At 36.2% G+C, this 503,878-nt stretch overlaps 4 protein-coding genes and 1 non-coding gene across 7 annotated transcripts; 2 read left to right on the forward strand and 3 right to left on the reverse strand.

The window, feature by feature from the left end:
• Positions 1–2,066: 2,066 nt before the first annotated feature.
• Positions 2,067–138,550, reverse strand: sav (scaffold protein salvador). Its single transcript, XM_090399890.1, has 9 exons — positions 138,457–138,550; positions 133,932–134,021; positions 123,393–123,750; positions 106,213–107,045; positions 83,584–83,796; positions 49,164–49,611; positions 39,123–39,295; positions 12,464–12,525; positions 2,067–2,313 (listed from the first exon to the last, which is right to left on the reverse strand). Exons 1-9 carry the CDS (start codon positions 138,548–138,550, stop codon positions 2,164–2,166), a joined length of 2,421 nt encoding a protein of 806 aa, XP_090256016.1. The 3' UTR covers positions 2,067–2,163.
• Positions 138,551–153,897: 15,347 nt separating this feature from the next.
• On the forward strand, positions 153,898–395,595 carry Rsph4a (Radial spoke head protein 4a). 3 transcript variants are annotated; one of them, XM_090399837.1, is made up of 13 exons: positions 153,898–153,999; positions 182,130–182,288; positions 196,295–196,484; positions 202,436–202,984; positions 251,810–252,020; positions 252,139–252,261; positions 259,499–259,596; positions 278,205–278,358; positions 297,875–298,086; positions 328,518–328,806; positions 345,586–345,703; positions 380,220–380,386; positions 395,396–395,595. In XM_090399837.1, the coding sequence occupies exons 2-13, from the start codon at positions 182,149–182,151 to the stop codon at positions 395,476–395,478; spliced, it is 2,334 nt and encodes a 777-aa protein (XP_090255963.1). In that variant the 5' UTR covers positions 153,898–153,999; positions 182,130–182,148; the 3' UTR covers positions 395,479–395,595. The 3 variants fall into 3 exon arrangements, with proteins under 3 accessions (XP_090255963.1, XP_090255961.1, XP_090255964.1); XM_090399835.1 differs by lacking the exon at positions 153,898–153,999 and adding an exon at positions 155,118–155,209; XM_090399838.1 differs by lacking the exons at positions 153,898–153,999; positions 259,499–259,596; positions 278,205–278,358 and adding an exon at positions 155,118–155,209.
• On the reverse strand, positions 241,895–242,685 carry LOC150101684 (histone H2A-like). The gene has a single exon (XM_090399839.1). It carries the CDS (start codon positions 242,677–242,679, stop codon positions 242,152–242,154), a length of 528 nt encoding a protein of 175 aa, XP_090255965.1. The 5' UTR covers positions 242,680–242,685; the 3' UTR covers positions 241,895–242,151.
• A 54,128-nt stretch (positions 395,596–449,723) lies between the features above and the next one.
• On the reverse strand, positions 449,724–449,796 carry TRNAT-UGU (transfer RNA threonine (anticodon UGU)). Its single transcript has one exon. It is a non-coding gene; the product is annotated as a tRNA-Thr (tRNA).
• Positions 449,797–484,774: 34,978 nt separating this feature from the next.
• LOC150101686 (histone H2A-like) lies at positions 484,775–485,454 on the forward strand. The gene has a single exon (XM_090400347.1). It carries the CDS (start codon positions 484,792–484,794, stop codon positions 485,197–485,199), a length of 408 nt encoding a protein of 135 aa, XP_090256473.1. The 5' UTR covers positions 484,775–484,791; the 3' UTR covers positions 485,200–485,454.
• The last annotated feature ends 18,424 nt before the right edge of the window (positions 485,455–503,878 follow it).

Here is a 503,878-nt window from a genome sequence, read left to right on the forward strand (position 1 = left end):
ATATATAGATATTTTAATTTCCTTTCATATAAAGTAATGCTGAAGAAACTGTTTATAAAATAGGCACAAAAAAGAGCAAATCTGGAAAATGAAGTAATCAATTTATAGTGTGATGGTAAGTTTGTCTTTTTTCAAAAAAAAAATAATACTGTCCATCTCTTAAATTTGCCCTAGTGATTCAGTAAGATATTTCAGTATAGTTTGGAATGATTATTAGGGTTAACATTGAGTTAAAAATCTTTCCAATGGCAAGAGGTACTGGAAATGTATTTATGTTGACAAATGTCCAAATGTGAGACATTATGTATGCTGAATGCATATTTTGCATCCACATATTTATAGTTCTGAACTAATGTTTTAATGATGTACTTGTTTATTTTATAGATATTCATAACATGCAGCTTATTTTATTTAATGATCTCTTACCAGTGGTAAGTGCAGTTGGGAAAGATTCATGGTTGATCTGGATCCACATACCCTCAAAAAAAAAAAAAAGAAGTTGCAAAGCTCTATACAAAATCAGAATACCAAATAATTTATAGCTGTTGTTTGGAATATTTCAACATGCTGAATTTTAGTTATAAGTTGAAAGCATATAATATGATCTGAAAACAGCATGCCACCCATTCTTTAGGAAAATTACTGCCTTAAACATTTACAAGGTTTAATAATATATATATGTATATAATTATTCAGTTTGTGGCTTAATGGAGGAAATAGACATCTTAAAAATAATTAAATCTAATTTATCATCTTACAATATTTTACTATGTAACAAAAGCAAAATATTTTAATCTTAATTACAATTGTTTAGGCATCTGTTCCTTCCTTCCATAAGGTGATTGTTAATCAAATCTTAGCTTCCAAAAGAGAAAAGTTTAGTATATAACAAGAAATCTGGTAGGTCAGCTAAATGCCTTTCAAAAGGTAATAAAAGAAAGCAGAACTGACTTGAGTGCTAATCTCCACGCTGCAAAGTATATTGTCACTTGACACTGTTAACAGGATATTCTTTATGGCAGTTTCTGAATTATTTACATGATGTACAAAAATTTTTTATGAGTAAGAAAAGAATATCCAAATTTTCACATGCACACCATCATTCAAAGTCAATTCAGTATAATCACATGCTCATGTTTGGAGACCTTATATCAAACAAATAACTAAGGATTTCTCCTCCCTCATTCTGTTATCTTAAAGAAAATTATCTTCATGAAAAGTTCACTCATGACAACCCAACAAGTTTTCTACATAAAAAATTCAAAAGTGGATTTAAATTAATAGATGGATTCTGGAAAGCTTATTTCAAAGATAATATTAATATCTAAAGCAATTCATAATTCTCTACAGCAAAAAATTTTTCTTAGACCTGATCAATTTTTTTTTTTTACCTTGGTCTTATAATATGATATGGTAATAAAGTTATTTCTGAATTTCCCAAATGATAATATCATTTCAATATTATCAATATCATTTCTGATGTGAACTATGTCAGTTAAAGAGACTAGATTAAACCATAAAGAATGACCGCATATTTCAACTTTCAAAACAAACATCAGGTTTTTTTGAAAAATAATAAAGGCAAATATAAAAACCTGATTGTTCACAACATGAATTCTTAAAAAAAGTTGGCTTTTTATAAGAATTCATTTTCAAATATTATTCATTCATTATATCTGTATTTTTGCCTTCCTGGGAGGATTGTTAATGGAACGACAGTACACAATTACAAAGACATTTAAAATTTCTGAGCAGCTTCTCTTTCTCCCCCCCCCCCCTCTCACATGACCTCTCAATTATTCAAACCTTGAATAACCAAACCCTTAGCTAACCAATTCTTGAATGAGTTAGCATGTCAGCAAACTTCTGAGTCAGTAGCACATCATTATAAAATTAGTAATCTGTTCTCTCTCTCACAATTAAATGTCCAGCAAATCGATTTCCCAAGATGACTAAATAATAGAGAGATCACTGTGTGTGTGTGTGTGTGTGTGTGTGTGTGTGTGTGTGTGTGTGTGTGTGTGTGTGTGTGTGTGTGTGTAGCACATCTTATGAGGAATATGAAATATTGCTATTTAACTGTAATTCACAAATCTTATATGAAAATTAATTGCCAGCACTATCTAGTTATACATACAGCATTAAAGTTCTGTTATGCAATCTTCATTTTTCTGTTAGCCTTCTTTCCATTTCTCGCAATAAGGCTAAACGATATGCTTCATAACTCATAACTATTCCCTCTAGATCCTGTCTGTACAACCTATTTAGCATAGCCTGGAAGCAATCTAACTCTGCCAAACGAAATAGCTCCCACTGTAAAGAAATAGTTTATTTTTTTTTTCTCATATATACAAAAGGGAACTTGTTTAAATTAAAAAAATAAATAAAATCATATTTGAAACTCCCATAAACTGCATTACAGATGTGTTGACCATATGAAATTTATCTAATTTTTACTTTTTTTTCTCTCCCTTTTTGGAATTCACCCAGTGGACACCAAGATTTTATTTAATTTGTATACCTGAAGTATAAATAACAGAAATAAATTAAGATTCATGTTGTCAAGTTATAAACTCTGAAAAATGATAGAGCCTTAACTACTCAAATGACCATATGGATGAAATACGAGGGTGGTCTGAAAAGTTCTTGGCCTCGACCGTAGATAGCAACACTATTAGCAAGATTTTTTTTTTTTTCTAAGTTGGTACATCTGTCATAAGCAACCATATGAAATTGCAAGTCATTCTAACAGTTGTCTGAAGTAAAAGTGTTGTTTGTATCACTTGAAATGGATAAAACTGAGTATCATGAGGTTATAAAATTCTTCGTAAAAGAAGGTTTAACACCAAAAGAAATTCATTCGAAGGTCATAAAATTTTATGGGCACTCTTCTCCTTTGTTTTTGACAAACAATTAAGAAATGGGCTGCAAAGTTTAAATGTGGCCGTAGAAGCCTTGAAGATAATCCACGTGAAGGACGTCCAAAAAGTGTAACACCAACAGAAATCATTGATCAAGTGCACGATATGGTATTGAATGACTGGCGAGTGAAAGTGCGTGAAATTGCTGAGACTGTAGACATTTCAAAAGAACGTGTAGGATATATTTTGCACGAAGAATTGCATATGAAAAAGCTTTGCGTAAGACGGGTGCCATGCTTGCTCACAGCAGATCAAACATGCACTTGCATAAAAATCTCTGAACAGTGCTTGGCGCGTTTTAACAAGAATAAAACTGATTTTGTGCATCGATTTATTACTATGGGGTGAGGTTTCGATTCACCATTGCACACCAGAATCCAAACAGCAGTCTAAACAGTGGACAGAAGCCGGTTGTTCGGCACCAAAGAAGACAAAGTCAGTTCCATCAGCAGGAAAGGTCATGGCATTGGTGTTTTGGGATGTTAAAAGAATTTTGTTTATTAATTATTTTGAAAAGGGTAAAACAATAACCGGGGAATATTACGCCAATCTTTTAACCAGACTAGACGAAAAAATTTGTGAGAAAAGACCTGGTTTGCAGAAGAAAAAAAATCATCTTTCATCACGACAATGCACCTGTTTTGGCAATGGGAAAATTAAGGGATCTACACTATGAATTGTTGGAACATCTGCCCTATTCCCCAGATTTCGCTCCGACTTCTATCTCCTCCCAAAACTAAAACTCTTACTCAATGGCCAGCGTTTTTCTTCGAATCAAGAGGTGATTGCAGCTGTAGAGGGGTATTTTGCAGATCTTACTGAGAACCACTATAGGGACAGGATAATGGTGCTGGAGCATCGCTGGAATTATAAATTCATTTTTTCATTATTAGGCCGCTAACTTTTCAGACTACCCTCGTATATCAAATAATTTGATATGCGAGGGTTTATGCTTCATATTCATGTTAGTTCAATAATAAATTTAGTTAATCCTTTATCCAAGTGTGAGCAAACAAAGTTTGTGCCTCAAAATATCTTCAGGACTGAGGAAAGGTAGTGCAACACCAGGCAACTCAGAGCAAAGGTGGACCAAGCTATCATCACTCCTATCTCAGTATCTCCTATAATGCAAAACACATCTCCTTGCAGATATGTATTATGCTATCCATTAAGGGAAGGGCCACTATCCAGACCGGTTTCGACCTTTATTGAGGTCTCATCAGTGGGAGCCAGGCCTAGAGGCAATGGAGAGGTCATCTTTACCTATAGAAGTTGCCAAAAGGTGTGCCACCTTATGATTAAATTACTCTGGATTTAGAGAAAGATGTTGAAAGTTTATTTTGCACTTGGTTAGACTATAATAAATTTAGTTTAATTCTTTATCCAAGTGTGAGCAAACAAAGTTTGTGCCTGAAAATATCTTCAGGACTGAAGAAAGGTAATGCCTTGCATTCATATATTTACTGATGTGTAAACACATCATGCTGATACAGTGTTTACAAATTGAAACGTTAAAGGCTTCATTCTGGTGATTTAATAACATGCTGTTGTTTCAGCTCCTTGCACCCTAGTAGTGGGCAAAAGCTCTCCCAATTTTTTTCACCACTCTTTCCTCTTATAGGCCACTCATCCAGTCTTTTCCAGCTATTCACATAATCTAATCTCTCCACCTCATCCACTGTCCTCCTCTGAATATCTCTCGTTGGTAATCCAAACTGTGGTAAGGACTTGTCTGCCTGTTATCTTTCATCCTAGCCCAATTTCACTTTAATTGTTTGGCTTTGTGCATAACCATCAGCAATTTTTATGGTGTCTAATGGCTGCATTTATTATCATGTAAAAGAACACAGATTATCATCGTGTTCTTTTAATCTCTTTTAATACAAACAACTACGTGTGTTAGACATTCGATATTTTTTTGAATAATAGCTTCACATATGTAAGAGAAAAGTAAATATAATTTATTACTCCTATATATTTTGCTCAATATGTCATGAGCTCCTTTCACGAAGAAGACAGAAAAACTGGTAACAACGTTTAAATTCTAAATACAAGAACGAGTCATACAGCAAGCATACATGTATCAGTTGCAGATGTCCAGTAGGAGGAAACACAGTAGAGTTCAGAGAAGTGGGAAATTTAAAAATAATAAATAAATGAAAATATAAAAAATTAACAGCAACCGTTTCCCAAAACTTAGAATTAGGCATACAGTCTGTCCGAATTTAAAAACGATTTAGCATGATTTAAAAAAACAGACAAATATGAACCTATGTAGTATAACATCTTGGTATAGGTCTAGTGAATCCTATGTCTAGTGTCAAGAGCATGTTGATTTTTTCTTGTTTTTTTAATGTAATGAATGGATTTTCGCATTTGTTTATTTACCGAATGAAAAGTTTAAGCCTACATGTCACTTTCCATTATCCTCAGTTATTTGATTTCTTTTTATTTCAATGTAGTGAGACAAAATAACAGTAATAATACACAGCATGGCTAAGCTTACTACTCATTCTGAATCATTCCTACAGTTGCTATATTAGATGATCTGAGTGTGGAATACACAATCATGTATCTATGCTTTTCCTACCCATGGCAAATGCCCTAATGCCAAAGTATTTCTATCCCTAGGAATGCAGCTTAACGAAGCTTAAAATATTTGTGTCACAAATAACAAATGATGAAAAACATATCTGATTGCAAAATATTTGATTTTTTCTTCTTTTTAATTCAACACAGTGAGACAAAATCTCGTTCTTGATGTTTTGTGTTAAACAATGAAGAAATTCTCAGAAATTTTTCTTTCTAAACTAATTTGACTTAAAAGTAACCTAATCAAGAATAAAAATTATTTTCAAGAAAGCACAAACTAAAATACAGTTAAATGATTTGAATATATATGTTTAATTTAGGTAAATGGAAGTATTTAATTAAACAACTTTAAAGTTTGTTATAGTGGCATAGAGTGTACCACAATGACCTCACAAACAAATCACAGTATAATGCTACGGTTACCAGCATGGGAAACCTTTTTATCATCTCTTGGCAGTCTACAAAGCCAAGTGCGGTGGACATTGTGCACTGAATTAAAAAGAAAAAAAAAATCAAATATTTTGTTTATTTCCAAAAAGGGCAGTTATTGTTCAGAAATGAATTAGAAGAGTGGGTATTGACAAAAAGACTAAGTTGTTTATACAAGAAGATCCACAGGAGGTATTGGTGGCAGAGAAAATCCAGTGCATCAAACCAACCTTATATAATATATAAGTCACATGAATGAAGGAGTTAGAAGCTTTTTAAAATATTACTGTTCGATGAATGGATAGGGTTTTCTCCTAGAAGGCTGAATTTGAGATGAGCAAACTGTAACTAATATTGGCAGAGCTTGTAGGGAAATTGGATCCATTTGACACCAATACATTTTTGAAGCCCTTTATTCAAACTTATTAATTATTTCTGCCAAAACTAAGTGCTTGTGTTTGCATTTAAACAATATAGTATAACGAGATGTAAATCTGAGCCAGTTTCACAAAAAGCAACTGGTTTGTGTGAAATGTGGTTATTGATTGCCATATGTCAGCACCTAACTGGTTATTCAGAAGTGAAGAAAATGTAATTTTAAAATTGCTCATCTACAAAGTCATGATTTTTCTTCTATTACATTACGCATCATGTTTTATTTTACTTCAGCTTACTTCTATATAAGAAGTGATTAATAATTGGAAAAAAAAAATGGAAACGAATAATTAGTATTTGACTCCAGGGGGGGTCTTGTCAGGTGTTCTTTCCCCCCAGGAGCTTGACTACCTGTGTGTCTCCACCATGTCTTATTCTGTGCCTCTTTGCTGCATTCTTGTATGAAAGATAGGTCAATTTTTCTATATTTTTCATCCACTCCAGTCTTTGTCTTCCTCTTCTTCAACAGTTCCTTCAAGAAATGTTCCTTTGTAAGCAATTGTGTCTAAGAATATGTCCAAAATAGCTGATTTTTCTTTTTTTAATTTCTTTTATCAGGTTTTTGTTTTTCACCTTCCATTTCTAGTACCTCCATTTGTCTTTTTATGATATCCCCATAATCTTTGCAGAATCCACATTTTGAAGTGTCTTCCAGTTTTTTTACAACTCAGATTGGAAACTGTCCATGTCTTTACTTCATATAATAATGTGGACCATATGTAACATTTGGAGATTGTTAGTCTTGTTTTCAGATTTAATTCTCTAGATGTCAGTAGCCTTTTCATATTATTGAAAGCTGACCTTGCGATTTCAATCCTGCTAATTTCATCTTCTGTACCTCCATTCTCTGTGATCAAGTGTCTGAGTTTTCACACACACACACACACACACACACACACACACACACACACACACACACACACACACACACACGTGTGTGTGTTTGCACTTTTTCTAGTTTATTTCCTTTCATACTGATGTATATTTTTCTTATTTCTTTTTCTCTTGAAATCATCATGATTTTTGTCTTTATAAAGTTGAAATTGAGGCCATGCTATTCACTGTACTTGAGAGTTTCATCTGTAAGAATCTTAAGGTCATATTTGTTTTCAGCTAGAAGAACCATGTCATCTGCATATCTTAGGTTATCAATATTTCTGTCTCTTACAGTGACTCCTCATTGGTTACTAATTTTATTGAACATTTCTTCTGTGTGTAGGTTAAAGAGAATCAGAGACAAGACACGGCCTTGTCTCACACCATTCTGAACTAGGAATTCTTCTGAAGTCACTCCATTCTCATAGATGCAGTCTGTGCCTGGTAAAGATTAGTTATTAGTCAAATGTCTTTTCTATCCATGCCTATTTTTGAAAGAATTTATATTAATTGCTCATGTTGAACATTGTCAAATGCCCCTCTCCCTTTTTTTTTTTTTGTAATCTATGAAACACAGATACACATCTTTATGTTTTTCTAAATATGTTTCTATGATGGTTCTGATGTTGAAAATACCTTCTCTTGTGCCTACATTTTCCTTAAACCCATTTTCTGCATAATTTATTTCTATATTTATTTTCTTTTATTTCTTTCAAGAAGAACATATAAGAGAACTTTTGAAACTTACTGATGAAGCTAATTGTCTTGAACTCTTCACATCTTGTAGCTTTTGGTTTTTTGGGAACTGGAATCAAAATTTGGTGGTTAATATTTTTGGGTAGAAATCCAGTCTCATATCGTATTGCATAATTTTGTTAGGAATTTCAGTCTATCTAGAACCCTCAACCATTCTGCCAAGATATTATCAATTAGCAATTTTATGTGGTTTTGGTTTTCTGATGACATTTTCCAACTTTGCAAAGTAAAATGAATGGTGCTTATAAATCTATGTTCAGGAATATTATTTCCTTGTTGTCCATATAATTTCTTTATATATTCAAACCCATCTTTCCAAGATTTTTTTTATTTTATCAATTAGAACATGGTCTCAGCCTCTGTAGCTCAGTCTGTATAGACGAAGCCCTTTGATTGGAAAGACTGGGTTCGATTCTCAACCATGATGTGAGGAACCTTTATCTGGTCTCTTTTGATGAAAGGTAAGTTAATCTCATATGGAGGTAGATATGGGGGCAGCTCTTTGCTTTATGCAGACGATGTTATACTTCTGAATAAATCCATTGAATAACTGTTGTAATAGACTACATTCTGAAGCGTGGTCTATTATTAAGGTATGAAGGTCAGCATTAAAAAGACAAAGACAATAAAAATAGGTAGAATTGTTGAAAATGTCAACTGTGTTGTGAATGGGGAACTTGTGGAACAAGAAAAACATTTCAGCTACTTGGGTGAAGCAATTTTTAGTGAAGATGGTAAATTAAATATGGAAATAGACAACAGAGTCAACAAAGCTGGTATAGTAGGAAGTCAATTGAATAAATTCATATGGAATAGGAGAGAAATTAGTCGGAACACTAAATTAGCTGTATACAAGACAGTATTCAAACCAGTTTTAACTTATGGATCTGAGAGCTGGGTCAGAAGTAAAACACTTGACCAAAGACTAGAGACCGCAGATATGAGAGTCCTGAGAAAGATTATAGGCGTGAACAGATGGCATCAATGGCAATATCATATTAAAAACGAGGATATTAGGAAAGAACCTGACATTGTTGGCATCCAGGAACGCGTTAGCAGAGCTAATCTCAGGTGGTATGGTCACTTAAACAGAATGGGCGAGGAAAGATTAGCAAAACAAGTGTTCTCTGCCAGGTTGGCAGGAAAACGACCCAGAGGAAGACCAAGATATAGGTGGATTGATACGGTACAATGTGCTTTAGACGATAGAAATATAAGATCTGATAATGATAATACTGAAGTCTTGACCAGTAATAGACTGATTTGGAGGAAAATTGTAGATAGGAAATTAGTAATGATGTAATTTTTTTCATGTAGTACTATCATATCCTCTACACCCCTTGAGGGTACATGTCAGGAATTTGATGATGATGGAGGTAGGCGGTTTTTTCATTCCCCAAAACAGACAAACTGGTGAACACATGCATCTCAGAAAGAACACACCGGAAGGTAGGACTAACCACCTTATCATAGAGTTATGGTAGCGAAGTCCACAGCTAAGAACCTTAAGGGTTCATGAAAGCTTAAGAAGAAGAATGTGGTCTCTTGATCGCTAATGACACTTGCATGATTTACTTTGCCTTTTTGTCATTTCTCTATCTTTTCATGCATTTCTCTGTTTCTGTGCTTTTTATTAATGTTTTATATGTCTGTAAATTTATTCCTAATCCACTCCTCCTTGGCTTTCCTGCATTCATTTTTAATTTCTTTATTCATGCTTTTATATTCAGGTTTGTTCTTTAACTTTTTTCTTTGTTTCATCAACTTTAAGATGTTTTCATTTATCCAAGGTTTATTCTTTTCCCATTTTAATTGTGGAAGTGTATTTTTGGCTGCTTCGTTAATGCTATTTTTGAATATTTGCTAGTTCATGTTAATTTCATCAATTGGTCTTCTATTTTCTGTATGAGTTGTGGTGACAGACTAGTTAAGGGACTTTGCAAATTTTTTTTTATAAAGCAGTCTTTAACTTCTCTATTGTTAAGTGAGTCTGAATTACAAGTTTCTCTTATGAATGGTTGCTTTGGTATCTTAAGTTTTATTTTGATTTTTGCAATCGCTGGGTTATGACTGCATCCTATGTCTGCTCCAGGATATGTTTTTGTTTGTGTTATTGCATTTTGGAATCTTCTGCTTATTATTATATAGTCAATCTGGTTTCCAGAGATGTCTCAAGGGCTTTTCCATGTATATAGTCTGCTGGGAGGATGTTCAAATAAACCAATGACTTAATAAATTATCAAGTCATTGGTTTCACAGAACAATCTTTCAACTCTTTCATTTCTAATTCCAAGATTTTTTTCTGATTCAACTTTTGGATTTAGGTAGTGCCTATCATAATAATATCATCTGACTTAGCACTAGAGATTGCAGTTTGCATGTCTTCATAAAACTCCAGGAGGTATTTGTAAAATAATAAAGAAATTTATATGTTTGGTCAACTCTATTGCATGGAAGTTCACCTATACATGTGTGTACTTTGTGTATCAAACATTTTTTTCCAGCCAAATCTGTGGGATAATGTCCAAATTATGTTGTGCCTCCTGCAAAATAACCAAATACTTTTAAATACTTACTAAATACAGGCTTCTTCAAATTTGCATTCATACTAAATTTTGATGGAATATAACAAGGAGTTGTGCATTTTGTAGATCTGGAGAAGGAGCCAAGAAAAAAGCCATTCAAAACACTACAGGTATAAATGGGACATTCTATCAAGTAGTACTTAGTCTGTGTTCAAGTTTGTAGTTAGAATTAAAGGAGTTACAGGAAGAGGTTGATGCTAAATCAGGTGTGAAACAAGGGTATACACATTATCTCCACTGCTATTCATCATCAATATGGATTGCATTATGAGGAAAAGTGGTATTAAACCTATAAATAGATGTTAATTTCAGCTCTTTACTTTATGCAAATGATGTTAAACTTCTAAATAATCCAGTACAAGTCTGTGAGATATCCCAACACTAAATTGAATAACTCTGCTATAATAAATTTGGTATGAAAATCAACAATAAAAAGACAAAGAATGAAAACAGGAAGAAACATTGAAAACATCAACTGCATCCCAAAAGGAGAACCTAAGAGCAAGTAAAACATTTCAGCCATTTAGGCACAATTTTTAGTGAAGATGGCAAATCAAATATGGAAATGGACAACATAATAAGCAAAGCTGGTATGATGGGGGAGCCAGTTGAATAAATTTATATGAAATAAGAGAGAAATCAGTCAAAATATTAAACTAGGTGCATACAAGCATTCAAATCAGTTTTAATTTATAGATCTGAGAAGTGGGTTAGAAATAAAGCACTTGATCAAAGACTAGAGACATGAAGTTTCTGAGAGATTATGGGGAGGAGGTAGATGGCACCAATGGCAGAATTATTAAAAATGGAGATATTAGGAAAGAACTTCACACTGTTAGCATTCAGGAATGTGTTAGCAGAGCCAATAGGTGGTATGGTTACTTCAACAGAATGGGAAAGGAAAAGTTAGCAAAACAAGTGTTCTTTGCTAGCAAAAAAGTGTCTTAAAACAGAGGAATGAGATCCGACAATATTCAAATCTCCAGATAACAGATCTGGAGGAAAATTAATGATAGGAAGTTAGTAATGATGTAACTTTTTCATGCAGTACTATCATAATATCCTGTATATTCCCCCCCCCCACTGAGGTACATATCAGGAATTTGATGATGCCGACTAACTTTTGATGTGATTAAAGGAACAGATGTCTTTCTAATAGGTGTAGAGCCCTAAGGTATGATCAGAAAGGCTCAATTTACTATAATTGTTAAATCTGATATGTTGTGTTCTTTTTTTTTTTTGGACTGGAATTGTGCATCCCGATTCACCTATATATATAGCAACTTAACAACTTAAGGACACAAATTGAAAGAAGCCTATGACAATAATAATGACCTAAAAATCTCAACAATATGGATGTCATACACGTTCAACCCACATAATTTCTGTTTCAGTACTCCAGCAATCCCTTACTTCAGGACTCTAGAAATAATTTCAGCTATTGATAATTTCAATAATTTAAGCTCTTATTTCAGATATACTGATTTTTTTCACCACTAATTTTTTTTCTGATTTAATTAACTGTTATTGAACTCTGGCATATAAATAATAGGGCTCTAGTAGTCAAATTAATTCAGATGACTGAGTTAATGATATATTTTGGCATACTGTGTGGGGAGTAATGTAATTTGTCTCTTTGTATGTATATACATTTGTACTCTGCGATGGCCTTAATATGAAGGTTGAAATTGTAATATCTTGGTTTACATTAAATAAAGTTGTCACTCTAACCTGATAGTTGTCTTCATAACTTACTCCGTATTTAATTCTTGGAATATTGATTCAATGCTTATTCTTTGTGCTAAAAAAAAATAATAATAAAAATCCTTTTAATTGGATGTTTTAAAAGAGCAACATATTCTTTCTCACCTTCAGCTTGTGATCAAACTCTGGTAGCGCTCGAGAATACACACACAACCAATGAGGAATTTCTGAAATAAAAATATATCATTAACCATTGCTGCTAACCTTTAGTCAAATTATCAACTGCCTGTAAAGCAATATTAGCAGTAATATCAGCCACAAAAATCCATACTACTATTATATTAACTACTATTATCCATACTAACTACTATAAAATCCATACTAAAGATTGAAGTTACAACAGTAACTTCTATTAGCTGCAAAGCTAATAGAAACATGATTATATCAATCAAAATATGCCTTCAAGTTGTCAGATAAGGTGATTTACTGAAAAGTGGAAGGAAACTATTACAAATATGGTGAGTATGTATGCAATTCACTGTTGATACTACAAAGTGTATTAAAAGCAGAATATATATATATATCAAATACAAAATTGTTATTAAGGAAAAGGCTTTAATAGGTTAAAAAAAAAAAAAAATCACTCCTTTTAAAGTTATATTACCTTCTTAGAAGATGATTCCAAGCTGAACTCATTCTATGAAGTTACTGGTGAAAACATTACTGCAGACTTGAATTTTTGTTTTTGGAGCAAGAAGAATCAGCCTTTGGTTAAAACAGTCTATTAAATGAAGGCTGATTCTCCTTGTTTACATTTATGGATTACAGTATATATATATATATATATATATATATATATATATATGTGTGTGTGTGTGTGTGTTAAAGATACCAAGCTATTTTAAACCTGGTTTTACTCCATTTTCCAAGTAAGCAAACAGACAAGTCAAGTTTACGCCTGCAAGTATTGCAAGTCTAGGTGACCCCACACTTAGTGCAAGTCAAGGCAACTCGTGGTAAAGGTGGATAAGTTCTGATCACTATTCTTAATATTTACCCTTAATGCAAAGCACGTCTCCTGGAAGAGATGTATGATGCTATGTATTAAAGGCAAGGGGCCACTACCCAGACCGGTTTCGACCTTTATTGAGGTCTCATCTGTGGGAGCCAGGCTAGAAATACCAAGATTTTGGTAATACAGAGCTTAAAAGTATTTTACCAGAACAAGTTACCATAAGGTGTTTTTTTTCCCTTTAATACATAGCATCATACATCTCGTCTAGGAGATGTGCTTTGCATTAAGGGTAAATATTAAGAATAGTGATCAGAGCTTATCCACCTTTACCATGAGTTGCACTATGTGTGGGGGTCACCTAGACTTGCAATACTTGCAGGCGCAAACTTGACTTACTTGTCTGTTTACTTACTTGGGAAATGGAGTAAAACCAGGTTTAAAATAGCTTGGTATCTTTAACATTTATTATACCCAAGGTAAAATACTTTCTACACACACACACACACACACACACACACACACACACACACACACACACACACACACACACACACACACATTGTATTTACTTAGATCTGAGGTTTTTCTTTTTCCTTGTGATTTCATGATGCAAATAAGAGGTTATATTATATTGATTACACTAATGGCATTAATTCAGTGTTGATATTGCAAATGTATTAAAAGCAGAATAACACACATCAAATACAAAACTGTTATTAATGAAGAGGTTTAAAAAGAAGACAGTGAGGTGGTTTTGTTTGCCATCTTAAGAGATAATTCAAAGCTGAACTCATTCAAGTGTGCAAGTTATTGGTGAAAAAATAATACTGCAGATTGTTCTTGAATTCCTCATATCAGTCGAAACAGCGTATTATGAAGGCTGATTCTCCTTGTTTACATTGAGTGTATTATACTATTATATAGTGAATGTATACACACACAGAGTGGGCTAAAAGTCACAAAGGGGTCTGAAGTTTTAATAACTTTTTTAATTAAATTTTAAAAATTTTTCTTTACAAATTTTATAAAGAAGACCGTAGAGATTAACCATGGAAAAATTCACAACTGAGCAGCAAACAGAAATTGTAAAATTTTACTGTCAAAACAGAGGATCAATAATTCCGACTCAATGAGCATATCATCTTCATTACGTGAGAGATTTTCCACGTGAATGGTATTGTAAATGTAAAACAAAAAATAAAGGAGTTATTAAATACTGAAACTCCTTCATGACTTTTGGCCCACATTGTATGTGTGTGTACACACATACAGGGTGGTCATAATTAAAGAGGACGTGTTCAGAGTCCTGTAGCAAAAAATGCACTGGACAAAATTTAACCAAATTTGATGAAAGCATGCTCTAGGACATGTTGTTTTTATTTACAGAAGATAAAAAAAATAGTACAAATTCTGCCTGCAAGGGACATTTAGCACTATAAGTGCATGATTTGGGATTAATTCAACGGTGATGGCTAGAAGAGACAACAAATCAATTTCCATGTTCATATAACTTACAGATGTGGGACTAAGAACTGCATTCTGTGCATGACATTTTCTACAGCAGAATGTGACAGATCTACATTGATTTACCTCACATGCTGCATTATTCTGTCTTTCAAGATTGCTAAATCAGGAACATGTCTCTCATACAAAAGGGGGTTTCAGATGGCTCCACAACCAAAAGTCACAGGGATTGAGATCAGGTGAACAAGGTGGCCATGCTGTGTTCTGTGAAGTGTTTTCATAACATTCACTATACCTGCAATCCAATGTGAGGTTGTGCTCCATCCTGACTACCATATTCTTCACTGCTGTAGTTACAGAACAACAAAGTTGCACAGCATTTCTTGATACCTAACAGCAGAGATGGTACAAGTTCACCAGTCCTGTTGAGCAAAGTTGTTCGAAAAAATAGAGACTGATAACAAATGATGCAGTGAAACCACACTGCACTGTGATTTTCCGTGAGTGTGTAGGGATCTGATTGAACACAAGGGTTATTTGCAGCCCAAATGCAGTGATTGTGTGAGTTAACACTACCATTCAGATAAAAATGTGCCTTGTCACTCCACAAGATCTTCCATAGCCATGCATCATCCACCTCCATTTGAGCTAAGAATGTCAGGGCAAACTGAAGTCGAGTTTCTGCATCACCATGAAGCAAAGCTTGAGTATGGGAGATCTTGTAGGGCAAAAACCTCAGCATTTCATGCAGGATTTTCCACACAGTTGCCTTGATGTTGCCACGAGCACTGCTGGACCTTTGTGCATTATTCATTCCATGTTCTTCAATGGCAGTTGCAACTTCTTCAACTTGTTGAGGAATAATCCATTTGCACCCTCATCTTGGCCTCACTGCTAAAGATCTGCTATTTTAAATGGTAAAATGATTTCTCTAAATTTGTCACTGGACCTTTTCCCTAACCAAATGCCAGAATTCTCGAAGCACAGCATTAGTGTTACTGCATTGTTGATAGTAAAGCTTGACTAGCAATGTACATTCCGGTAAGACGAGATCCATAGCACTTCAGTCTTGTCAGAATTATGCGAATCCGTTTCAGCCTTCCCTATATATATGTACAGGGTGTTCGGGATAAATTTGACAGTTTCGTAAGGAAAAAGAAAATCTTCTTTGTATCTATTAAATTTAATGAATTGACAAAAAAACATTACAGGCAGAGTTAATTACAATACTATCAACAAGATTTACTCAAAATAACCACCATTAGCATCGATCACAGCTTCAATTCTGCTTCGGAACCTCGAACAAGCTGATGCTACAGTCTCCCTGGGAAGGGCCGCAAAAACTGTTTTAATTTTATCCATTAACTGGGCTTTTGTATTACTGGAAGTGCGATTGGTGTCTTTTTCAACTGCGCCCCATACAAAATAATCCATGGGGCTAAGGTCTGGGGAGTTTGGAGGCCAAACATTTGGACTGGTGAAGTCGTAGAAATTTTCAGACAACCATTTTTGACTTTTCCCAGAGGTGTGGCAAGGGGCCGAATCCTGCTGCCATACATACGGCCTACCATTGGCTACCCTTGTTATCCAGGGCTTGACTACAGTTAGCAACTCCACGAACAAAGCCCGAATTCCAATGCCAGGGTTCTTCAACACCTGCTCCTGCAGATTTGCGAGGAATTCTGCTGTACGAACGCAATCAGATCGTCTGCTAGGGATCTTTCTTCTTGCTACATCCTCGTAGTCACCATTGCAAGTCTCTAGTTCATGCCTGATTGTTTTTACTGTATTCAGGGAGCATTGGGCAGCAGTCGTAATATCCTTATTTTGATGGCGGGCACGAATCATCATGATACAAGTTATTCTCTTCCATGATTCAGGTGGGTTCCAGCTATCCATCCTTTCTGACATCTTGTATATGAATGAAGAAGGGTCCAAACTTTTAAATGAAGAGAAGTGTGTGTTAATACATGTAACTTACGGAAAAATATAATTAATTATAAATATGTCAAATTTATCCCGAACACCCTGTATATATATATATATATATATATATATATATATATATATATATATATATATATATATATATATATATACATATACACCAACTCGTCAATAGAAACAATGAGATTATGCAATGGATGACATTTGGTGCTATAAGCACCAAATCTCATCTGTTGGCAGAATTTTGTACTATTTTTTATCTTCTGTAAATTTAGCACCAAGAATACCTAATTTTGCTCCAATTTGCATTAACAATTTCTGTAGTCAAAATAGCAAATTTTAGGTCATTCAAAATAATTTTTAAATTTTTAAAATAAATCTTGACTGCTCTGCCCATTTTAAATTATGCGAATAAGGCAGGTGATTATTATAAACTAAGAAGGCAGCCTGATGCTGTGCATTGATGTCAAAGGATATCCATAGGAAGCATATTTGACTGTATCTGCAAAGTTAGGAGAAAACAGGAGAATAAATAGCAGGTTTAAATTCTACGGTAGTCATGGATGTTGTCTTTAGGTAGGAGATGAATTTCATCGATCAGCATGAGACCATCACCCCACTAGAAGCCAAAGTGTCTCAAAAAATTTCTGAATATATAAAAAATAAATAAAAAAGTAATAAAAATTAATAAAATAGGGCCTTCTCCTATGATGATATCTCCAACTTCATGTGGTCGGGTGAGCCTGCATATTCCTATGTGCTATATTGGTGGAAGCATTGCTATCGCTACCTTTGGCCTGCTGGGTTGTACACTGGGTGAGCTCCCTCACAATTAGGGAGATGTTTTTTGTTCTCATGATCTTTATTGCCACATCAGCAGAGATGGCAGATCTACAATAGGTAGTTTGAGAATGATCATATTTCTGACATTTAAAGCAGCACAAAGGGCTCAGGATGTAGAGCCTAACTTGGTCATCCTGCTTTCATTGATGGTGGTTTAAGTGTATGTGTTGAAAGTAAGGATATTCCTGGTGGGAACCAGGTGACCATCTCAACATATGAGTATTTTCCTCATGGCTGCCACATACTGATCTTTCATTTTGAACTGGGACATTGAGGAGATCCCACTATGATATACTCCTCAAGTATAATTCAAAGTTTTATGAGTGATAACTGTCTTCCAAGACATGTTGCACAAAGAAGGTGCACAAAAATAACCAAGAGCAGAGCTTCTTGGCTGATTTTGGAGATCCTGCTAATCCTTCTGGATGAAGAAGAGTGATGTGCTCCCAAGTAGACATTCTTTAGTTGCGTGTAATGTTAAAAAGTTTGGTATGTTTGTTGCTCCTCTGATGTTTTTCACTTTTTATTTTGTTTTCATTTAATGTTTCATCAATGGTTTCTGGACATGGTTTGGGATTGCCGAGGCCCTGATAAACAATATGATGGAAAATTATTCATTCTCAGAGGGAATTTGATTCAACACTGGAACTCCCCCACCCACCCACCATGAGTCACAAATGGATGTTCATTTTCCAGCAAACAATGGCTGCACTCAGGAGTGGAATGCCAAGGATATACTGGATGAGTGCAGTCAGTAAGCCTTTAAACCCCGTCCTGAACATTGGGAAAGGAGAATTGCTGCAATACTTGACCCTTGCAGGCAATCCCACTAGATGACTGATCCTGACCAAGCCATCTGGGACTGTCTGTCTTGCCAAATCAGATGCCAAAGTAGTGCCAGACTACCAGGATAACCTTTCTAGATGTCCACAGATTGTATTACATGGCAACAAGGCATTGGATTCCAGTGATGGTGGTTTGGAAGACAGGATAGTAATGAGGACTCAGGAGAAGTAGAGCAAAAAAATAGGGGAAGAAAAGCATGGAAAAAGAATAAGAAAAAAAAATCACTGGAAAGTTCCCTCCATCATGAACAGGTGCCTCATGTGGAGGGGTAAAAATACTGAAGGAGGACTGGAAGCCTGTTATAATATATCATTCTTAAGTGCAAAAACAAAGTATGTGCACAGCTGGGGAAACAGTTGTGATCCTATTATCAGCACAAGAAATCATAAGCTCTTTCATGAAAATCAATCCAGATGCAGTATTAAAAAAGCATTTCACTGAGCAACAATGCAGTTCAGTATTGTACTGATGAAATGGTTGAAGATATTCAAAAACTATGGTTTCTAAATTGTAGACAACTGGAACTTTAAGCATTCAGCCTACACATGGCATTTTTTTTTTTTTTTTATCTCATGTGAGGTATTGATATATAAAAAAAAAAATTTCTTTTTTTGCTGGACAATTATTGCCATACAAAACAGGAAAAATAATTTTTTTTGTGTGCTTAAAAAATTAAATTAATTAAATTAGTATTCCTAGCACTAATATTGAAGCAGCCACTTCTGATGAAACACCAACAATGATTGACCAAAGAGAATGTTTAGCATTTTTGAAGGAAAAAAAAAGAGTCCTTAAGTCGGAACTGCAAAATTTGGAAATATGAAAATGATATGAAATATCCATTTATTTACAAAAAACTTTATAATGTTCTGAAAGTGTGTGTTAATTCATTAAATGAAATGAAGGCCATATCTTTGAATGGGCATCTGTTAGGTCAATTATGAGATCAAAATGATGAAATAACTATTTACGTCTGGCCTTTTTGATTCTGTAACTAAATTTCTTCTCGAATAAAGAAACCGATAATAAAATTAATGGAATCAAACAAGCATGTGTTTTTAACATGGCCGATATGTATATTCAAATTATAATGATATCCAATTATAATGGCATCTGTTAGGTCAATTATGAGATCAAAATGATGAAATAACTATTTACGTCTGGCCTTTTTGATTCTGTAACTAAATTTCTTCTCGAATAAAGAAACCGATAATAAAATTAATGGAATCAAACAAGCATGTGTTTTTAACATGGCCGATATGTATATTCAAATTATAATGATATCCAAACAAGACTATAGGGCAGAAATGAATATAATTCAAGTATGAACAATTATTTTTTAGGTTCTGATCCAAAACAAACCTATTTATATCTACCTTAAATCAAAGAAATTTTCACTGCTTTGCTAACTTGTCAATTAAGGAAAAATTACACAATTTCAGATGACAATTTACTACTGTACAAATTTATTTAAAGATTTGAAGACTAACATTGAATTACAGGATCTTCATGATGTGATTGTAGCAGAATGGATTCTAAAACCACATAAGTGCAATGTGTCTTTAGTTGAATTTCGTTGAAATGTCATATGATTTGAAGGCCAAATCTGTATTCCAAACTAAAATATTCTAAGTTACAAACTATAGCATAACTATTTTTGTTTCAAGTTCCCCAGTTCTCTTACAGAGTTTGTGATTTAGTTTGTTTTATGTGACACCTATTCACAAAGCTAAAAGTAAATAATTACCAAAAATACAAATTTTTGGTAATAAGTCCAGTTAGGGTAGAAATACAAAATAACAATGATGGTGACAATGTACCATGTAGTGATGAGCTTGAGTCTATCTGGTGTGAAGAAAGAAAGGGACGAAGAAATGCATTGCCATTCATTTTAGAAAATATGGACTTTACAACCGTGTTATAAATAATTCTTTTAATTTCCCGATGTTCTGACATTCATATTAAGGCATTATCAGCAATACTTTTCCAAAAAATGGTTACAGCCAAAACACTATTAACAAAATTCTCTACAAGACCTTAATAAAAAAACAAAGATAAACCAGACTACAATAAAACTGTAACCATTCCTTACATTAAAGGGACATCAGATAAAATAAACAGAATACTACAAAAATACAACCTCAAAGCCACCTTTAAACCTTCTGCAAAATTAAAAAGCTTACTCAACTCATCCAAAGACCCACTCCCTCCGCTGGCCCACCCTGGAGTATACCGTATTTATTGTACCTGTAATATACCATATATACGGGAAAACAGGATGCACTATTCCTATCAGACAAAAGGAACATAAATGACACATTAAATATAATAACTATGTTGAAGCTGGCCTTCCTGATCATGCCCTGAACACTTTATATAGAACTGACTGGAAAAGCACCAGTTGTTTACATCACACCAAAACAAAGTATGAATGCAAATTTAAGGATGAGATCCCCACCAACCACCCCAATCTGAACAATAATGATGGTCTAAAAATTCCAAGTATATGGAAGGCACGTATTCTACCCCACAGACCCTTTTCTCTCTAAGAGTTAACTATAAACAAGACTGTGGATAATCCAGAATCCTAAATCTAAAATAACAATTGTAATGTTAAAAATAGGACATCATTGTTACTGTAAGAAAATTATCTATAAGAAAGAATGTTTTTCTCATGTTATCTTAAAGAATTTCTTTGAGGGCCATACAGGACACACTGATGGCATTGCCACCAGAGAATGACTACAATGATAACTAGAACAGGCATAGGGTAAAACACTTGTGAAGGCTTGGGCCTATATCAAGTCTGGACGTGATGTAAGGATAGTATGCCCATAACCAGTACAAAGATTAATAAAAAAAAAATAAATAACCACTGGTGTACCTCAGGGTTCAGTCCTTGGGCCATTATTGTTCAATCTATACTGTTAAATCTAGAATGAAGAGATTTCGTTGTGAAATATCTCATTCAGGATTTTACCAGCATCAAAACACTGAGAGAAATACCTGTATTATAAGTAGAGATGTTAACTGCTTGAAAAATTTTAAATAAACGCTTTTATATTGGACTATTCTATGTAAGAAAATATTACCTGTTCTTGTAAATGTAACAATGGAAGAAAATTTGATGAGAATTATGTTAGTATGTAAAAGTGAGTTCAAAGTTCGCAAACGAGACTTCGGATTAGTAACATGCCCCACGGCAGTCACGTACGCACGGAGTAAGCTGTGCACAGGAGTTTCCCGGGAGATGTGAGGAGAAGTACCGGAACCGCGAGCAAAGGAGTAGTGCCGAGAGGAAAAGTATGACGCTATAGGAGCGCCGCCCAAGGTACGATATAAAAAGCTTGGTGCCGCTAGCTTGCTCTCTCTGGTAGGCTTTTTTCTTCTCTCTCAACTTTGACGCAGGTCACTCGAGGGGCCAAGCTCGAGTAATTCCCAGAGATGAAATACTTGAGAGTGGTCAACAGAACGGTGTCTAGATGCAGTTACGCAGCCGAGTAGCGAGCCAAGTGCGGGCATTTCGTCAGTAAAGCGGGAGAATCAACGAAAGCTGATAGTCATGCTAGACCATGTGGACCAACTTAAGCAGAGCTGTTCTCATCTACATCGGAGAGGATAATTCATGATTGTGAGTTCCAGGCTGGCCCATCAAAAAAAAAAAAAAAAACAACAACTGTGAAGGAGGAGGAGGAATGATCTGTGGAAAGAATTGTAAGGATCGAGAGATAGACCCGATAAAGTCTGAAGGTCCCGGTAACGTACGAATCTTTTAGTTTCCTTTGTGTGTATAAAAGAACTTTGTGTGTAATAATGTGCAAAAGTATTCATTAGTGGGACCTATATAAGATACGAAACAGGACTTTAGAGCTTAGCTTGATACCAGAATGTTTTATCTTTGAGAGTGAATTCTGACATAGTGTGGTGTTAATTTGTATGTAGTATGTTATAGTTTAGTAATGCTTGAAGTTTGATGAGTTAAGCATTGAGAGAAATTGTAGATCTGATTGTTAGAGATCAATGAATTGATTCATAAATAATATTGTCTCATGGTAGAATTCAACTAGGAATACTGAAGTTATGCATAGTTAAGTTTGTTAACTTAGAAGAAAAATTTACTTTAGTTACATAACAAGTCTTGTCAATTTGTATTGTGAAAGTTTGATGAATAAACCCTTTTTCTTTCACCTAACAAATTGCCTGATGAACGAATCCGATGCACACTCATTAAGTAGAACCTGAGCGGAACTAACTAATTGGGGAAGACCATGACTGCAATGAGAATTTAAAATAAGGGATTTTGCTAACTTGGTAACTGTTATTATATAGATTGTATAACCGTGTGTCACTCTGAGAGTGCACTCCTTGATTAAGAAGCTTTTTCTAATCTAAGGGTTCTGGATGGCACTAACAAATAAATTTTCCAGAATCCAACGAGGAGACAGCTCCAGATTTTCAAATAAAGGAATTGGCTCTATCCAGGGGCAGTTTCTTTGTTTATCGAATTCGCACACATGAGCAATCTAAGTGACGGCCACAGAATTGATAGGTAGTTTGAATATCGATAGGGCACATAAAGGGGAATCAGAAAGTAATGTCCCCTACCTAAATAATGACATATTAGATCATAACAATAAAAAAGAACAGGAAACAACATTTATAACAATACATTAATGACATCAAGCAGGGTCTATCATCAGATGTGCAACTGTTTGCCGATGATACGAAGATAGGCAGGGCAATCCAAGGATGCTACTTCAGCAATTACAAAATGATTTGAATAGACTGGAAATCTGGGCAAATGAAAATGGCTATCAGTTTAATGTTAGTAAGTGTAAAGTTATGCACTGTGGCATGATTAGAGTTACAGTGGCATATTATACTAGCAGAATTTAAAGTTCAAAGGTCACATAGCAAAAGTTGCAAATACAACACTCAGAGGGAAATTGTGATGTTGAAGTGAACCTTTACATGTAAGGATAAGGAAGTCATTTTGCTTCTTTATAAGGCTTTGATAAGACCACACCTGGATTACTGTGCGCAGATTTGGTCTCCCGGGTTCCAAATGGATAAAGAAGCTGTGGAAAGAGTGCAAAGAAGAGTTACAAAGATTATATCCGGATTATGGGATTTAGATTAGGACAGATTGTGGTCAGAGTATGCTGTGATCTAATTACAAAAATTATCAATGTTGGAATGAGAACCTTTGTTCCTCACTCTATTCAGAATCCCCAATAATCAAGTCAGAATTCTCCAAGAAGAATCCAAGAAAACAGCCTTATAAGTGACCTGAGCAAAAACTGCATTAAGAGTTTGCATCTAACTGAAACGAGCAACACCTTGCAAAATTGTCATTAAGTGTTAAATCTAACTTTGAAAGAGTTAAATGCAGAACCTCACTGCTCGCGACAATGGCAGTCATACTTTCTAATCTTTCACAAAAGCCGTCGGGCACAACTTTTAATCCATCTGTTCTTCTGCCTCTCTCTCACACCCAAACTCCTTGTGTTGGTAACTTAACTATTAACTAGAACAAAGTATGTGCCATGATATACTGATGGTACCTACCTACCTTGAAATTTTGTCGAGACTAACACTCATTATCTACTTTTTTTTCTTTTATAAGCAATACAAATTAAAATTTTTATCCTGAAAATAGTAGTACATTTTCCTTGATAATTAGTTCAAACTATCATAAAATGGAGATGTAAAATGTTTGAATTTTAAAATTTTGGTTTCAGTGAAACTGTATGAAAGCTGATTAAAATAATTTCTAAATATCCTAGGGGAAAAATATAAAATACACACACACACACACACAAAAAAATAAATAAATACACACATGCACAAAAAAAAATAAATAAATACACACAAACCTAATCTTATTACTGTTTTCAATGTCAAATAAGGTGGTGGCTTTTTTTTTTTTTATTATTTTAAAAAACAGAAGAAAGATTGCAAAACTTCTAACACAGCAATGATATGTGGGGGCAAGTGGTAAGAGAAAAGATGGGATATACTGATATGTTTCTGAACTGGTTAGAGGTTGTTTAGCAGTTTCTTACACTAAAACGTTTTCTCTTGAGAAAACAGTGTGAGAAAGGCATTTCCTGTGGACATCAGCAGTTTCCAAAAAAAAAGTTGGCATTTTTTTTCACTCAAGACAGTACTTCTCTTCTGACCAGTTACTTACTCTATATTATCTATACACTATATTATGGACAGAATAAATCTCTGCACAGAATAATAACTCTGTATAAATTCTAAATTCAGCTACCCTTGGAATATTGTTCTGATCTTACTTTCTAAAGCAAAAACTAAAAGAAAGGACATCTTACAGACTTTCTTCAGTCACTTTCTCATAGAAGAAAAGTTTCTACATTGTTCCTCTCTTCTACAGATATTTTCATGGCCACTCTTCAGCAGAATTGGCATTCATTATACCTCCCATTTCTGCCAGATTTAGAGGAACCCGAGCAACTGTAAAGGGATATTGAGCAGCTGTTGCTCGGGATCCTGTAAATCTGGCAGAAATGGGAGGTATAATTTACAGGAACCTGAGCAACTGTAAAGGGATGTTCAGCAGCTGTTGCTCTAATCATAAGACATGCAATTAAAATTTGAATTTTAATGCTTTACTCCAAGTTTTATCTACCTTCCCCTTCATGCTCATTTTGATTTAATGAAATCATCTGTGATAAAAACACACTGGCAGTAGTGTGTTTTTATGTTACTCCCACTCATAATAGGTTGTAAATATGGTGTGAGTGGGCTATTATTTATTTTTTTTTTATTTTGTTATTTTCTTTATATTTTTTATTTATTTTCTACATAATCCAGAAACTTCACTCTAGAGACCAAACATGGAAGAACTTTTTAAAGCTACTACAAAGACTCCAAAAAGTAGGGCAGTGGTCTCACATTGAGTTAATTTCATAAAATTCATTTCAAATCTAAAGACATTCACAAAAAGCTATGTCAGTGACAGGATTAGGCCAGCAATCTGTTGGCTGGGATAAATACTGAAAACCTTGGCTCTCCACATATATTGCAGGAGGTGTGAAAGGTTTTTAAGGGCCTGATTTTCAAGGGTACACATTCATCAGATTTACCATCCTAATGATATGGAGCTAAGAGACAATGCAAATAATTGCTACTACTATTTAATAAACATTTCAGGCTTTTTTTTTTTAAAGTCAAAACATGTAATAAAAGTAGCCAAATTTGTCATCAGCCACGAGACTAGTATCTCATTATAGTGCAATACCATTAAGAACCCAAGATGAAGACAACTCTACTACTTGAAAGTGTAGCATAATGTTCTCATGAACCAGATCCAGATTTCCACGAGTTACCAGTTATGTGGACATGTCATTTGATAACCCAAGGAGGTGAATGTTTTTTGTGAGAGAGAGAGAGAGAGAGAGAGAGAGAGATGAAAGAGAAGATCATCTCATTCTGAGAGTATCAGCAAAAAGGAGATTCATTATATGCTAAAAGTAGTGATTGTGTTTTGCAATGATGGTAAATGGAAATGGTGGGAAGAAAACATGATCAAATGGATGGTATTCTCTCAGCTATCTTATAAAAATATGGCTCAACAGGGCATTGAGAAAGCTGTCCAAACAAGGAACACTGCTCCCCGTTAGCAGAGCTAATCTCAGGTGGTATGGTCACTTAAATAGAATGGGAGAGGAAAGATTAGCAAAACAAGTGTTCTCTGCCAGGTTGGCAGGAAAACGACCCAGAGGAAGAACAAGATATAGGTGGATTGATACGGTGCAACGTGCCCTAGACGATAGAAATATAAGATCTGATAATGTTGGAGTCTTGACAAGTAACAGACTGATTTGGAAGAAAATTGTAGATAGGAAGTTAGTAATGATGTAATTTTTTCATGTAGTACTGTCATATCCTGTACACCCCTTGAGGGTACATGGCAGGAATTTGATGATGATGATTTTTTATCTATTTACACTTTGGTAAAGGATTAAACAAAAATAAATTACTTATTAAGTATAATTTACTTTGAAACCAAGGAAACCAAGTGAAAAAAATGTTATACATAAAATCTGGATCATGATTAAAATCTGTGGTGGAATATATCATGCTACATGCTTTTTTCCTGATTGATGGTTGAGTGCATAGGCAGTGCTTGGAAATTTTTTTTTTTTTTTTTTTTTTTTAAATTTTATTTTTTACTCGAGTTGCTTCTTGTGGTATGAATTAGATTTAATGGACATAGTACACAGAATAATGCCTGCCAGATTCAATACTGTTGTACATTGACAAATGTGTATGCCCTTCATTATAGCAATTTTCTAGTATCAGTCTGTACACTTTCCAAACAACACTCTACATTAGAAATCAATGATTGTAAATATGTGGTTTGGGGATAATGGAATACTGCAGTGGACAACAGAGAATCCTACTTGAACCTAATGCAGTTGACTTCCAATACAGCAAACAGTTCTTAAGACACTCAATGACTTAAAAGTCCCAACCCAAAGCACTACAAGTAAAATGCTAAGCTAGAACAAATATACTACACAATAGCATTTTAATTGCCATTCTTTAGTGGACAAAAACACATAGCAAACTGTTTTTTTGTCCAAACAAAAAACATCTATAAAACCTGATCTATAAAATGATCAGGTTATAAGACATGACTAAGACTTCATTATTATAACTTATTTCAAAGAGAGAGTGATGCAAAATATCCCAATTTTGTACCAGAAATTATTAATTATTAAGGCCAAAGACAAAGCAAGACATCAATTTCTGATAATATGGACATTCTGTATTTGTACATGCCCAATGACTTCTGAAAGATTGTGTGCACGTGCGCACATGTGTGCTTGCATGAATGAATGTATATATAGACAGATATATATCCTTCAAGTTGAGAATGAATGTTGTCAAGAAAGGGATGAGGGCTGGATTTTTCTCTCATAGAGTGGTGCATGATTGAAATGGATTGCTGTTGGATGTTGTGTGTGCAACTAGCATGAATGAATTCAAGAACAGGTACGACAGCTGGTGTGAATAGTATGACTTCCTTCAATGAGTTTCTCACTCCCTGGCAGTCTCTCTTAATAATATATATCTTGTCAGGTGTCCTCTCCCTCCAGGAGATCAACTACCATGCGTCTCCACCATGTCCTATTCTGCACCTCTTTGCTGCATTCCTTGCATGACATAGGTCCATTCTTCTATAATTTTTCATCCACTCCAGTCTTTGTCTTCCTCACCTTCTCTTTCCCTCAATAGTTCCTTCAAGAGATGTCCTTTGTAGCAATTGTGTCAAAGAATATGTCCAAAATAGCTGACTTTTCTTTTTTAATTACTTTTATTAGGCTTATGTTTTCACCTACCATCTCTAGTACCTCTTTATTTGTCTTTTTTGTCTTTCGTTGATACCCTCATAATTCTTCGCAGCATCCACATTTTGAAGGCATCCAGTTTTTTCGCATTCAGATTCTTAGTCTTGTTTTCAGATTTAATTCTCTAGATGTCAGTAGACTTTTCATATTATTGAAGGTTGACCTTGCAATTTCAATACTACTTCTAATTTTCCAATCTTCTGTCTTTCCATTTTCTGTTATCAAGTGTCCAAGGTATATATATGTTTGCACTTTATCTAGTTTATTTATTTTCGAAATCATCCCATTTCAAATTGGGATGATTGAGGGTTTCATCTATAAGAATCCTGAAGTCATATTTGTTTTCAGCTAGAAGAATCATGTCATCTACATATCTTAGGTTATTAATATTTCTGCCTCTTACAATGATTCTTTTGAGGTTACTAATTTTATTAAATATTTCTTTTGTGTGCAGATTAAAGAGAATCGGAGACAAGACATAATGTGTCACAAATTTCCTAACTGGGAATTCTTCTGAGATCTCTCCTCCATCCATGCTTATTTTCGAAAGAATTTCAATTAATTGCTCATGTTGAACATTGTCGAATGCCTATTTTTTTTATAATCTATGAAACACAGATACACATTTTTTTGTTTTTCTAAATATCTTTCTATGATGGTTCTGACGTTGAAAATACCTTCTCTTGAACCTACATTTTCCTTAAAGCCACTCTGTGTATAATTTATTTCTCTTTTATTTCTTTCAAGAACAACATATAAAATATAAAAGAACTTTTGATACTTGACCAATGAGGCTAAATTGTCCTGAACTCTTTACATCTCGTAGCTTTTGTTTTTTTGAGAATGGGAACAAAAATGGTGGTTAACATCTTTGGTCAGAAATCCAGTCTCATGTATCTTATTGCATACTTTTGTTAAAAAGTTTAGTCTTTCTTCATCTAGAGCTTTCAACCATTCTGCCAAGATATTGTGCATTCCTGCAGCTTTATGTGTTTTTAATTTTCTGAAGGCATTTTCAACTGCGCAAAGTAAAATGGATGGTCCTAGATCTGTCTACTGGAATATTATTTCTTTGTTTTTCATATACTTTTCTTGTATATCCAACCCATCTTTTCATGATTTCTTTTTTATCTATTAGAATATGGTCTTTTGAATCTCTAATGATACTTGCATGATTTACTTTATTTGTTCCGTTTTCATTTTGCTGATCTTTACATGCAGTTCTTTGCTTTCTATCAAGGTTTTCTATGTCTGTACATTTATTCCTAATCCATTCCTCCTTGGCTTTCTTGCATTTTAAAAAAAATTTTTTATTTCTATCATTTTATATTTGGGTTTGTTCTTCAACTTTTTTCTCTGTTCCATCATCTTTAAGATTTTGTCATTTATCCAGGATTTATTCTTTTTTCTTTTTAATTGTGGAAGCGTATTTTTAGCTGCTTCATTAATGCTATTTTTGAATCTATGTCTGTTCTTGTTAATTTCATCAATTGGTCTTTATTTTCTGTGAGTTGTGGTGTCAGAGTAGTTAAGGGACTTTCTAAATTCTTTTATAAAGCAGTCTTCTTGGTTATTAAGTTAGTCTGAATTACAAGTTTCTCTAATGAATGGTTGTTTGGTATCTTAAGTTTTATTTTGATTTTTTTAATCACTGGGTTATGGTTCCATCCTATGTTTTACTACAGGATATGTTTTTTTTTTTTTTTTTTGTGTTATTGCATTTTGGAATCTTTTGTTCATTATTATATAGTCAATTTGGTTTCTATAGATGTCTCCAGGGCTTTTCCATGATTTTCCTTTTCGATGAAAAAACCAATGACTTAATAAATTATTAAGTCACTGGTTTCACAGAACTGGATCAATGTTTCAATTCTTTCATTTCTAATTCCAAGCCCTTGATTACCAATGCAGAATATATATATATAGGAAGCCTAACATATATAGATACAGTGTACACACACACACACACACACACACACACACACACACACACACACACACACACACACACAGTATCTATGTATGTTAGGCTTCCTAGACATCTAGTGACAAGTGGGCTAAAGGAGCAAGATCTGCAGAACTCAAAAGTAATTACCAGGAAAAACTGGAGCATGAATGAAAATTGACAAGTCAGAAATTTCATTCAAAAGGCTGATGCAGCAGTGCAGCTTCATTATCAAATGCAAGATATTTAGTGAACTTCAGCTTGAAGCACTGAAAGCTCAAGCTGTAAAAGGAGACTGTACTGACCAAGAATATGAATGGAGCAGAACCAGATTCAAATGTGCAGAATGCTGAAAATGTCGAAAATATATAAATAGTTGAAAGGAATCTATCAGAGAAGGAACAAGAAGTTGCTACGAAAATTTTCAAGCAAATGAACAACAACCTGGAACGAGTTAGGTTTCCAGTATTGAGGCAAGTACCTCAACAAAAAACTGAAGGAACTTCTATAAGAAGTCAATAAAGCTGCAAGGGCTATTCGTACTGGAACTATTGGACAAATGAATCAACCTTATGTACTCAACAGCCTATGCAGTAACATCTGAATTAGGCTATAAGATTAGTGAACCCAAAAGTAGTAAAGCTCAGGAACCAAAGTGGAAGCATCGACTGGAGAATAAAATTCTTAAACTCAGAGCAGACATGAGCAATTTGAAAAACCTTAAGGAAAAGAAGCTGAAAAAACCAAAACCCCAAAATACCCTCATAAAGAGGTATGATATTAGAACACGACCTACTGATGAAGTATTAGAGGAACTGAAGCAAAAAAATAAACTAAAATAAGTAGATACAGTGCATGCATTGAACAGTACAAATAAAATTCGATGTTCTGCACAAATCAGCACCAATTTTACAAGAAAACTGATGGCTGCAGGAATGATAATCTTAAAGAAAACAAATATAAATACTACAGACAAAGAAAATACACTTAAATTTTGGCAAAACCTATGGGACAACCCTAAGAGGCACAATAATAAGGCAAAGTGGATTGAAAAAATTACGAATGAATATCAAGAACAAAAAATAGACTAACTGAAAATAACAACTGAAATGGTTCAAAAGCAAGCTAAAAGGATAAAAATATTGGTCAACACCAGGGAAGAATGAATTACATGGGCTACTGATTGAAATATCTGACAGGCTTGCACGAAAGACTTGCTAACCAATTTAACGATGTTTTAGAAGGACAAAGCAAAGAAGAGTGGCTCACAGCAAGCAAACATTTTTGATCATAAAGGATAAAGAAAAAGGTCCAAAGTCAGAAAAATTCCAACCAATAACCTGCCTACAACAACTTTTAAGCTAATCACAGGCATACTAGCTGACAAAATATACAGCTATCTTAAAGCAAATTCTCTTTTTTCAAATGAACAAAAAGGTAGCAGCAAAAATTCAAGAGACACAAAAGGCTAATTGCTGATTGACAAAATGATTCTGAAAAATTGCAAATGTAGAAAAACCAGCCTTCATATGGCTTGGATAGATTATAAAAAAGTGTTTGATTCAGTGCCTCATGGTTGGATTTTAAAATGCACGGAACTATTTGGTATTAGCAAAAACATACAAAAATTTTTGCAAACCAGCATGAAAAATTGGAAAACAATGTTGGTTCTGATTGGAGAAGAAATTGGGGAGGTAAACATAAAAAGGAGCATCTTTCAAGGAGACTCATTATCTCCTTTAATATTTATCTTGTCATTGATCCCCTTAACTAGAATTTTAAATAAAACTGCTCATGGTTATCAAACTGCACAAAAAAGTGCAAAGATATCTCACCTTTTATACATGGACAATTTGAAACTGTACGCAAAATCAGAGAATGAACTCGGATCATTGCTTAATGCTGTGCACATATTCCGTCAAGATAAATCAATGCATTTTGGCTTAGACAAATGCGCAATTGCTGGAATAACAAGAGAAATGTTTGAAGATCTGAATGAAAATGAGCTGCTCAATGGCAAAAAAATCACGGCAATAAAATTTGAAGATAGCTACAAATATTTGGGAATTTTAGAAGCATCAGAAAGTCTTCACGATCAGATCAAAGAAAAAACTAGAGCAGAATACATAAGCCGACTAAGAAAACTCCTTAAGTCAATGCTTAATGCCGGAAATTTGATAAAGCAAATTTCCAGCATTTTAACACTTGGGCCATACCTGTTCTGAGATATTCAGCAGGCACTGTTGAATGGACCCAGCTAGAGGTGGAGAATTTAGACCGAAAAACATGAAAATTAATGACAATGCAACCATGTCCTCAATCTTCGCAGTGACATTGATAGGCTACGTATCATGCAAAAAAAGGAGGCAGAGGATTATTAGAATGTTGAAGAAGAAAAACGAAATCGGAATGATTATCTACAGCAAACAACAGAAAAACTAACTGAGGAAAGGAAAGAGGGTTTATTTAAACCCATGGAGACAAAATTGGAGTACAACACCAACCAAGTAAAAGTGAGAATTGAAAGATGGGAAAATAAGGCACTGCATAGAAAATACCTTCACAGCATAGAGGACAGCACTGACAGCAACTTGACCTGGCAATGGTTGAGAAATGGAGCACTAAAGAAAGAAACAGAGCCAGTAATTTTTTTAGCACAAACAGGCTATTAAAATCAATGTTAGAAAGGCAAAAATACAAAAAATTCAAGAAGACAGTAAATGCAGATTGTACGAAGAAAAGGAAGAAACGGTAGACCATATTATAAGTGGATGCAGCAAAATCGCACAAACTGAGTACTGTAAAAGGCATGATAATGTAGCTAAGAGACTACTGGAAACAAAGTTGACAAAAAATTGACTGAGAATGAAAAAGTTAAAATACTCTGGGATTTCAAAATCCAGACTGACAAAAGCTTGGAATGTAATACATCCGATATAACAGTGATTGATAAAAGTGAAAACAAGGGTTTCACAGTATATCAAAATATCAGTAACAGAAGATAGCCAAATTGACGAAAAAGAAACTGAAAAAATTACAAAGTATCATGAGTTGCAAGTCGAAGTTGAACGAATTTTGCAAAAGAAAACAAAAGTTGTTCCAGTAATAATAGGTGCTTTAGGTGCCACATTGAAACAACATCTAGAAGCACTCAAGTTCATCACCAATTTCCTGCCATGTACCCTCAAGGGGGTGTACAGGATATGATAGTACTACATGAAAAATTAACATCATTACTAACTTCCTATCTACAATTTTCCTCCAAATCAGTCTGATACTTGTCAAGACTCCAATATTATCAGATCTTATATTTCTATCATCTAAGGCACTTTGTACCGTATCAATCCACCTATATCTTGGTCTTCCTCTGTCGTTTTCCTGCCCACCTGGCAGAGAAGACTGGTTTTGCTAATCTTTCCTCGCCCATTCTATTTAAGTGACCATACCACCTGAGATTAGCTCTGATAACGCATTCCTGGATGTTGACAATGTCAAGTTCTTTCCTAATATCCTCATTTTTAATACGATATTGCCATTGATGCCATCTGTTCATGCTTCTAATCTTCCTCAGGACTCTCATATCTGCAGTCTCTAGTCTTTGGTCAAGTGTTTTACTTCTGATCCAGCTCTCAGATCCATAAGTTAAAACTGGTTTGAAAACCGTCTTGTATACAGCTAATTTAGTGTTCCGACTAATTTCTCTCTTATTCCATATGAATTTATTCAATTCACTTCCTACCATACCAGCTTTGTTGATTCTGTTGTCTATTTTCATATTTAATTTACCATCTTCACTAAAAATCGTGCCTAAGCAGTTGAAATGTTTTACTTGTTCCACAGGTTTTCCATTCACAACACAGTTGACATTTTCAACAATTCTACCTATTGTCTTTGTCTTTTTAATGTTGACCTTCATACCATATCTATTACAACAGTTATTCACTTTAGTCAGGGAATCTTGCAAACTTGTAGCGGATTTATTCAGAAGTTTAACATCATCCGCATAAAGCAAAGAGCTGACATTAACATCTCCAATTCTGATATCATGTTTAATACCACTTTCTTTTATAATGGGATCCATATAGATAATGAATAACAGAGGGGATAATGTACATCCTTGTCTCACACCAGATTTAACATTAAACCATCTTTCTGTACTTCCTTCAATTCTAATTGCTGACTTACAACTCAAATAAACACTAAGTATTGCTTGATATAATGTCCCATCGACACCATATCACTGTAGCGTATTGAATAGCTTCTCTCTTGGCACTTTGTCATATGCCTTTTCCAAATCGACAAAGCTTAAATACAGACCTGTGTTATATTCCCGTGATTTCTCCACTATTATGTCGTAAAGTGAAGATCTGATCCTGACATCCTCCATTTGACCTGAATCCAGCTTGTTCTTCACCAAGCTTTTCTTCCACAATTCTTCTCAACCGTTTCTCAAGTATACTTGCATATAACTTACCAGGAACACTCAGTAGGGATATACCTCAGTAATTCTCACATTCAGTTTTATTTCCCTTTTTATATATGGGTACTATGAGAGCTCTACTCCAATCATTGGAAAATCGTCCCTCTGTACAGGCATTCTGAACTGTGCAGTGCAGCCACTGTAAGACTTTTATACCATCATACTTCAGCATTTCTGGTCGAATATCATCTACTCCTGCCGTCTTTCCACATTTCAAGCCTTTGATAGCTTTTTCTACTTCAAGTATGGATATGTATTCCTGACTGCATGCCTGGTCAGCGTTTTTTTTTTTATATTTTTTTTTTTATTACTGTGCTGTCATCACTGCTTGTTTCATTTAGCAGTTTTTCTCCATAATTCAAGGATATCTTTTTCTCCCGTTTTCATTTCACCTTTATCATCTCTAACTCCTTTTACAGCACTCTTTCCTCCATTACTAAGCTTCTTCAACAACCTCCAGAATATTTTGCCACCGTCTTGATATTTATTTTCTATATTCTTTCCAAAGTCCACCAATGACTTTTGTTTAGCTAGTTTTACACACTGTTTAGCTTTCTTACATTTATCTCTGTATTCTCTAAGAGCACAAGCTGACTTATTTGCTAAGAACTTTTGATATGCTTTCTTCTTTTCCTTCACTGCCTCTTTAACTTCTGGTGTCCACCATGGAGTTTTAATTTTTCTATCCTTGCAGACAACTTCACCACATGCCTCTCTAGCTGAATCAATCAGGATTTTCTTCAAGGCTTGCCATGGAATCTCCAAGGTTTGGTTCCTGTTCTCAAACTCTTTCATTTTTCTTCAATAATCTTTGTGTATTTTAGTCTACAGTTCATATCTGAAAGATGTTCCACTTTTATTCGCTTTAAAACTTTCTTACATGTTATTCTTTTCAATATGAAATTCAATTTTATCCTGCTCAAGACATAAATGGTGATCACTTCCAATTTCAAATCCTCTGTACACTCTGGTATCCTGCACCAGGGAGAAAACATCACTATCAACAATAACATAGTCAATAAAACTTTTCTTATTCCTTGCCTCTTCTTTCCATGTGAATTTGTGCACATTTTTATGTTGGAACATGGGGGTAATAATAACCAATCCATGTCCTGAGCAGAAATCCAACAGATATTTGCCATTATTATTAGCTTTGCTCTTTTCTCCAAATTTTTCCAAATTCCTCCACTTCTACCTGAGTAAAACCTTCTGTGGTACCATAGGCACAAATAAGTCTCATTGTCCAGTTACCCATTCTCATATTTGCCCACATTTCTCTACTTGAGACTGCCTGCCATTCAAGAAGATTAGCCTCTTATTTTGTGTTGAATACTATAGCTACTCATTTTCCTTGATTGTCATTGTTTGAATATAACATTTTGTATTTATTGTTCAGAAAGATCTCACCGGTTTTTGTCTTTTTTGTTTCAGTCACTCCTATTATGTCGATCTGGTACTTATCTAAATCCTCGGCTAGCTCCATTTCTTTGCCATTCAGGCTTCTTATGTTGATAGTACCGATCTTTAACTCTGGTGATGTTGAGTTGGGGTGTGTTTTCAGATTTGTTCCAGTAGCTGACTTTTTGCTGTTTGCCCTGGTTTCCTGGCAAAAACAACGGGGGGCTTTGTTTAACTGGGCGACACCCAGCAGGCATGAAATTTTGTCATGTTGTATTTTGGTTTAACCAATAAGAATACAATTTGGTCCGCTAAAAACCCAAATTGTCAGCCCATCCTTGTTCGTTCAGTATCCAGGTAGATACCCAACAGAGTGCACCACGAGAAGGTGAGGATTGGACATTAGGTCAGAAGGCCTGGTTGGTTCTCCACTTACCTTTAAAGGCTATGTGGAGGTCTCCTCTCAGTTATAGAGCTTTGACCTTTAAGCACTCAAGTTAGAAGCACTAAAAACTGGGCAGCTGCAAAAGGCTGATTTGTTTGGCACAATATTCACATTCAGAAGTTATTTACACAACTCTCATATGCCCTTGGGTAGGAATTGAATTAGTGGAATATACATAGCCTTTTACTTAAGGCTGAGAAAACAAATCAAGCTTGGATGAATATTATCCAAGAATATTATATACAGTATATATATCATTCTTGGATGAATATTATCCAAGAATATTATATACAGTATATATATTATCCAATATATTAATTTCGTAAAGTCAGGTAGTTCTCACTTTATGAAATTTTTGGATCGGAATTTTTATTTTAAAGTGTGCGCAGAAAAGGTGATTAGGAGCGTGTACGAGTATGGCATAAACTTTGTACTAAGTTTAATGATAATTTTGAAGGCTTTGAAGACCCAACAAAGATCGTGGATTCTGAAACTCAAGCAATCTTAGGTATGACTATAACCAGTTGCAAACGGAAGTTTCGGAAGGTGATGTTAATGAGCTGGTTCAATTTCACAACATGGAACTCCCTCACCAATGACTCCTTGAATTAGAGGAAGAAGAAAGAATTGAAGAAAAAGACAAAGAAGATAACAAATATGATGCTCCAACTTGGTTTTTGGAAGAAGCATTTAAACTTCTCGAAAAAGCTCAAGTAATCTTTGAGTCGTAAGATTCAGACTTTGAACGATTTAGTGAATTTTCCTGCGAAATGAATAATGCTTTTACTTGCTATCGAGCTACTTTAAACGAAAAGAAGCGAAAGTCAATGAAGCAGATGACACTCGTGGCCTTCTTTGAAAAAAAAAAAAGATGCACCAAAACTTTCTAATATATCTCCTACTACCGCAATGACTGCCGATTCACCGGGTGATATAGAAATGAGCTAATTTTTTTTTCCAAAGAATCTTTTTAATTTAAAATATGTAAATCTTGGACAGTAAAGTCTTTTTTTTATCATTTAATATTTATTTTATATATTCTTTCTTAGGAATGTAACTCTCACTTATAGCATTTTTTCTAAGGCAAATAAGCTCCCGCTTAACGAACGGTCACCAGGGACCAATTAATTCATAAAGGCAGGAACTACCTGTGTGTGTACACACACACATATACACACATACTTGGAAATGAAGATTTAGTGCACGTGCATAGACAGTATATGCACACTGTTAGTAATTGGTGTAAGAAATATTGTATTTTTTTAAAAAAGAATTATGCAGTAGGAGCTCTAATGAGCATAGTTGATATTCATTTGGGACAACATAGCTCATTGCTTGTAATACGAGGTTGAAAAGTTCTCAGCCTAACAATGAAAAAATGAATTCATAATTTCAAAACTATTTTTACTTTTCAACATAATCTCTCTTAAGACTAATACATTTATTCCAGTGATGCTCCAGCACCATTATCCTGTCCCTGTAGTAGTTCTCAGTAAGATCTGCAAAATACCCCTCTACAGCTGCAATCACCTCTTGATTCGAAGAAAAACGCTGATCAGCGAGAAAGAGTTTTAGTTTTGGGAAGAGATGAAGTCAGAGGGAGCCAAATCTGGGGAATAGGGTGGATGTTCCAACAATTCATAGTGCAGATCCCTTAATTTTCCCATCGCCAAAACATCTTTTTGGAAAGGTGCATTGTCCTGATAAAAGATGATTTTTTTTTCTTCTGCAAACAGTGTCTTTTCTCACGAACATTTTCATCTAGTCTGGTTAAAAGATCAGAATAATATTCTCCAGTTATTGTTTTACCATTTTTGAGATAATTAATAAACAAAATGTGTTTAGCATCCCAAAACACTCTATGCCATGACTTTTCCTGCTGATGGAACCAACTTTGTCATCTTTGGCACTGAACGACTGGCTTCTGTCCACTGTTCTGACTGCTGTTTGGATTCTGGTGTGAAATGGTGAATCCAAGTCTCATCCATAGTAATAAACCACCGCACAAAATCAGTTTTATTCTTGCTAAAATGCTCCCAGCACTGTTCAGAGATTTTCGTGAGTGTGTTTTTGATCTGCTATGAGCAAGCATGACACCCATCTTGCGCAAAGCTTTTTCATTTGCAATTCTTCATGCAAAATATATTCTACACGTTCTTTTGAAATGTCTATAGTCTCAGCATGTTGAAAGTATATTTTTCACTTGGATAGACTATAATAAATTTAGTTTAATCCCATTTGGATAAAGGATTAAACTAAATTTATTATAGTCTCAGCAGTTTCATGCACTTTGACTTGCCAGTCATCCAATACCATATCGTGCACTTGATCAATGATTTCTGGTGTTGGTACACTTTTTGGAAGTTCTTCAAGTGGCTCATCTTCAAGGCTGGTACGGCCACGTTTAAACACGCCAGCCCATTTCTTAATTGTCAAAAATGAAGGAGAAGAGTGCCCATAAACTTGTATGAACTTTGAATGAATTAATTTTGGCATTAAACCATTTACAAAGAATTTTATAACTGCATGACACTCAATTTTATCCATTACAAGGAATACAGACAACACTTTTGCTTCAGACAGCTGTATAAAACAAACTACATGATAGAATGGTTTGCAATTTCACATAGATGCTTATGACAGATGTACCAACTTAGAAAAAAAAATCTTGCTGATAGTGTTGCCATCTATGGTCGAGGCCAAGAACTTTTCAGACCACCCTCATATATCCCAAAATAGAGAATAGGTGTTTGTGGGTTGGGAGCACCCAATGTTTATCAAGATTTTTTTCTAGTTTTATCACTGTTAATATTTCCAAGTGAGAAATATTGCATATCTAAGATATGCAATATTTTAGGGCTTATTTATATTTTAAGTCCTTTTAGGGCTTAAAATATAAATAATCATAACTAACTTAATGAAAAAAGTATCATCATAAATAAATAAAATTCAACTATTTTTAATATTAATCCTTAAAGCATACTAATGGTATATTATAATATTTTCTCTTTCATTTATTTAAAATATATAAAATAGACATAATATGCATATGAATTACCTTCTGTAAGATAAGGATTAGCTGGCACCAAAACACTATGCTGGTGGAAATTTGTATGTCTAGGTGGTGGCTGGCGAGGCTGAGTTAAAGGAAAGTTTTGATGAACAACTGTTCCGGTTTGTCCATACTGAGGAGCACATGGATGCTCATATTGGGCTTGTTTTGTGATGTGGCTATGAAAATAGTATCAACTAAATATTGGTATAATATAAATTATATTATATTAATAGAATATAATATAAAATAAAAACAATATTTCATATATATATATATATATATATATATATATATATATATATAAAATCTTAGCTCTTTCAAGCTGATTATTTATGAGAGGTGTTTGAAATTTTTTAATGAACGAAGATAAAATAATCAAAAATATTATTCTTGAAAGAAAATGGCTCTTGAAAACTAAAATGCTTCACGTCAATAAAAATTACTGTAGATAATGCAACATAACAAATCAAAGAAAATGATAGCTTGTTCGACAACCCCCTCCCCCGCCTTCCCCATTTCCACCAGCTAAAGGTTTCTAGAAAAACTGTAATCTAAGTCATTACTTTTGGTTAATTTTCACATATTACTTTTTAGTACAGTATAGAAATGATGATGATAGGGAAAACAAAAGTTTCTCAGTGCTTCAAGAGACCAGGCTTGGCTAATAAAATGTTATCAGTCAAAAATGGCATTGGGAACTAAAGGAGAAAGAAGTACAGTGACCTACAATTTATCCAATCCTCAAAACAACAACCCTTCAATTCAAGTGAGCAATCAAGTGTTGCAGCTGTAGACTAGAGACATCACAGACATCAAAAAATACCTTCCTTCCTTCTATGTGATTTCTGTCACCAACGGTTGCATGCTCAGTGCATAAAAATTGATGAATTGGCATACAAACTACTTGTAAACTTGAACTGCCATCACAAATGATGCAAATTGTTCCCATGCCCATCAGATAATCCCAACCACTCTCCAAACACTGGACCTCTTCCTCACTAGTGGATCCCTCCAAATATATTGTCAAGGTTGCATCTCTCTTAAATAATTCGGACAATCTTGTGCTTATTCTCCCCCCCCCCCCCAAGCAAAATCTACATAGCCATTCTCAACCAAAAGTTGTTCCCTTGGTTGGATTATTGTTGATGGCCTTCAAAACTCAAGCTTATGCACTGAGCACATCACTGAAATGATTCATTCCAGAATGCAAGCACACACACATTCCCCATTTCATGCTTAATTCCCATCCCTTAAGGGATGGGGAACATCATCATCATCATCCACAGAGAAAGACAGTCTCCTGGCATCATACTTTTCTTCAAAATGTGTGCATAGACAATTCTGGTAAATATCCCCCAATCATTCCAAACGCATACACTCAATACCTCCTCTGATCTTTCACCAGGAAGTGATCAGAAAAATCCTATCCAAATTATGGGAATTAAGGGATGGGAATTAAGCATGAAATGGGGAATGTGTGTGTGTGTGCTTGCATTCTGGAACGAACCAAAAGATTCTCTTGCCCTGATGGTATTCCTCCAATTGTTCTGATGATTTGCACTGGTCTTACTCCACTGGAATCTACACTACACCCTGGAAATTAGTCCAACCTATTCCCAAGGTTGGACTAATCCTTACCTTCAAACTACCACCTCAATCTCTCTCTCTCACCTCAGTCCTCTCCAAAGTAATGGATAGAACCATCAACAGACAACTCTTATGCCATCTTCCAAGTACTCAATGCACAACCACCAGTATGCCGTTAGATAGCAGATCTGCTCACCTATGTCACACACCTCTGGATAAGCACAATGAAAAAGTTTGGTGAATCCTAAGTGATTGCACTAGATATCTCCAAGGCTTTTAACTGGGTCTGGAACAAGGGGTCTATTAAGCAAGCTTTCATCATTCGGTCTATCCCATGATTTCTGCAACTGGGTCAACAGTTTTCTCACTGGATGATGGTTCCCTATCGTCTATGTACATATGCTGGAGTTCCACAAGGTTCTGTCCTCTCACCTACCCTGTTTTTTCTATAGATCAATGACCTGCTCCAGTTGACCACCAATCCTATACACAGTTTTGTTGACAATGGTATATACACTCCATTGCTCCCTCTCACTTGGCAAACCTTGCACCAAACAAACCACTACAATCCACAGAGCAACAAACCTCTACAAGCCTAAATTCTGATCTCCAAAGCATTCTTCGATGGGTTCTTGGATAACCTTGTCAATTTATACTTGCAAACAGTTCTGCCATATTTCCCACAAAAAAGAACCATATTATCCCAGTGTTACCTGTGACAACAGCCAAACCTATAAACAAGATCTCTCTCTCTCCCCTTGAGATTACCTTGACATCAATTGGGATTTAATGCTTTGACCATTTTGTAACCAAACATCCAGTGCAAGTTACTGGGTTCATCAAGATTAAAATCATTGATGTGATTTTTAATCATGTAAGTTTTTAATAGTAAGAAGATTATTCAACACAAACAAAAAAATTGCTGGGGAACATATACAGGGATATTCTTAACTATATACCTTAAATATAAGCAGCACAATCTATACCATGAAAGCACAAATGTTCATATTGATCATAATCACTTTGTTGCTGAGATATAGCAATAGGAAGGAAATTGGGCACATAATATAGTTGTAGATCAAAAGTTAACTAGCTGCAAGCAGAATGCAGCTGGTCAGTTACAGAAGGTTCCATAAAACGAACCTTATTACTAGTGATGAGTTCAGAAACTAAACAGAATTAATGCACTAGAAATACAAAAGTGCTGTGATACCAAGAAGGCAATTATTCAGTCTGAAGCTTGCACAATCTTAATATCTTCATTCTTCAAGGCTGATTGAATGTTTAGGAGCATAAAAGGGACTAAAGTTAACACCAAGTTAACGAGAACTAACTTGACATTAATTTCAGTGAAGTTAAGGGTCTAAAAGAAGGAAAAGAGAAATGGTTATCTACATATTAAGATGTCAGATCAGAAGACACTATATTTATTGTTGATGATCTGTTGTTAACCACACTATACAGCAGATACATCACATATTGAAGAATGGTGCATAATATGGATTATTTATGAGTTGAGAGATATGCTATATGGAGAAGTATATTATAATGGTGCGCTGGCAACCAAACTGCAGGATATTAAATTCTCTAGACTCTCATTCTTAAAGAAACAGGCTGTATGCAGTTCATTAGTACAAATGTTGCTATAGGCTATGAAGTAGCAGAGCCACTGATGTGGAAAGGAAAATGTTCTGCATGTTATTGAGAGATCCGATATAAGTACTGGAGCCTGGCTGCTCATCATTAGGGTTTTCCTGTCAATAATATGATGATCAGGAAAACTGAATTACATCGACTCCATGTTTTCAAGATTCTGCAACTGTTAACACCAGCTGTAAATAGGAGACCTTTGAAGATAAAAAAAAAAAAAAAAAGGGATTGACAAATAGTCCGGTCGAGGATCATAGCCATGACTGCATCTAATCAGTTGAGGTGGTAGTTCATAGGGACCTAGGAGAAGATCAGTAACTATTCTCACCCAAACATGTATTGCAAATGGCTGTTGAAAATCATGTCCTGGAATAAATGCCGATTTTTTTCAATGCTCTGGTTCTGACTATTCAGAATCCTAGTTCATGTATGGAATGCTTCATATATCATCACACTTAACTGAGAAAGGCTGAATATTCTGTACAGTCAAACACTACTGTACCTGCTACAGTAGTATTTGACTAGATCATTAATATTGTTATTTGAGTGGAACATTTATACTGATAGCAAAAAAACTAGAAGGACTTCCTCTCAATATTTTTTTTTTTAACTTCAGGAAAAACTAACAAGAGAACAGATATTAAAATTCCAACTAGATTTCATAATTGAAGAGTTGTAACACACTTTTTGTAATGACTATTCTGTTTTTGCCACTGTGCTACTTTGCAGTACCAGGCATAAGCATGCCTAAATGAAGTTTGCATATTTCTGAAGTGGAAGTAATGACCAACTATTTATGTAGAATAAAATACATTTCTAGAGAAAGAAAGAAATAGAAAGAGAGAAATTTCTTGACTGCAAGTTTTGACTCAGAGGGTTTACTAATGTTGTAACCTATTTTTAGCGCAATTTTTTGAAAAAAGAAAAAGAAGTAAGGCCAGATTGGTTTTGAGTAAAGTATAACTTTCTTAATGATATAAGTGCAGAGTTTATACTTCATATAACTGTGTTTTTATAAAAAAAAAAAAAAAAAAAAAAAAAAAAAAAATAGTTAAATCCATTATGAATTAGTTAGTATAAATTTTCTAGTAAAAAATAAAGGAAATTTGCTTCGTTTTGGAGTGAAACAAAAAGGATTCTGACAAGGAATTGTATGCGTTTGTTATGATGTAAAGATTAATTCTTTACATCATAACAATTATTATTACTTCTACATTAACTTTGAAAAGATTAACTGAATTTGTTATAACTATTTTTATCACTAGTGCAATCTACTAGTGATTATAAAAAAAGGCAACTGCCTTTACTAAGTGTTTAAGCATATGGCCTCTGTGTTTAATATTTTTTAATTGTGAAAGAGTGGACTGTGGGTCCAATTAGATAGTAACAGTTTTGTTATACTATGTAGTTTATGATTATACATAACATTTATGAAATACATACATTAAAAAAAGATTTTTTTATATACACTGCTACAATCATAGATATTACAAATACAGTCCTGATTTTTCTGCAAATATTGTTTTTATTTCCATTTTATTTTTTTATTTTTTTATTTCTGGCTCAATTTCTTCATTTCTATCCTTGTGCTATTATTATTATTATGCAATATTTAAGAACTCCATTAAAAAATAATTATTATTAAATCACCTGTATACAAACTTTCTGGCATTACTAAATAATAAATAAGAATATTAGTTACTATGACACAACAATACTAACATCTAATTATTCCAAGTAACCCTAGAACATGGGATCAGTAAACTGATTAATCAGCTATAAGACATCTGATTCAAGAACTAGGGATCACATGTTTTGTAACTTATTGTATATTGAACAAGAGAGAAATCAGCCAAAGTCCACCTAGCAGTATACAGGGTGTTCGGGATAAATTTGACAGTTTCGTAAGGAAAAAGAAAATCTTCTTTGTATCTATTAAATTTAATGAATTGACAAAAAAACATTACAGGCAGAGTTAATTACAATACTATCAACAAGATTTACTCAAAATAACCACCATTAGCATCGATCACAGCTTCAATTCTGCTTCGGAACCTCGAACAAGCTGATGCTACAGTCTCCCTGGGAAGGGCCGCAAAAACTGTTTTAATTTTATCCATTAACTGGGCTTTTGTATTACTGGAAGTGCGATTGGTGTCTTTTTCAACTGCGCCCCATACAAAATAATCCATGGGGTTAAGGTCTGGGGAGTTTGGAGGCCAAACATTTGGACTGGTGAAGTCGTAGAAATTTTCAGACAACCATTTTTGACTTTTCCCAGAGGTGTGGCAAGGGGCCGAATCCTGCTGCCATACATACGGCCTACCATTGGCTACCCTTGTTATCCAGGGCTTGACTACAGTTAGCAACTCCACGAACAAAGCCCGAATTCCAATGCCAGGGTTCTTCAACACCTGTTCCTGCAGATTTGCGAGGAATTCTGCTGTACGAACGCAATCAGATCGTCTGCTAGGGATCTTTCTTCTTGCTACATCCTCGTAGTCACCATTGCAAGTCTCTAGTTCATGCCTGATTGTTTTTACTGTATTCAGGGAGCATTGGGCAGCAGTCGTAATATCCTTATTTTGATGGCGGGCACGAATCATCATGATACAAGTTATTCTCTTCCATGATTCAGGTGGGTTCCAGCTATCCATCCTTTCTGACATCTTGTATATGAATGAAGAAGGGTCCAAACTTTTAAATGAAGAGAAGTGTGTGTTAATACATGTAACTTACGGAAAAATATAATTAATTATAAATATGTCAAATTTATCCCGAACACCCTGTATATAAGCATCAGTGTTAGTTACGCTATTTCAATGCATGAAGAATTGAGTGTTAGTTACGCTACGTTTAACCTAACTTTAACTGTGGCAATTCTTCGAGATTGGGAATTGAAAATAAAAATTGCTTGAGAGATATTTACAGCAATTAGTGCCTGTGTTGTTCTTTAAGCATATGGCATGGCTGAGAATTGCGTGAAAACTGATTAGATAGGAAGTTCTATTATATTTAATTAAGTGTAGGAACTTTGTGACTCAGAAACTGAGAAAGTGTATGTGAAGGTTTGGAAGATTGAACTAATATGATTGACTTGACCTAATGTTTAACTTGATTCTATTGTTTAAAATTTGAAGTAGAATTTATGTATGTGTTATATAGCTTATATTAAATATTTTGTTAATCTAATTATTGTGTTTGCCTGAATTCCTTTTTATTGCACCGTTCACAAAAATTCAAATCTTGCGGGAATCCCAAGTGGAAAACAAATACTTCGGCCAAAATGAATAAGGGGACTGCTAACTAACTATGAATTGATCCTGCTATTTTATATAGACTAATCTAAGAATAGAGTGGCGCAGTATAATAGAAATTTCTCTACCCTTGGATTGGTGATCAATTTACAATTAGTTGTTTTTTTTATATGAAAGTGACTTATAACAAGATGGCGAATTCGAACATGAAGGAAAGAACGTCACGACAAATTGGTAGCATATGTTAAACTGTGAATGAAACTATATTGTGTGTATTTTTTTATTTTTTTTTTATTTTTTTAGATTAACAAAATAATGGAGCCAATTTGTCGTGACGTTCTTTCCTTCATGTTCGAATTTGCCATCTTGTTATAAGTCACTTTCATATAAAAAAAACAACTAATTGTAAATTGATCACCAATCCAAGGGTAGAGAAATTTCTATTATACTGCGCCACTCTATTCTTAGATTAGTCTATATAAAATAGCAGGATCAATTCATAGTTAGTTAGCAGTCCCCTTATTCATTTTGGCCAAAATATTTGTTTTCCACTTGGGATTCCCGCAAGATTTGAATTTTTGTGAACGGTGCAATAAAAAGGAATTCAGGCAAACACAATAATTAGATTAACAAAATATTTAATATAACACATACATAAATTCTACTTCAAATTTTAAACAATAGAATCAAGTTAAACATTAGGTCAAGTCAATCATATTAGTTCAATCTTCCAAACCTTCACATACACTTTCTCAGTTTCTGAGTCACAAAGTTCCTACACTTAATTAAATATAATAGAACTTCCTATCTAATCAGTTTTCATGCAATTCTCAGCCATGCCATACGCTTAAAGAACAACACAGGCACTAATTGCTGTAAATATCTCTCAAGCAATTTTTATTTTCAATTCCCAATCTCGAAGAATTGCCACAGTTAAAGTTAGGTTAAACGTAGAGTAACTAACACTCAATTCTTCATGCATTGAAACAGATCAATATGACAGTCCTTACCAGAAACAGTTCCTAGTACATCAATCACGTTGTGAGTATACTTTCAAAATATATTTATTATTCTTAAAAACACATCTATAAGACTTCTCCACAGTTATAACTAAAACACTATTAATCACGCTTCACAATTCTAGATATCAACTGTATGGTACTTCAATTATCCTTGTTACCACTCATTAACTAATTAAACACTGTGCAGTTCTCCTTAGGGCAAATTAGAAATAAGTCGCAATTCTAGACTAACTGGGTTTATTCAGAATTCTTCACTGAACGACCAGTTTTTTATATTATTCGATTATGGCATTAATTTCTTGTTATTATTACTGCTGACTTCACTTTCAGCTGACTATAAGATTCGCTTCGTTCTTGCTCGCTTATAAATATTATCCCTTTTAACTTCTGCCCTTGAGAACCTTTCATTTACTTCAACCTCACTAGTTTATACCCTTGCTTCCTCTCGCTTCAAAATTTCCCTTCCTACTACTGTTACCTTTTATTTTTTTATTATCCTTCTCGAAGCTCACACTCTGTTCCACTCGCGCTCGTTTACTTCATGCGTTTCCATGACAACAAATAAACGTAAACATTTTTGTTAATGTTACATAAGGCTATACCACTACATTGAGTTAATAAAAACACAATAAATAGAATATTAGAGCTACTTAATCAACTCTTTCATTTCGCATACAGATAACTATAATAATATTCACGTTACAATATATATATATATAAGTTACAATAAATTATACACATATTGTTTAATTAATTAATTAATAGCTGATTAAATTCCGAATAAATACTTAAATAATAATTCTTAAATAAGGATTAATAAATAACTTTTATACAAGTCATGATTAATATATAATAAACAAAGTTAAATATGAATGAAAAAAAAACGAAACACACAATATAGTTTCATTCACAGTTTAACATTCAAAAACCAATCTAAAACACGTTAAAAAATTAAATTAAAAACAGTTGATCAAAGATCAGTGAAAGAATTCTGAGAAAAATTAAGGGGTGAACAGAATGACATCAACGGCAACCATATGAAAAACAAAGATAAAAGGAAAGGACATGACATTATTAAGACTGAAGAATGATAGTATGGTCAAATAATATAAATAAGAGATGAAAGATTAGAAAACAAATCAATCAAATGGCTAGAAAAAGAACTAGGAGAAAAAAAAGATACAGATGGGCTAATATGGTTAAGAACTTTAGTAGGTGAAATGACAGCAATCAAATCTGAACTGACAAATAACAAACCAATCTGGAAGAAACCTACTGGCTGGAAATAAGTCATGAAATCTGGAACATCCATTGAAGGTATGCACCAGAAGAGATGATGGTTTTTATGCAACACTTTAACTAAATATGAAAAGCAGCATACTGTTATATTTAATAATTACATAATAAATTTAGTTTAATCCTTTATCCAAGTGTGAGCAAACAAAGTTTGTGCCTGAAAGTATCTTCAGGACTGGGGTAAGGTGGTACAACACCGGGCAACTCGTTGCAAAGGTGGAGGCAAGCTAACATCACTCCTATCTCAGTATCTCCCATAATGCAAAACACATCTCCTTGCAGATATGCCTAATGTTATGCATTAAGGGAAGGGCCACTACCCAGACTAGTTTCGACCTTTATTGAGGTCTCTTCAGTGGAAGCCAGGCCCAAGTGGAGATACCAGGCAGAAGAATTAGCACGGTCATCTCTACCTGTAGGAGTTGTCAAACGGCGTGCCACCTTTTTAATAAATTACTCTGGATTCAGAGAAAGATGTTGAAAGTTTATTTTTCACTTGGTTAGACTATAATAAATTTAGTTTAATCCTTTATCCAAGTGTGAGCAAACAAAGTTTGCACCTGAAAGTATCTTCAGGACTGGGGTAAGGTGGTACAACACTGGCAACTCGTTGCACAGGTGGAGCAAGCTAACATCACTCCTATCCTTACCCCAGTCCTGAAGATATTTTCAGGTGCAAACTTTGTTTGCTCACACTGGATAAAGGATTAAACTAAATTTATTATACTCTAACCAAGTGAAAAATAAACTTTCAACATCTTTCTCTAAATCCAGAGTAATTTATTAAAAAGGTGGCACACCATTTGTCAACTCCTATAGATAGAGATGACCTTGGTAATGCTTCTGCCTGGTATCTCCACTTGGGTCTGGCTCCCACTGAAGAGACCTCAATAAAGATCGAAACTAGTCTGGGTAGTGGCCCTTCCCTTAATGCATAACATTAGACATATCCGCAAGGAGATGTGTTTTGCATTATGGGAGATACTGAGATAGGAGTGATGTTAGCTTGCTCCACCTTTGCAACAAGTTGCCTGGTGTTGTACCATCTTACCCCAGTCCTGAAGATACTTTCAGGCGCAAACTTTGTTTGCTCACACTTGGATAAAGGATTAAACTAAATTTATTATAGTCTAACCAAGTGAAAAATAAACTTTCAAAATAATAATTACATAGTAACATACTGCATCATGCTGACCATGCAAATGACAGAAAATAAAAATTTTAAAACTTACTTAACATAATAAACTCCATGATCAGGTGACTCGACTCTTTCCCAACCAGTAGGGAGTCCCTCCTTTTCCAAAGGATGACTCCAATGTGTAGTTTTTGTATTATGATCAATATAATACTTTCGGCCACGCATTGTATAATCTACTGACCAACCAGGTGGAAGTGGCAGCTCTTCCTGCTGTTGGTAATGCTGAGGATGATTAGCAGCTGTTGTAACTGGGACCGGAGAAGTACTTCTACCTTGAACAAGCTGTTGATTGCTGCTACTATCTAGCATAGGAGATGAGTGAAGTTGAGGAGCAGTAGTTAGAGGCTGGTGCTGAATGGTACTGCTACTAGCTACAGACTGCTGAACACGAGATGTAGTTAGCAATGCAGGAGAGAAGGGAAGATGGGTAGTGGTACTCTGAAGCACTGCTTGATATTGATGAGGACTATTATGAGCAATACCTAGAGAGAGAGAAAGAGAAACCTTAATAGAGAATAAGCACTCAAAACCACATAACAAAATTATTTTATAATTTTATAATGTAGTTTTTAAAACAGTGCTTATGTTTTGCAGGCATTTCTCTATTTCCATTTCGCAAAGAAACTTAAACTAAAATAAAATAAAATCTAGAGCAAACTGAAAAATTTCTCAGTAAGTAGATTCAAATAAAATGGCAAATTAAAAGTGTACCTTTTACTCGATGTCAATCTACAAATTTATAATTTTTATTTATTTATTTATTTCATGCGCAAACTACAGAAAATGCAAGATCACACATATAAATGATTAAAAGCATACATTTAAAGAAATAGACATTAAAAGAATATGGATTAAAAGCATACACAGACAAAAATGCCACTTGCAAAAAATATTACACAAAAACATAAAATGTCAAATTTCACTCATCCAATGTTTAATATACTTTAAAGCTGTTTCATTATGCTGGATTAAATCTTCTCGAGTACATATATTAATGCCTATTAGGCAGCATTACAAAAGGTGATCCAGGGCTTGTGTTTCACAACATGAGCAGCTGTCATTATCTGTATAGTAAATTCACAATGAAAAATCACCATTTTAATATAATCGCACTGGCTGATTGCCATTTAAATGACTTATTCCATTAAAATTTCGACATTTAGTTATATTTAGTACAATATATTTTTAAGGATCAGGGTCAGTATGTGATGTCATATGAGTAAAATACATTAAATATACTAGTTTTCTATATCTTAGTAATATAAGATTTTCTCAAATTTATCATTATAACTTTAATTATTTTCCAAGATATTTTTTCTATCCCAGTAGCCAGTCCAATTATGCTTGTTGGGGATGAGGCTTAATAAATATTTTCAAAATATCAACATCATCAAATTCCTGCCATGTACCCTCAAGGGGTGTACAGGATATGATAGTACTATATGAAAAAAATTACATCATTACTAACTTCTTATCTACAATTTTCCTCCAAATATGTCTGTTACTTGTCAAGACTCCAACTTTATCAGATCTTATATTTCTCTCGTCTAAAGCACTTTGTACCGTATCAATCCACCTATATCTTGGTCTTCCTCTGGGTCATTTTGCTGCCAACCTGGCAGAGAACACTTGTTTTGCTAATCTTTCTTCGCCCATTCTGTTTAAGTGACCATACCATCTAAGATTAGCTCTGCTAACGCATTCATGGATGTTGACAATGTCAAGTTCTTTCCTAATATCCTCTATTTTAATATGATATTGCCATTGATGCCATCTGTTCATGCCTTTAATCTTTCTCAGGACTCTCATATTTGCGGTCTCTAGTCTTTGGCCAAGTGTTTTACTTCTGACCCAGCTCTCAGATCCATAAGTTAAAACTGGTTTGAACACTGTCTTGTATGCAGCTAATTTAGTGTTCCGACTAATTTCTCTCTTATTCCATATGAATTTATTCAATTGACTTCCCACCATACAGCTTTGCTGATTCTGTTGTCTATTTCTATATTTAATTTACCATCTTCACTAAAAATCGTGCCTAAGTAGTTGAAATGTTTTACTTGTTCCACAGGTTCTCCATTCACAACACAGTTGACATTTTCAATGATTCTGCCTATTTTCCTTGTCTTTGTCTTTTTATTGCTGATCTTCATACCATATCTATTACAACAGCTATTCAATTTAGTCAGAGAATCTTGCAGACTTGTAGCGGATTTATTTAGAAGTATAACATCATCCGCATAAAGCAAAGAGCTGACATTAACATCTCCAATTTTGATATCAGGTTTAATACCACTTTCCTTCATAATGTGATCCATATAGATAATGAATAACAGAGGGGATAATGTACATCCTTGTCTCACACCAGATTTAACATTAAACCATCTTCCTGTACTTCCTTCAATTCTAACTGCTGACTTACAACTCGAATAAAGACTAAGTATTGCTTGATATAATGCCCCATTGACACCATATAACTGTAGCATTTTGAATAGCTTCTCTCTTGGCACCTTGTCATATGCCTTTTCCAAATCGACAAAACTTAAATACAAATCTTCGTTATATTCCCATGCTTTCTCGACTATTTGTCGTAAAGTGAAGATCTGATCCTGACGGCCTCTATTTGGCCTGAATCCAGCTTGTTCTTCACCAAGCTTTTCTTCCACAATTCTTCTCAACCGTTTCTCAAGTATACTTGCATAGATCTTGCCAGGAACACTCAGAAGGGAAATACCTCTGTAATTCTCACATTCAGTTTTATTTCCCTTTTTATATATGGGTACTATGAGAGCTCTACTCCAATCATCGTGAATTCATCCCTCTGTCCAGGCTTTCTGAACTATGCAGTGCAGCCACTGTAAGACTTTTATACCACCATACTTCAGCATTTCTGGTCGAATATCATCTACTCCTGCTGCCTTTCCACATTTCAGGCCTTTGATGGCTTTTTCTACTTCAAATATGGATATGTATTCCTGACTGCATGCCTGTTCAGTGTTTTTTTACCACTGTGCTGTCATCACTGTTTGTTTCATTTAGCAGTTTTTCAAAGTAATTACTCCATACTTCAAGGATATCTTTTTCTCCTGTTTTCATGTCACCTTTATCTCTAACTCCTTTTACAGCACTCTTTCCTCCATTCCTAAGCTTCTTCAACAACCTCCAGAATATTTTACCACCTTCTTGATATTTATTTTCTATATTCTTGCCAAAGTCCTCCCATGACTTTTGTTTAGCTAGTTTTACACAGTGTTTAGCATTCTTGCATTTGTCTCTGTATTCTCTAAGAGCACAAGCTGACTTATTTGCTAGGAACTTTTGATATGCTTTCTTCTTTTCCTTCACTGCCTCTTTAACTTCCTGTGTCCACCAGGGAGTTCTGATTTTTTTTTATCCTTGCAGACAACCTCACCACATGCCTCTCTGGCAAAATCAATCAATGTTTTCTTCAGAGTTTGCCACTAAATCTCCAAGGTTTGATTCCTGTTCTCAAACTCTTTCATTTTTCTTCAATAATCTTTGTGTATTTTAGTCTATAGTTCATATCTGAGAGATGCTCCACTTTTATTCGCTTTAAAATTTTCTTACATGTTATTCTTTTCAATATGAAATTCAATTTTATCCTGCTCAAGACATAAATGGTGATCACTTCCAATTTCAAATCCTCTGTACACTCTGGTGTCCTGCACCAAGGAGAAAAGATCACTATCAACAATAACATAGTCAATAAAACTTTTCTTATTCCTTGCCTCTTCTTTCCATGTGAATTTGTGCACATTTTTATGTTGGAACATGGTGTTAGTAATAACCAATCCATATCCTGAGCAGAAATCCAACAGATATTTGCCATTATTATTAGCTTTGCTCTTTTCTCCAAATTTTCCCAAAATATTTTTGTATGTCTCACAATCATTTCTTACTCTGCTATTTAGATCCCCAACAAGGACCAACTTTTCCTTTTTCATTGTGTCAGTTGCTTTTTCTAAAGCCACAAAAAATTCCTCCACTTCTACCTTAGTAGAACCTTTTGTGGGACCATAGTCACAAATAAGTCTCATCGTCCAGTTCCCCATTCTCATATTTGCCCACATTACTCTACTTGAGATTGACTGCCATTCAAGAAGATTAGCATCGTATTTTGTGTTGAATACTATGGCTACTCCTTCTTTTCCTTGATTGTCATTGCCTGAATATAACATTTTGTATTTATTGCTCAGAAAGATCTCACCAGTTTTTGTCTTTTTTGTTTCAGTCACCCCTATTATGTCGATCTGGTACTTATCTAATTCCTCAGCTAGCTATATTTCTTTGCCATTCAGGCTTCTTATGTTGATAGTACCGATCTTTAACTCTGGTGATGTTGAGTTGGGGTGTGTTTTCAGATTTTTCCAGTAGCTGACTTTTCGTTGATTGCCTTGGTCCCCTGGCGAGAACAACAGGGGCCTTGTTTAACTGGGCGACGCCCCAGCCAGCATGAAATTTTGTCATGCCGTACCATCATTTTTTATGTGGGTTTAACCAATAAGAATAAAATTTGGTCGGCTAAATCCCAAATTGCCAGCCCATCCTTGTTTGTTCAGTATCCAAGTAGATATCCAAAAGGGTGCACCACGAGAAGGTGAGGATTGGACATTAGGTCAGAAGTCCTGGTCGGTTCTCCACATTCCTTTAAAGGCTATGTGGTGGTCTCCTCTCAGTTATACAGCTTTGACCCTTAAGCATCCCTATCAGTTTCAAAATTTTTCAAGAAATTCAAATATGAGAATGAACTTAACAAAAAATAAAGATCTACAAATTTTAACAGAAAATTTCAAAATCTGAGCCAATAGAGTCATCATGATTCTACTGTTTGCTTTTATATTTTTTTATTTACTGCAGAATATTACCCATGAAATAGCCCAACAATTTTAATGAGCTTCAGTGTTGATATTGTGTCTACTTCCAACGATAATCTTGTTGAAGTTACCATACGATTCATCTTTTTGCATGCACTTGATAAACCAGAAATAGTGTATTTCAGTGACAATAATTTATCTGAAACTGCATCATTCTTCTAGATATTTGCAGAATCTGCAAAAATCTCTTTTCCATTCAGGCAAAATCTGTTAATCAGATTTCTGGATGAATGTTAAATGGTGCATTTCTTCTGGTTCTGGAATATAGGCTTCTTTTGTAACTGAGAGGAGACCTCCACATAGACTTTCAAGGAAAGTGGAGAACCGACCAGAGCTTCTGACCTAATCCTCACTTTCTTGAGGTCCATCCTGGTATGTATCTACCTGGATACCTAACGAACGAGGATGGGCTGGCATTTTGGGATTTAGCCAACCAAATTGTATTTTAATTGGCTTAAACTAGAATATAAAATGATGGCACAACTTGGTGGGATTTCATGCCGGTTGGGGCATCGCCTGGTTAAACAAGTCCAAAATTGTTTTCGCCAGAGAACCAAGGCAAACAGAAACAAAGTCAGCTACTGGAAGAAATCCTAAAACACACCCCAACTCAACATCACCAGAGTTTAAGCTCGGTACTATCAACATAAGAAGCCTGAATGGCAAAGAAATGAAGATAGCCGAAGAATTGGATAAGAACCAGATCGACATAATAGAGATGACTGAAACAAAAAAGACAAAAACTGGCAGGATCCTTCTGAGTAATAAATACAAAATGTTATATTCAGGCAATGACAATCAAGGAAAAGAAGGAGAGTGGCCATAGTATTCAACACTAAATATACAAGGTAATTTTCTTGAATGGAAGGCAATATCAAGTAGAGTGATGTGGGCAAATATCAGAATGGGGGGAACTGGACAATGAGACTTATTTCTGCCTATGGTCCCAAGAAGGTTCTACTAAGATAGAAGTAGAGGAATTTTTTGAGGCTTTAGAGCAGTGTTTCTCAACTTGGGGCATATGCCCCACAGGGGGGCAATTTGAATATTTTGGGGGACAATTAAAAAATGATGTTGCATTCATCACCCCATCATTGATATACTCAAAACACTCATCATTGTTGGTGAGGGGGGGGGGAAGGACATCAAAATCTTTGAGGCATTGAGGTGGGACAAGATCCAAAAAACGTCAGGAAATACTGCTTTAGAGAAAGCAAATGACCACAATGAAAATATACGAAATGATTGTCAGACTTTACAAATATATTTTGCAAAAATTTGGAGAAAAGAGCAAAGCTAATAATAATGGCAAATACCTGTTGGATTTCTGCTCGGGACATGGACTGGTTATTACTAACACAATGTTAGTTCTCTCCATGTGCACAAATTCACATGGAGAGAAGAGGCAAGGAATAAGAAAGTCTCATTGACTATGTTATTGTTGATAATGATGTTTTCCTCCCTGATGCAGAACACTAGTGTGTACAGATGATTTGAAATTGCAAGTGATCACCATTCAGTCTTGAGCAGGATAAAATTGAATTTCATATTGAAATGAATAACATCTAAGAAAGTTTTAAAAAGAATAAAAGTTGAGCAGCGCTCAGATATGAAGAGTAGACTAAAACACACAAACATTATTCAAGAAAAAACAAAAGAGTTTGAGAACAGGAAACAGTCCTTGGAGATTCAGTAGCAAGCCCTGAAGAAAACATTGATTCAGCCAAAAAGGCATGTGGTGAGGTTGTCTGCAAGGATAGAGAAATCAGAACTCCATGGTAGACACAGGAAGTTAAAGAGGCAGTGAAGGAAAAGAAGAAAGCATATCAAAAGTACCTGGCAAATAAGTCAGTTTGTGCTCTTAGAGAATACAGAGACAAATGCGAGACTGCTAAATACTGTGTACAACTAACTAAACAAGTCATGGGAAGACTGGTAAGAACATAGAAAATAAATATCAAGAAGGTGGCAAGATATTCTGAAGGCTGTTGAAGAAGCTCAGAAATAAAGGAAAGAGTGCTGTAAAAGGAATCAGAGATGATAAAGGTGACATAAAAACTGGAGAAAAAGATATCCTTGAAGTATGGAGTAATTACTTTGAAAAACTGCTAAATGAAACAAGCAGTGATGACAGCACAGTGATAAAAAACACTGACCAGGCATGCAGTCAGGAATACATATCCATACTAGAAGTAGAAAAAAAAAGCTATCAAAAGCCTGAAATGTGGAAAGGCAGCTGAAGTACATGATATTCTACAAAAAATGCTCAGGTATATGGAGGTATAAAACTCTTCCAGTGGCTGCACTGCATAGTTCAGAAGGCCTGGACAGAAGGACGAATTCCAGATGATTGCAGTAGAGCTCTTATAGTACCTATATACAAAAAGGGAAATAAAACTGAATGTGAGAATTATAAAGGTATTTCCCTACTGAGTGTTCCTGGTAAGATTTATGCAAGTATATACTAGAGAAACAGTCGAGAAGGATTGTGAACAAGAAGCTTGGTGAAAAACATGCTGGATTCAGACCAAATAGTGGCTGTCAGGATCAAATTTTCACTTTACGACAAATAGTTGAGAAATCATAGAAATATAACAAAGATCTGTATTTTAGTTTTTAGATCTGGGAAAGGCATATGACACGGTGCCAAGAGAGAAGCTATTCAAAATGCTACAGTTGTATTATGGTTTCAGAACATAATATAATTCATATAATTGCATTATATCAAGCAACGAAGTCTTTATTTGAGTTATAAGTCAGCAGTTAGAATTGAAGGCAGCGAGATGGTTGAATGTTAAATCTGGTGTCAGACAAGGTTGTACATTATCCTCCTCTTTATTCATCATCTATATGGATCACATTATGAAGTGGTATTAAACTTGATAACAAAATTGGAGATGTTAATCTCAGATGATTGCATCTGATTACATCATCTGCATAAAGCAAAGATGATGTTACACTTCTAAATAAATCTGCTACAAGTCTGCAAGATTCCCCGACTAAATTGAATAACTGTTGTAATAGATATGGTATGAAGATCAGGAATAACAAGTCAAAGACAATAAAATAGGCAGAAACATTGAAAATATCAACTGCATTGTGAATGGAGAAGCTATAGAACAAGTAAAACATTTCAGCTATTTAGGCAGATTTTTAATGAAGATCGTAAATTTAATATGGAACTAGACAACAGGATCAACAAAGCTGGTATGGTAGGAGGTCAAATGAATAAATATATATGGAATAAGAGAGAAATTAGTCAAAACACTAAATTTTCTGTATACAAGACAGTGTTCAAAACAATTTTAACTTATGGATCTAAGAACTGGGTTAGAAATAAAACACTTGACCAAAGACTAGAGACTGCAGATATGAGAAAGATTAGAAGCATGAACAGATGGCATCAGTGGCAATATCATATTAAAAATGAGGATATTAGGAAAGAACTTGACATTGTTAGTATACAGGAATATGCTAGCAAGTTAATTTCACATGGCTTGGTCATTTAAACAGAATAGGAGAGGAAAGATTAGTAAAACAAGTGTTCTCTGCCAGGTTGGCAGGAAAAAGACCCAGAGGAAGACCAAGATATATAGGTGGATATATACTGTAAAAAGTGCCTTAGAAGACTGAAATATAAGATCTGATAATGTTGGAGTCTTGACAGGTAACAGATTGATTTGGAGGAAAATTGTAGATATCAGGTTAGTAATGATCCAGTACACCCCTTGAGGTGTACTGGATCATTACTAACCTGATATCTACTCGAGGAGTCGACAGACTCCTCGAGGGAGGCCCTAACATCATGTCTGGAACAACAATTCAACATTCACACAGTATCTATCATATCTTGCCTTGAATTCATTCACGGTCGTAGCACCCACAACAGACTCTGGAAGCTTATTCCACTCATTCACCACTCTCCAAGTAAAAAACCTAGCTCTAACACCCTTGTCAACCACGCTCTTGCCCAGCTTCCATGCATGGCCCGTAGTCCTCCCATCACCAGTCATATTTTCAAAAATATCTTCTGGATCAATCTTATAAAAACCCTTCAGTAATTTGAATGTCTCAATCATATCACCCCTCCTTCGCCTATCGTCCAATTTCTGCAACTCACAAATCCTCAACCTATTCTCATAAGGTTCATTCCACAGTCCTACTATCATCTTGGTCACTCGTCTCTGGACCCTCTCCACTTCCTCCCCATCACGAAGAAACCCTGGTGCCCATAACTGGGCACAGAAGTCCAGATTGGGTCTTATCAAGGCTCGATACAGAGGAACAACAACTTGTTTGTCTCTGCATGTTAAAGTATTTTTCATAAGCCAAGTGATTTGGTGAGCTGTTTTAGTCACTTTTGCAATGTGCCCCCTAAACTTCAACTCCCTATCCACCAACACTCCCAAATCCCTTGCCTCATCAATCTCCTGGAGTACGGTTCCACCAATGCAATATACTGCTGCTGTTCTTTTCACCCCAAAGTGCATAACCTCACACTTTGCCACATTAAACTGACATCCATTTTTCCTAGTCCAGTCCTCCAAACTATCCAAATCATCCTGTAAAATTTTGACATCCTGTGCACTCACAATTGCTCTACCCAATTTTGCATCATCAGCAAACAAGTGAACAATTCCTCTCAAATCCTTTCCAATATCATTGATGAACAAATTGAAAAGCAGTGGTCCAAGAACAGAGACCTGCAGCACTCCACTAGTAACAAGACGTCTTTTTGACTCCACTCCTGAATAAACCACTCTCTGGTATCTCTCCTTCAACCACCCTCTTATCCATCTTACCAACCCTATATCTATCCCCATCTGCTCCAGTTTACTGATTAGGGTTCCATGTGGTATCCTGTCAAAGGCCTTGGCAAGGTCCAGTAGTATTACTTTAAACCCATTACCCCTATCCAGTTCAGCCGTCACTGTGTTATAAAACGTGAGCAAGTTACTGAGGCATGATCTACCCTTCACAAAACCATGTTGTCCCCCATACAATATCCCATTTTCATCTATCCAATCCTGTATTCTTTTCTTGACTAATTTCTCTAAGACCTTGACAATGATTCCTGATATGCTAATCGGTCGGTAATTTACAACAGCAGTCTTGGAACCACCTTTATGCAGTGAACTATTTTCCCCTCCTTCCACCCGCTCGGGACTAACCCAGACCCGAGACTCAAATTAAACAAAATGGTCAAGGGTACTGACAATTCTTTAGCTGCTTCTCGTACTACACGAGCTGGTATACCATCCAATCCCACAGATGTATTGACATTAAGGTTATGCAATAGACTACTCACCTCCACTTCATTCACCACAATTCCCGTATAATCTACTAGTTTATTCGTTTCTGCAATGTCACCACCTGGATGATATATTCTTGCAAAGTGCTCACTCAGTAACTCAGCTATCTCAACTGATTCAGTTACCTCCCTACCATCGGCAAAAATCATTCTGCCATCTACATTTTTCCTTTTACTTGCTACATATCTAAAAAACTGTTTAGGATTCTCTTTAGCCTGCATGGCCAATGTTCTTTCGTAATCCTTTTTTGCTTTTCTTACCACACTCGTCACTTTCTTACTCTTCTGGCTTGTGCTTTATACCGTTCATGTGCCTGCCAGTCACCTTTCTCCTTAAATTCCCTCCATAGTTATTTCTTTTTTTGCAGCTCAAGCTTAATGGTGTTATTCATCCATTTAATCCCTACTTGATTTATTATTCGGACTCTAGGTATACAGTCAGGCATTGCTTCATGCAAGCACTTCCTAACTACCTCCCATGCACTATCAACTTCCAGTCCTTGCAGTTGTACATGCCATGGCACTGAGCCAAGCAAACTCCTAAGCTTGTCATACTTTCCCGCCCGATAATTCCACATGTATCCTGTCTTAATTGAAAATTCTACACCTTTAGCCACCTCCCAAGTCAAGACCCTATGATCACTCTCACCAATTGGTGGCAATGTGGTCATATTTGTTACAGCCAAATCCTCAGATATAATTACTAGGTCAAGCACGCTCTGACCACTAGTATTTTCCATTACATGCTGTCGCAGATAGTTATCCCTTAATAACCGCATAAAATCCAATTCCTTCCTCCCGTGTGTCCTCTCCTCACTCCAATCAATGCGACCATAGTTGAAATCTCCCATAATAATCACCCTCCTTCCACTCATTTCTTCTATTTGCTTGTGCATACTGTCACCACCATCTTTTCCATCACCTTGTCTATAGCAGCACCCAATTGTATATTTAGTTCTGCTAGCCACAATCTCACACAAAATGGCCTCAAATGTGCTATTTTCTCTAACCTGCAATTCAACTTCTATTCTCCTTGGCTGTAGCTCATCAGCTATCATCAACAATACTCCTCCCCCCATTTTATTCTCTCTGTCATTCCTGAACACACTATACCCATCACATTCAATCCCACTAGCTATATCATCTACAGTCAGCCATGTTTCACTAATACCAATAACCTGTGGTCTGGAAGTGCCATCCATGGCCAAAAACTCTTCCTTCTTGTTCCTAATATTTGTAGTATTAGTGTACATGAATTTAAGACCCCCATTAGCCCCAACCCTACCTTGATGCCTTATATTAACTATGTTAATTCGACTGCCTCCCTAAGGACTGTATATCTACTCCTCCCCCCTTAACAAATCTAGTTTCTCTCAATTTGCACATCCACTACATTCAGCAACACTCTCTCAAGTCTTCTTACACCATAACCATTCAAATGCAGGCCATCCATCTTATATAGATACTTTCGTCCATCAAACTCACTCCACACGTCCACAAATTCCACACCACTCGTCATTCATAACCCACGCATAAAGTCATTCGCAATTATGGCCCTCCTTTTAAACATTTCACTGTCATACCGTGGCAAAAGACTAATCATTCTAACTCTCTCACTCTTTTCATTTGCTACCTCAAACAATTGATTCAGGTCTTCTATCATTTCCATTTTATCTCCTTTCAAATCATTCGTACCTGCCACAACAATCATTTCTTTCACCCTTTCCTTTTGCTCTCTAATAGACTCAGTTACATCCTTTACGGTCGCACCAGGTTGGTACGATTTTGTCAAATCCTCTACTAACACACCTCGTACTAACGAGTCTCCATACAGCACTCTATCCTTCATTTTGTTCATGTTCACATTCATACGCCTAATTTTCCTGTCATACCTTTTATTACTGGTTGGTTCATTCAGTCGACTTTTGTTCATGCACTCTAGCTGCTGTTTTGCCCTTTCTATCGCACCATTCAACAACGCGATCTCACTCAATGCATCTGTCTCATCTTTTTTATTCTCTGAGAAGCCATTAATACTATCATTCACACTCTCATAATTCTCATGTACAATCTTGCCGTTTCTTGTCATATCGCTATTTTCTTCATTCTGAAGTTTGACAAAATTATCATACTCACGATCCAAAATACACTTCAATTCCTCATTCTCCCTACATTTTCTACACACATTCAATCTTTATTATCATCTATCCACACTCCGACCACACTTCGTAAAGCGTACATTTCACAGCTAGTAACACTGACTCATTTCTTTTATACTACCGTTCTTTGATAAAGATGGCAAACCATCATTACTGGCCGCCATTTTCCTTCGTACAGGTGCCATAATTATTGCAACGTGTTTTATCAAATAATAAGTTATAACACACCAAAAACACACAAATAGATGCACTAAAATACGCAAGGCAAACAAAACCACGCAATATTAAGTAATTTTATCAACGATAACTGAAAATAATACTTATCTTATCAGGAACTTGCACAAACACTACACACTACGATATAACCTCGAACCCATGATGATAAATTGTCTTCTTCATTTTCAAGGAGTGAATTTTTTCTCTTTTCCTCCTCTGCAGATATCTTCAAGTTTTAATAAATTTTACATCTGAACTGCGGCATGTTTTTTTTTTCTTCTGTTTTTTTTAAATGGTCTGGGATTTCTCTCTCTCATTTCAAAAAAATTCTGCTAGATTTTTAATCTTAAAAATCTAGCTGAACTATTGGCCCTGTATAAATCCATGTCACAATCTTGCAAGTCTAGGCTTAATTCGAGAAGAAGTTATGAAATGTCTTAATGTAAGTCCAAATTAAAACAATTCTTGATGTGCTGGCATGAAATTACATCTATCCTAAATCTGATAGATGTAATTTCATCTATCAGATTTAGGATAGGAATATGCAAGATGCTAAACTGGGAGGAGCAATGATAAATGAAAATGATGCAGAGAGAGATCCTGCAGGAAGACTTAAACAGACTAGCAATAAGGACAAAGGTAAATGGCTATCAGTTTAAGTAGTGTGGGCAAGTGTACGGTGATGCACTTTGGAAAGAGATCAGAAGCTATGCACTATACTGATGGAAGTGAACTGTAGGAAACTGATTGTGGACAGGAAATTGAAGTTTAGAGGACATATTGTGAAGATAACCAATTACAGCACATCAGATTACATGGTTGTTGAAGAATACACTAACTTTAGCAGGGATAGAGAGGTTACAGTTCCCCTATATAAGGCTTTATATGGATTACAACATTACTTTGAGTATCTAGACTAAGAAATGAAGATGTAAGGAAATGACTAAAACAAGAAATAACAATAATAGATAAAATCCAAGAAAGAAGACTGTGATGGCTTGGCTATGTGACCCGAATGTGAACAGAGAGATTACCAACTAAAGCCCTGTATACAACGATGGAAGGTAAAAGATCCAAAGGAAGGCCCAGAATTAGATGGATAGACAAAATAAAAGGACCTGAAAACCAAATTCAGAATGAGCGATACCAAACTGGACAGAATTGGTTAACCTCTCCAGGAACAGACAGAAGTGGGAAGAGTTCATTCGGCCGAATCATCATCCACACAGATGATGGAAGAGAGAGAAGAAGATATTAGGCTTTAATAAGACATCTGGACTACCAAGTTGGGCTCAGAAGAACCAACACTGGTTCGCCTCCATCCTTATTGTCCTCTGAATCAATGAAAAATTCTTTTGGAGGTTCAGGAACGGGAAATCCTTCGTCATGCAGAACTGCTGGACAGAGAGCAGATGGTATACTTGGGTACCATGCAGAAGTAGCAGTTATTTTCATGATTGTTTGGCTCTCTCCAAACCATAGGAACAGAAAATGGCATCGACACTTTACTACCTTTCAGCCACTTAAGAAGATTTCAAGCACATGTACCACAGCATATGTGTGGGGGCCCATGCTTTGTCCTGGTCCCTGATCTTATATCTGAAATAAAGCTGCTATGCCTTTTCCTAGCTTGCAAATGTCACTTCCCTGCAAATGTAACGAAAGTTATTTGCAATATTAACACAAGTATGAGGCATCACTACTGCTGGATTTACGCTCCAGAACCACTTGAGTAGTACCTATGATGCAAGAGTAAATAGGAGTGTAGCCCAGAAAGTTGCAGAAACACTTGCTCACCCTACAAGGCTTCACTTTATACTAATTATTACATCATCTTACGACAGTGATCCTGGTGATGTCACAACTCAACTGCATACCATCAGTCAGTGATGCAATAGCTTCTGCGGGTGTTGTGCAGCTGATGCAATATGACGCAATGAAGAGAATGAAATACAGCATTGCCAAATGATACCTATGTATACAATGCAGATGAGTCTCACCTAAACAAGAGCCAAATGACAGATTTTGTCATTTTCGTGTTCAGCAAATGGAAATTAGTAGAGAATCACTATTTTCATTTCAGCAACAAATTGGGTGTTGTCCAGTGTTACCAGACATACAGAAATATTTTGAGATTGGAGAAAAGAGCAAAGTTAATAATAATGGTAAGTATACAGAGGTAAGTGATCACTATTTAATGTTCAGCATGATAAAACTGAATTTCATATTGAAAAGAAGAGTGTGTAAGAAAGTTTTAAAATGAATCAAAGTTGAGCACCATTCAGAGATGAATTGTAGACTCATATACAAAACATTATTCAAGAAAAAATGAAAGAGATTAAAAACAAGAAACAAACTTTGGAGATTCGGTGGCAAATTTTGAAGAAAATATTGATTCAGCCAGAGAGGCATGTCTTAGTGAGTTTGTCTGAAAGGACACAAAAATCAGAACTCCATGGTGGATTCAGGAAGTTAATTTAATGAGGCAGAAGAAGAAAAGAAGAAAGCATACTGAAAATTCCTGGCAAGTAAGTCAACATGTGATCACAGAGAATACAGAGAAAAATGTAAGAAAGAGAAACAATGTGTAAAACTAGAATATAGAAAATAAATATCAGGAAGGTGGTAGAGAATTCCAGAGGCTATTGAAAAAGCTTATAAATGGAGGAAAGAGTACTGTAAAAGGAATCCGATATGATAAAGGTGACATAAAAACTAAAGATATTTTGAATGTCTGGAGTGCTGATTTTGAAAGACTCCTAAATGAATCATACAAGCAGTGTCAACATGATGGTAGAAAATGCCATTAAAACCTGAAATATGGAAAGGCTGGAGTAGATGATCTTTAACAATGTTTAAATCTGGAGATATAAAAGATGGAATATTCAAAGCTACACTGCATAATTCAGAAGATCTGACAAGAGAGTTGAATTCCAGATGATTGGAGTAGAGCTCTCATAGTTACCCATCTACAAAAGGGGAAAAACTGAATGTGAGAATTACCAAGGAATTTCCCTACTGAATGATCCTGATAATAGTTATGCTAGTATACCTGAGAAACAGCTAAGAAAAATTGTAGAAGGGAAGCCTGGAGATGAACAAGATGAATTCAGGTCAAAAAGAAGTTGTCAGGATGTAATTTTCACTTTACAACAATAGTGAAAGGGTTTTTTTCACTTGGAAACTCAGTATTTTCGTTCCCTAGAACAGGAAAACTGGCCAATGGCCACTAGGCCTAATACGTATGGTAGAAAGTCAAGAGAAGTTATGGGAATAAAATAAGAATGTGTATTAAAGTTGTGTAGATCTGGAAAGGCATATGACAAGGTGCCAAGAAAAAAAGCTGTTCAAAACACTACAGGTATATGGTGTAAATGGGACATTATAACAAGCAATACTTCACCTATATTTCAATTGTAAGTCAGCAATTAAAACTGAAGAGGGTGCAGGAAGATGGTTTGATGTTAAATCAGGTATGAGATAAGGGGTGTACATTATCACCACTGTTATTCATCATCAATATGGATCACATTATAAAGGAAAGTGGTATTAAGCCTGATATCAAAATTGGAGATGTTGATCTCAGCTCATTACTTCATGTGATGTTATACTTTTAAATAAATCTAGTAAGGATGGCAGAATTCCTGGACTAAACAGAATAACTGCAGAGATAAATTTGGCATGAAAATCAGCAATAAAAAGAAAAAGATATATTGGCAGAAACATTGAAAACATTAACTACATCCCAGATGGAGAACCAGTAGAACACGTAACACTTCAGCTATTTAGGCACAACTTTTAGTGGAGATGACAAATTAAGCATGGAAATACGTTAAAGATATCACAAAATTATATACTTCATTTTAATTCTTTTTCCAAAGAAGCAAAACAATGTTTTGTGCATGAAATATATTCACGTCTGAGCTACTTGTATATAGAGACTAATAACCTCATATCACTTGTGTTAGTATGTATCCCATAATGCAAAGCACACTCCCTTTCGGGCATGTATAATGTTATGCATAATGGAAAGGGTCACTACCGAAATTGACCTTTATTGAGGTCTCATCAGTGGGAGTCAGATCCAGGAGAGATACCAGGATTGAAGTAATGCAGGAGTTGTGTATATCTCATATGCAAGTAACCAACAGAATTAGCAATGGTGTGCCACCCTTTTTTAATAAATTACTCTGAATTTAGAGAAAGATGTTGAAAGTTTATTTTTCACTTGGTTAGAGTATAATAAATTTAGTTTAATCCTTTATCCAAGTGTGAGCAAACAAAGTTTGTGCCTGAAAGTATCTTCAGGACTGGGGTAAGGTGGTACAACACCATGGCACTCCTTGCAAAGGTGGAGCAAGCTACCAACACTCCTATCTCAGTATCTCCCATAATGCAAAACACATCTCCTTGCAGATATGTCTAATGTTATGCATTAAGGAAAGGGCCACAACCCAGACTAGTTTTGACCTTTATTGAGGTCTCTTCAGTGGGAGCCAGGCCAAAGTGGAGATACCAGGCAGAAGCATTAGCAAGGTCATCTCTACCTATAGGAGTTGCCAAATGGTGTGCCACCTTTTTAATAAATTACTCTGGATTTAGAGAAAGATGTTGAAAGTTTATTTTTCACTTTCTTAGGCTATAATAAATTTAGTTTAATCCTTTATCCAAGTGTGAGCAAAAAAGTTTGCACCTGAAAGTATCTTCAGGACTGGGGTAAGGATAGGAGTGATGTTAGCTTGCTCCACCTGTGCAACGAGTTGCACAGTGTTGTACCACCTTACCCCAGTCCTGAAGATACTTTCAGGTGCAAACTTTGTTTGCTCACACTTGGATAAGGATTAAACTAAATTTATTATACTCTAACCAAGTGAAAAATAAACTTTCAACATCTTTCTCTAAATCCAGAGTAATTTATTAAAAAGGTGGCACACCATTTGTCAACTCCTATAGATAGAGATGACCTTGCTAATGCTTCTGCCTGGTATCTGCACTTGGATCTGGCTCCCACTGAAGAGACCTCAATAAAGGTCGAAACTAGTCTGGGTAGTGGCCCTTCCCTTAATGCATAACATTAGACATATCTGCAAGGAGATGTGTTTTGCATTATAAGAGATACTGAGATAGGAGTGTTGGTAGCTTGCTCCACCTTTGCAAGGAGTGCCATGGTGTTGTACCACCTTACCCCAGTCCTGAAGATACTTTCAGGTGCAAACTTTGTTTGCTCACACTTGGATAAAGGATTAAACTAAATTTATTATACTGGTATGGTAATAAGCACCTCCATAGCTCAGTCAGTATAGATGAAGCCCTTTGGTTGGAAAGCCCTGGATTCCATTCTCATCCAAGACGTGAGGAACCTTTATCAGGTCTCTTTGGAGTAAAGGTGAGTTAGCTGGTCTCATACGGAGGTAAGGGGTTTTCTTCACCTGGAAACTCAGTTTTTTCATTCCCTAGACCAGGAAAATCAGCCACGAGCCACTAGGCCTAAAACGTGAAAGGAAGGCATGGTAGAAAGTCAAATGAACAAATTTATATGGAATAATAGAGAAATTAGTCAAAACACTAGATGTATACAAGATTAAACCAATTTTAACTTATAGATCTGAGAGCACTTAAGGGTCAAAGCAGTATAACTGAGAGGAGACCTTCACACAGCCTTTAAAGGAATGTGGAGAACCGACTAGGGCTTCTGACCTAATGTCCAATCCTCACCTTCTCGTGGTGCACCCTGTTGGGTATCTACTTGGATACTGAACAAACGAGGATGGGCTGGCAATTTGGGATTTGGCCGACCAAATTGTATTCTTATTAGTTAAATCAAAATAAAAAATGATGGTACAACGTGACAAAATTTCATGCTGGCTGGGGCGTCGCCCGGTTCAACAAGGCCCCTGTTGTTTTCACCAGGGAACCAGGGCAAACAGCGAAAAGTCAGCTACTGGAACAAATCTGAAAACACACCCCAACTCAACATCACCAGAGTTAAAGATCGGTACTATCAACATAAGAAGCCTGAATGGCAAAGAAATGGAGCTAGCTGAGGAATTAGATAAGTACCAGATCAACATAATAGGGGTGACTAAACTAAAAAGACAAAAACTGGTGAGATCGCTCTGGGCAATAAATACAAAATGTTATATTCAGGCAATGACAATCAAGGAAATGAAGGAGTAGCCATAGTATTCAACACAAAATATGAGGCTAATCTTCTTGAATGGCAGTCAGTCTCAAGTAGAGTAATGTGGGCAAATATGAGAATGGGGAACTGGACAATGAGACTTATTTGTGCCTATGGTCCCACAGAAGGTTCTACTAAGGTAGAAGTGAACGAATTTTTCAAGGCTTTAGAAAAAACCTCAAAAGCATCTGCTATTTAGATCCCTTGTTGGGGATCTAAAGAGGCAAGGAATAAGAAAAGTCTTATCGAATATGTTATTGTTGATAGTGATGTTTCCTCCCTGCTGCAGGACACCAGAGTGTACAGAGGATTCGAAATTGGAAGTGATCACTATTTAGTCTTGAGCAGGATAAAATTGAATTTCATATTGAAAAGAATAACATGTAAGAAAGTTTCAAAGAGAATAAAAGTTGAGCAGCTCTCAGATGTGAACTGTAGACTAAAATACACAAAGATTATTGAAGAAAAAATGAAAGAGTTTGAGAACGGGAACCAAACCTTGGATATTCAGTGGCAAGCCTTGAAGAAAGCCCCGATTGATTCAGCTAGAGAGGCATGTGGTGAAGTTGTCTGCAAGGATAGAAAAATTAGAACTCCATGATGGATACAGATAGTTAAAGAGGCAGTGAAGGAAAAGAAGAAAGCATATCAAAAGTTCCTAGCAAATAAGTCAGCTTGTGCTCTTAGAGAGTACAGAGACAAATGCAAGAATGCTAAACACTGTGTAAAACTAGCTAAACAAAAGTCATGGAAGGACTTTGGCAAGAATATAGAAAATAAATACCAAGAGGGTGGCAAAATATTCTGGAGGTTGTTGAAGAAGCTTAGGAATGGAGGAAAGAGTGCTGTAAAAGGAGTTAGAGATAATAAAGGTGACATGAACACGGAAGAAAAAGATATCCTTGACGTATGGAGTAATTACTTTGAAAAACTGCTAAATGAAACAAGCGGTGATGACAGCACAGTAGAAAAAAAACAAACAGGCATTCAGTTCAGGAATACATATCCATACTTGAACAAGAAAAAGCCATCAAAGGTTGAAATGTGGAAAGGCAGCAGGAGTAGATGATATTCGACCAGAAATGCAAAAGTATGGTGGTATAAAAGTCTTACAGTGGCTGCACTGCATAGTTCAGAATGCCTGGACACAGGGACGAGTTCCTGATGATTAGAGTAGAGCTCTCATAGTACCCATATATAAAAAGGGAAATATAACTGAATGTGAGAATTACTGAGGTATTTCTCTACTGAGTGTTCCTGGCAAGATCTATGCAAGTATACTTGAGTAACAGTTGAGAAGAATTGTGGAAGAAAAGCTGGGTGAAGAACAAACTGGATTCAGGTTAAACAGAAGCTGTCAGGATCAGATCTTCACTTTATGACAAACAGTCGAGAAAGCATGGGAATATAACAAAGATCTGTATTTAAGTTTTGTCGATTTTGAAAAGGCATATGACAAGGTGCCAAGAGAGAAGCTATTCAATAAGCTACAGTTATATGGTGTCAATGGGGCATTATATCAAGCAATACTTATTTAAATAACGAAACCTGTGGTGTGATCATAATTAACTACAGTGAAAATTATTTAATTGTAAATATTTCATCCTAAGTATCTTAGGACATCATCAGTACAGTACAGCATGGTTACAATAGAATCTCATTAAACATGCGTAACATCTTACATAAAAAAAAATAAATAAATAAAAAATAATTATTTAACACAATTTTGTATGACAATTTCCCATGCTTTAGGAATAGTAAGATCATCATTGCGGTTTAAGTTTGGTCTGTGTAGTAGGGCTTCAGAACTTTCTTTGTATAAACGTTCATGTTTATATAAAGATCTATGTAAAAGTTTAGACTTTTCCCAATGGATCCTATGGTTTGGATTTTCAATTCTGTGTTCAGAGAGGCCAGATTTCTGCGGTTTAAAAAGAAGAATGTGGTCTTGATTCCAAGATGTGTTTCTGAACAGACCTACCTGTCTCCTCCAAAGTAAGACAATTTGCATAAACATGGAATTTCATAAATGCCAGGCAACATCAAAGGTGAGAGTTTGTCCTTAGGAGAAGGTAACAAGTTATTAATTTGGTTGATAGGCTTGTAAGAAGTGGCAAAATTGTATTTCTTCATAATTTTAGAAAGACATTCGGAGATGCCTTTGATGTAAGGTACGACTTCTTCCTGTCTGGTTTGATGTTTGGAGAAGTGACTGATGATTTTTTGAGTTGTTTTCAGATTATATCCATTTAGGATGGCTGTATTTTTGATTACTTCTAATTCCTGGTTTAAAGATTCTTCAGAGGAGCAGAATTTGTGTGCTCTGGAAACTAGTGATTTAATTATGCCAGATTTCTGAGATGGATTTCTGAGAAACGTCAATCATCTCTCCAGTACTGAAGCCAATAGACTTCGATTTGAAGTAGCTAAAGTGATCTACAATGCCAAGCCTTCAAAATTAAATGCTATTATTTCCTTAAATAATAGCTTTCAATAAAAACATAATCATTACCAGAGCTGATAAAGGAAATACCACTGTGGCTTTCGATACAAACTCATATGACTGAAAAATGAATTTACTTCTTCGAGATCGTAATACTTACGCCAAATTGGATTATGATCCTACAAAATGTCAATCAGAAAATTACATAAGCTACTTAATGAAACTTTCTCCTTAGATGAAGAAACAATAAAAAAACTTAAGACATACAATGCAAGACCACCTAGAATTTATGGCCAACCTAAGCTACACAAAACTAATGTTCCACTTAGACCTGTCGTAGACTGTATCAGCAGTCCAACTTACAAGTTATCAAGATTCTTATCTAACCTTCTCTGCCCTCACATGGTCCACTCAGTCTCTTCAATCAAAAATTCTACTGAGTTTCACACAAAAATTAAAGAAATTCAACTATCAAAAACTGACTTGTTAATCAGCTTCGACATTGTCTCCCTCTTCACAAACATTCCCCATAACGAAACAATAAAATTACTAACTCAAAAATTTCCGTCTGATATGGTTGAATTGTTCAAGTTTGTTATTGCATCAGGTTACTTCACCTGGAAAGATCAAATTTACAAGCAAGAAGAAGGAACAGCAATGGGATCTTCTTTATCACCAAGCCTAGCAAACTTGTTTCTAGAACACCTTGAGGAAAAAATATTCACTTTTGAACCCAAACCAAAAATTTGGTTAAGATATGTTGACGACGTATTTGCAGTCTGGGATAATCCCGAACATGAATTATAACTGTTACTAGATAAAATTAACCTTCTTCATCATCGCATCAACTTTACGTTAGAAAAAGAATCTCCACAGGGTATTTCCTTTTTGGATTTACACATCCAAAGAAAAGAAGACGGTTCCATCGCCACGTCTGTCTTTCGCAAGCTACATTCTCAGGTCACTACATTCACAATTCTTCCGCTCATCATTCATCTCAGAAATTTGGAATTATTAAATCACTAGTTTCCAGAACACACAAATCCTGCTCCTCTGAAGAATCTTTAAACCAGGAATTAGAAGTAATAAAAAATATAGCCATCCTGAATGGATATAATCCAAAAACAACTCAAAAAATCATCAGTCACTTCTCCATACATCAAACCAGACAGGAAGAAGTCCATAGGATTCCCATACCTTACGTCAAAGGCATCTTCGAACGCCTTTCTAAAATTATGAAGAAATACAATTTTGCCACTTCTTACAAACCTATCAACAAAATTTATAACTTGTTACCCTCTCCTAAGGACAAACTCTCACCTTTGACGTTGCCTGGCATTTATGAAATTCCATGCTCATGCAAATTGTCTTACTTTGGACAGACAGGTAGGTCTGTTCAGAAACGCATCTTGGAATCAAGACCACATTCTTCTTTTTAAACTACAGAAATCTGGCCTCTCTGAACACAGAATTGAAAATCCAAACCATAGGATCCATTGGGAAAAGTCTAAACTTTTACATAGATCTTTATATAAACATGAACGTTTATACAAAGAAAGTTCTGAAGCCCTACTACACAGACCAAACTTAAACTGCAACGTTCTTACTATTCCTAAAGCATGGGAAATTGTCATACAAAATTATGTTAAATAATTATTTTTTATTTATTTTTTTTTTTGTAAGATGTTACACACGTTTAATGAGATTCTATTATAACCATGCGCCCTAACTGTATGTTATTCCTATTATTGTTTTAAACTACTGTACTGATGATGTCCTAAGATACTTAGGATGAAATATTTACAATTAAATAATTTTCACTGTGGTTAATAAGTGTGTTTCTTTTAATTATAAAGCAAAACTTAGTCTTTATTTGAGTTGTAAGTCAGCAGTTAGAATTGAAGGAAGTACAGGAAGATGGTTTAATGTTAAATCTGTTGTGAGACAAGGATGTACATTATCCCCTCTGTTATTCATTATCTATATGGATCACATTATGAAGGAAAGTGGTATTAAACCTGATATCAAAATTGGAGATGTTAATGTCAGCTCTTTGCTTTATGCAGATGATGTTATACTTCTAAATAAATCCGCTGACTAAGGTAAGATTCCCTGACTAAACTGAATAACTGTTGTAATAGATATGGTATGAAGGTCAGCAATAAAAAGACAAAGACAACGAAAATAGGCAGAATCATTGAAAATGTCAACTATGTTGTGAATGGAGAATCTGTGGAACAAGTAAAACATTTCAACTACTTAGGCACGATTTTTAGTGAAGATGGTAAATTAAATATAGAAATAGACAACAGAATCAGCAAAGCTGTATGTGGGAAGTCAATTGAATAAATTCATATGGAATAAGAGAGAAATTAGTCGGAACACTAAATTAGCTGCATACAAGATAGTGTTCGAACCAGTTTTAACTTATGGATCTGAGAGCTGGATCAGAAGTAAAACACTTGACCAAAGACTAGAGACCGCAGATGTGAGAGTCCTGAGAAAGATTAGAGGCATGAACAGATGGCATCAATGGCAATATCATATTAAAATCGAGGATATTAGTTAAGAACTTGACATTGTCAGCATCCAGGAATGTGTTAGTAGAGCTAATCTCAGGTGGTATGGTCACTTAAACAGAATGGGCGAAAAGAAAGATTAGCAAAACAAGTGTTCTCTGCCAGGTTAGCAGCAAAATGACCCAAAGGAAGACCAAGATATAGGTGGATTGATACAGTACAAAGTGCCTTAGATGATAGAAATATAAGATCTGATAATGTTGGAGTCTTGACAAGTAACAGACTGATTTGGAGGAAAATTGTAGATAGGAAGTTAGTAATGATGTAATTTTTTTTCATGTAGTACTATCATATCCTGTACATCTCTTGAGGGTACATGAATGTGCAGGAATTTTATGATGAGATCTGAGAGCTAGGTTAGAAATAAAACACTTGATCAAAAACTGGAGACCATAGATATAAGTCACCTGTCCTGACCTATCCCAAACTGGGTAGGGATTTTTATCTCTCTCCGCTGATGCTTCCAAGGATACAATCGCCTCCATTGTAGAGCAGAAAGAGGAAAAGGGGTTTAGACCGATCGCCTTTATCAGTAGGAAACTTTCATCTTCCGAGATAAATTACTCTCTAATAGAAAAGGAAGCCCTTGCTATTGTTTATGCATTAAGAAAGTTCAGGTATATGTTATTAGGACAACATCTCATCTTGCGCTCTGATCACAAACCATTGTCGTTTATATCCTCAATGAAGGACAAAAATCAGAGAATCATTAGGTGGGCTCTGGAGATGCAAGAATTTGACTTGGAAATAAAATACATCCCTGGCTCAGCGAACGTGGTCACTGACTATCTATCCAGATCTCTGGATGTTGTACATGATAGTGATGTCAGTCCTAGTGAAGAGGTGATTTTCCCTATATACAGAGAAAAGGGGGGAGGAAAAAAGGGAATCAATTCTTTAGAACAACAAGTATGGGATAAGTCTCGCATAATCAAAGAGCAAAGCAGGGATCCAGTATGGGGGAAGATTTATGAGAAAGTTTTGAGAGGAGAGAAGTCCCATATTAAAGATTCCTTCAATCACACACTATACATTGATCCGAATGGTCTCTTATTGTCTAAGCAAAGCATCACAGGGAAATGGAAGGACAAAATCGTGGTTCCAGAAAAAATGATCCCATGGGTACTATTCACCTTTCATGACTCTGATCTGGCAGGTCACGAAGGAATACATAGAATGTGGAACAGAGTTCGTGATCGTTATATATGGAAGGGGATGAAGGGAGATGTAGAATCGTATGTGACTTCTTGTCATTTGTGTCAACAGAAGTCCAGCATTGCAGGTAAGGCTCCTCTTCAATCTTTCCCTAACCCCATGCGTCCTTTTCAGGCTGTAGCCATGGATATCGTGGGCCTATCAGCAAGAAGGGAAATAGGTACATTTTAGTGGTCATAGATATGTTCTCACGATATCCAGAGGCTGTAGCAATTAAGAATCAATCTGCCCAAACAGTAGCTTATAAATTTTTCAAGCTGATTATTTCTAGATATGGGACACCCCAGACACTTCTCTCTGACAAAGCCTCCAACTTCACAGCTGAAGTTATGTTACAATCATGTAAGTTGTTAAGAGTAAAGAAATTGTTCACTACTCCTTATCATCCTCAAGGCAATGGAATGGTGGAAAGATTGAACAGGACTTTAAAGCTTACCTTGTCAAAGATATCCGATGTCCAGATCTCAAATTGGGATACCTTTCTGCCTCACACGTTATTTGCGTGCAGAACTGCCCTACATACCGCCATCAGAGAAGCCCCCGCAGTTATCCTCTATGGTTTTGAGCCAACATTCCCAGCTGATTTCAGGAATTCCCATGTGGATTCGGGATTTCCAGACATCGATGATTATCTCAATAGCCTGATCACCGATAATAGAATTGCGTATGAGATGGTGTACGAATCCAGTGAAGCTTGCTCACAAAAGGCAAGAAATTATGCCAACAAATTGAGGAGATACAAGGATCTGAATCCCGGCGATCTGGTCTTGTTAGAACAGAATTCTGTTAATAAAAGGGGGGTGGGGGAGTTTGGAAGGAGCGTGGCCGAACCATATGAAATTCAAGAAAAATTGTCCCCAGTGACATTTAAAATAAGAAAGGAAAAAGAACAAGGGAAATCTTGGGTAGTACACTCTGATAGATTAAAACTTTATAAGACGAGGTCAAAAAGGCTGGTATGCCTAGGAGATTCAATGGAGAGTGTATGTAGAAAGAGAAGGACTACAAGAGGGGATAACAGTCCTCGTCAAGGAGGAAGCCGCGATGTGAATGCCCCCTCAAGAAGAGAAAAGGGTACTGATTGTCAAGGAGAGAGGGAAATTCCAGGCTCAGATTAGCAGTTCTCCAGGTTCAATCAGTTTGAGCAATGCATGGAGGAAAGCATAGCAAACAAACAAATGCTGACAAAAACGGAAAATGGGATCTATAGGGATCATAGTGAAGAAAGAATACTACAACAAACCCAGTATAACCTTAGGCCCCGACAAAATGGTAAAGTAGACCACAGGAAAGGAGTTTATCCTTTAAAGATGCATGCCTCTGATAAATGGACGTCTGACGAAAAGATCTCAACAAAGGGGGTAAGTATGAGAAGGAGATCAAAAGGAGAGGGATACAGTCAGGATAAAGCACGTAGCAGAGCTCGGTGCATACAATTCACAAGGTATTTTTTTTTTTTTTTTTTTTTTTTTTTTTTTAACAAGCAGCAAGTTCCTGTAGGGATGAGAGGAGAGAGAATGGAAGGTTCATCCCCCAAAAAAAACCGTATATGAGAGGAGGAACACTTCGTAAGAAAAATTTCTTTTAGAAAAATTTTTTGTTTAAAGGGGGACCTTTGTTACACCCTGATACCTTCACTATGTGGAATTTTCAGTTATCATGGTGTAACATGAAGAGAAAATTAAATAAAAACCCCGTATAAAAGCGAATACAGAAATTATTTAAAGAAAGAAAAATATTCTTCATCCAAGTAAAATATATGTCAAAAAAGTGTTTGTTGAACTAAATAATAAAAGAAGGAATGTATTACAGTTGTGATATGAAAAAATTAGCTAAGTAAAACAAAAAGGATTAGTAATAAGAAATTGTATATGAGAGGCTAGAGATTAAAATAATAAGTAAATTCTTAAAAATTTGGAAGGGGGGTTAATTTAGAGGCTAGAAAAAGAAAAACAATAGACTATCGCTCAGGGTCAATTCCCGGATTTAGACATCGTCACATGCTCGCCGACCTCAGGATGTTTGGCAGAAAAACGCCACCCTAATTGGTCGGTGAAGTCAAATCCAGTAAGGGGCAGAGAAAAGAAATTAAAGAAGGTGCCGGTAAGTGTCAAGTTATAAAAGGGTTAAACCCTCCACCCACGAGGCCTTTTTTTTCCCCCTGGATAGTTTCTTCACGAGCTCCTTCATATAGGTTTCACGTGGTTTTCCTGAGTGGTGGGATTGGAGTTATCTCTGTCGTCACAACAAGGAAACAAAAGTGAGTGGGATTTCCATTCCGTATTTCCTATGGTAAGAAATGAGGAATGCCATTTAGCTAAAGGAAAGAAGGTATTATCTATGTGTTTCATCATCCAGTGATAACTACGAGAAAAGAAAATCTGTAAAGAAGTCGGTGTCCACGTGGTGAGTTTCACAGCCATGTACAGATGATTCTAAAGTGTGTTCTTAATTCAAGTACGAAAAGTAAAGATCGCATAAGCACAGTTTAATGCCAAAAGAACTTAGGCGTGACCGATTAGGAGAGATCATACCAGGATAGTTCAATCAGAACAAGGTAGAGGCCAATATAGAAAACTCAAGAGAAAAAGGTACTGTAAAAATCTCGTGTTAACTGAAAATCGTCTGTAATTGTAATCATTATTCTATTACTGAACTGTTGAAGAGACTACAAAAATTTATACTAGGACTTTAGTACATGACTGATTATAATGAAAGTATGCTTGTTAATATTAATATATAAGTAATTCATGTGTCCTGAGAATTATGCATGTGTATTGTAACGTATAGGAAAGTTTTAAATGTCAAAGTTAAGTGTTAACACAGTGAAAGGATAATTTAATCTACATAGTTTTAGATAGTTAAATAGAGTGAGTTGATCACATATGTCCAGGTGCTACAGCATATTCAGACTAATATAGGGTTAACTAATGTGTTAATTAGATCTGGGATTATACATATGATTGTATGAGTTGAATTTGTGATGGCGGCTTGATCGCAATACCCATATAGGATCATAGCCAAATTACTTGTGATAAGCTAATGTTAATTTGTAAATGTTTTCTTAGTATTGAATTGAATTGTACCATACTAATGAGTTTAATAAACCTTTGTTCATTGATAAAACAGTTGTCTGAAATTGCTGCCCAATGCACCACTTGAAAACGTACGAACCTAATCACGCGGGAGGGAAAAAAATATAAATGAGTAACGAGATAAAGTGTCACGACTGCAATATTGTTTCACATTCAGACATATTTTAGTAATTGCTCATTGTTTTTGTATTTAATATCTCAAACTAAATTTCCTAAAAGGCACAGTATAATATAAATATTAGGGACACTAAGGGGAGAAATAGCTTAAATATTTGTAATTTGGGGTGATATCTCGTGCATAGATAATAGCTGAACATAGAACAGCAGAATTTCACTAGATAGAATAATAATCATAAATTGGGACACAACACTGTAACATTAAATTAATTCACTTAAATCTATATACAATACTATACTACTATACTACAAAATCCATCACTGCTTGCATGAGTTCAAGTGAATGTACTGTACAGAGGTATTTGTTTAGTGTCTACTTAAGTTGGAATGGGGACATTGGAGAGAAGTCCCCATTCAACTTAAGTAGACACTAAACAAATACCTCTGTACAGTATATTCATTGGAGTAATTTGGAGAAAATAAAATAAGTAACAGGCATGATTTATCATATAATTCATTTTTATGTCTGCATGGTTAGCCTAGTGGTTGTGTGCTTCACAACCATATGCCTGGGGATGGAGTGTCCTAGGTTAGATTCCCGTCAGAGACGTGAGGAGCTGAAGGATCTTCCTCAGCCATAGCCAAGTTAGCCGGTCTTGGGCATGGACAGTAGGGATTTTCCCCCCAGTTTATCCTGGGGTTTTTTCATCCCGTAAAGCAGCTTTACGAACTCAACACCACAGGACATAGGATACACTGGGGCGTAGGGCTGACCACCTTATCCTGTGAGCGGTTTGAGGTCCGATGATTAATAAACCCTCGACACTGCAAGGCAAAAGAGGGTAAATCGAAAATGATGATGATTAATTTTTATAGTACATTCAAAAATTACTGACTGTAAATTATAAATTCTTTAAGAAAAAATTTTGTGCAACTAATTACTAGGCAAGTGCACTTTCTTTTTTGACTACTGTATGCATAGATGGAACATTATGTAGAAGGAGATTGTTTAGGAGTACTAAGAAGGGGAAGAAAAAGAACAAGGACTGATTACTGAATGGGACCTGGAAAATTATGTTTGAAAATGCTAGTGCCAGACTAAAAAAAATTGATAAGCAAAATTATAAAGAGAAAGATAAGTTAGTTAAAAGATCAGCAAGAAAAGAGAAATTATGTGGACAGCATGGCAGAAGAAGCCCAGAAGGCCGTTGCAGAATAGGTAACATTGCTAGACTGTATCAGGCGATAAGAAAAACATGCTTTGAAAGAAGGGGAAACAAGAAAATATATGATAAGAGATGAAAAGGAATTGTTGCTAATTAATAATTGAAGAGGATAAAACAAATGAAAGATGGAGAAAGTCAATATAACTAATAAAATAAGTACATAATGGAAGAATCCCACCTTAAGTAGGAATTTAAATATTAAACATTATGAATTTAGATATTACATCTTTGTATAAAAAAATTATGGTACAACATGACAAAATTTCATGCTGGCTGGGGCGTCGCCCGGTTAAACAAGGCCCCCGTTGTGTTCGCCAGGGAACCAGTGCGAACAGCGAAAAGTCAGCTACTGGAACAAATCTGAAAACAAACCCCAACTCAACATCACCAGAGTTAAAGATCGGTACTATCAATGTAAGAAGCCTGAATGGCAAAGAAATGGAGCTAGCTGAGGAATTAGATAAGTACCAGATCGACATAATAGGGGTGACTGAAACAAAAAAGACCAAAACTGGTGAGATCTTTCTGAGCAATAAATACAAAATGTTATATTCAGGCAATGACAATCAAGGAAAAGAAGGAGTAGTCACAGTATTCAACACAAAATACGAGGCTAATCTTCTTGAATGGCAGTCAGTCTCAAGTAGAGTAATGTGGGCAAATATGAGAATGGGGAACTGGACAATGAGACTTATTTGTGCCTATGGTCCCACAGAAGGTTCTACTAAGGTAGAAGTGGAGGAATTTTTTGAGGCTTTAGAAAAAGCAACTGACACAATGAAAAAGGAAAAGTTGGTCCTTGTTGGGGATCTAAATAGTAGAGTAGGAAATGATTGTGAGACATACAAAAATATTTTGGGAAAATTTGGAGAAAAGAGCAAAGCTAATAATAATGGCAAATATCTGTTGGATTTCTGCTCAGGACATGGACTGGTTATTACTAACACCATGTTCCAACATAAAAATGTGCACAAATTCACATGGAGAGAAGAGGCTAGGAATAAGAAAAGTCTCATTGACTATGTTATTGTTGATAGTGATGTTTTCTCCCTGGTGCAGGACACCAGAGTGTACAGAGGATTTGAAATTGGAAGTGATCACTATTTAGTCTTGAGCAGGATAAAATTGAATTTCATATTGAAAAGAATAACATGCAAGAAAGTTTTAAAGCGAATAAAAGTTGAGCAGCTCTCAGATGTGAACTGTAGACTAAAATACACAAAGATTATTGAAAAGAAAATGAAAGAGTTTGAGAACAGGAATCAAACTTTGGAGATTCAGTGGCAAACTCTGAAGAAAACATTGATTGATTCTGCCAGAGAGGCATGTGGTGAGGTTGTGTGCAAGGATAAAAAAATCAGAACTCCCTGGTGGACACAGGAAGTTAAAGAGGCAGTGAAGGAAAAGAAGAAAGTATATCAAAAGTTCCTGGCAAATAAGTCAGCTTTTACTCTAATAGAATACAGAGACAAATGTAAGAAAGCTAAACAGTGTGCAAAACTAGCTAAACAAAAGTCATAGGAGGACTTTGGCAAGTATATAGAAAATAAATATCAAGAGGGTGGCAAAATATTCTGGAGGTTGTTGAAGAAGCTTAGGAATGGAGGAAAGAGTGCTGTAAAAGGAGTTAGAGATGATAAAGGTGACATGAAAACAGGAGAAAAAGAAATCCTTGAAGTATGGAGTAATTACTTTGAAAAACTGCTAAATGAAACAAGCAGTGATGAAAGCACAGTGATAAAACACACTGACCAGGCATGCAGTCAGGAATACATATCATTACTTGAAGTAGAAAAAGCCATCAAAGGATTGAAATGTGGAAAGGCAGCAGGAGTAGATGATATTTGACCAGAAATGCTGAAGTATGGTGGTATGAAAGTCTTACAGTGGCTGCACTGCATAGTTCAGAAAGCCTGGACAGAGGGACGAATTCCCGATGATTGGAGTAGAGCTCTCATAGTACCCATATATAAAAAGGGAAATAAAACTGAATGTGAGAATTACAGAGGTATTTCCCTTCTGAGTGTTCCTGGCAAGATCTATGCAAGTATACTTGAGAAACAGTTGAGAAGAATTGTGGAAGAAAAGCTTGGTGAAGAACAAGCTGGATTCAGGCCAAACAGAAGCTGTCAGGATCAGATCTTCACTTTACGACAAATAGTCGAGAAAGCATGGGAATATAACAAAGATCTGTATTTAAGTTTTGTCGATTTGGAAAAGGCATATGACAAGGTGCCAAGAGAGAAGCTATTCAAAATGCTGCAGTTATATGGTGTCAATGGGGCATTATATCAAGCAATACTTAGTCTTTATTTGAGTTGTAAGTCAGCAGTTAGAATTGAAGGAAGTACAGGAAGATGGTTTAATGTTAAATCTGGTGTGAGACAAGGATGTACATTATCCCCTCTGTTATTCATTATCTATATGGATCACATTATGAAGGAAAGTGGTATTAAACCTGATATCAAAATTGGAGATGTTAATGTCAGCTCTTTGCATTATGCGATGTTATACTTCTAAATAAATCCGCTACAAGTCTGCAAGATTCTCTGACTAAATTGAATAGCTGTTGTAATAGATATGGTATGAAGGTCAGCAATAAAAAGACAAAGACAATGAAAATAGGCAGAATCGTTGAAAATGTCAACTGTGTTGTGAATGGAGAACCTGTGGAACAAGTAAAACATTTCAGCTACTTAGGTACGATTTTTACTGAAGATGGTAAATTAAATATAGAAATAGACAACAGAATCAGCAAAGCTGGTATGGTAGGAAGTCAAATGAATAAATTCATATGGAATAAGAGAGAAATTAGTTGAAACACTAAATTAGCTGTATACAAGATAGTGTTCAAACCAGTTTTAACTTATGGATCTGAGAGCTGGGTCAGAAGTAAAACACTTGACCAAAGACTAGAGACCGCAGATATGAGAGTTCTGAGAAAGATTAGAGGCGTGAACAGATGGCATCAATGGCAATATCATATTAAAAATGAGGATATTAGGAAAGAACTTGACATTGTCAGCATCCAGGAATGTGTTAGCAGAGCTAATCTCAGGTGGTATGGTCACTTAAATAGAATGGGAGAGGAAAGATTAGCAAAACAAGTGTTCTCTGCCAGGTTGGCAGGAAAATGACCCAGAGGAAGACCAAGATATAGGTGGATCGATACGGTACAAAGTGCCTTAGACGATAGAAATATAAGATCTGATAATGTTGGAGTCTTGACGGGCAACAGACTGATTTGGAGGAAAATTGTGGATAGGAAGTTAGTAATGATGTAAATTTTTCATGTAGTACTGTCATATCCTGTACACCCCTTGAGGGTACATTGCAGGAATTTGATGATGATGATGATGATCTTTGTATGACCATGATAATGTAATAGCAGAAATGCTTAAGAAAACTAAAGAAATTTCTGGTGAGAAATTGATACTGATCTTTAATAAAGTGTTGATAACCGTAATTCCAAAGAAAGAGACTATCCCATTGAATGTGAAAATTAAGGAAATTAGCCAACTGTCAGTATCTTCAAAAATTTTATTTCTAAAATTTTGATAAATCGAATAAACAATGAAATAGAAAAGATATTAAACCATGAAGTTCATTTTAGAAAATTTAAGGAATATAAAGTGAAAAGGTGTAGAATTTAATATTTATAAAACAATATAAATACAGTACTTATAGCAACATTATAGTCAAAAGAGAAGAGCAATGTCTGGTTTACTGAATTGTGCATCATATCCAACAATCAAAACTTATTAAAAGTAAAGGGATTGCATGCTCTATATCATGTTACACGTTCTATGGAATAAGATTAAGATTTTGGAAGTTTTTTCTCACTTGGTTAGCTATAATAACTTTGGTTTAATCCTTTATCCAAGTGTAAGCAAACAAAGTTGATGAGAGCTTGGTCCACCTTTACCATGAGTTGCCTCAGTCCTGAAGATACTTCAGGCCCAAACTTTGTTTGCTTACACTTGGATAAAGGATTAAACTATAAATTTATTATAGTCTAACCAAGTGGGAAAAAACTTCCAAGAGCTTTCTCTAAATCCAGAGTAATTTAATAATAAGGTGAGACACCTTTTGGCAAGTTGTATAGGTAAATATGACTTCTCCATTGCTTCCACCTAAGTATCACCACTTCTGGGTCTGCCTCCCACTGATGAGACCTCAATAAAGGTCAAAACTGGTCTGGTAGTGACCCTTCCCTTAATGCATAGCATTATACATGTCTGCAAGGAGATGTGCTTTGCATTATGGGAGATACTAAGACAAGTAGTGATGAGAGCTTGGTCCACCTTTACCACGAGTTGCCTCAGTCTTCACTGAATATTCATATGCATGATAAGGTCAGAATCTAGAACAATTCATTTCTGTAGAGATGGATTGTTCTAGATTCTAACAATAAAGAGACAATAAAAGACTGAAATCTTGTTTTATGAATGACTACTGGAAATGATACACTGATTAATTTCAGATAGAGAGAGAGTCTCTACTATATTACTTACTGATTCATAATTTATCCTTTTTTTTTTTTTTTTTTTTTTTTAAATGTTGAGCCCATACACGAGAGGTTGGCTTATGAACCTATAGTACTTGAGTACTGTATATGGGTAAAAGAAATTCTTTATACTTACATATGACCAGAAATTACTTTTACCTCAAGTTCTGGTAGCTATATTTTGTATACTGATTATATTATTAATTACATTAATAAGAATAAATGAATGAATAATAGTATTATTCATTCATTTTAATGCTCTTCATTTTAACATATTTCTTCCAACTTGACATGCAGAAGAAATTTTTTCTAGATGGATATATACACTGGATAATGTCCTGTAATATGTCATTGATAGCTTGTGATGTAAATATGCCCTATAAACATATATCTTGTGGAAGACATCTTTCAGATATACACAGTGGTTTATTATAAATTTGAAAATCTTGGTTCTTTAATATAACCCTAAAAATACTATTACTATAAACAGAATTACGATTTAAAAACAGCTACCTGTGATCTGACTAACAGTTGTAATACCAGCTGCTGGATGTCCTGGCTCCAACAATCCATGCTGCTGTGCATAGTGTTGTCTAATCTGCTGATGATATGACTGAATTTGGAAATTTTCATCATATAGGTACTGTGTGTCTTGAACAGTCTCAACATCTGATTGATGAGAATAGGGTTGTTCTATTAAAGTTGTCAATGGCATTTGACTGTCCTCTAAATGATATAAAAAATAATAAACAAATAATAAAAAAATTACAAGTGCTATTAAAATAACAAATAATATTAAAACTGTGATTGCACAGCATTTATATAACAAAACATCCACTAAAAAAATAAAAATTTATACACACACACATAAGAGAGAGAGAGAGAGTAAAAGGTATTCAAAATGAATTTATGGAAAATGACCCTGGAATGTAAAAGATAAAATGAAAGTGGAAATGACAATATATCTACCCTATATATATATAAAATGATAAGCCTTTTTGTGTACCGTTTTTCTGTCACGTTTTTTTCAAGTTATTTGAAACGTTTTGAAACTCGGGGGAGAACCGGCCTACCGGTCCGGAACTTGGGGGGGGGGCTCCTTTCAAGTCATCAGAATTCAAGGAGAACCGGCCTACCAGTCCAGAACATGGGGGGGCACCGTAGGTGCCAGAGCCCCCCTAGTATATATATATATATATATATATATATATCTTTTGGGGGGAGCTTTCTAACCACTAAAAAGTGCTTCCTCTAGGCAGCAGATAGGGGAGCCCCACCAAATATGGTGGGATGGTCCAAAGATATTGAATAAGGACTCATGGACCAACAGGGCAATCATCTTGATTGTACAAGATGATTGCCCTGTTGGTCCATGAGTTCCATATCTATAGAGGAAGAAGAGGATCTGTCCTTTTCTTTCTCTACTTTGAAGAAGATCGACTACTTTAATCTTTCCTATAAGGCTCTATCAGCCAACTCTTCTATTTTATGACCCTCACTATTAGAGTACTCGAGGACTATAGGATCTTTCCATTTCTGGCTTATATTTATGACTCCCTCTAAAATCTACTCTTTCCTCTTCAGTATACCCTATTCTTCCTACAGGTTTAAATTTGGAAGTAGGCAAGTTCAAAAGCCTTAAGCAGCCTATCTGTAGCAGTAGCACTGGACTATCCATCACCAGACTAGTAACCTGATATGGAGAACACTGATTTACTTCTAAGCCAATACAAAAAGGTATTCAAAATGAATCTACGGAAAATGACCCTGGAATGTAAAAGGTAAAATGAAAGTGGAAATGACAAAATATATTATTACATGACACCTCCAGGGAGTCCAAAGACTCCAAGAGAGGGCACCCACTCCACAACTGTCTCCACCAACTACAACGAACCACAACTACCATCATCATCTACATCAATGCCATCTACTGCCCACTAGTATTTTCACAGACAATCACAAATATCCATGCCCATGGCAGGATTCAAACTTGCAGCCTTTTGGCTGGAGAGCAGATACACTAACTACTTAGCCAACCAGGCTGGAATGTTCACAAACTTTTTGAAACAATATTGTTTCTCACACATGCAGTAATCAAAAGTTCAAGATGATGATATTCAACCCGTTTTTCTACCCACTACAGAGTGAAGGCCTCTCCAATTGGGATAGGGTTGGGTCTACTACCCCCATGGTAACCCAGTCCATCTTGGGGTAGTGCTTATTCACTTGTATGAATGTATGTATAAAGATGAAAGACAATCACAAACATCCAAGCCTAAGCAAGATTTGAACCCGCAGCCTCTTGGCTGGAGAGTGGATATGCTAACCACTCGGCCAACCAGGCCAGCAAATATAACACATATAGCAAACTGGAATGTAAGAAGAATAGCATATAAAGAAATAGAATTAGATCAAATATCAAACGGAAGAACTTTTCAAACAGTAGTAATCACTAAAACAAACAAACAAAAAAAAAAAATTAAAAGAAAATATGAGAACTGAAAATTTTAATGTAATATATAGTGGAGTCAACAGAGACCAAAGAGCATAAGCAGGTGTTATGGTTTGGATTCATAATTTCCTTCCAAACAATTAAAATATTATAAATTATGGAATGAATGAATAATAGAAGCTAGAATAAAAATAGAATTATTTAACAATAATTGGTTGATATGCTCCAGAAGAAGAGAAGATGATATATTGAATTGAATATAATATTGAATTTCATAATCAATTACAAAATATATATAATAAAATAAATAAAAATTATTACTTAATATTAGCAGGAGACTTAAATGGAATTGGAATAATATTAAAGGAGACAAGAATTGGAAACATGAAAATTAATAACTTAGGAATATATATGGAGAACATACTCAAAACAGAAATGGTAAAAAACTTGATTGACTTTGTAGTTTATAATAATCTTAAAATAATGAATTCTTTCTACAAACAAAGACATAAATATACTTGGGCAGCAACAGGATGGAAATAAATATTAGATTACTTTATCTTAAATGAAAAGACACAGTTTTCTGTGGATGTTAGAGTCCACAGAGAATATGAAATAAGTAGTAACCACTTCCTCGTTAAAATAAAATTACGATTACCACATAAATGGCTTCGGACAAAAAGAACAGAAAGAAAATTACATTTTTTTTTTTTATAAAACTAGATTATTAAATGACATAAATATACAATGACTATATGAACAAAGAATTAACAAATATTTAGATAAAATAAAACGAAATGAAGAAACAAAAATAGAATGGTTTAATATAAAAATGATACTAAATACAGCAGCAAACGAAAGCTTAGGAAAGACCAAAAAATTCAATAAAAAGAAAAAAACTGAAGATATGTGATGATACAAGAAATAATCAAAATGAAAAAAGAAGCATATCATAAATGGTTAAGCAGTAAAAGATTAGAAGATGAAATAGAATATAAAAGAATAAGAGCCATAGCTAAAGAGAAGTCAGAAAAAGACAGAGAATCATGGAACAAATTTGTTTCTAATTTAGAACATGACTTATATAAAATAAGACTCAATGCATATAAGATTTTGAAACATTTAAGTACAGATAATAAAGAAAGCATAAAATTAAACACCAAATTGAAATTAGAGGAATTTCTAAATTTCTATACAGAATTTTGAACAGATAACATTTTAAAAAAGGTAACTAGCATACATTTAATGAAAATGAAATAACTAAAGAATTAGAAATTAGCTTGAAAGAAACAAGAAATAGAAAATCACCTGGAGGAGATAAATCAGGTTCAGAATTATATAAATATGGGAATAAGGTTTAATGAAAGACTTATTATTTTTAAATATAATCTATTCAACAAGTAACCAACCAATAGGATGGAAAAAAGCAATGATCCCTGTTTTTAAAAAAGGTAGTAGAGATGACCCTAAAAATTATAGTGGTTATAAGCATTATAAATTCCTGTTATAAAATATATAGCAGAATTTTAAATAACAAACTAATAAAATATTATGAAGGCTTTATTTTAGAAGTACAAAATGGATTTAGAAAAGGATGATCGTGTATAGACCTGGCCTTTTGTCTAAAATTAATAATAGAGAAAAGAAGAGAATACAATTTAGAAACACATTACATTTATTGACTTTCAAAAAGTGCTAAAGTTAAAAGAAGTATTTTATTTAACATATTAAAAGAAAGACAAATACCAAATAATATTCTACAAGCTATCATAAGTATATATGAAAGTAATCAAATACAAATAAGATTAAATTATGAACTATCATACTTGAGAGGTAAATCAAGGAGTCCAATAGGGATGGCCCCTTTCAGCAACTCTTTTCAATATTTATTTAAATGAAATAATAAATACAATAAAAATTTCCACCAAAGATTTAATGATTAAATAAAATTTAAATAAAGATTAAACTTTTTCTTACTGTGAACTTAAAACTCTCCCTTTTGCTGATGATCAAATAATAATTACCAATTCTGAAGATAACTTATAGAAAGATTATTTAAATTTAAATGAAATAGTCAAAGATTATTATGGAATGATATCAACAGAAAAATCAAAAACGATGGCCTTTAAAGGACAAGATCCAATAAGAACTAAACTAGTAATAGATAAGATTTTAAAACAAGTGAATTCATTTAACTACCTTGAATGTATGGTTACATATAAAAATGAAAAAGATATAAACCTAAAAATTGCAAAATATTTAAAAATACCAGGTGTAATCAACTCTATATTTAAACTTAACCTAGTTCAAAAACAAACAAGATTAAAAGTATACAACACATTAGCCCTACCAGTCCTATTTGTATGAAGTAAAATCTGGACAATAAAACAAAAAGACAAAGATTAATAACAATTGAAATGAAGTTTGAGAAAATCTGCAAAGTATTATTATATTTCATTTGACCACAAAAGAAATGAAGAAATTATGAAAGAATTAAACCAGGAATCAGTAATAGAAAAAAAAATTAAAAATATAAACATAAATGGATGGAAAACATTGAAAGAATGAAAACAGAAAGATTGCCAAAATAAGTATTAAATTACAAACCACTAAGAAAAAGAAAACCAGGATGTCCTCTACAGAGATTCAATGATGACATCTAAGGCTGGAACAGGCCACTCTAGATCCGAATCTTTGAAAGTGTGATGAAGATGATATATGTGTGTATATAAACACATATCTGACAACAGCAACTGTAATTAATTTCTTTTATAAAAATTATATACACAAAAGACAAACTATTCTGTAATATATAAAAATTCTGTAAAATATAAAAACTCTTTTCCTACTTTCTTTTCGGCTATATGCAGTAGCTGGAGGAGGAAGAATTGCAAGTTACAAATTAACTTTATGTGCTACTCAAATTCTATCAAGGTAACTGATGCTGGACCATGTGTTACTTTGTGTAATATATATCTGTAGATTGATCGCTATCCTTCTTTCTGTCTTTTTGCCTTGCTCATTCTCCCCAATGATATTAGAGTATTTGAGAGCTAAAGGTGAATCTTTCCTATTTTGCTATTTCATTTCATCTTATGCAGTGGGAGTCTGCCTTCTCTCTCTCTCCTCGATATTTGCCTCACCTAGTAGGTTAAAGTCCCAACTCAACTGCCCAATGTAGGAAAAACTGGGACCAAAACCTCCCAGATATGTGGAAAGGGCCTCTGTACCCCCTACCATTTTTTTTTTCTTGCTGACTTCACTCCAAAATGCTAATATGGTTGTGCCTTATAATACATCTTGTGATGCACTGGTTGTTGCGCAGAATAATCAGAGCCTAGGCAGAGGGTCCTGTTTGAAAGTATATTACAGTCTCCAATAAAAGTCAGTGATACTGTGATTGATGTTTACAGAAGATATAGGATAATAGAGGGGAATCTCACATAGGCACATAAATAAAATAAAGAGATAGAGAGGCATACAACTGACATCATGGAAATTAAGGTAACCAGATGGAATGGAGGAGATCACTTCAAAAGATAAGATGATAAGCTAATTGTTTACTCATGAAGTGACTCAAAGCATCATGGGGTGGCTGTGATACTGAAGGCAATTCAAGCAAGATCCTTTCTTTGTTATAATCCTGTGAATGACAGGATACCTTGCATTAACAGGATTAAGGCTCATCCTAAAATGTGTCAATCATGGTAGTCTGTGCACACTACACAGATAAGCCTGATGAAGAAAGTGAGGAATTACATGAAAGTCTACAGTTGAGAACTGCCTACCAAAGGAGAGATGTACTTTACATCTTAGGGAACTTCATTGCAAAAGTGGGAATCCAGAATTGATGTTAGGCCTGAGTATGGCATGTTTGGTCTGGATGAATGTAGCATCCGTGGTGAAAGACTGTTGGAATTTGCCCATGCTAACAGATTAGCTATTAGTCTGTCGTGGGTGTTTCTGGAAGAAACACCCACGACAGACCTATACTTGGACATCTAACATTGATAGGTCAAGGCACCAGACTGAATACATCCTGGCTCTCCTGTGGTGGAAGACAAGCATCTATGATGCACACACTTGTCCTGGAGCAGACTACGGTACAGACCAACTATTAAGAGCCAAAGTTAAGACTCCGAAATCTTCCAAGTCAGGCATGTCCACCAGACTGGATGTCAGAAGAATTCTTAGTGGGTTCACAGAAGAAACATCAATTCAGTTGGATGATCTTTTGGAGACTAGTGAGGAGAATTTACCAGAAATGCTTTGGGAAGGAGTCAAGGCATAGGATAAAGCCAAGTATCTTGGCCCAATTAGAAGACCAAGAGACCCACAGATATCAGATTCAACATGGGATCTAACTGAAAGAAGGTGGTTGGAGAAACAAAGAGAAACGAGGATAAGAATATAAGAGATTACATAGAGAAGTCAAAAGAGCCATCAGGCAGAACAAGGAAAATTTTTATACTAATAAATGTGAAGATATGGAATTCCAGATGAGGAGACTTATGGAAGTATGTTTCGTTTAGTTCAGGACCTAAAGCACATGTTTAAGCCCAAATCTTGTGCATCAAGGACAGGAATGAAGCAGCACTAACTGAAGAACTGGAAATCAAATACAGATGGAAAGAATACTGTGAGGAACTGTACAGAGAGGATAAGGAAAATTTAGAGGATCCCTTTCTCACCAGGAAAATTTCCATTTGGAACTTCCTCCACTTAGGCATGAGGTTGAAAAAGTAGTTAAACAGCTTAACAACAATAAGGCCAAGTATGTAGACTGAATCCCGGCAGAGTTAATTAAGGCCACAGGAGATGGAGGAATAAGAGTGTTTCATAGATTGATTACAAGAATATAAAAGACAGGATCATGGCCTGGAAACTGGAATAAGTCAGTTTTCATACCTACATAAGAAGAAAGATATGAAGGATTACAAGAACTATAAAACTTTTAGTTTAATCTCTCATTCAAGCAAGATTTTATTCCTTCTAAATAGAACTGAGGCCAAAGTTGAGGCAGAGATGCCCAAGAAACAAGAAGGTTTTAGGAAAGGTAAGAGTACCAGAGATCAGATCCTTTACTTTAGACCAGTGGTTCTCAAACTGGGTGCCGCAAGTATGCCACGAAATTTTGAATTGTTTATTTGAAAAAAGCAAAATATTCAATTGCCACAAATAACTAAATCAAAAACAAAAAAATTATATATTTTGATTTTAATGATGAAACGTATATAAAAATTATCATTTTTTGTATCACTCTTATATTATATCCTGGGATTTCATTAGATCACTGCGTGTCGTAGTAACTAGATATGTAATGGCACATAAATACTGGGGAAAATGAACTAATGAATGGTTAGTTGTCCTGCTGTCTGTTTTAGTATTTCTCTGTTCAGTGTGACAAGTATTATACATGATCATTTCCCCTAAACAAAACTCATGAGTCTTTTGTCATCGGTGAGAATAAACGAAGTACGATATTAAAGTCATTAAATTCAGTGAGTAGAGGTTTTTCTTCTTGTTATATATTCCAACTATAACGAGAGACATCGTAAACAAATGTTTTTCCTTTTTCCATCTGGAAAAAAAAATATTTACTTGAAATAAATTTTAAAATAAAAATATTCAAGTTACATATGCCCTTCAAAATCATGAATAATTTTTTCCTTAAAAAAAAAAGAAGTGAAGAATCTGACGATCAAGAAATATCTACTTGTAGCAAAGCTAACGAACCAATTCACACTAATAAATTATCAAAAACTGATATTTGCATTAATGAAGATCTGACTATTTTTAACGTTCAGCAACAAAAAAGCACTAATGAAACAACAGAAACAGAAAGAATAAGTTCATGTAAAAAGGGAACAATGAAAAAGAATGTAAAAACTCGTTTATATCAAGAGAGCTATCTAAAAAATGGGATTTACGTGGTGTGGTGATAAATTAATTCCCAGAACTAAGTGTATTTTGTGTGGTCTAGTTCTATCAAATGAGGCTATGGTTCCTAGCAAATTATTGCGACATTTCTCCACAAAACACGACAACTTGTCGAATAAAAATCCTGAATATTTCAAAGAGTTAATAAGATTACAAGAAAAACAAAGTAAAAGTTTTGTAAGAAATTTTACAATTTCCGACTGAGTTCAAGAAGCGAGTTATTTAGTCGCTGAAATAATTGCGAAGGAAATGAAACCTCATACTATCGGCGAAAAAACCTTGATTCGTCCAGCCTGTTCAGCAATTGTGAGAACAATTTTTGGTACTGAGGCAGAAGAAGAAATAAAGAAGATTCCATTATCAAATGATACTATGAGTAGACATATTAATGATCTGTCAGTCGATATTGAAAAGTCAGTTATAATCAAAATAATCGAATCAAAAATTTTCAGTTTGCAGTTAGATGAGTCAACTGATATCGGTGGTAAAGCACACTTACTTGTTTTTACTCGATTCATTGAAGATGATAAAATTATCGAAGAATTCTATGCTGCAAGGAATTTGAAAAAACTACGATGGGAAAAGATTTTTTGATATAATGAACACATATTTTAATACAAATGGTCTATCTTGGAAAACTTGTGTGGGTATATGTACAGATGGTGCACCTTCTATGGTTGGAATTACAAAAGGGTTTGTTTCCTTTGCTAGAAAAGAAAATGAGAACAATATAACGACTCATTGCTTCATTCATCGTGAATCATTGGTGGCAAAGACAATAGGCTTGGAATTAAAAAGTGTATTAGAAGAAATCATTCAGATGGTTAATTATATCAAGGCCAGACCATTAAAATCTAGAATATTTGCAGGACTATGTGAAGAGATGCAATCTCATTACAAGAATCTTCTTCTTCATACCGAAGTAAGATGGCTTTCAAAAGGTCACATATTGGATCTTTTTTTTGAACTTATATTAATGTTTTTCCAAAATGAAGACAAACCAGAATTCTATAAATTATTACAAGATGATTTTGGGTGTTCCAAACTAGCCTATTTAACAGACATATTCGATCATCTGAACAAGCTGAACTCCAACATGCAAGGAAGAAATGAGAATATTTTGACATCTACAGATAAAATTAAAGCTTTTAAAGATAAAATAAAAATGTGGAAGATAAATTAAGAACCAACAATGTAGAAATGTTCCTTAAAGTTGCCCCCAGAAAATGTAAGAATACTGATCTGCAAAAGCTTATTTACAGTCATTTAACATCGTTAGAAGAAAAAATTGACCATTATTTTCCAGACATTTCAGTCAATTTATACGATTGGATTCGAAATCCACTTCTAGAGTCAACATCAGAAATGAGCGAGTTAAGTCTTATAGAAGCCGAAGAATTAATTGATATAAGTAACGATCGTACGCTGAGATTGAAGCATTCAGAAATGTGTCTGAATTCATTTTGGATAACAACTATGAAGGAGTACCCCAATATAGGATTCAAAGCACTTAACATCTTATTGAAATTTTCTACATCTTATTTGTGTGAACTGGGTTTTTCTGCATTCGTAAATATTAAAACAAAGAGAGAAAGACTAAACGCCCTTGAAAATGAGATGAGAATATGTCTCTCAAAAAAAGGCCTAATATCAAAGAAATATGCAAACACCAGGCACATATTTCACATTAAGTTCATATTTTATTATCTGAACTTTTATAATAGCTTTTGTTTTGTATGTTTTTGGGTTGTTTGAAAATAACCCAATTTAGTTTAAATAAAATCTGTTTTCTTTTAAACACGCTTTCCTTTATATCTTTAGTATCTGTAATGTAATATCAATTTATTTATGGGTTATATATGCGAGTCTTTCAGAATCAATTAATCAGCACTTTTTATAATAAATTTAGTTTAATCCTTTATCCAAGTGTGAGCAAACAAAGTTTGCAACTGAAAGTATCTTCAGGACTGGGGTAAGGTGGTACAACACCATGGCACTCCTTGCAAAGGTGGAGCAAGCTACCAACACTCCTATCTCAGTATCTCCTATAATGCAAAACACATCTCCTTGCGGATATGTCTAATATTATGCATTAAGGGAAGGGCCACTACCCAGACTAGTTTTGACCTTTATTGAGGTCTCTTCAGTGGGAGCCAGGCCCAAGTGGAGATATCAGGCAGAAGCATTAGCAGGTCATCTCTACCTATAGGAATTGTCAATTGGTGTGCCACCCTTTTTTAATAATTTACTCTGGATTTAGAGAAAGATGTTGAAAGTTTATTTTTCACTTGGTTAGAGTATAATAAATTTAGTTTAATCCTTTATCCAAGTGTGAGCAAACAAAGTTTGCGCCTGAAAGTATCTTCAGGACTGAGTTAAGGTGGTACAACACCAGGACAACTCATTGCAAAGGTGGAGCAAGATACCAATACTCCTATCTCAGTATCTCCTATAATGCACAACACATCTCCTTGCGGATATGTCTAATGTTATGCATTAAGGGAAGGGCCACTACCCAGACTAGTTTCGACTTGGCAATTCCAATTGGTGGCACACCAATTGGCAATTCCTATAGGTAGAGATGACCTGCTAATGCTTCTGCCTGATATCTCCACTTGGGCCTGGCTCCCACTGAAGAGACCTCAATAAAGGTCGAAACTAGTCTGGGTAGTGGCCCTTCCCTTAATGCATAACATTAGACATGCGTAAGGAGATGTGTTTTGCATTACAGGAGATACTGAGATAGGAGTGTTGGTAGCTTGCTCCACCTTTGCAATGAGTTGCCCTGGTGTTGTACCACCTTAACCCAGTCCTGAAGATACTTTCAGGCACAAACTTTGTTTGCTCACACTTGGATAAAGGATTAAACTAAATTTAATCTACTCTAACCAAGTGAAAAATAAACTTTCATCATCAATAATCAGCACTTTACTCTCTATAAAAAGCAAATAATACTAGAGGTGCTGTGAAATTTATTTATTGATTTTAGTGTGCCACCAGACAAAAAAGTTCGAGAACCACTGCCTTAGACAGATCATAGAAAAGTATAAAGAATTTAGACTCCTTTTCATAATGTGTTTCATACACTTTTCCAAAGCTTTTGACTGTGTTCTGTGTATAAAATTGTAGGAGGTAACGAAAATAACAGGTTTTCCTCAACACAGTAATTACATGAAAAGTTCACATCACAACTAGATTCCTATACGAGGGTGGTCTGAAAAGTTCTTGGCCTCGACCATAGATGGCAAAACTATCAGCAAGATTTTTTTTTTCTAAGTTGGTACATTTGTCATAAGCGACCATGTGAAATTGCAAGTCATTCTATCAAGTAGTTTGTTTTATACAGCTGTCTGAAGCAAAAGTGTTGTCTGTATCCCTTGAAATGGATAAAATCGAGTATCGTGCGGTTATAAAATTCTTTGTAAAAGAAGGTTTAATGGCAAAAGAAATTCATTCAAAGTGCATAGAAGTTTATGGGCACTCTTCTTCTTCATTATCAACAATTAAGAAATGGGCTGCAGAAGGACATGAAGGACGTCCAAAAAGTGTAACACCAGAAATCATTGATCAAGTGCACGATATGGTACTGGATGACCAAGGGTGAAACTGCTGAGACTATAGGCATTTCCAAAGAATGTGTAGGATATTTTGCATGAAGAATTGCAAATGAAAAAGCATTTGCACAAGATGGGCGCCACGCTTGCTCACAGCAAATTAAAAAACGCACTTGCATGAAAATCTCCGAACAGTGCTTGGAGTGTGTTAACAAGAATAAAACTGATTTTGTACATCGATTTATTACTATGGATGAGACGTGGATTCACCATTACACACCAAAATCCAAACAGCAGTCAAAACAGTGGACAGAAGCTGGTTGTTCAGTGCCAAACAAGACAAATTCGGTTCTATCAGCAGTCATGGCATTGGTGTTTTGGGATGCTAAAGGCATTTTGCTTATTAATTATCTTGAAAAGGGTAAAACAATAACCGGGGAATATTATTCCGATCTTTTAACCAGACTAGACAAAAAAAATTTGTGAGAAAAGACCCGGTTTGCAGAAGAAAAAAAAAACTTCTTTCATCAGGACAATGAACCTGGCCCACAAAGGTGTTTTTTGGCAATGGGAAAATTAAGGGATCTGCACTATGAATTGCTAGAACATCCACCCTATTCCCCAGTTTTGACGTCCATCTCTTCCCAAAACTAAAAGTCTTCCTCGCTGGTCAGCATTTTTCTTCGAATCAAGAGGTGATTGCAGATGTAGATGGGTATTTTGCAGCTCTTACTGAGACCACTACAGGGATGGGATAATGGTGCTGGAGCAACACTAGAATAAATGTACTAGTCTTAAGGAAGATTATTTGAAAAATAAAAATAATTTTGAAATTATAAATTCATTTCTTTTCATTGTTAGGCTGAAAACTTTTCAGACCATCCTCATATACAATTTTTCTCCAAATTAATTTGCCATACGTCAAGAATCCAATACTGTTGTCAATTGCTAATTTTTGGTCTTCTAAGGCACTGTTTAGTGTATCAATTCACTTACATCTCGGTCTTCAAGTGGGTCTCTTTTATATCATCCTGGCAACAAACACTGGTTTGTTAATGGTTCCACTTCCATTCTGCTGAATTGATTCTACAATTTGAGATTAGCTCTGCTCACACACATTCATGAAAGCTAACGACATCAAATTCTTTCCTAACACCCTCATTTTTTTAAGGTGATTCTGTAACTGATGTCACCTGTTAACTCCCCTAACTTTAATTATTAATTTTTCTTTTAACCTTAATTTTCTCAGAACTCTTATCTGTGTGCTCTCTGATCAAATTATTATTTCTAACCCAATTCTCAAATCACACTAGATCAGAGATACCAAGTTAAAATTGTTTGAACAACATACATAAGCTAGTTTAGTATTTTCTGATTTCCTCTCACCATACAAATTTATTCAATTTTCATCCCACAATACTAGCTTTGCTTATTCTGTTGTCTATATTCATATTTAATTTGCCATATTTGCTAAAAATTAACTTATGCAGGTGAAATGTTTTACTTGTTCAATGATCCTGCCTATTTTCATAGTCTGTCCTTTTATTGCTGAATTTCGTACAAAATTTCTTACAGCAATTATTCAATTTAGTTTAAGGAATTCAGAAGACTTGTACTGGATTTATTCAGAACTATCTGCATAAAGTAAAGAGCTGAGATTAATATATCTAATTTTATATTAGCCTAACGCCGCTTTCATTTATAATGTGATCCATAATGATGATGAACAAATGGTGAAGATAGCAAATAGTCTGATCTCACTTGATTAAACATCAACTCATCTTCCTGTACTTCATTTCTAACTACAAATTTACAACTCAGATATGCACTACATATTGCTTTATGTAATACACCACATAACTGTAGAATTTTGAATAGCTTTTCTCTTAGTAACTTGACATATGCATATTCCATATCTATTTACAGATCCCTGGTATATTTCTATGATTTCTGAACTGTTTATCTGAAAACAAAAACCTAATCTGGACAGCCACTTATCTGGTTGAAACCAAGCTTGTTCTTGGGGTTTCCCCATGTACAATTTTTCTTAGCTTTTTCTCAAGTATGCTTGCATAAATCTTAACAGAAATAGTAGGGAAATTCTTCTGTAATCTTAACAGTTTAATTTCCTTTTTTATAGATGTGTCTATGAGAGTCTATAATTTTATCCTCTGCCCAGACTTCCTAAATTATGAAGTGCAGCTACTGTAAAACTTTTATATCTGCATATTTGAGTATTCCTGGTCAAATATCCTCTACTTCAGTTGCTTTCCCACACCTCAGGTTTTTGATATTTTTTTTTTACTTCATATTATACAGATTCCTTACCACATTCATCTTCTTCTTGAATACTTTCTACCAATATTCCATTACTTCTTATTTCATTTAGCATTCTTTTCAACTAATCATTATAGACATGTAAAATACCTTTATCTTCTCATCCCTTTACAGTAGTTTTCCCGCATTTCTGAATTTCATCAATAGCCTCCAGACCATTCTCCGTGTCTTCTGTTCAGCTACTTTTCCACACTGCTTTGCTTCCTTACATTTTTCTCTGTATTTTCTCTCAGAACACATGCTCACTTTCTTGCTAGGAACTTTCAATATGCTTTCTGCTTTTTCATGATTGCCTCATTCTTTTTAAAGCCTTTCTTACGTATTTTCTTTGAAATATGATATTCAATTTTATCCTGCTCAAAAATAAATGGTAATAACTTCCTATTTCAATCTCTCATATACTCATATTATGAACCAACATCAAGACATCACTACCATCCATCACAATAACACAGTTAAAGAGATTTTTCTTATTTCTGGTGTGTTCTTTACATGCCAATGCATGCACATCTTTATGCTGGAAGAATATGGGGTTTGCAATGATTATTCCATATTTTGTACAAAATTCACTAAGTATTTACCATTATTATCAGTCTCCATCTTTTCTGCAAATTTTCTCAAAACATTTCTTTATATCTGATATTCATTTCTTATTCAGCTGTTTAGATATCATCAACAAAGAAATTTTTTTTCTCCCTGTTTTGTCTTCATTAGCTGCCTTCTGGAATGACACAAAAAAAATTCCTCCATTTCCAGAAGATTATCTACAAGTTTAGCAATGAATATTCCAACTATTCCTTTCTTTCTCTGACCATTGCTCTCTAAATATAACATCTTATATTGATTATTTTGAAGAATCTCAACTGTTTATATTTTTTGTTTTGGTAACACCAATTATATGAACCTGATACTTCTCATTCTTCTGCCAGTTCCACTTCTTTTCCATTCATGCTTCTCATAATGATGGTGCCAATCTTGAATTCTGCTGATGGCAATTTGGAGTTTGTTCCAGGAGATGAACTTTCACAATTTGTCCCAGTTCCCCTGATGAAAATAGTATGGATCTATTTATATTTATTTATAATAGTATGGATCTGTATGGCAATGTCCCAGCTGGAATGAAATTCCGTCATGTCATACCATCATTTTGTTTTTGTTTAAACCAATAATAATACAATTTGGTCAGCTAAATCAAACTTATAAACACATCCTTATTCACTCAGCATTCTGTTTGATACCTACTAATGGGGTACACCACCAGAAGGTGAAGGATGGACATTAGATTAGAAGCCCTGATTGATTTTGCTTTCCTACATTTTCTCCACATCCCTTAAAACGCTATGTGGAGGCCTACTCCAATTTGATTGGAAAGCAATTCACACCCAGCACTCAACAAAAAAATTTCTCTGTAATTCTCACATTGTTTCATTTTCCTCTTTATAGGATATTATGTCAGCTATACCCTAATAATCCAGAATTCAATCTTCTGAATATGCTGTGCAGTCACTGTTACTTTCACATCTGATATTTGTAGTCAAATATCATTTGCTCCAGCTTTCTTTCCACACATCGGTTTTTGATGTTTCTTTACTGACTAAAGTAGTGATATGTACTCGGCATTCCACTTGAACATTTCTACCAACATTCTGTCATTTCCTGTTTCATTCAGCAATATTTCAAAGTATTTACTCTAGACATCTAGAATATCTTATATTTTCATGTCATCTTTATCATCTTTGATAACTTTTACAGTACTCCTTCCACCATTTCTATGCTTTTTCAGAATTTTTGTCACCTTCCTGATATTTCCTTTCTATATTCTTACCAAAGTCTTCACACGACTTTGTTAGCTACTTTTACACCTTGCTGACTTTGCATTCAGGAACTCTGCACATGTTCATGCAAAGTTCCTAAACTTTTGAAGACACGTTCTTCTTTTCTATGAGTGCCTCTAACTTCCAGAATGAAGTTCTAATTTTTCTATCTCTGCGGAAAACTTCACAATATACCTTTGATTGAATCAAAATATGTTTTATTAAGAGTGTGCCAATGACTCTCCAAATTTGATTCTTACTTTCAAACTTTCATTTTTCCTTGAATAATATTTGTATATTAGTTTGTAGTTCTCCTTTGAAAGCAGCTTAATGTTGATTCTCTTTTTAAATTTTATACAGTGAAGAAAAATATGTACAAAAACTTTTGTACGTATTTTCCTTTGCAGTGTGAATTTCATTTTTATCCTACTCAAAACTAAATTGCAATCATGTCTTGTAATGTGCAGTTATCACTAACACAGTCAATAAGACTTCTTAGTGAACTCTGTATAGAAATTCAGCAAGTAGAGGTAACTCTTGTATAACGCGGTTGTTAGGTTCCATAGAAATGCTGCGTTATATAAATCGTGTTATGTGAGACTCAGATCACATACAAAAAGTAGGGTTATGTTCCGAAATCGTTTTTTTTTTTTTTAAATTATATAAACAACAATGACATATCCAACAAAAAATATTTTTATTTAATTCGGGTAATTCATGTAAGTTGAGAAAACATAAACTATGACAAATACATAGTATAAAATTATAAAAATTACAAATTGTAATTAAGCTTCATTACACGTAATGCATAAATGCTTTAGGCAAAATAAAATAAAGTGCATATTTTAATCTTTAACAGCACGAGGATTTGGGGATCAGTTAATAAACATTTGTTTTGTCATGTAATCACCTGATGCATTACTACAAAACAGCAGAGTAATTCTATCTTTAGAAACTTTGAATCCAGGGGCTGATCTTTCATTTTTCGAAATATAGATGCATTTTGGCATATTTTTTCAATATAACCTGGATTCATCAGCATTGAACAGCTGGTCTGCATTATAAATGTTTATAAACTTTGAGAGTTTTTTGTTTAATAAGATTTCCATCCAAAGGAATTTTCTTTTGAGTGCATCTTCTTTCCAAATCATTAGAGATTTCTTCATTTTTCTCTTAGAAAATTGCGTACACGAGCAACGAACTTTGCACTTACCTTTGACCCATCAATAAACACTTTATCAGATTTTATGTTCATTGTGTTTGATTGTTTGAATTGTTGATTCATTTAAATTCAAAGTCCCTTATAACAACTGGTTTTTCTCTATTTTTCAACGATCCATGATTTTAATTTTTTTTCTTCGAGAGAAATTTTTTTAGATGAATTTTCTTTTCAATATTAATTTTTTCCCTTTCAATGCAATTTGTGGCCATTACTATAAAAATAATTTTTTTACATAAAAAAGCATTACATATTAATTATGTACGTAACTCACCAGAAAATAAAGTGCTCAGCTTGAGATAACACATTTATGATTTTTAATGCGCTTTCCTGGCAGAAAACGAAGACAATTTTCAACAATAAACACTTTATACAGTATACAATTGACGTACATGCGTGCTAAAGAGTGTTTCCCCTAATATAAATTCGCTACTTATAACTACCTGTGCGATACGGGCAGACACAATTTAATGAAGATAAAATTTGATTTTTAAGTCGTGCGGTGAAAAAAATATATGAAAAGATAAAGGGTTACTACAATTTCTAGACTGTTTTTGTCAAAACCGCGTTGTATAAGTACCGTGTTGAATAACGGTTACTACAATTTGTAGACCGTGTTATATCGAAACCATGTTCTACGAGGGTTACCTGCACTTACCATTATTATTAGCCTTAACCTTTTCCTCAAATTTTCCTAATAATTTCTGTCTGATGTTTTTCCTAATTTGCTGTTTAGATCCCCAATAAGGAGCAATGCTTCCTTTATGTCAGCTCTCTTCTTTAATGACTGAAAAAATTCTTATATTTCTTCACACATCAAAATGTAATTAGACTGGACTTATGTCTAAAGTCCTACAGAAAGTGTTAACAAATTTGTTTTCACCCCAACCAAGGAAACAGTGGAGATTTGCCCATATACTTGAAATTGCTTGCTATTCAAGATGACTATTCTTGGGTTTAGTGTTGAATACTATAGCCACTATTTCCTTTTCCTGATCATTGCTGCCTGAACAATATAGCAGCTTATATAAAATAAATCACTATAACTATAGTGAGCTTGTCTTTCCCTGCTTGAAAACTATTTGCAAGAAGCAGAAGACAAAGATTAACAGTTACCATAAATAAGTATATCACTTATTTTTTGTTTATTTATTCAAATTTAAAATGCACAAATAATCTAAAAAATCCTATGACCAGTGATTCCTAAATAAGACGGACGTCCAAAAAGTAAGTTCCGATGGGCTATCAGAGAAACAAAAATATACTTACAAAAAAAACTTTACTGGAAATTAAAGTAGACATCTTTCATTACTTTTCTACATAACTTTTGCCATTGTTCAGGCACTTATCATAACGGAGCACCAAGAGTTGTATACCTTTGTCATAGAAGGTTGCCGTCTGTAACGCAAACCACGTATTGACTGCTTCTTTGATCTAGTCGTCGTCTTGAAACCACCGACCACCAAGGAAAGATTTCAGATGTTTGAATAGGTGAAAGTCACTTGGTGGGAGGTCAGGACTATATGGGGGATGATGGAATTGTTCCCGAGAGTGATGTCATAGTGAATCCCCTATACTGTCGAATCTTCTCTTCAACTGAATGCACCAAATCGTCAGTCACTAAAGATGGTCACCCACTCCGTTCATCAACGTGCACACCTGTCCTTCCTTCATTAAAAAGTCTTGCCCATTTTCATACCACTGAATCACTCATTGCATGTTCTCCATAAACTTCAATAATTTGCCAATGATTTCAGCTGCTTTAACATTTCTCGCATTCAAGAAACGGATAACTGACCTAATTTCACATGCGGTGGGTGATTTGATTTTACATACAGCAGACGATTCAATTTTCTTAGACATTATAAAGCAGTGCGTACACCAAGAAGTGTACGCACTGCAAGAATGTCTGAAAATGGCACCAATGCCTTATTAATGAATCAACAAACTCAGCATGCATGCGATCACAGCGCTGCAGTGAAAATATTTAAAAATGAAACTTATTTTCTGGATGTCCCTCATAATAAAGTAAAGATACCTAAGCTGTACATGAATCCAGATCAAAAAAGTAGCAGGGGTGGATATGAATTGGAGCATATAACTGCTTAACATGTGGAAACTGTTCCCATTAAAGATAGACAAAAAAAAAGAAAACAAAGAAGATAATATAGTTGAACAGCCTACACTTTAACAATTAGCACTCTTTTCTTTTGAGATAATTACACATGCTCTAATTATTATTATTATTATTTGTCACCTCCAGGGAGTCTAAAGACTCATCGAGGTAGGGTATCTACTGTACAACTCTGCTTCCACCACTCACAATCCACCAACTGACCGCATCTACACCAACGCCATCTACTGCTGACCACCACCACCACGTATTTCCACAGATAATCACAAACATCCATGCCCCAGGCGGGATTCAAACCCGCAGCCTCTTGACTGCAGAGCGGACATGCTAACCACTCGTAAAGATTATCTGACTAATAATTAACAATTCTCTGACCGAATGAGTTTAAAGCCATTGTATACTATCAGTTAAAGTCATTAACTATATTAATATTACTTCCAAGTGTTCATGGGGTCTGAAGACTCATTGCAGGATGTTGAACATCCACAGACCACAATAACTATCATACCTTGTTCTAAAGAAAACTCACCACTCACTATGTGTATTCTACTCGTTAACCACCTTCCAAGTAAAAAAAAAAAAAACTCCTTTTTACTTCCTTACTCACATGACCTTTGCACAGTTTCTAGGGATGACCTTTCATTCTCACATCACCCATTATCCTATGTTATAATTCCTTTCAGTTCGTATCTATTTCATATGCTCTTCTCACCAACATATACATCTCAACATCACCCCTCCTCCATATCCTATCTTCCAATCACCAAATATCACTTTCCCTCAATCTATCTTCATACTCGATATTCCAGAAACAATCTTATTCGCTTCTTTTTTTTATGTTACCTCGCACTCTCTCCAATGTTTCCTAATCACCAATATAGCTGGGTGACAGATCTGTGCACAGAAATGCAAATGAGGACTAATTAGTACCTCATAGAGTGGAATTATAACCTCCTTATCTGTACATGTCAGTTTTCTTCACATTATAGCAACAATTTTCTGGGTAACCCTTGCAACTTACGGATTTTGTTCCCTGAACTTCAGTTCACAATCTACCAAGATCCCTTGTTTCCTTCAAATGATTAAGCCACTGCCTATCACCAATCTGTTTACTAATTCATCGTAGTCTCCTGTGGAACAAAAGAGACGTGTGGAATTACTCTAATTCCACACGTCTCTTTTGTTCTGTGAAGCATGAACCTGCTTAGCCACCCTCCTCCCCATCAAAACCACATGATCACCGTCTCCAAATGGCAGCATTATGGTAATCACTGTATGAGATATTAAGTCCAACACTCAAGTTCCGTGTTGCTTCAATTACATGCTGCATAAGACAGTTGCCACTAAGTTGCTCAAGGAATTTTAACTCTTTAACACACATGATATTTCCTGCTTCCAGTCAATGCTGCTAAATTTAAAGTCACCCATTATTATTACTCTCCTGTTGCTGACTAGTCTTCTGTCTGAAGATTTTCGAATTATCACTCCCTGCATTCCATGGCCTGTACCAACATCCAACAAAATATCTAAAATTTGTGCTTAACACAATCTCACACCAAATCTCCTTAAAGCCATTGTAAAATTCGATGCAGTTCCTGTAATTTAGCAGTGATTTTTACAGAGGTCATTCACATTGAAAATAACTCTAAACTACTCATTGCTGAAAATTTTGTAAACCCATGTTGTTCTGAAAATGCAACAATGCAAAATTTCTTCTAAATTGTAAGTTAAATTAGTTAAGATTGTGCACTTTATTTAATTCTCAAAGTGAAATTTTAGAGATGATATATTTTTGAAATGTTTATGTCCCAAGCAAAAGGAATTATAGAGGATTAAGTATGTGAAAGTGAACAATGGTTTGAAAGCCACGGCCGCTGACGTCAAAACATTCGCAGGATATTCGGGGGATTTCTGACTCTGAAAGAAGGAACTCTTGCTGCCCTGCGATGAAGGTCACGATAACTGATGTCAGCTTGCATGTGGGACTTTCCAATCCTAAAACAAGGACCTGAAGAAAAGAGTATATAGGGGGCTTTAGGAGGCTCTATCTCCCACTCATTCTTCTTGGGACAGTCGGCAGACCCGACTAGAGTTTGTCGGAATGCACCCATGGCTTCGGTAAGCGACAGAGGAATTTCTGTGATGAATTGCAGTTAGGAGTTCGCTCAGTGCATCAAACGTAGGGCACCTTCGACTCGATCCAGTACAGTCGGCAAATGGGAATAACTCTTCCTGCAAGTGAACCCACGAAAAGACGACCATTGAGCAGTATACAAAGAAGGCTTGCACAGAGGAACAAGTCGGACAGCCTGCAGAAACAGAGTAGGACTGCAAGAACTTGAATGAAAGTACATGGACTTGTGAGCACATTTTCCAGTATTATCAGTAAAGTGTGAAAGGAGAATTGTAATCTTCTGAATGTAACATTCCTAAAACATTAGTGTTGTAGCGGATAGAAACAAATTAGAACTGAAGGGTAGATATGAGAACTTTTAGGGAGATGATATAGCAAAATTGAGATATTGTAGAACATGAAGTTTTTCTCTCTCTCTCTATGTAAATGGTTGATTCTTTATTTGTTTAAGGTTATGAGTTCAGATTAGATTAAGATTAAGAGCGAGACTGTATAAAGTGTATGGAATAGTGTAATATTTGTTTCAAGTTGCATTAAATGTTTTGTTTGTTAAAAGGAGACTTTCTCCTGATCTTTTCTCAATGCACTCTCTTGAAAAAATATTGAACCTGTAAGTAAGGGGAACTAAGAAATAGCCACGACTGTAAAACTTAGGCCTTAGACCATTGATAGAATTATCCTATAAGTGTTACAGCTCATCTCCGATGCTTATTAATTAGGAACTTAGGTGGCCCAGTCACAAATCAAAATAAATTTTCCTAAGTTCCTTTCAGCTTAAGAGAGTGCTATCTGTACCTGAGAATTGTCTAGTACTTGGGTCAAGTCACTAACAGTATCACAAGTACGAGTACAAATAAATAGTAAAAGTCAAGAATTAATACAAATGGCACAAAAGACGCATAATTACAATGGCACAACCAACACATGTTTAACATCATTATCGCTATTGCTTCTTCACTTTCTTCAAGTTCCACATTGAGAGGACACAACTCTTCTGAACTCATCAGCAATACCTCACCTCCTCTTTATTGTCTCTTTGAAAAATGCTATAACCATCACATTCTATTCTGGTGAGTACAACATCCTCTGTTAACCACATCTCACTAACACCAATGATTTGTGGACTGACTAACTGTATCAAGACCAAAACTCTGCATCCTAATTTCTAATACTCCTTGCATTGGTATATAAGCAGCTTTCCCCAGACTCACCCTTTTCCTTCCCACAATTCTTTATTCCAAGTCTTTTGAAAGACTTGGAGTAAAGATCTGCTAATCAAACTAAGGCCATCCCTGTATTCCTATCTTGTCTTCCTTTGTCTATTATCTCACTATTCTGGTTTTCTATATTATCTATCTAATTCTGGTATCTTACCCTCACAGTCCCATTATTTAGTTTTTTTATCCCTGACTACACACTCCTTCTCATCAACAATATGCCCAGCTTCATACTACTCTCACTTAAATGCAGATCAAATGACAATTAAAAATATTAATGAGGATATTTATTAATTATTTTTTATTCCATTGTTAATTATGAAGTTACAAAAATTCCTTACCTTCTGCATATCTATCACACATTTGTCGTTCTCTTTCTGTGCTAGTTTGGGCTATAAAATGGTTAACATAAATATGAGACTGTTGTAACTGCTGTTGATTTAAAGGCGAGGATAAAGACTGTCTAGAGGAATTCTTATCTCCAATATGAGACTGTAGCTGTTGAAGTCCTAATGTTTGCTGTCTAGAAGAGTTTATATCAGCAATGTGACCAAGTCCAGACTGTGGTAACTGTTGTCTAGAAGAACCTGCTTCTACAACATGAGTGTGTAACTGTTGATGCATAAAATTAGTTTGTTTCGAAGGATCTATTTCAGTCTGAGATTGTAAATGATGTCCTAAAGTCTGCTGTCTATTAGATCCAGCTTCACTGACCTGTGAATTTAATTGCTGGTGTCCTAATTCAGATGTCACTGCCTGCTGTCTACACAGACTTGTTTCTGCAATATGAGCTTGGAAATGCTGGCCTATACATGTTGTTCTTGTAGAATTTGCCTCTGTGATGTGAGACTGTGCTTGTGGATGGCTAGAAGTAAGGCACGTTCTAGATGAACTAGCTTGCATTTTAGACGGCAACTGCTGATGAGTTACATTTGCTAACTGCTGCCTTGAAAGACCAGACTCCAAGTTTTGTGACTGTAACTGTTGGGATATATTTGTTAAATGCCTAGGACCAGTCTCAACATGTGTAAGCAGCTGATGTCCAAGTCCTTGAGCTTGAGATCTCATTTCAGCAAATGGACTGGAACGTAGTGAAGGACCAGCTTCCAGTGTTGTTAATTGTTGCATTGGACTTCCAATCCTCTGATAACTTTCTCCACTAGATGCATAGAGTCTATAAAAAAAGAGAGCAAATCACAATATGTATTAATCCAGTCATTTTTAACAAAACTTAAATATAACCCTGACATTTGAGAAAATGTCAATTATAGAAACCCATTAATCACTGCATGACAGTACTGAATGGAAAAAAAAGTATACGTGGTTAAAAAATAACTTTGAAATTAGTTGGTAATCACTTATGCAATTATCAACTAATTTCAAAATTCTTATATACTGCTTGGAAAGAAATCAACGGACACCCCCACTGGCAAGGTGCATGTAACGAATGCACCTTGCCATGTAACGAACCAAGTTTTGTAGCCTGTATAAATTGAAGGAATATGATGCTCCAAAGTCAGTGCAACCGTATATGGATGAAATGGCAGTGAGAAGAGAAATGACAGAGCTAGAGAGAAGCATTGTGATAGGATTCCATTTTGCTGGCAAATCTGGCCATTCCAGGTCAACAATCAGTGATACCATACAGTTATTGAAGCGAAGGGAGTCAACTGCAAGTACTACACGCAATGGATGACACACCACACTCCCCAAATGTGACTGTAGGGTACTATGAAAGATAATGTGTAAAAACTGCTATTCGTTGGCCAACACATTTGAATGCGGAGTTCTGGGGGCATTGACTGGAACATGACTCTGCATTAAAAACATTCAGAACTAAGGCTCACAACATGGGTTTCCATGGTAGGACTGCAATATGCAAGTCTCACATTACCCAAACCAATATGTAGAGTTGTCTTCGGTGATGCAAAGAGCTGTACATTGGGATGTGAAAGTTTGGAAAACTTGTTAGGAGTGACGAATCGCACTACACCCTCTACCAAGCAGATGGATGGGTGTGTCAGATGTCCAGTGTGACATCTGACACACCCAGATGTCACACTGGTGTGTACTAGACACAGAGTGTGTAGCCTCAACTATGAAATTTGGAGGTGGTGGTGCGATTGTTTTTTCTGGTTTGGCCTTATACTTCTGTTTGTGGTGCCACGAACATTGAACTCCAACAGGTATCTGAACATTCTGGACAATGCAATACTCCATACTTTGTGGCATTTTAGGGAACTGACCATTTCACTCTTTCAGTAAAACAATGCACCATGTCTTAAGGCTGCTATAACTGAATGGTTTTTGGATATGAACTTCACCACACTTTACTGGCCTCCACAGAGCCCTGATCTCAAACCTGTTGAAAATCTGTGGGACGAACTGGATAGTTGGGTGAGGTCAAGGTACGTCCACTCCACAGTAGTCCAGGACTTCATTACATGCCTGCAGGAAGAATGGTCCAAAATTCCCATTAATTGCTATCGTATGTTTGTGAAAAGTATATCCTGTAGAATTGCTACAATCATCGCAACAAAAAGAGGTCCTACACCTTATTAAAGTAGGCACCATGGCTGTTTGTTCATCACACTATGTGTCCTTTGACTTCTTTCCAAGCAGTGTGTGTGTGTGCATGTGTACGTGCCAGTGCATGTGTGTATATATTGCAAAAGATTCAAGATTTTATAAAGAAAAAAATATATATATATGCATGACAAACAATTCAAGGATATGTTGATATAAAAAAATTGATATTATCCACAAGTAAATATATAAGTGAACATTCTGTATCATATGCTTCTGTTTTGATGAAACAAAAGGCAAAGATGTTGAAAAAGACATCTGTGTTATAGATACAGACATGTTTTTCAGATGAGGAAAAAAAAAAAGAAGAAAAATGACATAACACAGCCATCTGGCTTGCTGTGTGGAAGTGCCATTTTATTAAAGAATCCATTATCTGAATTTCTTGTTATCTGAAACAATAAAATTTCTTGAGATTTTCAGATACCATTTTAATTACTGGATATATGTGAAATTAACTTTCTTCTATTAAATCATACCCATGAAAGGTTATAAACCTAGTGCACCTTAGTGTCATGCACACCAAATGAAGATTTTAAACCACTTCAGGCCTCAATAAGCAAAATGGCAGTGCCACTCATACAGATAGTTAATAAAATCTACTACCTAACAACATCCATGTCACAAAGTGGGATTCTAACCCACAGGCTGGAGAGCAAAAATGCTATTTTTTTAATTTTGTGAGTCCCACCCATGAAAAGCTTTTACAGACATATGGTACATCCATACATTGGTGAAATAGTGAATTTTATTTATTTTTTTTATTAATTTGATATGCTTATTTATTTTTTTACCTGGGTCCAGAAATCCCGTTTGAGAAAATCTACTTAACCAACCAAGCTGATGAAACAAATTTTAAGTGATGTAATTTTATTAGAACTTGCTTAGAAATACTGCCATAGCCAGACAGTGATCACTAAGAAGCAACTTCAGGAGGATCAAATGAAGTTTAGGAAGTGGTGGCAAAACTAAATGCTATTTGCAAGAGAATATAATGATTCCAGTATCCTAGTCTACCAGAGCTGATCAACATTTTGAGAGATGTGAACATCTGTAGCCAATTTACTAGACACACATATCATAATATGCTAGAACATTCAGTTTTTAAGTCTCTGGAACAGCATCAAAATAAGATAAATTATTGCCATTACATCAAATCTGCTGGAGGTGGATCTCTGTCACGAGTATTTTGACTGGTCCCTACTCTTCTTTCTTTCCTTCCTTCCACCCCCCCCCCCATATTTCCTATTTTACTTTTCTTCATCTCTTGCAGTGGGAGTCTGCCTTCTCTCCCAGGTATTTGCCTTACCTAGTAAGATAAACAAACACAGAAGAATGCAATGGCAAACCACTTCTGTATATATTTTGCCAAGAAAATCTTATAAACAGAGGCTTCAGTTATTGTGATATAGTGCTGGAAGATGGGACACCCAGGTCAGAAGGCATTGAAATGGCTACTGGGGAAGAGCAGAGAGGGACTTCCAATGAAGTTAACAAGAAGGATGAAGCTGGATCAAAGCCTTCTGGAAGTTCAACTTCTGATAGAGTTAATCTCGAAAGATGTCTCCACTTTACTGATTTACATAAAATAGGAACATGAAATGTAAGAAGCATGTATCAAGGAAAACTGGAACTGGTAAAGAAAGAAATGAGAAGAACTAGAGTTCAGATTTTAGGAATCAGTGAAGTGAAATGACAGGAATGGATTACTTTGATACTGATAATTCATGATTTATTACTCTGGAGATGAAAACCTTTGAAGAAATGAAGTAGCTTTCATAGTAGAAGAGAATACAGAAAATAAATTGTGGGTTACAACCCAGTCTGATAGAATAATAATTCTAATCAGAATAAAGGCATATCCAGTAATGTTACACTCATACAGGTGTATGCACCCACTACAGATTCAAGTGAAGATGAGGTTGAGGAATTTTACAGCAGAATGCAATAGTAGCATAAAGTATAGATAAAACAAATCTTCTCTTGATATTAGGCAACTGGAATGCAAAAGTGGGAGAAAAAGAATGAGGCATCACTGGAAAATTTGGTTTAGGACTAAGGAATGAAATAGAAAGGATGGAGTTTTATGTTGAGAACAATTGCTTTATTGTGAACACTTGTTTTCAACAACATAAAAGAAGATTGTATACATGGACTTCACCAAATGGAAAATATAAAGATCAGATTACATTGTTGCCAGAAGAAGATGGAGAAGTGCTATCCAATCATCAAAAACATTACCTGGTGCAGACTGTGGGATAGATCATGAATTATTAATAGTTGAAGTTAAATTGAAATTAAGGGCTAAGAAGAAACAAAAGGACAGCATCAGATTTGATTTAAATCATATAAACGAAGCATTTAAAGTTGAAGTCAGAAAGAAATTAAAAAGTTTGGAAAAGACATGAAGAGAATTAGAAGAACTATGGGAAAAACAAAATGTACAGTCATAGAAACAACAAAGAAGACTAAGTAAAGCAACAAGAAAGAAAGACTGTAAATGTTTGCTAAAAGAAGCTATTCAAATAACAGAGGAAAGAAGAAAAATGAAACTTCAGAGAAACAACGAAAGCGTTGGACAACTGAGTGCATATTTTCAGAGACAGGCTAGGAAATATATGGAAAAATATCTACACAAAAGGTGCAAGGAAATTGAAGAAAGTAATATTACAGGTAGGAATAAGAGATATGTTTAGAAAAATAAATGATGCTACATGGAAGTTTATCCCTAGATTAGGAGTTGTAAAAAGTAATTAGGGAAAACGCCTGATGGAAGAAGCAGTAGTGAACAAAAAAATGGAAAGGGTATGTAGAGGATTTGTACAAGAAATATAATAATATTGCAGGAGAATTTGAAAGGAGAGAATTTGTTGAGGAACCCATGATAATGAAAAGTGAAATAATATCAGCAATGGAACAGCTGGCAAAAGGAAAAGATCCTGGAGCTGATGATGTGCCAGTGGAATTATTGAGAGCAACTGGGGAGGATGAAGTAGTGAATATATTGACTGAAATTTGTCAACATGTTTGGAAGAAAATATACTGGCCTAGAGATTGGAAAACATCAGTATTCATCCCAATTCCAAAAAAACTGAGAATTATAAAACCATCACTTTAATTTCATACACAAGTAAAGTTATGCACTGAAAGTGATCCAACAAAGGCTGGAACTATTTGTGAATAGAGAAATGCCACAAGAACAGGCAGGCTCTAGGAAAGGTAGAGAAACTAGAGACCAAATAGCAAACACGAGATGGATTATGGAAAAAAGAAGGAGAATCATAAGAAAGATTCCGGTAATTGGACCACAAGTTTATTACGATAAATAACAATAAAAAACAACCCGACAAGTTTTGTAAGGGGTCAAAGGTAACTAAAAGTTAAAACACATGAAATAATTACTCAAAATAGTTCATTCTATGCAGTTGTCTAACTGTTCATTAAATTGAATATCCGACTGTAGATTCAGTGCAATGCTAAGTTTGAACAATGCTGGATGCTGTCACATGTTGTTCACGTTCACATTGTCCGAGGTCTGACTTGGGTATATTTTTTATCAATGCTGACCAAACTTGGTGTAGAATTAGGCCCTTTTTTTTGTTGCATTGCATTGGAATTCTAAGCATGTTTGTAGCTTCTTTAAATTTCCTTATGAACAATTTTTTTCAATGCAAAAAAGAAGAGAAAACAAATCAGGCTTAGCATACCATACAACTTCCACCAGCCATAATGTACTCTGACAAAATACAAACATGTCTTACATTGAAAAAAATTGTTTCATAAGGAAATTTAAAGAAGCTACAAACATGCTTAGAATACCAAACGCAATACAACAAAAACCGGGGCCAAATTCTACACCAAGTTGAGTTCGAGGTTATATCGTAGTGTGTAGTGTTCGTGCAAGCTCCTGATAAGATAAGTATTATTTTCAGTTATCGTTGATAAAATTAGTTAATATTGCGTAGTTTTGTTTGCCTTGCGTATTTTAGTGCGTCTGTTTGTGTGTTTTTGGTGTGTATAACTTATTATTTGATAAAACACGTTGCAATAATTATGGCACCTGTACGAAGGAAAATGGCGGCCAGTAATGATGGTTCGCCATCGTTATCAAAGAACAGTAGTATAAAAGAAATGAGTCAGTGTACTAGCTGTGAAATGTACGCTTTACGGAGTGCGGTCGGAGTGTGGATAGATGATAATAAAGGATTGAATGTGTGTAGAAAATGTAGGGAGAATGAGGAATTGAAGTGTATTTCGGATCGTGAGTGTGATATTTTTGTCAAACTTCAGAATGAAGAAAATAGCGATATGACAAGAAACGGCAAGATTGTACATGAGAATTATGAGAGTGTGAATGCAGAAAGTGTGAATGATAGTATTAATGGTTTCTCAGAGAATAAAAAAGATGAGATAGATGCATTGAATGAGATCGCGTTGTTGAATGGTGCGATAGAAAGGGCAAAACAGCAGCTAGAGTGCATGAAAAAAAGTCGACTGAATGAACCTGTATGGAGACTCGTTAGTATGAGGTGTGTTAGTAGAGGATTTGACAAAATCGTACCAACCTGTGCGACCATAAAGGATGTAACTGAGTCTATTAGAGAGCAAAAGGAAAGGGTGAAAGAAATGATTGTTGTGGCAGGTACGAATGATTTGAAAGGAGATAAAATGGAAATGATAGAAGACCTGAATGAATTGTTTGAGGTAGCAAAAGAAAAGAGTGAGAGAGTTAGAATGATTAGTCTTTTGCCACGGTATGACAGTGAAATGTTTAAAAGGAGGGCCATAATTGCGAATGACTTTATGCGTGGGTTATGTATGACGAGTGGTGTGGAATTTGTGGATGTGTGGAGTGAGTTTGATGGGCGAAAGGATCTATATAAGATGGATGGCTTGCATTTGAATGGTTATGGTGTAAGAAGACTTGAGAGAGTGTTGCTGAATGTAGTGGATGTGCAAATTCAGGGAAACTAGATTTGTTAAAGGGGGGGGGGAGTAGATATACAGTCCTTAGGGAGGCAGTCGAATGTAAGAATGAATATAATATGCTAGAGCAAATAAGGACAACAAACCAGAGTGGGATAGTTAATATAAGGCATCAAGGTAGGGTTGGGGCTAATGGGGGTCTTAAATTCATGTACACTAATACTACGAGTATTACGAACAAGAAGGAAGAGTTTTTGGCCATGGTTGGCACTTCCAGACCACAGGTTATTGGTATTAGTGAAACATGGCTGACTGTATATGATATAGCTGGTGGGATTGAATGTGATGGGTATAGTGTGTTCAGGAATGACAAAGAGAATAAAATGGGGGGAGGAGTATTGTTGATGATAGCTGATGAGCTACAGCCAAGGAGAATAGAAGTTGAATTGCAGGTTAGAGAAAATAGCACATTTGAGGCCATTTTGTGTGAGATTGTGGCTAGCAGAACTAAATATACAATTGGGTGCTGCTATAGACCAGGTGATGGAAAAGATGGTGGTGACAATATGCAAAAGCAAATAGAAGAAATGAGTGGAAGGAGGGTGATTATTATGGGAGATTTCAACTATGGTCGCATTGATTGGAGTGAGGAGAGGACACACGGGAGGAAGGAATTGGATTTTTTGCGGTTATTAAGGGATAACTATCTGCGATAGCATGTAATGGAAAATACTAGGGGTCAGAGAGTGCTTGACCTAGTAATTACATCTGAGGATTTGGCTGTAACAAATATGACCACATTGCCACCAATCGGTGAGAGTGATCATAGGGTCTTGACTTGGGAGGTGGCTAAAGGTGTAGAATTTTCAATTAAGAGAGGGTACATGTGGAATTATCGGGCTGGAAAGTATGACAAGCTTAGGAGTTTGATTGGCTCAGTGTCATGGCATGTACAACTGCAAGGACCAGAAGCTGATAGTGCATGGGAGGTAGTTAAGAAGTGCTTGCATGAAGCAATGGCTGACTTATACCTAGAGTCCGAATAATAAATCAAGTAGGGGGTTAAATGGATGAATAACACCATTAAGCTTGAACTGCAAAAAAAGAAACAACTATGGAGGGAATTTAAGGAGAAAGGTGACCGGCAGGCACATGAACGGTATAAAGCACAGGCCCGAAGGGTGACGAGTGTGGTAAGAAAAGCAAAAAAGGATTACAAAAGAGCATTCGCCATGCAGGCTAAAGAGAATCCTAAACAGTTTTTTAGATAAGTAGCAAGTAAAAGGAAAAATGTACATGGCAGAAAGATTTTTGCCGATGGTAGGGAGGTAACTGAATCAGTTGAGATAGCTGAGTTACTGAGCGAGCACTTTTCAAGAATATATCATCCAGGTGGTGACATTGCAGAAACGAAGAAACCAGTAGATTATACGGGAATTGTGATGAATGAAGTGGAGGTGAGTAGTCTATTGCATAACCTCAATGTCAATACATCTGTGGGATTGGATGGTATACCAGCTCGTGTAGTACGAGAAGCAGCTAAAGAATTGTCAGTACCCTTGACCATTTTGTTTAATTTGAGTCTCAGGTCTGGGTTAGTCCCGAGCGGGTGGAAGGAGGGGAAAATAGTTCCACTGCATAAAGGTGGTTCCAATACTGCTGTTGTAAATTACCGACCGATTAGCATATCAGGAATCACTGTCAAGGTCTTAGAGAAATTAGTCAAGAAAAGAATATAGGATTGGATAGATGAAAATGGGATATTGTATGGGGGACAACATGGTTTTGTGAAGGGTAGATCATGCCTCAGTAACTTGTTCACGTTTTATAACACAGTGACGGCTGAACTGGATAGGGGTAATGGGTTTACAGTGATACTACTGGACCTTGCCAAGGCCTTTGACAGGATACCACATGGAACCCTAATCAGTAAACTGGAGCAGATGGGGATAGATATAGGGTTGGTAAGATGGATAGGAGGGTGGTTCAAGGAGAGATACCAGAGAGTGGTTTATTCAGGAGTGGAGTCAAAAAGACGTCTTGTTGCTAGTGGAGTGCCGCAGGGCTCTGTTCTTGGACCACTGCTTTTCAATTTGTTGAAAAGCAGTGGTCCAAGAACAGATCCTTTCCAATATCAATGATATTGGTAAGGATTTGAGAGGAAGTGTTCACTTGTTTGCTGATGTTGCAAAGTTGGGTAGAGCAATTGTGAGTGCACAGGATGTCAAAATTTTACAGGATGATTTGGATAGTTTGGAGGACTGGGCTAGGAAAAATGGATGTCAGTTTAATGTGGCAAAGTGTAAGGTTATGCACTTTGGGGTGAAAAGAATAGCAGCAGTATATCGCATAGGTGGAACCGTACTCCAGGAGATTGATGAGGCCAGGGATTTGGGAGTGCTGGTGGATAGGGAGTTGAAGTTTAGGGGGCACATTGCAAAAGTAACTAAAACAGCTCACCAAATCACTTGGCTTATGAAAAATACTTTAACATGCAGAGAGAAGCAAGTTGTTGTTCCCCTGTATCGAGCCTTGATAAGACCCCATCTGGACTTCTGTGCCCAGTTATGGGCACCAGGGTTTCTTCGTGATGGGGAGGAAGTGGAGAGGGTCCAGAGACGAGTGACCAAGATGATAGCAGTTCTGTGGAATGAACCTTATGAGAATAGGTTGAGGATTTGTGGGTTGCAGAAATTGGACGATAGACGAAAGAGGGGTGATATGATTGAGACATTCAAATTACTGAAGGGTTTTTATAAGATTGATCCAGAAGATATTTTTGAAAATATGACTGGTGGTGGGAGGACTAGGGGCCATGCATGGAAGCTGGGCAAGAGCGTGGATGACAAGGGTGTTAGAGCTAGGTTTTTTACTTGGAGAGTGGTGAATGAGTGGAATAAGCTTCCAGAGTCTGTTGTGGGTGCTACGACCGTGAATGAGTTCAAGGCAAGATATGATAGATATTGTGTGAATGTTGAATAGTTGTTCCAGACATGATGTTAGGGCCTCCCTCGATGAGTCTCTCGACTCCTTGGAGTTTCCCGGAACAATAATAATAATAATAACAATAATAATAAGTTTGGTCAGCATTGATAAAAAATATACCCAAGTCAGTCCTCAGACAATGTGAACGTGAATAACACAACCTGACAGCATCCAGCATTGTTCAAACTTAGCATTGCACTGAATCTACATTCAGATATTCAATTTAAGGAATAGTTAGACAACTGAATAAAATTCAGTAAGTTATTTGAGTAATTTCTCATTTCATGTGTTTTAACTTTTAGTTACCTTTGACTCCTGAAGATGTAAGTCATATGACCTTACGAAACTTGTCGGGTTGTTTTTTATTGTTATTTATCGTAATAAACATGTGGGCCAATTACCGGAATCTTTCTGATGAACTGATAAACCACAGAAACCTTCACATACAAAAAGAAGGAGAATTTCAGAAGGAAGTATTTATCTGTTTTATTGATTATAAAAAAGCTTTTGATTGTGTGGATCACAACAGACTGTAGATTGTAATGAGATTAATGAAAATACCTGAGTAAATAATTCTCTTTATAAGAAAGCTGTATGACAACCAAGAAGCTTCAGTAAAAACAGTCTTTTGAGAAACAGTGTTCAAGTGGAAAAAGGGGTGCAGCAGGGTCATATACTGTCGCCCATATTTTTAATATTTATAGTGAATATATTATGAGAATGCTAACTTAGACAAAGATCCTGGAATTAAGATTGGTGGCAGAAAAATAAATAATTTAAGACATACAAACGATACAAACATCATAACAGAAACTAAGGAAGATCTGGTGCTATTGATTTTAGTGGTTAAGAGGGTTAATTTAAATAGCAACAAAACAAAAGTGATGGCTTCTAGCAATTTAAATGAATTTATAATACAGGGTAAAATAGAAATCATTGAAAGTTATGATTTACTGGGGTTCAGAATCAGAAATGATGGTAAATGTGAAGATGAAATTAAAAGAAGGATAGTCATGGTAAAAAAAAAAAAAAGTATGTTAAACCTGACAAAAATTATGAAAGATAGAGTTATGAGTAAGGCCATGAAAGTTAGAATTGTCAAACCAATGGTATTTCCAGTAGTGATGTATGGATGTGAAAGCTGGATTATTATGAAGAAAATGAACTGATTCATCTGAATTATGGGTGTGGAGGAGACGTAAGAATTCCATGGACTACAAGAATGACCAGTAAGATTTTAGAGAGTATACAGCAAGGGTGTTCAACCTGTTGATCGATCTCTAGTGTATTCCTCCTTACTTACAAATTTAATTAAAACTGAAAACATAATATTTTATTTATCATTATTTTGTATTATTTTTAATTCGCTTTAAGTGTATTGCTATTGTTTATTTATTTTTTGTTAAAATTGTCAAATCAGTAATTTTCTTGTAAGTCTGGGTAAATGAATTAATTTGGATCAGTGGAAGTCAAACAGCGAGCCTAGTGAATACGATTATAAGCAAAGTGTAAAAACTCAATTGTAGCTTAAATATTCCAAAGCACATTACATTGATTTTTTACTTAGGTTAAGTCCCATGTGAATATTGTAAAAAAATAAACTTTGTTTGTCTCGGTATAGTTTGTATTAGATGTTTTTGTAAATAACTTTTTTTGAAGCTAACTGTATATACTGCTTTAATATGTTAGAGTGTTAAAAACAAAGGCAATGTTTTTGTCGCTGAAGCTGTACATGGTGGCATTAGAAAGATTGCTATTGAAATGTATGTATGAGAAAGGCTTGCAGGCTCTAAGTGTAAACATCTCCGAAGTCAGTCAGAAAGAGTTCAAACAATTTTCCTATGGCCGGCAACTTACAATCAAAAGAAAGTGAAGAGAACAAAAAGGCATGCCGAACTTGAAACTTAAGACGAAAGACTCATACCGATTCTTTGGGGGTTGCCAAACTTCATGCGAGGTCTCAGAGGAGGCTTAATAAAAAGGGACTGAAGCAAGCAGAAGGGGTCCCAGTTCCAGAATTGCTGTCAGAGAGGAGGCCGCCCGGTCCAGAGTCACCGTCAGAGAGACTGCCTGGATCCACGTTGCTTGAGAGAGAGGAGTTCCCCGCTTCCAGAAAGAAGCTTCTCGGTTCGAGACGTCGCTAGAGAGAGACTACTTCTAGGCCGCAGACAAGATTTCAAATTGCTGAAAGGAAGAGTTCCAATTGCCGGAGAAAAGTTTCAGGCCAGGTTAATGTCAGACATTCACCAGTGTATGTTTTCATTACAATTTGATGAATCAAATTACTTCACTGATATTGCTCAGTTAATGGTATTTATTCGCATTGTATTTCAATATTATTCAAGTAAAGAAGAATTTTTGAAAATTATACCATTATTGGGAAGGACTAAGGGAGAAGACATTTTTTCGGCATTTGATGAATTTGTGAAACAACACAAACTTCTGCTTTTTAAACTTGTGTCTATTACTACTGATGGTGCTCCTGCAATGATAGGTAATAAATCAGGCTTCATTTCATTATGTAAAAACGATGACAAATATCCAGATTTTTTAATGTACCACTGTATTATTCACCAACAAGTACTGTGTAGTAAAAGATTAAACACAAAAGATGTTTTGGATATTACATTTAAAATTGTAAATTCTGTTCGAGGAAAAGCCCTGCAATGGTGGTTATTTAAATTACAGGCAGATGATGATAGGGAACTTCTGTTGTACAATAATGTTCGCTGGCTCAGTAGAAGTCAATTTTTAGAAAGATTTCTTGTATTAATTAACGATATAAAAAAATTTTCATGATGAAAAAGGAGATATTTATCCACAATTGAGTGATAAAAGATGGTTGTTACACTTATCATTTTTAGTAGATTTCTGTACGAAATTACGCAATTTAAATTTAGAGTTACAAGGTAGAGATAAAAATTTAATTGACATGTTAAGTTCAATAAAAACTTTCCAACAATACTTACTTTTATTAAAGAAGAATAGAAATGACAGTGAATTTAGACATCTCCCATATTTATTAAAATTTTTTGAACAAAATCAAGAAATGCTTCGCTATGATTTAAAAGAATTTATTCGTGAAATAGAATTAGTGGAGGAAGAAATAAATTCAAGATTTAAAGATTTTAATAAAACTGAAATGATTGTATCTTTTATATATATATATTTGATTTGATTTTTTATTTATATATATGATTGTATCTTTTATATATAATAATCCATTTCAAGAAAACTTGAATCACAGAAATTTCAAATAAAATTAGTGGGCTGTTTGATATAAACCAAGCTGAAGTAGAACTTGAGATAATAAACATTCAGAATAGTTTACATTTAAAATCAATAAACAATGAAGTCATTTGGAAGTATGCACATGACAAATTCCCAATATCAACTGATATTGCGTGAAAAATTCTGTCGTGTTTCAGATCAACATACTTGTCAGAATCTACTTTTTCAAATATGACTGTCATAAAAAATCAATTAAGAAAAACCAAATTACAAATGATCATTTGGATGATTGTCTGTGATTGGCCACTTCTTCATATCAACTCGACTATGAAAATATTGCGAGGTCCAAACAATGCCAAATTTCACATTCACTTTTTTTTTTTTTAATCAACCAGCATTTCCTGTAACTTGTGAGTTTGTAATCAATCTGTTGTTTTTTTCTAACTTCGGTTTTCCAAAATAGAGAAATAAATATTTTATTCCAATATATTTGTTTTTTTTTTGTTGTATTAAAATAATTAAAAATGATAAATAAATTTTTAAATACACAAATAAAGTTTTTAGTTGTGCATTTTTTTTTTTAGTTGTTTATTTGTGTGTGTTTTGGCGATCTACTCTCTTATATTCGGTGATCTACTCTCTTATATAGATCACTACGTGATCTATATAAGAGAGTAGATCGCCGAATAACTTATTATAGAAAAGTAGCTCACGTAGTAAAAAAGTTTGAACACTGCTGGTATACAGACAGAATGCTCCTTGGAGTTGAAGATTGTTAAACAGAAGTTGATGTACTTTGCACATATGAGCTGATGAATCATCACTGATAAAGACAGTTGTGTTGGAGAAGATTGAGGGAATGAGAAGAAGAGGAAGACCACAAAAGAGTTGGATGAACAACATAACAAACTTATCAACTTTAGCTTAAAATTGCTGAAGGAAAGGACAAGAAGCTAAGTGGGATGGAGAGCCTTCGTGCACAAGATCACCAAGTGTTGAACACGACTGGATGGCACATAGCAACAACAAAGATGTTCAAGTGAAATTGAGATTTAGAGATGGGGGGGATTCATGCAGGTGACGTCATTATCATGCTGCTGTAACTAATTAAAAAGTATATTAATTTTTTAAAGTTCAAATTAAACTACCTTGCTTCATCTAAATGATGATACTTTGGCCAGATGAAAAGAATCTACCTACACTAGAAACTAATGCAATGTCTTCTTTTTTTTTCCCTCCCACATCAGAAAATCCCAAATCACAAACTACCGAGTTTTATTCTACTAGATTATGAATCTCTAGGCATTCTTTGCTGCAGCTATCAACTTCTTCTACTCATTTTCTTGAGATCTTTACAGTCCTTTTTGGACATTATCTTTCAAATGTTTGTGGTCTTACTCTAGGTGGCTTTCCATTATGCCTCATCTTGAATGCTTGTTTAGCCATTCTGTCCTCATCCATTCTTTACATATGTCCAAACCATCTTAGTTTGCAAGCTCTGATTTCATCAGTTAGAAGAGATCTGTAGTGCTTGTACAGTCATCTCTTACAGGTCCAGAGACTTTTCTAAGAGATTTTATTTTCAAACAACTGCAAGGCTTTTTTTTTTTTTTTGCATCTTGATCTATAAAGAATTTATTTTATTTCTGCTTGAGAAAATTTTGGAAGATAATAAATGATGTAGTGAATGATAAGATCTATTGGAGGCATGTACTCTAGCTTGAATTTCTGTACTAATTGTATTATCTTGAGTAATCAATGTTCCAAGATATTTGAAGGACATGGCATTTTTTTGACCTGGTTATTATCAATTGTAAACTGATCATTGTCCGCTTAGTTGTTTTTATATACTTATATTTGGGTGTTATCCTGGTTGAATCCTAATTTTTCATCAGATATTTTGATTTTCTGCATGTTATTCAAATATTTTCAACATTTTCTTATATTGGACAGACATCATTTGTTTATCCCACTATTAATATTCTACACAATTTCTTTAATACAAGGGTTGTTTGAAAAGTTTGGTAAATTTCCAATAGACGGTGTTAGATTCTAAATGAAGGAATCTTGGAAAGAAATCATTCATTTAGAACCTAACATATAAAACTTGCTGGCAAAGAGAAATACCTGCACATCAGTTGTAATTAAAAGTGAAACTTTTTCACTTTATGTAAAATTTGTATTCTTTGTTTTAAGTACCTTATATTTAAGCTGTGATGATTATATTAAGATTTCATTGGTGATTATATTAAGTTATTGTGATAGACTATTTGGAAAAGGGTAAGACAATAACAGGAGTCGATTATGCGGCATTGTTTGACTGTTTAAAAGAAGAACCAAAAGAAAAACGACCAAGATTGGTGCACAAAAAAGCGCTCTTTTATCAAGACAATGCACTGTCCCACACATCAGCCATCGCAATGGCAAAATTACATGAATTGAGGTTCGAATTTTTTCCATATCCACCATATTCCCCGGACTTGGCCCTGTGTGACTTCTTGTTCCAAAACTTAAAAATTTGGCTCGGTGGGAAAAAATTTTCTTCGAAAAAGGATGTCAATGACTATTTTGCACAATTTGACAAATACTACTTTTTAGATGGGATGAAAAAATTGGAAGCTTGCTGGACCAAATGTGTAGACCTCGATGGAGACTATGTTGAGAAATAAAGGTGTGTTTTCCAAAAAAAAAAAATGTTTAACTTATTTTTTTACCCAACTTTTCAGACACAATTTTCTAAAGATAAATTAAATAGGAAGGTGAAAGGGCATCACCTTGCTTTAATTCTGACTTAACTACCAATGGTTCAGATCTAATTCCATTAGCTAATATTATGCTTCAGCTGTTCATGGTGCAAATTTTGATCAAATTTATTATCTTATGAGGTATTCCAAGTTCATTTAATACTCTGCAGCTACCATGTATACTGCTATAGCCTTTGCCGTCTTTGCACCAATAAACCAACCAAACAACTCTCCAGCCTTCTCTATGAATGCTATCATGCGCTTTTCTAAAATGCATAAATAAAATATGAACAGGCTGATTATATTCCCATTTTTTTTCTTTAATATCTGTCTTAGCATAAAAATCTAGTCAACTGTGAACCTATTTCTTTAGAATCCTGTTTGATATTTACCTATGTTTTCTTCAGTCTATAGTATAATTATTTTTAGTACACTATTAGATAAAATGTGATGGCTTGTGGACAGGAGCAACATCCCTTTGTACTTTTCACATTCATTTTTGTCCCCCCCCCCCTTTTTTTTAATTTTATATATTGGTATGATTACTGATTCCTTATCTCTTCATTTTCCATATTAAATTGACCTGTTTGTGTGTTTCTGTAGTTAATTCACTACCTCCACATTTGATGACTGGCTACTATTCTGTTAGTACTGAATGTACACAAAAGTCATTTTAATCAAAAAAATACTTTTTAAGGAGTCAGCTGAAGCATAATGGCCCTCAATCCCATCTGCAAGCACTTTTCATTCTTTCATTCCTCACACACTAATGAGCTTATATTCCTCTACATAATTTTGTTCTTTATTAATCCTGAGGATATCAAATCTCTGGTGTCAAGTAATAGCTTCTCTTAAAAAAAAAAAAATTAAGATTTTGCACTTATTTTTAATTAAACTTAATTATTAATTTAGTAATTCTAAATGTTAGTTTTTTTTGTTAACCAAAAAACTTCTCATAAGAATGCTCTTTGTTTATTTTACAAATAAACAAATATATTCTTCAATCAATAAAGTGAAATGACAACGAAGAGGGAAAATGTGCAACTTACCTTACATCATCATTTCTAGTTAAAGGTGATGTTAGTTTTGGAGATGAAGGATGTGAAACAGAACTTTGTACTGGAGCTGAAAGACCACGCTGAGCACCAATAGTGATAGCAACAGACCCTGATTGCTGAGTTGAACGTAGCAAAGGTCCAATATTTTGGTTAACCAGCTGATTTTGTGCATGAAACCTAGATTGATTTTGTGTTTGGCTTTGAGAAGCTTTGGCACATTTCTGGGCAAGGCTGGTTGGTTGTGAGGGCTGCCTTTCTTGGGGTGATGAAATATCTCCAGTTCCCCTCCACTGAAAAGCTGGATTCTTTTTATGTGGTTGGTGATGAATTGTAGTCCACACATTAACAACTACAAGAACAAAAAAAAATTCTTTCATAAATTATTTTAGTTTTAAGATCATTAAGATCAATAAAGGAATAGAGAAATGAATGAAGTCATGATAACTATCTGAAGCAACATATAACAGAAATCACAAAGGAAGACAGAAGTACTTAGAGATAACTACAGCTTGAATATTCAGGTACTAAAAACTGTTAAATTAGATGTACAAAAGATACATTAGAAACATGCAGTTTAAAAAAAAAAAAAAAAAAGCAACAAACAATTATTAAGTTTTATTCATAAAATTTAAAATTCAATTTTATCTATTGTTAGAGAAAAATATATCTATTAGAACCTACAATTGCTGACTGCACCTGAAAAAATAAGACATTTTTGTCAGATTTTCTATGCACAAATTCTACAAATTTCAAGGAAATGAAATAATTTTATTTCTGAACACATAGCTGATAACAGATTTACTTCAGTCTTCAATCGAATAATTCCACTTTAAACATTTCATCTTACCAATATTTTTTATTTTCTTCAACTCATAGCTGAAACATATACCTTATTTACATTTCTTAAGTATAAGATGGCCCCAACACCTATTATGAATTGCTTGAATTTCCTTCAAAGTATTATTAATCTAGACTGAATGCAGTCCTGTTTCTTTTTTCAAGTGCTGTTATCACTTTGTTCAAAATTAATGCAACAGATCATCACACGCATGCTCTTTACACAAAAGCTGCTTCCCAATTTGTACTGAGGAGTCATCTTAAGAAAGTCTAAGGATAATCTGAGATATCTTTTTGAAGTATAACAAAGTCTTCACTTTAGTATCAAGATATACTAAAGTGCAGATCATGTTCCTTTCTCACCTTGTCAAATCTCTATAAGTAGTGAGAAAGCTCAGGGAATTTTTTTGAATATTTCAATAGGAGATGGTGCTTTCAGGAAGTTAATGCCACCAAGTGCATGTTCTGCAGGGGGGAAAAAAATAGTATCTGTTTGAAAATAAAATTAAAAAAAAAAAACTGCAAGTCAAACAACTCTTGGATATGAACTGCAGACTCAAATATACAAACGTTATTGGAGAAAACATAAATGAATTTCAAAACAAACATCAAACCTTAAACTGACTGGAAAAATCTGAAGATAATGTAGAATGACTCAACTAGGAAAGCATGTAGAGTGAAGTTATGTGCAAAGATAGCAAAACAGGAATTCCATAATAGACATAAGTGAAAGAAGCAGACCTCATACAGGAAAACAGTTTATCCTAAACAAGAAATTATATTCTGCTTTAATCCTTTGCCAAGCATAAGCAGAGTGTTTGTGCATGAAGTACCTTGACAACTAGTTTACTTGTAGAGGCTGTTGACTTCACATTGATTGTCTCCCATGATGCAAAACACTTCCTTTTGGATATATTGCTATGCATCATGCATTATATACACTTGAAAGGAAGCATGCTTTGCATTATGGGAAACCAAGACAATAATGTAACGTCAACAGCCTCTATACAGAAGTAGACATGTTGTGAAAATACTTTGTGTACAAACTTTGGAATATAATTATAAGAATATAATTATATTCTTATATATACACTTGAAAGGAAGCATGCTTTGCATTATGGGAAACCAAGACAATAATGTAACGTCAACAGCCTCTATACAGAAGTAGACATGTTGTGAAAATACTTTGTGTACAAACTTTGGAATATAATTATAAGAATATAATTATATTCTTATAATTATATTATAATTATAAGAAGAATATAATTTCTTGTCTAGTATAATTTACTTTGCAATAAAGCATAAAAATTTTTGCAGGCAAATAGAAAAATGCTATGTATAAAAAGTAGATAAAAAAAATTATGGAATGATTTTGTATACAGTGATTTCTCTGAAAATTCTATCGAATTTTGCTAAAGCATTCGATAGAGTACAACATCATAAACTACTGTTGAAATTAAACAGGATGGGAATGGATTATCAACTGGTAGCTTGGTTACTGGGATGGTTGACAGATAAGAGTCAGCAAGCTGTGTTTCAAAAAGGAGGGTAGCAAGTGAGGTACCACAAGATTCTGATGGAATTTTTGTTTACATATAGTTCAATATGCAAATTCAGTGATGTAGTTGAAGGTTGGAGAGAAGATATTCAGTTGTTTGCTGATGATGCTAAAGTAGGAAGAGCAATGTCAGGAAGTTTTATGTGATGTTTTTGAAAGAGGACTTGAACAGGTTGGTGCTTTAGGCTGAAGAATGGAAATGTCTTTCAATGATGTTTAACATTAGGCACTTTGGCCAGAGAGGATGGAATATGGTTTATCATATTGAGGAATTTGACTTCATTAGATGAAGGATCTTGGTGGATAGGGAAAGTTGTAAAGGATTATCTAGAAAATTACTTTTATAATGCAAAGAATAGTGACGTGTGGATAAGGAGGTAATAGTTCCACTGTATAAGGCACTAATTAGGTCTCATTTGCATTTCTGTGTATAGATCTGGTCACCTAGCTATACTGATAAGGAAACATTGGAAACAGTGAAAAGGGGGGGATAATTAACACCTTCTCAGGACTGGAATATTGAGTATGAGGATAAACTGAGGAACTATGGTCATCAGAGCTTGGCAAATAGGAGGAGTGATATGATTGAGATGTATAAGTTTGTGAGAGGAGCCATGAAATAGATAGAAGGAAATTATTATACAGGATAATCAGTGATGTGAAAATGAGAGACCATCCCTGGAAAATGTGCATAGATCATATGAGTAAGAAAGTGAAAAGGAGATTTTTTGTATGGTGAATGAGTGGGTGCATGCTCCAACTTGAAATGTTTTAACATGTTCAGGTCGGGGTGATCATAGCTTGCCCACCATTAAACCAACCATCTGTAGAAGTGAGTGAATTTACTGGCGATTTCATTCCTGGGTGTTGTCCAACTTTTTGTAATAGTTTCTTCGATTGTAATTAATCCTGCATTGAGGAGAGGGGGGATAGGTGACAAGGAATGCTCTTTTCAGAATATATTAAAAATGATAATTAAAGAGAATGATATATTTCATTATTAGTTACTATAATTGATTTACTTAAAATTGTAAAGAATAGCAAATATAAGCAAGAGAAAGAATAGGCGTGAATAAAAATACTTTCAGTACTGTCAAATGGAGAATAAATAATTTACTTCCATGATATTATACGTGCGCTTGTGTTATGAGTATCTGGGGGGGGGGGGGGGTAATGAATATGTGATCCTAAAAACTCTAGACTTTCATGTTGCAATAGATTTCACGGTATGATATGAACACAGATGGATAAGAAAATAACTATTTATTAACTTAGAAGCTAATATTTCGCTGGTATTATATCCAGCATCTTCAGAGCACACAACACAAAATTTTTTACAAAAGCAAGACAACCACAATCTGGTGTAACAGCGGGGCTAGTATAAGTAATTGCAGCGTGCAACACAAGACTATAGTCTTAATATGGTGCCATCTAGGTTAAAAAAAGTTTTGAAATAGTAGTCCAAATGATAAATATTAGCTTCTAAGTTAATAAATAGTTATTTTCTTATCCATCTGTGTTCATATCATACCGTGAAATCTATTGCAATATGTCTGACGAACCCATAAGCGTATCCACTAGACTTTCATATTTTCATTTATGATGGCATAATTAAAAACCTTATGAATAGGTGGAAAGAGTTTGTTTGCAAAATACAAATCACTAACAGCCACTATACTGCAGACACAAGAAACAGTAGTTTTATCACATCACTGAATATGGTACAGAAACATTTGCAGTCTGTGTAATATATTTGTCAAAAAAAAATAGTGCAATTAGAGACAATTGGGGTAAAAATGGCACTACCTAATTAAACATATCTCCTCCCACAGAAACTATGTTACATAGACTAAAGAAAAATCATTTGTTGGTACTTCCAAATGCAGCATCTAACTAAAAACAATTGTCCTAACATTTGTCCAAATTTTCAATTAAATGAAATAAGAGCTTTTTTCAGTTGCATTTGAACTTTTTGATGTCATTAAGACAGATCACAAATAGCAGAGTTGTAACAAACATGCCTTTGTACTAGTAAGGCTGCCTGACATGGGACACACAAGAAAGTGTGCAATAAAATTCTACTGAAAGGGTTGTAACTAACACATCGTGAAAACTTTGTCAGATCAGCCAGCCCACATGACAGGGAAGTGGCACATAAATGGTAATGAGAAGTCCCATCAGACTTCTCATTACCGTTTGTGTCTTGTCAAACTTGAACGTGTTAAGGAACATATGTTAATTACTGTCATATGTGAGTGTTCAACTTCTCAAATGATTCTTTGGACTCTATGGATGCTTGGAAGTAATACTAAAAATATAATTTTTCTTGTTTAGTATAATTTACTTCATTGAATTCCATCAAACAAGGGTAAAATTCTTATCATCACTTTACTAATAAAAACAATCTAATTAAAATGGGGAAATATTTATTAGTTATCATTTTTAATTGTTTTTTAATAAAAATATAATTATAACAAGGAAAAAAAAAGCATTTATCAATCAGTCTTAATATAAAACTGGTTTAACAATGAAAATTACTACACTATGTACTTATATAATTAAAGCATACAATTCCAATGGTCCAAATGAAACAAAAATGCTTTCCTGTACCCTCCCTGTGCAGACTTGCTATTAGAGATACATAAGACAAAAATTACGGTAGCACATCGAGAAGTTTCTCAAAGCTGGCTACTGAATAATCCTACTGCTATTTTACTCTACTGGATTGTGCCTAGAGGAAGTCCAATACTGTAGTGGAATATGATACATGGTTGGGGGAAGGATGTCAGTCATGCAATGACCATGAAGCAAGATGACCTCAATGTGGAGTAATATGTATACAAGTCATTTACCAATTCTCCATTCTTTAATACTCTTTATCATTACAAATAAATGCAGTGTCTTTGCAGAAAAACAAAACAAAAAGAAAATGACAGCAATAAAAAAATAAATAAATAAATACATATATAATAAAAATCCACATTAAAAAAAAGGGCATATGTTACATGATTTCCAACAATCTTCCTTTAAGAATTGCTGAATGTCTCACTGAATAAATGAAATAATTTTTGCTAGAACAAAAACCTACATTCTATTCTTATTCAAAAACCATTGATTGCCATCTAAGCTTTTGCTCTTCAACAACTATGCTAAGAAAGAAAAAAACTCAGCATAGAAGAACTGGTTGAAAATTAAAAATCCAGCTTTGCACTCCAGCAAATCATAGTTTGAAAGAGCCAAATGTTGAAAATTTGTCTCATGTTCAAATGATAGTCATGCCTCCTGGTTCCTTACATAAGGCTAGTACTGAGCATAACTGTATCCATGCTTCTCTATTGCACATCTAGATGATACTAATGCAATATCACCCAAAGATAAAGCTGACCTACTAGCATCACTGTTCTCCTGTACAAATGACCAAATCATTTCTGACTATATCAAGCACATCTAATTACAAGCATCCCCCCCCCCATGGTCTTTTGCCACAATTAAGAAGAGAAACTATCTGGTCCAGAACTATCTTCACATTTGTGTTCCTTAACCATTATCATTCTGTGATTTTTTTAAGATTGTTAAAAAAAAAAAAAAAAAAAAAAATGATGAGCAGATGCTGATTAGCATCCACCAGCAGTCCAACTTCAAACTAACCAAATCAAATTCTCATCTTTAATACCATTTATTTGGAACAGAACATAACATTCTTCCTCACATCATTTTCCCCAAGGAGACTATAATTTCCATCTGTTGAAGAAAGAATTCTATACATTCTTTCCAACAGGTTCCCTCTACTTCAGTTAAAGTAACAATGGACATAAAAAAAAAGATGTCCCAAAAGAGTTAATAGCAATTAACATTTGATAATGATACAACAATCCTACCTACACTTGATAACACTGGAGTGTATGATAATACAATAAACAGCCTTTTAAAAATCAAAACATAAAAGGAAGAGCTCATCATAAAATATTACCAATCACGTTTAATTTAAATGTCTTTATTTGTAAAATTTTCGGCTAAGTTTCATAGCCAATGTCAATACAGTTATAATAAACTACAAAAAAAAAGAACAGTTCAATTGAAACCACATAATATTGTGTGTACTACTGGCTGCAAGAGAATAGTTCCATCTGCATTAATATATTTTAAAAATAAATTACAATAAAATAATTCAGTTAATAAATTATTTTTAAATATAAACAAAAAAAAATTAATTACAAATTAAAGAACACATGAATGGTGTGCAATGGTCAGTATAACTTCATAAAATTGAGAAAGTTTTAGGCAATTGTTTTTGCTCAGATTCAGGTTTTACTGAGTCTGTAATAATGATTATAACCTTACTCCATTATATATTTTTTCTAATAATTCTAGAGTCAAATGTTTTATCTTTTCAAAATAACATATTCACATTTATTACTATTTTGCATATTTTTCTTATACATCATTGGCTTTTTACTCCATTTACTTAAAACATTAATGGTATTTTAAAAACATAAATTAAGCATATGCTGCTCCATAAAAAGATAGCTTCAAGGATTCTGCAAAAGGTATGTAAAAAAATTTTTCCTTCCATATTTTTTTGTTTAAATTATGTCTTTAAAATGCCATTAATGTTTTAAGTAAATTGGAGTAAAAAGCCAATGACGTAATACAAAAGGTCTCCTTAAGAAAAATAGGCAAAATAACCATAAATATTAATATTAACTTGAGAAGAGTAACATGGAAAATTTCCAGAAATAATATTTCTAACATATTCAGTTTTGAAATACAGTGATTTTCTGCTAAAGCAACCAGTTTATTCCTTTCCAACTTCAGTCAGTTGTTTTGTAACTTGGCAAAATCATTTATTTCTTTAATGACATGATTAGTTGTTGAAAGTTTTTCACTTGGTTTTACTATAAATTAAAGTTACCAAGAAATTATATACTTGGATTAATATTTTATCCAAATGTAAGCAAACTAAGTTTGTGCCTGAAGTATTTTCAGGACTGGGGCAACTCGTGGTAAAGGTGGTGACTTCACATCACTTGCCTTAGTATCCCATAATGCAAAGCACATCTCCTTGCAGACATGTATAATGCTATGCATTATGAGAAAAAACTACCCAGACTGGTTTCGACCTTTATTGAAGTTTCTTCAGTGGGAGCCAGACCCAGAAGTGACACCAAGGTTGAAATAATGCAGAAGTCATATTTTTCTATATGAGTTGCCAAAAGGTGTCACACCTTATTATTGTAATCCTCTGGATTAGAGATAGATAGTTATTGAAAGTTTTTTACTTGGCTTTACTATAAATTAAAGATGCCAAGAAATTATATACTTGGATTAACCCTTTATCCAAGTGTAAGCAAACAAAGTTTGAGCCATGATTATCCCCCCCCCCCCTTACTCCTATTCACAATGCTTTGCAATTTACATTCAATCTGTCCTCATACTCCACATTCCAAAGACCACCTTTGTGAATCTTCTCTGGACTCTTTACAACATATCATATATTAAATTTAGTTTAATCCTTTATCCAAGTGTAAGCAAACAAAATTTGCACCTGAAAATATCTTCAGGACTGAGGTAAGGTGGTACATCCTTTGGCAATTTGCAGCAAAGGTGGATCAAGTTCTCATCACTCCTTGTCTCAGTATCTCCCATAATTCACAGCACATCTCCTTGCAGACATGTATACTGCTATGCATTAAGGGAAGGGCCACTACCCAGACTGGTTTCGACCTTTGCTGTGAGTTGCGAAGGGATGTACCACCTTACCTAAGTCCTGAAGATATTTTCAGGTGCAAACTTTGTTTGCTTACACCTGGATAAAGGATTAAACTAAATTTAATATAGTCTAACCAAGTGCAAAATAAACTTCCAACATCTTTCTCTAAATCCAGAGTAATTTAATAATAAGGTGGTACACTGGTTGGCAACTCATATAGGTAAATATGACCACTTCATTGCTTCTGGCTTAGTGTCACCACTCTGGGTCTGCCTCCCACTGATAAGACCTCAATAAAGGTCAAAACTGGTCTGGGTAGTGGCCCTTCCCTTAATGCATAGTAGTATACATGTCTGCAAGGAGATGTGCTTTGCATTATGGGAGATACTGAGACAAGGAGTGATGAGAGCTTGATCCACCTTTGCTGCAAGTTGCCAAGGGATGTACCACCTTACCTCAGTCCTGAAGATATTTTGAGGTGCAAACTTTGTTTGCTCACACTTGGATAAAGGATTAAACTAAATTTATTATAATTAAATACTATTTTTAATCTTTTCCTCATGCTGTTTCACTCTATTAAACTTCTAACATGGGAAGAAGAAACTAGTTGCATTGTTAGTAAATAACTAAAAGTTGTTTTGTGTTTACCTTTTTTCTGGTTTTAGTCACAAAGTTTGCATGTCAGGGTCCTCCGCATCATTGCCATTATCCAATGTGACATCTTCACAACTTGTGCAATGTGGCCCCTGAATTTCAGGTCCTTGTCCACCATCACTCCTAGATCTCTCATTTCCTCTACTTCCATTAAAGTTTCATCACCATGTGTATACTTTGCATCCCGTCATTGCTTACCAAGTCTCAAAACTTTGCAACATTGAACTGAGAGTTCCACTTACCTGCCCATTCATGCAATCTATTCAAGTCTTCCTCTAAAGCCATAACATCTGCTTGACTCTGCATTGCTTTCCCCAATTTTGTATCATCTGTAAAGAGCTGCATATCACTAGTTAAACCTATCTCAATATCATTAGCATACAAAAAGAACAACAATGGTCCCAAAACTGACCCCTTCACATCACTAGTGACCTTACTCTTTTGGGATACTGCATCTCCCATATACAATTTGGGTAATTAGAAACCAAAATAATTAAAAACAAGATTTAAGCATGAAAAAAAAAAACACATACTAAATGACAGTGGTTACATTCTTGCATCTTATGGGCAAGAGATTGCATTGTGCAAGATTAAAACCATTAGCACTTACAGATGACCATTTTTTATTATATTTTTGGTAAGTTGCTTGACTAATGAAAAACATTTATAGATTCAGCATTAAAAATTATTTCGACACAATCTATTATAAAAAAGAGAAATGCTGCTTTAGAACTGAACAATTTTACTTTTGTGATTTCATTAGAAACTATAATAATATTGCATTATAAAAGATTAACAAAGTACAAAATATGCAAAGAATGATTTTTTTAAAATTCTAAATTATAAGAAGTTTATCATGTTTTCTGTAAATTCTAATCACCATTATCAAATTCCTGATATGCCTCAAGAGGTGTATAAGATACTATGACGCTACCACACAAAGAGCATTTACATTATTAGTAACTTCCTATTGATTAGAGTCATGAGACATAACAGACGTTAGTCTGTTATGTCTCATGACTAATAGTCAGAATTTATATCATTCTAGAGAAGATCTTAATGCATCAATTTACCACTGATCTTCCTCTGAGTTTTTTTCCACCAAAATGCTACAAAACATATGTTTTGTAACCTTTCCTCTCCCATTCTGTTTAAGTGACCACATTATATTACATTACCTGTGTGTCTATGCTTCTCTCTTACACATTCAGATGAACACTAAGAATATTTCGAGTTGCTTTCTATCATTATTATTTTTAATATGGTTGGATTCTGCCAATGATGCCATTCACTCTCCTAATTTTTCCTCATAACTGTTATAACCATCTCCAGTCTTTGATTAAATTTTGTACACTGTCTTGCATATAGCTAGCTTAGTGTTCTGACAAATTTCATCATTAGTCAGAGACTAATCCAGTGTTTTGACTAATTTCTTCTCATATTCCATACAAATTTATTCAGATGCCTCCACACAATACCATATTTTCTTATTCTATTGTCTATTTCTACATTTAATTTGCCAGCTTCACTAAACTTTTTTTTGCTTCTGTAGCTGAAATGTTTTCGTTATTCTACTGTTAGCCTCTAATGGGTAAGTGATCCCAGAAAGGGAGGAATGTTAGAGGTACTGCTAAGGCCATGTTATTATTAAGACCTCTGGGGAGTCAGCGACTAATAGAATACTACCTGCACCAGCTGTCATACCTGTTCTTGAATTCATTCACACTACCTCCCCCACACAACATCCAATGGCAATCCAATCATGCAATACTCTGAGAAAAGAATCTAGCTCTTCCCCATCCTTCTTGATGGCATTCATTCTTAGCTTCCAAGGATGACCTCTTATCCTTTTTCCTCCATCCTACATAAAAGAAAAAATTACATACATTGAAATCCTGTATGACCATTTAGCAAATTTTTGTTTAGGAGTGCCCTTTTTTATGATGTCATTGGCTTTTTACTCAAATTTTAGGGCATTACTGATATTTTATACAGACAGATATATGAAGAATATATAGCAGGAATAATTCGGACATACCTTTGTAGGATGTTGCTGGCTGTCTTCTTATTCAGTGGCATCCTGGCATATGGCGATATACATTCATCTACTGTTAAAGGAAGGAAGTATGATTGAAAGGAAGGGGGGGTTGGAAATGAGAGAGAGAGAGAGAGATGTGGGAGAATTATTGGTGAGGCAAGAGGTATGTGACCTTTTTGAAAAACCCAGTTTGTTTTTTTATTATTAAAGGTGGCCAGAGAATACTTTGGGAGGGGAGATGATGAAAAATATAAATTTTTTGGGAAGGAGAAGAATATGATGGGATAAGATCAGGGATCATAATATTTACTTAGAGGAGTAACATGGGAATTTTCCCAGATATAATACCTGGGAAAATCCTGTATGACCTTTCAGAAGTTTATAAGTCTGAATCATTACTCTTTCTTCTATTTGCTAGTGTCTGCAATCTACAAATTCTCAATCTGTCTTTATAATCATTATTTCACAATCCTGATATCATTTTTTACACTCCACTGTATCAGAATCACTATGGAAATCAAGAGACCAGACCTACATATACAATAGTCCAAGTGAGGTCATATCAAGGCTTTATAAAGAGTCAAAATAACTTCCTTATTTTATCACGTCATGCATTGCAATTACAATTCATGCATTGCAATTACCCTCTGAAATTGAATTTGCAATCTTTGTTATGTGGTCCCCTTGAATTTCATTTTTCTATCTACTAAAACTCCAAGATCCCTTGTGTGATCAGTTTCTTCTAGCATAATTCCACCAAACATATTAGGACACTAGATATCTCATCACACTAAAGTGCATGAGATATCTAGTGTCCTATACATTTACTAACACTGAACTTGAACTGATAGCCACTTTCACATGCCCACAATTCCAACCTATTCAAATCATTCTGCAAGTACTGCATGCCACATTCCTAATTACTCTACCTATCTTTACATCATCAGCAAATAATTGTCTCCTGTCAAATCCTTTCCAATGTCATTAATGTATAATTGAATAACAATGGACCAAGAATTGATCCTTATACACCACTGGTTATAAATCTTGCAGACTAACATCCCCCATTTACCACTTTTTGATATCTGTGATTTAGTCAGCCATCCTCTTATATATGCTAATATTTTATAATCCAATCTCATATTCTCCAATTTATGAAAGTCTTCAATGCTGTATTCCTTCCATAAATTAAAGATGCCTAGAAATTATATTCTTGGTTTAATCCTTTATCCAAGTATAAGCAAACAAAGTTTACGCCTAAAGTAATTTCAGACTGGGAAACTCGTATATAGAAGTTAATGACTTCACACCTGCCTTAGTATCCCATAATGCAAAGCACATATCTTTACAGACATGTATAATGCTATGCATTATGGGAAGGGTCATTACTCAGACTGGTTTCAATTTTCATTGAGGTTTTTTCATATTTCTTGGTATCACTTCTGGGTCTGGAGCCAGACCCAGAAGTGATACCAAGGTTGAAATAAGGCAGAAGCAATTTTTTCATATATAAGTAGCCAAAAGGTGTCACACCTTATTAGTAAAATAAGGTGTGACACCTCTTACTCTGGATTAGAGATGCATGGTGGAAATTTTTCCACTTGGTTTTACTATAAATTAAAGATGCCAAGAAATTATATTTTTGGTTTAATCTTTTATCTATGTGTAAGCAAACAAAGTTTGCACCTGAAGCAAATTCAGGACTGGACAATATATATATCCATATAAGCACATATCCTTACGGACATGTATAATGCTATGCATTATGGGAAGGATCACTACCCAGACCGGTTTTGACCTTTAATGAGATCTTGTCAGTGGGAGCCAGACCCAGAAGAAATAGGAAGGTTGAAAGAGAAGTTCACAACTAAGCTAAAGATACTTCACATGCAAACTTGTTTGCTTACACTTGGATAAAGGATTAACCCCCCCCCCTCCAACCGGCCACGACGTCGAGCTAAATCTGGATACGAAGCTCTAAAACCCATTGAATAACATGGATAAGAAGTGCAATTTGGTGTCACTATTTCATCCACATTGGCCAGTAGGGAGGTTAAACAAGAACATAATTTCTTGTTAAATTTAACTCATAACCAAGCAAAAAAAATTTTAGCATCAGAATGTGAGGAAGTTGTGCAAACAGAATTTTCCTTTAGTAAATCCATGTTGAAAGTTTTTTCACTTGGTTATACTATAAATTAAAGATACCAAGAAATTATATTCTTGGTTTCATCCTTTATCCAAGTGTAAGCAAACAAAGTTTGCATGTGAACTCATTCCACGACTAGGCTACTTGTATACAGAGGTTAATGACTTCACATCAATTGCCTTACCATCCCATCACTGGGATACTAAGGCAATTGATATGAAGTCATTAGCCTTTATATAGATCTGTGTGTGTGTGTGTGTGCGCGCGCGCACACACACAATTAGAGCACGTGTGCGCGCGTGCACGTGCTCTAATTGCAGTACTACACTCTAGTTTCCTTGTTCTTTATTTCATTCCCTTCCTCACCCTTTCATGAATTTCATCAGTCTAACCTTACAATGATCACTGCCTCACTCTATCTACCTTCCACAAATTGCTCAATCTGTCTTTCCCAATCATTATCCACACTTGTCCAAAAAGAGAATGTCACAGAATCAGTGACATTCTCTTTCTGTCACCAAACAGCAACAGCTCTAAATTTCCAAACACCAAAACTATTAAAACTTCTCAAATTCATGCATATATTCACAAAAATTTCAATCTTCTATATCACACTGCTCATCCAGCAATGCCACTTATTATCTTTCCATACTCTTCTTTTCAATTCGCTGTTGTCATATCTGATGACAGTACTCCGTTCCTCCTGCGACATTACAGTATTTTTTAAGATTCAATGTAGTCCACAGCCAATCTTCCTCTTTTATGCTTAAGATGTCTAGCTGCTGACATTGAATACATCTCAAATTTGCTAGCTTTAATACACTGTCCTTATCTTTGAGATGATGTATTCCCTTCCTCTGTCCCAAGAAAAAATTCTTGATGGTTTCAGGAGGAGTACAATTCAAAAAATTGATAAACACACTCTGATATGTTAACTTCAGCTATTTCACAGAATTTTTATTTCTTTTTTTTTTTATTTTTATTTTTTTCTTTCTTCTAGGTGTAGATCTAGAAATATCAACTACAAAGCTACTGAACTAGCTTTTTTTCCATTCCATCTGCCAAATTTCTCTATAACAGACTTCTCACCTGATGTTACCAAGGCCAACACCTTCTAGTTCCTCAAAACGTGTTCTTTTCTCAACCTCTAGTCCATATTATATTATACATTATATATGGACCTAGAGGTTGAGAAAAGGACACGTGGATCTGGGTGGATCCTGCAACCTTTTATGTATAGAACTGATTAAAAAAAATTATAGGCATAATTATTTTGTTTTGACAGCTTGCAGCTGCCATTCATTGATTTATATTGTCATACAGCACTCCACTTGGTAGCTTGTTCTTTGCATAAAAGTCATCCATTAACTGAAAGAATACCAATAATACCAATAGATTAACAGAAATACAAGTTGAAAATTCTAGTCATTTTTGTCTCAATTGAAAAAATGGAAATCATTCCATTTCACAATATTTTATGATATTTACTTTTTAAAAATTTTCTTCTACAATCCTATCACTATCCTAATAACAGCAGCTTTGCAATTTATATGTAAAAAAAAAAAAAAAAAAAAAGAATCTAAAATAACTTATGGAGCCTCTATAGTTCAGTCAGTATAGACAAAGCCCTTTGGTCATAAAGACCTGGGCTCGATTCCTGTCCATGACATGAGGAACCTTTATCTGGTCTCTTTTGATGAAAGGTGAGTTAGCCGGTCTCATACGGAGGTGTGTGGGGGTTTCATCCCAAAGCTCGGGTTTTTCGTCCCCCCCCCCAGAACAGGCAAATCGGCTCCATATGTCCTATGTCTGTAGATGTGCGACATATCGGGAGGCATAGGGCTAACCATCTTATCCTTGAGTTACAGTTGCGAGGTCTAAGGACAGCTAAGAACCTTAAGAGTTTGCAAAACTTAAAGAAGAAAAGAAGTTATATTCACATATAAAAAAAGTAGAACCATTAGGTTTTTTTCCTTCTAAAAACACATACTATGCTATTAGAACTAGCAAAAGTAAGAAAAAAATTTTTTTTTAATTATTTGTACAAAACTTTTAGAAGAAACAAAAATTAAACATTTTGTAGAAGAAGAAAAAAAAATGAGTACATACTTGGTAAATCAGGGGGTGTATCTTTCTTAACATATTTTCCAGCCACTCCATCACTCAGATAATTTAAATCTTTCTTTTTAGAAGAAGACAACATTGATTTCTATATGATCTTCCTATTTAGACAAGACCACTATATAATCAAATACTTAAAATTCTTAACTTAATTGTTATGCAAAACAAAAGCAGTGAATTTAAGACTGTATAAAGCACAGAAATTCCATTTTAGAATGCTAACAATACAAATGTAAATGGAACAAAAAAAATTTCACTAAAGAAAGCAATATGTGCACTTTTTTCTTTCTATAAAATATATATTTTATAGAAAGTTTTTTGTGTAATGAAGATATAAATTACATGATATATTTTGAACTATTTGTTATTCATGGTTAAAAAAATAGGTAATGTCATTATTAAAGCAACAGCAATGACTCTTAAGCCAAATGCTGTAAACAGTGGCTAGTTTTTATTGCAAAAAATATGGGGACCAAATTTGATACTGCATGCAATTACAAGCTGAATTAGATATGCAAGATTAATTCTACTCAGAATTCATTATTAATGCTCTGACCTACATTAGTTATGAAGGTCTGACAGTTTGGTCAGAAGAAATCAGCCTCCTCTCATCTTAAAAACTGTGGGTTATCACCCACAGCTTTTAAGATGAGAGGAGGCTGTACACCTGAGGGTACAGCAGTAAAGTAATTCTGTGGACCACAGCTGCTAGACAGTACATGGGTCTAACAATGGTATCAGATGCTTTCCTCATCAGCTGACAAGTAATTCAGCTATCACCAACTTGACCAGATCATGCTGAGGTGATCTAAGTGCAGTGGCATGCAGGAGCACTTTGAGAACATACTATTGGCAGCAAACTAGACCAAAACATGGACGTGAAGTGCCTATAATTGCAGTACCACTGATATTATTTAAAAAATAATAAATCAAATAAAATAATTAAAAAAGACAAGCCTTATAAACTCAAGGAGCTATACAAGCTTGTCTAGAGCAGGCTTTTACAAACATCCATGTATATGGTGGGATTTGAACCCACAACCTGTTTGCTGATTGGAGTGGATGTACTATCCACTTGGCCAACCAGTCCAGACAATAGTTGATGCATTTGATCCACATGAAAATTTAGGTGAGTAATACAGATGTTGCTCAGGTGTTGCTATATTCTTCCAAACTTTCTCATATACATAAATAAATTTCTCTCACTGACCTCAAATTCATATACAATCAAGACCCTAAGTTCTGATCTCACATTATCATCCTTCAACAGGGTGATGAGAACCTAGTCATCCTAAATCTGGTGGAAAGGCTTAAACACTGATTATTCATAACCATAGTTTTTAAGGAAATTATAGCATAGACTAATATTATCTACAATAAATTTAATATTTCCCATATTTCAACAAAGTCAAATTGCCATCATCCATGAATATGATATGTGCATGCAGGCACTACACTGAGTAATGAGGCTGAAACATGGTAAACTAAAAGTAAGACTGAAGTCCCAAATAGTGCCTCCTTCACTGTTGGGCTGAAGTATGGGCGATGAGAGATGCTCAAATTTAGGCACTTGTGTGCAGCTAAATTTGTTGAGGTTAGGGTAGTTTCTTAAGGCAGAAGAGCAGATAAAAAAAACTTGGTGTGCTTTCTTTGCACAAGATACTACTTCACACCTTCACAGCTGCTAACTCTATACAAAGCCCACATCTACCCAGCCATAGAATACTGATCCCATATTTGGAGTGGTGCACCAAAATCTTCTCTAAGATTGCTCAATTCTATCCAGAAGAGAGCAATCTGGCTAATTAATGATTCCCCATCTCACAAATGTTTCTACCTTGTGCCTCTTGTACATATACTTTTATGGACAGTGCTCTGTTGAATTTGCCACTAATATTTCTCCACTCTCTTCAAAAATCATTAAAACAAGAGCCAATACTAACCAACACCCTTTTACAGTCCATCTTAAAACTTACCAAACCAACTTCACTGCCTCCTCTTTTATTCCATCTACTTCTGTTTTTTGGAACAGTCTCCCCCACTCTGCCTTCCCCAAAGATTACAACCCTGAGCTGTTCAAGCAAAATGTGAACAGACTCCTCCTTTCCTCTCTTGCCCACATAAGGCACTCGCATGTTATAGGTTTTGTGACCTTTCAGGTGTGGATAAGATATATATATATATATTAAAAAAAAAAAATCAGAAAAAGAAAAAAAAAAAGATTTAAGGAAGAATCTTTCATATTTATATTTGCTATGGTAGAGTAGAGTGGCCTTCTTCCAGCATATCTTGTGACAGGGTATCTAAAGCATAGTCCACAAGTCTTGAGTGGCTGTGATGGAAACGGATAGTCCTTATGTTCAGCAATTCTGAAGTTGGCTGTCGTGCCTGTTTGGCCACAGCAAGATAGTTTATAACTGAAAAGGACCTGGTAAACACCTGGCAGACTGTGGCTGGTCTTTGGTGGAGCAGATAAGGGATGCCAAATTCTTGGTCTGTAAGTGGTTGCAAGGAAATTTTTTTTAGGATTTTAGATAGTTGTTCATATGTGCCCCAGATATATAGAATGGTGATAGCTTTGGGGTAGTCTCTGGTCTGGAGATGGGGGGGGGGGCTATTTTGGGGTTTTAATATTTTCTGAATATGGTAGGAAATGTAGCCATTAGCTAAGACAGTTTTGTGAATGTGGTCAAGTTAAGTGAAGAGAGCAATGTCATCTGAACTAATTAATTTAGTTCAGATGACATTATTAAAACCAGATATAATAATCTCATACTGTTTGGAGAGGGAGGAATTCTGTAAACAGAGGATCTATCTTATGTATGCCCCTGATGATGGCAATCTGACTTTTCTGAAATACTGGAAATATTAAATTTACTATAGTTATTATTAGTTTACATTGTAATTTCCTTAAAAACTACAGTCACCTTAAATGCTTCCAAAACACAAATTCTTCTTCTCTTATATAAAGCTCAACTCAGGACCTGGAGTCACTTCTTGCACCAATGTACTTGATCTACAAGGATTTTGTCTAACCTCAGTTCAGTATTCTGGTGAATACCTGATAGCATCAAAAGAGAGTGAGAACTGGATATTGCATCATGTCCTTATTGGTTTCTGTGTTCCTTACAGACTTCGTTATTCTCCCAGTTATTGGACTTTGACCCTTAAAAACACTTGAATTTATATTAACCCAAAAGTTCTTTAGGTGCTTAGTAAACTTCTTAATACTCATTATGTATTAAAGAATTTAATATTTGATCTCAATATTAGCCCATCAGATAAGTAGTCCTATGCTAACAACATATAATGGCTGTGAAAATAGGTGAAGTTCACAGGTCAGTTTATCAGTTTAAAAGGGGAAACCTAGTTAACACAAACAAAAAAAAAAAAAAATCTTTTTGGTGGATGCAGTAATGCTTCACCCCGACAACAAGTTAATGAGACTACATGGAAGTACCAGGTAATATTGGTAATGGTAAGCAGGTTCTGTGGTTATCACATTTGCTTTACACGCAAAAGGTCAGTTTAATACCAGGTGGAACAATATTTTTGACGGACTAGTTGGCTGAGTGGTTAGCATATTTGCATTCCAGCCAAAAGGCTGAGGATTCAAATATGGATGTTTGCGATTGTTTGGTGAAAATACTAGTGGTGGTGATGGGCAGTAGATGGCATTGGTGTAGATGATAGTAGTTGTGGTTCACTATAGTTGGTGGATTGAGTGGTGGAGACAGAGTTGCAGAGTAGGTGCCCTCCCTCGATGAGACTTTGGACTCCTTGGAGGTGTCATGTAATGATAATAATAATCTTCATCTAAGAGTGCCTAATTTCACCTTGCCAGAACTAATATTTGCCCATCATAGATGGGATGTGATGCCAGCTCTCTTTCTTTGGCAGGTGACAAAACTGCTCAGGTATGGAGACAGACCACCATGAAGTATTACGTCAAATTGTTTATCATTATTAAAGAGAGAAAATTAATATAATTAACGAAATACAATCCTACAGTATCTTTAATTAGCAGCCAACAGGAACAGATTTATAATCTTTTTTTTTTTTTAATATCAACTCCATGCACAAGTTGCAAAGCCAACAGCACATTAGTGTGACGGGACAGTTGTTATGAATAGCTAGACTAGTTGGAATTACATCCAAAGCAACTACATATATGATTACTTTATTATATGGGCACCTACATGGAGTCCAAAGCCTCATTGCAGGATACCCAATCTATCCACACAATCTATCATGTCTCTCCTTGAACCCAATAACAGACAAAGAACTCCCAAATGACTCTGGCAACTCATTTACAACTCTCTCCAAGCAAAACATCTAGTCCTCTCACCCTAACCACACCTTTATTCAACTTCCAGGGATGACCCCCCCCCTTTGTTCTGGTCCCTCTAGCCAAATGCTGAAACACTTCCCCCTGCATCAATCCTATAAGCCCCTTTAAGCAACATTTCTATCATATCCCCTCTTTTTCTCCTATCAACCAACTTCTGCAATCCACACACACACACCTCAATCTATCCTCATAGGGAACTTTTCACAGGCCACTCACCATCTTTGTCACTTGCCTCTGAATCCTCTCCACTGCTTCCTCATCTCCAAGAAACCCAGATGTGGATGTATCAAGGCCTTATAAAGAGGAACAATAACTTCCTTATCTATACATGTTAATGTGTTCTTCCATGACCAAATAATCTTACAGGTTATCTTAGCAATATGTCCTCTAAACTTTCTGTCTCTACCACCACCATCCCCAAATCTTTAGCTTCATCTATTTCCGGGAGTACAGTGCCATCAATGATACACAGCTTGTACTCTATTTTTCCCAAAATGCATAACTTTACATTTCTCCACATTAAACTGAGACACCCATTATCTTTTGACCATACTGACAACCTATTTAAAATTGTTCTGCCAGGTCTCCACAATGCCTTGATTAACTATTACTCTACCTAATTTTACATCATCAGCAAACAACTGAATATTTCCTTTCAGGTTATTTCTTATATTATTTATGTACAGCTGTATTTACATTGAGATTCTGCAATATCCTAAGAACATCCAATTCATCCACCTCTGTACCTACATCACTGTCTGTTCACATATGTTAAAGCAGTAACATCTCTAGGATGATATATCCTTGCAAAGTGGTCAGTCAGTAACTTTACTATTTTATCTGCTTCCGTCTCCTCATGACCATAATCACTCATTAAAGTTAATCTTCCATAGTCATTCTTCCTCTTACTTGCCACATAAGAAAATAACTCTTTGGGAGATTTCTTTTAGCCTGCTTGGCTAGATTCTTCTCGTAATCTGATTTTGTCTTCCTTACCATGTTGGTCACCTTTCTCTTTATATAAACTCTTTACAGCATTTTCTTTTTCTGCAGCTCGTGCTTAATAATATTACTCATCCATCTGATCTAGAGGAAACAATTTAACATTGCTTCCTCTAGATCAGTGCTTCCCAAACTTTTGGATGTCAGGGCCCCCCCTTCAGAAAAATTAAAATATTTCGTGGCCCCCATCGGAAAAAAAAATCGTATTACAGACATATATTATTATAATATTTGTTGTATTTATATTCAATAAAAAACATACACAGTGAATATTCAAAAATCAAATGCAAATATTACATTTTTAGCATCTTACATACACATTTGACATGGCACACTTAGTCTTGAAACATCTTAAATTTATTAGATATATGAAGAGCCAAAGGCTTCAATTCAGTGACATATGACTTGTTTAAGTTAAGGGATATTACATCCGATATCGTTTCTTAGCCGAATAAGACACTCAAAGAGTTTCATGCCGAATATAGTAGAAACTATATAAAGTTTGGCGATTCCAAGCGTAAGCAAATACCTGGATATGCAGCAACTGACCCTAAAGGTAGTGCAAGCTGAGGCAACTCATGTCTAAGGTGGAGCAAGCTCCGATCACTATTCCGATCTTATTCGGCTAAGAAACGATATGGGATGTAATATCCCTTAACTTAAACAAGTCATATGTCGCCGAATTGAAGCCTTTGGCTCTTCATATATCTAATAATTTATTAGGACACCTCTCGGCAATACTCATAGAAGGGTTGTAAGTTCTGTTCGCTACAAACTTGATATTAACTAGGTCTACCTACTCACTGATGAGACCTCAAAGGTTGAAACCAGTCTGGGTAGTGACCTTCTCTCATAATGTTGAACAATAATATTACTGTTGAATATTATTGTTGGAGGAATAGGAGCTAAGTTCACATTATGGGTAAATATCAAGAATAGCGATCGGAGCTTATTCCACCTTAGCCATGAGTTGCCTCAGCTTGCACTATCTTTAGGGTCAGTTGCTGCATATCCAGGTATTTGCTTACACTTGGAATCGCCGAACTTTATATAGTTTCTACTATATTCGGCATGAAACTCTTTTGAGTTTCTTATTTGGCTAAGAAACGATATGGGATGTAATATCCCTTAACTTAAACAAATCTTAAATTTATTTTCATTATTTCATGGTCCCCAAGGGGGCCGTGGCCCACAGTTTGGGAAGCGCTGCTCTAGATGACACTTAACTATATCCCATGGCACAGATTTTAGTTTCTTCCTAAGCATGTCATAATCACCTGCCTTATAGATCCACATACACTGCTTCTCGATAGAATATTCCTCATATTTTACATTCTCCCAAGTCAAGACCACATGGTCAATCACCTTCACCAATTGGGGGGCAATGTGGTCACCTTGGTTATGGATAGCTCTTCTGATCCTATTATCAGGTCCAACACTCTCCCACCCCTAGTCCCCTCCATCATGTGCTGCGCTGAGTAATTATCGCTTAGTAGGTGTATAAATTCTATTTCCTTCCTGCCATGTGATCTTTTATCCTTCCAGTCTATATCTCCATAGTTGAAGTCACCCATAATAATCACTCGACCTGTACTCATTGCAATAATTTGGCAATACACGTATTCCAGATCATCCGTGGAACTCCCTGGCCTATAGCAACAACCAACTGTATATTTCGTCTTACTGGCCTTAATCTCCCATCAGACTGCTTCAAATGAACAGTCACCTTCTCACCTATCTTCTATTCTTTTTGGCTGCAATTGATCCACATCATCAGAGATATCCCCCCCCCCATCCTATCTTCTTTATCTTCCCTGAAAATACTAAGCCTTCTTTCCCATTCTATCCTTGTGAATACATCATCTGCTGTTAGCCAAGTCTCACTAATGCCTATAACTTTTGGTAAGGTTGCACTAACCAATGTGCAACCTTACCACTCCCATATCCACACAATTAGTCAATTCAAATCTTTTTGTAAGGCCACAACTTTGCATCATCTGCAAACAACTGTATATTGCCATTCAAGTCTTCCCTAATATCATTAACATACAGGTTAAATAGTAATGCCCTTAAAATAGACCCCCCCCTACAGCACAATAGTGATTTTTCTCTTCTAGAATATTGCTCCCCCATACACACCTCATTGATACCTATCAGACAGCCAATCTCCAATCTAATGCACTAGTCTAATATCCAACCCTATCTGTTCCAGTCTGACTATCAATTAATCATGCAGTAATCTATTAAAGTCATTGCAAAATCTAAGTATACTACTGTCTATCCATTTCCCTTGTCCGATGCTGCTGTCACCTTCTTGTAATAAGTAAATTACTAAAACATGAGGTTATTCTTTATTATATGTGTGTTGAGGCTTAAGTGCTGTGAAGAATTCATGTTGGAGGTTTAATGGAATATTATCAGCACTGAGAAAGGATTAAAAACAACTTTAATACTTCCAATATTTCGTTCCTTCACAGAGACATCTTCAGGGATCACAAAAAAACTTTTTGTAACAACACACACACAAATATAATACAATAGTGAGTGAAACTAAAGTCCTATCTAGGTGGTGCACCCTCTATGGGCATTTGCAGGTGGCCTAGGATGTAAAGAGGGATCTCTGATAATTAATATTTCCCAAATTTTGGGAAGTTTAATGCAACTGTATTTGTTTCAATTCAGTTGATTCCTGAGTGCAGATGCAAATTCAAAGAATAGTCTTTCTTTTTTGAATTTACTATGGTGGAGCATGGTGGTTATTTTCAGGAGATCCTGTGGGTTGTATCCAAAACATGGTCTTCAAGGCCAGATTGACCATAATCGTGATTGCAGATCCATAAGTTGTGTTCTTCTAACCAGATTGTTGCTGATCTGCCTGTCTGTCTGAAGTAAGCCAGTTTACAGGCACAAGGTACTCTATATACTCCAGGCATTGAGAAAGGAGGGTGTTGGTCTTTGGTGGAATGGATAATGGTAGCAAGTTTACGGTGGGGCTTAAAAGCTGTATGGAGGTTGTACTTTTTTTTTTTTTAATAATCTGGCTATTTTTTCTGATGTACCATGGATGTAAGGTATGGTGATGGCATTTCTGAAGTCCTTTTGAAAAGATGGTTGGGGAACGAGGAAGGACTTGATTTTTTTTTTAATTCTGTAGTACTGTAGCAATTGGAAAGGAAGATGTGTATATGTTTGAGTTCGGTTGAAAGGGCAGTTTCACTGGAACAAAGATTGTGGGCTTCAGGGCTGGCTCTACTGATGGTGCAACGCATGCATTTGCACGGGGAGGCAATTTTTTTTTTTGGGGGGGGGCAAAATGAAAGTGAATAAAATGAAGATGTGGAATAAATAATAATAATACTGTGCAAGATCGCAATTTTTATAATGAGTTGACTAGTGACTTATTATGTCCATGATGCTGTATCTATTTCCGACAATCCGTTGACCAATGATACTCGCGTAATGTTCTTCGGTAATCGAAGTATGCAAGTCATTCTTTGCTTACTCTCTTTCCCTTTCGCCTCTCCTCTCTATTCCTTGCATACGCAACAATGGAGTCTGCAATAAAACTGCATTTAAAAGTTCATTATGCGATATTATATTTCCATCTTGTGCTTGTTAACTTACTATGAATTGAATTTCCCACTGTTAGCTGGTGCTAAATTGTGAATGAGAAGAATTATAATATAATAGTATCTCATTCAGAGTTTAACATAATCTGCCATTCCCAAGGCCAATTTTGTTCATCAGAATAAATGTTAAAATATTACCTACTGTTGTGTGCCACTATTTTGTATAATATATTGTAATATACTGTATTTGTAAAAACTTGTAGTTGTATTAATCATGCTAATTCTTAGTATGTGTTGTATGCATACCATGTGAACTAAACACTAGAACCTAATCTGATTATATGAATTACTGCCTAAGGAAAGACATTTGTACTAGAAAACGAGTCATATACGAAGTAATTGAAATTTCCACTAGAGTCCTTCTCTTTGAGTACAGCTGTCGATACTGTAATCTACAGAACGTTTCAGTTGTTTTTGAGCATGTATTAAGGAAAGTTGATTTTGCTCAGTGTTAGTGACTGTTATAGTGATAAGTTCTTTTTTATAGTTTTATGTAAATTAGTAGTTAGTATAGTGTTTCAACTTCCATTAATTACTAAATAATACCATACTAATAATATTTTATTGTAGGGTTTAAAACAATTTTAATATTCAAATAGATTACAATGTCCGATAAAAGAAAAAACTATCAGGCGCAGAATATCGTGAATGGAAACTGGAAAAAGAATGTGATATTCAAAAACAAGACTTTACTTAAATATCTTAAAACTGAATCAGCTGATGTAGGGCAGGAGGAAATAAGTAAATGTACGGAAACCAATGATTCTGAGCTCATGGTTCTAACTCAGATCCCAGTAACATAGACATTGCAAGGAATCTCGAAAATGAGATTGATATGACAATTTCCGAATCTAGAGATTTAAGTGATGAACTTGATAGGTACACTGATCCAGCTAGATGGAATCCTTCTTTAAGCGATGCCGAAAGACTGAAAATCGTAAAAAAGGGCCTGCCAGAGAAACCAAACAGTGATTTCATTTTTCCGCGCAGCTCTAACGGTAGGAAATTTTCATTCAATTTTTACACCAGGGAACTAAGCAATGGAGAACATATTAATCGAGCATGGTTAGTGTATTCAAAAGAAAAAGATTCTGTATTTTGTTTCTGCTTTCCTGTAATATAATGTCATTCACTACTGATAGGTATAATGATTGGGGTCATTTGTATGTGTATCTTAATGAACATGAAAAATCTAAAAACCATTTGGAGTCCATAAAAGGTGGATTGAATTATCGTCCAGGCTTCAATTAGAACAGACAATTGATTCAATGCAACAAAATTTGTTAATTCAGAAATTCGGCACTGGAGGAGCATAATAGAACGCCTAATTGCTGTTGTCCAGTTCTTGGGCCAACAATGCTTACCATTTTGTGGAACATCTGATAAATTATATGACCCTAACAATGGAATTTTTTTTTACAGCTTGTTGAACTGATTGCCAGATTTGACAGTGCTATGTCTGAACATTTAATGAGAGTAGCTTGTGGTTCGGCTCAACATTATCTTGGGAAAAATATTCAAAATTAATTGATTACTCTCCTCTCTCTGGAATTAAAAAAAAAAACAACCATAAAAAAAGAAAATTTCTATGGTTGAGAAAAATATTACAGCATAGTTGCAGACCACCCGATGCAAGCCACATTGAACAATTAACACTAATTGTAAGATTTGTTAATATGGATCCAACTGATATCAACATTCATGAGCATTTTCTTGGTTTCATTCCTGTAGAAGCCACTACAGGCTCAGCGTTAACCGAATGTATCGTAAGAAACTTATCAGACACGAATATTCCAATTGCAAACATGCGTGGCCAGGGTTATGACAATGGATCGAACGTGAAAGGAAAGCATTCATTGAACCCAAGAGCTTTTTATATCCCTTGCTGTTCTCATTCTCTCAACTTAGTGGTCAATGATGCCACAATGAAATCTATAGAAGGGATTTCATTTTTTGAAATGGTTCAGAAATTGTATGTGTTTTTCTCAGCGTCAATGCTGCATTGGGGAATCCTTAAGACACATATTACGACCTTAACGCTCAAGCCATTAAGTACAACTCGCTGGGAATCTAGAATCGACGCTATTCGTCCTTTAAGATACTATATTGAGGAGTTTTATTATGCACTAATAGAAACTGCTGATGATGAGTCAATAGACACGAAGCTGAAACCCTTGCTCTAAAACTTAGAGACTATAAATTTTTATGTTGTCTGGTTAATGTTGTATGGTTATATGGCACTATGTTTTAAATGAAATTAACGTTGCAAGTAAACTGTTGCAAAGCATAAAGATGGAATTGTCTAGTGCCATAACAACATTGGGTAATGTTCTCAAAAGTCTTAAGAATCTCAGAAATGATAAATCATTTCAAAATTTTCTTGTCGATGCTACAACATTAGCTGAGGAAATCGAAGCTGATGTTGATTTGAAACCAACATTCGAAATTACCAGATTGCATCAGGCAGAAAAAGCAACATGATTATGAAGAAGCAAGAGATGAACCCTATTTTAGATCCCAAAACAAAATTCAAAGTCGAGTTTTTCTTTTTTTTATTATTGATGTTGCAACTAATTCTATTGAAGAAAGGGTCGAGCAATTGGAACATCACAGTTCGCATTTTTCATTTTTATATAACATCTCTAAATTAAAATCTGAGACGGCAAATGAGCTCTTAGACAGTTGTAAAAACCTAGAAGCCATTTTAACACATGAAGAAAATAGAGACATCGATGCAATTGAGCTATGTGATGAACTGAAAGTAGTGTCCAAATTAGTACCAGAAAATACGCCGCCAATTGAAGTTCTTCGTTTTATTGTTGAAAATAACTTTGCTCCGAATGTCGCTGTCGCACTAAGAATATTACTGACATTGCCTGTGATAGTTACAAGTGGTGAGCATAGTTTCTCAAAACTGATTCTTATTAAAACTTACTTACACTCAACAATGGCCAAAACTAGATTGGAAAGACTTGCCATGATTTCAATTGAACATGAAATCGGTCAGAAATTAGACTATGCAGACCTAATTTCCACTTTTGCAAATATGAAAGCAAGAAAAGTGTATTTTTAATCAGTAGATACTACAAACAATATAAATTCTAATTAAAATAATGTGAAAATAGTGCTAAAACTATAACGTGTACATTCTATAGTTAAGTGTAACTCAACAGTTCACCGTTGTACAAGCAAAGATCATTCCATATATGTAAGTAATAAATTATAACTACATTTCATTTAATTGTCAATTGATGAAGTCGAAGGTCTATTTTATGAATATGCAGTATTTTAATCACTTTATCAGTGCATTATTATTAATGGTAACATATCTAAAAATTAATGGTCGTGAAACTAATGTTGAACATAATGGTTTTCAAAATTCCAAAAGTTAATTTGAGGTTGGTGATGGGGCGGCAAGTAATGGATTGCATGGGGCGGCAAAAATTCTAGAGTCGGCCCTGGTGGGCTCTATTGGTAAGTTTTAATAATATATTGCTGAGAGGGATGGTGGTGGTGGGAGAGTTTGTGAATGTATCTGCCTATATGAGTAGGTTTTCTATATACAAAGAAAGAAAGGTCACCATTAGGAAGGCATGTCACTAAGGTATCTAGGAAGGATAAACAATTGTTATTTTCCTTTTCCATCATAAACTGGATTCTTGGATGTAGACCAGTGTTTCTCAAACTTTTTTTTAACTACGGAACACTTCACCAATCCTGAAATTTTCACGGAACACCTTGGCTATTTTGTAATGTATTAATTGGTAATTCAGCTGATTTTTATTATTAATCAATAATTGATAATTTATTAATTAATAATTAATTAAACACCAATTAAACCATCATTAAATTAATTTGTGCTGACAAATTAATTTAAAAATGACAAATTCCAGAACTTCTCGTGGAACACCTATTCACCTTCTGGGGAACACCGGTTAAAAACCACAGATGTAGACTATTGAGGTGACTGAGGAAGGAATCTAATGTGTCTGGGCCATGAGGCCAAATAGAGAACACATCATCTACATATCTTAGCCAGATAGAAGGTTTTAGAGGGGGAAGAGTCTATGGCTTGTTTTTCAAAATTTTCCATGTAAAAATTGGCAGGGGGGGAGGAACCCATGGCAGTTCCCTCTGTTTGTAAATTTTGTTCTTCCAAGAAAAATAACCAGAGTAGATGGCAAAGGAAAAGAGCTCTAAGATATCAGAAGGAAAAACGTTTTTTAAGAGTGTTAAGGTGTCAATTAGGGGAATATTGGTAAACAATGAGATGATGTCAAAACTGACCAATATGTTTGTATTATTTAAAGTAAGATTTTCAATTAAGTTTTTTACATGAGATGTGGTAAGACCAGTGGGGGTCAAAGAGTTAGCTAGCTGCTTTGACAATTTGTAGCAAGGAGTATAGGTGGCATCTACTATAGGTCTTAGGGGAGAATTAGGTTTGTGGATGAGAACCGAATGGTTTGAGTTTTTTTGTAATGTCAGGAGACCAACAGGACACTTTAAGTAGGTTTTTTTTAATTTTTTAACTCGAGTTTTTGTGGGATCATGTTCAAGTGGTATGTAGATAGCGTGATCACGGAGAATAATATTCATTTTCCAATTATATTCTGAGGCGTTAAGAACGACTGTGGCATTACCCATATCAGCTCTGGTGATGACAATACTTTTTTCTTTCCGTAATTTTCTGAGGGGAGAGAGTTATCTTGAAGATAAATTTTTGGAGGTGATGACTGGAAGAGGATATTAGCTACTTCAAGTCTGATGTTATTGGCTGTTTCTAGAGCTAAGTGACAAATTCCATGTTCGATGTTGTACAACATCAAACGTGGAATTTTCAAAAAAGCATGATGATAAGTACTTAAAAGCAAACAACTGATAATGAACACATACCAAATATTTTAAGAACAATTTATTTTAATTCTATTGTATAATTTCTGATGTATTTATAACAGTGAAATGACAATATGACTCACATATGCATTAAAAACAAACCCAAATAAATAATTATGCTCATTAACATATGATTAACTGTTAGGGCAATATCCTTAATTGCTCATAATAAGTTAAAAGCCAGACAAAATTATTACAAAAAAAAAAAAGCAAGGTTTACTTGAAGATAAAATATGAAAGAATACAATTTCTTGTTAAATATAATTATAATTATTATCATCAACAGGCCTCCATGAAGTCAAAAGATTCATCGTGGGAGGTCCCACTCTCACATGCACAGTTCATCATACTTCAACTTAAATGCATTCAGTGTCCCTGCACTTGCCATACTATCAGGCAATGCATTCCAATCACCCACCACTCTCTGTGCAAAAAAAAAAATCTACTCCTCGCCCCCACCTTATATAGCTTCTGGCAATGGCCTCTCATTCTCCCTCTATCTGCAGATATTCTATGAAAAATCTCATCCATGTTCTGATAATTACTCCTTACCAACTTATACCAACTTGATCATGTCATCACTCTTCCTTATATCCACCAGGCTCTGTAATTTGCACTCTTTCCATCTGTCCTCATATTCCACATTCCAATTACCAGATACTAAATTAATCAATCATCTTTGGACAATTGACCTTCTCCAACATCTCATCATCCTTTGCAAACCCGACCAAATCTGTGTGCACAGTAATCCACATGCGACCTGATCAAAATCTTGTACAATGGAATCAAAACATCCTTACTTCTGCATATCGGTGGTCTCTGTATCATTCCCATAATCTGCTGTGTCGTCCTCATAATTTTAGCAAAATGTCCACAAAATTTCAAGTCTCTATCTACCAAAACCCTCAAATCCTTCATCTCCTCCAAAATATCCCCGGCAATCCTATGCTCTGCATCCCATCTTTGCTTTCCAATTTTAAAACCTTATACTGATAACCCCCCCCCACACACACACTCGCCCATTCAGATGGTCTATTTAGATCCTCTTGCAAAGCTACATCTGCTCTACTTCTCATAACTTTCTCCAACTTTGCATCATCTGCAAACAATTGTATATCACCATTTAAGTCCCTTCCAATGTCATTTACATACAAATTAAATTAAACAATAATGGCCCCAAAACAGACCTTGGAGCATGCCCCTAGTACTTTCCTCTTCTGGAATATCACTCCCAATACACAACCTGTTGATACCTATCAGACAATCTCCAACCCAATGCACTAATCTATTATCTAATCCCATCTGTTCTGATTTAGCTACTAGCTTGTCATGTGGTAATCAATCAAAAGCCTTTGCAAAATCTAAATATACTACTGTATATGCATCCCTATTATCCAATGCATTTGTCATCTTGTTATAATAAGTTAGCACACTGCTAAACACGATTTTCCTTTAGCAAATCCATAAAAGAGAAGTCTACTGCTGTCCACCCAGTTCTGAATCCTTGTCCTCACTAGCTTCTCCAACACCTTGACCACAACTCCAGGCAAAGCAGAGCGGCCTATAATTCGAATGTAGCATGATATACCCTATGCTCCAACCAAAAACCTTACTCTAAGAAGAAATTATGAGGAATCAATAATTAACCCTGTGGTATGGTAATGAATTATATGTTGATTATGCACTGTTGTACCAAAATATATTCATTTTTAAACAAATTTCGATTTGGTCATGAAGTTAGCGAAAAAATACGATATAAAATGACAAATAGCGTAACAAATTAATATTAAACATGAATAAATCTGCATTTATATAACACACTTTTTGCACATTCTGATTAACTATGAATAACACATTATCAAACCATAACATTATTCATTTATAAATTGATTAAAGTTATAAGTCGAAATTTTACGATTCTAACACTTGTCATTCAAAAATAAACTCGCCACTTAAAAGCTTTTGCATCATATTCATTGAAGGGTTCTAATATATTTTTAATATCTTTGAATGAATTCTTAAATAGTGAATTTTTTTACATTGTTTTTCCCTTAACATTCAATCGAACTATGATGAGAGTTTATTAACGATAGGAAAATGTCAAATTCATTATACTATAATTATTACGTGACACCTCTCTCTCTCTCTCTATATATATATATATATACACACAAGCAGACATTTAAGATTGAGTAACTGTGTGGAATATACATCACACGTTTAGTGAATCATATTTTTGTCCACATTTGACAGGGGGGGGTGTAATTTCTCTACAAAAAAAAAGGCCTTTCTTAACACTAATTATCTTGCATTTATAGACACTAATTTAATACATCATGATTATTACCTGGGGATTCTAACATATACACAATATATTTCCTCTCAGATCTCATGCTTTTCCTTGAACTCTTTCATGCAGATTTTTATGCAATTAATCGGAATAATATAATTTCATTTAATTTAACCATTTAAAACAAGTTACTGGCTACCAGCTTTAGTATGCACTTTATTCTTTAATACTTTCACTATCATTGAAGGTTAATGTATAGCAATCGTATATAGTGGTTGTTTTAAAGAATATTTTTCACGCTTGCACATTATGTAAATCCATGGAGTACTATAATCAAATACTATATCATGCGAATTACACTCCTTTAAGTAACCGTTGGTTTACGACAAGATTTCACACACGGTACGACTAAAATACATGCGGACCAATCAACCAGTTATGGTTAACAACCGGAAACTTGTTCAACTTCCGCTATCTATATCTACATGGAAGTAGAAACTGAATTGATGCATCATAATAGAACTAATGTTTTTCTTGTTGTAATTTTGAATATCTGTTGAAATTACTAATTAGGTAAGAAAGTAGGATACACGCTTCTGAGAAAACGTAGATGTAGAATAATAAATATTTTTCCGTTTGCCATCGTAGTAATCTGCGTTGCCAAATAGGATTGGCAGTTAGTTTATAAGGAATAAGTGCGATGGACTGATGATTGCGTGCATATATTGTATATTCTTGAAAAATAACTGCATTTATTTATACGTAAAGAATACGAATGAATTTCAGTGGGAAGGTATATAAACACTATTTCGCATAATTAATAATATATTATTACGTGATAGTTACCTCCGTGGATACTATAGCTCATCACTTCATATTTATTCCACCAGCATCTAATTACAGACGGTAAAGATCGGAATCTTACAAGATCCGATTCATCCCCGTTACAACACATTTGAGTGGTCCGTTCATTAAATCAATTAGCATAGAAGTGTTTGTTGATCCCCCCCCCAGCCAAATTGACAGTAGTTGTCTATCATCATTCGAATGCAGAGTATAATTAAAATACAGTACTTGAAAGTTATGTTTCTTGTAGCTTTAACTACAGAACTTTTTTAATTAATAAAATTATTTATCACAGTTCATTTGATTATGGTTTTAAAACATTATTGTTATTACTATCATGTGACATCTCCTGGGAGTCCAAGGATTTGCCATCTCCCCACCACTTAATCCCTTGGCTACAACTACCATTGATACACAATTTGCTTAAATTATTTAATAAGTATGTTTGGTATTGCTCAGGTCTTGGCCAGAAGTAATTGATATAAGTGAGACATGGCTGACAGAAGAGGATATAGTATTTTCAGGAAGGACAGGGCAAAGAGATTGTGGGAAGGGTATTGCTGGTGACCTCAGATAAGCTACAGCCAAAAAAGGAAAAAGTCTACCATGAGGTCAGTGAAGACAGACTTGAAACCATCTAGTGTGAAAATAAGACTTCAACAGAACAAAATAGATACTCAGCTGCTGCTATAGGCCAGGAAATTGCAAAGGATGATGTGGATAGTATGCAGAAGTAGATCAAGTGGGTGTCTGACCTGGCAACCACCAGGGGCCCCCCAAGCAATGTGGAAAAATTGAAAGAAATCTATAAAAACGATACAGATATTATTATGCATTTTGATGATGAATTGGAACAGTTTATACTATTTTTAAAAGAAGATAAAAACAAGTTCAATACTGCCACACAAGTATATCAGGCTGCAAGAGAAATGTTGTCAACTTTTCCAAATGTTGAAAAAAAATTTAGAGCCCCTTTAATTTTACTATGAGGGTCCTCCAGCTGGCTTAATTCACCTCCTGATAGTATGCATTGGCAAATAAACCCAGTGAGTGGAGAGTGAGTAATTATAGGATTGTGATGACATAGATTAGAAGGAAGAGAGGCCATTTGGGCAGAAATAGAATTTGTTTAGCTGCTAAGAAAGAATTTATTGAGAGCAGCATGTGATGGAAGATACAATGGGATTGAGAGTGCTGTATCTTGTGATTACATCTCAGGATTTGTCTGCACCAATGTGATCATTTTGGCACCAGTTAGTGAGAGTGATCATGCAGTCTTTATCTGGGAGATGGCTAAATGATTGGGCTTCTCATTAAGAAGGGTTATGATAACGGTAAGGTAGTGAGTGGAGTTGACAGCGAACAAATGTCTGTAACTGGCGATAAAATAGAGAGAATGATAGGGAAAAATTGATGCAAGATTTGAAAGTTGACTTGGTGAAAATTAGGCAGATGTGGAGTGAAATGAAGTGAATTGTAGATATGTATGGAAGAATGAAGAAGATGAAAACAAATGATTTTGGTATGAAGAGGTAACAAAAGACTCACAAGGGGTCTTGTATAAGGATTCGATTATTACTGGCATGATAAATGAGAAGATGCACAATGTTTGCTTTCCTGGAGGTAAAATGAATAAAAGATTGAGGCAGTGGATATGAGGAGTAAACAAGTAAAAGAGTTGGTAGTGGTAGTAGGACAAATGACTTTACTCAGAACAAGAGAACATAAAATGGGATATCAGTTGGTTGTTGAGAGGGATAAAAGATAACAGTGTGATAGAAAAGGTAATCAGTGTCTTTCTAAGGTATGACAGTGATGAGATAAGGCACGGAGCAAGGGTTATAAATGATATGTTAGCAGAAATGAGTGAAATGTTTATTGATGTTTGAATTACAGTTTGTTGATGTGTGGAATGAGTTTGAAGGACAAATTGAACTGTATAAGAGTGATGGACTGCATTTGATGGTTTTGGTGTAAGTCATTTCAAGAGATTACTGCTGCTGTTATTGCTGCTGGAAGGGAGAGCAATGAGTACAGAGAATGAATCTGAGTAAGTGATGTGAAAGAACAGGAGAGATTGAAGTGGTGCTTATTAAACAAGAAGTCAGCAGCATGAGTGTAGGGCATGAGAGAACAATGGTGCAAGATGACAAGAAAATGGGGAGACTCAGTGTAGATGGAAACACAGTGGGAGAAAGGTTGATGTTCAGAGAGGATGGGAATGCATATGTAAACAAGAAGGGATTGAAATGGCCTGGGAGGTAGGGAAAACGGTTGGATTTGAAGGTTCTTCTGGGTTGAGTAATGAGAAACTGGCTTGAAGAAGGTATGGAGAAGTAGTGGAAATAGTGGTTTTGAGGCAGTATAATGTGAGATAGAGGTGAATAGAATAGATGTTGCTGTAGACTTAGTGTTATGGAAGGTAGTGACCATGAAATGTATAAGCAAATTAGCCAAGCAAACGTTGTTGAAAGTTTATTTTTCACTTGGTTAGAATATATTAAATTTAGTTTAATCCTTTATCCAAGTGTGAGCAAACAAAGTTTGCACCTGAAAGTATCTTCAGGACTGGGGTAAGGTAGTACAACACCAGGGCGCTCCTTGCAAAGGTGGAGCAAGGAGCGCTCTGGTGTTGTACTACCTTACCCCAGTCCTGAAGATACTTTCAGGTGCAAACTTTGTTTGCTCACACTTGGATAAAGGATTAAACTAAATTTAATATATTCTAACCAAGTGAAAAATAAACTTTCAACATCTTCCTCTAAATCCAGAGTAATTTATTAAAAAGGTGGCACACTAATTGGCAACTCCTATAGGTAGAGATGACCTTGCTAATGCTTCTGACTGGTATCTCCACTTGGGCCTGGCTCCTACTGAAGAGACCTCAATAAAGGTTGAAACTAGTCTGGGTAGTGGCCCTTCCCTTAATGCATAACATTAGACATATCTGCAAGGAGATGTGTTTTGCATTATAAGAGATACTGAGATAGGAGTGTTGGTAGCTTGCTCCACCTTTGCAAGGAGTGCCATGGTGTTGTACTACCTTACCCCAGTCCTGAAGATACTTTCAGGTGCAAACTTTGTTTGCTCACACTTGGATAAAGGATTAAACTAAATTTATTATAGCCAAGCAAACATGAAAAAGGTAATCATTACATGATTTTAATTATGGCAGTATAGATTGGGATGATGGGATGGTAACTGGAAGTAAAGAAAATGAGTTAATCAAGTTTTTAAGCTAACTCAGGCAGTATGTAACAGAGAGCACAAGAGGATTGAGGGTTGTGGATTTGATCATCTTATCAGAGGATATTATTGTAAATGAGATGTCAAATCTTCCTCCATTTGACCATGAAGTGATTACCTAGGTGGCTGCCAACTATGTGAGGACTTCTGTCGGGAACTGTGGAACTACAAGGCTGGTGATTATGAGAAGCTCAGGAGACAACTTGCAGCTGTAGCATTGAATGAGGAGTTGGGTGGAAAGGAAATCATTGCTGCTTGGGTGATGTTCAAAAACTATCTAGTAGAAGCAATATGTAAATGCATTCCAAGGGTTAGAGGATTAAATAAGGTAGGTGTGAAATAGATGAAGAGATTAAACATGCAGTACAGAGGAAGAAGGCATTATGAAGAAGCATAAGGTGAGTGGTAATAATCAATTCCATGAAGAGTACAAAGAGGAGGGTGACTCGGTTGGTAAGGATAGCGAAAGTGCAGTATTAGCAGCAGTTAGCTAATAAAGCCAAAAAAATCCTAGTAAGTTCTTTTGATGTGTAGTTGGAAAAAAAAGCAGGATTATGACAGAATGACATTCATTACAGAAAGTAACATAAGGATGACCAGGGCCGTCGCCAGATTAGATTGCACCCTGAGGCAAACAATTAAATATCACCCCTGATGGATTATAAGACAAAAATGTAAGAAAATCTCCAATCACTATTTTGTTTTTATTACAAGAGAAACATTAATGCAAAACAATTACATAATAATATTAATTAAATGTTTGCTCTAAGGCGATATCAATATCACACAATGAAACTGTTTATAAGCTCTTCTAAATTTAAATTATAAGCTATGTCTGCCTATATCGATATAGTTGCTACACCAACCAATCTTTCTTGGGTCATTGCTGTTCGCAAATAATTTTTAATGAGTTTAACCTTGGAAGAACTTCTTTCCGAACGTCTTTCTGTACGCTAACAGGAATTGTTAGCATAGTGATGGCACCTACCGCAATATGGCCGAACAAGCACCCTTAAGCCTCGTCGTGAGGCAGACTGCCTCTATGCTACATCCTTTTTAACGCTTGTAGAATGCTACCCAGTGATCCAAATGCTGTGAAACTTTGCAGGAATATATTGTGCATCATGCAAAAGTGATATCTGAAGAAAAAATTCACCACCAGGGGCGTTGTAAGTATTAAATGCATGGGATTTGCATATCACACAACTCGGCAGGTGTCAGGAGGAATTAAAAACATGGACACCTGATTTTTCCCTTTATCCTGGTTTGTTAATACCGTCCAAAAGGATGGAACTAACCTTGTTCCAACGTGCTTTGCTCGTGAGGCTGTACTTACTACCTAAACAACTGCAATGCTGTTGCTGTACTCCATGAATTTCATTGCTTCAACAAATTTTGATGAGTTCTCTGTATGTGCTCTTATGAAAAATGATTAATCGTTTTGAAGAGATGGGACCGTTGGGAGTTAGATCTGGATTAGGATCATTCTGATAACTTGCCAGTGCTGAAAGACAGCATAATGCAGCATGTGCACAACATCAGTCCTGACCAGTTGCATTTTGCCATTGAACACACTGTGCAAATGATGCAATTTGTGGCATATTGGAAACAACAACATATTGGGCTGTACAGCCTGTGAATGCATGATAGAAGTGAATAAAAATGTTTTATTTATGCTTGTGTCACTTTTCTCCTTCTTACACACACACACACACAAAAAATTACTACATTTATATTTAGTATGTCATGCAGCACTCCAGTGGTGAATTTTGGAACTACTTATTTTTTTCTAAGATATCGCTTCTGCATGATGCATAGTGTATTCCTACAAAATTTTATAGCATTTGAATCACTAGGTGGGCCTCCACAGGGCCTTAACCAGGGATACTTTAATTTTGATCACCCTGTATTTAATAAGCAGTTCATAAAGGGTCTTTCATCCTCGTGAATGTGACATCATGAAGAGTTTGAGAGAAGTGGATCACAAGGAGGAGAGACTGACTGTGAATGAGCATAAGGCATATGAGGAATTGAGCAAACCCCATATTAATAAAGCTGTGGGACTTGATAATATATCACCATGTATTATGAGGGAATTTGCCATAGAGTTGACATCTGCCTTGGCATATTTGTTTGATATGAGTCTTATATTGGTTCAAGTTCCAAATGAATGGAAGGCAGCAAGACTGTACCACTTCATAAGGGAGGTGAGAGAACTCAAGCATCAAATTATAAACCAATCTGTGTGTCAGGTATTGTGGCCAGTTGTTGGAGAGGCTGGTGAGAACCAGGATCCAGAATCGGATATACAACAGTGGTATTATCTTTGATGGAGAGCATGGATTTGCAAAAGGGAGGTCATGTTTTAGTAATCTACTTACTTATTACAATAAGATGACAGCTTGATTGGACAAGGAAGATGGATATACAGTAGTATACCTAGATTTTGCAAAGGCTTTTGATATATTACCAGATGATAAGTTGATAGTCAAGCTGGAGCAGATGGGGTTGGATATTAGACTAGTGCCTTGGATTGGAGATTGGCTGTCTGATAGATATCAATAAGTTGTGTATGGGGGAGCAATATCCTAGAAGAGGAAAATTGCTAGTGTGCATCAGGTTATCTTTTTTAAGGTCATGGTTGTTTAACCTGTATGTTAATGATATTTGGTAATTACCTTTTTCTCTGGTCATTGCTGTGTGATATGGTGGATTGATCCCTCTCCTCTAGCTCCATTTTCAGTAATTCAGTGCTTTGTTCTATCACCCAAACTAATTTTCCTGTACATAAATGACCTACTCTCAATCACTACTAATTTTGTTCACAGTTTTGCTGATAATAGTACTCTCCATTCTTTCTACTCATTTGACAAACTATGCAGTGCTCAGACATCCCAATCGTCAAGATCATCTTCGACCAGTGCTTAAACATTGATCTGCATACCATTCATCAATAGGGGACAGTCTGGTCACCTTCAGTACCACCAAAACAATTTCTTCTTTTGCAAAATGGATCTCAGCTCACCTATCCTTATCCCTAAGTAATACAAAAATCACCAGACAGGATCCGAACTCTCTGCTTGGACTAACTCTAGCCTTTCCTGGCATAAATACACCATATCAGTAGCTTCCTCTGCATCCTAAAAACTCATTCTCTTTCATTCAGGATGTTTTTCATACACCCAGCTACTAATGGCGTGCAAATCTCAAATTTGCCCATTCTTAGCATACTGCTCACATATTTGAGTGGTGCACCTAAAGCATCCCTAAAAATTGCTTTCCAGAGGAATGCAATTCAGCTCATAGATGATTTTTTCTTACAGACTCGTTTCAACCTTTTTCTCACAGACATAGTCCAGCACTGTGTCTATTCTACACATGTCTGTGATCACTGCTCCACTCAACTGACAACACTCATTCCTCCACATTTTTGGGCTTGTTAAAACAAGAGCAGCTGCTACCTGGCATCTTTCTTTAGTGTAACTGCAAACACACTGAACCCGCTTCTCCTCTTCCTCTTTTATTCCATCTATTCTTGTTCTCTGTAATAGCTTTTCTCATGAAGTATCTCCCAAACAACTACAATCTGTGACTCTTCAAGAATCAATACATTTTTTCTTTCTCAATCCTCACACATCACCGATATGCTTATTGGTCTCTAACCTCTCACGCATGGGATTGATATATAACAAAATAAAAATGCATCAGATAAGAGATGGATGATAATGGTATTAGTATCTTTGGTTTCAGTGGCAATGCATCAGGTAAGAGATGGATGATAATGGTATTAGCATCTTTGGTTTCAGTGGCAATGCATCAGAAACAAGTGAGTGCTGGTGGAGATGCATGTAGTGTGAATGAAGATGAGGAAGGCAAGCTTGACATTGAGATAAAGATAACATTAGGCAAGAGATATGGAAGAATGGTGTTGATTTGGTAGATGAATATTGTGCAAGGGTAAGATGCTTGGACAGAAAGAAAGATAGTGGTACTGAGAGAAGTGGGAAGTGCGAAAAATGGGTTGAGTAGCATGAAGGGAGAAATGAACAGACTTGGAAGTCTATTTGATATGAGGCAAACATGAATGGGGGGGGAGATAGTTATGGGAATGGTAGAAGGAAAGAGAGAGGGAGAGAATTGGAAAAGCAGGGAAAGAGAGAGGAAGTCAGGATAGGGTAGAAACGAGAGATGAGATAAGATCAGGTAAATGAGACAACAAGGAAGGAGAATGAGGGATTCAAGTGAGTAAGGAATGAACAGATCAGTGAGATTTGTGATGTATGGAGATTCAGTGAATCGTCCTGTGCAGAATAGAATGCTAGAGTTTGGAAGAACAATAGAGAGTGTGCCTATGTCAATTAAGTGAAATGAAAATGTAGATAAGAATGATAGATCTGAGAGGTAGCATGAATTGGAACCTGAGAAATCTGAGGTTCATATTAGAGATTGTGCATGAGTGTATTATATTATCCAGATACGATAATACAGAATTCAGGAGAAACAGAAATAATGAATGACATAATAGCGAGAGTGTGTCAAAAGATAGGCTCAAATTAAGTGGATGCTGTAGCGCATTTGATGATAGAATGCTTCTCTGCATTACAAATGCCAGGAGTATCAGGAATAAAGGGATTGAATTAATGGAAATGAATTCTCAATTAATGCCAGAATGTATTAATATAATTAATTAATATAAATATTAATTAACAGAGTGGAAGACTTAAAGGGAAATAGTACTAATGGTTTTGAGAGCATATGGTGTGAAGTGGAAGTTGGCATGATAGAATATTTAGTGGGATGGTGGTATAGGCCAGGTATAGGTTGCATCACCAAGGGCACAGAGAGTCAAGAACAAGAGATGTTTGAGCAGTTAAGTTTGGCCATTGCAAAATAAGGAATCATTTTGGGAGATTTTAACTATAGCAGTATAAACTGAAAAGAGGAGATAGTATATAGTAGCAAGGGAACAGAATTTCTGGAATTCTCGAGGGATAAATTCTTAGGCAACATATAGTGGATGGAATACAAGGTTCAAGTGTTTTGGATTTAGTCCTAGCATCAGAAGATCCGATTGTAACAGATGTCATTCTTGCTCCTGGTTTGTGAGAGTGACTACATGATCTTGACTTGGAGATGAACAGAAGTATCCTGAAGGAAGGAATTTTATGTGGAATTATAAAGCAGGTGATTATAATAATCTTAGAAATCAGTTTGGGGACATTTCCATGGAGGAGTAGAATTGGAAAGAAGAGCGATATCACCAGTGCCTATATGTTAAGGCTTAAGTGCTGGGAGGACACAATGTTGAACGTTTAATGAAGTATTGACAGCACTAAGAAATGATTAAAAACTAATTTTAATGCTTCCAGTATTTCATCTCAGTGACTGAGACAAAATATTGGAAGCATTAAAAATGCTCATAGAGAGCAGACTTAAAGGCAGTCTAGGATGTAAATTGGGATTTCTGACAATGTTTCCCAAATTTTTAGAAGATTTTTTCACCCATATTTGTTTAAATTTGGTTGATTTCTGTTTTTGCACCCATATAGATGAATACAAAACTTACATCTGCAACACAGCTATGGTTAATCTAGTTTTGCAGACCATGTATTGGATACTGCTCACATGATCTGGAAGAAAACCACCATGCTCCATCACAATAAATTTAAAAAAGAAACACTGTTTTTGAAATCTGCAGCAGCACTCAGAAATCAACCAAATTTAAACAAATACAGGTGCAAAAAACTTCCCAAAATTTGGGAAACATTAATTTGTCAAAGCTCCCAATTTACATCCTAGCCACCTTCAAATGCCTATAGAGGATACATCATCATATCATCATATCCATGTGTTTCATTGAATATTGTGTTGCCTTTGTGCGTGTGTGTGTGTTTTACAGGTGTTATTTGTACTCTCTGAAGATGTCTCAGTGATGGAGACAAAATATTTGGAAACATTAAAATTAGTCTTTGATCCCTTCTTAGTGCTGTCAGTATTCCACTAAACCTCCAATATGATTTTTGTCAAAATCAGTGCATAGGAACTAGTGAAGAAATATTTAATAGCAGTAATAACTCAAGTGAAAAAAAAAAAAAAAAGATAACACATTTTGATGTAAAGTAGATGAGTAGTAAAATCAAGCAGGAGCTACAGATGAAAAAAAGTGTAAAGAGAGGGGTGGACAGCAGTTACATGAGGAATATGACTCAGGCCAGGGATGACTAACCTAGTAAGGAAGAAAAAAAACTGGAATACTAGAGCAAATTAGTCCAATCCAAAGAAAATCCTAAGGACATCTTTCATTATATAGCCAGTAGGAGGAGAAATTATTGTGGTAGAATGGTATTGTTAGATGAAAATGAGTCTCATGTGACTAATATAGATGATATAGTACAGTTGTTTAATGATCATTTTATTGGGGTATTTCATCTTGTAAAAGGTTTTATTACTAGAGGGATGAGGAGGGTTCAGGGTTTAGAAGAGCATGAGGAGAATGTGTTTTGAAACTAGGTACTCTGGATGTAAATAAGGCAATGGGACTGGATGGGATTTCACCCCTTGTTTTAAGAGAATGTGCTAAAGTACTGCAGCTAGAAAATATGAAAAGCACACTCAAAGAGCAGAAGTAATAAGATAGTGCCATTGCATAAGGAGGGTGTGTTTGTGGGGGGGGGGATGGCAGTATCAGACTATAGACCAGTTTGTATTTCTTCTGCAGTTAAGATTGGAGAAATTACTATCATATATGGCATTGGGCAGAAGATGATAATGTTATCCGTGAGGACAGGCATAGATTTATTAAGGGGAAATCTTGTTTCAGTAATCTGATTGGCTTTTTTAATAACAAAACAAGAATGGTTGATGAGGAAAAGACATATACTGCTAATTTTTTTTTGGATTTTTAGAAATGCATTTGACGCTTGATAAGTGCTCATGGCTCATGATAAGCTGATAGCATATGGATTTAGATATGAGATTAGTGAATTGGATTGAAGATTGGGTAAACTGAATAGTCAACACCCGATATCCTAAACAAATAATAAAATATTGAAAGTTTATTTTTCACTTGGTTAGACTATAATAAATTTAGTTTAATCCTTTATCCAAGTGTGAGCAAACAAAGTTTGCGCCTGAAAATAACTTCAGGACTGAGGTAAGGTTAGTGCAACACCAGGCAACTCGAAGCAAAGGTGGACCAAGCTAACATCCCTCCTATCTCTGTATCTTCCATAATGCAAAACACATCTCCTTGCAGATATGTATAATGTTATGCATTAAGGGAAGGGCCACTACCCAGACCGGTTTCAACCTTTATTGAGGTCTTGTCAGTGGGAGATATACCCTTTCCACAGTTAATTTATCCTCTTCAAATCCTGGAGACCAAATTTGAGAACAATAGTCTAAGTGTGGTCTGATCAGAGTTTTATACAATGGAATGACAACTCTTTTATCTCTGCAGGGCAGCATCATTCTCAGTATTGCAGCAATCCTCTGGGTTACCTTCACCACCTTTGCAATATGCTCCCTGAATTTCAGTTTTCTATCAATCGTTATCCCCAGATCTCTTGTCCCCCCCCTACTTCCTCCAATAGTGTATGAAGTGTCCCAAACTTCAAGACCTTACATTTTGCTGCATCAAACCGAGGGTTACCTCATCTGCACTATTACTAATAACCTTTTCCAGCTTCACATCATCCACAAACAACTGAATATCCCCCCCCCCCCCCCCACTGCAATCCACTGACAATATCATTGATATAAAGGTTAAACAATATAGGCCCCAGTACTGAGCCCTGTGGGACTTCACTTGTAACCTTCTGCCTTATTGATATTGCCCCACCATACACAACTCTCCACTACCTGTCAGGCAGGCAATCCTGAATCCAGTTTGACTAACCCGATATCTAAACCCATGTGCTGCAACTTAAATATCAGCTTATCATGTGGCACCCTGTCAAATGCCTTTTTTTGTAAAATGCAAAAAAAATGGCAGCATATGCCTTTCCCTCATCAGCTGCTCTTGTCACTTTATTATAAAAAGCAATCATATTACTAAAGCAAGAGTGCCCCTTAACAAATCCATGTTGATTCTCACAGATAATGTTACCCTCATCTGCCCAATGCTGTATATAGTCCCTTTCTCCAAGACCTTAATAACTACTGATGACACACAAACTGGCCTATAATTAGACACTTCCCATCTGCTACCACCCTTATGCAATGGCACTATCTTACCTTCCTTCCATTCTCTGGGTACCTTTAGATCAACGGAGCTGTCAGTTCTTTAGCACATTCTCTCAAAACCTGTGGTGAAATACCATCGATTCCCACAGCTTTACTGACATCCAGAGTACTCAGTATTTGGAACACACTCTCCTCTTGCACCTCTAAACCTCGAACTTGCCTTATCCCTCTACTATTAAAACTAATTTCTCCAGGATGAAATACTCCAATAAAGTGTTCATTGAACAATTCCACTATGTCCTCTGCATCAGTCACTCCATTCCCATTTTTATCCCACAATATCATTCTTCCACAATCATTTCTCCACCTCCTGGCTACATAGCTAAAAAATTCCCTAGGATTTTCTTTGGATCTTAATGTCAATCTCTTCTCATATGGTGGTAATTCTGATAATGAGGAAGGTATTGCCATCCTCACCATACTGGTCACTCTCCTGGCCTGAGTCTTATATTCTTCATGCATCTGCTCTCCACTCCTCTCCTTATGTCTCTTCCATAATCTCTTTTTCACCTACAGTTCCTGTTTGATATTGTCTGTTATTCACTTTACACCAAATGGTGTTCTCTTCTTCATGCATGGGATACAGCTTACTATTGCTGCTAACAAATATTCCTTCACAATTTCCCAAGCACTAATGATATCTTTCTCTTCCAATTCCTACCTCCATGGAACTGACCCAAGTTAAGATCTAAGACTATTATAATCACCTGCCTTATAATTCCACATACATTCCTATTTCTTTGATACTCCTGCATGTCTATTCATCTTCCAAGTCAAAACCACATAGTCACTCTCTCCAAAGAAAAGGAACGTATGTGGGGGGGGGGGGAGATGTCACCTTAGTTATGAGCTCTTCTCATAAAGTGAGAGTATGTGGACTGCAGACATTGGCACATAGGAAAAAAGGGGATGTTGTGATAGAAGCTTATATAGAGGCTAATGATTAGCCTCTATATACGAGTTGCCCAGTCGTGAAATTACTTCACGTGCAAACTTTGTTTGCTTACACTTTGATAAAGGAATTATTTCTTGGCACCTTTAATTTATAGCATAACCAAATGGAAAAACTTTAAACATCCCATATAGCAATTAGTGTGAGGCTATCTGGTATGAAGTAGAGGCTAACAGGATGAAATATATGGTGAGGTATTGCTCCAGCCTTGGCAGTTGGTTCAGTTGCTGGGGATGATGAAATGTATTGCTAAGTGGTGCAAAAATCGATGTGTCTAACTACTGACATATCATCTCTGGAGTGATGGTGAAGATTTTAGAGAAGTTAGTAAGAACTCACATACAGAAATAGATGAGCTATACTCTGCAGAGAATAGCATGGGATACTAAGGGGAGACTATGTTTTAACAATTTGTTCATATTTTATTATTATTATTATTATTATTATTCAGGCCTCCAAGGAGTCAAAAGACTCATCGAGGGAGGTCCTTCCTAAGACATAAAGTCTGTCAAGACTCATCGAGGGGAGGTCCCCCCCCCCCTGAGAAACACAAAGTCTATCATACCACTCTTTAAACTCACTGACCGTTCTCGCTCCCACCACTCCATCAGGCAATGCATTCCACGGCTCAACCACCCTCCACACAAAGAAACCACTCCTTACCCTCTTGCTCACAGTTTCCTTTCGTAACTTCCAGGGATGGCCTCTTGTCATCACTCCTTCCCGCTGTTCAACCAAGCGAAAACACTCCCCAGTGTCAACCCTGTAACCACCTCTCAACAGTTTAAAAGTCTCAATCATATCACCTCTCCTTCTTCTATCCACCAAACTCTATCATAACAGTGTTACGGCTGAATTGGATAAAGGGAATGATCACACTGGGATACTGTTAGATTTTGCTAAGGCTTTTGATAAATTACCACATGAAAGGCTGTTGCATAAACTGGAGAATATAGGATTGAAATATAAACTCTTGACTTCAATAATTGGATGGTTGACAAACGGGTACCAAAACGTAGTATATATACAGTGAGTGTGAATCTGTCAGATTTAAGGTGGCCAATGGTGTACCGCAGAGATCAATTCTTGGATCATTGCTGTTCAATCTATACATTAATGATATTGGGAAGGATCTGACAGGAGATTCAATTGTTTGCTGATGATGTAAAGATATGCAGGGCATTCATGTTACTGATATCTAGCCCTTTCAGAATGATTTGAAGACTAACATCCCTGATTGCCTTGCATATCTTTGCATCATCACCAAACAATTGAATCTCCTGTCAGATCTTTTCCAATATCATTAATATTGGAATAACATTGAAATGACAGCCATTATCATTTGCCCACATTAGGAAGTGTAAAGTTATGCACGTTTGCATGATGAGATTTTCAGCAGCATATTATATTGGTGGGATTATGCTACAAGAAACACTGATGAGGTCTGGGATCTTCATGGATAGGAATTTGAAGTTCAAAGGTCATATAACAGATATTGCAAATACAACTCAGCCAATATGGGGAATTATTACGTGACATCTCCATTATTATAGAGGTATCACACAATAATAATAATAATATTTGTGATGTTGAAACAAACATTGACATATAATGATAAAGAAGTCATTTTGCTGCATCTGGACTACTGTGCACAATCTTCTTGGTTACATGGAGATAAAGAAGCATTGGAAAGGGTGCAATGAACAGTTACAAAGATGATATTGGGATTATAGAATGTTGATTACAAGTGAGAGTATGTGGACTGCACTCCCTGACAAACAAAAGAGGATGATAAGATAGAAGGATATTGTCTCATGAAATTTTTCATTATATAGAAAGTGGGGAGAGAATATGGGCCTTCCATGGAAGTTAAGTTTGTGCATGATTAAGAAAGAGATAGAGCTTGATTTTTCTTTGAAAGATCAGTAAGTGACTGAAATGGTTTGCCTGTTGAAGATGTAAGTTCATCTAGTGTGAATGAGTTTAAGAGAACATATGACAGCTGGTGTAGGTAAAGTATGGCCTCCCTCAATGAGACCTTGACTCCCTTGAGGGCTTTGTTAATAATAAAAGTAATCTATGTCCCTTATCTTATGGACATTCCATCAGCTGACCAGATCTGTACATAGTAATTCGTGTAACCTGATGAAGACCTTTTTATTCTTGACTGTCTACTTTCCAACAAGACTGCAGGTTTATATTGTGTTGTGGGCATGAATCTTTATGAATGTCTTGATAGAAAATGAATTCTGTTGTCCTGTATACAACTGCTGGCCTACTTAGGAGGCCTGAAATGACTTGAAAAAAGTTCATGTTTGGTCCAGCAGGATTTTCAGATTAAGTAAAAATTAAATGAAAAATAAAAATAACAAAAACAAAAAAGCTAACCACTATAGCACTAGTGCACTATAAGTTTATAAACTTTTTTTGAATGGGAGTAAAATAAAAAAAAAGTACAAATTATGAAGATTTGATTATTCGTAATACCTTTATAAGAATATTTTGGGATAATATTAAACGATTTAACATTTTATAGGTAATTCATAAAAATGCTTCATAATATAAACAACAAATTGGAGGAAAATAAATAATTAATTTTTTAAACATAACTAATATTTTTCTGAATTTCCAACAAGTCTCTTCAGAGCACAAATTACAAATATGATAAAACACAAAATTTAATTACATAATTGTAGAAATAGTTCAAATTGTAACCGATGTCCTAAAAAGTGCCCTCTAGGGATTGCATAAAGATGAAGTTAATTCAGAGAAGTCAGGCTAAATGTAGTCTTAGAATGATGGTCTTCCAGATCTTTGGAAAATCAATAGTTTGGCTATACTAAATACTCAGTCTTGACATAAATACTGTTACAACCTCCACACACCCTAAACTGCCCACAGAGAGCCTGGTTCCATTAGTATGGCACTGTGTGCAGCCAATATTCATGTGTTTATCAGTAGAGAGTTGTCTAGCTGTACATGTATAACATGCATTGGGGGAGAATATGATAACCTGTAGCTGTAATAGCACTTTATAAGGTTGGAATGCAGCCACCTGTTATTTTCAACATGCTAACAATACTTGCAATCAGTAGGATGATTATGTATCAGGCTATTAACCATTATAACAATACAGAAGACGTATCTGACCACCAAAGAACAGGTCAGCGACACTGTATTAGGATGTAACAGCTTGTGGGGGGGGGTCTGTGAAGGCATGCCTTCATAATCCTGAGAGAATGCAGAAAGTGATGTCGTGAGAGATGGATGTTTTGCAGAGAATGATGTCACCAGGGGCATATATTCAGTGTGTGCTAGGTGTGCATGCACCAGGCCATACTTAACTTTTTTGAGACTGGTGGGGTCTGAAGCACTAGAGTGCTCCAGGACCCTTAAATTTTCCCTAATTTTCAGGGGCCTCGAGTTTGAGCCTCATGTGCCTGTGGATAAGTACAGCCCTGTGCACACACCCACACAATAGCAATGCCACCGATATTATATTTTTGCATTTATTTCTGTTAAAGACTCCCCTAATTGTTCCTGGCTTTGCATGATTCCTAAAATGAAACACAATGTACTAATGCTTCATGAAGAGGACACTTTTCGACACATAAACATTGCATCACATTTGCATTAATACCACATTAAAGGTGTCCATATTTGTGGTCACAAATACGGACACCTTTGAGCAGACATACAGATTGCAGTGAGTCAAATTCTTAATGTGGTTTTAAACCACCTAGAAGATGAGGCAGGGAGTGTGCTGAGACAGCAGCACACAGAAATCAGTGACTATGATTGGTTATTTTGTCAACCAATCCAATTGAATGTTGTTATTTGTCACGAGTTGCTATTTTTGTTTTCTGAGTTTCATCTGTTTTGCATGCATGAAGTATGAACTGACATGTTTAGGACGCCAATGTAAACAAGTTTTTAATATATAATTTTCTATAATTTATAACTTTTTTTTTTGCTTATATTTACAATAGGAAACAATATTGGCAATCTATTGAATGTCCCATTTTCTTCCAGAGTTTTTACAGATTGTATGATTCTAGTCAAAGGAGGTAAGTCTTGTCCTCCTCTTCCAAATTTGCTGAGCAAGCACAAAGATGCACAAACTGGATACATGAAACACTTCTCTATTTCACAATATCTGTTACACTTTGCTCCCTGCTCTATGCAGATTTGTTTACAATTAATTGATAAATTAAAGTATTCAAAGTTATCCTACAATTAATTGCATTGGACCAATTGAGATGAGCACTGATGCACTTTGCACTCTTAAAAACTTTCATAGATTGATAAAAATACAATCATATGATCAAATTGACATGAATTTTGTAGACAGGTAGCATAAGCCACATGACATCACACTCAACCAAAATGGGCACGTGATGTCACTGGGTGTCACATGTACTAAGTGATGACCTGCAGTGAGAGGCTATCATTGTTCTACTGGATACTGCCTAACACCACATCTTATGTGGCAGAGGGTGATTAAATCAAAAGCACTTCTTTAGTGATATGTGAACAACAAACACAGAGATATCCTTCACAGATGAGAAGATTTTCATTGAAGAGTTGTTTAACTGCCAAAATAATTGGGTATATGCTCTAGATTGTTGCATAGCATGTGTCATAGCCAGGATTCAGAAAGGTCATCACTGCATGTCAGTGATGGTTGTGTGTGGGGTGGGGGGGGGTATCCAAGTTGCGTTTCTGTGAGAAAGGGATCAGAACCTCTGCCAAAGTTTATCAAGACACTGTGCTGTGGTATGGTTCCTGAACAATGCCTCGTTTCACAGTAAACAGACAGTGGATCTTACAAGAGGACTCAGCTCCTGCACACAAGACAAGGACCAAACAAACAGTGGTTGGAGGCAAATGTGCCCAACCACATATCACCATCTGATTGGCCATCTGGAAATCCCACTTTGAATCCATTGAACTTCAAATTGTGGTTGGAACTTCAGAGAGTAGCCTGCAAAAAATGACACCCCAGCATCGTCAGCCTGAATTTGGAGTTGGATTTGGAGCGAGCATTGGTAGCATTTCCACTGGATGTTATGAATGCTACCATTGATATGTGGCCTCACATACTTTCGGCATATGTGAAGGCAAAAGTTGGACACATATGGTTTGTAGGTGCTGAAAGCTGTAAATGCTTTACTGATAGATTAAAGGTTTATGCACCATTCAAGTTATAATCAGTATTTATGGCTAGACTATCACTAAAAAATACATGTACTAACCACAGTGATAAGTTTTAATACATAAATATTTCATCCCTAGTATCTTGGGACATCCTCAGTACAGTAATTCAAACAATACTAGGAATAACACACACAATTAGAGTGCATGATTACAATGCAATCTCTATATGCATGCAGAAGTAAATTAAAATATAACTGAACAAAAAAAAAAAAAAAAAAAAAACATGCAAAGAGACCATTTTACACAATTTTGTATGACAATTTCCCATACTTTAGGAATAGTAAGAACATCATTGTGGTTTAAATTTGGTCTATGTAGTAGGGCACTTTCTTTATATAAACGTTCATGTTTATATAAAGATCTATGTAAAAGTTTCGACTTTTCCCAATGGATCCTATGGTTTGGGTTTTCAACTCTGTGTTGAGAGAGACCAGATTTCTGTGGTTTGAAAAGACGAATGTGGTCATGATGTTCTGAGATGCATTTCTGAACAGATCTACCTGTCTGTCCAAAGTAAGACAATTTGCATGAGCATGGAATTTCATAAACGCCGGGCATCATCAAAGGTGAGAGTTTGTCCTTAGGAGAAGGTAACAAGTTATAAATTTGGTTGATAGGTTTGTAAGAAGTGGCAAAATTGTATTTCTTCATAATTTTAGAAAGACGTTTGAAGATGCCTTTGACATAAGGTATGGGAATCCTATGGGCTTCTTCTTGTCTAGGTTGATGTGTGGGGAAGTGACTGATGATTTTTTTGAGTTGTTTTAAGATTATATCCATTTAGTATGGCTGTATTTTTGATTATTTCTAGTTCTTGGTTTAGAGATTCTTCAGAGGAGCAGAATTTTTGTGCTCTGGTAACTAGTGATTTAATGATGTCAAATTTCTGAGATGAATGATGAGTGGAAGAATTGTGAATGTAGCGACCTGAATTGTGAATGTAGGCTTGCGATAGACAGACATGGCAATGGAACCATCTTCTTTTCTTTGAATGTGTAAATCCAGAATGGAGATACCCTGTGGAGATTCTTTTTCTAGTGTAAAGTTGATGCAAGGGTGAAGAAAGTTTAATTTATCTAGAAACAGTTGTAATTCATGTTTGGGATGATCCCAGACTGCAAAGATGTCATCGACATATCGTAGCCAAATTTTTGTTTTGGGTTCAAAAGTGAAAATGTTTTCTTCCAGGTGTTCTAGAAACAGGTTTGCTAAGTTTGGTGATAAAAGAGACTCCATTGCTATTCCTTCTTCTTGCTTGTAAATTTTACATTTCCAAGTGAAGTAACCGGATATAATAACAAGTTATAATAATTCAACTATATCAAACAGAAATATTTGAGTTAATAATTCTACTGTTTCTTTATGGGGAATGATAGTGAAGAGGGAGACAATGTCGAAGCTAATTAACAAGTCAGATTTTAACAGTTGAATGTCTTTTATTTTTGCATGAAACTCTGTGGAATTTTTGATTGAAGAGGCTGAGTGGCCTATCTTGATAACTTGTAAGTCGGGCTGCTAATAGAATCTATGATGGGTCTGAGTGGAACATTAAACTTGTGAAGCTTAGGTAAGCCACAAATTCTTGGAGGTCTAGCATGTCTTGAGTTTTTTAATTGTTTTTTCATCTAAGGAGGAGGTTTCATCAAGTAACTTATTTAATTTTCTGAGTTGATTTGATCCTTTCTGGATTTACACATTCAAAGAAAATAAGACGATTCCATCGCCACATCTGTATCGCAAGCCTACATTTTCAGGTCACTACATTCACAATTCTTCTGCTCATCATCCATCTCAGAAATTTGGCATCATTAAATCACTAGTTACCAGAGTAAACAAATTCTGCTCCTCTGAAGAATCTCTAAACCAAGAACTAGAAATAATCAAAAATACAGCCATACTAAATGGATATAATCTTAAAACAACTCAAAAAATCATCAGTCACTTCCCCACACATCAACCTAGACAACAAGAAGCCCATAGGATTTCACCTTATGTCAAAGGCATCTCCAAACATCTCTCAAAAATTATGAAGAAATACAATTCTGCCACTACTTACAAACCCATCAACCAGATCTATAACTTGTTACCTTCTCCTAAGAACAAACTCTCACCTCTGATGTTACCTGGCGTTTATGAGATTCCATGCTCCTGCAATTTGTCTTACTTTGGACAGACAGGTAGATCTGTTTAGAAACACATCTCGGAACATCAAGACCACATTCGTCTTTTCAAACCGCAGAAATCTGGTCTCTCTCAACATGGAGTTGAAAACCCAAACCATGGGATCCATTAGGAAAAGTCGAAACTTTTACATAGATCTTTATATAAACATGAACTTTTATACAAAGAAAGTGCTGAAGCCCTACTACACAGACCATAATTTAAAACACAACGACATTCTTACTGTTCCTAAAGTATTAAAAATTGCAGGAATGAATGAACCAATAGCTTATACGGAAATTATGGTGAATGAAGTGGAGGTGAATAGTCTATTACAAAACCTCAATGTCAATACATCTGTGGGATTGGATGGTATACCAGCTCGTGTCGTATGTGAAGTGGCTAAAGAATTGTCAGTGCCCCTTGTTCATTTTGTTTAATTTGAGTCTCGGATCTTGGTTTGTCCCGAGGAGGTGGAAGGAGGGTCAAAAAGTTCCACTGCATGAAGGAGGTTCCAAGACTACTGTTGTAAATTACTGACCAATCAGCATATCAGGAATCGTTGTCAAGGTCTTGGAGAAAATAGCCAAGAGGAAAATACAAGATTGGATAGATGAATATGGGATACTGTATGGGGGGACAGCATGGTTTTGTGAAGGGGTAGATCATGCCTCAGTAACTTGCTCATGTTTTATAACACAGTGATGGCTGAACTGGATTAGGGTAATGGGTTTACAGTGATTCTGTTGGACCTTGCTAAGGCCTTTGACAGGATACCACATGGAATTCTAATCAGTAAACTGCAGCATATGGGGATGTATATAGGGTTGGTGAGATGGATAGGAGGGTGGTTGATGGAGAGATATCAGAGAGTGGTTTATTCAGGAGTACAGTCCGAAAGATGGCCTGTGACTAGTGGTGTGCCGCAGGGTTCTGTTCTTGGACCACTACTGTTCAATTTGTTCATTAATGATATAGGAAAGGATCTGAGAGGAAGTGTTCATTTGTTTGCTGATGATGATGCAAAGTTGGGTAGAGCAATAGTGAGTGCACAGTATGTCAAAATTTTGCAAGATGATTTGGATAGTTTGGAGGACTGGGCTAAGGAGAATGGATGTCAATTTAATGTGGCAAAGTTATGCATTTTGAGGTGAAAAGATTAGCAGCAGTATATCACATTGGTGGAACCGTACTCCAGTAGATTGATGAGGCCAGGGATTTAGGAGTGTTGGTGGATAGGGAGTTGAAGTTTAGGGGGCACATCACAGAAGTGGCTAAATCAGCTCATCAAATCACATGGTTGTTGAAAAATACTTTAACAAGCAGAGTCAAACAGGTTATTGGTACTCTGTATTGAGCCTTGATAAGACCACATCTAGACTACTGTGCCCAGATATGGGCACCAGGGTTTCTTCTTGATGGGGAGGAGGTGGAGAGATCCAGAGACGAGTGACCAAGATGATAACAGGTCTATGGAATGAACCTTATGAGAACAGGTTGAAGATTTGTGGGTTGCAGAAATTGGTTGATAGGCAGAAAAGGGGTGATATGATTGAGACATTCAAATTGCTGAAGGGTTTCTATAAGATTAATTCAGAAGATATTTTTGAGAATAGGACTGGTGGTGGGAGGACTAGGGGCCATACATGGAAGCTGGGCAAGAGTGTGGTTAGCAAGGGTGTTAGAGCTAGGTTTTTTACTTGGAGAGTGGTGAATGAGTGGAATAAGCTGCCAGAGTCTGTTGTGGGTGCCATGACTGTGAATGAGTTCAAGGCGAGGTATGATAGATACCGTGTGAATGTCAAATAGTTGTTCTTGACATGATGTTAGGGCCTCCCTAGATGAGTATCGACTCCTTGGAGTTGCCCGTAATAATAATAATAAAAAAATAAAGTATGGGAAATTGTCATACAAAATTGTGTAAAATAGTCTCTTTATATGTTTGTTTGTTTTTTTTGTTCAGTTATATTTTATACTTCTGTAACACGTTACTGCACGCATATTGAGATTCCATTGTAATCATGCGTCCTACCTGTGTGTTATTCCTAGTATTGTTTGAATTACTGTACTGAGGATGTCCCAAGATACTTGGGATGAAATATTTATGTATTAAAACTTATCACTGTGGTTAGTACATGTGTTTTTTAGTGATGAATTCACCACAGGTTTCATTGTATAAAAATGGCTAGACTAGATAAAAATGGCTTCCTACTAAATTTAGGTACCTTTGTGACACTTTTTTAGCCAATGGATACAACCCTATAAAACAGACAACTGCATGTTCTCTCCCACACTCCTCCTGTAAATGCACACAGCTTACAGCAAAACTATTCCCATCCCTTATATTCAGGGTACATCAGAAAGCTAAAGTTCTCTGCAAAATCTCCATGCCTCTTTCTCTCCACACATCCAATTAGCAACCTTCTTCCATTTTCCTATGGATCAGTTTCATCTGCCTACGATTTAACATGCTTTAGATATACTGTAAATCATGGAATAAGATGGTGGAAGTAATGGAAATGATTGGTATAGATTGGAAAGACAGAAGGCTAATTATTTCACTACATATGGAACAAACTGCCATGGTGAGAGACATATATGGTACAACAGAACCAGGTATCATTGGATGAGGAATAAGACAAGGCTGTTCTCTCTCACCAATTTTGTTTAGCATGTATTCTGAAGGAATGTTTAAAGAAGCACTGGAGAATTCGGAAGAAGGAATGAAGATTGGATGTAGACAGATATTTGCAATAAGATACGCAGATGACAAGGCATTATTATATAGAGGACCTGAATGAATTGTTTGAGGTAGCAAAAGAAAAGAGTGAGAGAGTTAGGAGGATTAGTCTTTTGCCACGGTATGACATTGAAGTGTTTAAGAGGAGTGCCAAAATTGCAAATGACTTTATGCGTGGGTTATGTATGACGAGTGGTGTGGAATTTGTGGATGTGTGGAGTGAGTTCGATTGGCGAAAGGATCTATATAAGATGGATGGCTTGCATTTGAATGGATACGGTGTAAGGAGATGAAAAAGTGTTGCTGAATGTAGTGGATGTGCAAAATCAGGGAAACTAGCTTTATTAAGGGGGGGAGAGTAGATATATAGACTTTAGGCAGTTGAATGTATGAATGAGTATAATATGCCCGAGCGAATAAGGACAACAAATCACAATGGGATAGTTAATATAAGGCATCAAGGTGGGGATGGGGCTAATGGGGGTCTTAAATTCATGTACACTAATGCTAGGAGTATTAGGAACAAGAAGGAAGAGTTTTTGGCCATGGTTGGCACTTCCAGACCACAGGTTATTGGCATTAGTGAATCATGGCTGACTGTAGATGATATAGCTAGTGGGATTGATTGTGATGGGTATAGTGTGTTCAGGAATGACAGGGAGAATAAAATGGGGGAGGAGCATTGTTGATGATAGCTGATGAGCTGCAGCCAAGGAGAATAGAATTTGAATTGCAGGATAGAGAAAAGAGCACATTTGAGGCCATTTGGTGTGAGATTGTGGCTAGCAGAACAAAATATACAATTGGGTGCTGCTATAGACCAGGTGATGGAAAAGATGGCGGAGACAGTATACACAAGCAAATAGAAGAAATGAGTAGAAGGACGGTAATTATTATGGGGGATTTCAACTATGGTCGCATTGATTGGAGTGAGGAGAGGACACACGGCAGGAAGGAATTGGATTTTATGCGGTTATTAAGGGATAACTATCTGCGACAGCATGTAATGGAAAATACTAGGGATCAGAGAGTGCTTGACCTAGTAATTACATCTGAGGATTTGGCTGTAACAAATATGACCACATTGCCACCAATTGGTTAGAGTGATCATAGGGTCTTGACTTGGGAGGTGGCTAAAGGTGTGGAATTTACAATTAAGACAGGGTACATGTGGAATTATCGGGCTGGAAAGTATGACAAGCTTAGGAGTTTGATTGGTTCAGTGCCATGGCATGTACAACTGCAAGGACTAGAAGTTGATAGTGCATGAGAGGCAGTTAAGAAGTGTTTGGATGAAGCAGTGGCTGACTGTATACCTAGAGTCCGAATAATAAATCAAGTAGGGGTTAAATGGATGAATAACACCATTAAGCTTGAGCTGCAAAAAAAAGAAACAACTATGGAGGGAATTTAAGTAGAAAGGTGACCGGCAGGCACATGAACGGTATAAAGCGCAGGCCAGAAGGGTAACGAGTGTGGTAAGAAAAGCAAAAAAGATTACGAAAGAACATTGGCCATGCAGGCTAAAGAGAATCCTAAACAGTTTTTTAGATATGTTGCAAGTAAAAGGAAAAATGTATATAGTAGAATGATTTTAAAGAATGCCGATGGTAGGGAGGTAACTGAATCAGTTGATATAGTTGAGTTACTGAGTGAGCACTTTGCAAGAATATATCATCCAGATGGTGACATTGCAGAAATGAATGAACCAGTAGATTATACGTTAATTGTGGTGAATGAAGTGGAGGTGAGTAGACTATTGCATAACCTCAATGTCAATACATCTGTGGGATTGGATGGTATATCAGCTCGTGTCGTACGAGAAGCAGCTAAAGAATTGTCAGTACCCTTGACCATTTTGTTTAATTTGAGTCTCGGGTCTGGGTTAGTCCCGAGGGGGTGGAAAGAGGGGAAAATAGTTCCACTGCATAAAGGTGGTTCCAAGACTGCTGTTGTAAATTACCGACCGATTAGCATATCAGGAATCGTTGTCAAGGTCTTAGAGAAATTAGTCAAGAAAAGAATACAGGATTGGATAGATGAAAATGGGATATTGTATGGGGGACAACATGGTTTTGTGAAGGGTAGATCATGCCTCAGTAACTTGCTTACGTTTTATAACACAGTGACGGCTGAACTTGATAAGGGTAATGGGTTTACAGTGATTCTACTGGACCTTGCCAAGGCCTTTGAGGATACCACATGGAACCCTAATCAGTAAACTGGAGCATATGGGGATGTATATAGGGTTGGTGAGATGGATAGGAGGGTGGTTGATGGAGAGATACCAGAGAGTGGTTTATTCAGGAGTTGAGTCTAAAAGACGGCTTGTGACTAGTGGTGTGCTGCAGGGCTCTGTTCTTGCACCACTACTTTTCAATTTGTACATCAATGATATAGGAAAGGATCTGAGAGGAAGTGTTCACTTGTTTGCTGATGATGCAAAGTTGGGTAGAGCAATTGTGAGTGCACAGGATGTCAAAATTTTACAGGTTGATTTGGATAGTTTGGAGGATTGGGCTAGGAAAAATGAATGTCAATTTAATGTGGCAAAGTGTAAGGTTATGTATTTTGGGGTGAAAAGAATAGCAGCAGTATATCGCATTGGTGGAACCGTACTCCAGGAGATTGATGAGGCCAGGGATTTGGGAGTATTGGTGGATAGGGAATTGAAGTTTAGGGGGCACATTGCAAAAGTGGCTAAATCAGCTCATCAAATCACTTGGTTGCTGAAAAATACTTTAACATGCAGAGACAAACAAGTTATTGTTCCTCTGTATCGAGCATTGATAAGACCCCGTCTGGACTACTGTGCCCAGTTATGGGCGCCAGGGTTTCTTCGTGATGGGGAGGAAGTGTAGAGGATCGAGAGACGAGTGACCAAGATGATAGCAGGTCTATGGAATGAACCTTATGATAATAGGTTGAAGATTTGTGGGTTGCAAAAATTGGTCGATAGGCAGAAAAGGGGTGATATGATTGAGACATTCAAATTACTGAAGGGTTTCTATAAGATTAATCGAGAAGATATTTTTGAAAATAGGACTGGTGGTGGGAGGACTAGGGGCCATGCATGGAAGCTGGGTAAGAATGTGGTTAACAAGGGTGTTAGAACTAGGTTTTTTACTTGGAAAGTGGTGAATGAGTGGAATAAGCTGCCGGAGTCTGTTGTGGTTGCTACGACCGTGAATGAGTTCAAGGCAAGGTATGATAGATACTGTGTGAATGTCGAATAGTTGTTCTTGACATGATGTTAGGGCCTCCCTCAATGAGTCTGTCGACTCCTTGGAGTCGCCCGGGATAATAATAATAATAATAATTATCAATGGATACAACCTTTATATATTTTGCCCTCTATGCAGCTGAAACTTGGACATTGAAGAAAGAAGAAATTAATTTGGAAAGCTTTGAGATGCGGATTTGGAGAAGGATGGAAAAAATCAAATGGACAGATAAAATAACTAATGAAGAGGTCTTAAATAGAGTAGAAGAAGAAAGAAGTCTGTTAAGGAGGATAAAAAGAAACAAGGGAAACTGAATCGGACATATTCTGAGAGGGTATGGAATCATCAGAGATGCCATCGAAGGAAAAATAGACGGAAAAAGACCCAGAGGAAGAGTAAGGAAAACAATGCTAGATGACATGCTGAATGGAGAGGTACACAACCTTGAAGGAGAGGGCTCAGAACAGAAGAGAGTGGAAGGAAAGTTTCTGATACTAAAAGATGAACCTGCTCAATTGCCGAATACTCAAGAAGAGGAAGAAGAAGATATACTGAGAAATCTGTTAACATCTGCCTTGAACAACATAAAATCCACATCTGTGATCATCTGTATGGCAAATCAGGACTGGCAGACCATGCTCTAGACCATGAACATGTTCCTTCACAGTTACAATTTGAATTTTCTACAACTATCTAATTAAGTACTGTATATTTACCACATTTGTAATTTGTGTTCTGAAGATGCTAGTTGGAAATCCAGTGAAATATTAGTTCAATACATTATTTATTTTTCCCTGGTGTTGTTTAAAATCTGAAACACTGTTATTAATAACCACTAATACTTAAGCCTATCTATATGTGCAGGTGAATCTGAGACGTAATTATGATGAATACTAAATCTTATACTGTTGAAGAAGCTGAAAATCAAAACAACCACTTAAAAATGAAGCCTGTAAAGCTGGAGGAGATAATCAAGGCCAAATCTTTCTTAATGACAACTAGTTCATTTACAAATCTTAATCTGTAAGTATTTTTTTCATATAGAATTTTAATTTTATTAATGTAAAATAGCACGAGAAATTTTTTTGTCCTTACCCAAACATTTTTTTTTACTAGGCCTGCCCAAGAAAGATGGCAGAACCTACATCTCATACTACAATTCTGTTTATAAACTTGCCCAATAGTTAGCCAGGTCTATTGCCCCCCCCCCCCCCACTTTACTGGCAGCTTCTCTACTTTTGTAAAAAATTCACTCCATTTCAAATCATTAGTTAAAAATCATATCCTTAAAAATTCAGACATAATTGTAAGTTTTGACGTTACTTCCTTATTTACTAATGTACCACTAATAAACACTCTTGGTTTAATAAAATCTAAGATTCCTCCTGATATTTTTGAATTATTCAAATTTACAATGTATGCAGGTTAGTTTACATGGAGAAAAAAAAATCTACAAACAGATTAACGGTACTGTTATGGGGGTACCTCCCTTCTCCCCTCCCCTTTAGCAAACTTTTACATAGAACACTTTGAAAACAAAATACTTTCCACAGCTACATACATTCCCCTAGTGTGGCTACGCTTTGTTGATGATGGCCCTGTGGACAAGACACTTTGGATGCCTTTGTCACCTACCTAAACAGCCAACATCCCAGAATTCACTTCATATTTGAAAAAGAATCTAATAACTGTTTGCCTTTTCTTTACACATTAGTCACGTGCCTTTCAAATGGATCACTATCTTTTTACATTTACAGAAAGCCAACACACACACACACACACAGAAAGATATCTACATAAACAATCATATCATCCAGCCCAACAATATGGTATTTTAAAACACTTATACACAGAACCCAGAGCAGTTTGTTCCAATGATACAGCTCTTTCCACAGAATTAAATATATGTGCCATACTTTCTTGGCCAATGGCTACAATTCCTACAAAATAGATAAAATACTACATAGCCCCATTACTTCTCCCTCCTCTAATACACAGGAGCAAAATATTACTATTCCTATTCCCTACATCAGAGGTACATCAGAAAAGATAGCCAGAGTACTAATAAAACATGGCCTTTGCACCACATTCAAACCTCATGTTAAATTAGCAACTCTGATCCACTCTCCTAAGGAGATAAACTTCACCCTTCAGCATATCCTGGAGTATGTGAAGTCCCTTATGACTGTGACCTGGCCCACTATGATCAGACAGGAAGATCTGTTAACATCCACCTTAGAGAACATAAAAAATGCATTCACTACCATTATTATAGTAAGTCAGGATTGGCAGACCATGCTTTGGACACTAATTCACACAGGATTAGATGGAAGAAAACTAATGTGCTATTTAGAAATCGTTACAGGTTGGAAAGATTATTTTTAGAGTCAGCCATTGTTATGAATTCACCTAACACGAACAAATATGGTTGCATTAATTTGCCAAAAATTTGGAAGAATGTTATTTTAAAATCAACTTCTACAATACTTCTTGTAATACTGCTGTAATGCTGCTTTTTTTTTTACATTAGAGGGCACCAAATTAGGACTTTAGATCTTTTGTCCATTACAATTTGAATTGTTTCACTTACTCATTGTCACATATAAGCTTTAACATGCTGCTTTGTGCACTGAAGATGCAGATTTGAAATTCAGCAAAATATAAGCTAATTAATAAATATATTTTTTTATAAAATTGTTTGTTTGATGTTGTTAATACCATTAAAATAAGTTATGAATAACATTCAGCACCTAAGCTTGTCTGTTAGATTGATGACACTGACTAGCAGAAATAAGAGAGTTATCATTCTTCTCTATAAAGCCTTAATAGAACTCCAGGAATTCTGGGGTCAGAATGTCACCTCAATACCATCGGTATTGAGGTGACAAAATCAGATGTAATAGTCGAGTTACTGAGTGATCACTTTTCAAAAGTCTATCACCCAAGTGAGGATATCTCTATACCTACAGCAATACCTAATATGAGAATTGAAGCTAAAGAATCAGAGGTATTAAATATATTGCAAAACTTAAATGCAAACACTGCGGTAGGCTTAGATGGAATATCAGCTCGGGTGTTGCGTGAATGTGCAAATGAATTGTCAACCCCTCTCACCTGGATATTTAACTTAAGTTTGAACTCAGGTATGGTCCCTAGGGAGTGGAAGTTAGGCAAAGTGGTTCCTTTGCATAAGGGTGGCTCTAAAACTGCAGTATTGAATTACAGACCAATCACCATCTCAGGAGTAGTGGTAAAAGTATTGGAAAAGTTGGTTAAAGACAAAATTCAAGAATGGGTGGATCAGGATATGATACTCTATAGAGGCCAACATGGTTTTGTTAAAGGTAGATCCTGCCTTAGCAATCTATTAACTATTCATAATAGAATAACATCTGAGTTGGACAAAGGAACTGGCTACACAGTGGTACTTCTGGATTTTGCTAAGGCTTTTGACAGGATACCCCATAGAACACTGTTACGCAAATTGGAGCAGATGGGAATGGATATTAAATTGGTGATATGGATAGGAGAATGGCTCAGGGAGAGATACCATAAGGTGGTGTATGGAGGAGCCGAGTCCAGAATGAGGCAGGTGACCAGTGGTGTGCCTCAGGGCTCTGTGCTTGGGCCAATGTTGTTTAATTTGTATATAAATGATATAGGAAACGGCTTAAAGGGAGATATTCAGTTGTTTGCTGATGATGCAAAGTTGTGTAGTGCAATAAAAAATCAAGGTGATGTTGAAAGTTTGCAGGAGGATTTAAATAAGCTGGTAAAATGGGCAAAAGAAAATGGATGTCAGTTCAATGTGGAAAAGTGTAAAGTCATGCATTTTGGGATTAAAAGATTACCAGCTGTGTACTACATCGATGGAAAGGTACTCCAAGAGATTGATGAGGCTAGGGACTTAGGGGTATTGGTAGATAGGGAGATGAAGTTCAGAGGACACATTGCTAAGGTGTCCAAGATTGCACATAGGATTACTTGGTTGTTGAGGAACACACTGACATCCAGAGATAAAGAGGTTATTATTCCCCTTTATAAAGCATTGATACTTCCACATTTGGATTACTGTGCTCAGGTCTGGTCACCTGGATTCCTTGGAGATGAGGAGGCTGTGGAGAGGGTTCAGAGAAGAGTGACCAAGTTGGTGAGTGATATAAAAAATGCTCCCTACATTGATAGATTGAGAGCTTGTGGATTGCAGAGATTGGTTGATAGGCGAAGAAGAGGGGATATGATAGAAACATTCAAATTACTAAAAGGTTTTTATAGGATTGATGCAGGGGAAATGTTTCAGCTGTGTGAAAGTGATGGAAGAACAAGAGGTCATCTCTGGAAATTAAAGAAGAGTGTGGTCAACAAAGGTGTCAGAACAAGGTTTTTTGCCTGGAGGGTGGTGAATGAGTGGAATTCATTGCCTGACTTAGTTGTGAGCTCTTCGTCTGTAAATGAATTCAAGAAGAGATATGACAGATATTGTTTTGCTAGTTTGGGTCTCCCGCGATGAGTCTACTGACTCCATGGAGATACCCGTAATAATAATAGTAATAGTAATAATAGAATTCCTGGAGTGGATCTGGGATTTAAGGATTAAGCTCTGACTCCTGACTCTTAATTCTGATGTTTAATCATTTCAACGTATTGTACCTTGAAATCCACATCTGGATTACTGTCCTCAATTCTGCTCAGCTGGGTTTCTTAGGGATGAAGTGATGGAAAGGATCCAAAGGCAAGTGACCACGATTAGAACATGAGAAATACCTTAAGCGAATTAGCAGGCCAGTATTAGGCAGTTTCATACAATTCTGAAATTATGAGTGCTATGAGTTTGATTACCAAAGACTACATTCCTTCACCCCTCACCATAAATGATTCTCAGGAGAGGATAACAGGAAATATTAGGGACATGGAACACATCTGGTACAATTACTTCTCTAATATTTTTAAAGATAAAAGCTTTCATCCATATATACCAACCAGTGAGAAAGATACAGCACCCATAATCCTAGAGAAAGAAGTAATTCTCTTCACTTAATCAGATGAAATCACCAAAAGCACCTGGAATTGATGAAATACCCACAGAGCTCTATAACAGTGGTGGATCTAATCTAATTAAACAACTAACCAAACTTTTCAATAATATTCTTTTCACTTGGACTATCCCAGATGATTAGAAAATAGACAAAATCTTGCCTATACATAAAAATGGTGATGTTCAAAAACATAGCAATTATAGACTAATTACTCTTTTTTGCCACTCTTACAAAATCTTTTTAAAATAATACAGAATTGTCTAAAGAATATTTACAAACAGCTAATAGAAGAAGAACAAGCTGGCTTTAGAAAAAAACAAGTCAACAATTGACCATATTTTTACTCTTCATAGTCTTCCCAAAATTGCATGGGACAAGGGGAGAGACCTTTATTACTGTTTTGTGGATTTAAAAAAAGCATTTGATTCTGCCTATAAAGAAAAGCTTATTCAGATATTAACAAAGAAAAATACAGATTTTGAAACACTAAAATTTGTTTCTAACTACTATCAGAATACAAGTGTAGTAGTTCACTATAAAAATATCACTGCTGAAAAACTTGAAATTAAATGAAGAGCTATGCAAGGATGCCCACTCTCCCCACTCTCACCTTTTTAACATTTTCATCCAAGAACTCATTAAAGAAGCATTGTCCTCAACAAAAGGAGTAAACATTAATGGAAGACCAATCACACATATCATATATGCAGATGATGTAGTAATTATTATTATCATTGCACCCTCCATGGAGTTGGCAGACTCATCGTGAGAGGTTCATTCAACTGACAACATATTTATTGTATAGAATCTTAAAATCCTTAACACTCTTTGCATTAACAACACATTCTAGTAATCTATACTATTCACTGACAATTCTCCACGTAAAAAATCTACTCCTCATATCCCTCTTCACTGCACTCTTACATAACTTCCAGGGATAACCTCTTGTTTATTTACCTCTCTTGCCTTCTACTCTTATTATTATTATTATTATTATTATTATTATTCTAACAACCCCAATGGAGTCAAAGACTCATCTATGAGGAGGTCCTTTTGTCATACACACAGCTCATCATACCTCGCCTTAAACATATTCCAATTCTCTGCAGACACTACACTCTCAGGCAAGGCATTCCATCATTCACAACTCTGCATGCAAAAACCTGCTTCTCACCCCCTTGTTCTCCTCCTTATACAGCCTCCAGGGATGACCTCTTGTTCTCCGCTGATCTCCCACCATTTTATGAAAAACCTCTTCAACATTGATTTCATAACAACTTGTATATCACTATCATATCACTCCTCTTCTTCCTATCCACTAGACTCTGTAAATTGCATCTTCTCAACCTTTCTTCATATTCAACATTCCAAAGATCAGAAACTACCTTAGTGTCAATTGGCTCTGGACCCTTTCCAACATCTTTTCGTCCTTTTGAAAACCACGTGAACAAATCTGTGTATGGTAGTCCATATGTGGTCTAATCCAGGTCTTATACAATGGAACAAGAATTTCCTTACTTCTACAAGTCAGTGTCCTCTGCATCATTCCCAGAATTCATTGTGTTGTCCTCACAATTTTGGTAACGTGTCTTCTAAATTTTAGATCCCTGCCCAGCATCACCCCAAGATGTCTTATTTCCTCCACTCTCAATAACATATCCCCACCAAGTGTAAATTCTACACCTCATCTTTGTTTCTCAAATTTTAAAATCTTACATTTTGCAATGATGAATAGGCATCCACACTCCTGTGCCCATTTACTCATTTATCCAAAGAGTTCACAAATCTTTCACATTTTTTTGGTGCATACATATAGCAATTTTCACAACGCATCCACTGTGAAAAATCCAAGGCAGAGCTTGATCTTCATACCGAGGCTTTTCATGTTATCTACATGCGTTTCTTTATGGGTGCCATTTTCAGAAACAGAAACAATGAGAATAAACAAGTAGCAGAACACAATATAAACAACAAAAAATTCTAACAAGAACACTACTAACTGTAAATTCACACATATACAACAGTAATTAACTTTTTAATAATATGTAAATGTTTCATCTTATGTATCTTAAGACATTGTTCAGTACAGTTATTAAACAACAATAGGATTACATTAAAAAAAATCATCCCTCTGTGTATACAGTCATGTGTTAAAGATACCAAGAAACCAGGTTTATATTTAAAATAGCTTGGTATCTTTAACATATATTATACCCAAGGTAAAAACTTTTTACATACAGTCATGTGTTTAAGGATTAAAAACTATTGGCTATAATTAAATTAAATTAAAATATAAGTAATAAATGTATTTTATACAGTTGAAGATAGCAATTTCCCAGACGTTTGGGATAGTGAGACAGTCGCTACAGTAAAGATTGGGTTTTAGCTCTGAATTTATAGTTAATATTCACTAAATTTATAGTTAATATTCACTAACTTTTTTATTTTTTTCAGAACAGCTCAAATCTGCCAATGCATTCATTTACAACTCTGGAATCAGATAAAATATCAAATCTCTAATACCAGCTTCAAATTACAAGAAACCTGCAGAAATTATGATAACATTATAAATTCAAATAAAACAAAGATAATGAAAATTGGAAGACACCTGGAAGAAATACAGATAACACTTAATCAAGAAATCATACAACAAGTTATTGGTTTTAATTACCTAGGAACATACTTGACTTCAGATTTAAATGGCATAGTAACAGTAAAACACAGATGCTGCATGGTCAGTAATGAATAAACTTAATAAAATTTGGAAAAACAACAAAATTCCTACATCTCTAAAAATAAAATTATAGAAAGTATAATGCTATCAACAACAACTTGGACCTTAAAAAAAAAGCAGAAAGGAAACTGTTGGTTTTTGAAATTAAATTATTGTTATTTTTATTATTGTTGTTGCACTCTCCATGGGGTTGCTAGACTCATCATGGGAGGTTCATTCAACTGACAAATATATTTATCATACCGAATCTTAAAATCCTTAACACTCTTCGTATTAAAAAATGGAATGCATTCTGGTAATGCATTCCATTCACTGACAATTATCCATTTAAAAAAATCTACTCTTGTTCACCATATTCTTACATAACTTCCAGGGATGACCTCTAGTTTTTCCTCCTCTCGACTTTTACTCTTTTTTTATAATCTCATCTGGATTAATCTGATAAAATACTCTCACTAACTTAAATTTTTCTATCATATCACCTCTTTTCCTTCTATCCACCAAACTCTGCAATCCACATTTTTTCAACCTCTCTCCATAGCCAGCAGTCCAAAGTCCTGATATTGTCTGAGTCACTCACCTCTGGAGTAGAGTGCACCAGCGGCCACACCCCTGAGATCATGCCTCGACTGGCATGTAAAACTAAGTGAGGGTATCAGCATTTTATGCTGTAGTGAAGGAGAGTGTCTCCTCCTTGTTGCACTTGAAGACTGGAATGGCAGAGTTAACAGATGACCAAAATTTAATTTGCTAATGGTAACGAAAGCATAACAGCAAACTAGTGACATAGTTCCGGCCCACTCTGAGACAAAACAGAGATGTTGCAAGTCACCATGGAAGAGAAAGGAACCTCACTATGTAACCATCTATAGTAAACCATGAAACAGAAAACCATGTCAGATTTAAGCAGTAGAGACAAGGTTGGACCCTCTGCACTTTTTGTTGCCTGGATTGCAGAGAAGAAGAAAAGAAACTAGGGAATGTAAGACAGATACTATGAAAATAGCATATGGAGAAGGTACTTTAAACCCTCTGGGGAGAGTATCTTTTGATCTTTCTTGTCTGAAAACCAAGAATCTTCTATTAAGGCTTGCAACTTGAAATGCAGAACCTTATATGAAGCTGGGAAGTTAGATAACCTTATGTAAGGACTCGAAATAAATGAAAATTGACATTGCTGGTATCGGTGAAATCAGATGGACTAATAGTGGAAAAATTAACATAAAGAGTCATTAAATTATATATTCATATGGAGATAATCATAGGAATGGAGTGGTGTTTGTACTAAAAAATAAGATTGGCCAATCCTTACTTAGATTTTGGCCTATAAGTGACAGAGCAATTGCATTAAAAATTGCAGCCCAACCTTTTAATATTTTTATCATCCAGATATATGCACTTCTGATTACCCAGATGAAGATGTAGAACACTTCTATGAAGATATTCAATATGTACTTAACAATGCTAAATCAGATGACATAACTATCGTAATAGGCAATCTAAATGCTAAAGTAGGCTCAGACTTCCTGCATGGGAAATCAAGGCCTAGGACATAGAAATCCAAGAGGAATAAGATTAATACAGTTTTGTAAAGAAAATGATCTGATAATACTTTGTTCGATTTTTTTACTGACACTTGTGACATAATGATTAGAAATACATACACGTTTACACAAGAATAATGTTTAATTTGCCAAATATTTCGGTCTGAATATTACAGACCATCTTCAATGGCTGCATAGGAATAGTTTTAAAAAACAAGGTGGAATATGAACAATTGATCATTCACACATAGAACGAGCCGTGTGATGTCATATCGCTAAGTATTAGAAGAGTAAACATTTTTAAAGTCATTATTAAAGATATTAATTCAGAAATTCATATAATAATCTTAAATAACATTAGACTAATATAGGAAATTTACAACAAAAATAAATAATTAAATAAAATAAAAATTAATGTGTTATCCTGATTAAACTTTCCCAAATTTTTGATATAGATATACAGTCATTACGATTCAAGTTAGGACATTGAAGTAAGGCCTCCACACTTTCTTTAAATAAACATTCAAATTTGTAGCGACATCTGTGTAGGAGGATAGTCTTGGACCAAAGGATGTTGTGGCTTGTTTCTAATCCATGCTGAGCTAATCCAGATTTCTTGGGTTGGTTGTGTTGAATTGATGATTGATGCACTTGAATTCTTTTTTCTATAGAACATTCAGTTTGTCCAAAGTAGGAAAGATTACAATTACAAGGAACTTGATACACACCGGGTAGAGACAAGTTTGAGCGTTTATCTTTAGATGAAGGAAAATGGGTGGATAATTTGTTAATAGGTATATAACTGGCTGTTAAATCATATTTCTTCAGAATTCTTGAAATTGGTTCTGAAATCCCGGAAATGTAAGGAATTGGAACTCGAAGTATTGAATCTTTGCTGTTCTGTGTTGGATTGTAAGAATCGAAAATATGTTGTGTACTCTTTTTGGAGAAGCCATTTAGTTTCATGTGATGTTTGATAGTTGAAAGTTCTTTCTGTAATAAATGAGAAGTTGAACAGTTAGTTTTGGCTCGTCGGATTAAACATTTCATGATTCCTGTTTTTTGACAAGAATGATGAGCAGATTCTTTGAGAATATAACGACCTGTGAAAGTTGGTTTTCTGTAAACTGTTGTTAGAATACTTGAAGGTGAACGGATGAGAAGGACGTCTAAAAATGATAGAATAGATAAGTTTTCGCAAAAAAATTTGGAGGGACCTGGGAAGTAAGAAATGCCATTAGGAAACTGAAACCAGGAAAAGCTCCAGGAACATTTGGAATTATGGCAGAATGCTTAAAGGCTTTCAATGATAAGGTCATAAGATCACTGACGGACATATGTAATAAAATAAAATATACAAAAAACTGGACACCTGTCAAAAGATCTTAAGCACTCAACATTCCTATCAATACCTAAAAAAATCTAAGACAATCAATTGTGAAGAGTACAGAACCAGTCTGATCAGTCAGATAGCAAAAGTTATAATACTATATATCATCCTAGAAAGAAATAATAATAAAATGAAATTGGAAATTAATCAGACCCAAACCGGTTTTCAGTAAAATAAAGGGACTAGAGAAGGATTCTTCAGTGTTAGAACTGTGCCTTTGACAATGTAGAACATGAACAACTGATAGAATGCATCAAAAAAGTAGGTGTAGATGGCAAAGATATCAGATTATAGATAAATCTATATTGGGAGTAAACTGCCTCAATAAAAATTGTAGAAGAAACCTCGGAGGCAGTAAAGAAGGGTGTCTGACAAGACTCTGTTCTTTCTCCTATATTGTTTAACCCCTATACTGAAAATATAGAGTATTCTTCCAAGAATTAATAGAATTTATAGGAGTCAATATAGAAGATAGAAATATAAGCAACTTAAGATGATATTGTACTCCTGAATGAAACGAACAAGATCTTCAAAACCTACTAGAAGAGACAATAAAACTAAGTGAAAAATATGGACTTAATTTCAGCTTCAAAAAAAAACTATTCTGGTAACAAGAGAAAAAAGGGAAAATACCCAATATAAATATTAGGATCGGAAGAAATACCTGAGATCAAAGGAGAGAGTCATATATATTTGCGTCAACTAATTACATAGAATAGAAAGTATGAGGATGGTCTGAAAAGTTCTCGGCCTTGATCATAGATGGCAACATTATCAGCAAGATTTTTTTTTTCTAAGTTGGTACATCTGTCATAAACATCCATGTGAAATTGCAAATCATTCTATCGAGTAGTTTGTTTTATACAGCTGTGTGAGCAAAATTCATTGGGGGTATTTCAGAAAAAAATGATAGAACTCTACTTAAATGCAATATTGATACAACTTTCAAATCCCCAGCAAAATTAAGAAATTAACTTAGTTCTTCCAAAGATCCTCTTCCATACCTTGCCCACCCAGGGGTTTACAAAATTCAATATACCTATACCCTACCTTAGAGGAAACAGGACACACCATCCCAATTAGAAAAGATGAACACAAATGCCACATTAAATATGGTAAAACAGGTAAAACAGGCCTATCAGACCATGCACTCTGAACATCACAGAATTGACTGGAAAGGCACAAAGTCTCTACACCGCACCAAAACCTGGTTTGAAAGAAAATTCAAAGAAGCTTGTGAAATGCTGAAACATCATCCAAATCTGAACATGAATGGTGAATTAATTATTCCAAGAATTTGGAGGACTCACCTTCAACCTGTATAGCATCCAGAACAACCCCAAACAGAAGAAAATCTTATTATTATTATTTATTATTATTATTACATAACACCTCCAGGGAGTCCAAGGCCTCATCAAAGGAGGCATCTACTCTCCAGTTCTCCATCTCCCCCCCCCACCACCACCAACTGCAATTACCTTCATTATCTACACTAGTGCCATCTACTGCTGACCACCACCACTATTTTCACAGACACTCACAAGCATCCATGCCCATGGTAGGATTCGAACCCGCAGCCTTTTGGCTGGGGAGCAGATACGCTAACCACTCGGCCAACCAAGCTAATACGAGAGGACTTTAGAAATTGTCTAATGTAGTTCTGTTGTTGTTGTTTTTTCCACCAGAGGTCTAACTAGGGTAAATGATTAACAAACATTTCGATTCATCTTACATTTGTATAGTGCAGTGTCATGTAGCTTCTATCCTGTGCATATTTATCTTTTCCTGATGATGATGTCCTCAATGCAGAGGTTGAAACATTGAATGTTACTTTATTAATATTAAGTAAAGTTATTATTCTAACACGTGTGTTGTCTCCATAAATTCTTCACTATGAACAATACCTATCACACATCTCCTTAAATTTATTCGCTGTTGGGATTACTCTGGCAATCCATTCCACTTATTCACTACTCTCCAAGTAAAGAACCTAGTCCGCATACCCTTACTAACGACACTCTTATATAACTTCCGAGTGTGACACCTTGTTTTCCCCCTACTTCCCATATATTGAAAAATTTCTTTAGTGTTATCTTATAGAATCCATTTAGTAACTTATAAGTTTCTATCATATCCCCCTCTTTTCTGCTTGTCAGCTAAACTCTGCAACCCACAAACCTTCAGTCTATCCTCGTAGGAGAATTCCACAGACTTATCAAGAGCTTGGTCATCAGTCTCTGAATCCTTGCCACCACCACCTCCCGGTTCCCTATCTCAATTTCCTGTAATCTAGTAACACAAATATGACATGAAGAATATAATCCTTTCATCCCGAAGTGCATTACCTTACATTTTACAACATTAAATTGTCAACTATTGTTCTTTGCTCACACTGCAAATTTATGTAAATCATTTTGAAAGATATCTATATCACCTTTATCAACTATTGCCTTCTCCAGTTTTGCATCGTCAGAAAACAACCGAATTTCCCTCCCCTCAAATCTTCTGCCATATCATTAATGTACAAATGAAAGAGTGGTGGTCCTAGCACAGAGAGTGGTTGTGGTGGAGGAAAAGGATCTGAAATTCAGGGGCCCATATTGCACAAGTTATGAAGATGCCCCATCAGGTAATGGCAATGATGCAGAGGACCCTGACATGCAGAAATAAAGAGATTATGATGCTATTGCATAAGGCTTCGATCAGGCCTGATACAGATTATTGTGCACAGATTTGGTCACTGGTGACGAGGATATGTTGGAAAGGGTCCAGAAAAGATTCACAAAGGTGGTCAGTGGTCTTTGGAATGTAGAGTATGATGAGGACAGATCGAGACATTGTAGATTGCAGAACTTTATGAATAGGAGGAAGAGGGAGAGAGGAAATGATTGAGACATATAAGCTAGTTGGGGGTTGTTATCAGGTTGACATGGAAGAGATTTTTCATAGAATGGGGGGGTAGAACAAGAGACTATCACTGGAAACTGTATAAATAGGGTGTGAGCAGAGGAGTGAGAAGTAGGTTCTTTGCATGGAGAGTGGTTGGTGAGTGAAATGCATTGCTTGTGAGTGTGTGTGTGTTGTGAATGTAGCACATTGAATCCGTTTAAGGCATGGTTGGATGAGCATTGTGTGTGATAGTGTGCACCTCCCACGATGAGTCTCTCACTCCATGGAGGTCAGCTGTTAATAATAATAATATGTCATGACCAGAAGTATACATCTGTCAAATATTTTTCTTTTAAGGCTGATTGGGAATGAGTGCTTCGCAGTGTTTTCTGAAGGCTATCCAACCAAGTTGAATTCTATGTAAAATTTCTTCTTCACAGCCTCCCCCTCTACTGTAATATTTTGTAGGTAAATATAGGAGGATACTATATCAATTTCCTGGTGTTCCATTTGCACTGGATTTTTGGGGATGTATTTAGTAGTATGGCAATGGGCAGACCATATTGCAAGAAGTAAAACTCCAAATAACCCTTCAACACCAAAAAAATCCTCTCCTCCAAAAAAAAGTTTCCTCCATAGTTCACCCTCCTTATACAGCTTCTAGGAAGTCTCCTTCTCCAAAAAAAAAAAAAGTTTTCTCCTTTGTTCACCTTCCTTATACAGCTTTCAGGAAGAGCCTTTTATTCTATCTCTATCTCGCATTTCACTCAAAAAAAAAAAATTCTTCCACATTAATCTGGTAAACAACTTCTTTCTCCAGCTAGCTACTTAACTCACTTATTTCAAAATATTAGTGCTTAATAAAATTATGTTTAGGCAAATCTGTTTTTTACCAATTATATATTTGGTTTAATCCTTTATCCAAGTGTAAGCAAACACAGTTTGTGCCTGAAGTATTTTCAGGACTGGGACAACTCGCGGTAAAGGTGGGGTAAGTTCTGATCACTTTCCTTAGTATTTCCCATGATGCAAAGCACATCTCCTTGCAGACATGTATAATTAAGGGCATTAAGGTGATCAGAACTTACCCCACCGTTACCACAAGTTGCCCCACTCCTGAAAATACTTCAGGTGCAAACTGTGTTTGCTTTCACTTGGATAAAGGATTAAACCAAATATATAATTGGTAGCATAGCCAAGTGAAAAAACTTCCATCAACACATCTGTTTTTTGTCATTATTTACTATGTGGATATATATATATATATTCATATTATCATATTCATATTCATATTATTCATATCTATATATATATATATATAGAGAGAGAGAGAGAGAGGTAGATTGTGTGTGTGTGTGTGTACGTACATACATATCACATAGTTTTTATGTGACATATTTTGTACCTCTGTAAGTGAACGTATATTATTTTGTCAGATATGATCATCTTACCATGGTGCTGACAAAGATACTTAGACAACAGATAAGTAATGCTGTTGATCTTTTTGAAGATATTAGCAAAAGAGTGAAAGAGACAAAATTTGAAATGGAAGTTCCATTTATTGATAAAGCAGACAGAGATGATGATATTTTAGATATTGGTGCACGACTTCAGAAATTAATTCAGGTATGTTGTTTGATTACCTCATATTTTTTTTTAAATATTCAGCAATATTCACATATTGGAATCTTTTCTTTGTTACATAATGATCAGCATTATGGCAAAATTATAGACACCCGTCATGTTGAAGTAATTTTGAAGATGCAATATAAGGGTACAAGAGTAACCTTGTATTTTGTCTTCTTCTGATATAAGGGTACCATGTATTAGAAGTAGATACAACAGCTCAAATAATGAGTGCTTACTTCTCCAAGAAGTAAGCACTCTTACTTCTCCTATCAACATGGTGTTTATAACACAATGCACAGTGTTACTACAAAATTGGATGAAGAGATAGAGGTGCACAAGAAGGAGGTTTTAAAGCATTTGCATAACATGGATGAGAATTTGTCAATATGGACAGATGGGATATCAGAACGTGTGCAGCCGAACTGGCTAGATCCTTGACATATTTGTATAATTTGAGTCAGCTCAGTAAAGATTCCACTGGAATGGAAAGAATGTATGATAATCCCATTGTATATAAGCATGGTGCAAAGATTGACTTGTCTTACTATTGACACGTCAGTATCTATGGAGTGATTGTAAAGATGTTAGACAATTGGTAAGAACCTACATACAGAAATGGACAGAAAAGCAAGATATAATTTGCAAGGAACAGCATGGGCTTACAAAAGGGAGATCAATTTGCAGAGGATGAGCAATTTGCTCATATTTTATAATAATGTTACAGCTGAGTTGGATAAAGGGAATGGATATACTATGATACTGTTGGACTTTGCTAAGGTATTTGATAGGATGCCACATGAAAGGCTGTTGCATAAACTAGAGGATATGAGATTGGAACAATCTCATATCCTCTAGTTTATGCAATAGTCTTTATGGAACATAAATTATTGACTTGGATAAGTGGATGTCGGATGGACATGTATCAGAATGGTATGTAAGGGATATGAGTCTGTCAAATTTGAGATGTCTAGTGGTGTACCACAGGGATCTGTCCTTGGGCCATTATTCTTCAATTTATACATTAATGATATTGGAAAGGATCTGGAAGGAGATATTCAATTGTTTGCTGATGCTACAAAAATAGGCAGGGCAATCAGGGATGCTACTGATATCTAGCCCTCACAGAATGATATGAACTGGCTGGAAATGTGGACAAATGATAATGGCTGTCACTTCAATATTAGTAAGTGTAGAGTTATGCACTTTGGATGATGCGATATCCAACAGCTTATTATATTGGTGGGATTATGCTTGGACTGGCTGATAAGGCTAGAGATATTGGAGTTATGGTGTATAAGAAGTTAAAGTTCAAAGGTTCACATAACAAAAATTACAAATACAACTCAGATGATAATTGTGATGGTAAAACTAACATTGACATATACAGATATGGAAGTATATTGAATAATTTTGCCTCTTTACAGTCTTGATATGAACTGAAAATCCATGTGTGTTCGCAATGCAGGTTTGCATGTTCTGATAGACAAAAAACTCGAGCTTCTGGGTGAAAAAACCCTCTATCTCCATATGAGATCACATCGCCTAACTCACCCTCAGTCGAAGGAGACCAGTTAAAGTTCCTCACGTAATGGACAGGAATCGAACCCAGGTCTTTCCAACCAAAGGGCTTTGTCTACATTGACTGAGCTATGGATGCTCACATTGAAGATAATGTACATCCTTGTCTCACACCTGATTTCAAACCATCTTTCTATATCTCCTTCAATTCTAACAGCTGAATTACAATTAATACAGACTAACTATTGCTTGATATAATGGCCCTTTTACACCACATAAATGTAACATTTTGAAGAGCTTTTCTCTTGGCACCTTGTCATATGCCTTTTCCAGAATCTACAAAACTAACAAAACTACAGATCCTTGTTGTATTCCCATGATTTCTCAACTATATGTCTTGAAGTGAAAATGTCATCCTGACAACCTCTGTTTGGTTGGAATCCAGCTTATTCTTCTCTAAGCTTCCATTTCACAGTTTTTCTTAATCATTTCTCACAAAAACTTGCATAAATCTTACCAGAAATCCACAGTAGGCAAATTCCTCTATAATTCTCACATTCAGTTTTATTTCCCTTTCTATAGATGGGTACTATGAGAGCTCTGCTACAATCATTCAACCCTATGACCAGCCCTTTTGAATTATATCATGATGAGTCTTTTGACTCCAATTGGAGTACCCATAAAAAATAATAATGCAGCCACTGTAAAACTGTTATACTCTCATATTTGAGCATTTCTGGCAAATTTCATCCACTCCAGCAGCATTTCCACATTTCAGGATTTTGATGTTTTTTCTCCTTCAAGTATTGAATGTATTCCTGTCGGGTGTTTTCCACCACTATGCTGTCACTACTCGTTAGCAATCTTTCAAAGTAATTACTCCATTCATACGGAATATCTTTATCATCTCAGATTCCTTTCACAGTACTCTTTCTTCCACAGTTAGCTGGAAAAGAGATCAATGCAGCTTGGGGAATTTTCAGAAACTATCTAGTAGATGCAATGTCTAAATGTATTCCAAGGGTGAGAAGGTTAAATAAGGTAGGTGTGAAATGGATGAATAAAGAGATTAAGCATGCGATACAGAAAAAAAAGGGCATTATGGAGGCAGCATAAGAGAAGTGGAAATAACCAATTCCATGAGAACTACAAAGACCAGGCAGGGCGGGTTGACTTCGTTGGTGAGAATAGCTAAAGAGAGGTATGAACAGCAGTTAGCTAATGAAGCCAAAAAGAATCCTGAGGAGTTCTTTCAATATGTAGCCAGCAAAAGAAAGAATGATTATGGAAGGATGACATTGATTGGAGAAAATGGTATAAAGACAGCTGTTGCAGAAAGTGTGGTGGAGATACTCAATGAGCAGTTTATAAAGGTCTTTCAATCTTGTAAATGTGATTTCATGGAGAGATTAAGAGCAGTTGATGATGGGGAAGAGAGACTGACTGTAAGTGAGCAAGAGGTGTATGGGGGGGGTTGAGCAAACTAGATGTAAATAAGGCTGTGGAATTTGATAATATGTCACACATATATTTGGAAGAAATGTGTCAGGGAGTTTATGCTGGCCTTGACATATTTTTTTAATATGAGTCTTGAACTCGGTCAAGTTCCTAAGTAGTGGAAGGAGGGCAAGATTGTGCTACTTCATAAAGGAGGTGATAGAACTCAATCATCAAACTATAGGCCTATCTGTGTGTCAGGTGTTGTAGTTAAGTAGTTGGAGAAGCTTGTGAGAACTAGGATCTAGAATTGGGTTGACGACAATGGTATTATCTTTGATGGACAGCATAGATTTGCTAAAGGAGGTAATGTTTTAGTAATCTACTTACTTATTACAATAAGGTGACTGCTTCCATGGACAGGAAGCAGTCACGTTATTGGATACACAGAGAACGATACACAGTAATATACTTATACTTAGATTTTGCAAAGACTTTTGATATCCACGATAAGTTGATAGTCAAACTGGAGTGGATGGGGTTGGATATTAGATTGGTGGACTGGATTAGAGACTGGCTTTCTGATAGGTATCAACAAGTTGTATATGGGGGAACGATATCCAGGAAAAGGAAAGTTACTAGTGGTGTGCCTCAGGGGTTTGTTTTAGGGCCATTGCTGTTTAACTTGTATATTAATGATATTGGTGAAGATTTGGATGGAGATATTCAGTTGTTTGCAGATGGTGCAAAGTTGGGACGACCCATGAAGAGTAGAGAAGATGTTGTGGCCTTACAAGAAGACTTGAATAAATTGAGTGATTGGGCACAGGAATGGGCATGCGAGTTCAATGTTGCAAAATGTAAGGTTTTAAAATTTGGAAAACAAAAATGGGATGCAGAATTTATGCTTGGTGAGGATATATTGTCAGACGTGGAGGAAATAAGAGATCTATGGGTGATAGTGGATAAGGATCTGAAATTTAGGGGACACATAGCCAAAATTGTGAAGACAACACAAAGGCTTCTGGGAATGATGCAGAGGACACTGACTTGTAGAAGTAGGAAGATTCTTGTTCCATTGTATAAGGCTTTGATTAGACACACACATGGACTATTGTGCCCAGATTTGGTCACCTGGTTTTCAGAAGGATGAAGAGATGGAGAATGTCCAGAGGCGAATGACTAGGGTAGTTTCTGAGCTGTGGAATGTCGAGTATGAGGAAAGATTGAGAAGATGCAACTTGCAGAGTCTCGTGGACAGGAGGGGAGATATGATAAAGACCTACAAGTTATTAAGGGATTGTTATAGGATCAATGCTGGAGAGGTTCTACAGAAAATAGTGGGAGATCAGGGGAGAACTAGAGGTCATCCCTGGAAGCTGTATTTTTAGGGAGGGTGTGAGTAGGGGAGTGAGAAGCAGGTTTTTTTCATGCAGAGATGTAGATGATTGGAATGTCTTGCCTGAGAGTATGGTGTCTGCAGAGAATTTGAGTGTGTTTAAAGCATGGTATGATGAGCTGTGTGTTTAATAAAAGGACCTCCTAGATGAGTCTTTGACTCCATGGAGTCTTGGGTAATAATAAAGTTCCCTTGGATATTTGACCAAAAATTTTATGATTAAAATTCCTTTATTTATTGATACCTGTTCTTTAATTTTTTTAATTATGGCTGCTTACATTCTTCTTGTTCTAAATCAGCATATGGGGTACAGGCCGGGAAGGTGATGAGTGTAGGGAGGAAGGAGAAATTGGGATTCAAAAGGAGACCATGCAAAGCAAAATTCTATAGATTTCTACACCTATGTGGCTAGTAGAACAAATGATTATGGAATCCCTTTAGTTGCTAGAGATGGCACATTGGTCACATCCACAGAAGACAGAGTGAAAATGTTTAATGTGTGTGTGTTTCATGTTGGGGAATTGTAATCATGCTGAATAACAGTAAGAAGCATGCCCGAATACTTAGAGTTAAGGAATGTGAATTGCTTGGAATTAGAAGTGAGCATGATTGGCTGTGGGATTGGAATACGTATCACCACATATATTAAAGAAATGTTTAAAGGAGTGAGCAGTACCTTTACTTGGTTGTTTAACAAGAGTGAAAACAAGTGATGAGTTTGATGAGTTCAGTGATCCTTTCTGGTCACTCACTTAATGAGATTTAGAGTGTTCTTATAGATCACTCAGTTGTTGATAGGTGCACTCACACTTTAACATTTTAAGCACCTCTGTGGTGCCACTGGAAGTACAACAGTCAGAGAACACATCACAAGTCATAAAGGTTACCCAGAAAATTGCTGTTGTAATGGAAAAGGATCTGCTAAGTAAGAATAAGAGGCGATAGTTCCACTGTATAAGGCACTAATCAGACTACATCTAGATTTCTGGTTGCATGCTGATCACCTGCAGGTCGCCTTCAGATTTATGTGATAAGGAAATGTTATAGAAAGAGAGAGAGAGCAAAGATCAGTAACTAAAATTGTCTCAAGACCCTTCTATCTGCAGAGTTTGGCAGATAGGAGAATAAGAGGTGATACGATTGAGAGACATAAATTGGTGAGAGGAGCCTATCACATAAATATATACTGGAATTATTACATAGGATAACAAATAGTTGGAGAAGAGAGGTCATCTCTGCAAACTGTATAAAGGTCACATGAATAAAGAAGTGAAACGAAGTTTTTTGCATTGCCAGAGTGGCAATTGTGTAAATATTAATGTGATATTAACAAATTAAAAATTAAGTTAAAGATATGAAAATTAGCTCAAGTTATAAAGAAAATGGCATTTCCGTGTAGAATGTCTAAACGAATATTTCTGACATTCTGCAGTAATCATCCTTTTTTGAACATTCAGTTAAACAGATTTTGTTATTAAAGTTTTGACCTTTTTAATAAAAATGAACTCTCATTTTTAATTTTTATACTTTAAATTTACAGAGAAATATATTGAGACTTTATAATAATTTTCTGATTTTTTTTTTTTCTTTTCAGGGTGTGGAACTAGAACTTGATGCTGAAGAAACTGAGGAAGTGAAAGGAGAAAATGGAGATGACACTATTGTGCAAGAAGTAACTGCAGCTAGTGAATCTGAAGAAATTGCTGAAGCTAGTATGTCAACTGAACAAAAAAATGATGTAATGGATGATATTCCAAATCTTTCTCATCAGATGGTTCATTTTGAACAGGCAGGAATTAGTTTAAGTATTGAAGAATCTTTTCAGATTATGTTAGCACTGAAAGCTCTAGCTAAATGTTATAAATTGCATCAAGTATCTTTCTGGGGTAAAATATTTGGCATTCATCATGACTATATTGTAGCAGAAACTCCATATAAAGAGGGAATGATAATAAAAGAAAATTGGGAAGAATTAGTACAGGAAGAAAGTGAAGTTGATCTTGAGAAAGAAGAAACTGGAGTTGATCTTGAGAAAGAAGAAACTGAAATGAACACCAAAGATAATGTAGTTATAGAAGAACAAATAGTTTATACACAAGACGTGGAAATACAACCAGCCAAAGAAGTAGAACTGTTATCTGAGGTATGTGCTTGTGATTTGTCATTTTTTTTAAACTAAGATGAAGCTTTTGTAGTAGAAAGCCTTATAATCTAAATTTTGGAAAAAGAACACACACACAAAAAAAAAGTATATTGCATATGTTTTGATATATGCAGTTTGCTGCCCATGATTATTAATAATAATAATAATTTATAACTGAAGAAAGAACACTTGACTACAATTAAGAGGTAAAATATATAATTTACTTACAAATATATAAATGATAACATTTAATTACTTAGTGCTCCTTCACTTTTAATGCTTATTTGAATAATAAGTAAAAATTGCCAAATGTTTAAGTTTCTATTAAAATATTGTCCAGTAAATGCATGAACACTATTGTTTTCATCAGGGAACCAGGGCAAACAGCAAAAAGTCAGCTACTGGAACATATCCTGAAACATATCCCAACTTGACATCACCAAAGTTCAAGATTGGTACTATCAACATAAGAAGCCTGAATGGCAAAGAAATGAAACTAGCCGAGGAATTGGATAAGAACCAGATCAATGTAATATTGAACACTAAATACGAGGCTAATCACGCACAACATGGTGGAATTTCATGGCGAATGGGGGCCTCGCCTTGTTAAACAAGTCCAGAGTTGTGTTTGCTAGGGAACCAGGGCGAACATCAAAAAGTCAGCTACTGGAACAAATCCTAAAACACACCCCAACTCAACATCACCAGAGTTCAAGCCCGGTACTATCAATATAAGAAGCCCGAATGGCAAAGAAATGAAACTAACTGAGGAATTGGATAAGAACAAGATCAACATAATAGGGGTGACTGAAACAAAAAAGACAAAAAGTGGCAGGATCTTTCTGAGTAATAAATACAAAATGTTATATTCAGGCAATGATAATCAAGGAAAAGAAGTAGCCATAGTATTCAACACTAAATACGAGGAAAATCTTCTTGAATGGAAGGCAATATCAAGTAGAGTGATGTGTGGCAAATATCAGAAGGGGGGAACTGGACAATGAGACTTATTTTTGTGCCTATGGTCCCACAGAAGGTGTTATTAAGATAGGAGTGGAGGAATTTTTTGAGGCTTTAGAGAAAGCAACTGACACAATGAAAAATGAAAAGTTGATCCTTGTTGGGGATCTAAATAGCAGAGTAGGAAATGATTGTCAGACATACAAAATTATTTTGGGAAAATTTGGAGAAAAGAGCAAAGCCAATAATAAAAGCAAATACTTGTTGGATTTCTGCTCAGGTCATGGACTGATTATTACTAACACCATGTTCCAACATAAAAATGTGCACAAATTCACATGGAGAGAAGAGGCAAGGAATAAGAAAAGTCTCATTGACTGTGTTATTGTTGATAGTCATGTTTTCTCTCTAGTGCAAGACACTAGAGTGTACAGAGGATTTGAAATTGGAACTGATAACCATTTAGTCTTGAGCAGCATAAAATTAAATTTCATATTGAAAAGAAGAACATGTAAGAAAGTTTTAAAGTGAATAAAAGTTGAGCAGTTCTCAGATGTGAACTATAGACTAAAATATACAAACATTATTCAAGAAAAAACGAAAGAGTTTGAGAACAGGAACCAATCCTTGGAGATTCATCGGCAATCCCTGAAGAAAACATTGATTGATTCAGCCTGAAAGGCATGTGGTGAGGTTGTCTGCAAGGATAGAAAAATCAGAATTCCATAGTGGGCACAGGAAGTTAAAAAGGCAGTGAAGGAAAAGAAAAAAGCATATCAAAAGCTCCTGGCAAATAAGTCAGCTTGTGCTCTTAGCGAATGCAGAGACAAATGTAAGCACACTAAACACTGTATAAAACTAGCTAAACAAAAGTCATGGGCAGACTTTGGTAAGAACATAGAAAATAAATATCAGGAAGGTGGCAAGATATTCTGGAGGCTCTTGAAAAACTTCAGAAATGGAGGGAAAAGTGCTGTAAAAGTAATTAGAGATGATAAAGTTGACATGAAAACTCTATAAAAAGATATCCTTGATGTATGGAGTAATTACTTAGAAAAGTTGCTAAATGAAACTAGCAATAATAAAAAAACACTGACCAGGAATGCAATCAGGAATACATATCCATACTTGAAGTAGAAAAAGCCATCAAAAGCCTGAAATGTGGAAAGGCAGCTGGTGTAGATGATATTCAACCAAAAATGCTCAGGTATGGAGGTATAAACATCTTGCAGCAGCTGCACTGCATAGTTCAGAAGGCCTAGGTAGAGTGACGAATTCCAGATAATTGGAGTAGAGTTCTCTCATAATGCCCATATACAAAAAAGGGAAATAAAACTGAATGTGAGAATTACAGAGGCATTTCCCTACTGAGTGTTCCCTGGTAAGAGTTATGCAAGTATACTTGAGAAACGGTTGAGAAGGATTGTTGAAGAGAAGCTTGGTGAAGAACAAGCTTTATTCAGGCCAAATAGAGGCTCTTAGGATCAGATCTTCATTTTACAACAAATAGTTGAGAAATCATGGGAATATAACAAAGATCTGTATTTTAGTTTTGAAGAGCTTGAAAAGGCATATGACAAGGTGCCAAGAGAGAAGCTATTCAAAACGCTACAGTTATATGGAATTAATGGGCATTATATCAAGCAATACTTAGTCTTTATTTGAGTTGTAAGTCAGCAGTTAGAATTGAAGTACAGGAAGATGGTTTAATGTTAAATCTGGTGTCAGACAAGGATGTGCATTATCCCCTCTGTTATTTGTTATCTGTATGGATCAAATTATGAAGGAAAGGGATATTAAACCTGTTATCAAAATTGGAGATGTTAATGTCAGCTCTTTGCTTTATGCAGATGATGTTATACTTCTAAATAAATCTGCTACAAGTGTGCTAGATTCCCTGACTAAATGGAATAACTATTGTAATAGATATGGTAAAGTCAGCAATAACAAGATAAAGACGATGAATATAGGCAGAAACATTGAAAATGTCAACTGTATTGTACTTGTTCCATAGGTTCTCCATTCACAATGGAGAACCTATGGAACAAGTAAAACATTTCAGCTGCTATTTAGCATGATTTTTAATGAAGATGGTAAACGAAATATGGAAATAGACAACAGAATCAACAAAACTGGTATGGTAGGAAGTCAACTGAATAAATTTATATATAATAAGAGAGAAATTAGTCAAAACACTAAATTTTCTGTATACAAGACAGTGTTCAAACCAGTTTTAACTTATGGATCTCAGAGCTGGGTTAGAAATAAAACACTCGACCAAAGACTAAAGACTGCAGATATGAGAGTTCTGAGGAAGATTAGAGGTGTGATGAGATTGCATCAGTGGCAGTATCATATTAAAAACGAGGATACTAAGAAAGAACTTGACCTTGTTAGCATCTAGGGATGTGTTAGCAGAGCTAATCTCAGGTGGTATGGTCACTTAAACAGAATGTGAGAGGAAAGATTAGGAAAAGAAGTGTTCTCTGCCAGGTTGTTAAGAAAAAGACCTAGAGGAAGACCAAGATACAGGTTGATTGATACAATAAAAAGTGCCTTATAAAACAAAAATATAAGATCTGTTAATGTTGGAATCTTGACAAATAACAGATTAATTTGGAAGAAAATTGTAGACAGGAAGTTAGTAACGGTGTAAATTCTTCATGTAGTACTATGATATCCTGTACACCCCCTTGAGGGTACATGTCAGGAATTTGATGATGATGATGCACGAACACTTCTTATACAATGGTGTCCAAAAGCTAAGGATGAAAAAATTTTCATGACTACAACCAAATAATAATATTAATAATAATAAATGTGGACATAACTTTATTGCCAGCACTAACAAATTATATTACACAAAAAAGTGTTATAAATTTTGTACAAATTAAATTGCAATATGTTTTTGTCAAAAGTTACAAATTTCATAAGGAAGTTTTTTTAAGGAAATTCGTAAGTTAAGGAATTAATGTACAGTGTTTACAGAAAACTATACAGAGAGACATTTCAGTATGGAATATGTCCACCCTGAACTGCGATGCAGTTCTCACAACATCATACCATGCTTATCATCAAGTGATTCAGGACTTCTTGAGGCAAACTGGTCCACTCCTCCATCAGAGCAAGGATAGCCTTGTCTGTTTTCTGGAAGGGAATTTCGAGTAGTAATGCATCTCCTTATTGCTTCCAAACATATTCTATGGAGTTGAGATCTGAGCAGCATTCTGGCCAATCGAATCAGTTAACATCCTCAGTCTCCTGAAGTATCTCCACTGCTCGTGTATGATGTGTCTTTCATAAAGATGAATTCTTTGCCCACAACACCATGGAATAATTAAACATAACATTAAAGAACTTCATATTATGACCTTTTTTCTTGACCACTAGTATTAATAAATTAAAGACATAATATTGAATGGGATATGAGTCATATGCCCTACATAGAAGAGAACTACCATTCCAGAACATTCAAAGAAGCTGCTACAGTCGCCCATTCAACAGGTAACTTAAATAAGAATCAAGGCCTAATCCTACCAGATATATGGAAAACTCTAATTAGATCATTTAACCAAAACGAAATGAACTTTCATGAAAATTACAATAAATATCTCAACAAATAAAATGTTGTACTTGCGACACGCGTATTGTATCACGCACAGTGATAACTTTATATAATTTTTAGAATTGTCGGTTAGTTTCCTAGTTTTTGTTACTTTCCATTGCTTACCAGTGTATCCCTGAAAATGCTGACAGATATTAGTCAGTGAAACATGTCGGATATTAAACAATTATTTACTTGACTAACATACCGAATTGTCTTTAATTTATTAAAGAACTTCGTTGCAATATCATTTGCCAGTCATAATCCCTTTTTCCAGCACTTGGCTCAGAAAAGGGATTATGACTAGTCAGTTATAGCTCGGTGTGTCCATTAAGGAATAGTGCCTCCCTGCACCATGATCCCCAGATACTATCTATCCCTTACAAGAACGTTCTTGTGATGATAAGCAGTAGCACTTTCATGCCAGAGCAAGTGTTGTATAGAATCAGAGGAAAGACTTAAATGACTCGCATCTGTTAAACAGTACATTAGCCCATAGGTGCATTGTCCAGTTTTGGATACAACACCACTGAAAACATACTCTACGATGATGTGGATAAAGGAAAGCAGATTACAGGACTTTGAGCATATAGCCCCTACTTGTTGCAGGTGTCTTTTTCACGGGTTGTCGAAATATCTGCATACCTGTGCTTGAATGCAGCCAACTTGCATGCTTACCTGCTGTGATGAGTTGATTACATTTTGCTGTTATAACCAAAACTCTCTCTTTATGCATCATGGTAGCGCAAGGGCAACCATCTGGAACACATTCCATTGGTTTGAAATGCTGCCCAGAGCCTGGATACAATGCTATATGAGATTCCAAAGTCTCTGGCAATATCAGTAATTCTGCAGCCTTCTTCAAGCTTTCCAATAATTCTTCCCAACATGAAATCATCTAGATCACTGGTTCCCAAACTTATTTGGCTTACCGTCCCCTTTTCCAAAAAAAATTTATTCAGCAATCCCTTGGAAACTACTTTCTAAGACCTGACCAATTGTACCTGATACATATAAAAGAAAATCATATGAAAATCGGATTAGCAGTTCTCAATTTATTTTTAAGCGAACAAACAAATGGATACAGAAACAAATTTGTGTTTCATTGTGCATCTAGTAGAGCTTTTTGAAGTTTGGAAATAAGACACCTTGGAACTGAAATTTTAAAACTATTTATTGAAATCATCAAAAGAAACATAAATTGCATGTAAACATAGGACAAGTTGGAGCTGAAAATTTAATAACACTATTAAAATTAAGAAAACAAACATAAATTGCACATATGTAAAAATCACACATAAAATAGTAAATAACTATCAATAATATTAAAAACAATCCTAATGAGAAGGATGAGCCTGGTGTGCTGCTATCAATTCATTGATATTTGGCTCTATATTTGTCAGCAGCATTCTTAAATCACCGCGATCAGCTATTTGCAGTTGGTTTCTTTTTTTTTAGTTAAAAGATTTGTGACCACACTGAACCCAAGCTCCACTAAATGTGATGATGGAAATGTGATTAAAAACTTTTTTTACTACAGCCCGCAATCCAGGATAAAATATGAGCATCTGCTTTTGCAACCAGAACTGTTGGTACCCGTTTTTGAATTTTAAGTTCAATTCCTTATTTGTTGTTACTTCTATCAGTTCTTGTAATTGTAAAGATTCTTCTGTGATTGTACTTAAAAATGATTCCAAAACCCAATCAGGTATTTTCATTTCAAGAATATCTTTAAATCATTGCTTGAAATCACAATTGAGAGTCTCCAAGTGCTGACAATAGCTGAGCATGTCTTCATCACATTTTTCCACTGTTGATAGATTTGGAAACTGACTGAATTCTGCTCATCCTAAGTTTTGTTTGTACAGGACAAGTTTTGATACAAATGCTGAAATAACAGCTTTTGTTTTTATTAAATTCAGTTAATCTCCTTGGAGCTGTAGATTTGTTTCATTAAATTTGTTAAACAAGTCGGTGAAATAAACTATGCCACTTTTGAAATTAATCAAGTTTGTGCTTAAAGAATCATCTCTGTTTTCTAAAACTGTAGCACTGAGTCAAAGAGTTGATGAAATTGATTTATTGGAACAACAATAATTTGTTTGTGTGGTAATCTGTGTAAGGAAGATACTGACTAGGTATCGAATATGCACTAAAATTTTTATGCATCACATCAAATTGCTAACTGCTTGCCACACAGTTCAGAAACAATATAAAATGGAATACATCTCATATATTTATAGTATACAAGTGAACAAGTCATAACATGCACATGTTCCTGCCAATGCATACTGGATGTAAAATCCCGATCACTTGAAAGTGCGCACCCGCCAACACTTTGCTTGCTAAGACCTGTCGTCGGACTTCAACACTGATCACGTGTAAGGGGACCAGCCTGGTTGGCCAGGCGATTAACGTATCCACTTTCCAGCCAAAAGGCCGTGGGTTTGAATCCCACTGTGGGCATAGATGTTTGTGATTGTCTGTGAAAATACTAGTGGTGGTGGTGGACGGTAGATGATGATGATGGTGGTAGTTGCGGTTTGTTGTAGTTGATGGATTGGGTCGTGAAGACAGAGAGCTGTAGAGCAGGTCACCTCCCTCGATGAGTCTGGATTTCCTGGTGGGATCACATAATGATAATAATAATAATAAAACTTGCATTTTGTACATTTCCTTGGAAAATAAAGCAACTATTACGACCTTTACTTACGTTATACAACAGCTATATCATCAAAAGTTTTTATGATAAATTTTTTTTCATCACCTAATTTTTGTCCTTTATGCTTTCACCACTCCCTTACTTTAATTCAATGCTCCCTTTTGCTCTATTGGAGGAACCGCAGTGCAGTTCCTCCAATAGAGTATATGATGTATTCCTGTCGATGTATCCCAAACTTCAAGACTTTACATTTAGCTGAATTAAACTGATATCCCCATGCATTTGTCCAACTTTCCAGTTTATTCAAATCCTTTTGAAGGACTGTCATATCTGCATTATTACTAACACCCCTTCCCAGATTCACATCATCTGCAAACAACAGAATATCTCGCTTGCAATCCATTGACAATGTCATTGATATAAAGGTTAAACAATACAGGTCCCAGTACTGAGTTCTCTGTGACCCCCCACCCACTTGTGTAACCTTCTACTTTGTTGATACTGTTCCCTCATACACAACTCTCTGATACCTATCAGACAGACAATTACCAATCCAATTCAATGCCTGATTAATCTGATCAATGCCAGCTTATTATGTGGCACCTTGTCAAATGCCTTTGTAAAATCCCCCCACAATGGCAGAATATGCCTTTTCCTCATCAGCCGCTCTTGTTACTTTATTATAAAAGGCAATCAGACTATTTAAACAAGAGCTCCCCTTAACAAATCCATGCCGACTGTCACAGATCACAACCCTCATCTGCCCAACATCGTAAATGATCTCTCACTAATTTCTCCAAAATCTTCACAACTGCTGATGAAATACAAACTTGTCTATAGTTTGACACTTCTTTTCTACTACCACCCTTATACATTGGCACTATCTTACTCTCCTTCCTTTTTCCAGTGGCACCTTTCCATGACTCTCATTGAAAAGCCAACTCAACGGAGCTGTGTTCTTTAGACATGCTATTGAAACCTGCTTAAATCCCATCCATTCCCATTGATTTATTGACATCCAAAGTATTTAGTATTTGAAACATACTCTTTTCCTGATATCAAACTAATTAATCAAATTATCAAAATTAGAGATGTTAATCTCAGCTCTTTACTCTGTGCAGATGATGTCATACTTCTAAATAAATCTGCTACAAGTCTGCAAGATTCCCTGAGTAAATTGAATAACTCTTGTAATAGATTTGATATGAAGGACATCAATAACAATTAGAAGAAACACACGTATAAACCACAGTGAAAATTATTTAATTGTAAATATTTCATCCTAAGTATCTTAGGACATCATCAGTACAGTATTTAAACAAAAATTAGGAATAATATACAGTTAGGGCACATGCTTACAATAGAATCTCATGAAAACGTGCATAACATGCAAAAGTAGTAAAAAAAAAAAAAAAAAAAACGTTAATTATTTAACACAGTTTTGTATGATAATTTCCCATACTTTAGGAATAGTAAGAATGGCGTTGCGGTTTAGGTTTGGTCTGTGTAGTAGGGCTTCAGAACTTTCTTTGTATAAACGTTCATGTTTAAATAAAGATCTATGTAAAAGTTCAGCCTTTTCCCAATGGATCCTATGCTTTGGATTTTCAATTCCATGTTGAGAGAGGCCAGATTTCTGCGGTTTAAGAAGACGAATGTGGTCTTGATGTTCTGAGATGCGTTTCTGAACAGACCTTCCTGTCTGTCCAAAGTAAGATAATTTGCATGAGCATGGAATCTCATAAACACCAGGTAACATCAAGGTTGAGAATTTGTCCTTAAGAGAAGGTAATAAGTTGTAAATTTGGTTGATAGGTTTGTAAGTAGTGGCAAAATTGTATTTCTTCATAATTTTAGAAAGACGTTCTGAGATGCCTTTAACGTAAGGTATGGGAATCCTATGCACTTCTTCCTGTCTGGTTTGATGTATGCGGAAGTGACCGATGATTTTTTGAGTCGTTTTGGGATTATATCCATTTAGGATGGCTGTATTTTTGATAACTTCTAATTCCTGGTTTAAAGATTCTTCAGAGGAGCAGAATTTGTGTGCTCTGGAAACTAGTGATTTAATAATGCCAGATTTCTGAGATGGATGATGAGCAGAAGAATTGTGAATGTAGCGACCTGAGAATGTAGGCTTGCGAAAGACGGAAGTCGCGATGGAACCGTCTTCTTTTCTTTTGATGTGTAAATCCAAAAAAGAGATACCCTGTGGAGATTCTTTTTCTAACGTAAAGTTGATGCGATGATGAAGGTTAATTTTATCTAGAAACAGTTGTAATTCAGGTTCGGGATGATTCCATACTGCAAATACGTCATCGACATATCTTAGCCAAATTTTTGGTTTGGGTTCAAAATTGAATATTTTTTCCTCAAGGTGTTCTAGAAACAAATTTGCTAGGTTTGGTGATAAAGGAGATCCCATTGCTGTTCCTTCCTCTTGCTTGTAAATTTGACCTTTCCAGGTGAAGTAACCTGATGCAATAACAAACTTGAACAATTCAACTATATCAGATGGAAATTTTTGAGTTAGTAATCCTATTGTTTCTTTATGTGGAATGTTAGTGAAGAGGGAGACAATGTCGAAGCTGATTAACAAGTCAGTTTTTGATAGTTGAATGTCTTTAATTTTTGTGTGAAACTCAGTAGAATTTTTGATTGAAGAGACTGAGTGGCCTATGTGAGGGCGGAGAAGGTTAGATAAGAATCTTGTTAACTTGTACGTCGGACAGCCGATACAGTCTACGACAGGTCTAAGTGGAACATTAATTTTGTGTAGCTTAGGTAAGCCATAAATTCTAGGAGGTCTTGCATGGTATATCTTAAGTTTTTTGATTGTTTCTTCATCTAAGGAGGAAGAATTCGGCTAAGATATGTCGATGACGTATTTGCGGTATGGAATCATCCCGAACCTGAATTACAACTGTTTCTAGATAAAATTAACCTTCTTCATCATCGCATCAACTTTACGTTAGAAAAAGAATCTCCACAGGTATCTCTTTTTTGGATTTACACATCAAAAGAAAAGAAGACTGTTCCATCGCCACTTCCGTCTTTCACAAGCCTATATTCTCAGGTCGCTACATTCATAATTCTTCTGCTCATCATCCATCTCAGAAATCTGGCATTATTAAATCACTAGTTTCCAGAGCACACAAATTCTGCTCCTCTGAAGAATCTTTAAACCAGGAATTAGAAGTTATCAAAAATACAGCCATCCTAAATGGATATAATCCCAAAACAACTCAAAAAATCATCAGTCACTTCTGCATACATCAAACCAGACAGGAAGAAGTGCATAGGATTCCCATACCTTACGTTAAAGGCATCTCAGAACGTCTTTCTAAAATTATGAAGAAATACAATTTTGCCACTACTTACAAACCTATCAACCAAATTTACAACTTATTACCTTCTCCTAAGGACAAATTCTCACCCTTGATGTTACCTGATGTTTATGAGATTCCATGCTCATGCAAATTATCTTACTTTGGACAGACAGGAAGGTCTGTTCAGAAACGCATCTCGGAACATCAAGACCACATTCGTCTTCTTAAACCGCAGAAATCTGGCCTCTCTCAACATGGAATTGAAAATCCAAACCATAGGATCCATTGGGAAAAGGCTAAACTTTTACATAGATCTTTATTTAAACATGAACGTTTATACAAAGAAAGTTCTGAAGCCCTACTACACAGACCAAACCTAAACCGCAACGACGTTCTTACTATTCCTAAAGTATGGGAAATTATCATACAAAACTGTGTTAAATAATTAACGTTTTTTTTTTTTTTGTACTACTTTAGCATGTTATGCACATTTTCATGAGATTCTATTGTAATCATGCGCCCTAACTGTATGTTATTCCTAATTTTTGTTTAAATACTGTACTGATGATGTCCTAAGATACTTTGAATGAAATATTTACAATTAAATAATTTTCGCTGTGGTTTATACGTGTGTTTCTTCTAATTATGAACATACCACAGGTTTCATTATTTAAAAAAGCAATGACAAGACAAATACAATGAAAATAGGCAGAAGCAGAAAATATCAATTGCATTGTGAATGGAGAACCTATAGAACAAATAAAACATTTCAGCTACTTAGGTACAATTTTTAGTGAAGATGGTAAATAAATTAAATATGGAAATAGACAACTGAATGAATAAAGCTGGTATGGTAGGAAGTCAACTGAATAAATTTATATGGACTAAATAAAACATTTGACCAAAAACTAATGTTTTATTTCTAACCCAGCTCATATAACAGATAGTATCAATGGTAATATCATATTAAAAACAAGGATATTATGAAAGAACTTGACATTGTTAGCATCCAGGAATGTGTTATCAGAGCTAATCTCAGGTGGTATAGTCACTTAAACAGAATGGGAGAGGAAAGATTAGTAAAACAAGTGTTCTCTGCCAGGTTGGCAGGAAAAAGACCCAGAGGAAGACCAAGATATAGGTGGATTGATACAGTAAAAAGTGCCTTAGAATACAGAAATATAAGACTGATAATGTTGAAGTCTTGACAGAACAGATCGATTTGGAGGAAAATTGTAGATAGGAAGTTAGTATTGGTGTAAGTTTTTCATGCAGTACTATCATATCCTGTACACCTCTTGAGGGTACATATCAGGTAATTTAAAGATGATGATAATGATGACTCGACTCCAATTTTTATTCAGTAATGTTATTCTTCCACAATAATTTCTTCTCCTACTGTTATATAATGAAAGAATTCCTTAGGATTTTCTTTGAATCTCAGAACTAATCTTTTCTCATATTCCAGTTTTGCCTTCCTTACCACACTAGTCACTCTTCTGACCTGAGTTTTATATTCTTCATGCATCTCTTTTCCACTCTCTGCTTATATCCCTTTCATAACCTCTGTTTTTTTTACCTGCAGCTCCTCTTTGATATTGCTTTTCAACCACTTTATTGAAAGAGTTGTGATATACAACTTGCCATTTTCAGTTATGATATACAACTTGCCATTTCTTCTAATAAATATTACCTCAACAGTTCTCAAGCACTGATGATATCTCACTCTCCTAGTTCCTCCATCCATGGAATTGCTCCAAGCTGATTTCTAAGATTATTATAATCAGCTGCCTTATAATTCTGCATACATTCCTTTCTCTTTGGTACTTCTTGTCTATTCATCTTCGAACTCAAAACCACATACTCACTCTATCCAACTGGCGGCAGAGATGCCATCTCAGTTATAATCAGATTTTTTGATGCAATAACCAAATCAAAACTCTTGAACACCTCACGATCCTTCTACTACATGTTTCCTAAGACATTTGTCCCTCAAGAATTCCATAAATTCCAATCTCCTACTACATGCAGTTTCCTCTTCAGAATTTATACTGCTATAGTTAAAACCTCTCATAACAACCATTCTTTTTTGCATTAGAGAAAGATGGTAGAAGTTTTTTCACTTGGTTATACTATAAATTAAAGATACCAAGAAATTATACTTGGTTTAATCCTTTATCCAAGCGTAAGCAAACAAAGTTTGCTCCTGAAGTATTTTCAGGACTAGGGCAACTCGTATTAGAAAGCTAAGACTTTACATCACTTGCCTTAGTATCCCATAATGCCAAGCACATCTCCTTGTGAACATGTATAATGCTATGCATTATGGGAAGGGCCACTATCCAGACTGGTTTCGACCTTTATTGAGGTGCAACAGTCTCCCCATGCTGTATTCTATCAAAAGTCTTACAAAAACCAAAAGTATCATGGTGTATTCCTTCCATAAATTAAAGATGCAAAGAAATTATATTCTTGGTTTAATTCTTTATCTGAGTGTAAGCAAACAAAGTTTGCGCTTAAAGTAATTTCAGGACTGGGAAACTCATATATAGAAGCCAATGATTTCACACCACCTGCCTTAGTATTCCATAATGTAAAGCACATATTCTTACGGACATGTATATATAGAAGCTAATAACTTCACACCACTTGCCTTAGTATTCCATATTGCAAAGCACATATTCTTATGGACATGTATAATGCTATGCATTATGGGAAGAGTCACTGCCCAGACCTGTTTCGACCTTTATTGAGGTCTCTTCAGTGGGAACCAGACCCAGAGGTGATACAAAGGTTGAAGTAATGCAGAAGTCATATTTTCATATACGAGTTGTCAAAAGGTATCGCACCTTATTATTAAATTACTCTGGATTAGAGAAAGATGTTATAAGTTTTTTCACGTGGTTATATTATAAATTAAAGATATCAAGAAATTATATACTTGGTTTAATCCTTTATCCAAGTGTAAGCAAACAAAGTTTGCACCTGAAGTATTTTCTGGACTAGGGCACTACCTCAGGACTGGGTAGTGCCCCTTCCCATAATGCATACCATTATACCAAGGAGATGTGCTTTGCATTATGGGATACTAAGGCAACTGATGTGAAGTCTTAGCTTCCTTATATGAGTTGCCCTAGTTCTGAAAATACTTCAGGTGCAAACTTTGTTTGCTTACACTTGGATAAAGGATTAAACCAAGTATATAATTTCTTGGTATCTTTAATTTATTATTTGTTGCACTCGCCAAGCTTGACTGCCTAAACATCTTCCTTCATGCCCCCTGGCTTATATCAACACCTCACTAAATATTCTGTCATGTCCACCTCCACCTCACACCATATACTCTCAAAACGCTTAGCCATTCTCCTCCAATTGCTCCACTCTGAGAGGACCTAACTCACCACTTATCAAAACTCCACCACCACATTTTTCCTTCCTGTCCTGCTAGAAAAGTGCTATACCCTGCTATTTCTATTCCCATCAGTATAGTTTTGCCATAAATTCTGTGGACTGTGTGGAGATGTGCAGAAGTTGTAATTATGGCAAAACTATGTACTAATAGCAATAGACGTAGCATGGATGTTGTGTGTGTGTGTGTGTGTGTGTGTGTGTGTGTGTGTGTGTGTGTGTGTGTGTGTGTGTGTGTGTGCAGCCAACATTCACATGTTTATCAGTAAAGAGAGAGAGAGAGCTGATTTTTTTATGCTCATATTTGACCATTGACAGCACTACTCAATTGTATACAATAACTAGACTCAGCATCACTTTTTCCATAATGTACCCAACTTTCATATCTCCCCCACCCTCCGGAGTTATTACAGTTTTTCTCTTTGTTCCTTAATTTATGAAAACCTGTTTATTTCATTAGCTTTTGCTCCTTTTTTTTTTTGGTCTTTATTTTTAAGATTTCAAACTTTTCAAAATTTTCATTGTTCACTGGTCTTATTTATGCATCATTATCAGCACCATTCTCTTACAACATGTTCTTGGCTCAATCAAGTTTGGCCCCAAATATTTTGTTCTCCTTGGCTTCCAAAAATATACAGCCAGCTGTCTTTTAAATTTTCTTCAGTATTAATTAAAATTTTATATTAGTCTTTTGACTTAGCCTCTGTTTGGATATATAGGATGGCTCCATTATCTACTAAGCTCTGCTATTTTTATATTAAATGAAGTAACATTATACACAATCTTGCAATAAATACTATTACAACTTTCACCCTACCCCCTGCACTGCCCACAGAATTATGCGAGCCCAGTTCCATTAGCTGCACTGTGTGCAGCCAACATTTGTGTATTTATCAGAAAAAAAGAGAATTGTCTAGCTGTACAGATTAACATGCAGTGTGGAGATTATGATAACTATAGCAGTAATAGCACTTCAAAAGGTTAGAATGCAGCCAACTGTTATTTTCAACACACTAAAAACACTCAGGATCAGTAGGACGATTGTGTATCAGACTATTAACCATTATAATGATACAGAAGACATATCTGACTGCCAAAGAACAGGTCAACCACACTACATTATGACACAGCAACTTGTGAGGGCTGTAATCTTGTCACATCACATTCTGCGATGTGACGAGAGATGAACATTTTGCAGAGAACAATGTTACCTGCACCAACTGATAACCTGGGGATGAGAGCCTATCATAGTTCTACTGGACACTTAATAACATGACAACTTATCCAACAGAGGTAATAAAATTAAAAGTACTTCTCAAGTGGTAAGCAAATAAGTGACACATATATCCTCTTCATGGATGAGAAGATTTTCACCATTGAAGAGTCATTTAACCAACAAAAGGATTGAGTATATGTCCTGGATGGTCAGACAGCATGTGCCATTGCACCCAGGATTCAGAGGAGGTCATCACTCCTCATCAATGACAGTTTGGTGGTGGGGAGACATATCGGTGGGGGCATATCTGAGTTGCATTTCTGTGAGAAAAGGGGGTCAAACCCTCTGCCAAAATGTATCAAGATACTGTACTGGAACCAGTGTTATGCCCCTGAACATCACTTTGTTTCATGCTAGGCAGTGGACCTTCCAACATGACTCAGCCCCCGCACACGACAAGGACCACACAGCAGTGGTTGGAGGCGAATGTGCCCAACGCATATGACCATCTGATTGACCACGTAGAAGTCCTGATCTAAATGCATTTGACTTCAAATTGTGGTAGGAGCTTGAGAGAGTAGCCTGCAAGAAATGACACCCACCATCGCCAGCTTGAAGGTGTATTTGGAGTGAGCAGTGGCAGTGTTTCTTTCCGTTGGATGTTGTGCATGCTGCCATCAATATGTGGCCTCAGAAATTTCCAGCATGCATGAAGATAAAAGGGTGACATTTTGAACACTGAGTGCTGCTATATGCATGTTATACATGTGGTTTGTATGTGCTGAAAGCTATAAATGATTTATACTGATAGATTAAAAGGTTTATGTGCTGTTCAAATTGTAACAGTATTTATGGCTGGACTAAGTCTATCATCTTCCGTCGATCATGTCTTTGTCATCCAAATATTAATCTTTGGACAGAGTGAGGCTATCATTGCCACCAGTTCATCTCCTTTATTCCAGATACTCCTCGTATTAGTATAAAGAAACATTATTGTTTCAATTATTTCTATGCCTATCATTATTCTCTTCGGACTCCACTGGATTCAGCATTCCATGATGTATTCCCTTTCTACTAAGCGACTATTCCCACAAGAGGCCATCCCCCCCTGCTACCACCTGCCCTGATAATTCTAGTTTTTCTGCATCGACACACTGACTTCAGAGAATAACATTCTCTCTAGATGTCTACGTCCTTCTTTCCTTCCTTGTTGAAATGCAAGCAATCTCTTGAATACAGTTCCTTTCTGTCCTCAAATGCCCTCCAAGCATCCACGTAATCCAAGTCTTTCTTTCAATAAATTCTGGTTATTACTATTCATTAAATTCTTTTCTGCAGATCTACATTTACATACCTTAGCAATGCACTCACTATCTTCCTTCTCTCGGTCTTCTTCCATACAACCTCAAGCATGAACCTCAGATCCATTGCCACCTGATTCACACTGCCTCTCAAGTAATGTGTGCTCACCATCACTCTTATCTCATCCACTCTTTCACCTTGCTTTATTGCCATAGTTACACTGTCTATCATTTCTCTAGGCAAATCCTCTGGCATTCTATCTTGTACACGGATCATCGAATCTCCATACATCACACCACTCTGTTTCTTCCTTGCTCATCTGCATCTCTCACTATCTCTCTCCTCTGACACTTTTTCTCTTTGTTCTCCCATTTATCTTCTGTTCTATCCTCTCTCCATCCCTGGTTCCTTCTTTGTGTCACCTCTCTCTCTCTCTCTCTCTCTCATTCCTTCTCTTCCATGATTCTCCTGTTTTCTTCCCTTCTATTATTCCCATAACTCCCTCTCTCTCTCCCTCTTACTGTGATTTGTTTCTCATTCATTGTTTCCAGTCTCTTAATCTCTTCTTTCACACTTCTTAACTTGTTCCTCATACATTCCACTTCTTTCAGCACATCTCTCTCTCTCTCTCTACAAACTACCTACTATCACTTGACATTCATCCTCCCAGTCTACACTCCCTAATTTCATATTCTCATTCACATGCTATTTGTATTCCTCACCCTTGATCATGCTACTTTTCTCTCTCAGTCAATATTCACCCGTTTCTGATGTAACACTGCTGAGGTCCAAGTCTTTCATCCGCCACATTTCTAACTGCCAGGATGTATACATGCCACAAACACTGCATACCACAAAAATCCCATAGTATGCTGTGTAAAATGTAGTCCTTAAATGGCAGAGGACTCAGGGAAAGTATATTGGCAAACTGAATTGTGGCTGCCACCATTATTCAAACACTGCACAAAGGATAGTAACAAACTATATTAAAATATTTACATTTAAGTACAAATTCCCCAAGTTCAAACTACCCACATACTCTAGCTTAGATTCCTCATAAATTTACAGTAAAACTCTAATAAGTTATAATGAAACTTATTTTTTTTTTTTTTTGCTTTTGTCTTGTAATGTAACATTAAATAGTTTTTTCTAAAAATATATTTTTCTGACATGAGAAAATTTGACTTTGTTGGTTTTTGAAGATGTTTTCTATACATAGACATAAATAATGTACATTCAATGTAATATGGTACTATATCTATGTTTTCACATAAGTGCATGTTGTTACAAGGTCATTTCTTGTTTGTAAAACAGTTATGGGTAGCATGTAGTTAGACAGACACTAATCACGTAATTAAAACATATATTAAACATTATATTTATTTATTATTTTTTATATTAGGAAGAGGAAATCCTGTTGCTTTACACGTAAATACTGCTGATGTACCAGCTTGTTTATTAAGCATTTCAAATTCTGTTATTTCAGGCTTTACTATTACTGCAATAGTGACATTTCTTTCACTAAAACCAGCTTTATTTGCAGCTTTACCAGTATAAACCTGTATATGCAGCTTTACACCAGTATAAACCAGTATAAAATTATTTATTATTATAAATAATAATAATAATAAATAATTATTATTTTTTATGTGATTTCCATCCACGAAAGGCTATAAACCTATAATACATTAGTATCACAGATGAGCTGAGAATTTTTTCTGCCTATTTTTATTAAATTTATATCTGTTTTTTTTTTTGTATTTTTATTTATTTTTTATATTATCTGATAACCCTGTTTAGAGGCCAAACATGGAACTTTTCAAGCTGCTCATAACTTATTTTAATGGCATTACAACATCAAACGAAATACTAAATTACAAAAGAATGTTTATTAACTGGTTTATATTTTGCTGGATTTCAATCCAATATCCTCAGAATAAAATAACATGTTACAGTTTACATGTGACAATGAGTAAGTGAAACATTTCAAATTGTAATGGACAAAAGATCTAAAGTCCTAATTTAGCATCCTCTAATGTTGTATAAAAAATTTGTTACAGTTGTGCAGGAGCTGATCGTAAGATGACTGCCTCCCAAATTTTTGAAAGATTAATGTAGCCATACTTGTTGAGGTTAGGAAATTGTTTCATAGCCATTACTGATTCTAAAATTAGTCTCTCTGACCTGTAATGACCTCTAAATAACACATTGGTTTTCTTCCATCTTATCCTGTGTAAAGGAGGTGTCCAAAGCATGCTCTGCCAGTCCTGACTTGTCATAATAATGATAGCAAATGTATTTCTTATTGGAATTTGTCCTTAGCCTGTTAGTTGGAAAGTTGAATGCAGATATGATATCCACTCAGCCAACCAGGCTAGCAATGCGATCTGGTTGGCTGAATGTTGTTGAATGCTGTAGAGTAGAGCAGCACTTTCCAAACTGTGGGCTGCTGGCCCTCTTGAGGGGCCGTAAGTTTTGTTTAGGGGGACCATGAAATAATGAAAGCAAATTTAAAATGTTTTAAGACTAAGTAGTTCTTTTTTTTAATCTTAAAAGAACCGTATTTAATTTTTATTATTTATTATTTCTTTTTTGCTATTTTTTATATTTTAATGGAAAAAAATCACACATTGCTGTTGGTTCACAAATTTTGCTTCCTGCATATTTCAGTGCTTAATAAATATTAGTAAATATATGCTTATTCATATAAGTTTCATTTCAAAGTTATTGATAAGAAGCACAAAAAAAGATTACAAATGTTGAATATAAATTGTATTGAATATAAATACAATAAACATTATAATAATATATGTCTGTATTATGATTTTTTTTCGATATGGGGCTATGAAATATTTTACTTTTTACAAAGGGGCTTTTACATCCATAAGTTTGGGAAGCACTGAAGTAGAGTACCTCCCTTGATGAATTTTTGGTCTTCTTGAAAGCGTGATATAATAGTAATATATATCATTACATAAAGAAATCACTATGTACATGCATATGGAAGATATTCATATTATCAACATGAGCTTCTTTAGCATCATGGCAACTCTCGACCAGTGATCCTGTATGGTCTGTCCTTATCATTGTAATCAGTTATTTTACTTTCAAGGGTAATCATTGTTATGAATAACTTTCATGCATAGCAATAAATAACCTTGATGGTGAGTTAAACATCATGTACTCATGTTAAAAAACAACAAAAACAAAACCACTATGAAGTTAAGCATTGCTGTGTATGTTTCATTTTGAGTATTGCAAAACATCTCCAGTTCCTAAAACTAAGTGGACAGTTGGAAATTCAAGTTCATCTGATAATAACTATCTGCTGTAACAGTGGTTATCTTTATAAATGCATGTACTTGATTCTGAAAATGAGTTTGATATTACTCCAGAGAATCTTGTAACTAATGTTAACTACATGATATCATATGAACTTCAGGTTTAATCAGCCAAACACAAATTAATATTCAGATTTACTTCACAGCTGAATTGTCTATTTAACAAAAATAGAATAAGTTACAAGCATAGGATTTGATAAACACCTGGTTGCAACAAGAGGCAAGCTTACCTTTAGGAGAGAACAATAACTGAATTTTTTTTATGGGTTTCAAAGTGGTGAAGAGCTGAAACTTCCAAAGAACCCTTGCAACATATTCCGAGACATACGGTATCTCGCATACAGAATAGGAATTCTGTGAATTTTTTTGTCTCTTTGGAATTGTAGCTGTTGAAAGACAAAATTTGCTTAATAGTTAATATTTCTTATGTTATAGTTCATGTTTGCTTTTATTACATTTATTTTTGTGTATTTTTATCCAGAAGAAGCTTCAAGTTTTCATGGTAAAACTACTAGGTTTTGTTATTTTTGTAGTTATTTTTGACCAAAGAAAAACCAATTTATTATTATTATTATTATTATTATTATTATTATTCAGGTCTCCATGGAGTCAAAAGACTCATCATGGGAAGTCCTTCCTAGAAAACATGAAGTCTATCATACCACTTCTTGAACTCATTGACTGTTCTTGCTCTCACCAGTCTATCAGTCAGTGCATTCCACGGTTCAACCACTCCTCACCCTCTTGCTCACAGTTTCCTTTTGCAACTTCCAGGGATGGCCTCTTGTCTTCCCGCTGTTCCACCAAGCAAAAGAATTCCCCCAGCGTCAACCCTGTAACTACCTCTCAACAGTTTAAAAGTCTCAATCATATCACCTCTCCTTCTTCTATCTACCAAACTCTGCGGTCCACATTCTCTCAGCCGATCCTCATAACTAATATTGCATAGTCCTGAAATCTTTTTTATCTGCCTCTGTACCCTTTCCACAGTTAATTTATCCCCTTGAAATCCTCGGGACCAAATTTGAGAACAGTAGTCTAAGTATGGTCTGATCAGGGTCTTATACAATAGAACGATAACTGTTTTATTTCTGCAGGTCAGCTTCCTTCTTAGTATTGCAGCAGTCCTCTGGGTTACCTTCACCACCTTTGCAATATGTTCCCTGAATTTTGGGTTTCTATCAATCATTACCCCCCCCCAGATCTTTTGTTTCCCCTACTTCCTCCAGTACAGTTCCTCCAATCAAGTATGTAGCCTCCCATTAATGTATCCCAAACTTCAAGACTTGACATTTTGCTGCATTAAACTGATCCCCCCCCATTCATTTGCTCACCTGTCTAGTTTATTCAAATTTATTTTTCAAGTTTTCAAGTTTATTCTCAGTATTGCAGCAGCAGTCATCCGGGTTACCTTCACCACCTTTGCAGTATGTTCCCTGAATTTCAGTTTTCAATTTTCACTCATCACTCCCAGATCACTTGTCTCCCCTACTTCCTCCAATAGAGTGCAGCCTCTCATTGATGTATCCCAAACTTCAAGACTTGACATTTTGCTGCATTAAACCGATACCACATTAATCCTCTCATCTGTCTAGTTTATTCCAATCCTCTTGCAGGGCTACCGCAGCTGCACTATTAATAATAATCCTTCCCAGCTCCACATCATCTGCAAACAATTGAATATTCCCCTGCAATCCATTCAGGGTGTGCTAGGCATGCGGTGCACACCCACGGAATAGCAATATCACTGATATTATATTTCTACATTCATTCCTGACTCACCTAATTGTTTCCTGGCTTTGCACGATTCCTGGAATTAAACAAAATATACTAATGCTTCATGAAGAGGACAACACTTTTTGCATTTGCATCACATTTGCATTAATACCCTGGGTGTGCAGTCACAAATATGGACACCTTTGAAAAGTGAGGCAGGGTGTGTACTAGACAATAACACCTAGAAATCAGTGGCTATAATTGGTTATTGTGTCAACCAATCCAATTGAATGTTGTCATTTGTTATGAGTTGCTGTTTTTTTTTTTTTTTTTTTTCTGAGTTTCATCTGTTTTGCATGCATGAAGTGTGAACTGACATGTTTATGACACAGATATAAACAAGTAATTTTCTATAAATAATTTATAATTTTTTTTTTACCATGTTTACACTGGGAAATAGTTTTGACGATCTACTGAATGTCCTATTTTCTGACAGAACTTTCACAGATTCTATGATTTTGGAAGTTTTTTCCCACTTGGTTAGACTATAATAAATTTAGCTTAATCCTTTATCCAAGTGTAAGCAAACGAAGTTTGTGCCTGAAATATGTCAGGACTGAGGCAACTCGTGGTAAAGGTGGACCAAGCTCTCATCACTACTTGTCTTAGTATCTCCTATAATGCAAAGCACATCTCCTTGTGGACTTGTATAATGCTATGCATTAAGGGAAGAGCCACTACCCAAGACTGGTTTCGACCTTTATCAAGGTCTCGTCAGTGGGAGCCAGACCCAGACTCGTATAGGTAAATATGACTTCTCCATTACTTCTACCTTAGTATCACCACCTCTGGGTCTGGCTCCCACTGATGAGACCTCAATAAAGGTCAAAACTGGTCTGGGTAGTGGCCCTTCCCTTAATGCATAGCATTATACATGTCTGCAAGGAGATGTGTTTTGCATTATAGGAGATACTAAAATACTGATAAGAGCTTGGTCCACCTTTACCGCAAGTGGCCTCAGTCCTGAAGATACTATAGGCGCAAACAAAGTTTGTGCCTATAGTATATTAGATAAAGGATTTATCTTACACTTAGATAAAGGATTAATCTAAATTTATTATAGATTCTATGATTATAGTCAAAGGAGATTGGAACTTGTGTATAAATAAGTAAAATGAGTTATTTCAGCTTTTCTTTGGTTCATTTTAAAAAAATAATAATTTCCTAAATGATTACTTTGTCAAACTTTTTTTTGTGCATATTCCTTTCTGCCCTTCTCATCCATCCCTTATGACAAGTTGAGTCCCATAATAAAGGTTTACGACGAATTAATGCAGCTCATCACTCCTCTGTTGCATCCTCTCAGGGCAAGTATTTATGACTAATCTGTGTATATTCACAGGGCCAATTTGCCTCTTCTGAGGGATGAAAAACCTGCATTTCTGGGTGAAAAACCCTCTACCTCCATATGAGACTGGCTATACTCACCTTTAGTCGAAAGAGACCAGATAAAGGTGCCTCATGTCATGGATGGGAATCGAACCCAGGTCTTAGCATTTTAAATTTATACTCCTTAACAGGAGTTTAAATTTAAAATGATGTTTACCCCATCCATTAAAATAGAGTTTCTACTTTGATCCATTAAACTTAGACAGAACTTTCTGAAATATCCAGGAGTTTATCACCAGTGGTGTAACTGTGAGCCCCCATATTATGGACAGCAGAGAAATCTGTTAAACAGTGCATATTTCTTCTCTTGCTTTCATGCACTTGTTGCATTTTTTTTTCTGTGGCTCCCACCAATGAAAGGTTTGTTTGTAAACCTATAGCAAATTTGCACCATGGATGGGCTTGGGATTTTTTTCTATTGTATTGATTTTAATATATACATAGTTTGTATTATTTTCTTATTTTTACATAGTTCAGAAACCCTGTTTTAGAGACCAAACATGGAACTTTTTCAAGCCACCTCAAGTCTCCAATAAGCAGGGTGGTAGTCTTTCATCATGTGTTTTATGTTTAATCTGTCATTTCATGTTATCTTCATCTAATCCACATGAACGTTCCACCTACAGACCTTTAGATTATGATTCCACTAAATTGCAAAACAAGAAATTAAAGAGCCCATTCAAAAAAAGTTTCTTTCTGGCTTCCTGATATAACAAAAAAAATTTAAACCCTTCATTTGCCATCCTTCCCTCCCAGATATATGGCTTACCTAAAATTCATAAACCCAGTTTCCCCTAAGATCCCATAGTAGATACTGCTTATTGCTTGCTTATTCTCCTTGCTTGAGAGGTAGTTACAGGGTTGACACTGGGGAGTTCTTTCGCTTGGTGGAACAGCAGGAACTAGCGATGACAAGGGATTATCCCTAGAAGTTACAAAAGGAAGCTGTGAGCAAGAGGGTGAGGAGTGATTTCTTTGCATGGAGGGTGGTTGAACCGTGGAATGCATTGCCTGGTAGGGTGGTGAGAGCAAGAACAGTCAATGTGTTGAAGGAGTGGTATGATAGACTTGTGTTTCCTAGGAAGGGCCTCCCATGATGAGTCTTTTGACTCCATGGTGGCCTGAATAATAATAATAATAATTAACTGTTATTATTATTTATCTCTTTCTCCTTTACTAGTTACACCACATCATACATAAAAAACTCTTCCCATTTTAAAAGTTCTATTGAAAAGCTAATTGTTAATGATACTGATATCCTAGTGAGCTTTGTCATCACTGACCTCATTGTTTACCAACATTCCCTTAAATGACACCTTATTGCTTTTAAAAAAGTTTTTTCTCTTGATATCACAGACCTCTTTTCCTTTGTTATCCATTCTGGCTATTTCTTTTGGAAGAACAAAATTTATAAATAGATAGAGGGGTATCTTTACCCTCTATCTATTTATGGGTGCCCTTTCTCACACCCATTGCCAGTTTTTTGTTGAAGATTTTGAACAACAAGCTCTTGATTGAACCCCTCCCAGACCTTCTATCTGGTTAAGATATCTAGATGATGTCTTTTCTGTTTGGTATCATGGTCCAGACACATTAGACACTTTCCTGTCACCTCAGTAGTCTTCACCCTAGATTCCAATTTACGATAGAAAAGGAAACTAATAATAGTGTAGCCTTTCTAGAAACTTTGGTCACCTGTCTACCTAATGCACCTGTCATTTTCAGTATACAGTAAACCCACTCACACAACTTGATACATTCACAAATTTTTCCACCCACCTACCCCTTCTCAACAATATGGTGTCATTAAAACACTAACCCATAGAGCTTATAACCCTTGTTCCAGTGAATCCTCCCTTGCAGCAGAACTCAGTCATATTCACCACACTTTTTTATATAATGGCTACAGTTTCCACAGCATCAAAAAAATAATCAGTCCTTTCTCTTGTTTCATGACCTTCTGTTCAGAAAGATTTCAGTAATGCTGTCACCATCCCCTATGTCTGAGACACATAAAAAATAGCTAGAATCTTAAAGAAATACAATCTTTGCACTACTTTCAAGTTCCACTTAAAACTATCTGTATCCACTCCACTAAAGACAAACTGCCTCCTCTCTCAGTTCCAGGTGTATATAGAGTTTCTTATTCCTGCAAGTTGGCCTACCATGGACAGACAGGAAGATCAGCTACCACTCATGTGGAAGAACATAAAAAATACTTCAGTCATGATTATGGGCAATCTGGCCTTCTGGACTATGCTTTGGATACAGCTCACAGAATCATTAGGAAAAAAAGGCGATCATGCTTAATCATAGTAAATTTAGAAGAGAAAGACTGTTTTTACAATCTGCTGCTGCTTCTCTTAAAAATGAGCCCAGTTTGAATAAATATGACTGCATAAAACTTCCCAAACTATGGGAACCTCTAGTACTTTAATATACCAGTTTACTTCCTAGGCCACCAGTAGGAAGAGGGTACCTGTCATTTAGTTAGGACTCTAGTCTTTTGTCCATGTGTTTCACTAGCTTTATGCTGCCTTTATGTGTTTCTCTGTGTTACAAGTCTCATGTTGTACTCCCTGATGATATCTCTCTAACTGAGATGAAATATTGGAAGAATTAAATACTATGAAAGTTTATTTTACAGTTGGTTAGACTATAATAAATTTAGTTTAATCCTTTATGCAAGTGTGAGCAAACAAAGTTTGCACCTGAAAATATCTTCAGGACTGAGGAAAGGTAGTGCAAAACCAGGCAACTCGGAGCAAAGGTGGACCAAGCTATCATCACTCCTATCTCAGTATCTTCCATAATGCAAAACACATCTCCTTGCAGATATGTATAATGTTATGCATTAAGGGAAGGGCCACTACCCAGACCGGTTTAGATCTTTATTGAGGTCTCGTCAGTGGGAGCCAGGCTCAGAGGTGGAGATACCAAGGCAGAAGCAATGGAGAGGTCATCTTTACCCATAGGAGTTGCGAAAAGGTGTGCCACCTTATTATTAAATTACTCTGGATTTAGAGAAAGATGTTGAAAGTTTATTTTGCACTTGGTTAGACTATAATAAATTTAGTTTAATCCTTTATCCAAGTGTGAGCAAACAAAGTTTGCAGCTGAAAATATCTTCAGGACTTATAGTCTAACCAAGTGCAAATTAAACTTTCAGCATCTTTCTCTAAATCCAGAGTAATTTAATAATAAGGTAGCACACCTTTTGGCAACTCCTATGGGTAAAGATGATCCTCCATTGCTTCTGCCTTGGTATCTCCACCTCTGGGCCCGGCTCCTACTAATGAGACCTCAATAAAGGTTGAAACCAGTCTGGGTAGAGGCCCTTCCCTTAATGCATAACATTATACATATTCGCAAGGAGATGTGTTTTGCATTATGGGAGATACTGAGATAGGAGTGATGATAGCTTGGTCCACCTTTGCTGCGAGTTACCTGGTGTTGCACCAGGTAACTCGCAGTTTCCTCAGTCCTGAAGATATTTTCAGGCACAAACTTTGTTTGCTCACACTTTGATAAAGGATTAAACTAAATTTATTATAATTAAATACTATTTTTAATCTTTTCCTCGTGCTGTTTCACTCTATTAAACTTCTAACATAGGAAGAAGAAACTAGTTGCATTGCTAGTAAATAACTAAAAGTTGTTTTGTGTTTACCTTTTTTCTGGTTTTAGTCACAAAGTTTGCACCTGAAAATATCTTCAGGACTGAGATATACTTCAGGATTTATAGTCTAACCAACTCTTATAATCTCTCTCTCTCGAAATATATATATATGTATGTTGACTTCTCCATGGCTGAACAGTTTTGTAATATCTCAAAATTATTATTATCTGACACCTCTAAGAAGTCCTTAAACTTCTTGGAGGTGTCAATAATAATAATAATAATAATCTAGTGTGCCCTCATCTTCTGAGAGCTCACTATCCACTAAACACAACTCCCCAAGATAATTATTACTATTACTATTATTACGGGCAACTCCAGGGAGTCATTGGACTCATCGAGGGAGGCCCCAAATCATATTCATCACAACTATTTGACATTCATACAGTATCTATCATACCTCGCCTTAAACTCATTCACTGTCACAGCATCCACCACAGACTCAGGGAGCGCATTCCACTCATTCACTACTCTAAAAGTAAAGAACCCAGCTCTAACACCTTTACTAACCACACTTTTTCCCAGTTTCCATGGATGTCCCCTAGTCCTCCCACAACCAGCCCTGTACTCAAAAATATCTTCTGAATTAATTTTATAGAAACCCTTCAGTAATTTGAATGTCTCAATCATATCTCCCCTCCTCCGCCTATCAACCAATTTTTGCAACCCACAAATCCTCAACCTGTTCTCATACGGTTCATTCCACAGACCTGCTATCATCTTGGTCACTCGCCTCTGGATCCTATCCACCTCCTCCCCATCAAGAAGAAACCTAGGTGACCAAATCTGAGCACAGTAGTCTAGATGGGGTCTTATCAAGGCTCGATACAGAGGAACAATAACCTGCTTGTCTCTGCTTGTCATCATATTCTTCAGCAACCAAGTGATTTGATGAGCTGTTTTGGTCACTTTTGCAATGTGTCCCCTAAATTTCAATTCCTTATCTACCAACACTCCTAAATCTCGTGCCTCATCAATTTCCTGGAGCACGGTTCCACCAATGCAGTAAACTGCCGCCAATCTTTTCACCCCAAAATGCATAACCTTACATTTTGCCACATTAAACTGACATCCATTCTCCTTAGCCCAGACCTCCAATCTATCCAAATCATCCTGCAAAATTTTGACGTCATCTGCATTCACTATTGCCCTACCCAACTTCGCATCATCCGCAAACAAATGAACTGCTCCTCTCAGATCATTTCCTATATCATTTATGAACAAATTAAACAGCAGTGGTCCAAGAACAGATCCTTGTGGCACACCACTAGTCACAGGCCGTCTTGTGGACTCTACTCCCGAGTAAACCACTCTCTGATATCTCTCCGTCAACCACCCTCCTATTCATCTCACCAACCCTATGTCCATTCCCATATGCTGCAATTTACTGATTAGAATTCCATGTGGAATCCTGTCAAAGGCCTTGGCAAGGTCCAGTAGAATCACCGTAAACCCATTACCCTTATCCAGTTCAGCCGTCACTGTGTTATAATACGTGAGCAAGTTACTGAGGCATGACCTACCCTTCACAAAACCATGCTGTCCCCGATACAGTATCCCATTTTCTTCTATCCAATCTTGTATTTTCCTCTTGACTATTTTCTGTAAGACCTTGACAATGATTCCTGATATGCTAATCGGTCGGTAATTTACTACAGCAATCTTGGAACCACCTTTATGCAGTGGAACTATTTTCCCCTCTTTCCACCCGCTCGGGACTAACCCAGACCCGAGACTCAAATTAAACAAAATGGTCAAGGGTACTGACAATTCTTTAGCTGCTTCTTGTACAACACGAGCTGGTATACCATCCAATCCCACAGATGTATTGACATTGAGGTTATGCAATAGACTACTCACCTCCACTTCATTAACCACAATTCCCGTATAATCTACTGGTTTATTCGTTTCTGCAATGTCACCACCTGGATGATATACTTTTGCAAAGTGCTCACTCAGTAACTCAACTATCTCAACTGATTCGGTTACCTCCCTACCATCGGCATTCTTTAAAATCAATCTGCCATGTACATTTTTCCTTTTACTTGCTACATATCTAAAAAACTGTTTAGGATTCTCTTTAGCCTGCATGGCCAATGTTCTTTCGTAATCCTTTTTTGCTTTTCTTACCACACTCGTCACCCTTCTGGCCTGTGCTTTATACCGTTCATGTGCCTGCCGGTCACCCTTCTCCTTAAATTCCCTCCATAGTTGTTTCTTTTTTTGCAACTCAAGCTTAATGGTGTTATTCATCCATTTAACCCCTACTTGATTTATTATTCGGACTCTAGGTATACAGTCAGCCATTGCTTCATGCAAGCACTTCTTAACTACCTCCCATGCACTATCAACTTCTAGTCCTTGCAGGTGTACATGCCATGGCACTGCACCAATCAAACTCCTAAGCTTGTCATACTTTCCAGCCCGATAATTCCACATGTACCCTGTCTTAATTGAAAATTCTACACCTTTAGCCACCTCCCAAGTTAAGACCCTATGACCACTCTCACCGATTGGTGGCAATGTGGTCATATTTGTTACAGCCAAATCCTCAGATGTAATTACTAGGTCAAGCACTCTCTGACCCCTAGTATTTTCCATTACATGCTGTCGCAGATAGCTATCCCTTAATAACCGCATAAAATCCAGTTCCTTCCTTCCGTGTGTCCTCTCCTCACTCCAATCAATGCGACCATAGTTGAAATCTCCCATAATAATCACCCTCCTTCCACCCATTTCTTCTATTTGCTTGTGCATACTGTCACCACCATCTTTTCCATCACCTGGTCTATAGCAGCACCCAATTGTATATTTAGTTCTGCTAGCCACAATCTCACACCAAATGGCCTCAAATGTGCTCTTTTCTCTATCCTGCAATTCAACTTCTATTCTCCTTGGCTGGAGCTCATCAGCTATCATCAACAATACTCCTCCCCCCATTTTATTCTCTCTGTCATTCCTGAACACACTATACCCATCACATTCAATCCCACTAGTTATATCATCTACAGTCAGCCATGTTTCACTAATACCTATAACCTGTGGTCTGGAAGTGCCAACCATGGCCAAAAACTCTTCCTTCTTGTTCCTAATACTCCTAGTATTAGTGTACATGAATTTAAGACCCCCATTAGCCCCAACCCTACCTTGATGCCTTATATTAACTATCCCACTCAGATTTGTTGTCCTTATTTGCGCTGGCATATTATATTCATTCTTACATTCAACTGCCTCCATAAGGACTGTATCTCTACCCCCCCCCCCCTAACAAATCTAGTTTCCCTGAGTTTGCACATCCACTACATTCAGCAACACTTTCTCAAGTCTTCTTACACCGTAACCATTCAAATGCAAGCCATCCATCTTATATAGATCCTTTCGCCCATCAAACTCACTACACACATCCACAAATTCCACACCACTCGTCATACATAACCCACACATAAAGTCATTTGCAATTATGGCCCTCCTTTTAAACATTTCACTGTCATACCGTGGCAAAAGACTAATCATTCTAACTCTCTCACTCTTTTCTTTTGCTACCACAAACAATTCATTCAGGTCTTCTATCATTTCCATTTTATCTCCTTTCAAATCATTCGTACCTGCCAGAACAATCATTTCTTTCACCCTTTCCTTTTGCTCTCTAATAGACGCAGTTACGTCCTTTATGGTCGCACCAGGTTGGTACGATTTTGTCAAATCCTCTACTAACACACCTCGTACTAACGAGTCTCCATACAGCACTCTATCCTTCATTTTGTTCATGTTCACATTCATACGTCTATTTTTCCTGTCATACCTTTTATTATTGGTTGGTTCATTCAGTCTACTTTTGTTCATGCACTCTAGCTGCTGTTTTGCTCTTTCTATCGCACTATTCAACAACGCGATCTCACTCAATGCATCTATCTCATCTTTTTTGTTCTCTGAGAAACCATTTATACTATCATTCACACTTTCTACATTCACACTCTCACAATTTTCATGTACAACCTTGCCGTTTCCTGTCATATCTCTGTTTCCTTCATTCTGAAGGTTGACAAAAATATCACACTCACGATCCGAAATACACTTCAATTCCGCATTCTCCCTACATTTTCTACACACATTCAATCCTTTATTATCATCTAACCACACACCGACCGCACTCCGCAAAGCGTACATTTCAAGAAGGAATAAATCATCATCATCATCATTTCATGATGATGATGATGATTTATTCCTTCTTGTTTCCAACCCTAGGGGTGACTTTTGTAGGCTTGCCTACAAAGTGTTCCTGGTGAGATTTTTTGAGAGTAGTTTACCATTGCTTTCCCCCCATTTTATCTGAGCTCAGGACCCCACATATGGCTTGGATATGTATTCATGACTGTAATCCATCTGTGTTCATGCGGCCGGTTTGCCTGTTCTGAGGGGACAAAAAACCCTTGTTTCCAGGTGAAAAAACTCCTTACATTCCATATGAGACTGGCAAACTCACTTTTCATCGAAAGAGACCAGATAAAGGTTCCTCGTGTCACTGATGGGAATTGAACCCAGGTCTTTCTGACCAAAGGGCTTCGTCTATACTGACTGAGCTACTGAGGCTCTACAACTCACCATCCCTCCTTAATCTGAGAACTATATTATTATTATTATTATTATTACCCAAGACCTCATGGAGTCAAAGACTCATCTAGGAGGTCCTTTTATCAAACACACAGTTCATCATACCATGCCTAAAAAACACTCAAATCCTCGGCAGACAGCACACACTCTCGGGCAAGGCATTCCAATCATTCACAACTCTGCATGGGAAAAAACCTTCCTCTCACTCCCCTACTCACACCCTCCTTAAAAATACAGCTTCCAGAGATGACCTCTGGTTCTCCCTTGATCTCCCACTATTTTCTTTAGAACCTCTCCAGCATTGATCCTATAACAACCCCTTAATAACTTGTTGCATCTTCTGAATCTTTCCTCATACTCGACATTCCAGAGCTCAGAAACTACCCTAGTCATTCGCTTCTGGACATTCTCCATCTCTTCATCCTTCTGAAAACCAGGTGACCAAATCTGGGCACAATAGTCCATGTGTGGTCTAATCAAAGCCTTATACAATGGAACAAGAATCTTCCTACTTCTTCAAGTCAGTGTCCTCTACATCATTCCCAGAAGCCTTTGTGTTGTCTTCACAATTTTGGCTATGTGTCCCCTAAATTTCAGATCCTTATCCACTATCACCCCGAGATCTCTTATTTCCTCCACCTCTGACAATATATCCTCACCAAGGATAAATTCTGCATCCCATTTTTGTTTTCCAAATTTTAAAACCTTACATTTTGCAATATTGAACTCACATCCCCATTCATGTGTCCAATCCACTCAATTTATTCAAGTTATCTTGTAAGGCCACAACATCCTCTCTACTCTTCATGGTTTGTCCCAACTTTGCATCATCTGCAAACAATTGAATATCTCCATCCAACTCTTCACCAATATCATTAATATACAAGTTATTATTATTCGTGACACCTCCAAGGAGTCCAAAGACTCATCGCTGGAAGACACCTACTACAACTGTCTCTGCCACTACACCGAACCTCAACTACCAATCATCTCCATCAGCACCATCCACCGCCCACCACCACTACCACCACCACAACTAGTGTTTTTTGTCTGTAAATTGCGTGTGTTCTGAAGGGCCGATTTGTCTGTATGCAGGATGAAAAACCTGAGTTTCCGGGAGGGGAAATCCTGCTATCTCCATATGAGATCGGCTAACTCACCTTCGATTGAAAAAGTCTACATAAAGATTCCTCCCATCATGACGAGAATCGAACTTGGGCCTATTCCAATCGAAGGGCACAATGTACCGTTGTTCTTCCAATTGCGCTACGGAGGCGTTAAACAGCAATGGCCCTAAAACAGACCCCGAGGCACACCACTAGTAACTTTTCTTTTCCTGGATATCGCTCCCCCATACATAACTTGTTGATACCTATCAGGTAGCCAGTCTCCAATCCAATGCACCAATCTAATATCCAACCGCATCCCCATCCATAACTACCATCAACACTCAGCGCCATCTGCCATCCATCCATCGACCACCACCACTTGTAATTTTTTTTGTTTGTCAACTGTATATGTTCTCTTGACCAGTTTGTCTGTATGTAGGATGAAAACCCTGAGTTTCTGTTGGAAAAACCTGCTACCTTCATATGAGATTAGCTAACTCACCTTCAGTTGAAAAAGTCCTTATGATTCCTCTCATCATGATGAGAATTGAACTCAGGACTTTAAGTAGAAGGGATCACTGTACCCTTTTTTCTTCCAGTTGTGCTGTGAAGGCACTTACATCCAAGATCATCTCCTGTGTGAAGATAGAAATTACGCATTTTTCTGAAGAAGATTTAAGTTAGGGTCCCTTGAATGCACACACAGAGTACAGATACAGCAGAGCCAGGAAAAGTCGTCTTATTCTAACAAAATGCAGCATATCCACTCTCCAGCCGATAGGCTGTCGGTTCGAATCCAGCTCTAATCATGGATTTATGCAGTTGTCTTTAGATGGTACATGAATTTCAATGCCTGGTGTGAGACTACTATCCTGCTTGTTGGAGACTTGAATTGGCTTGAAAAAGTTACATTTGATCTCCAAAGCAGGGTGTCTGGATCAGGCATAAAATTATTATAAAAATGAAAAAAAAAAAAAAATCCTTAGCTCACCCACTTTACTAATTCACCCTCTGCCCCAAAAGAAACCAAACTTTTGATAGAAAATAAAACACAGGCCAATTATAATTATTCAAATCATTTATTTCAATCAACATACTCTCCCTCAGCTTCAATACAGCATTTGGCACAGTCAATTAATTTGTTAAATGAGTTTTTTTATGTCGGTTTTTGGGATACTATTGAGGGTCGTGGTTACTGCCGCTTGAATGTTTTCAGTGGTGTCGTATCGCATTCCTTTCATCGACAAATGAAGTCGGGGGAAGAGAAAGAAGTCACAGGGTGCTAAATCAGGTGAATACGGCGAGTGATCCAACACACAAACTTCGTTTTAGCTCAAAAACTGTCTCACAATGTTCGAATCATGAGATGGTGCATTATCGTGCAAAAGTGACCAGCTGCCTGCATCATGATATTCATGCCGTACGCGACGAATTCTCACTAACAATCGCTTCAAAACTTAGAGATAAAACTCACCATTGACCGTTTGGCCAGGCAGAATGAATTCTTTGTAGATAATGCCCTTGGAATCGTAGAAACAAATCAGCATTGTCTTTACTTTTGACTTTTCCAAGCGACTATTTTTCGGATGCCCCTTTTCTGGTGGTCTCCACTCAGCACTCTGGCGCTTTGTTTCGGGCTCTTACTCAAAACACCACGTTTCGTCACCAGTAACGATCGTTTCAAGGAAGTTTGAGTCCTTAAGAGAGGTTTTAATGAGGTCCTTGTGGGGAACAAATCGCGAATTCAATTTACGAAGGCCCAAATGGATGTTAACTTCGCTCAGTCGAGTTTTTGGACGGCCCGGCATTTCGTCGTCCTCAAGCGTCTCACGACCACTTTGAAATCACTTAAACCACTCGTAAACTTGAGTACGAGATAAGCATTCATCACCGTATGCTTTTTTGAAGCATTCGATACGTTTGGGTAAACTTTTACGACGTTTAACATAAAAGTCAATCGCAGCTCTATGTTTGAAACTCATTTTCCGACCGTTCGTCACAACACACTGTCACTCTTGGCACTATAACTCAGCTTCTAATGAAACAAATGTCATAAACTAATGAAGGTTGCCGCTTTCGACAAACACAAGTGGCGCCAGTAGTTTCTTTTTTTTTTTCGAAAAGTTCGGTTTCTTTTTGGACAGAGGTTGTGTATATCTCTGGTGTCAGAACACTTTATGCATTTTTAAGTAATTCTTGGTGACAGGGGCGAATTCTCCATGCTTGCTGTGCAAGCTCATTAATTGAGAAAGAAGTAATTTATTTGTTAATAAATGCATGCATTTATAAGCATTCCATTTATGCTTTTATTTTTGTAGACAGAAGACGTCTTAAGCTTGCGCTGCAATAATTGAGCTTTGCGTTGTGTATCGAAGGCCGATGCTTGCTCGTCTAGTCAAAGCTACCTTGGCTTGCTCGGTTGTAGGAGCTTCCAGTTTCTCGCAGCAGCACTGTGATTTCATGCGCGCGCATAGCCATTTCACGTCGTCTCACTCTGTTGCTTAAACACATGCCATACTCAGTCAACGTAGCTCTAGCAGTGAGCTTCAGCCAGCCTTTACAAGTATGCGTGTTGCTTGGGAAAAATAAGTTACAACCAACTTTTTATGACGATGTTATTGACCAGTTCATAAAGAAAAACCGTAGGGTAGAATTTGTATTCAAGTAGCTAAAATGAAATAGAATATAATTTGTAAAATAAATGTTGTATTTGTATGATTAAATGTACATAAATTTCTAAATATATAGTTTTAAATGGTCAGTAATTTATTATTCCGCTAATTAGACTTCAATCACACCTCTCATGTCCTGAATGATAACAAGAGCAAGCGTGAATTTCAAGACCAGCATTCTCCCCTGGTTGGTTTTTATATTTACTTCACATTTAATGAAACTGGATTCTTTTGTATCCACTAACGGCGAATGTGTAATCAGAGGCGTAAGAACGCTGTGGCATCGCCATTGACAGAATATTTTACCAATTATCGAAATCGTCACACGTAAAAAAAAAAAAAAAAAAACAAGCGTATAGCTACGAATCTGACTGACAGTGCGGAAAATAAAAGCTTGATACACTACTGACTCAGTAGTAATGAGTGTAATTATTCTGGTGGATATGCATGTAAGGGAGTCGATTTGCCTACTTGTGTAAGGAGGGGGGGTGGTCCAAATTATCGAAGGGCATCAATACCGACTGAGCAAGGAAGGCTTCGATATAATGTTGATGCAATATTATCGATATAATATTGCATCCACATTGATCAATATAATTTGGATGCAGTATTACACATATACATGTGTAATATTGCATCCAAATCTCTTGTGTAAAAAAAAAATCTGTGATATTTTTATTATTATTTTTATTTATTTATTTTTTTTTTTCATTTCAAGTATAAATCATTTGAACTTGCATCCCTAATGATTCACATACTCCTATCACAATAATAATAATTTTCCTTTATAGTAGAAACTTCTATTGTCTGATATTGTTCTTAGTGCAGGAAAGCGAGCGAGATCTTGTTACTTTTTTCTCGGTACCGAACGATTCTTCAATATCATGAGGATACACTGGGCGTAGATTTCGCAAGTGTGATCCATTTGAAGATCCTCTAAATATCAGGTAATATTTTGATATCACCTGAGTGAAACTGGAGAACAATCGTTCTTTTTAGTTCAAACGCCTTAACAAATTTTGAAATAAACTATTATAAACTATTTGAAAGCGATGAAGCATATCACATTGGTTGTGTCACGTGTAGCAACTATTCACTGTACAGCAACCCCCGATAGTGCGCCTAAGCCTAATGCGTTCTTTAAAACAGGCGCATTAATCGAAAACGCACTAATCGAATATAATAACCTATGGGAAAATGTATAATTCGTTTCCTCAGATTTCTTTTTTGACCTTTAATTTTTTTTTTTTTTTAATAAAAGAATTAGGGTATGTCTCAGGGTCTAGTTAAAGGAAAACCATGAAGCTGAAAGACAATAAAACATATTCAGAATATTATATTCTGAATATAAATTTATTATTCTATTAACAAAGAATTGAGCTAACGTAGTTTGGCGGGCATTTTGTTTCTTTTGTTCATACAACCGACGGTATGCCCCTATTGCCTCTTCTGCAAATTTTACTGTTTCTCTCTTCATCAGGGTCAGCCTCTAAGCATTGCTGCTTAAAAACTTCGATTGTACGAAAAATATTTTCAAATTGTTTCTGTGAAATCTGTTTTGGCTGACTATCAGTGGTTAAATTTTCTTAATATTCTTCGGGATCTTCCCGCTGTGCATCTAAATTTAGCAGGTCGGAATCACTCAATTCTTCAGAATGAGATTTAATTAACTCTTGAACGTTATCATTGAAGGGGAGAACGAAATGAAGGACGTATGAATTGGTCGCCAACACGCGAAATCACGTGTTTTATAGATAAAATTTCCCGACTGTTATACATGCAGAATAGTTACCACTTTAAAAACTACAATGATCATAAAAGAGAAGTTAATTTTCCGACGTGTAATAATAAACAACTCATCCCAGAAGACGGATTGATCAGTCTATTATCGGAATGGATTCTCCTTTTTGTGACATACGCAGAAGTGTCGAAGGGTCTCGAATCTGTGGGCATACTATAGCAGACGACATAAATTTTGGCGGTAAAAATCTGGAACATTGTATACATAGTGTACATGGAAGTAGTGTAGTATGCCATTAAAAATAATTTTGTAAAATGTTTTAAATCAGTAACTAAATTATTTCATTCACTTGAGTGATTTTTTAAAATAGTTAAGATGTATATAGGCGCACCAATCGAGTTTGGGTATCGAAAAAAAATGACACTAATCGAAAACGTACTAATCGGGGAGCATTAATCGAGGGATTACTGTAGTTTATTTGGCCGATACTCATACGTTATGTGCAAATCGTCACGTATTCCACTGAGTTTAAATTACAAACAGCTCTGACAAAATGAGTTATAATTTTAAATAATGAAATATAGAAATCCTTATGCTTTATAGCAAGAAAAAGCGAAGTTTATTATTTTTATTATTATTATCAGAGATCTCCGGGGAATCGCGACTCATCCAAAAAAAAAAAAAAAAGTAATATGACATCATCCTTTATTAAGGATGAGAAAATAATCAAGGAATCACCAAAAGATAATTGTTGATAAAAATTAATAATTAATTAATTTTGGTGATTTTTGACTTTTCTTCCTTCCCCTCTGTCACAAAGAGTTGAAAGATCTTTGATCCAGCCATATTGCAGCGAGTTGAAAATATGCAGATAATATATGCAGAAAATTTGAAAAAGTTTCCCCCCCCACACACACACACGCATACAAGTTTCCTTTACACAGATAGAGGGGAATATGAAAAAGCATATTTGCTTTACTCATCTAACCAGTAATGTTGTTGTTGTTGTTGAAAAGCTTAAAATAAGTTACTGTAGTCGGCGACACGCACACCATTAGAAAAGTTGAAAAACGTTTAATAAAATCTCAGATAGGACAATAATAAATCTAATTAATAATAAATGCTAATTAATAATATTGTGAAGATAAATGTTAGCCAAGTTTAATGTAACAAAATATATATATATATATATATATAGTGCAGTGATTAAATTTGCTTAACAACAAAGTTGTTAGGCGAATTTAATGTGAGACAGCTTTCTAAGATCAAAAAGGACGTGACAAATGCATTCAAGAAACATTAAGACATTGAAACTTAGCAATGCTTTCAAAGAGTTATAGGGGGAGTACAAGTTGCATTATTAAAAATTATCTGCATTAAGCATCATTTCATCAGACAAATTAGCCTGGTTATTCTCCTAATCTGCGATCGTTTATCTCTAGATGAAAGAGAATTACTTATGCATTGCCTTAGAATATTTTCAGATAAAAACTTGAAAAGATGCCTCAAGTTTGTTTCAAACTTTCAATTTGGTGTAGATATATCGATGACATTCTTCTTTATTTCCTGGAAAATGTATTTCGACTCAAAATTTTCTTCTCCATGTGTCACCTTTTTCTTTGTATTTTCTTTGAATTGTAAGCATTCATACAAGAGGTAAGGATCTGGCATCATGTCAAATCCTTGCATCATCCCACTCATTCACAAACAAAAAAAGAAAGAACCGCGTTTCTTATTCCACCAGTTTTTCCCAATGATTCAATCCGTAAACTCCTATTCTCAGATAAATCTCAAACAACTCTATAAATCTTTCATGTGCCTTAATTGAATCCACTGTGCTTATTCAATATACCTTACGTTTCAGTATTTATATATACACAAGATTACAATGTAGATACACATAAGTTAAGTGTCGGAACGTATATGCCAATATGTACACATGCATATAATGTAAATAAGTAGGTAGAATAATACAAGATTATTTATGACTCGGGAGGAAAAAAAAAAAAAAAATATATATATATATATATATATATATATGTGTGTGTGTGTGTGTGATTAAGATCTTATAATTGCATTTTCTGCACACTACAAAAATTCACTACAAAATCTTTACAAAATGTTAAATACGTTAATTTTTTTCTTTATTTTCATAATTGTAATTTTTTTTTCAATTATTTAAACAGTAACATTTATACAAGAAGTGATCATATAATTTATATTTCATTGTGCGCAGTTCTAGGTTTTAAAAAATCAGCGGCCATAATTTATCAGACGTGTACACAAATATAACATAAATTTCGAAAAGTCCACATTTTTAATCGCCTACAGTACCTTTAAAATTTGGACTGTTTCGTCCTGAATCTGTTTATCTTCGATGGGCAGCAAGAACGCCTAGCATTTGCGCAATATTTCCTCCTCCGGGTATCACAGCTCCACGCAATAGTTTTGCAAGCTCTTCATCGTTATTCATTGCTTGTTTGATAAATTGTGGGGTAATTCTCTTTTTGCCATTCTGGAGTGCTACATTTCCGGATAATTCTAAGATCTCGGCGAGCAAATATTCCAACACTGCAGTTAAATATACTGTGGAATTAGCAGAAACTCTTTCCATGTAGTGTTTCTCTTTGACAACACGGTGGATCCGTCCAACGGGCATTATAAGTCCAGCTCTTGTCGACTTTGTGATTCTATGTCGTCTAGGAGACGGATTTCTTTGTGGTGAAGGGGATCGATGACGTGAACGTCCACTAGAAGTTCGGCTTGCAGGCATGTTGTTGTTATGCTTTAAAGCTGTCTCAAATCCTGGCCCGAATAGTGAATAACGGTGGAGCTGTAGATATTTCAAATAATTGTTCCATTGTTTAAGCCAGAGAGCAATTGCACTGACTCGCATTTCATTCCATTCTTACGTGAGTATGATATTTCGATTATATGATCGGTATATGATACCAATGAATCGTGGGATTGATGGGAATAACCGAGTGCAGAGAGAGCGCGAGAAAGTGGATTTTAAGATAGACTGCCAAATAATACAACAGTAACGATATTTAATATTTCTTTCAACCAATCAAACTTTATTATTATTCACTCATCAATAATATTTACAATATACGCAATGCACATACAGGTACATGTATTAATATTTTAAAATAATATTTTTTGTATTGAAGCGCGCGCACACACACACACACACACACACACATAGGTTATATATAATATTTTTATGAAAATCATAGTTTATCAGCATACAGCGTAGTTATAATCATACAATTAAAAACATGTTATTCCATATTTGATCGCTACAGTAATTCGATTTGATAAATATTAAATTTTTTAAGAACATATGTCCGTTAAAACTATTCTTACACTTTCTGTTCAGTACAAAATACTGAGGACATCCGAATTTGATAAATATCCATGATATTTTTTGTCCTCCGCCATCTAATATCTGGAACAGATATTAGATGGCGGAGGACAAAAAGTGTGCTAATACAATTTCCACAGTTCGGGTTTTAATCTTCTTTAACTGTTTAGATTGTATGGCAGTTTGTTGACTTTTGTGGTTATCAGGTGCTCCATACAAGTTATTATAGCACCTGGTTGGTCGTTTGATGCCATACAAATATCTATGATTGTCAGCGCGGTTAGCCTAGTGGGTATGTGCTTCGCAACCATATGCCCGTGGAAGGAGTGTCCTAGGTTCGATTCCCGTCGACGACTTGAGGAGCTTAAGGATCTTTCTCAGCCATGTTACCACCGAAGTTAGCCGGTCTTGGGCGTGTACAGTAGGTTTTTCTCCCAGGTTTATTTGGGGTTTTTCATCCCGCTAGCAGGCAAACCGGCCCCGTGAACACACAGGCTACAGTCATGGGATATAGTACATCAAGGGAGGCAACGGGAAACCACTTTGCTCATAGTCATTTCCCGAGATTGTGGCGTATATATCTGCTCCTAAACAGCTGAAAGGCTATAACCACAACAACAACATCTCTGATTACAGTGAGCGTTATTTAAATAATGCTTAATGAAAATACGTAGTGTCTCTAAAGACTTATCAAGTTTAGAAAAACTTTGATAAGTCAAGTATTTGCTGTGTTTGTGTAGACAGTTATGCCGAACGTTAGTATTGTTTTACAAATTCCGTGATATATCGGCAATAATGCGTTGTTTGTTACGAAGGTATGTTGAGTCCATTTAAGGTGGTAGACCGAGGTGGGTATTTAGCGCGTGGTACTGGTGTGATTTTGGAACAGTGGCAGCTGTCATGTTTAATGCGATGGTATGTGTGACTATATCGTAAGTGGTGTAGGGTGGATAAATCTTGTGTTCTTTATGATTAGCATTTGCGTTTTACTGTTGTGTTCTATAAATTGGGATAGAAGTAGGTGGTGTTTTGTTTAGGTCACATTGTTCTTTGGAGAGACAGTAGTGTTAATGTCTGTGTGGACAATTAGCGTGCTGCGTTATATGAATTGATATATTTAAAAACTCTCCGTCAACTGGCGTAGGTTGGTATTCCTATCAAGAGTCTTTCACTGAGATCAGGGGCAAAATCTCCATGCTTGCTATGCAAGCTCATTAATTGAGAAAGAAGTAAATAAATGCTTATAAATGCATGCATTTATATAAGCATTCCATTTAAGCTTTTATTTTAATAAACAGAAGACATTTTAAGCTTGCGCGGCAATAATTGAGCTTTGCGTTGTGTATCGAAGGCCGATCCTTGTTCGTCTAGTCAAAGCTACCTTGTCTTGCTCGGTTGTAGGAGCTTCTAGGTCCTCGCTGCAGCACTGTGATTTAATGCGCGCGCATAGCAATTTCCGCTCTCTTCACGTCGTCTTAAACACAGGCCATACGCAGTCAAAGTAGCTCTAGCCAGTGAGCTTCAGCCAGCCTTTACAAGTGTGCGTGCTGCTTGGGAAAATTAAGTTACAACCAACATTTTATGACGATGTTATTGACCAGTTCATAAAGAAGAACCGTAAGGTAGAATTTGTATTCAAGTAGCTAAATTGAAAAAGATAGAATATCATTTGTAAAATAAATGTTGTATTTGTATGATTAAATGTACAAAAATTTCTAAATATATAGTTTTAAATGGTCAGTAATTCATTATTCCGCTAATCAGACTTCAATCACACCTCTCACTCCCTGAATGATAACAAGAGCAAGCGTGAATTTCAAGACCAGCATTCGCCCCTGCTTGATGACTAAAAAGTGCTGACAATTGTCTCTACAGTTGAGATAATACAAACAGGTGAGAGAGAGATTATTAAAAAACTGAAGCTGGTAGCGCTATTTATAATAGCAAAGCGCAGTACTGTTTGGTCGCCATTGCCAACTTTGTGTGACTCCAATGGAAGAAAAATCATTAGTGATTTGTATTTATTTGTAGTTTTTTTATTCGCTAATATAAATTAATGAGGATTGCACATAATTTTAATCAAAGTGTTATCAATAAATCACAGATTTAAATCAAAGAGGGAAGGGATAAGGACTAAGGGCTCATCGTCGTAAGTCACCTGGAAATGGTGAATGAGTGTTTATTATTATTATTTTAAATACAAGCATAGTTTTAAGTGAGTGTAATGCATTGCTGGAAGTGTTGTAAATGCTTCAAGTGTGGATGAATTAAGATTGGGTACGATCGATATGTTGCTGGCTCAGTAGTAGACCTACCAGGATGAATCGATTCCACAGAAATTTGTTATAATAATAAGTAATAAGAAGTAGGAAGAAGTTACACTCAATTTAAACAAAAATACTCATTCTAATACATATATTAAATGTTATTTTATTTTTTAGTTTTTTTTCCCAGTTCTCTGTACACTGAATCATAAAAAAAAAAAAAAAAACCGGAAAAAACATTCAATTTCAAGTGTCCATATATAATTACCGTAGTCTAAAAATATTTGGAAGCTTATTTTAGTGGACTGCAAGAGATCCAAGATTTAGAAGGTAATGGACAAATGCGATTTTTTCTCTCCCCGCAACAAATTTCCAGTGGGTTGTTTGGGACCTGGGAGAATTTTTGTTTAACTTCTGTTGATGAATTCGCCTGAGCTCTTGGCCTTTTCTTCCGCATAGCAAAGTTTCGCGTTATAGTAGATTCCTCTGTAACATCGCGACTTATGTTCGGATTTTGTAACTTGGATTTTGAAAGATGAAGAAACTTTGGGAAAGGACCATAGTAGAGACATAATAATGTCTAGACACAGCAAAGTCTTTGCTTAGTTCTCTTAAATATTAAACACGTTGGCCTGTCTAGCTTCGTGGACTGCAGAAGAAAGACCATTATTAGCGGTTTGATTTAATGACTGACTAGAGCAATTTCAAACTATGCTTGAATTAGTCGATCTTTCGGATAGCCAAGTAAGGCTTTTTTTAATTATATCACTAACTTGAATTACAACCTGACATCAAAAATTATTAAGCTAGTATATGATGTATGTTAATTTCGTGTGTTCTCTGAGGAATTTTCTGAATGAAGAACTCTTCTACCGCCATATGATGATGATGATGATCAGCCTGTTTTCTATCCATTACAGGGCTAAGGCCTCTCCCATTGCGAGAGGGTCGGATCTACTTCTCCCATGGTGATTCCGTCCATATTGGGAGAGTGTATTTATACTTGGATGAATGAATGTATGAAGGCGGAAGACAATCACAAACATCCATGCCTAAGTGAGATTCGAATCCGCAGCCTCTTGGCTGGAGAGCGGATACGCTAACCACTTGGCCAACCAGTACGGCCTACCGCCATATGAGAACAGCTGATTCACTTTCACCTGAAACGCTCTTATAAAGTTCTTCCATGCCTCTTAGACAGGATTCAGACCTGGGTCTTTTCAAGTAAGGACAAATGTTGCAGCTGCTTTATGGAGACACTTCCGCTAACTTGATCGATAAATGAAAGGAGTGTGAGCCTTGATTATAATGTGGAGAAATGCGCTGCTAAAACAGTAGCAAAAGAATATGAACGAAGGTTTATGCTAGATATCGTGACAGTTACTCTGACCCATCCAAGATGTCTTTGGACTCGTTGAGTCATGGATCCATTAATATAGCAATAACAACACATAGTAGTTGAATTTGGAACTATTTACAGATTAAATAGAAGTACAGTATGTGCTTTATTAGAAATTAATATTTAAATTAGTAAATATTTTCTACTAAATTATTTATATGATAAATTTATGCCAATTATACACACACACACACACACACACACACACACACACACACACACACACACACACACACACACACACACACACACACACACACAAAGTACAGATTTTATCAGAATCATTAGATGACTTTTAGCGGGCATTTTGATATTGTATATCAAATACTGAGAGGCAATTTGTTGACAAATCGAGCAATGTCAGTAGATGTTTCGAAATCGCAATAGCGATAAGGTGGGAGAAAACGTTTTGTTAATTTTTTCACACGTTTGAAAACTGGAAGTTTTAGAACGGCTCAGCTCCTAAGTAGGTAGTAGTAGAATGAACAAGTCTAAGTGGTGCACGCTTAAACATAAACTAATTTCACATCGGGCGTTATCACCAGCAGTTTTTGGATCTAGCATGCACGCACACACACACATTGGCGATAGGGTTTCATGCTATTTCGTCCTACCAGAAAAATAAGCAGTTCGTAAATATGAGGTAAAATCATCTTGCCGACCCAGTTACCGAATGGATTGTGTTGCTGCTGTCTCTGACCAAACGGAATGTGGGTTTGAATCCCACAGTGGGCATCAGTGGCGGCTTGTGCATAAGCACTGCGACACTGAAGCACCGCCAAGAAAAAAAATGAAAAAATTAAATTTTGTTGTTTATAAATAATAACAATGCTTACAACATTATATAAATGCAATACAACATGTTAAAGGTTACAGCTTATGTTTCGACAGTGATTGAATAGTTAATAATTGAAATTGTTCAATTAATGCTTTAGATTACGAAACAAATGCACTGCGATGTAGCTCAGTGTCTGAATTATCGCGTTCGGCCAATTGCAGCTAGACTCGCCGATATTCGTTTCCACTTGTCACTGCACGTAACAAATGAATCTGACACTGCTCGTTGAGCAGTATCGCTACAGATAAATTGTATGCAAGCACGCGTTATTTCTGTGAGATACGAAACTATTATTGGTGTGTGTTCGTGGTGAGGGTGAAATGTTTTTAATAAAGCAATTTTTTAATATGTAAATTTATTTATTAATAAATTGGTTACTGATTAGGGGAAAAAATAATTTTTTTTATTTATTTTGTATATGCAGTCTCCCTCCACACACACACACACTTAAAATTTTCACCTGCCACCACTGGCAGGCATAGATGTCTTGTGAATGTGAGGTAGATAAATTTAATTGTGTGTGAGATCACTACTCTGTTTATTCGAGGGCTGTAGGGGCTTCAGCCGTTGGTGGTTTGCAACCCTTCATAGGTAGGATTCACATCATTAAAACAATATTTATATATTTTTCATTAATTCATATTTGCTTCATTATATTTTTATGTGAGCTCTATCACGAAAGGCTGTAAACTTATAGGAGTGAGTGGTCTAACCATTAGATAATCAAGAACCCTGCTTTAGCGACCAAATTTTTAAAGGCCATTTCAGGTCTCCGCTAAGTAAGACGGTGGTTTCACATTATGCCATGAAATACATCAACCACCTATGTACATCGTAAACATCCATGTCCAAAGCTGGATTTGAAACCACAGTTTCTTGCTCGGAGACTAGAGATGTTATCTAATCGGCACTGCAGCCTGGATCACATATAATTATAAAGGTAATTAAAATTACATTCAGAAGTAAATTAATTAAAATGTAAATAAATTTTAATTTTCATTAACAGAGGTTATATGGATTGCGCTGGAAAAAAAATCCCGTAATGTTCCACAATGAACAAATACATGAATGTTATCAATAAATAAAAGATGGGAAAAACGTACATTAATTAATTCTGAATATGTTTAACATCAGTTATACGGTGATTATATATATATATATATATATATTATTTATTGTTTTATTTTTTTTCAAACAAGCAAAACAAACGTAAAAAACAATGGCAGTCAAAGAAATACAAATACAAAAATGCCCTTAAACTACGCGTAATCAGGTCATGGCCTGCATAAAAATCTACACACAATATGCCTTAATAATGACACATAAATTGTCCCCTGGCAGGTATGATCTATCTCATAAGAAATGGGCACGCAAAAATTGGCAGAAACTTCTACCCTGCAAATGTTAAATACTGCAAATAATACGAACAATAAAAAATAAATAGCAAAGGATCGCTGTATAACGAAATGTAATTATAAACTAGTGGGAAATTAATAATTTTGTTATGAGTATTTTTATGTTTACTTCTTTTATATTTCTCACATTGACACCAGAGATATCTGTTTAATATATACACTCTCTGTCCAAAAAGAAACCGAACTTTTCATAGAAAATAAAACACAGGCCTATAATTATTCAAATCATTTATTTCAATCAATATATTCTCCCTCAGCTTCGATACAGCATTTGGCACAGTCAATTAATTCGTGAAATCAGTTTTTTATATCAGTTTTTGGGATATTGTTGAGGGTTGTGGTTACTGCTGCTCGAATGTTTTCAATGGTGTCGTATCGCGTTCCTTTCATCGGCAAATGAAGTCGGGGGAAGAGAAAGAAGTCACATCAGGTCAATAGTGTGAGTGATCCTACACACAAACTTGGTTTTTGCTCAGAAACTGTCTCGCAATGTTCGAATGATGAGACGGTGCATTATCATACAAAAGTGACCAGCTGCCTGCATCACGATATTCATGCCATATGCGATGAATTCTCGCTATCATTCGCTTCAAGACTTCAAGATAAAACTCACCATTGACTGTTTGGCCATGCAGAACGAATTCTTTGTGGATAATTCCCTTGGAATCATAGAAACAAATCAGCATTGTCTTTACTTTTGACTTCTCCAAGTGACTTTTTTTTGATGCCCCTCTTCTGGTGGTCTCCACTCAGCACTCTGGCACTTTATTTTAGGCTCATACTCAAAGCACCATGTTTCATCACCAGTAATGATCGTTTCATGGAAGTTTGAGTCCTTATGGGCGGTTTTAATGAGGTCCTTGGAGTGTTCAATTCGATACTTTTTGGTCGTCGGTAAACTTGTGGGGAACAAATCACGAATTCAATTTACGAAGGCCCAAACTCTTGGTAAAAATGTTGTGCACAGTTGATTTTGGAATCCCCAGTTCATCTACAATCAATCTCATAGACGAGTTCGGGTTTTCGTTGATGAAATCACACACGTTTTGGATGTTAACTTCGCTCAGTCCAGTTTTTGGATGGCCCAGATTTTTGTCATCCTCAAGCATCTCACAACCACTTTGAAATTGCTTAAACCACTTGTAAACTTGAGTATGGGATAAGCATTCATCACTGTATGCTTTTTGAAGCATTTGATGCATTTCAGTAAAACTTTTACTGACTTAATTTCCTAGTAGTAAGACTTATACGTTGGTTAGACATAACTGATAATTAATTTACGGAATTAACAACGCATATAAAGTATTTTAATTAAAGATAACTTTAATGAATCACTTCTATATTTCAGCAATGTCACATTGCCATCTTCAGGAACATAAAGATATGGTATGTTTCCTAATTTTCCTAACCTCAACAAATTTGGGCGCATGAAACTGCCCCAAATTTGGGAGACTTTCATTATGAGAACTTCAGCCCAACTGCCAAGACTACCAAATTAGCCCGCAAGAGGGCACCATTAGGACTTTAGGAACAAAAGTAGTTTCTTACTTTCTTCCTCATTTGCTTTGTTAGTTCCTTAGTGCACATAATTCCTAACCTCAACAAATTTGGGTGCATGAAACTGCCCCAAATTTGGGAGACTTTCATTATGAGAACTTCAGCCCAATTGCCAAGACTACCAAATTAGCCCGCAAGAGGGCACCATTAGGACTTTAGGAACAAAAGTAGTTTCTTACTTTCTTCCTCATTTGCTTTGTTAGTTCCTTAGTGCACATACCATATCTTTATGTTCCTGAAGATGGCAATTTGACATTGCCGAAATATAGAAGTGATTCATTAAAGTTATCTTTAATTAAAATACTTCATATGCGTTGTTAATTCCGTAAATTAATTATCAGTTAATTTCCTAGGAAATGTGTTTTTACATTATGGAAAATACCTGAGAATAGTGATCTGAACTTCTTCCTCCACCTTTGCAGCGAGTTGCCCGGTATTTGTACTACGTACTAGGATCACTTGCATTGGCTAATGCTAGTGTTGCCAATACTTTATAGTTTACTATAATCGGCAAGAAACTCTCTGATTCCGATCTTTGAGTTTCTTATTCGGTTTTAAAACTATGCGGGATTTAATATCCCCTTAATTTAAGTAATGTTTTCATTGCCGAAATGAAGCTTTTTAGCGCTTTATACTTAAGTAACTTTTATTGAGTTTAACACAAAACGTCAATCACAGCTCTCTGTTTGAAACTCATTTTCCGACTGTTCATCAAAACACACTGTCACTCTTGGCACTGTAACTCGGCTTCTAATGAAAAAAATGTCATAAACAGTTGACACAACACTAATGAAGGTTGCCACTTTTTACACAAAAAGATACAACAGGTGGCGCTACTAGTTTCTTCTATTTTCGAAAAGTTCGGTTTCTTTTTGGACAGAGGATGTATAGCATAGGTTTACAACCTTTTGTATGTATTCTGAATAGTGAAAATTCTTCTATTCTTCCTTAAGGGTTCATGCAGACATTGAGAAATTGTAAACTGGTTGGAAGTTGGTCTTCCAACACACAGACACACACACACACACCACACACAGTTGAGCTATGACTCTGAAATTGCATATGAAATGTAGTTCATTATAGCCTTATCTTTCAGTGATTGAAATTTATTACTGAAGTTCACTTGATTAATGGACAAAAATACTTACAATGTGTTTATTTTTGTTTGTTATTCTTTATTAAATAGGGGACAGAAGAGGTAACAGATACTGAGAAAGCAGAAGAGGGTATAGAAGCTGAGCAAGTCACTGTTGAAGGGCGTGATGAAGCAGGAGCTGAAGAACATATTTTAGATGCATCTGAAAAACCTTTTGAAGATGTTGAGGCTTCTGTTATTATAGAAGAACTCATAGGCGAAGTAATAGAAGTTGTAATAATTGATGAAGATATAGCAATAGGTAATTTTATTTTTGTTTTAGTTTCATTGAATACCTTCTGTTACAGTAAACTTAAATTTAAAGAACCATGTTATTCTATTGTGATTCTTATAAACCAGTGCTATTATAATATTTATAGCCCCAACTTTAATAGAAGAAGCAGAATCTCTAATACCTGCACCAAAGATGGCTCCACTTTATATACCTGCTGAAGAAAATGGAATTGGGACAAATAGATATATATATTTTGTTTGCAATGAACGTAAGTATTAAAAGTTTTGAATTAAGTAATGAAAATTAAAAGTTTTATCACTAAAGTGAGAACAAAATTCCTATATATAAGCGGTTGCAAAACCTGTGATACAACAGTACATTATTCCAAAGAACAGAGGTAAATCGAATGAAAGATATGGGAAATTAAAAGTTGGTTATAACTTTGGAACTGAACTGTATATGAACATTGACAAGTAGTTGCATCTGTTCATACATGATTGGAGGAAAACTGAGAAATGGTCATGATTACCTCAAGGGCTCACTTTAGTGAGTACGGGCATGGCAAACCCGAGGTACCAGATGCTGGACCATGCCTTACTTCATGTAATATACATCTGTTATATTATTCTGTAGACTGGTCCCTCCCCTTCTTTCTTTGCTTCTTTCTCCTCTCCTTGCTCCTTCCCCCTGATGCTGTTAGAGTATTCGAGGGCTAGGGGTGAATCTTTCCTATCTTGCTAAGTCATTTCGTCTTATACAGCCACTGAAGGAGGCAAGCTAGCCTCAATAGGTGCCAGTCCCATGCTTGGATAAATGGCGAGGGTTGATGTCAGGAAGGGCATCTGGTCGTAAAACTTCACTGCCAGCTCTAGCTATGATATGAGTCAAAGAGAAAATGATATAAGGGCTAGGGCTTACCCCTTAAGCGACGCGCAGCCACATTGCCCTACAGCTGCAAGAAGTGGACGAGGGCTACCGCATCAAGGGGCGGATGCGGTTAAAGAAGTGAGCCCAGCAGGTGGAGAGGATGTTGCGAGTGGGAGCACTGAATGTTGGAAGCATGACTGGAAGGGGAAGAGAGGTGGCAGACATGGTGAGGAAGAGGAAGTTGGACATTTTAGGTGTGCAGGAGACAAGGTGGAAGGGGGAGATGGATATAAATTGTTCTACTCTGAAGCGAATAACGAGGGAAGAAATGGTGTAAGAATTGTGGTGTGTTTTTTTGCAGAATGAAGGGTGAAGTACTGGAAGTGGGTAGAAGAAACGACAGGATCATGCAAATGAAATTGGGTCTTGGAGAAGAGCGGGTGGTCGTATTATGTGTATATGCAAGAAGTGGACGAGGGCTACCGCATCAAGGGGCGGATGCGGTTAAAGAAGTGAGCCCAGCAGGTGGAGAGGATGTTGCGAGTGGGAGCACTGAATGTTGGAAGCATGACTGGAAGGGGAAGAGAGGTGGCAGACATGGTGAGGAAGAGGAAGTTGGACATTTTAGGTGTGCAGGAGACAAGGTGGAAGGGGGAGATGGATATAAATTGTTCTACTCTGAAGCGAATAACGAGGGAAGAAATGGTGTAAGAATTGTGGTGTGTTTTTTTGCAGAATGAAGGGTGAAGTACTGGAAGTGGGTAGAAGAAACGACAGGATCATGCAAATGAAATTGGGTCTTGGAGAAGAGCGGGTGGTCGTATTATGTGTATATGCCCCCCCCCCCCCAAGTTGGCTGTACAGCAGAGGAGAAAGATGAGTTCTGGAATGTGTTAGATGAAGAAATGAGGGAACTGGAAGAAAATGAGATGGTGATTGTCAGAGGAGACTTGAACGGACACATAGGGAGACAGAATAGAGACTGTAAAAGGGTGCGTGGTGGCCACGGAGTGGGAATGATGAACCAGGAAGGAGAGAGGGGTTGTGGACTTTGCAGTAGCGTTTGATCTGGCAATTGTGAACTCGTTTTTCTACAAGAGGGAAGAACATATGATAACATTTAGGAGTGGTAACAACAGTTCACAAATTGACTACATTTTGACTAGAAGAAAACATCTTAAGGTTGTGACAAATTGTAAAGTAATTCCAACAGATCAAGTGGCACAGCAACACCGACTGCTGTGTGCAGACTTTAAAATAAGATCTAAGATAAGAACCTCTGGAAGCCATGGGATGAAGACAATTAAGTGGTTTCGCTTAAAAGAAGAGAGTGTGAGGAATCGTTTTAGTGAGAGGGTGTTAGAGAGGATTTCGGATGGACTGGAAAGTGTACAAGATTGGTGGAAACACAATTCAAAAGTAATCCTGAGCTGTGCAATCAAGGTGCTTGGTGAGACATCTGGTAAGATTAGAGAGCAGAAGGAGAGTTAGTGGTGGAATAATAATGTACAAGTAGCAGTGACAGCTAAGAGGAAGGCAAAGCAGAAGTGGGATGAGTCAAGAGTGGAAGAGGACAGAGAGGTGTGCAGAGAGAGAAAGCAAGAAACCAAGAGAGTTGTGGCACAGGCGAAGGCCATGGCATATCAAGATCTGTATGATCAATTAGAAACAAAGGAAGGACAGAGAAAAATTTTACCAACTAGCAAAATGTAGAAATAAAGCAGCAAAGGACATCTTACATGTGAGGCAGATCAAAGATGCTGAAGGAAGAGTATTATGGAGGGATGTGGACATAAGAAACAGATGGAGAATATACTTTGAGGTACTTTTGAATGAGGGAAAATGCAAGGACTCACAGAGAAGATGGGCAGCCTTCTGAGGGGATGGTGCAGAACATCAGTAGAGTGGAAGTGACGGAGGCCGTGAAGAGGATGAGGAATGAAAAATTGGTGGGCCCCGACAGGATTCCAGTGGAGGCATGGAAGGCACTGGGGGAAGAGGGAATTGACCTGCTGTGGGACCTGTTCATGAAAGTTTGCCAACAGTAAAATATACCCGAGGAATGGAGAGAGAGTACTTTTGTCCCCATCTACAAGGGTAAAGAGGATGCACAAGACTAAAAATTAGAGGAATAAAGTTGATGTCCCACACAATGAAAATCCTAGAAAGGGTTCTTGAAGATTGAGGAAGGAGGTGGAGATTGCAAAGGAACAATTTGGCTTCATGCCTGGTAGATCAACAACAGATGCTATCTTTGGGTTACAGCAGATGATGGAAAAGTTTCGAGAGAAACAACTGGAGCTACAACTGGCATTTATTGATCTGGAGAAAGCATACGATAGAGTGCCAAGGCAAGAAGTCTGGAGGTGTCTGAGGGAGAAGAAGATTCTGGAGAAATATGTCAGGTTGGTGCAGGAGATGTACCGAAATGTGAAGACAAGTGTTTGGACCTGTCTAGGACAGACAGAAAGTTTTCAAGTAACAGTTGGCTTGCATCAAGGGTCAGCATTAAGTCTGTTTCTGTTTAATATTGTGATGGAGGTGGTGACGGAGGAGGTGAGAGAAGATGCGTGACGATGCCCCTTGGACAATGTTGTATGCAGATGATATCTTGCTGTGTGCAGATTCAAGAGAAGAAGCGGGAACTAAACTGGAAAGATGGAGAAAAGTACTGAAAGAGAGAGAGGTATGAGACCGAGCAGAAGTAAGACAGAGTATATGTGTTCCACAGTGGGTAGCCGCCAGGAGACAGATCTGGAACTGGAAGGAAATGTCATCAGGAAGGTGAGGGACTTTAGATACTTAGGTTCAACAGTGGAAGAAGATGGAGGAGCTGAGAAGGAAGTGAGATTCAGGATACAAGCGGGTTGGAGAAACTGGAGGGAGATGGCTGGAGTGTTATGCGATAAGAGGGTGCCGATCAATCTGAAAGGCAAAATCTATAGGACAGTAGTGAGGCCAGCTATGACGTATGCCATAGAAACTGTGGCCCTGAGGAAAAATAACATCAGCAGGATGGAAGTAGCAGAGATGAGAATGCTTAGGTGGATGTGCAGTGTGACCAGAAAGGATTGTCTGAGAAATGACTATGTGAGGGGGAGCAGTGAAAGTTATGAACTTAGGATCAAAGATACAGGAGGCAAGGTTGAGATGGTTTGGTCATGTGATGAGGAGGAGGATGAATATGTGGGAAGAAGGGTCATGCAGATGTATGTGCAAGGAAGGAGGAAGTGTGGGTGGCCAAAGAAGAGATGGAGGGAGCTGGTAGAAGAGGACTTGAGGATGAAGAACTTGGATGTGGTGACAGCCCAAGACAGGAGGATGTGGAGGAGACTCATCATCAACAGTGACCCCACTTAAGTGTGAGAAGCTGCAGAAGAAGAAGGTCATGATTAGCTTGATGGAGTAGTACTTAATAAAATACCTATAAAAAAAGACAATGCAGTAAGGAACCATCTGTGAGAAAGCAAATTGGAGAGAGAGAGAGAGAGATTGAGAGAGAGGAATCATCTGTTAAGTGGATTGCCCTCTTCTGTATACAATTGAACATTCTTGGAGGCTTTACAGTATGCCACCCTCAAATGTAAGAACAGTATTCTATGGTTGGACAGATTTGGGGTTTATGCAGATGAGAAAGTGGTGTTTTAAATGAAAATAATATTATGTTTTTTTTTTGAGGCTTAGGAAGCTATGGATGCAGTGCGTTTGTGCAAGATTGGCTACATTATGAAAGTCAACTCAAGGGAAGAAAGCAGGTTTTGAGTGGATATCAGAATATCCACTGAATAAAGGAGAGTGAAGTAGGATTCTTTCTTCCAAGAAATAAGGCGCTATTTTGTTTTGACAGCATTGAAATTCATTAAGGTGGTGATTATAGAAAATCATGAACGTGAATCACTTGAACAGTGTAAGGTTTTGTGAATGAAGAAGAAGAAAGAAATGCATCAGCAAAACTAAAATGAATTTGAGGTTAGTGAGAGAAGTTCGTTGAAGTACAAGAAGAATTGTGTAGGTGAAAGCACAGATCCCTGGGATACCCCAGTATTGATAGAGAAATCTGATGAGAGGAAACCATTCATCATGATATACAGTTATGACCAGAGAGGAAACTAGCTAGATTGCTTGTTACAAGGGCAGGAGGGAGACCATAAGATAGCAGCTTGATTAGAAGACCCCAGTGTTAGACTCACTCGAATGCCTTGAAATATCAAGAGCAACTGCATTAGTTTCTCCAGACATCTCCATGGCTTGTGTCTGAAGGCGAGTAAGGTTGGTTACAATATCTTCTGTGGAATGAGAGTGACAGAATCAATATTGGTGATCACTAATTAATTTGTGTTTCTCTGGGTAATCTGAAAGCAGTTGGCTGTTAATGACCTTCATTACTTTTGAGAAGATTAAGGTGAAGTAATTGAATTATAGTTTAATGGCTGACTGTTGTCTTCCTTTTCAGAGAAAGGCTCTTGCTTCTGTGCTGTTGGATAAGTCAGACAACCAGATAAGTATGACAAGAACTATCATATCTGTGGTCTCCAGTCTTTGATCAAATGATTTATTTACCAACTAGTTAGAACACTGTCTTGTATAGGCAATTCAGGATGAGATTTAATTTTGGAGCACAAGTTTTTAGCATAGCTGGAGGGATACCATCCAGATCAGAAGATTTATTAGCATCATTATCAGTTTCCTGATATGCACTTTCAAGAGGCATACATAAAAAGCATACATACCAATAAAGACACTAAAAATAAACTCCCAAAAACATCAGGTAAATGGGCACACCTATATAAATCAAGATCACCCCTTGAAGAAGAAGTAGAGGACTTTGTATACCTTGGATCACACATCTCAGATTCCTTAACAGACAAGAAAACAGAAAGCACTGCAGTTCTACAGCAGTCTTAATAAAGTATAGAAGTCGAGCCTCATCTCAAAGGAGATGAAGATTCGTCTTTACAAGTGCACCAGCCAGTATATCTTTCTGTATGGCTCCCAGATCTGGAACATCTCAACAAAAGCAGCAACCAATATTATAAAGAGCTTTGGAACTACTTGTCTAAGAAATATCCTGGATTACTCCTGGCAAGACCACATTCCCACTCTACTATATTAGATGAAACCCAGCAAAATCCTCTAGTCAGCACTGTTCAAAGAAACCAAATAAAATGGCTCGGCAACCAACTCAAGACTTCCACCCTCTGTACCCTTTGATGCTCTGGTCCTCTATGCCCCCTACAGATGGAAAAAGAAAAAGAAGCAGATGCCAAACTCCGTATTGGAATTACATCAGCAATATTTTCCCCGTTTCCCCCCAACTCTCTGCATCAGAAATTCGTCAATTAGCATATGACAAAGAAGCCTGGTTTTCCTTCACGTCATAACAACCTCCAAGTTTTATCTTAGTGTACACAGACTACTTATTTGTTTTGATTGGTTTCCCTATTTATAATTGTAAAATTATAAATAAATGATGATGACCATTAAAGGCATACATACCAAAAATCTTGTGATTCTGTGTAAAATAATGGCTAGAAAAATTTTATGCAATTGTGATGACAAATTGATTAGCCTATAGGTATTAATATCATCTCTGCTGCCTTTTTTTTATAGCAAAAGATAATTGATTTTTGCCATTAATGCGAATGTTTTTCTGTAGTTAAAATATCATTGAACATATCAAGTATGACTATATGAAAATGTGAACCTTCTGATTTTATGATATCATAATCATTGTCAAATTCTTGATATGTTCCCTCAAGGCGTGTACAGGATACTGTGATAGTACAACATGAAGTTTACATTATTACTAAATTCATATTGATAGTTTTTCTCCAAATTTGCCTCTTTTTTTGTCAGGACTTCAATATTGTGAGATCTTATGTTTCAGTCTTCTAAGGCATTTCTAACTACATCAATCCAAAGGCAAATTGTGCTGCATTTTTTTTAGTTTGGATACAATAGTCCTTCAGTGGTGTTGTTGAAATTTTTTGTTGTTTATATTGTGTTTTGCTACTTGTTTGTTGTACTACTTCAGCTTCTAAAGATGGCATCCATAAAGAAACGTACATCTGCACAGGAGGCTTCTGGCTTTGCCGTGGATTTCATTGTGAAAACTGCTATATGTATGCACTGAAAAATGTGAAAGATCTGTGGACTGTTTTGGGTAAACAAGAAGAAGGAAAGTGTTAACAATGAAAACTGCTATTTTATTTGCTACATATGGTAGCTGATCAGAAATCTCATGACTTTTTTTAGTCAGATTTACATGTAAGCTACATAAGATATAGCTTAGTTTCACAGTATGAGGAGCTTTTGAATAAATTAATAAATAAATAGTAATGATTGAGCTTTATTATTTTTTGATATATATGGACTTTTTAGCTGGACAGTAGCCTAAGCTGGTCTTAATCTAAGTTGGTTTCACATATTATAAATAAATACATGAGCTATAAGATTTGAGTAATTTGTAATTTTGTTTTCAGAATTATCCATTGTATGTTGATCACTTGGCTTTTGTGTTCTAAAGTTGTTATAGGATAATCTTCTTAAAATTTTTCCTTCTTTCTTTAGTATATTGCACACAAAAATATATGATCAGATTTTATATTTCATTAAAAATAGTATAATTAACTTTTTAGCTGGTCAACCTTGGTATCGCCTTCCTGATGTTACTCCTGAACATATCGTTGGTGCAAGAATGATTCAAAATTTTTTTACAGGAAATCTGAAGGAACCGGTAAGAAGATAAATTTGAGAACGTATTATTATTATTATTATTATTCGTGACACCTCCAAGGAGTCCAAAGACTCATCGCGGGAGGATACACACTAACAACTGTCTCCACCACTATACCGAACCTCTACTACCAATCAACGTCATCTACCGCCCACCACCACCACAACTAGTATCTTTTGTGTCTGTAAATTGCGTGTGTTCTGAAGGGCCGATTTGTCTGTATGCGGGATGAAAAACCCGAGTTTCCAGGAGAAAAAACCCTGCTACATCCATATGAGATCGGTTAACACACCTTCGATTGAAAAAGTCCACATAAAGATTTATGATAGTTAACAGAGGAATAGAAAAATAGAATTTATTAAAACTTCAGTATATTTTGTCCAATGTTACAGAGAGCCTGTGTAGCTCAGTGTAAGTGGAGGAACTTTTTCTAACCCCTCTTTTCAACTGGTTCCAGAGTTAGTAAACTAAATAAAGTATCCTGTAAACTCAAGAAAATTGACTGTAGAACCTACACTATTTCAGACATTAAAAAAAAATATTGTGTTAGAGACCACGAAATAGCAGCATTAGTTTAGCCATCTCTTCACTGTGGGTTGCTTAAATTAGTGATAGCCTTGGTCCAGCTATCTCTGATTGACTACCAGTAGAGATTGTTGAACTGCCCACTCAGTTTCCAAAAGTTAGTTAGAGCTAAAACGACCTTACCTACTCCCTATAAGGGAATAAAAAACATTCTATTTTTTTTTTTAGGTTTTTTTTTTTTTTTTTTGAGGATGTTACAACATGCCATTGTCAGAAATAGAAAGAGAAGAAAAGATTTTTTAATTACATACAAAACACGAAACTCAAGTTATGAGTAACAATACATGTACTTAATAGCTCGTATCTCAGTCACAGCTGAGTAACAAGGAGAAGGAATTATTAGAGTTCAAAGGAACAACATGGATAGCACCTGTAATTCAAAATTAAATAACATATTCAGTATCACAGTTGACCCTTGAACAATGCAGGGGTTAGGGGCACCGACTTCCTGCATTGTTCAAAAATCCGAGTATAACTTTTGACTCCCCAAAAACTTAACTACTAGTTGACTGAAAGCCTTACTGATACCATAAACAGTCAATTAACACATCTTTTGTATGGTATGTATGTATTATATACTATATTCTTACAATAAAGGAAGCTAGAGAAAAGAAAATGTCATTAAAGAAAATCATAAGGAAGTGAAAAGACATTTACTGTACTGTACTGTATTTATCGATACTGTAAGTTTACGTTGTCTGTTCACAAGATGAATCTTATGTCTATCAGTACCTACATTAATATTGTCTGTGCAGAATTGTGAATGATTGGAATGCCTTGCCTGAGAATGTGATGTCTGCAAAGAGTTTGAATGGGTTTAAAACACTGTATGATGAGCTGTGTGTGTGATAAAAGGACCTCCCAGATGAGTCTTTGACTCCTTGAGGTCTTGGGATGGTAATAATAATGATACAAAACACTGTAGATGTTATATGTATTTCTAACACTAGACATCAAAAATGAAAAGATACTGCGAAAAAGAAATTCATATATATCTATAGGCGTAACGATTCATGCATTGATAATGAAGAAGCAGCAGTAATACGATTGCTTTATGGTAGCCTAGTGCAATCGATACGGTTGCTTCATGGTAGCCTAGCCTAGCCTATATGCTAATGAATGAATGAATCGTTATAAAATTTTTATATCATGCTAATTCATTAATTTAACTAATTAATTAATAATAACAGTTAATTTTATGCAGTGATGATTTAATACTGCTTCTTTATGTTTGTTTACATTTCTCTCGACTGAGAATGGCACCATGTACGGTCTGTAAGTGTTTGTGTACATTAGTTTTGATAAATCTTAACTTTTTATAATAGATTTGTGTGTACTTCATGATAGTAAATGATAAAATAGACTAGTGTCTATATATATTTTATGCATTCATGACATACATAACTTTTTCTTAATTTTTTTGATATTTCTAGGCTATCCGGTTCGTCTGCAAGGTTTTTTAAATTGTCACAAAACTCTAAAAATTTTTCCAATATATTTATTGAAAAAACTCTGGGATCCACATTTCAAATCTGTGTTGCTCAAGGATCAACTGCACAATAAACAAATAAATCCTCCTCCTTACAGTTATCCAATAGGCCACCGTATCCTCAAGGGTAAGGTGGTTAGCCCTATGCTTCCCAGTGTGTTCTCTGTCTGTAGATGCAGATGTTCATGGGGCTGTTTTACCTGTTCTAGGGGAGGGGGGGTAGACAAACAACCCGAGTTTCCAGGTGAAAAAAAACCCACCTCTGTATGAGACTGGCTAACTCACCTTTAGTCGAAAGAGACCAGATAAAGTAAATAATAAATTTAGTTTAATCCTTTATCCAAGTGTGAGCAAACAAAGTTTGCACCTGAAAATATCTTCAGGACTGTGGTAAGGTAGTACAACACCAGGCAACTCATAGCAAAGGTGGCCAAGCTACCATCACTCCTATCTCAGTATCTCCCATAATGCAAAACACATCTCCTTGCAGATATGTATGTTATGCATTAAGGGAAGGGCCACTACCCATAACGGTTCCGACCTTTATTGAGGTCTCGTCAGTGGGAGCCAGGCCCTGAAGTGGAGATACCAGGCAGAAGCAATAGTTGTGTCGGAAAAAGTGCTGATTCACTTTTGATGAGTCATTTTTTTTCCGGCCCAACATAAGGTAACCTCAGAAGAGATCGATAAGGACATACTTATGCCTCCAGGTGGAAAATGTGCTTATTTATAACCTAGAATATGTATATATTCAGTTTGTAAATATTAAGTAATGTTAAAGAAGCCCATAAACTTGAACAGAGAGTGTTTGTGAACTAATTGAGATAGAAAATCATGTATAATTGCTAAAAAGATGTGTATAAAGTGTTACAAGTGTTAGGTCATGTCAAAGACAGTTCGGAGCCGCGGCAACCAATCGGCTGCCGCCGTATGCATGACGACACCACCGAGTGAGGGCGCTGTTTTGTGGTATATAGGTTTCTGCGGGGATTTGAATCGCTCTCTTCTCTTTTTCGTCGGTTCCTGGTTTCCTGAGCGGAGTAGCTGTGAAAACTTGCCGCCATACGTAGCAAGAATTTTACCTTGCTATACGTGCCACGTGGATCAAAGTTGCAGCTATAATGCAACCAGAATTCTAAAAGAAAAGGGCCGCTGGTGAATTAATGCCAGTGTACAAGTCAGTGAAAGAGTGCTCCTTTTCGAGTGGGATAAAGGAATAGCGAAGACGCCATTAAAAGAAAACATGGTGAGGAGATCCGAGAATCTAGATAAGAAGGTCCTAAATCTACCAGATAAAGCAAGAACGGTAAGCTGAAACTTTTTTGTATTAAGTTAGAGTAACCAGAGAGGAAAGAGAAACTGAACGTTGAGAAAGCAGCCAATTTCCGTGTTGTGTCTAAAGAACTGTCTGCATTTGGACATTTTGTCTACACCTAAGGAATAAGAGACATCTTAGGCTTGAGCTGAGTAGGAAACCGAGGCTTCGGACTGTTTGTGTCGAGAGAAGGCAATTAATGTCATTATGTTAAAATTTAATTTGAATGCTGGCTAAAATTCTGGGGGAGAGCAAGGTTTGAATGTAAGAAAGAATGTTACTTCATGAAATTTATGCCAGAATTGTAGAATAAGCCTGTATATATATGTCTTATATGTGTGATAGTAATGGGTAATTTAGCGTAAATTAACAGAGTCTGAGAATAGATATATATAGAAGTGTAAGATTTTGTCAGTATAAGAAATTATAGTACAGAACCCTTTTGGATGTATTAATTTAAGAAAAAGGAGGGAACTCAGACTCTTTTAGAATTGAAAGTTTTAACAAAAATGTATCTCTGTGTTTGTGTCAAAATAAATGTATTTCTTATGAGTTTGTCATGTTTCTGTGGATTGAATTACTGCTTGAATATTCACGAACCGTGCATTAGAGGGAAATCCATTAGTAATTAAGGAAACGGGACCACGACTGCAAACCTCTTGATCCCTGCACTCTTTTTTCATAATAATCTAAGATAATATATCAGAATTCAGTTGCCGGCTGGCACAGTCATAAAATAATATAAATTTGTCAGCAAACGAAATAACTGATAAGTACATAAAATAAGATAAAGGCTAATAGATAATATAAGGATAAATAACAAAAAACTAAAAAAAGCAGAAACAAAGATATAACACAATGGAGAGGTCATCTTTACCTATAGGAGTTGCCATAAGGTGTGCCACTTTATTATTAAAATTACTCTGGATTTATAGAAAGATGTTGGAAGTTTATTGACCTCTCCATTGCTTCTGCCTGGTATCTCCACTTCAGGGCCTGGCTCCCACTGACAAGACCTCAATAAAGGTCAAAACTGGTATGGGTAGTGGCCCTTCCCTTAATGCATAACATTATACATATCTGCAAGGAGATGTGTTTTGCATTATGGGAGATACTGAAATAGGAGTGATGGTAGCTTGGCCACCTTTGCTACGAGTTGCCTAGTGTTGTACCACCTTACCCCAGTCCTGAAGATATTTTCAGGCGCAAACTTTGTTTGCTCACACTTGGATAAAGGATTAAACTAAATTTATTATAGTCTAACCAAGTGCAAAATAAGCTTCCAACATCTTTCTCTAAATCCAGAGTAATTTTAATAATAAGGTGGCACACCTTATGGCAACTCCTATAGGTAAAGATGACCTCTCCATTGCTTCTGCCTGATATCTCCACTTCAGGGCCTGGCTCCCACCGACGAGACCTCAATAAAGGTTGAAACTGTTTTGGGTAGTGGTCCTTCCCTTAATGCATAACATACATATCTGCAAGGAGATGTCTTTTGCATTATGGGAGATACTGAGATAGGAGTGATGGTAGCTTGGCCACCTTTGCTATGAGTTGCCTGGTGTTGTACTACCTTACCACAGTCCTGAAGATATTTTCAGGTGCAAACTTTGTTTGCTCACACTTGGATAAAGGATTAAAGTAAATTTATTATAGTCTAACCAAGTGCAAAATAAACTTCCAAGACCAGATGAAGGTTCCTCGTGTCTTGGACGGGAACAGAACCCAGATCTTTCCGACCAAAGGGCTTCGTCTATACTGACTGAGCTGGCAATAACTTAGAGACTGGCACACAACTAGAGTGGATAAGATTTGGACAATGCCTTAGAGTTTCAAGGAACAGACAATGAAATTTAAATCTGCCGGAAAGAGGAATCTTGGTTTGGTTCCAAAGTACTATATCTAGTGTCATGGCATGGTATGGCAAGCAAAGCTAGACTTCTCTGATTTTAAAAATTTACTGCAGTCCTGATGTTCATTGATTGTAATCTTAGCAGAATGGCAGTTTATCTAAAATAACAGTCATCAGGAAGAGGGCACTTGACAGATATCTCTTTCTCTGCTAGGTATGGTATCTATAGTAATCTGACATTGGTAGGTGGCAGAAAAGATGACAGCTTCCAAGCTAGTTTCATGATGTTATTTAAGACTTATGGAGATTCTTTTTACATCGTATTGTAATCGGGATGAAGGATGCTAAACTATTGATAATTTTCTGAATGATATTTTTATTATAACTATTAGTCACTAAAGTGATTTTAATTTCATTCAATTCTGCTAAATGAAGAGAATCAGAATATCAGATTGCATGAACTCTGTTTATGGGTTCTGATAATACCTGTTTTCTGTGATGGAAGATGGTGTGAAGATGGATGGATGTATCTGTCAGTAAGGGAAGGTTGTTCTGGGAAGTTATCACCATTAATTGCTCCTAATTACTTATTTACTATTGTTATTACATTTTTTGTAACTGAATGAATTACAAAAACTATTCATTTTGTTCTGAACTCTCTTTTAATTTAAAATGCTTGTTAATGTCTGTGCACTCATCATCCATTTTGATAGTGCATTTGGCTTGCCCACTACCCTCTGTCTAAAAAATTTACTCCTTGCTTCGAAACTTATATGGATAGCCTCCTGTTGTCTCAGGCATTCCTTTTAGAAAAAGATAAGGTTAAAGTTTAATGAATAAAATTATAGAAGCCAAGGATAAAGAAAGCAATATTATACAACGAATAGAGGGTTAAGATAGAGAAAACTAATAATATTTCAATGGCAGCACAGACAGTAAGATAGAATACCATGTAATATTACAAAGGCGCAGCATCGACAAGCTAAAATAAAAAAGAACCCCCCCCCCCCCCCGATATTACAATGGCGCAGCATCGACAGGATAAAATCCACAATAATTGAAATAAACAAGAGTGGATTTGGAACAGTTTTGCAAAAAGATCAGGCAACAAAAGTGAAATAAGAAAGAGTATATATATTCTGTAAGAAATTTTTTTTAATCATGAATGTGAATAGCGTAAATTCGAGAACAAGTAGCAACACGATGGGTAATAGAGAGTTTTTTAGCACAATTAATCCTCATCTCATCATTCCACAATTCTCTGGAGAGGACCATGATGTGTTGTCCTTCTTCCGGTTTGCTGAAGAATTAAGAAACATTGGCAATTGGTCGGACTTCCAACTTCTAATCATACTGCGGAATAAATTGGTTGGAAGGACCAAGAATTTTTTGTATTCCTCTCCTATATTGCGAGACACTTTGGAATACAATAAATTCAAGGATACCTGATATTCCAATTTTCCAAGGTTAGAAGTGTAGGTCCAAACCTCTGAAGATTACAGGAATGCATGACTGAATTTTATAGCAGATTGCTAACTTTAGTAAACAGCTTTAGCATATCAGATGATGACAGGAGCCATTTAGACTGGGCGATATTTCAACAATTTAGATTAGGGATAAGGGAAGAAAACAGGGAAACAGCGTTCAAAAAGAAAATTAATACATTAAATGAATGCTACCTAGCAGTGAAAGAAAAGGAAGAAAGACTAGGAGATTTTCGTCCCATGTCGGGCGCTCATCAAATTCACACCATTAATAAAGAATCCGAAATCAAGAAAAGAGGAAAAACGAGAAAAGAATCTAGAAAATTTAAAGGGGAAAACGAAAGAGCAACAAATAGAAAGAATGGAAAATAAAAATAGAGCAAGCGAGATTAACAAGGTGGAAAGGGATGGAGTGATCACCTCAAGTGGTACAGATTCTCTCACAAAGGAGGAGATACACTCTACGATCAAAATAGAGGTAGAAAGAGCATATCAACCCATGATGGATAAACTCGATTCTGTTTTAAAGCAGCTACAAGAAACCAGAGAAAAGCCATCCATAGAGACCTTGATTCATGAATGAGTAAGTAACGAAGGGAAAAGCAGAGGGGCAGATTTAGGAAAATAAGAGAATTTCAGAAACAACACACTAAGCTCATGACTGTCATTCAAGGAAGAATTAAGGGAATAGAGTGTGATGTTTTGTTAGATACTGGATCCCAAGTTTTGGTAATAACTGGATCACTATTCAAAAGATCAAGGTCCAGAGTATCTAACTGTGTCACAAAACTAAAGAGACCTGTTAAACTAAGTGGAATTGTAAATCCCACTATTTATGCTCCAAGAAAATTAAAGGTAAACATGTGGTTGCCTGGTTTCAATTTGAATGTCTTACCTGAGCTACTGATTCTCCCAGAGACCTCTCAACGTGGGGCTCGAATAATACTGGGAACCAACTTCTTAAAAAGTCATGGGTTCTCATGTAACTTCAGCACCCAGGAACTTTCTTTGATGGGAATAAAGCAGGCTAAAGGAGATGCTCGGATAATTTGAACTGACAGAGCTAGTAAGGACAGAAGGATGCACAACCACAAATACAGATGCAATGAACAAGCTGAGGTGAGCGAAATTGTATGTGGAAGGGAAGAAAATGATCCCTCAGTAATTAGAAACAGCCTACAAAAGATGACGTGGGGAAACCTTTTCACATATCAAGTGTGAAGGTGGCATTAAGCCAAGAGGAAGACGTAGAGCTTACAGAAAGTAAAGATAAAAGCACAATGGAAATAAACTTTATAGAGAAAGAGAAAGGGAGCAGCGACAGATGACCTATACGTCCAAATCACATGCAGTTACGTACCTTAACTAAACTGCAGAGAATTCAAAGGGTGAAAGGAAGTGATAGAAGTGAGAGCAATAATTTTGAAGGAAACAGAGAGAGAGAGAGAGCATGGTATAAAGTGAACAATAAATGCCCAAGGAGTAAGTTGAACACCAACGCTGACAAATGTAATTCCCAACATCTATGGCACCAGAAAGAGCTGACGCATTGGACTGAGTGTTTTCTTAACTCACAAAAGGCCAATAAAACTGAGTATTGTCCCCTCCAGAGAGAGAGAGAGAATAACACACAGCACACAGCTAATGTAAAGAAAAAATATTTTCATCCACATTCGTGTCTAAAAAACGTTTTCGTGAAGGGGTGGGCCTTTGTAAAATTCGATGCAGTATCATAATTTTTCCAAAGTATTATCGCACCGACTTTTACAGAAGTCACATCAAAAATTCACAAAAAAAAGTAAACTTGTAAATTTTATATGTATATAATACTAACAGCCCATATAAATCAGCCCAGAAAAATTAACATGATACTGTGTAAACAGAAGATATATGAATATGTAGTTCAAAGGAAAATGCCCTAGAAATCAGAAATATGTTAGAATTTATCTATGTAAGTAAATACCAAAACCCATCTATAGAGACCCAGAGGAATTAAACATGCTAGAATAAACAAATATCTTAAAATAGAAGTTCAAGGGCAATACTTTAGAATTCGGAAATGTATTTGATGTTATCACTTAGTATTGGGTGAAAAAGAAACCTATTGTAACCAAAGCAGTCCGATACCACCTTCAAGGTCAATATCAAACGAGGGCGATATACATCAGAAGCTGTTACGCTATGCTGTAAAAGGGATTAAACGTACACTTCAGGGAGATCTAGAAGTCAGAACTTTCTAGAAGGATAAGAGTTTGCACCTGAAAGGTACGGGGGTCTCAGACCTTAATTCAAAGTTTGCACGGGAATATCTGGGGTCTAAAACCTTCGCACAGGGTCCCGTGAGAAGCCAAATAAAAGGATCATAGAATCGACTATCGAGCATCAACTATGGAGCATCAGCAGAGTTGATGCCAGGAATAAAGGAGGGGGTCGATCCATGGACTACGTCAGATCCCAGATGAAGTCGTGGATGGTAACCGGAGGCGAAACCTTACAGAGTGAATAGCGGCCCAGGACCAGGATGACAGAGCCTTGACTGTCAGACCTTACATCCGAGTGCCTACAATGCCGGAAGATCGCGCTCCAGCCCCGCGAGAAATTCCAGAGGAGAACATGGTGTCCATGAAACGTATAAAGTGATAGATCAAGCCCTAGCGTAGAGGGGAATCCAGAATAAGTCTGTAAAGGAAATATGACTAAGTGCATTGTACCTATGGAGGAGTCATGTGAGTTGAATTTTGTTGCAAAACCTTTTTTTTATATATGATGTGAAGGACTGTTTAGAAAGACTGAATTCAAAGAACTGCTATATACATTAGATTGAATACTTGTTTGCATAGAGAGAATCTGTTTTAAAGTAATTGTAAGACATTAATGAAAATTTTAATTTACGTTGTGTTGTAAAGAAATGGTTCAGAAGAACTGACAGGATTATAGAATTAAGAAATATAATGTTATGAGAAGTAGTTTGCTTGAAGAATTTTATGTTTTTATGTGAAGGTTGGAATTGGAGATTATAATTAATCAAAGCATGGAAATTCCTAAACTGTAAATGGGCTGATAGTTAATAGTTATCTAATTTAATTGTTTAATAATTTACATCATTGGTATTTGTTGCATGCCTAAGAATTTGTCCTATGTGATATTTTTTTTGTGCTTAGCTTAGAGAGGAAAGGAAAGTAGCATCCTTTTAGTGCATACCTTGTATTACTGTTTTAGTATAAATAAACATGTTTGTTATATTTAAAAGGAGTGCCATCTGATCTTTTTTTTGCAACTGCACTGTTCTCAAAATAAATCGATCCTATGAGCGGGATAGATTGGAATTTGGTACGAATTTTGAGTTAAGAGTTAGCCATGACTGTATATAATTATAGAGGAGGAACTTTACTGGAAGTATAAATAATTTCTTATGCCATTTGGAGAACTTTAGTGGCACAGCTAGTAATAATTAAGTAAATTTCTAGAGATCATCGGCGTAGGGAAAGAATACTGAAAGTAGAGAAAGGAAAAATAAGATTAACCGAGTACATGAAAGGAAAAAGATAAGGTTAAAGTTTAACGAATAAAATTATAGAAGCCAAGGATAAAGAAAGCAATGTTATACAACGAATAGAGAGGTTAAGATAGAGAAAACTAATAATATTACAATGGCGGCACAGACAGTAAGATAGAATACCACGTAATATTACAAAGGCACAGCATCGACAAGCTAAAATAAAAATAATAATAGAGACCCCCCCCCCCCCCGATATTACAAGATGAGGCGAGATTGTATTATGCTAGTATTATGAGAAAGTGCAAGAGAATTAATAGTATCTGTGATCAGTGTGTTTAGCTTGTTTTATCACTGACAGGGTGCCAGAGGAGTGGAAAAGAAAGCAAGGTAGTTTTGTTACATAAAGAGTAACCTTAGACGGACTTAGAAAATCAATTATAGGCCAGTTTGAATAAGGTATTCAAAGACTTAGTGAAGGCCAGAATTTAAAATGGTTGGATAACAATATGATACTCTGTGGAAGGCAGCATGGATTTGGGAAAGGAAGTCTTGCCTTAGTAATTTACTCACTTTCTATAAGAAAGATAATTTATTCACTTTCTATAAGAAAGATATTTGATAATGATAAAGATAGTAATATTTGAGTTGGATAAAGGTAATGGAGACACTGTGATACTGTTGGACTTTACAAAGGGACATAGTGTGTTGGACTTAGTGAAGGCCAGAATTTAAAATGGTTGGATAACAATATTATTGTTATATTGTTGGATACTCTGTAGAAGGCAGCATGGATTTGGGAAAGGAAGTCTTGCCTTAGTAATTTACTCACTTTCTATAAGAAAGATATTTGATAATGATAAAGATAGTAATATTTGAGTTGGATAAAGGTAATGGAGACACTGTGATACTGTTGGACTTACAAAGGCATTTGATGGGATACTGCATGAAATATATTATATATACATATAGAAATGGCCACAACATAGTGTAGTGTTAGTAAAGAGCTCTAGAAAAGATAAGTACTATTTTGCTTAATAATTGGCGATATTGCTTGAATTTTAGTATACTATTGTTTATTTTTGATAATTTAGTGTGTCAGCATGATTTTTGGCCTTGGGAAATTCTTACTAACTTTATTAATCGAAATTTGGATTCTTGCCTTCTTTGAATGAAACACAATGGTAGTACACACGAGATCAACCACTCATCATCCATTTTGATAGTGCATTTGGCTTGCCCACTTCTCTCTGTCTAAAAAAATTTATTCCTTGCTTTGAAACTTCCATGGATAGCCTCCTGTTGTCTCAGGCACTCCTCTTACCAGTAGATTTGTCTCATTATCTCTTTTTAAATGGATACAGCTCCAAAGCATAATTTTAAGCTTGTGAATCTTTTTTTTAGCAGTAAAGTAAATCAACCAATAATGACATAATATGTGAAGTTGAATAGGTGAGCATTGTAAAAATCAAGTGCCGTTAATGATAGACTTTTCAAAAATGGTTTGATGTCATGAGTGTAATATATGCATGATGAAATGTGAGAGATATGTTTATGAAGAAACTGAACAGGAGACAAAAAAAAAGTATGGATTTGTAGGAGGTGCGATATTTTATTACAAGTTAACAAATGTGAAACAGACTTAAGGAATGAAAGATAACATAAATGAAAGAAACAAATATGGAATGAAAGCTAGTGAGACTGAGGGAGATAAAACTGAGTTTGTTGCATTCATTGAGTCAGTATGCCAAAAGATAATTGGAATAAGTGAAACTTGGTTGACTGAGTAGGATGTAATGTCAGGAATAGAAATAGAAGGATATATAATTTCTGGAAGGATAGGAATGTGAGAAGGGGGGGGGACTGTTAGTGGCTGCAGAGGAATTGTGTCCACAACGTGTGGAAGTTGATAGTGCGCGCACGCGCGCACACACACACACACACACACACACACAAAAGATTTTGAATCTGTGTGGTGTGAAGTTGAAATTAACAGGCTAGTATGTCTGATAGGATATAGTTATAGACTAGGGAATATAGAGAATACTAATTGTGAAATGTTTAGTCAAATTGGTTGGGCATGTAAAAAGAGCTGATCCTGATGGGAGACTTTAATTACAGGAATATAGAATGGAAGGAGGAGATAGTGTATGGGAACAAGGAGAGTGAGCTTGTTACGTTTCTGAGAGATAAATATCTTAAGCGGCATGTGACTGAAGCAACTAGAGGCTTTAATGTTTTGGATTTGGTGATAACTTTACAAGATTAGTTGTTAACGAGGTGTTGACACTGCTGCCAGTTGATGAGAGTGATCACAAGCTACTTATTTGGGAAGTGGCGAAAAATGAAAAGTTTACTGCCAAAAATGAATATATGTGGTTTTCTGTTATAAACCAGGTGATTATAGGAAGTTCTGTTGACAGTTAGCATCAGTATGTTGGATAGATAAGTGGAACAGAAAAGATGTTGACAGTGGATGGAAATTCACAAGGCAGTATCTGACACAAGCAATGTATAACTATATACCAAAGGTTAAGTGAGTAAATAGAGTAGGAGTGATATGGTTATGGATGAACAGTGAAATCAGGTAAGCTGTGTTGGAAAAGAAAATGTTATGGAGGAGGTACAAGACAGTTTGTGGTGATCAGATCCATGAAGAGTATAAAGTTCAGGCTAGAAAAGTGACGAGCACATGGTAAAGAAAGAAAAGGTGCAGTATGAGAGGTGATTGGCTGGTCAGGCCAAGGTTAACTCCAGGGAATTTTTCTGCTATGTGGCAAGCAAGAGAAAGAATAATTATGGCAGATTGACACTAATGGATAGTCATGGTAGCAGAATAACAGTTGCAAAGGATATAGTGGAATTATTGAACGTGCACTTTATCAGCGTATATCTTACTGGTATGGCAAGTATTAGGAGAATTGAAGTGAAAGAATCAGAGGTATATCAGGTGTTGATTGGGTTAGATGTTAATAAGGCTGTGGGAATGGATGACAGATCATCACATATTCTTAAGGAACATGCAAAATAGTTAGCTATGCCCTTGACTTGGTTATTTAATCAAAATTTTGCAGTGGGTAAGGTTCTTAAGGAGTGGAAAGAAGGCAAAGCAGTACCACTCCACAAGCATGGTTCTAAGATAGAAGTTTCCAATCTGTATAACTGCAGTTGTAGTCAAGTTGTTCGAGATATTGGTTTGGAATAGAATACAGGATTGGGTTGATGGATATAGTATTCTTTATGATGGTTAGCATGGATTCGTAAATGGTAGGTCTTGTTTTAGCAGTTTACTTGCATTTTATGATAAAGTAATAAGCATGTTAGATAAGAGAAAATCATATACAGTGATATTCTTGTACTTTGCAAAAGTGTTTGATAAATTACCACATGATAAGTTGATGTACAAACTGCAGAGGATGGAAATATATAGTATATTGGATAGATAGATAAGAGATTTGGCTCTGTGAACGATACCAGCAGGGTGTGTATGATGGAGCAGCGTCTCAAAAAAAAGGATGGTAACCTGTTGCATGCCCCAGAGTTCTGTTCTTGGCCCCTGATGTTTAACTTGTTTATAAACAATATATCATATGGACACTGGGGATCTTCAGTTATTTGCTGATGATGCAAAGTTGGGAAGAATTATAAGTAGCAATGCTGATGTCATTTTCCTTCAGAAAGATTTGGATAGACTTTTGACTTGGACAAAAGGATGGGATTGTAGTTTTAATATTAATAAGTGAAAGGTGTTGCATTTTGGAGCACAGAAATATAAGGCTATGTATTATATTGACAGTACTGTACTGCAGGAAGTGGATGAGACTAGAGATTTGGGAATGTTGAGTGACAGTAGACCGAAGTTTAGTGATCATATTGATAGTGTTGCAAAGGCTGCACATCATAGTGCTGCTATGATAAGAAGTACTCGAACATGTAGTGATAAGGAAGTGGTTGTGCCACTGTATAAAGCACTGGTCTGACCACACGTGGACTGTTTTGCTCAAATCTAGTCACCTGGTTTTCAGTGCGATGTTGAGACATTGGAGAGTGTCCAGAAGCAAATGACTAAGACAATATCAGGACTTTGGACTGCTGGCTATGGAGAGAGAGAGAGGGAGAGAGTGAAAAAATGTGGATTGCAGAGTTTGGTGGAGAGGGAAAAAAGAGATATGATAGAGACATTTAAATTAGTGAGAGGATTTTATCGAATTAATCCAAATGGGATTAGAAAAAGAGTAGAAAGCTAGAGAGAAAAAACCAGTGGCTGTCCCTGAAAGTTATGTACGAACATGGTGAAGAGGTGTGTGAGGAGTAGATTTTTTACATGGAGAATTGTCAGTGATTGGAATGCATTGCCAGGAGGGCTGGCTCTACCGACGGTGCAAAATGTGCATTTGCACAGAGCGGCAAAATTGGCGTAAACTATACGAAAAATAAGGGGGAAGGTGTGGCAAAATTCCTAGGAGCGGCCCTGATTACCAGAATGTGTTGTTAATGCAAGGAGTGTTAAGGATTTTAAGATTCTGTATGATAAATATGTTGTCAGTTGAATGAACCTCCCATGATGAGTCTGCCGACTCCATGGAGAGTGCAATAATAATAATAATAATAATCTCCTGTCTAGGAGATTATTATTATATAGACTAGGAGACGCAAAGTACTTCTGCTATCATTACATGAATGATAGTATTCTCTTTTCCCCACAACCACCTGACTTATATCAACTATCTCACTCCATTTTCAACCTGTGAAACTACATTCAGCCTTTTTTTTTTAATCATTCTTTTACACACACACACACACACACACACACACCTGCATTCTCCTATAAGATCTTGTTTCCTAGCACTTCCAAATTTTTACTGAACAAGCTTATTAAATAACTTAAGGAAATTACAACATACAAAGGATATAAATTAAATTAAACTTTAATCTATATTTCCAATATTTTGGCAACATCACATTGCCATCTTCACAGGAACTTAAAATAAAGACACGTGCATGCAGGCACTACACACAGTAAATGAGGACGAAGCAGGAAGCTATTGTTTCTCCTAAAAGTCCTGATGGTGCCCCCTAGGTGGGCTATAGGTATTCTTGGCCGTTGGGCTGAAGGTCTTCATTTGTAAGTCTCCCAAATTTCGGGCAGTCTCATGCAACCAAATTTGTTGAGGTTTGGCATGTTTCTTAGGGCTGAGGCTGATTCCATGAATAGCCTTTCATATTCGAATTTACTGCGGTGTATTACCATGGCTTTCTTCCACCGTATTCTGTGGCGTGAATCAAGAGCATGGTTTGCAAGACCAGAGTGGCTGTACTGGTGAAATCGGATGTAGTCTCTGTGTTCTGAAATTCTGATATTCGCTGTCCTGCCTGTTTGGCCAAAGTAGGACAGCTTACAGCTGCAAGGGACCAGGTATACACCAGGTAGGTCTAGGGAAAGTGGTTGGTCTTAGTGGAGTGGATAAGGGATGCCAATTTTTTATATGGTCTATAACATGAGATCAAGTCATGTTTTTTTTTTAGGATTTTGGTAATTTTTTCTGAGGTGCCTCGGGTGTAGGGAATGGTGATGGATTTAGAGTAATCCTTGTTGTAAAGGGGAGAAGGGAGTTGTGGTTTACTGGTTTCAGTATTTTTTGGATTTTTTGGGGCGGTAGCCATTGGCTGAAAGTGTTGAGGATGTGGTTTAGTTCTGTGGTTAGGGCATTGTCATTTGAACAGATAGGTTTAGTCCTGCTGTGTAGTGTCTTAATAACTCCATATTGTTGTGTGTGTCGGGGGGGATTGTTGGTGAATGTATCTGCCTGTATGGGTGGGTTTTCTATAAACTGAGAAAACCGAGGTTCCATCAGGCTGGCTAGTGACTAGTGTGTCTAAGAAAGGGAGGCTGTTGTCTTTCTCTTTTTCCAGGGTGAGCTTGATTCTGGGGGTGTTGGTTGTTTAAGTGTGTTAGGAAGGAGAGGAGTGTATCAGAGCCATGTGGCCAAATAGCGAACACATCATCAACGTAGCGAAGCCGTATGGTTGGTTTTTGTGGGGCAGAGTTTAAGGCTTTCTCTTCAAAAGTCTCCATAAAGAAGTTGGGTGAGGAGAGTGGTGAACCCATGGCTGTCCCCTCTATTTGTTTGTAGAATTTTCCTTGCCAAACAAAATAGCCTGAGTTCATTGTGAACTGAAATAGGGCTGAGATATCTTGAGAAATTTAGCTTGGATTAGCTCTAACATTTCTTTGAGTGGGATATTTGTGAATAAGAAGGAGACATCAAAACTTACCATTATATCACTGACCAGTACAGCCACTCTGGTCTTGCAGACCATGCTCTTGATTCACGCCACAGAATACGGTGTAAGAAAGCCACAGTAATACACCGTAGTAAATTCAAATTTGAAAGGCTCTTCATGGAAGCCGCCTCAGCCCTAAGAAACATGCCAAACCTCAACAAATTTGGTTGCATGAGACTGCCTGAAATTTGGGATACTTACATCAGAAGACCTTCAGCCCAACAGCCAAGAATACCTACATAGCCTGCCTAGGGGGCATCATCAGGACTTTTAGGAGAAACAATAGCTTCCTGCTTCGTCCTCATTTACTGTGTGTAGTGCCTGCATGCACGTGTCTTTATTTTAAGTTCCTGTGAAGATGGCAACGTGACGTTGCCGAAATATTGGAAATATAGATTAAAGTTTAATTTAATTTATATCATTTGTACATTGTAATTTCCTTAAGTTATTCAATAAGCATGTATAACCAACGTTGAAGCCTTTCTACAAGAATCTTACTGAACAACTTTGTCTAGATGCCTGATTCCAGATCATTCAAGTATAGTCCATCACTCATTTTCCTTCCATACATCAAATTCACTGTGCTCTATCTGCACCCCATTCTTTTTACACAACCTATGCATTGTAATGATCCTTCTGCTCAACTCATGGCTTCACAATCTTCATTATAAATATAACACATGGAAAATTTCTGACTTATCCTTATATATATATATATATATACAGGGTGTTCGGGATAAATTTGACATATTTATAATTAATTATATTTTTCCGTAAGTTACATGTATTAACACACACTTCTCTTCATTTAAAAGTTTGGACCCTTCTTCATTCATATACAAGATGTCAGAAAGGATGGATAGCTGGAACCCACCTGAATCATGGAAGAGAATAACTTGTATCATGATGATTCGTGCCCGCCATCAAAATAAGGATATTACGACTGCTGCCCAATGCTCCCTGAATACAGTAAAAACAATCAGGCATGAACTAGAGACTTGCAATGGTGACTACGAGGATGTAGCAAGAAGAAAGATCCCTAGCAGACGATCTGATTGCGTTCGTACAGCAGAATTCCTCGCAAATCTGCAGGAACAGGTGTTGAAGAACCCTGGCATTGGAATTCGGGCTTTGTTCGTGGAGTTGCTAACTGTAGTCAAGCCCTGGATAACAAGGGTAGCCAATGGTAGGCCGTATGTATGGCAGCAGGATTCGGCCCCTTGCCACACCTCTGGGAAAAGTCAAAAATGGTTGTCTGAAAATTTCTACGACTTCACCAGTCCAAATGTTTGGCCTCCAAACTCCCCAGACCTTAACCCCATGGATTATTTTGTATGGGGCGCAGTTGAAAAAGACACCAATCGCACTTCCAGTAATACAAAAGCCCAGTTAATGGATAAAATTAAAACAGTTTCTGCGGCCCTTCCCAGGGAGACTGTAGCATCAGCTTGTTCGAGGTTCCGAAGCAGAATTGAAGCTGTGATCGATGCTAATGGTGGTTATTTTGAGTAAATCTTGTTGATAGTATTGTAATTAACTCTGCCTGTAATGTTTTTTTGTCAATTCATTAAATTTAATAGATACAAAGAAGATTTTCTTTTTGCTTACGAAACTGTCAAATTTATCCCGAACACCCTGTATATCACTATTGTAATTATGATGTTACATAATTTTTCACCTAATTTTCTATCTATGTACGAAAATGCACTTTGCAGAGTCTTGTGGATAGGAGGAAGAGAGGTGATGTGATAGAGAAGTACAATTTGTAAGGGATTGTAATAGGATTAACATTGAAGAGGTTTTTCATAAAATGGTGAGAGATTGGGAGAGGTCATCCCTGGAGGGTGTGAGCAAGGTAGTGAGAAGCAGGTTTTTTTGCAAGGGGAGTTGTGAGTGATTGGCATGCATTGCCTGAGAACGTGGTGTCTTCAGAAAATTTGAGAGAATCTGCAGTGGAAAACTTTTTATGGACTTAACTTGCATCAGCTCTCAATACTGTGTGCGTGCGTGCGTGAGTGTGTGTGTGTGTGCACTTGCGTGCACGCCTAAAAATTCTGCAAGTCATATTAATTTATTTTCAATTCTGCTTTTTCTTTAAGATTTCAAGCCAGCCTCCATTTCAAGGGAAAGAAGCTCACTATTTGAGAGCACAGATTTCACGTATCTCAGCATCTACTCATATTTCACCTCGAGGTTATTACTGCTTTAAAGATGATTTACATAAAGAACTGGTAGATGAAGCTCCTTCTGAAGGTATAAATTGAAGTAAAAATTTCTATATACTTTATAACTTTAATAAAAGGTAGGTAGCTCTCTCGAGCTTGCATGACCAATGCAATACAGTTACACACTATAATTTTATTATTATTATTACCCAAGAACCCATGGAGTCAAAGACTGATCTAGGAGGTCCTTTTATTATACACACACACACAAATTCTCTGCAGACACCACACTCTCCGGCAAGGCATTCACAACTTTGCATGAAAAAAACCTGCATCTCACACCCTCTTTATACAGTTTCCAGGGATGACCTCTGGTTCTCCCCTGATCTCCTACTATTTTCTGTAGAACCTCTCCAGCATTGATCCTATAACAACCCCTCACTAACTTAGGTCGTATCATATCCCCCCCCTCTTCCTCCTGTCCACCAGACTCTGCAAGTTGCATCTTCTCAATCTTCATACGCGAGATTCTAGAGGTTAGAAACTACCTTAGTCAGTTGCCTCTGGTTCCTTTCCAACATCTCTTCATCCTTCTGAAAACCAGGTGACCAAATCTGGGCACAATAGTTCATGTGTGGCCTAATCAAAGCCTTATACAATGGAACAAGAATCTCCCTACTTCTACACGTCAGTGTCCTCTGCATCATTCCCAGAAGCCTTTGCGTTGTCTTCACAATTTTGGCTATGTGTCCTCTAAATTTCAGATCCTTATTCACTATCACCTCTTGCATCCGACAATATATTCTCACCAAGCATAAATTCTGCATCCCATTTTGGTTTTCCAAATTTTAGAACCTTATATTTTGCAACATTGAACTCATATCTCCATTCACATGCCCATTCACTCAATTTATTCAAGGCCACAACATCTTCTCTACTCTTCATGGTTCATCCCAACTTTGCATCATCTACAAACAACTGAATATCTCCACAAATCTTCACCAATATCATTAATATACAAGTTAAACAGCAATGGCCCTAAAACAGACCCCTGAGGCACACCACTAGGAACTTTCCTTTTCCTGTGTATTGCTCCCCCATACACAACTTGTTGATACCTATCAGATAGCCAGTCTCCAATCCAATGCACTAATCTAATATCCAACCCCATCTGCTCTAGTTTAACTATCAACTTATCATGCGGTAATCTTTAATGGTATTAAAGATAATACCATCCTTGTCAACCCAATTCCGGATCCTATTTTTCACAAGCTTCTCCAACAACTTAACTACAACACCTGACACAGAGATAGGCCTATAGTTTGATGCTTGAGTTCTATCACCTCCTTTATGAAGTGGCACAATCTTGCCCTCCTTCCACTCTTTAGGAACTTGATGGAGTGCAAGACGCATATTAAAAAATATGTCAAGGCCGTCGTCGACTCCCTGGCACATTCCTTCAGAATACGTGGTGATATATTATCAAGTCCCACAGCCTTATTTACATCTAGTTTTCTCAACTCCCCATACACCTCTTGCTCACTTACAGTTAGTCTCTCTTTCCCCATCAGTAACTGCTCTCAATCTCTCTATGAAGTCACATTCACAAGATTGAAAGACCTTTATGAACTGCTCATTAAGTAACTCCACCACACCTTCTGCAACAGCTAACTTTATACTATTTTCTCAATCAGTGCCATCCTTCCATAATCATTCTTTTTTTTTGCTGGCTACATATCGAAAGAACTCCTTAGGATTCTTTTTGGCTTCATTAGCTAACTGCTGTTCATACATCTCTCTTTAGCTACCCTCACCAACCAAGTCACCTGTCTTGCCTGGTTTGTGTAGTCCTCATGGAATTGGTTATTTCCACTTCTCTTATGTTGCCTCCATAATGCCCTTTTACTCTGTAGTGAATGATTAATCTTTTTATTCATCCATTTCACACCTACCTTATTTAACCTTCTCACCCTTGGAATACATTTAGACATTGCATCTACTAGATAGTTTTTGAAAATCCCCCAAGCTGCATTGATCTCTTTTTCCAGCTAACTCCTCATTCCATGCTACACCTGCAAGTTGTCTCCTGAGCTCTTCATAATTGCCCCCCCCCCTTTGTAGTTCCACATATACCCTTTTCTTATAGAAGTTCTCAAACTGCTTTCAACCACCTAGGTAATCACCAGGTCACTGTCATCAATTGGTGGATGATTTGAAATCTCATTTATAATTACATCCTCTGATGAGATGACCAAATCCAAGACCCTCAATCCTCGTGTGCCCTATGTTACATAATGTCTAAGGTAGTTATCCCTCAAAAACTCAAGAAACTCATCTTCTTTATTTCCAGTTGCTATCTCATCATTCTAGTCTATATTGCCATAATTAAAATTGCCCATAATGATAACTCTTTTCTTATTTGCTTGGCTAATTTGATTATACATTTCATAATCACTATCATCCACATAACCTGGTATATAACAACATCCAACCAAGTATTTCATTCCATTCACTTCTATCTTACACCATACTGCCTCAAAACCACTGACACTATTTCCCTTTTGCATCTCTACATTGTATGGACATAACTCTTTCTCTATCATTAATAGCACTCCCCCCCTCCCATTTTACCCCTTCTATCCCCCACAAAATACATCATACCCTTCCATCTCTATTCCTGTTAGGATGTCATCCTCATCTAATTACTAAACATCAAAGATATAAGTAGTTTTACATCTATTTATTTTGGAAGTCTACAACATTAAAAACTGAATATCTATTAGAGGTTCACTTAAGCTATTTATGGGTTATTGCCAAAATTCTGCTTGTTATTATCATATTAATTTGACAATCATGGACAGCTAGCACCTTAAAGCAGCATGTGCAGTACTGAACTTTATTATTATTATTATTAATTTACTTTCCTCCTTATACATCTTCCAGAACTGTATTAGAAAGGTATTTCCATGGAGTCAGATGACTCATTGCAGGAGATCCATTATTCACACAATATTTATCATGCCTCTTCTTAAATTCATTCATTGACAAAGCACTTACCACCTGTTCCACCCATTCGCCACTCTCCAAGCATAAAATCCAGTCTTAACACCCTTGCTAACTACATTCTTGTACAATTTCCATGGGTGACCCCTCGTTTTCCCTTCCTGCCATGTACTGAAAAAATTCTTCAGTGTCAATCCTATAAAACCCATTTAATAACTTATATGCTTCTATCATGTCTCCTCTTTTTTGTGTATCAGCTGGTTTTTTTAGCCCACAGGCCTTCAATTTGTTCTCATAGGGAGCATTCCATAGACCTGCCACAATCTTTGTCACTCACCTCTGAATCCTCTCCATCACTTTTTCATCACCGTGGAATCCAGGTGTCCTGATCTGTATGCATTTTTTACTTTCCATTCCATTTTACATTCCATGAGAATGATCTGTATGCAGTAGTCCTAATGTGGCTTTATTAAAGCCTTATAAAGGGGAACCATAACTTCTCTGTTCCTGATTGTTAGTGTGTTCTTCAACAACTACTTAACCTAATATGCTAGGCTATATTTACTACATTCCCTCTAAACTTCAACTCCCTGTCCACAATCATCTCAAGGCTTCTTCAGTTTCCTACAGCTCATTTCCATTATGGTACACAGCTCGCAATCTCTTCTTCTCAAAGTGCATTACCTTGGCCATATTAAACTGGCAGCCATTTATCTTTGCCCATACTGCTAGTCTATTTAAGGTCATCTGCAGGATCTCTACCTTAATTTACCATTTGTTCCCAATTTTGCATCATCATCAATCAACTGAATATTTCCAGTCAAATAATTTCTTATAGCATTGATATACAATCTCACTTAATTCTCACTTTAATTTCACTTTACTTCCCTTTACTTTTGATAATATCCAGATATTCAAACAAGACCAGTTTTCTCTCTTTTTTCTTTTCCATTTATCTCAGTTTTTGGAACAGCCCCCCCCCCCTCTCTCATTCTGTTGTCCACAAAACTACAGCCTTCAGCTGTTTAAGGAAGACATGAACAGATCCTCCTTTTCTTCATAATGTGTTGGTCACACATAGCATCGATGAGTTGTTGTAGGTATTGCATCCTTGCGTGTATGGAAGTTGAGATTTAAAAAAAAGAAAATTAAAAAAAGAAAAAACACCTATTGGAGCAAACCCACATGAGGCCTGAAGTGGCTTGGTCAAAAAGTTCCATGTTTGGTCTCCAAAGTAGGTTTCCAGACCAGGTAAAAACGAATTAAAAAAAACGCAAAAAAATTATCAAAATTTATAAAATAGGTGAGAAAAAACCTTAGTGCACTTGTGGTGCTAATGCACTACAGGTCTGCAACCTTTTGTGGGTGGGGAGCTACATAAAAATAAAAATTTAAAAAAAAAAAAGAATGATAAGGGATGGGGTTATTGGTGATGATGGTAGAAGAATTGCAGCATGGGTAGAAGTTGAAAAACATGGGAGGCAACACATTGGAGGATGTCTGACGTGAGACAGAGGATAACAGGACAAAATATATGCTGTAATTGGTTGCCATAATTTAGACCAGGGAGATACAAAGAAAGATGGAGATGACATAGATTGGCAAATTAGCTCATTGAGTATAAGTCAAGTACTTATTATGGGAAAATAGATTGGAAGGAGGAAATGACATAGGGACAGGAAATGGAATTTATGTAGCTACTAATAGATAATTACAAGATACACCAAGTGATAGAATTGTTATAGATGATGTAGTTACAGGGATAGAATGTGAATGTATAATCAGGGAGGATAAAATGGGATGGGAAGGAATATTACTGATGATAGCAGAAAAATTGCAACCATCAAGGATAGAGGTTAGGAGAAGTACTATCTAGTGGTGGTGGTGGTGGTGGTGGCAGTGAAATATTTGTCTCTACAATCAAGGTATCCAGCCACATTGCCTCTAGTTAAGGAGACTGATCATGCAGTCATGGTATGAGAAATGCCTATATGTGTGAAATTTTCAGTTAAGAAAAGGAATATGTGGAAACTGCATGTGGATGCTAGTATCGCATGAGTGGTTGCTAGGGGAAACTAGACATTGTGAAAAAATGCTGAGTAGTCCAAACGAAATCCCAAAGAGTCTTTTGCTGTTTGATGAGCAGCGAAATAAATTTCACTTTGTAGTGAGTAAAAGGAAAAATGATTATGGTAGGATAACTTTAATGAATGCTGATGATAGGAAACGAGCCTCCACAGCTCAGTCAGTATAGACAAAGCCCTTTGGTCAGAAAGACCTGGATTCAATTCCTGTCCATGACGTAAGGAACCTTTATCTGGTCTCTTTCGACTAAAGGTGAGTTAGCCGGTCTCATATGGAGGTGTGTGTGTGTGGGGGTTCACCCAGAAATTCAGGTTTTTCATCCCCCAGAACAGGCAAACCGGCCCCATGAACACATGCATCTACAGAGATAGGACACACTGGGAGGCATATGGCTAACCACCTTATCCCAGAGTTATGGTTGCAGTTGTGAAGTTCACAGCTAAGAACCTTAAATAGACCAGAATGGAAAAATTGGACAATGAGAATTGTTTGTGCTGATGGACTACAGAAGTTCTAGTAATGAAGAAATGAAAAAATTTGATACGAGACTTTTGACCAGTCAAGTGAAAGAATTTCTCAAGTTATTAGAGAAAGCAGCAAACATAAAGAAAATAGCAAAGCTTATGTTGGCGATCTAAATATCTTGATAGGAAACTTATACTAAGTATATAGAAATGTTTTGGAAAAATTTAGAGAAAGGGCAAAGCAAATAATAATGGTGACTGGCTACTGGATCTCTGTTCAGGACGTGGACTAGTCATCACTAACAGCATGTTTCAACATAATGATGTGCACAAATTCACACATGAAGAAGACACAGGAAAAAAGAAAAGAAAAATCTTATTGACCATGTTATTGTTGATAGTGATGTCTTCACATTACTTTATCCGTGTTTGCTCTTGTATCCTAAAGTTTACTTTACGATACAAGAGTAAACACGGATAAAAATAACAAGGATAAAGGATTAAACTAAATTTATTATAGTCTAACCAAGTGCAAAATAAACTTTCAACTACATAAATAAACAATACTTAGTCTTTATTTTTTTGGGATGCTTAAGGGCCAAAGCTGTATAACTGAGAGGAAACCTCCACATAGCCTTTAAAGGAATGCGGAGAACCGACCAGGGCTTCTGACCTAATGTCCAATCCTCACCTTCTCGTGGTGCGCCCTGTTGGGTATCTACCTGGATACTAAACGAACAAGGATGAGCTGGCAATTTGGGATTTAGCCGAACAAATTGTATTCTTATTGGCTTAAACCAATGTAGAAAATGATGGTACAACATGACCAAATTTCATGCTGGCTGGGGCATCGCCCGGTTAAACAAGGCCCCCCCATTGTTTTTGCCAGGGAACCAGGATGAACAGCGAAAAGTCAGCTACTGGAACAAATCTGAAATCACACCCCAACTCAACATCACCAGAGTTAAAGATCGTTACTATCAACATAAGAAGCCTGAATTGCAAAGAAATGGAGCTAGCTGAGGAATTAGATAAATACCAGATCGACATAATAGGGATGATGACTGAAAAAAAAACACAAAAACTGGTGAGATCTTTCTGAGCAATAAATACAAAATGTCATATTCAGGAAATGACAATCAAGGAAAAGAAGGAGTAGCCATAGTATTCAACACAAAATACGAGGCTAATCTTCTTGAATGGCAGGCAGTAGGAATTTTTTTATGCTTTAGAAAAAGCAGCTGACACAATGAAAAAGGAAAAGTTGGTCCTTGTTGGGGATCTAAATAGCAGAGTAGGAAATGATTGTCAGACATACGAAAATATTTTGGGAAAATTTGGAGAAAAGAGCAAAGCTAATAATAATGGCAAATACCTGTTGGGTTTCTGCTCAGGACATGGACTGGTTATTACTAACACCATGTTCCAACATAAAAATGTGCACAAATTCACATGGAGAGAAGAGGCAAGGAATAAGAAAAGTTGCATATTGTTGATAGTGATGTTTTCTCCCTGGTGCAGGACACCAGAGAGTACAGAGGATTTGAAATTGGAAGCGATCACTATTTAGTCTTGAGCAGGATAAAATTGAATATTGAAAAGAATAACATGTAAGAAAGTTTTAAAGCGAATAAAAGTTGAGCAGCTCTCAGATGTGAACTATAGAGTAAAATACACAAAGATTATTGAAGAAAAAATGAAAGCGTTTGAGAATAGGAACCAAACCTTGAAGATTCAGTGGCAAGCCTTGAAGAAAACACTGATTGATTCAGCCAGAGAGGCATGTGGTGAGGTTGTCTGCAAAGATAGAAAAATCAAAACTCCATGGTGGACACAGGAAGTTAAAGAGGCAGTGAAGGAAAAGAAGAAAGCATATAAATGTTCCTGGCAAATAAGTCAGCTTTTTCTCTTAGAGAATACAGAGACAAATGTAAGAAAGCGAAACACCGTGTAAAACTAGCTAAACAAAAGTCATGGGAGAACTTTGGCAAGAACATAGAAAATAAATATCAATTCTGGAAATTGTTTAAGAAGCTTAGAAATGGAGGAAAGAGTGCTGTAAAAGGAGTTAAATACGATAAAGTGACATGAAAAACAATAGAAAAAGATATTCTTGAAGTATGGAGTAATTACTTCCAAAAATTGCTAAATGAAACAAGCAGTGATAGCACAGTGGTAAAAAACATTAAACAGGCATACAGTCAGGAATACACATCCATACTTATTATTATTATTATTATTATTATTACGGGCGACTCCATGGAGTCCTTAGACTCATCGAGGGAGGCCCTAAACATCATGTCCACACAACTATTCGACATTCTCACAGTATCTATCATACCTTGCCTTGAACTCCTTCACTGTCATAGCACCCACAACAGACTCTGGCAGCTTATTCCACTCATTTACCACTCTAAAAGTAAAGAACCCAGCTCTAACCACACTCTTGCCCAGCTTCTATAGATGTCCCCTAGTTCTCCCACCACCAGTCCTGATCTCAAAAATATCCTCTGAATTATCCTATAGAAACCCTTTAGCAATTTGAATGTCTCAATCATATTCCCCCCCTTTTCCACCTATCAAATAATTTCTGTAACCCACAAATCTTTCAAATGGACCTGCTATCATCTTGGTCACTCGCCTCTGGATCCTCTCCACCTCCTCCCCATCAAGAAGAAACCTAGGTGACCAAATCTGGGCACAGTAGTCGAGATGAGGTCTTATCAAGGCTTGGTACAGAAGTACAATAACTTGCTTGTCTCTGCTCGTCAAAATATTTTTCAACAACCAAGTGAGTTGATGAGCTGATTTAGCCACTTTTGCAATGTTCCCCCTAAACTTCATCTCCCTATTCACCAACACTCCCAAGTCCCTGGCCTCATCAATCTCCTGGAGTACAGTTCCACCAATATCGTATACTGCTGCTAATCTTTTCACCCCAAAATGCATAACCTTACATTTTGTCACATTAAATTGACATCCATGCTTCTTAGCCCAGAACTCCAATCTATTCAAGTCTTCCTGCAAGATTTTGACATCTTCTGCATTCACTATTGCCCTACCTAACTTTGCATCATCAGTGAACAAATGAACTGTTCCTCTTAGATCCTTCCCTATATCGTTAATGAACAAATTAAACAGCAATGGTTCAAGAACAGGACCCTGCGGCACACCACTAGTCACAGGCCATCTTTTGGACTCTACTCCTGAATAAACTACTCTCTGATATCTCTCCATCAACCACCCACCTATCCATCTCACCAGCCCTATATCCATTCCTGTATGTTGTAGTTTATGGATTAGAATTCCATGTGGTATCCTGTCAAATGCCTTAGCCAGGTCCAGCAGTATCACTGTAAACCCATTTCCCTTATCCAGTTCAGCCGTCACTGTGTTATAAAACTTGAGCAAGTTACTGAGGCATGATCTACCCTTCACAAAGCCATGCTGTCCCCCGTACAGTATCTCATTTTCATCAATCCATTCCTGTATTTTTCCCTTGACTACTTTCTCCAAGACCTTGACAATGACTCCTGATATGCTGATCGGTCGATAAATAGCAACAGTAGTTTGGGATACTCCTTTATGCAGTGGAACTATTTTCCCCTCTTTTCACACCTTTGGGACTAAACCAGACCCGAGACTCAGATTAAACAACATGGTCAAGGGCACTGATAATTCTTTAGCCACTTCACGTAAGACCCGTGCTGGTATACCATCCAATCCCATAGATGTATTCACATTAAGATTCTGTAATAGACTATTCACCTCCACTTTATTCATCATAATTCCCATATAAACTAATGGTTCCTTCATTTTTTTCAATGTCACCACCTGGATGATATACTCTTGCAAAGTGCTCGTTCAGTAATTCCACTATATCGACTGATTCGGTGACCTCCTTACCATCGTCATTCCTTAAAATTATTCTGCCGTGTACAGTTTTTTTTTTTTGCTTGCAGCATATTGAAAGAACTGTTTGGGATTCTCTTTAGCTTGCATAGCTAGTTTCCTTTCATAATCCACTTTTGCTTTTTTTTACCACACTCGTTACCCTTCTGGCTTGCACTTTATACTGTTCGTGTGCCTGCTGGTCACCTTTCTCTTTAAATTCCCTTCACAGTTGTTTCTTTTTTTGCAGTTCAAGCTTAATGGTGTTATTCATCCATTTAACCCCTACTTGTTTTACTATTTGGACCCTAGGTATACAATCAGCCATAACCTCCTGTAAATGCTCCTTGACCACTTCCCATGCTCTCGACATCCAGACCTTACAGTTTTACATGCCATGGCACTGATCTAGGCAATTTCGTAAGCTTGTTATACTTGCAAGCACAGTAATTCCACATATGCCCTGTCTTAATCGAAAATTCCACACCCTTAGCCACCTCCAAGGTCAAGACCTTATGATCACTCTCACCAATAGGTGGCAACATGGTCATATTCATTACAGTGAAAATCTCAGATGCTATTACCAGGTCAAGCACTCTCAAACCCCTAGTATTTTCAATTACATGCTGTCTCAGATAGTTATCCCTTAATAATTGAATAAAATCCATTTCCTTCCTCACATGTGTCCTCTCCTCCTTCCAATCAATGTTACCATAGTTGAAATCCCCCATAATAATTACCCTTCTTCCACTTATTTCATCAATTTGTTTATGCATACTATCTCTGCCATCTATTCCATCACCTGGTCTATAGCAGCACCCGACTGTATATTTTGTTCTGCCAGTCTCAATCTCACACTAAATAGCCTCAAATGAGCTCTTTTCACTATCCTGCAATACAACTTCAATTCTCCTTGGCTGAAGTTCATCAGCTATCATCAATAACACTCCTCCTCTCCATTTTATTCTCTCTGTCCCTCCTAAACACACTATAACCTACACATTCTATCCCACTAACTATGTCATCTTCCATAAGCCATGTTTCACTAATGCCAATAACCTGTGGCCAGGAAGAGCCAATCGAGGCCAAAAATTCTTCCTTCTTGTTCCTAATACTCCTGGCATTAGTATACATGAAATGCAGAGGTCCCTTGTCCCACCCCTATCTTGATGCGTTATTGTAAACTATCCCATTCCGATTTCTTGTCCTTAGTACTGGCTCGGGTACATTATATACATTCTTACACTCAACTGTCTCACTGATGTCCGCATATCCACTCCCCCCCCCCTTGGTAGTTCTAGTTTCCCCTGGTTCTGCACATCCATTTTCACTTCATTCAGCAACACTTTTTCCAGTCTCCGCACACCAAATCCATTCAAATGCAGGCCATCTATCTTGTATAAATCTTTTTGCCCATCAAACTCATTCCACATGTCCACGAATTCCACACCACACCGTCTGCATAATCTGCACATAAAGTCATTTGCGATTATGGCCCTCCTTCTAAACTCCTCTCTGTCATACCGCGGCAACAGACTCACCATCCTAACTCTGTCACTCTTTTCTTTCGCTACCTTTAACAATACTTTAAAGTCCTCTCTCATAAAAAATTTATCTCCTTTCAATTCATTCATACCTGCCACAACTATCAATTCTTTCATCCTCTGTTTTTTGCGCTCTAATACTCTTACTTACATCCTTAGATTTAGCACCTGGCAAGTACGATTTAGTTAAACTCCCATCTATCACTCCTCTTAATAACAAGTCACCATACAACACTCATTCCCTCATTTCAGAAACTCTCCCACTCTTACGTTTATTTTTCCTTTCAAACACTTGTTTATTTCCGAGGCACTCTGGAAAAAGTTTTGCAGGTGTTCCAACTCTCGCTGCGCACTGTGTATCACTGCGTGCAACCTAGCGATCTCACTCCCTACAAATAATTTCTCATTTTTTTCATCATTTAAACCATTTTCTCTCTCTGTATAGTTGCTTTCACTCTCTCTTTGATCACCACTCTCATTGCGATCTTGTACTACATCGCAATTTCCTCTCAAGCCACTATTTTCACTCACATTCTGGCTTTCTTCAACCGTAACTATCTCACGACCTGACACATACTTCAATTCCTCACTTTGCTTATACTTTCTGCACATTCTCCCACCACTCCTCACTTTCCATCCAAACTCCAGCCTCCTTTGGGAATGCATACATCCCACACACACATCACATTTGACAAACTCCCTCACATTATAGTTTTTGAACAAAGGCATCGTATTTTTGGGTGCCATTATGTTACGTCACATTGGCACCATGTGCTATTCTATGAAACGTATTATTAAACTACTAAGTTAAATAAAGCAGAATTCACACAGACACAACAGGCTACCAAAAATAAATAATACTATGTTAAAATTTAAACCAATATTCCAATTTTCACTCAAAATTATACTTAGCTTTCAGGAGCTCTCTGAAAACACTACACACCATGTAGCCCTTTAGTTATATACTTGAAGTAGAAAAAGCCATCAAAGGCTTGAAATGTGGAAAGGCAGCAGGAGTAGATGATATTTGACCAGAAATGCTGAAGTATGGTGGTATAAAAGTCTTACAGTAGCTGCTCTGCATAGTTCAGAAAGCCTGGACAGAGGGACGAATTCTTGATGATTGCAGTAGAGCTCTAATAGTACCCATATATAAAAAGGGAAATAAAACTGAATGTGAAAATTACAGAGGTATTTCCCTAGAGTGTTCCTGGCAAAGATCTATGCAAGTATACTTGAGAAATGGTAGAGAAGAATTGTGGAAGAAAAGCCAAATAGAAGCTGTCAGGATCAGATCTTCACTTTATGACAAATAGTGGAGAAATCATGGGAATATAATACAGATCTGTATTTAAGTTTTGTCGATCTAGAAAAGGCATATGACAAGGTGCCAAGAGAAAATCTATTTAATACGCTACCATTATATGGTGTCAATGGGGCATTATATCAAGCAGTACTTAGTCTGTGTTTGAGTTATAAGTCGGCAGTTAGAATTGAAGGAAGTACAGGAAGATGGTTTAATGTTAAATCTGGTTTGAGACAAAGATGTACATTATCCCCTCTGTTATTCATTATCTATATGGATCCCATTTTGAAGGAAAGTGGTATTAAACATGATATCAGAATTGGAGATGTTAATGTCAGTTCTTTGCTTTATGCGGACAATGTTATACTTCTAAATAAATCCGCTACAAGTTTGCATGATTCCCTGACTAAATTGAATAACTTTTGTAATAGATATGTTATGAAGGTCAAAATTAAAAAGACAAAGACAATGAAAATAGGTAGAATTGTTGAAAATGTCAACTGTGTTGTGAACGGGGAACCTGTGGAACAAGTAAAACATTTCAGCTACTTAGGCATGATGTTTTCTGAAGATGGTAAATTAGATATGGAAATAGACAACAGAATCAACAAAGCTGGTATAGTAGGAAGTCAACTGAATAAATTCATATGGAATAAGAGAGAAATTAGTCAGAACACTAAATTAACTGTATACAAGACAGTGTTCAAACTAGAAAATAGGAAGAAGCATTGAAAATATCAACTGCATTGTGAATGGAGAACCTATAGAACAAGTAAAACATTTCAGCTACTTAGGCATGATTTTTAGTGAAGATGGTAAATTAAATATGGAAATAGACAACAGAATCAACAAAGCTGGTAATAGGAAGTCAACTGAATAAATTTATATGGAATAAGAGAGAAATTAGTCAAAACACTAAAAACACTTATGGATCTGAGAGCTGGGTCAGAAGTAAAACACTTGACCAAAGACTAGAGACCGCAGATATGAGAGTCCTGAGAAATATTAGAGGCATGAACAGATGGCATCAATTGCAATATCATATTAAAAACGAGGATATTAGGAAAGAACTAGACATTGTCGGCATCCAGGAATGCATTAGCAGAGCTAATCTCAGGTGGTATGGTCACTTAAACAGAATGGGCGAGGAAAGATTAGCAAAACCAGTGTTCTCTGGCAGGTTGGCAGGAAAATGACCCAGAGGAAGACCAAGATATAGGTGGATTGATACGGTACAAAGTTCCTTAGACGATAGAAATATAAGATCTGATAATGATAATATTGGAGTCTTGACAAGTAACAGACTGATTTGGAGGAAAATTGTAGATACGAAGTTAGTAATGATGTAAATTTTTCATGTAGTACTATCATATCCTGTACACTCCTTGAGGGCACATGTCAGGAATTTGATGATGATGATGATAGTCTTTATTTGAGTTGTAAGTCAGCAGTTAGAATTGAAGGAAGTACAGGAAGATAGTTTAATGTTAAATCTGGTGGTAGACAAGGATGTACATTATCCCCTTTGTTATTCATTATCTATATGGATCACATTATGAAGGAAAGTGGTATTAAACCTGATATCAAAATTGGAGATGTTAATTTCATCTCTTTGCTTTATGCGGATGATGTTATACTTCTAAATAAATCCGGTACAAGTCTGCAAGATTCCCTGACTAAATTGAATAACTGTAGTTATAGATATGGTATGAAGGTCAGCAATAACAAGGCAAAGACAATGAAAATAGGCAGAATCATTGAAAATGTCAACTGTGTTGTGAATGGAGAACCTGTGGAACAAGTAAAACATTTCAACTACTTAGGCACGATTTTTAGTGAAGATGGTAAATTAAATATAGAAATAGACAACAGAATCAGCAAAGCTGGTATAGTGGGAAGTCAATTGAATAAATTCATATGGAATAAGAGAGAAATTAGTCGGAACACTAAATTAACTGCATACAATACAGTGTTCAAACCAGTTTTAACTTATGGATCTGAGAGCTGGGTCAGAAGTAAAACACTTGACCAAAGACTAGAGACCGCAGCTATGAGAGTCCTGAAAAAGATTAGGGGCGTAAACAGATGGCATCAATGGCAATATCATATTAAAAACGAGGATATTAGGAAAGAACTTGACATTGTTTGCATGGAATGCATCGGTAGAGCTAATCTCAGGTGGTATGCATGGTCACGTAAACATAATGGGAAAGGAAAGATTAACAAAACAAGTGTTCTCAGCTAGTTCGGCAGGAAAAAGACCCAGAAGAAGAAGACCAAGATATAGATGGATTGATAAGATAAAAAGTGCCTTAGAAGATAGAAATATAAGATTTGATAATGTTGGAGTATTGATAGGTAACAGAGACTGATTTGGTGGAAAATTGTAGATAGGAAGTTAGTAATGATATAATGATGTAATGTTTTTTATGTAGTACTATCATATCCTGTACACCTCCTTGAGGGTACATGGCAGCAATTTGATGATGACAATTTTTAACTTAACCTCATATTCTCTGTTTGAAAAAGGTATACAAAATATCTTCAATAGTTTCCTGTTGTCACCAGTGATTAAAAATAAATATCAGTTTAAAACAAAATTCCATAGTTATCTAACAAAAAACTACAAGGATAACTTCAGAATTAAAGGAAGTACAGAAAGATGGTTACGTGTAATAAACTCAGGTGTAAGACACGAGTGCAAGAGTGCACACTATTGCCATTGTTATTCATCATCTCTGTAGATCATGTTATGAAAAAAAGTAGCATTAAACCTGATAAATTTGAGATATCAAACCTAGCTGCTTGCTTTATGCAGATAATATTATATTCCTAAACAAATCCAGTGGAAATCACCAGGATTCTTTAAATAAAAAATTTAGTATGAAAAACATATAGCAATAGAAAGACAAAACCAGGATAATAGGAACAGAGAAAATTGAAACTGCGTTCTCAATGTAGAATCTATAGAACAATCTGCTATCTTAGCATCAAACATCTGTTCTGCTAAATGTTAGTAAAACAGATGTTTAATGCTAAGGTGGTGAGAAATGTACCAGAGGAAGACCAAAAACTGAAGTGATGCAGTCAGAGGGGGCTCTAGAATACAGAAGTATAAGATGATAATTCTATTTTTTCGACCACCGACTTCAATTCAATAATAAAATTAGACTGGGATATATTGGCTGAAGATTTTAATAACACATTGAGCCGACTAGTTTCGCCAACTTGAACTGTTGGTTTCGTCTGGGCATGCATAAGGTGATAAAAAAACCTTAAAACAGGTCAAGCAAGAAACATAAATGAGTACTAAACATTATACAAATTCAAAAGACGCGTTACATTAAACGCATTGAGCATGTGTGATGTCAGACATTGTTATGCAAGTGCGTTCTGTAATTTGTAGTGAAGTTGAATTCTGGTGTACTAAGTGATCTTATGAGGATCTTCCATATATCAGCAAGGATTATCCCTTGGTTCCTATTGAGGCTACCTTTTGAATGGATTACCACAGTAACTTCTTTGAAGTTATGGTTACGAAAGTCTTCCTCTAGATATGGCATAGAACTTTTGTCCCATTCAATGTTCTGATTGGTATTTGAGAAATGAAGGGCTAACCTGGAATTATCTTTTCTGTTATTATTAACATCTCCAATGTGTTCCTTTTTTCTTATTTCCGAACTTCTGGAAGTTTGTCTTACATAATTTACACCACATGAACAAGGGATGTTGTAAACGCCAGGATGTTTGAAGAAAGCATTGTTATCCTTTGGTGATCTTAACAAGTTGTGGACTGTCTTAATCGGTTTGAAAGTTACTCTTATTTCATATGGTTTAAGAAGTGTTACAGTCTTCTGTGAAACTATCCCAGCATAAGGAATGGCAGCGGAAGATTTGTATTCAGTTTCATTGGGTTGCTGTTGGGAGGGGTTGGAGAAAAGTATCTTTTGAATTAACTTTTTTGGATAGCCGTTGTCTTTCAGGGTTTCTGAAATGTGAGTTAATTCATCCTTGAGAGTTTTCTCTTCTGTTATGATACGAGTAGCTCAATTTTTTTTTAGCATACTTTTGGATTTCTTAACTAAGATAAACTTTTTCCATCAAAAAATAAAATTCACTTTAGAAATTGAGAGAGATAGAAAATTACCGTTTTTTAGATACCTTAATTACAAAACAAGTGGATGGACATGTTAATTTAATAGTTTACCGCAAACCGACTCACACTGGCCAGTATCTGCACTTTTCTTCTTCACACCATATATCTCAAAAGTTGAGTATCATACATATGCTCAAAAATAGAGCTACTTGCATCATAACAGAAGAGAAAACTCTCAAGGATGAATTAACTCACATATCAGAAATCCTGAAAGATAACGGCTATCCAAAAAAGTTAATTCAAAAGATACTTTTCTCCAACCCCTCCCAACAGCAACCCAAAGAAACTGAATACAAATCTTCCATTGCCATTTCTCTATACCATTGTGTATGCCATATCTAATTGATTTGCTTCAATGCACTGCATGAGCCTACAGCATTCTCATTTGACTGCTCAACAACTGCAGTTAAAACATCTAAACTTTCAGATCTCAGATTTATGCCCTCTTGCTAGTTGGACAATCAGACTGTCTGTCTTTTCAAATAGGCGAACCACGCATCACACTGCATTGTAGTATCACTGAGCCTTTTCACAAAGTGCTGTGTAGTATTTTCCCCAGTCCTATAGAAACACTTCACAAGCAAGATACATCCATGCAAAGTGAGACCCATTGCACAAGTTGAATGACTGCAGAGTCAGTCTCAGTCCTTTGTTTCTACTGCCTTATGATTCACATGGTATGCAAAATTCACTATCTTTTCTCGCTATGCACAGCATTATATTCCTCCTATCCATCATTTTTTGAACTAATTTTTTAGTTCAAAAAATTCTCTTCCCCTGTGATCTGGTTAGGGTACCCACCACTGGTTCTCTCCACAGATTGCTGTTAATAGGGGTACTTTAATTTGAAACAAGATACCATGTATAATGCAGATAAGATAAAAGTCATTTAATAACCAGGTGGTCAAGTGGATGAAATCTTTGCTTTGCCATCAGTAAGCTTTGAGTACGAATTTACTCTGAGGTGGATGTTTATGAAAATCTCTAAGTGGTGGAGAATTTTCATCATTTTGTGCAATGCCACAAGCATGTTTTTTGAAGGTCTGATGTGGCATTAAAACAATCATGTATAAATTCTCACTGCAGTGTTCTAGGTTTATCTAACCTTTGGACAGTTCTGGTTTTAGACGAAATGGAATCCCAATAAGAATTATCTTGAATGTTTTCTCTCTCTATCTCTCAAGATTCTTTTGTGTTAAGTGTTGATAATGAAAATAATGCACTTGTTTGAAAATGTTCATTCTACACTGAAATTACTTTAACTATAAAGAAATAATGGTCAATCCACTAAGTGACTGAATGGCATAGCTCTAATGACAATATCCACTGAAATTCCATAAAAAAATTAAATAAAATGCAATAGAAAGATATAGACTGGCTTACATGTTGGCAATTATAAACATAACACCAACAAGAGCAAAGGAAATAAGATTATTTATTAAGCTGTTAATATTTAACTTGATTTCAAATCAGCAAAAAATTCTATCACATGATAGAACTGCCATTCTCTCTTGCAGCTAATTCTGTCTAATGTTGGATTAAAAGAAGTTCAATTGTAAGGTTTTGGAGTTGGTCTTAAAATGAGTGTCTCTCAAATTTTTGATAAATTAATGGAGCCATGATTTTTGAAGTTTATGGAATCCAAGTCAAGCACATCCCACTAGACTGGATGTTAGAGTAATTCCTAGTGGATTCACAGAAGAAACATAAACTCAATTGGATGTTGAAGTTAGACTTTGCAACATTGAACTGACCCCACTTAACTGCCCATTCATGCAATCTAGTCAAGTCCTCTTGTAAGGCCATAACATTCTCTTGACTCTGCATTGCTCTCCCCAGTTTTGCAATGCAGAGTTCTGCAAACAGCTGCATATCGCTAGTTAAACCCATCCCAATATTATTAACATAAAAATCGAACAACAATGGCCCCACCCTGCAGCACACCACTAGTGACCTTTCTCTTTCGGGGTACCACACCCCCATATACAACTTTCTGATATCTATCCGACAGCCAGTCTCTTATCTTATATAAACAGATGGGATTGGATAACAGAAGTCTGTTATCCAATCCCATCTGTTTCAATTTATATAAGAGCTTGTCATGTGGCAGTCTATTAAAAGCCTTTGCAAAATCTAAGTACAACATTGTATATCCATCTCCCCTGTGCAAGGTATTTGTCACCTTGTTATAGTACATAAGTAAGTTAGCGAAACATGATCTCCCCTTAACAAACTCATGCTGATAACCACAGAGAATACTGCTGTTATCAACATATTTCTGTATCCTACTTCTCACCAATCTCGCCAATCACCACAACTCCAGATATACAGACTAGCCTATAATTTGAAGCTACAGCCTTATCACCACCTTTTTATGCAGTGGAACAATTTTACCTTCCTTCTATTCCCTTGGAACCTGTGCTTTTGTAAGACATTTATTAAACAGGGATGCCAATGCTACTGTCATTTACCTGGAACATTTCCTTAAGATGCGTGGTGATATGCCTTCAAATCCTATCACCTTATTGACATCAAGTTTATTTATTTCCTAAAATATCTCCTGCTCACTCACAATTAAGCCATCCCTCCTATGTCATGTACACTTAATTTTCTCATGATTCCACCCTGATCAGGATGAAACACCCTTATAAATTGATCACTGAATACCTCAACAATGTCTTCTGCAGCAGTTATCATTCTACCACTTTCATCCTACCATGATCATTCTTCTTTCTACTTGCCCATCCTACATACATATATCCACCGATGAATGATAATGAAATAACTGATATAAAATGGATCAAAAGTAGAGTTTATTATAAAAAGAACCATAATAAAAAAGCACTAAAATTGTTCTCTGATTAAGTGTACTGTAATAAAATGACTCTGGCTCTGAGATAAAATGTATAATCAGAAGACCATGATGTCTTCTGACTATAATATATATACAGTATGACTACAATGTATTGACTATACTTGATAATAAAGATCATAACAGATACCCTCAACTATATCACAATAATGTAATGTTCTGAGAGTTTCTTCTGTTGGTTGCATTATTTTTTTAAACTAACTATACACTTGAGATAAAATTTTCAAATTAAATGTATTGTATTTTTTTTTAAGTAGTAACCATTTTCATATTATATTTATAGTGAATCATCAAGTAACACTTCCATCCAAATCACCACCAACAAATCCTTCTGAAGATCTTCAAGAAGGAAGTATATCTGATGTACTATCTGAGGAAAAGGAAATAAAAACAGATATAGTAAAAAATCCAGAATATAGTGCCCTTTCTTTAAAAGAGATGCTTCATGCTGGACTTGAGGGATGGGTTCACCACAAACAATTCATTTTAAAGCAAGTAAGAAAGTAAATTATTAGGTAGTCTTGATCTTTCTTATTTAAGAAAATTCTCAGACTGTTATAATAGGGCAACATGCTTTTGTCCTGCAAATCCTTTGAATCATGGAATCCCCTTATATTCATTTCCCTTACTGCCCTGCAACTCGGTACTAATTTCATCCATTTCTTCCACATGTTCACCAGTCTTTCCTCACTTCTTCCATTTCACCTTAAATTAGCTGATATCCTCTCTAATTAGAAATCTCCATATTTACTTTCTTTAGTTCAACCCTTATTTGTTCAACACTTTTACATCTTCCAGTTTTTTATCCACTGAATTGCTTTTAATGTTCATCTGCTCCATGCCATTACTGTATTCATATCTACTGCATTCTTGGGACATTTGGCCTACTGCTTTCACTTGGCACTAATTGCATTTCTGATTTCATCATCATTATACTCCAACTCAGTGCATACTTCTTCTTCTCAGTTATACATGACATTTCTTCATTTCTGGCATCCTACTTGAGGCATTTTATGCTTCTTAAACACACATTTCCATGTCTTACTTTCTACTTTTTTTTAATATAAAATGTGGTGTACATGAAAGTTATTTAATTAATTAATTAATTAAATAACTTTCATGTAACATGTCACAAAGAAAGCATGCAAGAGTTTTTGAAAATGTCTTTTTTGAACAGGATAAATTTAAGAACATTGAAAAAGGATGAAACACTTATCACCTTAATAATATCTTGATACTAATATCATTTTTAACATAAATTAAAGATGTCAGGAAATTATATCCTTGATTTAATCCTTTATTGAAGTGTAAGCAAAGTTTGCACATGAAGTTACTTCACGACTGGGCTACTTGTATATGTAGGCTAATGACCTTGTGTCAATTGCCTTAGTATCCCATAATGCAATGCACGTATCCTTACAGATATGTATATGCTATGCATTATGGGAAGGACACTACCCAGACTGGTTTTGACTTTTATTGGGGTGTCATCAGTCGGAGCCAGACCCAGAAGTGATACCAAGGTTGAAGTAATACTCCATGTACAAATAGCCCAGCCGTGAAGTGACTTCATGTGCATACTTTGTTTGCTTACACTTGGATAAAGGATTAAATCAAGAATATAATTTTCTGGCATCTTTAATTTATAGTATAAACAAGTGAAAAAGCTTTCAACATCTATCTCTAACCTAGAGTATTTTAGTAAGATGTTGTGACACCTTTTGACTACTTGTATATGGAAATATGACTTCTGCATTACTTCAACCTTGGTATCACGTATTTTTTTTTGGCACGTATTTGAGGTTGTGATGCCATGAGTTTGGTAAAAAAAAAAAAGAGAATATGTCGTGGTGTAAATTAGGATATTGAGCCGGAGGTCTAACCACGTAGTTTGTTTAGATTTTTTTTCAAGAATTCAAAGCTGCTCTATATAGTTTTGAAGAATAGCTACCAAGGTAAGCAATTGCATTTACAACTAGGACGATTCATTAGGCTTACCACCGCTAGAATCGCCATTGTTGTTTTCATACTCTTTATAAGCAACTATCTATTTATTATTGTGGCTGGGACAAGGCATATTTATTATTGTGGCAGGGACAAGGCATATGTTGCTAAGGACTACAATGTTTAATCTACAGATCTCATATAGCCATGCGAAGAATGTCACAGATGGTATCAAAATTCAACCTAGGACAGTGATGGATTATAGAAGACTAACAGGTGAATTGAATGCCAGAGGCATTCAGTACCATACCTTTTCACTTGGATCAGAGAAAAACCTCAAAGTAGTAATCAGAGGTGTATCTGAAAATGTATCCACAGAAGAAGTGGCTGCGGATTTGCACCAGCAGGACTTACCACCCATTAAGGTCAGCAGAATGACCAAAAAAGACAAGGCTCCGATGCCACTGGTACTAGTAGAGATCAGTCAAACTTATAAACATATATATGACCTGACGTTCATCTGTGGACTGAAAATCACTTTAGAACCATTAAGGAAAATGGCTTCAACTGGGCAATGCCACAGATGTCAGAAATTTGGCCACGTCGAGAAAACGTGCAAGGCTGATTTTAAATGTTTAAAATGTGAGGACAGCCACCTGACAAATACAGGCACTAAGCCAAAAACCACCCTGACTAAATGTGCCAACTTTGGCGACCCTCACACTGCCAACTACAAAGGATGCACTCACAACCCAAGAAATAGAAAATCAGAGGCGGAAACATACTCTTCCTCCCTCAGCAGATCTACGTCAGAGATTGCTGATTCACAGCCTCTCAAAGATCAACATAAAGGGTCAGAAGTCCATCTGCCAAATCCAGAGGTCCTCAAAAGAACAACTCAGCATCAACAGACAAGGACATATGCTGATGTAGCTCGTCCCAAACCGACATCCCTGAATCAATCAACACTCCAATCAAATCTGACAGCTATCATTACCTCTTCTCTGGCAAATATGTTGTTAGATTTTAGCAGACCCAACTCCTCACCATGCTCTACTAATAGATTTCTAAAGGATACACAAGCCATCATCTCAGCGCTCACCCATGAAGAGAAATAAATTAAAACCAGACTCACTAGAGATCATCGCATGGAATGTGAATGGTCTGAGGAGTAGGATCTTAGAACTCCAGGACTTCACCCAAAGATATCACCCAGATGTTCTTTTACTAAGCAAAATCCATCTAAGACCTTCGGACTACCCCAAAATTAGAGGATATCAACTGTACAGAACAGACAGACTGTCCCATAGAGGAGGCGGCACTGCCATTTTCATTAAGAATTACATCGCTCATCATTCTATAAACATCCCTCCTACCACTAACCTCGAGGTCACCGGCATTGAGATTCTCACGCGTTCGACTGGCAAACTAAAAATCTTCTCAGCATATAATCCCCCACAAAAAATATTACTGTCCTAAAATTTGAATACCATATTGGATACCAGAGAGCCTACCATCATGGCCAGAGACTTAAATGCCAAGCATCCAGTCTGGAATAGCCATTCCACCAATAAAAACAGACACATACTAGAAAACTATGCTGGATTCAACAACCTGCTTGTGGTAGGTCCTACCGAACCCACCCATCACAACACTTATGGTAGGGCTGATATCTTGGACATAGCCATATTACAGCATATCAGACTCCAATACAGTATAATGACAATTAATGATCTATCGTCTGACTCATTCATTCCTTGGGAAAGGCTGTCCAAGGTACTCCCGAAATATATCAATCCTGTACCCATCATAAAATCCAAAGAGGAAATTGAAACAGCCGTAAAAGATCTAACTGAACAGATTAATGCAGCCTGTGCAGCAGTTACTATCTCTGCAACTACCTGCAGATCCAACCACTTGCCAGAAGATATTATGAATCTCATCAGGGTGAAAAACAAAGCAAGATAAAGATACCACAACACCAGGGCAACACAAGACAGGCAGATCTTGAACAGACTCAACTCTGCAGTGAGAGATGCCCTCACAGCCCATAGAAGTCAATTTTGGGAAGAAAAATTGACCTCCATCTCTCCTGATAGCCACTCAATTTTGAATCTTATCAGAAAGATTAAAAACAGAAATAAACCTCCCCCCCCCCTCCAAACAGATTCAGGCTTCATCCACACCAATGCAGATAAAGCTGAAGCAATAGCAAAACATTTAGAAAAGCAATGTAAATCTTCATACGATCATCTCGATTTCAATCATATATATATAAGATCCACCAACATGTCAGATGTTCACTCAAATCTCCTGTCACATATTCCACTCAAACTGCACCCACATCACCTGCTGAAATATATGATATAATCAAGAAGTTTAAGAACAAAAAGGCCCATGGACCTGACGGTATCTCCAACAAGGTGTTAAAGCTACTACGTCGCAGAGCTATTGTGCATCTGACAAATATAATTAACTCCATCCTTCACTACAAATATTTCCCTTCCTACTGGAAACTGGCAGACGTAATGCCAATCCATAAACCTGGAAAAGACCCTCGATTGCCTCAAAGTTACAGACCAATCAGCCTCATCTCAAACTTGGGCAAAATTGCCGAGAAGGTAATTCTCACCAGACTCCAAGAATCAGTATGAGGTAGAGCAGATGTTGTTTTTCAAGATTTACAAGAAGACTTGCATGAATGATTAAGCATGGGAGTGAGGTTACCAGTTAGTGTTGCAAAACTTCAAGGTGTCTAAACTCTAGGGAAAAAAGGATGGGATGCAGAGTATACAGTTGGGGAGTTTATATTGGAGGAGGGTGGGGGAAATATGAGATCTGTCATGATTGTGAATAAGGACCTGAAATTTAGAGGTTATATTGCTTAAACTATAAGGATAGTACCTGGCAATAATGTGGAGGACACTGACTTTTTAGAAGTGAGGATGTTTTGACTTTATTGTATTTGGCTTTATTAGGCCTTTACAGTGTGTAATCAAGGTTCCTTACAATGGAATATATAGACTACTGCTTGCATGCGTGTGCACACACACACACAATTTGGTCATCTTGTTTTCAACAGTATGAAGAGATAATAGAAAGGGTCCAGAAATGATTGACTTAGGTGGTTCCTGGTCTCAGGTGATTTAGAAAATGCAAAATTTGCAGAGTTTGGTGAATGGGAGGAGAGATATGATACAGACAAGTTGATAGGTTTTTTTTTTTATCAGATTAAATATTTTTATATTATTAAATAATTCACCAGCTAAATATTCTTCCTGAGGAGTAGTTTGCATTCTGCCAATTTCATAACACCATGCAGCAAATATACAGATTAGGGGAATATATCACCACAGGTTTTAACTGGCGTCAATGCACTGGGGCTGTTTTCCTTGACATAGTCAGTGCATTTGATAAGGTTTGGCATTATGGTTTGCTATACAAACTGATATCAACTGGTATACCAATGGGAATCATTCATCTAATCAAGTCATAGCTCCTCGATCGAGGAGGATGTGTGTGGGGCAGTTTCATCACAAAAATGCATCTTGGCTGGAGTTCCACAAGAATCCTTACTAGCACCGATTCTATTTTCCATATACTTGTGTGATATCCCGCACAAACCATTGTCATCAATCAAAGCTCTATACATGGATGATACAGCGAATATTGGCCAGATCTTTAAAGCCACGCCTAGCCATCAAAAAATTGCAAGAAAACCTATTGCTAATCAAACAATATTTTGCCAAATGGCGACTCCAAGTGAATCCTCAGAAGAGCATAGCCATCCTATTCTCTAGAAGATCAATGCTTCCTACTGAAGATATCTCCTATTCAACACAAAAATCCCATGTCTAACTGAGATCAAATATCTTGGCATACTATTGGACAGAAAACTGACTTTCGGCTCCCATATCAAGACTCTCTATGTAAATACATCAAAAACCATAGCCCAGCTCTTCCCGCTAATTAACAGAAACAGCAAGCTGAGCACCAGAATCAAACTACTCATATATAAACTGATGGTTCATCCATTACTCACCTATGCTTCTCCGGCCTGGGTCATACTGCTAATATTAATATTCTTAAGTTACGATGTGTGCAAAACAAATGTCTCAGAATGATCCTGAACTCCCCATGGTTCGTACGAACTGTGCAACTTCATCGTGACACAAATGCCCCCTATACAATATACTCTTTACACTTTCATGCAGACTATAGCAACCAAATTCATTTCAAAAGCATCTGTGCACCCCTAACAAACTGATCCAACTTTCTGCAGATTATGATGCAATGGATTATTTCAAACATAAAAGACCAAAAGCCATCCTAAACTACAATACTGAGAAACTAATCTCCAAGCTCGCCCACTCAGGGCGAGTAATTAGCTCATAAAGTTTTCTCCACTCACAGTCTCTCTCAAGATAGCAGGGAATATGAAAAGCATTTGCTTCACCCCTTAGGTCAGTAATGTTTTAAGTTGTAACCTTGGTATCACTTCTGGGTCTGGCTGCTACTGATGACATCTTGGTTTTTGGCAAGATAATTTACTGGTGCTAGTGGTGGTTTTGCCCTACTAGCACTGGTTTTTTTAAAGCAAATATTAAGATTGCTGGTAGTGCAGTTAATATCTTCATTACAGGATTACTTTTGGCAGTATCACAGCTGCCATTTTATAGTAGCTCAAATAGAGCATTTTCTGGTGGTATAGAATTATTTCTATATCACAGGATTATTTAATTCTCAGTCTTACAATCAAATGCAGAGGATTTAATCTTTTTCTCCACCTGAGATAATGGTACCAATTCCTCCACGGGTGCGAACTCTAGGAATTGAAATTCTAGGATGTGAATAAGCAAGATGGGTGACTAAGGTTTTAAAAGAGATAGTTGGTGCTAATAAGATTTATTCTTTCACACCATACAGCAAAGGGAAATATTTAATAGTAGTTAAAGATGTGGAAACAAGAGACAAACTCTATTACAAGGTTTTACTTTTGAAGACAACACAATTATTCCTGTAATGGTTTGGAGCTAGGTAAAAACAGTAATGAAAATCTTATATAGACATTCTTGAAATGGGGTAAGGTTAGTAACATACGAAAAGGTTCATCAGGTGAAGATCCAAACTGGTTTTCTGGTGATGTCACCTTCGCAATGGATATGAAGATGCCTGCACCAAATTTTGTCAACATCGGTACAACCTGAGCTATGGTAAACTATCCTGGAGTACAAAGGCAGTGCCTGCGTTGTGGTTCATACGATTACTTGGGTGGTAACTGCCCCAAATATAAATGTTTCAACTGCATGGAGATTGGACATATCGCTAATCAGTGTCTCAAACCCTGTCAGAAATGTGAAAGTTCTGAACATTGCATTTAACACCTGTCCTTTTAGAACTTTCAATGAAAGAGGTGAGAGCACTGGCAGAGCCAGTTAGATCACTGTATATATCAGAGAGGCATAATGAAGGGTTCAAAGATCTTCCAATGCAGTCTAGTAAAGATGGCACATTTAAAAAACTACACTTGGTAAAATCACAAAAAGTATACAACCAAATCAGTTAGAAATTATCCCCAAAATTTCAGATCTGCAGGAGCCACTTTCCCAGCCAAATATAGACGGAACAACATCAGTTGAAATTAACCAATAATGAACCCTGTATAACAACTGAACAGATACAAGACAAAATGCAAAAACATGAAACTGTTCTACAAGGAGAAACTGGAGAAGAAACAGAAAAGCAAGTAAAACAACTGAAAGAACTTAATATGCAGACAAGATCATCAAAAAGTAAAGATGAATTAATAAAAAAAATTGAGGATAAACAAAAAAAATTAAAAAAAGGAACTACATCTAAAAGAAAAAGAAGTAATAAAATATGTAAAGATAGAGGAGGTTGTGGATCATTAAATGAAAACTCTTCAGGCTCAGAAAAGTTTATTGACTATGAAGAACCATCTAATGCTAATAAAGGGAAAGTGAGAGATACAATTAAAGAAAATATAATAATAAAGTTTACTGATTAAAACTTTTCTCAGTACCATTATCATCTACATGAAAAGAAAATAACTAGCTTCCAAATCAAGAACGATAGGCATGAAATTAAAATAATGGAAAGCAACTGTAAAAATCTGGAAATCAATTTACAAGAAGCAGGCTACACAATTGCTCCTTCATAGATTGAAGACCTTATCAGGTTCATCCAAAATTTAGAAGTTAAAGACATATCAGTGACATTTCATTAATCATAGCAACTCCATTCTGCATTGCCTCATTAAATGTACAAGGGTTCCACAAGCAAATTAAACAAGAAACTATATGGAAACTTATGCTATGCCATAATATCAGGTTTTTGTTTCTCCAAGAAACATACTTCTGCAGATATAAAGATATAAAAACTTTAACAGATATTAATTATATGAAGAGTCAAAGGCTTCAATTCAGCGACATGAACTTATTTAAGTTAAGGGATATTGCATCCCATATAGTTTCATGCCGAATATAGAAACTATATAAAGTTCGGCGATTCCAAGCGTAAGCAAATACCTGGATAGTGCAGCAACTGATCCCTTAGGTAGTGCAAGCTGAGGCAACTCATAGCAAGGGTGGAGCAAGCTCCGATCACTATTCTTGATATTTACCCATTATGTGAACTGAGCTCCTAGGAGCTGTATTACTGTACTACATTATGAGAGAAGGTCACTACCCAGACTGGTTTCAACCTTTATTGAGGTCTCATCAGTGAGTAGGTAGAATGGGAGTTCATGTCTTTCATCATCGGCCTTTGGAGTATAAAGATTGCTGAGAGTCAGCAGGTAGTAATAGGGAAAGTTAAGAAAGGTAGAGTAGGATAGTAGGAGGTAAAAAGAGGCCTCAGTCAACCTGTTTAGCTGTATAACTCAGAAGTTGTGGCTAAAAGGTCTGTAAAACATAATCTCCTTACACCTGTTCTAAAAAAAAAACTTAAAATTTGCACTTCACTTTACCCAAAAAACATAACTTTAGATTAATCCAGGTGTCTGGAGATGTCATCTCGTAACCCCTAAAAAAGAAAAATGTTTGTTAAAATTTGGAACTTAGATTATTCTTAAACTATGCCTTACAACTGAAAAAAAACTGCGATAGCAGGAACGTATTGAGGTGGACTTTATCAACCAGAGAGCCGAAAGTTGGGGGAAGAACCTGGCCCGAGTGATGCAGCCCACAAGGAGCTGCACCGCCTCGATATAAGCCTTCGCAGCCCGGGTTCTCAGGTCTACCCCCCTCCTTAGTGGACTAGAGAACCAATATATTGTACAATAGAATTAAGTATTTAGTTGATCCTGAAAGGAGGACAAGTTTTTAGTTTGCCCTTAACTCTTTTTTTGTTGTATGTTTCTGGTGAAACATACAACAACAAAAAAAAGATTTCTGGTATTATTTGGTGAAGAGCTTTATACAGCCTCATTTCCGTTTCTTCGTTTATTTCTGGGAATCCTTTTATCTGTGCTGGGTTTAGTTCACTTAGTCTTTCTATATAGAGGTCTCCCCCATTCGAAACTTATGATCTCAGGACCTGTGAGGAGGAGCATCGGTGCCCCTGTTTTGTCTATTGCCCTTTGGAGGATCACCTCGGAGTCTTCTGGGATTAAACGCATTAGAACCCTTTGGGCGGCGGGGATGGATTCTTCCTCCGATTACTCGGCTGGGGTGATATTGCCTTTTCTTGATTCCTCAGTCTCTTCTTGGTTTTCTATTCTGATCTTCCTTTCTTCCTCTTCCTAAGAGTCAGATACTTCTTCTGGGCATCTGTTATCTGGTTTTATTCTCTTCGTTTCTCCTTCTTCAGGGCTGATTGGTCCTTTTTTCTGTGTTGTTGCTGGCTTCCATTTCTTCTACTTCTGTGCTTTCATTGGTGGTCCCTTCCGTCTCGATGTGAGTTTTCTTTGCTACGTTTCTTTTTTTTCTTTATTTTCCATTCTGAGTTTTTCGTGGTGGCGGCTTGATTTCCTGTTGTTACTGTCACGATAGCTGGGGGTTGGATGACTGGAGAGTCTTCCGGCTCCGTTGTTTTAGGCTCCTCTGCTGTTTTGCCTATAGCTGGAATGTCGTCCTATTTTGTGGGTTCAGGTTTATTTACTGGAGTGGTTGCTGGGGTTAGCAATATAACACCTCCTATTCATTCTGCTTGTGTCCTGTTGGGACAAACGTCTACCTTGTGGGTTGTATTTCCACATTTCAGGCAAGGTGCCTCACACTGAGCTAGGGCATGTCCTGCTGCCATGCAGTTCCTGCATTTGTTCTTGAGGCGGTCTGCACCTAGGTGTTCGAGTAATCTGCACTGAAAACATTGCTTTCTTTTACACCAGGGTAGTTGACTACTACCCTGGCAGAGCCTAGAAATACAAAGTTGGGAACCTCGGCCTTCATCTCCATAAGTAAGGTCACCTCACTAGTCTTCCAATCAGGGTAGTCGACATCGTTGGTGATTTTGACATCCCGTACGTCTCCCCATTTTGAGAAAACCTTTTTTATTATCTCACTCCCTTCCTCGAGATATTCTACAGGGAACCTTTCTATTCGTAGTGTCTTCAGTAGACTTCCTACTATGAAGGGATAGATCTTTTTCCCTTCACATTCTACACCTGCCATTAACTGATTCCTGGTTTCTATATCTTTCACAACTAACTGGTATCTACCTGCTCCATAAGGGGTAAAACCAAATATCTTTTGTGCCCCTACTATGTCGGCGAGAGCTCTTGCTAACGTCCTCTTCGGTACGTTGATGCCTGCCTCTATACCGAGGGTCTTCACTCACGACAGAAATGAAGTCATTTGGAAGAGAGAAAAATATCTCACTAGGAATTAAGTCCCAGAAAAGTGGATAGACCTTTAAACCAGGGCCAAGCGTTCCCTGTTTGCACAAATCTCCTGCTACACTAGGTAGAGGCGGAAGACTACAAGCAGGCACAAGGCAATAAGAAAAGGACAAAAATAACTAATAAAAAAGGTCTCACCGAGGCTGGAAGCTTCTGGCAGCAGGACTGGAACATGCAGCTCTCTTTCAGGTTCGCTGGATCGGACACTCCTCACAAACTGGATCATGAACAGGTACTGCAATCTTGATTAGCACTGGAACTCATCAGAGGTAGACCTGGAATAATACAAGTTTGTAGTGAACAGAACTTACATCCCTTCTATGAGAATTGCCAAGAAGGTGTCTTAATAAATTATTAATTATATGAAGAGCCAAAGACTTCAATTCGGCGACATGAACTTATTTCATTTAAGGGATATTGCATCCCATATTGTTTCTTAGCCGAATAGGAAACTCAAAGAGTTTCATGCTGAATATAGAAAGTATATAAAGTTCAGCGATTCCAAGCATAAACAAATACCTGGATAGTGCAGCAACTGATTCCTTAGGTAGTGCAAGCTGAGGCAACTCATAGCAAGGGTGGAGCAATCTCCAATCACTATTCTTGATATTTACCAATAATATGAACTGAGCTCCTAGGAGCTGTATTACTGTTCTACATTATGAAAGAAGTTCACTACCCAGACCGGTTTCAACCTTTATTGAGGTCTCATCAGTGAGTAGGTAGACCCAGTTAATACTTTATATAGTTTCTTATAAAGAAACTTATATAAAGAAACTTTATATAGTTTCTATATTCGGCATGAAACTCTTTGAGTTTCTTATTCGGCTAAGAAACAATATGGGATGCAATATCCCTTAACTTAAATAAGTTCATGTTGCCGAATTGAAGCCTTTGGCTCTTCATATAATTAATAATTTATTAAGACGCCCTCTTGGCAATTCTCATAGAAGGGATGCAAGTTCTGTTCGCCAAACTTGGTATTAACTAGGTCTACCTACTCACTGATGAAGCCTCAAAAAAGGCTGAAACCGGTGGGGGGGGGGCTATTATGAGTTCTCTCTCTTAAGGTTTTTTGCCTTGAGGGAGCAATTTGAGTCTCCGGGGAAAGAGTTCTCCTGCACGGCACAGTGAGGGGCTTTGTCGGTGAATGCTTTTCTTCAGAATATGAGCGGTTCTAATCAGTGGTAGTGGGTGGAAGGCCATCACTGAGTGGAGTCAACGCTGAGATGGACGGTCTTTCGCCCACAATTGAGTGGCCTAGGGATCATCCGAATTTTTAGAGATGGCTTTACTTATTCATAAGGTTGAAACCGATCTGGGTAGTGACCTTCTCTCATAATGTAGAACAGTAATACAGCTCCTAGGAGCTCAGTTCACATTATGGGTAAATATCAAGAATAGTGATCGGAGCTTGCTCCGCCCTTGCTATGAGTTGCCTCAGCTTGCGCTTCCTAAGGGATCAGTTGCTGCACTATCCAGGTATTTGCTTACGCTTAGAATCGCCAAACTTTATATAGTTTCTATATTCGGCATGAAACTCTTTGAGTTTCTTATTCGGCTAAGAAACAATATGGGATGCAATATCCCTTAACTTAAATAACTTTAACAGATAGATATCCACTTCTTTCTTATTGGAGCTTTGGAAGATTTAATAGGACTGGAGTAGGAGTTCTTATTCTTGTCCCTCCTCCTTGGGTCATTCTGTAATATCTAAAGGGATGCAGAAGGGAGAATCTTGATAATAGACTGGAAATACTGTGAATGTGTAATAAGGTTTATAAATGTTTATGCTCCATCCAATGGAACAGTTAGACAAAAATTCTTCCAGGAATTGGAGCCATATTTATATGGTGCCCACTACATCATAGCAGCTGGAGACTGGAATTTTATTGAAAACCCCACATTAGACAAAATAGGAGGACACCCCAGGAGTGGAAAAGTGGGATGTGCACAGTTAAAAACATGTCTCGACATGCTCAACTAGTATACTGTCTTGATCAAATTTATTATTATTATTACATGACACCTCCAAGGAGTCCAAAGACTCATCGGGAAAGGCACCTACTCTACAACTTTCTGTCTCCACCAACTACAGCAAACCGCATCATCTACCAATGCCATCTACTACCCACCACCACCACTACTGTTTTCACAGACAATCATAAACATCCATGCCCATGGCAGGATTCAAATCCACAGGCTTGGGTTTATGATAGACTTTGTGTTTTCTAGGGTGGGCCTCCCACAATGAGTCTTGTGACTCCATGGAGGTGTTTCCTCTTTTATTCATTATCTATATAGATCACATTGTAAAAGTGTCATTAAACCTAATGTCAGTTCAAGTGAGCTACCTGTTTGTGGTAGAGGAGGGGACCTTCCAGTGATGTTAATGGTTCCTTTCATTCTTATTCCTTTTCTATGCTTTTCTTCCTGTATTCTTTGCTCTACTTCTCCTGAGTCCTTATTACTATCCTATCTTCCAGACCACCATCAGTGGGATCCAATGCCCTGCTACCATGTTGGTCATGCAGTATGACCAACATGGTAGCAGGGGAACATTCAGAATGGGAATCCTGGTAGTCTTTGCTACTTGAGCCTCTGCTTTGGCAAGATGTGCAGTCCTGGATGGTCTGACCAGCATCATTTGGTTAGTGGACTTACCTGCAAGGGTCAACAGTTTTCTTCCCCATGGTCTGAGGACAGGGCCAAAAGCTTGCTGTGGTGCTGTTTGATTCAGTGCCAGAGAAGCTGGCACTGAATCAAACCCCCTTTGAGAATGAGTGATTTTATCAGGGTTTATTTCAAGTTTATCAGAAACCTCAACAAATCCAGAAATCACTGAAACATCATCCAAAAACAAAAAATAGAGAAACGCATTAGTGGAAGCAACATACATACATACCAACCATTTTTGATAATTCACTGAATTGAAGAACATCCACTGGGGAGAAGATGTCACCCTTCATTCAGAAAGGTGCTAGGTTAGCTCTTTCTCACAGACATCCTGATATGGCTGGCCACCACCTAAGTGATCATCACTTCATGGTCACTTTCACCAACTGGAGGAAGATTTGACCTCATTTATAAGAACCTTCTCTGATGAGATAATCAAATCCAAAACCTGTAATCCTCATGTATCCCCTGTTACATACTGCCCTCAGAAACTCAAGACATTCATTCTCTGTCTCCAGATGCTATGTCTCTTCATTCCAATCTTATTACCATAATTAAAATTGCCCACAATGATTACCTTTTTCTTATTAGCCAGACCAACTTGCCTATACATTTCCTTCTCATCATCTTCCATGTCACCAGGTCTACAGCAACACCCATCTAAATATTTCATTTGTCCACCTTTACTTCATACAATACTGCTTCAAAACCACTCTCACTATTTGCTCCTTGCATCTCCTCCTTGGATGGGCACAGCTCCTCTGCTACCATCAGCAGCATTTCTCCTCTCTTTCAGCCCTATCTGTTTTCACAAAAATTATGGTGTTCCTTCTCTTTAATTCTCTTCACTCATGCCACCTGCCTCTTCATTCACCAACTCTCTACTCTCCTGCTCTTCTTCCACATCACCTCTTGTTTCCTCAGGTCTTTCTTTCACTTCAATCATTACTCCCTCTCTCTCTTTTACAGCAACAGCTTCTCCAGCTGACTCACACCAAATTCATTTAAACGTAGCCCATATCTTTTATGCACGTCATCTGTTCCTCACATTCATTTTATCTTTCACAAAATGAACTCTGCTAGCATGCCATTCATGATCTTCATTCACTGGGCAACACGCTCACTAGCTTATCTACCACACTATTGTCTTTTGCTCTTCTAAGCAACTGCACTGCCTGACATTCATTTTCACCTTCTCTTTGTTACCAATCAATTTATGTATGCCTACTACTACTACTACCAACTCTTTTGCTCACTTACTCCTCATATACAATGCTTCAATCATCCTATTAATTCTACCTTCAGGAAAATAAACCTTTTTTTTTCCCTGAAGGTATGCTTCTAATCATTGATTCCCATACAGAATTAATCTTGAATCATTTTATATTTCTTTCAAATGCCATTTTTCATCCCATTTTCTACCTTACACTTTCATGCAAATCTATAATTCTCCTCAGTTCATTCCTCATATGCTTAATTTCTTGTCTTATCTTCACTAACTCCCACTTTCATCTCTTCACTACCATTATTTATGCCGTTTGCACTCTCTCTGACTTGCATACCCACTGTCTTACGCTAACACACCACCAGTAGTGCCTGCTGTCCTGTTATCATTAGCTGCATCGTCTTTCATGCATGCAGCACACCATCATTCCTGCTCACTCCATAGTTATATATTCATGATCTCCTGCTCTCTCTTTTTTCTGCTACCACTTGCTTTCAAAGACATCTCATAATCCATAAGGATGTTACACTTGGAGGAAGATTTGATAATCCATAAGGATATTACATGGAGATTATCCTCCGAGATCGCTCTACCCACATCCTGCTAGAACACGACGCCACAAAAACACAAGTTAAAAAATTAAAAAACTTACTTAAAAAAGTATCTTCCTGGCCCCTGGACATCACGAAAAAACTCAAACCTTTCTGTTCACTTCCTCCCCTGAATATACAGTTTACCGAAAATCCACAAACCCAATTCCCCACTAAGACCTATAGTAGATGCCACTAACGCACCTTGCTACAAATTGTCAAAACAGCTGGCCAACTCTCTGACCCCCCCTCCCTCTCTGGACTTTCCGCATCCTATATAAAAAACTCTGCCCATTTTAAAACCTTCATAGAAAATTTAACCTTAAATAACACAGACATATTGATAAGATTTGACATCTCCTCATTGTTTACCAACATTCCCTTAATTGATACTTTAACACTCTTAGAAAATGTTTTTCCTTCTGACATCTTAGATCTCTTTTCCTTTGCCATCAATTCTGGTTATTTATCTTGGAAGAACAAAATCTAGAAGCAGATAGAGGAAACCGCCATGGGTCCCCCCCCACCCCTCTTGCCAATTTTTATATCACAGATTTTTAAAAATGAGCCATAGACTCAGCCCCTCTCCAACCTTCTATCTGGCTAACATGTGTAGATGATGTGTTCTCTATTTGGCCTCATGGTCCAGACACATTAGACTCTTTCCTTAGTCACCTCATCAGCCTACATCCAAGAATTCCAGTTTACGATGGAAAAGGAAAAGAACAATTGTTTACCCTTCCTAGACACCTTAGTTACACACCTTCTGAATGGTACACTGTCCTTCACTGTATATAGAAAACCCATGGACACAGGCAGATACATTCACAAGCTCTCCCACCACCAACCCACTCAACAATATGGCATTATTAAAACTCTTACTAAGAGTTTTAATAATCTTTGTTCCAGTGGAACTGCCCTTACAACTTAGCTTGACCACATACACAACACTTTCCTCTCCAATGGCTACAGCGATCACAGTATTAAAAAAATAATCAGTTCTTCCCCCATTCCCTGGTCTTCTCTTCAGAAAGAGTTTAGAAATGCTATTACCATACCCTACATCCGTGGCACATCCAAAAAAATAGCCAAGAGTTTAAAAAAGTACAACATACACACAGCATTCAAGCCCCCACCGCAAACTTGCTACCCGTATCTGTTCTACAAAAGATCAGCTCCCCTCTTTTCTCAGTGCCTGGAGTTTATAAAGTACCCTGTTCCTGTAAGCTGGCATACTTTGGATAGACAGGCAGATCAGCAACCGCCTGGAGGAACACAAGTCATGCATCTGTAACCATGACTATTGTTGGATTCTGAATGAAGAGAAATGGAAATTGTTAATATATCATTCAGAGTCCAACATAACTACCATTCCCTGAGCAACATTTGTTTTTTTTTAAACTAATAGTCTCATGCTCATAGTTTGCTATTTATGTAATTTCTTCAAGTTATGTTAATCGATATGTATTTATTTATATATGTTTGGGATAAATTACAGTTATGAAAAGCTGTGTATTAAAATATCATTAATTTTGTGAATTTAATTCCTTTAATATAATGTTAGAAACTGTAATATATGTAATTTTAATATATCCAGAAGATTCTTTGTGATATCATTTGATTGGTTGTTGTGAGAAAATATGCAAATTTCTCCTAGCATGTGTTGGAGAGTGAACTATGATATACGAAGGGAAAAACAGGTTTGATGTGAGCCTAACTGGTGAGAACCAGTTATTGGCGGGAAAAAAGGAAGGAGTGGATACGAAAACAAAAGTAAAGACAGAATCGAATAGGGGAGTATAGAGAATGGTAGCTGGAGGGGAATTTTGACGTGCCGAAAATGGTATTTAAAGGACCGGGAATCACTTGGTATTTTAACTTACCTTTTTCTGAGTTGGATTTTTACCAAAACTTCCTAATGCCTAGCAGTGAAATAGTGCAAGAAATAAGTTAGTACGTATAAGAAAACAAAGAAATAAGTAGATAACTTAAACCAAGTGCATAAAGATTATATTCTCCCAAGTCTATAAATCAGTTGCAGAAATGGAAGATTCTTTTAAATTTGTGCTACTACATAGTAAAAGTCAGTAAGGACTTAAAAATTGTTGTTCAATCTACTTATGATGTGTTGAAGCTATATCCTGGTAAGATTACCTTTACTATACTTAGCGAGAAGTAACGAAAATTAATTCCTCCGAAAGTAAATCGTTCCTAGTTGCAGTATTCAGCAAGTCAAGATTTAATATGTAATGTGCTAAGACTTTTCCCTCTTCAAATGATAAATGCTATGTTATTGAATTAAGTGTTCATTAACTGAATGAGAATACTGTGAAGCCTATTCGTTGTGATTTAGGAATCTCGAACTTACATGAACTAAAATTGATTAACTGAGCCTAGAGAATTACAAATTGAATGTCTGAATGTTCATGAGTTGTATTCTTCTGAACCAGGTTTAGTTTTTTTGTAATCCCTGAAGATGTCTCAGTGACTGAGACGAAATATAGGAAGTATTAAATTCTGTTTTAATCCTTTCTGAGTGCTGTATACAATCCATTAAGCCTCCAATATGATATCCTCACAGCACTTAAGCCTCTACACACAGATGTTACACTTCTTACACACACCCAGACTCTCTTATCTCGCCTACTAATTCTCTCCACAGATATCCTCATTTTCCCATGCATACATATTGCATTTGTGGCACATTACCATTTTTGAAAAATCTATACCACTTGCATTCGTCTTTCACACCGATCTATATCTTACTGCCATTTTGTTCATCACACACAAGAAACACAAAGAAATTAATTAATTCACAGTTTTAACTAAACTGAACACTGCCTGCCATTCACAGCTGTCACAAAATTTAAATGACATTTTTCTGCAGCTCTCTCAACAAACATCTTATCTTCACCACATACTGTCAAAGAATAACTACTGAATGCAGATGGTATGCAGATGACTCGTGCAAAAAAGACTGTTCAGCTAATAAGAGTCCATTTTGCAGCTATCACACCAAGTTGATAGCATGTGCAAATTGAGCTTAATGCTACCTCTACACTAGACAAAGAAACTTAGGTGTATAAGAAGGCACTACTAGAGCTATGCATAAATTGAATAAGAATTCAGCAATAGGGACTGATAGGATATCAATATGGATACCAAAAGGGTGTTCAGATAAACTGGCTGTACCTTTTGAATAGGCTGTGTAATTTGACTGATGTTTTTAATTCTTAATCTATCAGTTGGAAGTGGTGGTAAAGATTTTGAAAAATATTGGTAAGAGCTTGTATACAGAAATGAGTTGACAGAGAATTAATACTTTGGGAAAGTCATGTTTGAGCAACTTGCTCACATTTTATAATAATGTTATGGTTGAGTTTGAAAAGAAGAATGGATGCACTATGTTACATTTTGACTTTGCTAATGCTTTTGACAGGTTACATGGAAAGCAGTTTCATAATTTGGAGGATATTGGATTGAATTATAAACTATTAACATAGATAAGAGGATGGCTGACTGACATATCAAAAAGTGGTATCTGGGGACCACCTGCTCTAATGATATTAGGGAAATCCAAAGGATTTAAGGTGACTAGGGTGTACCACAGGAATCAGTTTTTATTTGGCCTTTACATTAATGACATTAGGAAGAATTTGTCTGGTGACATGCTGCTGTTTGCCGATGATGCAAAGATAGGGTAATCAGGAATGCGGCAGTGCGGCACTTGCAGAATGATTTGAATAGATTGAAATTGTGGACATGTGAAAATAGCCATCAGTTAACTATTAGTAAATGCAATGGAATGGAAGATATCCAGTAGCATATAATAATGAAGGGATTATGTTAGAAGAAACTAATCAGGCTAGCGATCTTGGACTTTTAGTAGATAGCAAGTTTAAGAACCATATTGCAAAGATTGCAAATACAACTCAGAGGATAATTGCAGTGGTGAAATAAACATTAGCATGTAAGGATAAGGAAGTCATTTTACCTCTTTACAAGGCCTTGACATGATCTCACATGGACTATTGTGTGCAGATCTGGTTTCCCATGATACAGTAGAGAGAGAGAAAGAAAGAATGGAAAGGAGAGTGTTAAAAATGATATTAGAATTTTGGTATACTGATTATGAAGACAGATTGAAAAGTTGTGGACTGATAACACTAGTAAACCAGAGAAAGTGGGGTGATATGATTGAAACTTACAAACTTTTCAAAGGATCATACAGGATACCAATAGCTAGAATTTTTCATTTTATGGAGGGTGGGGAGTGGATAAGAGGACACCCATGGAAGTTGAGAATGAATATAGTGAAATGAGGTCAGAGCTAGATTTTTCTCTCATAGAGTGGTGCATGACTGGAACGGATTGCATTTGGAGGTAGTAAGTGCAGGTATTGTCAAAAAAGGCATGGTAGCTGGTGCAGGCAATATGTAGCCTACCTTGATGAGTCCCTGACTCCCTGGAGTTCTCTGTTAATAATAATAATAATAATAATAATTAAATCACCTGATAGGGTGATTTTATTATTATACATTAGTGCAATATCTTAGATTATAGAGTAATAAGCAATTTTCTAACAACTAAACAAGCGCACTCATTAAAACAAAGAAATTACTACAATTAAACCTAATTATTGTTAATTATTCTGAAAAATGACTTAACTTTCTCCAACATATTAAATGCCAACCACTAATCAAACTGTCTCCTATAAATCCTTAGATGAGAAGAAACATTTTTTTTTTTTGCTGTTTTGTTTGTTTTGTTTTGTAGCCCTTTGTCTGCTTAATAAATTCCCACATGAAATATAAGACAATGTAAATAACTGATCTCTCTCTCTCTCTTTCCATTTGGTTTTCTCCTCTGCCTGTAACAGAATATTTACCAACTGTCATTAGTGAATGCAGTTCATTCCTGTTATTTGTATCTTAAGTCTCTATTTCATTTTATTTCCTGACAGAATTTGCCAGATTATAATAGTATATACTCTTATATACTATTATAATTTGCCAGATTATAATACTATAGTATGAATGTGGAAGGATAATTTTGCTGAATACAGATGGTAGGTATCCTTGTGAGAGAAGCAGATGTGATTGTTCAGATAATGAGTGCTCACTTCACTAAGATCTATCAACTTGATGTATGTAACACAGCATTGCTACCACAACATCGGATGAAGAGATAGTGGTACATAAGAAGGAGGTTCTAGAGCTGTTGCATAACCTGGATAAGAATTCAACAATAGGAACAAATGGAACATCAGCACGTATGTTAAAGGAAAGTTCAGTTGAATAATAATAATAATAATTATTATTATTATTATTCGTGACACCTCCAAGGACTCCGAAGACTCATCGCGGGAGGACACCTACTGTACAACTCTCCATCTCCACTACTACACAGAACCTCTACTATCAATCACCTACATCAATGCCATAATTGGCTACACCTTTGACAACACATTACACATAGAGTACAAGCCATTAAAAAAAAAGAAAACCAGGACGTCCTCTTAAACGATTCAACGATGACTTCTAATGCCGGAACAGGCCATGCTAGGCCTAAATCCTTGATATGCATGATTATTATTATTATTATTATTATTATTATTATTATTATTATTTCGGGCAACTCCAGGAGTCCTTAGACCCTAAACATCATGTCCACACAACTATGCGATTACATTCTCACAGTATCTATCATACCTTGTCTTGAACTCGTTCACCGTCATAACACCCACAACAGACTCTGGCAGCTTATTCCACTCATTTACCACTCTAAAAGTAAAGAACCCAGCTCTAACACCCCTGCTAACCACACTCTTGCCCAGCTTCCATAGGTATCCCCTAGTTCTCCCACCACCAGTCCTGATCTCAAAAATATCCTCTGAATTAATCCTATAGAATCCCTTTAGCAATTTGAATGTCTCAATCATATCTCCCCTCCTCCACCTATCAACTAGTTTCTGCAACCCACAAATCTTCAACCTGTTCTCATATGGTTCGTTCCATAGACCTGTTATCATCTTAGTCACTTGCCTCTGGATCCTCTCCACCTCCTCCCCATCAAGAAGGAACCGAGGTGACCGAATCTGGGCACAGTAGTCGAGATGAGGTCTTATCAAGGCTTGGTACAGAGGTACAATAACTTGCTTGTCTCTGCTCGTCAAGGTATTTTTCAACAACCAAGTGAGTTGATGAGCTGATTTAGCTACTTTTGCAATGTGCCCCCTAAACTTCATCTCCCTATCCACCAACACTCCCAAGTCCCTGGCCTCATCAATCTCTTGGAGTACAGTTCCACCAATGTGGTATACTGCTGCTAATCTTTTCACCCCAAAATGCATAACCTTACATTTTGTCACATTAAATTGACATCCATTCTCCTTAGCCCAGAACTCCAATCTATCTAAGTCATCCTGCAAGACTTTGACATCTTCTGCATTCACTATTGCCCTACCCAACTTTGCATCATCAGCGAACAAATAAATTGTTCCACTTAGATCCTTCCCTATATCGTTAATGAACAGATTAAACAGCAGTGGTCCAAGAACAGAACCCTGCGGCACACCACTAGTCACAGGCTGTCTTTTGGACTCTACTCCTGAATAAACTACTCTTTGATATCTCTCCATCAACCAACCACCTATCCATCTCACCAATCCTATATCCATTCCCATATGTTGTAGTTTACGGATTAGTATTCCATGTGGTATCCTGTCAAACGCCTTTGCCAGGTTCAGCAGTATCACTGTAAACCCATTTCCCTTATCCAGTTCAGCCGTCACCTTGTTATAAAACTTGAGCAATTTTGAAGTTGTATCACTATCCTGCGATAGTGATACAACTTCAAATTCTCCTTGGCTGCAGTTCATCAGCTATCATCAATAATACCCCTCCCACCATTTTATTCTCTCTGTCCCTCCTAAACACACTATAACCTACACATTCTATCCCACTAACTATATCTTCTTCCGTCAGCCATGTTTCACTAATGCCAATAACCTGTGGCCAGGAAGAGCCAATCAAGGCCAAAAATTCTTCCTTCTTGTTCCTAATACTCCTGGCATTAGTATACATGAAATGCAGTGATCCCTTAGTCCCATCCCTATATTGATGCTTTATTCTAAATGACCCATTCCCATTTTTTGTCCTTATTGCTGGCTCGGGTACATTATATACATTCTTACACTCATCTGTCTCACTGATGTCTGCATATCAATCCCCCCCCCCTCCTTGGTAGTTCTAGTTTCCCTGGTTTTGCACATCCATTTTCACTTCATTCAGCAACACTCTTTCCAGTCTCCGCACACCAAGTCCATTCAAATGCAGGCCATCCATCTTGTATAAGTCCTTTCGCCCTTCAAACTCATTCCACACGTCCACGAATTCCACACCATACCGTTTGCATAACCTATGCATAATGTCATTTGCGATTATGGCCCTCCTCCTAAACTCCTCTCTGTCATACCGTGGCAACAGACTAACCATTCTAACTCTGTCACTCTTTTCTTTCGCTACCTTTAACAATACTTTCAAGGCCTCTCTCATAAAAAATTTATCACCTTTCAATTCATTCGTACCCACCACAATTATTAATTCTTTCACCCTCTGTTTTTGCACTCTGATACTCTCACTTACATCCTTAGATTTAGCACCCGGTAAGTACGATTTAGTTACACTGCCATCTATCACCCTTCTTAATAACGAGTCACCATACAACACTCTTTCCTTCATTTCAGAAACTCTCTCATTCTTGCACTGTTTTTTTACGTTAGCCGAATCACTCTGGAAAGAGTTTTGTAGGTGTTCTAATTGCCACTGCGCATTTTGTATCCCTGCGCGCAACCCAGCGATCTCACTTCCTACAAATAATTCCTCATTATTTTTATCATTTAAACCATTTTCTCTCTCAGTATGGTTGCTTTCACTCTTTTTTAGATTGCCGCTCTCATTGCCATCTTGTACATTGCAATTCTCTATCAAGCCACTATTTTCACTCACATTCTGGCAATTCTGACTTTCTTCAACCATAACTATCTCACTACCTGACACATACTTCAACTCCTCACTTTGCTTACACTTTCTGCACATTCTCCCACCACTATCACTTTCAATCCAAATTCCAGCCTCATTCGGGATGCATACATCCCACACACATGACATTGGACAAACTCTCTCACATTATAGTTTTTGAACAATGCCGTTGTATTTTTGGACGCCATTATCTTACGTCGCATTGGTGCCATATTCAAATCTATGAAACGTAACATTATATACTAAATTAAATAACGTAATTCACACCAAAATCCCACAGACACAACAAGCTACCAAAATTAGGCAATATTACGTTATGATTTTAACCTATATTCTAATTTTTACTCAAAATTGTACTTAGCTTTCGGGAGCTCTCTGAAAACACAACCATCCGTCTGGCCCTCTAGCGGGCAAACTTGATGTTGATGACCTTTGACACATTTGTATAACTTGAGTCTCAGCTTGGGAAAGATACCACAGGAATGGAAAGAATGTATGATAGTTTTGCTGTATGATACATGATGCTTCACAACCACTCTAGATTTTAGGTGGGAGATAAATTTCATCACCTGGTGTGAAACTATCTCCCTGCTTATTGGAAGGCTGAAGTGACTTGAAAAAGGTCCGTTTGGTCTCTAGAGCAGGATTTCCAGACTATGTGAAAAAAATAGAAAAATATCCTTAGCCCACCCACAGTACAAAATTATTATTATTATTATTATTATTCAGTCCTCCGTGGAGTCAAAAGACTCATTATGGGAGGTCCTTCCTAAGAACATAACGTCTGTCAAGACTCATCAAGGGGGAGGTCCCCCCCCCTAAGAAACACAAAGTCTATCATACCACTCCTTAAACTCATTGACCGTTCTCGCTCTCACCACTCCATCAGGCAATGCATTCCACGGTTCAACCGCCCTCCATGCAAAGAAACCACTCCTCACCCTCTTGCTCACAGTTTCCTTTCGTAACTTCCAGGGATGGCTTCTTGTCATCACTCCTTCCCGCTGTTCAACCAAGCGAAAGAACTCCCCAGTGTCAACCCTGTAACTACCTCTCAACAGTTTAAAAGTCTCAATCATATCACCTCTCCTTCTTCTATCCACCAAACTCTGCAGTCCACATTCCCTCAGCCGATCCTCATAACCAAAATTGTACAGGCCTGAAACCATCTTTGTCATCCGTCTTTGTACCCTTTCCACAGTTAATTTATCCCCTTCAAATCCTGGGGACCAAATCTGAGAACACTAGTCTAAGTGTGGTCTGATCAGAGGCTTATACAATGGAATGATAACCCTTTTATCTCTGCAGGTCAGTGTCCTTCTCATAATTGTAGCAATCCTCTGTGTTACCTTCACCACCTTTGCAATATGTCCCTTAAATTTCAGGTTTCTATCAATCATCAACCCCAGATCTCTTGTCTCCCCTACTTTCTCCAGCATAACTCCTCCCATAGAGTATGCAGCATCCTATCGATGTTTCCCAAACCTCAAGACCTTACATTTTGCTGCATTAAATTGACACCCCTCCCCCATTCATTTGCCCATCTATCTAGCTTATTCAAATCCTCTTGCAGGGCTACCACATCTGCACTATTACTAATAATCCTTCCCAGCTTCGCATCATCTGCAAACAACTGAATATCCCCTTGCAATCCACTGGCAATATCATTGATATAAAAGTTAAACAATATAGGTCCTAGTACTGAGCCCTGTGGGACCCCACTTGTAACCCTCTGCCTCCTTGAAACTGCTCCACCATACACAACTCACTGATACCTATCAGACAGCCAATCCTGAATCCAGTTGACCAATCTGACATCCAGACCCATGTGCTGCAACTTAAATATCAGCTTATAATGTGGCACCCTGTCAAATGCCTTTGCTGTCTAAGAAAATTGCAGTATATGCCTTTCCCTCATCTAATGTTCTTGTAACTTTATTATAAAAGGCTAGCATATTGCTAAAACAAGAGCGCCCTTTCACAAATCCAGTCCCAAAGCTTTACTGACATCCAGAGTACTCAGTATCCGAAACACACTCTCCTCCTGTACCTCTAAACCTCGACCCTGCCCTATCCCTCTAGCATTAAAACTGACTCCTCTAGGATGAAATACTCCAATAAAGTATGTTTGCAAATAACCTTTAATTAATGCATGAAATAACATAAAAATAAATAAATAAAATACCAACCTGTCAATATCTTTATAATAATTACATAAACTGTAGAATATGGGATTTGAATATAAACTACTGATTTGGATGAATGGGCAGCTGAGGGACAGGTATCAGAAAATGATATATGGAGGTGTGAATCTGCTAGATTTCAGGTGACTAGTGGTGCATCCAATAGATCAATCCTTGGACCTCTATGAGCAACATTTAGTACTATAACTCCAAAAGCTGTTTGGAAATCACATCAAGCCTTTATATTCACTTTAATAAACATTGTGAAATGGGAATAGTTAAATGTGAAAAATGGAAAATTTTAAGAGATTTTTCTTTAATAAACAGTATTCTAACAAAGATGTCAATACTTTGCTTTTATAAGAAAGAAGTTTTTGAATTATTCAAGCTGACAGATTAACTCAAGAGAAGAATAAGGTATTATTAGCAATAAAAAATATGATATATCATTTCAAACAAAACATATTAAATTATTAATTACAAAAGGAAGCTATTAAATTGTCTAATAAACAATACAAAAATGCATTTGTTATTTGATGACAAAAGTACACCAAGTTTTAGGATTTGGTAACTTGAATCCTGAAACTTGGCCAAGTGATGTTTGTGAATCTTTGTGTACTGAAGGTGTACAAAAAAAAATAATAAAATTACTTTTTTCCTTATTACACTATTTCCCCCTTTCCTTGGTCAAACTACTGTTTCCATTCTTCAGATCCTCATTCCAACATGGATAATATAGATATTATCCATGTTGGAATGAGGACCTTTATCCCCCGCTTTGTTCAAATTTCCATCCTAAATCCAAGCCATTGTTTTCCAGAATGTCTGCCTGGGATGGTCCAAGCAGACAAAACAGCTTATCATATTGCAAAGGTGGTGAAGGTAACACAAAGGATTGCTGCAATTATGAGAAGGACACTGACCTGCAGAGATAAGAGGGTTATCATTCCGTTGTATAAGTCTCTGATCAGACCACACTTGGATTATTGTTCTCAGATTTGATCCCCAGGATTTGAAGGGGATAAATTAACTGTGGAAAAGATACAAAGACAGTCTCAGATAGTTATGAGAATCGGCTGAGGGAATGCGGACTGCAGAGTTTAGCGGATAGAAGAAGGAGAGGTGATATGATTGAGACTTTTAAACTTTTGAGAGGTGGTTACAGGGTTGACACTGGAGAGTTCTTTCACTTGGTTGAACAGCGGAAAGGAGTGATGACAAGAGGCCATCCCTGGAAGTTACGAAAGAAAACTGTGAGCAAGAAGGTGAGGAGTGGTTTCTTTGCATGGAGGGTGGTTGAACCGTGGAATGCATTGCCTGATAGAGTGGAGAGGGCGAGAACGGTCAATGAGTTTAAGGAGTGGTATGATAGACTTTGTGTTTCTTAGGGGGAACCTCCCACGATGAGTCTTTTGACTCCATGGAGGCCTGAATAATAATAATAATAATTGGTCATAGCCATAATTTCATTGGCCATCAACAGATGCTGTTTGGTGATGTTTGGATCTTGGTGATGTGCCATGCCCATTCATCCATCTCACTGAGGGTTTACCACTTCCTCTTTATCCAGGAAATTTTTTGGTCTGTTACTGTTTTGAAAAAATCCTCCTTCCATTCTTTTTGTGTCCAAAGTATTTCAGCTTTCTTCTGTGAGTGCTCTTAAGGAGTTTAAAATTCTTTCTATTCCTTCAAGAACCGATCCATTTATCTGCCTTTCAGTGTATGAGATCCTTAACACTATCCTGTAAGATATTGTAAGTGGTTTGAGACAAAATGTCCAGCTTCATTCACAGCCTACTGAAGTCAGCAACACTTACAAAATCATCATTAACAGAGCTAAGTCTGACATTGAAAAGATTGAGCTAGTTCCTTGCATAAGTTGTTGGGTGCAATGTTTGTCAGTGTGCTCAAACATCTCAAGCTTCAAAATAATCTACTAAATGTGTATTCTCTACACCATCCTGCTTCCACTTGTCTCTCTTTACCTATTTGTTATCATATATATACTTTATTATAGAAGAACTGTCAACTAATCATTGATCACCAACATGGATTTCACCAATCATAATCCACAACAGATCTCACCTACATCAACCATCCCTGGACACACATCATGGAAAAGTTTGGAGAAACTTTTGCTGTTGCACTTGACATTGCCAAGGCATTTGATAGGGTTTGGCATTGAGGACTTCTCAGCAAATTGCAAGGTTTGGCTTCCTCCTTTGTAATTGAATTGCTAGTCTTCTTTCAAGTTGTTCACTATGGGTAATGGCGGAAGGTGTTCTCTCTTCAGCTTTTCCTACGAATGCAGATGCTTTTCAAAACTCTGTAATTTTACCTACCCCTCTTTTTTATAAAACAATCTTCTCTCACTGACCTCCAACCCTATTCCTGACCTGATGATAGCACTTTCCACACATCCTATGCATATGGCAAACCTTGCAGTGCTCAGACATCTCAAGCTTCAAAATAATTTACTAAATGCAGATTCTCTACACCATTCTTCAATGGAGCAATAACAACCTGGTCACCTTTAATGCTTCTAAACCATAGTTTTGTATTTTTTTTCTTACAAAAAAAGATCTTAGCTTTTCTCCCATTATCTTTGATAATGCTTCACTTGACATTTAAAACCATATCTCTCTCTCTTCTTGGAACGACTCTTATCCCTAGCCTTTCCTCGCATTCATCACTTCTATAGCATTCTCAAAAAAAATTGACATCGTTTTTTTGCTTAAGACATTACTTTTCATCTGTCCAGTTAATTACTCTACAAATTCCAAATCCATCCAACCTTGGTATACTGCTTACATTTAGGGTGGTGCATCTAAAACCTATCTAAAAATTCCTAAGAGAGAACAGCTTTGTTGATTGATTGAATGAGTCCTCTCTCACACTGTTCAGTCATTATCTCATGGATGGTCAGTTTCCCAATTACGTATTGTGTCATGGGAATGTGGTATTGTGAAAGGTTCACAATACCACATTATCACAGAACCTGATTGCAAACTTAACCATTATTATTATTATTATTATTATTATTATTATTATAATAACGGTCTCCATGGAGTTGTTAAATCTTGAATGAAAGAGAATTTATAATGTATTACCTTTCGATCAGATTTAACAAGTATCTTAATTCTCTATGTAATACTTGTATATTAATAAAAAGAAATTGAATGTAAATGAAATGATAATAACATCCTTGATTTGAAATTTGCTGAATAATATTGTATTGTCAAATGTCTTATGTGAAAAAAAAAAAAATCTCCCATTCAAATTCTCATGCCATACCAATCCTAAAAGCTGACTTCTCAGTTTGTCATAATCACTAGCTTTGTAATCCCACATATACCCCTTCTTAACAGAATATTCAGCACATCCTACAATCCCCCAGGTCAAGACCACATGATCGCTTTCCTCAAGTGGAGACTGTAACTAAATTACTTATTGATATGTTCTCCGATGTTATGACCAGATCTAACACTCTCTAATCTCGTAGCAAGGCTTATACGTTGGTTAGACATAACTGGTAATTAGTTTATGGAATTAACAACGCATATAAAGTATATTAATTAAAGGTAACTTTAATGAATAACTTCTATATTTCGGCAAAGTCACATTGCCATCTTCAGGAACATAAAGATATGGTATGTGCACGCAGGCACTAACACAAAGCAAATGAGGAAGAAAGCAAGAAACTAATATTATTCCTAAAGTCCTAATGGTGCCCTCTTGCAGGCTAATTTGGTAGTCTTGGCAGTTGGGCTGAAGTTCTCATAATGTAAGTCTCCCAAATTTGGGGTAGTTTCATGCACCCAAATTTGGTGAGGTTAGGAACGTTTTTTAGAGCTGCTGAAGATTCTTTGAATAATCTTTCGTATTTAAACTTGCTGGCTATTTGGCCACATGGCTCAGACACACTCCACTCCTTCCTAACACACTTAAACAACCAACACCCCAGAGTCCAGTTCACCTTAGAAAAAGAGGAAAACAACACCCTTCCCTTCCTAGACACTTTAATCACCCAGCAGCTTGATGGATCTTTGGTTTTCTCTGTTTACAGAAAACCCACCCATACTGGCAGATACATTCACCAGCAATCCCCCCCCCTCACAACAATATGGAGTTATAAAAACACTATATAATAGGGCAAAATTAATCTGCTCAGATGACAAGGCCCTGACTACTGAACTAAACCACATCCTCAACACTTTCTTAGCCAATGGCTATAACCCCAAAAAAATCCAAAAAATACTAAAATCAGTAAACCACAACCCCCCCCTCCACAATAAAGATTACACCAAGTCTATCACCATCCCCTACATCCAGGGCACCTCTGAGAAAATAACCAATATCCTCAAAAAATATGACCTTACTTCCTGTTACAGACCATATAAAAAGTTGGCATCCCTTATCCGCTCTACCAAAGACCAACCACTTCCCCTAGACCTACCTGGTGTATACCAGGTCCCTTGCAGCTGCAAATTGTCCTACTTTGGCCAAACAGACAGAACAACAAATATCAGGATTTCAGAACACAAAGACTACATCCGGTTTCACCAGTACAGCCGCTCTGGGCTGGCAGACCATGCCTTAGATACCCACCATAAAATTCGTTGGAAGAAAACAAAAATAATTCATCGCAGCAAGTTTAATACGAAAGATTATTCAAAGCATCTTCAGCAGCTCTAAAAAACGTTCCTAACCTCAACAAATTTGGGTGCATGAAACTACCCCAAATTTGGGAGACTTACATTATGAGAACTTCAGCCCAACTGCCAAGACTACCAAATTAGCCCACAAGAGGGCACCATTAGGACTTTAGGAACAATATTAGTTTCTTGCTTTCTTCCTCATTTGCTATGTGTTAGTGCCTGCATGCACATACCATATCTTTATGTTCCTGAAGATGGCAATGTGACTTTGCCGAAATATAGAAGTTATTCATTAAAGTTACCTTTAATTAATATACTTTATATGCGTTGTTAATTCCGTAAACTAATTACCAGTTACTCTCTAGTCTCTTGTTCCTTCCATTACATGCTGTCTCAGGTAGTTATGTCTTAACAACTGTATAAACTCCATTTCCTTTGTTCCTTGTGACCATTCCTTCTCCCAATCTATGTCCCCAAAGTTAAAACCCCCCATAATAATTACTCGACCTTCACTCATCCTGCTAATTTGCCAATACATGCTATCTACATTCTCCCTTATACCCCTCAGATTATAACAACAATAACCATCTGCAAACTAATCTGTTTATCATCTCACCTTTAATTATATAATTATAGCAGCCCAGTATCTAAATACTAAAACTATGACATTATATCTGTGCCTGTAACTTCCCTGCATACACACTGGCAACTAAAATATAGATGATCCAGGCCTATGTTGCTTATTTAGGGAAGATGCAACTGGTATGAACCATCAGATGAAATTCAAAGAGATGAGGTTATAGAAGAGGAAGCACTAGAAGGAACCATCACACAGGAAAAACAGATAGGAAAAGAAAAAGAAGTGCCAAAACTAGATAAACCATGTGAAGGTGAAATTGCTGAAGAAGTGCCAAAACTAGATAAACCATGTGAAGGTGAAATTGCTGAAGAAGTGCAGCCTGAAGCAGAAGAAGAGGTAAAAAAACCACAGCGAGAAACCATGCTTCCTCTTTTAACTGCTATTTCAAAAGATGAAGGTAGGTTTATACAGCTTAAAATTTCTTTCTTAACTTTTTTTATTACTATCCTTTTATTATTATTATATCATACAGTGACAAGTAAAGAAATTGTCACAGACACTAATAAAAAAAAGGACATTTTATAATAGGATTCTTGTATAATGACACTATTCATTATCACAACAGCTGAATCTAGATCCATTTTTGGTATATGTACTGTAGACATCATTTTATTTTGGCTTAATTTTGTCATGAATGTCTGCTTGAAATCATCATCATCATCATCATCATCAAATTCCTGCCATGTACCCTCAAGGGGTGTACAGGATATGACAGTACTACATGAAAAAATTACATCATTACTAACTTCCTATCTACAATTTTCCTCCAAATCAGTCTGTTACTTGTCAAGACTCCAACATTATCAGATCTTATATTTCTATCGTCTAAGGCACTTTGTACCGTATCAATCCACCTATATCTTGGTCTTCCTCTGGGTCGTTTTCCTGCCAACCTGGCAGAGAACACTTGTTTTGCTAATCTTTCCTCTCCCATTCTATTTAGGTGACCATACCACCTGAGATTAGCTCTGCTAACGCATTCCTGGATGCTGACAATGTCAAGTTCTTTCCTAATATCCTCATTTTTAATATGATATTGCCATTGATGCCATCTGTTCACACCTCTAATCTTTCTCAGGACTCTCATATCTGCGGTCTCTAGTCTTTGGTCAAGTGTTTTACTTCTGACCCAGCTCTCAGATCCATAAGTTAAAATTGGTTTAAACACAGTCTTGTATATGGCTAATTTAGTGTTCCGACTAATTTCTTTCTTATTCCATATGAATTTATTCAATTGACTTCCCACGATACCAGCTTTGCTGATTCTGTTGTCTATTTCTATATTTAGTTTACCATCTTCAGTAAAAATTGTGCCCAAGTAGCTGAAATGTTTTACTTGTTCCACAGGTTCTCCATTCACAACACAGTTGACATTTTCAATGATTCTGCCTATTTTCATTGTCTTTGTCTTTTTATTGCTGACCTTCATACCATATCTATTACAACAGCTATTCAATTTAGTCAGAGAATCTTGCAGACTTGTAGCGGATTTATTTAGAAGTATAACATCATCCGCATAAAGCAAAGAGCTGACATTAACATCTCCAATTTTGATATCAGGTTTAATACCACATTCCTTCATAATGTGATCCATATAGATAATGAATAACAGAGGGGATAATGTACATCCTTGTCTCACACCAGATTTAACATTAAACCATCTTCCTGTACTTCCTTCAATTCTAACTGCTGACTTACAACTCAAATAAAGACTAAGTATTGCTTGATATAATGCCCCATTGACACCATATAACTGCAGCGTATTGAACAGCTTCTCTCTTGGCACCTTGTCATATGCCTTTTCCAAATCGACAAAACTTAAATACAGATCTTTGTTATATTCCCATGCTTTCTCGACTATTTGTCGTAAAGTGAAGATCTGATCCTGACCGCCTCTATTTGGCCTGAATCCAGCTTGTTCTTCACCAAGCTTTTCTTCCACAATTCTTCTCAACCGTTTCTCAAGTATACTTGCATAGATCTTGCCAGGAACACTCAGTAGGGAAATACCTCTGTAATTCTCACATTCAGTTTTATTTCCCTTTTTATATATGGGTACTATGAGAGCTCTACTCCAATCATCGGGAATTCGTCCCTCTGTCCAGGCTTTCTGAACTATGCAGTGCAGCCACTGTAAGACTCTTATACCACCATACTTCAGCATTTCTGGTCGAATATCATCTACTCCTGCTGCCTTTCCACATTTCAAGCCTTTGATGGCTTTTTCTACTTCAAGTATAGATATGTATTCCTGACTGCATGCCTGGTCAGTGTTTTTTATCACTGTGCTGTCATCACTGCTTGTTTCATTTAGCAGTTTTTCAAAGTAATTACTCCATACTTCAAGGATATCTTTTTCTCCTGTTTTCATTTCACCTTTATCATCTCTAATTCCTTTTACAGCACTCTTTCCTCCATTCCTAAGCTTCTTCAACAACCTCCAGAATATTTTGCCACCTTCTTGATATTTATTTTCTATATTCTTGCCAAAGTCCTCCCATGACTTTTGTTTAGCTAGTTTTACACACTGTTTAGCTTTCTTACATTTGTCTCTGTATTCTGTAAGAGTAAAAGCTGACTTATTTGCCAGGAACTTTTGATATGCTTTCTTCTTTTCCTTCACTGCCTCTTTAACTTCCTGTGTCCACCAGGGAGTTCTGATTTTTTTATCCTTGCACACAACCTCACCACATGCCTCTCTGGCAGAATCAATCAATGTTTCCTTCAGAGTTTGCCACTGAATCTCCAAGGTTTGATTCCTGTTCTCAAACTCTTTCATTTTCTTTTCAATAATATTTCTGTATTTTAGTCTACAGTTCACATCTGAGAGCTGCTCAACTTTTATTCGCTTTAAAACTTTCTTACATGTTATTCTTTTCAATATGAAATTCAATTTTATCCTGCTCAAGACTAAATAGTGATCACTTCCAATTTCAAATCCTCTGTACACTCTGGTGTCCTGCACCAGGGAGAAAACATCACTATCAACAATAACATAGTCAATGAGACTTTTCTTATTCCTAGCCTCTTCTCTCCATGTGAATTTGTGCACATTTTTATGTTGGAACATGGTGTTAGTAATAACCAGTCCATGTCCTGAGCAGAAATCCAACAGATATTTGCCATTATTATTAGCTTTGCTCTTTTCTCCAAATTTTCCCAAAATATTTTTGTATGTCTCACAATCATTTCCTACTCTACTATTTAGATCCCCAACAAGGACCAACTTTTCCTTTTTCATTGTGTCAGTTGCTTTTTCTAAAGCCTCAAAAAATTCCTCCACTTCTACCTTAGTAGAACCTTCTGTGGGACCATAGGCACAAATAAGTCTCATTGTCCAGTTCCCCATTCTCATATTTGCCCACATTACTCTACTTGAGACTGACTGCCATTCAAGAAGATTAGCCTCGTATTTTGTGTTGAATACTATGGCTACTCCTTCTTTTCCTTGATTGTCATTGCCTGAATATAACATTTTGTATTTATTGCTCAGAAAGATCTCACCAGTTTTGGTCTTTTTTGTTTCAGTCACCCCTATTATGTCGATCTGGTACTTATCTAATTCCTCAGCTAGCTCCATTTCTTTGCCATTCAGGCTTCTTACGTTGATAGTACCGATCTTTAACTCTGGTGATGTTGAGTTGGGGTTTGTTTTCAGATTTGTTCCAGTAGCTGACTTTTCGCTGTTCGCCCTGGTTCCCTGGCGAAAACAACGGGGGCCTTGTTTAACCGGGCGACGCCCCAGCCGGCATGAAATTTTGTCATGTTGTACCATCATTTTTTATTTTGGTTTAACCAATAAGAATACAATTTGGTCGGCTAAATCCCAAATTGCCAGCCCATCCTCGTTCGTTCAGTATCAAAGTAGATACCCAACAGGGTGCACCACGAGAAGGTGAGGATTGGACATTAGGTCAGAAGCCCTGGTCGGTTCTCCGCATTCCTTTAAAGGCTATGTGGAGGTCTCCTCTCAGTTATACAGCTTTGACCCTTAAGCACCCTTTGACCCTTAAGCTTGAAATCATTGAGCTCCTAAATATCAAAATTCATTAAATTCCATCAATTTAGAGAGAAATAGTTATCATTCAACCTATTTTGCTAATAAATATAATCCAATTACAGCAAAAAAAAAAAAAAATCATCAATGAGTTCTGAATATGAGACTGAAAATTACCAGTATTATAGTAATTTGTAAATGCAATGGGTATAAATCAGCAGACAAAATTTCATCAATAATCATTTATTATTGAAGAGAAGAAATTAGACAGCCAGTATTTTGCTCTTAGACCAAGGTGAGTCAAGAAGTCTGGAAGGATGCCATCTAAGCCAGGAGCTTTACCTCTTTTAGTTAGTTTGAATGACACATCAATTTCATCTAGAGTTACTGGATTGGAATTTGCTTTAGATGTAAGACATGATAAGAAAAATTTTTTATAAAGATGGTGGATCTCTTTTTCTTTTCATATCTGTGGGAATTTAAAAATCTATGCAAAAATGTTTGTAGTATTACAATTAATAAATATTAATCAACTTAAAATTGATTTGAACACTGTCTTGTGTATTGTTAGTATTTTTGCTAATTCTTTCATATTCCATGTAAATTTATTCAGCTAGCCCAAACAATTCATCAGCAAGTCCTGAATATAAGATGGAAAATTACCAGTAGTGTAGTAATTTGTAGATGCAATTTGCATCTAAATTTCTAGACATTTGTAGATGCAATTTTTTTTAATAAAAATTGAATCCTGTGTAAATGTAATTTGTAGATGTCTATTCATATTTAATTTGCCATCTTCACTAAAAATCGTTCTAAGAAAATCAATTATGGTATTCATTTATATTGATAATAAACATTTATAAAGAGCAAAATTTTTGGTCTAGTTTCAAATTCTCTGTAAACAGTTTAAAGAGACAAAATATAGAAGGATAACAATTGAAAATTATTGGATGTCATGCAATATATAAAGGAGAATCACATACTGTGATTCTCCTTTATATAACACACTTGTTATTCTATCATAAAATGCAAATAAATTGCTAAAACAGGACCTATGCTTTATAAATTCATGCTGACCATCACAAAGAATGCTATGTCCATCAACCCACTCCTGTATTCTATTCCTAAGCAACCTCTCCAACACCTTGACCACAACCCCAGTTATACAGACTGGTGTATTATTGGAGACTTCTGTCCTGGAACCATGCTTGTGGAATGGTATTATTTTCCCTTCTTTCTACTCCTTAGGAACCCTTACCCACTCTCAGACTTTCATTAAATATCCAGGTCAAAGGCATAGACAACTATGGTGCATTTTCCTTAAGAATATGTGGTGATATGCCATCCATTCTTACAGCCTTATCATATTCATCTAATCCAGTGATGGCAAACCTATGACATGTGTGTCAGTAATGACACACTTGAGGGTTTCAGGTGACACACCTTGGATGTTGAAAGATATTGGTATTCTGATGAAAAAAAACTGCGATAAATCGTTTAAGATCGCTCTCGGTTAAGGCGAAGGTAGGTTTCGGTTCATTGAAAGAATTATATTTTATAGTTAGCCTATTTCTATTTTATTTTGTAGTTAGCCTATTTCTATTTTATTTTGTAGTCAGCTTATTTCTATTTTATTTTGTAACTAGCCTATAAACAACGAGCATTTTAAGTTTACGTTTTCTTTCTTAATCATAATTTCTGCATAGTCATATGATATTATAAAAACTTATAAATACATGCTTTATATATTATAAACTTAAAGTTTTCATTTGACTTCTGTGTGAAATTCGTTCATGCATGCATTCCAAGTCTCTTGACTGAGTAATATAAGTTCTAAACATATTTAAAACCACTTTAACAGAAAATATAATTCGCAGCATTGAATATTGAATTTATCTGAGTAAATAATGAAAACATTTTTATAGTTGCAATAAATTCAGTAAATTTTGTTAAATAATGCAAATAGTAACAACTTACGATGACGTCGCAACAAAACCTACTAAATAGCTGTTGTTTAGTAGCATGATAGACGTTCGTGGTAACAAGGTTGCTACGAACGTACCGGTAATAAATCTGGCAACCCTGCTGAAAGAAGTAGTCTTGCATGGTCTGCCACTTAAGTAATTTGAGTTGCTGGTGTATAATTCATTTCCAGTAATTGTTAGTTCTTATTAATTATTACTGCTTAATTACCGCTGCATATAATTGTGCTCTTTTTTAATTTGTGAACCCTTTTACAATGGCAGCTAGCACTAATAAAAAACTAAAATTATCACAGAAAGGAAGTGGAAGAAATTTCCAAGATGCCTGGACTGAACAATATGGTGTTATTGATAGAGGCAATAAAGTTCTCTGTAAATTGTGTGGTGAGCTATCTGTGAGTAGAACTTAGAATGTAAGAAGACATTTTGAAACTAAGCCCAAATGGCTCCTAGAAAAAACTTTTGAAGAACGCAAAGAATACATATCGCAACATCTAAAACTGGCTGAATCACAATCAGGGACTTTAATTAAATTTGTTTCAGGACCTTCAAATTTAGTAGCCGCAAGTTACAGTATTTCACATACTATTGTTGAACATGGGAAACCACTTAGTGATGGTGATTATGTTAAAGAAGCTTTCGTAAAGTGTGCACCATTTTTATTTGAAGACTTTCATAATAAGGAAGCTATTATAAAGCGCATGAAAGAGTTACCATTAAGTAGGAATACTATTAAAGACAGAGTTATATCAATGAATGCTAGTATAGAAAATCAAATACTACAAGACTTGAACTCATGCCATTGTTTTTCCATTTGTCTTGACGAAACTATAGATATTACGTCATCAGCTCGATTGGCTATTATTGCAAGGTATGTTCACGGTGATTCTATGCACAAGGAATTGATAAAGTTAGAAAATTTACCTCAAAACATGACAGGTAAAGACATATGCGACTGTGTTGTTAAAGTGTTCCATAAGAAACAGATAGATTTATCGAAAATATTTTCGATTACAACTGATGGTGTGCCTAATATGGTTTGCCGTAATGTTGGTTTTATCAAACAATTTACAGAATATGTTGGTCATCATACCCTGGTTTGTTTCCCTTTATTATGCATCAGGAGACACTGTGTGCAAAATCAGGCTTAAAGGATTTGGATGATGTGATGAGAATTGTGACAAAGGTAACTAATTTTATTGCTGCCAGGGCTTTAAACAAATGAGAATTTAATTCACTTTTAAGTGAAGTTGAATCAGTGTACAGTGGTCTATTAATGTACAATAATATTCGATGGTTATGTCATGGCCAAGTACTAGAACGGTTTGTTGAATGTTTAAATGAAATTATATTTAAATACGAAGGGCATGGAGCACGAATTTTCTCAGTTGAACGATTCTGCTTGGCTCAGTAAACTGATGTTTTTCACAGATTTTTCATTGCACCTGAATGAACTTAATATACAATTGCAAGGTTTTGGAAAATCTGTCAATGTTATGTTTGGCACGATCAACAGCTTTGAGAATAAACTCAAAATATTTCAACGTGATTTAGAAAATAACAATTTTAAGTATTTCCCAAGAGTGAAAATTTTTTTTAACGAAACCAGTCCCAAAAATCGTGAACCACATATCAACCAATCTATCGAAGTTCTAAAGCCAGTAACTGAGCAGTTTTCTTCTAGATTTGAGCAATTTCGAATGTTGGAACAAACAATCCAATTCATATAGTATCCTGATGAAACAGAATTTATGGATCTTAAATTAGATGGCTTTGAATGGTTGGATTTAAAAGATCTAGAAATGCAACTAGCTGACTTCCAGTGTAATCCTATCTGGAAAAGAAAGTTTATTGCTCTTAGAAATTAATTAGAGGAACTTGAGTGGGAATGTCTGCATGATACCACGTGTAAAAATTCAGACTGTGAAATTCTAAGCATGTGGAATAGCCTTCCTGAAAACTTTCATGCTCTTAAAATCTTTGCTAAAACTCTTCTAACAATTTTCTCTTCTACACACTCTTGTGAAACTCTATTTTCTGCCTTAAATAATATCAAATCAAAAGGGAGAAATAGATTGAGCAATGCTTTGAGAGCTGCCTGTGTAGCATTTTAATGCTACACATAGTGTGTACATTAATTAGTGTGTACATTAATAGTGTGTACATTTTAATGTACACACTATAGCCCTTCTATAAAGCAACTTTCTACCAGTACTCAGCAACAGAAAAGTCATTAAATGTAACGTAAGTTTGTAATTTCACTTTATTAAATTAATTGTATAATATGAATTCATAGATTTTATATCAATGCCTATTAAATAAATAGCCTAATATGATATGTATAAGTCACCATCTATGATTATGTAGTTAAATTTATAATGCATGTATGCAAGTGGCACATCAACAACGTCAATATTTAAAAAAAAAAGATGTTTGACACACCTGGGTAAAGAGGTTCGCCATCACTGATCTAATCCAACCAATACTTGATATATTTCTAATTCTTTCACTTCCAATTTTCCTAATACTTGCCTCCCTTCTATATATTGCACTGTATCATTTACACTAGTATGATATATGCTGATTAAGTGCTCATTCAATAATTCCACTATATCCTTTGCAACTGTTATTCTCCTTTTATCATATAGAATCTTAAAATCCTTAACACTCCTTGCAATAACAATACATTCTGGTAATGCATTCCATTCACCGACAATTCTCCATGTAAAAAATCAACCTCACACCCCTCTTCACCATACTTTTACATAACTTCCAGGTATGACCTCTGGTTCTTCCCCTCTCACCTTCTACTCTTTTTATAATTCCCTCTGGATTAATCTGATAAAATCTTCTCAATAACTTAAATATTTCTATCATATCACCTCTCTTCCTCATGCCCACAAACTGTAACCCACATCTCTTCACATACAAAGCTCATATAATTGGTTTACCTACCAATTCATTGAGTGTGGCCTCTAATTTTTTGGCTAAGTGGTAATTTGGGCTGTCAATTCCTTCAACAATTGGACGTAGTGGTGTGTATTTTTGGCAGGCTGTAAATTCTGGACACATAGGCATAATGAGGTTTTAGTTTTTTGGTAGGTTCTTCTGGCCATGGATTTAATTAATTCAGTTGTTTTCTTTTTTATGCATTTCATGGGGTTATAGTATACCATTTAGTAGGCGTTGTGGTCCGATAACAAATGTTCATTTTTTCTATGTAAGTTGTCCGATTTAAAACAACAGTAGCATTCCCTTTATCTGCTTTTGGAATTATATTGTCCTTGTTATTTTTTAGAGATTTGACGGCCAGTTTTTCCGGTATCATTTAGACAGCCAATCTTTGATCAGTCTAACCAATATACTATCTATTCCCATCCTCTGCAGCTTTTATACCAACTTATCATGTGGAAATCAATCAAATGCTTTTCCAAAGTTCTAGAATATCACTGTATATGATTCTCCCTTATCTAATATACTTGTTATCTTATCATAAAATGCAAGTAAATTGCTAAAGACAGGACCTACCCTTTACCAGTCCATGCTGACCATCATAAAGCATGCTATATCCATCAATTCAATTCTGTATTCTATTCCTTACCAATCTCTCCAACACCTTCACCACAACCACAATTATACAGACTGGTCTATAGTTGGAGACTTTGGAAGTTTATTTTGCACTTGGTTAGACTATAATAAATTTAGTTTAATACTTTATCCAAGTGTAAGCAAACAAAGTTTGCACCTGAAAATATCTTTAGGAGTGAGGTAAGGTGGTACATCCATTGGCAACTCGTAGCCAAGGTGGATCAAGCTCTCATCACTCCTTGTCTCAGTATCTCCCATAATGCAAAGCACATCTCCTTGTGGACATGTATACTGCTATGCATTAAGGGAAGGGCCACTACCCAGACCGGTCTCGTCAGTGGGAGGCAGACCCAGAGTGGTGATACTAAGGCAGAAGCAATGGAGAGGTCATATTTACCTGTACGAGTTGCCAACCAGTGTACCACCTTATTATTAAATTACTCTGGATTTAGAGAAAGATGTTGGAAGTTTATTTTGCACTTGGTTAGACTATAATAAATTTAGTTTAATCCTTTATCCAAGTGTAAGCAAACAAAGTTTGCACCTGAAAATATCTTTAGGAGTGAGGTAAGGTGGTACATCCCTTGGCAACTCGCAGCAAAGGTGGACCAAGCTCTCATCACTCCTTGTCTCAGTATCTCCCTTAATGCAAAGCCCATCTCCTTGCGGACATGTATACTGCTATGCATTAAGGGAAGGGCCACTATGCAGACCGGTTTTGACCTTTATTGAGGTTTCGTCAGTGGGAGGCAGACCCAGAGTGGTGATACTAAGGCAGAAGCAATGGAGAGGTCATCTTCATTGCTCCATTTACCTCAGTGTGATATACGGTGATAAAGTGCTCATTCAGTAATTCCACTATATCCTTTGCAGCTGTTATTCTGCTGCCATGACTATCCACCAGTGTTAACCTGCCATAATTATTCTTTCTTTTGCTTGCCATATTGTGGAAAAATTCTGCAGAGTTAACCTTGGCCTGACCAGCCAATCTCCTCTCATTCTTCACCTTTTCTTTCTTTATCATGCTTGTCACCTTTCTAGCCTGCACTTTGTACTACTCTTCATGGATCCGATCACCACCAACTGTCTAGTACCTCCTCCATAACATTTTCTTTTTCTGCACAGCTTGTTTGATTTCACTGTTTATCTATTTCACTCCTATTCTTACTCGCTTAACCCTTAGTATGCAGTTACACATTGCTTTTGTCAGATACTTTCTTGTGAGTTTTTTATTATTATTATTATTCAAGCCTCCATGGAGTCAAAAGACTCATCACGGGAGGTCCTTCCTAGGAAACACAAAGTCTATCAAGACTCATTGTGGGAGGTCCCTGCTAGGAAACACAAGTCTATCATACCACTCCTTAAATTCATTGACCATTCTCGCTCTAACCCTCTATCAGGTTCAACGGTTCAACCACCCTCCATGCAAAAAACCACTCCTCACCCTCTTGCCCACAGTTTCCTTTCATAATTTCCAGGGATGCCCCCCCCCCCCTTGTCATCACTCCTTCCTGCTGTTCAACCAACTGAAATAACTCCCCAGTGTCAACCCTGTAACCACCTCTCAACAGTTTAAAAGTCTCAATCATATAACCTCTCCTTCTATCCACCAAACTCTGCAGTCCACATTCCCTCAGCCGATCCTCATAATTAACATTAATACAGTCCTGAAACTGTCTTTGTTTCCGTCTTTGTACCATTTCCACAGTTAATTTATCCCCTTCAAATCCTGGGGACCAAATCTGAGAACAATAGTCTAAGTGTGGTCTGATCAGGGTCTTATAAAACAGAATAATAACTCTTTTATCTCTACAGGTCAGCGTCTTTCTCATTATTGCAGCAATCCTCTGTATTACCTTCACCACCTTTGCAATATGTCCCTTGAATTTCAGGTTTCTATCAGTCATCAACCCCAGATCTCTTGTCTCCCCTACTTCCTCTAGTATATCTCCTCCAATAGAGTATGCAGCATCCCATCGATGTGTCCCAAACCTAAGACCTTACATTTTGCTGCATTAAACCGACACCCCCCCTTCATTTGCCCATCTGTCTAGCTTATTCAAATCTTCTCGCATGACTACCTCATCTGCACTATTACTAATAACCCTTCCCAAAAAGGGTTATTACTAATGACAATGTCATTAATATAAAGGTTAAACAATATAGGTCCCAGTACTGAGCCCTGTGGGACCCCATTTGTAACCCTCTGCCTCCTTGAAACTGCCCCACCATACACAACTCTCTGATATCAGACAGCCAATCCTGAATCCAGTTGACCAACCTGACATCTAAACCCATGTGCTGCAACTTAAATATCAGCTTATCATGTGGCACCCTGTCAAATGCCCTTCGCTAAATCCAAGAAAATGGCAGTATATGCCTTTCCCTCATCTACTGCTCTTGTAACTTTATTATAAAAGGCTAGCATATTACTAAAACAAGAGCACCCTTTCACAAATCCATGTTGACTCTCACAGATAACATTACCCTCATCTGCCCAATGCTGTATATGGTCCCTCACTACTTTCTCCAAGATCTTAACAACTACTGATGACACAAACTGGCCTATAATTAGACTCTTCCAGTCTGTTACCACCCTTATGCAATGGCACTATCTTACCTTCCTACCATTCCCTTTGCACCTTTCCCATAGCCAGACTTTCATTGAAAAGCCAGGTGAAAGGAGCTGTCAGTTCCTTAGCATATTCTCTCAAAACTCGTGGTGAAATACTGTTATGTCCCTATCTTATGATTTTGTTTGTCTTACAAACTGCCTCCGTCTATATTCTCCTAACTTCTACTTTCAAAACATCACCAAAATCTCTACTAATATCTGAATTATTGTTCCCTGTAGTATCCCTAGTATTTGTATTTTAACTGCGCCCTTTGGGATATTTAGTTTAAGATATCTTATACATAAACAGAGAAAGGAACTCAAATATCTGAAAGTGTAACTATTGCAGTCGTGACACTATTTCTTGTTTCTCAACATTAATCCCCCGCCTGGTTAGGCTCGAATGTTTCTAAGCGGTGCATTGGATTAGCAATATCAGACAACTCTTTTTATCATTTTAACAAAAGGTTTATTATTTCTCCAAACGTGGTACATATCAAAATACTCAACTAAATTACTTACACACTAAAATTAGCTTAATACAAGTGGATGGGCTATGATTCGACAAAGTTACTATGATCATGCCGCTACAAAATTTTGTACAATACATGAATGCACTTAACATAAAAAATTTAGATCACCACACATTATTAGATTAGTCAATTTCAAGTACACTAACAAAATCATTAACTACTCTAGCACATACTTATGACAATTCCGATTCTCTACACATCACACTAGGCATTCAAATTCCTCAGGCTACTTGATTACTCAATTCGCTCTAATCTAACTCAATATTAACAAAACCATTTACTTCATTAACACACAACTATGTCATTAACTTTCCTTTTACAATGTAGTAGGCACTCAAGATTCTTAGGATAAATAATTATTCACAAATTATCAACACTAGCTAGCTTATTTTTAACACTCTCTATCAAATTCTAAAGTCCTATTATAATTTCTCCCTAATCACCTTAACAGTTCCGTACTATGACAATGGTACCTATTATAAACAACTTCTAGTTAACATAAGACAAAGTTCACAATACCTTTCTTTAGCTTCACTTACGGGCCTTTACCTTCCACTGAACGAACTTGCTTGCATATCTTCTTGCAATTCAGGGATATATAAACATCTGCGCGGTTGGCTGTACTATCCGAAACGAGGACATCGACATTTTCACAGCTTCCTATGACTCTATGGTGTATTTCGCTTTCTACATAGGAATACGGGAATAGCTTTCCCGCTCACCTTCGATTCCTTGTTGTGGCATGAGGATATAAGCCATATCTCTCCACTCAGGAACACCGTGAAATCCACTAGAAAACCAAACTAAAACCTCCGCGACTATCCAAACGTTTCTTCTCTTCTGGCAAAAGGCAAAAGGGCCTTAAGCCTTCTCGGCTATCTAAATGTCTTCCCCAAAAGAGCCTACTCCTCGAAAAAAGCCAAAAAGCCCCGAGGGGGGGTTACCAACCCTTTTATAGCTGCTCCCCTAACGGCGCCCTTTCTTACTTCTTTTTCCCACCTCCTACTTGTTTTCCGTCTGTCTACCAATTGGGTAGCATTTAGCCGCCATACGTCATTTTGATCGGCAACTCATAACGAAGTTTCTATCCGGGTATAGGCCCTAAGCGAAATTCCGTTATTTCTCTTGTTAGCCTCTATCTTAACTCCCTTTTAAACCTTTTCTCAGAATTCTACTTAATGCTTAATCTGTAGCCTCTTACATAGCGTGTTTCATGACTCATTCTTTTATACTTATGCACTTAATTCTTTCATTCTTAATCGCATTTCTATATTAATTCTTAGTTATCTACTTATTTAATACTAATTCCTTGTTTAGTCATAATACATCTTAATACATTCTTTTCTTTTGTTACCTTAACTAAACAATAGACCTTTACATTTTACTCAATTTATACTGGATGCAAGAATATTTTATTAATTAAATTATCCTTTTTATGCATGTTTTTTTTTTTATGTTATTTATTTTTCATGTTACACCATGATAACTGAGAATACTATATTCTCAAGATATCAGGTGTAACAATACCATCCAGTCCCACAGATTTACTGACATCCAGAGTACTCAGTGTTTAGAACACACACTCTCCTCCTGCACCTCTAAACCTCGAACCTGCCCTATCCATCTAGTATTAAAATTTACTCTTCCAGGATGAAATACACCAATAAAGTGTTCATTGAACAATTCTACTATGTCCTCTGCATCAGTCACTCTATTCCCATTTTTATCCCACAATGTCATTCTTCCACAATCATTTCTTCTCCTACTGGCCACATAGCTAAAAAATTCCCTAGGATTTTCTTTGGATCTTAGGGCCAATCTCCTCTCATATTCCAGTTTTGCCTTCCTTTCCATACTAGTCACTCTCCTGGCCTGAATCTTATATTCTTCATGCATCCTCTCTTCACTTGTCTCCTTATATCTCTTCCATAGCCTCTTTTTCGCATGCAATTCCTGTTTAATATTGTTTGTCATCCACTTTACACCAAATTGTGTCCTCTTCTTCATTTGTGGAATACAGCTTACTATTGCTGCTAACAAATATTCCTTCACATTTTCCCAAGCACTAATGATATCCTGGCCTTCCAATTCCTCCCTCCATGAAACTTCCCCAAGTTGATGTCTAAGACTATTATAATCACCTGCCTTATAATTCCACATATGTTCCCTTTTCTTTGATACACCTGCATGTCTATTCATCTTCCAAGTCAAAACCACATGGTCACTCTCTCCAACTGGTGGGAGAGAGATGTCATCTCAGTTATTATCAACTTTTCTGATGCTATGGCCAAATCCAAAACTCTTGAACCTCTTGTTCCCTCTATTACATGTTGCCTAAGATATTTGTCCCTCAAGAATTCTAGAAATTCCATTCCCTTATTGCTGCATGCATCTTCCTCTCCCCAATTTATACTGCTGCGGTTAAAATTTCCCATAACAATCATTCTTTTTGCACTTGCCAAGCTCAACTGTCTAAACATCTCCTGGTCCCCACCCTCTGTGCTCCTTGGTTTGTAGCAACACCCCAACAACTATCCCGTCTTGCCCACCTCTACCTCACACCATATGCTTTCAAAATCATTAGTGTCACTGCCTTCCAAAGCCTCCACTCTTAGAGGACATAAGTCTTCACTTATCATAAGCAGTACTCCATCACCACACTTTCTCTTTCTATCCTGCCGACAAATGCTGTACCCTGCTACTTCTATTCCTGTTATTATATCCTCTTCTCTGAACCAAGTCTCAGTGATCCCAATAATCTTTGTCCAGGCTGATGCTATCAGTGCCACCAATTCCTTTCCTTTATTCCAGATACTCCTGGCATTAGTATGAAGCATAAAAATGCTACTGTTTCTATACCCAGCATTATCCCCTCTAGATTCCATTGGGCTCAGCACTACCTGATGTTGTACCCCTTCTCCCAAGTACCCTTTTCCACAAGAGGCCACCCCTGCTACCATCCACCTTGGGCATTCTAGTTTCCCTGCATTGACACACTGACTTGTTCAAAACAGCAATCTCTCCAGATGCCTACATCCTTCCTCATTCAAATGCAATCGGTCTCTCGCATACAATTCCTCTCTGTCCTCAAACGCTCTCCAAGCATCCACATATTCCAATCCTCTCTTTTGACACATTCTAGCTATTATGTTATTCAATATTATTGCTCTTCTACTCATCTCGTCACTATCATATCATACCTCAAACTCGTCACTATCATATCATACCTAGGCAACATGCACACTATCTTTCCTCTCTGTGTCTTCTTTTGTACTACTGCAAGCAAGAATCTCATATCTCTCGCTGCCCAATTTATATTACCTCTCAAGTCATTTGTTCCTACCATCACAATCATTTCATCCACCCTTTCACCCCTCTTAATTGTCATAGCCACACTTTCTATTGTTCCTCCAGGCAAACACTCCTCACACATCCTATCTTGCACACCACGGATCATTGCATCACGATACATTACACCTCTTACCATTCCCTCTCTCCTACTGTTTCCATTCTCTGCTCTTCTATATATACTTGGTTTAATCCTTTTCCAAGTGTAAGCAAACAAAGTTTGCGCTTGAAAAATAATCAGGACTAGGGCAACTCGTATATAGAAGTGGAAAAACTTCCAACAACTATCTCTAATACAGAGTATTTTAATAATAAGGTGTGACCTTTTGGAAACCAGTGTATGAAATTATGACTTCTGCATTACTTCAACCTTAGTATCATCTCTGGGTGTGGATCCCACTGACGAGACCTCAATAAAGGTTGAAACTAGTCTGGGTAGTGACCTTTCCCATAATATATGTATGTATAGCATTATGTATAGCAGTATGTATAGCATTATACATACCTGAAAGGATATGTGCTTTGCATTATGGATACTAAGGCAAGTGATGTGAAGTCATTAGTTTCTATATACGAGTTGCCCTAGTCCTAATTATTGTTCAGGCACAAACTTTGTTTGTTTACACTTGGAAAAGGATTAAATCAAGTAAATAATTTCTTGGTATCTTTAATTTATAGTATAACCAAGTGGAAAACTTCCAACAACTATCTATGAATACATATAAGCATAAAATATCCCTTCTGTATAATTTTGATATAATTTCTATACTTTGTATTATTTAGCTCATCATGATGATGGTTATATTACAGTGAATCTTGGTACTCCGTTTTAGTTAGTGATTAGTTCTAATTTAGGTATTACGAGAGCTAACATTTAATTAATTTTAAAAAGGTCATCAAAAATGACAAAAAAATTATATTTAATTATGCTCTCTCCAAAAGGGGAAAAAAGCGATCTGTCTAAATGATAAAGCATGATAAATAATTGTGTAAAATTAAATAGAAAATTACACCATGTATAAATTGAACATTGTGATTCATATTTTAAAGTGTAAACATTACCACCAAAATATTGCCACTGCTGCATTGTTTTGTATTCTGTTTGTTTTAGGTTATTATAATCTTCCTGCTTGGACTGTATTTCAAAGTTCTAAGCTGTTGCCTCAGTTTGGTATACTGGTTATTAGATCAAATCTTTGGCCTGGTAGTTATACATATGATACTGGACGGTAAGATATTTCTCATTTTTTGTTATACTAAGAAATATGTTTCATGCTCTGCCAAACCTCACTAGAGGATTGGAGAGCATGAAATTTGCAAGAGGACTGGTGAATGTATATAATTATTCTGTCTCCAAAAGGGAAAAAAAGCGATCTGTCTAAATGATATTATGCTAAAATGGGAATTTTTGAAATTATTATTTTTTTAATATTAAATAATTTTTAATATTAATTAAAAATTATTAATTTTTAATTAATAATTAATATAATTAATTAAAAACTCTTTGCAGGAGGCACACTCTCACATACAAAGTTCACCAAACCATGCTTTAAACTCAATCACTGTGTCCATATTCACCTCTCACACACACACACACACACACACACACACACACACACACACACACACACACACACACACACACACACACACACAAGCATTGCATTCCACTCACCAACCACTCTCCATGCAAAGAACCTACTCCTTGCTCCCTTGCTCAGGCTCTTTATACAGTTTCAGGAATGGCATCTTGTTCTACCCTGTCTCCTATCATATTTCCCATTATGAAGAATTTCTTCCACATTAAACCTTATTAACTTGACCTCCTAGATGAGTCTTTGACTCCATGGGGTCTTGGGAGGAGTTTGGGAGGTTAAGAGTTTTAATAATAACTTATGTCTCAATAAAATTCCCTCTCATCTACCCTTCACAAGACTTTGCAAATTGCATTCCCGCAATCTGTTTTCATACCCCATATTACAAAGACCAAATACAATATTAGTCAATGGTCTCTGCGCCCTTTCTAATGCACAAATCTATATGCACATGGTGCATATGGATTTATTGTAACAGACCAAATCTGTGCATAATAATCCATATGAGGCATGATCATGGCCTTATCCAGTGGAACCATAACCTCTTTATTTCTGCATGTAAGGGTCCTCCACAGTGTCATGATCCAGTGTGATAACTTCATATCTTGGGCAGTGTGATTCCTATAAACTTTAGGTCCCTGTTCATCTCCTCTGTCTTCTTCAAAATTTCCCCACCATGTGTATACTTTGCATCCCATCCTTGCCTACCAAATTTTGGAACCTTACACTTTGCAACACTGAACCAGCAGGTCCACTCACTTGTTCACTCATACAATCTATTGAAATCCTCCCATAAGGCCTCCCTAGGGTTAAAATCAGGGAGAACAATGACTAGTCAAACATCTGTTTGACTAGTCATTGTTCTCCTCGAATTTACATTATCTGCAAACAGTTTCATATCTCTAGTTAAACTTATTCTGATTCCAGTTAAACACGCTCTAATTTATGAATTCCAGGAGTGTCAGAAACAAGGGAAATGAAATTGTTGCATTGATTGAGTTTTATATGCATGAAATATTTGGAGTAACTGAAACAAGGTTGGATGAGAATGATATCTTGACAGGAAAAGAAATGGAGGAATATGATGTTTTTCATGAAGATAGGAAAGGTAAGAAGGGAGGGGAGGGAGTACTGTTAATGATAGTAGGGGAACTGTGTCCATGCAATGTTGAGATACAAGGAGAAAAAAGTGGCAGTGGTTTTGAATCAGTATGGCGTGAAGTGCAGGTTGATAGAATGGAATATTTGGTGGGGTGTTGCTGCAGGCCAGGGAATGTGGAAGGTGGAGACAGAGAAATGTATAGGCAATTGGCTTAGTGAGCAAGCAAAGGGTGATCATTATCAGCGATTTCAACTATGACAATATTGATTGGAATGAAGAGATAGCATTAGGGAATAAAGAGAATGAATTTCTTGAGTTCTTAAAGGACAACAGTCTTAGGTAGTATATAATGGAGGGCACACTAGGGTTAAGAGTTTTAGATTTGGTTATATCATCAAGGATGTGATTGTGAATGGATATCTGATTCTCCCTTGGTTAGAGAGCGACCATGAAGTGATCACCTGGGTGGTAGCAAATCGCATCAGAATTTCTATAAAGGAATATATGTGGAACTACAAGACTGATGATTATGGAAAGCATAGGAAACAACTGAGTGCTATAGCATGGAAAGAGGAGTAGGAAGGATATAGATGCTTCATGGGCATTGATGAAGAGCTATTTAACAGCAGCATTGTGTGAGTATATTAGAAAGGTAAAAAGGCTATACAAGGTAGGAGTAAAATGGATGAACAAAGAGATTAAGCATGAAATCTGGAAGAAGGTACTGTGGAGACAACACAAGATGAATGTTGGTAATGATCGGTTGCATAAAGAGTACAAAGAAAGAGCAGGCCAGAAAGGTAACTCAGTTGGTATAGGCAGCAAAAGTGCAGTATGAGAAGAAATTGGTTAATCAAGCTAAGAAAAATCCTAGTGAGCTTTCGATATCTGGCAAGTAGAAGGAAAAATTACTATGGGAGGATGATGCTAGTTGATGACACTGGCAGATTGGTAACCAGTGCGGAAGGTATTGTTGAATTATTCAATGATCAGTTTATTAGTGTATGTCATTCTCGCGAAGGCAACATCTGGAGAAGCTGGAGCATAAAGAGGCTGGCAGAGGAGTAACTGATAGTGAATGAAGAGGAAGTATATGAGAAGTTAAGTAAACTTGATGTTAATATGGCAGTATATCACCATGTGTCTTGAGTAAATGCCTTATGGAATTAATGGCACCTTTGGCACAACTGTTTAACATGAGTCTTGCAACAGGGCAAGTCCCAAAGAAATGGAAGGTGAGGAAATTGTTACACTTCACAAAGTGGGGAGGGGGATAATGTCAATGCTGAAACAAACCTTGACATGTAAAGATAAGGAAGTCGTTTTGCCTCTTTATAAGGCCTTGATAAGACCTCACTTGGACTATTGCACGACCCCCGAAAGAGTTTCACTGACCCCCCCCCCCCCCAGGGTTCTACAGACCACACTTTGAGAAATACTGCTCTATAGTATATGAATTTATTTGGAATAAAGAAGTGAGGCCAAGTTTATAAAAAAAATTTCTTTCTTTTGATCTTCATTTTATAATTAAAATGAAGATCAGAAATAAATTTTAAATTCAGTTCTGACAAGGTTCTAATAGAATGGAAAGAGGGTATGACTTTATTTACATAAAGGCTCCAAGACAGAATTAGCAAATTACAGACTAATTAATATTTTAGAGGTGGTTGTTAAGGTATTGAAGTATTGGAAAAGTTGGTTAAAGGTAAAATCCAGCAATGGGTGGATGGAATACGATACTCCATGGAGCAGCATGGTTTTGTGAAGGGTAGGTCCTGCCACCTATTGATTTATTTGCATTTTATAGTAGAATGACAGCAGAATTGACTAAGAAAAATGGCTACACCATGATACTGCTGGGCTTTTCAAAGGCCTTTGACAGAATACTTCATTGAAAATTATTACATAAATTGGAGCAAATGGGAATGGATATGAAGCTGGTGGCATGAATTGGAATTGGGATCGGGATTGCAATTTAATGACTTTTCAGTTACCAGTGATTTGGTAAAATTTTTCATAAATATTGTTTTACCAATAAATTAAAAGTAATTTCTTATATTTTCAATAAAGTTATATTGAAATAATCAATAAATATCTAAATATTAATAAACAAATTTTTTTTGAAAAATATTCTAAAGAAAAATATATATTATTATTAATATAAATTATAAATAAACAAAATTTTTATTTCAAGACAGAGACAGTAACCTTAAAGACAAGGAAAACCTAAACATGTGTATGTTTAGGTTTTCGTGAAACCTGAAACATGAACTAATTTTTGTAAAGATTAATTCAGCAGTGGAAAAAACTTTCTCAGATTTCGCTGTTGGTCAGCTGGTCATTAGGCAAAAATTAGTACATAAATTTACTAAAGAGGAACCCATGTCATGTTGTCATGCATATCATCAATTGTTTTGTTAAAATATAATGTTATTTTTGATTGAGAATCAAAATCAGTCTTAACATAGATAATTTCAGTTTAAGGTGCTGTATCATCAGTTTTTTCCTCCTCTCTTTTTAACAAGTTATTACTAATTGTTTTGATTTTTCAGCATTGTTTATACACACACACACACACACACACACACACACACACACACACACACACACACACACACACACACCTGCATTTCCTGTTTCAGCATGTTTAAAATAATGGTGAATTTTTAGCCATGGCTACAAAAAAAAAAAAAAAAATCCCTTTTCAATACCTCCTTCTATTGAATATAATGTCAGATGAAACATTCTCATTATTACCTTTAACTTTTCACTGTTTGACATGATATATAAATTACTAACATTCACAGCTTTCTCAGTCCATCAATCAAAACATGGAATAACAGAATATAATTTTACCATTAATATCCCTTTTCAAAATACTTGAATACTGTAATTCATTCATAATGGGCATGAACAATCACTTCCATTGAAACCAAATACATCTATGTTGAGGGGAGATCTGTTTGTTTTGGGATATATTAAAAAACCAATAATTAAGGGAAATTCTATATTTCATTGGTATTTTTAAACAAAGCAATAAAAATAAAAAAAAAGCTCTTGTATATATTGAGAGCTTAGTACTGAAATTTAAATGACTCCATATAGTGAAAAATATCTTCCTTCCATCAAAAGACACCATACTGTACAGCTGCAAGAATAATGATTTATTGAAGCAGTCAATACAGTATTTAGTGTAATTAAAGACAACTGAAATTTATGACCCTCTGTAACAAAAAACATCCCCCCCTCACAGTCACCATACCAGAGGACAAGCAAGGTTGAAGTTTTATTGTAGCACTAAATTAAGTATAATGTCATAACAATCCATTTCAAAGTAATTGATAAATTGAATTGAATGCTCATTGAATGAGCACTTTATTAGCATATATCATGCTATGCAATATTTAGAAAGGAGGCAATTATAGGTAGAATTGGAAGTGAAAGAATCACAGGTATATTAAGTGTTGATTGGGTTAGATATTAATAAGACTGGGAATGGATAACATATCACTGCATATTTTTAAGGAATGTGCACAACAGTTAGTTATGCCCTTGACCTGATTATTTAATGACGGTCTTGCAGTGGGTAAGGTTCCTAAGGAGTGGAGAGAAGGCAGAATAATACCACTCTAAGTATGGTTCTAGGACAGAAGTTTCCAATTATAGACCAGTCAGTAATGAGTTGTAATCATGGTGTTGGAGAGATTGGTTAGGAACAGAATACATGATTGGTTTGAAGAACCTAGTATTCTTTATGATGGTCAGTATGGATTTGTAAAGGGTAGATCTTGTTATAGCAATTTACATTCATTTTATTGTTATTACATAACACCTCAAGGGAGTCCAAAGACTCATCAAGGGAGGGCACCCACTCTACAACTCTCCATCTACCTTCATCATCTACACCAACACCATCTACCACTCATCATGACTAGTATTTTCACAAACATCCATGCCCACAGCGGGATTCGAACCCGCAGCCTTTTGGCTGGAGAGGGGATATGCTGACCACTCGGCCAACCAGGCCAGCTTTTATATTTTATAATAAGGTAATGAGTGTGTTAGATAAGAAAGAATAATATAGTGATAATCTTGGACTTTGCAAAAGCATTTGATAGATTACCACATGATAAGTTGGTGTACAAGCAGTACACCAACTGATATTGATATGGGAATAGATAGTATATTGGTTAGATGGATTGGTGATTGGCTCTCTGAACGATACCAGAAGGGTAACCAGTGCCTTGCCCCTGGGTTCTGTTCTTCATTACCGGCCTGGTTGGCTGAGTGGTTAGTGTATCCACTCTCCAGCCAAAAGGCTGCGGGGTTTGAATCCTGTCATGGGCATGGATGTTTGTGATTGTCGCTGAAAATACTAGTGGTGATTGTGGGCAGTAGATGGCATTGGTGTGATTGCAGTTCATTGTAATTGGTGGATTGAGTGGTGGAGACAGAGAGTTGTAGAGTAGATGCCCTCCCTTGATGAGTCTTTGGACTCCCTGTAGGTGTCGCATAATAATAATAATCTCCCTGCTGTTTAACTTGTTTGTAAATGATATATCATGTGGACTGACTGGGAATTTTCAGTTGTTTGCTGATGATGCAAAGTTGGGGAGAATTACAAGTAGCACTGCTCATGTTAATTCCCTTCAGGAAGATTTGGATAGACTTTTGACTTAGACAAAGGAGTGGGGTTGTAGTTTTAATATTAATAAGTGCAAGATGTTTCATTTTGGAATGCAGGAATATAAGGCTGTATACTATGGTGCTGTACTGCAGGAAGCAGATGAGATTTGAGATATGGGAGTGATGGTTGACAGTAGATGGATCTTTAGAGGAAATATGGAGGAGTAGGTGGAGTGAAGGTATATGGAGTGAACAGAAAGGTGTTGCTTGCAAATGAATTAATACATAGGTTGTGCAGAAGGAATGATGTAGGATTTGTGCTCTGTGTTTGATGGAAAGAAGGATTTGTATGATGCTGATGGACTGCATCTAAATGGTTTTGGTGTTAGGTGTCTAGGGAGAGAGAAAGAGAGAGAGAGCTTTGTTCACCAAGCATGCTGAAGCACATATTCAGGAAAACCTAAGCAATTAGGGTGGAATCAGGTGAGTTTGTGTGAAGTCACTCATGAGGCAAGTGAGTGTGAGATTGATCAAGTGCAGAATCTAGTCTCTCAGTTAAAGGATATGTGGAAGGGAATTGAAACTAGAGAGAGAGAGAGAGAGTTTGTCAAATGTTTCAAAAGTGAGTGCTTATTAATTGACAAGAACAGAGTAAATGTTAGTACGGTGGAATAGTATCAATGGTAGGATGAAAAATGTCTGAATTAATGTCAAACATGCCCCCGTGGAAATAGAGAAGAACAAAATGGACATAATAAAGTTGAATATTATCTTTCACAGGACAAAGCATGAAATTGAAAAATTGAAGATCTTGCAAGAGATTAGCAGGGCTGAGAAGAGAAAGAAGCAGGCAGTCTGAAGTAGTAATAATGACCAAGTGAACAAAAAAGAAAAACAAGTTAAGGAGAAAGTTATGTATGGAGACTCAATGATCAGGGGAGTACTTAATGAAAGTGTAACAAAATGTAAGGTGAAAGAACTAATTGTCTTAGTTGGCACAAATGATTTGAGAGACAAAAAGTATTCTGTGAGGGGAGGATGTAAAGGAGTTGTTAGAAGAAGCAAAACTGAAGAGCGAGAAGGTGAAAATTGTAAGCCTCCTGCCGTGCTATAATAATGGTGAACTGAGGAGGAGGGCATTGATAGCAAATGATATTTGTGGTTTGTTTTTGATGGAAAGTAGAATTTGTATAATTCCAACGAACTGCATCTACATGGATTTGGTGTTAGGTAGCTAGAGAGAGAGAGAGAACTTTGTTCACCATGCATGCTGAAGTGCAAATTCAGGAAAACCTGAATTTGCACTTCAGCATGCAATATCTATCTCATATTCAGGAAAAGAATATGAGATAGGTGGGAGGGTGGCTGTTCATTTGAAGCAGTCTGTGTGAGGTGTCAAGCCAGTAAGACAAAATCTGCAATTGGTTGTTAATATAGGCCAGGGGATTCCATTGATGATCTGGAAAACATGCATTGGCAAATTAGTATAATGAGTACAGGTCAAGTGATTATTATGGGGGACTTCAACTATCGAGATATAGACAGAAAGGAAGAAAAATCACATAGCAGGAAGGAAATGGAATTTATATATCTACTAAGAGGTAATTACTTGATGTAGCATGTGATGGAGAGGACTAGGGGTGTGAGAGTATTGGACCTAATCATGAGATCAGAAGAGCTATCCATAACCGAGATGACCACGTTGCCTCCAATGTGGCAGAAGTGACCGTGTGGTCTTGACTTGGGAGATTCTAAAACATGAGAATTCTGTCAAGAATATTCCAATTCAATATTTTGGCTTGAAAGACTAGATTCTACACCTGGTTATTCTCACACTCACTCTTCTCATGGTTGCCTTCCCACGAACTCACCTGCTTCCACTCTAATTGACAGGTGATTATGACAAACTTAGGAGGAATCTTAAATCTGTGCAGTGCCATGAAACACTGCAAGGGAAGGATGTTAGTAGTGTTTCATGGGAGATAGTTCATCTAGAGGAAGCAATATTAAATTGTATTTATTAACAAGGAAGAAGACCAGCAAACTCATGAACAGTACAGGACTCAGGCAAGAAAAATGACTAGCATGGCAAGGGAGACAAATCAGATTACAAGAAGAATCTAGCCAAGCAGGCCAAAGAAAATCCCAGAGTTCTTTCGTTACATGGCAAGTAAGAGGAAGAATGACTATGAAAGATTAACCGTAATGAGTTCTGATGGTAACAAGGCGACAGAAGCAGATAAAATAGTTGAGTTACTGAGTGACCAAGTGACCACTTTGAAAGGGTATGTCATCCAAGTGAGGTTACTGCAGTAACATATGTGACAGACACTGATTTGGGAACAGAAGTGGATGAATTAGAGGTTCTTAGGATATTGCAGAATCTCAATGTAAATACACTGTGGGATTAGATGGGATATCAGCTTGGGTTTTATGAGAAATATGGACAGGGACTAGGCTGTTTAATTTAAATCTCAACTCTGGTAGAGTTCCAAGGGAGTTGAAAGAGGGCAAATAATTCCCTTGCGTAAGGGAGGTTCTAAGACTGCAGTAGCAAATTATAAACCAATCAATATGGTAAAAGCACTGGAAAAATTGGTCAAAAAGAAAATTCAAGAATGAGTAGATAAAAGCCTAGGAGTGTGGTGTCTGCAGAGATGAGTAGATAAAAGTCTAGGAGTGTGATGTCTGCAGAGAATTTAATTGTGTTTAAAGCACGGTATGATGAGCTATGTGCTCATCAACCTTTTATCATTTTATGATAAAAGGACCTCCCAGATGAGTCTTTGACTCCATGGGGTCTTGGGTTATAATGATAATAATATAATATAATAATATATGATATATAATTATATAATAATATAATATAATAAATATAATTACTGTATGAGGGGCAACATTGCCTTGTGACAGGTCAATTATGGGCTTAGTAATTTACTGACTTTTTATAAGAGTAACAGCTGAGTTCAATAAAGGAAATGGCTACACAATGATTCTGCTGAAGAGAAAAGACATTTGACAGAATACCACATGGAACTCTGTTATACAAATAAGAACAAATGGGGATGAATATGACACTGGTTATGTGGATAAGAGAACACTGGCTATGTGGATAGATATAAAAAAAAGTGGTATATGGAAAGGCAGAATCAAGCAAAAACAGGTGATCAGTGTTGTGCCACAAGGTTCAGTACTGGGACTACTATTGTTTAATTTGTACATAAATGATATAGTAAATAACCTGAAAGGAAATATTCAGTTGTTTGCTTCTGATGATAAATTAGGTAGAGTAATAGTTAATCAAAGTGATGTGGAGAGCTTGCAGGACAATTTAAATAAGCTGTCAGTATGGGCAAAATATAATGGGAGTCAGTTTAATGTAAAGAAATGAAAAGCTATGCATTTTATGATAAATAGATTACAAGCTGTGTGCCACATTAATGAAACTGTGCTCCAGGAATAGATGAAGCTAGAGATTTAGTGGTGGTGGTGGTGGTAGACAGAGAGTTAACTCTGTAACCCATAAGATTACTTGGCTATTGAGAAACACACTAATAAGTAGAGATAAGAAAGTTGTTATTCCTCTTTATAAGGCCTTGGTCTGTCCACTTCTGGATTATTGTGCTCAGGTCTGGTCTCCTTGGTCTCTTGAGGATGAGGTAGCAGTGGAGAAGATTCAGTTGCAATGACCAAGAGGGCGAGTGATCTCTGGAATTCCCTATGAGGATAGATTGAAGGTGTATGGATTGCAGAAGTTGGTTGATAGGAGAAAAAAGAGAGTATATGATAGAAACATTTAAATTGCTTAAATGGCTTTATAGGATTGATGCAGGGGAAATGTTTCAACACTTGGCTAGAGGGGACAGAACAAGAGGTCATCTCTGGAATTTAAATAAAGGTCTGGTTAGTAGGGGTGTGAGGGCAAAAAATCTATTTTTTGCTTTGAGAATTGTGAATGAGTTGAATTGGTTACCAAAGACAGTTGTGAGTACTTTTTCTGTTATTGGGTTGAAGGAGAGGTATGATAGATTGTGTGAATAGGGGTTTCTTAAAATGTGTCTTTGGACTCACTGGAGGTGCCTGTATAATAATAATAATAATATTGCAAGTGTTTCAAAGAACTACACATTGTGCTTCTGCTTTTGCTAAGAAGTGTACTAGCATGTAGGGATAAGGAGGTGGTTGTGCCATTGTATAATGCACTGGTCAGACCACACTTGGATTATTGTGCTCAGCTTTGGTCACCTGGTTTTCAGTATGATGTGGAAACATTGCAGATGGTCCAGAGATGTTTGACTAAGACAATATCATTACTCTGGAATGCTGGCTATGGAGAGAGAGGAGGTTGAACAGGTGAATTGCAGAGGTGGATTGCAGAGTTCGGTGAATAGGAGGAAAAGAGGCTATATAATAGAAATGTTTAAGTTAGTGATGGGATTTGATCAGATTAATCCAGAGAGGATTATAAAAAGAGTAGAAGGCAAGAGGGAAAAAACTAGAGGCTATCCCTGGAAATAATGTAAGAATGTAGTGAAGAGAGGTGTGAGGAGTAGTTTTTACATGGAGAAGTGTGAGTGAATGGAACACATTACTAGAATATGTTGTTAATGAAGGTGTTTTTAAGGATTTTAAACTTCAGTATGATAAATAGGTTGTCATCAATTGAATGAACCTCCCACGATGAGTCTGTTGACTCCATGGAGGGTATAATAATAATAATAATGAAGGAAATTTATTCATTCATATATATATTTACAAAATCAAATGCACTTTTTTTTAAGACTTGAAATACAATGACATTATAGAAAATCAAATCCCAAATGTGACATTAAGATAGTGCACAAATACTATTTTTAGAAATAACTCTACTGAATTGAACCTGGTTTTTAATTGAAATTTAAATGCAAAGTTGATACAAAGAATGCATTTAAATGCAGAAAGAACTATGAGGAGTAAAATAGATGTTATGGCTTAACAAGAAGACTTGAATGGATGAATGAGCACTGGAGTGGGGGATACCAATTCAATGTTGCAATATATATATATATATATATATATATATATATATATATATATATGTGAAAATTTTTTTATCTTGGGGATAATATATATTAAGGATACCAAGTAATTTTATAAACTTGGTTTTTTTACTCCTTCTCCCAAGTAAGCAAAACAGTTAAGTTTGCGCCTGAACGTAGTTCAAGTCTAAAAGGTAGTGCAACACCAGGGTAACTCATTGTAAAGGTGGGTAAAGCTCTGGTGTTGCACTACCTTTTAGACTTGAACTACGTTCAGGCGCAAACTTAACTGTTTTGCTTACTTGGGAGAAGGAGTAAAAAAACCAAGTTTATAAAATTACTTGGTATCCTTAATATATATATATATATATATATATATATATATATATAGATATATAGATAGATAGATAGATAGATAGATATTGTATAAAGAGAATTTAATGACTGAAACCGAGAATAATTGTAAGGTTTTAATGGTATAACACACTACTAGTTTTGGCTTTTGACAGCCTTCAAGTGTTTTTTAAAAATAGGAAACAGCAATAAAAACACTGAAGTTTAAAAAAAACTGAGCAACACAGAAAAAAAATTGCAGTACATAATTAACATGAAAAAACGTTGTAGTTACATTTAAGTTGTTCTTTCAATCGTGGCATTGTTTGGTGAGTGTGTGCTTGCAGTCTCTCGTGTCTGGGAGGTTGTAGCTCAAATTGTTATTTAAATGTTCATGATTAAGGATGATTTCTCTGGACTCCAATTTTTCTTTCAAACTCATCACGGCAACGAAAGATGATTTTGGATCTATCCCAGCAGACTGAATGACCCTGATGTTCATCATCAGGATTGTTCGAGAAAAGAACATGACTAGACAAGGCACTGGTGCGTGTTCTTTTGTAAGAGATGTCTCTCTCTTATGCTCCTCTAATTCAATAGATTCATCTGTTTGACCAAAATAAGAGATATTACAGTCACACTATCTTGTACATGCCAGGATATTTCAGATTATGATGATGTTGTATTTCTTAAGAACTCTAGCTAATTTTTGGGAAATAAACTGATGTATGGGACAGAGATATTTCCCTTAATATTGGTTATTTCTTCAGTGCAGCAGTGGCTAGGAGGATCTAGGAGTTTTTTAATGGTTCTATCAGAATATCCATTTTGTCTAAAGACATATGAGAGGTAATTAATTTGTTTTTGTAGTTCATCTGGGTCATTTAGAAGAGAGTGTGCTCTATGTCCTAAGGTAGAAATAGTTCCAAGTTTTTGTGGAGGAAAATGATGGGACTGACTGTGAAGATATCTATTAGTGTGTGTAGGTTTTCTGTACATTGAAATTCTAAATTTTCCAGAGCAGTGGGACAGTTTTATATCCAGGAAAGGTAGGGAATTGTCATATTCAAGTTCATCTGTGAATTTTATTTTAGGATGTTGATTATTGAGATGATCAAGAAAATCCATGAGAGAATTGTAGCTCTAAATAATAAAAATGTCATCCACATAACGTTTCCAAAGTTTTGGTTTAAACAAGAAGGATGATATAGCTTTTGTTTCAAAATCCTCTAAATAAATGTTTGCAAGAATAGGGGATAAAGGATTGCCCATCGCTAGACCTTGGTTTTGTTTGTAGATGGTGTCTTGATATCGAAAGTAACCACACTTAATGCACTGGGTCAGTAAAGCAAATATTTTTTTGGATAATTTGTCTTTTAGTAATATCAGTACTTCTTCCTTTTGTAAATAAGGAAATTTTGTAAATAAGGAAACTATGTCAAAACTAGCTATGATTTCATTTTCGTTGATAGTTATATACTTAATGTGTGATACAAAGTCCATGGTGTTGTTGATGAAAGACAAAGACTTGTTAGGAAAACATTTGAGGTATTTAGCAAGATGTTTAGAAAGTTTGTAAGTCGGAGAATCAATACCTTCCACAACTGGACGAAGAGGGATGTTTCCCTTGTGGATTTTAGGAACTCCATAAATACGTGGGATAAGCAGATGAAGAGAGCGTAGAGAAAGGTGAATGTTGCGAGAAGTTCAGTTGTTGTTGTTTTTAATAAATTGTTAGTGCGATTTTGTAGTTCTCGAGTTGGATCTTCCTGAAGTATTGAATAGGTATTATTTTCAAGCAATTGAAGCATCTTATTATGGTAATCTTCAGAACTGAGGACAACTGTAGCATTGCCTTTATCTGCCGGTAATATTATTATATCTCTGTTGTTTTTTTTAGGCTTTTTATAGCCTGTCATTCAGCTGAAGAAATGTTATCTGTTGGAGGTTTTGCATTATTAATAATGAATATGGATTCAGTACGTAGAAGTTTAGCATCTTGAGTAGGTAGCAATGAAGTAGCCTTTTCTATTTTGGTAAGGAGAGATTCTTTAGGAATAAATCTTGTCAAAGGAATAAAATTTAGACCTTTGCTGAGAATGCTTTTTTTGGCAGCTGTAAGAACGTGAGAAGACTTGTTTATTACAACTTTGTCAGGATTGATGTTGGCTTTTGTAAAATCAAGTGTACTCTGTACTCTCTTAAGAGTCTCAAATTTTCTGATAAGGTTAATCTTGTATCATATTGTATTTGTGTTGCTTGAGCTTCACTATTCACAATAAACTCATGCCAACTATTATTATCCAGAGATTCTTCAAGTATTTGAGCTAAAGATCTTTTATTGTTAAACAAAAAAGCCAGAGTACGTTTCGTATCAGAAATTCTTTCGGTTAGTAGGTCTAACTTAGCCTTCTGATAGATTTTTTTAGCACGTACTGTTGTTATATTCTCCTTAAAAGAAATGAAATTGGGAAAGACTGCATGGAATTTACAATGTTTTAAGAAGACTAACCTGTTAGTACTCAGTCCTATCTTCTTCAGTGTTCTTTTGAAGCTTCTTTTGATATTATTTAGAGATGCCTCGTCATGCAGGCTATAAATGTGTTGAGGAACATTGACTTGGTGGTTTTGATACATTTGTATAAAGAAAATTTAATGACTGAAACCAAGAATAATTGTAAGGTTTTAATGGTATAACACACTACTAGTTTTGGCTTTTGACAGCCTTTTAAAAATGGGAGAAAGCAATAAAAACATTGAAGTTTAAAAAAAACTGAGAAACACAGGAAAAAAATTGCAGTACATAATTAACATGAAAAAATGTTGTAGTTACATTTAAGTTGTTCTTTCAATGTGGCATTGTTTGGTGAGTGCGAGCTTGCAGTCTCTCGTGAACGCCAGTACTGAACAACAGCAGAATGGCTATCTGGGAGGCTGCAGCTCAAATTGTTATTTAAATGTTCATGATTAAGGATGATTTCTCTGGACTCCACAATCACTCTCATATATATATGAAGACTCTGGTTCCATTGTAGAAGGCCTTGACTAGGCCAAATTTGGACTACTGCACACAGATTTGGTTTTCAAAAATATGAAGAAATATTGGGAAGAGTCCAGAGGTGATTGACTGAGGTAGTTTCTGGTCTCTGGAATGTTGAGTATGAAGACAGGTCAAAAAGATGAAGTTTGCAGAGTCTGGTTATAGGAAGAAAGGGGGTGATATGATAAAGATGTACAAATTGGTAAGGGGGTTGTTATGGGATTAACATTGGAGAGGTTTTTCATAAAATGGAGGGAGAGAGAGTTGTGAATGATTATAATGCATTGCCTGAGAGTGTGTTGTCTGCAGAGAATTTGAATATGTTTAAGGCATGGTATGATGAGCTGGGTGTATGACAAAGGGACTTCCTATGATGAATCTTTGACTCCATATTGGTTTTCGGATAATAATAAAATGTGCCTGTCAGACTGAAGGAACATGTTATATGGCCAAATGAATTCCCTGCCTAACATACAACTTATACAAGATACAGCCTGGCCTGAATGTGTTTCCATTACAATTACTAGTTCTGCAAAGTTAAATTAATCATTAAACATTTGAGGTAATAATGCAAGCAATGAATTGCTATAAGCATATGGCTACACCATCACGAGACTCATTAGAGGGCTCATCATAGACTCATCATAGTTGATAGTTGATAGTAGTTGAGAGTGATCAGTGAAGTGTCTCAAGACTCGGAACTAATGCCATACTTTTTAATTTGTATATTAACGAAATGGGATATGATTCAAGGCAGGATATTTAGTTGTTTGCTAATGATGCAAAACAGAGGAGGGCAATAGTTGATAAAGGTGATGTCAATATCCTGCAGGATGATTTAAAGAAATTGGAATTGTGGACAAAGGATAAATGATTATCAGTTTAATGTTGCAAAATGTAAGGTTATGTACTTTGGATTTAAAAATATTACATACTGTGTATCACATCGATGGCACTGGATTGCAGGAAATTGATGAGACTATACACTCAGAGCAGAAGGTATATTACAAAAGTTGGCAAAATAGCTCCAAAGGATTACTTAGATGTTGAGAAACACATTCACTAATAAAGATAGGAACTTATTATCCATCTTTATAAGGCTATGATTTGACCATATTTTGACTAAATCTAACAGATAAGCTTAGGTGTTGATGGTTATTTGTGACTTCCTTTTAATGGTATTAACAACACCAAACTATTTTATAAACAGATGTTTTATTAACTTGCTTATATTTTGCTGAATCAGCATCATCATCAGAGCACAACACATGTATATGCAACAGTAAGTGAAATAATATAATTTAATGGACAAAAAATCTATTTGGCACCCTCTAATGTTGTAGGGGAAAAAATTTACAGCTATGTGGGAGTTGCTCTTAGAATAACAGGCTCCCAAATTTTTGGCAAATTAACGCAAGCATATTTGTTCAGATTAGGAGAATTCTTCATAGCCATGGCTGACTCAAAAAATAATTTTTTGGATCTGTAATGACTTCTAAATAGCACATTGGTTTTTTTCCATCTAATCCTGTGTGAAAAGGTGTCCAAAGCATTGTATGAAAATCTTCTTCTAAATACTTTTTCTAAGCACTATATAGCCGTACTTAGAAGATTTTCATACCTGCAACATCAAAGAAGCTGCCTTAACAGAAACCAAGGGATGATCCTTTGTGACATCTGGAAAACATTTATAAGATCACTCAACACATCAGAGTACAACTTTGCAGCCAATTATAGAATGCACCTGTATAACAATGACTGCTAACATACACGCTCCATTCATTTGGTGTAACGCTTCATTTGAATTTTGCTTTTTGTGTGCCCAGACGAAGCCAACAGTCAAGTCAGCGAAACTAGTAGGCTACATCTCTGTACAAATCTCCAACCGATTAAAACCCAGTTTTATATGTTTCCTTGTATAAGCTCTACCCTTTACAAATCAATACTGACCATCATAAAGAATACTGTGTTCTCCAAATCAATCTTGTATTCCGTTCCTAACCAATCTCCCCAGTATCTTGATTACAACTCATTGCTGACTGATCTATAATTGGAGACTTCTACTAGAATCATACCTGTGGAGTTGTAGTATTTTGAATTCTTTTCTCTCTTAGGAACCCTACTCACTGTAAGACTTTCATTAAATATCTAGGTAAAGGGCATAGCCAAATGTGGTGCTCATTCCTTAAAGATACATTGTGATGTCATCCATTCCCACAGCCTTATTAACATCTAACCCAACCAACACATGATACATCTCTGATTCTTTCACTTCCAATTCTCCTAATACTTGCCTCCCTTCTATATTTTGCACCATATCATTTACACCAGTATGATATATGCTGATAGTGTGCTTATTCAATAATTCTGCTATATCCTTTGAAACTGCTATTCTGCTGCCATGACTATTCACCATTATCAACCTTCCATAATTATTCTTTCTCTTGCTTGCCATATAGTGGAAAAATTCCTTTGATTTAACCTTCGCATGACTAACTAATCTCCTCTTATTTTGCACCTTTTCTTTCTTTACCATGCTCATCGCCTTTCTAGCCTGCACTTTATACTCTTCATGGATCTGATCACCACCATCTTGTACCTCCTCCATAACATTTTCTTTTCCAGCACAGCTTGCTGAATTCACTGTTCTTCCCTTTTGCTCCTATTCTATTTACTCGCTTAATGTTGCTTTTATCAGATACTGCTTTGTGAATTTCCATGCATTGTCAACATGTTTTTCACTCAGCTCATGCACACAACGTACTTATGCTAACTGACCACAGCGCTTACTATAACACTGGCCAACAAAAAATAAATTTTTTTCTGCTGATCATGGTCTGACACTTGTTTTTTACTAATTTGGGTGCACTGATTTCAAATATCAAACCCATTTTTCTCTATCACATCAGGTTTTTCCTCTATGGCATTTTCTTTTTGCTAATTTGTAAGTTTTTGATAGTTTTAAGGAGGCGGTACTATTTAGAGGATCAAAAAAATCGATTTTTTAATATTATTTTCTGAAAGTATGTACTTTTAAAAATCTGTTCCTAACTTTTTATCAAGAAATTCGAAAAATTCCTGAAGATATAGCCTATTATTCAAAGCGGTGCGCAGATCAGAATCGGAGCGCTCACCGCTCTCGCTTGTTAGTAAATGAATAAATGCATAAGAACCTGCAACAGCACATACTGGCGCTTTGAATGCGAGAGAGGCCGATAATTAGATACATAACTACTTGACAATATTCATTAAAAATTACAAGAATATTTATAAAAAAATAACCATTTTACTTACACATGAGTTTCAGGGAATAAATTTTTGTGTTTGTAGCAATTTCTGCTGTGTGTTCTGTTTTGGCAATTCCCTTTGAATACTCCAACAGTAGTCGGCCATCATGTGAGAATCCCATCTTCCTTGGTACTGATCTTCCATTTTTTAAGTCTTGATGAAATCTTTCGCCTTGTTCATCACTTACAGCACCTAAATTCTCGGGAAATCTATCAAGATGACTGTATAGGAAATAAAGCTTTATGCTCGTGTTGCAACCTAGGTGCCAGAAATTTTCAAGCATTGTTTCCACTAGATCTTTGTAATTGCACGCTTTTTTGTTTCCTAGGAAGGCCCATTACTCTGCCCCTCCCCTAATACACAAGAATACAACATGACCATTTCTATTCCCTATATCAGAGGTACATCGGAAAAGATAGCCAAAGTATTGTTGAAACATGGCCTTCGCACCATTTTTAAACCTCATGTCAAGCTGGCAACTCTGATCCGCTCGCCTAAGGATAAACTTCACCCTTTAGCACACCCAGGAGTGTATGAAGTTCCATGTGACTGTGACTTGGCCTATTATGGGCAAACAGGAAAATCGGTGAACATCCGCCTGGAAGAACATGAAAGATACATTTACTACTATTACTATGGCAAGTCGGGACTGGCAGACCATGCTTTGGACACTCCTTCACATAGGATTAGATGGAGGAAAACGAATGTGCTATTTAGGAGTCGTTATAGATCTGAAAGATTATTTTTTGAGTCAGCAATGGCTTTGAAGAATTCTCCCAACCTTAACAAATATGGTTGCATTAATTTGCCAAAAATTTGGGAGACGGTTATCCTAAGAAGAAAAACTCCTGGATAACTGCTGTTTTTTTTTTTTTGTGTTTTTTTTTTTTTTTCCGTTAGAGGGCACCAAAAAAAATAGGACTTTAGATCTTTTTTTTTTTTTTTTTTTTTTTGCAATTATATTGTTTCACTCACTCACTGTCGCGTTTACGTGTGTTGTGCTCTGATGATACTGAGTTGAAAATCAGTGAAATATAAGCGTTAATAAAACATCTTTGTTGATAAAAGTGTTTGTGGTGTTGTTAATACCGTGAAAAATAAGTCATGAATAACCATCAACACCTAAGCTTATCTGTTAGATTGAAAAAAAACAGGCTAACACATCTGATAGGATGCTTCTTATAGGCCAGGGAATGTAGAGGATACTGATTGTGAAATATTTAGGCAAATTAGTTGGGAATATAAAAAGAAGGTGATCCTGATGGGAGACTTTAATTCCAATTATCTTTGGGCATACTGACTCAATAAATGAGTATGCAACATATCAGCTCTCTTGTTTTGAATACTCCTTACATTTGTGTACAAACATAACAAACCCTGTGTCCTTGATGAGACCACTCTACCAGCTCCAGCATTCTCTATTCTACCACCTCTCTCTCTCTCTCTCTTTTCGGTCTGACCACTCCCGTTTCCCTGATCCTAACTCTGATTTCCATTCCTACTTGTCACAGCCTTACCTTTATGCATTCCGTCACCTTGTTCTGCTGCAACCACAACCACATCTTCAACCTCATATCCATCTTTCTTTCTTCTTCCTGTCATACAGTCTGTTTTGTTGTGCTATCCTATTTCACAAGTAGACTCTGATTATTTACTACATTAACTTCTTGACTCTGTGCTTTCTCAGAAAACAATAATCTTTCTAAATGCTCAATACCAAACCCATTCAAATGCAATCCATCAACTTTAAATCATTCCAACTTTCCTTCAAATTCACTCCACAGATTTACAAATTGAACAACCTTTGCCTCACACAACTCAGCCTTCTTACTATTCATTATCTCTGCTCTCCTTCTCAGTTCACTGTTTTCATATCTTGGAAACACACCTATGACTTTTCCAACTACACTATTCTTCTCTACCTGCTGCAACAACTTCTTCAAGTTCTTTATCAACATTCTTTTTTTCCCAAACTTAGTCATGTGTGCTCACTATTACCACTAATTTTGATGCCAGTCTTTCCCTTTCTGCATTGCATCAGTTATTTGCTTCATTTTTCCATCAGGAAAGCATGTTTTGTGCACATTATTAATTCACACCTCTAATGATTGAGTCCACATACAATGATATATGACTGTCTGAATTTATGTTCAGGACATGGACTAGTAATTATTTTACTATATTTCAGCATAAACATGAGTACAAATTCACATGGAGAGGAGACACGAGAAGTAAAAAAAAGCCTCATTGACAATGTTATTGTTGATAGTGATACCAGATAGGCTCAGGATACAAGCATATACAGCGGATTTGAAATATGAAGTATCATCATTTAATTTTGAATAGGATAAAAATGAATATCATTGAAAAGAAAAATATGTACAAAAGTTTTAAAAAGAATCACTCAAGCAGCATTCAGAAGTAAACTATAGACTCAAAAATATGCAAATATTATTGAAGAAAAGATGACAGGTTTGAAAACAAGAACCATACCTTGGAGACTAAGACTTTGAAGAAAACATTGATTGATTCGGCCAGAGTGGTATGTGGTAAAGTTGTCTGCAGAGATAAAGAAAATCGGAACCTCATGGGAAGGGGGGGGTACTCAGGAAATGCACTCATGAAGAAGAAGAAAGCATGAAAGTTCTAGCATGTAAGTTAGCATGTACTCCAAGAAAATACAGATACAAATGTAAGAAAGCAACAGTTGCTTTGAATCAAGAATTTTTGAATTCAACTGTTACATGATATGGTGTGTGTAGTATGTGGCCGCCCTCAATGAGTCCCTGACTCCCTGGAGGTCTCTCTTAATAATAATAATCATCATCATCATCAAATTCCTGCCATGTACCCTCAAGGGGTGTACAGGATATGACAGTACTACATGAAAAATTTACATCATTACTAACTTCCTATCTACAATTTTCCTCCAAATCAGTCTGTTACTTGTCAAGACTCCAACATTATCAGATCTTATATTTCTATCGTCTAAGGCACTTTCTACCATATCAATCCACCTATATCTTGGTCTTCCTCTGGGTCGTTTTCCTGCCAACCTGGAAGAGAACACTTGTTTTGCTAATCTTTCCTCTCCCATTCTATTTAAGTGACCATACCACCTGAGATTAGCTCTGCTGACGCATTTCTGGATGCTGACAATGTCAAGTTCTTTCCTAATATCCTCATTTTTAATATGATATTGCCATTGATGCCATCTGTTCACGCCTCTAATCTTTCTCAGGACTCTCATATCTGCGGTCTCTAGTCTTTGGTCAAGTGTTTTACTTCTGACCCAGCTCTCAGATCCATAAGTTAAAACGGGTTTGAACACTGTCTTGTATACAGCTAATTTAGTGTTCCGACTAATTTCTCTCTTATTCCATATGAATTTATTCATTTGACTTCCAACCATACCGGCTTTGCTGATTCTGTTGTCTATTTCTATATTTAATTTACCATCTTCAGTAAAATTCGTGCCTAAGTAACTGAAATGTTTTATTTGTTCCACAGGTTCTCCATTCACAACACAGTTGACATTTTCAATGATTCTGCCTATTTTCATTGTCATTGTCTTTTGCTGACCTTCATACCATATCTATTACAACAGTTATTCACTTTAGTCAGGGAATCTTACCTTAGTCAGCAGATTTATTTAGAAGTATAACATCATCCGCATAAAGCAAAGAGCTGACATTAACATCTCCAATTTTGATATCAGGTTTAATACCACTTTCCTTCATAATGTGATCCATATAGATAATGAATAACAGAGGGGATAATGTACATCCTTGTCTCACACCAGATTTAACATTAAACCATCTTCCTGTACTTCCTTCAATTCTAACTGCTGACTTACAACTCAAATAAAGACTAAGTATTGCTTGATATAATGCCCCATTGATACCATATAACTGCAGCGTATTGAATAGCTTCTCTCTTGGCACCTAGTCATATGCCTTTTCCAAATCGACAAAACTTAAATATAGATCTTTGTTATATTCCCATGCTTTCTCGACTATTTGTCGTAAAGTGAAGATCTGATCCTGACAGCCTCTATTTGGCCTGAATCCAGCTCGTTCTTCACCAAGCTTTTCTTCCACAATTCTTCTCAACCGTTTCTCAAGTATACTTGCATAGATCTTGCTAGGAACACTCAGTAGGGAAATACCTCTGTAATTCTCACATGCAGTTTTATTTCCCTTTTTTATATATGGGTACTATGAGAGCTCTACTCCAATCATCGGGAATTCGTCCCTCAGTCCAGGCTTTCTGAACTATGCAGTGCAGCCACTGTAAGACCTTTATACCACCATACTTCAGCATTTCTGGTCGAATATCATCTACTCCTGCTGCCTTTCCACATTTCAAGCCTTTGATGGCTTTTTCTACTTCAAGTATGGATATGTATTCCTGACTGCATGCCTGGTCAGTGTTTTTTATCACTGTGCTGTCATCACTGGTTGTTTCATGTAGCAGTTTTTCAAAGTAATTACTCCATACTTCAAGGATATCTTTTTCTCCTGTTTTCATGTCACCTTTATCATCTCTACCTCCTTTTACAGCACTCTTTCCTCCATTCCTAAGCTTCTTCAACAACCTCCAGAATATTTTGCCACCTTCTTGATATTTATTTTCTATATTCTTGCCAAAGTCCTCCCATGACTTTTGTTTAGCTAGTTTTACACACTGTTTAGCTTTCTTACATTTGTCTCTGTATTCTGTAAGAGTAAAAGCTGACTTATTTGCCAGGAACTTTTGATATGCTTTCTTCTTTTCCATCACTGCCTCTTTAACTTCCTGTGTCCACCATGGAGTTTTGATTTTTCTATCCTTGCAGACAACCTCACCACATGCCTCTCTGGCTGAATCAATCAGTGTTTTCTTCAAGGCTTGCCACTGAATCTCCAAGGTTTGGTTCCTATTCTCAAACTCTTTCATTTTTTCTTCAATAATCTTTGTGTATTTTACTCTATAGTTCACATCTGAGAGCTGCTCAGCTTTTATTTGCTTTAAAACTTTCTTACATGTTATTCTTTTCAATATTCAATTTTATCCTGCTCAAGACTAAATAGTGATCGCTTCCAATTTCAAATCCTCTGTACTCTCTGGTGTCCTGCACCAGGGAGAAAACATCACTATCAACAATAACATAGTCAATGAGACTTTTCTTATTCCTAGCCTCTTCTCTCCATGTGAATTTGTGCACATTTTTATGTTGGAACATGGTGTTAGTAATAACCAGTCCATGTCCTGAGCAGAAATCCAACAGATATTTGCCATTATTATTAGCTTTGCTCTTTTCTGCAAATTTTCCCAAAATATTTTTATATGTCTCTCTTAATAATAATAATAATAATAATCATAATAATTTCTAATTTAAAGTCAATAAATTTTGAAGGTACTAGAAAAATTAATTATATGGTAAATCATACCTATCACTTATTTTATTTAGTAATTGATTTAATGTCTCCACTCCATACTAGAGACTTTAATGTCTCCTAGTGCATTCCAACTTAATGCACTCTAATTAGTTACTTTTAGCCTTTGCTGTGTGTCGGTAAGTTACAGAGGCATGTTTGTTTAGAGTGTCTGCTCTAGAGTCAGTCACTAGAACTTATGAAAACACTGATGGATTTTAAGTGAATTAATTTAGGTTTGTAGCTAGTTACTTTCACTATTGTAAGCATAGGCTACCACATACATTCAGTCTGATACTGGAAACTTATACACAAAATGTTTCTCATGTGCACATGGGCCAGCAAAAATTAGAGAGTATATTGCTGGAGGCTATTGAAAAGCTTAGAATCAAAGGTAAGAGTAATGTGAATAGAATCAGAGATGATAAAAGTTACATGAAAACTGTAGACATAGATTCTGTATGTCTGGAGTAATTACTTTGGAAGATTGCTAATTTTATATGTATATGTATGTGTGACTCCCACCCCTGAAAGGTTGTAAACTTATAGTACATTAAGTACTGTGGATGGTTTAATTTTTTTCTCTATTTTTTAGTAATATTTATAATTTTTTGTGTTTTTTATTCATTTTTGCCTGGTCCAGAAACTCCATTCTAATGACCAAACTTGGAACTTTTTTCAAGCCACTACAGGCCTCAAAATAAGTGACATGGTGGTCTCACACCAGGTGATGCAATTCATCTCCCACCAAAAGACAATCACAAACATCCATGCTCATGGCAAGATTCAAACAAATAGCCTGCATGAACTAACAAATGAAACAAAGAGAGAGAGAGAGAGAGAACAGTAGAACATATTCAAGAATGGAATCAGCATTATATTCACTACATAAGGTAGAAAAATCCATCAAAATTCTGCAATGTGGAAAGGCAGCTGGAGTAGACGATATTCAACCAGAAATGCTCAAATATGGAGGTATAAAAGTTTTGCAATAGATACAGTGCATAATTAAGAAGGTCTGTTCAGAGGGATGAATTCCAGATCATTAGAGTAGAGCTGTCATGGTCACCTATCTATTAAAAGAAAAATAAAACTGAATATCAGAATTCCTTACTGAGTGTTTCAGATAAGATTTATTCATGGGGGGGGAGTGCTATTGATGATAGAGAAAGACTTATGTCCATACAAAATAGAGATGCAAGAGGAGAATAGTGCCATTGGTTTTGAGGCAGTATGGTGTGAGATAGAGGTGAATGGAATAAAATACTTGATGTTGTTATAGGCCAGGAAATGTGTATGGTAGTGACTATGAAATGTATAATCAAATTACCAAGCAAAAATAAGAAAAGAGTGATCATTGTGGGCGATTTTAATTATGACAATATAGACTGAAATGATGAGATAACAACTGGAAGTAAAGAAAATGAGTCTCTTGTTACATCTCTGTATTTTCGTTTCCTTATTAGAGTACGTATTTAAGTATGATCCAAATTGATCCAGTCTTCTCTATATCCTTCTACCTAAATTTTATGTCTTTCTCCTTAATATATAACCTGGGTTGACCCATAGGGATATTTCCTCTTCAGAAACTGACAAATTTATATTTTAACTGCACCAGCCAGCTTCCTATAACAAGAATATAATTCAGGCTCAGGAAAATATTCTAAATTCACATGCGAGTATATAGATCTCGATTCCTTGCAGTCGTGACCTAATATCTAATCTCTATTATATAATTTTCTAAACTCTTTCCTGCTATTTGGTTCGAATTTTATAAGTGGTAGGTTGACACCTCGAATTCAGGCAAGACTCAGATTCAAATAACAAAACATGTTTATTAATACTAAAAGACAGGTACATGAAATCTTGTATCAAGTTATCAAAACTTCTGAATTTCTAGCTAAGTTAATGTCTTATGCTTATCTATACAAACTGTTCAATACTAATCTGACTTTCTCACATAAACTGACATGCAAAATCATGTAATACAATGGATAATTTAAACAATGTTACACTCAAGTCAAGTTCCTTCATTCACATTTACTTTAAATAGATATTTCTCAAATCATTTCTCTCTTAATTAAGTTTACTCAATTAACAAAGGGTTTCACTATTTCAATCATATACACGTTAGAGATTTATGATATACAATTCTTTGTCTAATAGAATTGGCTGTATTAATTACTCTATCCTATCAGAGTTCTCTAAAATGTCCTCAGTCTTGCTTTATCAAGACACAAATTCTACCTTTAAACAATCTCAAGATATAAAACAAAAGAATCTCTACTTTACCAAGTCCCTCCGAAGGTCTATTAGCTGCCACATGTTGTTCGGGTCATCCTTCGTCTTGTGGCTGAGTTGTTCCGTTGTCTGCTACCGGACACAAATCAAGAAATGGCTGTTGTTACGAGCTTTCTCCGCTCGCTCGGGTGGGTCTGTTATGTCCTTATCTTACGATTTTGTTTGTCTTACAAACTGCCTTCGTGTATATTCTCCTAACTTCTACTTTCAAAACATCACCAAAATTTCTACTAATATCCGAATTATTGTTCCCCATAGTATCCCTAGTATTTGTATTTTAACTGCGCCCTTTGGGATATTTAGTTTAAGATATCTTATACATAAACAGAGAAAGGAACTCAAATATCTGAAAGTGTAACTATTGCAGTCGTGACACTATTTCTTGTTTCTCAACATTAATCCCCCGCGTGGTTAGGCTCGAATGTTTCTAAGCGGTGCATTGGATTAGCAATATCAGGCAACTTCTTTTATCATTAAACAAAAGATTTATTATTTCTCTAAACATGGTACATATCAAAATACTCAACTAAATTACTTACACACTAAAATTAGCTTAATACAAGTAGTTGGGCTATGATTCGACAAAAGTTACTATGATCATGCCGCCACAAAATTTCATACAAAACATGAATTCACTTAACATAAAAAATTTAGATCACCACACATTATTAGATTATTCAATTTCAAGTACACTAACAAAATCATTAACTACTCTAGCACATACTTATGACAATTCCGATTCTCTACACATCACACTAGGCATTCAAATTCCTCAGGCTACTTGATTACTCAATTCGCTCTAATCTAACTCAATATTAACAAAACCATTTACTTCATTAACACACAACTATGTCATTAACTTTCCTTTTACAATGTAGTAGGCACTCAAGATTCTTAAAATAATTAATTATTCACAAATTATCAACACTAGCTAGCTTACTTTTGACACTCTCTATCAAATTCTAAAGTCCTATTATAATTTCTCCCTAATCACCTTAACAGTTCCGTACTATGACAATGGTACCTATTATAAACAACTTCTAGTTAACATAAGACAAAGTTCACAATACCTTTCTTTAGCTTCACTTACAGGCCTTTACCTTCCACTGAACGAACTTGCTTGCATATCTTCTTGCAATTCAGGGCTATATAAACATCTGCGTGGTCGGCTGTACTATCCGAAACGAGGACATCGACATTTTCACAGCTTCCTATGACTCTATGGTGTATTTCGCTTTCTACTTAGGAATACGGGAATAGCTTTCCCACTCACCTTCAATTCCTTGTTGTGGCATGAGGATATAAGCCATCTCTCTCCACTCAGGAACACCGTGAAATCCACTAGAAAACCAAACTAAAACCACCGCGACTATCCAAACATTTCTTCTCTTCTGGCAAAAGGCAAAACGGCCTCAAGCCTCCTCGGCTATCTAAAACGTCTTCCCCAAAACCCAAAAGAGCCTACTCCTCGAAAAAAAAGCCACGGGGGGGGGGGGGTACCAACCCTTTTATAGCTGCTCCCCTAACGGTGCCCTTTCTTACTTCTTTTTCCCACCTCCTACTTGTTTTCCGTCTGTCTACCAATTGGGTAGCATTTGGCCGCCATACGTCATTTTGATCGGCAACTCATAACAAAGTTTCTATCCGGATATAGGCCCTAAGCGAAATTCCGTTATTTCTCTTGTTAGCCTCTATCTTAACCCCCTTTTAAACCTTTTCTCAGAATTCTACTTAATGCTTAATCTGTCGCCTCTTACGTAGCGTATTTCATGACTCATTCTTTTATACTTATGCACTTAACTCTTTCATTCTTAATCGCATTACTATATTAATTCTTAGTTAGCTACTTATTTAATACTAATTCCTTGTTTAGTCATAATACATCTTAATACATTCTTTTCTTTTGTTATCTTAACTAAACAACAGACCTTTACATTTTACTCAATTTATACTGGATGCAAGAATATTACATTAATTAAATTATCCTTTTTATGCAGGGTTTTTTATTTATGTTATTTATTTTTCATGTTACACCATGATAACTGAGAATACTATATTCTCAAGATATCAGGTGTAACAGGTCGTTCAGCACTTTGCACCATTCTGCATGAGCTGTTGATTCTCGTATGGATCTCTGCAGAATACCTCTCAGTGCAGGTCATGAATATGGCCGGCTGTCGTCGACATAGCATCCTCAGCTTGTCCTATCTCCGATCACTCGTCGAGAGTCCTCGATCTCCAAAATCCCCGAAGAAAACAGGAAAAAAGCCTTGAGCTTGGTGCGTATTGCCTTTTTCTCAGTGCCCTCTTTTCTGTATTGTTTTTCACACGATCCATAGCTTACTTCACCCTTAGGTTGATCCCTTTGCTTTTCCTCCTCGGTGTTGTTTTCAAGGAAAAGGCTTACGTCAGCCTTCCCCGTAAGCTACAGCCTCCAGTGTTACGACGGGTACTTGCGGCTTAGTCGTGACCATTGATCCTATTAGTCATTTCTTAACTAGCGACTTACGATTTTATGATAGTTTGATAATACATAAATTAAGCCATTATTCCTTTACATGAAATGCTAATCTGACATTATTTTTGATGTTTCGCTTTCCGTTTTACAATAAATAAATTCCTATATATTACTCATACTGATACATACTTTCGTATACAACAACTTAGGTGTTTCTCACCTTCCACTGATAAGTAGGTATTATGCAAATTTCTTCGTAATTTTGTAAAGCTTACATGTTAGATCCTGAATGAATAACTTTTCAAGAAGTTCTCCATTCAGTACCTAACACTCTGTAAGAAAAGGGTATATGCAGAACTACAAGGGGGGGGGGGTGTCATGTTCATGTAATGATGAAGAACTTTGGAGACATATGTAGGTGTAGATGTAGGTGTAGCATGAGCTCAGGAGAGTTCATGCAACACCTCATTCCATGCAGGTGTAGCATGGAATGAGGAGTTAGCTGGAAAAGAGATCAATGCAGCTTGGGGGCTTTTCAAAAACTATCTAGTAGATGCAATGTCTAAATGTATTCCAAAGGTGAAAAGGCTAAATAAGGTAGGTGTGAAATGAATAAAGAGATTAAGCATGCAATACAGAGAAAAAGGGCATTATGGAGGCAGTGTAAGAGAAGTGGAAATAACCAATTCCATGAGGACTGCAAAGACCAGGCAAGGCTGGTGACTTGGTTGGTGAGGGTAGCTAAAGAGAAATATGAACAGCAGTCAGCTAATGATGCCAAAAAAGAATCCTAAGGAGTTCTTTCGATATGTAGCCAGCAAAAGAAAGAATGATTACGGAAGGATGACATTGATTGGAGAAAATGGTATAAAGACAACTGTTGCAGAAGGTGTGGTGGAGATACTTAATGAGCAGTTCATAAAGGTCTTTCAATCTTGTGAATGTGACTTCATGGAGCGATTGAGAGCTGTTGATGATGGGGAAGAGAGACTGACTGTAAGTGAGCAAGAGGTATATGGGGAGTTGAGCAAACTAGATGTAAATAAGGTTGTGGAACTTGATAATATATTACCATGTAATTTGAAGGAATGTGCCAGGGAGTTGATGCCGGCCTTGACATATTTTTTTAATACGAGTCTTGCACTGGGTGAAGTTCCTAAGTAATGGAAGGAGGGCAAGATTGTGCCACTTCATAAAGGAGGTCATAGAACTCAAGCAGCAAACTATAGGCCTATCTATGTGTCAGGTGTTGTAGTTAAGTTGTTGGAGAAGCTTGTGAGAACTAGGATCCAGAAATGGGTTGACCACAATGGTATTATCTTTGATGGACAGCATGGCTTTGCTAAAGGGAGGTCATGTTTTAGTAATCTACTTACTTATTACAATAAGCTGATTTCTTTCATGGACAGAGGAGAAGGATACACAGTAATATACTTATATTTCGCAAAGGCTTTTGATAGATTACCATGTGATAAGTTGATAGTCAAACTAGAGTGGATGGGGTTGGATATTAGATTGGTGCATTGGATTGGAGACTGTCTATCTGATAGTTCAAAGTTGTGTATGGGGGAGCAATATCCAGGAAAAGGAAAATTACTAGTGGTGTGCCTCAGGGGTCTGTTTTAGGGCCATTGCTGTTTAACTTGTATATTAATGATATTGGTGAAGATTTGGATGGAGATATTCAGTTGTTTGCAGATGATGCAAAGTTGGAACCATACAAACCAAGAAGAGTAGAGAAGATGTTGCCTTATAAGAAGACTTGAATAAATTGAGTGATTGGGCACGGGAATGGAGATTTGAGTTCAATGTTGCAAAATGTAAAGTTTTAAAATTTGGAAAACAAAGATGGGATGCAGAATTTATGCTAAGTGATGATATATTGTCAAAGGTAAAAGGAGATAAGAGCTTTGTGGGGGTGATAGTGGATAAGAACCTGAAATTTAGGGGACACATAGTCAAAATTGTGAAGACAACACAAAGGCTTCTGGGAATGATGCAGAGGACAATGACTTGTAGAAGTAGGGAGATTCTTGTTCCATTGTATAAGGCTTTGATTAGGCCACACATGGACTGTTGTGCCCAGATTTTGTCACCTGGTTTTCAGAAGGACAAAGAGATGTTGGAAAGGGTCCAGAGGCGACCGACTAAGGTAGTTTCTAACCTCTGGAATGTCAAATATGAAGATTATGAAGATGCAACTTGCAGGGTCTGGTGGACAGGAGGGGGGGGGGTATGAAAGAGACCTGCAAGTTAGTAAGGGAATTGTTATAGGACCAATGCTGGAGAGGTTCTACACAAAATAGTGGGAGATCAGGGGAGAGAACCAGAGGTTATCCCTGGAAACTGTATAAAGAGAGTGTGAGTAGCAGAGTGAGAGGCAGGTTTTTTTATGCAGAGTTGTGAGTGATTGGAATGCCTTGCCTGAGAGTGTGGTGTCTGCAGAGAATTTGAGTGCGTTTAAAGCACGGTATGATGAGCTGTGTGTATGATAAAAGGACATACTAGATGAGTCTTTGACTCCATGGGGGCCTTGGGTAGTAGTAATAATAATAATAATAATAATGAATTGTAGAAGGGAAAGTGGAGAGTAATAAACTGGATTCATTCTAAAGAAGCCTTGCTAGGTTGAGATTTTTATTTTAACACAAATGACACAGAAATCATGGGGATATAAAGAGAATCTGTATTTGAGTTTTATAGATCTGGAAAAGACAAATGACAAGGTACCAAGAGAAAAGCTTTTAAAAATTCTACAATTATATGGTGTAAAGGTAATGTCATATCAAACAATACATGGCATGGCCTATATTTGAGTTGTAAGTCAGTGGTCAGAATTGAAAGAGGTACAGGAAGATGTATGATGTAAAATCAGGTGTGAGACAATGGTGTATACTGGCTCCAGTGGTATTCATGATCTGTATGGATCATATTATGGAATGGCATTAAACCTGATATCAAAATTGGAGGTGTTAATCATAGCTCTTTATTTTATTCGGATAATGGTATTCTCTTAAACAAATAAAGTACAAGTCTACAGATTCCTTAACTAAACTGAATGCCTCTTATAACAAATTTGGAATGAAAATCAGCAATAAAAAGACAGAATATTAAAATAGGCAGGAACTTTGAAATCAGTGCATTTTGAATGGGAAATCTATAGAATGAGTAAAACATTTCAAATCATTGAGACACAATTTTTAGTGAAGATGGCAAATTAAATATGGAAATAGACAACAGAATTAGCACATCTGGTAAAGCAGAGAGAGTCAGCTGAATAAATTTATATGGAATAAGAGAGAATTGAGTCGAAACACTAAAATAACTATGCATAAGATAGTGTTCAAACCAATTTTAACTTCTGGATTTGAGAGCTGGGTTAGAAACAAGAGAGTTGATCACAAGACTAAAGACAGTTGATATAAGATATCTGAATAAACTTAGTGGAGTAAATAGATGACATCAGTGGTAGAATCATATTAAAAATGAAGCTATTTGGATGGAACTTAATATTCTTAGCATTCAGGAATCTTGAAAGTTTATTTTTCACTTGGTTAGACTATAATAAATTTAGTTTAATCCTTTATCCAAGTGTGAGCAAACAAAGTTTGTGCCTGAAAGTATCTTCAGGACTAGGGTAAGGTGATACAACACTGAGCAACTTGTTGCAAAGGTGGAGCAAGCTAACATCACTCCTATCTCAGTATCTCCCATAATGCAAAACACATCTTGCAGATATGTATAATGTTATGCATTTAGGGAAGGGCCACTACCCAGACTAGTTTTCGACCTTTATTTAGGGCTCTTCAGTGGGAACCAGGCACAAGTGGAGATACCAAGCAGATGCATTAGCAAGGTCATCTCTACCTATAGGAGTTGCCAAACGGTATGCCACCTTTTTATTAAATTACTCTAGATTTAGAGAAAGATGTTGAAAGTTTATTTTACACTTGGCGACCACCGGGCAACAACGAGTTGCCCGGTGGTACAACACTGGGCAACTCGTTGCACAGGTGGAGCAAGCTAACATCACTCTTATCCTTACCCCAGTCCTGAAGATACTTTATCCAAGTGTGAGCAAACACAGTTTGCGCCTGAAAGTATCTTCAGGACTGGGGTAAGGATAAGAGTGATGTTAGCTTACTCCACCTGTGCAACGAGTTGCCCGGTGTTGTACCACCTTACCCCCGTCCTGAAGATACTGTCAGGTGCAAACTTTGTTTGCTCACACTTGGATAAAGGATTAAACTAAATTTATTATAGTCTAACCAAGTGAAATATAAACTTTCAACATCTTTCTCTAAATCCAGAGTAATTTAATAAAAAGGTGGCACACCGTTTGGCAACTCCTATAGGTAGAGATGACCTTACTAATGCTTCTGCCTGGTATCTCCACTTGGGCCTGGCTCCCACTGAAGAGACCTCAATAAAGGTCGAAACTAGTCTGGGTAGTGGCCCTTCCCTTAATGCATAACATTATACATATCTGCAAGGAGACGTGTTTTGCATTATGGAAGATACTGAGATAGGAGTGCTGTTAGCTTGCTCCACCTTTGCAACGAGTTGCCCGGTGTTGTGCCACCTTACCCCAGTCCTGAAGATACTTTCAGGCTCAAACTTTGTTTGCTCACACTTGGATAAAGAATTAAACTAAATTTATTACATTCAGGAATCTGTTAGCAAGATACTTAGATACTTCCATACTGGCATCAAAACAAGTGTTAGGAGGAAAAAGTCCCAGAGGGAAATCAGTACCTTTGTGGATTGATGTAGTTAAAAGTGCTATTGAAGGCAGAAATTATAACATATGACAATATTAGGGTCCTGGTGGATAACAGACTAATCTGGAGGAAAATTGTTGATTGGAAGTTAGTAGTGATGATGGTCATCAAAATATGCTTATAAATGCATTTATAACACACCTTCAAAAAACAAAACATTCTGAATGTATATCTCTTTTTTAGGTGTTTCTAGAAGTAGACTTTTTAAATATTAATAACATCAAAAATCTGCCTTAATAAAATATGTAATTAATAGAATTAATGGCTATTAAATTATTCCAGGAATTTACAACGTATACTGGAATATTAATTAAAAGAAACTTTAATAAATACTTCCTATATTTCAACAATGTCACATCGCCATTTTCATGGGAACATACAACTATGACATGTGCATGCAGGCACTGCAAAGAGCAAATGAGACAGAAGAGAGAGAGAGAAAACTAACGTTGTTCTCTCTCTAAAGGTGCCCTCTAGCAGGCTATATTGGGTTGTCTTGGCTGTTGGGCTGAAGTTCTCAAGATGCAAGCTTCTCAAATTTGGGGCAGTCTCATGCACCCAAATTTGTTGAGGTTTGGAAATTTTTTAGAGCTGAGGCTGATTCCATGAACAATCATTCGTATTTAAATTTGCTGCAGTGTAATAACGTGGCTTTCTTCTGGTGGATATGCAGAGCATAGTCTGCAAGCCCAGAGTGGCTGTATTGGTGAAACCAGATGTAGTCTTTGTGTTTCGATATCCTGACATTTGCTGTCCTGCCTGTTTGACCAAGTAGGACATTTTACAGCGGCAAGAGACCTGGTATACTCCAGGTAGGTAGGTCTAGGGGAAGTGGCTGGTATTTAGTGGAGTGGATATGGGATGCCAATTTCTTATATGGTTTGTTACAAGAAGTCAGGTCATATTTTTTTAAGATTTTGATTAACTTTTCAATGGTGCCCCGGATATAGGGAATGGTGGTGGGTTTAGTGTAATCTTGTAATGAGGGAAGGGGGGGGGGGGTTGTGGTTAACTGGTTTAAATATTTTTCTGATTTTTTGGGGGGTTGTAGCCATTGGTTAAGAAAGTGTTAAGGATGTGGTTTAGTTCAGTGGTTAGGGCATTGTCATCTGAACAGATTAATTTTGTCCTGTTATATAGTGTCTTTATAACCCCATATTATTGTGACAGGAGGGGGGGAGGTGAATGTATCTGCCTGTATGAATAGGTTTTCTGTAAACAGAGAAAGCCAAGGATCTATCAGGCTGGCGAGTAATCAGAGTGTCTAGGAAAGGGAGACTATTGTTTTCCTCATTTTCCAAGGTGAACTGTATTCTGGGGGTGTTGGTTATTTAAGTGTGTTAAGAAGGAGTGGAGTGTATCTGAGCCATGCGGCCAAATAGTGAACACATCATCAATGTAGTATAGCCAAACAGTGGATTTTTGTAAGGCTTTCTCTTCAGATGTCTCCATAAAGAAGTTGGCCAGGGGTGGGGAGAGTGGTGAACCATGGGTTCACCACTCTTCACATATTGTTAGAAGTTATAGCCTGCTAGAGGCACCTTTAGGACTCTAGGAAAAATGTTAGTTTACTCTCTTCTGCCTGATTTGCTCTTTGTAGCGCCTGTATGCATGTGTCATAGTTGTATGTTCCCATTAAGATGGCAATGTGACATCGCCAAACTATAGGAAGTATTTATTAAAGTTTCTTTTAATTAATATTCCAGTATACGTTGTAAATTCCTGAAATAATTTAATAGCAATGTAATAATTCTGTTTTTGAATGAAGTAATTTTTATTTTTATAGAAGTTTTGCCAACATATACATAGGATTTGGAATCAAGTTTTCAATGCAGCTATACACTCCACCATTCTACTTAGAGTTTCAGAATGAATATCCAGAAGAACCAGAAATAACAGAACGCATTGATATTACTCCAGTATCATCATCATTAGAACATGCTGTTAATGAAGGTATTGTAATTTAAAATGCTATTCAATAAAATTGAAACTTCATTTTAGTACAGTATTTTATTTTATGTATGCGTGCTTTCAATCCTTCTTTTATTACAGTTCCACCAGTGGAAGGTTGAACTTATAGCACATTAGTATACTAAAGGATAGATTAGGAATTAGATAATTTCAGAAACCTAATCTAAATGCACACAATATCTTTACTTTTAAATCCACTTCAAGTCTCTAATAAGCAGTGTATGTTTCGAAATCTCAAAAATGATCATCACATGTATGCTAATCTGCATGTATTGGCAAATTAGCATAATGGGTGCAATTAAAATTATTATATATGGGATATTTCACAGCATGAAATGGAGGGGACACGAGGTTTGAGAGTGCTGAATCTGGTCATAGTATCATGGTCGTTGGGGAAAGTGATCATGTGGTCTTAACCCAGGAGATTGCTAAACATACAGAATTTTCTGTTAAGAAGGTGTATATATGGAATTATAAAACCGGTGATTATGAGAAGCTGAGGCATCAGTGTCATGGCATAAGAATTTGGAGAGATGTTGGCAGTTCATGAGAGCTGGTCAAGGGGTATTTGAAGAAAGAAATATCAGACTGTATATTCAGAATCAGGAGGATAAACCAGATAGCAGTTAGATGGGTGAATAGAATCATTAATCAGGAGTTGCAGAAAAAAAAAAGTTGTGGAAGGAATATGAAGAAAAAGGTGATCACCACATCATGATCAGTACAAGGCACAGACAATTGATAAATTAAAGCATTCAAAGTTATCCCAAAAGTGATTTGTTTCCAAATTGATCTTTTCATCTCACCTCATAATTTTTTTTTTTAATTATGCCCATCATACTTGCAAATATGGATATCTAGAGTTATTTATAGGATCGTGTTATTTAGTCCACCCAGCAACTTATAGGACACACATATAATATCATAAATGTAAATTATTAATAATTCATTTGCCAGTAATGAAAGTATTTCCCTTCGCACACCTGTTATTTTCTCTCCCTTATATTTGCTATTCTCATATGACTCATTAATGATGGTTCATATATTTACACCTTGTAGTGATTCAGATATACCAGCCAAATTCTCCTTATTGTTTACTAATATATCCTAAAACAAACATGTTAGAAGTTCTTTCACTTGGTTATACTATAAATTAAAGATACCAAAAAATTATATACTTGGTTTAATCCTTTATCCAAGTGTAAGCAAACAAAGTTTGCACCTGAAGTATTTTTAGGACTGGGGCAACTCGTGGTAAAGGTGGTATGACTTTACATCAGTTGCCTTAGTATTCCATAATGCAAAGCACATCTCCTTGGGACATGTATAATGTATGCATTATGGGTAAGGTCACTATCCAGACCAGTGTCGACCTTTATTGAGGTCTCTTCAGTGGGAGCCAAACCCAGAGGTGGTACTAAGGTTGAAATAATGCAGAAGACATATTTTCATATACGAGTTGCCAAAAGGTGTCACACCTTATTATTAAATTACTCTGGAGAGAAAGATGTTAGAAGTTCTTTCACTTGTTTATACTATCAATTAAAGATACCAAGAAATTATATACTTGTTTTAATCCTTTATCTAAGTGTAAGCAAACAAAGTTTGCACCTGGAGTATTTTCAGAACTTTGTTTGCTTACATCACATTGCTTATAAAGGATTAAACCAAGTATATAATTTCTTGGTATCTTTAATTGATAGTATAACCAAGTGAAAGAACTTCTAACATATTTCTCTAATCCAGAGTAACCTTTTGGCAACTCGTATATGAAGATTATGTCTTCTGCATTACTTCAACCTTGGTATCACCTCTGGGTGTGGCTCCCACTGATGCGCTTTTGTGCAGAATTGGTTGTGGCAATGCTGTAGCCAATGGAGTGTTAACTGAGGCTTGGCTATTGCTGTTTCCAGGTCTGGCTCTCAATAATGTGCTTTTGTGCAGAAGAGGGCGGTGCTTTCCCTGAGATATGAGCAGCTCTGCTTGGGGGTAGCTTTGCCTGTCTCTGAGTGGGGCCACCGTTGAGATTATGGCTCCTCTTGGTTGTGGAGTGAGCCTGCCACTGGGGGGAGCCAACGCTGAGTTAAATGATCACTCAGGTTGCTATTGTTGGGTGATCTGAGTGATCGCATGAGTTTTTGGAGAGGTAACTTAAACAGGGAAACCGGTCTGGGTAGTGACCCTTCCTATAATGCATAGCATTATACATGTCCGCAAGGAGATGTGCTTTGCATTTTGGGATACTAAGGCAAGGGATGTGAAGTCATACCACGAGTTTCCCCAGTACTTCAGGTGCAAACTTTGTTTGCTTATGCTTGGATAAAGGATTAAACCAAGTATATAATTTCTTGGTATCTTTAATGTATACTAAAACAAACATATTTGTTCTTCCACCTCAATGCAGATTTGGTTACAATTGAAGATGTGGTGTGTCTTTCATATTCCTGATATGTAAACAGGAAATTGTGGTGAGCGAAGTGTTTTCTCTTGCTCTATCAAAAGGTCAAGTTGACAGCAGGAGATTTCCAATCATCCCAACATGAATGTTAATGAGGATAAGACTCCCAAATCATTGCTGTGGAAAGACAGTTATTAGTTTGGATGGTTTGATAGTGCTTCAGCACTCTCTTTGAACACCCATTCAAACTTAAAGTTTTGGATTTGGAATTATTATTATTATTATTATTACGGGTATCTCCATGGAGTCAGTAGACTCATCGCGGGAGACCCAAACTAGCAAAACAATATCTGTCATATCTCTTCTTGAATTCATTTACAGACGAAGAGCTCACAACTAAGTCAGGCAATGAATTCCACTCATTCACCACCCTCCAGGCAAAAAACCTTGTTCTGACACCTTTGTTAACCACACTCTTCTTTAATTTCCAGAGATGACCTCTTGTTCTTCCATCACTATCACACAGCTGAAACATTTCCCCTGCATCAATCCTATAAAAACCTTTTAGTAATTTGAATGTTTCTATCATATCCCCTCTTCTTCGCCTATCAACCAATCTCTGCAATCCACAAGCTCTCAATCTATCAATGTAGGGAGCATTTTTTATATCACTCACCAACTTGGTCACTCTTCTCTGAACCCTCTCCACAGCCTCCTCATCTCCAAGGAATCCAGGTGACCAGACCTGAGCACAGTAATCCAAATGTGGAAGTATCAATGCTTTATAAAGGGGAATAATAACCTCTTTATCTCTGGATGTCAGTGTGTTCCTCAACAACCAAGTAATCCTATGTGCAATCTTGGACACCTTAGCAATGTATCCTCTGAACTTCATCTCCCTATCTACCAATACCCCTAAGTCCCTAGCCTCATCAATCTCTTGGAGTACCTTTCCATCGATGTAGTACACAGCTGGTAATCTTTTAATCCCAAAATGCATGACTTTACACTTTTCCACATTGAACTGACATCCATTTTCTTTTGCCCATTTTACCAGCTTATTTAAATCCTCCTGCAAACTTTCAACATCAGCTTGATTTTTTATTGCACTACACAACTTTGCATCATCAGCAAACAACTGAATATCTCCCTTTAAGCCGTTTCCTATATCATTTATATACAAATTAAACAACATTGGCCCAAGCACAGAGCCCTGAGGCACACCACTGGTCACCTGCCTCATTCTGGACTCGGCTCCTCCATACACCACCTTATGGTATCTCTCCCTGAGCCATTCTCCTATCCATATCACCAATTTAATATCCATTCCCATCTGCTCCAATTTGCATAACAGTGTTCTATGGGGATATCCTGTCAAAAGCCTTAGCAAAATCCAGAAGTACCACTGTGTAGCCAGTTCCTTTGTCCAACTCAGATGTTATTCTATTATGAATAGTTAATAGATTGCTAAGGCAGGATCTACCTTTAACAAAACCATGTTGGCCTCTATAGAGTATCATATCCTGATCCACCCATTCTTGAATTTTGTCTTTAACCAACTTTTCCAATACTTTTACCACTACTCCTGAGATGGTGATTGGTCTGTAATTCAATACTGCAGTTTTAGAGCCACCCTTATGCAAAGGAACCACTTTGCCTAACTTCCACTCCCTAGGGACCATACCAGAGTTCAAACTTAAGTTAAATATCCAGGTGAGAGGGGTTGACAATTCATTTGCACATTCACGCAACACCCGAGCTGATATTCCATCTAAGCCTACCGCAGTGTTTGCATTTAAGTTTTGCAATATATTTAATACCTCTGATTCTTTAGCTTCAATTCTCACATTAGGTATTGCTGTAGGTATAGAGATATCCTCACTTGGGTGATAGACTTTTGAAAAGTGATCACTCAGTAACTCGACTATTACATCTGATTTTGTCACCTCAATACCATCAGCACCCACTAAGGTTATCCTTCCGAAGTCATTCTTCCTCTTACTTGCCACATAGCGGAAGAACTCTTTGGGGTTATATAGGATTATAAAGTGTTAGTAGTTGAGGAAGAGTAACATTATTTACAATGAATAAGAGTACCTGAGGATACTGTGGTTTGCATTTACCCAATGTTATTTTCAGAGTTAAGATTGTATTCCTGCAGTCTATTTTTTTTTTCATTAGAACATCCCATTTTACCAAGCAATCACATTGAAACTGACACACTTCTGACTACATCAATCCATGTAAATTTTGCTTTCTTTCCTGCTGTCTTTGTTTTGCTAACCTTTTCCTCTTCCATTCTGTTTAAGTGAGCATACCATCCTTTAATTCTTTGCACATTTTCTGAATGCCACTAATCAAGTTGATGCCACATGTTCACTCCCTCTGATTTTTCTGAGTCATATTTGTAGTCTTTAGTCTCTGAGCAACTGTTTTATTACTAACCTAACTTTCATATTCCTGATCATTTAAGTTAAAATTAGTTTGAATACTGTCTTGTATATATCTAGTTTAGCAGTTTGTCTAATTTCTCTCTTTTTTATATATCATTGCCACATGCAAGAGGTCTCAAGACCTTTGTGGACAAGTGATTAGAAACAAGAAAAGAATCTGTTAATATTGAAAGTTTATTTTTCACTTGGTTAGAGTATAATAAATTTAGTTTAATCCTTTATCCAAGTGTGAGCAAACAAGGTTTGCACCTGAAAGTATCTTCAGGACTGGGGTAAGGTGGTACAACACCAGGGCACTCCTTGCAAAGGTGGAGCAAGATACCAACACTCCTAACTCAGTATCTCCCATAATGCAAAAGACATCTCCTTACAGATATGTCTATTGGAGATACTGATGGGAGATACTGAGATAGGAGTGTTGGTAACTTGCTCCACCTTTGCAAGGAGTGCCCTGGTGTTGTACCACCTTACCCCAGTCCTGAAGATACTTTCAGGCGCAAACTTTGTTTGCTCACACTTGGATAAAGGATTAAACTAAATTTATTATAATTTGTTAATATGTTTCTTGAAGAGTTGGGGGTTGTATTCATTGGGGAAAAAGGCATAGAAAAAACTATTCCAAAGCACATAGGTATGAAGAATGAAAGAAGATAACTTGGTTAGATTAGTTTGGAAAACTTAACTTTATGTGGATGTTGACCTGCAGCTGTCCATTTTTATAGGTGATAAATGGAAAGTACAGGAATGATGATGCTAGTTCAGTGGAGCATTGTCCAAGTGAAGAAACAAAATATTTACAGGAAAGTGATTGGAAACAGTCAGTGAGAGAGGAGTTATATCAAGTGAATAGCTCTCTTCTGCATACAATCATGTATTTTGAGAGTGGATTTTGGATTTATAAACTGTTAGTAGTTGAGAAGAGAAGTGCTATTTAGAATGAAAAAGAACACCAGGCTCTTTTGGAGGCTGAAAAGACTATGGGCATGATGTATTTATTCCAATGAGAGGCTAGATGTAAAAGTCAAGCAAAGAGAGAAAACTGATCTTAGTTGGCAAGTGGAAGATTATTAAAAGTGAGGGAGAGTGAGTCATATTCTTTCTTGTGGGAAATAAGACAGGATTACATTTTGGTAGCAGGAAAATACACTAGATTATCTTTACCCCACTTGAGAATGGCAAGAAGATCACTCTTTAAAGAAAACAGAAAACTGTTCCAAAGGACAGAGGATCCTGAAGATTGAGTCATCTAAACAATATAAGGTTTTGTAAATGAAGAAGCAGAATGGAGTGTACTGTTATCTGCAAAACCATGAATAGAATTGGACATGAGTGAAAGAAGGTAATTGATATATAGGAGAAAGAGTGTATATGAAAGCACAGTGCCTTGGGTACTGCTGCACTGATGGAAAAAATCACACTAGAAGTAACCACCCACCATGCCATGCAACAAACAACCAAAGAAGAAGCTGGCAGTCTACTCACAAATGGTAAGTAGACTGCCAGTCTACTCACAAATGGTAAGAGGGAGACGATAAGATGACAGCTTGGTAAGAAGGCTGCAATATCAGACCAGTGTCCAAAAATAGATAGGTAAGAAAGTCTGCTGTAGAATGAGAATAACAGAATCCATATTGGTTATCCTTAATTAGCACATGGTCTCTAGGTAGTGGAGAAGCTGTTGTTATGGATCTTCTCCATTACTTCAAGATTGAAGCATGAACAATGGGACACTAGTTTTGATGGCTGACTTTTATCTCCCTTTTTTTAGGAATAGGCTGGATAAAAAATTTGCTTCCATGTTGTTGAATACTTACCAGATTAGTATGATAGTCTGTAAAAGCAGTATACATGATGGGAGTTAGTTCTGTAGCATGAACTCTTAGTACATCTGGTGGGATATCATGTGGTCAGGGGACTTATGATCATCAAGACTATTTGAGTGTTTTTCTGATATCCTTTGGCAAAAAAGTTGGAGGAGAAGGTATACTATAGGTAATATTCATGTCCAAGTTTCTGAACAGAAAACTGTGTACACATGGAATGCAAATAAATAATTTACTAGTGAAAATTAATTATTTGCCACCTGATAATTGCTAGTATTATCAGAGGCAATGTAACATTACACACTTATTGTAATGTTACATTCCTTGGATAAACAAGGACATTCATGTACATAGAGGGTGACAGTGGCACTCTTCATGGTGATTCCTGTTGTTATTGCTGGTGGGTGGATAGGGCAATGTACCAAAATCTATGTAAAATCATACTGTTCATTCTGTTACAGTTAATTGAGTTCTGTAGAAATTGTGCTACTTACAGGAAGGGTCTCTCCAGTTTAAACAAGGATTAGTCTAGCTTTCTTCCATCTTATGAAGTGGTCCTTTGAGCTCTAAGGCATGTTGAAATAGTCTGCTTTTTGGTTCTCTATTCTGGAAGTATTTTTTATGTTTTTTTATGACAGTGGTTCATCCTGTCTGTCCAAAATATTGGTTTCCACACTGACAGGGATTGCTGTTAGACACCTGGGAAGGAGAGAGGGTCCAGGCAATCCTCGATTTGTCTTAAGCAAGTAGATACTTTATTTAGAGATAAATAAAGTTATACTGTTTTGATAATGTGTCATTTCAGGAGGGAGCCCAGTTTATTTGCTGTGCCTTTGATGTAGGGTAAAGATATAGTGTATATATAGTCTGGTTTGGGGATGGGGATTTGTTGTTATTTTTAAGGAGTCTTGTTGTATCCATTTTGTTGGAATGATGATTAGAACTTGTCGTTCCAGGTACAGTGCTGGTCCTAAGGATGAAATTTGCTCTGCCCTGGAGGCTAAAGTTTTGAAAATTCCAAGTTTGTGGACAGGATGGTGGTGTGAAGTGGCATGTAGGTGTGTAAGTGTGAGGAACCCATCTGCTTGTCTTGTAACTAAAGTATCCAAGAAGGCAAGAGCTCCTTCTCTTTCCTCTTTCACCGAAACTAATTCGAGGATGGATATTGAGGAAATATAGAGAGCCTGTGGGACATGCAGCCAAATGACAATCTGTATACCTCAACCAAACTTTTGACTTGAGTGGGGGACCAAATTAAGTACCAACTATTCAAATGATTCTATGTATAAGTTAGCAGTGGGGGATGAAATGGGCAGACCATTGCTACACCTTCAATTTGTTTAAAGAGCTGGTTGTTTCAGCTAAAATGCCTCAATTTAAGACAGTGCTTAAAGATTTCACAAATGTCAGAGGGATAAATTTTGGACAGGAGAACTAATGTATCATCTACTGGAACATTTGTAAAAAGGGATGACACATTAAGTGATCATTCTCCTCTAATTGAAAGTTTTGTATAGTAGTTTTAAAGTGCATAGAGTTTTTTATGTATAATGATGTCTTGCTGTTGTGTTTGTTGAGTTCAGATGCCATGTGTTTAGCTAGTTTATTGTCTGCCCATAGTTAAGAGAATCATAGCTGGCAGAGTGCCAAGAAGAGAAGAGTGAATTCATCTAACAGATAAACTTAGGTGTTGATGGTTATTCATGACTAAATTTTTAATGGTATTAACAACACCAAACAATTTTATCAAAAGATGTTTTATTAACTGCTTATATTTTGCTGAATGTGCTATTTATTTATCGAATGTGCAAATTAGAATATTTTCGAATGTGCTATTTAGGAGTTGTTTCAGATCTGAAAGATTATTTTTTGAGTCAGCAATGGCTTTGAAGAATTCTCCCAACCTTAACAAATATGGTTGCATTAATGTGCCAAAAATTTGGGAGACTGTTATCCTAAGAGAAACTCCCACATAGCTGTTTTTTTTGTTTTTTTTTTCGTTAGAGGGTGCCAAAAATAGGACTTTAGATCTTTTGTCCATTGTAATTATATTGTTTCAGTCACTCACTGTCGTGTGTACAAGTGTGTTGTGCTCTGATGTTGCTGATTTGAAATTCAGCGAAATATAAGCAGTTAATAAAACATCTTTTGATAAAATTGTTTGGTGTTGTTAATATCGTTAAAAAATTAGTCATGAAGAGTCAGTTCATGTTGAAAGGGAGGAAGGAATAGCAGGGGGATGTATGAATTTGTCACCAACATGCTAAATCACGTGCTTTCTTGTGTCATTGTACTAGCTTGATTTTTGTTGTCTCTTTTTGCATTAATTTTTTTCATATTTATTTGTATGATGGATCCAGTATCATCAATAAGTTCTGGTGCTAAACCTTTCAGTAGCACTTGCAAAAGAATTTTGCTGACATTCTGCAAAAAAGAATCTTAGAAAGCAGTCTCCTGGACTGCTTTCTAATTTAGAATATTTTCAAATTAAGAAAGCAATCTCCTTGTTCCAATTTCTCAGGCCACAAAGCATACAAGTAAAATTGCAAGAAGTGGCGGTGAATTTGAGCTGTGCCGAAGAAGAAAGTGATTTTTAATCGGTGAATAGTCCGTTTTTTTCCCCGTTTTCTACGTTTTTGAGTGCTAAATTGTTTGTCTGAATACGAGTGTACTTCAGTGGTTGTTTTTTTGGAAGTTAGTTGCTGTCGCGATATAATACATTTTGGTTACCATCAGAATCGAATGCATAATGGTGGAAGACAAAATGAAGCTAAGTTTTCATTACTGTATTTAGTTATATTTCATTTTATTTAGTGTACTTAAATGTTTTGTTTTGCTTGTAATTGTTTGTACTTTTTTTTTTCTTATTTATTTAGCGGAATTTATTAATTGAATAATTAATGAATACGCTACTCGGCAGTAAAGAATGATGGCGGATTCAGCTGCAGTCGCAAGTGGCGTATCGCCTAGTCCTCTGCCACTTAAGAACTCAATTATAAGCAATATAATAAGGGACTTTGTGGCATGCAGTACTTGCGCCATGTATGCGTCTCGGGAATTAGATATGTGGCTTGTGAAAGAGAGCGGAGAGCGTATGTGTGCAAAATGCAGGCAGTGGGAGGAAATAAGTGCATTCGAAATATCATTATCCGACCTTGTTGCTCCAGGAATGGGGAATGAATGTAGGAAGACAAGTAGTGTGATAGGAGAGAATAAAAAAAATATATATATGAATGAGAAAATAATAGTTGATAGTGTGGAAGGCATGAGTGACTATGAAAGTTTAGGAGATGGTTTTGTTTGGGAGAGTGAATTTAGATTAAGAGTGACTGACCTGTAGAGGGAGATAGATAAGCTGAAAGAGGAGGTAGAATGTCTTGTGAATGAGAGCAGAAGTATGAAAGATAAGATTAGGAGAATGGAAGAGATAAATGCAAGCCAAATCAGAGTAGGGGACAGAGAGAATTTTGGGAGTGTTAGAAGAGGAGAGAAAGGAAACAGAAGAGAGGGAATGAGTGAGAGGTATATGGGTGCTAGAAGAGGAGAGAATGGAAACAGTAGAAGAGAGGGAATGAGAGAGAGGTATGGGAATGCTAGCAGACGAGAGGATAGAAACAGTAGGAGAGATGGAATGAGAGAGGGGTATGGAAGTGCTAGAAGTGGAGAAAATGGAAACAGTAGGAGAGAGAGGGAATGAGAGAGATGTACGGGAATGCTAGAAGAGGGGAGAATGGAAACAGTAGGAGAGAGAGAGGTATAGGAATGCTAGAAGAGAAAATAGTAGTAGAGGAGAGGGAATGAGAGAAACCTATGGGAATGAAAGAAGAGAGAATAGCAATAGAGGAGAGGGAATGAGAGAGACCTATGGGAATGAAAGAAGAGGAGAGAATTGAAACAATACGAGAGAGAGAGAGAGAGAATGGTAAGAGGTATAATGTATGGTGACTCAATGATCTGTGGTGTTCAAGATAGGATGCGCGAGGAGTGTTTGCCAGGAGGAACAATAGAAAGGGTGGCTATGGCAATTAAGAGAGGTGAAAGGGTGGATGAGATGATTTTGATGGTAGGAACAAATGACTTGAGTGGTAATGTAAGTCAGGCAGCGAGAGATATGAGATTTTTGCTTGAAGCTGTACAGAAGAAGACAGAGAGAGGAAAAATAGTGTGCGTGTTGCCTAGGTATGATAATGATGAGCTGAGTAGAAGAGCGGTGATATTGAATGGCATAATAGCGAGAATGTGTGACAAGAGAGGACTGGTATATGTGGATGCTTGGAGTGCGTTTGAGGAAAGAGAGGAATTGTATGCGAGAGACCGCTTACATTTGAATGAGGAAGGACGTAGGCATCTGGAGAGATTGCTGTTCTGAACGAGTCAGTGTGTCCCAGGGAGGATGATAGCAGGGGTGGCCTCATGTGGGAATGGATACTTGGGAGAAGGGAGACAATGTCAGGTAACACTGAGCTCAGTGGAGTCTAGAAGGGATAATGCTGGGTATAGATTGCTAAGTTTGTCAAGTGCAAAAAGAATGATCGTTATGGGAGATTTTAACTACAGAAGTATAAATTGGAGACAGGAAGATGCATGTAGCGATAGAGGAATGGAATTTCTAGAATTCTTGAGGGACAAATGTCTTAGGCAACATGTAACAGAGGGAACAAGAGGTTCAAGAGTTTTGGATTTGGTTATATCATCAGAAGAGTTGATAATAACTAAGATGACATCTCTCCCACCAGTTGGAGAGAGTGACCATATGGTTTTGACTTGGAAAATGAATAGACATGCAGGAGTATCAAAGAGACGGGAACTTATGTGGAATTATAATGCAGGTGATTATAATAGTCTTAGACGTCAACTTCAGGAAGTTTCATGGAGGGAGGAATTGGAAGGCCGGGATATCATTAGTGCGTGGGAAATTGTGAAAGACTATTTGTTAGCAGCAATGGTAAGTTGTATACCACGAGTGAAGAAGAGGACACAATTTGGAGTAAAGTGGATGACAAACAATATTAAACAGGAATTGCATGCGAAAAAGAGGCTATGGATGAGATATAAGGAGACAGGTGAAGAGAGGATACATGAAGAATATAAGATGCAGGCCAGAAGAGTGACTAGTGTGGTAAGGAAAGCAAAACTGGAATATGAGAGGAGATTGGCCCTAATATCCAAAGAAAATCCTAGGGAATTTTTAGCTATGTGGCCAGTAGGAGGAGAAATGACTGTGGAAGAATGATATTGTGGGATAAAAATGGGAATAGAGTGACTGATGCAGAGGACATAGTGGAATTGTTCAATGAACACTTTATTGAAGTATTTCATCCTAGAGGAGTCAGTTTTAATGCTATAGGGATAGGGCTGGTTCAAGGTTTAGAGGTACAGAAGGAGAGTGTGTTTCAGATACTGAGTACTCTGGATGTCAGTACAGCTTTGGGACTGGATGGTATTTCATCACGAGTTTTGAGAGAATGTGCTAGGGAACTGACAGTGCCTTTAACCTGGCTTTTCAATGAAAGTCTGGCTTCGGCAAAGGTGCCCAGGGAGTGGAAGGAGGGTAAGATAGTGCCATTGCATAAGGGTGCTAACAGACTGGAAGTGTCTAATTATAGGCCAGCTGTGTGTCATCAGTAGTTGTTAAGATCTTGGAGAAAGTAGTGAGGGACCGTATACAGCATTGGGCAGATGAGGGTAATGTTATCTGTGAGAGTCAACATGGATTTGTGAAAGGGCGCTCTTGTTTTAGCAATATGCTAGCCTTTTATAATAAAGTTACAAGAACATTAGATGAGGGAAAGGCATATACTGCAATTTTCTTAGACTTAGGAAAGGCATTTGACAGGGTGCCACATGATAAGCTGATATTTAAGTTGCAGCACATGGGTCTGGATGTCAGATTGGTCAACTGGATTCAGGATTGGCTGTCTGATAGGTATCAGAGAGTTGTGTATGGTGGAGCAGTTTCAAGGAGGCAGAGGGTTACAAGTGGGGTCCCACAGGGCTCAGTACTAGGAACTATATTGTTTAACCTTTATATCAATGATATTGCCAGTGGATTGCAAGGGGATATTCAGTTGTTTGCGGATGATGTGAAGCTGGGAAGGATTATTAGTAATAGTGCAGATGTAGTAGCCCTGCAAGAGGATTTGAATAAGCTAGATTGATGGGCAAATGAATGGGGGGGGGTGTCAATTTAATGCAGCAAAATGTAAGGTCTTGAGGTTTGGGAAACATCGATGGGATGCTGCATACTCTATGGGAGGAGTTATACTGGAGGAAGTAGGGGGAGACAAGAGATTTGCGGTTGATGATTGATAGAAACCTGAAGTTTAGGGGACATATTGCAAAGGTGGTGAAGGTAACACAGAGGATTGCTGCAATTATGAGAAAGACACTGACCTGCAGAGATAAGAGGGTTATCATTCCGTTGTATAAGTCTCTGATCAAACCACACTTGGACTATTGTTCTCAGATTTGGTCCCCAGGATTTGAAGGGGATAAATTAACTGTGGAAAGGATTCAAAGACGGATGACAAAGATGGTTTCAGGACTGTACAATGATAGTTATGAGGATCGGCTGAGGGAATGTGGACTGCAGAGTTTGGTGAATAGAAGATGGAGAGGTGATATGATTGAAACTTTTTAACTGTTGAGAGGTGGTTACAGGGTTGACACTGGGGAGTTCTTTCGCTTGGTTGAACAGTGGGAAGGAGTGATGACAAGAGGCCATCCCTGGAACTTATTAAAGGAAACTGTGAGCAAGAGGGTGAGGAGTGGTTTCTTTGCATGCAGGGTGGGTTGAACTGTGGAATGCATTGCCTGATGGAGTGGTGAGAGCGAGAACGGTCAATGAGTTTAAGGAGTGGTATGATAGACTTTGTGTTTCTTAGGGGGGGGGGGACCTTCCCTCAATGAGTCTTGACAGACTCTATGTTCTTAGGAAGGACCTCCCACGATGAGTCTTTTGACTCCATGGAGGCCTGAATAATAATAATAATAATTGTGCATATCAGAGATGACTGATGGTGTTTCGGTCACTGATTCAGATGGCTATGAAGATTAAAAGGATCTGATAAAGTCATTTTTATCAAAATTTTATGTGTTTTTTTTTTTTTAAAGAGGCACAAGTCAAAAATAATTAATTGGTTTAGGAGATTAATGTGTCTGAGTTCTTCCTACTGTAATTTTAGAATGGCTAAGTACGTTTTTAAAAAATATCTATTTTTCTGTATAATTATTATTATTTTTATACAAAACTTTCTTAAAAATAAATTTTGCTAACAATATTTTTTATTTCATACCTTTTTTAAATTTTGTTAATACTATATGTAAAATTTTCTAGCTGTTATACAAGCAAAATAATTTACCACTTTAAAAACTAGAATGTTCATAATAAAAAAAAAATAATTTTATTTTCTGACATACAAACTTATACCACAAGATAGGCTGATTACCCCATTAATGGAATGGATTTGCCTTTTTCTGCCATGCACAGAAGTTGAGAGTTCTCTCATCTATGATCAAACAGTATAGGAGACAGTTTATGGTTGATGGGATGCAAAGGAGCTCCAGGTTTATGGACCTTAGGTAGCCCATATAGTCTTGATGTATGGGAATAAAAAATTTTTAGTTTGGATAAGTTTCAGTTGGCCGACTTATAATGTTATCTAGCAGACTTAAAGTTTTGTTTTTAATTGCTACGCTAGGGTTCGTTACTATAGGCAATTAAGTTGATGTGTTGGATACAATTCTTTCAATTTATTATTGTATTTGCCTGTTCATGATCATCATAGTATTGCCCTTCAATGAATAATAGCAACAGCTATTATTCATTGAAGGGCAATTTAAACATGGAAATACTGTGAGTGGATTGTGGAATAGTAAGAGATTTACCTAAAGGAGTTTGAGGAAAAGACTGATGCTATGATGTCTGCCTTATATTTAAGAGTTGTTACTATTGTTCCATAGGAATTGAGAGAGAGGGATGGAAACATAGCAGGGAAGATGTTTTGCCCATTGGCAAGGGACTACATAGTTACCATTTTAGCAGAACACAAGTTTAGTGCATGTTTGGCCCAAAGTCTGATTTAAATTTCTTGGTGATTTTTCTGTAGTTCTTAAGGACTGCAGTGTAAGCTGAGTGATCAATTTTCACAGATAAATAGTAATTTGTTTACTCTATTGTTCTTTTTACCAATTTAATTGCTACCCGATGAGGAAAAAAAAACAAAACTATGGATTTACTATTATTTTTGAATTGTGAAGTTATCTATTTATTACTTCTTTAAGTTATTTATTTATTATTTATTTATTTATTTATTAGTTGATGTTTCTCTTTTGGAACCAAGAATATCCATAACATTTGGACAAGGTGATGAAAATGCAGAAGTCTTAGCTTCAGGATAAAGTGATGCATAACATCTAGATGAAATAAAAAAAAACTTTTCAGAAGGAATTTATTAATTAATTTAATTTGATTTAATATAGTTTGTTACTGTAAATATGAAGAAATTAAATATTGTTATTTTTGTGCATATTAATGATTTTTTTTCTCAAGACACATTTCCTCAAGACATATTTCCCCCTAGAAAAGTGAGGGATGGAAACATAGAAAGTAATTTTATTCTTCTCTTGTCTAATGCCTTTACTGCTTCTTGGAAAACTGAGCATTCTTTAAAACTCTCATAAAAAATAATATAAATAGGTCTATAAACTAAGAAGCAATAACATATGAAGATTAGTGATAAATAAATGAGTTGTGGTAGTCACAATTCAGTTTGCCAGTGGCTACTCACCAAGACCACCTCCATTTAAGGACTACATTTTGCACAGCATACTACAAGATTTTGCGGTGTGCGGTGATTGCGGCATATATGCATCTCAGCAGTTAGAAATGTGGCAGGTGAGAGATCGAGGAGTGCATGTCTGGGGAAAATGTAGAAAATGGAATGAACTCTTTGTGATTTAGAAATTAGCATGATGGACGTTGACAGCATTACGTCAGAAACAGGTGAATACCAACCAAGAGACACAAGTAACATGATCAAGAGTGAGGAAAATGAGTGGAATTTAAATGAAAATATAAAAGTAGGGAGAGTAGTAGGTTTGAAACATCTTGAAGTTTTCAAAGATGGCAATTGGGAGGATAAATGTCGAGCAAGAGTAGGTAGTTTGCAGAGAGAGAGAGAGAGATAGATATGCTGAAAGAAGAGATTAGGTGACTGGAAACAATGAATGCAAAGCAAATCAGAATAGGAATGAGAGAGCGTAATGGAAATGATAGAAGGGAAGAGAATAGGAGAACCAGTGAAAGAGGAAATGAGAGAAAAGACAAGACAGTGTAGGAACCAGGGATGGAGAGATGACAGGATAGCAGGTAAGTGGGAGAACAAAGAAAGAAAGAAAGTATTAGAGGAGAGAGAGAGAGTGTGTGTGAAGGATGCAAGTTAGTACGAAGGAAACAGGGTGGTAAGAGGTGTGATGTATGGAGACTTGGTGATCCATGGTGTACAAGATAGAATGCTAGAGAAGTGTTTGTCTGGAGGAACAATAGATAATGTGACTATAGCAATTAAGTGAGGTGAAAGGGTAGATGAGATGATGGTGGTCATGAATGACGTGAGAGGTAGTCTGAATCATCGGGTAGCAATAGATCTGAGATTTGTGCTTGAAGTTGTACGGAAGAAGTCTGAGAGAGGGAAGATAGCAAATGTGTTGCCCAGCTATGATAATGAAGAGCTGCATAGAAGAACATCAGCATTGAATAGTATAATAGCCTGAATGTATCAAAAAAAAAAAAAAAAAGGCTTGGATTACCTGGATGCTTGGAGGGTATTTGAGGACAGAAAGGAACTCTATGTGAGAGATGGCTTGCATTTGAATGAGAAAGGATGTCCACATCTGGAGAAAATGTTGTTCTCTAAACAAGTCATTGTGTCAATGCAGCGAAACTAGAATTATCAGCATGGATGGCCTCTTGTTGGAATAGTCGCTCAGGAGAAGGGGGAAGTGGATACATTGTGTAATGTTAAATCCAGTGAAATCTGGAGGGATATTGATATGTATAGAAACAGTGACAAAGCCTTGATTCTTTATACTAATGCCAGGAGTATACCTGGAATAAAATAGATGAATTGGTGGTGCTGATAGCATCAGTCTGTCTAAAGATTATCAGGATGTCTGAGACATGGTTGACAGAAGACGATATACTGACAGGAATAGAAGTAGCAGGGTATAGGATTTTTCAATAAGATAGGAAGGGCAAATGCAATGGTAGAGTACTGCTTATGATAAGTGAAGAGTTGTGTCCTTTCAGAGTGAAGGATTTGGAGAGCAGTGGCACTGACAGTTTTGAATGCATATGGTGTGACGTAGAGGAGGTCAGGATAAAATATTTAGTGGGATGTTGCTATAAGCCAGGGAGCAATACAGGATGAAGAGCATGAGATGTTTAGGCAGTTGATCTTGAGGAGTACAAAAAGAATTATTGTTATGTTATGTTATGACCATGTGATTTTAACTACAGCAGTATAAATGGGGAAGAGGAAACTGCATGTAGTATTAAGGAAATGGAATTTCTGGAATTCTTGGGGGACAAATATCTTAAGGAACATGAGGTTCAAGACTTTTAGATTCTATTATAACATCAGAAGAGCTGATGTCCGCAAGGAAATGTTCTTTGCATTATGGGATGCTAAGACAAGTGCTGTGAAGTCATACCACTTTTATCACGAGTTGCTCCAGTCCTGAAAATATTTCAGGTGCAAACTTTGTTTGCTTACACTTGGATAAAGGATTAAACCAAGTATATAAATTCTTGTATATTTAATTTATCGATGTCAATAATGCTGTAGGGCTAGATGATAAAATCACATATCACTGTGTGTTCTGAGGGAATGTTCCTGGGAGTTAACAACAGCTTTGACTTACCTTTTAACACAAGGCACTGGGCCAAGTTCCAAAGAAGTGGAAAGAGGCAAAATTGTTCGTCTTCATAAGGGAGATGATAAGACTAAAGGTTCAAATTATAAGCCAATCTACATGTCTGGAATTGTAGTTAAAGAGTCAGGACCAAGGTTCAGATCTGGCATGATAAATGCAGCATTTTCTTTAATAGTCAGCATGTGTTTGCTAATGGAAGATTGTGTTTTGGCAATCTACTTACTTATTATAACAAGGTGACAAATGCATTGGACAAGGGAGATGCATACACAGTAGTATATTTAGATTTTGCAAAGGTCTTGGAGAAATTGTCACATGGCAGAAACTGGTAATTAAATGAAAAGGATGGAGTTAAACAGTAGGTTGGTGTGGTGGATTACAGGTTGGTTGTCTGATGTATGGGGGAGGCAATATCCAAGCATGTATGGTGGGTGGGAACAATATCCAAGAAAAGGAAAGTCACTTGTGGTATCCCCAAAGAGTCTGTTTTGAGGTTGTTACTGTTTAAAACTGGTATGTTAATGATATTGGGAAAAGTTTGAATGATGATATGAATTGTTTGCAAGTTTGCAGATAATGAAAAGGTGGGAAGAACTATGAGGCATAGAACAGATATTGTAGCCTTGCATGAAGACTTGAATAGGCTGGCTGAATGGTCACATGAGTGGGAGTTACTGGTTCATTGCTGCAAAGTGTAAGGTTTTAAAATTGAGAAAGCATGGATAGAATGCAGAGTATGTAATTTATGGAAAGATCTTAGAGAAAGTGGAGGAGATGAAGGATTGGGGGGGGGGGTGCAATGGTGGACAAGGACCTGAAATTTTGGGGACACATTGCTAAAATTGTGAGGATGATGGCAATAATGCAGAGGTTATGATTCCATTGTATAAGGCTTTGATCAGGCTGAATATAGATTATTGTGCACAGATTTGCTCATTTGATTTTCAAAAGGATGAAGAGATATAAAAAAGAGACAATTGACTAAGGTGGGTGCTAGTCCATGGAATGTTGAGTATAAAGACAGATTGAAGGAATGCAATGCAATACCTTCAATCTAGTGGATAGGAGAAGGGCCATATGATTGTGGCATATAAGCTGGTAAAGGTTTACAGATTTATGGGGATGACATTTGTCATAAAATGGGGGAGGACAAGAGGCCATCCTAAAAGCTATTTAAGGAGGATGAGAGTAGAGGGGGGGGGGTTGGATTAAGGCATAGGTTTTTTGCTTGGGGAATAAAGATGATTTAGCATTACCTGAAAATGTGGCACATATGGAGACAGTGAATGCATTTAAGGCATGGTGTGATGAGCTGTGTATGTTACAGTGGGACCTCCCACTGTCATGTACTGTGATATCCACAAAGAACAATTTATTATTATTATTAACATCTGACCTCCATGGAGTCAGACATTCATCATAGGCATATGGTTTTCTAATGGAAATTGTTCCATGCGGACAAGGATATTACAGCCACAGATACACATGGACTTCAATATACTTAGATGAAATTTTCCCATAGTGAATATTGGCTGTTATCCTTACTAAATAAAAATGGCTGCTTTAATTAATAGGATGTTGGGGCGGGATAAAAAAATCTTCCATTTAAAGGATGTGGTAACAAAATAATGTGCTTTCATCTAAATTAAAGATTATGTAGCTTTAGTTCTCTGGTGATTTCACTTGGAATGGCACTGTTAGAATTGTTGCTATTCTTTGGAAGTACAGGCAGCCCTCGGTTTATGCCTCACTTCCGTTCCTGAAAAAAATGGGTGTAAACCAAATCGGCATAAAACAAACCCAGTTTTAATGGAAGATACAAAGTTATGTTCTGCACAGTCATAAAATATGCACATGAAGTATGTGTAACATTATTATATTTAAGGCTTTGATAATACGTACATATATATTTGTTAAAATAAAATTATTAATAATGAAAACAAAACAAAATTATATACAAAAAATATGAAACTTCGAAAAGATATTACATATTTCTATGTTGAAGTTCCTAGTTTCGGATTACCTGTATTTTTTTTTAAAAAAGTATCCAGTGTTAACTGCCTAGATTTTCTTTTTCTTTATTTAAAGAGTTCAGTGTAAGGTTGAATAGATGCGATTACACTCCTATTTATGTTCGCACTCCATTCCCATTCATGGTCCATTTCACAGAGTTCATCAGTCAATGTCTCTATGCTTGCAAGAATACACTGTAAATCGGCCATTTTCATAACTCTCAGAGGACGTTCTTCATTTTCTTTCTCCCCCTTTGGATGTTAACTTAATTGTTTGGCTAATTCTTTTAAGTCTTCATTGGAAAGCAGTTAATCATGACTCTCTAAGACTTCTGTCACATCTTCAGCTGTAATATCGTTCGATTCTACCTCTCACGCAAGCTTGGTAACATCTTCAATAATATTCTCCTCTTGCTCTAATTCCTTGAAGTCATGCATAAATGCTGGAAGAAGTTTTTGCCATGCTCCTTTCAAACACTTTGCTGACACTTCATTCCAAGTTGCCTTTATGTTGTCAATGCCCTTCAAAATATCGAATGACTGCCAAGAAGAAGTTTTTGCCATGCTCCTTTCAAACACTTTGCTGGCACTTCATTCCAAGCTGCCTTTATGTTGTTAATGCCCTTCAAAATATTGAATGACTGCCAGTAGTCTTTAATAGTTTTTCCTGAAGTGTCCAAGACTCTTACCATTTCCATAAATGCTATACAGAGGTAATAGGCTTTGAAGATTGATATAATCCCCTGATCCATCGGTTACAAAAGCGATGTTGTGTTTAGGGGGCATGTAAACAACCTTGCCATTCAATGGTGTTCTTACTTCAGTAAGGTTTTGACGATGTCCAGGGGCATTATCCAAGAGAAGCAATGCCTTGGATGGCAAATCAGTTTCTTTTCAGAAGCAAAGCACGGTAGGACAAAAATAATTTATGTACCAATCTATAAAAACATCTTGTGTAACCCAAGCTTTCTTGTTTCATTTCCAGTAGACTGGCAGGATGGTTTTTAGACCCTTGCAGGCATGTGGTGTCTGTGAATGGTACACCAACATTGGTTTAAGCTTCAAAGTTCCGGAGACATTTGCACCCAACAAAGGCATAAGTCTGTCTTTTGCAGCTTTAAAACCTGAAGCGGAACATTCTTCACAGGAAATGAAGGTGCGTGATGGCAATTTTTTCCAGTAGAGCCCAGTCTCATCAATATTAAAAATGAGATCAGGAGGATAAGTTACTTGTTCTACACAGTCTTGAAATTCTTTAGGAAAAGCAGCTGCTGCCGCAACATTTGCACTTGCCGCCTCACCACATAATTCGACACTATGGCATTTACTTCAAGATTTAAATCTCATGAACCAACCTTTGCTTCCTAAAAATGTTTCTTCGCCTCCATCTGTCTTTTTAAGATTCTCAAAAATTGTTTTTGCTTTCTCAGTTATAACAGCCTGCATCAGAGGAATGTTTTTCTGATTCAAGTCATCCACCCATAATGATAATAATTTTTCCATTTTTTCATGAAGTTTACCCCTGCTATAATTTGCATGTTTTGCATTTAGTACTACCATAAATTGTTGTGCAGACTGTTTTATTCTATCTGCAGTTTTCATAATTGTAGTAACAGTCAATGGAGGTACGTTCATACTTCTACAGACATTAGCATGTGTCTACCCATCTTCCATTCTTCGAATTACCTCCATCTTCTTTTCAAGTGTCATTGATTTTTGCACCTTCTTAACACCAAGTTCTGCTAACTTTTCTGCACTACTTTTATCAGACATGGTATGCAATTATGTACTTTATCAATTTAAATATGTATGTATGTAAAAAAAATTAAATAGAACAATTAGGTAGATTCAACAGTAAAACTAGGTTTGATGCATGTACGTCATAGTACAGTGCCGTAGCAAGGGGGGGGTGCAGAGGGGGGTGGTCCACCCCGGGCAGCACTTTGAACCTTTTTGAGCTTTTGCAGTTAATTCTAAAATACAGTCTCGAGAACTCAGTTCCAAATATTGTAATACTACTGCAAATTTTCTCAGAGTTCATCAGTCAATGTCTGTATGCTTCACAATTGCTGTCAATGGCTCACAATTGCTGTAAGTGTTGCTACTTGTGAGAGGAGTTTTTCTAAATAAAATTGATTAAGAATTACCTACATTACTATGAAATAGACTTCGCCAATGTCATTGACGTTTTTGCTAACAGAAAAGTAAGAAAAATAACATTTTAGAATGTTGAAATTAAAGTTTTACTTCAAAAATAAACATAGTGTTTTAATTTATTTCCCTATACGTTGTTTTGACTTTTTGTAGTATTTTTGGTATGTATTGAGGGGCGACAAATTCAGGAACCACCCCAGGTGGCAACAGCTCTAGCTACGCCACTGTTATAGTAGCTCGGTAAACACTCAAACACTAGAGTGCCTGCTAGCGTCATTTCTCAGTCTGACCACACTACAGTAAGAAAGCGCGTACAGGCATCCGGCGTTATGTGAATCGCCGTAAATTGAACCGTCGTAACCTGAGGGCTGCCTATACAGTGAAATGCAAGATGTTTGACAGTACTTTCATGAGGCTAATGTATTATGTCTTTCTTAATTGCAATATGCATTAACCAATTTGTCTGTTTTGAGGAATGAAAAACTGCAACTTCTGGATGTAAAAAAAAAAAAAAACAGTCACTGCCGAATGAGACTGGCTAACTCTACTAGTTGAAAAGCTATAATAAATTTAGTTTAATCCTTTATTCAAGTGTGAGCAAACAAAGTTTGCGCCTGAAAATATAAAATTTAGTAAAACACCATACCACCAGAATAATGCACTATTTAGTGATACTCTAGGACCAGCTATCTCTGATTGGTTACAAGTGGTGATTGTACTGTCCACTCAATCTTCAAAAGTTAGACAGGGCTAAAACGGCCTCGCCTACTCTCTATAAGGGAATAAAAGGCGTTAGCTGATTTGATTAATATATATATCACAATGTTGTTTACCAAGCGCCTTCGTAGCGCAATTGGAAGAACGACGGTACATTGCGCCCTTCGATTGGAAGAGGCCTAAGTTCGATTCTCGTCGCGACGGGAGGGATCTTTACCTTGACGATTTCAATCGAAGGTGAGTTAGCCGATCTCATACGGAGGTAGCAGGGTTTTTTCTCCCGGAAACTCGGGTTTTTCATCCCGCATACAGACAAATCGGCCCTTCAGAACACACGCAATTTACAGACAAAAAATACTAGTTGTGGTGGGCGGTTGATGGAGATGATTCGTAGTAGAGGTTCGGTGTAGTGGTTGAGACAATTGTAGGTATCCTCCCGCGATGAGTCTTCGGACTCCTTGGAGGTATCAATAATAATAATAATAATTTAACTTCCAATCAGGATGAACTTTCTGCTACTTTCGATTCTACTGTTCGTTCTTTAAAGTCTCGTGTATTGGAACATTAAGAACCTAATCAGGATGATATAAACAGAAAAGAAACCGTATCGCATCTCACCTCTTAACGTAATCTCGAACCACCCAAAGTCTCTGTTACTCTTCAATTAATAGAACTTCTCTTAATAAATAATCTTAAATCCCTTTACAAGCTCATAGTTTTGTGCTGTTTACCATCTGATGACGTGTTCCCACTAAACCGTCAGGACACCGTTATGCTGCTGTTAATCTTGTATGTACTTGACTAGTTTTTGTTTCTTTTTGTTCTTTAATGTTTGGTTTTCGTAATTTTAATTCAGAATGTATACTTCAATCCATTCGTCATCTTCTTTGTTTATCGATTATATTCATATTTCATTTTCGGCTTCTGAGTGTCAGCATTTGAATTTACCTTGTTGAGCTTTATTCTTAATAATTTTCTCCTGTTGTATGCTTAGGCTTATCAAGTTTGGCTCGAAATATATCATGACTACTTTCTAAAATTATACAACCAGGTATCTCTTTTTAATTACATTTTAATATAAATCAAAATTATTTTATTTATTCTAATAAATCTTTATTCTTAATAAATCTTAATAGATCTCTGGTTGGCGAGTAGGGAAGCTCCATCATCAGCTTTGCTATTTTATTTCTTTTTCAAGGGGTTTTTACTATTGAAAAACGCTGAGCATTAACAAGGATTTTTATTAGTCATTACTTTTAACGTATACCAATTAGTTTCGCTTACCTCCCCCCCCCCTAAAAAAATCGTTCAGATTTTTTTTCTATTTAAAAAAAAAAAATTTTAACATTGCTATGGATCCTGGTCGCGTTTCAAAACTTAATTCGTTATGAAGTGTGGGGTAAAAGGACTTTGTTACCTTCCATTTGATTCTGTAAGTCACCTGACTGGACGTCAGTACTGTTCTCCTTCTTTAAACTTGCAATAGAAATATTGTAAGTTTAAAGTCAGACAAAGGAAACTCCACAGTAGTTATGAACAACGAAGATTACAGTGAAAATTTTTCCCGTTCTTTCTCTGACTCTTCTACCTACTCAACATTAGATCATTATTCTACTTGTGTCACTCATGAAAGAGCTTACGATTTCCTGGCCACTAACCTCACTACCAAAAAAAAAAAAAAAAAAAAATATTGCAATCTATTCCTTCACGGCTACAAAGATACACAAACCTGACGTTCTCTTGAGACTAGTTGGATGGCATCATCTTTCTGACCTTACACTTTATCGAAACATCTTGCTGTCTTTTAGGACATCACATCACCTATGACATCCCCTATAAAAAAACTCAGCTCATTTCATCTAGGAAACTGTCAAATATACACATATCGTCTGACATCTTCTTAAGTCTCAACATAGTATTTCTTTCTATTTGTTAATGTTCTGGTGGATGATGTGTTAGATCTTGTTGAGCTCTTCTACTGGACGTCACAAAGCTATTTGAACACTGCCTCCAATCCAATTTCTACACTTACAATTTCAATCTAGACTCTTCACTAACCCCTTATCCCCTCTATCAGCTGATTTTTTTTATTATTTTTTTCATTGAGAATTTAGAAAATGTTTTATAGCTCAAGCTACTTTGAAACTAGCGCTTGGCGGAAATACGTCGATGATATCTTCATTATTTCGAAACGCGATCTCATAAATCTACAGCTACTGTATTTCTTTATTCTCTCAATTCGTTTAAATCTACTATTAACTTTACATGACACTATCTCCATGCTTTGTCCCTTCACATCCTTCTCAAAAGTCAGGTATCATCTACACCTTTAAAAATCGAGGACGTTCGGTTTTACAAAATGAATATCAACTTTAAATATAACTGCAGGGCCTCTCTCATTCATTTGCTCAAATAGGTAGTCCAAAAAAAAAAAAAAAAGTTTGGACATTTTACTCGTATTTGGAAAAGTTTGGGAGGGAAAAAAAAAAGAAACTATAACAGCCAAGATGGAATGATCTACATGGTGAAGTTAAATGGACGACATATTCCTTGTTTGAAGACACTGCCTTGATGAGGTGAACAATTTTGTGTTTTGTAAATAGTCAGCCAAAAAAAATAAATAAAGTGCACTGCCGAAATAGAGACAGATAAACAGACAAATAAATTCCTATTCTGGAATTCCTATAATAGAAAAATAGATTGCGGTGTCACTGGACGTCTACAAGAAGTCATACCAACTTACTCTATTATTATTATTACGTGACACCTCTAAGGAGTCCAAAGACTCATCCAGGAAGAGCACCTACTCTACAACTCTGTCTCCACCCAATACTTCAACTACAATCGTTATCTTCACCAACGCCATCTACCGCCTACCACCACCAGTATTTTCACAGACAATCACAAACATCCATGCCCATGGTGGGATTCGGACCCACAGCCTTTTGGCTGGAGAGCAGATACGCTAACCACTCGGCCAACAAGGCTAGCATCATCCAAGGCAAAAGCTTAGAATAATCGCAAACTGAAATATAGGGCTTCACTTATCATGAAAGACGATGTCAATCAAATGAAGAAAGAAGTTAATCTTCTTCCAATTTAATCTTCTCTGTTCTTCAACCAATCTAGTCAAAATGGCTATTCTGAAGGAATTCTTAAAAAAGTGTTCTTTACCAAAAAACCTATACCCATCACCATAGAAAGTCTCATCACCATAAACAATCTCTTTCATACATCATATGTGTCAGAACCTCTTCTTCAAACCAGTGCAGACATTTAAAAGCTTTATGCGATCTCCAAAAAAAACAAAGGTTCCTCTCCAAAATATCCCAGTGTCTGCTCCCAGCCTGAAAGAAGTGAATTACAAAAGAGTCAGATCTCAGCGACGTCACACAAATGTGAACTAACAAGACTAATGTGAACGTATAACCTCCAATACTAACTTTCAAAGAATCTAGCGAAGTCATATGTTCACATTAGCCTAAGCAGCAACCATGGCCAAATCTTCCACATAATATTTCGAAAATGATCACACACATTCTTGTAGTATATCGGACCTCTTTAAAAAAAAAAAAAAAAAAAATAGCATAACATATAGAAGTGTCTTCTTTACTCATGCCATATTTACTCGAATGCAACTGGCCCTCGCGTATATCTCGCACCTCTGAATTTTACTTCATGAAATAAATTAAAATGTTTCGCATATATCTCACACAAAAAAAGTTTAATTTAAGAAATAGATAATGATGTTGTTATGGAAGTTTCAGATATTTTGGAATTCTGTTGAAGAGAATCAGCATTTCAATTCAACAATCGTCGGCTTGCCTTTGTCATTGAGTGCCGTGATCTTTTGTCAATACCGCACCAATCGTATGCGTAGAGAGGGAGGAAACCGTAGAGAAATTGTGGGAGTGAGAGCATTGACTTCTACTAGATCTTGGATTGCGCAGGGGGATAGAGCAGTAAATGAGGTATGGTTTAGGTTCTACACGGAGTGGATGGCGGCCAGCGGCTACATTCTGACTCTGGCAGGGATCTGTGGTGCAACTGGATTTTGATAGCTTGGGACATGATTTCGCCAGAAATAATTACCAAGAATTAAAAAAAAAAAAAAAAAAAAAAAAAAAAAAAAAAACGGCATCTCTAATGACCTGGATGGGAGAGAAAATGGCTATTTGAGTAAATGACTTTATTTTTATTTAATTACAGAAGCATTGTCGCTAAAGATTCGAATATATAGCGTGATGAAGGTGAGCGGCCGATCGCGTAAATAACGTTGATAAATAAAATTTAAATGCATTCATTTTATAAATAATGTGAGCAATTATAAATTATAATGACTGAGGAATTAATTATAAACGTCGATTTAGTTGTTTTTTTCCCTTAAAAACTTTAGTTTCCGAAAATCCCCGCATATATCTCGCACCATGATTTTTTAACTTTAATTTTCGGTAAAAAAGTGTGAGTTATATTCGAGTAAAGACATATTATAAAGATTGCTTTTAAAAGAAGTTACTCCCATTATCGTACATATTCATATTTAGTTCTATTTTTTCCTTTTAGAAATCAAGCCCGCCTACTCCCTATACGGGAACAAATAGGCGTTAGCTGATTTTTTTTTTCCCCCTTCATCTTATCAGATGAAAACACCATATGGCACAATTCTGTGCTGAAGTTAGTTAGTTTCTATAGTAATTTAATTTTTCATCTCTTATCTGTATTGTAAGTGGTTTCTTCCTGGTCTTTCGTATTCATCTTTTAAACAGAAGTTGGCTGGATAACATTTTGATAGTTTCCATAAAGTATCCTATCTTTATATACCTAAAACAGTGGAGGCTCGTGGCTTGAAATCGTGGGGGTGCTGCAACTATTGAAATACACATACACACTGTAAGTACAGTGCATACACTGAGAAACTGCAGCACCTCCAATTTTTCTCGATATATAAATATATTTATTAATTTATTTATATTTGCTTGTAATATTTAATTTTATCATCAACAACCCTATACAATTCTCTTATTTTGTATAAAAAATTATAAAAATCCATCGTGTGGCACTTAGGAGGGTGAAGGACGCTAGCAGCACTGTGTTTACCACAGTGTCTTATTGCTAGTATTTGCTACGCGCGCAAGCATATGCACGTCATAGTGAGATGCGAGCTATGAGCGTAATTCGGCACTGTGCGTCGCGCAGTTCCACTGTTGTTTATATACAGTTTGTACCAGTAGTAGAATGTTTGTAGTGCTTATTGTGTTTACTCCGTCTCTTTAAACATTTGGACATTACAATTAAAGACATAACATTTGTTATAGTTTTTATTTTAGAACATTATTGGGGTTATGATAATGGATTTTATTTTGAAGTAATTTTAAATTCTACTAAACTGTATAATTTTATCGATAATAAACAATATTTTTTCATGAAACAAAACAAGAATATATTTTATTTTTAAGTAATTTTGAATTATACCAAACTGCATAATTTTATCGATAATAAACAATATTTTTTCATGTTTAATTTTTTTTTAATATTTACCATAATTTTGATATTTTATCCAAAATACGTATACACTGTACTTACAGTGTGTTTATATTTCGAAAGTTGCTGCATCCTCACGATTTCAAGCCATGAGCCGCCACTGCGTGTTTGGATAAAATATCAAAATTATGGTAAAAATTTTAAAAAATATATTAAACATGAAAAAATATTGTTTATTATCTATAAAATTATACAGTTTGGTATAATTCTAAATTATTTAAAAATAAAATATATTCTTCTCGTTTTGTTTCATGAAAAAATATTGTTTATTATCGATAAAATTATGCAGTTTATTATAATTCAAAATTACTTACAATTAAATCCTTTAATTGTAACATCCAAATATTTAAAGAGACGGAATAAACACGATAAGCATTACGAACACCCTACTACTGGCGCAAACTGCATATAATCAACAGTGGAACTGTGCGACGGACAGTGCCGTCGCGCAGCAAAATATCTCACAATGACGTGCATATGCTTGCGCGCGTAGCAATATGACACTGTGGTAAACACAGTGCTGCTAGCGTCCTTCGCCCTCCTAAGTGCTACACGATGGATTTTTATTATTTTTTATACAAAATAAGAGAATTTTATAGGATTGTTGATGATAAAATTAAATATTTCAAGCCAATATAAATAAATTAATAAATATATTTATATATCGAGAAAAATTGGGGTGCTGCAGTTCCGTAGTTCCTATGCACTAACCACCCCCTGACCTAAAATTCTTTCGTGTTACTCGACGATTTTGTTTTCTTTGAGGGCGTTTTTTGTAGTAGCTTTCTTATATATATATAAGAAATATGAAATATATATATATATATATATATATATATATATATATATATATATATATTTATTTATTTACTCCAGCGAAAATTTAACGTTCGAACATAAATATCTAACAAATCCATTAATGCGATTCGTTTCCAGTCAGTTTTCTTCTACTACGTCTTTTTTTTTTTTTTTTTTTCGCAAACTCTTTCTTTTTCTTGAATTATTCATTCTCACTGTTCTTCAGATTTAGAGCATTGCGAGGATCCTGTTCTTATATGTGCATTTGCACAACATTAAACGAATAACATTAACATTTCTGGCTAGATGGGTGAAGCAAAAAATAGCTTTTCATATTCCCCTTTTTCTTGTAATGAAAGAACTTTGAATGGAGTGTTTGTGAGCTATATGCTCGCCAATTGAGGACAGTGAAGTTAGCTGTGTTCAGCTGAACTTAAGATAGACTTTGGTCTTTTATATTTGTAACTTTCTGCTTCATTATATTCCGAGGCTTCCTTGATTAACGGGTTTGTATGGTTACTTGTCTTGGTAAAGAACTTCTCAGCTAGATTTAGGAGACGGGAAGAGATATAAGGGATATCAACTTCTCTATGGATCTGGGTGTTTCTTATAAACCAAGGGGCATCCAGAATCATCCTCAGGCACTTATTCTGTAATCTCTGAAGTTTTAGAATGTTTGAATTCGCTGTGTGGCTCCACGCTGGGATGCGTAAGTGATGACCGCTCGAATTACCATCTTGTAAATTGTTAATTTTGTTTGCGTGTCCAGTTTACTTTGTCTGTGGATCATAGGGTAGAACTGTGCTAAGACTTTGGATGTCTTTGAGGTAATGTAACTAATATGTTTGCTGAATAGGAGTTTACTATCAAGAATCACTCCAAGATATTTAACTTCAGTCTGCCATGGGATCTTTATTCCGAATAAATAAATATCCTCCATGGTATGGATTTTCTTTCTAGTAAACAATATAGCTGAGCTTTTCTGGGGGTTAACTTGGATCCTCCAGTCTGCCATCCACTTTTCTAAAATGTGTATGCTGGTTTGGAGTCTTTTAGTTGCCAGTTTTGGGCTCAGTGATCTTGCCATCAGTGCAGTATCATCTACATATAATGCAGTGAATGTTGTTCTTGGGTTCAGAGGGATGTCCGCTACATAGATTGAGAACAGGAGAGGTGCCAGAAGAGATCCCTGAGGTACGCCTGCCGAGATCCTGCGTCTGGTCGAAACCGTTTCACCGACCCTGACTTGCATATATCTGTCTTTCAGGTAAGAATGTATTATTTTTATTAACTTGACTGGCAAGTTAAATTTTATCAGTTTGTAGAGAAGGCCTTAATGCCATACTTTGTCAAACGCCTTCTCTGCGTCGATGAAGATGGCAGTTGTATTGAGTTTCCAGTTAAAACCTTTAGTAATGATTTCTACCAGCCGGTGCACTTGTTGAACTGTACTATGGGCCTTACGGAAACCGAACTGTTCACTAGGCAAAATTCCTAACTTATCTGTTTCTGCTTGCAATCTTGAGAGGATCACTTTCTCTGTCACCTTTCCGAGGCTGGACAATAGGCTTATGGGTCTGCAGCTTTCGGGAAGGTGAGGATTTTTTCCTGGTTTCTTCAATGGCATGATGGTGGCTGTTTTCCATGTAGTAGGGAAATGCTGGAATCTAAAGAGCATTTATAATGTTGACGAGATGGACTAGGACCTTTCTTGGAAGTAGTTGTAGTATTCTGTTAGTTATGCCATCCGGTCCTGGAGCTTTTTTACTGTTTAGATAGGGGATGATATTTATCATTTCTGCCGGATTTGTAGGAGTGATATGTTCGGAGTTAACAGTGTTCTGTCTTAAGGTTGTCCTAACATGATGAATCTTGTACATAACGTTGATAATTAGATTTGTATAAGATGGATGATTGCACTGAGAATCTAGGTTACTACTAGTGCTTCAGCTTTCTCTTCATCTTTGTGAACTGTCCCTTTCTTGGTTTGTATAGGGGGATATCAGTTGCTTTTTGGTGTGGATTGCTCCTAAGAATCTCCATACAGAATGATCTTCGGTATTGATGTTAGCCAATTTGGTTTCCCATTTCTGTGTTTTTGAAGAGCTGCCCGGACCTGCTTGTTTAGATTGTTCAATACTATTTTATCTTGTGGGGCTCTGGTATTGTGATATCTCTTTCTGGCTCTTTTTTTTTTTTGCTCTGATTAGCTCCATGATTTCTTCAGGGATACGGTTGGGTGGGTGGAAGACAGTGGATTGTCTGACTGATTCTATTGCTTTCTGAATTTGTATGGTTAAGTTATTTACAGCTGTGTCAATCTCTTCCTTTTTACTGATATTGGGCACCAGACCAATATGATCTGGAAGAACCTTGGCTTACTTGTCCCATGGTATGAATGTGTGCAGAGGAGAGAATTGATCTGATGAACCTAGATTAAGCACTATGGGATGGTGGTCAGAAAATAATTCGTTGACTGATTCCAATTTGAATTGGTATCTTAATTTTTTAAAGATGACAATGTCTAGTACATCTGAGCTAACTGAAAGGCTGAAGTGAGTGGGCTCAGCAGGGCCGGCCACAACAACAGAGTTGAGCATTGCTAAGTTGAAAAGTGAGTGACCTTTGGTGTTAGTTGATGAGCTGTACCAAGCTGTCTGTTTTGAGATGATATCTCCTGCTATTATTATGGAGTCATTTAGACCAAGTATGGAGTCCAGATCTGTTGTCAGCAGAGGAATGCTCGGAGGGTTATAAGCAGCATAGATCTTGAGACTCCCAGCATTGCAGGTATGTACCTCCACACCGGTCACCTCCAGGTTTACTGTTTGGGGCTTGTCTATTGTATTATGATTCAAATATAACTCTTAATATATATGGCTGTGCCTCCACCTCTTATGCCAATTCTGTCGTTTCTGTACATAGTGTATCCACGGATTTTTGGGTTATTAGCTGGTCTTAGGTGTGTTTCACCAATCAAGATGATATCAGCACACTGAGACGAGTTGCAAATTCTTGAAGTTCCAAAACCTTGTTCATCGATCCATTTGCATTCCAAGAGCTTTTGGTTTGAATTTATTACTCATGACAGATGGCTGTTATAATGTTTTGAGTACCTTGCAGGAATCTTTCTGGAAGATGGTGAGGGGCATGTCTTGCTGAATTCCTGCAGTATGACGGCAAGTGAAGCTGTTAAAATGGATGTTATGTTGGAGCTTTCTAGCTCGAGAGATGTAGGAGGCTTAGTTCTTGCAGCCTCAGCATGTTTTGGTCATGGTTGTTCCTTCCTGTGAGGTTGAAGGCGAGGTGTTTCGGACTGGAGGACGATCTGTTTGGTTGCTTAAAACGTTGTTACGTGGAGGAGCAAGATTGACATTTATTGATCCTCGATTTTTTGGATTGGAAAGGCATCCCTTGTAGTTGGCTGGGTGAGGTTCTCTGCAATTTGCACAGCATGCTGGAGTTGTGCGTGGCTTGGTGCATGTGATGGTCTGGTGTCCCTCGCCACACTTCAAGCACCTGAAGGCTGCCTTATATAATTTTTGGGCATGTCCAAACCTTTGGCATCTATGACACTGACCTGCAGATGCTCTTTTCTTAAGGCTCAGTTAAAATCTCGAGTCTGCATACTACTGTCAGTTCACAGATTTGCTTTTATGTGTTGCTTATTTCCACCAGCACCAAAGGCATTGGTCTTTAATCAGATCTGAGCATCCTGCTCACTTTTAATGGGGACAGGCCCTGTCTGGAGAGATCAGTGCTCACATCTTCAGGAGTGATACCTTCAGCTATCCCATGTATAACTCTACCTTCAGGTTCTTTTCGCTGGGGTAAAGTGAAGGTGTGATAAGGGACGTTAGCACTGTCCATAAATCTGGTCATCTGTCTGTAATCCATGACAGTAGTGGGTTTCCCCCCCCACCCCCCCCCCCCCCCACCCCCCCCCCCCCCCACCCCCCCCCCCCCCCACCCCCCCCCCCCCCCACCCCCCCCCCCCCCCACCCCCCCCCCCCCCCACCCCCCCCCCCCCCCACCCCCCCCCCCCCCCACCCCCCCCCCCCCCCACCCCCCCCCCCCCCCACCCCCCCCCCCCCCCACCCCCCCCCCCCCCCACCCCCCCCCCCCCCCACCCCCCCCCCCCCCCACCCCCCCCCCCCCCCACCCCCCCCCCCCCCCACCCCCCCCCCCCCCCACCCCCCCCCCCCCCCACCCCCCCCCCCCCCCACCCCCCCCCCCCCCCACCCCCCCCCCCCCCCACCCCCCCCCCCCCCCACCCCCCCCCCCCCCCACCCCCCCCCCCCCCCACCCCCCCCCCCCCCCACCCCCCCCCCCCCCCACCCCCCCCCCCCCCCACCCCCCCCCCCCCCCACCCCCCCCCCCCCCCACCCCCCCCCCCCCCCACCCCCCCCCCAGAATCGCACAAATTGTTCCAGACAATGGAATCCCCTGTGCTCTTTGCTGATTAAACCATAAAATTATTTCTCTCTCTCTCTCTCTGTGTGTGTGTGTGTGTGTGTGTGTGTGTGTGTGTGTGTGTGTGTGTGTGTGTGTGTGTGTGTGTGTGTGTGTGTGTGTGTGTGTGTGTGTGACAAGGTCGCTATATGTTAAAAACAATCGCAAATTTAATTATTTTAGCCTTAATTTTCATTAAGTCACAAACTATTTCATAGACATTATAATCGCTTATTAAAGTTTACACGGCAAACTCTTTTTCATGTTTGTTTACAAGCTTGCGTTTTGTTGTATGAGAACAACTCTTTCTTTTTAACACAACGGTTAAAATGTTCAAATTAATTTGCGCTATGCAGTTTTCTCTTCTTCTTCTTCTCTCTTCCATCATCCATGTGGATGATGATGATGATGAGGCCGAATGAAATCTTTCCAGTTCTGTCTGTCCCTGGCGAGTCCAAACAATTCTGTCCAGTTTGGTGTCACTTGTTGTGATTTGGTTTTCAGGTCCTCTTTTGTTTTGTCTATCCATCTAATTCTGGGCCGCCACGCCCTTTGGATCTTTTACCTTCCATCATTGTGTACAGGGTTTTTAGTTGGTAATCTTTCTGTCCCCATTGTGGTCACATGGCCAAATCATCGCAATCTTCTTTCTTGGATTTTGTTTGTTATTGTTATTTCTTGTTTTAGTCGTTTCCTTATGTCTTCGTTTCTTAGTCTATCCAGCAGAGATATTCCAAGTAATCTTCTTAGCCAACCCATTTCAGTAGTTTATAATTTTTTTTCTCTTCAGCTTTTTTGAGATTTCAGCATTCACTTCCATAGAGAAGTATTGGGAGGACCATTGTTTGATAGATTCTTATTTTTGTTACTTGTTTGATGTCTCTTGACTTCCATATTTTAATTAGTCGTCCAAAAATTTGGGATGCTTGGCTAATTCGTCTGTTTATATCTTTTGTAATTTTGTCGTTGTACTCAATTACTCCTACGAGGTAGGTGAAGTTTTCTACCTGCTCCAGATTTTTACTACAAATTTCAATTTTCAGATTGGTGTTTCATTTTCCTATTTGCATAATTTTTGCTTTGTCTATATTTAGGTTTAATCCAAATTTTATACATTCTTCATTTGTTTTATCAAAAATTCGTTGTAGATCTTTTTCTGTGCTTGCAAGTAATGCAATGTCTTCGGAGTCTTCTTTTTTAAGGCCTTACTGGTTGCTTCTTCCAGTATAAGATTGAACAGGTCCGATGACAGATTGCATGCATCCCTGTCTTACTCCACTCTCTCTGTATAGAACTAGTTGATTAAGGTTAGATTCTTTATTATTCTTATAGTTTTGTTGGGAATTCCATATTCTTTCATCGTTTCCCATCGTTCTCTTCTACCGATTGAATCAAATGCCTGACGAAAGTCTATGAAATTTATATAGCAACTTTTGGTTGTTGCTATATAAATAACTCGTATAGAACTAATGTTAGTTCTATACGTGTATATGACTTAATTTGATTTTGGAGTACTTTGGTAAAATCTTCGCTTGGAATACTGAGGAGGAGGCTAATGCCTCTGTAATTATTGCATTCTGTTTTATTTCCTTTTTTGTATATAGGAGTTATGACTGATTTGGTCCAATCAGTAAGCACTGCTTGGTTTTTGTAGATCCTTTTAAATAATGTTTTAATGCTTCCAGAAGTTGTTGTTTTTTTCCTGCTTTTAAGAATTCTGCGTGTATCTGATCAATACCGGGTGTTTTCCTAGTTTTCAATTTATCTATGCTGTGTGCTATTGTTTCTTTAGATATTTGTTTCCTCTCCCATTTCACTCACTGGAATAATGATATCCTTCGAGCTGTTTTTATTAAATAAGTCTCTGAAGTATTCTTTCCATCTGACCATTCTTTCTGTTTTACTTTCAATTACTTGTCTCCCTCTTTGTTTTTGATCATTATCATTTTTTCTTTTCCGTGTTTTACTAATTTGATCTATTTGTTTATATAATCCATGGAGGTTATTTTCTTTTGATAGCTTTTCTTCCATTTTGCATTTTTCTTCTAACCAGTTATTCTTGTCTCTTTTAACTAGTTTTCTAATTTCTCTGGTTAATCTATTATATTCATTTCTGTTATTGTTCTGTTTTAAATTTTATGCTTTTCCTTCGGTCACTTAACCCTTTTTACTTTCTCTTTCTGTGTAACCTATTGTACAGGGTGGCGATAAAATAACTTTTCCCTCTTTGGAGGCATCTGTAGCTAAAACCAATAAACGGAATGAGACCAAATTTTATATTGCGACTTGAAGGCATGGGGGGATGATTTCGAAGGGCGAGACCCTTCGACACTTCTGCGCATGTTAGAATAAGGAGAATCCATTCCGATAATAGGATAATCAATCCGTCTTTTAGGATGAGTTGTTTATTATTACACGTCGGAAAATTAACTTTTTTTTTATGAACATTGTAGTTTTTAAAGTGGTAACTATTTTGTTTGTATAACAGTTGGAAAATTGTACGTATAAAGTACGTGATTTCGCGTATTGGTGACCAATTCGTACATCCTTTAATTCTTTCTCCACTACAGCATGAATTGACTTTTCTTGGTAAGTTGCCAGACTAGGTTTCGGATCTGTGGTTGGACAGTACTGATGTTAAAATTGATGACGGGAGGAGTCAAGATATATAGTAGAACTTGGAGAATAACGCATTGTAACGATGTGCTAAAATCATCAAACAAAATAATATTATATGTTTTATTGTAAAAAAAAAAAAAAAATGAAAACTACCTAGATGTAGAATGATATAATTTTTGAATTGAGAAGTTCGGTTAATCGGCTCCCAGATAATCGGAAGTTTACTGTTGTGTTACTACTATTGTGTTGTTTTGCAACCGGTTATGCTGAGTTCCAGTCTCAATGTAACCGGTTGGCACTTATAAAAGAATGATGGTAATCTCATTCAGAAGAACGTACTTGTTCTTGAGGAGATTAACGTTGCTTCTCTCTCTCTCTCTCTCTCTCTCTCTCGCATTCCCTCCCCCTCATTAGTGGTTATTTTTATCTAAAAGCATTCTTCATGAGACCGCTTATCGTGTTAATTTGTAGACGTATCCTTAAGTAAGTAAAGCTTTTAAACAGAAAGATTTTACATTTCGAATTAGCTATTGTTTTTCATAAAATGCTTGTCTTTAATTTCTTCAGAATGATAAAATCTTATTTATTTAGTGTACTTGTATGTGTGTGCGTGTGAATTTTCAGTTCATCTTTATAAAATTTTATCTTTTCGTGAGTTTTCTTGAAGAAGAAAAAAAACGTCTACCAGTGGGTAATGTAATTTTTTTAATAAGAATCATTTGTCTTGCTTTTTCATTATTTCCCATGAAATTTCACGATCAATCTCTTCCTGCTCATCACAAAGAACTACAGATCAGTTCGATTTGGAATTAAGCCCGCACACGAAAAAGAAATTACTTTTTCTCCAAGAAGTACCATTTCGTCAGCTGTCCTGTCACCTTTTCAGAGAAAGAAGGAGAAGCGATGAACTGCAATTCGTTCTCTCTTCTTCAGGAAGAAACAACAGATTTGAATATTAGATTGAATTCATAAAAAATCGTAACCTCCCACTGTTCACTTTCTCTGATTTTCGCCAAACTGTTTTTCTCAAGAATCCGCTATAGAAATAAATAAATAATAATGCGCACTAATTGCCTTTAATAAAAACAAAAACAAAAAAACTCAATCTTTCTCTATTATCCCATGAAGAGGAGGTCCATTAACCATCACCTGAAAGTATGAAGAGATCAACAGTCCTCCACAACTGAAGAGAAAGAAATGAACATAATGCCCTTTTCAAATAAGCGATGTGATATTGTAGTGCTGGGCAAGCAGGTGAAGTTGTAAACCTCATATTGCTCTCTCTCTCTCTCTCTCTCTCTCTCTCTCTCTCTCTCTCTCTCTCTCTCTTTCAGACTATTTCTATGAGACTCGGAAGTTCAATGACCTTGTTCTGCTATCCCAATCATCAGTTTACTTGATGAAATTGTTTAGAAGCGATCGACCGTTTGTTCTCAGGGCACTGTCTCTCATATTTGTTCTCTCGTGTTTCTCATATAACTCATGAGATAATTCAACAGCTGTTTTACAACGTATGGAACAAACACAAGGCAGAAAGGTCTTAACCTGGTTTTCATGGTTGGAACATAAGAATCAGACGTGCAATCATAATGATCAGATGTGCTCATTTGATTGGAGAGGAAGTTAGAATATGTGTTTATTCTGTAGACGATATAAACAGAAACATCATCTATGAATTATATGCGTGATTTTACCACGGTTACCAAAATGTTACTGAGCATACATGTTTCCGTCTCAGAGAGAGAGAGAGAGAGAGAGAGATGATAACGATTTCTCGTTTCAATGCTACAAACGACTGAGCATTTTACGTTAGAGAGCCAGGTTACTTCTTAATCTCGATCTAGGAATATGCATACTTTTTTTACTACAAAGTGATCCAATCTTGAGGTTGGATGGCCAACACTAAATCAAGTGTATCAACGAATGCCCTCGTGGTTTTATATGTTCATCTTTTTGTTACTACAGATTACAAGTCGTGCAATAACCTTACTCTTTAAGAAGGAAAAGAGTAGTCACTCAGTGTAAAAACTAACATGTCACAGCCACAGAGATTGATTTACAAACGATGACTGGAGCTGTTCCATTTTAAAAACATCACATCTACCCTTTGTGATGTTTGTGTACTAAAGTTTTAATTGTTTCTCCTACTTGAAACGGGTGATTTCGCAAAATACAGATTTATCTTTATGATTTCTTCAAGGAATATGAAGATGGTACTTCCAACTCCTAATACTAGAACAGCATTTTACATTTCCTAGATTAAAACAAAATCAGTGGATCTCCATAAACAAAACAAATATTGCAATACTGGTTTCTTCTGTTTTTTTCTGTACTTTAATCTCCCAATCATTGTTCTCGATTAGAAGGAAACCATTAGGAAAACAATACATAAACACTTTCGAGTGGTGCCATCTGTCGGTTAGGTTTATAAATAAAGTCGCAAGTACATGCTCTCATTAGTGTTGGACTGTTCTTTTCTCCATAACTGGGAGATAATTATAAAAATAAGTGATTTACTGGGACAAACACCAGACCACAAATGTGATCAGTTGTGAAGCAGTTGTAATAAATGCTTCAGAATGATTTCTCTAGATTCACAGTCCCGTTGTAGGGAATTGGAAAAGGATGAAAAAAATTCTCGTTATGTTTTTCAGCGAGCTATTTATTTGGCATTTGAACAGATGAAATCACATGTTGCGTATGTTGAGTGTGTTATAGTTCGCCCACCATTTCTAGATCCCTTGTTGGATTTGTGCCAAGAATAGTCGATTCATGCTGAAGGGGAGAAAGAAATGAAGGATGTACGAATTGGTCGCCAACATGCGAAATCACGTGCTTTCTTGTCTGTCGCTGTACTAGTACTAGCTTGATTTTTGTTGTTCTCTTTTTGCATTATTTTTTTATTATTAATTTGTATGATGGATCCAGTACAGTCAACAAGTTCTATTGTTACACGTTTAAGTAGCTCTTGCAAAAGAATATTGAATAATGTGCTGACATTCTGCGAAAAAGAATCGTCAGAAGGCCGTCTTCTTGTTCCCCTTTCTCAAGTCATAAAACGTGCAAGTGCAATTGCGGGCGTATCGGGGTCGACTGTTAAAAGAATTCGTAGGGAATCAAAAGGTGAAGGTAAGCCAAAATTTAAATCTCCTAAAAAAAAAAAAAAAAAAGCGCCAGAGTAAAACCATCGAAACCGTAGCTTTGAATGATTTTGATGTAGACGTTATAAGAAGAGCTATTCACGAATTTTACGTATTCGAGAAAAGAGTGCCAACTGTTCCGAAATTGATTCCTGTGCTTAAAGAAAAAATTAATTTTCCTTGGAAAAGAGAAACTTTAAGGAAAATACTTCATGAAATCGGATTTTGTTTTAAAAAGTCCCAGAATAAAAGGAAACTTATCATGGAGCGAAGTGACATTGTTTTATGTAGAACGTAGTATTTGCACGTATTACACTCTACGTACATTTTTCCAACTGTTATACAAGCAAAATAGTTACACTTTAAAAACAACAATGTTCGTAAAAGAAAAGCTAAATTTTCCGACCTGTAATAATAAACAAACTCAGCTTGTTTATTATTACCTCCCAGAAGACAGACTGATTACCCTATTATCGGAATGGATTCTCCTTTTTCTGACATGCGCAGTAGTTTCGAGGGACCTCAAATCGGTGGGCGAACTATATCTTCGACTTCGAGAACTGTGGAATGACACATTATCAGTACTGCATGTGTATGAAAGTGAAACTTGGAGTCTAGGAGAGAACTGACGATGTTTGCGGGGGGGGGGTTACTTTAATATAATATGTCTTTGAGGATCTACAAATACTGTTGAATAACATTTTGTCCAGAACTGAATGAACAAAATTATAAGATTTACTTGGGGAAACAGAAGAACAAAAAGAAAAATAAGAAGAATGCTAAACATTTAATAGACGTTGTGGGACGATTTTTGAGTGGGATAACCATCGTGATTCTGTATCTTTTGACATACGATAGCATGAGATAAAAATAAAAATAAGTACATTTTTACTTATTTTTATACTGAAAATATAAAAATAAGTAAAAAAAAAAAAAGCAAAAATGCTACTGACTCCAACTTTACCCTCAGGTTTTTGGAATTTTCCTACTGATCTACGATTGAGTAGCATGAAAGCAAACCACTTTGCAACCTTCTTCTCCCTGTGCTGTTACAGTCTTTCATCCTATTTTGACAAATATCTTCGGGTGAGCCCATAGGATTTTTCGTCCAACTATATGTGCGTAGTTCGTATTTTCAACAAGTACAGCAACATATCCTTACTAACAGAATGCACAGAGCTTCTTTACTATACCTTCTATAACTGATGAATCAACAAAACCAGTCATTAGGAATTTCCAAGTAGTAGTGTCAAAGATTAGGAACTTGTCGAGGAGGAGGGCTGTGAATGGTGTAATTCCTTAATGTCTATCATATTTCTTCTTAAAAATATTTACTAGACGGTTATTAATGTCCGCTGGCAGCTTATTCCATTCACTACATGCCATAAATAATAATAATAATAATAATAATAATAATAATAATAATAATAATAAACCCAGAATCTCACATTCTTCTTGAATGTGAGATTCAGGGATGATCCTAAGATCTCCCACCTGCCATGAACTGCGAATTTTCCTCTTATCTTTGTTAGAAGAATGCCCTGTATGCTTCTATCGTATCTCATCTCCTCCTATTTCTCAAACTCTGAAGGCCATTCCTTCAGTCTATCTTCATAAAGTTCCACAAAGCAGATATGATTTTGGTTAGCCAGTGATATACCTTTTTCACTATTTCCTCATCTCTGTAGAATTAAGATGATCATATCTAGTATTCCAGATATGATCATCTTAACTCAATGTTCAACGTTACTCTCAACTTTCTATATTCATCAACCAATCGCAGCAAATTTCCATTAATATAATACCAGTCTACAATGTCTTCAGCCCAAATTGCATATTCTTGCACTTAGCAACATTATATTGACACTTCATAACAACTGCCCATAGAAATAGTTGCTCAAGTCGGCCAGCATGGATTCTGTATCAGAAATGCCCTTAATCATCCAGAGAATGAATTGATTTTGCTACTTAGCATCATCTACATATAACTGAATGTTCTCTCCAGACCATCTCCCAATGTCATTAATATGCAGGTCAAACAGAAGTGATTCAAAAATAGGGAATTCTGTGGAAGCCTACTAGTCACCTTCATTCTCTTACATTCAGCTCCTCGATTCACCATTCTCTGATACCTGCCAGATAACCACTCTCGAATCCATTCCACAAGCCTATTTTGAATGCCCTGCATTTGAGTTTGTCCAATAACCTCCTACATGGAATTCTACCAAACCTTGGAAAAATCTGAAAGAATTATTGTTATCATTCCTTTATTTAACTTTGTTGTCACTCTATTGTAAAATGTAAGTAGACTAGTAAGCAAAATGTACCTTTAACAAAGGCATGTTATCCTTTATAAAATATCAAAATATTATCTTCTCACCTCTGTATGCGATTTCTTAAAACTCCCTCAGTGGCGGTTCGTGGCTTGAAATCGTGGGGGTGCTGCAACTTTCGAAATATACATACACACTGTAAGTACAGTGTATACGTGTTTGGATAAAATATCAAAATTATGGTACAAATTTAAAAAAAAAAATTAAACATGAAAATATATTGTTTATTATCGATAAAAGTATACAGTTTGGTATAATTCAAAATTACTTAAAAATAAAATACAGTATATTGTTCTTGTTTTGTTTCATGAAAAAATATTGTTTATTATCGATATGTGAATATCGGGTAAAGGACGGCCTCTTATTTTAATAGAAACTTTCCCAGCGAGAATCAATTGTGAAAATTTAAATTTTTGTAGTTCACTTTGTAGTTCTGTGACAGTCACTACTGTCACAGAGCTTATTTCTTGAGGTTGCATTTCTGAGGTCATAATTGTCAATAACCCAAATAATGTTCTAAAATAAAAACTATACAAATGTTATGTCTTTAATTGTAATGTCCAAATATTTAAAGAGAGGGAGTAAACACGATAAGCACTACAAGCACTCTACTACTGGCGCAAACTGCATATAAACAACAGTGGAACTGCGCGACGGACAGTGCCGCATTACGCTAATAGCTTGCATCTCACTATGACTTGCATATGCTTTGGCACGTAGCAATATGACACTGTGGTAAAAACAGTGCTGCTAACGTCCTTCGCCCTCCAAAGTGCTACAAGATGGATTTTTATTATTTCTTATACAAAATAAGATAATTGTATAAGATTGTTGATGATAAAATTAAATATTATAAGCAAATATAAATAAATTAATGAATATCTTTCTATATCGAGAAAAATTGGGGGTGCTGCAGTTCTGCTGTGCCTATGCATGAGCCGCCCCTGAACTCCCTGTAATTATTTCATAAGTACTACAGCGATACGGACTGATCTATAAATGGTTACATCAGTTTTAGTTCCACCTTTGTATAGTGAAACTTTGCTCTCCTTCCACTCATTGTGAATCGTGTAGGTGTTGAGACTCAAACAACCGAAAGAATTCTTAGTGACACAGCTAATTCTCTAGCATGTTCCTTTTACATGAGTTCTGATATCTCAAACACACTGCTGCGTTAGTATTAGGCTCTTGCAATATCTTTTAACACTTCTACTCCTTCCATCTGTCTCTTTTCACAGAGATCCAGCTCAGATTCCAGGGGAACTAATGAGTCTATCGGAAGTATACCTTACTAAATTGATTACCTAATCACTCAGCTATTTCCAGTGCATTCGGCACTACCTGCCATCAGAGGCAGATCAAGCAAGTGTCAAACCTGGAGGCCTCCAGGGGCTCGAGCTATGGAGAAAAATTAAAAGAAATCTATAAGAACGATATAGATATTACGCATTTTCATGATGAATTGGAACAGTTTCTACTGTTTTTAAAGAAGATAAAGACACAAAATACTGCCACACGAGTATACCAGGATGCAAGAGTAATGTCGTCAACTTTTCCAAATGTAGAAATTTTAGGAGCCCCGTAAATTTTACTGCCAGGGGTCTCCAGCCGGCTTAATTCGTCCGTGCTTGCGATCTGTATTTACTAAGGTTGTCCTCCCATGATCATTCTTCATTTTAATCCCCACATTGTGAAAGAATTCGCTCCAATTTCCTTTAACCTATTCAGCTAACGTCTTTTCATAGCGTAATTTTACCTTCCTAATTATGGTTAAGAATCAAATAAAGAAGAGAAATTGTACTGTGAAAATCTCTCCGGGCCTGATCTCTTCATCACGTTTACACGATATAAGTTCCATAAAATTTTATGTATCCCATGCTTTAACACGTTCATTGCCAATCACGCGATATCGCGTGGACGTCGCTAACTAAATTAAAAAATAAAAAAATTTGGTCACCACACGAAATTCCAATTTTCAGCTTGGCAATGAACGATATCACGCGATGCGAGTTCTCACCAAACGGCCGATCACGCGTTATCGCGTGGACGTCGTTAACTAAATAAAAAAATATAAAAAATTTGGCCACCACACGAAATTCCAATTTTCAGCTTGGCAATGAAAGTGTTAAAACTTTAGTTATCCATTTCACACCCTGAAATTAGTTCTCTTGACTGCGAATACAATCAGTTATAGCTTCTTTCAAACACCACTTCACCGCTTTCCATGCACTACTAATTCCTCTAACATGTGGTTTCTCATACCATGGCACAGACGTCATATACCTTCGCAGTTTATCATAATCACATGCTTTATAGTTCGGCATGTAATCTGCACACAGTGCAAGCTGTTACATGCATTTTCAAATCCCAAAACAAAATTCCATGATTACTTTCACCAAGTGGAAGCAAAACAGTTGCCTTATTAACCATCATTTTTAGATGTTATTACCAAATATAATATTATTCAACCATGAGTCCCTTCAATAACATGCGGGGGAAGAAAATTCATAGGTTTAATGAGGGACAACTTCCTTAGGCAGCAAACTGTCCTTTAGTAAACCTATAAATTTTCTTCGCCCGCATTTTGTTCCCGTAAAATTCTGCTTTCCACCAAACAGCCTCAAAGACTTTGGTTGAACTGCTCACACTATCACAGTCATTCTCAATCTAGGAATGCCAATAATTTTTTATTCATTTACACTTACTAATGCTAAGAATTTCTCGCATTTATTCCTGATGTTTCTGGTATTAGTAAAATGCATAATAACCAACCATTAGTCTGATGAGAATTCAAAGAACTCCTGAAAGTTAATCCGTTATAATCTATCTGTATAGGAATACTCAAATACTCATTAATCCTCCTTCCATCCAACAGTTCCCCACACTCTCATGTGACCAAACCCTTAACCCAACTACTTCCTTCGAGACCATTTCTTCAGCCTCATCATGCATCCCAGTCATCTCCACCATCCATACGCCTATCCTGAGAGCCCATACTTGGAAATCTACTATCTAGTTCTCGTTTCCCTGTCTAGACAAACTCTTCTCTACTCAACAGTTATGTCTTTTTTTTTTATTTGCATAATGCTATTTGATTTAGTGATCACTACTCTATCCTCTACCTTATTATATATGTTGGCCTCTGTTTCTATCTTTAACCCTTATACATCCCTAAATCGTCTGCCTAGCACTGAGTACATGACCTTATTGCTTATCTGACAATTTCTAAATTTTGGGCCCCCAGAAAATACTATTCCCTGATCTCTTCTCTCTTCAGTCATCCACATTCGCTCAGACAAATTTATTTCCTGCGCCAGCCTGGACTTTAAGGACAGAGTCAAACTCAGCCTAAGGATGGTTATAGAGTATCAGATGCTACTAATATAATTCGCTTGAAATCAGAAGTCGTAGGTTTTCCCTTTTTGTCTGTTTGCAGTCGTGCCTCTTTCCTTTCTTACTTAGGATGTCCCCGCGAACGTATATGATCACCAGGTTCGTATTTTTTATGAAGGGTCTAGGTCAGTCTACATGGTCAGAAAAGCAAGCATGGAAGGTAACAAACAAATTTAATGAATTTATAATTAATTACAATACAAAGACAGAATTGATATTTATGCTAGATTAAAACTCTTACGTTTCTCTCACTTTCTCATTCTTAGATAAACATGGATTTCTTAATCTCTACAATACTATTCCATTAACTTATCAAATATTTAGTTTACAACTTAATAGGAGCCAGCTAGGTATTGGCACATTATTAATCTCCCTCAAGTAGGTCATGCAGAATCTCCAGTAAATTGATAGTTCTCAGAATTCAGTCTAATGGTATAGTCATTCACACAAATAATAATTCTTCATGCTTATCCTCATCATAAATTAGAGTTACACTTTCTTCCGTTTCTGTTAATCAAGTTCTCTAAAGGGCTAGAATATGTAAAAGTACTTATCTAGACTATCTTAGGTTCTTTCAGGATTTTCTCCGTCCTTCTTTCTTAAGAAGTTCTGGCTGCCTTGGTTCTTGCCACGTGGGAATCACTGGATCGGGTGCTCGGTTTCTTTACTAAGGATTTATGTAGATGCTATTCCTTAACGACGGCCTGCGTTCAAGATTTGCCGTGTTCTGTGTGTTCTGTAGCGGTGCCATACTGAGATTTCTCAGAGATCAGCTCTTAAAGATAAGAACTGAATCACGATGACCACTCGAAGCACACGGTGAGAATACTGGAACAAACAAAACGGGGGGGGGGTCTTTGAACTTTGAACTTCTTTGGGAGATGGACTGAGTCCTTGACTCTTTATCCCTTCATCTGATTTTGGCTTGTGTGTGAGAGGATTATTGTGGGTAATTTACCCGCTCATTGTGAGCATTGTAAGCTGTATTAGCTGTCTCTTGCAATGGCGGATTTTAGTTTTTTGTGTTTGAATCGATCTGAGGGTTCGTAGTCCGCTGCCTGTCGAATTAGCTGATTTGGGTGATTATCTGTGAGTGCGAAGAATTTTTCTGTTATGCCTGTCATGTACGTCTTGATATCTGGAAGGTTAGCTTCTTGGTGTAACTGGAGGGGGGGGATTCAATTCTGTGTTGCAGGTTTTATATGCTCCCCAAGAGCGCCACCTTTCCGAGTTTGATCTCTCCTTTCGCCCTTCCGATTCGTCCCCGACTGGGTGACTTCACCGTTCTTCATACGGGGCTTTCCAATTCCGGGATGCATGTGTCTTGATGTTTTCTTAGAGGTAGCACCCACAGACGCTTACGCTGCTATTGTAATATTGGGCGACCTTTGCCCCTTCTTACCGAATTTTGGCATTCTTTCGCGTGTAGAAGTTCACTGATAATTACTCTCACGTGAGCCCTTTTTGTTGACTTACAGTTACATTAAAGTATAAACACACTTACTACAATACAAACATATAATAAATTTAGTTTAATCCTTTAGTTTAATTTAATCTTAGTTTAATTTAGTTTAATCATAAACTTTCTACAATACAAACAGTTCTTATTCTAATTTGCCAGTTGTTATTTCTTTTAAGACATAGTTAAATTGTGCCAAATGATAACTATGCTCATTTAATGCATATCTTCTGTTAGACTCTGGAAAAGTAACCTCATTTAGAGTGAGGTCGCTCGTTTCAGATCTAACAATACAAAGCGTCTCGCTACTACTCCCGTTCAGATGCACAAACCATCCCCCCAAAAGTTTTTCTCTTACCGGTACATTTATCTAATAGATCATCGATTTTCAACCGATGGTACGCGTACCCTCGGGGGTACGTGCTGGGCCGTTCAGGAGTAAACGAAAAATAATCAGTAATGGCGGAAAAAACAAGTAAAATAAACTATTTTACATTAAGATAGACACTGAACAAAAGTATCAGTATTTAAAAACAGCTATTTTAAAAACAAGGGGTACAATTTATAGAAATGGATTTAAAAGGGGTACACACGTGGAAAAAGGTTGGGAACCACTGTAATAGATCAACAAGATCTCTCTTCCTACACACACTGTATTTGCTCATATTATTCATAATCATCTCCTTTCTCAGCTCTATATTGCTAAATACCATATCTGGGCGAATAAACCTAGAACCCCACCCTTAGCACGTTTATGCTTGGCAGTCTCATATATCTCAATATCAGCAAATTAATCGATCGGTCTAGTACAATCAGTTCATCTGCACTTCATTTTTTGCCCACAGCTTTAGTTACTTTACTGATGATGTTTTGCCTCGGAAAAACATCTACCAAAACACTCTCTCTTTCTCTCTTCTAATTGAAGTAACTCATTCTGTACTCATTAATTCACTCTTCGAGGGTCTTATTTCCAATAACATTAAACCCAGATCTTGTGTGCAATCTAGTGCTGAAGCTATGTCCTTTACGTCACAAGCATCTGATTCTTTTCAAAATCCATTTGGAATCAAGGTTTGGTTATTCTCTCCCAGTGTCCTCAACCGAGTAGAATCTAAACCTGGGCTGAAGGAAATTGCGATTTCATATTGTCAGAAAAAAATATCTTGATCAAAAATCTAAAAACATGAAGACTTATTCTAATATTTTCATGCAGCTTCATATAGTGATTCAGATTGGTTTTGGCGGAGTAGCATCTGTAGCGGACAAGCTAATGTTGCGGCAAGGACCTCCAAGGATAGGGAACTGATTTGTGAAACTACTGCTGAGTGACATTTAAACTTCGTAATTGAGATCATTTTTCATGTAACTCAATTCTAATCCTTGACTGGGACGCTGGGTTCGATGTCTTGTATTATACTTTGGATAACTCGAGTAGTATAGAATGTGGAACTAACACTCGACTATCTTCATATGACTCTGATACTATGAAATGAGAACGGGCGTCGATTAAAAATGCAGCAGATTAATAAGTTTGTTTCCCCAAAAGCCTAAGACAATTCCAATTAGTCATGAACAAACGTATGTCATACACTTTACAAATTGTTAATACAAAAAAACTCATAAGTGCAAAATAAAAAATGCCTGACATTAACCATTGCAATATCTCATAAGGAAAAAATGGAAAAGCAAAGATTTCCAACACCAGAGGTTAAAAATCAAATCACTCGATAAAATGTGAGTAAGAAGAAATCCAGCTTTATGAAAGTATTCTTATTATAAAGATTATCAAATAGAAATGCGCAGTTCATATGCTTGTTTTGTTTGCTAAATTAAGAATAGCGTTTTATTTCTTCAAGATCGAAAAACCAAATGAGTATTAAAATATGTATATATGTTTATAGTATTTATAGTTTTATATTCAATGCTGCACAGATAAAATGATTAAATCCTCTCTCCTGAAGAAATCAAACACTTGGAAAAAATAAAACTCTTCTGAGAAAAAAAAAAAAAAAAAACACCGAGCATACAGACAAGAGTTATAGAACAGTACCATACTCACCCGTTCACAAAAAAAAAAGCAACAAACAAAAACACCCAGAAATACACATAAACCAAACATAAAAACCATCTGATAGACATATCCCTCCTCCATGCACATACACACAACGGGAACAAATAGAAGTATTACTCAGAAAAAGGAAAACAGGAAGTCCTATAATATTAAATGAGCGGAGCCTCCACGAAAATACAAAAATTGACACCTCCACTTTTCCTAGGATATCCTCCTAGGAAAAGGGATGCAAAAACTATCCCCGCTTCCCACGACCAACCAGGGAAACACTTTCGGACAACAAAAGAAGCCTATCACATCCTGTCTCTTCCCACAATCCTCTCCTGTAACTAGTTATATAACTTCCCCTAAAGGGACTTCACACGAATTTTATGATCCCATTTAATTCTACCAGAATCCATAACATATTTTCTGCGGTTTACCAGAGAAAAACAAAAAAGTTTGATTTTTTTTATCTACCTACTTTGTACTATAATTCATATTATTTCATCCCCTAATATTACTGACCCACATATTCTTTATTTTCTGATCTCTCTTCCTCATCCATCATTTTTTGACTCAACAAATGAATAGTGTATTTATGGAGTAATCAGTTTAGAATTATCTGCACTGTAGACTGTAAATCAAAAATGCCTCCCATATCTATTATATTTGTGTGTGTGATTAATTGCATAAAGCTCTGAAGACTTGCTTTTTTTAAAAAAACAGTGTACGTAATAAAATTTTTATTAAAAGAAGAAGAAGTTAAATCGCTTCGCTGATCCATAAATAATACACTAGGCAAAATGGCACCGCACTGCAAAAACTGTTCATCAGTATCTAATGATAATATATATTTTAAGGCTATTCTTGACTGTAAATGATATACAGTACCAATGCCAACACACTGACCTTTTTGTATACTTCCCTCTCAGTAGCTTCACCAACAACCTCCACCGCAGAACGAGTGTGAAGTATACTCCTCGAGGGCAGTCATTCATTCTGCTGTAAGATCGCTCGCATCAAGAAAACTGCTTCCGCTAAGCTGTGACATCATCGAAGGAAACACGTGAAAGTCACGTGGGTCAAGGTAGAGAAGTGGTATATAATATTTCATAACGTCAAGAACTCCCGGAAATGCTGACATTGATAGGATGTGTTGTCTTGCTACAGAAGCCATAAGAAGCCTGTTTAAAGTGATATTAAGTTTACTTGGGAACAAAAATCACGAAGTATATGACCTTGTAGGAAAAATATTTCAGTTTTATTTATTTATTTATTTATTTGGAATTCTAGCCTTCTCAGTGATGCGTTTGTTTTGTAGTGGTTATTCGAATGCATTTGGTATGTGTTTAATCGTTGGTTATATTTGTTCGTAGAAATGCCTATTTAAATCCACCATTTGTAATGTCTCACAAATTAACTAAGTAATTGAAATGGATGTAACAACAAAACGATCAGAAATAAAACGAATAAGTGGACTCAACACAAATAAATGGAATGACTTAACTTTATCATTATATGGACATCTCCGTGGAGTTTGTAGTCTCATCGTGGGTGGTCTACTGGCATTTCACCAAAACTTTACTTAAATCATGCAAGCAGGTGTACGTCTGTATATTTGGCCACCTGAACAAATAAATTCCATCCTTCTTAGAAAAATACCTTAAGAAAATAAAGTGTTGATTTTTTTTTTCAATATATCAGTGCTTTGATATATACAGCACATATTATAAGTAGCTCTGTAACTCTATCACGGAGTGTAAGGTATGGGTAGCACCTCTGCCTGCTCAGCAGTCGCATCAAAATATTTAGTGGCTGGGTGGAATTAGTTCCCACTGCTCATGCAATTCTCACTTATGGCTCCAGGTAGTTGGTAGAGTTCACCAGCGGCCACACCCTGGGATCATGCCTCGACTGGCATGCAAAACTAAGTGAGGGTATCAGCATTTTATGCTGTAGTGAAGGAGAGTGTCTTCTTGTTGCGCTTGAATAATGGAATGGCAGAGTTAACAGATGACCAAAATTTATTTTGATGATGGCAACGAAGGCATGACAGCAAACTATGTGACATAGTCCGCGCACACTCTGAGACAAAACAGAGATTTGGCCAGCCACTGTAGAAGAAACTTCACCACATAACATTCCATAGTAAACCATGAAACAGAGAACCATGTTGGATTTAAGCAATAGAGACAAGGTTGGACCCTCTGAAACTTTTATCTTTTGGAAACATTACAGGGAAGAAGAGAAAGAAACTGGGGAATGTAAGACAGATACAATGAAAATTGCATATGAAGAAGATACCTTCAACTCTCCAGGGAGGGTATCTCCTAATCGTTCATGTCTGAAAACCAAGAATTTTCTCTTAAGGATTGCAGTTTGGAATGCAAGGATCTTATATGAAGCTGAAAACTTAGATAACCTTATACGAGAACTTGAAGCAATCAAAATTGACATTGCTGGTATCAGTGATGTCAAATGGACTAATAGTGGAAAAATAAACAGAGAGAGAGAGAGAGAGAGAGAGAGAGTGTATGTCATTCAATTATATACTCATGCGGAGTATATAATTGAAACTTAATCCTTAGATTTTGGCGCATAAGTTATAGAGCAATTGCATTAAAAATTGCAGTTCAACCTTTTAATATTTTTATCGTCCAAATATATGCACCTACTTCTGATTACCCAGATGAAGATGCAGAACACATCTATGAAGACATTCAAAATGCACTTAACAATACAGAATCAAATGACATAACTAGCTTTATGGAAGATCTAAACGCTAAAGTAGGTTCAGAAAAGATCTCTTCCTGCATGGGAAACCAAGGCATGGGACATAGAAATCCAAGAGAAGAAAGATTAGCACAGTTCTGTGAATAAAACGATCCGGTAATAACAAGTACTTTGTTTAGCCAACCTTCTAGAAGACTTTACACATGGAAAAGCACCGGAGACAGCTATAGTAGATTGACTGTATAATAATTAAAAAAGGATTCAAGAATAACATCTTACAAGCCAAAACATGCCTGGGGACTGATATTGGATCAGACCACAACCCTGTGGTCATTAAATCAGCCATAAAATTAAAGAAATTAATAAAACCTATAAACATAGAAAAATATGATCTTGGCTCCTTTAAAAATCAACAAATACAAGATAAATTTTTAAAGGAACTGGCACAATCAACTGCTGCTAGCGTTCCTAATTCCACCAAGTATCCTTACCCTAAAGATGAAATTACATAACATAACATCATTGGCCAGAAGGGTGAAGCAAGATGCTTTTATTCCCCGTTGTCTGATAGGGAGGATGAACTGAAGGAAAGATTTATGAGCTGAGAGCTCGCCCTGGGGGGCACGGAGATTAGTCATTGTTGCACGTATTTAGGATGGCTTTTGGCCTCTTGTATTTGAAGAGGTCAGTCTCTTCATAGTTTGCTGCTTGTTTAACTAGATCGTTGGGGTGTGTAGAGATCTTTGAGAAGAATTTTTCTGCTGTAGTTAATAGGAAGGAGTAGATGTAAGGGATGTTTGTATCTCCATGCAGTTGCACGTTCCTTACAAACCACGGTGCGTCCAATATCATGCGTAGACACCTATTTTGCACTCTCTGCAGCCTGATGATGTTGGAGTTGGATGTGTGGCTCCAGGCTGGAGAGGCATATGTCATCATGGGGTGGATCGTCAGCAGGTAGAGGAGCACTTTGATTCTGTTATTCAGTCTACTTTTTCTATTTATTAGAGGGTAAAGTTGTGCAATGGTTTTAGATGCTTTCGTACATAAGGCTTTGGTGTGTGGATTGAACGTTAATCTTTTTGTCCAGAATTACTCCAAGATATTTTGTTTCTGTTTGCCAGGGGATTTTGGTGTTGAAAAGATAAAGGTCCCCCATGGGAGTTGCCATTCTTCTGGTGAAAAGTATTGCTACACTCTTCTGGGGATTCACTTGTAATCTCCATTTGGAGAACCAATGTTCTAGTTGTAGCAGGTTTTCTTGCAACTTTTTAGTGACAAGTTGAGGTCGTAGAGATCTGGCAAGAACTGCTGTGTCATCCGCATAAAGTGCTAAGATGGATGACATTGGGTTGTGCGGGATGTCTGCCATATATATTGAGAATAAGATCGGAGCCAGTAGGGAACCTTGAGGAACTCCCGCAGAGATCCGTCGCTGACTTGAAACTGTACCATTTATTTTGACTTGTATGTGTCTGTCCTGGAGGTAAGATTTAATTAGGTGGACGATACTTGATGGTATACCTGCTGAAATGAGTTTGTGTAGTAATCCCAAGTGCCATATTTTGTCAAAAGCTTTCGCTATGTCAAGGAAGACTGCTCCGGTGTGCTGGTGCCAATTGTATCAGGTGGTGATATATTCAATTATCCTATAAATTTGTTGAGTAGTACTGTGATGTTGTCTGAATCCAAATTGTTCCTTAGGAATGATATTTAACTCATTTATTGAGGCTTGGAGTTTAGTGAGAATGATTTTTTCAGCAATTTTGCCTAAGTTTGAGATTAGGCTGATGGGTCGATAGCTTTCAGGCAGGTGTGGATCTTTACGTGGTTTATGCACTGGGACTACATCTGCGACTTTCCAATAGCTGGGGAAATAGTTAAATCGGAACATGGCGTTGATTATGGTGGTGAGATGTACGACAGCTCTTCGGGGCAGCAGTTTTATTACTCTATTTGTTATGCCATCTGGGACAGGGGCTTTTTTATTCTTTAGCTTCTTTAGAATTTCATAGATTTCCGCTGTGAGGTGTTTGGAGGTATGTTGTTGCAGGTATCGGTGACTTTCAGTGCATGTCTGACATGGAGGTGGATTTTATAGACATGTTTGAAGTCCAAGTTGTCATATGTAGGGCTACACTATTTTTCTAGGTTCTTTGCTATTTCTTCAGCTTTTTCTGCGTCCGTGTGTGCTAGTCCCATATCTGACTTGAGTGGGGGAAGAGATTTGCTTTTGTTTCTGAGACTTCTTAATATGTTCCAGATGGAGTGATCGCCAGGTGATACAGAGGCTAGTGTGGCTTCCCAAGTTTTGTTCCTGTAAGCTTTAAGTGCTTCTCTAACTTCATTGTTCAGTTTGTTGAGAATCCCCTTGTCCTGAGGTGCACAGGTGTTGTGGTACCTTTTCCTTGCTTTGATTTTGTTCCTAATTAGATCCATGATGTCTTCTGGAAGTCGGTTTGGCTTAAAAGTGGTTTTGGTAGAGGTGACAACCTTTATGGCTGAGTTGATTTGCCGAGTCAGACTTTTGACAGCATTTTCAATTTCTTTTATGGATCTGATGTGAGGGACAGGTCCAATGTGTTCTGATAGTACTTCTGGAAGTTTTTTCCATAAGATAAAGGAGTGGGGAGGAGGCAGCAGTTGTTCTTGCTTTCCCAGCTGGAGCAGGATTGGGTTATGATCAGATGTCAGCTTGTTTAAAGAGACTAGGCTATACTGTAGCTTAATATTTTGTAATATAGCAATATCAAGTATGTCAGCTGTGCCATACGTACTGTGATGGGTTGGTTCTGCAGGGCCTGTCACCACTGCATAATTTGAACTGGAGTAGCTAAAGAGTGTGTAGCCATTTCTGTTTGTGGTTTTACTGTTCCATGCCGGGTGTTTCGCGTTTAGATCACCGGCAATGATGACTTGATCATTATTGCCTAGGACGGCATCTAGATCTGAATATAATAGATTCTTTGATGGAGGGTTGTAAGCTGCATAAAGTATTAGTTTCCCAGTTGAGGTAATGGGTACTACTATTCCTGTGAGCTCTAGATTTTTGGTTGAGGGGCTGGTTACAGAGTGGTGATCGATGTGGTTTTTTATGAAAATGGCGGTGCCTCCTCCTCTGTAGTTTATTCTGTCATTTCTGTGGAGAAGGTATCCTCTAACTTTGGGGTTGTCTGCTGGTCTTAAGTGGGATTCGTTTATTAAGATGATGTCTGGGTTGTGTCTTTGTGCAAACTCTTGGAGTTCCAGAATGTTTTTAAGTCCATTAGCGTTCCAAGCAATGATCTGTAGGGAAACTGGAGTGCTTTTATTTTTATGCATTTATGAGAGCTACTAGGATGGATTGGGTTTCTTGCAGAAATCTTTTTCTGGAGTCCGATGTGGGGTTAGATTTGCTGAAGTCTTGCAGCATATTTGCAAGGGAGTTTGTGATGACTGCTACTAAATTTGGGTTGTATTACTCCTGAGTGGTCTTTGTTGAGTGGACTACTTCTGCGTAGGACTTTGTCTGCCGATTGAGGTTTGCTTCGATCGGGGCTTCTGGTTGCGGCATTTGGTTTTGTATCGTGTTTTGTCGACCTCTGGAGGGTTGAGGAGTTGGAGCTACTGCTGCTGATTTTTGTAGATTAGTAGAGGAAGCAGATCGTCTGTTTTTTGGGTGTTGTATACATCCTTTGTAGTTTGCTGGATGCGGGTCCCCACAGTTTGCACATTTAGCCGGGGTGGATTTTGGCTTAGTGCAGGTATATGTGGGGTGGCTCTCTCCGCATTTTAAGCACTTGTATTCCGCTTTACACAATCTCTGAGCATGACCATATTTTTGGCACCTGTGGCACTGTCCTGATGAGGTTCTTTTCCTTAGCGGTTCTGGGCTGATTTTTAGCCCACAAATTGAAGTTAGGTCATATATGTTTTTATATGCCTGGTGAATTTCTACTAAGACGAGTGGCATCGGACTTTTGTCTGCTCTGGTCATTCTGCTGACCTTGGTGGGTGGTAGGTCTTGGTAGCAGAGATCGGCGGCTATGTCTTCTGTTTGTGTGTGCTCTGATACTCCACGGAGAACCACCTTCAGGTTCCTTTCGGAGTCAAGGGTTAAGGTATGATATTGTACACCTTTATTGTCTAGCTCCTTTGTGAGTCTGCGGTAGTCCATTATAGTGGCAGGTTGGGTTTTAATACCATCGTCTAAATTCTTTGCAGTAGTGTATGCAATCTATAGACTAGTCATAGTGGCCCGTAGCTCTGTCCACCTATTCTTTTCTCTTAAGATAATTGGAGGCGATTTCTCTTTAGTGGAGGTAGGAGGGTCAGAGTTGTGTCCATCTTCCTCCATATCTTCATCTGTATGTAGTTCTGTCGACTGAGTTTTGCGTTTTTTCCTCGGGTGGGACTCTCCTTGATCCAGGGGGGGGGGGGGATTGGAGACCACCAAATTCAATTTTTCCTCTGTATTAGCAGAATCCTCACTTTCCTCATGATCTCTCGTTGTGGAGTACAGGTTCAAATAACCTGGCCATTCCACTTCAAATTTTTTTAGTAATTTTTTGAGTAGGCTTAGAGCCAGACGTTTGTCTAGTGTTTCTATCAGGGCGTCGGTATCTATATCAGTCATAATTACGACTAGTAGGTTTTGATTCGGGGTTGGTCAATTACTAAAACTGAGAATTTAGTAGCGAAACCTCACTTATCGCTGAGTGAATCTCAATCAAAATGCACTCCTTTGTATCGAATGAAACTGGAAAAGTTTTCCAGAAGTTAGCTTTTCTGCGATAGCTACCGTTAAAATCCAATGACCTATTTTCTTTTAAGAAATCAGGACAATTTCTAAATTGCAACTAAATCAAAGTCTTACCTCTATATATCAATCAAATCACATCACCGAATTCACTGAGTACTTCACAGTCGCCATAAAAATCCCCTTTTTTTTTGCCATCATAGAACCCACACTTTTCAGACATTAATGAAGATGAGATTGAGGATAGATAGCAGAAATTTAAAGAGCGCATAAAAAAAAAGCAGTAAAACAAACAATTCCCAAATTTGAAAAGAAAATGAGTAAACCATGGAAAGAATGTAAGATTACAAAAGAACTATGGCTCAACAACAAATGCAAGGAAATTGAGCTTTCATGAATTACCAGAGAACTTCATGAAAAAGTTAGGGAGCTGACTAGCAAATCTTGGAAAAGGATAGGCTCTCATTGCATTGAAGATGTGTCAGTGGAAGCATTCTAATGGAGAAAGATAAAATAAGGGCCAGATGAAATAAGGCACTACTTACCTGGGAAGTAACAAATACCATTAGGAAATTGAAGCCAAGAAAAGCTTAAAGAGCGGGTGGAATTATGGCAGAATATCTAAAGGCTTTAAATGATAAGGCTATAAGATCACTGACTGATATATGTAACAAAATATATGAAACTGGCAACCTGCCAAAAGATTTTAAGCACTCGACATTCCTACCAATACCTAAAAAACCCTAAGACAATCAGCTTTGAAGAGTACAGAACAATCAGTGTGATCAGTCAGATAGTAAAAGTTATGTTATATATCATCCTAGAAAGAAATAAGAAATAAACATAAAATCAAATTGGAAATTAATGAAACACAATCTGGTTTTCAGGAAAATAAAGGAACTAGAGAAGGACTCTTCAACATTAGAACTATTATAGAAAGATATCTGGAGAAGCAGAAAGAAGTCTACTTATGTGTTATTGACTACACAATGGCCTTTGACAATATATTGACAATATAATTTGTACAACATGAACAACTAATAGAACGAATCAAAAAATTAGGAGTAGATGGTAAAGACACCAGATTACTGATAAATCTATATTGGGAGCAAACTGCTTCGATAAAAATATCAGGAGAAACCTCGGAGGAATTCGCAGTAAAGGTCAGACAAGGCTATGTTCTTTCTCCTATATTGTTTAACCTCTATACTGAAAATATCTTCCAACAATTAGAAGAATTTAAAGGAGTCAGCATAGGAGGCAGGAATATAAACAACTTAAGATATGCAGATGATACAGTACTGCTAGCTGAAAATAAAAAAAAAGATCTTCAAAACCTACTAGAAGAGACGCTGAAGCTAAGTGAAAAATATGGACTTAATTTCAACTTCAAAAAAAAAAAAAACCCAAACCATGCTGGTAACAAGAGAAAAAAGGAAAATATCCGATAAAAATATTAAGATCAGAGGAAATATCTTAGATCAAGTAGAGAGTTATATATGGAATGGAAAGTGTGATGAGGAAATATTAAGAAGGATAGAAATTGCTAGATCAACTTTCATTAGCATGAAAAATATTCTGACCTCAAGGGAAATTCACACAAAAATAAGAATTAGGCTATCCAACTACTACGTATGGTCAACACTGCTATATGGAGCAGAAACCTGGACAATGTCAAAATATTGAAAATAAACTAAAAGCCTTTGAAATGTGGATCCTCAGAAGAATACTTAGAGTCCCATGGACTGCCAAAAAAACTAATTTAGAGATATTACAGATGATTGGAGAAGATAGGACTCTGTTGAAAACCATTAAGAAAAGGAAAACTACCTACCTTGGATAGAGGGGCATGAATCCCTACTTAAAACACTTTTAAAAGGAACGATACAAGGAAAAAGAAAAAAAAAGGAAGACAAAGAACAGATTGGATGGGAAATATTAAGGACTGGACCTTTTTGTCTTATGAAGAATGTAAGAAAGAAACACAAAAACTGTACATGGTTTAAGTTCATGGTAGTCAACCTCCTGGAAAGAGATAACACCTGACAAGACAACTCGATCACAAACAAAATAAATTATTTTCTATCCATACTAAAACATAATACGAAAAGCTAATGCTCTATAATCAGAATAAATATGTTAAACATGAGAGGTTAACAAGACCTTTAATACAACAACTGTGCCTTAAGTGGACAAGTGGCAAGGGAGGAAAAAAAAGAAATCCGTATTTATTGAGGGAAAACGGTATAAAGTGGTTGACGGAATAGGGAAGAGAAAATGAGAAGTTGAGAATACTAAAGCTGCTCGTAATCTTCCTTGATTAGAGGAAATCGATGGAATTTGCAGTGGCTAGCTCGGTGGAGCAGCACCCATGAAATTATTCGATTTACCTTTTTCAATTTTTATTTGATTATAGCCTGGAAATAAAAGTAGAAGAAATTACAAAAATAGAAATAGACTATTCTCCAGTTATTTTCATTAAAAAAAATAAAGAAACAAGATAGAAAGAAAAGAAAAACAACTACTGTCTGAAAGGGTCGCAAAAGATTCTCAAAGTGTTGTATGCAGCTCACGAGCCAGGGGTTGCTGACCCCTGTTCTACGGAAACGCAAAGGTGCAGGTGGCATGTATGTATAATTGTATGAGTTCAAAAATAATAATTTCGTTTTTTTTCTAATACTCTAATTTAAAAATAACATGAAATTAATTATATTTTATCCTTGCGCTTCGCAGGGACTGAAATACAGTTCACCTGATTTTTTATTTTATTTATTTATTGAGATTTCGCTACCGTTTCGCGTCCATATGGTAACCTAGAGCCAAAATACTGTACAAAATTACAAGCGTTGCTGACGTCATATGAATTGATCGTCCGATGACCTTGCCAAAACGGAATTCACAGATTTCTCCGGCAGCACATGTTTTGACTTCCGATAAACAACACAGCCGTTACCAACATACTTCCCTTCAAGAAATTTTGATCGCTATGTCTAAAGGTATATACAGTACTGTATTACCAGGGTCGTCGCCAGATTAGATCGCGGCCTGAGGCAAAAAATGAAATATCGTCCCTGATGGATTATAAGACAAAAATATAAGAAAATCTCCAATTGCTATTTTATTTTTATTACAAGATAAACACATTAATGCAAAACGATTACATAATAATATTAATTAAATGTTTGTTCTATGGGAGGATATCGCACAATAAAACTGTTTATTGTTAAAACCTCTAAATTTAAATTATCAGCTATGTCTGCCTCTATCGATATAGTAGCTAGACCAACCATTCTTTCTTGGGTCATTGCTGTCCGCAAATAATTTTTAATTAGTTTAAGCTTGGAAAAACTTCTTTCCCCACTTGGTATGCTAACAAGAATTGTTAGAGTAGCGCCTACCGCAATATGGCTGAACGAGCGCCCTTATTAAGCCGCGCCGCGAGGCAGGCTGCCTCTATGCTATACCCTGTCGACGGAACTGTGTATTACTTCTTCCTCAACACCTCCTGTCCAGCAACTGTTAACTATGCTGCCTTCTAAAACATATCTGCAGTAGAACAAATCGCATTACTAATAATTGCACATGTGAGAAAAACACGTGATTTTTTTCGTCCACTCAGAGACTCGTACTTTTTTTTAATATTTTATTTCGACCAATTCTTTTTCCATCAGTAAAAATTTAATAGAACTAATAAATATATTAGAAATATTAGATTATTAATTTGTAATGCAGGGATGCACTTTAACCATTATATTTTTATTTCTTAATAGTGTTTAAACTAAAATAAACATATTAGCAAATTTCTTAATAAAATAGACTGCAGTCGTTTTGTTTTTATGTAAAATAAGGTACTGCAACTTGGTTTTGAAATATCTTCCTTTATTTTTAAGTTTTACTTCCAGTTTACTATAATAGCACCAAAATAAGTGAAAGAAATTTCGCCTGTACCGCTGATGTAGTGGCAAAGAGAACTAAAAATCTTGTCGCTGAATATGGTTGCATATCATGAAATATTTATGAATATTACATATCATAAAATAAATAATTAATATTAATAAGAATATAAAGTAGTAACTTTAAATTACAGTGGACATAAATAGTGAATTTACGTTCACATTAAGAAATCAAGGTCACTGGAGAAATTTTTAAGCTGTTATTTCGTATTAGATATATAACTGAATTTTTTTGTCATTAGTTAAAGTTATAACATTATAAAATGTTCCTTTTTAAAGAACTGTTTAGATTTAAAAAACGAAAAAGCTGTCTTTGCAGGCCAGATAGCATTTTCCAATTAATATAAAGGTGTATCCGGAGGCCTGGTCAACAGCTTGTATAGAAATTCAGTATTTATCCAAAATTTATTTTTTATTTATTTATTTGAATGAGAAGAATACATTAAATATAATCATATTTTATAATAATATGGAAATAGTAACCGTAGCAAATATTTAATGTGATGAGCGTGCTCGAAGTATCAATGCCCACGAAATCTTTGAAAGTCGGTTCTAAAATGCTTGGGTCGTATGAGATACCGTATGTACACTATATATCCGTACTGATATGCGAGAATTGTTCTTAGCATATGGTTACAAAAGTGAACGATAAGCGCTAGTAGTATACCGGTCACTTCTGACCAGATCAAGATCAAGATAAGATAAGGAATCGTGAGGTGATAGGTTGTTTATTTGACGACGTCATTGTGGGCGTGATGTCATGAGATTGAAATGTTTGGAATTTCGCTGGGGGCATATGTGTCAGTAAGGTGAGTTCTTGTGTTTTCGTTCGCGTATGGAATTATGGGTGATGGTAGAGAAAAGGATTTATGTTGTGATTGGTGGTGCACTTCTGACCAGATGAAGATCAAGATAAGATAAGGAATCGTCACGTGGGTGGGTGTTCTTATGAGATGTAGATAAGTGACATCATTTGTTAGTTGTAAATAAGTGATGTCATTTGTTAGTTGTAAATAAGTGACATCATTTGTTAGTTATAATTAAGTGACGTTGTTGTTTTGAAGGGAAACGAAGATATATTAGAGATAAGGATTCGTGTCGTGATTGGTGGTGCACTTTTGACCAGATCAAGATCAAGATAAGATAAGGAATCGTGACGTGAATGCTTGTTGTTATCCGATGAAGATAAGTGACGTCATTTGTTAGTTGTAAATAAGTGACATTAGTTGTAAATATGTGACATTGTTGTTTTGAATGGAAAGGGAGATATATTAGTGTATAAGGAATCGTGTCGTGATTGGTGGGACAGTTCTGCCCAGATCGAGATCAAAATAAGATAAGGAATCATTATGTGAATGTTTGTTGTAATAGAGTTTGGAATGTTTGGAATTTCGCTGGGGCCCTCGTCTGTCAGGGACATCACGTGGTGTATTTGATTCGCGTATGCATTGTGGGTGATATTTAGAGATAAGAATCGTGACATTATGTGTTTGGAAATTTCTGGGGAACATATGTCTCTCTGTGATATTACATGGTGTTTTGGTTTGGCTATGGAATTGTGGGCGATGTTTTTGAGATAAGATATCTTGGAATTTTCCCAGGGTGACACACATCTGTCATTGTCGTCATGTTTTGTGTTTGGTTGTCTATAGATGGGTGTACTAATTTTCCAATACATTTTGCGGTATTTCTTTCCTGTTAAAGGGTGGGAATTCTTAGAGTAGAGTAGAGTAGAGTCGAGTCGTGATGGCGGCCGTGTTTAGGATTTTTCTGAATAATTTAATTATATGCTAATGTCACTCAAACATACAGTTTTTTTTTCTTCTATAGATGGCTGTACTAATTTTCCAATACATTTTGGCGTATTTCTTTCCTGTTAAAGGGTGGGAATTCTTAGAGTAAGTCATGATGGCGCCAGTGTTTCAAGCTTTTCTGAACAATTTAATTATATACTGGCGTCCCTCAAACAAAAGTTTTTTCCTATAGCTCATCCGTATTTTCTTCTATATTCATATTCTAATTCAAATTCATATTTTATTCATAATTCATCAGAATATTTTGATTTGTCTAAATTAAGATCTTAAAGTTCAATAAAATAAATAAACAAATCGTGTGTGAATCACGGTGATTTCAAAAGTGATCTTACTTAAACATACATAACACATCAACGACACTCTTAGTTTTTTTAAGTTTACACATTTTATTGCACAGATATTATTTACAATATAATATGCAAAAATAATAATTTACAGACATCACCACTGTCTGTGAATGGAATTGTGAGCATTGTTTTTGAGATAAGATATCTTGGAATTTTTCCAGGGTGACACACATCCGTCATTGTCATCATGTTTTGTGTTTGGTTGTCTATAGATGGCTGTATTAATTTTCCAATACATTTTGGGTATTTCTTCCCTGTTAAAGGGTGGAAATTCTTAGAGTAGAGTAGAGTCTAGTATCGGCTGTGTTTCGAGCTTTTCTGAATAATTTAATTATATGCTGGTGTCTCTATGGCATTTAAAAATAAATTAAAATAAACAGACAGTTAAATGGATTACAAAACCTTGTGTATGTATTCTAGAAATTCTAATGATAATTTAAATTACTTACTATCTTTCCAGAATGGCTCTTCTAAATGCGAATATTCCAAAATAGGTGAATTATCCACACCACAACACAAAGACAAACACAAAAACTACAAAGAATGAAATTTCTGTAAATACTCTAACCTGAAATAGTTGAGTACTTCTTTCTTTAGATTTCAGCCCGTAGGATCATGCTATGTAATCGTCATGAGTAATATCCCCCAGTCAGTGGTTACTTCAAAGGGGTCTTTTCGTGAAGATGACTGAGTCATATCTGTAAATTGCGGTATTGTTCAAAGGGTATCATTTTTCCATGTTTGGATGCTTCTCAAATACTTACATATGACTAAGTGATTAGCATTCACATGATTGTGATGACACATACCCTAAAATTATTCATTCCTCGTTCCCATGGGAAATTATTGTTGTAGTACATTAATGATTACATTTATTTTTTAAAACACCAATATTGACTATTAATTTTACCTGCGATTCCTTGTGCTCTTGACCTCTTTTTGTAACTGAAATTTATTTATTTATTTATTTTTCTTTAGCATTAGTAATTTTAAGTAACGCATATGCGTCAAACAAGGTTTTGAACTCGCTACCGTAGCGTTTTCTTTTAGAAATTTCTTTTGCCAGCACAACAAATAAATAGTTATTTCTTATTATTTCAAATGAATATTAGATTTGTAATATAATATACTTTGTTGATTTGTATGTTACCTTTTATTTGACTGTAATATTATTAACAAATTGTATTTACTGAATCTAACATACAGAAATTAAATAAAGTGAAAAAGACAGGTATCTACATATATAATAAATAAAATCTCACTTTTCAGGTGAAATATTCTACACTAAAATTCTGCCTATTAATTTAATACCCATTTCCTTTTGCTTCCAAGAGTTGACACAGTTTCATTGAGTGGATTTAAAAAAATAAAATAAAATAAAAAATCTCTGGTTAGTTTGTGGCATGAAATTTTACAAGGAGAAAAAAAAATGTTATGGTCTTAATTAAATTTGTATAACACATCAACGACACCCAATTTGTTCATTTAAATTTACACATTTTCTTTGAATGAAATATTATTTACAAATTGTATTTACTGAATCTAACATACAGAAATAAATAAAGTGAAAAACACAATCTATTTTTTTTTGTTGTTCCATAATCTTTTTATTGTTAAATTTGCACTGTTCTTTTTATTGTTAAATTTGCACTGTTGTTCAAAGCTTCTTCCCATGCTTGTGGAATTGCCATCATGTGGTTTTTGACAATGTGACTCTCATCTGAAAGTTAATTTTCATCTGGTGATCATTGGGAATTTATTGCTGTAGTAAAATTAAGGTTTGCATATTTATTTTTTTTGAAACCAATACATTTACTTCTGAGAATTATTAAAAGCACAGAATCTTTCGTAATGTTTCCAAAAGCATTTAAAAGTACATGTTATGTTTTCACATTTTGGGCATCCAATTTCATTTAAATCAAGAACAGGCCTCCCTATTAACCTTGTTAATGTTTTTGATTTTTCTCTTCTTTTCGTGAGTAATATTTGATATTTGCATGTTGATTCTATCATCCAATTTCTTAGTTTGTCCAGAGATAGTGAACCAATTTCCCACTTCAGCTGATGGTTATATTTTATTAACCAAGAATTCTGTTTTTTAACTCTTTCAGGTAATTCTTTCCAACTACAAGGTGATTTTGTCACTGCATATCTTACACTAATTCCATCAGAAATACAAATTTCTTTAGGAAATAAATTTGAACTCTTATTCAAAAGAAATTGCAATCAATTATCCCAATGATAACTGAAAATTCGTATTTTTCACCCACTGTCTCTTTTTCATAATCGTTTTCCTTCATTCTTCTTCTTAGATTACTTCATATGGCACCACAAATAAATAATTATTTATTATTATTATTATTAGTAGTAGTAGTAGTAGTAGTAGTATTTCACTGATTATTAGCTCTGATCTTATATTTTATGTTAACTTTCTGTTACAAAATTCTAAACAATTAGAACTTTTCACAAAGAAACTTTCAAAGAATTTTGTGTCTCACCCATTATTTTTACATTACCAAACACAAAGCACCTCAACCCAGAACAGCACCTGCAGTGGATGAACGATTACCTTAAGTCCAAAGTCACTCGACTCTGTTTTTTTTCTTATAGTACTGTTTACCCTTACTATATGCCCTACCTGACCGTTCCTTCAAAAATTAACCTTTTGCACAGATGACTCAACAACATGTTTTCGCATACCGTTGGATATACTGTTGGTGTGTTTTTATCTTACTTTGTGTGGGGAAAGATAAAATTTGTATATGTGTTATCTGGAGAGTACAAACATTTTTCTATACCAAACTTTAAGAGTTAAAGTCATATTTTGGGTTAATTATCTGCTCTCTGTAAAAAAACCAAATTCTAACAGTTCGGATTTTTGCTTATGTGAACGAATTGTTTTCAGATAACTCAAACAATGCCAATAGGTATCATTAGAAAATTTCTAAAATAATCAATACATGGATATCAGTTTTCAACACATTCCCCACCCCTGTTCCTGGCATTAATTTCAGAGTAGTGATTTTTTTTAAATAATTAAACAGAATTGCATTAAGGTATAAAGTTGTGGATTTAAATATCAAGTTCTAATCAGAATAACTGAGTAAAAATTCACAGTGGAAAAACACAACAACAAAAGCATACATCTTTATTCATTTAAGTTTACAAATGCATATTTTATTTTGCTGAAATACTATTTACAAGTATATTCACTGAGAAAAATTCGAAAAATGTAATTACCTAAAAATATTTCACAATATTTAGTTTACACTCTTAACATTTTCCAAAGAGTTCAATGAATAAAATTTTTGTTACTCACTGTTTCTTGGTTACATTACATCAAAATAGCTGGTCACACAAAAGAGTTTTTAAATCAGATAAGCCATGGTAACCACACTTCCATACATATGATATTGTGTCAGTCTGGAAATAACACCATGCCTCCCTAAACATTCTGTGTATTCTTTTGTCAGCAAATATACACAAACAGTTTTCGTAAAAATGTCTGTAATTGTCCCAAAATAAAGAATCTTTATCGAATTGGATAAAATCTGGAAAGTCTAATTTTATCATTGATGAATTTAAATGATTAGCGATAATTTTCCCCATGATACGAATACCTGGTAATTCAGTTTCCAAAAATAGTAAATGATTATCAATGTCATACATTTTTGGTGAAAATCTCTCAGCTTCTTCACAGCTAATAGAAAAAACTTTACTTCCATCAAAAATATCAAAAATTACTATCTTTCTTTGATTGCATAAAGAAAGATAGTAAGTAATTTAAATTATCATTAGAATTTCTAGAATACATACACAAGGTTTTGTAATCCATTTAACTGCCCGTTTATTTTAATTTATTTTTAAATGCCATAGAGACACCAGCATATAATTAAATTATTCAGAAAAGCTCGAAACACAGCCGCCACTGGACTCTACTCTACTCTAAGAATTCCCACCCTTTAACAGGAAAGAAATACCCCAAAATGTATTGGAAAATTAATACAGCCATCTATAGACAACCAAACACAAAACATGACGACAATGACGGATGTGTGTCACCCTGGGAAAATTCCAAGATATCTTATCTCAAAAACAATGCCCACAATTCCATTCACAGACAGTGGTGATGTCTGTAAATTCCTATTTTTGCATATTATATTGTAAATAATATCTGTGCAATAAAATGTGTAAACTTAAAAGAACAAAGGGTGTCGTTGATATGTTATGTATGTTTAAGTAAGATCACTTTTGAAATCACACACGATTTCACACACGATTTGTTTATTTATTCTATTGAACTTTAAGATCTTAATTAAGACAAATCAAAATATTCCGATGAATTATGAATAAAATATGAATTTGAATTAGAATATGAATATAGAAGAAAATACGGATGAGCTATGGTGATGTCTGTAAATTCATATTTTTGCATATTATATTGTAAATAATATCTGTGCAATAAAATGTGTAAACTTAAAAGAACAAAGAGTGTCATTGATGTGTTATGTATGTTTAAGTAAGATCACTTTTGAAATCACCGTGATTCACACACGATTTGTTTATTTATTTTATTGAACTTTAAGATCTTAATTTAGACAAATGAAAATATTCAGATGAATTATGAATAAAATATGAATTAGAATTAGAATATGAATATAGAAGAAAATACGGATGAACTATAGGAGAAAAAGTGTGTTTGAGGGACGCCAGTATATAATTAAATTGTTCAGAAAAGCTTGAAACAGTGGTGCCATTATGACTTACTCTAAGAATTCCTACCCTTTAACAGGAAAGAAATACCCCAAAATATACTGGAAAATTAGTACAGCCATCTATAGAAGGAAAAAAAAACTGTATGTTTGAGTGACATTAGCATATAATTAAATTATTCAGAAAAATCCTAAATACGGCCGCCATCACGACTCGACTCTACTCTACTCTAAGAATTCCCACCCTTTAACAGGAAAGAAATACCGCAAAATGTATTGAAAAATTAGTACACCCATCTATAGACAACCAAACACAAAACATGACGACAATGACGGATGTGTGTCACCCTGGGAAAATTCCAAGATATCTTATCTCAAAAACATCACCCACAATTCCATAGCCAAATAGCCAAACCAAAACACCATGTTATATCACAGAGAGACATATGTTCCCCAAAAATTTCCAAACACATAATGTCACGATTCTTATCTCTAAATATCACCCACAATGCATACGCGAATCAAATACACCACGTGATGTCCCTGACAGACGAGGCCCCAGCGAAATTCCAAACATTCCAAACTCTATTACAACAAACAATCACATCACGATTCCTTATCTTATTTTGATCTCGATCTGGGCAGAACTGTCCCACCAATCACGACACGATTCCTTATACACTAATATATCTCCCTTTCCATTGAAAGCAACAACGTAACATATTTACAACTAACACATAACATCACTTATTTACAACTAACAAATGATGTCACTTATCTTCATCTGATAACAACAAACATTCACGTCACGATTCCTTATCTTATCTTGATCTTGATCTGGTCAAAAGTGCACCACCAATCACGACACGAATCCTTATCTCTAATATCTTCCTTTCCATTCAAAACAACGACGTCACTTATTTACAACTAACGAATGACGTCACTTATCTACATCTCATAAGAACACACCCTCGTGAAGATTCCTTATCTTATTTTTGATCTCGATCTGGTCAGAAGTGCACCACCAATCACAACATGAATCCTTATCTCTACCATCACCCATAATTCCATATGCGAACCAAAACACAAGAACCCACCTCACTGACACATATGCCCCCAGGGAAATTCCAATCTCATGATATTACGCCCACAATGACGTATCAAATAAATAACCAGTCACGTCACGATTCCTTATCTTATCTTGATCTTGATCTGGTCAGAAATGACCGGTATACTACTAGCGCTCATTTTGAAAGTTATGAGTGGGATGTACAGCAAACAGCATTTTAGTTATCTGTTGACATTTTTTAAATTATGTTAATGATTATTATTAGTAGCAATAATATTAGTAAATGTATATAAAAAAGACGTTAAATGCATATACAGTATGCAAATCATTACTGTTTTGTTAAATAGACAACCATGTACACGTTTTTAAACAAATTCGTTATAAAATCATTATTGGAATATTTGCGACGAATTTTATTTCGATATTGGACATGCCAAATAATATCATAAGAAGGAGTTTCCAAATCTATTAATACTCTTTAAAGAGAATATTAGGTTACTTCCTTTAAATCAACTTTTTTTTTTCTGATTTGACGCATTAACAATTATAACCCATTTAGATATACTGTTCCATAAATTTTATTATTTTAGTATTCCAGCTTCTGTAACGATTTAAATTTATTACAGCATGAATATATTTATTGCGTGTATAAACATGTATAATTAATGTTAAAACTTTTAAGGAAATACTAAGTTTCAGAGCAAACTAATGTTCGGGCACATATGCCTAAATATAGCACAAAGAGAGAGAGAGAGAGAGAGAGAGAGAGAGAACGGTCCTGAAAACTTTAAATATTATTATTATTATTATTATTATTATTATTATTATTATTATTATTCGGACACCTCCAGTGAGTCCAAGGGCTCGTCATGAGAGGCCACACTCCACTACACTCAGTGTCTTCCCTACTTAATTCCAACTACATCACTACTGCTATTAATACACAATGCCATCTATCGCTAACCAGCACCACAAATGTTATTTTTGTCTGTAAACTATATGTGTTCTCATGGCCGATTTGCTTGTATGCTGGATGAAAAACCCGATTAAAAAAAAAAAAAAAAAAAAAAAAAAAACGTTACCTCACTTTCAATTGAAAAAGCTCATATAAATATTCCTCTCGTCACGGCGAGATCCGAACTTTGGTCTTTTCCAATAATAAATAAATAAGGTATGAAGATCTGTGAACATTTTTCTTCCAACGGTTACTAACTTTCTTCGCTGATGATTTCTAATCACAATGACAACATAAGTAAATAAAATCAGACAGTATTTTATTTTCATTCCGTTTTGCTGATCATTAGTGCAATATTTACATGGAAAAGAAATTATTTTAGCCTAAAATAAACCGTATAATAAGAAAAGGTCGCCCCCCCCCCCTCTTCCTTGTCTCAGTTTGAGAAATGCTGTCTTAAATAACGACCGCGATTGGCGCTCCCTGCGACAATACTGAGTCACTATGGTTACAATCGAGTTATACAGCTTGCCAAGTTATAATCCTTACCTTACGAAGGCGTTCCTGCCACCACCACCAAATCTGTTCATAAATGCCGCGGCAGTCTCACGACAATTCCGATATATTATAAATGAAATGAATTTTTTAATACACAAACATAGGACATCAAAGTTCCCTTAATTATGAACTGTATATAATAAAAAATAAAAGAAATACCAGCCTCTAGTGAGGATCGAACTCACGACCCCTGGTTTACAAGACCAGTGCTCTAACCACTGAGCTATAGAGGCAGCTGGCAATTTTTGTTACAAATATGATTGTAGTATTAAAATATCCAAAAGAAATCATTCTTCATTTAGAAAATCATAATAATCATAAAAAATGGGGAAAACATAATATATAATTAGTAAGTAAATAAAGAATCATGAATGTTAATCTGAATATTATATGCACCGTTCTGATACGGCTGTTTTCGATTTTTTTTGCAGATAAAACAAAATTGCATTTTCTGTGTGAGAAATTAGGTTTATTAGCAATATCATATTTCAGAAATTTACAGTTGCCTCTTCTAGTCGCGAATCACTCTCTCCCGTCACAAAATGATAGCAATGTTGTAGTGTGAATATTCACAATATTATTTTGCTCAGTTTAAATAAAAACTTGTCTACATAGTTTTTCTTTTGTTAATAAATTTATTCTTTCTATTCATTTTTGGTCTACCACAGTACTAATGTACTTCAGGTTGAAGACTTCTCATATAAGGGATTAGTATTAAAAATATTGCTTCTTGAATTATAATAGGCATTATGAATTTGAATTAAATGCTAATGAAAAGCGGTTTAAATTATATTAATAAACAAGAAATATTTAAAATGAACCTCATATTAGTATTTCACAGTCTCTCTTCAGATGATTTATTAAATAAATCTCTTCGATAAAACGGCTGGATTGATTTAATCCTGTACTGGGACTGCCAAACGTCCTGTGTATACTTGTATTTTATCGTGCCTTTTTCCATCCTTAAAAGTTGCAAGAGGCAAAATTGTTCTATATTTGAATGACAGTTATGATGTATAAATATTTTTGTTGTTCTATTTTAACAAATGAACAAACTTAAGAGTTTGATCGTAAATCAGTATACATCTGTAAGACTATCTTCCCATATTTTGTTCATTGAAAAATTTCTAGTCTAATATTCATCTGAAGTGAAGTAACATAAAATATTTTATTAAACTAAAAATGTCGATTAGTTTCGTGTGCCGACAAGTACACTTCACCAAGGAGAGTTACTTTATATTACAAAAGAGTTAAAAAGCTAGAGACGTGCAATGTATCACATTAAGCAATAAAATAATACAAAGGATGAAAATTAAAGTAAAAGATAAACGCATGAAAGCACGTACTAGTTGGTACTGTCGCGTTGACGAACGCGACAGTACCAACCAGTGCCAAAATGCTAAAATTGTGTCTCAACAACATGATGATCAAGCGGATAAAGGAAATGTCACAGACTCTGAAAAATACACCAATATGAATAACCTACTAGGTGACAACACCTCAGTCACTAGATTCAGACCCGATTTGGCAAACACACAATAAGACGAATGATTTGATTTAAAGGGAAAAAAAAAAAAAACTCCTTACTTAAAAACCTTCATTAGTTTCAAGAATTTATGGAGTCACGAGGATTCATAACCGGTACCAACCGGATACTTTTAAGCACCCATTGTAGAAGCCAAAGATTTCCATATCTCTCTTCTGGTGGCGGTGCATCAAAAACAGCTTACACTTAACTGAGAGAACGATGGAAATACGAGTAGTAATAAAACTGTCCGACTTTCTGGCAAGCTTAGATGTTACCAACCTGTTCACAAATGTCCGCAGAGAAGAAATTTATACTTATATATATATATATATATATATATATATATATATATATATATATATATATATATATATATATAAACAGAGCCAGGGCCGATCTTCTCTATAAAGGGTCCCGAGTGCAAGAAACCTTTTGGGGTCCTAAAATATTTTTCAAAGGTAAAAATTAAAGGTTTCGAAATTTAAATTCGAAATTCGAAAATTAAAGGATTCAAAAAAAAAACGTATTGTAAAACCTCTTACCTGCAAATGATTTTGGCACAGGAAAAAAAAAAAAAAAAAAAAAAAAAACCATTCGAAATATAATACGTTTCCGCAAATGTGTACCGACTGTGCCCACTCGATCGTGGGGCCCGAGTGCATTGCACTCACTGCATCCCCGAGATGCCGGCCCTGAACAGAGCCTACAAACGTCTCCAGCAACATAGAAATATGAAATAAAGAACTTCGTTACCTCACCTATACTTTTTCTATTAATGAATATGGATACAAGACTATCCGCAAGATTTTACAAACCTCACCAAGATCAGAAGCGAATACTGGTCTTGAAATTCACGCTTGCTCTTGTTATCATTCAATGTTGAACTCTGATTAGCGGAATAATGAATTACTGACCATTTAAAACTATATATTTAGAAATATATGCACATTTAATCATACAAATACATTTATTTTACAAATGATATTCTATTTCAATTTAGCTACTTGAATACAAATTCTACCCTACGGTTCTTCTTTATGAACTGGTCAATAATGTCGTCATAAAAAGTTGGTTGTAACTTAATTTTCCCAAGCAACAAGCACACTTGTAAAGGCTGGCTGAAGCTCTCTGGCTAGAGCTACGTTGACTGCGTATGGTCTGTGTTTAAGAAACAGAGTGAGACGACGTGAAATGACTATGCGCGCATGAAATCACAGTGCTGCTGCGAGGACCTCGAAGCTCCTACAACCGCACAAGCCAAGGTAGCTTTGACTAGACGGGCAAGCAACGGCCTTCGATACACAACGCAAAGCTTAATTATTGCCGCACATGCTTAAGACGTCTTCTGTCTACAAAAATAAAAGCCTAAATGGAATGCTTATAAATGCATGCATTTATTAACAAATAAATATTACTTTTTTCTCAAATAATGAGCTTGCGCAGCAAGCATAACAAGCATGGAGAATTCCCCCCTGACCAAGATATCGAAACACAAACGACATTTCAAAAGTGCGGTCATTCTTCCTTATATCCACAATATTATGGACAAAATCTCTCAGTTTCTTCGAAGGCTGTGTAAGATCTCCAGATTCTTACAGCTTCCGAAATCACCCCCCCCCCACACACACACACACGTCTCAAGAAATCTAGGATCTACAAGATTCTGTGACATTTGCTATGCTGGTCAAAGAGGACATTGTCGTGATATCGGCATGTCAGGGCATTTTAAAAATGTCAGAACTACAAAGCAAACGCAGACTGGTTTAGTTTATCACGCAATCAACGAAAACTATCCGTTCGAATATAACTGTTTCGTCAGGAAATTTAAGAAGGCTTTCGAAATGCTGTCGACTCCTATTTAGCACAGTAGAACTAGGGCGTCATCCTGAATCAAGTGTAGTCGTTATCCATCAAAAAATCTCACATTTACAAACCGTTGGTTATGACACGCATTACGTCGTAGAGACAAAATATTCATCCACTGTATTCTTTCCTTGCTTAATATAATGTTTTACGTGTCTAGCTTTTCAACTCTTTTGTAATATAAGAAAGGCTCTTGACAAAGTGTACCTATCGGCACAAGAAACTAGCTAAGATTTTTAGTTTAATAATGTTTTACGTGTCTAGCTTTTCAACTCTTTTGTAATATAAGAAAGGCTCTTGACAAAGTGTACCTATCGGCACAAGAAACTAGCTAAGATTTTTAGTTTAATAAAGTTTTACACACACACACACACACACACACACACACACACACACACACACACACACACACACACACACACACACACACACACACACACACACACACACATGTAGAAAGACTTTCTACATTTATTATCTGCTCCTGAGATTTTCATTTAATAAGGTTAAAACACCTTATGGTAATTTGTTCTGGTAAAATACTTATAAGCTCTGTATTACTAAAATCTTGATATTTCTAGCCTGGCTCCCACTGATGAGACCTCAATAAAGGTCGAAACCGGTCTGGGTAGTGGCCCCCTTGCCTTTAATACAAAGCATCATACATCTCCTCCAAGAGATGTGCTTTGCATTATGGGTAAATATTAAGATTAGTGATCAGAGCTTATTCTCCTTTTACCATGAGCTACCTTGATCTTGCACTACCTGCAGGGTCAGCTAGACTTGCATTATATATATATATATATATATATATATATAGAGAGAGAGAGAGAGAGAGAGAGTAATATATATATAGTAAAAAAAAAAAATTTTTTTAACTACTATTGTCAAAATTAAAATCTAGGGTTGGAAAAATAACGGATTCTTGTTTTAACTCCACAAAAAATTTGTCTTAATATATGAAAGTCAATAACGTACTATTTTTCAGTTATACGAAAGTTAATGAGGTATTATAGGTTGATCAACCAACCTGTCGTGCATGGACTCAACATAAAAATAAAATTTAAAAAAATAAATAAATAAAAAATAAAAATAGAGAGAGCTCTTCAGGCCACTTATTATACGAATAAAATTATCATATGTGAAAATTACGTTAATTAAAAATTCCGTTTGCTTGACTTTCATTTAATAAAAAATAAATTTCTGTATAGTTAAAAGAGGCTCAAATTATATATATATATACTGTATATATCTTTTTTCTTGATGGCATGTGCTGCGTTTTGAATCATCACGACTATTAACCTCTTGACCTGATTGCAACCAGCTATTCGCGTACAAGTAATTCCTTGTGATGGCTACAGAAATGTGAACTGCTTTAATAGAACGTTACTATCTAAAATATTCATATATCGATAAAGATAGCTGAATCTAATGTGCTATGCTGAAATAAATATCATGATATTCCTGTTTGAGAATGAAACATGCCGATATGTATTACCACATGTGGTCTCTACTTCTATTTTCCTTATATAGATGTAGAGATGTATACTCTCATTGGTCGACTGATGGAGAAGAAATTACATGGTTTCAAAGATTTGTTCTCATAGGATGCCATATCAGTGACCTATTTTAGTAATATTGGCAAAAGACTGATTCTTTTACCAATAACTGTAGACTCCCTTATCAGTAGTAATAACCTTGCTAATAACATCAACTATAGGCAATCTTAAATCACGCTACACACCCTTTTCTGATTGGATGGGCGAGTGTGAATGTGACAGATGTCTAGGAAATGTCTGGAGTAATACATCAATCCACCTGTGAAGTTTATCGGAGCGAGGTGTAATGGCCTTGAGCTGCTACTGCATTCTACAGTGTCGCATTATGGAACAGAAAAGTCTCTTTCAACATATCAGTGCACCGTCTCATATTGTATATGTTATTGCAACATGGTTTTAGGAAATTGATGTGGAAAAATGAGTAGCTCAATAGAGTCTCAATCTCAAATCAGTACAATACAATACATTTGATGCAATCTGAAACATCAGGTGCAATACCTGGACTGCTGTTCACGTTGAAAGTAGAATAGTCCAATATAAATTAATTTGAGTATCACAAATTGGTGGAAGTATGCCCAGAAGTTTGGAAGGTGTGATTTGAGCCAAATAAGACCTACACGCTATTGACGTGGCGTTGTGTGCAATTTAAGTTTCTCTGGAAGAAAGCGTTTCCACACTTGCCATATTCCAGTGGCGTAGCTAGGGGGGATGCGGAGAGGGAGGTTCGTCTTGGGCGGCACTTTCAACCTTTTTGAACTTTTGCAGTTAATTCTAAAAACAGTTCTCGAGAACTCAGTTCCAAATATTGTAATACTACTGCGAATTTTCCTCACAATTGCTGTATTCCACTCACTCTTACTAGTTGTGAGAGGAATTTTTCTAAATAAAATTTGATTAAGAATTACCTACATTGCTATAAAATAGACTTCGCCAATGTCATCGATGATTTTGCTAACAGAAAAGCAAGAAAAATAACATTTTAGAATGTTAGAATTAAAGTTTTACTTCAAAAATAAACATATTGTTTTAATTATTTCCCTATACGTCGTTTTGACTTTTTATAGTAGTTTTGCTGTGTATTGAGAGGGGCAGCAAACTCAGGGACCACCCCGACGGCAACAGCTCTAGCTACGCCACTGCCATATTCGTGTTATTTTTTCGCAAGATTTCAAGTGGCACCACTGTCCTGTTTCTTTCTTGAATATTCACGCATTTACAGAAAGGAAGTTATTAACCTTCCTACATCATCAGTGGTGCTAAGCGTCCACGACCTTCCATGCCTTGGATTTCATCTCTACTTGTAGAATAAGGTGGTTAACCCTATACCTTGTGAGAATGACCGGTTTACGAAAGGAAAAAAAGACTTCTACGTCAGTATGAGACTTGCTAACTCATCTTTAGGTAAAAAGTCCTGATAAAGGTTCTTTGCATTCTATTCGAACCCATGTGGCATGTGGCCATGTGGACAGTGGCACACTCAGGATTTAATCTTGGGGAGGGGAGAACTCGACATTTAATCTTCGGGGGGGGGGGGGATCGAGTTGAGTAGACGATTTGAGAATACACACTACACATTGCATGCCACCTATGACTGAGCATCTGCAGTGATCGCCAATACATAATACCCGTGATCTCCTCTGGCCCGGCTCGGGCAAACGAAGTAGCGCTCGGTCCGCCGGAGCACCACTTTGCATTCACAGCGGCCTTGATTCCCGAGAGTTATAAGGCATTCCCACCTTATGTGACCGCTAATTCATAAGTAGTATAGAAATAGAAGACACGAGACAACATAAATAATAAGATGAATTTTAATTAGGAAAAGATTTTTGGAAAATTTTCTAGTGTTTTTTCCTTTTTCTATTGGGGGGACCAGGGCCCCTTGCCTCCCCTCCCTGGGTGCGCCACTGATTGTGGAAGTAAATTGTTGGTAGGAAGTAAACTATTGATAGAAATCTAGAAATTATGTAAACTTACTTGTTTACTATCGTGATATCTTGTATATCCCTTGAGAATCCGTTATAAGAATTCGTGACGATGATGATGTACAGTATATACGGCTATTGACATTCTCACTAGGCTTAGCAAACTCAGGGATACATCTTATTATAATTTATACAAAAGTACAATTTTAAAAATGTTATTAATCTGATTTTCTAAATATAAACGTGAGCAGATAGAACTTCTAAATCGAATGGACAATTAACAGACTACTAAAATTATTATATAAATTTAAAATAAGTAGAAAAGAAAATTTGGTAAACCAAGGAAGTGATAGCATGAGAGAGGAACAGGGCACTTCCTCTAAATTCCTGATAGGATAAAGAGTAGGTGGCTCTGTTTGACTACCTCACCAACAAAAACAAACAAGGTACACAGTTGTAAGTTTAATGGAAGATAGCGCACTGTAGTATTTTCCCGTGGTGTACAAATACCTGTCTTGCATTCCTGAGAGATCGAACCGCCACCATCTCCACGTTGATAATGGCTGTAGGTGAACTCATGGAGAGGAACGACCATCGACTGTACAGCTTGATGTTGTTGGCAGATTAGTCTCTACTCTTTTAACACGTTCATTGCCAATCACGCGATATCGCGTGTTGCGAGTTCTCACCGGTTGGCCGATCACGCGTTATCGCGTAGACGTCGCTAACTAAATAAAAAAATAAAAAAAAATTGGCCACCACACGAAATTCCAATTTTTCAGCTTGGCAATGAACGTTCATTGCCAATCACGCGATGCAAGTTCTCACCAAACGGCCGATCACGCGTTATCGCGTGGACGTCGCCAACTAAATAAAAAAATAAAAAAAATTTGGCCACCACACGAAATTCCAATTTTCAGCTTGGCAATGAACGTGTTAAACTCACTTGTCGGACATATTTGCTACTGGGTGTCAAAGAATAAACATTTGGAATGCAAATTTTATTCTTTTGTAGTGTCGACTACTAATGGACATTGGTAATTATGAGTCAACAGTTTTCTTATTATTATTAGTATTATTGACTATTGATGAGTAATAAAACGAAAGAAATACAGTAAGAAATATTCGTGGATTTAATAAAATAATTAATTTTTATTAATGGTAAAACGGAAAACATAATTATAGAAATTTGTTACACTTGTTGGCTTTATTTTATTTTATTTTTAATTTGGTAGTATGTCAGGAACAACTAATAACGGAATGTGTGTGTGTGTGTGTGTGTTATTTAGGATCTCATCTCCACCCCCCCCCCATCTCTTCGAAATGCTGCGTGCTTGATTTTGGTTTTAGTATGCATGATGACAATATATAAGAAGCCCAAGAAAACATGTTTGCGAAAGAGCGAACGGGAGAATCTAAAAATAAATCCAGAGCATAGTTATGTTATGAATATGCCCATACAGCTTTGATTTCAATTATTTTCATCGTTTTAATTTTTAATCTATTTTGAAACTGAAACTGCCAAAGTTGTGATTTATTTAGAGTATTCAAAATCTGAATGAATGACCAATTAATTAATTGGACATTCATTCAGAACTAATGAATAATTTGCATTTCAAAGGGTTCTATAACTGATCATTCATATTATTATTATTGTATATCATGCATTTGTGAGGCACTATGAAATCGCCGTCCTGATTGGCCTAGTGGTTAATATAAACGGTATATCTGCGTCTTTCCTCTCTGCGAGTTCGAATTCTGCCCAAGGCATGGGGATGTTTACAAATTTCCTTTCGAAGGAAGATGAATTTCATCACCTTTTGCGAGACTGCCTTCCCGCTTTTGGAAAGTATAAAGTGGTTTGAACAAGTTCCATGTTTGGTCTGTAGAGCTGGTTTTTGGTTTAATATAAACAATTTAATGAAGAGATAAAGTAAAATAAAAAATAAAAAAGAGTTTAACTTACCCACTGTACTAATGTTAATATACTATAGGTTTTAAGCCTTTCCTTGGGAGGAGTCTTTTTTTTTTTTTTTAAGTACATACTTTGGTTCAAATTTCAAAGTTTTATGACTTCAGGAACATTTCTGAATTCTTTTTCTTCTTTTTTTCACCAATAAAGGTGAGTTAAATCTCATATGGATAGATTTATTTTCATAAAAACACAGGTTGTTTTTATTCCTCAAATAGTCAAACCAAACACATGCAGTTAACAGATAAAAACCTTCATAATAGGCTTTCTATCCGCTCTATCTATTATAATACATATGAGCGTATAAAATTACCTTCCGTGTCTTAGCACTCCACTCCATGGCGATGACAAGTAATAAAAACATACGCCTAGTTTTTAGTTTATTAAAAAATGAAGAACTAATTAATATTTGCATTGCTAGAAGAAAGATGCAGACGATGATGTGGTATTGATTCAAGCGATAGGAGCGACAAAATACAGGTAGTGGTAATTATATTTGCCATTCCATTACGATTAAAAAAAAAAAAAAAAGTGCCAATCAAATAGACGTTTAAAGAAACGCGTCAAATCAAATCCTCATTATTGTAGAAAATAAATTCTGAAGTGAATATATTACCTATAATGAAATAACAGAGTAATATTCACTATACTATCTTTTGTTTTGAAGCGCACACCTTTTCATTGGTAACTATTATTTCAGCAGTCTGGGTTTGCATGCAGTCATGCGCAGAATGAACCTGTTTCCATGCATTTATTAAACCGAGAAGCATGAACAAGATTAATAACAAATAATTAAGTAATAACTTTAATAAGCTCTTTTCATTCATTAAGCTGACTGTCGGCTTCCAAGTAGCATAGGATAATAACCGCCAATTAGCAAAATCATAATAGTAATTATTATTATTATTTAGCTTGTTTTCTAAGATGATTCTTACAGAGAAGATAAGTTTATTAGAGTTATTAGTAGCTAATATTATTCGTCCATCCATCCATGCATCTATCTTTCTCTCCGGTTTAGTAAATTCAAACCTTCCCAACACTTCAAAAATGGAACTTGTTTTTAATACGACGCGTGGTTGATCTTTAGGTGAAGAGTAGTTACATTACACCTCTGCTGTCTGTAGTGAGAAATGTCATGAGAAGGAAGTACTAAAATTTATGATATTCAGTAAAATAAACAACTGTAGATTTCGGCAGTAGTCTACTTGCACATTATGTAAATTTTCGAAAGAGTGCCAGGAAAAAAAAAAAAAGAAATGAAAAGAAAAAAAGTAGCGGAAACTAGCTTAAGTTTTTTCTTCTTCCTTTTTTCCCGTTTCTTTCAGACTAAGCAATTCAAACTGCTTTATTTAATAAGGTTTTCCACTATACATGCGTGAATACTTAAAATTGCTCTGAGAAAAATATCAATTCGACATTCTTTATGTTTACCGTACACACTATTAAAGTGTCTAATTATCTATTAAACGTTTAAAATAATTTAATAAAAATGTAATAAATAAATAAAACTAAAATAAAAAATAGATTTAATAAAATAAAATAAAAATCATAAATAAAAATTAAATTAAATACTTAAATGTAATAAAAATGAATATTTAAACTTTTAAAAAAATATATATTAAAATTTATGGTAGAATAACCTGATTAACTTTTAATTTTTTAATATTATATAAGCATTAACTATAAATAACGCTAAAGAGAGCCTCCTATGGAAATTAGTTGAACTTTTGTCCTCGGTGTGGTATGTTTCATCTTCCAATTAAGCCACTTATAGGAATGCTTTGTCGATCTTGCAGGAAGAAAATCCAAATTACAAGGAAAATAGCAATGAAGTAGAAAAAACGTAGCTTTTTTAAACAAATAAATACCCATTCTGGTTTGTTATACACTGTCAGGAGATACTGAAGCAGAATCTCATTATTTGCGTAGTAGGAAAACTTTTTAAGTAGAAAACACCTTGAGTTTAATAAAAGATAAAACACAGAGAAAACATTCAAGGACTAGATGATTCAAATTGGTAAATCAGTGAATTCTGCTTGTGTATCCAGTTTTAGAAATGATTTAATTCTCAATTTGAACATTCAGTTTAGTGTGTGGAAGCGATGGATCCCGGAAAGGACAAATAGGACCGATAATCACGCAATAATAACAAATTGCGAATTTTGCATTAAAATACAACCTCATATTTGTTTTCAATTATAATATAAAACTTCTTCACTCCATTCGTCCCTTAGGACGTGTAGGGTTTCTTGATTCTGGATTACGGCAAATTACTGCAGCTGCACGTCACTCCAGCTGCATCCCCAAGTGCAATTGTTCATAACTGTAGATGTTTGTGATCACAGGGCCGGTTTATCTCTTCTGAGGAACGAAAAAGATGAGTTTCTAGGAGAAAAATCCTCCACTTCCGTAGGAGACCGGATAACTGACTATTTGATTTCAAAAACGTAATTGAGGTTCCATACGTCATAGACGGGTTCGAGCCCGTCTTTCCAACAAAAGTCTATACAAACTGACCTACAGCGGCTTAATATAAAATTACTGGTTAATACAAATTTAACTTAATTTTCTATAGCTTATCATTAAGTCATGTTGGGTAAGTAAATCAAATAATTTTGATTGTAAACATTGAATTATTCATCAGTAAGTTCTGCTTTGAATTGAAGAACTTGACAATGGCCACACAATTTATTCTATGCACCTCTAAAAACCGACAAAACCGGTCAGGAAACATATTCAGTTAACCGAGTATGTTTCCTGACCGGTTTTGTCTGTTTTTAGAGATGAAAAAACTACAGTTTCTGAAAAGCAAGTTTATGAGAATATTACGGTTTTCTGTAACGAAGGTGCTTAGAATGAATCGAATGCATAGAATGCATAGAATGAACAATGGCCTCATCTTCTTCTGCACAGATCTAATGAATTCCTAAAATTTCTTCAATGAATTGAGTTCTAAAACTGGATAGGAAGACTTTGGATTCTCCTCTAAAATATTTTCGTTGTTAAAATATATATACACAACACATACACACACGTTATGACAGGAGGAATCTTATTCTGTAGGAAATCAGTGACGTAAATACTCCGCCATGTTTATGTGGATGCATTGTGAATTTATAAGGAATTCACTACATGACCGGGTAGCAACTTGCTTCGTAAGTGTGAATCGGTGTGTCGGAATGAAGTTTTTATTTATTTATTGTTTTTTTTTTCTTTTTTAAAAAAAATTATCCATACTATACACGACATGCAGAAGAACCTATAAGCACATCACTGCCACTCGTTAGGCATAGATGCGACATAATGAAGAAGAAATCTATTGACATTTTCTTGAGGAGATGGAGGTCATGGGGCCCACTAATGGGCAGGAATGCGCAAGTCAACCCCGCCTTCCCTCGGTGTGGCCTGTTTCTACAAAAGTGGCTCTGGCGAAACCAGAGATTAATCCTGCTATAAAGAGATATCTTTCTAGTTGGAGGAAATGACAAATAGACGCTAGATAGTAGATGTTCATCGCACAATGAAATACTACCGACTAGTTTATTGAACATCTGAAGTGGAAAATGCCATGTTTGGTATCCTGAGCAGAGATTCCGATTTCTGTTTTCCCCTTCTTCTTCATCCAGTGTAAGTGAAACCCTTCAAGATTATAACAGACATACTTAGAGACCCGTAACCTCCTCCATTTCGAGGGTACATCAGTTAAAATGGTGGAGCCAGGGCTGGATTAACCATTAAGCAAAATAAGCACGTGCTTAGGGCATCATGGAAAGGGGGAGGGGCACGGAATTTCTGCTTTAGTTAGATGACGAATTTAATTTAAATAAACTTTTAATTAGTTTTTCATTGTTTTTATCTTTTCTTACTGTTACCTACTTTGTTTCAATAAATAATGACGTGTAGAAGGCTTAATAAAACTCTAACCACGTGCATGACGGTTCGTTTACACCGTATTGTCGCTTACGACGCTTTCTGGCACTACCATTGCGTCAAATGAGGCAATTTTTTATAATTAACGTAATCATTTTATTTTTTATTTTCGTGTCTGTTTTAGGTCTTGTTTTAATAAATTATGTTTTATAAACGGCTCCAGAAGCAAATATAAAACAAATCACGTGGTTGTCTCAAAAACGCGCCTCCGGTAAAAGGCCTAGCTGTCGCAGAAGTGCGACTCCGGTAAAATAAGAGTTAATTAAAGCACGAAAGCACAAGATTCAGCTATAAGCCGAAAATTAAATTGTTCGTATGATTTTGCCTGTGATATGTGTAACTGTGTTGATTGCCACCTAATATTCAACAAAATAATCTTTTTATTTCTGTATGTAACAGATCCCAAGAACCAAGATGAAACGTGTTCAGTTAAATGGTGCACAAAAGCGAAAACTATCAAAAAAAAAAAAAAGAAGAAGAAGAGACTTTGGAATTAGATTCCAAGACTGCAAAGCTGACTGATTTCTTCACACAAGTTCCACAACATTATATACCAATTCCTGATCAGAGCTCATCTCCGGCATCAGAGGTGGACACAAATACCACTTTGATCACTTCAAAATCAAAATGTGATGATGTTGGAATCATCAAGGTGTCACAAGCAGGTTGATCTAGCACATGTCTCACTGCTGACCTCACTTTGTCTGTAAATTCTCTTGATATCTCTACTGCAAATGTTGATGCAAGTTGCTTTACAGAACATTCTAAGGTTGAAATAATTGCTGAAAATGAAAGTTTAGTGGGCTATGGTGATGGTGGTGAAATGATTCAGTCTGCAAAAGATGAATAAATATAGCAAAAGATCCAGGGTTGTGGCTTGATTTCTCTGCTGATGACGTGGCTTATTGGACTGCTTGTGGACCCAATGACTGTCAACATCACAATTGGCCATTTAACAAGTCTTACTGACATTTCAGTAGTGGCAAACCAGTAAGATACTGTTCGCAGAAACTTTTTGTTGGGACAAAAGCCAATGGTGAGGAATACAAGAGAGAGTGGTTATTGTATTCACCATCAACGGGATCAGTTTATTGTTTTGTTTGTAAACTGTTTGCTCCTAAAAATTTCTCCCATTTTGTTACAAGAGAAGGGTTCAGTTACTGGCGAAATACTATTGTAATTGATCAACATGAAAAAATACTCACCATGACTCTATGCTAACATACTTAACTCGCAGACAAGGTGTAGGGTTGGGACAACAGTTGGAAAAACAAATTCAGGAAGAGTGTGATTACTGGGAACGTGTCCTGAGGCGTGTCATAGCTGTTATTCGTACGTTAGCTGAACGTGACTTGGCTTTTCGAGGAAAACAGAAGAAATATTTGGATCATTGCAAAATGGGAACTTTTTAGGGCTGCCTGAGCTCATAAGTCAGTCTGATCCATTTTTAGCAGGTCACATTGCGAAATATGGAAATTGTGTCATAGCTCGTATCTGTCCAAAGCCACCTGTGAGGAACTCATTCAACTGATGGCTCAAAAGGTCCACGTGCTCATTGTTGATGAAGTAAAATCTTCTGGTTATTTTAGTTTGTCAGTTGATTCAACACCAGATCTGTCACATATCGACCAGTTCAGTGTTGTACTTAGGTACTTAAAAGATGGACAGCCTATTGAACGTTTTTTAACCTTTCTGGAAATGAAAAGCCATACCGGTGAGGAAATAGCAAATCAGGTGTTGCAGTACTTACGTAAAGTTTGTCAGCTAAACTTTTCAAAATGTAGGGGTCAGTCTTATGACAACACTGCTATCATGTCTGGGCGTTATAAGGGGATGCAGCAAAAAATTTTAGAAACAAACAAGTTTGCTATATATGTGCCCTGTGCAGCTTATTCCCTAAATTCGGTAGGCCGAAGTGCTGTTGACTGCTGTCAAGAGGCGGTTAATTTCTTCTCTAAAGTGCGGTTGCTCTATACCTTTTTTTCAGCCTCAACCAGCCGGTGGACAATTATTAAAGGTTGGATTGGAAATGAAAATGTATTAAAATCCCTCTCTGATATCAGATGGGAGGGATATGCTATGGCAACAGCAGCAATTTTGAAATCTTTCCTTCAAATTTTAGAAGCGTTAGACTGTATAGCCGAAGACCAGTCACAAAAGGGAGACACTAGAAGAGAAAGCAGATAATATTGCAAATAAGATGCAAGAGCTAGAATTCGTTTTTATGTTGAATATTTGGGATGAGATTTTGCAAAAGTTTCATAGAGTAAGCCAAGTTCTACAGAATGAGAATGTCAACTTAAAAACATGTGAAGAACTGTATGGATCATTAGCTGACCAATTGTGCACTTCACGGAATGAATTTGAAAGATATGAAGCAGCTACAAAGGAAGTGCTACCAGATGTTGATTACAAGGCATCTCAAACTCACAAACGTATGTTTGTGAGTTTGAGATGCACGCGTCCGAACCTGTCAGTAACGAGTCAGATTTCCCGATCAACTGGTGCATAATCTAGCTGCTAGATGCTATGCCTGAAAAGGGAGCCCGAGTAGTGGTGTGTGTGTGGGAGGGGGGGGGGGGAACTTCAAGGCAACGTAATAGCACAGAGACTGGTTTCTCTCTGTATGGATATGACTGTCATGGCCAAGAGTCCATCTTCTCTCACTGCATGTCCCCACTATACTCCTTCCGTCTAATCAACTTATGAAGACTCTCACAAATAATGACAGCGACACTGCTACAAAAGCGAATCTCCCTCATAAACTAATTTCATCAAAAAAGTAACATCACAACGTCACAACATAAAAAGCATGCCAGAATCCCTTCACTAAAAGCTTACTTTCACATCTACTTTATTAACATCCGTGACATTAACAAAATCATAAATGACATTCACCATCACTTGCAGTCAGTGGCGCATCTGGAGGGGGGGGGGAGGGACTGTCCCTCCAAAGAAAAAAGAAAGAAAAAAACACTAGAAAAATTTCCAAAAATCTTTTCCTAATTAAAATTCATTTTTTTTTATTTATTTATGTTGTGTCGTATCTTCTATTTCTATACAACTTATGAATTAGTGATCATTGCAGATGCTCAGTCATAGGTCGTATGCGATGCGTAGTTCGTATTCTCAAATCGTCTACTCGTTCCCCCACAAGATTAAACTCTGAGTGCACTACTGCTTGCATTCTTAAAGACCAGACATCTTATTCCTTACAGAAACCCAGATCACAGCAACATCTACTAATGTTGACCTCCAATGCACAAACTACACACCTCATAATTCCTTTTGCCACTGCTAACCACTCAGAACTTCACATTCCTTTCCTTGAAATTTGATCACTTGCAATCCAGCTACTCAAATAGTGAGGGTATCTTCCTGGGCGACCTAAACTTCCACGATTTAAACTATCTCCTCTATTCCAACACCACAGACCAAGCAGAACAAAAAGCAGAAGTCTTTGTTATAAGCAATGACCTAACATAAATCGCATATCTACCAACTCGAATTCCTGATAATCTTATTCACTCTTAAAATCTCCTTCCAGGTAACCTCTCCTCTCGGCAACTCAGACCAATCTTGCACAAGTCTCCTGTCTCACAAAACGCCCCTCTTCCAATCACTCCTGAGCTCGCATTCTCTGGCACTGCAAAGGAGCTAATTAGGATGACCTCCAGAATTTCTAGTATAAGTAGGTTCGGTGTGTTTACAGTGTGATGAAAAGGAATGTTGAGCAGTTGTTACTCTTGTTTTAACAGGTTCCACAAAAAAAAGTGGAGGAATAATGGTTCCTGGTTTGATGGAGTGAGTAATTTCGAGTACGTCCGTAGTTCCGAATAACACCGCTAGATTCCGTTATACTACTATCATTTATGGTTCTTATAATTTTTATTTATTTATTTTTTTATTATTTTTTAAATTGAAATTATGTTCAATTTCAGAGGATTGTTTTATTTTTTGTGACATTAAAGAAATACAAGCTTTGAAAGTGTTGCAACCATCTTCGCTGATTCTTTTACTAGGCCACAATTTCAACTACCTGAAAGCGTGTTTAGATTACTTTGTATAAATATGGAAAACAGTACATCTACAATATTACAAGCGTAAAATTGATGTTAGTTATATTGTTATTAAGAAAACCCGTAATTAAATTTAACCTTCGTTCTCAACCGTAACCGAAAGTCTAGATCTGCTGTTGGAAGTGAACAGCGGTAACTGCAATTATTGTAGGTGTTTTTAATTTTGTTTTGTGTAATATTTGTCTGAAACCATAGTTTCAGGAAGAAAATGTGAATTTTTTTTATGGAAGTGTGAGGGTAGGGGTTTTAGCACGATATCATATCATCATATATCTGTTACAGGGGCAGACAAAATAGCCGTAAATATAATAGTTTGTTAAGAGGAGTAACATGGGAGTTTTCCCACAAATAATATCCATAGAATAAAAGAGTTTAGAATAAGTGCGAGAGATGGCGCTGGCGTGGCAACCGTTGGAGATTAACTCGTTGCATGCTGAAGTTATTGATTTATAGGGAGGGATCACTAAATCTGAAATTAAGTAAGTCATTGGTATCAGGTGGGTGTGTTATGTGTAAAGAGTAAAAAATAGCTAGAGTCATATTATTCAGAAGGAAGTAGGATTGTTATAATTTAAAGCCGAAGTAACTAAGACTGTTGAGAATATCGCATTATGTTTGTTAATTGCTTTGTCTCCAAGTCTCAGGAAGAAAATGTGAATTTCTTTTATGCAGGTGTGAGGGGAGGGTTTTTAGCACGATATCATATCATCATCATATTTCTAATAAAATGTCACAATTTTCAGGAACCATAAGAATCATTTAAAAATAATTAATACGAAAATATAATCTAATTGTTGTTTTACCTTATGATTTCAAAATATCGCAGTGAGGGTATTATTGAATATAGTTCTTGAAGTTATGAAACACATAAATAAATATTTTGGGGAATATTAAAATTAAATTTACATGTATTTACATTTAAAAAATATTCTTTAAAAATGTGACATTCGTGAAATGGGAAAGTCTGGAACTACTGACGCTCTGTGAGGAGGTATACAATAAAAGTCTCGGGGGGGGGGGGGGGATGTTATTTAAATATGATGCCTCCATAAATGACGGTTCAATATATGAATTATTGATCTCTTTCTCAGTAATCGTCACGTTCTTAATATTTGAAAATGAATTCATAAATTCCAAACCATTATATATATATATATTAAAAATGCTTAAAAAATGGAAATATTATGAGGAGCAATACCATTATTCTGCACTAAAAAGAGGCCCAAGAACTGGAATTAATCGACTAGACACATTTAATAAATTCAGTTCAACCGGAGAGGAATTATGGCTTTGCATCATTGTAATAATTTCGGAATTTTTTTTCTCCCTAAAAATGTATTTTTAAAGTGAATCTCTACAGCGAAAGGTTCGAAACCTTTTATACATTAATACCGTGCATTGGCTTCGATTTAAACAGGTCGGGAACTCTGTCGACCAAACATCTAATCTTTTCAAGCCACTTCAGCCCTCCAGTTAGCAGGTGGTGGTCTCACACCAAGTGATGAAATGAAATTCATCTACCACTTAATAGCATTCTTGCATGGTGACCTCATTCATTCCTTCTTTATATTAACTGGCCTAATTTAGACAATGTCGAGACAGCTCATCCGACAATTACAGAAGTTAGAGAAATTTAAATGAAAAATTCCATTTAATAAAATGTACTCGTATGAGAAATTCCATTTAATAGATTTCATAAGAAATTCCAATTAATAGATTTCATGAGAATTTCATTTAACTGATTTCATAAGACATCCATTTAACAAATTGCATGCGTTATTCTATTTAACAAATTTTAATTAAATTCAACCCAGAAATATAGAAATTATCATTGCATTTTGAAGAGTTTCGTCAAATGGAGCCAAAATAGTCTAAATGAACACAAACTTACTTCGGGAGAAAATAGTTTAAAGATCACATCCATGACAGCGATGTCATTAGAATTCACAGCCTATTGGTTAGTCCATGAGACTCCATTCGTCTCATAGACTAACAAAGTTTGTCTATGAGACGAATTTAAAACAAAGTTTGCCAGCCTAACGCTGGCAAACTTTGTTTTAAAAATCGAATTTCTATAAAATTCATCCGGCAACCCAAATTATATTCGTACGTATTCACGTACAGAACGGAAAGAATCGAATACATGCTCATTCGTTTTGTAATATGTATCCAAACACATAATCATTGGATGCCAATTAGAACTTTAATCATGTGAACTGCAGTCTATTTCGTTGATATCTTGCTAACATAAACGATGAGTTACAATTCATCATTGCCCAGTACACAGAGATTAAGAGTTTTGATAAATTGGTCATTACATCTAAACCTTGAAGAATGTAAGATATGATTATCAGAAATGATACATTAGGTACACTAAAATGTCTGTTCTCCACCAAAAGCAAACTAACAGCTCATAAAACAAAACTGATTTCTGAATACAGTAGTTCATAAAACCTTAGAATCAAAAGTAATTTCCAGGTGGTATGAACGTCTTCGGACAAAATCAAAATAATTCTGTCATTCCAAAATTCACCAGAATCTATTAAGAAGTTTAAGGGATGAATGCTGCAAGACATTCCCCTTCACTTTTGTATCGAATGGTCATGACGTAACTACTTCAATTTCTAAGGTATTTTATTATTACACAGTAGATTTAAAGTGTTTTTCTGTTTTCATTTTATGTGTGCGCAGTATCACTAACAGAGCATACAAAAAAAAAAAAAAAAAAAAATCATGTTTCTTTTAAATGTATATTTAAAATGCTGAAGTTAAATATACAGCGAACTGCGTCCGCTAACAGTTAATTGTCACTTGTTTTTAATTGCTGGATAACAGTTCGTTAATATCAAAGTATTAAAGCCAAGATTTTACTTGATATTTTAGAATAGCAATCCCTTCAATGAATCATTGAAAACTTATAGTTTACTGATTGTGGTTATGCTTAGGATTAGAATGGAATAAATTATCGGCATTTATTTGAGTGACTCTAGATTAAAATTTGGAAAGGATGGTTGTTTGGATGTACGGATTTTCACAGACATAGAAGAAAATGGGGAAAAAATATAAATCAAAGTTCACATGATTTATTTATTTTACACCCATGGATACATCAGACAAAAGAGATTGAGCGCTTGGGACTTCAGTTAAAATGGACCATTGGTTAGCATGACTGCTCGTTTTCTCCCCCTGTACAGGAGTCCCAAACATCTCATTTTAAATAAGATTTTGGGTTTCTGCGAACATGGGAGAAGTAACATTCCATTGCCAGGAGAACTGGGAATTTTTACAGTTGTTCATGTGAGAGGTAGCATTCACAGTATAAAATGAAGATAACATTTTCATTGTTGTGGCAGTTAGAGATAGATTTAGAAACCTCAACTAACCTAATTTGGCCTAATCTTAAAGAAAGAGCAAAAGCATTTATGATTGCTCATTAATTAAACAGATATTACACTCACGTCGATTTTTTTTTTTTTTTTGCTTAATTTTCTAGAGACAGTGCATGTGAGAATGAATTTTTTTTTTTTTTTAAATAAAAATGAAAAAAAAAAACTGACTGCGAAAAACCTTTGAAATCAAATTTGTTGACTGATTGGACACTACTCGTTCTCCAACTGAGAGGTTGCAGGTTCTGTTCCCAATGTGAAATCGTCGTTCTCCTAAAGTAGCTTAAAACGGTATCATGTTTGGTCTCTAGATAGCAATATTTCTGAATTATCTATTATTATTTGACACCTCCAGGGAGTCTTAAGACTCATCGAGGGAAGGCATATACTCTACAACTCTCAGTCTCCACCAGTCAACCTCATCCACAAACCGCCTCATCTACACCAATGACATCTACTGTCCACCATCACCACTATTATTTTCACAGACAATCACAAACATCCATGCCCACAGCGGAATTCGAACCCGCAACCTTTTGGTTTGAGAGCGGATACGCTAACCACTCGGCCAACCAGGCCGGCATTTAACCCTTAACAAAGTGTAATAGGGTTACAGCCTTTCGTGAGTGGGCCGTACATAAAATAAATAAACACATAAATAAAAATAAAAAGTTTTCAGAATATTATTATGATTATTATTATTGTATATCTCCAGGCTGTTCAAAGACTCATCGAGGGAGGACACCTATTCTATAACTCTCCGTCTCCACCAACTACAACGAACCGCATCATCTACAGTGTAGATGATGCGGTTCGTTGTAGTTAGTTGTGGTGTAGATTCTACACCAACGCCATCCATATATGACTAATTGTTTCATGATTAACATTATTATTAAACATTTGGGTACAAAACATAACTTGCTGTGTTTCCACAATAGGCGAGTGGCTTCAGACTACTTTTAACAGGAATTCAATGACAAATGTGAAAATTTCGGTATTGTATGTGTAGGGAAAGGAACTGAGAATTTTAACATTTATTTTAATTAACACAATTTGCTCTTCACTATAATTTCACTTTGAAATTATAATTTAGTTAAATTTAATTGTAATTTTTATTGAAAAATATACAGATTTTAGTTTGATTATTTAACTAAAACTTCTCACTATTAAAAGCGGTAGTTGCACGGAAATAATATACTGTGTGTGTGTATAAAAGCGGTAGTTGCACAGAAATAATATACTGTGTGTGTGTGTGTGTGTGTGTGTATATATATATATATATATATATATATATATATACACACACACTAATTATTACAAGTCTGAAATTAATATATATACACACAAAATGTTAATCCTATTAACATTTTCCACGGTGCAGGGACAAACCTTCTCGTGCTATACTTGACCTTGGGAGGGGTATGCCACAAATCGTAGCAAGTACTTCCCAAGAGAACAAACTATGTAGGCGCGAGGGGGGGGGGGATATGTTTCAGGACATATTAGAAACCAATAATTAATGAAAATTAGATATTTGGTTCGCATATTTAAACTAACTAATAATAAACAGCGTCTGTATATATTGTAGCTTAGCACTTCAATGAAAATGACTCTCTATATTGAAAAAAAAACATTCCCCTTGCCCCACTCCCCCAGTGAACGTCGTATTGCACTGACCAAAACAACATTCTTAACTCACAGACATACCATACCGTACAGCTGTAAGCCGAGCAAAGTGCAGTAGAAGTTTTACTGCGGCACTAAATACAGCGTGAACGTGTTAATGGCTATTATTTTTTTTATTTTTTAAGCTTTTTTTAACGACTGGTGTCATAAATAGAGTGGTCGTTAAGTCGGAACAACGCAAATCGAGGAATGATTGTGCATATATATAACAGGATTCCACAAAATTTCGCAAAACACTACTCGCCCAAGATCCCCATTGATATGTCCCAGCATCATTAAAAAAAGGGGGGGGGGGAATGCCACAAAATGATTGATAGTGCTGTACTACGCTTGGAGAAATTATTATTATTTCTTAAATACAAATATTTACTAAAATAAAGAGCCGAAAGGCTTCACTTCGGCGATGCAAAATTATAAAAATTAAGTGGATATTAAATCCAGCATTATTCGGCTTTAAAATAATTCTGGATTTAATATCCACTTATTTTTTATAATTAAATACAAATATTTTTATTTTGTCCAATCTGCAGCTTCTCGCTAGCTAGCAAAATCAACTCGCCACGGGTGAGTGAATTTGTCCAGCCATTGTATACCCACACAGTATTTTTATTTTTTGAAGGTCCCAGTACTCATTCTTGAGTGGCACGAAAAAAATTGAAAATTAAAAGGATGTGAAAAGAAAACTAAAAAATTATTTACTAATATTTGTACTTCGTAGTGTGATGATGTTTTTTGGAAGAACAGAAAAGTTTATTAAGCATAAATTTATTGAACAAATATATAAGAATAATATATATATATATATATATATTTATTTATTTATTTATTTATTCTCTCCCTCTGATCGTGTAATCTACGATATCCACCCCATCTCCCCTCCATGTGTCACGTGAACTGGTTAACCATGAATTTTTTAGCGGTAGGTCCATTCGTTTAAATTTGTATGCGGACAGAAACAAAACAAACATCGTTTTATCTTAAAATAAGCAAATATTTTGGGAGATTGCAGCAATGATCAGTCGACAGTAATTTCTATCTCTGTCATTTTTAAAAGGACACGTTCATCTAAAGTTTATTATCTTGTGTTATATACGTGCTAAAGTTATCAGAAACTTAAACCGTGCTGACATCCGTCCGCAACTTAACAATGAACAACAGTTATAGACGCTTTCGATGACTCATTATCACATGAAAGGGCAAGAAGCGAAGCGTTCGTTATCCACCGTGACCAAAACCATGCGAAGTTCACATTTAAGAGATTAGTTGAGAACCGTTCAGATTGAACGGCAGAAGGAAAATCTGTGCCATTAAAACTTTTTTTTTTCTTTCTTTCATTTCTACGTTGGTAAAAACATAAGGATAAATTGATACTGATATTATGTTTACTCCAAAAAATAATAAAATAAAATAAATAATATGAAAGGCAAAATTATCTCATCATATCGAATAATAAAAGGAAATGTATGTCATTCTATCTTATAAAATTATGCTGCAAGCTTTTAAATTCTTATACTCTGGACCCAGAAATTCAGGTCTCTGTCCTGACATAAATAAATGTTTACACCCGGAGTCTTGCACAAGAAATAAAACTTGATTCATAAATATTTATTTGGTTTATTACGTAAATCCACAATATATTGTTGATTTACTGTTGCTGTTGACAACAACAACTATATGCATATATCAGAACTGGTGCTATTTACAAATGAGCTATATATATATATATATATATATATATATATATATATATATATAATATGCATATATCAGAACTGGTGCTATTTACAAATGAGCTATATATATATATATATATATATATATATATATATATATATATATATATATATATATATATATATATATAGCTCATTTGTAAATAGCACCAGTTCTGATATATGCATATATATATATATATATATATATATATATATAGCTCATTTGTAAATAGCACCAGTTCTGATATATGCATATAGTTGTTGTTGTCAACAGCAACAGTATATATATATATATATAACCAATCGAAGGTGAGTTAGCCGATCTCATACGGGGGATAGCAGGGTTTTTCCTCCCGGAAACTCGGGTTTTTCATCCCGCATACAGACGAATTGGCCCTTCAGAACACACGCAATTTACAGACAAAAAATACTAGCTGTGGTAGTGGTGGAGGTGGGCAGTAGATGGCGTTGATGGAGGTGATTCGTAGTAGAGGTTGGGTGTAGGTGGAGACAGTTGTAGGTGTCCTCCCGCGATGAGTCTTCGGACTCCTTGGAAATGTCATGAATAATAATAATAATATATATATATAAACGTCAGGCCTGTGTAGCTCAGTAGAAGTGGCGTTTCCACTTTACAGCGCTTGACCGCACGAAGAAAGGGTTTGGTGGTTCAAATCTAGTCGCCGACTAGAGGAAATTTTTCTAAGCCTTTTTTCGACCGGTTCCCGAGTTAGTCGATCTCTGGCACGGGCAAGCGGGTTTTTCCTCCCGGAAACTCGGGTTTTTCGTCCCGTAAACTCAAGAAAATCGACCGTAGAACCCACATTATTTTCAGACATTAAATATATTGTGTTAAGGTTAGGGACCACGAGATGGCGGCACATTTGAGCCGTCTCTCTTCACTGTGTACCGCTTAATTAGTGATAGCCTTGGGCCATCTATCTCCGATTGGTACCAGTGGAGATTGAACTGCCCACTCAGTCTCCAAAAGTTAGATAGGGCTAAATAGCCTCGCCTACTCTCGTATATGGGAATAAAAAGGCGTTAGCTGATTTATTATTTTTTTTATATATATAAACGCATGGTAGACGAGTATCAGTTTAGTATTTTGCTTCCAACATTTAAATTTTCAGCATAAAAACAATAGCATAACATATTTCAAAAATAAATAAATAGTTAAACAGCTTTTAAAATAGACTCTTTAAATAGTTCAGTGGCGGCCTATGAAATCTTAAGTTTTAATTTTAAAAGATAATAATTATTTTTTTCCTAATTAGTAACCAATTTATTAATTAATAAATCTGTAGATTTATTTATTAATAAATTGGTGGTTACTGATTAGGGGAATTTTTTTTTTTTTTTTTTTTTTTTTTGTATAGGCAGCACCGCCATTTAAAATTTCACTGGCCGCCACTGAAATAGTTTTTTTTAAAAAAAATAAAGCAAAACTTCTGAATATATACACGTTTCAGTTGACAATGATATGCATTATGATTTCAAAATACAGTATAAGCAGCGTGAATATATACAATTTTTTGTTGCAGAAACAGAAATACGTATATTTCTGTTTCTACATATTAATAAAATAAATAAGCTGAAACCTTTTATTCCCTTATAGGGAGTAGCCGAGGCTTTTAAACCCTATCTAGCTTGTGTAGACAGAATGGGCAGTTCAATCTCTACTGGTAGCCAATTAGAAATAGCTGGCGCATGTCTATCGCTAATTATAAGTAGCCACTGATGAAGAGACTAGCAAACAATCTCTTGATACCTAACCCTAAGGCGATATGTTACTGTCTGAAATAATGTGAGTTCTACGGTCGATTTTCTTCGGTTTATGGGATGAAAAACCAGTGTTTCTGGAAGAAAAAACCGCTTGCCCGTGTCAGATCGACTAACTCGGAAACGATCGAAGATAGCCTTAGAAAAAGTTCCTCTAGTCGGCGACTAGACTTCAACTATAAGTCTATCTTCAGGGCGGCCAAGCGGAGAAGATGTAAGCGCCACTTCCACTGAGCAACACGGCCCTTTTTTTTTTTTTTCACAGTGAGCACTCATCAAGAGTAAATAAATCTTTAATATGACGGGGAAGGAGGGAAATACTGAGTTACCTCTAAAGAAAAATACAGGGTGTTCGGGATAAATTTGACAGTTTCGTAAGGAAAAAGAAAATCTTCTTTGTATCTATTAAATTTAATGAATTGACAAAAAAAACATTACAGGCAGAGTTAATTACAATACTATCAACAAGATTTACTCAAAATAACCACCATTAGCATCGATCACAGCTTCAATTCTGCTTCGGAACCTCGAACAAGCTGATGCTACAGTCTCCCTGGGAAGGGCCGCAAAAACTGTTTTAATTTTATCCATTAACTGGGCTTTTGTATTACTGGAAGTACGATTGATGTCTTTTTCAACTGCGCCCCATACAAAATAATCCATGGGGTTAAGGTCTGGGGAGTTTGGAGGCCAAACATTTGGACTGGTGAAGTCGTAGAAATTTTCAGACAACCATTTTTGACTTTTCCCAGAGGTGTGGCAAGGGGCCGAATCCTGCTGCCATACATACGGCCTACCATTGGCTACCCTTGTTATCCAGGGCTTGACTACAGTTAGCAACTCCACGAACAAAGCCCGAATTCCAATGCCAGGGTTCTTCAACACCTGTTCCTGCAGATTTGCGAGGAATTCTGCTGTACGAACGCAATCAGATCGTCTGCTAGGGATCTTTCTTCTTGCTACATCCTCGTAGTCACCATTGCAAGTCTCTAGTTCATGCCTGATTGTTTTTACTGTATTCAGGGAGCATTGGGCAGCAGTCGTAATATCCTTATTTTGATGGCGGGCACGAATCATCATGATACAAGTTATTCTCTTCCATGATTCAGGTGGGTTCCAGCTATCCATCCTTTCTGACGTCTTGTATATGAATGAAGAAGGGTCCAAACTTTTAAATGAAGAGAAGTGTGTGTTAATACATGTAACTTACGGAAAAATATAATTAATTATAAATATGTCAAATTTATCCCGAACACCCTGTAGTATTGCAACTATTTTATTGTTGTTGTGTTCTGTAATGTAAGAAACCTTGATGAGGAATTTGCCATAGTTTTAATTTATATCAAAAAATTCAATCCAAGTACCCGCAGGCCTACTCTAATTTGCTTATACTTGAAGAACAGCAACAATAAATACAATTTAAGGGTCCAAGATAAACCCTATTTGTTCATTACATTTATAATGTGCCGGGATTATTTTTATAGCCATCATCATTAGTCGTTAACATCATCATTTCTAAACATCTTGTTTAGAAATTAGCTATACATTTATTTCAAAAATATTCGAAAACTATTTAAATTTTATGAAATCTCAATGAAGGACTCTCGATAGCAGTGCCGTAACGAGGGCGTGGCGAAAGAGGCGCCCACCACGGGAGCAACTAAGTTTGGGGCGCAAAACGTAAAAAATAAAAATAAATAAATAGATATAAAAGTCCGCTATTTTATATTATATTTTTAAATTTCGGCAATACGCCGCTTGAGATGCACAAATTCTGCAACACACTGCAACTCATTTTGATGGGGGTTACTAGTAAGTATTTAACATATTGCATTTAGTAAAATTTAACTTGTTACATTTAAATTTTTCAAAATTTTTGGGTTAGGGGGCACAAGTTAGACACTTGCGTTATGTTGGGGGGACGCAAATTAGACACTTGCCACAGGCGCGTCATACCCTCGTTACTGTACTGCTCGATAGGTCTAACAACCTACACCACTTACGATATAGTCACACATACCATCGCATTAAACATGGCAGCTGCCACTGTTCCAAAATCACACCAGTACCACGCGCTAAATACCCACCTCTACCACCTTAAATGGACTCAACATACCTTCGTAACAAACAACGCATTATTGCCGATATATCATGGAATTTGTAAAACAATACTAACGTTTGGCATAACTGTCTACACAAACACAGCAAATACTTGACTTACCAAGTTTAGAAAAACTTCACTGAAGAATCATTTCAACAGTTTTGGAGACCCAAATAACCGAATCCCTGATGCCAAAACAAAATCCTGAGCATAAACCTTTAGAGACACCACGTATTTTCATTAAGACATTATTTAAATAACGCTCACCGTTGTTATACCCTATTAACCAAATAACAAGTAGTTGCAGTGAGCATTGTATATAGTTTATACTCTGTTATACAATGATAAGTAGAATCATGACATTCTAAAAACTATATGCAATACTCACTGCAACTACTTGTTATCTGGTTAATAGTAAAGTATACTTGAATATCAAGTGTATTAACAAGAAAAAGGAAGGGAGAAATTGTAAAGTATGGGAAGGAAAGGTTATGTACTAGTGTAAAAGGGAAAACTTGTTTACTTTAAGAAAAGGGAAGAATATTTAAGAAAGTATGCTAACGTTTTAAGTGACAGTAATGCTTAGAATCTGGTCAAATTGTTTTATTATTTATAAAATTACATAAAGAAAAACAATCAAGAAAATTATGTTTACGTATGCTCTAAGAGAAGAAGGGGGAAAGCAAACGTTGCCCCTTAGTGTCCCATGCTAGCTAGCGAGTAGCGGGAGAGTCGGACGCTGTAACGTCGTTTATTTGTTCAGCGAAAGAAGAACTCGCGTTCATACCGTGGATAAGTTGTTTTAGTAATGTTCGAAACGCTCTTCATTTTATGAAATATCAAGGTAAGACTTTGATTAGATGCAATTTAATTGCTATTGCTTTCTTTAGCCTACGTTTGGTATTGTTGGCAGTCCTTTGCGGCTGCGGGATATTCTATAAAAAAATTTCTGCTGGCAGGTCTTTAGACCTGCGGGATTTTTATTAACGCTCATACGCAGTTAAAATGATATGAGCGTACCTGACCTAGACGTATTCACTGATTTGCTCGATAAAGAGCCGGCTCTTGTACTTATTGATAAACTCCAAAAGAAAAGTTCAAGCTGACATGGCTTACTAGCATGATCGACCCCGACATCATTATCGAGTCACTCGATAAAAGGCGAGCACTCACTTTTATTAAAAAGCTTCTCAAAAAGTTGGAACGGGATTGGCCCGGCTACTTAAACTTATATTCTTCACCTGAAGTCGACGTTGAGGAAAATGAAAACTCTCCTCAAATGAAGGAAAAACTTAATCTAGTTGTCTCTACCTCTAATCCTTCTGATCAAGGAGAAATCCACGCTCGTAAGAAGAGAAAAACTCTCGCTGCTGAGCCAACAAATGATGTTGGTATGGACGAGGACGTTCCCATTACAGATCCCTCTGCCTCCCTCAATGAAAAGGTGCCACCGATTATCCTAAGGGAAAAGCAGAGATGGACAACACTTAGAACCATCATGGCTAACTTACAAATAAGTTATAGATCTGCTAAAAATGTAGACGAAGGCATAAAAATTCAGCCCACCACGGTGGCTGATTATAGAAATCTTACAAGGGAACTGGACGCAAGAGGAACTCAATATCATACATTTTCACTTGCTTCCGAAAAAAATCTGAAAGTGGTCCTATGAGGAGTCTCTGAGGATATTGACACGGATGAAATAGTTACTGAACTTAACTTACAGGATCTACCTCCCATAAAGGTCACTAGAATGTTTAGATCAAATAAGATACCCATGCCTTTAGTCTTAGTAGAAATTCATAACATTTACAAAGACATCTGTAATCTAAAATCAATCTGTAGACTCAAAATAACCCCAGAACCATTGAGAAAGAAAGCATCTTCTGGGCAGTGCCACAGATGATGCATAGGAAAAAAATTGCCCCAAATTCCCTTAGGATTTTTGTTTGGAATGCAAACGGTATCAAAAATAAATTGTTAGAAATCCAGGAATTCAATAATAGATACAACCTAGATATATTACTTATCAATGAAACTCACCTGAGGCCTGCTGACATCCTAAAAATCAGAGGGTATCAGATTTACATAAACAACAGACTTGGGTATAGAGGTGGAGGTACAGCCACCCTTATCAAAAACTATATCAGTCATCATTCAATAACCAACCCTACAATCACTAACCTCGAAATCACAGGAATTAATGTCCTCACAAACTCAATTGGAAACTTAAAATTTTTTCCTGCTTACAACCCTCCATTAAAGACATTATTAACATCAGATCTGGATGCCATCCTTGGAGTAAAAGGATCGGTCGTCATCGCTGGAGACTTCAATGCAAAACATCCTGCTTGGAACAGTAAAACTACCAATAAAAATGGCTGCATCCTTTCTAGTACGTCTGGCACTGCTGACATCCTGGATATAGTTATCCTGCAAGACATTAAAGTACAGTACAGCCTAAAATCACTAAACGAGCTGTCGTAGGATCACAACCCAATTCTACTGCAATTGGGAGAACAAGAATGCCTGTCTCCTCCCTCTCATTCAGGCATATCGTGGGAGAGACTGTCTAAAGCACTTAGGGATCAAATTGGACCCGTCCCTCACATATGCACACCAGAAGATGTGGAATCTGCGCTGACTAGCCTCACCCAACAGATTAAGTCTGCTATAACGGTTGCAACCTTCCACAAACCTGTTCGCAAGCCTGGTCGTTTACCCGAGGATATTATGGACCTGATCAGAGAGAAGAACAGAGCTAGGAAGAGATTTCGTAACCCTCGCGTTCCTCAGGACAAGGCAATGCTTAATAGATTGAATGGAGCAGTAAGAGATGCACTTAAAACTCACAGAAACCAAGTTTGGGATAAAAGGTTAGCCTCTATCTCACCTATTGATCACTCTATCTGGGGGGTTACTGAGAAACATCAATCTCAAAACAGGGCCTAGTCCACACAGATGCAGATAAGGCAGAAGCCATACTAAAGAATCTTGAAGAGCAGTGCAAACCTTCTTATAACAACTTAAATTTCAATCACTTGTACAAAATCCACAGACAGGTCAGGCATGCATTAAATCTCCCAGATACCAGTGCTGGCCATATTGCACCCACATCACCCGTTGAATTATGATTTTATTAAAAAACTTAAGAACAGTAAAGCTCCTGGACCAGATGGTATCTCAAACAGGGTGATCAAGCTGCTGTCTCGAAAAGCTGTAATGCACCTGACCAGTATAATAAATGCAATCTTAAGACTTCACTATTTTCCTTCCACCTGGAAACTGGCTGATATAATTCCTATATATAAGCCAGGCAAAGACCCACACTCACCGCAAAATTATCGTCCAATCAGTATCATCTTTAATCTGGTTAAGGTTGCAGAGAAAGTCATCCTCTCACGACTCCAAACTTCAGTAAATGACCTAAACATCTTCCCTAAAGAACAGTTTGGTTTTAGGCAACACCATAGTACTACCCAGCAAATCCACAGAATTGTCGAATACATCACCACCAGTAACAACTAGCGCCAGTGCACAGGAGCTGTTTTTTTAGACCTATTCAAAGCATTTGACAAAATCTGGCATTTTGGACTCCTGCACAAACTTATCTCAGCCGGTACCTCACTAAAAAATTGTTCATCTAATCCATTCATTTCTTCAGAATAGATAATTGCAAGTTAAAATCAACAGTTCTACTTCGTCCCAGCGCCATATCTTTGCTGGAGTGCCACAGAGATCTCTACTGGCTTCATTGCTGTTTTCTGTATACATGTTAGACATCCCACACAATCCGATGACTTCCATTTTGGCCCTGTATGCGGACAATACGGCAATACAGATCTCTCAGACCCCATTTCATTACCAGAAAAGCTTCAAGAAAACCTTCTAAAGCTGGAGGGTTGGTTATCCAAGTGGAGATTGGAAGTCAACCCCCTGAAAAGCTCAGCCGTTCTTTTCTCAAAAAGGCCAATGTCTCCTGTAATACATCTAAATGTAACACATCTCCTGCAGGAGATGTGTTACTATTCAATGCTAAAATTCCCTGGCAGACAGAAACAAATTACCTGGGTGTAATTACCTGGGTGTAATTCTCGACAAAAAGCTATCTTTCAACCATCACATCAAGTCTGCGTGCGCAAAGGCATCTAAAGCCATAGCTCAGATCTATCCGCTAATTAATAGAAATAGCAAGCTCAGCAACAGAATCAAATTGCAACTATACCAGATGACGATTCGTCCTATAATCACCTATGCCTCTCCGGCCTGGAGAGGCATAGGTGATTATAGATCTTGATGGAACTCGATGCTACAATCCTTAGCATCCAAGTTTTTCCTAAAGACGTCCACACATCCCAATGATTTGGTTCAGCAAGCTGCAGCATACTAGGCAACGGACATATTCAAATATAGAAGACTAAAAGCTATATTAGCCTTCCATAACGATGCATAATCTCCATGCCCATTTAGGGCGAGCATACTGCTCGTAAATTTCACCCTCACTATAACCACAACAGATAGCGGGGAATATGGAAAGTATTTTGCGTCACCCCTAAAGACATAAATGTCAATTGTCAATTGCTGTGACGTCACAAGCATGTTTGCGCCTCGGATGAACGGCCAAGTTTACGGTAGTGGCTGATAGGAGGGTGGTATAAAAGGGTTGGAATCCCCCCCCTCGAGGTCTTTTTGGGCTTCTGGTCTTCCGGGTTTTTACCTGGTGGTCGGCCGCGTATCTTGGTGCCGATTCCCTCGCTAGCATGTGGAAGGAAGGCTGTCGGCGAAGATTCTGACTCAACTTCGGCCAAATAGTAGCAGGTTATACAGCATGAAGTGCCCGAGAATGTTCGTACCTGGAGTGCTAAATTAGAGGTCCGTAAAGAAGATAGCGTTGGAATATCGTCGATCGGAGGGAAAGAAAACAAAGCATATAGATAAGTAAAATCTTGTTCTCTGATTTGTTTATGAAAGCAGAATCTAAGAATTGTAAATGAATCAATTAGTGAAGAACTCTAAGAATAGTAAAAAAATAAGTATCGTAGGAAAGGGATTAATTTGATTTAAAGAAAGTATTAAATGAGTAGGCACTGTGTGGTTGAAAATTTGTTAAACTTGTCCAAGAATATTATAATAGAAATTTGATCTTTGGAGTGAATGCTTGAAGAAAAAAATTGTTAATTCTAAATTTTGTAGTGTATAAAGGATATTTTATATGAAGTTACTAAGGTTAATTGAATGATGCCTGTATGATCCTTTGTGACTAAGAGTGTACGATTTTCCTATATCACGTGTATGAATTAAGAGCTTAATCTCACATAGAATTATTGTAACAAAGAACCCAGAGGCAATTATTATGAGGACTTTAGGACAAAGGGAAACAAGTGTGTGGAATATGAATAATCTGGTGAAATGTGTATTAGATTAATACCTGTTTATAAGAGGATTAATAAGATTGTGTCTAGAATGAGGATATATAATTAGAGATTGTTTAAATAAGGTTTATAGTGTTAAATAGCTGTAATAAGAGAGATATATAAGGTTAATTGAAACTTAGTGTAAATTTTCATTTGAGTGACTTAGTATTGTTAGACTTCACTTAACTTTTAACCCTTATTGGATGAAAAACTTTCTTTGTGTAAATTGTATTGTGTGTCTTATGTTAAATAAATGTTTGCTATTTAACTAAATCCTGTGTCTGTATGGAATTTAATGCACCACCTGTGAAATAATAATACGGATCTAAGCGGGGAACTCATTCAGTGTAAATTTTCGGTCACGATTGCAATTATTTGTGATACTTTGGCGAAGCTCTATACCAGCCTCTTGATTAATATTTCAATTAATCTTAGAACCCTTAGATTAATTGAAAGTAAAAAGCGCAGTAAAAAATAAATATTCTTAGGGCCTAACGAGAGGTTGGTTAGGAAGAATCATCCACATAGGTTTTGGCTCGACCCTCGGGCTATTCCGTTGTGAACCAGAGATATCACGTCACACGTAAGAGATCCCTTAGAGATTGAATAACTTAATATATATGGAACAAGGGGATATAACACCGTAATCAGAGATGTTGTTGTTGTTGTTGTGGTGGTGGTTATAGGGAAATGACTACGAGCAAAGTGGTATCCCGTTGCCTTCCTTGACGTACTATATCCTATGACTGTAGCCTGTGTGTTCATGGGGCCGGTTTGCCTGCTTGCTGGATGAAAAACCCCAGATACACTGGGGGTAAAAAAATATGCTGTCCACTCCCAAGACAGGCTAACTTGGGTGGTAACATGGCTGAGAAAGATCCTTAAGCTCCTCAAGTCGTCGACGGGAATCGAACCTAGGACACTCCTTCCACGGGCATATGGTTGCGAAGCAGATAATCACTTGGCTAACGGCGCGAACAATCATGGATATTTGTATGGCATAAAACGACCAACCAGGTGCTATAATAACTTGTATGGAGCACCTGATAACCCCACAAGTCAACAAATTGCCATACAATCTAAAACAGTTAAAGAAGATTAAAACCCGAACTGTGGAAATTGTATTAGCACACTTAGTTCTACAAAAGATGACATTCCTATCACATAAAACCATGTAACTACAGCAACAAACTAAGAAAGAAGGTATGTTCATCGTTAACCCCACTGTCTTCAGAAAAACTAACTAGTGTCGAAATCAGTGGGACCAGTATTAGCATCCAACTCATTTTCACAAATACATAATTTCTCTTCCATTTACTTTATCCTAAAAGTTAGACATACGTTAGACACACACGTAAAACAACGAAGTTTTCTCAAACACCATACAAACAGAGAAACACGCCATGTCCACTTCACCTTCAAAAAAGTTAAAGCGTGCACATACTCGCTTTCACACTCTAACCAAAAAAAAGAAAAAGAAAAAGAAAAAAAAAGCACTTATATCAGGTATATATTTATATATGTGTATAAACAATTAAATAAACAAATAAGTAGATAAATCAGCATCATCTTGTTATGGGTACTAAAACAAACCCAAGAAACCACCATCATCTAATATCTGTTCCAGATATTAGATGGCGGCGGCGGGCAAAAAATATATCATGGATATTTATCAAATTCGGACGTCCTTTCTGTTCAGTATTTTGTACTGAACAGAAAGTGTAAGAATAGTTTTAACGGACATATGTTCTTAAAATATTTCTTAATATTTATCAAATCGAATTACTGTAGCGATCAAATATGGAATAACATGTTTCTAATTGTATGATTATAACTACGCTGTATACTGATAAACTATGATTTTCATAAAAAGATTATGTATAACGCCTATGTAACGTAAATTTGTGTGTGTGTGTGTGTGTGTGTGTGTGCACTTTAATGCAAAAATATTATTTTAAAATATTGATACATGTACCTGTATGTGCATGAGTATATTGTAAATAATATTGATGAGTGAATAATAATAAGGTTTGATTGATTATTTTTATTATTATTAAATATCGTTAGTGTTGTATTATTTAGCAATGTCATATAATCATAAAATCATAAAATCATAATAATCATAAAATCATATAATCGAACTATCATACTCACGTATTGCATTTGCTCATTGGCTTAAACAATGGCACAATCGTTTGAAATATCTACAGCTCAAACGGTATTGTTGATTCCTGTCATTCACTATTCGCATCCAGGATTTGAGACAGCTTTTATTTTTAAAGCATAACAACATGCCTGCAAGCCGAACCTCCAGTGGACGTTCACGTCGTCGATCCCCTTCACCACAAAGAAATCCGTCTCCTAGACGACCAAAAAGAATCACAAAGTCGACAAGAGCTGGACTTATAATGCCCGTTGGACGGATCCACCGTATTGTCAAAGAGAAACACTACATGGAAAGAGTTTCTGCTAATTCCACAGTATATTTAACTGCAGTGTTGGAATATTTGCTCGCCGAGATCTTAGAATTATCCGGAAATGTAGCACTTCAGAATGGCAAAAAGAGAATCACCCCACAATTTATCCAGCAAGCAATGAATCACGATGAAGAGCTTGCAAAACTATTGCGTGGAGCTGTGATACCCGGAGGAGGAAATATTGTGCAAATGCTAGGCGTTCTTGCTGCCCATGGAAGATAAACCGATTCAGGACGAAATTCTAAATTTTAGAGGTACTGTACGCGATTAAAAATGTGGACTTGTTTTTCGAAATTTATATTATATTTGTGTACACGTCTGATAAATTATGGCCTCTGATTTTTTAAAACTAGAACTGCGCACAATGAAATATAAATTATCATATGATCACTTCTCGTATAAATGTTATTATATTATTTAAATAATTGAAAAAAATTTACAATTATGAAAATAAAGAAAAAAAATTAACGTGTTCAAGATTTTGTAGTGTGCAGAAAATGCAATTCTAAGATCTTAATTACACACACACACACACACACACATATATATATATATATATATATATTTTTTTTTTTTTCCCCTCTCCCGAGTTATAATTTCGTATTATTCTACCTACTTATTTACATTATATGCATGTGTACATATTGGCATATACGTTCCGACACTTAACTTATGTGCATCTACATTGTAATCTTGTGTATATATAAATACTGAAACGTAAAGTATATTGAATAAGCACAGTGGATTTAATTAAGGCACATGAAAGATTGATAGAGTTTTTGTCATTGTACATCAGTGTTTGAGATTTATCTGAGAATAGGAATTTACGGATTGAATATATATATATATATATATATATTTGTGAATGAGTGTGATGATGCAAGGATTTGACATGATGCCAGATCCTTACCTCTTGTATGGATGTTTACGATTGAAAGAAAATGTAACATGGAGAAGAAAATTTTGAGTCGAAATACATTTTCCAGGAAATAAAGAAGAATGTCACCGATATATCTACACCAAATTGAAAGTTTGAAACAAACTTGAGGCAGCTTTTCTAGTTTTTATCTGAAAATATTCTAAGGCAATGCATAAGTAATTCTCTTTCATCTAGAGATAAATGATCTCAGATTAGGAGAATAACCAGGCTAATTTGTCTGATGAAATGATGCGCAATGCAGATAATTTTTAATAATGCAACTTGTACTCCCCGTATAATTCTTTGAAATTCTTTGAAAGCATTGCTAAGTTTCAATGTCTTAATGTTTCTTGAATGCATTTGTCACGTCCTTTTTGATCTTAGAAAGCTGTCTCACATTAAATTTGCTTAACAACTCTGTCGTTAAGCAATTTAATGAGGGAATCACTGTACTATATTCTTTTTTTTTTGTTACATTAAGCTTGGCTAACATTTATTGTTCATAATATTATTAATTAGCATTTATTATTAATTAGATTGATTATTGTCCTATCTGAGATTTTATTAAACGTTTTTCAACTTTTCTAATGGCGTGCGCACCGACTAGAGTAACTTATTTTAAGCATTTCAACAACAACAACAACAACAACAACATTACTGGCTTGATGGGTAAAGCAAATATGCTTTTTCATATTCCCCTCAATCTGTGTAAAGGAAACTTGTATGCGTGTGTGTGTGGGGGGGGGGAGCTTTTACAAATTTTCAACTCGCTGGAATATGCCTGGATCAAAGATCTTTGAACTCTTTGTGACAGAAGGGGAAGGAAGAAAAGTCAAAAATCACCAAACTAATTAATTCTTAATTTTTATCAACAATTATCTTTTGATGATTCCTTAATTATTTTCTCATCCTTAATAAAGGATGATGTCATATTACTTTTTTTTTTTTTTTGGATGAGTCGCAATTCCCGGGAGATCTCTGATAATAATAATAAAAATAATAAACTTCGCTTTTTATTGCTCTGAAGCATAAGGATTTCCATATTTCATTATTTAAAATTATAACTCATTTTGTCAGAGCTGTTTGTAATTTAAACTCAGTGGAATGCGTGACGATTTGCACATAACATATGGCTATTGGCTAAATAAACTACAGGGAATAGTTGCTGCTAGTGACACAACCAATGTGATATGCTTCATCGCTTTCAAATAGTTTATAATAGTTTATTAAAAAAAAAAAAGGCGTTTGAACTAAAAAGAACGATTGTTCTCCAGTTTCACTCAGGTGATATCAAAATCTTCCCTGATATTTAGAGGATCTTCAAATGGATCACACTTGCGAAATCTACGCCCAGTGTATCCTCATGATATTGAAGAATCGTTCGGTACCGAGAAAAAAGTAACAAGATCTCGCTCGCTTTCCTGCACTAAGAATAATATCAGACAATAGAAGTTTCTACTATAAAGGAAAATTATTATTATTTTGATAGGAGTATGTGAATCATTAAGGGTTGCAAGTTCAAATGATTTATACTCGAAATGAAAAAAAAAAAATAAATAAATAAAAATAATATGAAAAAATCACAGTTTTTTTTTTTAGACGAGAGATTTGGATGCAATATTACACATGTATTTGTGTAATATTGCATCCAAATTATATCGATCAATGTGGATGCAATATTATATCGCTAATATTGCATCCACATTATATCAAAGCCTTCCTTGCTCAGTCGGTATCTTTGATACCCTTCGAAGAGGAGGAGGAAGATCTCCTTTTTATTTTCTTTTATTTTCCTCACTGTGGGTCAGATTCGTAGCTATACGCTTTTTTTTTTTTTTTTTTTTTAGTGTGACGATTTCGATAATTGTTAAATATTGGTAAAATATTCTGTCATTGGCGATGTGTGGGGTGGCGATGCCGTTCCTACTCCTCTGATTACACACTCGCCGTTAGCGGATACAAAAGAATCCAGTTTCATTAAATGTGAAGTAAATATAAAAACTAACAGACTCGATCCATTCTAGGATAGGAGGAAGAGATGAAAAAAAGAAGAAGAAAAAAAAAGGGATTGTGTATCAGAAGCCAGGTTATTTGCAAGAGACTTTTAGACTTTCTGTAATTGATGGCATCCAAGAGCTTTCAGAAATATTAAAATATGGCTGATTAAGTAGTCTCACACACACACACTAGTAGCTAATGTTTACGCACTCTCTTGAGGATAAAAGTTCTAAATATTGCTGAAACCATTATTGTGATTTCAGTTCTGGTGGCTTTCTGGAATCTGAAACAGTGCATGATAACTGAGTGGAAATTTTTGATGAAACTGTATAAACCAAAAGTTTTTTTTTTTTTTTTTACCTTTCTATTTTGCTATATTTAACTATTTACAGAACACATTATTTATAATATGGATTTCTTTTCAAAATATTGAGGATCTAAGACAATCTGAAAACAAAAATAGTGGCATGATTTTGAAGACCTGTGAACTCACCCTTAATGGTTTTCATGTTTATTATTTATTTATTTAAGTGCCGACACATTTATGACTGAAAACAATAATGTCACGATTTTTTAAAAGGGGTTTGTATTCCTTTTCTGAGTTTGTGAGATTTATCCAATACAGTGATGATACTAATTAATATTTTATCATCGTCGTCATCAAATCCTCATAACTACCCTCAGGGGTTGTACAGAATATTACGATAGCACTACATGAAAAAGTTACATCACTAATCATTTTTGATCAACAATTTTTATCCAAATTAATCTGTTATCAGTCAAGACTCCAACATTATCAGATCTTATATTTCTTTCTTCTAAGGTACTGTTTACTGTATCAATCCACCTACATCTTGGTCTTCCTGTGGATCTTTTCCTCTCCCATTCTGTTTAAGTCACCACACCATACCATACCATACATTCCTGAATGCTAACACTGTCAAGTTTTTTCCTAATATGCTTATTTTTAATATGATAGTACCATTGATGCTATCTGTTCAATCCACAAATCTTTCACTCCACCATCTAAGAGCTCTCATACCTGTGGTCTCAAGTCTCTGGTGAAGTGTTTTATTTCTAATCCAGCTCTCAGCTTCATAAGTTAAAATCGGTTGTATACAGCTAATTTAGTGTTTTGACTCATTCCTTTTTTATTCCACATTAATTTATTCAGCTGACTTCTTACCATACCAGCTTTACTAATTCTGTTGTCGATTTCCATATTTCATTAGTCATCTTCACTAAATATTCTGTCTAAATAGCTGAAATGTTTTCGAAAGGTTCTTCATCCAGAATTCAGTTGATATTTTCAATGCTTCTGCATATTTTCATTGTATTTGTCTTTTAATTGTTGATTTTCATCCCAAACGTCTTATTCGGTTTAGTCAGGGAATCTTGCAGACTTGTACCTGATTTATGCAGAAGTATAGCATCATCTGCATAAAGTTTAAGGAGCTACGATTAGCATCTCCAATTTTGATATCAGGTTTAATTCCACTTTCTTTCAGAATATGATCCATCTAGATGATGAGAGACAGTGGATATACTGTGCACCCTCCTGTCACACTTGATTTAACATCTTCCTGTTCCTCCTTCAATTCTAAGTACTGGCTTACAACTCAAATATAGATTAACGATTTCTCAATATAATGTCCATATCTAGGAAATTAAATACAAATCCTTGTTATATTCCCAAGATTTCTCAACAATTTACCTTACAGTGAAAATTGGATATATAACTTCTTTTTGGCCTTAATTCATCTTGTTGTTCGCCAAGCTTCCCTTCCACAATTCTTCTTAGCTGTTTCTGAAGTATACTTGCATAAATCCTAACGGGAGCACTCAGAAGGGAAATGCCTCTGAAATTCTCACATTCACATTTATTTCCCTTTTTATAGATGGTACTATGAAAGCTTTACTCCAACAATCTAGAATTCTATCCTCTGAACAGAACTTCTGAATTATGCAGTGCAGCCACTGTCAAGTTTTAGATATATCCATATTGAGCATTTTGGTCGAATTTCATCTACTTCAGCTGCCTTTACCCATTTCAGGTTTTTGATGGCCTCTTCATTGAATACCAGCCTTAGAAGCTTTTATTTAATACCGTGTTGGACCTCATTTAAACCGAATTACAGCACATATGCGGTTTAGAATAGATTCCATATGGTGTTGGATTGTATCTATGTCTACAGCAAACCAATTGTCCACCAGACAGTTCTTTAAATAGCTTAGAGGACTTTGCTCCGAGATCCGTTTTTCTGACAGTCCCATTCATTTTGAGTAAGGGTGGGGGGGGGGGTTCAGATCCGATATTTGTGGTGGACAGGGAAGATGATCAAAGTCGCTGTCATGCTCCTTGAACGACTGCTGAACAATGCTTGTTCGGTGTGCCATAGCATTGTAGTCCCCGAAACAACTGCCACTTGCTGGATAAATAGTCGACATTACAGGATGAACTTGATCGACAACAATGTTCAAATATTCCTTGGAGGACACTTGACCTTCCAGCAATAATAAGGGACCCGTTCTGTATCAACAGAACATGTCCCACATGTTCTGTTCATGGTTCACATGTTCTGGTGGTACATGACCCTACCACCAGAACCTTGAATTGTTTTTACAGAGAAAGCTGGGTTCATTACTTCATGGAGCTCCTGCTAAACTCTCTGCATACATACTGTTGGTGCAGAATAAGGTGTAGCGTAACTCGTTAGACAACATGACTTTTTTCTAGCCTTCCAGTGTCCAGTCACTGTGTACCTGTAGATGAACTTTCTTGTTATTTGCAGAAATCAGGATTCCGGATAGGCATGCGACTACCAATACCGATGCTCATCAACTCCTTGCAGTAATTCTGTGAGATATGGGTTGGGCCTTCATTAAATGCTTTCGTCAATTGCTACACACACACAGGAATTTCCGTTTGTCCATATAAATCTTCTCAGACCACAGCGATCTTGTTCCTGACAGACTGTCTCAAGACCATAGTTATGCCTTTAGACAAGTAACGTGGGTTATTTTTCGCTGATTAAACAACCAAGATATCTCGCCTTATGAGAAGTAAGTCAGCACTGCTGTTTTCAAAATGATGGCTCCAGTTAGACGGGCAGGGCAACCACAATAAGTCCTTTATCGAACTATGAAAGGTCCTTTGGTTTTCCATTTCGATCAACACTATTGGCGATTACTGATCAGCAGCATTCTTAAATAGTTGCATAGAACACATGGTGACGCACGCGAAAATGTATTTTGAATATACGCCACTAAGTAGCATTTACGTACGTCTGCATGAAAGTTTCTAATTCAATGGCCGGTATGTGTATTTCAGGTGTGGATATGTATTCCTAACCGTATTCCTGCTGGAAGTTTGTATCATCATTTTGACACTGCTTATTTCATTTAGTAATCTTTTAAAGTATTTACTCGAGGCATCTAGAATATCTTTATGTTCAGTTTTCAGAATTAAAATTGATTTCCTACCTAAAGATAGTCACAAAACACTCATGCTTATGATGGGATTCAAACTCACAAGCCTGTTGATTGGACGATTATGCAAACTATTATTAACTAAGAAGAAACGAAACTTAGTCATGGTTGATCTGACACGGTAAAAGGAAGACATAGATGAGTTACAGTTTTCTGTGAGGATAATTATAACGATATCAGTAATAATATTTGTTCGTGTTGCTAGGATTTCCATAAACTGGAAAAAAGGTAAAGAATCGGACAAATCTTTTTGCTTTAAGAAATCCCAAAATCTCAGCCATTTGGTTTAGTTTTTTACACCAAATCCATGAATAGATGAGGTGTGTAATTCTCTAAATTGAATGTTTACATGTATGTGTTTTCAGGTCGATTTAATGTGATTGTAGGATGAAAATTCGAGCTTTCTTGAATTTGTAAAAAATCCTCTAACGTTCATCGACTATGTTGTGAATGTAACTTAGTTTTTTTTTTTTTCTTCAGGTAAAGAGTGACATCTACATAGAGCCTGTGTAGCTCAGTGGATGTGGCGTTTGCACACCACGGCGCTTGGCCGCACGAAGGAAGACTTGGTTTCGAGTCTAGTCGGCGACCAGAGGAAATTTTTCTAAGCCTTTTTTCGACCGGTTCTCGAGTTAGTCGGGTTTTTCCCCCCGGAAACTCGGGTTTTTCATCCCGTAAACTCAAGAAAATCGACCGTAGAACCCACATTATTTCAGACATTAAATATATTGTGTGAGGGTTAGGGACCACGAGATGGCGGCACATTTGAGCCGTCTCTCTTCACTGAGTACCGCTTAATTAGTGATAGCCTTGGGCCATCTATCTCTGATTGGTACCAGTGGAGATTGAACTGCCCACTCAGTCTCCAAAAGTTAGATAGGGCTAAATGGCCTCGCCTACTCCCCGTATACGGGAATAAAAAAGGCATTAGCTGATTTTTTAAAGAGTGACATCGTATCAATCGTGCTATGGAAGCAAAAGGAGTCATTTGTCCTTTGGCACTGTTGTGACCTATTCTTCTTATTCTATTCTATTAACCTCCTTATACTTTATATCCTGTCGGCTGCGCCATTTATGTTGTGTCCCATTTTACGATATTTATTCTATCTAGTAATTTCCTCTTATCTATGTTCTTCTATTATCTACGCACGAGATCAATATTTTTACTAATACTTAAGTTATTTCTCCCCTTAGTACCCCTAATATTTGTATTTATACTGTGCCTTTTGGGATATTTAGTTTAAGATATTATATACAAAAACAAGGAGAAAGAACTAAAATATGTCAGAAAGTGTAACTATGTTGCAGTCGTGACACTTTATCTCGTTTCTTAACACATTAATTTCCCGCGTGATTAGGTTCGTAATTTTCAAGTGGTGCATTGGACAGCAATTTCAGACAACTCTTTTATCATTGAACAAAGGTTTATTAAATTCCTTAATATGGTACAATTCAATTTTTGTGATTACTCAATTTAATGCTAAACTAAATATTTACAAACTAACATTAGCTTATTACAAGTAATTAGGCTATGATCCTATAATGAGTATTATGATCTTGCCACCATAACAATTCAACACATAAATTCACTTGACATGGACAAATAAGATTAATTCTCACTATTTAACTATTCAAACTTAAGTAGATTAACTGAACCATTTACTGCACTAACACACAACTATGACAATTTTAACTCTCCAATACATTACAATAGACATGCAAAATTCTCAGGACACTTAAATTTTCACATAACATTAAAACTAGCCAGCTTACTTTTAATATATTCTGTCAGATACTAAAGTCCTAGTATAAATTTTCCTTGGTCACTTCAACAGTTCCGTATCAGAATAATGATACTTATCACAGACAAATTTTAGTTAACATTAGACATATTTTACAGTACCTTTTTTTCTTGTTTTTTTTTATATGGGCCTTTACCTTCTTCTGATTGAACTAGCTTGGTGTAACCTTTCCGATAATCTGCTTCTCCTACATTCTTTTTGGAGTTGAACTAGACTTACGCTGGCTTAACGTTTCGTAACTCCGAACACACTCTGAATCATCTATATATCGGCTGTGCAACTCGCCACGTGGATATCGATTTCTTTACTTCTTTCCCCTTCTTGTAGTTGTCACTGAAGTTGGAACACAAAGAATATGCTTTCTTTTCTTCGACTATATGGCATTCTTCGCTTCTCACATAGGAAATACGCAACCGAAATTCTGCTCACTTTTGTTTCCGTGTTGTGACGAGGAGATATAACCCCTCTCGCCACTCAGGAAAATCCCATGAAATCCCTACAAAAGAGCTCGCGAAGGGCTCTCCTGGAACAGAATCAAAACCAAAACCAAAAAAAAAGCCTCGTGGGGGGGGTCCAACCCTTTTATACCTGTTATCCTAACGGCACTTTTTCCAACTTCTTTTCTCCGCCGCCTACTTGTTTTTACTTCACCGACCAATTAGGGTGGCGTTTTTCTGCCAAACGTCCTTTGATCGGCGAGCATGTACCGATGTCTCTCAATCCGGGAATCGGCCCTGAGCGATAGTCTGTTGTTTTCCCTTTGCTAGCCTCTAATTTAATCCTCCTTCCAAAATTTTTCTATGAATTTTCTTAATAACTTAATCTCTAGCCTCTCACATACCATCTTTTATGACTAATCCTTTTCTGTCTTATTTATTTAACTCTTCTTATTTAAATCATATCACAATATTAATACATTATTTCTTTTGTTAGTTAGTTTAACAAAACTTTTAATTTTTTTATATATTTTATTGGATGCAAGAATCTTTCCTTTTCTTTCAATTAATTCAACTATTATCTTCTATGCAGGGTTTTTAATTTATTTTATTTATTCTTCATGTTACACCATGATTGCTGAGAATTCTATATTCTCAAGATATCAGGTGTGACAGCACTAAGATAAATGGTATTTTCCTCCCACTGAGTTTATTTACATTTAGTTTAAAATATTCTAGAAATATCCAACATTTGACACTGCATACCAGTTATAAACTCCACGGTAAAGTAAAAAACCAAGGCGGCATGTTAAATGAAATGCGTGAATTGCTAGAAATTGCAGTTAGTTTAGAATGAACCTACTTTAAGTGAGATGTATCATCGACTGTCATATTAAGTCATGCAGATTGCGAATGCATTGCCTTGGAGCTTTAGCGATCTGCCTTGGATAATGTCGTTAAAAGGTGAAATATAGAGGAAACTGACAAGTATAGGAACCTGCTGAAACTTGATTCACATCATATTATACAGTTCAAAAGACCTGTTTTTGAATCCTTCTAGGATACAAGAAGCCTTTCTAAAGAACTATTCACCTTAAGATATGTTTGCCAGCCTGAAAGAGCGGGTATTAGAAGTTTTCCCTCTTAGAAATTGTTCAGCAAAAACGACAAACCGTATGTAATTCTTATTTTCTTATTCAGTCACACATCAGTGATTGAGAGCTATGCTGTCGGTAGCATAGCTATCAGCAGAGCCATCCTTGTTGGAGATCTCAACTGAGGAGCCAAAATAAGTGTTCTATTCCTCCATTTTAATTGTGAAAAGCAAGAAGAAATCCATACCGGATCAGTTTCCCGGGTTATCAAGGACTGAATGATAATCTCATCATGAGATGTAGTGAATCCGAGGCATCATGCGACAAGTGGGCTAAAGGACCCAGCACTTCTTGCTGGATAACTAAGGCAGGAAGCTGAAAAGCGACTGGAAGAAACCAAACGTAAAAAATGGATTGTAGAAGAAAACTGAGAAGTTATGAAATGTTTTTACAGATCAACACCGGAAAAATGGGGTTTTAGAAAGCGTATGCACATGATTTGGAAATAAAAATTTCCAGAATCCGCAATAACAGAACAAAGACATATGGACTAAAGGAATTTCATTTTCCATAACTAAATATTTACTGAAATTGAGCTGCAAGAGTTCCGTAATAAACCAACAGCACCGGTAACAGCAAATCATCAGAAGGTAGTTATAATCTAACTTCGAAATTCAATTCAGTAAACATCAAGTTGAAGACATACATATGAATGTTTTGATAAAAGGACAGTGTAATATGAAGCTGGAGATATTGGAACATATGAACTCCATAAATAACCATATAAGGCTACCAAGATTAAAAGCATTACACAATCTAAACTAGAACAGTTCCTCTTAGACGTAACACCAAGGAAACAAATCAGCTCTTCTACAGCACAGCCTGTATCATTACAATGAGTTTGGCTGCAAAACACAAGAACAAAAGCCGAGGGTGAAGCAATCTGCACCATGGAAAATCCCGTTGGAACGAAAAGTCAAAAAACGTCGAACTGATCCAAGTAACTTAAAGAGTCTTCAAGAAGAAGTGCTGAAAAATAATAGTATCAAAAACAAATTCATAAATACATATAATTCGGCCCACAAAACAATAGCTGAAGTTGAAGTTAACAAAGAGCTAAAGCAAAGATTTATTGCTACTGCACAGAAAATTAAAAAAATATGGAGCAAGAATCAACCAATATGTACAAAATACGCAATTTCGACTGAACAACATCACTTCTTTCGGTCTCTCCTGAGAAATATTTCTATTGAACATAATAAAGATAGAAATTTCGGCATAGAAATTTTCAAAGTATACTGTAATAGAATCAGAAATAAAACAAATGCAAAATAACACTATTACTAAAGAAATGGTTAGTGCACATGCTAGAATAAAGCTGGAACGCACCTAATAAAAACCAGTCTATATGATCGAAACAATTTAATTATTTATTACAGTTAGGCTCAGTGGAAGACTGAATTGTATCTGGGCATACTTTTAAAGTTAAGGATAACACTGCCGAACAAAGTACTATCGTCCAATAACATGCCTACCAACTATGCTTAAATTATTCACTGCAATCATTGCAAATTCCATATACCACTACTTATCAGATAATAACATTTATCAAATTGAATAACAAGTCAATTTTCAAAAATGTAGTGGAACAAAAGATTGATCTTTATTGATCAAAAGGACGAAAAACTCACTTAAACATGTCATGGATAGGTTATAAGAAATCGTTCAATTCCCTTCTACACTCCTGGATCATAAAATCACTGTAAATATGAGTTAGCGTTCGTTTTTTGCTGCTGCTATGAAATCATGGAAAACAACTTTAATAGTGTATAATGAACGATTCAGAGATATTAACATTAAACGTGGAATTTTTCAAGGTGATTCCTTGTCGTCATTGCGCTTCAACATTTCTTTGATACCTTTCTCTATGATTTTCAAGAAAACAAAACTTGGATATGAAATTCCTAAATATAATATTAAAATCTCCCATCTGATGTATATGGATGAATTGAAGTTATTATTATTATTATTATTATTCCTGATACCTCCAAGGAGTCCGAAGACTCATCGCGGGAGGACATCTTCAACTGTCCCTACACCTTACCTCTACTACGAATCAACGCCATCTACCGCCCACCTCCAACACCACCACAACTAGTAATTTTTGTCTGTAAATTGCGTGTGTTCTGAAGGGCCGATTTGTATGTATGCGGGATGAAAAACCCGAGTTTCCGGGAGAAAAAACCCTGCTACCTCCGTATGAGATCGGCTAACTCACCATCGATTGAAATCGACCAGATAAAGTTATATGGATATTCTGCACAGCAAATAGACTCTTTACTGAACATCGTTCCTATTTTCAGTCTGGACATCAAAATGGAATTTGGTTTGGATAAATGTGCAACTTTATCTATTAAACGATGAAAAATTTACGGCGCTAGCAATTTTAATTTTGATCAAGAGAAATGTATAAAAGCAATTTAAGCTAGCAAATCCTATAAATTCCTAGGAATATTAGAAGCCAGCGATATTCTCCACTCGAAAGTTAAACAACAGGCAGCAGCGGAATACACTAAAAGACTCAGAAATATTTTGAAAAACAAAATTTGATGGACCAAACATAATTACAGCAATGAACTCTTGGACAATACCAGTGATCCGATTCAGCGCTAACATAACAGATTGGACAAATTGAACTGCTAAACTAGAAAATTAATGGTTGTGCATCATGCATTACATCTACGAAGTGATATTGACCGGCTGTATACTACCAAAAAGAAAAATAGGTGGACGGAGTCTGCTGAAACTGAGACAGATTGGAAGAAGAAGAAATTAATTAAAAAAATTACATCGACAATAGCACTGAGCAAATGCTTCAAGCCATATCACCAGAAGATATTCTAAAAGCACTAGGAAACTAATCCGATTACAAAAAGAAACAGCAGAATAACCGATATATGCACTGGAAAAATAAACCCTTGAACGACTAATTTTTCGAGATACTGAGGAACATATTAAAGTGACCAAGATATAGCAATGACTACAATATGGGTATATTAAAAAAGAAGCAGAAATATTTATTCTAGCCGCTCAAGAACAGGCGTCACAAACTAATGCAATCAATGTAAAAATTTAGAACATCGATAATAACAGCATATGTAGATTATGCGATCAGAAAGATGAGACTGTAGAACATCTAATCAGCTCATGCAGCAAGATTTCCTAAATTGATTATAATTACAATCATTATCAAGTGGTTAAAGTAATTCATTTGCATGTATGCAAAAAATATGGATTTCTTACGTTTGGTGCCTGGAAAAATCACTTAATATCGATATCTGGGAATCAGAGTTTGCCTGCTTTGGCTTAAATATACTAAAGTCATCCTAATAGTTATCGGAACACTTGGTGCAATTTCAAAGAAACTATTCAACTATATCACCATCATCATCATCATCAACAACAATGGGTCCAATGCCCGTAGGTGTCTGCTGCCATCTTGATATGATTCTTCTATTGCATTCTATTTTGTGCAAGATGATTCAGTTTGTGTATAGAGTTTCTGCACCATTTGACGATGTCATCGCCCCATTCTCTGTTTGGTCTTCCTCTTTTGTTCTTTCCTTCAATAATTCCAAACAGCAACGTTTTTAATTTTCTCTCATCATTCATTCTACATACACAATAATTCCAACTATATACAATAATGAAATATCAACGAAGTGACCACATATGATCTATAAAAAAAGGCATTACTTGGAACAGTCGATATTTTACTACCCTACCTAACAGACTATTCTTAAAATCTTTGGTAGAATTTGGATTGCTCTGAATTATCAATCAAAAGTTTGCATGAATGATATTTTTTGTGACTATGTTTCAGTTGTGTGAATGATAATGATAAAGGACTTGGATGTAGACGATTTATTAAGAAATATTTAAAAAAGAATGTGCCCGACTGCCATTTCTGAATCAGACAAATATCAGAAGAATTCCAATGAAATAAGTGAATGTCCTTCTTTATCAAACAATAAACAACAAAAGAAGGTGATATTGATTAAAATAATTGGCATATAAGAAGAGATTAGCAAAGCGAACAGAATAAATACATGCTACCAGAAGAGAATGACCATAACCTCGTTGACTCGAACAGCACTTGGGATGTTTGGATTATTTCTGACTACTAATGGTTTAATTTTATTTTATTTTAACATATTATAGTGTTCTGAAGATGCACTACTTATGAAACGACATTTTACCGAGAGATATAACATGCATATTGGTGAGTATATGTCTCTTCAAGTATAGTCAAAATAAAAACCAATATTTTCTTAATATACTTAATATTAATACACGTACATGGGTGGAAAATGTTTGATACACCAGAAATTTCGAGACAGTTCCATGGATGAATCAAATTCAGTGATACAGAAAAATCTGTTTTGCCAAGAACTTGGACTGTCCTGGAACACAATGCATCATCGATTATACTTCAAGGTAATAAATATGCAAAATAAAATAAATTACTAATTATATTGACATTTCATATGAATCGTGTTGCTTAAGATATCATCCGGGATTACCTTTGTGGATAGACTAGTCGCATAAGACAAACATAACATTTAAAAATCTAGCATGGTAGGGGAAATGTCTCACCCAGATATCATGATAACATGATATCTTATTTTTGTATTTTGCTATTTATTTGTTTATCCTATTATATAATAAGTGACCAAATCCATAACTCATTAAAAGATAGGCGAGATTTGACGAAAAAAGACTAAAAAGATTAACGAGAATTGGTCTCATCTCAACTCACCAACCAGAATTTTATTTCTATTACTATTATTACATATGTTCATCTCTAGAGTCCGTAGATACATTTTAAAGAAGCTTCTCATACATAATCCCAAACATGAAGGACAGTGTTCTAACATTGGGTGGATCTTGATATTTGCAGAGAGTAAACAGCTGGAGTATCATCATGAGCAGATGAGGACCCTTATTTTTAGACGATGAAGAAATGAATGATTATAATGTGATATGTTTATGCCAGAGTTGGTTCCCGACGTGTAGAGAGAGAGAGAGAGAGAGTGAAAGAGACTTGATTCTGTCTGGTGATTGGAGTATCATCGAAGGTACAATAATGGGAAATGAGATCACTTTTACGAGAAAGAAGTCAGTACTGCATTTTAGAAGCACTGAAAATGATAAATGTGCCTCATTCCGTTGATGAATCGTGTGGCGATGATTGCACTAAGTACTGGTTGTAGAGGATTTGGGATGTTTGTGCACTGCAATAAAAAAAAAATTAAAAATCAGCTAACAGATTTTTGTTCCCATATATAGGGATTAGGCGAGGCCGTTTAGCCCTATCTAACTTTTGGAGTCTGAGTGGGCAGTTCAATCTCCACTGGTAGCCAATCAGAGATAGCTGGCTCAAGGCTATCACTAATTAATCGGTACATAGTGAAGAAGGCGGCTAGCAAGTGCCGCCATCTCGTGGTTCCTAACCCTAATACAATATTTTTGTGTGTGTGAGTGGGCAGTTCAATCTCCACTGGTAGCCAATCAGAGTAGCTGGCCCAGGCTATCACTAATTAACCGGTACCCAGTGAAGAAGGCAGCTAGAAAGTGCTGCCATCTCGTGGTGCCTAACTCTAACACAATATTTTTAATGTCAGAAAAATAGTGTGGATTCGACGGCTGCTTTATCTAATGATTTGAATTGTATACTGTTATCAGAAAAATTGTAGATTTTTCCACATATTTTTCTGATATTTGGGAATTTTGGTCAATGAGAAGCCTTTATATGTAGAAGGACAAGGGTGATAGATAGAACTGACCCCGAAACAGTCCTGCACTTTTCAAGTTATAATAAAGATCATAATCATAACATACGGTGATCGACCAAAGATAAATCTATCTAGAAAGCACAAACATCCCAAATCCAGTAATATACGCAAAAGGAAGATTGAAGGATCACAGTATAGCTCTGGATATCAGAATCAATTAAATGCTTGGGAAGTATTACGAACAACAGTATAGGTTTCTCCAAACCTTTGTATTGAACTTGTCCAGAAGTGGGTGATATATGCTGAGATATACTTTGGGTCTAGAGAGACAGAATCCATAATTATGGTAATTGATGAACTGGCAGAACTCTGTACAGAAAAGAACAACCGAATATCCTGGAATTCGTCCTGTTTTGGGCACTTTTATAGTAATAAAGGCTTGTGATATGTTTATGCCAGAGTCTGTTTCCGACGTGTAGAGAGTATCTTAAGCGAGAGAGTAGTTTAAGGGAGTAGCTTAAGGAAGAGCTTTGTAGGAATAGAAAGTTGCAAAAGATTATGGTGTGAGTTACCGAGAGAAGGAGAGAGGTGACATCTAGAGAATATCTAAAAGTGAAATGGTTTAGAAAATATCAGAGATATTTAGATTGTGGAAAGGTATTCGTACCTGCAGAGAGACGATTTGTGTTATTGCTAATAGTAAATACTTCCTCATCTCATCTATTGTCATTGGAATTAGAAAATATAAGATAATTGGAGGTATGGCCATTCATGTCACTTTGAAAGATGACTTTGCTGTTTGTTTCATTGGACTAAGGAAATCAAGCTTCAAAGATAAGGAGTTACAGAAGTCAATGTTAGAAAAGACAGAGTAATTTTCTGAATGTAGATAGCAATAAAAACAGCAGAAGAACATCAATGAAGACTTAAGGAAACTTTATTCCAGATGAGATCAAAACGAAAGGATTGTAAATCTGGTAATTTCTGGCATGCAGCATTAGTCTCAAAAAGTGAAACCACCACCTTTGTTAGAGAAAGATCGTAAAAAGTGTAATGTAACCGGAATCACTGCAAATAAATTTTGTGCAAAAATACTTTGCTTGTATAGTGGTTTGTGTTCTTATCTGCATTGTAACTGATCCATGCTCTTTGTACTGAGCGTTCAAAGTTCATTACCGGGCATCGATTTCGGTTTTTCCATACAATGGCATTTATTGATATATATAAAATTATGTATGTTATTCAGTTCGAATGTTAAAAGCGTTGGGGATTTTTTTCTTTTTGTTTCTTTATTTTTTGTATAAAATATCTACAGAAATCTTGATGTGACTGCTTTCCAGTTTCTTTTCTTATTTCCAAATTTAACTATTTCTTCTTCAGTTTTCTTTTTCGTACTGTTTTTCTGATTTAAGGTAAACAATGATTTTTTCAGGTATGCTGATATGATAGTAATTGACCAGTCGTTTATGAGATTCATTGCTCTTGTGGCATTTGCTATGTAAAGCCGTACGGGAAGGTTCTGGAGAGATCCGCATGTCTGAACACGTAAGAAACGTCGAAATAAGAAGACAGAATAAATCAGGTTTGGCATCCCATACAACTACTACAGGTCATCAAGTAGTTTGGCAACAAACAACTTGATGCCTTATATTGATCATACTTGTTTTAGAAGAAAGTTCAAGTAAGACTCTGAAATACTGGGATACCCAACAAAAATCAAGGCTTAATCATACACCAAGTTTTGTCTTCTTTCATTAAAAATCTAACTACCGCTGAACTAGGGTACAATATGCGTGATGCTACAGAACGTGAGAGTAGCATCTGGTTATTTATTTATATGTACGAATTGTGATGTTCCTATAACATCTGACATGTGTTATTAATTGTTTCCAGTATCTTTTCTGTTCAGCTTTTTGCTGATACACTGGAAGATGTAAGTCTGAAGATTTACGGAACTTGTAGGGTTATATTTTATTAAATTCGTTATTTATCTTAAAACATGTGATCTCAATACAGGAAGCTATCTACAGAACTATAAAACTACAGAAACTTATGCATTTATTTATCACATTGTTTGTTTCAGGTTATATATGGATAACTTATTTAACTATTATGCATGACGATTTATATCTGTAATGTTCATATTTGTATAACCCAATTTACTATTAAGTTAAACATAAAATTTAACTTGCAATCAATTCTTCGAGGGGAAACTTTGTTCTACTTAGATCTCTTAGTTCTCTTATTCAAAGTGTGTTATAGTAAAATTTTATTCTATATTTCACCACAATCAATAAAGGTATGAGAGAGAGATGCATTGTACTATTATTATAGTATGATCTTTAAATTTTCACTCTGGAAATTTTCATTCTAAAAATACTTTTAATAATAATACTTGTAATAATAATAATAATAATAATAATAATAATAATAATAATAATAATAATAATAATAATAATAATAATAATAATCAGTGTTCTTCTGAAAGACGCTAGTCCTTTTTCAGCCTCTTCCGGATTTAGTCGTCTTCTGACATAGAGAATTAGGCGTTTTCTTCACGGACGAGGGTTTTTTTAAACTACATATCTCAGGAAAATCCACCATAAAAATTGTGTTCTAGATAGCATTACAAGTGTTAGGTTTCAGGAGCACAAGATGGTAGCAGTTATGTGCAGCCACGATGCCTATAAAATAATTGGTACCTATGAGCTCAAATATTGGTAACAGTAGAGGATGGATTCTGGCTGCTCAACTTCTAATAGTTGAGCAGCCAGAATCCATCCTAAAAGATCTTCGTAATTTGCAGAATGATGCCCCTCTGCAGTGCATTTGGAAGAATGATGGAATATATTGCCCTCTTCTGGAAAGTACCATTTGATTCTCTTCATGGGGAGAGGAATCTTTATTTATTTATATTTTCAATTGAAGGTTGAGTTAGACAATTTCATATGGAGTTAGCAGGGATTTTTCTGCCAGAGACTTGGGTTTTTTATCCCGCATACAGGCAATTTTGCTAGGAGAATAATACTATTGCTGGCATGCAGAAAATGGTATTGGGCGAAGTTGATGGATTAAGTCAGGAGTGGAGACTGTGTCGGTAAAAAATAGAATACCCTCTTTTCATGATTCTTTGGAGGTATGACATAATACTAATCAAAAAGCTTTAGAAAGTTTATTTTCATTTATTTAATGATAATCGGTATTACGAATAGTGAATTATGATAAATTATGTAATTAATTTCTTTGCTGTCATGATGCTATCCGATAAAATTTCTAATATTACCTCGCGTTACTTATTCTTTTTGAGGAAGAAAAATATTATTTATTTGTTTATAGATTAGTTATAATTTATATCCAGAAAATCATA

This window comes from Typopeltis vanoorti, chromosome 11, assembly GCF_054136105.1.
Source record: "Typopeltis vanoorti isolate ZY-2024b chromosome 11, IOZ_Tvanoo_1.0, whole genome shotgun sequence".
NCBI classification, from domain to species: domain Eukaryota; kingdom Metazoa; phylum Arthropoda; class Arachnida; order Uropygi; family Thelyphonidae; genus Typopeltis; species Typopeltis vanoorti.

Coding starts and splice junctions, on each gene's coding strand:
- sav (XM_090399890.1), bottom strand. CDS start 138,550: ATGTTGTCTTCTTCTAAAAAGAAAGATTTAAATTATCTGAGTGATGGA. Junction 83,797..106,212: donor GTGTGATAGATATGCAGAAG/GTAAGGAATTTT, acceptor TATATCATTTAG/AGGACAGTCAAATGCCATTG. Junction 49,612..83,583: donor AACTGTTAGTCAGATCACAG/GTAGCTGTTTTT, acceptor CTCTCTCTCTAG/GTATTGCTCATAATAGTCCT.
- Rsph4a (XM_090399837.1), top strand. CDS start 182,149: ATGATGAATACTAAATCTTATACTGTTGAAGAAGCTGAAAATCAAAAC. Junction 298,087..328,517: donor AACAATTCATTTTAAAGCAA/GTAAGAAAGTAA, acceptor TTGCTTATTTAG/GGAAGATGCAACTGGTATGA. Junction 380,387..395,395: donor AGAACATGCTGTTAATGAAG/GTATTGTAATTT, acceptor TTTATTTATTAG/TTGATGTTTCTCTTTTGGAA.
- LOC150101684 (XM_090399839.1), bottom strand. CDS start 242,679: ATGCGAGTCAGTGCAATTGCTCTCTGGCTTAAACAATGGAACAATTAT.
- LOC150101686 (XM_090400347.1), top strand. CDS start 484,792: ATGCCTGCAAGCCGAACCTCCAGTGGACGTTCACGTCGTCGATCCCCT.